This window comes from Haematobia irritans, chromosome 5, assembly GCF_050003625.1.
Source record: "Haematobia irritans isolate KBUSLIRL chromosome 5, ASM5000362v1, whole genome shotgun sequence".
Taxonomy (NCBI): domain Eukaryota; kingdom Metazoa; phylum Arthropoda; class Insecta; order Diptera; family Muscidae; genus Haematobia; species Haematobia irritans.
In genome coordinates, this window is record NC_134401.1 from 147467166 (window position 1) to 148043379 (window position 576214).

At 27.0% G+C, this 576214-nt stretch overlaps 7 protein-coding genes, 1 long non-coding RNA gene and 1 other non-coding gene across 12 annotated transcripts; 4 read left to right on the top strand and 5 right to left on the bottom strand.

Annotated features, from left to right (window-relative positions):
• Window positions 1-3662: 3662 nt before the first annotated feature.
• Window positions 3663-4835, top strand: EndoG (endonuclease G, mitochondrial). Its single transcript, XM_075312174.1, has one exon. It carries the CDS (start codon window positions 3758-3760, stop codon window positions 4703-4705), a length of 948 nt encoding a protein of 315 aa, XP_075168289.1. The 5' UTR covers window positions 3663-3757; the 3' UTR covers window positions 4706-4835.
• Window positions 4836-6646: 1811 nt separating this feature from the next.
• On the bottom strand, window positions 6647-9495 carry CCT5 (chaperonin containing TCP1 subunit 5). Its single transcript, XM_075309484.1, has 4 exons — window positions 9224-9495; window positions 7571-8552; window positions 7355-7509; window positions 6647-7292 (listed from the first exon to the last, which is right to left on the bottom strand). Exons 1-4 carry the CDS (start codon window positions 9329-9331, stop codon window positions 6909-6911), a joined length of 1629 nt encoding a protein of 542 aa, XP_075165599.1. The 5' UTR covers window positions 9332-9495; the 3' UTR covers window positions 6647-6908.
• Window positions 9496-13772: 4277 nt separating this feature from the next.
• LOC142237944 (uncharacterized) lies at window positions 13773-15393 on the top strand. The gene is made up of 2 exons (XM_075309421.1): window positions 13773-14213; window positions 14457-15393. The coding sequence occupies exons 1-2, from the start codon at window positions 14154-14156 to the stop codon at window positions 15255-15257; spliced, it is 861 nt and encodes a 286-aa protein (XP_075165536.1). The 5' UTR covers window positions 13773-14153; the 3' UTR covers window positions 15258-15393.
• An 11096-nt stretch (window positions 15394-26489) lies between these two features.
• LOC142237952 (uncharacterized protein B0495.5) lies at window positions 26490-30683 on the bottom strand. Its single transcript, XM_075309429.1, has 6 exons — window positions 30467-30683; window positions 29868-30194; window positions 29289-29738; window positions 27682-28839; window positions 27417-27625; window positions 26490-27362 (listed from the first exon to the last, which is right to left on the bottom strand). The coding sequence occupies exons 2-6, from the start codon at window positions 30131-30133 to the stop codon at window positions 26899-26901; spliced, it is 2547 nt and encodes an 848-aa protein (XP_075165544.1). The 5' UTR covers window positions 30134-30194; window positions 30467-30683; the 3' UTR covers window positions 26490-26898.
• Window positions 30684-31073: 390 nt separating this feature from the next.
• LOC142241666 (uncharacterized) lies at window positions 31074-31536 on the top strand. Its single transcript, XR_012723751.1, has 2 exons — window positions 31074-31281; window positions 31339-31536. It is a non-coding gene; the product is annotated as an uncharacterized LOC142241666 (long non-coding RNA).
• A 3586-nt stretch (window positions 31537-35122) lies between these two features.
• Window positions 35123-373135, bottom strand: Shrm (shroom). Of its 4 annotated transcripts, XM_075312930.1 has the most exons (8): window positions 371803-373135; window positions 316974-318370; window positions 222629-222816; window positions 200218-200498; window positions 197538-200127; window positions 39159-40917; window positions 38823-39089; window positions 35123-36576 (listed from the first exon to the last, which is right to left on the bottom strand). In XM_075312930.1, exons 2-8 carry the CDS (start codon window positions 317739-317741, stop codon window positions 36313-36315), a joined length of 6117 nt encoding a protein of 2038 aa, XP_075169045.1. In that variant the 5' UTR covers window positions 317742-318370; window positions 371803-373135; the 3' UTR covers window positions 35123-36312. The 4 variants fall into 4 exon arrangements, with proteins under 4 accessions (XP_075169045.1, XP_075169047.1, XP_075169046.1 ...); XM_075312932.1 differs by lacking the exons at window positions 197538-200127; window positions 200218-200498; window positions 222629-222816; window positions 316974-318370; window positions 371803-373135 and adding an exon at window positions 172225-174060; XM_075312931.1 differs by lacking the exons at window positions 197538-200127; window positions 200218-200498; window positions 222629-222816; window positions 316974-318370; window positions 371803-373135 and adding an exon at window positions 103036-103253.
• TRNAK-CUU (transfer RNA lysine (anticodon CUU)) lies at window positions 119022-119094 on the bottom strand. Its single transcript has one exon. It is a non-coding gene; the product is annotated as a tRNA-Lys (tRNA).
• A 72745-nt stretch (window positions 373136-445880) lies between the features above and the next one.
• On the top strand, window positions 445881-453822 carry Phb2 (prohibitin 2). Its single transcript, XM_075309312.1, has 7 exons — window positions 445881-445991; window positions 446059-446206; window positions 446596-446942; window positions 448156-448389; window positions 452260-452337; window positions 452404-452503; window positions 453461-453822. Exons 2-7 carry the CDS (start codon window positions 446062-446064, stop codon window positions 453568-453570), a joined length of 1014 nt encoding a protein of 337 aa, XP_075165427.1. The 5' UTR covers window positions 445881-445991; window positions 446059-446061; the 3' UTR covers window positions 453571-453822.
• Window positions 453823-459885: 6063 nt separating this feature from the next.
• Window positions 459886-575354, bottom strand: LOC142239078 (kelch-like protein 17). Its single transcript, XM_075310841.1, has 8 exons — window positions 574969-575354; window positions 540157-540186; window positions 490296-490506; window positions 479278-479461; window positions 467557-467653; window positions 466958-467194; window positions 466768-466874; window positions 459886-462458 (listed from the first exon to the last, which is right to left on the bottom strand). Exons 3-8 carry the CDS (start codon window positions 490319-490321, stop codon window positions 461256-461258), a joined length of 1854 nt encoding a protein of 617 aa, XP_075166956.1. The 5' UTR covers window positions 490322-490506; window positions 540157-540186; window positions 574969-575354; the 3' UTR covers window positions 459886-461255.
• Between the last annotated feature and the right edge of the window lie 860 nt (window positions 575355-576214).

The following is a 576214-nucleotide window of genomic DNA, read 5'->3' on the forward strand; positions in this document are numbered from 1 at the left end:
ATAAATTTTCTATAGAAATAAAATTTTGATAAAAATTTCTATAGAAGTAAAATTTTGATAAAATTGTCTATAGAAATAAAAATTTGACAAGATTTCGATAGAAATAAAATTTTGACAAAATTTTCTATAGAAATAAAATTTTGACAAAATTTTCTATGGAAATAAAATTTTGACAAAAGTTTCTATAGAAATATAATTTTGATAAAATTTTCTATGGAAATAAAATTTTGATAAAATTTTCTATGGAAATAACATTTTGACTCAACTTTCTATAGAATTTAAATTTTGACAATATTTTCTATAGAAATACAATTTTGAAAAAATTTTCTATAGAAATAAAATTATGACAAGATCAAGGCCGTATTCAGGGGGGGGGATGAGCGGAATTTGAGCGGAAAGGTACATTTTACTAAATTTCAACAAAAATTTCACTGGAAAATTATTGTCAAGAGACTGAATTTTAAAGAAAATAAAAAAAAAATTTTCAATTGAAATAAAATGTTGACAAAATTTTCTATAAAAATAAAATTTTGCAAAAATTCTATATAGAAATAAAATTTTGACATTTTCTACCGAAATAAAAAATCGATTGACTATGTCTTACAAAATCGAGATTTTCTTCCCACATGAACATGTCTGTTTTGCCATATTTGTAAAAGACTATTAGCAAATAAGGTTGATAAAGACTTTCTCAAAATATTAAAATATTTTGTCAAAGCTATTGTACCATAAATCTGATATCGACTCAAAAATGTATACACAAAAGGTACTAAATCATTCGCGGGGGTACTACGGTACTGACCGGGGTGAAAACGTTTTGAAAAAAGTACTATAGTACTGCATTTCCCATCCCTGCAGTTACTACGTGCTCATCCGAACGTTCATTTTCAACAATGAAGAGATTAAAGACGTATCTTAGAAATTCGACTAGCGAGAGTAGACTCAAAGGATTGGCATTAATGTCGGTTCATCGCCGAATAAATGTGCCGATTGAAGAAGTCATTGATTTATTTGCTGCCCAAAAAGCCCGTCGGCTCAATTTAATATTATAAAAATATTGTATAAATACCTATGCATAAATAAAATTTTCTACACATGAGATTATAGGAATATTTTTTTTTTAAAGTTGAACCACCGACAAAATTTTGACAAAATTTTCGTTAGAAATAAAATATTTACAAGATTTTCTATAGAAATAAAATTTTGATAAAATCTCTATAGAAATGAAATGTTTACAAAATTTGCTATAAAAATAAAATTTTGATAAAATTTTCCATAGAAATAAATTTTTCACAAAATTTTCTATAAAAATAAAAATTTGACAAAATTTTCTATAGAAATAATAGTTTGCAAAAACTTTATATAGCATTTAAAATTTTGCAAAATTTTCTATAGAAATAAAAATTTGACAAAATTCTCTATAGAAATAAAATTTTGCAAATACTTTCTATGGAATCTAAATTGTGACAAAATTTGATCAAAAACTTCATTGTTTAAATTTGGTTAGGTTTTTGGTAGATTTTTCTTAAATTTTTGATAGATTATTGTTGGTACGAGTGTCAACCATGTATGCACCTCCAGCGGAAATTTCGTTTTCATGCTAAAAACACAGTGTTGCAATGTATTTCTTATACAAGCAAAATGTAAACAATCGAAAAAAACGCCTCAGAGAAGTTTCTTTTGCAAATATACATATAGCAATGCATTTCTTATAGATTAGGGAAATTTCGGCTGGAGGTGCATACCGGCCTTTATGCGATAATTTCATAAAATAACTTGTAATTTGTGTAGTGTAAAACCGCTAACCTTTCGTGGTGTAAATCGTACTTTTGATGGGATATTCTTTAAAACAGGGTTGTTAACTATTAGTTAGAGTGTAAAATTGACCAATTGTTAACAGCTGTCTTTTGTTTTCATTTGTTGCGCGAAAACGGTAATTTTTGTTATCCCGGCTTTTATGGGAACCCTTTATTTAGAAGGTAAAAAGTCTTACTTTAAAAAAAGTAAAGTAAGTAACATTATTACAGACAAGACATACACATGGAAAAACTGTGGGACAGAAGAATTTTATTGAAAAAGAAATTTCTTTTGAACTGATTGATTGATCGATCGGATAGTTGAAGTAACTGTGTCTCAAATAGAATAGTAATAGAAATAAATAAGAAAATAGTGATTAAAAACGAAAATATTAAAATCTAAGTGATTAAAGAAGTAAATATCAAGAAACTTAGATTAGAAGCACAGTTTTATTTGGGAATATAATTACAGTAAGTAAACGCAAAATAATTATATATTTTATAAATAAATAGTAAATATATATTAAGAATTTGTGAATTTATTTATCAATTTAAGTTATAAAAGTATTAATTGACGTTTATTAATTGAAAATTAATAGTTTCCCTCTGGGAAATTGGAAAAATATCAGTTTCCCTTTCAATGACTTGATTAAAATATTCAATAATATAATTTACATTTAATCTAAATCATTTGATTTGATAGAAACATCAAAAAAATCCAAAACCATTTTTGCAAGGATGTGTCAGAATAGAATCCTATTAAAAGTAAGAGTGTTTTTGTCTGTGTACGTTATCTATATCAGAATCAGTAATGTTAATTTGGTGCTTTTAGCTTTTTGATTTCCAAAAAGGACCACATTGCCCTTTAGTGCCTTTTCAAAAAAAGCACCAACTTGGTGCTTTCTGGGGTTTTCATTTAGTGCTTTTGATGCCTTTTTCAATTTGAACAATATTGAGTCTGATTGACGATATCTTTTCTAATTAGACTGTCAAAAGCTTAAGAAACTCAACTGTATTGCTAAATATAGAATTTGATTGTTATGAAGGTGGTATTGATCCTTCTTTTAATCATAAAATTAAAACTTCTACAAATCAAATCAATAACCAAAACTTATATGTTACATCTTTGAAAGCTTTTTTGTTTTTTTAGTATTAAAGTGGGTATTAAGTTCGATTTAGCCGCTAAAATCGTCATTTTTTCATGATTACTTTTCTTTAATAATCCATTTTAAGGAATACAAACTTTGTTAAAATTTGCTTTGGGCTATTCCCCATCAAGTTATAATGAAATATGCAACAAATATGTATATTGTATATTTATGCCTTTTTTTACTGATTTAGTTTTCACTTTAGTGTAAAAATGACGATTTTAGCTTGAACTTATTACCCACCTTTAAGGTGAGTATTAAGTTCGAGTTTAGCCGCTAAAATCGCTAAAGTGAAAACTAAATCAGTAAGAAAAATGCATGAAATTATACATATTTGTTGCAAATTTTATTGTAACTTGATGGGGAAAAGCCCAAAGCAAATTTTCACAAAGTTTGTATTCCTTAAAATGGATTATTAAATAATCCATACTTTTCTTTAATAATCCATTTTATGGAATATAAACTTTGTGAAAATGTGCTTTGGGCTATTCCCCATCAAGTTATAATAAAATTTGCAACAAATATGTATAATTTTATGCCTTTTTCTTGCTGATTTAGTTTTCACTTTAGCGATTTTAGCGGCTAAACTCGAACTTAATACTCACCTTTACATTGAATTTTAGCTGGCAGGATTAGTTTTTACTGGCATATTAGAATTTATAATATATTTTTGGTGCCTTTTGCTTTTCGGGAGTTGGCATCACTGATCAGAAATATAATAAAACAGGGTTGTTTGTTCACGTGTAAACTTCACCATTGTGGGTGGTAATTGTTCAATTGTTCCTTTCCAAATACTGTAAATTAATTAAAATTATGAATAAACACTTCGTCACAACTTTGGTAGCCGTTGGCTCTGCAGCTATTGGTTCCTATCACTACGGCCTCTACAAGGAAAGGCAAAAATACGCTGAAATACTACCATTACAACAAGTGGAATTCTTGCATAAGCATTCACAAAAGCCTGCATTCCCATTATTTGCCACTGTATCAGCATCCGTACCCACTACGACCCAAGATGTGAATCTTACTGCCACCCCAAGCCGTGTTTCAGAAATAATGAAATATGGATTTCCAAGCTTAGACTCGGTGCGTAGCTATTCGGATTTCGTACTCAGCTATGATCGTAGAAATCGTGTAGCTTCTTGGGTCTTTGAACATATAACAGCCGATTCGATAGCAAAGAATGAAGCAGTTGACAGATCCAAATGTCAATTCAGAGCCGATGAAAGTATTCACACCTATTTTCAGTCACAAAACTCGGACTATTTTCGATCAGGATTCGATAGAGGTCATATGGCAGCGGCCGGTAATCACAAACGCCACCAAAAACACTGTGATGATACGTTCTATCTGACCAATATGGCTCCCCAAGTTGGACAAGGATTCAATCGTGATAGTTGGGAGCGTTTGGAGCATTATACACGTACACTTACCAAAACATATCCAAACGTTTATGTATGTACGGGTCCCTTATATTTGCCACGGCAAGAAGACGATGGAAAGAAATATGTTAAGTATCAAGTGATTGGGAATAATAATGTTGCCGTTCCCACCCATTTCTATAAAATAATTGTTGGTGAGACATCCGACAATCGATTGGAAATGGAAGCATATGTTATGCCCAATCAAGTTATCAGCGATGACACACCATTGACTGTTTTCCAAGTACCTCCCGAATCGGTTGAAAGAGCAGCTGGCTTACTATTTTTCGACAAAATTAATAGGAAACAGTTGTCCAAAATCAATGGCAAAAAAGTTTAGATTATATTAATTTGAAAAATTTTTAATTTATTTTTAATTGTTTGATAGACTGTATGTATATTACTGTAACAGATTAGGACTTTCAGTGCAAATTGTTTTATGAATAATATAATATATTTTTACAACACAACCGAAGTTTTATGATTCACTCCACAATTCTATTATTATTTCTAAAAAAATGAAAAAATCTTCGAATTTTCATATGAAATGTTATCGAAATAGTTTTTTTTTATAGGAAATTTTGTCGATTTTTTTTAATTGGAAATTTCATAGAAATTTTTCTTTTTTATATAAAATTTAATCGTAACTCGATTTTTATATAAAATGTCATTAAAAGTCGACTTACATAGAAAATTTCATCAAAATTAAATTTTCATAGAAAATTTCATCTTAAATCGAAATTTTATTTTTATAAAAAATTTCGTCAAAATTTTATTTTTATAGAAAATTTCGTCGAAATTTTATTTTTATAGAAAATTTCGATGAAATTTTTTTTATAGAAAATTTCGTCGAAATTTTATTTTTATAGAAAATTTCGTCGAAATGTGATTTTTATGGAAAATTTCGTCGAAATGTGATTTTTATAGAAAATTTCGTAAAAATGTGATTTTTATCTTCATCAAGTTTGATTTTCTATAGAAAATTTCATCAAAATTCAATTTAAATAGAAAATTCCATCAATTTTGATTTTTTTATAAAAAACTTTTTTTTTTATGGAAAACTCCGTCGAAATTTGATTTTTATGGAAAACTTCGTCAAAATTTGATTTTCTATAGAAAATTTCATCGAAATTCAATTTAAATAGGAGATTCCATCAATTTTGATTTTTATAGAAAACTTCATCGAAATTTGCTTTTTATTGAAAATTTAAACGAAATTTGATTTTTATTGAATATTTCATCTATATTTTATTTTTATAGAAAATTTCTTCGAAATTTTATTTTCATAGAAAATTTCGTAAAATTTGATTTCATACAATATTTCATTAAATTTGATGTTCATAGAAAATTTCGTCGGAATCGGATTTTATAGAAAATTTCGCCAAAATTGGATAATTATAAAAGATTTCGTCGAAATTTGATTTTTATAGAAAATTTTTTCGAAACTTGATTTTTATAGAAATTTTTGACGAAGTTTGACTTTAAAGTGAATTTAGTCAAGTTTTAATTTTTGTAGAAAATTTCGTTGAAATTTGATTTTTATAGAAAATTTCATCGAAATTTATATTTTATAGCAAATTTCGTCGAAATTTTATTTTTATAGAAAATTTCTTCGAAATTTCATTAAATTTGATGATCATAGAAAATTTCGTCGGAATCGGATTTTATAGAAAATTTCGTCAAAATTGGATTATTATAAAAGATTTCGTCGAAATTTGATTTTTATAGAAAATTTTTTCGAAACTTGTTTTTAATGAAATTTTTGGCAAAGTTTGATTTTAAAGTGAATTTAGTGAAGTTTTAATTTTTGTAGAAAATTTCGTTGAAATTCGATTTGTATAGAAAATTTCGTCGAAAATTGATTTTCATAGAAAATTCCGTCGAAAATTGATTTTCATAAAAAATTTCGTCGAAATTAAATTTTTAAGAAAATTTTGCCGAAATTCGATTTTAATAGACAATTTCGTTGAAATTTAATTTTTTTTTAGAAATTTTGTTCGAAAATTGATTTTCATAGCGAATTTTGGCAAATTTTAATTTTTAAGGAATTTTCGTCGGAATTTAAGTTTTTAAGAAAATTTCGTCAAAATTAAATTTTTACAGAAAATTTGTCAATATTTAATTTTTGAAGAAAATTTCGCAGAAATATAAATTTTTAGTCAAATTTCTGTAAAAATTAGAATTTTGAACATTTTTTTTTATTTATTAGACTCCTATAGAAACATCCCCAGGAACATAGTGCCATCTTATCATTTTTTTATTGTATAGTAAGAAAAAATGGTTTGATGTGTTTAAGCAAATTTTATTTGATCTTGGGAATTTAATACCCATTTCCTCCTTATCATCATAGAGGAAGAGAAACAATTAATACGCAAAACTTAAGTAGAATATGAGGGAGGAGAATGTGTGTTTTAAAAATGAATGAGATGATCTGGTGCTGGTGAAGAAACATCATAACCAAGTTAGTTAGGTTAATATAGAATAATAATGACATGAAGCACAAATGATGTATGGAGCTTTGTAAGGTTGATATGCAGGGGTTTTTACATATCGCCCTGAGCTTTTGAACGCACATCATCGATTTTCAAAATCATCTTAACCAATTGTGTGGCTAAAAGGATTTGTTGTTTCTTGGAATTCAAAGATTCCACTACGTTGTGATTCTTCATGTTCGAGTCGCCAGTTAACATACAATCAACACCTAGGCAGGGACAATTTTCTGCTACTTGGCGTGCTTTCAATTCCGACAATGTTTCAATTGGATGGAGACCACTATTTTCAGCCAAAGCCAAGGGGATATTTTCCAAAGCAACAGCAAATGAGCGGAAGGCATATTGTTCCAAAGTGGAAAGTTGATCAGCTTCCTTGGCTACAGCCAAAGAACAGCTGATTTCGGCGGCACCACCGCCATAAACAATGCGGGAATCCTAAAAGAAAATAAATGATCTATGAAATCTTGCTTAATTCGCTTTAGATATATCTAACACACCTTGACCAGTGACCGTACAACGCACAAGGCATCGTGAATGGAACGTTTGGCTTCGGCAGTAATCATTTGATTGCCACCACGCAAGAAAATTGTAACAGCCTTAGAGTTCAAACACTCCTCGATGACCAGCATCTTGTCTTTGGAAGTACCGAAAGCTATAATGGAAGGAAGGAAATGGTCAGTCATTGGCTTCGTATTTTGTTTTAGCCTACTTACAAACTTCTCGAACGAGACCAGCTGAACCCAATTTCTCGGGTGTCAATTCCTCAAAACGTGGTACAATTCTACCACCCGTGGCAATGGCTATCAATTCAATTTCAGGGCCACCAACCCAACGGACAGCAGGCAGATTGTGTTGCAATAACAAATGATTGGCTTCGTCATCGAAACCCCATTGGCAAATGGCCAAAGTAGCTCCAGCATCCTTAACTTGCTTAACCATTTCGGCAAATTTCTCTTGTTCATATTCACGCAAGGCACGATAATCTTCGGCAGAAGTGACATCCAACTTATGCTTGGTCTTTGGCTTTGGTGGTTCGAATGGGCAGGTTAAAATGGCCAATTTTACATCACGCAATGTCTTGGGCATTTGAGCATGACTCATGGTCTTGTCCACAACAACGCCCTTAACCAACATGGAATCTTCCATGCGGCCACCAACTTTAGTCTCAATTTTAATCAATTCAAAGTTAACATCTTTCTTCTCAATATCGGCCACATTGAGTACAGCATCAACAGCCATTTCTGCCATTTGACGATGACATTTATTGACAATCTTCGATCCCAAAGTGGTCATAGCAATTTGAATGAGAGGTTCCTTATTGTTTGGGTCAATGGGGAAGGGTTCAGCAATGGATTCCAATTGCTTGACAGCACATTGAGCAGCCAATTCAAAACCATCAGCAATACGTATGGGATGAATGCCCCTATCGATTAATCCTTCAGCCTGCTCAAGAAGAGCTCCAGCCAAAACAACTACACCGGTGGTGCCATCGCCAATTTCATCATCTTGAGACTGAGATAATTGCACCATTAATTTGCCAATTTCATGTTCTACATCCATTTGCTTCATAATGGTGGCACCATCATTCGTAACAGTGACATCGCCATCAGGGCTCACCATAATCTTGTCCAAGCCTTTGGGACCCAAAGAGGTCTTAATGGTGGAGGCGATTTGGCGAGCAGCCATAATGTGACTCTGAAAGAAAAAAACAAAAGAATTAGAAAACTTAGCTGAAAAGGGTTTCTCTCGCATTCAACGAAATGTTTGGAAAGATTAATCCCCAAATTAGAACCAAATAATCCGAAATTCCCATACCCATGGCCCTTTTCATTTTCCCTTACAAGACTTCAAATGGTAACGAGATATATTAGCATAAAAGATCACTCGCCCACTCCATTTGGATTTTGTTGATTTACAAAACACCATCTGTTCGATGCAAACATGCGACGGGGGTCGTCTCTGAGTCATTGCATTAGCGTCTTTAACCTCAAATATAACAAAATTGCTAAGCGTACAATATTCGACTGACGTCATAAATGAAAACAAAACTTTCCGACATAAAATCAATTTTCATGTTTTAATTTTTATTATTTCTAACATCTTATTGCACTTTATGTTTATTAACATCTGTAATACGATCAAAAACTAATTCGGTGTATGTTCACTTTGAAGTGAATCACTCCCTTACATTTTTGGGCTGACCATCTGGAAATTTCTGACATCAATAAAGCCGGTATAGGCTAAAGACCTAAACAACTGTTGAAGCTATCCCTTCAGAATTAAGTAATATTTACTTGCTTCCTCTTAGATTTGTCATCGAACCACTAATATTTGTTAGAATTACTAGAAATTAAAAAATGTCTTACTTTTATGGCATCTGTTCCTGTGATGCGCTTTTGTTTATCTTGTTCACGCAAAATGATGAAAGGTCTGCCATATTCATCGAAGGCAAAGGTGCCCGGAAACGCACTCATTATTTTAGTTAATTTTTTTGTGAGTTTTCACACGGATTTCTTTGGATTTATTTCACGGTTTTTGTTCAAAATTATTCGCAAATAAATTCTCCTTCTCCGATAGACCGACCGACGAACACAAACCCCGGCACAATGAATTGTCAAAAAACGTTCTCGTGATATGCAGAGTTGTACTTTGCAGATATGAACACAATTAAAACTATAGACGGACAGAGACCGATTCATATCAGACATTCACAACGAAATGATTGCATGAATGACAAATGAGTCCGCCAGAGGGGTAAAGGCCTGGTTATGCATCCAAAAACGGAACGAAAGCGTAGCGTGGCGTGTCAGCTGTTCGTTTTTGCTATACGACAGCCCATACAAACGATTACCCAACTTTTCCACAACGTAGACGTGTCGTATGATTCAGAAAAAACAAAAGTTGGCGTGTCGTTGTCGTATCAGCTGATCGAAAAAAACTAGCGTCATCAATTGAAAGAAGAGGGAAAAAGTTATTTATTGAAAATAAAGTTAATTAAAACATAAAACTGGGCTGTGTTCGTTTAAAATGCATGAAGAGAAGTTAATATTATGCGTGCAATCGCATGAATGTATTTATAATAAATTCTGTGCAGAATACCGACTTCCCGAAAATCGTTAACGATGTCTCGGAATTGGCTTGTGGTGGGTTCACTTATATATGTGGGAGACAGAACTCGCCATATAATTTCACACGTTTCTAAAACAGTGTTCCGAACGGTGGTTTTCCCAAGTTTATGACTCCAGGCTATAGACTGGAGAGAACATCCATGAGCCAAATATCTGCAAACTACAAAATAACCATTAGTTTAATTCCAAGATATAAGATGATCTTTGCTTACAGAAGTGTTATCGACAGTCGCTCTTCCGGCCCGATTCTTGCCTTGGGCTTATACAAATCATTTTGAAGTAAAATGAGCAATAAATTGAAAATTTCTTTACTCATACGAGTATGTTTGAAGAAATGTTCACAATTATGTAGTTTCCTATTCTGGAAAACCTTTTTATGGTAACCACTTTTATTCCAATCTCTATTGATTGGGCGAACAGACCACCTTCTTTTTCGACGAGTTTTACATTTTTTATTTTTTCTATATAGTCTCCACAAGTTTAAAAGACTTATGGTCAATTTCTCCTCCTCCGATTAATTTTAACCGGTGGATAGACCTCCGGTTAGTAAAATTTTTGTATGGGATCATCCGTTTTATCGACACGATATATAATAACAAGTCATTGAGAAACTGGCCCTTAGATTCACTTCTATATCACTCCAGTTCATTTTGAATTTTAAGAAAATCAACCTTTTGCGCCTCTTTTTGATAGTTTGTTTATAAGCTATCTGATCATATGCTACGTTTTTTTCAATTAGGCTAATCGCCAAAAAATCATACGTTGCCGTTATGCTACGGCTACGCTACATTTTTAGATGCATAACCAGGCCTTAAAACAAATACTTTAACTTTCTTACCATTACCAAGCCAAGCGAATACGATATCTACAAGTATCTGTGTTAATAGATGGACATTAACAGCCAATTTCTCATATACGAAACGAACGCTTTCGTTCAACTGAAATTCCAAAAACAGCTGATTTTCTTTATAAATTCAGCTGTTTTGGGCATTCTAGTCGAACGAAAGCATTCGTTTCGGATATGAGAAATTGGCTGTAAGTTCGAAATTAACTGCTAAAGCTGAGTACTATGTTCAGTTTTCAAGCTGAAAACCAGCTTGTTTTCACGGTTACTTTTTTTAATGAATTAATTTAGAAATATAAAATTATTTGCAATCAATTCCTTGGATCTTTCCATCCATTATTTTGCAAGACTTGATCGTCTTCCTAAATATATTTGTACTTTTAATTTAGTGTTTTGGTGAAACCCCCGAACATAGTACTCACCTTAAAATCGAAAATTAATCTAGCCAGTTGTTGCACTAAAAGTAATGTTTTTCAAAGCTATTTTTCAATGGAAATAAGCTTTTCGAGTCATTGCATCACGATTACAAAAACAAAAATTTCAATATGTTGTTTACAATTTTAATAAGTCAAAATCAGCTGATAAAAGAATCGTATGGCGTTGGTAAAAGTGACAATTATTTATTCTTTCAATTGTCCTGAAAAAAAAATAATTCAAATCCACAAAAACGTGGAGGTTCAAATTTAATTGTGTCACCTATAGGTGGGTATTAACAGCCTGTTTCTGTATGTTGAACGGTCTCTATCGATCGGCCGAAATGCATAAAAACAGTTGATTTTTGGTCATAAATTCAGCTGTTTGTTTCCATTTCAGTCGATCGATAGAGCTCGTTTAACATTCAGAAACAGGCTGTAAGTTCGAGTTTAGACCCTAAAATCGTAATTTTTTCACGATTACTTTTCTTTAATAATCCATTTTAAGTAATGCAAACTTAAAATGGATTATAAAATAAAAGTAATCGTGAAAAAATGACGATTTACCCACCTTTAAGGTAGGTATTAAGTTTGAGTTTAGCCGCTAAAATCGCAATTTTTCACTTTTTCTTAATTAACCCATTTTGGGCTATTCCCCATCAAGTTATAATGAAATCTGCAACAAATACATATGTAGAATTTTATGCCTTTTTTTTACTTATTTATGCTATGTTCCCACTGACACGTTTTCCTCATTCGTTTTTCCAAAACATTTCACCGTTCACACCGGGTTGAGATGTTTTAGTTTGACAGTTAAGATGAGTATTAAGTTCGAGTTTAGGGTAGGTACTATGTTCGGGTTTCGTGTTGAAAACCACTTTATTTTCGCGATTACTTTTCCTTAAATAATCAAAATTATAAATGAAAACAAACTTATTCGTATAAAGTCTTACCGAAATCTAGTGGAACAAGAAACTACGCATCAATTGAGTTAATTTGTCTGCTTTATATTGAACTGTTTTAATAAAGTAACCACGAAAATTTCAACGTGAAAAGCGAACATAGTACTTACCTTAAAGGCCGGTATGCACCTCTAGAGAAACTTTCGGTAGAAAAAATTTATTTAAGTCTACAACAAAAAAACAGGGCTGTGTACACAAATTTTAAACCAGCTAATCGCTTTTAAAAATTTGTTAATATATGTTCCAAATATTCCTCAAATAAATACAACAAAAAACAGGGCTGTGTACACAAATTTTAAACCAGCTATTCGCTTTTAAAAATTGTTAATATATGTTCCAAATATTCCTCAAATAAATTGTTTATTATTTACAGACCTTTTAAACTTTTACGCACAGAATGATTGTAATAAATTAAATGTTTGCTGCCAAAATATGCTTTTGACAACCCTGTTATTTTCATTAGAGGTGCGTACCAGCTTACGAAACGCTACCGAAAATTTCGTTAGCAATGCATTTCTTATGGGAATGAAATTTTTCGCTAGAGGTGCATACCGGCCTTAAAGTGAAAACTAAATCAGTGAAAAAAGTCATAAAATTATACATATTTGTTGCAGACTTCATTACAACTTGACGGGGAATATCCCAAAGCAAATTTTCATAAAGTTTGTATTCATTAAAATGGATTATTAAAGAAAAGTAATCGTGAAAAAAATCACGATTTTAGCGGCTAAACTCGAACTTAATACCCACCTTTAAGGTGGGTTAGTGAAAATTTGCTTTGGGTTATTCCCCCATCAAGTTCGAGTTTAACCCTAAAAACGTCATTTTTTCACGATTACTTTTCTTTAATAATCCATTTTAAGGAATACAAACTTTGTGAAAATTTGCTTTGGGCTTTTGCCCATCAAGTTATAATAAAATTTGCAACAAATATGCATAACTTCATGCATACTTCATGCATTTTTCTTATGCGCTTTACAGAGTATCAGTTATTCCGGACGACAGAGCTCGTGTCGAACATATCCCATATATTGTGCACATTATAAGTTAAGTCCGAAGGCATAATCGATACTGCTGAATGTTTATGGGATCGATAACACATTTACCGATTATTTAGTCATCGCCGACAAGTCGTATCGATCCGACACACTGTAAGATTTTTTACAAACACCGACATTCCGTCCGGAATAACTGTAAAGCGCATTACTGATATAGTTTTCACTTTAGCGATTTTAGTGGCTAAACTCGAACTTAATACTCACCTTAAATACCAAGTCAACAATTCCATAATTCACTGTAATTAGATTTCAACTGTCATTTGCCTATAAAACATCTCGAAAACTGGGGATATTGAACGTAATATGTAGAGCCTATTTCTTGTTTTTATATGGACTATTTTACGTTACCATACTCTTGCAACTGATTAACTTTTACTATCAAATGTGAACGGGATATTGAGAGTCGGAGCCACAATGATAAGTACTAAACTCAAAGACGATGTAAAACAGAGCATAACGCCGTTCTTCATTCCTCAGTCTGGTCATCATCGTGTAGTTGTATTTGACCAGCGAAATAAAAACAATAATAAATAACAATAAAATAAAAGAAACAATAAATTACACACAACTACTATAACATTTCAAATATTGCAACAATTTCTCGTGGTTTTCATTTCTGCTAAAAGATTTTTACGGCATTCACATCTATCTCTCATCCAAAAGGCACACACTCGCTCACAGGTTAAAATTATATACATATATAATTTTTCGAAACAGAACGGCGAAAGAACACAATAACAAATCAGCCCAAAGTGAAAAGAAACACAAGAAAAATAGAGAGTAGTGGGGAGTGAGTTTGTTTATTTTTCATATCGCCTTCTTCATAGCGAAGCAATTCAACGCATCGGAGTTTTTCACTAGGTTTGTGGGAAAGTTAAAGCGGATGAAAGGATGTCTGAATACCATAGATTAACGGACCAAAAATATTCCGAAGCTGAGTTTTTTTTCCGGGTGAGTACCTTCGTAAAGATTATTCACAGTGGTGTGGTCCGTTACAGTGTGGATGTTTTTAGAATGTTTTTATGGTTTTGGGGGAATTAATTGTGCTTGTGTATTCTTACGATGTGTGTATAATTTTTTTGTAATTCCCTTTTGTGTATTTTGTTTGTGCTGCTGTTTCTTCTTTACGATACGATGGCCGGGTCAATATTTTCGTCTTCAAAAACAACAACAACAATAATAAAACAAAAACAGACAATCGAAATGGCCAAATCAGATGAAGAATTTGATGTTGAATTGTGTTCGACGACACCACCCTCACACACAGAACTGGAACTGGAGTTGAGTGGCGATGCCCAGTCAATATACCCATGGACATTAAAAAAACGGCGGCGACCTCGGAGACGTTATACAGTATCACATGGTGGTGGAACGTGTCAAAATGGTAGTGGTACTACCGTTCCATGTAATGGCTCCGTGGGAAATTTACCACCAGCCCCGCCCTCAACGCCCACATCTCTAACACCCACCAACACTAGCCTACTCTCTACGTCGGCCGTAAATGGTTCAGCAGATGATCCGGCGGATAAACGGATCGACAGTCTTCTATACATTCTTGACTATGCACCCAAGTACAAAAAGAAACTAAAAGAGCAGCAACGCACTGATGCTGAATTAGCAGAACTATTCAATGTTGTCTCCATAACCGCCTCTAATGGTAATTCAACCTCCGCAACGTCCAAAATGAAAGTGCAGCCAGAACATGGCGTGGCACCCATGTCACGCACAATACGAAAGCCGCTCGGCACGAGAGCGTTTAAACTTAACCGTAAGCTCAAGGAATTCTTTGAAACGGATGAAGAGGATTCCGTTTCAGCGCCCGAATATGACACTGAAGAAGAAGATACCCGTTTTCATCGTTTGGGACGTATAAAACCCTCCGGCAAACTGCTGCAACGTAAGCGTCAGCGAAAATTTGCCCGTTTCGAGCATCAGGAACGTATGGAGGCCATGGTGGATATATTCGATGAAGCTATGAATTTCAATGAAACCTAAAATTGGCATCTGGGCCATTAAAATCAAGGACGACGATCAAATTGATGATGAAGATGACACATTAACATAGTTTCCACAAAGTGATCTATCTATCCAATGGGTCATCTGTATATGAACGTCGAATCGAATCCGAATGAATGTGTTTATGGTATGTAGGTTTAAGGGCTGGTCGTCTTTGCTATGACTGAGTTGGAATTTTGTTAGTTAGTACTTAAACATTAACTATGGCATTTTTTGGAATTAATGGATAAAAATGTTTTGTTATGGTGTCTCAAAAAGAATACCATCAAAGATCAATGGAAAATGGATTTGGGAGAGTTGTAAGGTACGAATTGGGTTTGTTGTTGTTGTTACTGCTGTATTTGTACTTTTTCCTTAGAGTAATGATATTTCTAGATATCTTTGAATCTTACTTATTACGTATGAAAATTACAATAAGGTTTTATTTTCTTTCGTTCCATCGAAAACTTTTATTTCTTTTGATATTTCTCGACCGGCCAAAGATTTTCTAAATACCAATTACTGAGCCTTTAAGGAGGCAGAAGTAGATATGAAAATTAATTTCACACGGTTTTCAAAATTGATCTTGAGACAATTTGCTGAAGGGTAGATAAATTAATTAAAAGGATTTCAACGTTGTAATGAAAAAGCTTAAAAATCGATCACTAAGTAAGTACTCATTTGAAACACTTCTATGTTGTGATGAGTACAAACTTGCCTTCGTAAAATAAAAAAGGCTTCAAAATTTGACTTTTTCAATACTCAATTGAGCAAAATAAAAAAAAGACTTCAAAATTTTTTACTTTTTCCATACCTAGAAATATTTTCATTCTTTTCCTTGCAATTAAGAGAAAACTGCGGAAATTTTCTTGCACAATACCATAGGTCAAAGGATTTCAATTAACACCTGAATTCATGTCTGAATTGCTACAGATCGGTAACATGTTATCCCATTTATTTCTGAGTGCATCTCCACTGCATTTTATTACATGTGAAAGGAAAATGTGAAATATGGTCATATACTATGTCAAACATTTCTTAACTCTTGTGCAGTCCCGTGCCCTTTCCACGGGCGGATTATTATAGCGGACCATGGAAATATTTTATTTTTATTATTATCTTCTAAAAACATACATTTCGTCCCTGTAATTGATAAATAAAAGTTTCATAAAAATATCCAATAACTAAAGGAATAAAAATTACTTTTTAAAATCAATGTTGGGTCATTTGACCCAAGGAGTGCACAAGGGTTAAGATCTATATTCCCTTAGTATACATATAGGGCGTCAATTGTGATAAATTTGGACATAGATAGGAAAATGAAGACATGCGAATTTTTGTGAACATTTATCTATGACTGTGTTATCGACATTTTACACTTTAATTTATTTTCTATGCACGTGCAAACGATATTTGGTTTTATTCCCATATTCCCAATGTATGTTCTTAGGATAGAAATATAAAAATTCATGAATTTTTGTAATAACACAACGAGTGTGACCAGATTTAACGAAACTGCATAGTTATAACGAAATATTTTTGATGACTCATCGTTATCGTTAGCCATCGAGAATTTAAAAAATTACATATAGGCCTAAGAAAGTATATTAATGTAGCTTTTCTGACAGCAATAGATACATTTTTCGGTATGAATTTCCCATTAGAACCGAATTTTACTTTCGCACTAGCATCGTAATTGAAATTTTAGTAATTTGAGAAAAAGGGGCCTTCAGTATATATAGGGTATACCTCCGGCAATCGATGATTATGCATGGGACGAACCGTGAACGGAATTGGTGTTGACCATTAAAAATGTACGCATTTTTTTATCGACAGTGACACCTCGTTATATGTTTACAATTTTTCTCCAAACAAAAAAAAAAAAAAAAAAATACTTGGAAAACAGTATTATTGATATTCAATCTAAATTTCTACTACATATCCGGCTTTTGAGCAAAAACACTGGATATAAGAAGATGGGAAAGTGGCCTACGTCACACAAAGTGTTGCATTGACGGTGCTAGTTTCGTATATGTTTGTAATTGTTTATTTGTTTTTAATTTTTTAAATGAAAAACTTCTTTTCAATGTTAAATTTTAGACACCAACAAATAAATTACATTTCCCGTTTATAGAAATTTATTTCCTGCCCTTAATTTCTTTTTATTTGCATTTTAATGCTATGTCAAAACTTGTCGTATACGCGTTTGGTCCGAACGAAAAGTATGGAACTAGTAGCACCGTAAATGGTTTGAGGTTCTCAGCACCCAATCTCCCATCTTCTTCTCTCTATTGTCTTTGCTTTTGAGTAAGAAAAATGTAAACTTACACTTAATAAGAATGGAGCAATTGAGATTAACACGACCGTTGATACATAATAATTAATATGAAGTCGATAACAGCGTGTTTGGGGTTTTTTAACTAAATATTTTCCAGGAATATATTCAATATTATTTTCGAGGATATAAACCGACATTTAGGAGCATAGATAACTAAGTAATAGATGACCCATCGCTCTCCGATCAGAAAATTTTGAAGAAGCCCAAGTGAATTTTCTGACATATCGTTTTGTATTTTTCGTAAAGAGAAAATTTGCTCAAAATTAAATTTTGTAGTTTCGCGGTAATTTTTTTGTTTAACTATAAACTTTTGAATATTTCATTTGATTATAAATCATTTGGTGTATCAAAAATATTCAAATAGTGGATATAATAGGAAAAATGTAAAAACGAATGTCAGAGAGAATTTGTAATTCTCCCTATTTTCTGCCAGATTGCGTTTGACACCGATGGGTCATCTATTACTTAGTTATCTATGTTTAGGAGGCTATCTTCACGCCATGTAGATGAAATGTTCGCTAAAGATGCACAAGTATATTACTTAAATGGTACAAGTATACAAGTAAACTATCAGCCAGTTTCTGTATAACGAACGAGCTCTATTGATCAACTGAAGTTCGTAGACACAACTGACTTTAGGTTATAAATTCAGCTATTTTCCTCCATTTCAGTCGATCGATTTAGCTCAATCGGCAAACAGAAACAGGCTGTATATTAACGGTCACTAAAATTTTTACTAGAAATCTTTCCCAATTATTGGTACTAAATTTGAAGTAAAATGTCGATAATAATATCACTTGCAGAAATGAATATTCCCCGTATTCTGGGTTGCAAATTTGCAATACACAAAATGCTATATAGCTTTAATATGAAGTCGATAATAGCGTATATGTTATTTGCTATCATAAAAGAACTGAATATTTTCAATTTTATTTTCGAGCATGTATACCGGGATTTAGGAGGCTATCTTATTGTCATGTAGATGCAATTTTCGCTAAATATGTACATGTAATATAACCATACAAGTAAACTGTATTAATGATCACTAAAATTTTTACTAGAGATCTTGTCCAATCATTGGCACTAAATTTGCAGTAAAATGTCGATAATAATAACACCGAAATTTCGATCGATCGATTTAGCTCCATCGACAAACAGAAACAGACTGTATATTAACGGTCACTAAAATTTTTACTAGAGATCTTTTCCAATCTGTGCTAAAATTTGCAGTAAAATGTCGATAATAATATCACCGAAATTATGACGTGCAAAAATGACTATTCCCCGTATTGTGGGTTGCAAATTTGCAAAACGCAAAATGTTATATAGCTTTAATATGAAGTCGATAATAGCGTACATGTTATTTACTATCATCAAAGAACTGAATATTTTCAATTTTATTTTCGAGCATGTATACCGGGATTTAGGAGGCTCATGTAGATGAAGTTTTCGCTAAATATGCACATGTAATATAACCATACAAGTAACCTGTATTAATGATCACTAAAATTTTTACTACAGATCTTTTCCAATCATTGGTACTAAAATTTGCAGTAAAATGTCGATAATATCATCAAAATTTTCACTTGCAGAAATAACTATTTCCCTTATTCTGGTTTGCGAATTTGCAAAACGCAAAATGTTGTATCACAAAAACTACTCCATGTTTTTCATCAAATTTTTTTCTGACTTTATTTCTTTCCCTTTGCGACTTCGTAAATAGTGAACATAACAGTGGGGTATATATATGCAACTTGTTAGGCATTTTTTTTTCATTGAAAAGCATATCGGACTTGAAGAACAAAAATTACAAAATTGTCTTATCCGTATGTCTATTAAAAGTCCGCTAGAATTTGAAATTAAATTTGAACAAAGTATACATCTGAAATCTTGGTAGACTGTTGGTATCGACGGATATGTAATCAGCCTCTTATAAAAATAGCGTTTTAGAATTGCACTGCCAAATAATAAGTTTTCGATCGGTTAAACGAATGTTTATTATTTGGGTATTTCACGTAATTGGCGAAAAATTTCATGGTAATCGAACTTATTGCTTTGCCATATATTCGAATATTTTTTTTTTTGTATAGAGTTAAAAATAAAATTTTATAATTTTTTGTTTACTAAATACCTTATTGCCGTATTATATAAGTATATAGAAAATGTTATCGAACAATTTCCTTTAAAACCATATCATAATTTTGTTATGGTTTTAAATTTTTTCGTTAGATTAGTACATTGTAATTCGTTAAATTGGCCCTTTAAAGGCTTTGAATTGCTTAAATAAATGGAAACAAAAAAATTTAATAAATAAATAAATAATTTTCTTAACAAAAGTAATGTTAGAGTTTAGTACATGTTTTATGAATATAGAAATTAAACTATGTACGTACGGAAATGTATCGAAATATTTGCTATGTAATTTCTTTTAATTAGAAAATTATATTAAATTTTTCTACAACGAAGAGAAAAATTTAATTTAATAGGCTCTACACATTACGCTCAAAATCTACATTTTCGAGATTTGAAATCTACTTTTTATAAGGCAAATGACAGTTGAAATCTAGTAAAAGTGGATTTTGGAAGTGTAATTTGAATGAGGTATAATTTTAAAATGTATTTTTATTTACTCGAAGTCTTAATTTGTTTGACTTTTGAGAAAAAGTGTTCCAATGATTGCAACAACAACAACAACCCATACGTTAAACGTGATTACTAATAGTTATAAACAAATTTAGCCCATTTTTTAAAATTGTATCGAAAAAATATAAAATAATCAGACAACCAGCCCTTAACAGCAGCAGCAACAATAATAATAATAATAAATAATAATAATATAAATATAATAGTAACGAAAGAAAAAAAGAATGAATGCAACACACAAAAAAACACTAACAAGTAAAAAAAATAAACAACAAAAAAATGGGTCTCAATGTGATTGAAGAATGAATTTCTGTATAATTTTAAATTATAATATTTTTAGAAATTTTGTGTTTTCCCATAAATTGTAATTTTCATTATTTTATATAGTAGTTTTCAAAATGAATTATTGATTTGTTTTTTTTTTCACTTTCAATTTCTCTATTTACTTTATTTCTCTCCTCCTTTAATCAATGAAAGAAACAATATGATTTCTTTTGTAAAATGTAAACAATAAAACAGTTATGAAAATATTAAAAAAACAAGCAAACAAACACAAAACTACAATAAAACAAAAAAACAATAAGCCTCAGACTAAACAATTCATATTTAGTGACTGAAAACGAATTTGTACCTTTCGCCCTTCTACAAACCACAACCAAAATCGATCGATGATGCTTCCTCTGCCAACTCTTCATTGACATGAAAAGTAATAGTAGACATCCACCTTCCCCTTTCCTGCTCCTAGGACCTTTTGTATAATAAACAAACAAATGGTGGCACTGGGCAGCAGGGCAAAATTCAACATTGTGATTAATATGTATGTATATTTAAATTTAAAAAAAAGATATATAATTTAAACGAGTTGGTTCTTTTGATGTATATGTACACATAGGTTTATTTTTTAAGTTTAATATATAATAATTACCTCTATCCCCCTCTCTACTATAGTTTTCTTTTTTTTTTTTTATTTGTCTCCTATTTCCTATTTGATATTACCTGTACTAAAAACGTTGAAAATGTATACCCAAAAAAATGAATTTAGAATACAAAGAATATTGAATAAAACAACAATGTTGTTAGCGTTATAATAATGGTTTTAGTTCGAAACAAAATCAACCAAACCTTCTCTTTATATATATATAGTATTCCATTTTATTATGCGACATCATGGACTTTAATTTTTAGTTTTATAAAACTTCAAATGAACGTATTACGTTCTACATCTATACGCAAATTTTATTATTAATATTTTAGTTTTTTTTTTTTAAAGTTCCAAACACTTTGAATGCATTGTATCACGTAATAATTGAAAACTTATAAAAGCGAAGATAAACAAATCAAAAAAAAAAAAATAAAAAAAAATTATCTCAAAAAATATAAAAAATGGAAGATTTTGTTGTTTTCTTTTAAAATTCACCATCGCATGGTGGGGCGATGTCCTTTACTTTGAAAATTTGTACAAAAATTACTGAATGCAAAACGGTATATAAGTTTGCAAAAAACGGAATATTGGACCGTTTTTGTTTTTAATAAAGGGTGGTTAAAATTTCAAGGGCCGATGTTGATTTTGAATAAAACACAAACTATTTAGGAAATTATTGTAATTTTATTTTATATGATATATTGGTATTACTCAATTATGTATGGAACAAAATATCGGTCAAATGGGCGCCGCGACCTCGGTGGCACACCTTCATCCAATGGTCCAAATTTTCGATGACGCTGAGGCATAATGGAGGTTCTATGCCATTAATGTGCCGAATTATCTCATCCTTTAGCCCTTGAATTGTTGCTGGCTTATCGACGTATACCTTTTCTTTCAAATAACCCCAAAGAAAAAAGTCCAACGATGTCAAATCATATGATCTTGGCGGCCAATTGACATCGCCATTACATGAGATAACACGGCCATTGAATTTGTTGCGCAAAAGAGCCATTGTTTCGTTAGCTGTGTGGCAAGTGGCACCGTCCTGCCGAAACCACATATCGTCCACATCCATATCTTTCAATTCGTGCCATAAAAAGTTCGTTATCATCTCACGATAGCGAACACCATTCACAGTAACTGCCTGACCCGCCTCATTTTGGAAAAAATACGGCCCGATGATGCTGCCAGCCCATAAACCGCACCAAACAGTCACTCTTTGTGGGTGCATTGGTTTTTCGACAATCACTCTTGGATTCTCATTCGCCCAAATGCGGCAATTCTGTTTATTGACGAATCCACTGAGGTGAAAATGTGCCTCATCACTGTAGATGATTTTCTTCGAAAATTGATCATCCACTGTTGTTATTTCTTGGAACCATTCTGCTCATTCACGACGTCCATGGTTCAAATTGAGTAAGTCTGAAATAGAGAAATGTCAAATAAAATTCGGAAAAAAAACTTGGCGTTTAGGTGTGGTTCACATTCAACATCGGCCCTTACAATTTAACCACCCTTTAAGTTGCGAGATTTAAAGCCATCCCCCATGTTCCGAAATTCGAAATCGCAAGAATTTATTTTTCTTTTAAGAAAAAAATAGGGATACTTTCGGACTCCTATACAATTTTAATTTGAACTTCTCATTAGAGGTGTGCGCGTGACTGAAATTTCACTCACACTCACGCACATTCACGAAGCAAAATATTTATTCACGCACGATACGTGTGGTAGCCAATCCCACTCACGCACATTAACGAAATGAAAACCAGTACTCACGCACGAACTACTTTTAAAGACTCACGTTCACGCACGATTTACGACAATTCACGTGATTCACGACATATTCACGAGACTCACGATATTTTCCAAAAGAAATCAGCAAAGGTAACAAAATTCAAAAATAGAATACAGTTCGAGAGCTAAATTAATTTCAGTTAACATACAAGTGTGAATTAAATCTTGATTATGAATTTTATTCACGCACATTCACGAACCGATTTTATTTCTCACGAACGCTCACGCACGACATATTTATAGTAGTAGTGTAGTCCCATTCATGAGAGTTACTTTGGATTTTGTTCACGACTCACGTGATTCACGCGTGTCACGAGAATTTCCTCTACTTCTCATTAAAGAAAAGTATATTACCACGATTTAAGTTTAAAAGTTTCATGGTTAAGAAATTATGGCCAAACGAAAATTTTGCGATTTACGATTCCGAAATTCGGAACATGGGGGCATATGTGATGGTATTTTGTGCCTTCCAACAATGGACAATGCTTTGAATATTTTTTCCAGTAATTTCTACAGAATTTGTTTAACGCATTTCATTGTTGGTCTGTTTCTAATGAAGAGTGAAATGAGAAACCTGTTGGCGATTTGCTTACTCCGAACAACATGCCGTGGGACCTAATCACTGTTTAACCCTTTTGAAACACAACCTGCATTATTTCGCAACAGTCTACGAAACATGAACAGCAGAAGTACGCAGTCATTTGAATATCAGTGTCGACGGCGAGATAATTTCGAATACAAACTAACCAAAGATTCACGGGGTCACATTTGACAGCCTTTTTAAGTCATCTGCCCCTGTCACTGCAATTTTTGATAAGCTCCGTGGTAGAAACAAGGTCCTCAGGTCGCTGGCTGAGGTGTGGACACCTCAAACAAGCGTCACGCAATGGAATAGCATACAAACATGTCAGAATGCTGCCCTAAGAACAGCGGCAGGTTATCTCTGAAGTACATCCCTGGAACACCTTTATGTGAAGACCATGACCAACCCTGTGCTTAGACCAAATTACATTTTAGCAAAGCAGTATTTCCTTGGCTGATGCCGCAGTAGCCATCCAAATCACCATCTTGTGGATAGGTAACTATCACCCAGGAATATAAGGGTTGATCTTTACCTTCTATGTTACAACGCGAGATTCAGCGTCACAAAGATACCTCTCTAGAACAGGCAGCATACCAGATAGGTCTGAACAGGACTCATGAGGATACTATAGCCGAAGCGGTGAGATGGTACAATGTTAATACTGTTCTCGGAGCTTAAGCACCGCCCATAGTACCGAAGGAGAGGGAACTCCCACGGCAGACCCAAATAACTAAGATAAGGCAAGTGGAGCCGCCTCAATTCCTACCTATCAGTGATTGATAGTAGCGTAGCTGACGTGTGTCCCATCGTCCCATCTGTAGCCAAGGTCCATATGACATTCGTCACCATTTCGCTTGCCCAGCTAAACCTACAAGCCTCCACCACCAGATTACCCTGAAAACATTCCATTATTGTCGCAGAGTTCCTTGATCTGGATACAAGCTGATGTTACAAAGCCTAAAAAATTGGATGAAATCACATAAAAAAACTTTTAGAACAACAACAATCCACAATAACGTTCAAAACCACATGACTCAAATCATAGATCAAATCAATATAAGCATGGGAATTCTGTATCTATTATTAAATAGGAATTCTGAAATGACCACAGAGAATAAAACACTGCTATACAATGCAATATTCTTACCTATAAAAGTTGCAGATTGCTTAAAACAAACTACTCAAAATGATCTACAACGTCTTCACGACCTATCTGGCCTCGATTTAATTAAAAATAAGATAGAGAATCTAACCGAAAATTTTAGGAAAAAGTGCAGAGATTCCCAGTACTGCCATATAAACGAACTAGCTGCACCATAAATCTACAAAAATATGGCTAACACTAACTTTTACTACCATATTAACTGAATAACATCATTATACATTTTATACGTAATAAATAAAAATAAAAAAAATAAGTGAAAAAATAAACAATCCACATATTTGAACTGTTTTATCGACAATTTACATAAGTATTATGTGTATGAGCTTTACATATTGGGCTCAAAATCTACCACTAGAGGACTTGAAGTTCTTTTTTATAAGGCAATTGACACTTGAAATCTAGTTAAAGTGGATTTTGGAATGTGAATGAGGTGAGGAAAGTTGTTGTTATTTTGTATACCATCATATATAGCAGCAAAAAGAGCGTCGCAAGAAATAGTGAAAATGTTCTCTTTAAATCCGGAAGTGGTGCAAAATTGAAGCGATGAATTTAACATGGGATTATCATAGAACGTATGTCCACCATTTCAACATCCGTTGCACTGAATTTGCATCACTTCTTAAGGTGCGATCCGAACTCAGTGTTTTGGATGTGAATTAAAAAAATTTTGTGATATTTTCTCAAATAAATAATTTATATTACAAATGATTTAATTAATAATTTTTAATGCATCCTAACGATTGTCTGAAACATTTGACCTCAAATATTTTCAAAAATTCACAATTTTTCTAGAATCGATTTAGCATTTTTTTGACAAAATTTGAACAATTTGTATTATTTTACTAATACTTACTCTGTTTTTAACCTATTTGAAACAAAAAATAAAAAAGTTTGAAATATGAAAAAAAAGCGAGTTATAAAAAATAAAATTTAAAGAACTTTCTGTGTAGTTAAAATAAAGAACATCTTTAGGAGGACGTTTTTGGAAGTACTTTTAAAATGAAATGAAGTAATTTTATTTCAAATCATAACGAGTTAATAAACTTCCTATACATATTGAAATGCAATGATTCACGAAGCCAAATTATTAACAATAAAGGTGGCTATACTCGAAAACGCGTCGAAGAAGCTAAAATTTCCATTAAAACTAAAATAAAGTTTGACAGAATTGTTTTTTGTTTTCATATTCATATTCTAAACTTCATCGCTGTTGATGGGTGAACTTTTTTGACGCTAGCGAAAAAGTAAAAACGTATTTCTTCATAGTTTTTCATGGCCTATTGGACTATAGTATGCCAATTTTGAAATTCGCAAAAATTGTTAAAAAGTTATAGCCCTAGTGTGCATAACTGTATTTATACCTCTTTAAGCTGATAGCCTTATTAGCTTTAATGTTTATTATAGTATTAAAACTTGTACTAAATAATTAAAATAATCCCTAGATTTGAGGAGACGGCTCTGGGAGGAGCCCGGATCGGTTGAAATTTGATGTGCGATGTCAGTATATGCCGTCTATTTACCATGCAAAAATTGGTCCATAAGTTTGTTTATATAAAACGATTCCAAGATTTTACTTATTGCGCCTTAGAAAGCAAATTTCAGGTGACCCGGTTGAAATTTGGTACGTGATGTTACTATTTGCCTTTTAACAACCATGCAAACATTTTCACAGGTGGGACATATTGTGGTTTATGAATTATAATATGTAAACTATATAACAACGGCTCAGTTTTTTGATAGACCGTTAAATTCTTAATTTTTTTGAGGATAAAGAAAAAAAAGCATTTTGTTTAATATTTTGGAAAACTTTATTGTTACTATAATTATACCGCGTACTTGTAGCACAGGTTGCATTTGCAGCAATTTTATTTACATACATATATAACAAAAATATATTGTCAAAATGGTTAGTCCATCATTTCATTTCAACCGCTTCGTAATCTCTACTTGGAACATGTTAGTATTATACCAACATCAAGCGCGTCATAACAAAAAATAAAAACCCCAATGTCTTAAAATCAATCAAAGGAATAACATAAAATATAGGCATGCATATAAACAATGCGGAGTTAAGGAAAAAATATTTCGAGACTAGATCTACATCTATAACGTGTAAAATACTATAAGCTTTAGCCCACACAACATATATATTTATAATTAGATAAATTCTTTTTTACTATCAAAATTTTGGTTTTAAATGATTTTTCTTAAAAAATTTTCATTTAAATTTTCTTCTAATTTCTTGGGATCTGTCACAGGCATACGACAAACTTTATCATGGCAAATATATACGGTAGGTTTGCCATTGATCATTTTGAATTTCTCTTGTACCCGTTGATTATAGGCATGACGAGTATTTTGGGGATCAATATGAACAATTATCATGCCGGGGATATAGTATTTACGACAGATTTCCACAAAACGTTTTGTATCGTCCGAATCGGGTCCTACTACGGCGACTAAATCTAAACCATTTTCATGTAACAATAATGCTGACAACATTTCTGGAAGGGCATAGCCAAAAGGTTGTTGATCGGCGAAAAATTCGAAAAGACGAGAAGCTCGTTCATTGTAACTTTCTTCGTCCAAGTAATGACCAAGGAGTATAAGATTGCGAGCTGAGACACTATTACCACAGGGTTCAGCACCATCATGATCTGAAAGAAAAACACTTGTTGTTCTATTTTTTGCTCAAATTAAATTGGTATTACCATCCTTTAGACGTATTACAACATTTGGTGAATTGGCCTTGGAATAGAAATAGGCTCCATGTTGTGGATCCCAAAACATAGAATCTTGTACTTCTTGCAATTGCTTGGCCCAATCCAAGGCAAAACCATCTAAAGTGGCTTTATAGTAGTCCAAAAGGCCTTTAATCAGAAAAGCATAATCATCCAGAAAACCATCAATACGTTCACCCCTAAAGATAAACACGATAAATGTTAAAATTCCTGTCTTCAGATTTTTTATACCTACTCTAAATTCTCCTGCAATGTTTCATCATTTGTGGCCACACCATAACAGGATCTTCGCAATAGTTTCTTTTCGTTATCCCACAAATGTTGATGCATAAATTTAACCAATTTCTTGGCAGTTTCTACATAAACAGGTCTCTTATCACTGCCACAATTGCTTAGCTTTGAAAGGCCACTCAAAACTAAACCATTCCAAGAGCATATGATTTTGGTATCTAAATGTGGTCTTGGCCTTTGTTTTCGTATCTCATAGAGGATGCCATTGGTAATGCGAGCTAGGTCCTTCAGTTTTTGTTTTTCAATTGAAAATTTCTCGCATGTTTTCTCCAAGGGTTGACGTACAATTAAAATATTTTTGGCATTTAAATGACCATGGGGATCATTGGCTGGCTCAACATTGCCAGTAGGTTGCAAATCATAATAGCATGAGTAAATTTCAAATATTTTCTTTATATCCATTTGCAATTCGCTATATTTATCTTTATTCTCCTCTATAGCTTGCTTAACCTCGTCATATGTCCAAGCATAGAAAGCACCCTCGACTTTCTTAGTATCACTTGCTTTGGGCAATGAGTCTGCATCTTCGCCTGCATAAAATCCTCCACCAGGATGTTGTAGATCAGTTCTCAAATATTTATATATACCATCGGCATATTCGAGGAATGCTTCATCTCTGGTCAATTTGTAAGCATTTGCATAGGCTGCCATTAGCTGGCCCTGATCGTAGAGCATTTTTTCAAAATGCGGTATAGCCCATTTTCGATCAACGGCATATCGGGCAAAGCCACCAAAAACATGATCATGTATTCCACCCTTCCCTATATTATGCAAAGTCTGCGTGGCCATATCCAATGTGTCAATGTCTTTTGTAACAATATAGGCATGGAAGAGTAAATTCAATCTGGATACTTCTGGGAATTTTGGATGGGATCCAAAACCACCAAATTGTTGATCATGCCGTTGTTTGAAGATACCCATAGCTTCTTGTAATTTGGCATCAGCACTTCCAGGTTCAAATGATGCTTCCGATGTTTTTTCACATAGAGATTTTTGTATAGCAGCGATTATTTCACTACCAGCAGCTGTGAGCTGTTCTTCATTTTCGGCCCACTTCGATGATATGGCTCTCAGAACAGTTTTAAATGAGGGCATGCCCCAACTGAAATTATAAAAAAAAATTGATTTATTTTAATTGATGTTGTGCACAGAAAAAAAAAATTCACCAAAAATTTTCCAATTAAAATTTTAATTGGGTTTTAAAAAATATTCAATTAAAAATTAAAATGAATTATTTAATTGAAACAAAAATCAATATACTATTATAAATAAATGATAGTATCAATTAATTTTTTAATTGACTTTCATTTAATTTTTTCATCGACTTTCAATTAATTTTTTAATTATTAAATTTTAATTAAATTTTAAATTGAATTTCAATTAATTTTTTAATTGACTTTCAATTAATTTTTTAATTATTACTATCATTTCTGTGATTGAAGACATCTCAAATAAAAAATTAATTGGATCAATTAATTTCGTGATTGAATCAGAAAAAAAGTTGTGTGTGAATGGAGTTTGATTATTGCTCTCAGTGTCCTCCTAACTTACCGATCATTTGGAGGAAAATAGGTACCGGCTGTAATGGGTGCCAAATCTGGGGTTAACCAAACACTCATAGGCCATCCCCCACTGCCATTCATCATTAGAACAAATTGCATATAAATACGATCTATATCAGGTCTTTCCTCCCTATCGACTTTGATATTAACGAAATTTTCATTCATTATAGCAGCAACTTCTTCATTTTCAAAGGACTCATGTTCCATAACATGACACCAATGACATGTCGAATAGCCCACAGATAAGAAAATCATTTTATTTTCTCTCTTTGCCTTTTCAATGGCCTCTTCACCCCATGGATACCAATCCACAGGATTATGGGCATGCTGTAAAAGATATGGCGATTTTTCCTGGGCCAAGCGATTAGTAAATTTAGGTGGTGGTGGTACAGATCCTGTAGACATGGTGCGATGACGAGGTGGCAATTGCTTGAGTAAACTGGGAGAAAAACAAATGTGGTGAAAAGCGTCATATCGTCAATAGTTAACTTGGAACTTGTTTTCAATATGCAGGTGTTGTTAGAACAGAAAGTGAGAGAATGTTTAGTATCATTATTGTAATACTTACGTAAACTGTATTTGCGACTTGCTGCGCCTTAGCGTCGCAGCACCGGAATTGTTTCTTAAACTCTCAGACGTTGGATATGTACAAAGACAACGTGTCGTTGAGCTCGTTGATCTATCTGCTATAAGCTTCGCTGGCGTTAAGAGCGTACGGGTAATGCAGGTCTTTGGATTGCTTAATGTTACAGATGTGGAAGGTGTTAAATTCTTTTTCGTATTCGATGTTTGGCGTACCACAATATTTGTCGACCGATAGATATTCTTCAACATAGCAAGGCTTGGATTGGCTTGCCTTTCTTCCTCTTTCTAGGAACGGAAGATGCTGTGCCCACTGCAAAATAATATAAATTATCCAATCACGTCACTACACTGTGGTGGTTCATCGATAAGCGGCAATGTAATATATAATGTAAAAAAAGCCAAAGACAGACGGCCACCACCTGACTTTTTGTTTTGCTTGCGCCGCAAACCTCTTTCAACACCACCCAAAAATGTTGTCTAAGGGCCTGATTGTTTTTTTGTTGTTGTTTGTCCAAGATAGCCAACCACTAGCGATAATGAAATGATAAATAGAGTAATTGGGTTTATTATGATTGACTTTGCCTTGCCAGAGGTGGTGATTTGTCAAACAAAAACTGCAAATTTGTTTTCATTAAAACTCATTTGTGTAATCGATTTCCTGCAATGTCGAAACACAAAATTTCTGATATTGTTTGCTAATTAATTTCCACTTTTTATCTTTCTACTTTTCGTATGAAAAAAACAACAGATTTTAGAATTTCAGCCAGCGTGTTGTGTTGGAATGAAATCAAATCTTGAATTGGCCAACAATAAATCAAAACAACAACAACAAAAGCACATAATTCTTTATTTTGTTTTGTTTTACTATTCGCTACACATTACGTCATTGCCTAACTTAAATGAAAGCGTATGAGCAATGCGTATGAAATTAAAGGCGTTGGCATGAACAAGGAACGAACAACAATAGGTCTGTTTTCGGACTTTTGCAGCACAAACTTGAAAGAGAGTAAAGGTTGAACTACAGAGTTGAAATTTCTCTTTGAAAGCAACAGTTTTGTTAGAGTGCTTCAAACTGACAAAATTCAACCCTTCCATCAACGCACGGGTTAACGCATGATATGTAATTCAACCTTAAGGGCCGGTTTCTCAATGTCTTGTTCCCTGCCAGCATTTCAAAGTTCCATTTCAACCTCATCGTTACCACAGACTCGTAAATGTCACTTCAACCATCATGAAAAGGTACATCAAAAAGTACATGCAAGTAATTTGCCATCCCTACTGTTAAAAAAGCCATTTTTTTGTGAAACGCCAAGCGCAACCAGCTTGTTATATTTTAATTAAATAAAAACGAAAATAAAGTTCTGAAAACATAGATTATACGCTTAAAATTGTGAAAGGTATATTGGTGAACAATTTGGTGATTTTCCAAATGGAATAAAGTGATTGTTTTTCAGATATTTTACAGACACGCTGCCTCCATGGAATTAAAACACTGGTTGATAGACGCAGCAACATGTAACTCGCTACTTGTAACTCAACATCATCATTAATGCCAAAAATTATGTTAAATGTAATGTGATAGTGGTATAAATGTTATATTTTTAAGAATTTGTAAATGTTTAATCAAATTAATAAATATCTAAACAAACGTGTTTTACTCGACCACAATGATTCTTTTACAACTATCTTAAAATGCACTTTTTCTGATTGTTTGGAGGGTCCCTTATTGGCGTCGTTCTAAATTGATCTATAAAGGCACCTAATAATTGCACTCATGCGAAACATTTTTGTAGTAACTTGGCGTGGTACAACTTCTCAATAGTGACGGCGCTTTTCCGACGAGTTTTTGATATCGTATATGATTGTTTTCGACGTAGTGGGGATTCTCAAAAGAGTCCCCAAATTCAAAAAATGTTGGCAGGGTTATTATTTATCATGTCAATAAAATAGCTGATGCCATAAAAAAATTTTATATCCGGTTGTCTAACCTCCGGTTAAGTAATATTGTGTAAATATAACCATAGCGATAGGCGAAAACTTGTTTATGTGCATTTCTTAGGGGAAGCCGAAATTCCGCGAAGGAATATTCGGACGGCTAGCGGTGTGTCGCCACTAGGGCTATAATTCGGGAACGATTTATATAAATCCCGGGATTCGGGATTTTAAAATATTTATTTGCCTGGGATTTTTTAAATAGTTGAAGTAATAACAATCTCCAGCGTCTAAAAATAGTTGTACATTAAACTAATTTAGTTTAATTCAATTTTATTAACAATAGAACATAAGAGTAAATTAAAAAGAAATTTCAAATTGCTATGATACTTAACGAACACCTAGCCCAACTCAACAAGAAAAGAAAAACAATAAATTATGACAAAACAAAGCAATTTCATATCTCTATCTTATTCATCAAAACATTTTAAGGATTTTGATTTCATTAGGTATATTTTCATACACTTGGGTTAATCCTTTTGTACTTCATGGCTTTAAGTAACTTCTTAAAAATATCAAGGCATTAAAATTTTTATCAGATAAACGCGATCTTGTCATATTGTCGACGGATCTTTTATCATTGCTTGAGGACCTTATCGTTTACTTCGATTTTTAATGAAATTTTGCTTTTCATGCATAAAGGTGGAATTATACTATTGTCAAAAAAAAAAAAAAAATAGAATGTGGGAACTACTATTGTTCGAGTTTCATAATAAAAACAACGTATGCATATGACGCATGAAGTTGACGAACTTTTAATGAAGAGTTGAAATTTCACTTTGAAATCAATAGCTCGAATAGACTGCTGTAAACAGAAACAAGTAAGGAAAGTCTAAAGTAGGGTGGGGCCGACTATATTATATCCTGCACCACTTTGTAGATCTAAATTTTCGATACCATATCACATCCGTCAAATGTGTTGGGGGCTAAATATAAAGGTTTGTCCCAAATACATACATTTAAATATCACTCGATCTGGACAGAATTTAATAGACTTCTACAAAATCTATGGACTCAAAATTTAAGTCGGCTAATGCACTAGGGTGGAACACAATGTTAGTAAAGAAATATGGGAAACATTTAAATCAGAAGCAATTTTAAGGAAACTTCGCAAAAGTTTATTTATGATTTATCGCTCGATATATATGTATTAGAAGTTTAGGAAAATTAGAGTCATTTTTACAACTTTTCGACTAAGCAGTGGCGATTTTACAAGGAAAATGTTGGTATTTTGACCATTTTTGTAGAAATCAGAAATCGGGCGAAAGCTATATATGGGAGATATATCTAAATCTAAACCGATTTCAACCAAATTGGGCACATATAGCTACAATGCTAATTCTACTCCCTGTGCAAGATTTCAACTAAATCGGAGCAACAAATTGGCCTCTGTGGTCATATGAGTGTAAATCGGGCGAAGGCTATATATGGAAGATATATCTAAATCTGAACCGATTTTGTACTCCTAGTCCAAAATTTCAACCAAATTGGGGTAAAACTCTGGCTTCTGGGACCGTATTAGTCCATATCGGGCGAGAGATATATATGGGAGCTATATCTAAATCTGAACCGATTTCAATAAAATTTGTCACACTTGACAACACTACTAATTGTACTCCTAGTGCAAAATTTCAACCAAATTGGGGTAAAACTCTGGCTTCTGGGACCGTATTAGTCCATATCGGGCGAGAGATATATATGGGAGCTATATCTAAATCTGAACCGATTTCAATAAAAGTTGGCACACTTGACTATAGTACTAATTGTTCTTTTTGTGCAAAATTTTAAGCAAATTAGGGTAAAACTCTGGCTTCTGGGGCCATATAAGTCCATATAACGGAGCTATATCTAAATCTGATCCGATTTCTTCCAAAATCAATAGGGTTCTATTCTGAGCCAACACACATATTTGTGCCAAATTTGAAGTCGATTGGACTAAAACTGCGACCTAGACTTTGATTACAAAAATGTGTTCACGGACAGACGGACATGGCTATATCGACTCAGGAGCCCACCCTGAGCATTTTTGCCAAAGACACCATGTGTCTATCTCGTTCGTCTCCTTCTGGGTGTTGCAATCATATGCACTAACTTATAATACCCTGTTCCACAGTGTGGCGCAGGGTATAAAAAATCAACCCTTCCATCAACGCACGGATTAACGCATGGTGTGTAATTCAACCTTAATAACTTTTCAATGCGTCGGGTGCGTTGACAACATGTCAATAAATCAACAAATGAAAAACTATATAAAATATGAACGGATACAACGTACGCACCCATAATACAACGTACGCACGCATAACCGCGTAGTATGTAATTCCACCTTAATAAATACTCACTCGAGGTGTACCATAAATGTTTGTTAACTCGGGTATGAAATCTAATATTTGCACTGAGTGAAGACGCCAATTTATTAATAAATAATGCTAAAAAGCCACAAATTCATCGAATTTGAATTAGTTTTTCGGGATGCCGAAAAATCCCGGGATTCGGGATTAATACCGTCCTTACAATCCCGGGATTTTGGGAAGGGATTTGTCCCCGGTGACAGCCCTAATTACAACAAAAACACTCGAAAACATGACAAAAAGGAAATATTTGCCGACAACGTCACAGAAAAAAATGTTCGCCTACCGCCTATCGCTATGGTTATATTTACATACTTGGGGCCTGTTCGAAACCAACTAAGTACAAAATTTTCTATAAAAATAAAATTTTTACAAAATTTTCTATAAAAATAAAATTTTGACAAAATTTTCTATAAAAATAAAATTTTGACAAAATTTTCTATAAAAATAAAATTTTCACAAAATTTTCTATAAAAATAAAATTTTGACAAAATGTTCTTTAAAAATAAAATTTTGACAAAATTTTCTATAAAAATAAAAGTTTAACACAACTTTCTATAAAAAGAAAATTTTGACAAAATTTTCTATTAAAAATAAAATTTTGACAAAATTTTCTATAAAAATAAAATGTTGACAAATTTTTCTATACAAATAAAATTTTGACAAAATTTTCTATAAAAATAAAATTTTGACAAAATTTTATTTTTATACAAATAAAATGTTGACAAAATTTTTTATAAAAAAAATTGACAGTGATAAGAGAGAAGTTCACCACTGTGGTATCACAATGGACTGATTAGTCTCAATAAGCCTAAAATATGGGGCGGCCACTATACCTAACCTACCCTATCCTTACCCAATCAACTGAAACCTTTAAAATAAAACACAATCTATATATTTTTATAATTTTTAAATAATTCAATTGATTTTTATTTGTTTTAATCATAACTATTAAGTAAATAAAATGGTCGTTTTGTTTTATTATTATTAATTTAATGTGGGGATTTCATATTTATGCGAATAACAAAACGATTGTTTTGAAAACATCTATACATTAGGGCAAAATTAATTTATTATACAATACACAAATACATAATATGCAAATATTTTTTTTTTATCAAATACATACGAGATAATAGTAAAAACTGAAAATATAAAGAATACGGATTATAATAATATGTATATATATAGTAACCTAAAATAAAATAGAATAAATGAAAATTGACTTAATTTAAATTATTACGAAAAAAGTACAATATAACACATTGCAAATATAAATTGATTGATTTTCTTTTTATCTCCTCTTTTATGGTTTTTTGCTTTCTTATTAATTTATTAAATGATAATTTAAATTCCAATAAAACAAAGCGATGATAGTCTATGGAAATGCTGATTCTGTTGCCGATGTTATTATCTATTTATGGTCATCATTTTGTTTTGTTTTGTTTTAAGGAAAAAAACGAAAACAAATAAATAAAATCATATTTTAAATCACAAAAGCATTGCAAAAATGGTGAAAAATAATAATAAGAAGCGAAGAATATAACGAAAAACAAACAAATGATTTAAATTAATTGGCTTTTGATAGGGGAGTTATTTCATCAAAGATATATTTTAATAAGCTATTTATGTAGAGAAGAGTTTTGTTGATTTTTGCTTGATTAATATGATACAGAATATATGAGATTTTTTTTCTTCATGATTTTTTGTTTAGATTTGCAGAGGTGGTTTTTTGTGTTTAGTTGAGGAAAATAAGCACCTTTTTTAGGAAATAAGTACAAAACTGTGCGTTGTTTGCCTTTTATTCTCTCTGCTTCTATTTCTTATTGTTTGTTAAATTTTTTTGCTCTTTGTGCTTTCAAATCTCTCTTTATACTCTCAATTCTTATGATGAAAGTAAGGAAATCTATTTTTGTTTAGTTTTTCTAAAGAGCTTTTATATATATAAATAGCTTTTTTTATCACTTTATATTTGAGGGATTAGAAAAATCCTCTCTTTATATTTATCTCTCTTATTCTCTCCTATCCATGATATCTTATCTTTAATACAAAATGTTCTTTTTAATTATGTTTTTTTTTTGTGTTTTAACAATCACTTTGTATTAAAGTATCACTGAGAGCTGTTATAATTTCCTCTCCCATTTTAATTTTATCTGCAATATCTCTGGCATCTGTGATAAGTTTGGCTTTCATATTAATAAAATAATCGAAATCAGCATATTCATCTGCACTTAGATTCTTCTCGAGCAGAGTTTTAACACTAACACCACGACGATCAATATCGGATTTTAATCTTTTGGCTTCGGCCAATTGCTCCAGTAGGCGATCTCGTTTATTTTCCAATGACTTCTAGAAATAAAGAAAAAAGAAAAATAAATTAATATTAATAATAAATATAATATAATTAAAAACAAAAATATAGTTAACAGCTAAAAACGAATAAAAATCAGCTGAAAAAGGAAAGACGATTTCACTTTGACGAAATGGACCAATACGAAAATTAAAATATTTAAAGATATTGAATATATAGAACATTTTGTCAAAATTTGATTTCTATAGAAAATCTTGTCACATTTTATTTCTACAGAAAATTTTGCCAAATTTTATTTCTATAGAAAATTTTGTCAAAATTTTATTTCTATAGAAAATTTTGTCAAAATTTTATTTCTATAGAAAATTTTGTCTAAATTTTACATTAAAGAAAATTTTGTCAAAATTTTATTTTAAAGAAAATTTTTGCAAACTTTTATTTCTATAGAAAATCTTGTCAAAATATTATTTCTACAGAAAATTTTGTCTAAATTTTAATTCTATAGAAAAGTTTGTCAAAATTTTATTTCTATAGAAAATTTTTGCAAAATTTTATTTCTATAGAAAATTTTGTCAAAATTTTATTTCTATAGAAAATTTTGTCAAAATTTTATTTCTATAGAAACTTTTGTCAAAATTTTATTTCTATAGAAAATTTTTGAAAAATTTTATTTCTATAGAAAATTTTTGCAAAATTTTATTTCTATAGAAAATCTGGTCAAAATTTTATTTCTATAGAAAATTTTGTCAAAATTTTATTACTATAGAAAGTTTTTACAAAATTTTATTTCTATAGAAAATTTTGCAAAATTTTATTTCTATAGAAAATTTTGTCAAAATTTTTAGTTCCATAGAAAAATTTGTCAAAATTTTTAGTTCCATAGAAAATTTTGTCAAAATTTTATTTCTATAGAAAATTTTATCAAAATTTTATTTCTATAGAAAATTTTGTCAAAATATTATTTCTATAGAATATTTAATCAAAATTTTATTTCTATAGAAAATTTTTGTTAAAATTTTATTTCTATAGAAAATTTTGTGTAAAATTTTATTTCTATTGAAAATTTTGTCAAGATTTTATTTCTATAGAAAATTTTTGCAAAATTTTATTTCTATAGAAAATTTTAGCAAAATTTTATTTCTATAGAAAATTTTTGCAAAATTTTATTTCTATAGAAACTTTTGTCAAAATGTTATTTCTATAGAAACTTTTGTCAAAATGTTATTTCTATAGAAAATTTTGCCAAAAGTTTATTTCTATAGAAAATTTTGTCTAGAGTTTATTTCTATAGAAAATTTTGTCAAAACTTTATTTCTATAGAAAATTTTGTGTAAAATTTTATTTCTAGAAAATTTTGTCAAAATTTTATTTCTATAGAAAATTTTTGCAAAATTTTATTTCTATAGAAACTTTTGTCAAAATTTTATTTCTATAGAAAATTTTGTCAAAAGTTAATTTCTTTTTGTTAAATTTTTATTTCTATAGAAAATTTTGTCAAAATTTTATTTCTATAGAAAATTTTCAATATTTTATTTCCATAGAAAATTTAGTCAAAATTTTATTTCTTTAGAAAATTTTGCAAAATTTTATTTCTACAGAATGTTTTGTCAAATTAATATTTCTATAGAAAATTTTATTTCTATAGAAGCTTTTGTGTAAAATTTGGTCAAAATTATATTTCTATAAAAAATTTTGTCAACATTTTACTTCTATAAAAAATTTTGTCAACATTTTATTTCTATAGAAAATTTTTGCAAAATTTTATTTCTATAGAAACTTTTGTCAAAATTTTATTTCTATTGCAAAATTTGTCAAAATTTTATTTCTATAGAAAATTTTTGCAAAATTTTATTTCTATAGAAAATTTTGTCAAAATTTTATTTCTGTTGAAAAATTTGTCAAAATTTTATTTCTATAGAAAATTTTTGCAAAATTTTATTTCTATAGAAAATTTTTGCAAAATTTTATTTCTATAGAAAATTTTTGCAAAATTTTATTTCTATAGAAACTTTTGTCAAAATTTTATTTCTATATAAAATTTTGTCAAAATTTAGTTTCTATAGAAAATTTTTGCAAAATTTTATTTCTATAGTAAATTTTTGCAAAATTTTATTTCTATAGAAAATTTTTGCAAAATTTTATTTCTATAGAAAATTTTTGCAAAATTTTATTATATGTTATATTTTTATATTAAATTTTATCCGCTGCAAAAGTATTCACATTATATAATAAAATAATAACCATTTTCTGGCGCCCAACGTAAATACTCGTATGATATTCTTACCTTTTCAGCTTTGTTATCACCCACAGCTGTTAATTGATTTTCTGCTCGAGCCAAACGTTCAGAAAGTGATAACAGCAAACCGGTAATATGGCCAATGTCAGCTATATAGGTACGACATTTCGATTCCTCAATAGGTCTAACTTTATCACATAATTGATTGAGTAAGGCATTGCCCAGATCATCATTACTTGCAGATTCTTCATCGATGGCGGCTTGTTCCTTGCTTAAGATTTTCACTTTATTATTTAAATATTTAATTAATTCATCCTGAAAAAATAACAGAAGAAAATTAATTTTTGGCCATATACTGTGATATTCAAAGACCATGATACTTACCACTTTACTCTTGAGTATATCACAACTATCTGGAGCTATTTCTACTTCGGTTAATTTCAATTCCACTGTTATCTTCTCCTCATCTTTGTTCTTATTATGATGGGACGTACGAGTTAGGGTCGATGTACCCACATCACGTTTGCTGGGTCTTTGGTGAACATTTGGATTATAGAGATTACTCACATAGTCTTGAACGGTTTTGTTGCCCGGTGGACATAGGAGTTGAACCAAGGCATCGTTGCTTTGCAACATTGTGGCCAATTCTTTGGATAATTTCTCACATTCATCTTCGATGGGCAGGCGTTGACGAGGTTGTAAGGTTGTGCTACGATTTGTTGTTTCCTGATCCTTACTCTGGCTATTACCGGCATCCGTCAGTGATTTCAGTTCACTGTCGGTAATATCATCGGTCTGTGAGGCAGTTTCTACGGTACTAGGATTAACTCTCAATATGATTTCACTACGTTGTACTAGTTTTAAACTATCGGTACTAGAGTCTAATTGTGAGAGTATATGTTCGGCGGCTGTGGAATTGGAGGTGGTAACGATTTCCGATTCCTTGGGTGATTTTTTTGGAGGACAAGCATTATTTGTATAGGCTATTGAGGATTTTATCATCAATTGGTCTTCTTCTTCTTCTGCTTCGCTGGCCATTGGAGGTGGTGGTGGAGAGGCTGAAGGTGGTGGTGTTGTTGGAGGTGCCGAATTCTCATCATCATCGTAATCCTTGGGATTTGTTGTATCTGGTTGTAATTCCAAAGTTTTTGGTATATCAATCACATTTGCTTGTGATGTCCTATTGGAATTTGTATGAGGTGATAATGATGAGGTATAACCATGACCCATAAGACCACTTTCACTGATATGTGCAGACATTAACTGCGACTGAAGTTGTGTAATTTTCTCAATATTCTCTCTCAAAGATTCTTGACGTGTTACCGATTTCTTCATACTATTCCCACTAAAGGTGGTATTAACCAATTCTGCTCGAAATAGGGAGGAGGCAGCTGCGGTTGAGGAGGATTCATTGTTTTGGCTACTGCTGGTACTCATTATACTGCTGTTGTTGTTCGAGCCACCAACTCTCTCCTCATGACTGGCACAACTCTCCGAGAGAGAGCTTAACGAAGAGAGTGATGAATTCTGTTGTAAATCCTGTAGACTTGAGTCTCGACTTTCGATCAGCATATTGCTGGGATGTTCCTCTATGGTTGTCTCCAAATTCATGGATATAGCCGCCAAGGGTTTTTTCATATCCAACGATGACTGAGTCATATACTTTGTCCCAATATGATTTGGAGTATTCGTATCGAAGGATTGAGATCGGCTAAAGTTTGAATTATTATTGAGATTGAATGAATTCAATACGGGTGTCGAGTAACGTTGCTGTGACGGTGGATATGCTGGATAGCAATTGTTAACTGGCGCTTGACTTTGTGTAGGCGATGATTGTTGTGAGGATGACGATGACGACGAGATATTATTGTTCGATCCATAACGCAGCGATGTTTGAGAGTTTATTGAATTATTGGATGGTGGCTGTAGTTTAACACCCAATGGCAAGACATCGGGTAGATTATTGGGTGGTGATGGTGGCAGTTTGGTGCTTTGGCCCAAGATGTCATAAGTCGATGATTTTGTGGTACCCACCAGGTCCTCATTGGAGTGGAGAGTAAGCTTGTAGCTGCCATGATCCGGATCGGAACTGGTCTGTTTCTCCAAACTCTGACGAGGTAAATATGATGCTTTGGAATTACACCTGTGAGGGAGGGAAAGAGAAGAAAAATTAGATATGAGAAAAAAATACAAAAATATTTACAATATAAATATAATTCTATATAAAATAGTATACCATCTATTTAAAAAATATATACAATTGTCTTACAACCGCAGGCATATATTTTTTCCTTTGAATTGTATATCTAAATATAAATTAAGTTTATTTTCATAGAGAGATTATTGATCTTTCTTTCTTCACAGAAAAAACTAAACTAAATTGGGAAAATGAACTATCTCGTGAACTAAATTGTATTTCAAATTTTGAGATTCATTAAATTTGAGGAATATTGTCGAACATTTTTGGATTTTTAATTACCATTTACGAAATGCATCTTTCTCGAAAAGAAAAAAATGAACTAAAAACAAGTATAAATATACGGCCGTAAGTTCGGCCAGGCCGAATCTTATGTACCCTCCACCATGGATTGCATAGAAACTTGTACTAAAGACTGCCATCCACAATCGAACTACTTGGGTTGCGGTAACACTTGCCGATGTCAAGGTATCTTAAAACATCTTAACACCGTCTTCTCAATTGCAAGTTAGTCCACACGTAAATAATTCAGTTTGACAAAATTTTCTATAGAAATAAAATGTTGACAAAATTTTCTATAGAAATAAAATTTTGACAAAATTTTCTATAGAAATAAAATTTTGACAAAATTTTCTATAGAAATAAAATTTTGACAAAATTTTCTATAGAAATAAAATTTTGAAAAAATGTTCTATAGAAATAAAATCCAATGAAGGACTGGGGAATTCTTCCCACTTAAATATGAGCTAAATTATTAGTTTTTGTATTAAAAAGAATAGCAACAACCGAATTCCAATTACACCCAACAACAACAATGGAGCAATTTTAAATTCAACAACCCACAAAACGGCGAAGAAAGCAACTACTGGGATTGATGGCAACAACAACAACAATGATGTCAAGTCTGAGTAAGATTTTCCACTTCCACAAAAGTCGAAGGTACCACCAGTAATCATAAGTTTAGTTGGGTATAGAAATAAAATGTATGTTGACAAAATTTTCTATAGTAATAAAATTTTGACAAAATTGACAAAATTTCCTATAGTAATAAGATTTTGGTAGATTGTTTTTGGGGATCGCCTATATATAACTATAGACCGATATGGACCAATTTTGGCATGGGTGTTAGCGGCCATATACTAGCGCAATATATCAAATTTCGCCACGTACCAAATTTCAACCGGGTCGGATGAATTTTGCTCCTCCAATAGCTCCGGAGGTCAAATCTGGGGATCGGTTTAAATGGGGGTTATATAATTAAGACCGGTGTGGACCAATTTTTGCATGGTTGTTAGAGACCATATATTATCACCATGTACCAAATTTCAAGCGGATCGGGTTAATTTTGCTCTTCCAAGGGGCTCCGGAGGTTAAATCTGGGGATCGGTTTATATGGGGGCTATATATAATTATGGACCGATGTGAACCAATTTTTGCATAGTTGTTAGATACCATATACTTACACCATGTACCAAATTTCACCCGGATCAGATGAAATTTGATTCTCTTAGAGGCTCCGCAAGCCAAATCGGGGGATCGGTTTATATGGGGGCTATATATAATTATAGACCGATGTGGACCAATTTTTGCATAGTTGTTAGATACCATATACTTACACCATGTACCAAATTTCACCCGGATCAGATGAAATTTGCTTCTCTTAGAGGCTCCGCAAGCCAAATATGGGGATCGGTTTATATGGGGGCTATATATAATTATGGACCGATTTGGACCAATTTTTGCATGTTTGCTAAAGACCATATATTAGCACCATGTACCAAATTTAAGCCGGATCGGATGAAATTTGCTTCTCGTAGTGGCTCCGCAAGCCCAATCTGGCGATCGGTTTATATGGGGGCTATATATAATTATGGACCGATTTGGACCAATTTTGGCATGGTTGTGAGAGACCATATACTAACATCATGTACCAAATTTCAACCGGATCGGATGAATTTTCCTGCTCCAAGAGGCTCTGCAAGCTAAATCTAAGCGTCGGTTTATATGGGGGCTATACGTAAAAGTGGACCGATATGGCCCATTTGCAATACCATTCGATCTACATCAATAACAACTACTTGTGCCAAGTTTCAAGTCGATAGCTTGTTTCGTTCGGAAGTTAGCGTGATTTTAACAGACGGACGGACATGCTCAGATCGACTCAGAATTTCACCACGACCCAGAATAAATATACACAGAAAAAATTTTCACGAAAATTTTTCCAATTAAAATCTTAATTGAGTTTTAAAAAATATTCAATTAAAAATTTAATTGATTCAACAATTTTTTTAATTGAAATAAAAATCAATCACACAAATCAATTATCAATTAATTTTTTAATTGGATCAATTAATTTTTAATTGACTGTCAATTAATTTTTTAATTGATACTATCATTTCTGTGATTGAAGACATTTCAATTAAAAAATTAATTGGATCAATTAATTTCGTGATTGAATCAGAAAAAAAATTCTTTGTGTGTATTTACTTTATGGGGTCTTAGAGCAATATTTCGATGTGTTACAAACGGAATGATTAAGTTAATATACCCCCCATCCTATGGTGGAGGGTATAAAAATTTTTCGAAACTAGAGGTACAAAAGTAAACCAGAAATGTAAATTTTATATTACATGAAATTTCGATTTTTAGTAGAAAAATCCCTTTACAAATCTCAAGTGTTCACACTATCAATAAATGGAGAATTCGCTCATTTGTGGAGTTAACAACTGATTTTTATTTACAAATTGAAAAAGTAAATATCAGACCATTTTTTTGTCTACACTGATTAACTTAAAATATCGTTTGCACTACACGCAAAGAAAAAAAAACGTTTGGAAAACGTGTACCAAAAACGTTTTTCTTTTGTTAGAGTTTTTTGAATTGCTTCGAAAAGTATACACTTTTATCACCAAAAAAATTCGTTTGTTACAAAGTGTTAATTGTTTTAATAAAAAAAGTTATTTTTGAACCAACAACACAGTCCATTTCGTTTATATCAAACACTGTTCTTTTCTGACTTTAGGTTTTTAATAAGACACATTTTACAGTTCAAAATTTAATAAATTACAATGTAATATTGAACATTTTGTCGGAATCTTCCTAACATATCTGGAATATATGTAAAAAAAAACAAAAAAAAAACTTTGGTCGAAGCAGGGATCGAACCCACGACCCTTGGCATGCAAAAACTTTGGTCGAAGCAGGGATCGAACCCACGACCCTTGGCATGCAAGTCAGACGTAGCAACCACTGCTCCATGGTGCCCAACTAAATGTATTTTTCTGTGAAATAAACTTTGTTTAATCGGCTCGTGGGCGCCGCAAGCTATGCTATGTAAATATAACTTATATAAGTAATTGTCTATTGATGACAATAACGGCTACATAGCTTAGTGGATAGTGTGTTGGCTTACAAATTGCATGGTCCGCGGTTCGATTCTCCGTCCAGGCGAAAGGTAAAAAAAAAAATTTACAATTTATAAAATCGTATAATTTCTTCTACATTGTTTGTATTACAGAAAAAGGTCCTAAGAACTAAAAAAATTCGTGGAAGTGAGAAAGATGAGAGGGAAAATGCAATTAGCCAGGAAAATTTTTTTTGAGTTAGTCTTTATGCAATTGTTTTTACATCCTGGAAAAGAATAAACGTTTATCACAAAAAGTATATACTTTTCTTCCAAATACACTTCCTTTCAACGAAAAGCAAACGAGAAACGAACTTTGTTTGTCTAAAATTTCGTTTGGGAGGAAAGAATTATTTTTTTGCGTGTAGATACGAAATCCTCGTAAACGATGAAGTCCTCCTAGATCTCAGTAGATTTGCAATAGGCAAATATCAGCTAGTTCGTAGAGGATTTCAACAAAATCACTTTCAAAATCACCTATACAGCCTTGTACAACTGTAGTTTTGGTACTAAAAATGCGCTTTTCGCAACCCTGCCCCAATTTTCCTTGTGGGTGAATGTGTGTGTGCGTGTGCACATACGTGTTTGTGTTTGTATTGATATATTTACAAACAGCTGTTAAATCCTCAAATCTGCGAAATCTCGTTATTTTGCCAGTCCGTAAAGAGATTTTGGTTCTAAATAGCGAGATTTCGTGTATAGTGCGAACGTAGTATAAGATTTCAGTAAAAAATTGAGTCTCGTTCGATTTTGGCCAACATAAAGATCTACATGATGGCCAAAATCGACTTCTTCAATGTGAACACGCATAAACACATACATCTACAATGAAAATGAACATAGGGTTGCAAAAAGTGTGATTTTAGTACTAAGACCACAGCTGTACAAGACATTAAAAGATTTTTTTGAAATCTACTACGAGACAGCTAATATTTCTCCATTGCAAATCTATAGAAATCAATTGAGGTGTAAATCGAAAACTTTGAGGAGATTTCGACCATAGTCTCAATGTGGTATTTATTACAGACTTTGTAAAATTTTGATATTGAAAATAAATAAAATCTTTGATTGGGAGTTTGAATATCCGCAATGATAAATGACATTGTAATCGTAAGCTTATGCCATTTAATCACCATAAATGTGACATTATTATCCTCCTAACCTTAAAGCAAACATATGATGACGGTCAATTGTCTAGTTAACCCTAAAACATATTGGTCTCTTAATCCGGTGATTAATGCAAACATTTTATTATTATTATTTTTTTTAATAAAATGTCAAAATAACACAAACAACCTTAAGACGATTTACGTTTTAATAACATAATGACCGATTGCCAACAATTGGCTGGCAATTGACATCGGGGCTAGGTAAATCCGCCATTCATTCACTCATTCATCCATCTATGACAACATCTACATTTCAGTTTATTTTGACAAACTACCAAACGGACTATTTTGCAAAGGAACGAAACCATCGCAATGACAACCTTGTGATGGATTTATTTATGATATACATACATATCATGTCTCTCAAGTAGTTTGTAGTTTAAATAATCAAATCACCGCCAGTCATATTTAAAACGCAGTTAAATATTGAATTTAAGTATCTCAAAAAAATTATAAGACATACAACATAAAACTTGCACAAGCAAATCGTCGTTGTAAAATGCAAAATGTCGCCTCTGAGGTTAAGGTTCATTAGCTCAGGCTAACAACGTGAATGAATGAAGTAAGCGAATATGTTTATAGTAAAGTCCATGCGAGGCAAGTAAGTTTTATTTAATTTTTTTTTGCAAAAATGAAATAAAATTGAAGGCATGCCTTATCAGTGGTAAACCGACAATAAACCTACATAAATAACGGCTCAGAAAAAAAAAAACAGCCAAAGCCAACCTAAACAACATTGACGACTGGCGGTGTGTGTTACAGTTTTATGGTGTTTTGTCTTTCCGCCGGGTTTTTTGTTCATTTGTTTTTCGCTTTTTTTTGCAACATGGGGAGGTCGCCCCAAAAAGTCACAAAACCCAAAAACAACAACGAAACGATAGCAATTATTACACATTGTTCAAAAGTGATCGACAATACCATAACAACCAAATGCCTTATTTGTGTCTATGAATCGTCCAATCGCTTTGAATGTGTTTAGTAGAAGCCATGCTATAGACGACAGCAGACTTAACGACGGCGTCAGCAGACAAGGCACTCCTCTCTCTCTCTGTTGAAAGGTTTTGTCGGTTTTTTTTTGCAAATATTTTTGAATATGTCAAAGTTGTTTGCCACAATGGATAAATGAACGAATGAATTGAGTACACAAATGAAAAGTCTATAGGGAGGTGTGATCTCTTCTGTCAGCTTAACTGAAAACTGTTGTAGTTTTGTTTCTTATAGAGGGGTTATCTGAAAACAGGCCTAAGCCATTGTTGTCACATCAATTTATTTCAAATGTTGTGAAATGTTTTATGTAAAACATGTGAGAAAATCAAGTCTAAAAATTTATTTCCATAGGAAATTTTGTTAAAATGATATTTCCATAGAAAATTTTGTTAAAATTGTATTGCTATAAAAAATATTTGCAAAATTTTACTTCTATCGAAAATTTTGGTTACTAGTGAAAATTTTGCAAAAATTTTACTTCTATGGAAAATTGTTGCAAATTTTATTTCTATAGACAATTTTTGCAAAACTGGAATTTATTTGGAATTTCTATAGAAAATTTTGTCAAAATTTTATTTCTATAGAAAATGTTTGCAAAATTTTTGCAAAATTTTATAGAAATTCTATAGACAATTTTTGCAAAATTTTATAGAAATTCTATAGAAAATTTTTGAAATGTCTATAAAATATATTTGCAAAATTTTATTTCTATAAAAAATGTTCTCAAAATTGTATTTGTATAGAAAATTTTGTCAAAAGTTTATTTCTATTGAAATTTTTTTCAAAATATAATTTCTATTTTGCAAAACTGGAATTTCTATAGAAAATTTTGTCAAAATTTTATTTCTATAGAAAATGTTTGCAAAATTTTATTTCTATAGAAAATTTTCTCAAAATTGTATTTGTATAGAAAATTTTGTCAAAAGTTTATTTCTGTTGAAAATTTTTTTCAAAATATAATTTCTATAGATTTTGTTTTTTAAATTTTATTTCTATAAATTGTTTTTGTTTTTTTTTGCAAAATTTTATTTCTATAAAGAAAATTTGAAAAAAAAATTTTAGTATACAAAAGTTTTGCAAAAATTTATTTCTATATAAAATTTAGTCAAAATTTTATTTCTATAGAAAATGTTGTCAAAATTTTCTTTTTATAGAAAATTTTGTTAAGATTTTTTATGGATTTTTTTTTTTCAAAATTTTATTTTTTATGGAAATTTTTTTCAAAATTTTATTTTTATGGAAATTTTTTTCAGTTAGTTATTTTTATAGAAAATTTTCTTCTATACAAATTTTTTTCAAAGTTGTATTTCTATAGAACATTTTGCCAAAATGTGATTTTTAGAGAAAATATTGTCAAAATTTTAATTCTATAAAAAATTATTTCAAAATCATATTTCCATAGAAAATTTTTCATTTTAAATTTATTTTTATAACAAATGTCAAAATTTTATTTCTATAGAAAATGTTATTAAAACTTTATTTCGATAGAAGATTTTGTCAAAATAGTATTATTTATTTTATTATTTATAAGAAATTTTGTTAAAATTTTCGTTTCTATAAGACATTTTGTCAAAATAGTTTTGAAAAATTTTATTTCTATAAAATATGTTTGCAAAATTTTATTTCTATAGAAAAAATAAAATTTTGCAACAAAACAACAAAATTATTATTTCTACAAAAAGTTTTGCAAAATTTTATTTTTATAGAAATTTTTTGCAAAATTTTATTTTTATAGAAATTTTTTGCAAAATTTTATAGAAAATTGTTCGAATATCTATAAAATATATGGGCAAATTTTTATTTCTTTAGAAAATTTGGCTAAATTGTATTTGTATAGAAAATTTTGTCAAAATTTTATTTCTATTGAAAATTTTTTCAAAATTTTATTTCTATTGAAATTTTTTTCAAAATATAATTTCTATATTTTTTTTTTTAATTTTGTTTCTATAGAATATTTTTTTCAGAGAAAATTTGCATGATTGTTTTGTATACAAAAGTTTTGCAAAATTTTATTTCTATAGAAAATTTAGTCAAAATTTTATTTTTTTTTATGGAAAATTTTTTCAGTTATTTATTTCTATAGAAAAATCTCTAAAAAATCTATTTCTTTACAAATTTTTGTCACAGTTTTATTTCTATAGAATATGTTGCCAATTTTTAATTTTTATAGAAAATATTTGCAAAATTTTATTTCTGTCAAAAATTTTGTCAAAATTTTAATTCTATAATTTTTTGTTCAAAATCATATATCCATAGAAAGTTTTTCTTTTTAAATTTATTTTTATAACAAATGTCAACATTTTATTTCGATAGAAGATTTTGTCAAAATAATATTATTTATTTTATCATTTATCGTTTCTATAAGATATTTTGTCAAAATAGTTTTGAAAAAAAAATTTATTTCTATAAAATATTTTTTAAACATTTTATTTCTATAAAATATGTTTATTTCTATAGAAACCTAGCAAAAAAAAGCGCCGCAAAAAGTAATGAAAATGTTCTTTTTGGATCCGGAAGTGGTGCCAAATTGACGCAGAAGCGATGAATTTAACATGGGCTTGTCATAGGACGGACGTCCACCATTTCAGCAGCCGCTACTCTGAATTTGCATCAATTCTTAAGATGTGAGGTGAATTCAGTGTTTTGGATGTGAATTAAGAAATTTTGTGATATTTTGACAAATAAATAATTTTTAATTTTTTTTTTATGATTTTTAATGCATTATAACGCTTTTCATCAAACATTTTCAAAAATTCGGTATTTTTCTAGAAAGGATTTACCACTTTTTTTTCGGCTACATTTAAATAATTTTTTTACTGTTTTTCTGTTTTTAACCTATTTGAAAAAACAAAACATAAATTTCTCATTAAAAATATGAAAAAACGAGTTATAAAAAATTGACTCAAATTAACATCCTGTGTAGTTAAAATAAAGAACATCTTTGGGAGGACATTTTTGGAAGTTCTTTTAAAGTTGTGCCTTGAGAAGGACTTCCAAATTTTTTTGCTGGGAAGTTTTGACAAAATTGTTATTTCTACAAAAAATTTTTGCAAAACGTTTGTTTCTATAGAAAATGTTTGCAAATTTTTTTTTTCTATAAAATATTTTTGTCAAAGTTATATTTCTATAGAAAATTTTGTATTTTTTCCAATTTTTTTTATAAAAAAATGTACAAAATTTTTGTTTCTATAGATAATTTTTGCAAAATTTTAATTCTATAGAAATGGAATTTTTTATGAAAAATTTTCAAAAGAAAATTGTGTAAAATTTCATTTCTACAGAAAATTTACCTAAAATTTCATTTCTATAGGAAATTTTGCCAAAATTTTGATTTCTATAGATAATTTTGTAAAATATTATTTCTATATACATTTTTATTATTTCTATAGAAAATTTATTTTTTATTATTTCTATAGAAAATTAATTTTTTATTATTTCTATAGAAAATTTTGTCAAAATTTTATTTCTTCTCTTTTGTAAAATTTCATTTCTACAGGAAATTTAGCCAAACGGTTCATCTCATATAGGAAATTTTTCCAAATTTTTGGTTTCTATAGATAATTTTGTAAAATGTTATTTCTATATAAAATTTTGACAAAATTTTATTTCTATTAAAAACTATTAAAAATTTTGTCAAAAGTTTATTTCTATAGAAAATTTTCTCAAAATTTTATTTCTACAGAAAATTTTCTCAAAAATGTATTTCTATAGAAAATTTAATGAAAATTTTATTTCTATGGAAAATTTTGTCAAAATTTGATTTCTTTAGAAAATTTTCTCAAAATTTTATTTCTATAGAAATTTTCTCAAAATTTTATTTCTACAGAAAATTTTATCAAAATCTTATTTCTATAGAAAATTTTATGAAAATTTCATTTCTATAGAAAATTTTATGAAAATTTTATTTCCAGAGAAGATTTTGTAAAAATTTTATTTTTCATAGAAATTAAATTTTATAGATTTAGTGGAGGAAAGTTTGTCAAAAGTTTATTTCTATAGAAAATTTTCTCAAAATTTTATTTCTACAGAAAATTTTCTCAAAAATTTATTTCTATAGAAATTTTCTCAAAATTTTAATTCTATAGAAAATGTTATCAAAATCTTATTTCTATAGAAAATTTTATGAACATTTTATTTCTATAGAAAATTTTATGAAAATTTTATGAAAATTTTATTTCTATAGAAAATTTTGTCAAAATTTTATTTCTTTAGAAAATTTTCTCAAAATTTTATTTCCAGAAAAGATTTTGTAAAAATTTTATTTTTCATAGAAATTAAATTTCATAGATTTAGTGGAGGAAATTTTCAATTAATGATTAGAGTATTCCTTGCACCTTTTTATATATAAGTGTGACAAAAAAAATTATTACAAAATTGTAATTTGATATACGGTCATATTGGGCAAATATTTAGCCGAAATTGATTATACAACATAAATTTTGTGATATTTTGTCAAAATAGCGTAAATATTGGATATCTTGATTAATAACCAATTTGTTGAAATATTTGCCCAGTGTGACCATACCAATAATCTCTCTCACTCTCTCAAACCTACAATTCTTTGCACGCAGATGTAGCCATTATTAGTATCTGACTAATAAAGATGGTGATCGTGAATGTAAGCTCTGTTGACCGCCAACACTTTGGAGAGTTTGTAGACAGACACCTAGTTTGTTTTTTTCAAGTAAATGTATTTGAAATTTTGAGGGCGACGATGAGTCTCAGGTTATGTGGCCGGTGTTTGAACTTTTTCCATAGTCATGTACTATGCTATCAGACCCATCATGATGCACATCTTTGCACCAACGCCATCATTACGATCAACACTCAATCACATAGCTGCCTGCACCTGTCGCGTGTGGCATCCAAGTTAGCAAAAATGAAAAAATGTTCAATATATTTTTTTTTTTCAAAAAATGATAATATTTTGTTTTCTTTTTTTTCAATGGTATTTTATTTTCAAAACAACACACTATTACTAAGTAAAAAGTGCACTTTAAAAATCTGCTGGCATAGAAAACGAAAGTTCAATTGACGTGCAAAAATATTATAAGCGGCTAATGTTAGTCTGTCCGTCCGTCTGGGCAGCCTATGGCCAAGTTGGATGACTGGATGGAGCTGGCTGACTGGATGGAATTGTATGGTGACTGATGCCTTCGAATGAATAGGCAAACGATGATCAAAAATGCACATCACTTCACCACATTTTCAATTCATGGCTCTTCACAAAATCTAAATATGCAGCCAAAAAGCCATCATCATCGTCATCGCCTCCAAGAAGCCGATAAACAAGTTAAAGATGATAAACTATGTAAGAGACCCAGTCCACAGACATTGATTTCACTAGTTTTGTAATATGTACATCACATGAATATTATCAAATAGTTGTGTTGTAGTTTTGTATTTTTTTTTGCTTGCTTGCTTGCTTCTTTCAAGTCCAGTTATTTGGGAATTTCTTCTTAAGAAAAAAAAAACAAAAAAATCGTTCAAGGTGTTGGTGTAAGCGCATGCGCCACCCCTCCATTCACACAATTGAAATTCACTGTAATCACCCGCGAGTGCTATGTTTAATGCTCACAATTGCCAATGCATTTCAAATTGTATTTTGAATTTGAATTTTCAGTTCGTTGATCGAAATATTCATCAATGCTCTAGTAACATAAAATTTCATTAAAAATTCTATACAGCGCATGCGTGCCAGATGAATTCCACATATGGCAAAATGCCGATTGTTTCACTTTTATTTTCTATGCGAATTTTTTTTTAAATAAATTTAACGAACGAAAATCCTCTTTAAAAGCCTAAAGAAATTGTAGTAAAAATTTTCTTTTGTCTTCAATAAAAACGAAAGTGAAATGTTTGAATTTTGGTCTCGTACTAAATCGTACAGGTACTCTGTCTAATGTTTAAGGCATAAAAGAGATCACATTTTTAACAAATTGAAAATAAAAAAACAAAATTTTTGTTTCAAAAAAAATGTTTAGCATTCATGAAACATTGGATTATGAAATTGTGGTCCCATGCAAAGTGAGTGCATCCATCCCTTGAATATTTAGATATTTTTTTGCGACAAAACTATTTTTGGTTTGCTTTGGGGTTTTTTTGCTCTGATTGAAAAAAAATATTTGTGGTTTCGTGGGAAAAAATTAGGGTACATTGTAGGAATACCTCATTGGCAAGCTATGGTGGTCCACTGAGTATGTAGCATATTTTATGTGACACATTTGAAGAAAAATTTTTTTGCGTATATCGTTTTTTTTTTGTTTAAAATTTCAAAAGTGAAAGTAGATCCGCCGTTTGGAGTAAGAGAAAAATGAGAAATATATATTTTTTTGGAAAATCTTTATCACATAGAGCTAAAGTTAGAAAATTGGGTAAGTAGTGAGTAATACTCACTACTTACCTAGTTTTCTAAGTTAACCGCTACTATGAACAAATCCTGAGAAGCAGAATAAAATTAGAACGTCTCTTCGCAAATTATATCTTAATTTAATTAAATTTTTTTATAGGGAATAAAATAGGGAGAAGCAGAATAAAATTAGAACGTTTCTTGGCAAATTATATTTTAATTTAATTAAACTTTTTTATAGGGAATAATCGAAAACGACAATTTAACAAGGTTAACTTTCTTTAAAATGAAAAAAGGAAAGTACATATTTAGTATGTTCTTCATGCACGGGCGCCAATTAACTTACACATAGAAAAAAATTTCACGAAATTATTTCAACAGTTTATTTCTATAGAAAATTTTGTGAAAATTTTTTTCTATAGATATTTTGTCAAATTTTATATATATAGAAAATTCTGTCAAAATTTTATTTCTATAGAAAATTTTGTCAAATTTTTATTTCTAAAGAAAATTTTTCTAAAATTTTATTTCCATAGAAAATTTTGTCAAAATTTTATTTCTATGGAAATTTTTGTCAAAATTTTATTTGTATAGAAAATTTTGTCAAAATATTATTTGTATAGAAAATTTTGTAAAATTTTTAATTCTATAGAAAATTTTGTCAACAGTTTATTTCTATAGAAAATGTTTGTCAATATTTTATTTCTATAAAAAATTTGTCAAAATTTTATTTCTATGGAAATTTTTGTCAAAATTTTATTTCTTTGGAAAATGTTGTCAAAATTTTATTTCGTTGTTGCTTGACAGATGACCTTTAAACTGTTAATTATATTTGTTTAGTTCGGCTTGAGGTCATATGAATAAAAACAGATGTTGTTGTTTTTGTTGAGTTGTATTTTATTACAACTGAAGTTGTATATTTACTGGTTTGCGAATAAGTTCATTGTTCTTTACTTCTAAAAAATTTCCTGAAGACGAACATCGGAGATGTTTTGAAATATTGGACAATTTTAAATAAAAATACCACTCAACAAAAACATCTGTTTTTATTCATATGACCTCAAGCCGAACTAAACAAATATAATTAAAATTTTATTTCTATAGAAAATTTTGTCAAAATTGTATTTTGATAGAAAATGTTGTCAAACTTTTATTTCTATAAATAATTTTATCAACAATTATTTCTCTAGAAAATTTTGTCAAAATTTATATCTATAGACAATTTTGTCAAAATTTTATTTCCAAAAAAAATCTTGTCGAATTTTTAGAAAATTTTGTAAAAATTTTATTTCTATAGAAAATTTTGTCAAAATTTTATTTCTATAAAAAATTTTGTAAAAATTTTAATTCTATAGAAAATGTTTGTCAAAATTTTATTTCTATAGAAAAATTTGCCAAATTTTATTTCTATAGAAAATTTTGTCAAAATTTCTAATGAAAATTTTATTTCTAATTTTTATTTTATTTCTATAGAAAATTTTGACAAAATTTTATTTCTATAGAAAATTTAATCAAAATTTTAACTCTATAGAAAAGTTTGTCAAAACTTTATTTCTATAGAAAATTTTGTCAAAATTTATTTCTATAGAAAATTTTATCAAAATTGTAGTTCTATAGAAAAATTTTGTCAAAATTTTGTCAAAATTTTATTTCTATAGAAAATTTTGTAAAAATTTTAATTCTATAGAAAATGTTTGTCAAAATTTTATTTCTATAGAAAAATTTGCCAAATTTTATTTCTATAGAAAATTTTGTCAAAATTTCTAATTAAAATTTTATTTCTAATTTTAATTTTATTTCTATAGAAAATTTTGACAAAATTTTATTTCTATAGAAAATTTTATCAAAATTTTAATTCTATAATTTTTTTTCCAAACAACATTTTGTCAAAATTTTATTTCTATAGATAATAGAAAATTTATTTCTATAGAAAATTTTGTCAAAATTTTAGTTCTACAGAAACTTTTGTCAAAATTTATTTCTATAGAAAATTTTGTGAAAATTTTATTTGTATACAAAATTTTATCAAAATTGTAGTTCTATAGAAAATATTTTGTCAACATTTTATTTCTATAGAAAATTTGGTCAAAATTGTATTTCTATAAAAAATTTTGTCAACATTTTATTTCATCATTGTTGTTGTTTTTTTGATTTCAGCTTACGAATTTATTTCGGCATAAGCCGGCTATCAATGTAAAGCCTTTTTTCGGAGGGTTCAAGTGTGGTTTATTGTTGGGTTTAATGAACTGCCTGAATATTTTGTCAAAATTTTATTTCTATATAAAATTTTGTCAAAATTTTATTTCTATATAAAATTTTGTCAAAATTTCAGTTCTATAGAAAATTTTGTCAAAATTTTAGTTCTATAGAAAATTTTGTCAAAATTTTAATTCTATAGAAAATTTTGTCAATAGTTTATTTCTATAGAAAATTTTTGTCAAAATGTTATTTTAGAAAATTTTGTCAAAACTTTATTTCTATAGAAAAATTTGTCAACATTTTTTTCTTCTCTATTGTAAAATTTCATTTCTACAGGAAATTTAGCCAAAATTTCATATCTATAGGAAATTTCTCTAAAATTTTGATTTCTATATAAAATTTTGTCAAAATTTTATTTCTATAGAAAATTTTGTTTATATAGAAAATTTTGTTAAAATTTATTTCTAAAGAACATTTTGCCAAACTTTTGTTTATATAAAAAATGTTGTCATTTATTTCTGTAGAAAATTTTGTCAAAATATTATTTCTATAGAAAGTTTTGTCAACATTTCATTTCTATAGAAAATTTTTTAAAAATTTTATTTCTATAGAAAATTTTGTCAAAATTTTATTTCTATATAAAATTTTGTCAAAATTTTATTTCTTCTTTTGGTAAAATTTCATTTCTACAGGAAATTTTGCCCAAGTTTCATATCTATAGGAAATTTTTCAAAAATGTTGATTTGTATAGAAAATTTTGTCAAAATTTTATTTCTATAGAAAATTTTGTCAAAATTTTATTTTTATAGAAAATATTATCAAGATTCTATTTCTATAGAAAATTTTGTCAACAGTTTATTTCTATAGAAAATTTTTGTCAATATTTTATTTCTATAAAAAAATTTGTCAAAATTTTATTTCTTTAAAAAAAATTGTCAAAATTTTATTTCTATAGAAGATTTTGCCAACATTTTATTTTTTCAAAATTTCTTTGGAAAATTCTTCTTCAGTGTAGATGCACCTCTGCTAAAAACTTGTAACCAGAACGTAATTGAACTAATTAACCAAAAGTGGTTTTCGTCAAATTTAAAATTAAATAGTATAAGTATAAATACGTAATAGCATCATTTTAATAGTTGCCAACTCCCTCTCTCAATATTAGTAATTAATTGGCGCCCGTGCATGAATAACCTAATTATGTGTTTTCTTTTATATGGTTGGTTTAATTTAAATTTGTTATTGTACATAAATTTCCTACAAAATTTAATTATTATCCATACAATGCTACAATTAGTTTTCTTTTGCCTTCGGTTTTCTTTCTTTCTTTCTTTTCGTACTAACCTTATTTAAATAATAATAAATGATTGTTACTTGAACTCATTTCTATGGGTTACACCATATATACACAATAACCGATTTTTGTTTTAAATAAAACAAAAACAAATTATTTTACACTTTGTGCTATTTGTTATGATTACCTCAAAATATCTAACGTAATATGCATTAAATAATAATAAAAAAAAAATCAAAACAAAATGTAACAAAAAAACAACACAAAAACTTTTACTTCAGCGTGAAAGAAAAAAAAAACAAAATACTTTAAAAATTAAGGCAATAAATGTTGAAATGCTGAAACAAAGACTAACAGAAAAAAGTGAAACAAAGGCATTTCTGCAAAAAAAAAATCGTATGTCTACTCGCAAACACTTAATCATGAGTCTAGATGGGCTGAAAATTGGATGGATAGATGGATGGCTTGCTGGGCTGGCTAGTGCTGGACGTGTCCAGGGTGTGCCATTTTTTACAGAATTGATAAACAGAAATGGCAACAGAATAAAAAATAAAACCGACATTTTGCAAGTTCCAAACAATGTGGTGGTAAGTGAGCTATTTTTACAGTTAATGGTTGACTTTGAGGATATAGATGAACGAATTGCAAAAATTGGTATGCCATTTGTGAAGCGCATGAGAAACTTAAATAAATTACATGAATATTTGATGAGACCACATTTTATAATTTCCTTAAAATGGAATGTTTTCAATGTATATGAATGCTTTTAAGGATATACAGTGAGCGTCAAAATAAAGTGCACAGGGGTTTGTTTTAACCCGGGCTGTACTAGCGTGACCAAACATTAGACCGTCACTAAATCTTGTCGTGTTGATCGCTGTTAAACATACCATTGACATTTCAAAATTCCAACAAAATAATTACAGCACAATTCGGGTTAATAAATAATTTAACAGCGTTGGGTTTTTCATTTTTGATTTTTAAGTTCACAGAAAAAATTTCGAGAAATTTTTTCCACTTAAAGTCTTAAATGAGTTTAAAAAAATAAAATAAAATAAATAAAATAAAAATAAAATAAAATTTTTACAAGATTTTCTATTCAAATAAAATTTTAATTATATAATAAAATTCAAACAAAATCTTCTACAGAAATAACATTTTGCTGAAATTTTCTAGGGAAATAAAGTTCTAACAAAATTTTCTATAGAAATAAAATTTTGCTGAAATTTTCTATAGAAATAAAATTTTTACAAAATTTTCTATACAAATAAAATGTTAATTAGGGAGCCACCGTGGTGCAATGGTTAGCATGCCCGCCTTGCATACACAAGGTCGTGGGTTCGATTCCTGCTACGACCGAACACCAAAAAGTTTTTCAGCGGTGGATTATCCCACCTCAGTAATACTGGTGACATTTCTGAGGGTTTCAAAGCTTCTCTAAGTGGTTTCACTGGAATGTGGAACGCCGTTCGGACTCGGCTATAAAAAGGAGGTCCCTTGTCATTGAGCTTAACATGGAATCGGGCAGCACTCAGTGATAAGAGAGAAGTTCACCACTGTGGTATCACAATGGACTGAATAGTCTAAGTGAGCCTGATACATCGGGCTGCCACATAACCTAACCTAACCTAATATTAATTATGTAATAAAATTCAAATTCTATAGAAATAAAATTTTGCTTACATTTTCTATAGAAATAAAATTTTGCTGAAATTTTCTATAGAAATAAATTTTTTACAAAATTTTCTATACAAATAAAATTTTTACAAAATTTTCTATACGAATAAAATTTTAACAAAATTTTCTATAGAAATAAAATTTTTACAAAATTTTCTATACAAATAGAATTTTAACAAAACGTTCTACAGAAAAAAATAATTTTTGATTGGCAACTTTTTGGTAAAATTTTCTCCAAATTTTGGTAGATTATTTTTGGCTCGAGTGGCAACCGTGATTGTCGTAAATATAAAGATTCAATATATTTGTTAAATTAACTGACGACGATTTTTTAAAATATTTAAAATGTCCTTAGTTAAAAGACGTACTACTATATCGAAGGGGCGCCAATTTCCAAGATTCGTACCCTAAATGTAATGAAACAATTTTCCTTTCAATTCAAAATTTCATTATTTTAAAGAAATTTGTGTTTAATATTGTGTAAATTGCTGAAATAAAAAGTATTTTGATACAAAATAATTTTTTATTTCAATAATTCCTGTAATTACGAAAAAAATAATAACATCTTATGTTCCGAGTACAGAACTGTAAGGAACCCGATTACTCAAAAAAATCGTGATCCCTCTAAAAAATTATTCCCCAAGCCTCAAAACAAAAATTGTGCTACAAATTCAAAAAAAAAAACATGCCATATAAAACAGCAAATAATAATACTTATGTATATACATAGTACATGACCATATGTACAATAAAATATTTCAGTAAATTGTCATAACCATTGGCCAATGGCATCTATAACTGAAAATAAATGGCTAACGACATTTAGACGCCGTGCGCAAATTTGTGAAAAATGCTTTCAAATAAATGTGACGACGAAGTGGATGCCAATGGGAAATAAATTAACAAAAATAAAATATACAACAACAATAAAAACAACTCAAAAAAAATTAAACGCCATCGACAGAAAAAAAATTAAAACAACACAGAAATCACATAAATTTGTAATTGCATCAAAAACGGCAAACAGTAGCAACTATTTCACGAGTCGAATGGTGGGGCATGCTGCTGCTGTGCTATGGTGATCAACAAGTCTTGAGTTTTGGAGTTTTCAAAATAGTCCATCTTGAGTATGAACGAATAAGCACATACATAATCATATGGAACGTATTAAAATTTCCATTCCAATTTTATGATGGTAAACCCCCCTCCACCTGTTCGCACCGTACACCACTCTATGGGATGATGTATATTCGAACGGGTTAATAAATAAAATGGAAGCTCCATTTGGCCTGTAGCATATTTTTAAAACGTATTACAATTTATTTAGTTTTTTTTCTTTTTTCAAGGAATTTAATGAACAAATATAAAACATTTATAAATTATATGAAGTCAGTTTATTTAGGTAGATATAGAGGGAAATTAAGTTTTACAAAGATAATGGAAATTTAAGCTAATAGTTAGGTTAGGTATAGTCGTCACGGTCGCCACAGTTAGTAGAAATATACATCTCCAACTTCAGAGGTACTTCACAACATTTCCATAGATTTTTCTATAAAAAAATTAAATTTTAATAAAATCTTCTATAGAAATAAAATTTTGACAAAGCTTTCTATAGAAATTAAATTTTGGCAAAATTTTCTATAGAAAACAAAAATTGACAAAATATCCTATCAAAAAAATATCCTATAAAAATAAAATTTGAACAAAATTTTCTATAGAAATAAAGTTTTGACAAAATTTTCTATAGAAATAAAATTTTGACAAAATTTTCTATTGAAATAACATTTTGACAAAATGTTCTATAGAAATAAAATTTTCACAAAATTTTCTATAGAAATAAAATTTTAACAAAATTTTCTATAGTAATAAAATTTGAACAAAGTTTTCTATAAAAATAAAGTTTTGACAAACTTTTCTATGCAAATAACATTTTGACAAAATTTTCTATAGAAATAAAATTTTGACAAAATTTTCTATACAAAAAAAATGTAACAAATTTTCTATAGAAATAAAATGTTGACAAAATTTCAATGGACAAAATTTTTTACACAATTTTTTATAGAAATAAAATTTTGACAAAATTTTTGATTGAATTAAAAATTTGACAAAATTTCTATGGAAAAAAATTTTCTATAGAAATACAATTTTCACAAAATTTACTATGGAATTAAAATTTTGACAAAAATTTCTATAGAAATAAAATTTTGAAAAAAAATTCCTATGGGAATAAAATTTTAACAAAATTTTCTATGGAAATAAAATTTTGACAAAATTTCCTATGAAAATAAAATTTTGCCAATTTTTTATGGAAATAAAATTTTGACAAAATTTTCTATAGAAATAACACTTTGAAAAAATTTTCTATGGAATTAAAATTTAGACAAAATTTTCTATAGAAATAAAATTTTGACAAAATTTTCTATAGAAATAAAATTTTGACAAAATTTCCTATGGAAATAAAATTTTGACAAAATTTTCTATGGAAATAAAATTTTGACAAAATTTTCTATGGAAATAAAATTTTGACAAAATCTTCTATGGGAATAAAATTTTGAGAAAATCTTCTATGGGAATAAAATTTTCACAAAATTTTCTATAGAATTAAAATTTTTTATAGAATTAAAATTTTGACAAAATTTTCTATAGAAATAAAGATTTGACAAAATTTTGACAAAATTTTCTATAGAAATAAAATTTTGAAAAAATTTCCTATGGAAATAAAATTTTGACAAAATTTCCTATGAAAATAAAATTTTGCCAATTTTTTATGGAAATAAAATTTTGACAAAATTTTCTATAGAAATAAAATTTTGACAAAATTTTCTATAGAAATAAAATTTTGACAAAATTTTCTATAGAAATAAAATTTGGACAAAATTTCCTATGGCAATAAAATTTTGACAAAATCTTCTATGGGAATAAAATTTTGACAAAATTTTCTATAGAAATAAAATTTTAATAAAATTTTCTATTGAAATGAAATTTTGACAAAATTTTCTATTGAAATAACATTTTGACAAAATTTTCTATAGAAATAACATTTTGACAAAATTTTCTATAGAAATAAAATTTTGACAAAATTTGCTATAGAAATAAAATTTTGCCAACATTTTTTATGGAAATAAAATTTTGACAAAATGTTCTATTGAATTAAAATTTGAACAAAGTTTTCTATAGAAAAAAAGTTTTGACAAAATTTTCTATGCAAATAAAATTTTGACAAAATTTTCTATAGAAATAAAATTTTGACAAAATTTTCTATATAAATAAAATTTAGACAAAATTTCAATGGAAAAAATTTTTGACACAATTTTTTATAGAAATAAAATTTTGACAAAATTTTCTATTGAATTAAAAATTTGACAAAATTTCTATGAAAAAAGATTTTGACAAAATTTTCTATAGAAATACAATTTTCACAAAATTTTCCATACAAAAAAAAATTTAACAAAATTTTCTATAGAAATAAAATGTTGACACAATTTTCTCTGTAAATAAAATTTAGACAAAATTTCAATGGAAAAAAAGGTTGACAAAATTTTCTATAGAAATACAATTTTTACAAAATTTTCTATGGAATTAAAATTTTGACAAAAATTTCTATGGAAATAAAATTTTGAAAAAAAAAATTCTACGGAAATAAAATTTTCTATAGAAATACAATTTTGATAAAATTTTCTATAGAAATAAAATTTTGACAAAATTTTCTATAGAAATAAAATGTTGACAAAATTTTTCTATAGAAATAACATTTTAGCAAAATTTTCTATAGAAATACAATTTTGACAAAATCTTCTATAGAAATAAAATTTTGACAAAATTTTTCTATAGAAATAAAATTTTGACAAAATTTTCTATGGAAATAAAATTGTGACAAAATTTTCTAAGAAATAAAATTTTGACACAATTTTCTATAGAAATAAAAATTTTACAAAATTTTCTGTAGAAAGAAAATTTTGACAAAATATTCTATACAAGTAAAATTTGAACAAAATTTTCTAAAAAAATAAAATTGTTTAATTGGTAGCTTTTTGGTAAAATTTTCCCAAAATTTTAGTAGTAAAACGTAAAAAATGTATAAAAAATCATTGTTTGTTAGTTTTTCGCAATCATGTTATTATCTCAGAAATTATGACAGGAACCAATCATATTTGTGGCAAGAAAACCAAATTTTTGGGACAAATATCCGTCTATGAATAACATTTTGCTCTTATTTGGGGTGATCCGTTTCCTTCTCTGTTTCCATCGCAAAGTAAAAACTTCGTCATACAAACCCCTTACCCCGCATCAGCGAAATATAAAAGTCGATTTTTCCAAAGTTAACATAAAATACAAATTTACAAATTATGCTGAACCGTGTTTTGCAATATTTTCATAAAGAATTTATTAATATTCATTTCCACTATTGGTCGCATAAACCGATGGTGGAACCCCTACCTGGGTTCATCTCAAAAATTATACCTTCGGGTAAGCTACAATTTCCAATCAATGCAAAAAAAAAACTCATGAAACCCCAAAAAAGAAGAAAACATAAAACTGAAAAAAAACGAAATGTTGCAATAAAAGTTGGAAGCCACGTTTATTGCCCAGTTGTGTCTCTGCATGGCGGAATTTTTTAATAGATTTAATCATTGCATTCATTTGTTTTCTTTTTCAATTTGTTTGTTTTAAGCATTGCTGTGTTTTTTTTTTTTTCTCAACTTGTCCGACTTGTCTGTCCATTGGATTGCTGCTGGTCTTGCTTGTTTATTTATTTTTGCGTTTTTTTTGTAAATATGTGTAACATGCAATTTACATTATAACACAATATAAGTTTGCGGATACCCGGATTAACAGACAAACTATAAGTCATCCACATCCCAACAATCAGTCATACATTCTCCATCAATATTGTAGCTCAGTTCATGTTGTATTCATCATGGGGCTATTACGCATTCTTTCACCTTTTTTGAGGTTTGAGGGGACTATTAAATCATAACGATATTAGCGTTTTTTGCCTGGTTTTTTTGCTGTTATTAATTCGCATTCAGTATTTCCATATTTTGTTTAACTTTTTTTCTACATTCAAAACAAAACAAAAAAACAATCGTCTATATTTCCATATGGAAACAATGTTGGCGACCACTTATTTTTGCTTATTCTGCAGACACAAACCAGCAATATTACAGCGGAAGTTCAGCTCACTAGCCTGCTTCCAATGATAGTGATAGTAACTGCTGTTTCTGCTGCTGCTGTAACATACTTTCAATGATGATTGTATGTGGCAGATTGTTGGCTGCTTGACTGGCTGTCCAGCCCTGTGTCTCATTTTGCTTTTGTTCCAATCAACCCATTTGCTATGCGTATTTCCAACAAAATTGTAAAATAAAATTTATTTAACAATAGATATGTATATGAATAAAGTGGTATGATAAATATTGAGATATGTATGTAACTATCCATTATACTCAGAGAAATTTTTTACATTCCTTTTTGGATATTATTTTTTTTTTTTGCGAAATTACGAAAATGTTGTCAAAGTTTTGTTCTTATAGAAAATTTTGTCAAAATTTTATTTCTATAGATAATTTTGTCAAAATTTTATTTCTATAAAAAATTTTGTCAAAATTTTATTTCTATAGAAAGTTTTTGCAATATTTTATTTTTATAGACAAATTTTGTAAAATTTTATTTCTATAGAAAAATTTTAGCAAAATTTTATTTCTAAAAAATTTTGTCAAAATTTTATTTCTATAGACAATTTTGTCAAAATTTTATTTCTATAGAAAATTTTGTCACAGTTTTATTGCTATATTTGGTATTTTTTTTTGTGCGGAATAAGGAAAATTTTGTCAAAATTTTATTTCTATAGAAAATTTTATCAAGATTTTATGTCTATAGCAAATTTTGTCAAAATTTTATTTCTAAAGGAAATTTTGCCAAAACTTTATTTCTATTGGAAATTTTGTCTAAATTTTATTTCTATAGAAAATTGTGCTAAATATTAGTTCTATAGAAATTTTTTGCAAAGTTTTATTTCTATAGAAATCTTTTGTCAAAATTTTATTTCTATAGAAAAATTTTGTCATAATTTTATTTCCATAGAACATTTTTTCAAAATTTTATTTCCATAGAAATTTTTTTCAAAATTTTTTTTCTATGGAAAATTTTGTTAATATTTTATTTCTATGGAAAATTTTGTCAAAATTTTATTTCTATAGAAAACTTGTAAAAATTCTATTTATATTTCAATAGAAAAATTTTATTTCTGTAGAATATTTTGTCAAACTTATATTTCTGTAGAAAATTTTGTCAAAATTTTATTGCTACAGAATTTTGAAATTTTTGTCAAAATTTTATTTCTATAGAAAATTTTTGTCAAAATTGTATTTCTATAGAAAGTTTTGTCAAAATTTTATTTCTATAGAAAGTCTTGTCAAAATTTTATTTCTATCGAAAATGTTGTAAAAATTTTATTTCCATAGAAAATTTTGTCAAAATTTTATTTCTATCGTAAATTTTGGCAAAATTTTATTTCTATAGAAAATTTTGTAAAAATTTTATTTCTATAGAAAATTTTTGTCAAAATTGTATTTCTATAGAAAATTTTTGTCAAAATTGTATTTCTATAGAAAATTTTGTCAAAATTTTATTTCTATAGAAAATTTTGTCAAAATTTTATTTCTATCGAAAATGTTGTAAAAATTTTATTTCCATCGTAAATTTTGGCAAAATTTTATTTCTATAGAAAATTTTGTCAAAATTTTATTTCTATCGTAAGTTTTGTAAAAATTTTATTTCTATAGAAAATTTTTGGCAAAATTGTATTTCTATCGAAAATTTTTGTCAAAATTTTATTTCTATAGAAAATTTTGTCATAATTTTATTTCTATCGAAAATGTTGGCAAAATTTTATTTCAATAGAAAATTTTGTCATAATTTTATTTCCATAGAAAATTTTGTCAAAATTTTATTTCTATAGAAAATTTTGTCAAAATTTTATGTCTATAGAAAATTTTGTCAAAATTTTATGTCTATAGAAAATTTTGTCAAATTTTTATTTCTATAGAAAATTTTGTCAATTTTTTTTTATTATTGTTGTTTTTGATATCAGCTTAAAACCATGCATTGACTAAACTACAAGTGTAGCTTAACCAACAGAGGAAAAGTATGCTTGTCAAATTTATTTGGAATTTTATTTGAATTTTTTTTCTATAGAAAATTTTGTCAAAATTTTATTTCTATAGAAAATTTTGTCAAAATTTTATTTCTATAGAAAATTTTGTCAAAATTTTATTTCTATAGAAAATTTTATCAAAATTTTATTTTTATAGAAAATTTTGTCAAAATATTATTTCTATAGAAAATTTTGTCAAAATTTTATTTCTATAAAAAATTTTGTCAAAATTTTATTTCTATAGAAAATTTTGTCAAAATTTTGTTTCTACAGAAAATTTTATTTCTATAGAAAATTGTTTCAAAATTTTATTTCTATAGAAAATTTTTGTCAAAAATGTATTTCCATTGAAAATTTTTGTCAAAATTGTATTTCTATAGAAAATTTTGTCAACATTTTATTTCTATAGAAAATTTTTGTCAAAATTTATCTCTACAGAAAATTTTGTCAAAATTTTATTTCTATAGAAAATTTTGTCAAAATTGTATTTCTATTGGAAATTTTGTCAAAATTTTATTTCTAGTGGAAATTTTGCCAAAATTTTATTTCTATAGAAAATGTTGTCAAAAGTGTATTTCCATAGAAAATGTTGTAAAAATTTTATTTCTATAGAAAATTTTGTCAACATTTTATTTTTATATATTTATATTTCTATATTTTATTTATGTTTCTCAAAATTTTATTTCTATAGAAAATGTTGTCAAAATTTTATTTCTAAAGGAAATTTTGTCAAAATTATATTTCAATAGAAAATTTTGTCAAAACTGTATTTCTATAGATAATTTTTGTCAAAATTTTATCTCTATAGAAAATTTTGTCAAAATTGTATTTCTATAGAAAATGTTTGTCAAAATTTTATTTCTATTGGAAATTTTGTCAAAATTTTATTTCTATTGGAAATTTTGTCAAAATTTTATTTCTAGTGGAAATTTTGCCAAAATTTTATTTCTATAGAAAATGTTGTCAAAAGTGTATTTCCATAGAAAATGTTGTAAAAATTTTATTTCTATAGAAAATTTTGTCAAAATTTTATTTTTATATATTTATATTTCTATATTTTATTTATGTTTCTCAAAATTTTATTTCTATAGAAAAGTGTGATAAACAAATTGTATTTCTGTAGAAGAAATAAAAAAAATATTGCATTACATATCAGCCACCTTCCGAAAGAAATATATTTTAGCTTAAGAATTTATTTTAACAAATATTCTTTAACCCTGGAAAGCAATCCTTATTTTTTTTTTTGTACACTAACATCATCTTTCGTCATTTAGGCTACAACCTATGGCAATGCCACATAAATTCCATTGTGAGCAAAAGTGATATCCAAAAATTAATTTAGTCTATTATTCAGTTCATTTCAAATTAATATTAAACAAAAATTCATATAATGTTTGAATTAATTTTACTTAAATTTATCATTTTCCAATCGATAAAACCTCACTTTATGTCGAAAATAAAATTAAGCATCATCATTTTGACGAATGATGACTGTATGGGTTAGATAAAATAGGTTTTGATTTTTTTAAGTGTAATTAAATATTATTAAAATAAATTTACAATTTATGTTAAACATTCTCTCCCCTCTCCTAACATAAATAAGTTATGTGCTTATAGCAATCAATATCAATGCTCATTTATCTTTCTCTCCCTCTCTCTCTCTAAACAGATACGTATGCCATTTTACTAAGAAATGTCATCTTTCTAACACCATTTAGCGGATCCAGATATAACTACCATCTGGATCCGCTAAATGTTAAATGCAAGATAACTAACACGATTTATTGAATAAATGGTTTTTGTTTTACCTAAAATGTTCTGATTTTTTGAGTGTAATTAAAATTTATTAAAATAAATTTACCATTAATGTAAAATATTCTCCCCCTTTTCACAATACGAACAAATTATGTACGAGTAGCTACCAGCATCAATGCTTAGTTCTCATTCTCTTTCTCTTTCTAAACAATGAGTAATACTCACTGAGTATGCTTCTGGAGTTGATGAATTTTATCATAATTATGTTGATCATGAAGATCATTATCATTACAATCATTAACACCATATGTACTCGGCTATGTTACCTTGCCTTTGATATGGAGAGTATGCATGTTGTTCGCTCGTTCATTGGTCTATGATGTAATTTAATCACCCCCCATATGCATGGCAGTGTTATACAGAGCAGAAAAAAAGATAGACCAGACATATGAAAAAAACCTTAGCATATTAAAAATAACCCCCCCGTTCATTAGATATAAAAACAACAAAATTGAATTTATGCAAATTATTTATATTCATCATGGGTGTTTTTTTGATTTTTTTTTTGATTTTGCTTGAAATATATTTTTTGTTGATTATGTATTAATGATGATTTTTGTTGAAATCTTAGCTTGAAAACCGTTATGTTTGAATTTAACAAATCGAAATGGATGTTTGTATTTTTTGTCTGTTTTGTGAAATGTGGAGGTTGATGCCGCCGCCATTTGACACCATATAGTCATAAAATTTGAAAATTAAATAAAAGTTCATCATCTTGAACATTATTGTCATTATAATTAGCAGTGATGCTTACTTTATGCTAAATACTAATGAAATAATTATGTTTGTGTTTTTGTATTTGTTGTAAAGAAACAAAAATCTAAATTGATTCATATATATTTTTTTTGAAGAATAGGTCAACAGCATACGCCCCCTTTTTTGAATGTGCTGCTTTGTTTTTTTATTTATTTATTTAAATATTTTGATTAAAGTAGATTAAGTTATTGGTGCGAGAAGATCAGGTTTTAGGGAATTGTAGTTTTTTTTAATATTACAAATGAGGGAGTGTCTTAATATTATTTTTAAAAATAGAAAAAAAATCGCTTTAGCCAAAATACCAAAATAAACAATAAAAATGCGAATAAATATGTCTTTGAATTGAAATAACCTTTAAAAAAGTGAATGCTTAATTGAATAATAAAATCAACTAACAAATTTTTCCCAAAAAATAACACCAATGAAGAGAATGAAGGTTTTAAATGCAAATAGTTTATTTAAAGGTCGATTTAACTAATTTGAGATAATCTAGATATTTTAAATATTACATATCCTAAACCCCTTTTATATTCTTAAAAAATCTAAATCTACTTTCACAGCATGAGCCCTGCCCTATAGAAATTCAATTTTGACAAAATTTTCTATAGATATACAATTTTGCCAAAATTTCCTATAGAAAAAAAATTTTTTGACAAAATTTTCTATAGAAATTCAATTTGGACAAAATTTTCTATAGATATACAATTTTGACAAAATTTTCTATAGGAATAAAATTTTGACAAAATTTTCTATACATATAAAATTTTGACATAATTTTCTATACCTATAAAATTTTGACAAATATTTCTACAGAAACAAAATTTTTACATATAATAAAATTTTGACAACATTTTTATAGAAATAAAATTTTGCAAAAATTTTCTATAGAAATAAAATTTTGACAAAATGTTCTATAGAAATAAAATTTTGACAAAATTTTCTACAGAAATAAAATATTGCAAAAATTTTCTATAGAAATAAAATATTGCAAAAATTTTCTATAGAAATAAAATTTTGCAACAATTTTCTATACAAAAAAAAACTTTGACAAAATTTTCTATAGAAAAAAAATTTGACAACATTTTCTATAGAAATTCAATTTTGACAACATTTTCTATAGATATAAAATTTTGACAAAATTTTCTATAGAAATAAAATTTTGACAAAATTTTCTATACAAATAAAATTTTGACAAAAATTTCTATAGAAATAAAATTTTGACAAAATTTTCTACAGAAGTTAAATTTTAGCCAAATTTTCAATAGACGTTAAATTTTAACAAAATTATCTATGGAAATAAAATTTTGCAAAAATTTTCTATAGAAGTTACATTTTAATAAAATTTTCTATAGAAATAAAATTTTGGCAAAATCTTCTATAGAAATAAAATTTTGACAAAATCTTCTATAGATATAAAATTTTGACAAAATTGTCTATAGAAATAAAATTTTGGTAAAATCTTCTATAGAAATAAAATTTTGACAAAATTTTCTATAGAACTAAAATTTTGCCAAAATTTTCTATAGATATGAAATATTGACAAAATTTTTTATAGAACTAAAATTTTGCCAAAATTTTCTATAGAAATAAAATTTTGCCAAAATTTTCTATAGAAATAAAATTTTGACAAAATTTTCTATAGAAATAAAATTTTGACAAAATTTTCAATAGAAATAAAATATTGCAAAAATTTTCTATAGAAAAAAAATTTGACAAAATTTTCTATAGAAAAAAAATTTGACAAAATTTTCTATAGAACTAAAATTTTGCCAAAATTTTCTATAGAAATAAAATTTTGACAAAATTTTCTATAGAAATAAAATTTTGACAAAATTTTCTATAGAACTAAGATTTTGACAAAATTTTCTATAGAACTAAAATTTTGACAAAATGTTCTATAGAAATAAAATTTTACAAAAATTTTCCATAGAAGCTACATTTTAACAAAATTTTTTATAGAAATAAAATTTTGACAACAAGTTTCTATAGAAAAAACATTTTGACAAAATTTTCTATAGAAATAAAATTTTATTATTTTATATTGACTAAACAACAAGAGCACCTTATCAATAGAGGAAAAGTACGTTTGTCAAATTTATTATTTTTTTTTAATTTGGTAGATTTGTAGTAAAATTTTATTGAAAATTTTAGTAGATTATATTTGGTACCAACCGTGGTATGCAAAGGGGTCTTTTCTTATAACAGAGATTCAATTTGTTTCACCGTTGTGCCTAACAGTGTCTAATAAGTTATATTAACTCATAAGTACAATGTTTGGCGATGTAGTGTATTTCGGGTCATATAAATTTACCATAGGTTAGGTTAGGTGGCAGCTCGATGTATCAGGCTCACTTAGACTATTCAGTCCATTGTGATACCACAGTGGTGAACTTCTCTCTTATATCACTGAGTGTTGCGCGATTCCATGTTAAGCTCAATGACAAGGGACCTCCTTTTTATAGCCGAGTCTGAACGGCGTTCCACATTGCAGTGAAACCACTTAGAGATGCTTTGAAGCACTCAGAAATGTCACCAGGATTACTGAGGTGGAATAATCCATCGCTGAAAAATTTTTTGGTGTTCGGTCGAATCAGAAATCGAACCCATGACCCTGTGTATATAAGGCAGGCATACTAACCATTGCACCACGGTGGCTTCCATATTTACCATAATGACTTTACATAAATGACTCGAGTATTTGCAACAACAAAATATTTATACACTAGTTTATGTTATTTTACAATTCTGTTGACGAAAATCGTACTGATTTATTTGCAACAGCTGTTGGTCGGCAAAGGGTTAAATTATTTGACATGAATTTTGCACATTTCCAAATAATTCGGATTTTGTTTTCGTCAAATTGCAATAATCTTCAAATTCTTAACATAGCACATAGAGATGTTACATTACAGCAACAGCAACATTAACATTACAGCATTAACATAACATAAGCTTACATTTAAAACAAATGCACTGTTATTAAAAAAAGAGCACAGCAGGGTTTCCTATTTAAGGGTTTATGGATGTCACAGCATGTTTTTGTTATATATGCGATCTTATGGATTTTTATTTTAGGGGGAATACTTGTGTTTATCTGTAAAACAAAAAATGTCAATAATGATGATAATGCATTCAATCTTTTTTTTGTTGTTGTCATTCCAGCAAACCTAAAGCAAATGCAACAATATCAGAGAATTAAAAAGAAGGACGGACGGACAGACGTTAATTCTTATATTTTTGTGGCATGTGTTTTTCTTGCATTTCGACTATCTTTGGTTTTTTTCCCCCCAAGTCTTGCATTAGAATAACATCTGCTAATGTTTGTGATGGAATAATAAACTCATCTTAAGTGAAGTAAGGGCAAATCATGATTGTCGTTATTATGTACGGTCGCAAGAGCAATGTGATGCAGATGTTGTTATACTCTTGCTGGACATTGGAATGATTTCGAAACGTGCCAGAATGCATTTCTGCTTCTCATCACTATAGATCTACTTATATTTTATTATTCTTATTACGATATTATTACGAAAAGAAAAACAAAAATCGATCATCATGAATGTCGAGGCACCACATCTCACTAGCTCTGTACCCAAACACCCATTATATGGAATGAACTGGAGATCTAGAAAGGTCGATCTTTCATCCCAACATTTGGTACATTTTGTAATGTGGGTCATAAAATAAAACTTACAACAATTGATCTATTATTAATGCACTTTCTAAAGAGGAAGAGCTCTGGCAGCATTTAATGGTCAGAGATAAGAAAATATATTGTGGCTCTTTGTTGATGTTGATGCTGTATTTGTTTGTTATTGCATCTCCTAACATCCATTAGAGATGAACATGTTGTTATTTCCCCCTGTAGCTACTGAATATCTATCCAAAGATATGAAGATCTATACACATGTGATTTTAAGATTTTGCTCCCTTTGCAGTGAAAAATGAATAAATTCCAGCACGTGCCTAATAATATGGGAAATGATTAATTAGAATGCCTTTGTTTTCTTTTTCCATCTGAAGTACAAATGAAATGATCTGAAATTTTTGGCATTTATGTTTTCTGATGTTCGGAAGAGTTTTATGAATGTTGTAAATTTTGAGTTGTCTATGTTTTGTCTGCAGCTAAAGAACTAGGTTAAATAAATAGTTTTGTACGATAATTTTATTTTTTTGAAAATTCTTTTCTAGACACTCTTTCTTTCAAATTCATGAATTCCATGATTATTAAAAACTCAGAAAAAATGTTATGTGTCGTTTCGTGATAGTCGGTGATATGGGGATCCGCGGAACACTCCAACGATCAACACAGATATATTTTTTCAAACAAAATTTTAACTCAACTTTAAAAATATTCAATTAAAACATTATTCAACTAAAAGATTTATTCAATTATTTTTTAATAAAAACAGAAATCAAACACTATCAGAGAAATCAACACAAGATTAATAGTGAGTGCGGTTAGAAACGATTTTGCCTGAGAATTGAAATTCGTATAATTCGGTTGCCACTCGATCCATAAATAATCTACCAACATTTGGAGAAAATTTTACCAAAAAACTAAATACCAAACAAAAAAATCTTATTTTGCAAAAGTTTTATTTCTATTTTGTAAAAATTTTACTTGTATAGAAAATTTTGTCCAAATTTTATTTCTATAGAAAATGTTGTCCAAATTTTATTTCTATAGAAAATTTTGTCAAAATTTTACTATTATAGAAATTTTTATCAAAATTTTTTTCTATAGAAAATTTTGTAAAATTTGTATTTCTATGGAAAATTTTGTCAAAATTTTACTTCTATAGAATTTTTTTCAAAAATTTATTTCTATAGAAATTTTTGTCAACATTTAATTTCTATAGAAATTTTTGTCAAAATTTTATTTCTATAGAAAACTTGTGAAGTTCCTCTTAATTCGTTTGCCACTCGACCCATAAATAATCTACCAACATTTGGAGAAAATTTTACCAAAAAACTAAATACCAAACAAAAAAATCTTATTTTGCAAAAGTTTTATTTCTATAGAAAATTTTGTAAAAATTGTATTTCTATAGAAAATTTTATCAAAATTTTATTTCTATTGAAAATGCCAAAATTTTACTTTTATAGAAAATGTCAAAATTTTACTTCTATAGAATTTTTTTCAAAAATTTATTTCTATAGAAATTTTTGTCAACATTTTATTTCTATAGAAATTTTTCTCAAAATTTCATTTCTAAAGAAATTTTTGCCCACATTTTCTATAGAAAATTTTGTCAAAATTTTACTTTTATAGAAATTGTTGTCAAAATTTTATTTCTATAGAAATTTTTGTCAAAATTTTATTTCTATCGAAAATTTGTGAAGTACCTCTTAATTCGGTTGCCACTCGACCCATAAATAATCTACCAACATTTGGAGAAAATTTTACCAAAAAAACTAAATACCAAACAAAATAATCTTATTTTGCAAAAGTTTTATTTCTATAGAATTTTTTGTCAAAATTTTGCTTCTATAGAAATTTTTGTAAAATTTTTTGTTTCTATAGAAAATTTTGTCACAATTTTACTTCTATAGAAATTTTTGTCAAAATTTTATTTCTATAGAAATTTTTGTCAAAATTTTATTTCTATAGAAAATTTTGTAAAGATTGTATTTCTACAGAAAATTTTGTCAAAATTTTACTTTTATAGAAATTGTTGTCAAAATTTTACTTTTATAGAAATTGTTGTCAAAATTTTATTTCTATAGAAATTTTTGTCAACATTTTATTTCTATTAAAATTTTTATTTCAAAATTTTATTTCTATAGAAAATGTTGTCCAAATTTTATATCTATAGAAAATGTTGTCCAAATTTTATTTCTATAGATAATTTTGTCAAAATTTTACTATTATAGAAATTTTTATCAAAATTTTTTTCTATAGAAGATTTTGTAAAATTTGTATTTCTATGGAAGATTTTGTCAAAATTTTACTTCTATAGAATTTTTTTCAAAAATTTATTTCTATAGAAATTTTTGTCAACATTTAATTTCTATAGAAATTTTTGTCAAAATTTTATTTCTATAGAAAACTTGTGAAGTTCCTCTTAATTCGGTTGCCACTCGACCCATAAATAATCTACCAACATTTGGAGAAAATTTTACCAAAAAACTAAATACCAAACAAAAAATCTTATTTTGCAAAAGTTTTATTTCTATAGAAAATTTTGTAAAAATTGTATTTCTATAGAAAATTTTATCAAAATTTTATTTCTATAGAAAATGCCAAAATTTTACTTCTATAGAAAATGTCAAAATTTTACTTCTATAGAAATTTTTTAAAAAAAATTATTTCTATAGAAATTTTTGTCAACATTTTATTTCTATAGAAAATTTGTGAAGTACCTCTTAATTCGGTTGCCAATCGACCCATAAATAATCTACTAACTTTTGGAGAAAATTTTACCAAAAAACTAAATACCAAACAAAATAATCTTATTTTGCAAAAGTTTTATTTTTATAGAAGTTTTTGTCAAAATTTTGCTTCTATAGAAATTTTTGTAAAATGTTTGTTTCTATAGAAAATTTTGTCACAATTTTACTTCTATAGAAATTTTTGTCAAAATTTTATTTCTATGGAAATTTTTGTAAACATTTTATTTCTTTAGAAAATTTTGTCAAAATTTTATTTCTATAGAAAATTTTGTAAAAATTTTACTTTTATAGAAATTTTTGTCAAAATTTTATTTCTATTGAAATTTTTATTTCAAAATTTTATTTCTATAGAAAAATTTGTCCAAATTTTATTTCTATAGAAAATTTTTTAAAAATTTTATTTCTGTAGAAAATTGTTTAAAATTTTTATTTCTACAGAAAATTTTGTCAAAATTTTACTTATATTGATTTTTTTGTCAAAATTTTATTTCTATAGAAAATTTTTGTCAAAATTTTATTTCTATAGAAAATTTTTTCAAAATTTTATTTATATAGAAAATTTGTGAAGTACCTCTCAGTTGGAGAGGAATATTCGGCAAAATATGCCAAATCATCATGAATTCTAGCATTCTACCAAACAGTGAACAATCTGTCATTTTTGGTAGAATTCTACCACTGTGGCAACCGTGAAAATCACTTTTGTCGCTGTTGAAATCTGTATACTCGTAGTTTGGCTTGTATAGATTTAATTCTCCATTTTCTTTTCAATAACTTAAAAAAAAATAAATCCCCCTCCAACCTTACCGTTGAGAATTTCTATAGTTTCTAAGATTGTAGAAAGATTATAGCAGTATAAAAGAAATATTTTGTGATTTATCACAGAATTGACGGATAACTGAACAGTGTAGGTTCCACTGTCATCGGGGTACGATGACGACTTAAAATTGTAAAAAAAATAGTAGCTGAATGACGAGGACATCGCTGCCATCAAGGCAGGCCTGGAGAATTCGTATTTTTCAGACATCCTAGAAATTTGGAAGCCTTAAAAAAAGTTTACTTGTATCCAAACAGTTTGACCTTCAATTAAGGATTTTGGTATTGATTCCTATGCCGCTTCTTTAAAATAAAGACATTTTTTTTAATTTTCTTGAATTTGTCGAAAATTATGTATTTATTTTTGTGATATCGGAGTGACATCTGCGTTTCTTATACAGTTTAGTTAAAATTCTCCAAACATTAATCTAATTTTTCTAAAATTTTTTTCCTGTAGGTTCACTATTTTTTTCAGTATGGATTATTTTTGCCTCATTTTCCTATAATTATTCGGTTTTTAATGTAGTTCGGCTTAAATACAATTTTTATTTTCATCCAAATTTTTGGTTAGTGTGATTTACCATCTTCTTAGAGTTAAAATTATTGATTGCTTTTAATTTCGGCAAAGAACCGAACTCACATGAGAACTCCCTGAAGAGGGTTAATGACACTATACGAAATATTGGGAATAAATAAATCAAAAATTATTGTTCCTATTTCTACTTCTACGACTTCAACCCCGATCAAAATTAAAGACAACATTTTTGTTTGAGAAATATATCTATAAATGTTGAAAACTCTCAGAAGTGGACACCCACGGTCGCCTAAATTTTGTCAATATTTGTGATTTTAATATTTTAATATAGCAAACATCTCGCAACAATTGTCTACTTTTGAGAGGGGTACGGTTTTCAGTGTTCAAGTTTTACATGTTTCACTGTAGGTCAAAAATGACGCAAAAAAATTGTTATAAGTATAATAAGCTTACAATCTATCAAACCTGAATACAAAGCGATATTTACGTAGCACAAAATTCTTTTAACCATACCTGAAAAGAAATTAAATAAAATTGATATGAGTAAAATGATTATTTATGTAAAAAATTGAATTGTAATATTTCAAAACTATTAGTAACAATCTATGCTATACAAAAAAAAAAATACTTCTTTCCGCAGAAACGAAATTTTAGTGGGCAAATAAGCCTTTGTTCATTGTACCGTTGCCACATTTGTCTCAAGCGGACGAAACAATTTTTACAATAAAATTAAAACTTGGTTGGTATAAAATGCCGATTCCCAAAAAAGAAATAATTTTTTCGACTGTATTGTCGTTATTTAACAAAATATTAACAATGTTTCATGCATAGAAAATGGCACCAATTCAACTATGTACTCTAATGAAGGAAGCAAATGATTAACGCTGTAGATTCTACGCTTATTATTTATTAAAAAAGTATTTCTATACTTTTCAAAATGAATGTGGTGGGGATTTCACTTTGTTAAAAGTGAAAACATTATTTGAAAGTTTTTTTTTTCTGTAATTATTTCCATTTTCCATGTAGAATTTATGAAGTGACCCTTTTTGGTTGCCTTGTTATACCGCTATAAAAAAGATGCAATTAATTGTTTTTAAAAGGATTTTTGTTTTTGCCAACAATAAAACAAAATTCATGCTAAAGACCATGAAGACATACAATACAACATGGTCAAACATGTCGATGATGGAACATAAAAGATATCAAGCCTATGCTTGGTTTGGTCGGCCCATATAAAGTCTTTAGGAAACAAGCTCTTGTTATACACCGGCAATAAGTAATTTTAACAATTTAACACCATCGTGTTTTGGAAGCCCTCATAATTATAGTAAAAAAAAATCCCCAATCGACAAAATACGTGATAAACAATGGCCTTAACACATTGTGGAAGTAAAAAAAACTTATTGTTGGGTTTCTTCTTCTTTTTTATTTTTTGTAAAAATGTACAGAAAAAATAAAAGGGGATAAATCGAAGCAATACTCTTTTTAAAGAAAACAAATTGTATTATTAAAAAAATTATAAAAAATAAATTTTGTTTTTTAATACCATTCAGTCCAATTGAATTATAAAAATTAATTTAAATTTTGAATAAAATATTTAAAAAAAAAAATAAAATTTTCTGGGAAAGGAAATTTTGACAAAATTTTCTATAGAAATAAAATTGTGACAAAATTTTATATACAAATAACTTTTTCACAAAATTTTCTATAGAAATAAAATTTTGACAAAATTTTCTGTAGAAATAAAATTTTGACAAAATCGTCTATAGAAATAAAATTTTGACAAAATTTTCTATACAAATAACATTTTGACAATATTTTCTATAGAAATAAACTGTTGACAAAAGTTTCTATAAAATAAAATTTTGACAAAATTTTATATACAAATAACTTTTTGACAAAATTGTCTATAGAAAAAAAAATTTTCTATAGAAAAAAAAAATTGACAAAAATTTTTGACAAAAGTTTCTATAAAATAAAATTTTGTCAAATTTTCTATAAAAATAACTTTTTGACAAAATTTTCTATAGAAATAACTTTTTGACAAAATTTTCTATAGAAAAAAAATTGTCACAATATTTTCTATAGAAATAAACTTTTGATAAAATTTTCTATAGAAATAAACTTTTGACAAAATTTTCTATAGAAAAAAATTTTGACAAAATTTTCTATAGAAAACAATTTTGACAAAATTTTCTATAGAAATAAAATTTTGACAAAATTTTCTATAGAAATAAAATTTTGACAAAAGTTTTTTGTTTGATAGTTTTTGGTAAAATTTCCCCCAAATTTTGATGATTTACGGCTAAAAATAACAAAGTGTCGATCATCTTAAAATGGCACTTCGCCACGAATTTGGCCAAAATACCGCAGAGTCACTATCGTACAGAAAATATATTACCAAACTATTTCCATTTAAAAAGTTGATTGATGTTCAAAATTTTTGCTATAAGAAATTAATAATTTTAATGTTTTATTTAAACTAGAAATATTAAGTCAATGATTGCAGATTTTGAAATTTTAAATCAAAGCAATAATTGATACAATTCGTAAGACGAAGACATCTAAAACAAATTATATATTTTTTTAATTAAAAATATATTTGAAACAATTATTTTTTTCATCAAACTAAAACAAATAGGTCAATTAAGAAAGTGATTGAAAATAGTTACGTTTTTAATAAAAAAATGAATAGAGTTTGGCAATCAACATCAATTAAATTTTTAATTGAATCACTTAAAAAATTAATTGAAATTTTCTAATGAAATCAATTAATTTTTAAATCAATTATTTTTTTATGCCAAATTAAACGTGTGATTGGTACTATATTTTTCGTGATTTAAGACATTCCCATTTATTTTTAAATTAATTGAATCATTTAATTTCGTGATTGAATTAGAAATTTTTTTTCTGTGCATGGTGTGATGGCTTTGTCGGCCGATTGAGGATTTAATGTTATTTTCGAGAAAAAAAAAATTGATGTTATTTTCGACAAAAAAAATTTTGATGTTATTTTCGCCATATTTTTTCTTCACTTTTGAAAAATAACACAAAAAAATGAGAGTGGTATAGCATTTTACTTTGTTGCATTACATATGGTAACCCTGTATGATTTCGTCTATCTATTGCATTACCCACACTGAGAGAGCTAATGAAAAAAGTATCCAAAAAATAATGTAAAATATATTGTGATGGGGTAGTGATGATTATTTGTGGCCTCTAGACCACTAAATATGGTCTATGATCAATCTGTGTAATAAAAAGCAAGTCACAAGACAAGTAGCCTATATAATAGCCTTCCAACAAAACCAAAAAAAAGTGTAACAACCTGAATAGTAGGGGCTATTAAATGCAAATTATAAAATTTTGCTTTAAGGCTTTTAATGTAACAAAGCTAAAGCAAAAAACAAAAATTAACAAAAAAATAAGTTTTATAATCCAAAAAAACTATCAGCTAGATACAATTTAACAGTCGTTGAAGAGAATTTCAAGCCAACATGTCTTCAAAACAAAAATTTCACTTAGTTTAAATTTTAGTTGCAGGTACTGTGTTTTCCACATTGAATTTCAATAAAACATTAAATGCGACGACGCACTTTGTGAACAAGTGTGTAGATTAAGTGTAGATGATGATGATGACTTTCATTTCAAATCACTCAAAATTGACTATGGAGACGACTACACCGTGGCTAACTAAGTACGGCCAAAAACAAAACACGATTAAAACATAAAAATCACTAAACCCAAAAACCCCCCAATGATATTTTCATAGAGATTACAAAAACATTAAACTCCAATACAAAAGCTCTCAGGGAGGGGAGAGGAAAGGCGGGGTAAGCTAAGACAGTTTGCTGATCATTACAGAGGTGTATTTATCGGTAGCTAGGTAGGTTGGTAGTGTGTGGTAGATAACCGTTTATTTATCGTAGGTTTATGATTTCTCTCACTCTCACCTCTCTCACATCTCTTTGTTTTTGGCTGACTATGTCTATGCACTTTCGAAATGAAACAATTTAATGTTAAACAATTGTGTTTTTGTTTTCTCATTGACTTGAATGAACTTTCTTTTGTCTCATATGTTGGTTAATTCAGTCAGTCACTCAGTCACTTGTGCCTAATATCTAACCATCAGTCATGAATGGGGCGAAATCACACACGCACACACCCTTTTCTTTTTGAATCTTTTATGGATCATATTTAACGGTGACATTAATGATGAGTTCGTTTGTCACTCCGCCTCTGTATCTCTATCTAATCTCAACACTTTCTGTAATTCAAAATTTATTTCGAATGTAAACTATATTAGATTAGTGGTAGTAATAATAAAAATTTTACAAAATTGCCATACTCGCTCTCTCTACCTCTCTCTCGCCATGTGGCCCTAAATCATAGCATGTGTAATAAAAACTCATGAATGGTGGGCTTTAAGAGGTGAAAATAATTTTGAATGGGTAATCCAAATTTTTATTATAACAAATTTCTTCCAAACTAAGATTATGGTTGATGGCAAATAAGTGAAACGTGGAATATTAAATTTAAATTGAAAAAAAATCTTTTGAAAATTAAATAAAAAAATCATACGAGTTAAAGATTTTTGAATTTATTTAAATTTTTTTCGAAAAAAGTAGTTATAGAAATTGTTTTTAAAGGAGTATTATTTTAGTATTCATAGACAAGTTTTTTAGATAAATAAACATGCGTTCGTTTATTTCATAGTAAAGAGGAAGGTATACCGTTAGTTAAAAAAATGTCATATCAGTCAAATGGCCACCACGACCCTACTCACTGAACCATATTTTCCTTAAAGTAAAGAAAAACATGTTTGATTTAAAGAAATAATCTTTAAATTAACTGAGATATGGAATCTTTAGATTAAAGATAAAAAACCTGTAAATATTTATAGGCTAATATTTATTTTGAGGATTTTGCATCTTTAATTAAAAATGATTTGCTTTTTGAAATACATAAAAAATTTTATTTACTTTGAAATATATTTTCTAATGTGAAATTTTTAACTGACTTTTATTTATACATGAATAGCTTTGTTAAAAAATTGCAAAAAAAAAAACGAGAATAAAAATTCGAAAAATGAAATCTGTATCATAATTTTAATTTTATAGAGCCTAGATTTAAAGCTACATAGCTCCCTATAAAGGTTCTTATTTTAAAGACGCCGCATTTTCGGTCAACATCCTTAAGGGAAGGTAAAAAATAAGCCCTTTTAGTTCCTGATTGGTTTATATAAATTGTAACGGGCTATATAATGAGGGACCGATATGGAAAATTTTTTGAATGGTTATTAACCCATTCCCTACCATTTTACTCGATTGAGTACAGGAAATTGGCAAATTTTAACTTCGCAGAATTTTGTTCATAAATGAAATTAGGCATCGTTTCTTTTAGTTTTTTTATATATTTTTTTTTTATTTTTTAACTGAAGTTTTTATTTATTTTATATTATTATTATTTTATTTATTTATTTATTAAACTTATAGTAAATATAAGAATAATAGAGAATAATCTAGCATTAGCTACTTAGGCTATCAGCTACAAACTGAAGTTAATTGTAAATATATAAATTAATTTAATTTTGTTTTGGTGTGTAATGGGTTAAAATGCACATACTGACATCATATACCAAGTTTCAAACGGATCAGTTGAACTTTGCTTTTCCAAGAGGCCCCAGAAGTCCAATCTTGGGCTCGGATTATATGGGGGTTATACTTAAAAGTTGTCCGATATGACCCATTTCTAATCCACGTAGAAGTAGTCAAATCGCAAAGTGACAGTCCTATGCTATGGACATCCACAGAACTTATATCTTTGCGACCATAATCACAGCTTCCAAAGATAACACGGCCCAAAAACTTCTCACAAAAGAAAACTTTTCGTTGTTTTTGTGGCACCGAAAATGTAAGGTCCAATGACCAAGCGCACCAAACAGCCACATGCTGAGGATAAAGAGGCTTCTCTACAATATCTCTTGGTTTTTTCGAGACTTAAAAGCGGAAAATTTGCTTGTTGACGTAACCCTCGAGGCAGAAATAGGCCTCAACAGCCCGGTTGCCAATTGAGCCGAAAATAATCAACCAAAATTTGGAGCAAATTTTACCAAAAACTACCAAACAAAAAAATCTTACCATGCAAAATTTTATTTCCATAGAAAAATTAGTCAAAAATGTATTTCTATAGAAAAATTTGTCGAAATGTTATTTCTATAGAAATTTTTGTAAAAATTTGATTTCTTAGAAAATTTTGTCAAAATTTTATTTCTATAGAAAATTTTGTCAAAATTTGATTTCTATAAAAAATTTCATCAAAATTTTATTTCTATAGAAAATTTTGTCAATATTTTATTTCTATCGAAAATTTGTCAAAATTTTATTTCTATAGAAAATTTTGTCAAAATTTGATCTAATAAAAATTGTTTGTTAAAATTTTATTTCTATAGAAAATTTTATCAAAATTTTATTTCTATAGAAAATCTTATCAAAATTTGATTTCTATAGAAAATTTTGTCAAAATTTTATTTCTATAGAAAATTTGATCAAAATTTGATTTCTATAGAAAATTTTGTCAAAATTTTATATCTATTGAAAATTTTGTCCACATTTTATTTCTGCAGAAAATGTTGTCAAAATTTTATATCTATTGAAAATTTTGTCCACATTTTATTTCTACAGAAAATTTTGTAAAAATTTTATTTCTATAGAAAATTTTGTCAAAATTTGTTTTCAATAAAAAATTTTGTACAAATGTGATTTCTATAAAAAATTTTGCCAAATTTAATTTCTATAGAAAATTTTGTCAAAATTTTATATCTATTGAAAATTTTGTCCAAATTGTATTTCTACAGAAAATTTTGTAAAAATTTTATTTCTATAGAAAATTTTGTCAAAATTTGATTTCTATAAAAAATTTTGTAAAAACTTTATATCTATAGAAAATTTTGTCAAAATTTGATTTCTATAGAAAGTTTTATCAAAATTTTATCTCGATAAAAAAGTTTGTAAAAATTTTATTTCTATAGAAAATTTTGTCAAAATTTGATTTCTATCAAAATTTTATTTCTATGGAAAATTTTGTCTAAATTTGATTTCTATAAAAAAATTTGTCAAAATTAGATTTTTTATAGAAAATTTTATCAAAATTTGATTTTTTATAGAAAATTTTATCAAAATTTTATCTCGATAGAAAAGTTTGACAAATTTTCATTTCTATAGAAAATTTTGTTAAAATTTTATTTCTATAGAAAATTTCGTCAAAATTTTATTTCTATAGAAAGTTTTGTCATAATTTTATTTCTATAGAAAATTTGGCAAAATTTTATATCAATAGAAAATTTTGTTAAAATTTTATTTCTATAGAAAATTTTGTTAAAATTTTATTTCTATAGAAAATTTTGTCAAAATTTGATTTCTATAGAAAATTTTGTCGAAATTTTATTTCTATAGAAAATTTTGTCAAAATTTAATTTCTATAGAAAATTTTGTCAAAATTTGATTTCTATAGAAATTTTTGTCAAAATTTAATTTCTATAGAAAATTTCGTCAAAATTTTATTTCTATAGAAAATTTTGGTAAAATTGTATTTCTATAGAAAATTTTATTTCTATACAATATTTTGTCAAAATTTTATTTCTATAGAAATTTTATTTTTATAGCAAATTTTGTCAACATTTTATTTCTAGAGAATAGTTTGTCAAAATTTGATCTAATAAAAATTTTTTGTCAAAATTTTATTTCTATAGAAAATTTTGTCAAAATTTTATTTCTATAAACAATTTTGTCAAAATTTGATTTCTAATAAAAAAATTTTGTTAAAATTTTATTTCTATAGAAAATTTTGTCAAAATTTGATCTAATAAATATTTTTTCTTAATATTGTATTTCTATAGAAAATTTTGTCAAAATGTTATTTCTATAAAAATTTTGTCAAAATTTGATTTCTAATAAAAACATTTTGTTAAAATTTTATTTCTATAGAAAATTTTGTCAAAATTTGATTTCTAATAAAAATTTTGTTAAAAATTTGATTTCTAAGAAAATTTTGTCAAAATTTGTTTTCTATAAAAAATTTTGTCAAAATTTTATTTCTAAAGAAAATTTTGTCAAAATTTTATTTCTAAAGAAAATTTTGTCAAAATTTTATTTCTATAGAAAATTTTGTCAAAATTTTATTACTATAAAATTTTTTTGTTAAAATTTCATTTTTATATATAATTTTGTCAAAATTTTGTTTCTATAGAAAATTCTGTCAAACTTTTATTTCTATAGAAAATTTTGTCAAAATGTTATTTGTATAGAAATTTTTGTCTAAATTTTATTTCTATAGAAAATTTTGTCAAAATTTTATTTGTATAAAAAATTTTGTCAAAATTTTATTTGTATAAAAAATTTTGTCAAAATTTTATTCTTAGAGAGAATTTAGTCAAAATTTTATTACTATAGAAAAATTTGTAAACATTTTATTTCTATGGAAAATGTTGTCAAAATTTTATTTCTATAGAAAATGTTGTCAAAATTTTATTTCTATAGAAAATTTTGTCAAAATTTTATTTCTATAGGAAATTTTGTCAAAATTTTATTTCTAAAGAAAATTTTGTCAAAATTTTATTTCTAAAGAAAATTTTGTCAAAATTTTATTTCTATAGAAAATTTTGTCAAAATTTTATTACTATAAAATTTTTTTGTTAAAATTTCATTTTTATATATAATTTTGTCAAAATTTTGTTTCTATAGAAAATTCTGTCAAACTTTTATTTCTATAGAAAATTTTGTCAAAATGTTATTTGTATAGAAATTTTTGTCTAAATTTTATTTCTATAGAAAATTTTGTCAAAATTTTATTTGTATAAAAAATTTTGTCAAAATTTTATTTGTATAAAAAATTTTGTCAAAATTTTATTCTTAGAGAGAATTTAGTCAAAATTTTATTACTATAGAAAAATTTGTAAACATTTTATTTCTATGGAAAATGTTGTCAAAATTTTATTTCTATAGAAAATGTTGTCAAAATTTTATTTCTATAGAAAATTTTGTCAAAATTTTATTTCTATAGGAAATTTTGCCAAAATTTTAATTCTATAGAAAATTTTGCCAAAATTTTATTTCTACAGAAAATTTTGCCAAAATTTTATTTCTATAGAAAATTTGGCAAAATTTTATTTCTATAGAACATTTTGTCAAAATTTTATTTCTATAGAAAATTTAAGCCGTAAGAGGTACGTTGGAGGGGAATATTTTGCAAAATCAAAAATTCTACTAATTTACCAAACATTAGAATCTACCATTTTTGGTTGAATTCTACCAACTGTGGCAACCCTGTTCACCACTAATTTACGAGTTTTCATTCAAATCGTCACCATTTTTATGGGGGAATTTTAATCATTTCATTTGACCTCTGTATCATGAATGGAGAGTTTTCTTTTTCAGAGGAACGTAATTTTAGAAAAAGTTTTCTTTTTTGATCCTAGTGTTTTTAGAACGATTTGTATAAATTCGGTTGTATTTGTTCTTAAATTTTATCTAAAATTTCATTCCGTAAGAAAGTATATTTTCTTCGAGAGTATTTGTTAAATGTCCAAGAATGAAAGCTTCAAAAGTGTCTGCTATCCAAAAATATTCAATTTAAAAATAACACCCTTTATTGAAAAAACCCTTTATATTATCTATTACACTTTTTTTTGTTTAAATTTTCTAGTGAAATAATTTGAATTCAAAAAGGGTATCGTATAAAATTATTTCGTTACACCCTAATTGCATTTTTTCGAGGCATCAATCAAGCTTATCATACGAGACTTTATGTCGCTTTTCTTATCAATTTGAAGTGTATGAATAGTATTCGTCAGAGTACAGCAATCAGGAAAAGAAATTCACATTAAAAGAATATGCCGTCGTTCACGGTAAGTGACTCAGTTAAAATTTGTTTAGAATAAACACTCAAATGAGAATTGAACTTAATTCGTAAACAAATAGACGGACTTCAAAGTAAATAATATTTTTTCAAGCGATGTAACGTCATTCTATTGGGTGACGAATTACATGGAGGAGCTGGCAGCGCCATTAATGTAATTTATGAGATCATAAGAAAAACTGGGATGTGGTAATTGGGAATTTTATAAAATAAAAAAAAAAATGTATATAATTTAATTTGCTTATTATCGTAGAATAAATTGTATATAAAAAAAAATTAAAAACAAAATATTAAAAAAAATGTTCTTAAAACCAATAGACAGTCGGACATGGATGTGGTAATAGGGAATTTTATAAAATAAAAAAATGTATATAATTTAAATTGCTTACTATCCTAGGATAGATTGTATATAAAAAATATTAGAAAAAATGTTCTTAAAACCAATAGACAGACGGACATGGATGTGGTAATAGGGAATTTTATAAAATAAAAAAATGTATATAATTTAATTTGCTTATTATCCTAGGATAGATTGTATATAAAAAAAAATTAAAAATATTTAAAAAAATGTTCTTAAAATGTTGTGAAGTATAAGTGACGATATTTAGTTTTTGCGACAAATTTTTCCTTCCGCCCTTTGCAAAAAAAAAATCAGATTAATTACGTTAAGTGTTGTTCTTAAGTAATTAAAATTTAAAAATCCCTTGTGTATGCTAATGAATGGAAAATTGTTGGATAGGACCCTCTAGGACTCTATGATTATTCCATGAATTTCTTTGTCCTACCAAGGTGTGTGCTGAACAGCAATAACCAAAAATACAATTAAACAAAATAGCACAAAAAATTTTTCATTAAACTGAAAGCTCAAAACAAAAACTAAAGACATGACATATGCCTCAAAACTATAATACGAACGAAAAATGTAACATCATAAACCCCATTTCCAGTTGGTTGGTTGGTTGGTTGGAGGAAATTTATTGCTGTTTATTTTGTACGAGAAGTTCCTGGCCATTAAAATAAGCCCAAACATGTGCTATGTGTTCCACGATGGTAAACACTTGGGGAAGGCTATCATGTTAACAAAAAAACACTCACAAAGGAATGACGGATAACGACAACGAAGTGGACTTATTCCCTCCAGGGGTTGCTTTACTAAATAACCAAAGAACAAGTGCAAAAAGGATGATGTCATCATCCTTCTGTTTTTCTTTGGCAAGGAATTGAGGACAACTTAACCATTTTATATTATGGTGACAGCAGATGGTTAAAAGTCTTATTTGTTCACGGGATATACACTGCAGTGTCTTGTGGTGACCTGATTCTCTAATATCCCGGATATGATGTATATTTGTTTTGTTTTTTTTTTTTGTTGCTTAAACCATATAAAGCTTCATTTTGACTGAATGAAATTAAAAGTTCGATGAATCAATAAATGAAACACATAAAAGAAAGGTTCTGGATATTGATTACATTGCATATTGATGCATAATAAACATTTATGGATAACAAAAAATGTCAGACATTAAGATTACACACTATATATATGGGTCATTAAAGTTCGCTTTCTGAGATTTTGGAATATGTATGAGTTGATGTAGAAGGCATATATTAGTACAAACAAGTATATACAGCAGTAAGTTCGGCCGGGCCGAATCTTAAATACCCACCACAATGAATCAAATATAATAGTTTACTTTCAAAACTCTTCGTCATAGCGGGTTTCTTGATAATATATAGAATTTTAGGGGGTTTGATGACAAATTTTACTTTCAGTTTCAAGCAATTTTCATGATCAGTGCGCCTGTTATACCCTGAAAGAAGTCTTTTCTTTTATGAGGAACGAAATTTTAGACAAGCAAAGTTTTCTTTTGACACACATTTTAGAGACAATGGTTGAATCGCTTATCAAAAATTCGGATTAGTTTGCTCTAAACGAAAATACGAAAGGCGAATTTCGTTTGTCTAAATTTTCATTCCGGAGGAAAATATTCTTTCTTTGGGTGTACCCTCAAGAAGTTAAATCGGTCTATATCGTTGCTTTACCAAACGGACCGGTAAAAATAAATGCCACACAGATTTTTGAGTGTCTTAAATTCCAGTATATTTACATTTTTGTGCAAAAACTCGCATAAAAACTACGGTTTCTAGAAGCCCAAGGAGTTAAATCTGGAGATCTGTCTATGTGGAGGCTATACTAAAACATTGGTCGACACACACCATATTCGGCTGACCTATTTGTGGTCAGCCGGATTCCAGAAGTCCTGGAAATAAATTCGGGAGTTAGGTCTATATGGGGGCTATCCCAAAACATGAACCAATACTCACCACCTCTTAATGTTCCTCAAATACCTCTAGAATTCCACTTTCAGACGAATTGGGTGAAAACTACGAATTCTAGAAGCCCAAGAAGTAAAATCGGGAGATCAGTCTATATAGGGGCTATATCAAAACATAGACCGATAAGGACCATTTTCGACACACCTCTTTATGGTCCTAAAATACCTCCAGATTTCTAATTTCCGGCAAATTTGATAAAAACTACGGATTATAGAAGTCCCAGAAATAAGGTCGGGAGATATGTCTATATGGGGGCTATACCAAAACTTGGACCGATTCTCACCATTTTTGGCACACCTATTTGCGATCTTAAAATACCTCTAGATTTTCACTTTCAAGCAAATCTGAGAAAGCTTTCTGTAGAAATAAAATTTATGTAACCGATTTCTCGAAAAAACCCCCCAACAAATTTATGGAAATTCCCCACCAAATCCCAAATTCCCCAAATCAAAAATTTCATCCACATTCACGAAAAAATAGCCCCAATTTGGGGGAAAATCTCCAATACTGGCGGCCACGACCAGGGTTTCCAGTATTGTGATTTTCTTCCGGGAAAGACGCTTTTAAGTGAGGGATTTGGGGTTTTGATGGGGAATTTACAGAAATTTGCCCATTTTATTTGGGATTTTTCAAAATCTGTTCATTATAAATAAGTCACTTTCTCCAAGTCGGACGACTTCCGGTTGGAATGCCAAAATCGACACAGATTAACCGGTTAATCGGAGACAATTACACAAACAGAAAACCGATAGTGAACAAAATTTGGCATTTTCGGGTTTTGACCATCGATTATCCCGGTTTAAAGCAAATAAAAAAAACGATTTTTAAAAAATTAAATTAAACCAAAATTAACCAGTTTTAAAACAACCGGTTATTTGAACACCCTAACCGTAATCGTTTGTCCATGTGTAGCCAGCAAAAAAATTTGGAAGTTCTTCCAAAGGCACAACTTTAAAAGCACTTCCAAAAGATGCATTCCCAATTATGTTCTTTATTTTAACTACCCAGGAAGTTATTTTAATTCAATTTTTTTATAACTTGTTTTTTTTCATACTTTTAATGGGTAATTTTAACTTTTTTCAAGTAGTTTAAAAACAGAGTACGAATTCACAAAATGGGACAAATCATTTAAATTTTGTCGAAAAAAATGCAAAATCCAATCTGAAAAAATTGTGAATTTTTGAAAATATTTGAGGTCAAACGTTTCCGACAAGCGTTAGAATCCATTAAAAATTATAAAAATTATTTATTTGACAAAATATCACAGAATTTTTTAATTCACATCCACAACACTGGATTCGCATCGCACCTAAAGAAGTGATGCAAACTCAGTGCAACGGCTGTTGAAATGGAGGACTTCCGACCTATGACAAGCCCATGTTAAATTCATCGCTTCTGCGTCAATTTTGCACCACTTCCGGACCTAAATAGAACATTTTCATTACTTTTTGTCGACGCTTTTTTTGCTGAAGCTTAACACAAAAGTTTCTTATTATTAGTTTTTTTATTTAATTTAATTATTTCGTAAGAGCCACCTGCTAAAAAGTGGTGAACAATTTCCTTGGGGAATTTCGGTTTAAATTGGGGATTTTTGGGAATAGAAGAAAAAATATTGGTAACACTGATCACCACGACCGCAATATCGTTTTCATAAAACCAAATCACAGAGTGGCTGCCCTATTTCCCCTATAGGGCCATGTTCTCTCGTTCTGTTTTTGGCCAGACCTTATCCATCACGTGACTCCAAAAGAAATGTCCCAAAAGATGCCCCAACTACGCCGGACCAAACAGCCCAACGTTGAGAATGCCGAAGCTTCTCTGGGCGTTTCTGAGCCTAAGATGCCACAATTTATTCACCGAGGTGGAAATAATAAATTTCTATAATTGCAATGCTTAGTTGAAAAAAAAAATTCTTCAAAAGTTACATCTACCGAAATACCGGGTAACTAACACCATTTGTTGCAAAATCCACTTTTATGTGTATTTCTATAGTCCATATCATTGATACCCACTCACTTGCTCTAAATTAACCACTACACTGGTAGAAAAAGCTTCGTAATATTGAAAAAAATTGGATTTAAAATTGAACCACCGAAACAATTGCATAGGTGCTATGAAAAATTTCGTTAATATAATGATTTTATATTAATTAAAGAAAAATTTCTTGATATTAATGAACGTTTTCGTTAAATAAAAATATTCATTACAAAAATGAATGATTTTTTTTAGTAGTTGTAGATCTAATACATTCAAAAAGAAGAAAGAAAGAATTTCATAAGTACTATGAAACATTTCGTTAATATAATGATTTTATATTAATTAAAGAAAAAAATCATAATAATAATGAACTTTTTCGTTATTGAAAAATATTCAATATAAAAAATGAAAAAAATTTCATTGGCTGAATTTTATTGTCAGTAGTAGTAGATCTGAAATATTCAAAAAGAAGAAAGAAAGAATTTCATGGGTACTATGAAACATTTCGTTAATATAATGAATTTATATTAATTAAAGAAAAAATTCATAATATTAATTAACTTTTTCCTTATTGAAAAATATTCAATATAAAAATGAAAAAACTTCATTGGCTGAATTTTATTGTCAGTAGTAGTAGATGTGATACATTCAAAAAGAAGAAAGAAAGAATTTCATGGGTACTATGAAACATTTCGTTAATATAATGATTTTATATTAATTAAAGAAAAAATTCATAATATTAATGAACGTTTTCGTAAAATAATATATATATATATATATATATATATATATATATATATATATATATATATATATATATATATATATATATATATATATATATATATATATATATATATATATATATATATATATATATATATATATATATATATATATATATATATATATATATATATATATATATATATATATATATATATATATATATATATATATATATATATATATATATATATATATGTGAAAAAACTTCATTGGCTGAATTTTATTGTCAGTAGTAGTAAATCTGAAACATTCAAAAAGAACAATAGCAATAATCAATAAAATTGAGCCATTGAAATAATTTCATATGTACAATGAAATATTTCGTAAATATAGGGATTTTTCTATTTAGGAGAAATTTCATATTATTAATGCACATTTTCATTAATGAACAATATTCATTATATAAATGAAAAAAAAAATCGTTGGTTTTATTTTTTTAATTTTTAATTTTTTTTTATGAAATTTTCTTTGTGTTCAAAAGTCCTCTAGTCACCTGACACATGACAAAAAAAAAAAATAGAAATTGACTTTTCCAATTAATTTTCTAAATACAAATCGAATACAATAACAAACATCTTTATAATAAAAATATAAAAATAAATAAAAATAATAGACTGCACTCCTTGATTTAGAGACGAAACTTTTTTAACATTTCAGGGCTGGTGAACTATTTTTTTCTGTTTATTACAACTTCCAATAATTAAGACATTTTTTTCTAAAATTTCCCCACCTTTTTTGCAAATAAAGGTATCACATCTATAATTTTGAAATATGAGAATTCTTTGAAATATGAGTTTGAGAATAATTGACATGTATTTTATGGCCAAACCTTGGCCTATTATTATGACATGTGAACCAAGTAAATAAGGAACAACCGCCAAGGGCGGTACATTTCTTTCTTTTAGATCGTCACAAAAAGTTCAAATGTAAAACTGGACAATATGAAGTAAAGGGGACCAATGGAAGTTGTTACGCTTGATGCATAAAGCACTCAAGTGGAACACTTTGGAATTTCATCCTGGTTGGTTTTTCTGTATCTGAAAAAAAAAATTTACGTAAACTTGAACTTTGTGGCTTGGGATTTATATTAATTTTCCTCCTTTGCCAGTTTTGTTAAGGTGGTTTTGTTTTTTTTTTGCAATCAAATGGCTCAAACAATACACTTTGGAATGCAAAAATGTAATATGCAAACAATACAAAAAAGTGAAAAAAAAAACAACAACAACTTAAAACATATTGTACCTCTGATACTTGGTACATGGAGCTGTCTCTGTATTAAGAAGTAAGAGGAAGAAAAACTTAACAAATACCTTAAGATAAATTTCGAAAGGGAAACAAAGAAAATTTGTTCGAAAAAAAAAACAAATTGAAACAACAAAACACATAAGAAGAAATTGAAACCAATTGTCTTGGGGGCCATTTTGCAGAGGGGTCGGATACCTCACTTAACACCTGTCAAGTGAAAAGATTATGAAAATATTTCGCATGAGATGAGAATGTGTAATTCCAGATGCAAACAAATTGAATACAATTTTTTATACGAATAATAAAAAAAATATAGAATTATTTTTTCAAAAACTAAAAATTTAAAAATTGTATTTTGTTTTGTTTAGTTTTTTTTCTTCTATTCAATATTTGTCAATATTTTCAAAAGAAAAATGTTTTTCTAGTCATTTTGTTTTTTGCAAAATGTTGATGTACAATTAACGTCACAACCAAGAGGTGGCTAAGAAAATAAACCATCTGACAAACGAATCGAAGGATGGACGGACACATATAAATGGTGAATGAGTAGCTATAAAAATGTGCGATAGATTTTTATATTTATAAATGTGATGGCATAGAAAATATTGCCAATGTTTCATAGTTTTATTAGAAAACAAAAGGCACTAGTTTATTTTTCGGACAATTCAATATTTTGTTGCTAACTAAATTAAAGCAAATACAATAGGTTCACCTTTTAAAAAAAAATAAAAACTTTTTTTTTTTTGAGGGCGTTTATGGCAAATATACTCATATATTTTGTGATGTGAAAATAATTTTGGTAATTAGTAAAATAAGGTGTGTTCTGGGAGTGTTTCCAATCGACAAATAAAAATTGGTTTTGTATTTTAAAACAAACACCTTAAATTCATCGTTAAGAGATAATCCACCAATTTAAAAGTGAAACTAATTTTGTGAATGCATATATTTCATGCGAATAGAATTTTTAAGGTTAAGTCTGTAGATGGATATAAATGATATTTATACCAGTTTTGGTATTTAATCAATGGGCTATATGTGAAAGAATGATTTATTAAAAATAGATCAATTTTTAATGTTAAAAATGTAATTTAAGAATTAGTTGAAATTTAAGTTAAATTTTAAAACTTTAAAATATAATAAAATAAAATAAAATAAAAAACAAGTATATAAAGCAGTAAGTTCAGCCAGGCCGAATCTTAAATACCCACCACCATGAATCAAATATTATAGTTTCCTGTGAAAATTTCAGGGGGATTTGGTGATAACTAGATCAGTTCAACCAGTACACTTCCCGAAGATAAATTCAAAGATTTTACCTATGAAGACTAGATCAGATTCTGGATTTATAAGAACCATATTTGTTTGAGTTTTAGAGGAATCATAAACATCGTGTGCAAGAAAATGAAATGGAAATGAAATAACGCCTTGATTTAAAATCTAACATCTGTAGATTTTTACCCCCATTATTTAAATTGATTACCAGAAGTAAAATCTGAAAACTATAATTCAGTTTCAAGCCATTTTCATTATCAGTGCACACTAACGAATATTCACCATTTTCGGCACATAAAGAGTTCCATGCAAATTTGATAAAAACTATGGTTTCTAAAAGCCCAAGAAGTAAAATCTGGAGATCGGTCTATTTGGGAGATAAACTAAAACATGGACCAATACACGCCATTTTCGGCTCTCATATTTAAGGTTCCAAAATACCTGTAGATTTCTCATTTCAGGCAAATTGGATAAAAACTACGGATTCTAGAAGCATAAAAAATAAAATCATTTCTTGCACACCTATTTGTATTCCTAACAAGTAAGGAAAGTCTAAAGCCGGGCGGGGCCGACTATATTCTACCCTGCACCACTTTGTAGATCTAAATTTTCGATACCATATCACATCCGTCAAATGTGTTGTGTGCTATATATAAATGTTTGTCCCAAATACGTATATTTAAATATCACTCGATTTGGACAGAATTTGATAGACTTTTACAAAATCTATAGACTCAAAATTTAAGTTGGCTAATGCAATAGGGTGGAACACAATGTTAGTAAAAAAATATGGGAAACATTTAAATCTGAAGCAATTTCAAGGAAACTTCGCAAAAGTTTATTTATGATTTATCTCTCGATATAAATGTATTAGAAGTTTAGGAAAATTAGTCATTTTTACAACTTTCCTACTAACCAGTGGCGATTTAACAAGGAAAATGTTGGTATTTTGACCATTTTTGTCGAAATCAGAAAAACATATATATGGGAGCTATATCTAAATCTGAACCGATTTCAATCAAATTTGGAACACATGACTATATTACTAATTGTACTCCTAGTGCAAAATGTCAACCAAATTGTGCCAAAACTCTGGCTTCTGGGGCCATATATGTCCATATCGGGCGAAAAATATATATGGAAGCTATATCTAAATCTGAACCGATTTCAATCAAATTTGGCACACATGACTATACTACTAATTGTACTCCTTGTGCAAAATTTCAAGCTAATCGGGATAAAACTCTGCCTTCTGGGTCCATATAAGTGCATATCGGGCGAAAGATATATATGGGAGCTATATCTAAATCTGAATCGATTTCAACCAAATTTGGCACGCATAGCTACAATGCTAAATCTACTCCCTGTGCAAAATTTCAACCAAATTGGGCCAAAACTCTGGCTTTTACGTCCATATCGGGCGGAAGATATATATAGGAGCTATACCTAAATCTGAACCGATTTCAATTAAATTTTGCACAATTGACTATACGACTAAGTGTTATGTTTGTACAAAATTTCAAGCAAATCGGTATAAAACTCTGGCTGCTGGGTCCATATTAGTGCATATCGGGCGAAAGATATATATGGGAGCTATATCTAAATCTGAACCGATTTCTTCCAAAATCAATAGGGTTCTATTCTGGGTATAATTAAATTAAATTAAATTAAATTAAATTAAATTAAATTAAATTAAATTAAATTAAATTAAATTAAATTAAATTAAATTAAATTAAATTAAATTAAATTAAATTAAATTAAATTAAATTAAATTAAATTAAATTAAATTAAATTAAATTAAATTAAATTAAATTAAATTAAATTAAATTAAATTAAATTAAATTAAATTAAATTAAATTAAATTAAATTAAATTAAATTAAATTAAATTAAATTAAATTAAATTAAATTAAATTAAATTAAATTAAATTAAATTAAATTAAATTAAATTAAATTAAATTAAATTAAATTAAATTAAATTAAATTAAATTAAATTAAATTAAATTAAATTAAATTAAATTAAATTATATGAAATGAAGTGAAGTGAAATTAAATTAGGTTCCCACTTAGAGAAGTTTTGAAACCCTCAGAAATGTCACCAGCATTACTGAGGTGGGATAATCCACCGCTGAAAAACTTTTTGGTGTTCGGTCGAAGCAGGAATCGAACCCACGACCTTGTGTATGCAAGGCGGGCATGCTAACTAACGGTGGCTCCTCAAGACTCAAAAAATTAGAAAAAACCTACATGTAGGGAATTTCCCCTACTTCTGGCAACACTGGTTTGTGTTCGTAGTACAGCTCGTAATTTAAGTCCGATCTACTTAAAATTTGGCATAGGATTCTAATTTGGCACAAAGATCCTACTCTCTTTAAAATCTGCTGTGGAAGCCATAAGTAACTTAGGAGCCACCGTCCAGGGTATTTGAGAGTTGATTCGACGCAAAATTCATGAAATTGTGTTGGCAGAGACATCTAGCGCTTTAGTTTTGCAATGGCAAATTTATGTCGTACGATGGATGTACCCTGGCAATAATCTAAAATCGATTCAGATTTATATTTTCGGAAACCTGACCCAGACCAGAAAATGTTTTCGTTAACCACACAGAAAAAAATATCACCGAAAATTTAACTATTAAATTTTTGATTATTTCAAAAAATATATTCAAATAAAAAATTAATTGATTCTACTAACTTGTCTTGAATTAAAATAAAAATCATATCAATATTTTCGGGCATCTATCCCCCTGAAAATGTCTTGGTTAGCCACATAGAAAAAATATCACCGAAAATTTCCCTATTAAAATTTTAATTAAATTAAAAACTAATTTAATTAAATTAGAACAAAAATCAATTACAAAAATTAAAAAAAAAATGTCTTAGCTAACCACACAGAACAGAACAGTATCACCAACATTTTTCCATTTAAAATTTTAATTAAATTTACAAAAATATAATTAAATTTATAAAAATAACATTTAATGGATTCAACAATGATTTTTAATTAAAGCTAAAATTAATTGTACCCATAATTATTGGATCAATTAAGTTTTTAATTTACAATGGTGATTCATACTCTAATGTACGTGAGTGATTAATTTTCAATTAAAAATTAAATGTATAAATTAATTCAGTGATTAAAAACAAACAATTTTTTTTTGTTCAGAGTCAAGGGCAAATTTCCGCTTATTACCAATAAGAATTAATTACTGTTTTAGTATTTATTGTGAATGATCTATATTAATGTAATTAATTGTAATTTGTCCTGTTCTCCCTGAACATTTTTCACACAAATTTTTCTTGGCTTACCACACAGAAAATATATCATCTCAATTTTTCCAATTCAAATTTTAATTAAATGTAAAAAAGAAAAATTAAAACTTAATTGAATCAATTTTTTATTAAAAAAGATTTCATTAAAACAAAAATCAATCACAAAAATTAGAAAAATGTCTTGGCTAATCCAAATATCACCAAAATTTTCCAATAATAATTTAGTACTATTTTGGAATTTATTGTGAATTATCCATATTATTGTGATTTATTGCTGTGAGCAGTTGATCATATGATTGCAAATTTACGTGATCAGATTAAATCTGTTCGGAGTAGAAAGACATATATTTTGTTTGTTGTACAGCTTTTAGAGAGTTTAGAAATCAGCTGTAGCCAGCTGATTGTAATAGGCCAATAGATATACAAAACTCAAAATTTATTTTACACAGGCGAATTAATTTTCAACACTAATTCAACAAAATATGGGAATTCTATATGTATACCCATTTTAATATAAACTTTTTATTATGATTTCTGACATGTGTTATTTTTTAATGAAGTCCGTGAATTGGGTGTATTTAGTGTCATTTATAAAAAAAAAAAAAAAAAAAAAAAAACAAAACTCAATTACATTTTAATAGCTTTTCAATTGTTTAACAAAAAAAAAAAACACGTTATATTAATATTTATTATGCAATAAAATATTTGCTAATGTAATACAAGTTACATTTGCAAATAAAATATCATTTTAAATGGTCTTGATTTTTTTAGGACATGTCATTCGAAGTCAAGACAACTTTATAATGTGCAGTAGAACGTAAAAGTTAAACAAGCATCATTAAGAATATAGCAAAGTTTCCCAATCAAATTAGCTGCTAATGACGAACTATGAAAATATATCATATTGTAATTGTGATTTATAGATATTTTCTTAAATAAATTTCAATACAAAAAAAAATATTTTTAATATTTTTCTAAGAGATTTTAGTATGTTTTTTTATTTCAAAAAATAAAAAATTATTTAATATTCTTGCATTAAAAATGTGAACCCATCAAAGAACAAAAGAACATTTAGGATAATTTTAGAAATTTGTTACTAAATTATATTATAAATGATTATATGATAAAAATATTATTCATCAAATTCGAAAAACATATAGTGTCGAAAACAAATAAAAAAAATGAGCAACAATGTCATCAGCTGTTTCTGTGTCACTTATTCACAATAATCCTCTATTGTGAATGTATATCGTGCAGGTAAACACATGGCTACAAAAGGCTAAAATCAAACATAACATAAATTTTTCTTGAATATTTTTAATCAAATTCAAGAAAATATATTAGACAAAATTCTTTTGCTTGTCTTGTTAAAGAAAATGTCGATACTTGAAGCAAAAAATTGGCTTTAAAATTTATAAAAAAATTATTTGGGGCCCACGAAGTTTTTTGGAAAATTTTACATAGTTTAGTAAATGTTGAAGTATTTTGTGCAAAATTCGAATTTGGTGAAATTTCATCATTCATGACATGTGACATGCATTAAAAAATATATATAATTTTTTAATGCATGTCACTAAAATAAACCAAAAATTTTTATTGTAATATTAGGTTAGGTTAGGTGGCAGCCCGATGTATCAGGCTCACTTAGACTATTCAGTCCTTTGTGATGCCACATTGGTGTATTGTAATATTGCGTTAAATTGACTTTAGAGCCCCCTGTTGTTTGAGTGTGCTCATTCCCATGAGATTTGTATATAAAAGAAGATTTATCGTTCAATTAATTCCATTATCTTCCCATGATGATTAAAAAAAAAATGTTTTTTTTTTAATGCAAATAATTAAATATTCCAAAAATGTTTTGCATAATTGATATTGACAGTCATTTAAAAGCAATAAACATTTAATTTTATATGACATTATTTGTTTTGATGAGCATTTATACGAGCATCCAGTTCCTAACAGATGTCTATATTGGAAGAGGTGCCGCCAATATAACCAACATTTTAATTATTGCAAGATATATTTAGTTATTGATATTCTTAAAGTATACAAACAAGGAATTGAATGTATATAAATGATGGGTAAGATTACATACCGATTGAGTTTCTTATTAAGATTTCAAAATTACTCTTATCTGGGTTATATTTAACGAGAAATCCTAAATATTATTATCATATAAACATTTAGTGGAAATTTATAATGAATTAATTAGCATGAACCTTAATTTTGTTATCGGGAATATTTCGATAATTTTATTCACATTAAGCTTATTATTGTGCACTATATTTTTCAGAAAATTATGTTATTTACAGTAATTTGTCGGTAATCTATAGAAATAAAATTTTGACAAAATTTTCTATAAAAATAAAATATTGACAAAATTTTCTACAGAAATAAAATTTTGACAAAATTTTCTATGGAAATAAAATTTTGACAAAAATTTCTATAGAACTAAAATTTTGCCAAAATTTTCTATAGAAATAAAATTTTGACAAAATTTGATACAGAAATAAAAGTTTGACAAAATTTTCTGTAGAAATAAAATTTTGGAAAAAAAATTCTATAGAAATAAAACTTAGGAAAACATTTTCTATAGAAATAAAATTATAGAAAAATTTTGATGAAATTTTTAGAAATAAAATTTTGACGACATTTTCTACAGAAATAAAATTTTGACGACATTTTCTACAGAAATAAAATATTGACAAAATTTTCTATATAACTAAAATTTTAACAAAATTTTCTGTAGAAGTAAAATTTTGACAAATTTTTCTATAGCAATAAAATTTTGACACAGTTTTCTATAGAAATAAAATTTTGACAAAGATATCTCAGCGTTATTCACTATAGAAATAAAATTTTGACAAATTTTTCTATAAAAAAAATTGGTAAAATTTTCTACAGAAAACAAAATTTTGACAACATTTTCGATAGAAATAAAATATTGACAAAATTTTCTATAGAAATATAATTTTAACAACATTTATTATTGCTTATTATTGTGCACTATATTTTTCAGAAAATTATGTTATTTACAGTAATTTGTCGGTAATTTATAGAAATAAAATTTTGACAAAATTTCCTATAAAAATAAAATATTGACAAAATTTTCTACAGAAATAATATTTTGACAAAATTTTCTATGGAAATAAAAATTTGACAAAAATTTCTATAGAAATATAATTTTAACAACATTTTCTATAGAAATAAAATTTTGACAAAGTTATATCAGCGTTTTTCACTATAGAAATAAAATTTTGACAAAGTTTTCATTAGAAATAAAATGTTGACAAAAATTTCTAAAGAAATAAAATTTTGTCAAAATTTTCTATAGAAATAAAATGTTGACAAAATTTTCTATAGAAATAAAATTTTGACAAAGTTTGCTATAGAAATAAAATCTTGACAAAATTTTCTATAAAAAAAAATTGGTAAAATTTTCTATAGAAAACAAAATTGCGACAACATTTTCTATACACACAAAAAAATTTCAAGAAAATTTTTCCAATTAAAATTTTAATTGAGTTTTAAAAAATATTCAATTAAAAATTTAATTAATTCAACAAAATTTTTTAATTGAAACAAAAATCAATCACAAAAATAATAGTATCAATTAATTTTTTAATTGGATCAATTAACTTTTTAATTGACCTTCAATTAATTTTTTAATTGATACTATCATTTCTGTGATTGGAGACATTTCAATTAAAAATTAATTTGATCAATAATTTCGTGATTGAATCAGAAAAAAAATTTTTGTGTGGAGACAAAAATTTTGACAATATTTTCTATAGAAATAAAATGTTGACAAAATATTCTGTAGAAATAAAATTATGACAAAATTTTCTATAAAAAAATGTTGACAAAGTTCTCTATAGAAAAAAAAATTGACAAAGTTTTCTATAGAAATAAAATTTTGACAAAATTTTCTATAGAAATAAAATTTTGACAAAATTTTCTATAGAAATAAAATTTTGACAAAATTTTCTATAGAAATACAATTTTGACAAAATTTTTTTATAGAAATAAAATTTTGACAAAATTTTCTATAGAAATAGAATTTTTCGAAAATTTTCTGTAGAAATAAAGTTTTTTAAACATTTTCTATAGAAATAAAACTTGGACAAAACTTTTTTTTATAAAAATAAAATTTTGACAAAATTTTCTATAGAAATAAAAATTTTCTATAGAAATAAAATTTGGACAATGTTTTCTATAGAAATACAACTTTGACAAAATTTTCTATGGAAATAAAATTTTTACAAAATTTTCTATAGAAATAAAATATTGACAAAATTTTCTACAGAAATAAAATTTGGAGAAATTTTCTATAGAAATAAAATTTGGAGAAAATTTTCTATAGAAATAAAATTTGGAGAAAATTTTCTATAGAAATAAAATATTGACAAAATTTTCTATAGAAGTAAAATTTTAACAAAATTTTCTGTAGAAGTAAAATTTTGACAAAACTTTTTATAGAATTAAAACATTGACAAATTTTTCTAAAAAAGTAAAATTTGGGCAAAGTTTTCTATAGAAATAGAATTTTTCGAAAATATTCTGTAGAAATAAAGTTTTTTAAAAATTTTCTATAGAAATAAAACTTGGACAAAACTTTTTTTATAAAAATAAAATTTTGACAAAATTTTCTATAGAAATAAAATTTGAACAATGTTTTCTATAGAAATACAATTTTGACAAAATTTTCTATGGAAATAAAATTTTTACAAAATTTTCTATAGAAATAAAATATTGACAAAATTTTCTACAGAAATAAAATTTGGAGACAATTTTCTATAGAAATAAAATTTGGAGAAAATTTTCTATAGAAATAAAATATTGACAAAATTTTCTATAGAAGTAAAATTTTAACAAAATTTTCTGTGGAATTAAAATTTTTACAAAATTTTCTATAGAAATAAAATTTTGACAAAAATTTCTTTAGAAATAAAATTTTGACAACAATTTCTATAAAGGTAAAATTTTGACAACAATTTCTATAAAGGTAAAATTTTGACAAAATTTTCTATAGAAATAGAATTTTTCGAAAATTTTCTGTAGAAATAAAGTTTTTTAAAAATTTTCTATAGAAATAAAATTTGGACAAAATTTTTTTTATAAAAATAAAATTTTGACAAAATTTTCTATAGAAATAAAATTTGGACAATGTTTTCTATAGAAATACAATTTTGACAAAATTTTCTATGGAAATAAAATTTTGACAAAATTTTCTATAGAAATAAAATATTGACAAAATTTTCTATAGAAATAAAATTTGGAGAAAATTTTCTATAGAAATAAAATTTTTGACAAAATTTTCTATAGAAATAAAATTTTGACAACATTTTCTATAGAAATAAAATTTTTGACAAAATTTTCTATAGAATTAAAATTTTGACAAAACTTTCTATAGAAATAAAATATTGACAAATTTTTCTATAAAAGTAAAATTTGGACAAAATTTCTATAGAAATAAAATTTTGACAAAAATTTCTACAAAAAAAAAGTTGACAAAGTTCTCTATAGAAAGAAAAATTGGCAAAATGTTCTATAGAAATAAATTTTTGGAAAAAAAACATTTCTATAGAAATAAAATTTTGGAAAAAAAATCTATAGAAATAAAATTTTGACAAAATTTTCTATAGAAATACAATTTTGATAAAATTTTCTATAGAAATAAAATTTTGGAAAAATGTTCTATACAAATAAAATTTTGACAAAATTGTCTATAGAAATAAAAGTTTTCTATAGAAATAAAATCTTGGAAAAATTTTCTATAGAAATAAAATTTTGGAAAAATTTTCTATAGAAATAAAATTTTGACAAAATTTTCTATAGAAAGTTTTGACAAAATTTTTTATAGAAATAAAATTTTGACAAAGTTTTCTATAGAAATAAAATTTCTCAAAAATTTTCTGTAGAAATAAAATTTTTCAAAAATTTTCTATAGAAATAAAATTAGGACAACATTTTTTTTATAAAAATAAAATATTGGCAAAATTTTCTATAAAAGTTCAATTTCGACAAAATTTTTTGTAGAAATTAAATTTTGGAAAATTTTTCTATATAAATAAAATTTTGATAAATTTTTCCATAGAAATAAAATTTTGACAAATTTTTTTTTATAGAAATAAAATTTTGACAAAATTTTCTATAGAAATACAATTTCGAAAAATTTTCTATAGAAATAAAATTTGACAATTATTGTGAATTACTAATGCAAGCTACTATAGGTGTTGGAATTGTTATTTTACAAAACTCTTTGGCAAATGATTTCTTTTCGCATGAGTATGATCGGGTTCATCTATTGTTTTGCAAAGTAAATTGCAAATTTCAATAACATTAATGGGTTTGTAATGTTATTGTTCACAACTTTTTTTTTGAAACAGAAACTTATTGGTAATAAGCTCATAAAAAATATGAACTTTTGAAATCATTTTGCAAATCATTTTTCCTTTTTTGAAATTTATTTTAAGTGTAAATGAAGAAAACAAAAAAACAAATTGGAAAATATCCATTTATCATCTTTAATTCAAAAGCTATTATGAAAAATAACAAGATAAAAACTAATTAGAGGGGCCAAGCAAGATTTGACATTTGCTAAGGCTAAATCTGTCTTCCGGCTAAATAAAGTAACACAAGATTAAAAAATAAAAATAAATAAACTATAAAAATTAGCAAATGTTGTTTTTTTTTTTAAACATAAAATTTACCTTATAGATGTTAGACATTCAAAAAGTTTAGACATTATTCTTCATTTATCATTTAAGCACTTAGACAGGGCGACACAAAAAAAAATCTCGATATGTATGGTATTATTAATAAACACTAAAATTAAATGAATATTTCCACTTCACTTAAACCATGGATTATTAAATGTAGGAATATTTCATTAATATCAGTTTTTTATTTTCTCAATACGCCTTCACATATGTCTGGCGAAAAAAATATATTTGCCCTGGTTACTATGACGTGTTGGTTTATGGTTTATTATATTGTTTTCAAAATATTGTTTTTTTTTTTTTTCAAAATTGCCAGACGGGTTTGTATGCGAGCTAGTCTTTTTTAATTTACTACTATTATTTTCCTTATATGTATTTTTACGCTTATTTTTTACTTGAGTTTTTTTTTATTTTCTCGATTTTAAAGTGTTTTTTGTCATAATCGATTTTTCTAAATCCCCGGGAAAAAAGTGTATTATGATAGTAATTATTTCAATTTTATACTATATTCATATTACTATTAGTAGACAAAAAAAAACAAACAACAACAATAGTAATAAAATAACATGCCGTGCGCGCGAAATGATCATCGATTGTGATAATATGCACGCGATCAACGCCAACCAAACACGAAAATTGCGAACAACTGTTGAAATATTTTTTTGCTATGATCACTGGCGGATGCCGCCACAATGCCAACTGGGAGAGAGAGAAAATAAAAAGAATATAAATAATAAAAAAAAAAAATACAAATGAAAATTTTTGAATTTTTGCGTGGAAATTGAAAAGTTTTTGTTTTTCATTTCATTTCAAATATTAGACATGTTCACACCCAATTGTTATAATTGTTAAGACAAATTAGCTAGAAAATATGGAAGTAGATTTTCACAAACGCAAATAAAATAATATGTAAGACTGGAAAAGACTGGAGAGTTTACTCCAAAGGAATTTTGATAGTATGAAATAATTCGAAAAATTTGTAAATAATTTTTTAAGGAAATTATACAAAATTCTGTCAACATTTATTTTTTGCAAAATTTTATTTCTATAGAAAATTTTCTCAAAATTTTATTTCTATAGAAAATTTTGCAAAATTTGATTTCTATAGAAAATTTTGTCAAAATTTGATTTCTATAGAAAATTTTGTCAAAATTTGATTTCTATAAAAAATTTTGTCAAAATTTGATTTCTATATAAAATTTTGTCAAAATTTTATTTCTATAGAAAATTTTGTCAAAATTTGATTTCTATAGAAAATTTTGTCAAAATTTTATTTCTATAGAAAATTTTGTCAACATTTTATTTGTATAGACTTTTTTTCCAAAATTTTATTTCTATAGAAATCTTTTGGAAAATTTTATTTCTATGGACAATTTTGCCAAATTTTAATTCTATAGAAAACTTTGTTAAATTTTTATTTCTACAGAAAATTTTGTCAAATTTTATTTCTCTAGAAAATTTTGTCAAAATTTTATTTCTCTAGAAAATCTTGTCAAAATTTTATTTCTCTAGAAAATTCTTATTTCTACAGAAAATTTTATTTCTATTGAAAATTTTTGAAAATTTTTATTTCCATCGAAAATTTTTGAAAAATTTTATTGTTATAGAAAATTTTCTCAAAATTTTATTTCTATCGAAAATTTTCTCAAAATTTTATTTCTCTAGAAAATTTTCTCAAAATTTTATTTCTGTAGAAAATTTTCTAAACATTTTATTTCTCTGGAAAATTTTGTCAACATTTTATTTCTATAGAAAATTTTGTTAAAATTTTATTTCTCTAGAAAATTTGGTTAAAATTTTATTTTTAAAAAAGTTTGTAAAAATTCTATTTCTTTAGAAAATTTTGTCACAATTCTATTATTTAGAAAAATTTGGCAAAATTCTATTTCTTTAGAAAATTTTGTCAACATTCTATTTCGTTAGAAAATTTTGTCAATTTTTTTTTGGAAAATTTCTATGGAAAATTGTAATTCTATAGAAAAGTTTGTCAAAATTGTGTCAAAATTTAGCTTCTATAAAAATGTCAAAATTCTATTTCTTTAGAAAATTTGTCAACATTTTCTATAGAAAATTTCTATGGAATTTTTTTTTCAAATTTTATTTCTATAGAAAATTTTTGTTGAAATTTTATTCTATAGAACATTTTGTCAACATTTTATTTCTATAGAAAATGTCAAAATTTTATTTCTATAGAAAATATTTTCAAAATTTTATTTTTCTAGACAATTTTATTTCTATAGAAAATTTTTGAAAAATTTTATTTCTATCGAAAATTTTTGAAAAATTTTATTTCTATAGAAAATTTGCTCAAAATTTTATTTCAATAGAAATTTTTTGTCCAAATTTTATTTTTATAGAAAATTTTGTCCAAATGTTATTTCTATAGAAAATTTTGTCAAAATTTTATTTTTATAGAAAATTTTGTCACAATTTGATTTCGATAGAATATGTTGTCAAAATTTTTATTTCTATATAAAAAATTGTGTCAACATTTTATTTCTATAGAAAATTTTGTCAAAATTTTATTTCTATAGGAAATTTTGTCAAAATTTTATTTCTATAGAAAATTTTCTCAAAATTTTATTTCTATAGAAATTTTTGTCAAAATTTTATTTCTATAGAAAATTTTGTCAAAATTTTATTTCTTTGTCGAAATTTTATTTCTATAGAAAATTTTGTCAACATTTTATTTCTATAGCAAATGTTGTCAAAATTTTATTTCTTTAGAAAATATTTTCAAAATTGTATTTTTCTAAACAATTTTTTCAAATTTTTAATTCTCTAGAAAATTTTGTCAAAATTTTATTTCTATAGAAAATTGTGTCAAAATTTTGTTTCTATACAAAATTTTGTCAAAATTTTACTTATATAGAAAATTTTAGTCGAAATTTTATTTCTATAGAAAAATTTTATTTCTATAGAAAATTTTAGTCGAAATTTTATTTCTATAGAAAAACACCTCTTAAGTGGAGAGGAATATTTTAAAAATTCTACCAAAACATTGAAACCAATCTACCAAACCAATTCGACCATTTTTGGTAGAATTCTACAAACTGCGGCAACCGTGATTAGTTGACTTTATGGGCAAAAACAAAACGTGCTTATTTTGGCTTTGCTCTCCCGGCTAGTTGACAGTGATTTTTTGTTTGTTTGTTTTTTATTAGCCTATATATTTTTCTATTATTTGTCCATTGTATTTTTATTTTAAATTTACTTTCACGGTTAAAGGGAAATGAAAATGAATGACGCCATTGACAGCATCATTTAATGTAAAGTCGCCTTAAGAAACGAAAAAAAAACTAAAGAATTTTTAAAAAGAAAAAAAAAAACATTAAAGAATGTTTGGAATGTTTTAAGAAAACATCCATATGGATGTAATGAATGACAGCCAGCCAGCCACACTTGATGGTGGCACCAATCACTCTCTATTGCCGTGAACGTTACCCAATGTGACACATATTTATTTATTATGGGCCATATAAAATGACCAAATATTAATTGATGACGAAGTTGCTGAAATTAAAGTCTAATGTTTTTTTTTAGATGAGTTCTTATCGAAAATCGTAAAGTGTTATGTATTTGCAATTATTTTTGATGAAATGTTTTAATGCCAATTTTCGTTGAAAAATATCAATAAATTTGCAAAAGATAAGGAAACAAGAAACGCAAAAGTTTTCATTGCGTTGTTTACAATAATTCTTTGGGATTAATCTATAATTAAATGAGTTGCTAATGTGGGTTTTCAAACAAATTTGAAATTTCGCAAAATTTTCGGGAGAACTAAAATTTTTACAAAGATTTGTATAGAAATAAAATGTTGACAAAATTTTCTATAGAGTAAAGTTTTGACAAAAGTTTCTATAGAAATAAGGTTAGGTTAGGTTAGGTGGCAGCCCGATGTATCAGGCTCACTTAGATTATTCAGTCCATTGTGATACCACTTTGGTGAACTTTTCTCTTATCACAGAGTGCTGCCCGATTCCATGTTAAGCTCACTGACAAGGGACCACCTTTTTATAGCCGAGTCCGAACGGCGTTCCACATTGCGGTGAAACCACTTAGAGAAGCTTTGAAACTCTCAGAAATGTCACCAGCATTACTGAGGTGGGATAATCCACCGCTGAAAAACTTTTTGGTGTTCGGTCGAAGCAGGAATCGAACCCACGACCTTCTGTATGCAAGGCGGACATGCTAACCATTGCACCACGGTGGCCCCCTTCTATAGAAATAAAATTTGGACAAAATTTTCCATAGAAATAAAAATTTGCAAAAATTTTGTATAGAAATAATATATTGAAAAATTTTTTTTGGAGTAAAGTTTTGACAAAAGTTTCTAAAGAAATAATATTTGGACAAAATTTTCTATAGAAATAAAATTTTGATAAAATTTTCTATAGAGTGAAGTTTTGACAAAAGTTTCTGTAGAAATAATATTTGGACTAATATTTTATTTCCATAGGAAAATTTTGGAAAATTTTATTTCTATAGAAAGTTTTATAGAAATAAAATTTTCCAAAATTTTCCTATGGAAATAAAATTGTGCAAATATTCTATAGAAAAAAATAGAAATAAAAATGATAAAATTTTGACAAAATTTTTGATTGAAATAAAATTTTGAAAAATTTTCTACAGAAAGAGAATTTTGAAAAAATATACACAATTTTTAAAAAAAAATTGCTAAATTTTGACAACATTTACGAGAGAAAAAAAAATGTTGACAAAATTTTCTATAGAAATAAAATTTTGGAAAAATTTCATATAGACAAAATTTTTTATAGAAATAAATAAAACAAATGAAATAGAAATAAAATTTTTACAAAAATTTCTATAGAAATAAAATTGTGACAAAATTTTCTATAGAAATAATTTTCTATAGAAATAAAACTTTGACAAAATTTGTGAAAATTGTCTATAGAAATAAAATTTTGACAAAATTTGGTGTAGAAATAAAATTTTCTATACAAAAAATTTTCTATACAAAAAAAATTTGAAAACAATTTTCTATAGAAAAAAATTTTGACAAAATTTTCTATAGAAATAAAATTTTAACAAAATTTTATATAGACAATTTTTTTTATAGAAATAAACAAAATAAATAAAATAGAAAAAAATAAACTTTTGACAAAATTTTCTATAGTAATAAAATTTTGAGAAAATTGTCTATAGAAATAAAATTTTGACAAAATTTTCTATAGAAAAAAAATTTAGACAAAATTTTCTATAGAAAAAAATTTTGACAAAATTTTCTATAAAAATAAAATTTTGACAAAATTTAATATACACAAAATTTTTTATAGAAATAAATAAAATAGAAATAAAATTTTGATAAAATTTTCTACAGAAACAAACATTTTGAAAAAAATTTTTATAGAAATGACATTTTGACAAATTTTTCTATAGAAACAAAATTTTGACAAAATTGTCGTTAGAAATAAACTTTTTACACAATTGTCTACAGAAATTAAATTTTTACAAAATTGTCTATATTGGAATAAACTTTTGACAAAATTTTCTATAGAAATAAAATTTTGACAAAATTTTCTATATATATATACATTTGAGAAAATTGTCTATAGAAAGAAAATTTTGACAAAATTTTCTATAGATATAAACTTTTGACAAAATTGTCTATAGAAAGAAAATTTTGACAAAATTTTCTACAGAAATAAAATTTTGAGAAAATTGTCTATAGAAATAAAATTTTGACAAAATTTCCTATGGAAATAAAATTTTGACAAAATTTTATATAGACAAAATTTTTTATAGAAATAAATAAAATTTTGACAAAGTTTTCTATAGCAATAAAATTTTCACAAAATTTTCTATAGAAATAAAATTTTGACCAAATTTTCTATCAGTAAACAGACATAAACTTCCATTAATTCAAGTGATTCCAATTTCATTCTTTTCTCAAAAACAAAGATCAATTAATAATATTTTGCTTCGTTGCAATTAATAAAACAGATATTAATTTGACAGCAAATGAATGAATAACAAAAGCTCTATGACATATAGAATTGGCAAACTATACCCTATCACAAAGATGAAAACTGAGGGAGAGAGAGGTAAAGATCATGCCAGGGAGATATAAACAAAAACAATCAATGAGTGGAAGGAATTTAAACCAAGATCTTGAATTCCGCACCATCACTTCATTAAAATTGTCATATGACAACCTCTGCCATAGTTTCAATTTACCACAACGTCACTTTCTTGTGTTGTTTATTTCAAATATTAATTGATTTTTATTATTATTTCAAATAACTATAATTTGTATTTTTCTATTTTGTTTAATAATAATCATACAATATTCCCCGAAAAAAAAAACACCAATCATACAAGACATACAAGCAAATTCTTTTTTTTTTAATTTGGCGAAATTCCTAAACAAAGAAATAAATTCCGCTCATAAAATGATAAATTTAATTGGACAGCGTCGTAGAGATGGCGCCTATGTCTGATTGAAATTAATGTATGCTCTTTTCAAAAAAGGCGTATTACTTTATGAACAAAGGAATACCTTAGAATTTCATTTTGTTGTTGTTAAAGAAAACTCCTTAGAAGCGTCAAAAACAATAGCCATAAAAATTGGAAATATACAAAAAAAAAAAAACGATAGAAAAAACTTAAGGATTAGAATTTCAATAAGCCATCAAGTTTAGGCCGCCCGCTTAGTTTTTCTAAAAATGGAGGTGCAACAAATGATTATAGGCTTCTTTTGGGGTGTAAAAACACTGCATTTATGGCACGACAATAGTTCGTTGCACAAATACTTCCAGAAGATGAGGAGCATGAGTGGCTAAAACCACGACGACGACGACAGGCTATCATTTGTACTATAGCATTTGAACAAAAGCTTGCCGTAACAAATTGTGCATGATTTCCTTTATGATGATTCCCCGATTCCCGTAGGAAATGACGCATATGGTTTTAACGTTTTGGGGTTTGGCATAAAAGCGAATGCATTCAGCAAAAGTCAAGGCAAATATGTGCATGTAATGCGCATACATAAAATGCCTTTTGGTTGTTGTGGGCCATGTTCGTGTCACAGTAGAACGAAATATAAAAAAAAAAAAACAAAAACAAACAGATAATTGGAAATGAGAAAGCAGCTGGCAACTATACATTAAGAACTAAAACAAAATTGATCTTCATTACAAAATTTGCAACCCAGTAGTTTAAACAATTCACAATAAAGAAAAGTTTAATTTTTATAACCTGTTATTGTGAATAAAATCTTATTGTGAATATAGTTTGACAAAATTGAGTATCTACTCAAAAATGAAAACACAGCTGTGGTATATCTCACAAGATTATACATTAAGAACTAAAACAAAATTAAACACCATTAAATACAAAAAAATGTCACACAATAGTTTAAGTAAATTCACAATAGTAGGTTAGGTTAGGTGGCAGCCCGATGTATCAGGCTCACTTAGACTATTCAGTCCATTGCGATACCACAGTGGTGAACTTCTCTCTTATCACCCGATTCCATGTTAAGCTCAATGACACAATATTAGGTAAAATTTTAATTTTTATAACCTACTATTGTGAATAAAATCTTTTTGTAAATATAGTTTGACAAAATTACTCAAATGAAACCAGATCTCTGGTATATCTCACTAGTGGGCCTATACGAATTTTGCCAAATTGATATAGTTTTTATTCACAATTGCTGTTTATTGTGAATTAATGGAATCCATCGAAACCTCTTAAACGTGGACACTATGAAAAACATAACATAACATAAAATTAATTTTGATTGAGTACAAAAATGGCCACGAAATTCAAAATAGAAAAGAAAATTTAAATTTTTATTATCTATAATTGTGAATAAAATCTTATTGTGAATATAGTTTAACAAAAGTAAGCATTTGCTGAAAATTAAAACAGGACTCTGGTATATATCCACTGTGGGCCTTGTCGCCAAAAAATTAGTAAAATTCTATACATCCACATCTTTTTTGTAATGCAAATTGACTGATTTGTACGGTAATTCTCGTTTTCCAAAAAGAAATTGAGTCATTTGACTGCGCAATTGAGTGGAATAACTGGGTACTGCAAATAAACAAAATCATTGTGAATTATCACACGATGGCTTTATATTTTCTTGGTCTATGCTTGGACACGCTGAAAAACATAACATAAATTTGAAATTTATGAAGTACAAAAAATGTCCAAGGAATCCGAAATAGAAGAAAAAGCATGGATTTTTATAACCTGCTATTGTGAATAAAATCTTATTGTGACCATTGTTCAACAAATGTAAGCATCTTCTGCAAAATGAAAACAAGACATGGAATATTTCATCTGTAGGCCTTTTCGCAAAAAATTTGATTTTCAAAGTGATATATTTTTTCATTCACAGTTCTAGCTTATTGTGAGTTAATGGAATAAAGTGAAACTGTATACGCTGAAAAACATAACATAACATGGATACGCTGAAAAACATAACATAACATAAAATTGATATTGATTAAGTAAAAATATTTTCAAGAAATCCCAAATAGAAGAGAAAACATGAACCTGTATGTATGCTATTGTGAATATAATTCGCTAAAATTAATGATCTACTGCAAAACTAAAAACAGGGCTCTGGTATATCTCATCTTTGGGCTTTCGCAAAAAAAAAATATTGTCACTTTAAAATATTTTTCAATCACAATTCTAGCCTATTGTGAATTAATGGAATAAAGTGAAATTTCTTAAACTTGAGCACTCTGAAAAATAAACAAAAATATTAATATAATATAGCAAACGTTAAAATTAACCTACAAAATGAAGACGACATTTGAGGAGCCATGGTGGAACAATGCTTCAAATGCCCGCCTTGCATACAAAGGATAATAGGTTCAATAGCAGTTTCGATCGAGCAACTAAAAGCTTTTTAGCAGTGGATTATCCCCGGACTGTATCAATGTTTGATACTCTTATATCAATAAACTGGATCCATATCGCATTGAATACAATCTGACATTTTCATAATTCACAATTGGAGGTTAACAGCTGATTTCAGCAAAAATTTTGTTTTATTCTTTCATTTTTCTCATTAATCTTGCCGGTTATGTTGATGAACATCTTTCATAATAGTGAGTGATGCATATTTCTATGTTCTCTATGAGATGGAGCCTTATTTTATAAATGAGTCCACAGGGTGTCATACTATGCATGAAATAACATTGAGAAGCTTTAAAACACTCGGCGGATATAATCCACTATTGAAATTCCTAGTATGGAGACTTTGGTGGGACATTTATATGGCCCCGTGGCCATAAAAGACCAGAGGTAAGAGCATTCACCCATAAGGTATAGTTTGCTCCTATTCTTCATCTATATGTATGATTCACAATAGTGATGTTTAAAATCCCCCGAAAAGGGGTTATATCGCATAACTCAATATCAATCTTTATATATAAAATTGTCATCATGTCAACGATTTATCGCACCAACTGAAACATCAATGGAAAGTTCTACCTCTTTCCATGGCAGAAAAATCGTTTTAGGCAGTTCAAGAGCCCGAAATCTTTAACTTAATCTTGGACTAAACTAGCCTTAGAAATTATTACTTATCTCCCTGTCATATAATAGCATTTTGCCATCCAGAAACTAAGATTCTTGAAATTCAAGTTTGAAAATGCCACTGTGCTCACCCGTATGTCTGTCTGTCAGTCAGTTTGTATCAGGGAGACTATCTTAACCTAGCCTAGCTTATTTTCCTTCTTTCTTACGATTATTTCTTACCTCACCCCCCCCCCCCCCCCCAAAACCACACTAATGATGATTACATGCCATAATAAATAGTAAAATGCAAACATTGTTGTTGGCAATGGCAATTTTAAGTGTAAAACCTAAAACGAATCGAAGAAAAATGTTTTACTACATTCCCAGTACAACTCTATCCCTCTTCTTTGAGAAAGAGAAGACCGAGAGGTACCAAAGCCATGAAAAACCCCACCAAAGATGGTAATGACACCACACAGTCAGAGTGCATGTATGCAGAAAAATTTGTTGAAAAAGAAAACTCCGCAAAAGAAGAAAACATAGTCACCACAAAGTAATAAAAACCTCAAGGAAGCCATGACGGTGACGATCTTTGCACAATGGGTTGGCTAGGTTATTACCACAAATCAATGCAAAATAGATATTTACATTATGGTTTTGCAAATGACCCTTGGTGGAGTTAAAGTCATTCGCTTTTTGATGGTAGAAATTTTTGTTGTAATTGGAAATTTTTCTAAAGTAAAATGGAGGTCAACACTTAATTTAATAGAAACATAGACAGTACGTGGATAATAACCTCAAAACAATGGTTACCTGGATCCCAAAAATTTGATCGTGTGCACTCACAGCGATAGGAATTTCTTAAAAAATATCTCTATATTTGTTTATAAATTAGCGTCAATTCAATGGACGGACGGACACATAGAGCTCAATTCACAATTTCCCAATGATTAAAAATATATAAAATTGTTTGCTTCCTTGATTAATAAAGGGGGGGGGCAACACTGGTTTAAACAGCTGTCGCTACCTTTCATATTTTTCCCTGTAGTAAAATTCATTCTCATTACAACTTAAGGAAAATCATTCACAATTGCCCCCATAAGAATTTCAAACCCACAGTGAGATCCATGACAATGGCGCTGATGATCGTCATGCCATGTTGAATCTGGTGATGGGTATTATTTGTGTGGTAGTTATTTGGTATAGTGGAGAAAAAAAAATGCCATATATATTTTTTTTGAGCTGCTAAGGCGAATACGAATATCAATCGATAGTGCAGTATGGGCCAGTATACGGTGGCAATTGGCAGTGGTGTGGTTATTCTCAAAGTCGTTATATTCCTCCTCCCTTCTTCGTCATCAACATGATGATGATCGTTTTTACCATCATCATCGCAATGGACATGGAACCCATTTACATTCTCTCCCCAAATGGAATATTAAAATGACCTTGAATGTATTGAAGAATGATTGAAAGCCTAAGTAAATGCAGTGCACTAACTGACAAAGGCGGCTGCAATAATCAATGCAGCAAGCCAAGAAATCAAAATGCATTCAATATGGTCTCGTCCGACGACGACGACAGACGTCGTTATTCAGACAATAGAATCATGAGTTTTTGTTCCTTTTTTGGATCTTAAAGATTTTGCGTCGTTCACAGGCCCATTTTGCAGTGATACGTTCTCGTATTGATGGATTTATATTAAAGTTTTGCATTGCTTTGGTTCGATTTGTTTTTCTTTCGATTATTTTGAATTAATGCGTGACAATTTTTTTGCATCGACTTCTTTTGTAGTCACAGAATTTCTTCTTTGTTTTGCATATAGGGTTGGTGGTGCCCGTAAAACCTTGAACATATTTGCATTGATTTTAGCTTTCTGGATTTTTTTTTGCGTTTTACTTTTTCGCAGTTGTTATTATTTACTTCGTGTATCCATGAAATTGGCATATTCTTATGATAGAATGAAAATTATTGATTGATGATCATTTGTGAATTCTTTGTTGGTATATGGAGAGGGCAAGTGTAGTCGTCGGTAATTTCGATATGTATTGGAAAATATCAGGTGATTTTTACAAGTCATCAGAAATTATAGGAAGATAAGTAAACATGGGATTATATATCAATTTAGCAGTTTTAGCATATAATCCACTTGGGCTGGTATCACGGTTGCCACTCGAGCCAAAAATTTCTACAAAAATTTGGAGAAAATTCTACCAAAAACCCACCAAATACAAAAAAAAATATATTTTGCAAAAAAAAAGCTATAGATACAGAAAATTTTCTCAAAATTTTATTTCTATAGAAAAATTTCTCAAAATTTTATTTCTACAGAAAACTTTTTCAATAGAAAATTTTCTATAGAAAATTTTGTCAAAATTTTATTTCTATAGAAAATTTTGTCAAATTTTATTTCTATAGAAAATTTTGTCAAATTTTATTTCTATAGAAAATTTTGTAAAAATTTTATTTCTATAGAAAATGTTGTCTAAATTTTATATCTATAGAAAATTTTGTCAAATTTTATTTATATAGCAAATGTTGTCAAAATTTTCTTTCTTTAAAATTTTGTCAAAATTTTCTTTCTTTTGAAAAATTTGTCAAAATTTTATTTCTATAGATAATTTTGTCAAAATTTTATTTGTATAGAAAATTTTGTCAAAATTTTATTTCTATAGAAATTTTTTTTCAAAATTTTATTTCTATATAAAATTTTGTCAAAATTTTATTTCTATAGAAAATTTTGTCAAAAGTTTATTTTTATAGAAAATTTTGTCAAAATTTTATTTCTATAGAAAATTTTGTCAAAATTTTATTTCTATAGAAAAATTTGTCAAAATTTTATTTCTATAGAAAATTTTGTCAAAAGTTTATATCTATAGAAAATTTTGTCAAAAATTTATTTCTATAAAAAATTTTGTCAACATTTTTCTTTCTATAGAAATTTTTCTCAAAATTTTGTTTCTATAGAAAATTTTGTCAAAATTTTATTTCTATTGAAAATTTTGTCAAAATTTTTTTCTATAGATAATTATGTCAAAATTTTATTTGTATAGAAAATTTTGTCAAATTTTTATTTCTATAGAAATTTTTTTTCAAAATTTTATTTCTATAGAAAATTTTGGCAAAATTTTATTTCTATAGGAAATTTTGTCAACGTTTTATTTCTAAAGAAAATTTTGTCAAAATTTTATTTCTATAGCAAATGTTGTCAAAATTTTATTTCTATTGAAAATTTTGTCAAAATTTTATTTCTATAAAAAATTTTGTCAACATTTTTCTTTCTATAGAAATTTTTCTCAAAATTTTGTTTCTATAGAAAATTTTGTCAAAATTTTATTTCTATTGAAAATTTTGTCAAAATTTTATTTCTATAGATAATTTTGTCAAAATTGTATTTGTATAGAAAATTTTGTCAAAAGTGTATATTTATAGAAAATTTTGTCAACATTTTATTTCTATAGAAAATTTTGTCAAAATTTTATTTCTATAGAAAATTTTGTCAAAAGTTTATTTTTATAGAAAATTTTGTCAAAATTTTATTTCTATAGAAAATTTTGTCAAAATTTTATTTCTATAGAAAAATTTTTCAAAATTTTATTTCTATAGGAAATTATGTCAAAGTTTTTATTTCTACAAAAAAAAATTGTCAAAATTTTATTTCTATAGAAATTTTTGTCAAAATTTTGTTTGTGTAGAAAATTTTGTCAAAGTTTTGTTTCTATAGAAAATTTTGTCAAAATTTTATTTCTATAGCAAATGTTGTCAAAATTTCTTTCTTTAGAAAATTTTGTCAAAATTTTATTTCTATAAAAAATTTTGTCAACATTTTTCTTTCTATAGAAATTTTTCTCAAAATTTTGTTTCTATAGAAAATTTTATCAAAATTTTATTTCTATTGAAAATTTTGTCAAAATTTTATTTCTATAGATAATTTTGTCAAAATTGTATTTGTATAGAAAATTTTGTCAAAAGTTTATATTTATAGAAAATTTTGTCAAAATTTTATTTCTATAGAAAATTTTGTCAAAATTTTATTTCTATAGGAAATTATGTCAAAGTTTTTATTTCTACAAAAATAAATTGTCAAAATTTTATTTCTATAGAAATTTTTGTCAAAATTTTGTTTTTGTAGAAAATTTTTTCAAAGTTTTATTTCTATAGAAAATTTTGTCAAATTTTTATTTCTATAGAAATTTTTTTCAAAATTTTATTTCTATAGAAAATTTTGGCAAAATTTTATTTCTATAGGAAATTTTGTCAACGTTTTATTTCTAAAGAAAATTTTGTCAAAATTTTATTTCTATAGCAAATGTTGTCAAAATTTTATTTCTATTGAAAATTTTGTCAAAATTTTATTTCTATAAAAAATTATGTCAACATTTTTCTTTCTATAGAAATTTTTCTCAAAATTTTGTTTTTATAGAAAATTTTGTCAAAATTTTATTTCTATTGAAAATTTTGTCAAAATTTTATTTCTATAGATAATTTTGTCAAAATTGTATTTGTATAGAAAATTTTGTCAAAAGTTTATATTTATAGAAAATTTTGTCAAAATTTTATTTCTATAGAAAATTTTGTCAAAAGTTTATTTTTATAGAAAATTTTGTCAAAATTTTATTTCTATAGAAAATTTTGTCAAAATTTTATTTCTATAGAAAAATTTGTCAAAATTTTACTTCTATAGAAAATTTTGTCAAAAGTTTATATCTACAGAAAATTTTGTCAAAATTTTATTTCTATAGAAAATTTTGTCAAAATTTTATTTCTATTGAAAATTTTGTCAAAATTTTATTTCTATAGAAAATTTTGTCAAAATTTTATTTCTATAGGAAATTATGTCAAAGTTTTTATTTCTACAAAAAAAAATGGCAAAATTTTATTTCTATAGAAATTTTTGTCAAAATTTTGATTTTGTAGAAAATTTTGTCAAAATTTTATTTCTATAGAAAATTTTGTCAAAATTTTATTTCTATAGAAAAATTTGTCAAAATTTTATTTCTATAGAAAATTTTGTCGAAATTATATTTCTGTAGAAAATTTTGTCAAAAGTTTATTGCTATAGAAAATTTTGTCAAAATTTTATTTCTATAGAAAATTTTGTCAAAATTTTATTTCTATAGAAAATTTTGTCAAAATTTTATTTCTATAGAAAATTTTGTCAAAATTTTATTTCTATAGAATATTTTGTCAAAATTTTATTTCTATAGAAAATTTTGTCAAAATTGTATTTCTATAGAAAATTTTAATAATTTTTATAATAATATAAAATTTTCTCAAAATTTTATTTCTATAGAAAATTTTCGCAAAATTTTATTTCTATCGAAAATTTTATGGAAATTTTATTGCTATAGAAAATTTTCTCAAAATTTTATTTCTATAGAAAATTTTGTGGAAATTTTATTTCTTTAGAAAATTTTGTCAAAGATTTATGTCTTAAGAAAATTTCGGAGAAAAATAATTTTATATAGTTTTCCCAAATTTGTTAAACCTTCCTCTTCGAATACTGCACCTCCCAAGTGGGGTTAATACAAATGGTTGAATATCCAAAGCTAGCTCTAAAGCTGACAGACAAATGACTTTCCAGTTCACCAAATCTTATTCAGAATGATACGCAAAAAGCTCGAAACCGGGCACCCTACTGTTCCATCAAATCTCCATCAATATTTCTGATATTTTGCAATTAATCTTAACCTTGTATATTGCGAATAGACTTTGTATCACTAACTTTTTTTTATTCATAACAAAATGAATGACTGCTACAAAAGAATAGAAAAATCATTTTAAAATTAAGCCAATGAAAAAAACACATCGACTACTACGACACAACATTTATTTTTCTTCTCAAGGAAACTCCACCCATTTTTTTTCGATTTAGCTAAAAACGTAATGCAGACAATGGACGCCATAGTTTGATATTTTTTTCTTTATGGTGATGGCTTAAAAAGTCAGTCCACTACAAAGTTATCATCAACATCAGTCATTGACTTGTAAAAGGTGAAATTAAAGTCAAGGTGAAGAATTGTTTTCTATAAAATGATATTGTCCCCCCTTCCCCCTTCTGACAATCTATACCCCTTTTTATCTACATTGGAAAATATGTGTAATACTTTGTGTTGTTCCTTTTATGGTTGCTCTTCAGATATTTAAGATTTTCTTCTTTAAGTAGAGCATAACTCACTCACTCACTCATTCCGGGCAATGTTTGTGAATGATGACTATCATGACAATATGATGATCTTGATAAAGTGTCTAAGATGTCAACGTCAAACAAGAAGTCAACAAGTTCTCATGACTGATGTGAGTTACAAACGCTGAAAAGATGCTCTGAACATCATCTTCATCATTTGTAGGAAAACGAAAAAAACATTAGCTGTAACACAACTAATTAAGTAGACCTTTTAATGGTTTCTATGTTATTTATTTGTAAGAAAAATTATGGTTGAATAAAACCGTATATACAAAAAAAAATATTTCGCCCAACGTGGGGCTCGAACCCACGACCCTGAGATTAAGAGTCTCATGCTCTACCGACTGAGCTAGCCGGGCACTTGTGGGGGTAGAAAACTAATTTTTTAGTTTTATTTTCATCTTTCATTTGCACATTTTGTTTTTGTTGATATGTCTATGGTGGGTGATGCTGTGAGAATTCTAAAAAATATTCAAAAAACAAATCTTAGTGATGCTATACAAAATTTATTTTTGTTTAAATTTAGTGTTAGTGTGGAAAGAGGTCGAAGACCGTTTTGTTTTCTTCACAGACAGTGATTTTTATGACAACCTAAATGGAAATTAATTATAATAATGCCATAAGAAGAAATAAAATAATTACGCCTCAAAAAAAAGAAATCTTAAAAATGAAAGTAGATCTTTAAGTGGGTTATTAGGAAATGACACGATTTTTCATAATAAATTTAATAATTAATAGAGAGTTAATGAATATGACAAAAATATTAATGATGAATTAATATAGCATACACTAAAAATAATATTAAGCTAATATAAAAGATTATGAAAACTACACACAAAAAAAAATTTTTCTGATTCAATCACCAAATTAATTGATCCAATTAATTTTTTAATTGAAATGTCTTCAATCACGAAAATGATAGTATCAATCACAGTTTTAATTAGGCATAGAAAAAATTCTTGATTAAAGAATTAATCGATTTTTTCAGCAAATTTCAATTAATTTTTTAATTGATTCAATTAAAAATTTAATTGATGTTGATTGCAAAACTCAATTAATTTATTAATTAAAAAAGGTAACTATTTTTAATTACTTTCTGAATTGACTTAGAGTTTTTATTTGGATTAACAAATCATTGTTTGAAATACATTTTTAATTAAAAATTAAAAAAAATCAGCACTTTTTTTAACTGAATAAGTCTTCCGAATTTGATTAAAAAGTTAATTGTATCAATTAATTTTTTAATTAAAAATTTTAAAATTTTCAATCACTGGCTTAATTAACTTAATGTTTCTATCATGATTAAAAAGTTAATTGTATCAATTAATTTATTAATTGAAAACATTTTCAACTTCAATTAACTTTTTAATTGGAAATATTTTGGTGATATTTTTTTCTGTGTACATTCTAGAAACTACATTATGAAAACTACATTCTAGGACACGAAATTTACATAAAATTAAGGATACAAATCTTTAACATAATACATTTTTATTAAAATCTAGTTTATAATCTTTGCTTCACAAAAAACTTGTTCATTAAATTTAGGAGAGGAATCCAAGAAATTTGCATCTCTCCCTTAAAGTCGTAAATGAAAAATATTTTTTTTTTGATTTATATAAATAAATTTTTAATTTATTTGAGATATTTTAGTATAAAATTCTATCGGAATAATTTTATTTTTCTTCATAGGTTTGATGCGATTTGATTTAATTTAAGTTAATTTAATTTAAATCAATTCAATTCAATTCGTTTCAATTCGTTTCAATTCAATTGAATTGAATTGAATTGAATTGAATTGAATTCAATTTAATTTAATTTAATTTAATTTAATTTAATTTAATTTAATTCAATTCAATTCAATTCAATTCAATTCAATTCAATTCAATTCAATGCAATTCAATGCAATTCAATGCAATTCAATTCAATTCAATTCAATTCAATTCAATTCAATTCAATTCAATTCAATTCAATTCAATTTAATTTAATTTAATTTAATTTAATTTAATTTAATTTAATTTAATTTAATTTAATTTAATTTAATTTAATTTAATTTAATTTAATTTAATTTAATTTAATTTAATTTAATTTAATTTAATTTAATTTAATTTAATTTAATTTAATTTAATTTAATTTAATTTAATTTAATTTAATTTAATTTAATTTAATTTAATTTAATTTAATTTAATTTAATTTAATTTAATTTAATTTAATTTAATTTAATTTAATTTAATTTAATTTAATTTAATTTAATTTAATTTAATTTAATTTAATTTAATTTAATTTAATTTAATTTAATTTAATTTAATTTAATTTAATTTAATTTAATTTAATTTAATTTAATTTAATTTAATTTAATTTAATTTAATTTAATTTAATTTAATTTAATTTAATTTAATTTAATTTAATTTAATTTAATTTAATTTAATTTAATTTAATTTAATTTAATTTAATTTAATTTAATTTAATTTAATTTAATTTAATTTAATTTAATTTAATTTAATTTAATTTAATTTAATTTAATTTAATTTAATTTAATTTAATTTAATTTAATTTAATTTAATTTAATTTAATTTAATTTAATTTAATTTAATTTAATTTAATTTAATTTAATTTAATTTAATTTAATTTAATTTAATTTAATTTAATTTAATTTAATTTAATTTAATTTAATTTAATTTAATTTAATTTAATTTAATTTAATTTAATTTAATTTAATTTAATTTAATTTAATTTAATTTAATTTAATTTAATTTAATTTAATTTAATTTAATTTAATTTAATTTAATTTAATTTAATTTAATTTAATTTAATTTAATTTAATTTAATTTAATTTAATTTAATTTAATTTAATTTAATTTAATTTAATTTAATTTAATTTAATTTAATTTAATTTAATTTAATTTAATTTAATTTAATTTAATTTAATTTAATTTAATTTAATTAATACATGACGATGATTTAATTTAAATTTATTTAAATTCATTTTATTTTATTGTAATTTAAATAATTTTATATTAAAACACGAATTTGAAATTTAATTAATCCTCTCTTCCTCTCTCAGTTAATTCAATTTCATCTACTGAAATTTAATTTATTTTATTCAGCAGCGGATTTCATGTGCTTTGTTTTCACCTTATGTAGTATTCTTTAACCATTGTAACATGGCAATCCACTTAACAGACAAGCAAATCAACTAATCACGCTTTAGTTGTTTATTTACTTAATTTACTTTCGTAAAAGTGAAATTTCTATTTAAAATCTAAAAATATCAGAAGCACAACATTTGCTAATTTAATGTGGCATAAAGATGAAAGAACCCCAAAAGTGCTTGGTTCATAGTAGAGGTGTGCACGTGACACGAAATTGTCGTGACTCACGAAAATTTTCGTGACTCACGCGTGAGTCGTGAGTCACGCTCATGGCAACGGCGTGAGTGTGCGTGAGCGTGATTAACAAACCAAAATGTCGTGCGTGAGCGTGATTCACGAAAATATTATCTTCGTGAGTGTGCGTGAGTAAAGATTTACGCTCACGAAAATAATCCTGCTCACCAACATAAAACGCTTAAGAGTTAAATTCATTTACAATTTTAGTGACACCTGGGATGTTAAGAGTGTAATAACGCTCTCGATTTTAATAATGCTCGTGTTTTCAGACGCGTCGCTAAGGTAAATTACTCAAAAAATTGTTCGTGAGTCACGACATTTTTCGTGAGTCACGATATTTTTCGTGAGTCATGGTATTTTTCGTGAGTCACGACATTTTCGTGCGTGAGTGTGCGTGAATACAAATTTTCTTTTCGTGAGTGTGCGTGAGCGTGAGTCCTACCAAACAATATCGTGCGTGAGTGTGCGTGAGTAAGATTTTTCCGTCGTGAGTGTGCGTGAGCGTGAGTAAAATATTACTCACGTGCACACCTCTAGTTCATAGTATGAAATTTAATATCTATGTGTTCTCAATAATACGAAATGAGTCTATAAGTCTATAAGTCTTAAATAAAATTAACATGTTAGAAACAATAATAATGCAAATTTAATAATTTCGTAATATTAATCCAATTGAAAATTAATTAAATATAATACAGACAAAATATATTAAATGAACAGATTTTAACGTTTATTGGATACAAAATCCTTTGATATATTGAAGTGTATAATGTGTAAAAAATGACACTTAAGTCTATCTAGCTTTATTTTAGTTCATGAATTAAAATTTAAATTCCTTCATGAAGGCTAAAATATTGGCATAGGTGTTACTTAGAGTAAATTTATATTTTTTATACCGATTACGAGTTACTACTTACGATTTTTTATTTTATATGTCATATAAAATATAATAGAGGATATTTGTTTGAACATACCTGAAAGTAAACAAAAATCATTCATTAAAATATATTTAATATTAATAAAGTAAATAATTGTATTTTATTATGGGAACAAATTGTTTTTTCCAAATATGTTGCTTTGTTATGTCATTTTTTTCTAGGTACATCTTAGTGTTACAATCAGCAGTGTATTAAACTCAAAGAAAATTTTATATAAAATTTACATTAATACAATGAAATTAGCAAAAAGTTTTTGCGACACAGAATAAACAATTACAAAATTTTTTTCAATTAAAATTTTAATTAATTTTTTTTTTAAATAAACACTTAAATAATTCAACTATGTTTTATTTAAAGGTCAGTATAAAGTTGGCATTATCACAAAATGAAAAATAGCCATTTTTCAATTAATTAATAATTTCTTTAAATAAATTCAAAGAAATTTTCTCGAAATTTTATTCTTATAGAGAATTTTGTCAAAATTTTATTTCTATGAAAAAGTTTGTTAAAATTTTATTCCTATTTTGTCAAAATTTATTTTCTATAGAAAAATTAGTCAAACTTTTATTTTTATAGAAATTTTGTGAAAATTTTATTTCTCTAGAAAATTTTGCCAAATTTTTTTTTCTAACTATTAATCCTAAAGAGAATTTTGTCAAAATTTTATTTCGATAGAAAATTAATAATTTCTTTAAATAAATTTAAAGAATTTTCAAGAAATTTTGTTGAAATGTTATTCTTAGAGAGAATTTTGTCAAAATTTTATTTCTATAGAAAATTTTATCAACATTTTATTCTTACTCGTAGAGAGAATTTTATCAAAATTTTATTTCTTTAGAAATTTTTTTTCTATAAAAAATTTTGTCAAAATTTTCTTTCTATAGAAAATTTTTTCAAAATTGTATTCCTATGATTTTTTTCCAACTATTATTCCTAAAGAGAATTTTGTCGAAATTTTATTTCGATAGAAAATTAATAATTTCTTTAAACAAAATTTAAAGAATTTTCAAGATATTTTATTCTTAGAGAGAATTTTGTCAACATTTTATTTCTTTAGAAAAGTTTTTTTTCAAAATTGTATTCCTATGATTTTTTTCCAACTTTTATTCCTAAAGAGAATTTTGTCGAAATTTTATTTCGATAGAAAATTAATAATTTCTTTAAATAAATTTAAAGAATTTTGAAGAAATTTTGTCGAAATTTTATTCTTAGAGAGAATTTTGTCAAAATTTGGTTTCTATAGAAAAGTTTGTCAAAATTTTATTTCTATAGAATATTTTATCACAATTTTATTCTTAGAGTGAAGTTTGTCAAAATTTTATTTCTATAGAATATTTTATCACAATTTTATTCTTAGAGTGAATTTTGTAAAAAAATTTTGTCAAAATTTTCCTCCTCTAGAAAATTTTGTCAAAATTTTATTTCTATATAAATTTTTTTCAAAATTGTATTCCTATGAATTTTTTTCTAACTACTATTCCTAAAGAGAATTTTGTCGAAATTTTAATTCGATAGAAATTTAATAATTTCTTTAAATAAATTTAAAGAATTTTCAAGAAATTTTGTCGAAATTTTATTCTTAGAGAGAATGTTGTCAAAATTTTGTTTCTATAGAAAAATTTGTCAAAATTTTATTTCTATAGAAAATTTTATCAACATTTTATTTTTACTCGTAGAGAGAGTTTTGTCAAAATTTTATTTCTATAGAAAATTTTATTTCTTTAGAAATTTTTTTCAAAATTGTATTCCTATGATTTTTTTTCCAACTTTTATTCCTAAAGAGAATTTTGTCGAAATTTTATTTCGATAGAAAATTAATAATTTCTTTAAATAAATTTAAAGAATTTTGAAGAAATTTTGTCGAAATTTTATTCTTAGAGAGAATTTTGTCAAAATTTGGTTTCTATAGAAAAGTTTGTCAAAATTTTATTTCTATAGAATATTTTATAACAATTTTATTCTTAGAGTGAATTTTGTCAAAAAATTTTGTCAAAATTTTCCTTCTCTAGAAAATTTTGTCAAAATTTTATTTCTATAGAAAAATTTTTCAAAATTGTATTCCTATTGATTTGTTTTCCAACTATTATTCCTAAAGAGAATTGTGTCGAAATTTTAGTTCGATAGAAAATTAATAGTTTCTTTAAACAAAATTTAAAGAATTTTCAAGAAATGTTGTCGAAATTTTATTCTTAGAGACAATTTTGTCAAAATTTTATTTCTATAGAAAAGTTTGTTAACATTTTATTTCTATAGAAAATTTTATCAACATTTTATTCTTAGTGAGAATTTTGTCAAAATTCTATTTCTATAGAAAAGTTTCTTTCTATAAAAAATGTTGTCAAAATTTTATTTCTATAGAAATTTTTTTTTTTAATTGTATTCCTATGAATTTTTTTTCCAACTATTATTCCTAAAGAGAATTTTGTCGAAATTTTATGTCGATAGAAGATTATTATTAAAGAGAATTGTATCGTAATTTTATTTCGATAGAAAATTAATAATTTTTTTAAACAAAATTTGAAGAATTTTCAAGAAATTTTGTCGAAATTTTATTCTTAGAGAGAATTTTTTCAAAATGTTATTTCTATAGAAAAGTTTGTCAAAATTTTATTTCTATAGAAAATTTTATCAACATTTTATTCTTAGAGAGAATTTTGTCAAAATTTTATTTCTAGAGAAAATTTTCTTTCTATAAAAAATTTTGTCAAAATTTTATTTCTATAGAAAAATTTTTCAAAATACAAATCAAAATATGAATTTTTTTCAACTATTATGCCTAAAGAGAATTTTGTCGAAATTTTATTTCGATAGAAGATTTGTGAAGTAGAGGAATATTTTGCAAAATTCGTCAAAACATCAGGAAATTAGGTAGTGGTGTTTATATATGGCCTCTAACATCCATTCAACAATTGGTCCAACTCGGTCCATAATTATATATAGCCCCCTATATACACCGATCTCCAGATTTGACCTCCGAAGCCCCTTGGAGGAACAATTGTAATCCGATCCGGTTGAAATTCGATACGTGGTGTTTATATATGGTCTCAAACAACCGTGCAAAAATTGCTTCATATCGGTCTAGAATTATATATAGCCCCCATATAAACCGATTCCCAGCTATGACCTCCGGAGCCTCTTGGAGGAACAAATTTCATCCGATCCGGTTGAAATTTGGTACGTTGTGCAAGGATATGGCCGCTAACAAATATGCCCAAAATTGTTCCATATCGGCCTATAGTTATATATAGCCCCCCAGATAAACCGACCCCCTATTGAAGTTTTAAGATACCTTGCCATGGGTAAGTATTACCACAATCAATGTAATTCGATTGTAGGTGACAGCATTTCGTAGAAATTTCTACGCAATCCATGGTGGAGGGTTCACAAGATTCGGCCTGGCGGATATTAGGGCTAGTATTAAGAGTTGGCATTATAACGCTGAAATAGCCATTCTTTCACGACTTCTTTTCTTTAATATTTTTTTTTAATAATTTTAAAGAATTTTCAATTTTTGCTTTGGATCCATCAATTTATAATAAAATTTGCTACAAAATATGGCAACGTTATTTTGCTTGCACTGTATACGGTTTTCCAATTGTGTCCGATTTTTTTCAGTGTACAAAGATTTTTCTACCAGTGTAGTTTTATAAATATTCCTTTATAAAAAAATAGTATAAAAATTTAATACCCCAGAAGTATTTAGGGAACTTGTAAGTTTTTTTATTAAACCCTGCGGAGGTATTTAAGATAATCGCTTTTCGAAACTCAATATGAAATTTGATATGGCAACTTCCTGCAGAGCTGTCAAAATTGACAAACTGAATTTTAAATCTAACGGTTTTAAAAGAGGACACATTAATTACCAGGCGGTAATAAAATCCCACAGAGAACTAAAGAAAAAAATTTTTAATTAGATGTTCAGTCAGGCTTTTGTTTGTCGCCTGTTTTGCTGACTTTTTTAAATCTAGAATAGCACAAATGAATGGCTAATGAATTCATTATCGTCTCATATATGCTAATATTTGTTATAGAGCTTCTCTATAGACATTCATAAATTAAATTCATTTGTTAATTTACATTTATGTTTAGGTTTCCCACGCTTTGCTATTATCATTTTAATTTTCCAATGTACTGACTGAACCGACGTGAATTTTAAGCGATTAGAGTTGTGTCAAAAATTGAGTAGTAAATGAATGAGAAGCCTGAGGGTGGTTAACCAAGTGTGTTATTGTCATCGTTGTCATTGTCGTAGACGCTTTTTTTATCGATTTGGATGCTATATAGAGTTTTGTATTTATTTGCTATACAATTAACACTAGACCGCGCACCACAGAAAACTATTTAATATGCAGTTATGTTCAAACTGTCGAAATGTATAAACCCATGAAAGAAGACAAAGTCGAAAAAATGAGGTGATAAAATACACAAGGAAGCCTAAGTAAATAAGAATTACCAAGTTACTAAAACAGGGACGTAGTTGGGGGGCTGAGACCACGGTTGCCACAGTTGGTAGAATTCTAGCAAAAATGGAAGATTTTTGACGGCTTGATAGAATTCCGGATGTTCTGGTAGATTTTGCAAAATATTCCTCTCAAAAAAATTCGATAGAAATAAAATGCTGACAAAATTTTCTATGGAAATAAAATTTTGACAAAATTTTCTATAGAAATCAAATTTTGACAAAAATTTTCTATAGAAATCAAATTTTGACAAAAATTTTCTATAGAAATCAAGTTTTGACAAAAATTTTCTATAGAAATAAAATTTTGACAAAATTTTCTATAGAAATCAAATTTTGACAAAAATTTTCTATAGAAATAAAATTTTGACAAAATATTCTATAGAAATAAAATTTTGACAAAAATTTTCTATAGAAATAAAATTTTGACAAATTTTTCTATATAAACAAAATTTTGACAACATTTTCTATAGAAATAAAATTTTTACAAAATTTTCTATAGAAATAAAATTTTGACAAAATTTTCTATAGAAATAACATTTTGACAAAATTTTCTATAAAAATACAATTTTGACAAAATTTTCTATAGTAATACAAATTTGACAAAATTTTTTATCGAAATAAAATTTTCCATTCTTTTTGTTTTGTTATTGTTGGTTTTGTTCTTTAAGCATTGTTGTTGTTTTTATTGCAGCTTAAAACCATACATTGACTAAACTACAAGTGTAGCTTAACCAACAGAGGAAAAGAATGTTTGTCAAATTTATTTGGGCAAAGCCCTATAGACTGCAAGATGGTTGGATGGACGCACGTTTCGGAATTACCACATTCCTCATCAGCATCCTCTACTTGCAGCAAAACTATCAACCAATTATTAGAATAAATTCAGGCAGTTCATTAAACCCAACAATGAACCACACTTGAACCTCCCGAAAAAGGTTTTGTATGATAGCCGAAATAAATTCAAAACAAACATATCTCTTTTCCTTTGCCACTGTCAAATCATCGATTTGAATTCAGTTGGCTGGGTTTATTTTGAGCGTGCTTCCTATAGAAATAAAATTTTGACAAAAATTTTCTATAGAAATCAAATTTTTACAAAAATTTTCTGTAGAAATCAAATTTTAACAAAAATTTTCTATAGAAATAAAATTTTGACAAAAATTTTCTATAGAAATTAATATTTAACAAAATTTTCTATCGAAATAAAATTTCGACAAAATGTTCCATAGAAATACAAGTTTGACAAAATTTTCGATAGAAATAAAATTTTGACAAAATTTGCGATAGAAATAAAATGCTGACAAAATTTTCTTTCGAAATAAAATTCTGACAAAATTGTCTATAGAAATAAAATTTTGGCAAAATTTTCCATAGAAATAAAGAATTGATAAAATTTTCTATAGAAATAACATTTTGACGAAATTTTCTATAGAAATAACATTTTGACAAAATTTTCTATAGAAATAACATTTTGACAACATTTTCTATAGAAATAAAATCCTGACCAAATTTTCGATAGAAATACAATTTTGACAAAATTTTCTATGGAAATAAAATTTTGACAACATTTTCTAAAGAAATCAAATTTTGACAAAAATTTTCTATAGGAATAAAATTTTGACAAATTTTTCTATAGAAATAACATTTTGACAAAATTTTCTGTAGAAATAAAATTTTGACAAAATTTTCTATAGAAATAAAATTTTGACAAAATTTTCTATAGAAATAAAATTATGACAAAAATTTTCTATAGAAATAAAATTATGACAAAAATTTTCTATAGACAAATTTTGACAAAAGTTTCTATAGAAATAAAAATTTGACGAAATTCTCTATCGAAATAAAATTTTTCTGTAGAAAAAAAAATTTGACAAAAATTTCTCTCGAAATAAAATTTCGACAACATTTTCTATAGAAATACAATTTTGACAAAATTTTCTATGGAAATAAAATTTCGACAAAATTTTCTATAGAAATACAAGTTTGTCAAAATTTTCTATGGAAATAAAATTGTGACAAAATTTTCGATAGAAATAAAATTTTGACAAAAATTTTCTATAGAAATACAATTTTGACAAAATTTTCTATAGAAATAAAATTTTGACAAAATTTTTTATAGAAATAAAATTATGACAAAATTTTCTATAGAAATAAAATTATGACAAAAATTTTCTATAGAAGTAAAATTTTGGCAAATTTTCTATAGACAAATTTTCTATGGAAATAAAATTCTGACAAAAATTTTCTATAGAAATAAACTTTTGACAAAAAATTTCTACAGAAATAAAAATTTGACAAAATTTTCTATAGAAATAAAAATTTGACAAAATTTTCTATCGAAATAAAATGTTTCTATAGAAATAAAATTCTGACAAATTTTCTTATAGAAATAAAATTTTGACAAAAATTTTCTATAGAAATAAAATTTTGACAAAATTTTCTTTAGAAATAAAATCCTGACAAAATTTTCTATAGAAATACAATTTTGACAAAATTTTCTTTAGAAATAAAAAATTTGACAAAATTTTCTATCGAAATAAAATTGTGACAAAATTTTCTATAGAAATAAAATTTCGACAAAATTTTCTATAGAAATAAAATTTTGACAAAATTTTCTATAGAAATAAAATTTTAACAAAATTTTATATAGAAATAAAATTTTAACAAAATTTTATATAGAAATAAAATTTTCTCCAAATTTTTGTAGTTTATTTTTAGCTCGAGTGGCAACCGTGGCTAAGACCCCACAGCAAAAATACAATTTCAAGTAAATTTCAGAAAAAAATATATATTATTATACCCTCCACCTAACACATCGAAAGATTGGCCTAAGACCCCATAAAGTATATATATTCTGGGTCGTGGTGAAATGCTGTCGATCTAGCGATGTCCGTCCGTCTGTTGAAATCACGCTAACTTTCGAACGAAACAATCCATCGACTTGAAACGTGGCACAAATAGTTGTTGTTAATGTAGGTTGGATAATATTGCAAATGGGCCACATCGGACCACTTTTACGTATAGTCCCATATAAACGGACCCCAAGTTTTGGCTTGCGGAGGCTCTAGGAGAAGCAAATTTCATCCGATTCGGTTGAAATTAGTCTATAAACCTATCCTCAGATTTGACCCCCGAAGCTCCTTGAAGGAACAAATTTCATTCGATCCGGTTGAAATTCGATACGTGAAGTTTATATATGGCTTCTAACATCCATGCAAAAATTGGTCCAAATCGATCCATAATTATATATAGCCCTCATATACACCGATCCTCAGATTTGACCTCCGGAGCCTATTAGAGAAGTAAATTGCCGATCCGGTTGAAAGAAACTTGGTACGTTGTGCAAAGATATGGCCGCTAACAACCACGTCAAAATTGTTCCATATCGGTCTATAGTTATATATATAGCCCCCAGATAAACCGAGCACCTATCAAACAAAAATCGGTCCATATCAATTCATAATTGTATATAGCCTCCATATAAAGCGACCCCCCATATTTCACTTTGTGGCTCTCTAACTACCACGCAAGAGTTCATATCGGTTCGTAATTATTTATAGACTCCCCTATATATACTGATCATGAACTCAATTATATACGTATATAGACAGCCTATTTGTGTCTAATATATACCCCGTATGGACTAACTTAGAATTTAGAAGACGATGTTTAGAAGTTTTAAGATACCTTGCCATTGGTAAGCAGTCTTTAGTAGAACTTTCTATGCAATCCATGGTGGAGGGTACATAAGATTCGGCCTGGCCGAACTTACGGCCGAATATACTTGTTTTTTAATTCGAAGAAGTCGAAAAAATGCCCTTTACAAATAAATAAAGTGGAAAGACCCCTGGCACCCACGTCACTGCATTGAGGATCGATTGGGCAATACAAGACAAATGCTTCATTTACTGGCCCAAAAAGATGTTAAAACGTGAAGGCGAGTACTACAAGAGAATGTAATAATTGTTATTTTCGATCAGCCATGTCGTAATTATATGTTTGTAGAATATAAAGCGGGTGCTTGTATTTTTTGGGAGGAAAAAAATTTTTAAATAACAAAAATAAAACGAAAAAAAAATACTAACGGTAGACAATTTCACATAATCATATCTTGGCTTCAACGCATATTTCTTGTTATGACCAATGATCAAGACCAAAAGGAATATGGCCATGGTTAACATATAAAACTACTACATGAAGGCATCCAAAGAAGCCAGAACTTTCATATTAGCAATTGCAAAAATTTTGTGAAAAACAAAACATACACAGTAGATGTCATACTGCTACTATAGTTGGTCATACCATTATCGACCACTCCAGTTATCGAAAATTGTGATCTGCATTCGAAATTAGTTTGTTTTTTTGGGGTGTTTACAGTTCATTGTCAATTTTCTGATGATTTTGGGCCCAGTGTTCTCATTTCAGGGGGTTTGATTCTTTGGACATTGGCCTTTTTCTCTCTCTCTCTCTCTCTGCAATGGATAGTTCATTATTTAGTCAATTTGATGAATACATAGTAAGCCATAAGTCCGCATTCATAAATTTCTTGTTATTTATTTTTATTTTTTTTTTGGTTTGCCTCTCAACTTGAACTGAATTTGGGAAATTGTTATTCTTGAAGCGATACCATGGTATGATCAGTTTTTTATTTTGGTTTGTCTGGATATGGCCCTTACGTTTTAAAACGGTAAAACAAAAAAGAAAATAATTGATGATAAGCTTGACATACTTTTTGCTAGGGAATAAACTTAAATTAAATTGATTATGGCAAAATTCCAGAATTTTTCTTTATATGAAACAGTGTTAAGGAAAAACAGAGGCTGAGTAACAATTCATCATAAATATGACACATTTGAGCGAAGAACTTTCTTTGAAATTTATTGGGGAATTTATTTCCAAGCTTTATTGCAGTAAATTTCTTATCATTTTAAACACGCAATTTGTATGTATGGAGAAAATTTGCAAAATTGGACAGATGGCTAGGCCACTACCAAAAATTATAGATTTTTTTTTTATAGGAATAAAATTTCGCAAAAATTTTCTATAGAAATAAAATTTTTGGCAAAATTTTCTATAGAAATAAAATTTTGAGAAAATTTTCTATAGGAATAAAATTTTGACAAAATTGTCTACAGAAATAAAATGTTCACAAAATTTCTATAGAAATAAAATTTTGACACAATTTTCTATAGAAATAAAATTTTGACAAAATTTTCTATAGAAATAAAATTTTGACAAAAATTTCTATAGAAATAAAATTTTGACAAAATTTTCTATAGAAATAAAATTTTGACAAAATTTTCTATAGAACTGACATTTTGACAAAATTTTCTATAGAACTAACATTTTGACAAAATTTTCTATAGAAATAAAATTATGACAAAATTTCTTGTAGAAGTAAAATTTTGACAAAATTTTCTATAGAAATAAAATTATGACAAAATTTTAATAGAAATAAAATTTTGACAAAATCTTCTATAGAAATAACATTTTGGCAAAATTTTCTATAGAAATAAAATTTTGACAAAATTTCTTACAGAAATAAAATTTTGGCAAAATTTTCTATAGAAATAAAATTTTGGCACAATTTTTCTAAAAAAATAAAATTTTTAGAAAATCTTCTACAGAAATAAAATTTTGACAACATTTTCTATAGAAATAAAATGTTGACAAATGTTTCTATAGAAATAAAATTTTTATCAAAATTTTCTATAGAAATAAAATTTTGACAAAATTTTGGATAGAAATAAAATTTTGATAAAATTTTCTATAGAAATAAAAGTTAGACAAATGTTCTATAGAAATAAAATTTTGACAAAATTTTCTATAGAAATAAAATTTATGGTGTTTTCATTTCTGAAAAAAAAGTGCCTTCATTTTGTCTGTACAGAATGCACATTTTTAAAATGTAGCCAGCAACCTAAAAACATGCTATCATTTCAGCGGGCAAACAGGAATTCAAAGGAGCAATAGGGCAATGGCAGCACTCTCGTTTGTCGGCAGTGCTGAAAATGCCCGCAATTTTCTTCTATGCGTGGCACTATTTTCACAAGAGAATTCGAAGCTCTTCTCACTTTTGCCCGTTTGTTTTAGAAAAGAACCGAAAAAGTTCATTTTCCGGGCAGAATGCAAAAAAGTGCATATTTTTTACAAGAAAAGAAAACACCATTACACAAGATTTTTTATAGAAATAAAATTTTAACAAAATCTTCTATAGAAATAAAATTTTGACAAAATTTTCTATATCAATAAAATTTTCGATAGAAATAAATTTTTGACAAAATTTCCTATAGAAATAAAATTTTGACAATTTTTTCTGTAGAAATAAAATTTTGAAAAAAAAAAAATTTTTATAGAAATAAAATTTTGACAAAATTTCCTATAGAAATAAAATTTTGACAATTTTTTCTGTAGAAATAAAATTTTAACAAAATTTCTTACAGAAATAAAATTTTGGCAAAATTTTCTATAGAAATAAAATTTTGACAAAATTTTCTATAGAATAAAGTTTCTACAGAAATAAAATTTTTTACAAAATTTTCTATAGAAATACAATTTTGACAAAATTTTTTATAGAAATAAAATTTTGACAAAATTTTCTATAGAAATAAAATTTTGACAAAATTTTTTATAGAAATAAAATTTGGACAAAATTTTCGTTAGAAATAAAATTTTCACAAATTTTTTTATAGAAATAAATTTTTGACAAAAAATTGATTATAGAAATAAAATTTTGACAAATCTTTTTAATAAGAAATAAAACTATGACAAAGTTTTTTATAGAAATAAAATTTTGACAACATTTTCTATAGAAAAAAAATTTGACAAAAATTTTTATAGAAATAAAATTATGACAAAGTTTTTTATAGAAATAAAATTTTGACAACATTTTCTATAGAAAAAAATTTTGACAAAAATTTTTATAGAAATAAAATTATGACAAAGTTTTTTATAGAAATAAAATGTTGACAACATTTTCTATAGAACTAACATTTTGACAAAATTTTCTATAGAACTAACATTTTGCCAAAATTTTCTACAGAAACAGAATTTTGAAAAAATTGTATATAGAAACAAAATTTTGACAAAATCTTCTATAAAAATAAAATTTTGACAAAATTTTCTATAGAAATAAAATTTTGACAAAATTTTCTATAGAAATACAATGTTGACAAAATTTTCTATAGAAATAAAATTTTGACAAAATTTTCTATATTAATAAAATATTGACAAAATTTTTTATAGAAATAAAATTTAGACAAAATTTTCTATGAAATAAAATTTTGCCAAAATTTTATATAGAAATAAAATTTTGCCAAAAATTTCTATAGAAATAGAATTGTGCAAAGTAAGATTTTTGCTTTTTTGATATAATTTTCTCCAAGCATATTCAAAAATATATTGTGTTTTAATTTATATATTTATTTTTTATGTGTATTTTTATCAGATCTTGAAGAGTTTTTAAAATTACCCCCATTTTCCTGATTTACCTGATTTTAAAATGATCTAAATTATATTCTTTAACATAAATCATAGTCATGTAAAGCAAACCTCATTAGAATAAACCATAAAATTCACTAATAAACAATATGTCCAAACACGTATAAAACTAACATCAATAATAGTCTAAATTCGGTGAAACCAAAAAAACTTATTTAATTAAATCAAACGAATCTTGTCTCAACTCAAATCTAATTAATTGAAAATTTACATAGAATTTTAGATTTATTAGCTACTAAGTCGACACATTTCAATTAGGCTTTGAAAAAAACTGAAGTAATCGCCAAAAAAGGTATATCCTTCGTTTACGATTAAATGAACCTGTCAACTGCTTGTTTCTCTCCCTCTCAGTCTGTATCTCTTCAATCACATTCAAAGCTTTGTGTAATATCATAGACCGGCGACTGTGTCACTTGACTGAGGATGGTGTTTAAATATACTTTTTTTATAACTTTTCCATAAATTTATTTAAATCGATTGTAAATTATTTTATAGCCTTATAAAGATTAACTTAACTCTGTACCAGGTTCTCATACTCAAGTCATTTGATTTCCTATATATCGAATAATGGTTGTAACGATGTTTTGTTGGTGTTGTTGTTTAATAATTTTTTTTATACCTCATCCCATTGTCTTATCAGTCGTCTATGTTAATGGTGTTTTTTCCTACGCCTTTTATTCACAATCAAATTGTGCAAAAAAAAACCTATAACTAATAAAACGTAATTTATTTACTAGTATGCGTAATGCATATGGAAATTTAATGGTCTTTTTTTTTTGGGGCGCGGGCAGGCTAGAGAAAGTGTATATGTGGTTTATTTCATTAATAACTTCCTTAATATTGACTCTTTGGGTAAGAAGAAATAAAATGTTTGTCTATTATCAGTCCATAGATAATGAAATTCTTAAGTTAATAATCAATATAAGATTAAGAAAAAAATTTCAGTATATAATTTGGCACATTAAGAGGTGTTTCTATAAGAAATTTTGCCAATATTACTTTCTTATAGGAAACGTTGTCAAAATTTTATTTCTATAGGAAATTTTGTCAAAATTTTATTTCTATAGGAAATTTTGTAAAAATTTCATTGCTATAGGAAATTTTTTCATTTCTATAAGAAATCTTGTAAAAATTTCATTTCTATTGGAAATTTTCTCAAAATTAAATTTCTTTAGGAAATCTTTTCAAAATGTCATTTCTATACGAAATTTTGTCAAATTTTTTTTTTTATATAGGAAATTTTCTCAAATTTCATTTCTAACGTAAATTTTCTCAAAATTTCATGTCTATAGAAAATTTTCAAAAAATTTCATTCTAAAGAAAATTTTCTAAAAAATTCTACAAGAAATTTTCTAAAAATTTTATTTTGTCACTTTTTCAATGCTATAGGAAATTTTGTCAAAATTTAATTTCTATATGAAATTTTGTAAAAATTTAATTTCTATAGGAAATTTTCTCATTCATTCATTTCTATAGAATATTTTGTCAAAGTTTAATTTCATTCTACAAGAAAATTTCTAAAAATTTTATTTTGTCACTTCAATGCTATAAGGAATTTTGTAAAAATTTCATTTCTATAGAAAATTTTCTCCAAATTTTCTATAGAATATTTTGTCAAAGTTTAATTTGTATTGGAAATTTTCCAAAAACTATCATTTCTGAAAGAAATTTTTTAATTCGTTTCTATAGGGAATTTTCTAAAAACTTAATTTCTATAGGAAAATTTCCAAAACATGGTGTTTTAATTACAAATTTTCTAAAAATTAAATTTCTATAGAAAATTTTCTAAAATTTTAATTTTTATAGAAAATTTTGCCAACTCTTCATTTCTATGGAAACTTTGTCAAAATTTTCTAAAGATTTCATTTCCAAAGCATATTTTATCAGAATTTTATTACTATAGAAAATTTTGTCAAAATTTTATTTCAATAGAAAATTTTGTCAAAATTTCATTTTTTTGGAAAATGTTGATATTTCTATAAAAATTGTTTGTCAAAATTTTATTTCTATAGAAAATTTTGTCAAAATTTAATTTCAATAAGAAATTTTGTCAAAATTTCATATCTATATCATTTGTCAAAATTTTAATTTCTATAGGAAATTTTCTAAAAATTTAATTTCTTTAGGAAATCTTGTCAAGCTTTCATAATTAAAGGAAATTTTGTTAAAATGCCATTTCTCTAAGAAATTTTGCTAAAATTTCATTTCTTTTAGAAATTTTTTAGAAAATTAATTTCTAAAGAATTTTTTTTTTTTTTTAAATTTCTATAGGAAATTTTGTCAAAATTTTATTTCTAAAGGAAATTGTGTAAAAATTTATTTTCTATAGGAAATTTTGCCAAAATTTTCTTTTAGTATAGGAAATTTTGTCAAAATTTTATTTTGATAGGAAATTTCGTCACAATTTCATCCCTAAAGGAAATTTTGTTAAAATGTCACTTCTCTAGGAAACTTTGTTAAAATGTCATTTCTATTGGAAATTTTTTTAAAAATTTGATTTCTAAAGAAAATTTTTTAAAAATTTTATTTTAATAGGAAATTTTGTCAAAATTTCATCCCTAAAGGAAATTTTGTTAAAATTTCATTTCTCTAGGAAACTTTGTTAAAATTTCATTTCTTTTGGCCATTTTTTAAAAATTTTATTTCTTTTGGAAATTTTTTAAAAATATCATTTCTTTTGGAAATTTTGTCAAATTTTATTTCTATAGGAAATTGTGTAAAAATTTCATTTCGATAGGAAATTCTGCCAAAATTTTATTTTTATAGGAAATTTTGTCAAAATTTTATTTTTTAGGAAATTTTAACAAAATTTAATTTCTTAGGAAATTTTGCCAAAATGTCATTTTTCTAGGAAACTTTGTTAAAATTTAATTTCGTGCGGAAATTTTTTTAAAAATTTCATTTCTACAGAAAATTTTGTAAAAATTTCATTTCTACAGAAAATTTTGTAAAAATTTCATTTCTATAGGAAATTTTGTACAAATTTCATTTCTATAGGAAATTGTGTAAAAATTTCATTTCGATAGGAAATTTTGCCAAAATTTTATTTGTATAGGAAATTTTGTCAAAATTTAATTTCTTAGGAAATTTTGTCAAAATGTCATTTCTCTAGGAAACTTTGTTAAAATGTCATTTGGTGTGGAAATTGTTTTAAAAATTTCTACAAACAATTTTGTAAAAATTTAATTTCTATAGGAAATTTTGTACAAATTTCATTTCTAGAGGAAATTTTCTCAAAATTTTTATACAAAAGCAAATGTTGTAAAAATTTTATTTCTATAGGAAATTTTGTCAAAATTTTATTTTTTTGTCAAAGTTTCTTTTCTATAGGAAATGTTTGTAAAATTTCATTTCTATAAGAAATTTTCTCAAAATTGCATTTCTATAGGAATTTTTGCCAAAATTTCATTTCTACAGAGCATTTTATTAAACTTTCATTTGCTATAGGAAATTTAGACAAATTTTTTTCTTTAGGAGATTTTGCCAAAATGTCATTTCTATAAGAAATTTTATCAAAATTTCTTTTCTATAAGAAATTTTCTAAAAATTCCATTTCTTTAGAAAATTTTTTTCAATTTTTTTTCTTTGGGAAACTTTGTTAAAATTTCATTTCAATTGGATTTTTTTTTTAAATTTCATATCTACAGGAAATTTTCTAAGAATTTAATTCCTATAGGAAATTTGGTCAACATTTTATTTCTTAGGAAATTTTGTTAAAATTTCATCTCTATAGGAAATTTTTGTCAAAATTTCATTTTCTATAGGAAATTTTGTCAAAGTTTCATTTGCTATAGGATTTTTTGTCAAATTTTTTTTCTATAGATAATTTAGTCAAAATTTTATTTCTAAATATATATTTTTTTATTTTTTTTTTTTATAATTTTGTTTTTATAGGAAATTTCGCCAATTTTTTTTTTCTATACCAACTTTCGTCAAAATTTCATGTCAATAGGAAATTTTCTCAAATTTAGTTTCCTATAGAAAATCTTGTCAAAATTTCATCCCAAAAGGACATTTTGTCAAAATGTCTTTTCTCTAGGAAATTTTGTAAAAATTTCATTTCTATAGGAAATTTTGTCAAAATTTTATTTCTATAGGAAATTGTGTAAAAATTTAATTTCGATAGGAAATTTTGGCACAATTTTATTTTTATAGGCAATTTTGTCAAAATTTTATTTGTATAGGAAATTTTGTCAAAATTTTATTTTTATAGGAAATTTTGTCAAAATTTTATTTTTTACGAAATTTTGTCAAAATTTCATCACTAAAGGATATTTTGTCAAAATGTCATTTCTCTAGGAAACTTTGTTAAAATTTCATTTCGACTGGAAATTGTTTTTAAATTTTCATTTCTATAGGAAATTTTGTCAAAATTTTATTTCTATAGGAAATTGTGTACAAATTTCATTTCGATAGAAAATTTTGCCAAAATTTTATTTTTATAGGCAATTTTGTCAAAATTTTATTTGTATAGGAAATTTTGTCAAAATTTTATTTTTATAGGAAATTTTGTCAAAATTTTATTTTTTACGAAATTTTGTCAAAATTTCATCACTAAAGAAAATTTTGTCAAAATGTCATTTCTCTAGGAAAATTTGTTAAAATGTCATTTCGAGTGGAAATTGTTTTAAAAATTTTCTTTTCTACACAAAATTTTGTAAAATTTTCATTTCTATAAGAATTTTTGTCAAAATGTCATTTCTATATGAAATTTTGTGCAAAATTTCATTTATATTTACATTTCGTTACTATCATTAATTAGTTATATATTTCGTTACAGAATATTAAGCATCTTAAAGTTATTATAGTCATTTAATTGATGCGATATTATAAAAATTGCCAAATTAAGGAAGTTATTGCTTAATTGTCGGCAGAAAAAACAAGATCTTATATTACAGATGGAAAAAGAGTTTTTCGCGTGTCTATTTTAAGTTTCTTTACATAATTACCCTTCATAACACCGATTAAACTCACATCTGTGGTTTTAATTTCTTACATTTTTTTGTTTTGTGCTTTAACTAAAACAGGTTAATACGAAAATTAAATTTTGTTTGGTTTCTAACCGAAAAAAAATGTTTAAAATCCAAATGTAGCCAAATAAAAACAAAACCGCCACAAATATGATTGAGTTTCCTACACAAATGAGATTTTCTGGGTCAAACGACACGCAAAGTTAGTGATTTGAGAAGTAGAGTTAGACGGTTTAGAAACAAAAAAAAAAAAACTAAATAAAATCGTTGGTGGTTTACAGTTGGTGACTATATATTTGAATGGCGTCAGCCTAATACGGCTAAATTTATATGAAGTGGTGATTTGTAGTACCAACCTCAGTCAGCCACTCATAGTAGATAATAATCGCGTGTGTAAAATTAACTTTAATGTTAGAAGTTCAACAGTTTTTGTTTTTCGTTTGAAAGGGGAAAAATGGGATATTCCGTGAAAATAAAGTTAATTGAAATTGATTTTATTTAATCAGATTTAATTTATAATATCTTTACAATAATTAATATATAAATTATTATTTAATATATAAAGTAAATTAAATTAAATTAAATTAAATTAAATTAAATTAAATTAAATTAAATTAAATTAAATTAAATTAAATTAAATTAAATTAAATTAAATTAAATTAAATTAAATTAAATTAAATTAAATTAAATTAAATTAAATTAAATTAAATTAAATTAAATTAAATTAAATTAAATTAAATTAAATTAAATTAAATTAAATTAAATTAAATTAAATTAAATTAAATTAAATTAAATTAAATTAAATTAAATTAAATTAAATTAAATTAAATTAAATTAAATTAAATTAAATTAAATTAAATTAAACTAAATTAAACTAAATTAAATTAAATTAAATTAAACTAAATTAAATTAAATTAAATTAAATTAAATTAAATTAAAGTAAATTAAATTAAATTAAATTAAATTAAATTAAATTAAATTAAATTAAATTAAATTAAATTAAATTAAATTAAATTAAATTAAATTAAATTAAATTAAATTAAATTAAATTAAATTAAATTAAATTAAATTAAATTAAATTAAATTAAATTAAATTAAATTAAATTAAATTAAATTAAATTAAATTAAATTAAATTAAATTAAATTAAATTAAATTAAATTAAATTAAATTAAATTAAATTAAATTAAATTAAATTAAATTAAATTAAATTAAATTAAATTAAATTAAATTAAATTAAATTAAATTAAATTAAATTAAATTAAATTAAATTAAATTAAATTAAATTAAATTAAATTAAATTAAATTAAATTAAATTAAATTAAATTAAATTAAATTAAATTAAATTAAATTAAATTAAATTAAATTAAATTAAATTAAATTAAATTAAATTAAATTAAATTAAATTAAATTAAATTAAATTAAATTAAATTAAATTAAATTAAATTAAATTAAATTAAATTAAATTAAATTAAATTAAATAAGATTAAAGGAAATTAATCTGAATTAACTTTAATTCCCTTCACAATTTTATTTAGTCTAGGAAATTAAAGGAAAAAAAATAATTTAATTTAATTTAATTTAATTTAAAGTTAATTAAACATTAAATGTGATTTTAATTAATTTTTTTGCTTGTCTTTTTTTCATGGAATGTCCCATATGTCTGTCTTAGCTGTGCTATATTTTTTGTTGGAGTTCCCATCACCTATATCACAGATAGATAACGACACCCAAAACACATTTCGTTGTGAAGATAATCATTTGTTAGAAAATTCACAAAAAAAAAAAAAAATCACACCTTCAAATGACAACGTAAAATTAATTCTTAAATTATGACCATGATGATGATGATGGCTTCAAAAGAAATTTTCTCTTTCGAAAAAAAATACAAAAGATGAACATGAGAAAAAAACTAGAGCTAATGTCAAGTATTTGACTTAGATTTAAAATTTATGTAGGAATTTTGAAACTTCCGTAGTTATTATAAATAGATTAACACCTCCGCACAGATCTTTTGTTGAGGTTTAAAATTCATAGAGAAAATTTTCAATTGAAGAAAAATCACGTAAACTATGTAGTTTTTTTTTATAAAAACTAAGACACCTAGCCAACATGTATAACATCCGCTAATAATATTTTTTCGGTAACAATTGTGTGTGTTGTTTTTTTTTTTGTCAAACACTTACACTTTTTTTTTGAAAAGTGATATAAGCCATCTCAATCGTAGAAGAAAAAAATAACCTTCCGTAATAAGCTGGGATTTTAAGAAAACATTTCCTGTTTGGTTTTCAAATTCAAAGTCAAGTTGGCAAATTTGTTTTTTGCATTTTTCACTTGTTTGCTAACAATTTTTATTTTACGATTAAATTGATGAAAAGCCATCAAGCCTCTTCCTCCTCCCAGGCCTTGGCAGAGATGAAGTTGACTAAAAACAAAAACCAGGCAATAAATAATTTTTTAATTTATTATGCGGTTGTTACTGACCAATTCCTATATCCAATGAATAAATTTTTAATATATTTTTAAATATTTTTTTTCTCCAAGACCAATACTATTGATATTTGTGCAACAAATTAACCGCTCCTCAAATTAGTCATAATTATGATGACGTTGGTCAGTTGCTACCGTTGCTTATGTCTGTCATTATTTTAATTTAAACTTTTTTTTGGGGGGAATAATCACCAAATTGAAATATTAGAAAAAATAAAACGTTATTTATATTCACGTTTTAAAGGCACGAGTTAATGACAACAAAAAAATTAACGCAACAAAAAATGTGATGAAATATTCAATTATAGCCAAATGAAGTTATATTAAAAAAAAAACAACTACACACAGCAACAACACGGAATTCCTAATTGTACGATCAATGTTTAGGGGTTTAAATTTTTTTTTTAATTTTTTTCGATCCCACACTCAAAAAATTGGCACCAAAGCCATTTTTATTCTATTTTGATAAAATTTTCTATAGAAATAAAATTTTGACAAAATTTTCTTTAAAAAGTAAAATGTTGACAAAATTTTCTATAGAAATAAAATTTTGACAAAATTTTCTATAGAAATAAAATTTTAACAAAATTTTATATAGAAATAAAATTTTCTCCAAATTTTTGTAGTTTATTTTTAGCTCGAGTGGCAACCGTGGCTAAGACCCCACAGCAAAAATACAATTTCAAGTAAATTTCAGAAAAAAATATATATTATTATACCCTCCACCTAACACATCGAAAGATTGGCCTAAGACCCCATAAAGTATATATATTCTGGGTCGTGGTGAAATGCTGTCGATCTAGCGATGTCCGTCCGTCTGTTGAAATCACGCTAACTTTCGAACGAAACAATCCATCGACTTGAAACGTGGCACAAATAGTTGTTGTTAATGTAGGTTGGATAATATTGCAAATGGGCCACATCGGACCACTTTTACGTATAGTCCCATATAAACGGACCCCAAGTTTTGGCTTGCGGAGGCTCTAGGAGAAGCAAATTTCATCCGATTCGGTTGAAATTAGTCTATAAACCTATCCTCAGATTTGACCCCCGAAGCTCCTTGAAGGAACAAATTTCATTCGATCCGGTTGAAATTCGATACGTGAAGTTTATATATGGCTTCTAACATCCATGCAAAAATTGGTCCAAATCGATCCATAATTATATATAGCCCTCATATACACCGATCCTCAGATTTGACCTCCGGAGCCTATTAGAGAAGTAAATTGCCGATCCGGTTGAAAGAAACTTGGTACGTTGTGCAAAGATATGGCCGCTAACAACCACGTCAAAATTGTTCCATATCGGTCTATAGTTATATATATAGCCCCCAGATAAACCGAGCACCTATCAAACAAAAATCGGTCCATATCAATTCATAATTGTATATAGCCTCCATATAAAGCGACCCCCCATATTTCACTTTGTGGCTCTCTAACTACCACGCAAGAGTTCATATCGGTTCGTAATTATTTATAGACTCCCCTATATATACTGATCATGAACTCAATTATATACGTATATAGACAGCCTATTTGTGTCTAATATATACCCCGTATGGACTAACTTAGAATTTAGAAGACGATGTTTAGAAGTTTTAAGATACCTTGCCATTGGTAAGCAGTCTTTAGTAGAACTTTCTATGCAATCCATGGTGGAGGGTACATAAGATTCGGCCTGGCCGAACTTACGGCCGAATATACTTGTTTTTTAATTCGAAGAAGTCGAAAAAATGCCCTTTACAAATAAATAAAGTGGAAAGACCCCTGGCACCCACGTCACTGCATTGAGGATCGATTGGGCAATACAAGACAAATGCTTCATTTACTGGCCCAAAAAGATGTTAAAACGTGAAGGCGAGTACTACAAGAGAATGTAATAATTGTTATTTTCGATCAGCCATGTCGTAATTATATGTTTGTAGAATATAAAGCGGGTGCTTGTATTTTTTGGGAGGAAAAAAATTTTTAAATAACAAAAATAAAACGAAAAAAAAATACTAACGGTAGACAATTTCACATAATCATATCTTGGCTTCAACGCATATTTCTTGTTATGACCAATGATCAAGACCAAAAGGAATATGGCCATGGTTAACATATAAAACTACTACATGAAGGCATCCAAAGAAGCCAGAACTTTCATATTAGCAATTGCAAAAATTTTGTGAAAAACAAAACATACACAGTAGATGTCATACTGCTACTATAGTTGGTCATACCATTATCGACCACTCCAGTTATCGAAAATTGTGATCTGCATTCGAAATTAGTTTGTTTTTTTGGGGTGTTTACAGTTCATTGTCAATTTTCTGATGATTTTGGGCCCAGTGTTCTCATTTCAGGGGGTTTGATTCTTTGGACATTGGCCTTTTTCTCTCTCTCTCTCTCTCTGCAATGGATAGTTCATTATTTAGTCAATTTGATGAATACATAGTAAGCCATAAGTCCGCATTCATAAATTTCTTGTTATTTATTTTTATTTTTTTTTTGGTTTGCCTCTCAACTTGAACTGAATTTGGGAAATTGTTATTCTTGAAGCGATACCATGGTATGATCAGTTTTTTATTTTGGTTTGTCTGGATATGGCCCTTACGTTTTAAAACGGTAAAACAAAAAAGAAAATAATTGATGATAAGCTTGACATACTTTTTGCTAGGGAATAAACTTAAATTAAATTGATTATGGCAAAATTCCAGAATTTTTCTTTATATGAAACAGTGTTAAGGAAAAACAGAGGCTGAGTAACAATTCATCATAAATATGACACATTTGAGCGAAGAACTTTCTTTGAAATTTATTGGGGAATTTATTTCCAAGCTTTATTGCAGTAAATTTCTTATCATTTTAAACACGCAATTTGTATGTATGGAGAAAATTTGCAAAATTGGACAGATGGCTAGGCCACTACCAAAAATTATAGATTTTTTTTTTATAGGAATAAAATTTCGCAAAAATTTTCTATAGAAATAAAATTTTTGGCAAAATTTTCTATAGAAATAAAATTTTGAGAAAATTTTCTATAGGAATAAAATTTTGACAAAATTGTCTACAGAAATAAAATGTTCACAAAATTTCTATAGAAATAAAATTTTGACACAATTTTCTATAGAAATAAAATTTTGACAAAATTTTCTATAGAAATAAAATTTTGACAAAAATTTCTATAGAAATAAAATTTTGACAAAATTTTCTATAGAAATAAAATTTTGACAAAATTTTCTATAGAACTGACATTTTGACAAAATTTTCTATAGAACTAACATTTTGACAAAATTTTCTATAGAAATAAAATTATGACAAAATTTCTTGTAGAAGTAAAATTTTGACAAAATTTTCTATAGAAATAAAATTATGACAAAATTTTAATAGAAATAAAATTTTGACAAAATCTTCTATAGAAATAACATTTTGGCAAAATTTTCTATAGAAATAAAATTTTGACAAAATTTCTTACAGAAATAAAATTTTGGCAAAATTTTCTATAGAAATAAAATTTTGGCACAATTTTTCTAAAAAAATAAAATTTTTAGAAAATCTTCTACAGAAATAAAATTTTGACAACATTTTCTATAGAAATAAAATGTTGACAAATGTTTCTATAGAAATAAAATTTTTATCAAAATTTTCTATAGAAATAAAATTTTGACAAAATTTTGGATAGAAATAAAATTTTGATAAAATTTTCTATAGAAATAAAAGTTAGACAAATGTTCTATAGAAATAAAATTTTGACAAAATTTTCTATAGAAATAAAATTTATGGTGTTTTCATTTCTGAAAAAAAAGTGCCTTCATTTTGTCTGTACAGAATGCACATTTTTAAAATGTAGCCAGCAACCTAAAAACATGCTATCATTTCAGCGGGCAAACAGGAATTCAAAGGAGCAATAGGGCAATGGCAGCACTCTCGTTTGTCGGCAGTGCTGAAAATGCCCGCAATTTTCTTCTATGCGTGGCACTATTTTCACAAGAGAATTCGAAGCTCTTCTCACTTTTGCCCGTTTGTTTTAGAAAAGAACCGAAAAAGTTCATTTTCCGGGCAGAATGCAAAAAAGTGCATATTTTTTACAAGAAAAGAAAACACCATTACACAAGATTTTTTATAGAAATAAAATTTTAACAAAATCTTCTATAGAAATAAAATTTTGACAAAATTTTCTATATCAATAAAATTTTCGATAGAAATAAATTTTTGACAAAATTTCCTATAGAAATAAAATTTTGACAATTTTTTCTGTAGAAATAAAATTTTGAAAAAAAAAAAATTTTTATAGAAATAAAATTTTGACAAAATTTCCTATAGAAATAAAATTTTGACAATTTTTTCTGTAGAAATAAAATTTTAACAAAATTTCTTACAGAAATAAAATTTTGGCAAAATTTTCTATAGAAATAAAATTTTGACAAAATTTTCTATAGAATAAAGTTTCTACAGAAATAAAATTTTTTACAAAATTTTCTATAGAAATACAATTTTGACAAAATTTTTTATAGAAATAAAATTTTGACAAAATTTTCTATAGAAATAAAATTTTGACAAAATTTTTTATAGAAATAAAATTTGGACAAAATTTTCGTTAGAAATAAAATTTTCACAAATTTTTTTATAGAAATAAATTTTTGACAAAAAATTGATTATAGAAATAAAATTTTGACAAATCTTTTTAATAAGAAATAAAACTATGACAAAGTTTTTTATAGAAATAAAATTTTGACAACATTTTCTATAGAAAAAAAATTTGACAAAAATTTTTATAGAAATAAAATTATGACAAAGTTTTTTATAGAAATAAAATTTTGACAACATTTTCTATAGAAAAAAATTTTGACAAAAATTTTTATAGAAATAAAATTATGACAAAGTTTTTTATAGAAATAAAATGTTGACAACATTTTCTATAGAACTAACATTTTGACAAAATTTTCTATAGAACTAACATTTTGCCAAAATTTTCTACAGAAACAGAATTTTGAAAAAATTGTATATAGAAACAAAATTTTGACAAAATCTTCTATAAAAATAAAATTTTGACAAAATTTTCTATAGAAATAAAATTTTGACAAAATTTTCTATAGAAATACAATGTTGACAAAATTTTCTATAGAAATAAAATTTTGACAAAATTTTCTATATTAATAAAATATTGACAAAATTTTTTATAGAAATAAAATTTAGACAAAATTTTCTATGAAATAAAATTTTGCCAAAATTTTATATAGAAATAAAATTTTGCCAAAAATTTCTATAGAAATAGAATTGTGCAAAGTAAGATTTTTGCTTTTTTGATATAATTTTCTCCAAGCATATTCAAAAATATATTGTGTTTTAATTTATATATTTATTTTTTATGTGTATTTTTATCAGATCTTGAAGAGTTTTTAAAATTACCCCCATTTTCCTGATTTACCTGATTTTAAAATGATCTAAATTATATTCTTTAACATAAATCATAGTCATGTAAAGCAAACCTCATTAGAATAAACCATAAAATTCACTAATAAACAATATGTCCAAACACGTATAAAACTAACATCAATAATAGTCTAAATTCGGTGAAACCAAAAAAACTTATTTAATTAAATCAAACGAATCTTGTCTCAACTCAAATCTAATTAATTGAAAATTTACATAGAATTTTAGATTTATTAGCTACTAAGTCGACACATTTCAATTAGGCTTTGAAAAAAACTGAAGTAATCGCCAAAAAAGGTATATCCTTCGTTTACGATTAAATGAACCTGTCAACTGCTTGTTTCTCTCCCTCTCAGTCTGTATCTCTTCAATCACATTCAAAGCTTTGTGTAATATCATAGACCGGCGACTGTGTCACTTGACTGAGGATGGTGTTTAAATATACTTTTTTTATAACTTTTCCATAAATTTATTTAAATCGATTGTAAATTATTTTATAGCCTTATAAAGATTAACTTAACTCTGTACCAGGTTCTCATACTCAAGTCATTTGATTTCCTATATATCGAATAATGGTTGTAACGATGTTTTGTTGGTGTTGTTGTTTAATAATTTTTTTTATACCTCATCCCATTGTCTTATCAGTCGTCTATGTTAATGGTGTTTTTTCCTACGCCTTTTATTCACAATCAAATTGTGCAAAAAAAAACCTATAACTAATAAAACGTAATTTATTTACTAGTATGCGTAATGCATATGGAAATTTAATGGTCTTTTTTTTTTGGGGCGCGGGCAGGCTAGAGAAAGTGTATATGTGGTTTATTTCATTAATAACTTCCTTAATATTGACTCTTTGGGTAAGAAGAAATAAAATGTTTGTCTATTATCAGTCCATAGATAATGAAATTCTTAAGTTAATAATCAATATAAGATTAAGAAAAAAATTTCAGTATATAATTTGGCACATTAAGAGGTGTTTCTATAAGAAATTTTGCCAATATTACTTTCTTATAGGAAACGTTGTCAAAATTTTATTTCTATAGGAAATTTTGTCAAAATTTTATTTCTATAGGAAATTTTGTAAAAATTTCATTGCTATAGGAAATTTTTTCATTTCTATAAGAAATCTTGTAAAAATTTCATTTCTATTGGAAATTTTCTCAAAATTAAATTTCTTTAGGAAATCTTTTCAAAATGTCATTTCTATACGAAATTTTGTCAAATTTTTTTTTTTATATAGGAAATTTTCTCAAATTTCATTTCTAACGTAAATTTTCTCAAAATTTCATGTCTATAGAAAATTTTCAAAAAATTTCATTCTAAAGAAAATTTTCTAAAAAATTCTACAAGAAATTTTCTAAAAATTTTATTTTGTCACTTTTTCAATGCTATAGGAAATTTTGTCAAAATTTAATTTCTATATGAAATTTTGTAAAAATTTAATTTCTATAGGAAATTTTCTCATTCATTCATTTCTATAGAATATTTTGTCAAAGTTTAATTTCATTCTACAAGAAAATTTCTAAAAATTTTATTTTGTCACTTCAATGCTATAAGGAATTTTGTAAAAATTTCATTTCTATAGAAAATTTTCTCCAAATTTTCTATAGAATATTTTGTCAAAGTTTAATTTGTATTGGAAATTTTCCAAAAACTATCATTTCTGAAAGAAATTTTTTAATTCGTTTCTATAGGGAATTTTCTAAAAACTTAATTTCTATAGGAAAATTTCCAAAACATGGTGTTTTAATTACAAATTTTCTAAAAATTAAATTTCTATAGAAAATTTTCTAAAATTTTAATTTTTATAGAAAATTTTGCCAACTCTTCATTTCTATGGAAACTTTGTCAAAATTTTCTAAAGATTTCATTTCCAAAGCATATTTTATCAGAATTTTATTACTATAGAAAATTTTGTCAAAATTTTATTTCAATAGAAAATTTTGTCAAAATTTCATTTTTTTGGAAAATGTTGATATTTCTATAAAAATTGTTTGTCAAAATTTTATTTCTATAGAAAATTTTGTCAAAATTTAATTTCAATAAGAAATTTTGTCAAAATTTCATATCTATATCATTTGTCAAAATTTTAATTTCTATAGGAAATTTTCTAAAAATTTAATTTCTTTAGGAAATCTTGTCAAGCTTTCATAATTAAAGGAAATTTTGTTAAAATGCCATTTCTCTAAGAAATTTTGCTAAAATTTCATTTCTTTTAGAAATTTTTTAGAAAATTAATTTCTAAAGAATTTTTTTTTTTTTTTAAATTTCTATAGGAAATTTTGTCAAAATTTTATTTCTAAAGGAAATTGTGTAAAAATTTATTTTCTATAGGAAATTTTGCCAAAATTTTCTTTTAGTATAGGAAATTTTGTCAAAATTTTATTTTGATAGGAAATTTCGTCACAATTTCATCCCTAAAGGAAATTTTGTTAAAATGTCACTTCTCTAGGAAACTTTGTTAAAATGTCATTTCTATTGGAAATTTTTTTAAAAATTTGATTTCTAAAGAAAATTTTTTAAAAATTTTATTTTAATAGGAAATTTTGTCAAAATTTCATCCCTAAAGGAAATTTTGTTAAAATTTCATTTCTCTAGGAAACTTTGTTAAAATTTCATTTCTTTTGGCCATTTTTTAAAAATTTTATTTCTTTTGGAAATTTTTTAAAAATATCATTTCTTTTGGAAATTTTGTCAAATTTTATTTCTATAGGAAATTGTGTAAAAATTTCATTTCGATAGGAAATTCTGCCAAAATTTTATTTTTATAGGAAATTTTGTCAAAATTTTATTTTTTAGGAAATTTTAACAAAATTTAATTTCTTAGGAAATTTTGCCAAAATGTCATTTTTCTAGGAAACTTTGTTAAAATTTAATTTCGTGCGGAAATTTTTTTAAAAATTTCATTTCTACAGAAAATTTTGTAAAAATTTCATTTCTACAGAAAATTTTGTAAAAATTTCATTTCTATAGGAAATTTTGTACAAATTTCATTTCTATAGGAAATTGTGTAAAAATTTCATTTCGATAGGAAATTTTGCCAAAATTTTATTTGTATAGGAAATTTTGTCAAAATTTAATTTCTTAGGAAATTTTGTCAAAATGTCATTTCTCTAGGAAACTTTGTTAAAATGTCATTTGGTGTGGAAATTGTTTTAAAAATTTCTACAAACAATTTTGTAAAAATTTAATTTCTATAGGAAATTTTGTACAAATTTCATTTCTAGAGGAAATTTTCTCAAAATTTTTATACAAAAGCAAATGTTGTAAAAATTTTATTTCTATAGGAAATTTTGTCAAAATTTTATTTTTTTGTCAAAGTTTCTTTTCTATAGGAAATGTTTGTAAAATTTCATTTCTATAAGAAATTTTCTCAAAATTGCATTTCTATAGGAATTTTTGCCAAAATTTCATTTCTACAGAGCATTTTATTAAACTTTCATTTGCTATAGGAAATTTAGACAAATTTTTTTCTTTAGGAGATTTTGCCAAAATGTCATTTCTATAAGAAATTTTATCAAAATTTCTTTTCTATAAGAAATTTTCTAAAAATTCCATTTCTTTAGAAAATTTTTTTCAATTTTTTTTCTTTGGGAAACTTTGTTAAAATTTCATTTCAATTGGATTTTTTTTTTAAATTTCATATCTACAGGAAATTTTCTAAGAATTTAATTCCTATAGGAAATTTGGTCAACATTTTATTTCTTAGGAAATTTTGTTAAAATTTCATCTCTATAGGAAATTTTTGTCAAAATTTCATTTTCTATAGGAAATTTTGTCAAAGTTTCATTTGCTATAGGATTTTTTGTCAAATTTTTTTTCTATAGATAATTTAGTCAAAATTTTATTTCTAAATATATATTTTTTTATTTTTTTTTTTTATAATTTTGTTTTTATAGGAAATTTCGCCAATTTTTTTTTTCTATACCAACTTTCGTCAAAATTTCATGTCAATAGGAAATTTTCTCAAATTTAGTTTCCTATAGAAAATCTTGTCAAAATTTCATCCCAAAAGGACATTTTGTCAAAATGTCTTTTCTCTAGGAAATTTTGTAAAAATTTCATTTCTATAGGAAATTTTGTCAAAATTTTATTTCTATAGGAAATTGTGTAAAAATTTAATTTCGATAGGAAATTTTGGCACAATTTTATTTTTATAGGCAATTTTGTCAAAATTTTATTTGTATAGGAAATTTTGTCAAAATTTTATTTTTATAGGAAATTTTGTCAAAATTTTATTTTTTACGAAATTTTGTCAAAATTTCATCACTAAAGGATATTTTGTCAAAATGTCATTTCTCTAGGAAACTTTGTTAAAATTTCATTTCGACTGGAAATTGTTTTTAAATTTTCATTTCTATAGGAAATTTTGTCAAAATTTTATTTCTATAGGAAATTGTGTACAAATTTCATTTCGATAGAAAATTTTGCCAAAATTTTATTTTTATAGGCAATTTTGTCAAAATTTTATTTGTATAGGAAATTTTGTCAAAATTTTATTTTTATAGGAAATTTTGTCAAAATTTTATTTTTTACGAAATTTTGTCAAAATTTCATCACTAAAGAAAATTTTGTCAAAATGTCATTTCTCTAGGAAAATTTGTTAAAATGTCATTTCGAGTGGAAATTGTTTTAAAAATTTTCTTTTCTACACAAAATTTTGTAAAATTTTCATTTCTATAAGAATTTTTGTCAAAATGTCATTTCTATATGAAATTTTGTGCAAAATTTCATTTATATTTACATTTCGTTACTATCATTAATTAGTTATATATTTCGTTACAGAATATTAAGCATCTTAAAGTTATTATAGTCATTTAATTGATGCGATATTATAAAAATTGCCAAATTAAGGAAGTTATTGCTTAATTGTCGGCAGAAAAAACAAGATCTTATATTACAGATGGAAAAAGAGTTTTTCGCGTGTCTATTTTAAGTTTCTTTACATAATTACCCTTCATAACACCGATTAAACTCACATCTGTGGTTTTAATTTCTTACATTTTTTTGTTTTGTGCTTTAACTAAAACAGGTTAATACGAAAATTAAATTTTGTTTGGTTTCTAACCGAAAAAAAATGTTTAAAATCCAAATGTAGCCAAATAAAAACAAAACCGCCACAAATATGATTGAGTTTCCTACACAAATGAGATTTTCTGGGTCAAACGACACGCAAAGTTAGTGATTTGAGAAGTAGAGTTAGACGGTTTAGAAACAAAAAAAAAAAAACTAAATAAAATCGTTGGTGGTTTACAGTTGGTGACTATATATTTGAATGGCGTCAGCCTAATACGGCTAAATTTATATGAAGTGGTGATTTGTAGTACCAACCTCAGTCAGCCACTCATAGTAGATAATAATCGCGTGTGTAAAATTAACTTTAATGTTAGAAGTTCAACAGTTTTTGTTTTTCGTTTGAAAGGGGAAAAATGGGATATTCCGTGAAAATAAAGTTAATTGAAATTGATTTTATTTAATCAGATTTAATTTATAATATCTTTACAATAATTAATATATAAATTATTATTTAATATATAAAGTAAATTAAATTAAATTAAATTAAATTAAATTAAATTAAATTAAATTAAATTAAATTAAATTAAATTAAATTAAATTAAATTAAATTAAATTAAATTAAATTAAATTAAATTAAATTAAATTAAATTAAATTAAATTAAATTAAATTAAATTAAATTAAATTAAATTAAATTAAATTAAATTAAATTAAATTAAATTAAATTAAATTAAATTAAATTAAATTAAATTAAATTAAATTAAATTAAATTAAATTAAATTAAACTAAATTAAACTAAATTAAATTAAATTAAATTAAACTAAATTAAATTAAATTAAATTAAATTAAATTAAATTAAATTAAAGTAAATTAAATTAAATTAAATTAAATTAAATTAAATTAAATTAAATTAAATTAAATTAAATTAAATTAAATTAAATTAAATTAAATTAAATTAAATTAAATTAAATTAAATTAAATTAAATTAAATTAAATTAAATTAAATTAAATTAAATTAAATTAAATTAAATTAAATTAAATTAAATTAAATTAAATTAAATTAAATTAAATTAAATTAAATTAAATTAAATTAAATTAAATTAAATTAAATTAAATTAAATTAAATTAAATTAAATTAAATTAAATTAAATTAAATTAAATTAAATTAAATTAAATTAAATTAAATTAAATTAAATTAAATTAAATTAAATTAAATTAAATTAAATTAAATTAAATTAAATTAAATTAAATTAAATTAAATTAAATTAAATTAAATTAAATTAAATTAAATTAAATTAAATTAAATTAAATTAAATTAAATTAAATTAAATTAAATTAAATTAAATTAAATTAAATTAAATTAAATTAAATAAGATTAAAGGAAATTAATCTGAATTAACTTTAATTCCCTTCACAATTTTATTTAGTCTAGGAAATTAAAGGAAAAAAAATAATTTAATTTAATTTAATTTAATTTAAAGTTAATTAAACATTAAATGTGATTTTAATTAATTTTTTTGCTTGTCTTTTTTTCATGGAATGTCCCATATGTCTGTCTTAGCTGTGCTATATTTTTTGTTGGAGTTCCCATCACCTATATCACAGATAGATAACGACACCCAAAACACATTTCGTTGTGAAGATAATCATTTGTTAGAAAATTCACAAAAAAAAAAAAAAATCACACCTTCAAATGACAACGTAAAATTAATTCTTAAATTATGACCATGATGATGATGATGGCTTCAAAAGAAATTTTCTCTTTCGAAAAAAAATACAAAAGATGAACATGAGAAAAAAACTAGAGCTAATGTCAAGTATTTGACTTAGATTTAAAATTTATGTAGGAATTTTGAAACTTCCGTAGTTATTATAAATAGATTAACACCTCCGCACAGATCTTTTGTTGAGGTTTAAAATTCATAGAGAAAATTTTCAATTGAAGAAAAATCACGTAAACTATGTAGTTTTTTTTTATAAAAACTAAGACACCTAGCCAACATGTATAACATCCGCTAATAATATTTTTTCGGTAACAATTGTGTGTGTTGTTTTTTTTTTTGTCAAACACTTACACTTTTTTTTTGAAAAGTGATATAAGCCATCTCAATCGTAGAAGAAAAAAATAACCTTCCGTAATAAGCTGGGATTTTAAGAAAACATTTCCTGTTTGGTTTTCAAATTCAAAGTCAAGTTGGCAAATTTGTTTTTTGCATTTTTCACTTGTTTGCTAACAATTTTTATTTTACGATTAAATTGATGAAAAGCCATCAAGCCTCTTCCTCCTCCCAGGCCTTGGCAGAGATGAAGTTGACTAAAAACAAAAACCAGGCAATAAATAATTTTTTAATTTATTATGCGGTTGTTACTGACCAATTCCTATATCCAATGAATAAATTTTTAATATATTTTTAAATATTTTTTTTCTCCAAGACCAATACTATTGATATTTGTGCAACAAATTAACCGCTCCTCAAATTAGTCATAATTATGATGACGTTGGTCAGTTGCTACCGTTGCTTATGTCTGTCATTATTTTAATTTAAACTTTTTTTTGGGGGGAATAATCACCAAATTGAAATATTAGAAAAAATAAAACGTTATTTATATTCACGTTTTAAAGGCACGAGTTAATGACAACAAAAAAATTAACGCAACAAAAAATGTGATGAAATATTCAATTATAGCCAAATGAAGTTATATTAAAAAAAAAACAACTACACACAGCAACAACACGGAATTCCTAATTGTACGATCAATGTTTAGGGGTTTAAATTTTTTTTTTAATTTTTTTCGATCCCACACTCAAAAAATTGGCACCAAAGCCATTTTTATTCTATTTTGATAAAATTTTCTATAGAAATAAAATTTTGACAAAATTTTCTTTAAAAAGTAAAATGTTGACAAAATTTTCTATAGAAATAAAATTTTGACAAAATTTTCTATAGAAATAAAATTTTGACAAAATTTTCTATGGAAATAAAATTTTGACATAATTTTCTATAGAAATAAAATTTTGAAAAAAAAAAATCTATAGATATAACATTTTGACAAAATTTTCTATAGCATAAAATTTTAGCAAAATTTTCTATGGAAATAAAATTTTGACAAAATTTTCTATAGAAATAAAATTTTGACAAAAAATTTTTCTATAGAAATAAAATTTTGACAATTTTTTTTATAGAAATAAAATGTGGACAAAAGTTTCTATAGAAATAAAACTTTGACAAAAATTTCTATAGCAATAAAAGTTTGACAAAATTTACTATAGACATAAAATTTTGACAAAATTTTTTATAGAAATAAAATTTAGACAAAATTTACTATAGAAATAAAATTTTGAAAACATTTTCCATAGAAATAAAATTTTGACAAAATTTTCTATAGAAATAAAATTTAGACAAAATTTCCTATAGAAATAAAATTTTGAAAACATTTTCCATAGAAATAAAATTTTGAAGAAAAATTTCTATAAATATAAAATTTTAATAAAATTTTCTATAGAAATAAAATTTTGACAAAATTTTCTATAGAAATAAAATTTTAACAAAATTTTCTATAGAAATAAAATTTTGATAAAATTGTCTATAGAAATAAAATTTTGATAAAATTTTCTATAGAAATATAATTTTCACAAAATTTTCTATAGAAATAAAATTTTGACAAAATTTTCTATAGAAATAAAATTTTGACAAATTTTTCTATAGAACTCAAATTTTGATAAAATTTTCTATAGAAATAAAATTTTGACAAAATTTTCTATAGAAATAAAATGTTGACAAAATTCTCAATAGAAATAAAATTTTGACAAAATTTTCTATAGAAATAAAATTTTGACAAAATTTTCTATAGCATAAAATTTTGGCAAAATTTTCTATGGAAATAAAATTTTGACAAAATTTTCTATAGAAATAAAATTTAGACAAATTTTTCTATAGAAATAAAATTTTGACAACAGTTTCGATAGAAATAAAATTTTGACAAAATTTTCTATAGGAATAACATTTTGACATAATTTTCTATAGAAATAAAATTTTGAAAAAATTCTATAGATATAACATTTTGACAAAATTTTCTATAGAAATAAAATTTTGACAAAATTTTCTATAGAAATAAAATTTTGACAAAATTTTCTATAGAAATAAAATTTTGACAAAATTTTCTATAGCAATAAAATTTTGGCAAAATTTTCTATGGAAATAAAATTTTGACGAAATTTTCTATAGAAATAAAATTTTGACAAATTTTTCTATAGAAATAAAATTTTGACAAAATTTTCTATAGAAATAAAATTTTGACAAAATTTCCTATAGAAATTTGTCAACATTTTATTTTCTATAGAAATAAAATGTTGACAAAATTTTTTATAGAAATAAAATTTTGACAAAATTTTCTATAGCATAAAATTTTGGCAAAATTTTCTATGGAAATAAAATTTTGACAAAATTTTCTATAGAAATAAAATTTAGACAAATTTTTCTATAGAAATAAAATTTTGACAACAGTTTCGATAGAAATAAAATTTTGACAAAATTTTCTATAGGAATAACATTTTGACATAATTTTCTATAGAAATAAAATTTTGAAAAAAATTCTATAGATATAACATTTTGACAAAATTTTCTATAGAAATAAAATTTTGACAAAATTTTCTATAGCAATAAAATTTTGGCAAAATTTTCTATGGAAATAAAATTTTGACGAAATTTTCTATAGAAATAAAATTTTGACAAATTTTTCTATAGAAATAAAATTTTGACAAATTTTTTTATAGAAATAAAATTTGGACAAAATTTTCTATAGAAATAAAACTTTGACTACATCTTCTTAAGAAATAAAAACTTTGACAAAAATTTCTATAGCAATAAAAGTTTGACACAATTTTCTATAGACATAAAATTTTGACAAAATTTTTTATAGAAATAAAATTTAGACAAAATTTCCTATAGAAATAAAATTTTGAAAACATTTTCCATAGACATAAAATTTTCTATAGAAATAAAATTTTGACAAAATTTTCTATAGAAATAAAATTTAGACAAAATTTCCTATAGAAATAAAATTTTGAGAAAATTATCTATAGAAATAAAATTTTGACAAAATTTTCTATAGAAATAAAATTTTGACAAATTTTTCTATAGAACTAAAATTTTGATAAAATTTTCTATAGAAATAAAATTTTGACAAAATTTCTATAGATATAAAATCTTAACAAAATTTTCTATAGAAATAAAATTTTGACAAACTTTTCTATAGAAATAAAATTTTGACAAAATTTTCTATAGAAATAAAATTTTGATAAAATTTTCTATAGAAATAAAATTTTGACAAAATTTTCTATAGAAATAAAATTTTGACAAAAATTTCTATAGAAATAAAATTTTGATAAAATTTTCTATAGAAATAAAATTTTTACAAAATTTTCTATAGAAATAAAATTTTGACAAAATTTTCCATAGAAATAAAATTTTGACAAAATTTTCTATAGAAATAAAATTTTGACAAAATTTCCTATAGAAATAAAATTTTGACAAAATTTTCTATAGAAATAAAATTTTGATAAAATTTTTTTATAGACATAAAACGTTGACAAAAATTTCTATAGAAATAAAATTTTGACAAAATTTTCTATAGAAATGAAATTTTGACAAATTTTCTATAGAAATAAAATTTTGACAAAATTTTGTATAGAAATAAAATTTGAACAACATTTTTTATAGAAATAACATAATGACATTCATGTTACTTCCTCTGGTATAAAACGCTTTCACATGGAATCATTCTCGACCTATTTTTGTTCCGCAAATTTGTACAATTATTCATTTATCAAATATAGTAAGTAAGTCATAACTCAATTTATTTAAAACAAAATTATACAATTATCCAAGATTTTCTTTTTTCCTGACTTCTCTAATGTTGCTGGGCTTAGCAAATGTCTTTATTTTTAGTTAAGCTTAATAACTAAAAGTAATTGTCTGAATTAGGCAAAGTTTACAATTTTTCTTATTTTCTAAAAACTTGGCATTTTTAGTAGTGCTTCATAGAATAATGAGCGTGTAGAACAACGACTTAATTTAAATGACCCACATAAACACCTCGACTCGAAAAAGTCTTCATTTCCACTGACATCGCCTCCACCACCACCACCATCATCATCATCATCGTCGTCGTCTTGGTTGTTATTTTCTTCATCAGCATTTTTATATATGTTTTTAAAGTATGGACTTTATATGTAGCATTTTTTCTTCTTTGTTGATAAATGAAAACAAAGGAAAATAACTTTTTCTTGTTTTTCTTTATTTCTGCTTTTAGGGGTAATTGTTGCTGCAGTTGTTATCTCTATCTTGGCTTGAAATTCTGATGGTTTTGTTTTTCTTTATAAAAAAAAACAACATAACTGAAGAAAAAAAAACATTACAAATAAGTACTTAATGTAACGTACATACCCATATTAAATGAGCTTTTTGTTACTGTATTTTATGTTCTCCTCTTGGCGGAATTGAACTTTTAAACCATGGTATGATAGAGGCCAAAACATCAGTTATGCCGTCATTGGAAGGTAACACACACAACGCTCGAGGGGGAAAAAAGAGTTTATTAACCCGCTTCTAACCCGTATAGAGCAACTATATGAATATCCCAAGAACAGATTATGTTTAAAACAAATTGTACCGCAAACAAGTACTTTTGTAAATAAGAAAATAAATACAAAATATTTAGATGGGGAGGAGGACATGGAACTAGCGAAGAACGGCTGTAAAATGGTAACATTAAGATAAGAAAATTTTAGACGAAAAAATATTTCGTTAGGATTGGAAACTAAAGGCCTTAATGAAATCCTATAGATTTCAAATTTTTTGCCTAATTTCCCTAAGAAATTTGGACAAATTTTTCTTTAGAAATTAAATTTTGACAAAATTTCCGATAAAAATGAAATTTTGACAACAATTTTCTATAGAAATGAAATTTTTACAAAATTTCCTATAAAAATGAATTTTTCACAAAATTTCCTACAGAAATGGAATTTTTACAAATTTTTCTGCAGAAATAGAAGTTTGACAAAAATTTCTATAGAAATGGAATTTTGACAAAATTTCCTACAGAAATGGAATTTTAACAAAATTTCCGATAAAAATGAAATTTTGACAAAAATTTTCTATAGAAATTAAATTTTGACAAAATATCAGATAAAAATTAAATTTTGACAAAAATTTTCTATAGCACTGAAATATTGACAAAATTTCCGATAAAAATGAAATTTTGACAAAATTTCCTACAAAAATGGACTTCTGCAGAAATAGAAGTTTGACAAAATTTTGCAAGGAAATAAAATTTTGACAAAATTTTCTATGGAAATAAAATTTTGACAAAATTTCATATAGAAATGAATTTTTTATGAAATTAAATTTTGACAACATTTTTTATGAAACGAAATTTTGAAAAAATTTTTTATGAAATGAAATTTTGACAAAATTTTTCTACAGAAATGAAATTTTGACAAAATTTCCTATAGAAATGAAATTTTGACAAAAATTCCTAAGAAATCAAATTTTGACAAAATTTCTTATAAAAATGAAATTTTCTATATCACTGAAATGTTTATTTCCTGTAGAAATAAAATTTTGGCAAAATTTCCTATAGAAATGAAATTTTGAGAAAATTTCCTCTTGAAGTGAAGTTTTGACAAAAGAGAAGAAATTATATTTTAACAAAATTCCCGATAAAAATGAAAAATTTTTTATAGCACTGAAATTTTGATAAAATTTTCTATAGAAATGACATTTTTACGAAATTTCCTACAGAAATAAAATTTTCCAAAATTTTCTATATAAATGGAATTTTGACAAAATTTCCTACAGAAATGGAATTTTGACAAAATTTCCTACAGAAATGGAATTTTGACAAAATTTCCTACAGAAATAGAATTTTGACAAAATTTCCTACAGAAATGGAACTTTTACAAAATTTTCTGTAGAAATGAAATTTTGACAAAATTTCCTGTAGAAATGAAATTTTGACAAAATTTTCTACAGAAATGAAATTTTGACAAAATTTCCAACATAAATGGAATTTTTACAAAATTTTCTGTAGAAATGAAATTTTAACAAAATTTCCTGTAGAAATGAAATTTTGACAAAATGTCCTATAAAATTGAATTTTAACAAAATTTCCGATAAAAATGAAATTGTGACAAAAATTTTCTATAGCACTGCAACTTTGACAGAATTTTCTACAGAAATGTAACTTTGACAAAATTTCCTACAGAAATGGAATTTTTGCAAAATTTTCTATAGAAATGAAATTTTGACAAAATTTCCGCTAAAAGTGAAATTTTGACAAAAATTTCCTATAGAAATGAAATTTTGACAAACTTTCCTGTACAAAGGAAATTTTGACAAAAACGAAATGAAATTTTGACAAAATTTCATATAGAAATGATGTTTTTTTACAAAATTTTTTATGAAAAGAAATTTTGACAAAATTTTTTATGAAATGAAATTTTGACAAAATTTTTCTACAGAAATGAAATTTTGACAAAATTTCCTATACAAATGAAATTTTGACAAAATTTCCTATAGAAATCAAATTTTGACAAAATTTCCTATAAAAATCAAGTTTTGACAATATTTCCTTTGAGTACTGTGTACTTCCATTGCAAAGGCCCTTTACGACCCCTATTGATCTCTTAATTGTACCTAGCTCTATCCACCGGCAGATAGGCGTAGAAACCAACTTCAAATTCTGAATTAGAAAATTTGTATCCCCACACATATGGATATGCATGCTTGATGACTTTCCAGGCCAGCACATCATAAGTCTTCAACTGTGGAATGTAGAGTGGATAATTTTCTTTTGTGACATATAAAAAAATTGTCTCAGTATAACTACGAGTATGGGAGTTTTTTTCTTAATGTAAAATAACTTAATTTAAATGAAATAAATTTCCATTTGTTCTTTTGGCCGTCATGACAATTTCCTAATTGTTTATTCTTGGCACATAGATTACTCGGTCGAATCCAACCTATCTACAATAACCATAACATCTTTATAGCCAGGTCACAAAACAAATAATTTACTTTATTAGATTAGAACACGTCCGAAAGGGCTCCGAATGAACAGACATTCTTCTTTTGTTTTAGGGCAACATTCCTTTGTAATTTCATCATAAGTGGCCCTCCATACATAAATGTTTACATGAAATCAAATCAAGGTTAATAAAGTGTAAATAGCACTTTATTTTAGAGTTTTTGTTTTTTTTGTTCGCCGTGATAAATTTAAAATGCCAACAAAAGTTTTTATGTATGGTGTGATAGAAAGATGCTTTGCTTGCATTTTAATTGAGTGTTGGAAGAATTTTTGTTAATTATGTTACATTTTGTATTTGAAAGTTCAAGTCTAAAGTGTTGAAAGGAATATGAAAAAAAAACTTTAAGAACATTAAAGTAAAATATAAACTAGAATGCCTTTTAATGTAAAAAAAATATAAATAAAAACGAGGATCATGTGAAATGATTGGTAAAAATGAAAAAAAAAATTAATTCTTAAATTCTATAGGAGCTTTTAAAATAAAATTTCATTTCTATAAGAAATTTAATTTCTTTAGGAAATTTTGTCAACATTTAATTTCCTTAGGAAATTTTGTCAAAATTTAATTTCTTTAAGATATTTTCTCAAAATTTCATATATATGGGAAATTTTGCCACAATTTCATTTCTATAAGAAATTTTCTCAAAATTTCATTTCTAAGGGAATTTTGTCAAAATTTTGTTCCTGTCAGAAATTTTGTCAACATTTTTTTATAGGAACTTTTCTAAAAATTTCATTTCTATAGAAAATTTCCAAAAATTTCATTTCTATGGGAAATTTTGTCAAAATTTCATTTCTATAGAAAATTTCCAAAAATTTTACGTCTATAGTAAATTTTGTCAAAATTTCATTTCTATAGGCAATTTTGTCAAAATTTCATTTCTATAGGAAATGTTATCAAAATTTCATTCTATAGGAAATTTTGTCAAAATTTCGTTTCTATAGAAAATTTTGTCAAAATTTCATTTCTACAGGAAATTGTGTCAAAATTTCATTTCGACAGGAAATTTTGTCAAAATTTCATTTCTACAGGAAATTTTGTTAAAATTTCATTTCTACAGGAAATTTTGTTAAAATTTCATTTCTACAGGAAATTTTGTAAAAATTTCATTTCTATAGGGGAAATTGTGTCAAAATTTCATTTTTATAGGAAAGTGTGTTAAAACTTCATTTCTATAAGACATTTTTCAAAATTTAATTTCTTTAGGAAATTTTGTCAAAATTTAATTTCTGTAGGAAATTTAGTCAAAATTTAATTTCTTTAAGACATTTTCTCAAAATTTCATATGTATGGGAAATTGTGTCACAATTGAATTTCTGTAGAAAAAATTTTTCAAAATTTCATTTCTATGGGAAAGTTTGTCAAAATTTAATTTCTATACGAAATTTTCTGTTCTATAGGAAGTTTTGTCATTTCATTGGGATTTTTGTCAACATTTCATTTGCGATAGGACAGTTTGTAAAAATTTCATTTTTATAGGAAATTTTGTCAAAATTTAATTTCATTAGGATTTTTGTCAACATTTTATTTGCGATAGGACAGTTTGTTAAAATTTCATTTCTATAGGATATTTTGTCAAAATTTAATTTCTATAGGATATTTTGTCAAAATTTCATTTCTATAGGATATTTTGTCAAAATTTCTTTTCTATAGAAAATTTTGTAAAAATTCCATTTCTGTAGGAAATTTTGTCAAAATTTCATTTCTATAGGGGAAATTTTATCAAAATTTCATTTCTACAGCAAATTTTGTCAAAATTTCATTTCTACAGGAAATTTTGTCAAAATTTCATTTCTATAGGAAATTTTGTCAAAATTTCATTTCTACAGGAAATTTTGTTAAAATGTCATTTCCATAGGGGAAATTTTGTCAATATTTCAGTGCTATAGAAAATTTTTGTCAAAATTTCATTTTTATAGGAAAGATTGTTAAAACTTCATTGCTATAAGAAATTTTGTCAAAATTTAATTTCTTTAGGAAATTTTGTCAAAATTTAATTTTTTTAGGAAATTTTGTCAAAATTGAATTTCTTTAAGATATTTTCTCAAAATTTCATATACATGGGAAAATTTGTCACAATTTCATTACTATAAGAAATTTTCTCAAAATTTCATTTCTAAGGGAATTTTGTCAAAATTTTGTTTCTATCAGAAATTTTGACAACATTTTTTTATAGGAAATTTTCTACAAAATTCATTTTATAGAAAAATATTTAAAAATTTCATTTCTATGGAAAATTTTATCAAAATGTAATTTCTATAGGAAATTTCCAAAAGTTTCACGTCTATAGTAAATTTTGTCAAAATTTCATTTCTATATTAAATTTTGTCAAAATTTCATTCTTATAAGAAATTTTCTAAAAATTTAATTTTTATACGTTTTTTTTTTAATTTCATTTCTATAGATTTTTTTTTCAAAACTTTATTCCTATAAGAATTTTTTTTTCAAAATTTCATTTCTATAGGAAATTTTCTAAAAAATCACTTCTATAAGAAATTTTCTCTAAATTTCATTTCCGTAGGAAATTTTGTCAAAATTTAATTTATATAGAAAATGTTGTCAAAATTTAATTCCTATAGGCAATGTTTTCAAAATTTTATTTCTATAGAACATTTTTTTCAAATTTTATTTCTATAAGAAATTTTCTAAAAATTTAATTTCTATAGGATGTTTATTTTTTTTATTTTTTTTAATTTCATTTCTATAGGAAAGTGTTTCCAAATTTCATTTCTATAGGAAATTTTGTAAAAATTTCATTTCCGAAGGAAATTTTCTGCAAAAATTTCATTTTGATAGAAATCTTGTCAATATTTCATTTCTATAGTAAATTTTGTCAAAATGTTATTTCTATAGGAAATTTTCTAAAAATTTAATTTCCATACGATTTTTTTTTTTAATTTTATTTCTATAGGATTTTTTTTTCAAAACTTCATTCCTATAAAAATGTTTCTTAAAATTTCATTTCTATATGAAATTTTCTAAAAATTTAATTTTTATAGGAAATTTTCTCAAAATTTCATTTCTATAGGAAATTATGTCAAAATTTCATTTCTGTAGGAAATTTCACAAAAGATTCAATTTCTATAGGCAATTTTGTCACAATTTCATTGCTATAGGAAATTTTGTCACATTTTCATTGCTGTAGGCATTTTTGTAAAACATTTTGACAAAAGTTCATTCCTGTAAGATTTTTTGTCAACATTTCATTTCTGTAGAAATTTTTCTCAAAATTTCATTTTTATAGGAAATTTTCTCAAAATTTCATTTCTAGCTCCTCAGATTTTTGTCAAAATACAATTTCTATGGGAAATTTTGTCCACATAGGAAATTTTGGTAAAATTTCATTTCTATAAATTTTGTTCATATCCATAGGGAAATTTTTCAAAATTGCATTTCTATAGAATTTTCTGAAAGTTTAAATTTTGTCCAAACATTTTTCCCAATCGGAAATTGTATCAAAATTTCATTTGTATAGGATATTTTCTAAAAATTCCATTCCTTTACGGAATTTTGACGAAATTCCATTCTTTACGGAATATTATGAAAATTTTAATTTTATTGAAAATTTTCTCTAAATTTAATTCTATAGGATACTTTCTATTATTTACCTATAAGAAATTTTTTCAAAATTTATAAAAATTGAAAATTTTATCAAAATTTAATTTTTATAGGAAATTTTGTCAAAATTTCATTTCTAGGAAATTTTGTCAAAATTCCATTTCTAGCCCTTCAGGGATATCAGTGTAATTTATGTAATTTTTTTCCAGAATTAAAATCCATAAATTTAACTATACCAATTACGAGACAGAAAATGCCATACGAAACACGCGTCATATATGTATGAATTTCACGAAAAAAACAAAAAAACCTAAAAAGTCTTCGATAATAAAAATGCTCTAGAAAAAAACTTAAAGTGTTAATTGATGCCAATAATAACAATGATCGTGATTTTCAATAAATATTTATATGGCAAATATAAACACTCCGCCTAGTATGTAGACAGATGGACGGACAGACAGAAAACTTAAAACTAGATTGGCATTCAATTTGGTTATTTTACACAGGGGAGGACAATGAGAAAAAGGTCTAATTTATGCGTGTTATGAACACTATTGCCCAATAAAATAAAATATTGTTTTTGTTGCTGTTGCGTATATTACAACATTGATTTTTAATTAAAATGTTATTGAAATAGAATTAGACGAGTAATGGCCTCTCTTTCGGTGTGGATAATTGGCGTTGATGAAAGTTTCCTGTAAATTGAAATGTAAAAAAAAAAACAACAACAAAATCCAGTAATAAGAATTTTCCATAAATTTTCCAATCAACAAAAAAAAAGAGGGTACATTTTTCAATTTCCTAGAATACAAATAAACCCCCATGTTTTCTTTTATCAGCCATAATACCCATAATTCTCCTCATTGCATGATTGACTTATTGGGCATAAAGATAGGGTTAATGATAATTTTAAACTGTTTTTTATTCGATTTTCGCTCTACATTCAATTGTAAATACTAGATTTAATTGCTTAATTTATTGTGATCGTTTTTTTTTGAGCTTGAAAGAGGCAATAGCGCTTATAACTGCAATACAATAAAATTCTTTGTTCTCCAATGGTACACGTGGAAAAATTTGGTAATTGTGAAATAAAGTTTTTTTATTATAAAAAACAATTTTGAATTTAATATGAAAATGTTAATAAAAAAATTTTATATTAAAATAAAGTATTAAATATTATTTTAATAAAGATTTTTATATTAAAATAAAAAAAAGCAAGGTCTTGCTAAAATTCCGATAAAATAGTAATTTATAAATTTGAAGATTTTTTATTTAAAATCAAAAAATATTTGTAGATTAAAATAAAAAACAAGAAAAAAATTTAAATTATTTCTATAAGTCCTATAAAATAGTCATTGGAAATTGGGATGTTCATTTTAGTTTTTATTTATTTAAAAAAATATATATTCATATTTCCTATTATTATTTTACCGGAATTTTAGCATGTTATACATTTTCCGTGCAAAAGAAATAATTTTAAAATTTTTTTTTCTAATTTTTTTATTTCAATAGCAATTTTTTGGAATTGGAATTTTTTGGAAAATGTATATATTCTCAGAGAAAGGGAAATAATTTTACCTTATATTCATTTTTTTTGTAATATAAAAATATCAAATAAAATAATATTTAATAATTTATTTTAATATATAATTTTCTGTTACTATTTTTCGCAATTTTATGAAATTCTATATGTGCAGAGAAAAAAGAAAATTATTGTAATTTTTTTCTAATTTTTAATTTGATTATATTTAATCTTAAATATTTGCTTTTCATTTATAAACCTAAGAAAAAATAAAGTATTTTAGAAAAATTATTTATTTTAATAGTTTTTGCTTTGCATTTTTTTAATTTCTTTTTAATTCTTAATCTTTTTAATTTCACTTTAATTTGCAATATTTTTTTTTTGTTACATTTATTGCCTTTTACCATTAAATTTCTCTTGGTGTATCGAAAAGAAATCTTTTGCTTGGGACAATTTTTCATGTTAAGCCGCTTTGACTTCACTTACCCGATCGAGCAATGAATCACAGACATTAGATTCTTGAGACTAAGGAAACATTTGTCATTTTCTTGATTTGTAAGTGAGTAGTGCGGTGAAGTATCCAATTAGTGATGAAAAAAGGCAATAAATTTTAATTAAAACTTTTAAATATTCAGACTCTTTCCGGTTAAAAGTTTCTAGACTGTTTTCTAATACAAAAACATATGTAGCAAAAAATATTTAAATTATTTGATGACGACAAAAAAAGAATATGCTAAAGAAAATAAGGCCTACGACTTGTATATACAGTGAAAACTCTCAAATTTAGACACTCTGAAAAGTGGACAGATAAAAATTCGCCTACGTTAAGTGGATACCTCCAGAATTTGGACAAAATTAAGGCGACTATGGCTAACCATTTCTGAGAGTTTCAACTGTTATCATATTTTTTAAGAACAAGAAAATAGAAATCATAATAAACACTTCGAAGATCCTTGTAAAAAAAGGCACGAGAAAATTTCTCAGATTAATTTAATTTACAACTCAACTCTTTTATTATATTTCAAATTACAAATAAATTTGATTTCAAGTGGGATTTTTTTATATGGCAACCGCATCAATGATACAAAATTAAATAATTGACTCAAAGTCATAAATCATAGAAGCACCACAAATTATCTTATCATCCAAGATAATTAATATATTTCTATATAAATCTATGCCCTACTTAATAACAATTCCTAAGAAATTGTGACACAAGCATAAAATTAGTAGAAAGTTATGATTACGGTACTAAGATCTTAGTTTATAAACTGATTAACTGATAGAGTTAACACAGGCAGAAAATCACCAAAATTACCCAGCAAAATAGACGTCGCCAAAAAAGTAATGATAATGTTCTTTTTGGATCCGGAAGTGGTGCAAAATTGACGCAGAAGCGATGTATTTAACATGGGCTTGTCATAGGACGGAAGTCCTCCATTTCAACGGCCGTTGCACTGAATTTGGATCACTTCTTTCCTTTGGAAGAACTTCCAAATTTTTTGCTGGGTAATTGATCATATAGAAACTTTTACAATTTAATTTGAATAAATTTAATTGATAGAAAATGGAAAAATATTAATTTTTAACCGACAATTCTGCTCAAATTAGGACAATTTTAATGCAGTTTAGCAGAATAAGGACTTCTGTTACACAGAAAAATATTAATATTGTCTTCAATTACAATTAGTTGATACGATTATTTCTTAATTAAAATTTCTTCATTTATAGAGGAAATCTTGTCAAAATTTCATTTCTATAAGAATTTTTTTTCAAAATTTCATTTCTATAGGAAATTTTCGCCAAATTTCATTTCTATAGGAAGTTTTCTAAAAGTTTCATTTATATAAGAACATTTTCTCAAAATTTCATTTTTACAGGAAATTTTTCAAATTTTTATTTCTATAGGAAAATTTTCTCAAAATTTCATTCCTATAAGAAATTTTCTCAAATTTTCATTGCTATAGAAAATATTCTCAATATTTCAGTTCTATATGAAATTTTGTCAAAATTTCATTTCTATAGGCAATTTTGTCAAAATTTTATTTCTTTAAGAAATTTTGTCAGCATTTTATTTCTTTAGGAAATTTTGTCAAAATTTCAGTTCTATAGAACATTTTCTTAAAATTTCATTTCTATTAGAATTTTTCTCAAAATTTTATTTCTGTTGGAAATTTTCGACAAATTTCATTTCTATAGGAAGTTTTCTAAAAGTTTCATTTATATAAGAAAATTCTCTCAAAATTTCATTTCTACAGGAAATTTTGTCAAAATTTTATTTCTATAGGAAAATTTTCTCAAAATTTCATTCCTATAAGAAATTTTCCCAAATTTCCATTGCTATAGAAAATATTCCCAATATTTCATTTCTATAGGAAGTTTTGTCAAAATTTCATTTCTATAGTCAATTTTGTCAAAATTGTATTTCTTTAAGAAATTTTGTCAACATTTTATTTCTTTAGGAAATTTTGTCAAAATTTAATTTCTATAGAAAATTTTCTCAAAATTTCATTTCTATAGAACATTTTCTTGAAATTTCATTTCTATAAGAATTTTTCTCAAAATTTTATTTCTATACGAAGTTTCATTTATACAAGAAAATTCTCTCAAAATTTCATTTCTACAGGAAATTTTGTCAAAATTTTATTTCTATAGGAAAATTTTCTCAAAATTTCATTCCAATGAGAAAATTTCCAAAATGTTCATTGCTATAGAAAATATTCTCAATATTTCACTTCTATAGTAAATTTTGTCAAAATTTCATTTCTATAGGAAATTTTCTCAAAATTGTATTTCTATAGAAATTTTTCTCAAAATTTCATTGCTAAGAAAATTTTCTCAAAATTTCATTTCTATAGAAAATGTTCTCAATATTTCATTTTTATAGTACTTTTTTTTGAAAATTTCATTTCTATAGGAAATTTTGTCAAAAGTTTCATTGCTATAGAAAAATTCCTCAAAATTTCATTTCTAAAGAAAATGTTCTCAATATTTAATTTTTATAGTACTTTTTTTTTTTGAAAATTTCATTTCTATAGGAAATTTTGTCAAAATTTCATTTCTACAGGAAATTTTCTCAAAATTTCATTTCTATAGAAAATTTTGTCAAAATTTCATTTTTATAGGAAATTTTTCTCAAAATTTCATTTCTATAGGAAAATTTTTAAAAGTTCACTTCTATAGGAAATTTTCTCAAAATGTCATTTCTAGAGAACATTTTCCCAATATTTCATTTCTATAGGAAATTTTCTCAAAATTTCATTAATTTTTGTGATTGGTTTTTGGTTTAATTAAAAAGTTATTTTAATCAATTAAATTTTCAATTGAATTTAGTTTTTTTTTTATTTCAATAAAATTTTAATTGGAAAAATTTCGGTAATATTTTGTCCTCGGCACCTTATAATAATATCCTGGCTTCGCCTCTGCATCCAATGATCACCTCCCAAAATTATTCATTGAGAATCCTTTTTTTTTCATTTCCAACTACTTTCCTTTCTACTGTCTTTATCCTTGAAAATCTAACATCTTGAAAATAATAATCCCTCAAACTTCTTTCATAACATTTGCATTGTATGCTGAACATCTTAAAGAAAATCTTGAAAGATTTTAAAACCATATAGTTAAAGAGTGTACATTTTCACAAATTACATTTCACATAGAAAACTATCCCTTATTTTATTGTGAATTTACAAGTCAGGTAGCTTGAAATATAGAAAGAAAAAAAAAAAAACATTGCATGTTCACCCCCTATTACTTTCTTCAGTCGAGCGTTAAACCCAAATGCGTAGTTGCAATGCAAACACAGGGACACAAACTACCCCTAAACATTATAGTTAAAACTAATTTTTGTAAATTGTAGTTTATTGGTCTTTTGTTATGGCAGTATGGGGTTGGGAAAAACCGCCCCTTATATGCACATGATATTCGGGATTTCACTAAGGAAGTTCGTCATTGTAGAAACTCAATAGCCCAGTTGGTAGTTATTCGCAAAAGTATTCAAAAAATTGTTTTGATGTTATTCAGCTACAAAATCATTTCAAGAAAAACCCATATTTGAATGAATTTTAAAAAATCTAATAAAACTTTGTGGGTGTTTCATTATAATCTTATTTTCTTGTGCCATAACCACATATGAAATTCTCACTATGCTCTCTATGCAAGTGCAGTACTATACATCATGAAATATGACCCGTGCCTTATGAACACATGTGTGTTTGTTTGGGTTCTTTGAAATTGACCAGTGTCAAAAATATGTCCGTCTTGCTTTTCAAAACATTGTTTGCTGCCGAATTGACTTTTGCCTATCTGGGAATAAATAAAAAACACTTGTTTTCTCACCTTTTTGTCATGAGACAAGAAATAGGATACAGGGACAAATTTAGTAATGAATGCGTTATGTCCTTGATATAAGAAACTAAAACAAAAAATCTTGTCAAAATTTCAGTTGCCATAGGAAATTTTCTAAAAATTTCATATCTATGGGAAATTTTTAAAAAAATCATTTCTATGGGATTTTTTTTTAATTTCGTTTCTATAGGAAATTTTGCTAAAATTTCATTATTCTCAAAAAAAAAAAAATTGTTGTCAAGATTTCAAACAAAATTTTGTTAAATTTTCATTTCTATGGGAAATTATGTCAAAATTTCATTTCTACATATTTTTAAAAATTTAATTTCTATTAAAATTTTCCTTTAAAAATGTCATTTGTATGGAAACTTTTCTAAATGTTTAATATTATAAATTTCCTAAAACTTTAATTTTTATAAGAAATTCTATCAAAATTGTATTTCTGTAGCAAAATTTTGCCAAATTTTACTTTATATAGGAAATTATGAAAATTTGAAATAAAAATTCACCTTGTTTCTCGCTCTTTGGTGGGTGTGTATAATTTTTAAGCCCCTAAAGCAAGGTGCAAATGTTCCCATATCTCTTGACTAATATGTACTCAATATTATCGATAAGAGGGTAATGTGTGGTGAGGTGAGTGTAATTATTGGCGACAGATGTTTATTTACACAATTGCCAGTAATACACACACACCTATACACTTGTATTAACATAGTCCCGGCTCTTACTCTCAATGTTATGATTGTTTAGCCTAGAGGGATATATAAGGTTATTGTTGTTGTATTGCTATTATATTTACCTTCTAATACGAAATTTCCCACCGAACACCATTTTTAATTGATGTACGGTATCCACTATCGAGTAATCCAACTTGACTAAGTTTGTCTTGTTATTGTTGTTGGTGATGCAGCTTTATTCCTTTTTCGATCAAAATAGACGATGGACACTTTTCTTTGTAAAAAATATTGTATGTGATGGCGCCCGACAAAGTCAATGGAGTAGTATGAGGTAAAAATCTTCAAATGTTTGTGGTGAAAGAAAGAGAGAGGGGTAGGAGGTGGTGATGCTTAAGACTGCGGATTTGATAAAGGAATTGCGTTGTTTGTCCCAAACACAAAAAATCAAGTTTATTGCTGTGCGAGAGCCCAGAGCATTGATTGTAAGATTTTGCAAGGAGCCAAGAGTGGGGATCTGATAGAGTTTAATAGGCTTTTATTTATGTATTTGTTGTTGCCAATGTTGCTGAGTTAAAGAAATCACAAACAATTTCACTTCACAATCACACGCGAAATAAAAAACAAAAACAAGTCAAACTAAATACGTCGCCTCCTAGAGCTTAGCTCATTGCACTTTTTTTGTTATTGCTTTACTTAAAACCCGTGCGAGAGAGAGCATGGGACAAGGGAAAAAGGAAAGCCTAGTGGGGCCAAGAGGCTGGTTTTCTTTGTAGACCTGGCTTGTTATTGCCTTGCCGTGGATATGTCAACTTTGGTTAAAGATGCTGCAAAGCGGTTTGATAAACTCGACAAGCTTTTCTTTTCCGCGTTTTGTTGTTGCGTGGTGCGTCTGTTTTTTTTTTTTTTTGCTGGCCGGTGGTGGTAATGGTTTGCTTTTCTAGCCTTTTTTGTATTTTTCTTGCTATGTGTTAATGTTTTTATTTTCTTTTTTGTATTTTTTTTCTTTTCTCACACACTACAATGTTTACTCGTTGTTTTTTTTCGGAATTTTTTCTCTAAGTCATGACAAAATGACCTAAATTTTGGTCATATGTTTTTTGGTGTTGTTGTCGTTGTTGCCGTTTTTGACCACTATTACTGTGAGGCATTGTTTGTTAGATCTTCAAGCATGGCTATTAGACCAACAATAGAGATAGTTTGGTTGGAATTTTTGTTTTGGTGGTAATGATGATTGGTGTGTGACAAATTTAATTGGGCTTAAACATGCACTTGAATAATGGTTGGATTTGTTTTTGAATTTTTAAATAATTGAGGGTGGTGTGGTGGGGTGTATTTATAGAGAAAATGTTATGGCAACGTTTTATTGGACACACACAAGCCAAAAGACAATAATAGCTTTTGATATCAAAAAATTATTAAATTGCAATTTCAATTCACTTTTATGCAATAATTTAGCTCCTTTAAACTTGTATAATATTTGAAAAAATTCATATAATTTTTTTCAATATCTTATGAAATTCTTTTTAGGTTCTTTTTTTTTTTCTTAAAACCAAGTAAAAAATCCACCAGTTAATCTTTTTTAATTTATTTTATTTCTATATTAGCATTTAGTTTTGCTCACTCAGCATGTTTTGCGTTTATATTGTTTTGTTTTTTCATTCATTTCTTCATTTTATTTAATATTCCATATATTTTTTTTCACTTTCTGTTTTGTTTTCTAAAACTTCAAATTTGTTGCTATGTTTTTTTTGTGATTCGATTATTTATTCATATTCATTTAAACTTGCACAAAACCAAAGTGTATTATTTTTTTTTGTTCGTATTTCGTTTGCTATGATCTCTGTACGCGGCGTAACCGTATTATGGTAACGAGAAGAAGAAACAAAAACTTCACTGTGAGGTAAAAACGCCGCTTTTACTTAACTCGTGCGTCTTAACCGTTCAAACTCACATGAAATTTTAAAACCAGTTGTTGTCTGTCATACCAGCCAAGCCATAATCATCCAGCCATGGGCAACAACAAAATACAGAGAGAGAGAGAGTAAACAAACACTTCATTGCTCTTGTTCTCTTACATCTTCAATATACTCTCTTTCGATTTGCAAGGTTTTCTATCAGAGATGAGTTGTGTGTGGTGTGGTACTTTTTTTTCGTACAAAGCTTATAATAACAACACAAACTATACAGTGGTCCTAACCTATATAGAACTCATCTTTGGATGTAAGGAAATTTAACTTGAACTGGGGAAATTTTACAAGAACATTAAAAACAGGAGCTAGGAGGTAATGAAAATGTTTTTTTTTTGTTTTTCGATCTATATTTTCAAATAAATACAAATGTTTTGTTTAAAAAATTAGTTTTATTCACGCCATCGCTACAACGTTGAATATGAACGTTCAAAGGAAATGCCTGAATATGAATGTTTGGTAGTGAAACATAATACATGGGTTATGGGTTCAATTCCAGTATCGACCGAACACCGCAATGTTTTTGTTTTAGCAATGGATTATAATTTTGGTGATATTTCTGATATTTCGCAATGTGAAATCCCGTTGGAACTCAGCTATAAAAAAGTGGTGCGATATCTTTGAGCTAAACATAGAAACTAATTGTGACATCACAATGGACTGAAACTAGCTTAATTTGATTCAAAAATTTTAAATTTAAAATATGATTAATAAAATGTTATATGAAATTTAAATCCCCTGATTAACGACTATTAAATAGTGCCTTTCGATTATAATTTCTGCTCAATCATAAGGAACATTCTTTTAAAAGGTTTGACCTTGTGTAGGTAAGAGGGTCATATAGGTTAGGTTAGGTATAGTGGCAGCCCGATATTTCAGACTCACTTAAACTATTCAGTCCATTGTGATACCACAGTGGTGAACTTCTCTCTTATCGCTGAGTGCTGCTCGATTCTATGTTAAGCTCAATGACAAGGGACCTCCTTTTTATAGCCGAGTCCGAACGGCGTTCCATGTTGCAGTGAAACCACTTAGAGAAGCTTTTAAACCCTCAGCAATGTCACCAGCATAATCCACCGCTGAAAAACTTTTTGGTGTTTGGTCGAAACTGGGTTTGAACCCACGACCCTGTGTATACAAGGCGGGCATGCTAACCATTGCACCACGTTGGGTTATATAGCTTTCCAGCTGGAATGGTTTAAAACTTCATTAGCTATATCTGCATAGAGATTTACTCAAACATATATGACCATATGCAAAACACTTTAATGACAAGGATTTTCTATGGTAAAAGTAGGCTTGAAGTTTTCTTTAATTTTTGTTTTGTTTATGAGGGATATTGTATACTTTACCTGGACCATATTCGCAATTTATTGTATCAAGAAATTTCGATCTTACCTGAAATGAAAAAGAAATAGAACATATTCCATTAAAGAACTTTAAAAATCAGTTAAATGAAGAACAAAACATTTTAAATTTAAAATACAATTATTCTTTCTACTATATCCTATTAACTCTGATTTTTATGTAGCTTAGACTTTAACTGCCAGTTAGCAGAAAATAAATTACAAATATCTTCTCTCCCGTTAACTTTAACTGGAAAATTCCCTAACTAGCGTATGGAACAAGGTATGTCCATAGCATGGTTTAAAATTTCGTTAGCTAACGTAGCACTAACGGAGCTTCATGAAAATGGTGGTGGAAAATAATACAGTTCGAATAACGTCTACTACAGTGGGCAAAAAGTAAAGTGAATTTATTTGTTAAAAGAAAGATTTTTATTCATTATTTTAAATCAATTTCATCTCCTTCAAATGAATCCCCCAAACAAAGGGGGTATCCAAGGACTTCTTTCTAGTCTGCCAAATAGTCACTTTCAACTCGAAATTCCCTCCCCCGGAATAGTTTCTTGAGATTTGGGAAGAAGATGCCACTAGAAGCCAAATGTGGCCAATAAGGAACGATATTGCATGAATTTTAGACGAAATGATCACGAAGAAAAGAGTACAGTGTCAGACGGCGCATCGAAGCTTTCACCCTAGATTTGAAACTTTCAGACAAATCGGAGAATAATGTCGGTGTCTAGAAGCTGAATAAGACAAATCGGGAGAGTGGTCTGTATGGATATACATAAATTTGTAGAAAAAAAAACAAATAGCCATAGATTTCCAATTTCATGAAAATCAGAAGTCAAATAGGGAGATCTGTTTTTGGGGGGGTTTGTCCGACCTCCTTATCTGATAAATGATATGGAGTCTATACCAAAACTTTGGCCGATACACACCCTACTCGGCATACCGATTTGTGGGCCACAAACATCTCTAGATCTCAAATTTCAAAACGAAAGGGGTGAAAAATGCGATACCTAGAAGCCCAAGAAGTCAAATCGAGAGATTGGTCCACACCACACCATATTCGACATAACTGCACCCTTCGCACAGATCATGAACGGTGTGCACGTTTCAAAACGATGCGTTCATGAAAGTGAATCAACACACATATGGTGTCAAATGGAGAAAAGAAGGTCCCAATCTGAGACCGAGTATATGACACCATGCGTTGTCATAATCTGAAAATCTGCTACCGTGACTCGAACCTGATTTGTCTGCTCCATACGTGTTAACAGTCGCATTGGCAAATTGCTCCACCGGAGTTAACATAAGAACATCCAACGAATATTTTAATACTTTCCATGGCCAAAGAAAAAGGAAAGCCGTTCATGAAATCCTAAACGCCCGTGGACGAAACGGTGAACATTCTATTTTGATTGTTCGTGAAAGTTTCCGTTTCATTTTGTTACCGTCCGTTCACGAATTTAGAATTTTATTTTTTTTTAGGAGATTTGTGGACAAAAAAACTATCTTTAGATGTCAAATTTCAAACAAAATGTATAAAAATGATGTGTCTAGAAGCCCAAGAAGTCAAACTGCGAAATCGAGTTATACCAGAACATGCACCCAGAGAAGAAATATGATCACCTCAAACATGTTTCAAGAGCACCATGTTACTTTTTAGAAGTTTAGGAAAATTAGAGTCATTTTTACAATTTTTCGACTAAGCAGTGGCGATTTAACAAGGAAAATGTTGGTATTTTGACCATTTTTGTCGAAATCAGAAAAACATATATATGGGAGCTATATCTAAATCTGAACCGATGTCAACCAAACTTGGCACGCTTAGGTACAATGCTAATTCTACTCCCTGTGCAAAATTTCAACTAAATCGGAGTTAAAAATTGGCCCCTGTGGTCATATGAGTGTAAATCGGGCGAAAGCTATATATGGGAGATATATCCAAATCTGAACCGATTTCAACCAAATTTGGCACGCATAGTTACAATGCTAATTCTACTCCCTATGCAAAATTTCAACTAAATCGGAGCAAAAAATTGGCCTCTGTGGGCAAATGAGTGTAAATCGGGTGAAAGCTACATATGGGAGCTATATCTAAATCTGAACCGATTTGGCTGATATTTTGCAAGTTTTTCGAGACTCATTTGAGGAAGATCGGTTGATATAAACGCCAATTATGACCAGATCGGTGAAAAATATATATGGCAGCTATATCTAAATCTGAACCGATTTTTTCCAAAATCAATAGGGATTGTCTTTAAGCCGAAACAGGACCCTATACCAAATTTTGGGACAATCGGAATAAAACTGCGAGCTGTACTTTGCACACAAAAATACATCAACAGACAGACAGACGGACATCGCTAAATCGACTCAGAATTTAATTCTAAGCCGATCCGTATACTAAAAGGTTGGTCTATGATTACTCCTTCTTGGCGTTACATACAAATGTACAAACTTATTATACCCTGTACCACAGTAGTGGTGAAGGGTATAAAAATCGGCTCGTGGGCACCGAAAACTATACTATATAAATATAACTGTTTGTCGAAACTATTATACCCCTTTCATCATCCTATGGTGGTAGCAATGGGTATCCTTGTATTAGGATACCCTATGCTACATTTGTCCCTAACCAATTTTGATTAGCATGAAAGAAACAATATTAAACAGAGAAGAAAACTTCAAGGATCTACAATTTTGTTTTTCCTGAATTTTTCAAACAAAATATGTTCCCATGATCAAATAAATATGAGCAATCTTTACACCTACTATTACCACACAAATTCCTTAGATAAACCGTCAGTTTATAATATTGTTTATAATTTGGGTAATATTCTCAATATATATTCAGGGAGCCATTGTGAGAAATCCTGAAGGGGAAATTGTAAATCAACTTCTAGCTTTTTGTTAAGTCATTTATACGATTTTGGTTACCATAAAATCTCGATTATTCGAATTTGAAGATTACAAAAAGTCGAAATACAAATTTCCGTAATAAAACCCCTAGTCCAACACTAATAAAGTACAAATTGCAATGTCCCATCACTATAATATGTGCGACATCTCGCGGGGTAATGAACACTAACTGGTTGTTGTCTTTACTAAAATAGAAACAGAGTTAGTACCAAACAAATTGTCAATATGAACTCGAACATAGTGCATACTTTTAGGCATACCGTATAACAAGATTTATAATGTGTTATACAGAGTCAAGACTACAATTTATTTATAGTGCATGTTGCTCTTGTAAATTTATTTAGTTGGTCACAAATTTACTGCCAGACTGATTATGTTAATAGGTTTTTACAATTGAAATTTTATACACAAATTAATGACATCGTAAATAGCTGTTAATTTTTTTTTGGCAATATAACCTTCAACAATTTATGTTGCCATTTTAAAAGTATGTGTTATGACCTGAGCTTATTAACAGATTTATAAGTGCATTAACAAAAAATACCGATAACACTTAACCGACATTTGTTTCACACCTTAGTTTTATTTTTTTTTTTAACAAAAATGTTTAACAGAAATCAAATTTACCTAAGAAGTATTTCAAAATTAACTCGATAAAAAAATCCAGTTAGAACCACAATTGGTCCATTACTTTAATTCAGGCCATAGCAGACATTTAAATGAAATCCAATTGTTGACTTCAGTTACTTTGGACAAGAGACCAACATGAACTCTGACCTCGTTGGTAATTTGAGCCGAGTATTTAAATTTGTTGAAGGTGGTCGATTTTGGGTTTTTGCCAAATGTTTGTGTCGATTGATATTTTTTCGTTTTTTGTTAAATGGTGATTGGTTTAAAGTGTAAAATTACCACCTTATTGATGGTGATCGTTTAGGGGGTTGACCACATTTTTCATAGGCAATTTGCTAAAGACTCTATTATTAAATTGAAATTATAGCCCAAAAAAATCTGCCAATGAGAATATTACCGAGATGTTGGTGTGACATTGAGGTTTTACTTAACATCGATTTTAAAGTTTTACCATTGCAGATTGTGTTATTTTTCTACAAAATCTAAAAGAAATATCGCATTACCAATGATAATTTGTATAATTTACGTTAACTGACAGTTTTGAAATTTGGCACAAAATAAGATTAAACACAAGGAGGAAAAACAACGCGATTGGGAATAGTCAATTGAAATTAAAAAATAAAATCCTATAGAAATTAAATTTCGAGAACATTTTCTATAGACATAAATTTTGAGAACATTTCCTATAAAATTAAATTTTGAAAAAAATTTACATATAAATGAAATTTTGACAAAATTTCCTATAGAAAAGAAATTTTGATAAAATTTCCCACAGAAAAGAAATTTTGACAAAATTTCCCATAGAAATGAAATTTTGACAAAATTTCCTATAGAAAAGAAATTTTGACAAAATTTCCCATAGAAATGAAATTTTCAAAAAAAAATCTATAGAAATGAAATTTTGCAAAATTTCCTATACAAATGAAATTTTGATAAAATTTCCTATAGAAATGAAATTTTGTCAACATTTCCTATGGGGATGAAATTTTGATAAAATTTCCTATAGAAATGAAATTTTGACAAAATTTCCTATAGAAAAGAAATTTTAACAAAATTTCCTATAGAAAAGAAATTTTCAAAATTTCCCATAGAAATGAAATTGTGACAAAATTTCCTTTAAAATAAAAATATGACAAAATTTCATATAAAACAAAATTAAAAAAAAAATTGTAAAAATGAAATTTTATTAAAATTTCCTATAGAAATGAAATTTTGACAAAATTTCCTATAGAAAAGAAATTTTGACAAAATTTCCCATAGAAAAGAAATTTTCAAAAAAAAAAAAAAAATATAGAAATGAAATTTTGACAAAATTTCCTTTAGAAAATAAATTTTGACAAAATTTCCTATAGAAAAGAAATTTTGACAAAATTTCCTATAGAAAAGAAGTTTTGACAAAATTTCGCATAGAAATGAAATTAAAAAAAAATACAGACATGAAATTTTGAGAAAATTTTCTATAGAAATGAAATTTTGACAAAATTTCCTATAGAAATGAAATTTTGACAAAATTTCCTATAGAAATAAATTTTTGAAAACATTTTCTATAAAAATGAAATTTGACAAAATTTCACATAGAAATGAAATTTTAACAAAATTTCTTATAGAAAAGAAATTTTGACAAAATTTCCTATAGAAATGGAATTTTGACAAAATTTCTTATAGAAAAGAAGTTTTGACAAAATTTCTCATAGAAATGAAATTTAAAAAAAAGAAAAAAAAATATAAAAATGAAATTTTGACAAAATTTCCTATAGAAATGAAATTTTGACAAAATTTCCTATAGAAAAGAAATTTTGACAAAATTTCCCATAGAAAAGAAATTTTCAAAAAAAAAAAAAAAATATAGAAATGAAATTTTGACAAAATTTCCTTTAGAAAATAAATTTTGACAAAATTTCCTATAGAAAAGAAATTTTGACAAAATTTCCTATAGAAAAGAAGTTTTGACAAAATTTCGCATAGAAATGAAATTAAAAAAAAATACAGACATGAAATTTTGAGAAAATTTTCTATAGAAATGAAATTTTGACAAAATTTCCTATAGAAATGAAATTTTGACAAAATTTCCTATAGAAATAAATTTTTGAAAACATTTTCTATAAAAATGAAATTTGACAAAATTTCACATAGAAATGAAATTTTAACAAAATTTCTTATAGAAAAGAAATTTTGACAAAATTTCCTATAGAAATGGAATTTTGACAAAATTTCTTATAGAAAAGAAGTTTTGACAAAATTTCTCATAGAAATGAAATTTAAAAAAAAGAAAAAAAAATATAAAAATGAAATTTTGACAAAATTTCCTATAGAAATGAAATTTTGACAAAATTTCCTATAGGGATGAAATTTTGACAAAATTTCCTATAGAAATGAAATGTTGACAAAATTTTTTATATAAATGAAATATTGATCAACTTTCCTATAGAAATGAAATATTGATCTACTTTTCTATAGAAATGAAATATTGACAAAATTTCCTATAGAAAAGAAGCTTTGACAAAATTTCCCATAGAAATGAAATTAAAAAAAAAAAAAAATAATAGAAATGAAATTTTGAGAAAATTTTCTACAGAAATGAAATTTTGATAAAATTTGCTATAGAGATGAAATTTTGAGAAAATTTCTAATGGAGATTAAAATTTTATACAATAGAGAAGAAATTTTGAGAAAATTTCCTATAGAGATGAAATTTTGAGAAAATTTCTTACGGAGATTAAAATTTTATACAATAGAGAAGAAATTTTGAGAAAATTTCCTATAGAGATGAAATTTTGAGAAAATTTCCTATAGAAATTAATTTTTGACAAAATTTTCTATAAAAATGAAATTTGACAAAATTTCCCATAGAAATGAAATTTTAACAAAATTTCCTAGAGAAAAAAAATTTTGACAAAATTTCCTATAGAAATGGGATTTTGACAAAATTTCTTATAGAAAAGAAGTTTTGACAAAATTTCTCATAGAAATTAAATTTAAAAAAAAAGAAAAAATTATAAAAATGAAATTTTGACAAAATTTCCTATAGAAAAGAAATTTTGACAAAATTTCCTATAGAAAAGAAATTTTGAAAAATTTCCAATAGAGAGAAAATTTTGACAAAATTTCCTATAGAAATGAAAGTTTCTTCAAATTTCCTATAGAAATGAAATTTTGACAAAATTTCCTATAGAAATGAAATTTTGAGAAACTTTCTTATAGAGATGAAATTTTGATCAAATTTCCTATAGAAATTAAATTTTGACAAAATTTCCTATAGAAATTACCTTTTGTTAAGTTTGTCTGTTTCATATTTTTGGAGTTTATCTACTGTCTGCTGATTTTGATAGCGTGTACCTCAATTTAAAATATCTCATTTTTAATTTGTGATCTAATTCTGTTTTTCGTATTTCAAAAGTAATTTACGAGACATTTCCAAATTATATTTGAAACGAAAAACAAAAACGCTCAAGAATGATTGAATTGGAATTGCATCAGAAGCTGTCATGCCGAAAAAGGTCGATTTAATGGTGATAATGCAGACCAAAATAAAAATTGAAACGAAACAATGGTATTTGTGAGAAAATTTGACCTAACTTCAATGTGAAAACAATGGTCAATTGAAATTAAACATTACTGCTCTCCATTTGCTACTCAAAATGATTTATTTTCAAATTCGCCAAGAAAAAAATTGGTCACAGTATCGATATAGTCTAGCAATCAAACTAGCCCCCGATGCCAAAAAAATTTACTGAGGTTAAATGTTAGTGGGTGTGTAAGTGTGAGGCAGTGGCGTGCGGCTTTTTGGTCTTTCATTTTTTTTGCAACGTTTTTTTTTTGTTTGTTTAATTTTTTGTATTATGATATAAAGGACAATTTTGGATTTTCCATAGGCTTGGCTGTTAACCAAAAATCAAATAACGAAAAAAAAATCAAAGTAAATGAACGCAACAAACAAAACTTGCCACTTAACCTAATTAGGGGAAAAAATAGCGATTTCTAAATTGTGGATGTCAAAAATGGGCGGCTTTGTGCTCTATTGTAATGACAAAATGATCAAGGTATATGCCATTATAGATATTCAAATGAATGTATGAAAAACAGTGGATTTGTTTAGGAACTATAACATACACAAATGGAAAAATTAATTTTTGACAAAAATTCGTATAGGAAGAAATTTTGATAAAATTTTGTACAGAAATACAATTTTCACCAAATTGTCATAGAAATTACAATTTTTGACAAAATGTTCTATAAAAATAAAATTTTGCTAAAATTTTTTAAAGAAAGAAAATTTTGAGAAAATTTCCTAATGAAATAAAATGCTGAGCAAATTGCCCATAGAAATGAAATTTTGAAAAAATTTTCTATAGGAAAATTTTAACAAAGTTTCCTATAGGAATGAAATTTTGACAAAATTTTCTATAGAAATAAAATTTTGACAAAATTTCTTCAGAATTTTTGTAAAAAATTTCATTCAGAAATGAATTTTTTAACAAATTTTTTTAAGAAATGAAAATTTGATAAAATTCTCTATAGAAATGAAATCTTGACAAAATTTCCGATAGAAATAAAATTTTGACAAAATTTCTTATAGAAATAAAATTTTGACAAAATTTCTTATAGAAATAAAATTTTGACAAAATTTTTCTATAGTAATGAAATTTTGAGAAAATTTGATATGAAATTTTGATAAAAATTTCCTATTCAAATGAAATCTTGACAAAGTTTCCTATAGAAATAAAATTTTGACAAAAATTTCTATAAAAAAAAATTTTTTGACAAAATTTTCAATAGAATTGAAATATTGACAACACTTCCTATGGAATTGAAATTTTGACAAAATTTTCTATAGAAATAAAATTGTGACAAAATTTTCTATAGACACAAAATGTTGACAAAATTTTCTATAGAAATAAAATTTTGACAAAATTTTCTATAAACAAAAATGTTGACAAAAATTTGCATAGAAACAAAATGTTGTCGAAATTTTCTATAAAAATAGGTATACAATTTTGCGAAATTTCCTATGGAAATAAAATGTTGATAAACTTTTCTATATAAATAAAATTTGACAAAATTTTTAGTAAAAATGAAATATAGACAAAATTTTCTGTAGAAATAAAATTTTGACAAAATTTCTTTTAGAAATGAACTTTTGATAAAATTACTTACAGAAATGAAATTTTGATACAATTTTCTATAGAAATAAAATTTGGATAAAATATTCTATAGAAATAAATTTTGACAAATTTTCAGAAAATATTTTATAGAAATAAAATTTGGATAAAATTTTCTATAGAAATAAAATTTGACAAAATTTTCTAGAGAAATGAAATTTTGACAAAATTTTCTATAGCGAATGGAATTTCGACAAAATTTCTTTGGAAATGAAAGTTAAACAAAATTTTCTATAGAAATGAATTTTCGGCAAAATTACCTATAGAAATAAAATTTGACAAAATTGCCTATGGAAATAAAATTTTGACAAAATTTCTATAAAATAAAATTTGACAAAATTTCCTATAGAAATAAAATTTTGACAAAATTTGCTATAGATCTAAAATTTTGACAAAATTTTCTATAATATAAAATTTGACAAATTTTTCAATAAAAATGAAATATTGACAAAATTTTCTATAGAAATAAAATTTTGACAAAATTGTCTATAGAAATGCAATTTTGACAAACTTTTCTATAGAAATAAAATTTTGACAAAATTTCGTCTAGAAATAAAATTTTGGTACAATTTTCTATAGAAATAAAATTTTGATAAAGTGTTCTATAGAAATAAGTTTTGACAAATTTTGTAAAATATTCTATAGAAATAAAATTTTAACAAAATTTTCTATAGAAATAAAATTTGACAAAATTTTCTAGAGAAATGAAATTTTGCAAAATTTTCTATAGCAAATGGAATTTCGAGAAAATTTCTTTGGAAATGATAGTTTAACAAAATTTTCTATAGAAATGAATTTTCGGCAAAATTACCTATAGAAATAAAATTTGACAAAATTTCTTATGGAAATAAAATTTTGACAAAATTTTCTATAAAAATAAAATTTAACAAAATTTTCTATAAAATTAAAATTTTGACAAAATTTGCTATAGATCTAAAATTTTGACAAAATTTCTATAGAAATAAAATTTTGACAAAATTTTCTATAGGAATAAAATTTCGACAAAGTTTTCTATAAGAATAAAATTTTGATAAAGTTTTCTGCAGGACTAAAATTTTGATAAAATATTCTATAGAAAAAATTTAATAAGATCTTCTATAGAAATACAATTTTGACAAAAATTTCAATAGAAATAAAATTTTGACAAAATTTTCTATAGAAATAAAATTTTGACAAAAATTTCAAAAAAAAATGTTGACAAAATTTTTAATAAAAACAAAATTTTGACAAAATTTTCTATAAAAATAAAATTTTGACCAAATTTTCTATAGAAATAAAATTTTGGACAAAATTTTCCATGGAAACAAAATTTTGACAAAATTTTCTATAAAAATAAAATTTTGACAAAATTTTCTATAAAAATAAAATTTTGACAACATTTTCTATAGAAATAAAATTTTGAAAAAATTTTTCTGTAGAAATAAAATTTTGACAAAATTTTCTATAGAAATACAATTTTGACGAAATTTTCTAATAAACTAAAATTTTGACAAAATTTTCTATAGAAGTAACTTTGTGACAACATTTTCTATAGAAATAACTTTGTGACAACATTTTCTATAGAAGTAAAATTTTGACAAAATTTTCTATAGAAATAAAATTTTGACAAAATTTTTTATAGAAATAAAATTTTGAAAAAATTTTCTATAGAAATAAAATTTTGACAAAATTTTCTATAAGAATAAAATTTTGACAAAGTTTTCTGCAGGACTAAAATGTTGATAAAATATTCTATAGAAAAAAATTTAATAAAAATTTCTATTGAAATAATATTTGGACAAATTTTTCTATAAAAATACAATTTTGACAAAAAAAAAGATGTTGACAAAATTTTCCATAGAAACAAAATTTTGACAAAATTTTCTATTGAAATAATATTTGGACAAAATTTTCTATAGAAATACAATTTTGACAAAAATTTCAATAGAAATAAAATTTTGACAAAATTTTCTATAGAAATAAAATTTTTACAACATTTTCAAAAAAAAAAAAAAAACAAAATTTTCTATAGAAATACAATTTTGACAAAAATTTCAATAGAAATAAAATTTAGACAAAATTTTCTATAGAAAAAAAAATTGACAAAATTAGATAGAATAGAAATACATACATATAGAAATACAATTTTGACAAAATTTTCTAATGAAATAAAATTTTGACAAAATTTTCTATAGAAATTAAATTTTGACAAAAATTTTCTATAGAAATAAAATTGTGACAAATTTTTATACAGAAGTAAAATTTTCTATAGAAAAAAAATTTTGACAAAATTTTCTATAGAAATAAAATTTTGACAAAATTTTCTATAGAAATAAAATTTTGACAAAATATTCTATAGAAATAACATTGTGACAACATTTTCTATAGAAATAAAATTGGGACAAAATTTTATACAGAAGTAAAATTGTGACAAATTTTTCTATAGAAATAAAAATTGTCTATAAATTCTATACAAATAAAATGTTTGGCAAAATTTCCTTTCATACATTTGTCGAAGCTGCAATTGAACCAAGCCTTTCACAATAAAATCTAGTATTAAATTAAAAATACCCACTGTGCAAAAATTAAATCACAGTTATACGATACAATAACATTGTCCCTAAACAGTCACAAATTTTTTTTTGTTTAATCTAAACAAACAAGAAAAAATATATATTTCAATGTATATGTGTGAGTATGCATTGGTTATTCTTCGATTTCAGTGTTTCGCTATTTTTGCTTTTTATTTTTGGGGGCAAAAAAGTGCATTCGAGTGTTAACAATTAGAAGTGGCAACACTTTGACCCACGTGTCTGTATGCGCATGAGCACCCACCAAACAACCAACCGTCTAAGTATGGCAATTTTTCTGCTTGGTCGCTTCGGCTGTTACATACCAGAGCCAAGAAAATCTAAAGTAAACTAAACCACCATTGGAGTTTGGATCTGAAACAGTCAGCAGCAAGCTGAGTATATTGGCTGATGTGCATTTTTATATCGTGGTTTACCCCAAAAAAGGTTCGACTCGCCTAAAATTTGGCCTTACATGGCCTGGTTGAACACACGTTGTTGAGAGTAACACATAATCCAACCCCTTCCTTGCAAGGGGTCTTTCTTGGTTTTTTTGTTTGGATAGATAGATCCAAATTTTTCACCTAATTCAATTGGCAACAGTGAATTGAATGGCAAACATAGGGATGCCATTTAGGTGATTTGGAATCCTTATATAAAATGGGAATTTTTTAAAAAATGATTTGCACGACTTGAGAATTGGATGTCCATAGTTTTCTTCCATGAAAACTTTCTAGAACTAGAAAATTCAGCATTTCGAAATCTATTTCTCATGATGATGTAAATTTAAATCCATCCTTTTTAATTTTTGGTACTTGGTATTTGAAGCCCACAATTTAGCAATATGACATCCCTATTTTGTAATTATTGTCAAAATCGTGCACACTTTCGAGATTTATTTCTACTGGCGATAGTTGGAGGTTTCGAAAATGTGACAAGTTTTGCCTGTGTGTCAGTCTGGTTATCGGTGTGTATGTTGGGTTTATTTTTTTAGGCGGTTTTTTCCTCTAGCTTCCATGGACTTTTCAACTCTTCCCTGACCTCAAAACCATTCCTTCTTTATGGATATATAAAACTTTACAAACTGGCAAATAGTAAATGAATGATGCTCAAAGGGGTTTAAGGATGTTGTAACAATAATTAAGGGAATTCTATACAAGCACTCTGGGATTATTGTAAAAAAAAATCCCTGGGATTTACAAGAATCTGATTTCTATAGGAAATTTTATCAAAATTTACTTTCAATAGAAAATTTTGTCAAAATTTGATGTCCGTAGGAAATTTTATTGAAATATTATTTCTGCACGATATTTTATCAAAAATTTCAATTCGATAGGAAATTTTATCAAAATTTCATTTCCATGGGAAATTTTATTAAAATTTTATTTTTGCAGGATTTTTTATCAAAAATTTCAATTCGATAGGAAAATTTCTCAAAATTTCATTTCTATGGGAAATTCTGTCAAAATTTCATTTCTTGGGAAATTCTGTCAAATTTTTATTTCTGTAAAAAATGGTGTCAAAATTTCATTTCTATAGAAACTTTTGTCAAAATTTCATTTCTTTGGAAAATTTTGTCAAAATTTCATTTCCATAGGAAATGTGACCAAAATTTTATTGCTAATGGAATTTTTTGACAATATTTCATTTCAATCAGAATTTTTATTGACGTTTCATTTCTATACCGATTTTGACAAAATTTCAGTTCTCCAAATTTCATTTCTACAGGAAATTTTATGAAAATTTAATTTCTAACGAAATTTTATCAAAATTTCATTTTTATCGGAAATTTTATCAAAATTTAGTTTCTTTAAGAAATTGTATTAAAATTTAATTTATTTGGGAATTTGTATTAAAAATTAATTTCTTTAGGAAATTTTGCCAAAATTTCATTTCCAATGAAAATTGTGTCACAATTTCATTTCTATAGAAATTTTTCTTAAAATTTAATTTCTATAGGAATTTTTCTAAAAAATTTTATTTCTATAGAAAATTTTATCATTTATTTCTATGGGAAATTTTGTCAAAATTTATTTTCTATAGGAAATTCTGTCAAAACTTCATTTCGAAAGGAAATTTTATCAAAATTTCTTTTCTATAGGAAATTTTATCAAAATTTCTTTTCTATAGGAAATTTTGTCAAAATTTCATTTCTATAGGAATTTTTTGTCAAAATTTATTTTCTTTTGTCACAATTTCATTTCTATAAAAAACAAAAATCAAAATTTCATCTCTTTAGGAAATATTGTCGAAATTTCGTTTCTATAGAAAATTTTCTCAAAATTTTATTTCTATAGAATATTTCGTCAAAATTTTATTTCTATAGAATATTTCGTCAAAATTTTATTTCTATAGAATATTTTGTCAAAATTTTATTCCTCTAGGAAATTTTGTCAAAAATTCATTTCTATAGGAAATTTTGTCAAAATTACATTTCTATAGGAAATATTGTCAAAATGTCATTTATATAGGAAATATTGTCAAAATGTCATTTATATAGGAAATTTTGCCACAATTTCACATAGAAAAATCTCGCAAAATTTAACATCTATAGGAAATTTTCCGAAAATTTCATTTCAATTAGAAATTTTCTAAAAATTCCATTTTTGTGGGAATTTTGTTCAAAATTTTATTTGTATAGGAAATTTTGCCAACATTTAATTTCTTTAGGAAATTTTGGCAAAATTTCATATGTATAGGAAATTTTCTCAAAATTTCATTTCAATTAGAAATTTTATAAAATTTCCATTTTTGTGGGAATTTTTTTTCAAAATTTTATTTGTATAGGAAATTTTGCCAACATTTCATTCTATACGAAATTTTGGCAAAATTTCCTTGGTATAGGAAATTTTGCCCAAATCTCATTTGTGTAGGAAATTTTGTCAAATTTTAACTTCTATAGGAAATTATGTCAAAATTTCATTTTTATATAGGAAATTTTGTCAACATTTTATTTCTATAGCAAATTTTGTCAGAATTTAATTTTATAGAAAATTTTGTCAAAATTTCATTTCTATTAGAAATTCTACCAAAATTTTATTTCGAAAGAAATTTTATTAAAATTTCATTTTTATAGGAATTTTTTCACAATTTTATTTCTTTAGGAATTATATCAAAATTTTATTTCACGCTCAAAATAAACCCAGCCAACTACACTAAAATCGATGATTTGACAGTGGCATAGGAAAAGAGATATGTTTGTTTCGAAATTATTTCGACATAAGCCGTCTATCATACAAAACCTTTTTTTCGGAAGGTTCAAGTGTGGTTCATTGTTGGGTTTAATGAACTGCCTGAATTTATTCTGATAATTGGTTGATAGTTTTGCTGCAAGTAGAGGATGCTGATGAGGAATGTGGTAATTCCGAAACGTGAGTCCATCCAACCATCTTGCAGTCTATAGGGCTTTGCCCAAAAAAATATGACAAACATTCTTTTCCTCTGTTAGTTAAGCTACACTTGTAGTTTAGTCAATGTATGGTTTTAAGCTGAAATAAAAAAACAACAATGCTTAAAGAACAAAACTAACAATAAAAAAACAAAGCGAATGGAAAAATTTTATTCCTATAGAAAATTTTATTGAAATTTTATATCTATAGGAAATTTTATCAACATTTTATTTCTATAGGAAATTTTGTCAAAAGTTCACTTCTATTGGAAATTTTGGCAAAATTTAATTTCTATAGAAAATTTTGTCAAAATTTCAGTTGTATAGAATATTTTGACAAAATTTTGTTTCTATATGAAATTTAATCAAAATTTCATTTCTATTGGAAATTTTGCCAAAATTTCATTTCTATTGGAAATTCGATCAAAATTTCATTTCTATGGGAAATTTTGTCAAAATTTCTTTTCTACAGAAAATTTTCCCGAAATTTCATTTTTTTTGTCAAAATTTCTTTATATAGGAAATTTTGTAAAATTTATTTTTTATAGAACCTTTTTTGTCAAAATTTCATTTCTATAGGAAATTTTCTCCATATTTTAGTTCTATAGGAAATTTACTCTAAATTTCATTTCTATAAGAAATTTTGTAAAAATTTCACTTCTATAGGAAATTTTGTCAAAATTTGTTTTTTTCTATTCTATTCTATTCAGTTCTCCAAATTTCATTTCTACAGGAATTTTTATAAAAATTTCATTTCAAAAGAAATTTTGTCAAAATTTCATTTCTACATGAAATTTTGTCAAAATTTCATTTCTACATGAAATTTTGTCAAAAATTTCATTTCTACATGAAATTTTGTCAAAAATTTCATTTCTACATGAAATTTTGTCAAAAATTTCATTTCTATAGAAAATTTTGTCAAAATTTCATTTTTAAGGAAAATACTGTCAAAATTTCATTTCTTTGGGAAATACTGCCAAATTTGATTTCTATAGGAATTTTTATCAAAATTTGATTTCTGTGGAAAATTTTTTCAAAATTTCCGTCCTATAGAAAATTTTGTCAAAATTTAATTTCTATTGGAAATTTTGCCAAAATTTCATTTCTATAGAAAATTTTGTCAAAATTTTATTTCTATAGGAAATGTAATCAAAATTTTATTTCTATAGGAAATTTTATCAAAATTTAATTTCAAAACTATTATAACTTTTCTATAAATTCGAAAATGTAGGATTGTTCCCTTTAACAATGACTTTCCTTCTCTATTGCCATCCCTAATTTCCATAGAAGTGGCCTAAGATGTAGGGAAGAAACTCCAATTTCGGCGGGTGATGAAAATTAACTTGAATGTCTTTCGAGTAGAGTTGTGCGAGTTGCATCATAAATCGTGCCATAAAGGTCGTTTGCGGGTGTCACTTTGGCAATTTTCTTATATTACATGCAAAAAATCAGCAGCATGTTTGTTAATAAGACGACAAAAGTACCAAACAATATCACCACGAATAGCAGTTTGCCTAGCGACAACTTTGAGTTGGCTCACAAAAAATAACCGTCACTTGGATTAGACCCCAAAAAGTAAATGAAATGAAAAAGTATCGTTTCTTTTTTTTAATGGATAATTCTATGGTTGTGACCATTTCGATTTATATTGAAAGTCTGACTTGTTGCTATTGACAATACGTGTTTAGAAATGTGTCGAAAATGGAATTTTTAATGTGTCCTTTAACCTAAAAATCGAGTGGAATTTGAAACTAAAGCATAGTAAGAAGTTAAAGCGGTTTTAGTCTTAAGTCAATTTGAAACGAAATGTTTTTAACATTAGAGGAGTGTATGTAATTAACAGAATGTAAATTCTATAAGAGAGAACAACACATGAGAGAGAGAACATAGTATATTCGACTCATGAAAATATGTGTGGTTTCTGGATTTTGCTGGAAGGTAATTTTGTAAGAGAGGAATATAGTCACAAGAGAGTACCTTTTCATCGAGAGAGAATTTTGTGAAAAAAACAGACACAGGGAAAAGCTAGACATTTGTCATCAATTTATTTAATTTTTAATTAAACAAAACTAAATTAAATTAAATGTATATAGAAATATTACAATTGCATAACAAGGAACTACATCCTCAACCTTTCCCTTTCCCTTTCATTTTTGTTATGCATATCACCACATCTCCCTTCTCCATGAAATTTTCCACCTATCGATCAATCCTATCCAATGTAATTTATTTTCCTTTTCCATAAGTAAAATTGGTCAAAAAGCGAAATTAAACATAAGCAAGCCGCTTTGCAAAGCATTTTCGATTACATTCTCCCGGTATTGAGGCTACATAACTGCAACAAAAGATCAATTAAGTGGGAGTGGACGACCAGTCACTATACATCAACATTGACAACAATGACAACTTGGCAAAGCGACAGCCGGTCTCAAACGGAGATACTAAGATTGGCAGGAGACGGACAGACGGAATTTTTCATTTCATTTTTAGTTGATTCATGTTTAGGAGTAAATGTATTACCTCGATCCAAGTACAAACTATGACAACCTATATCTTCTATGTTGGGGCACATGGTAGTCACATACACACACACACACACAAAAAGTGCCCAGTGTTTGTCAACTGCCAAACTGAAATGCCATGTTGCCTATTAGGATGATGATGAAATATCACCAGGCATATCATATTTCGGAATGGCACAAAAATGCTAATAACTTTATTATGTCTCCGGGTAGCTGTTAGTTTGATATAGGAATGCCTAACGCGGGTGAAGTAGGGGTTAATTTAGAGTTTATTGTATAGTGGATTATTTTTCCAAATTTCATTTTAATACGAAATTTTGTAAAAAATTCATTTCTATAGGAATTTTTGTCAAAATTTTATTTCTATAAGAAAATTTGTCAAAATTCCATTTCTATAGGAAATTTTGTCGAAAGTTCATTTATATAGAACATTTTGTAGATTTTTTCTATATTAAATTTTGTCAAATTTCATTTCTGTAGGATTTTTTTTTCAAATTTCATTTCGATAAAAAAATTTGTTTGTAAAGAACTGAAATTAATTTTTTTTAAAATTTTTTTCTACAGTAGATTCTGCCAAAATGTAATTTCTATGGCAATTTTGCTCAATTTTTTCCAAAATTTTATTTCTGTAGGAAGTTGTTCTCCAAATTTTATTTCTATAGAAAATTTTGTCTATATTTCAATTCTATAGAAAATTTTGTCTACATTTTACATTCTGTCAAAATTTTATTTCTATATAGGAAATTAAAATATTATTTCTATATAGAAAATTTTGTTAAAATTTTATTTCTAGAGAAAATTTTTTAAAAATTTTATTTTTGAAACAAATAGAAAATTTTGTCAAAATTTTATTTCTATAGAAAATTCTGTCAATTTTTTTTCTATAGAAATTTTTTTGTCTAAATGTTATTTCTATAGAAAATTCTGTCAAAATTTTATTTCTATAGAAAATTTTGTCAAAATATTTCTATAGAAAATTTTGCCAATTTTTTGTTTCTATCGAAAATTTTGTTAAAATTTTATTTCTATAGAAACTTTTGTCAATTTTTTTCTGTTGAACATTTTGTCAAAATTTTATTTTGATTTTTTTAATTTTGCAAAAATTTTATTTCTAGAGAAAATTCTGTTAAAATTTTATTTCTATAGCAAATTTTGTCAAAATTTTATTTCTAGAGAAAATTTTTATTTCGATAGAAAATTCTGTCAAAATTTTATTTCTATAGATAATTTTGTCAACATTTTTATACCCTTCACCACTACTGTGGTACAGGGTATAATAGTTTGTGCATTTGTATGTAACGCCAAGAAGGAGTAATCATAGACCAACCTTTTAGTATACGGATCGGCTTAGAATTAAATTCTGAGTCGATTTAGCGATGTCCGTCTATCTGTCTGTCCGTCTGTCTGTCTGTCTGTTGATGTATTTTTGTGTGCAAAGTACAGCTCGCAGTTTTAGTCCGATTGTCCTAAAATTTGGTAAAGGGTCCTGTTTCGGCTCAAAACGATCCCTATTGATTTTGGAAAAAATCGGTTCAGATTTAGATATAGCTGCCATATATATTTTTCATCGATCTGGTCATTGGCGTGTATATCAACCGATCTTCCTCAAATTCCGTACATCCGAATATTTTATGAATCTCGAAAAACTTGCAAAATATCAGCAAAATCGGTTCAGATTTAGATATAGCTCCCATATATAGCTTTCGCCCGATTTACACTCATTTGCCCACAGAGGCCAATTTTTTGCTCCGATGTAGTTGAAATTTTGCATAGGGAGTAAAATTTGCGTTGTAACTATGCGTGCCAAATTTGCTTGAAATCGGTTCAGATTTGGATATATCTCCTATATAAAGCTTTCGTCCGATTTACACTCATATGACCACAGAGCCCAATTTTTAACTCCGATTTAGTTGAAATTTTGCACAGGGAGTAGAATTAACATTGTAGCTATGCGTGCCAAATTTGGTTGAAATCGGTTCAGATTTAGATATAGCTCCCATATATATGTTTTTCTGATTTCGACAATAATGGTCAAAATACCAACATTTTCCTTGTAAAATCGGCACTGCTTAGTCGAAAAGTTGTAAAAATGACTCTAATTTTCCTAAACTTCTAATACATATATATCGAGCGATAAATCATAAATAAACTTTTCGAAGTTTCCTTAAAATTGCTTCAGATTTAAACGTTTCCCATATTTTTTTACTAACATTGTGTTCCACCCTAGTGCATTAGCCGACTTAAATTTTGAGTCTATAGATTTTGTAGAAGTCTATCAAATTCTTCCAGATCGATGTATGTATTTGGGACAAACCTTTATATATAGCCCCCAACACATTTGACGGATGTGATATGGTATCGAAAATTTAGATCTACAAAGTGGTGCAGGGTATAATATAGTCGGCCCCGCCCGACTTTAGACTTTCCTTAGTGGTGTTCTATAGAAAAATTTCTCGAAATGTTATTTCTATAGAAAATTCTGTCAAAATTTTATTTCTATAGAAAATTTTGTCAAAATATTATTTCTATAGAAAACTTTGTCAATTTTTTTTTCTATTGAAAATTTTGTTAAAATTTTATTTCTATAGAAAATTTTGTCAAAATTTTATTTCTATGAAAAATTTTGTCAAAATTTTACGGCTATAGAAAATTTTGTCAAATTTGTATTTTTGTACAAAATTTTGTCAAAATTGTATTTCTATAGAAAATTTTGTCAAAATTGTATTTCTATAGAAAATTTTGTCAAAATTTTATTTCTTCAAAAATATTTTTGAGTGTTTTTGACCTATTTATGTTTATTCTGATTATTAATTTTGTTCGGCTTGAGGTCATAGAAACAATCGATTATTGATTTGTTTTAATATTTATTTCCAATATTTCGGTTAGTGCCACTAACCATCTTCTGGGATTTTGTATGTGAGTTCGTGTGATGCTGTTCGTTCTGCAAGTGTACGGTGACTTGCAGAATTTCTATAAAACATTTTGTCAGAATGTAATTTCTATAGAAAATTTTGTCAAAATTTTATTTCCGTTGAAAATTTTGTAAAAAGTTTATTTTTATAGAAAATTTTGTCAAAATTTTATTTCTATAGAAAACTTTGTCATAATTCTATTTCTATACAAAATTTTGTCAAAAGTTTATTTCTACAGAAAATAAACTTTTGACAAAAAAAAAAAATTTTGTCGAAATTTAATTTCTATAGAAAATTTTGTCAAAATTTTATTTCTATAGAAAATTTTGTCAAAATTTTATTTCTATAGGAAAATTCTGTCGAAATTTTATTGCTATAGAAAATTTTGTCAAAATATTATTTCTATAGAAAACTTTGTCAATTTTTTGTTTCTATTGAAAATTTTGTTAAAATTTTATTTCTATAGAAAATTTTGTCAACATTTTTTTTCTATAGAACATTTTGTCAAAATTTTATTTCTATAGAAAATGTTGTCAAAATATTATTTCTATAGAAAACTTTGTCAATTTTTTGTTTCTATTGAAAATTTTGTTAAAATTTTATTTCTATAGAAAATTTTGTCAAAATTTTATTTCTATAGAAAATTTTGTCAAAATTTTATTTCTATAGACAATTTTTTCAAAATTTTATTTCTATAGAAAATTTTGTCAAAATATTTTTTCTGTTGAAAATTTTGTCAAAATTTTATTTCTATACAAAATTTTGTCAAAATTTTATTTCTATAGAAAATATTGTCAAAATTTTAGTTCTTTAGAAAATTTTGTCAAAAGTTTATTTCTATAGAAAATTTTGTCAAAATTTCATTTCTATAGAAAATTTTGTCAAAATTTTATTTCTATAGGAACTTTTGTCGAAATTTAATCAAAATTTAATTTCTATAAGAAATTTTGTAAAATTTAGTTAGTTTTCCAATTCTGCAGGAAATTTTGTCAACATTTTATTTCAATATGAGCATTTTTTTACTATAAGAATTTTTTAAATTTAATTTCTGTAGGAAATTTTGTCAAAAATTTATTTCTGTAGAAAATTCGGTCGATTTTTTCTACAGCAAATTTTGTCAAATTTCATTTCTGTTGGAAATTTTTCTCCATATTGTATTCCGATAAAAAAACTGTTTGTAGAAAAATTAAATTTCATTTTTTTTTAAATTTTTTTCTACAGTAGATTTTGACAAAATGTAATTTCTTTCGAAAATTGTCCCCAATTTTCCCAAAATGTAATTTCTGTAGGAACTTGTTCTCCATATTTTATTTCTATAGAAAAATTTTTCAAAATTTTATTTCTATAGAAAATTTTGTCAAAGTTTTTTTCTATTGAAAATTTTGTCAAAACTTTATTTCTATAGAAAATTTTGTTAAAATTTTATTTCTAGAGAAAATTTTGTCAAAATTTTACTTCTATAGAAAATTTTGTCAAAATATTATTTCTATAGAAATTTTTGTCAAAATTTTATTTCTATTGAACATTTTGTCAAAATGTTATTTCTATAGAAACTTTTGTCAAAATTTTATTTCTAGAGAAAATTTCTTCAAAATTTTATTTCTATAGAAAATTTGGTCAAAATATTATTTCTATAGAAAATTTTGTCATAATTTTATTTCTATAGAAAATTTTGTCAAAATTTTATTTCTATAGAAAATTTTGTCAAAATTTTATTTCTATAGAAAATTTTGTCAAAATTTTATTTCTATATAAAATTTTGTCAAAATTTTTTTTCTGTTGCAAATTTTGTCAAAAGTTTATTTCTATACAAAATTTTGTCAAAATTTTATTTCCATATAAAATTTTGTCAAAATTTTATTTCTATAGGAATTTTTTATCAAAATTTCATATCTATAGAAAATTTTGTCACGTTTTTTTTCTACAACGACATCCCTATTTGTTTGTAGCTTTCATAATTCAAGAATTGGAGAGGAAAAATGATCTTAAATTACCCACAATTAATTAAACATAAAAAATAATTTTTGGTGCACTTACCTTGATTTCGAATTAGCAACATTTGTCACGGCCTGTTGTTGCAGCGACATTTGTGGTGGTTGCGATAAAGTGACTGGTGTCGATGGCGATATTGCTGTTGGGGCAAACCCTTGCTGTTGTGCACTTCCACCATTCGTTGGTGTTATTGGCATTCTTGGCATAAGGGGTGGTGGAGGTGTTGAAGATTTCATGGAAATTCCTATGAGATTATTGTTGTTGGGAGACTGTTGTCGGGCCGTTTGGGGACTGGCAACATTTTCCTGAATGGCTGGTATGCTAGAGGAGACGGCAAGATTGTGGGGTCTCTTACGGGTCGATGATGATATGGTAGTGGCTCTTATTAATTCCGACTGTAGTTTGGTTAGAACTACCGGAGAGGGTCGAGAGACCTGTAATATTTCAACACTTGCCGGTTTGCGGGGTACCAAGGGTGGAGGGCCCTTATTAATGCCCGATTCATTGGATGTGGTACGCTGGAAGAAATTCGCCTTACGGCTGGAGGCTCCAGCGAAACTGTTACGTCTATTTGGAGATGGTGGTTTGATCATTAGATCTGCATTGAATTCACTGCTTGTCTGCCGTTGTAAAATTTCTGGTGGCGGCGGTGGCAAGGGCTCATCGGATAAACTCGGTTCCATTTCCATTCCTGGAGGTGGTGGTGGCAAATCGGGAGAAGGAACTCGTAAGCTGGGATTTTTTGGAGGCCTCTCTGGAACCCAGCCCTCTTGGACCACCATCGGAGCAGAGGTGGGGTTAATCAAAGCCGAGCTATTTGGTGGCAAGTTACCTGGTAGAAAGGCCATCTGTTGAGTACCCAGACCATGGTGCGGGTGGATATGACCATGATAGCTATTGCTCATCATCGGATTATTGGGATGCTGATGGGGATGTAACTGCTGATGGGTCAAAGCAGCAGCATGTTGCAGCAAAACTTTGTCGCGTATACCAGCATATTCGGAAGCGGAAGAAGTGCGACGAGTTGAAGACATTGAAGCGCGGCCTCTGGGTGGTGGTGGCGGAGGAGGCATACCACAGTCATTGAATGAGAATTTTTCTGAATTGGAAATATTTTTAATGGATTGCGATTGAAGTTTCTCCTGCGAAGCCGATAAGAATTGATCCCTTAGTTCGGCATAATCTGACGCAGAAGATGATCTTCGCAGAAGAGTGGGCATCATCGACCTGGACCTGGGTGGAGGAGGCGGTGGTGCTGGTGAAGGGGGTTTATTTACCAAACATGTTAGATTTCTGGAACTAAAAGCATTCTTATCCTCCGATAAGGGTCTTTGGATTGGTGATGTGGGCGAGTTGTAATTGCTGGGTAAGGAGTTCCTGAGTAATACAGTGGCCACGGAGGAGGAGGAGGAGTCTTGTCCACAATTGCTATGCTGGGGTGAAGGAGAGGGTCGGAGTGGTGTCACAGTTTGATGATAAGTTTTTGGGGAATGCTGACTCTCGGAAGATTGTTGTTGTTGCTGCTGCTGCTGCTGTTGCCTTTCAAAATAGGACTGTACGGCATTTTTCTGAAAGGCCTTAAGGGCTGGATTGGACACACGATGCGTCTTATTGGGATCCAAATAGGTATATTTTTGAGGTTGTGTTTGTTGTTGTTGTTGCAGCTGCTGATCAGTGGTTCTTTCAAAGTCATTGATCAATGTGGCCACCGATTGCCAACTGGGTTGAGGATAATTCGATGGGGAGGACATCTTCGTTTGGCTAAGATTTGTTAGACTACCATTTCCTGATGGTGATCCTTGCTGTTGTTGTTGTTGGCCCAAAGTCTTTTGAGGCTTCTGCAGACCCGTACTATATTGAGGCTTAGGATGATGGACAAAATGCGAGGTATTACTATGGACCGGTTCCATGTAGGTGCTAACAGGAAACAGACGATGGTTATTGCGATAAGGTTGCATAGAAAGACCACCTTGACTACTCGACGATTTGATGTCCGAAAGAGAGTCCATGGAAGCCGATACCGATTTATGATTGGCCATGGATAAGGAACTTGTGGTTGTGGTTGTTACTGATGATGAATGGATTAAACGTTGCCCCGGCGAATTGCTCTGTGAAGATCCATCTGGGCTGGGCTGGTTGGTATTGGCAAGTTTGTTGGTCTCATTATTCGTACAACCATTTGCTAAGGGTTTGGCTGCAGGCACTGGAGGCGGATGAGGAGATATGGTTACCACAGCTTCACTATTGGATATTGTCACAGAAATATTGGTTTGCGAGGAAGTCTTCTCATTACCCAGCGCCGATTTTGCGCCAAGATCCATGGCTGCCACTTGCATATGATTATGATGATGTCTATACATGGAATGGGAGGTTTGATGTATGGGTGGATAGCTGGGACTGTGGCGATGATTGGGTACCAAAGACTGTTGTGAGGCTGATGACATACTGGCATGGGTATTTGGGATGGAACTTGAGCTAATGGCAGGACTATGTTGCTGGGAATGAGAGGAACGTGTTTGGGAATGATGTTGTTGTTGAGAGTCCACTGGGTCATTGGCCACTAGAACACTTTCACTTTGATGTCTTTTGGGGGTTAGAACGCGGGAACTATGCACTATCAATTGCGAGGTGGAAACTGTAAAGAGCGAGCGAGAGGGAGAGAGAAACAGAATTAATTTTTTTCGGTTTAGGGTTAATGGTTGGGGTTGGGGTGGTGGCATCTTACCCGATTCCGATATTGCTGAGAAACCAGTGGCATGGCTTACTTCCGATACATCACTCATGGAGCCCAACCATTTTAGAGTCTCTGTGGAGGAAGTACTTTCGGAGCTATTATTGTGTTGCTGTTGCGTGATACTTGAGACACTTAATTCGCTTAAGTCTCGATCCCGTGACATCAGCGATGTTGGCGATGCAGCCACCGATGTGGAAGCCAAAGATGACAGATCGTTTTGTGACCAATTATGTGATGCTTGACGTGATAGCAGTTCACTTTCCTGACGTAATCTAAAAACGAAAATTGAAAGAAGAAGATGCCAGAGATTAATATTTCGTATACAAAGGAATGAACCTGAAGAGGAAAGTCAACTTCTTAATTTGACATGTTTTCACAACCATCTCAAAAAAAAAAAAACACAACAAAATTATGAAAGCGGAACTTTTATTGTTTGCTTAGATCTAAACGCAATTCAAATGAATTTCCCTCTCACTCCTGAAAAAAATACAATTTTTTGTTGAGTCGGTTGCACTCCCATCTGACTGAAGTGAAGTACATTTGAGTGGCATATTTCAGTTGAATGTTGAAGCCGAGTGTGGAGTGTGGCCAGTCTAAATTGAATTATTTCTTGATTGTTTTCTAGCCAAAGGCAAACTCTAAACAGCAAGACCGGCTATGTCAAACAAAAGCTCTAAAATACAACGAAAAAAAAAAATATTTTAAAGGAATGTGGTAATTCTGAAATGTGCGTCCATCCGACCATCTTGCAGTCTATAGGGATTTGTCCAAATAAATTTGACAAACATTCTTTTTCTATGTTGGTTAAGCTACTCTTGTAATTTAGTCAACACAATGGTTTTAAAGCTGAGACCAAAGAACAAATATTTTAGAAAACATTTAATTAATAAATCAATGAAAATTTCATGTCTACAAGAAATTTTGTCAGAATTGAATTTTTATAGGAAATTTTGTCAAAATTTTATTACTATAGAAAATTTTGTCAAAATTTCATTTCAAGAGGAAATTTTGTCAAAATTTAATTTTTATAGGAAATTTTGTCAAAATTTTATTTCCATAGAAAATTTTGTCAAAATTTCATTTCTAGAGGAATTTTTGTCAAATGTTCATTTCTATAGAAAATTTTTTCAAAGTTTCATTTCTACAGGAAATTTTATCAAAATGTTATGTTTATAGAACATTTTTTTTAAATTTTATTTCTATAGAAAATATTCTCAACACTTTAGTTCTATGGAAAATTTTTCAAAACTTTATATAGATATATATAAAATTTTGTAAAATTTTTATTTTTTAGAAATTTTTAACAAAATTATATTTTTATAGAAAATTTTGCCAAAATTGTATTTTGATAGAAAATTTTGTGAAAATTTTATTGCTCATATTAGTTGTTTTGATTTCAGCTTAATTTTTGTCAAATTTTGTTTCTATAGAAAATTTTGGAAAAATTTAGAAAATTTTATCTCTATAGAAAATTTGGTAAAATTTTATTTTTAAAGAAAATTTTCGACAAAGCTTTATTTCCATAAAAAATGTTTGCAAACTTTTGTTTCTGTAGAAAACTTTGTCATAATTTTATTTCTATAGAACATTTTCTCACAACTTTAGTTCTATGGAAAATTTTGTCAAAATTTCATTTCTATAGAAAATTTTGTCAAATTTTTAATTCTATACAAAATCTTGTCAATTTTGTTTTTTAGAAAATTTTCTAAAAATTTTATTTTTATAGAAAATTTTGTAAAATTTTATTTTTATAGAAAATTTTGTCAAATTTTATTTTTATAGTAAATTTTGTTAAATTTTGATTTCTATAGAAAAATTTTGAAAAAATTTATTTCTATAGAAAATTTTGTCAAATTTTGATTTCTATAGAAAATTTTTGAAAATTTTTTTTATTTCTATAGAAAATGTCGTCAAATTTTATTTTTATAGAAAATTTTTTCTTAATTTTATTTCTATAGAAAATTTTCTCAAAACTTTAGTTCTATGGAAAATTTTGTTAAAATTTCATTTCTATAGAAATTTTGTCAAATTTTTAATTTTATACAAAATCTTGTCATTTTTTATAGAAAATCTTGTCAAATTTTATTTTTATAGAAAATTTTGTCACATTTTATTATATAGTAAATTTTGTTAAATTTTGATTTCTATAGAAAATTTTGTCAAAATTTCATTTCTAAAGGATTTTTTTTTTCAAAATTTCATTTCTATAGGAAATTTTTTCAAAATTTTATTTCTACAGAAAATGATCTGAAAATTGTATTTGCAAAATTTTATTTCAATAGAAAATTTTCTCAAAATGTTATTTCCATAAGAAATGTTCTCAAAATTTTCAGTTCTATAAGAAATTTTGTCAAAATTTTATGTTTATAGAACATTTTTTTTTTCAAAAATTTGTTTCTATAGAAATTATTCTCGACACTTTAGTTCTATGGAAAAATTTTAAAAAAATTTATATATATATATATAAAATTTTGTCAAATTTTTTATTTTTTAGAAGGTTTTAACAAAATTCTATTTTTATAGAAAATTTTGCCAAAATTTCATTAGAATAGAATAGAAAATTTTGTGAAAATTTTATTGCTCATAGTTGTTGTTTTGATTTCAGCTTAATTTTTGTCAAATTTTGTTTGGGAAATTTTGTCTCTATAGAAAACTTGGTAAAATTTTATTTTTAAAGAAAATTTTCGACAAAGTTTTATTTCCATAGAAAATGTTTGCAAACTTTTATTTCTGTAGAAAATTTTCTAATAATTTTATTTCTATAGAAAATTTTCTCAAAACTTTAGTTCTATGGGAAATTTGTCAAAATTTCATTTCTATAGAAAATTTTGTCAAATTTTTTATTTCTATAGAAAATTTTGTCAAATTTTTAATTCTATAAAAATCTTTTCTTATTTTTTTTCTTAGAAAATTTTCTAGAAATTTTATTTTTAAAGAAAATTTTGTGAAATTTTATTTTTATAGAAAATTTTGTGAAATTTTATTTTTAAAGAAGATTTTGTCAAATTTTATTTTTAAAGAAAATTTTGTCAAATTTTATTTTTATAGAAAATTTTGTCAAATTTTGATTTCTATAGAAAATTTTTGAAAAAATTTATTTCTATAGAAAATTTTGTCAAATTTTTATTTCTATAGAAAATGTTGTCAAATTTTATTTTTATAGAAAATTTTGTCAAATTTTATTTTTATAGAAAATTTTGTCAAAAATTTCATTTCTATAGAAAATTTTGTCAAATTTTTATTTCTATAGAAAATTTTGTCAAATTTTTAATTCTTTACAAAATCTTGTCAAATTTTTTTCTTAGAAAAATTTCTAAAAATTTTATTTTTATGGAAAATTTTGTCAAATTTTTTTTTTTATAGAAAATTTTCTCAAAACTTTAGTTCTATGGAAAATTTTGTCAAAATTTCATTTCTATAGAAAATTTTGTCAAATTTTTAATTCCACAAAAATCTTGTAAAATTTTTTTCTTAAAAAAAATTCTAAAAATTTAATTTTTTAGAAAATTTTGTCAAATTTTATTTTTATAGAAAATTTTGTCAAATTTTATTTTTATAGAAAATTTTGTCAAACTTTATTTTATAGAAAATTTTGTCAAATTTTGATTTCTATAGAGCATTTTTGAAAAATTTTATTTCTATTGAAAATTTTGTAAAATTGTTGTTTCTATAGAAAATAGTGTCAAATTTTTAATTCTATACAAAATCTTGTCAAATTGTTTTCTTAGAAAAATTTCTAAATATTTTATTTTTATAAAAAATTTTGTCAAATTTTTATTTCTATAGAAAATCTTCTCAAAATTTTATTTCTATAGAAAATTTTTTAAAATTTTTATGTCTATAGAAAATTTTGTCAAATTTTTATTTCTATAGAAAATCTTCTCAAAATTTCATTTTTATAGGAAATGCTATTTCCAATATTCAGCAGAAATTTTTATTTCCATAGAGTATGTTGGCAACATTTTATTTATACAGATTTTTTTTTTGTTCAAAATTCCATGTCTATAGAAAGTTTTCTTAAAATTTTATTGGTATAGAAGTTTTTCCCAATTTTTTTTTAAATTTTATTTTTTAAAGAAAATTTTCAACAACATTTTATTTCCATAGAAAATGTCTGCAATCTTTTATTTCTGTAGAAAATTTTCTCAAAACTTTAGTTCTACAGAAAATTTTGTAAAAATTTAATGTATATAGAAAATTTTGTAAAAATTTTATGTATATAGAAAATTTTGTCAATATTTGATCTCTATAGAAAATTCTCTAAAAATGTTATTTATATAGAAAATTTTCTCATATTTCTATTTCGATAGAAAATTTTGTAAAATTTTTATTTCTATAGAAAATTTTGTCAAATTTTTAATTCCATAGAAATTCCTCGAAAAATTGTATTTCGATAGAAAATTTTGTCAATTTTTTATTTCTATAGAAAATTTTGTTCAAAATTTTATTTCTATAGAAAATTTTGGCAAATTTTTGTTTCCACATAAAATCTTCTCAAAATTGTATTTTTATAGGAAATATTGTCTAAATTTTCTTTCTATAGAAAATTTGGTCAAAACTCAATTTCTATAGAAAGTTTTCTCAAAATTTTATTTCTATAGAAAATTTTTGAAAAATTTTATGTCTATTGAAAAATTTGTGAAAATTGTAATTTTATAGAAAATTTTGTCAAAATGTTATTTCCGTAGAAAATTTTGGCAAAATTTTATTTTTATAGGAAATATTGTCTAAATTTTATTTCTATAGAAAATTTTTTCAAAACTCCATTTCTATAGAAAGTTTTCTCAAAATTTTATTTCTATAGAAAATGTTTTAAAAATTTTATTTCTATTGAACAATTTGTTGAAATTTTAATTTTATAGAAAATTTTGTCAAAATGTTATTTCCATAGAAAATTTTGTCAAGATTTTATTTTCCATAGAAATTCCTCTAAAAATTGTATTTCGATAGAAAATGTTGTCCAAATTTTTTTTCTATTGAAAATTTTGTTAAAATTTTATGTATGTACACGAACAAAATATATGGGTCAGACGCAATTTCTAAAAACTTTCGAAGCATCATTAAGTTTAGTAGGAAATAAGACTACGGGAGCCTTTTCTCTGTCAGCTGTAATCGGGTGGGGGGTTCGTGTCTTTCTCCACCTAAACTATATTTCCATCACAATAATTGTTATTGTAGACTCCCTTTTTTTAGAGAACTAATGAAACTAACATGGGTCTTAGATCTAACGAAGAAAACCAATTTATCAAATATTGCAATTATACTAAAAAAGAAAAAGAACCTAACCGGAAAATGGTATTTACCGCATCGAAAGAAAAAAAATGTTCATCTCAGATATTATTGAGAGAACAGCCTCATGACCCACGCCTACCGATGCTCTAATAAAATTTTATTTCTACTAAACAACTTGTGAAAATTTTAATTTTACAGAAAATTTTGTCAAGATTTTATTTGTCCAATTTTTTTTTTTCTATAGAAAATTTTGTTAAACTTTCATTTTTATAGGAAATTTTTCAAAATTTCATTTCTATAGATTTTTTTTCAAAATTTTATTTTTATAGAAAATTTTCTAAAAATTTGCAAAATTCTATTCTATTTTTAAAACTGTTATTTCTATATAAAATTTGCTAAAAATTTCATATTTATAGACATTTTTTAAAAATTTTATTTCTATAGATTTTTTTTTTGCAAAATTTGATTTCTATAAAACATTTTTGCAAAATTTATTTTCTATAGAAAATTTTATCTAAAAGTTATTTTTTAGAAAATCTTCTAAAAAAAATTATTTTAGATAGAAAATTTTCTTAAAATTTATTTCTATACAAAATTTTTGCAAAATTGTATTTCTGTAGAAAATGTTTGCAAAATTGTATTTCTATAGAAAATTTTGTTTAAATGTTCTCTTTGGTAGACTACATTTCTGATTATTTCACCTATTTAATAACTTGTCACTAAACAATGTCATTTAGTCTTTAATCTTAGATCCCCTACGTTGGTTTGGAATAGCTCAGTAGTATCTTAAACATTTTTCTCTCTCTGTATCTGCTTTAACTCTCAATCCCCTTAAACTACTAGCGATTTTAACCCCTCCAATGGTCATCTTTGGAATGGAGTACTTCAGTAAATGTTAGTTTCATTTTTCTCCGAGGGGAAAACAGTAACTCTGAAGTGGTTTTAGTGTACATGGTTGAAGGTCAACTCCATCAAATGACTTGCTTGAAATATTCACATTCAAGTGTTGCCTTAGCCGTTGCTGCTGCTGCTGGTGTTGTTTCGATTTCTTGTACTTTATAGGATTTTTTGTTTAATATGATTTGTTTGTTTGTTTTTTTTTCGTATGGAACTATTGCGCGATTTAGATTATTCTGATTTCATTTTCGTTTAAGATTTAGATTCGGTCGTTTTTTATTTTTTGGAGGGGATTTATCTTTTGGCTATAAATTAAAATGTGAGCACACATATAATTGGGTACTTAATGTAATAGACAAAACAAAGCAAAACAAAAAAAAAATGGGTAAACACAACATTTAAACAATTCTAAAAAAATAGTTAAATTAAACATTTATTTCAGTTGTTTTCTGTTAATTGTATATGTCGAACACTTCAAATCAAGAACTATTTGGTTGTTGTTTTTTTTTTTTGTTTGTAATAAATGCTAAAGGGGTAATAAGTCAAATTTATTTTTTCAATGTTTTAATGTCAATCATTTCAAGGTGGTAATGAATTGAGAGTAAAATAATAAAAAAAAAACTAGATGGTCCGGCCCCACTCCCTAGATTTAATTTAGCCTGAAAATAAGATACTTAATGCGAAATATAGGAAATTTTGTCAATTATTTACTTTTATAGAAAATTTTGTAATTTTGTTTTTATAGAAAATTTTGTATTTTTTTTTTATAGAAAATGTTGTAATTTTTTTATAAAAAATTTTGTCAAAATTTTTGTCATAACTTCATTCCTACACCCTCAAAAAAATCGCTTCTGTAACATATACCCCAAACCCATTTTGCTTCAAGCATATATATTTTTAGGATTGGTCCAAACAAAATATTGTTTGTATTGTTGAAACATATTATGTTTCACCTTAGAGCATACACTGGTAGAAAAAAATTTTAATGAAATTTTCTTTGTGTGGATATATTTTTATGGCGCCAATTGGTTACCTCCATTATTTTACTTGCAGCATACTCTCTAGGTCTCTCTAACTAAACACATACATATATGTTTATAGGCTATTTCTAAATTAATATATGTTTGTATCTAAGCATATTGTATTTACAAACAGTTTATGTCCCAAACATAATATGTTCTAATATATTGACATATATGTCCCAAACATGTTATGCTAGCTTATGAACATTATATGCTTGCACTTAAAAATATTGTGTTAAACAATTTGAGTTACAAACATATAATTTTTACATCCAAACATATGAAAGACAGTATTTTTCGTCCGTGTATAGGAAATTTTGTCAAAAAAAAAAAAAAAATATAGAAAATTTTGTCAATATTTTATTTCTATAGAAAATCTTGTAAAAATTTATTTTTATAGACAATTTTGCAAAAGTTTTATTTTCTATAGAACATTTTGTAAAAATTTTATTACTATAGAAAATTGTCTTAAAATTTAATTTCTATAGGAAATTTTGTGAAAATTTAATTTCTATAGGTAAGTTAGACAAAATTTAATTTTTATAGGAAATATTATCGAAATTTCATTTCTATAGGAAATTTTCTAAAAATTTAATCTCTATAGGAAATTTTCTAAAAATTTCTTTTCTATAGGACATTTTCTAAAAAGTTCATTTCTAGAGAAAATTTTGTAATAAATTTATTTCTATAGGAAATTTTCTAAAAATTGCATTTCTATAGAAAATTTTGTCAAAATTTCATGTCTATAAGAAATAAAGTTAAAATTTTATATTATAGGGAATTTTCTAAAAATTTCATTTCTATAGGAAATTTTCTAAAAGTTTCATTTCTATAAAAAATATTAAATTTTTATTTTATAGAATATTTTCTCGAAAATTTATTTCGATAGACAATTTTCCCAAAATTTTATTTCTATAGAAAATTTTGTCAAAATTTCAATTTCTATAGAAAATTTTTATCAAAATTTCATTTTTATAGCAAATTTCAATCAAAATTTTATGGTGTCAATATTTCACTTCTATAGGAATATTTGTCAAAATTTTATTTTTTGGATTTTTTTTTTCAAATTTCCATTTCCATTTCCAAAATTTCATTTCTTTAAAAAATTTTGCCAAAATTTCATTTCTAAAGGAAATTTTATTTTGATAGAAAATTTTTTCAAAAATCCATTTCTATAGCAAATTTTGTCACAATTTCATTTCTATAACAAATTTTGTCTAAATTTCATTTCTATAAAAAATTTTGTCTAAATTTCATTTCTAAAGGAAATTTTGTCAAAATTTCCTTTCTAAAGGAAATTTTGTCAAAATTTTACTTTTATAGAAAATTTCGTCAACATTTCATTTCTAAAGGAAATTTTGTCAAAATTTTATTTTTATAGCAAATTTTGTCAAAATTTCATTTCTATAGAAAATGTTGTCAAAATTTCAGGTCTATAGGAAATTTTGTCAATATATCAGTTCAATAGGAAATTTTGTCAAAATTTTATTTTTATAGACATTTTTGTAAAAATTTATTTTTATAGAAAATTTTGCAAAACAAACAAAAAAAAATTATAAAAATGTTTGCCAATATTTTATTTTTATAGAAAATTTTTTAAAAAATTTATTTCTATAGAAAAGTTTGTAATTTTTTTTTCTATAGAAAATTTTGTAAAAATTTTATTCCTATAGAAAAGGTTCTTAACATTTCATTTCTATAGGAAATTTTGTGAAAATTTAATTTCTATAGAAAAGTTAGACAAAAGTTTATTTTGATAGGAAATATTAGCGAAATTTCATTTCAATAGGAAATTTTCTAAAAATTTAATCTCTATAGGAAATTTTCTAAAAGTTTCATTTCTATACGACATTTTCTAAAAAGTTCATTTCTATAGAAAATTTTGTAAAAAATTTATTTCTATAAGAAATTTTCTAAAAATTTCATTTCTATAGAATATTTTGTCAAAATTTCATGTCTATAAGAAATAATGTTAAAATTTTATATTATAGGAAATTTTCTAAAAATTTAATTTCTATAGGAAATTTTCTAAAAGTTTCATTTCTATAAAAAATATTAAATTTTTATTTTATAGAATATTTTCTCGAAAATTTTCTCAAAATTTTATTTCTATACAAAATTTTGTCAAAATTTCAATTTCTATAGAAAATTTTTGTCAAAATTTCATTTTTATAGGAAATTTCAATCAAAATTTTATTTCTATAGGAAATGGTGTCATTTCTATAACAAATTTTGTCATAATTCCATTTCTAAAGGAAATTTTGTCATAATTTCATTTCTATAACAAATTTTGTCAAAATTTCATTTCTAAAGGAAATTTTATGTCAAAATTTTACTTTTATAGAAAATTTCGTCAAAATTTCATTTCTTAAGGAAATTTTGTCAAAATTTTATTTTTATAGCAAATTTTGTAAAAATTTCATTTCTATAGAAAATGTTGACAAAATTTCAGTTCTATAGGAAATTTTGTCAAAACTTCAATACAATAAGAAATTTTTTCAAAATTTTATTTTCATAGAAATTTTTGTAAAAATTTATTTTTATAGAAAATTTTGCAAAACAAACAAAACAAAAAAATTATAAAAAATGTTGTCAATATTTTATTTCTATAGAAAATTTTGTAAAAATTTATTTTTATAGAAAATTTTGCAAAAGTTTTATTTCCATAGAAAATTAAAAAAAAAATATTTCTATAGAAAATTTTGTAAAAATTTTATTCCTATAGAAAAAGTTCTTAACCTTTGATTTCTATAGGAAATTATGTGAAAATTTGATTTCTATAGGAAAGTTAGACAAAATTTTATTTTTATAGGAAATATTAGCGAAATTTCACTTCTATAGGAAATTTTCTAAAAATTTCATTTTTATACGAAATTTTGCCAAAATTTCATTTCTATAGGAAATTTTGCCAAAATATCATTTCTATAAGAAATTATGTCAAATTTTTATATTATAGAATATTTTCTTGAAATTTTATTTCTAAAGGAAATTGTTGCAGAATATTTTCTCGAAACTTTATTTCGATAGACAATTTTCTCAAAATTTTATTTCCATAGGAAATTTTATCAAAATTTCATTTCCACAGGAAATGTTATTAAAATTTCATTTCTATAAAAAATTATGTCAAACTTTTATTTGATAGAATATTTTCTCGAAAATTTATTTCGATAGACAATTTTCTCAAAATTTTATTTCTGTACGACATTTTGTCAAAATTTCAATTTCTGTAGGAAATTTTCATTTCATTTTTATTGGAAATTTCATTTCTATAGCAAATTTTGTCACAATTTCATTTCTATAAAAAATTTTGTCAACATTTCATTTCTAAAGGAAATTTTGTCAAAATTTCATTTCTATAACAAATTTTGTCAAAATTTCATTTCTATAACAAATTTTGTCAAAATTTCATTTCTATAAATTATGTCAAATTTTTATATTATATGTTAGAATATTTTCTTGAAATTTTGTTTCTATTGGAAATTTTTGCAAAATTTTATTTCCGTAGGAAATTTTCTCAAAATTTCATTTCCACAGGAAATGTTATTAAAATTTAATTTCCATAAAAAATTATGTCAAAATTTTATATTATAGAATATTTTCTCGAAATTTTATTTCTATAAGAAATTTCTATTGGAAATTTTCGTAAAATTTTATTTCTGTAGGAAATTTTCTCAAAATTTCATTTCTATAAAAAATTATGTCAACATTTTATTTTATATAGAATATTTTCTCGAAAATTTATTTCGATAGACAATTTTCTCAAAATTTTATTTCTATACGAAATTTTGCAAAATTTCAATTTCTATAGGAAATTTTGTCAAAATTTCATTTTTATAGGAAATTTCAATCAAAATTTTGTTTGGATAGAAAATTTTGTCAATATTTCACTTCTATAGGAGAATTTGTCAAAATTTTATTTTTATAGATTTTTTTTTCAAAATTCCATTTCTATAGCTAATTTTTTCAAAATTTCATTTCTATAACAAATTTTGTCAAAATTTCATTTCTAAAGGAAATTTTGTTAAAATTTTATTTTTATAGAAAATTTCGTCAACATTTCATTTCTAAAGGAAATTTTGTCAAAATTTCATTTCTAAAGAAAATTTGTCAAAATTTCATTTCTAAAGGAAATTTTGTCAAACCTTCATTTCTATAGGAAATTTCGTCAACTTTTCATTTCTAAAGGAAATTTTGTCAAAATTTCATTTCTATAGGAAATTTTGTCAAAATTTCATTTTTATAGGCAATTTTCTAAAAAGTTCACTTCTAAAGGATATTTTGTCAACATTTCATTTCTATAGCAAATTTTGTCTATAGAAAATTTTCATTTCTATAGAAAATTTTATCAAAATTTCATTTTTTTTACAAAATTTTGTCAAAATTTCAGGGAAATTTTGTCAAAATTTTATTTCTATAAGAATAATTGGCAAAATCTTAATTCTGTAGAATATTTTATCAATATTTTATATTTTGTTAATTAATTATTAGCTTAATCAATAGTTGTTGTAATTTGTATTTCAAATTTTATTAAGGCTTGATTATTGTCAACACCAAGAAAAATCCCGCTGCACTAATTCCTCAAAAATTCCTATATGTCATTTCCTCCAATAGACTCATTAAGTCAAATATGTTACTTTCATCAGCAGATTTAAGACCAATGACAACAACAACAACCTGTTTTCGTGTGATCTATTTAAAGCATCCCATAGCTTCCAGGAATGAATGCGAAATAGCCCACATAAGATATTTTTATATGAAAATCTCGAAATGTTGACACTACTACCATACTCGTATTGTGGGCCCAAAGCCCGAAGTGAGTTGTCTTTGGCAAAATTATCTTGGTGATGGAATGATGTTTGGCGAATGGGTTGGGTTGGTTGATGTTGGTGGAATCTGCTGCCGTTTGGCTAGTTGGCCGATTGGCATGGTTCATGTTCAGGCGATAAACATAGCAAAGTCACACTTGTACTTGCAGTATTTGTCCATAAATGGTATAAATTAAAATGTAAAACATGTGCTATTTATGATGGCTGGTACTTGTTATGCTTCCTAAAGCCTAATGTTGCCTATGACGATGAAGAAGATGATGATGAGCATCATCATCATTAACAGTTTTTGTGTTTTCAAGTTCCACGCTTATAACCATGGCCTGGAGCCAACAGCCACCAGAATATTGGCCTTAGATGTTTGGAGGCTGACAACAAACAATCGATCGACTTGGTCCAATCTAAAATAGATACATGGTTACTTGGTTTATTGGCTTCGGATAGAGCATGCATTGGCATGTTGATGGTATGACCAGAATTGGTTAGTAGCATGCCTCCGTATATATGGTGAAACATGAAATCAGTTATGAATGTCACCGACATTGCCACATTTTATTGGCAATGCTCTTGCAGTTGCTGCTGTTGCTGCTGTTGCTGCTGCTCCTCTAACAAAAGAATGTGGCTTAGTAAACTTGTTTCCTAAATGTTTTATCCACCAACAACCATCGATGGACCGATTGGAGGATCAATTGATCAATCCATCCATCCTCCACTCTAAATGAGAGCCATCAAACATTTAACTCGTTTAGTAGTTTGTAATAGATTTTTAAATGAAAATCTCTTTAATACAGTAGGGTAATCTTGGAAAAAAGTAATAGAACATTTATTGACATTAACTTAATCGAAATTAAATAAAAATCATGTTAGTTTAAAAATAAATAAAAGTAAAGTAAAATAAGTTCAATCAAAGCAAATGCGACATAAATAGTGTACAGAAAAAAGCGCCATCTAACAACATTACTGTTAATTGACATGGGACGTTATACCTTGTTTGGATGACAGAGAGAAATCTTTATGCATTTTATGATTTCTATTCTATTAAAAGATCCCTTTGATGACAAATAATATTTTCGTAGTCTCTAAATGTAATTGCTAAGAATTTATCTTGAATTAAAATAACTACGCTCGTCCGTTTTGATATTCAAAGCATTTTCCATGTAGTTTCTCCGATGTTGAATTCTTGTATCTCTATTTGTCTCCTTTAACATGTGCCTGTATATGTGAGCAATTTTCTCTGGATGTAATTCGTAGTTGATTCTCTGTTGTTAAGTGCTTACTCTTCTATGCATTACTAAAACTCTCTTGAATAAAAAAAAATATATCACTACGTTCTCTGTTATTGATATTCAATGCATTTCCCACTTAGTTTCTCCGATGTTGGATGCTTGTATCTCTAATTGTTTTCATTATAATGTGCTTGTATATGTGGGAAATTTTGTAGTTGATTCTCCGCTGTGATGGTCTATTATTGATGTACAATATTCCTAAGGTTGATGACTTACTGTTACTGCTCTCTGTATTGCTAAAAATGTCTCTTGATATAAAAACCTCTATGGTATCACTAACATATGCTCTCTGTTATTGATACTCACAGCATTTCCAATGTAGTTTCTCCCATAGATAACTAAGTAATAGATGACCTATCGGTGTCAAACGCAGTCTGACAGTTCCCAAAATGAGGAATAAATGAAGAAAATAGGGGGAATTACAAATTCTCTCTGAGATTCGTTTTTACAATTTTCCTATTTTATCCACAATTTGAACATTTTTTGATACACTAGATGGTTTATGATCAAACTAAATATTCAAAAGTCTATATTTGAACAAAAAATTGCGACTAAAATCGCGAAAATACAAAATTTAATTTTGAGCAAATTTTCTCTTTACGAAAAACACAAAACGAAATGTTAAAAAAAAAAATTCATTTGGGCTTCTTCAACATTTTCTGGTCGGAGAGCGATGGGTCATCTATTACTTAGTTATCTATGGTTTCTCCGATGTTGAATGCTTGTATCTCTACTTGTCTTCTTTAACATGTGAATGTAAAGGGTGATTTGTTAAGAGCTTGATAACTTTTTTTTTTAAAAAACGCATAAAATTTGCAAAATCTCATCGGTTCTTTATTTGAAACGTTAGATTGGTCCATGACATTTACTTTTTGAAGATAATTTCATTTAAATGTTGACCGCGGCTGCGTCTTAGGTGGTCCATTCGGAAAGTCCAATTTTGGGCAACTTTTTCGAGCATTTCGGCCGGAATAGCCCGAATTTCTTCGGAAATGTTGTCTTCCAAAGCTGGAATAGTTGCTGGCTTATTTCTGTAGACTTTAGACTTGACGTAGCCCCACAAAAAATAGTCTAAAGGCGTCAAATCGCATGATCTTGGTGGCCAACTTACCGGTCCATTTCTTGAGATGAATTGTTCTCCGAAGTTTTCCCTCAAAATGGCCATAGAATCGCGAGCAGTGTGGCATGTAGCGCCATCTTGTTGAAACCACATGTCAACCAAGTTCAGTTCTTCCATTTTTGGCAACAAAAAGTTTGTTAGCATCGAACGATAGCGATCGCCATTCACCGTAAAGCATCTTTGAAAAAATACGGTCCAATGATTCCACCAGCGTACAAACCACACCAAACAGTGCATTTTTCGGGATGCATGGGCAGTTCTTGAACGGCTTCTGGTTGTTCTTCACTCCAAATGCGGCAATTTTGCTTATTTACGTAGCCATTCAACCAGAAATGAGCCTCATCGCTGAACAAAATTTGTCGATTTTCTGCCAACTTTTCTAGGGCCCATTCACTGAAAATTCGACGTTGTGGCAGATCGTTCGGCTTCAGTTCTTACACGAGCTGTATTTTATACGGTTTTACACCAAGATCTTTGCGTAAAATCTTCCATGTGGTCGAATAACACAAACCCAATTGCTGCGAACGGCGACGAATCGACATTTCACGGTCTTCAGCAACACTCTCAGAAACAGACGCAATATTCTCTTCTGTACGCACTGTACGCATTCGTGTGGTTGGTTTAATGTCCAATAAAGTAAACTGAGTGCGAAACTTGGTCACAATCGCATTAATTGTTTGCTCACTTGGTCGATTATGTAGATCATAAATCGGACGTAAAGCGCGAAACACATTTCGAACCGAACACTGATTTTGGTAATAAAATTCAATGATTTGCAAGCGTTGCTCGTTAGTAAGTCTATTCATGATGAAAAGTCAAAGCATACTGAGCATCTTTCTCTTTGACACCATGTCTGAAATCCCACGTGATCTGTCAAATACTAATGCATGAAAATCCTAACCTCAAAAGAATCACCCTTTATAACAAGTTGGCTGATAAGTCCCCAGTCTGATGGCGTCGTTAGTATTAAATGCATATTATTTTTATAGAGTACCAACCTTCGTTGTATCGCTCATGAAGGGAAATATGTTGAATAATAAAAACGAATTTTTACAAAAAAAAAAAAGTTTTTTTCTTTGTTAGACCGGGGACTTATCAGCCAACCTGTTATGTGAGCAATTTTCTCTGTATCTAATTTGTAGTTGATTCTCTGTACAGATGGTTCGTTGTTGATGTACAACATTCCTAATGTTAATTATTTAAAGTTACTGCTGTCTCTCTATATTGCTGCACATGTTTCTCGAAATTAAAAAAACTCTATGTTATCACTACGATGGTCCTTGCATTTCCAACACACCCAGATCGTCAATGTTAGAATGATGGTTTGATATTTGTTTCTGCTCTCTCTATTCGTAAAAATGTCACTTGAAACTACTCTCGTCTTCTATTGAAATTACTCGCATTACCTTCTTAGCTTCTCTACTTGTCTTATCTATAAGGTGTCTGTATGTCTGTATATGTAAATAATGTAATCTATATCTGATATGTAGTTGATTCTCTGTTCGGATGGTCTATTGTTGAGGTACAATGTTAATCGATTACTGTTAGTACTCTCTCTCTCTCTCTCCAACACACTGTGATCGTTAATGTTAGAGTGATGATTTGTTGTCTCAAAGAGTTTTGAAGTTTTAATTGTTATCACCTATGAAATGTTAGTTGAGAAATAACATTAGACATGTTTTATTTTCGTACTGAATGCACCATTTGTATAAATTTAATTTAATTTAATTTAATTTAATTTAATTTAATTTAATTTAATTTAATTTAATTTAATTTAATTTAATTTAATTTAATTTAATTTAATTTAATTTAATTTAATTTAATTTAATTTAATTTAATTTAATTTAATTTAATTTAATTTAATTTAATTTAATTTAATTTAATTTAATTTAATTTAATTAAATTTAATTTAATTTAATTTAATTTAATTTAATTTAATTTAATTAAATTTAATTTAATTTAATTTAATTTAATTTAATTTAATTTAATTTAATTTAATTTAATTTAATTTAATTTAATTTAATTTAATTTAATTTAATTTAATTTAATTTAATTTAATTTAATTTAATTTAATTTAATTGAATTTAGTTTAATTTAATTTAATTTAATTTAATTTTAAATTTAATTTAATTTAATTTAATTTAATTTAATTTAATTTTAAATTAAATTAAATTAAATTTAATTTAATTTAATTTAATTTAATTTAATTTAATTTAATTTAATTTAATTTAATTTAATTTAATTTAATTTAATTTAATTTAATTTAATTTAATTTAATTTAATTTAATTTAAGTTAATTTAATTTAATTTAATTTAATTTAATTTAATTTAATTTAATTTAATTTAATTTAATTTAATTTAATTTAATTTAATTTAATTTAATTTAATTTAATTTAATTTAATTTAATTTAATTTAATTTAATTTAATTTAATTTAATTTAATTTAATTTAATTTAATTTAATTTAATTTAATTTAATTTAATTTAATTTAATTTAATTTAATTTAATTTAATTTAATTTAATTTAATTTAATTTAATTTAATTTAATTTAATTTAATTTAATTTAATTTAATTTAATTTAATTTAATTTAATTTAATTTAATTTAATTTAATTTAATTTAATTTAATTTAATTTAATTTAGTTGAATTGAATTTAGTTTAATTTAATTTAATTTAGTTGTTAGTTTAGTTGTGATAGCTTTTGATAGTTTTAAATGTTTTATTGAGACTAACTGAGACTAACTGAAAATATGTACAAAGCATTGGAATATATAAATCATGGCTACTAAGACTAAAATGGGAAATCAAAAGTAAAGTACATTTAAACATTCATGTTGCCAAGTATATACATACACATATTCTTAACATTCTAACACTCCTCCTCAACATGGATGTTATAACAAATGAATAAACAAAGAAAAAAAATACTTAAGATATTCCAATTAAATTTACAAAATGATTATGTTTTGTCCGACTTAGATTCTTGGTTAAAATATCGGCCACCATATCTTCAGTCGGGCAATATTTGAGTTCAACTTCCTTGTTTCGAATGACTTCACGGACGTGATGGAATTTTACATCTATATGTTTGGAGCGATTATGGAAAACAGGATTTTCTGCTAATTTTCCAGCGCCTTGATTATCGAAATTTAAAATTACTGCTTCCCCAGAATCATAACCAATTTCTGCCATCAATCGCTTCAAATATGTTGCTTCTCTTGCAGCATTTGACATCGCCATGTATTCGGCTTCAGTGCTACTTAGTGCTATGGTCTTTTGTTTCTTGCTCTCCCAAGATACGGCACATCCGTTCACGAAAAATATATATCCTGTTGTTGATTTCCTGTCTGTTGTATCGCTTGCCCAGTCTGCATCTGCGTAACCTTGAATTCCTTTCTGACCAGCTTTAAATATTAACTTGTAGTTTTTGGTTCCTGCTAGGTATCGGAGAATATTCTTGACAGCATTTAAATGCTCCACATGAGGATCCACATTTCTTTGGGCAAGTTTGTTGACAGAATGCTGAATATCAGGACGTGTTGTAATCGAAAGATAAGTCAAAGCCCCAATAATCGATTGGTACTCATGTTGATTTGTCTTCTTGCAATTTTTGTTACATCCTGATTGATATCCACAATTTAAAGGTATATAAGAAGGTTTACAGTCGCTCATACCACATTGTTCTAGGATATCTTTTATGTACTGTACTTGACTTAATTTTATAGGACCTGTCGGGGTATCTCTTTCTACCTCCATACCAAGAAAATGTTGCAATTTTCCCTTGTCACTTATGTCGAAATATTCTGCAATATTTGATTTCACCCTCAAGATTTCTTCTTCATTTTTGCATGCAATAATAATGTCATCCACATATACAGCAATTAAAACGGTTTCTCCGTTATCCTTCTTGTACAAGCATGGCTCACTTTCACAAGGAATAAATCCTAATCCTTTTAAAACTGAATCCAATTTATTATTCCATGCTCTACCAGACTGTTTCAGTCCATATATTGATTTTTTTAGCTTAAGAACTTTCTCGTTATCACTACTAAATCCTTCTGGCTGCTGCATATATACATCTTCCTGCAAATCGCTATTCAAATAAGCAGTGCTTACATCAATTTGATGTAAATGCATCTTTTCTTCTGCTGCAATAGCTAAAAGCATTCGTATAGTTGCGTATCTTACTACCGGTGAAAAGGTTTCTTTATAGTCTAATCCATACCGTTGACTACAACCTTTTGCTACCAAACGAGCTTTATACCTCTCGATATGTCCATGTTTATCCCGTTTAACTGCAAAAACCCATCTGCAACCTATAGCTTTACATTTTGGCGGCAAATCAACGACATCCCAGGTCTTGTTTTTCTGCAAGGCTTTGTATTCCGTTTTCATAGCTTCTTGCCAATTTGCAGATTTTTCACTTTCTAAAGCTTCTCGGAATGATTGAGGAATATTTTCGGATACTATTTTGTTTAATTTATTATAAACCTTTTTTGGTCTACCTGGTTTTCCAGACCTAATAATTTTTGGCCTACCGGGTCCAATTTTAACATGTTCATTACCTTCTGAACTGGAGTTATCATCTGCTGTATTAAAATTTTCCTCTCCACAACTGTCACTTCTAATTGCTCGTATTTCATTATTTCCACTTGTATTCGAATTTTCGTTTTCATCTCTTTCAATGTCAATTTCGTATTGATTTGCTTGCCATTGATCCAAATATAGCGTAAGACAATCCTTCTGAGGTAATACTTTTTCCTCAACATTAAATCTATTTTCATCGAAAATAACATCTCTGCTTTCTATTACCTTTTTATTCTCTTTATCATACAATCTATATGCCTTTGAAACTAACGAATATCCCACCATAATATATTCTTTTCCTCTCTTGTCAAATTTGGCTTTCTGGGATTTATTCAAAGCTACGCAATAGCACCCAAAAGTTCGCAAATGTTTCACATTGGGTTTCTTATCGTGCCATATTTCATATGGTGTTTTGTTCATTAATTGCTTGCTTGGGCTTCGATTTCTTAAATATGCGGCGGTCATTATAGCTTCAGCCCACAGAGAGTTTTGTACACCTGCATGTATCATCATGGTCCTTGCCATTTCTACTAAAGTTCTATTGGCACGTTCTGCCATTCCATTTTGTTGCGGTGTATACGGAACAGTAAGTTGTCTAACAATGCCACAATTCTTTAAATATTTGTCAAAATCCGTATTTATGTACTCTCTTCCGTTGTCACTACGAAGGATCTTAATTTTCCTACCAGTTTGATTCTCAACTAGTTTCTGGAATTCTTTAAATTTTGGAAATACTTCATTTTTTGACTTTAAAAAATAAACAAAAATTCTATGAGATTTTTCATCAATAAAAGTCAAAAAATATCTTGAACCTCCTACAGATGGAATGTTTATCGGGCCACAAACATCGCTATGGATGACTTCTAGTATTTCCTTTGCCGATGTATTAGTATCTTTCGGAAACGGAAGTGTGTGTATCTTACCAAGCATACAGCTCGAACATTTTTCGTTTCCTGAATGACCATTTATCTCCATTCCATGCACCATTTCTTTCGTAGATAAATCCATCAAACTTTTATGATTTAAATGGCCATAACGGTTATGCCAAATATCTGCTGTAATCATAAATAATTTTTCCATCCGGTTTTCTAGAACAAACATATTGTCAGTTTTCGACGCTTTCATTACGACTTCATTATTTCTATTCTTAATAATTGCATTTGAGTTTGTGAAGATAGCCTTAAGCCCCTGATTTACGGCCTTACTTATTGAAACGAAGTTAGCTTGTAGATCCGGCGAATGCAATACATTTTTTAATCGAACATTAAAATCCTCGCATTTTAGCGAAACATCGCCAATCCCAATAGCATTCAGAAAATTATTTCCGGCAAGAGCAATTCGTTCGTTATATTTCTCATATGTAGCGAACATATTCCTGTCGTTGCACATGTGCGCAGTTGCACCACTATCAAGATACCACTTAGATTTTTCCAGCTTACCTGAATCCGCAACGGCTATCATTGAAAACGACTGATTTTTCTTGCTGTTCTCCTTGAACTTACAATCATTCGCGTAATGTCCGACTTGGCCACAGCAAAAACATTTACCTTGAAACTGCTTCTTCTTACCAGCATTCATATTCTTTCTAAAATTTTTGCTATTTTCTGAATTTTTCTCCTGCTTCTTGAAAGATTTTACGGCGAAAACCTGTTGTTCCGCACCTTCAATTTCTTGCACTTGGCTTCTTCTCTCTCCTTCTTCCATCAGTTTTTGCTTTAATGCTGAAAAACTAGGAAGGCTGTCTCTAGTTTCTATAGCAACCACGAAATTGTCATACTGCTTTGGAAGACTAGTCAGCAAAATGATTGTCAAGAGCTCCTCCTGAATCTCGATTCCGATTTCTGACAGCTTTTCCGACACTTCCACGAATTCATTTATGTGTTCAGCTATTGATCTGTTCTCCTTCATTGACAAATTCAACAGCTTTTTGTATAGGCCAACCTTTTGCAATGGCCCTTGGGGTTTATGGACGCTTTGAAGTTTTATCCATGCCTCATTCGATGTGGAACAATTTTTTACCAAATTCAGTTGTGTGGACTTAACGCTGAGACAAATTGTTGCCAGAGCTTTCTCATCTTCCATCTTCCACTTTTGAGTCTCACCAGCATCTTTACAATTTTCGAGTTTCGTATCCCCGTTAACAATGCTCCAATGTCCGCAATGTATAAGAACGCTCTTCATCTGGATACGCCAGCTCTCATAATTTCCTTCCTCGAGTTTTTCAATTTGACATATTGAATTCATTTTTCACAAATTATATTTTTTTCACAAAATGTCAAACAATACAACTGGTGCCCATAACCTGATAGCTTTTGATAGTTTTAAATGTTTTATTGAGACTAACTGAAAATATGTACAAAGCATTGGAATATATAAATCATGGCTACTAAGACTAAAATGGGAAATCAAAAGTAAAGTACATTTAAACATTCATGTTGCCAAGTATATACATACACATATTCTTAACATTCTAACAAGTTGAATTTATTTAATTTAGTTGTTAATTTAGTTGAATTGAATTTACTTTAATTTAATTTAATAATTTTTTAATATTTAATTTCGTAAACATTTTCTTAAATGTGAGTAGAATATTATTTAATAAGTTAATATTGTAACTTGTATTTTTATATTTAATTTTCTTCTTAAAATTATTGTTACTGCCCCCATTGTACATCATCACAAGGCATTGATGCTATAAAAATGGATGGTATTTTATAACATTGATTACATGTGAAACTTAGAAGATAGGAAACTATAGAGAAAACAACCAGTCCTAGAGCTACAATGAAACACGAAGAGCCGGGCATAAAATGTGACCCTATAAAGTAAATGATACGACTGAGGAAAACCTGAATCGGCTTCTCGAAAAAAATCAATCCTAGTTTTATACAAGTGATGATGACGTCTATGGAATGTTGTTTACTAACTTAAGTAGTTGTGATTTGTGGGTGAAGCTTAAAGACAGAAATAGTTACACAGGATTCCTTGATCAAAAAGAGTGAGCAGGAGGGGGGAAATGTCTGTGGAATGTCGTTTCCTAAACACATTAGCTATGACATTATTAGCTATGATTTATCGCAATAGAGTACAGGATTCCATTTAAAGATTTGAAGGAAGCCACATCATATTCACATTAATGGGGAAGATATAAGGCAAGTTGGGGACTTATTATGGAATGGGGTTTTATTAATATTTTTATTGGGAAAAGATTCCTCAAATTAAAATTGAAATAAATACCCAACATATGAAATAAGCCCCCAAAAATTGTCTGTGTAGACTAAATTGAGGAAATATTTCATTTTGATTTTTGGGGATTTATTTCGTGGAGACCTTTTTGAAAATGACTTTCTTTTAATTTTTTTTTGTAATAATCTACCATTAGTCCTTTTATTAATTATTCTAAATTTACTACTACTTTAATACAACACTTACCTATCTAACATGGGTGTGGCTGATGTTGAATCGGAACTCGAAACATAACTGTGATAACCTTCCGATTGGGCATATGATGATTGCTTTTGATGATGATATAGAACAGGATTATCATAAAATGAATTTGAACGCATTGTATACTCTTCCAAACCGGCCTTGGTTAAACCACATTGATCGCCAATATCATCCTGTAAAGATAGAAAGAAAAAAAACCAGAACAAGAGGAAATTAGAAGACAATCTGTATGAATGAACTAAAAAAAAAAGTAAAGAGAAATATTTCGAATTTCATAGATACACATAGAATTAATTCACCATCAATAACATGACCTAGGTGGTGGATTTTCTGGTGCTCATGCTACGCATGCGCTTGGTATCGAGATATAAAATTTAACTGATGCTGTATCATACGATTACAGATTGTTTGTAAGCTTTGGTAAAGCTGTAAATTTATTGATGCATTGTGAGATTTTTTTTAAGGCATATAGTTGGCTAACTCTGGCTGACTATGTCTCCCCAAGTCCGACCAGTAAAACTTTTATGTTCTAATTTTGTTATTTTTCCATCGTATTGCTTTTTTCCTCTTCTTCTCAATATATCCTCTACAATTTACTGTTATGCATTTTATTACAATTTTTTTTCTTTCGTATGCATCTTTCGAACACCAAACAAAATGCTAAGACCACTATGGCCAACACAATGCGTTGAGCAGCGGCAGCAATCTGTACGCTCCGCCGTTAGAAATAAATTATTGCAGATTCTTTGTATCGAGATATGCGTAAATTTTTTTAACGATCCCATTGTAGATATAAAATTGATAACGAATGAATGGAGCAAAAAAAGTCGCACACTTTACCGGAATAAATTCACATGTGCATCCAACTACACCACCACATGTGGTGGCTGGTATGGTTGACAATCAACGGCAGCAGCAGCAGCACAAAAGACCAAATGTACTGGAAAATATCTACTACCGCGGTGAAATTTTTCATAGATTAAGCGACAAAGATATTCATGAAATATTGTCCTCATTGTCATGTTTCAGCAATGTCAACTTTGCTTCCACGAAAAAAATAACAACACCAAAATGAAGAAATTTCATTTGCCCATAGGGATTATAAGAAAAACATGTTATAAAATGGGCCATTGGTTTTTTTTATATCAAAGTTAGGAAAATATTATTTAAAAGAAAATATTTGAAACTGAACAAAAATATATATAAATTACTACTTTGGGTGACTAAGTTCAGTATTTATCTAAGAATTCACTTACAGCATTAGTTTAAAGAACATCCCGTTTTTTGTCATGTTATTTGTTCTTGTTTTTGTTAGGTTGCATCTTTATTCTATCACTGTTCGATTAGCATATAATTGTGGATAACTCAATGCATCTTACATTGTGATTGATTAAAAATCCGTTGAGTATTTGAGAGTGGCATAAAAAAAAAACATACATTCGAGAGAGCAAGAGGCTACTAGTTATCATTTGCATCATATACAAATCAAATATAATTGAGCGATTAACATAACCCCAATGAGAGCAAGAGAGGTAATGCTTCTGTTATTGTAAATGATAACTAGAATAGTAATGACTATTCAACATTCTAATAAAGTATTGAACATGAATGATCTTTGGTAAAAATATTTAGAAAATATTGTCAACATATTATTTTTATAGAAAATTTTGTCAAAATTTTATTTAAAAAAAAAAAAAAATTGTCAAAATTTTATTTTTATAGCAAATTTTGTCAAAATTTTATTTCTATAGCAAATTTTGTCAAAATTTTATTTCTATAGCAAATTTTGTCAAAATTTTATTTCTATAGAAAATTTTGTCAAAACTTTATTTCTTTAGGGAATTTTGTCAACATTTTATTTCTATAAAAATTTTGTCAAAATTTTATTTCTATAAAAATTTTTGTTAAAATGTTATTTCTGTAAAAATTTTTGTTAAGATTTTATTTCTATAGAAAATTTTGTCAAAATTTTATTTCTATAGAATTTTTTTTTTCAAAATTTTATTTCTACAGAAAACTTTGTCAAAATATTATATCTATTTTGTCAAAATTTCAGTTCTATAGAAAATTTTGTCACAATTTTATTTCTATGGAAAATTTTGTCAAAATTTCAGTTCTATAGAAAATTTTGTCAGAATTTTATTTCTATAGAAAATTTTGTCAAAATTTTATTTCTATAGAAAATTTTGTCAAAATTTTACTTCTATAGAAAATTTTGTCAAAATTTTCCTTTATAGGAAATTTTGTAAACATTTTATTTTTATAGAAAATTTTGTCAAAATTTTATTTCTATAGAAATTTTTTTCAAAATGTTATTTCTACAGAAAATTTTGACAAACTTTTAGTTCTATAGAAAATTTTTCAAAATTTTATTTCTACAGAAAATTTTGTCAAACTTTCAGTTCTATAGAAAATTTTGTTAAATTTTATTTCTATAAAAAAATTTGTCAAAATTTTATTTCTATAAAAAATTTTTGTTAAAATTTTATTTCTATAGAAAATTTTGTGAAAATTTTCTTTCTATAAAAAATTTTGTCGAAATTTTATTTCTATAGAAAATTTTGTCGAAATTTTATTTCTGTAGAAAATTTTGTCAAAATTTTATTTTATAGGAAATTTTGTAAACATTTTATTTTATAGAAAATTTTGGCAAAATTTTATTTCTATAGATTTTTTTTCAAAATATTATTTCTACAGAAAATTTTGACAAACTTTCAGTTCTATAGAAAATTTTTTCAAAATTTTATTTCTACAGAAAATTTTGTCAAACTTTAAGTTCTATAGAAAATTTTTGTCAAAATTTTATTTCTATAGAAAATTTTGGGATCCACCGTGGTTCAATGGTTAGCATGTCCGCCTTCCATACATAAGTTCGTGGTATGGGTCCTGCTTCGACCGAACACCAAAAAGTGTTTCAGCGGTGGATTATCCCACCTCAGTAATGCTGGTGACATTTCTGAGTGTTTCAAAGCTTCTCTAAGTGGTTTCACTGCAATGTGGAACGCCATTCGGACTCGGCTATAATAAGGAGGTCCCTTGTCATTGAGCTTAACATGGAATCGGGCAGCACTCAGTGATAAGAGAGAAGTTCACCAATGTGGTATCACAATGGACTGAATAGTCTAAATGAGCCTCATACATCGGGCTGCCACCTTACCTAACCATAGAAAATTTTGTCAAAATTTTATTTCTGTAGAAAATTTTCTCAAAATTTTATTTCTATAGAAAATTTTCTCAAAATTTTATTTCTATAAAAATTTTATTTCTATAGAAAATTTTCTCAATTTTTTTTTAATTTTTGTTAAAATTTTATTTCTATAGCAAATTTTGTTAAAATTTTATTTCTATAGCAAATTTTGTTAAAATTTTATTTCTATAAAAAATTTTGTTAAAATTTAATTTCCATAACAAAAGTTGTCAACATTTTATTTATATCGAAATTTTATGAAGTACTCTTTAGAGAGAGCTAATGATTCTGTTATTGTAAATGATAGTTAGAATAGCAATACCTATTTAACATTCCAATAAAACATTTAACATGAATGATATATGTTAAGTGTAATTTAACATAGCATTGTCAATGCAAAATAAATGTACATGCATATGTATAAAATAAGGAATGTACAAAAGAAAGTGATGGCATTGGTTTTTTTATATTTTTTAAATTAATTTTGGAATTAAAAATATTTAATTATTTAATGTATTTAATGTTTACATGCAGAACAATTTTAATTTTAAGTTTTTTTGTATATATACAGAAACAATATTACTAAAATAATTTCAATTAAAAGGTTGATTGAAACTTAATCAATCAATTAAAATCAACTGGAGCAATTAACTTTTTAAACAAAATGAGAAAATTAAGGTCATTTAAATAAGTGATTGCAAAATTTTACGTTAATTATAGCAATTATTCCAATTAACATTTTAATTAAATAAACGAAAATTTCTAATCAGACATATAATTTAAAAATTTTACTCGGAAATAATTAGATTGTATACGCTTACAGGGCGGCTGTTATGTATTGCAACCAATTTTAGATTACTATCATTTCTAATCCGCTTGTACGACATCTAACAGAATTATTCCAGTGACAGTTCATGTTATTGTTTACAAGCTTACCAAAGCATTATGATCTATTGCATTTAGAATTAAAGTTATTCGTGATGGAATTCAAGCTTAATTGTGTGATTGCTTCATATTTGGTTGGGTAAATCACCAAAATTGGCTATCGTTAGAGCTTCACCATTTAAATGTGAGTAGAGAGTACATTATTTGTAATTAATGTATATAATAATGTAATATATTCTATATGGTATAATTTAGATTCTTTTATTTTTGTACAATGTATTATAATTGATTTTGTATATGTTAATTTATTTTAAATGAATCCATTTTAATTTAAGTTAATTTGGAAAAGTTTAATATAATTTTGTGTATTATATATAATCTTTTTTCATTTAAGTTAACTCCAAACAAAGCAAAACATTTTAGAATTGAGAATTTCTAAATAACAAAACGATCGACTCTATTGCTCTATCAGACCTTGATCTTTTTGAAAATGTGTTTTCTCATTACAAACATAAAGACATAATTTTCTTTATATGTCAATAATTTTGCAAAGTAAATCTTCTTTATTACTGTAGCTCGCCTTTGTTTCATAGTAAATGAATTTATGAGCTTACGGTTATATTCATGTTTCCATTCGTCCATATATCCTCAGTGCTATATATGCCAATTAGAAGAATACTAAAACTATAAGTATGAATATGAATATGTGTTGTTATAACATAATAGAATAACGATGGAATTAAAGTTCTACTTTTTGCTGTGGCCGATGACCAATCGTGAGTGGCTAGTTAGCTATACACCGAGCAAAAAAAGTAAATAATATGTTACAGAAACGAAATTTTATTTCTATAGAAAATTTTGTTAAAATTTTATTTCTATAGAAAATTTTGTCAAAATTTTAATTCTATAGAACATTTTGTCGAAATTCATTTCTATAACAATTTTAACCAGAATTTTATTTCTATAGAAAAGTTTGTCACAAGTTTTTTGCCAACATTTAATTTCTATAAAATTTTTTGTCAAAATTTAGAATTCTTTTTTCTATAAAAAATTTTGTGCAAATTTTATTTCTATAGAAAATTTTGTCAAAATTTTGTTTCTATAAAAAATTTTTACCAAAATTTCATTTCTATAGCACAGTGGTGCAATGGTCAGCATGTCCGCGTTGCATACACAAGGTCGTGGGTTCGTTTCCTGCTTCGACCGAACACCAAAATTTTTTTTCAGCGGTGGATTATCCCACCTCAGTAATGCTGGTGACATTTCTGAGGGTTTCTAAGCTTCTCTAAGTGGTTTCACTGCAATGTGGAACGCCGTTCGGACTCGGCTATAAAAAGGAGGTCCCTTGCCATTGAGCTTAACATGGAATCGGGCATCACTCAGTGATAAGAGAGAAGTTCACCAATGTGGTATCACAATGGACTGAATAGTCTAAGTGAGCCTGCCACCTAACCTAACCTAAATATTTTCAAGATTTTATTTCCATAGAAAATTTTGCCAAAATTTTATATCTATAAAATTTTTTATCAAAATTTTATTTCTATAGAATATTTTGTCAATTTTTTTCTATAGAAAAATTTGTCAAAATTTTTTTCTATAGAAAATTTTGCTAAAAATTTGTTTCTATAGAAAATTTTGTCAAAAATTTATTTCTATAAAAAATTTTGTCAATATTTTATTTCCATAGAAAATTTTATCAAAATTTTATTTGTTTTGGAAATTTTGTCTAAATTTTAATTCTATAGAAAATTTTATTTCATAGAAAATTTTGTCAAAATGTTATCTCTTTAGAAATTTTTTTCAAAATTTTATTTCTTTGGAAATTTTGTCAAAAATTTATTTCTTTATAAAATTTTTCAAAATTTTATTTCTATAGCAAATATTGTCAAAATTGTATTTCTATAGAAAATTTTGTCAAAATTTTATTTCTATAGAAAATTTTGTCAACAGTGTATTTCTGTAGAAAGCTTTGCCAACATTTTATTTCTATAAAATTTTTTGCCAAAATTTAGAAATTATTTTCCTATAAAAAATATTGTGCAAATTTTATTTGTATACAAAATTTTGTCAACATTTTATTTCTATGGCAAATTTTTTCAACATTTTATTTTTATAGAAAATTTTGTCAACATTTTATTTTTATAGAAAATTTTGTCAACATTTTATTTCTATAGAAAATTTTGTCAAAAATTTTATTTCTATAGAAAATTTTGTCAAAAATTTTATTTTTATAGAAAATTTTATCAAAATTTAATTTTTTTTGTGGAAATTTTGTCTAAATTTTAATTCTATAGAAAATTTTATTTCATTTTGTCAAAATGTTATCTCTTTAGAAATTTTTCAAAAATTTTATATCTTTGGAAATTTTTTCAAAATTTTTTTGTTTGGAAATTTTGTCAAAAATGTATTTCCATCGAAAATTTTGTTAAAATTTTTTCTAAAGAAAATTTTTTCAATATTTTATTTCTATAGAAAGTTTTGCCAACATTTTATTGGTATAAAAATTTTTGACAAAATTTAAAAATTTTTTTCCTATAAAAAATTTTGTGCAAATTTTATTTGTATACAAAATTTTGTCAACATTTTATTTTTATAGAAAATTTTGTCAACATTTTATTTTTATAGAAAATTTTTTCAACATTTTATTTTTATAGAAAATTTTGTCAAAATTTTATTTTATAGAAAATTTTGTCAAAAATTTTATTTCTATAGAAAATTTTGTAAAAATTTTATTTTTATAGAAAGTTTTATCAAAATTTTATTTTTTGTGGAAATTTTGTCTAAATTTTAATTCTATAGAAAATTTTATTTCATAGAAAATTTTGTCAAAATGTTATCTCTTTGGAAATTTTTCAAAAATTTTATATCTTTGGAAATTTTTGCAAAATTTTATTTGTTTGGAAATTTTGTCAAAAGTTTATTTCTATAGAAAAATTTGTCAAAATTTTAGTTCTATAGCAAATGTTATCAAAATTTAATTTCTATAAATTTTTTTTCTATAGAAAATTTTGTCAAAATTTTATTTCTATAGAATATTTTGTTCAAATTTTATTTCTATAGAAAATTTTGTGAAAATTTAATTTCTATATAAAGTTTTTGCAAAATTTTATTTCTATAGAAAATTATGTCCAAATTTTATTTCTATAGCAAATTTTTTCAAAATTTTATTTCTGTAAGAAATTTTGACAAAATTTTATTTCTATAAAAAATTTTGTCTACATTTTATTTCTTTAAATTTTTTGCAAAAATTAAGAAAATGTCTAAATTTTATTTCTATAGAAATTTTTGTAAAAAATTTATTTCTATGGAAAATTTTGTCAAAAGTTTATTTCTATAAAAATTTTGTCAATATTTTATTTCTATAGAAAATTTTATAAAAATTTTATTTCTATAGAAAATTTTATAAAAAATTTATGTCTATAGAAAATTTTGTAAAAAATTGTATTTCTATAGAAAATTTATTTCTATAAGAAATTTTGTAACAATTTTATTTCTATAAAAAATTTTGTCTACATTTTATTTCTATAATTTTTTTTGCAAAAATTTAGAAAATGTCAAAATTTTATTTCTATAGAAATTTTTTTAAAAATTTTATTTCTATAGAAATTTTTGTCAAAATTTTATTTCATAGAAAATTTTGTCAAAATGTTATCTCTTTAGAAATTTTTTCAAAATTTTATTTCTTTGGAAATTTTGTCAAATATTTATTTCTATATAAAATTGTGTAAAAATTTTATCTCTATAGAAAATTTCGTAAAAATTTTATTTCTCTTTTGGCTGAGAAAATTTTCGTAAAATTTTCTCCACAAAACCTATTTCCTCTCAGTGTATGTGGTTTCTATAGCACAGCTTTACAACCATATTCAGATTTTATTGTTGCTGCTTAATCTGATTAATAATTACTTCTTAAGTCTACAATTTTTGCCCACTGCTGGACCATGGTCTGGAGTCATTGAGCGAGTGAGTTAGTACCTGGTTTGAAGTACTTGGAGCTCAAAAAGACATGACATCAGTTAAATCTGTAAGTCTAATCGTTCATTTGTATGTCCGTCCGTCCAGGCGACAGGCCGCCTGATACTACTGCTCTCATCAGCAAGTCAAGCATACATCCCTCCTTTCCCCTCCTCGCAACCAACACTTTAAACTGTTTATGGCGCCAGCTTAAGATTGAGAGAAAAAAAAAAAACAGAAATCTGAAGCACAACGTCAGCTGTAAGTTGTAGTTCTCCTAAGGCAGCTTGCCAGTTAGCAAAAAAATTAAAAATTCATCTAAAGCTGAAAAAAATCGTTAATATCGGCAAAGATATGAATAAATTCCAAGCAAGTAAACACAAACCACAATTCAACCAACGCATTTGGCTTGCGCATATATGCTTCAATGTTTCAATGTCTATGGGGTTATTTAAGGCTCCTGGCATCCCGCGTTTAAAATATTAAAACAGCTACCAACTACTCTAACCACTAAGCTCCTACATGGGCCATATTAAGATTCACATGAGCGATTCTATGCAATGGCATACAAATTTCATATTTAAAATGGAAATGTGACAACAAAAAAATGTTTTTGAATTATTTCTGTCCTTCAAAATTGTATCTTAAATAGGATTTTAGTCAACATTGGGCGAAGACATAGGACGATTCTCTGATAAAAATTGGATTCATAGACCTTTCAACAGCTTATCCTACATCCTGCCCGAATGTGGCTCTGCGGTGTTTTGGACAATTTTTGGCGAATCGTCGTCTTGAGATGCTGGACACATTGATACTTTTAAGTGCCAACCTTACTCTTCTAAACGCCCAAGTTGCAAAAATGTAACGAAATGAGATCCGGAGATTTTGGTGCCCATATTGCGGTATATATGAAACTAGGAACCTCTTTTTGGAGCCATTCTTGACTGGCTCATGCTGAGCCCTGTTGAAATGTCCATGGTCTGTGGTCGAAATGTTTGTCTGCCGAGGGCTTCACTACTATTTATAGGAAATGTTCTCGATAATATCCCGCATTTATTTTGATTCCATGGCCGATAAATACGAGTTGGCCATTACTGCGACCTACATCAGTACCATGGATATCTATTAAGTTCTGGCGGCCAATCGTAGGTATAAATTTTTAGATGATCTATTTGGTAAGTAAACCTGATAATTTCGTTTGTTCACAACCTGCACAATTTGGAATGGGTTCTCATAGGTAATTGACCAAACTTCGGTAAGTGGTCCCATTAGTGCAAGCGAAATAACTGCTTGACTCTTTCCAGTCTAACGCTTTGTATGTATCGTTGAGCTTTTAAAAATTTTAGAACTTCAATGACTTTAGACCAAACTCATGTGTTGCATCCTCTCTCGCGATATGTTCAGTGACTAAGTTTTCTAGAACTGTGGCGTGGATTTCGATTAAATCTGGCCTTCTCTGTTCGGAATGTATCCGGTGTTGTTGACGTTTTTGTCGTCCACTCTTCGGACGATATGCAAAACTGCCAGTATCAAGGTAACGAAATATATAATTTCGTTCACCTTTAAATGCTGGAGAGCTCTAGCGATAGCCACATGCGGGTTTCCTGCCAAATATATACCAATCACTCTATCATGCTTGAATTAAATTACAAATAAATTTATTTCTGTTCGCAAAAGATCAAGATGCTTTTGTAAGCTTTTAATCAATAAAATGAACTGTCACTGGAATAAATCTGTCAACTGTCAAACATGCGGTTTCGAAATTATAGGAACCTTAAGATGGATGCAATACATATCAGCTACCGTGTGTAGAGGAGAGGAAAGGCTCGGTACGTCTGGTATTATCTCCTAGGATATGCAGATACGAAAGGAGTCCAAGATCTCGTGACTAGAGAAACCACTCTCCTCTAGTGAAAAAACTGAGGATGTGGGTTGGATGAAAGAATCTCACGACTAAAGAGACAGATCTCTTCTAGGTTATGGATGGGATTGAGGGCGAGGTGAAGAGAACTCATGACTAGAGATACAACTCTCCTCTATTCTAAGGACAGGAGGAATACATTTTATGACTCGAGAGACAGCTCTCCTCTAGTGTAAGGACAAGGATGTGGATGGGAAGAGGGAATTTAATCAGCTCTGATCTAGTATAAGGACGAGGTTTTGTTGACGCGAGGAATGAATCTTACGGCTAGATAGACAGCTCTCCGGTAGTGTAATGACGGGGTTGAGAACGAAATGAAGGAATCTCACGACTAAAGACACAGCTCTGCTTTAGTTTAAGGACGGGAGGAAGGAATCTTACGACTAGAGAAACTGTTCTCCTCAAGTACAAAGTCAGGGTTGTAGACAGGAGGAACGAATTTTATGGCTAGATGGACCGCTCTCCTCTAGTGTAAAGACGGGGGTATGACTAGAGAGACCTGTCTCCTCTAGCGTAGGGATGGGTTTGTGGACGAAATAAAGAAATCTCACGATTAAAGAGAGTGCTCTCCTCTATCGTAAGAATGGGATTATGGAAGGGATGACGGAATCTAGCGACTAGAAACATAACTTTCCTCTAGTGTAAGGACGAGGATTCGGGTAGGAAGAGGGAATCTAATAACTAAAGAGCTCACAGCTAACCTCTAGTGTAAGGACGGAGTTTTGTGGACGGGAGGAATGAATCTTACGACTAGAGAGACAGCTCTCCTCCCGTGTAAAGACGGGGTTGTGGACAGGAGGAGCGAATTCTATGACTAGAGAGACAGCTCTCCCCTAGTGTAAGGACCTTACGACTAGTGAGATTGCTCTCCTCATCCGACCGCTCTACTCTAGAGTAAAGATGGGGTTGTTGATGAGATGAAGGAATCTTGTGACTAGACAGACCGCTCTCCTCTATTGTAATGATGGGATTGTGGACGAAATGAAGGAATCTCACGATAAAAGAGACAGTTCTCCTTTTTTGTTAGGATGAATCTTACGGCTAGAGAGACAGCTCTCTTCTACTGTAAAAACAAGGTTATGTACGGGAGAAACGAATCTTATGAGTAGAAAGATAGCTCTCCTTTATTATACGGACTGTGCTGTGACCAAGATGAAGGAATTTAGCGACAAGAGGAACAGCACTCCTCAAATGAAGTATACGATTCGCGGACGGGGTGAAGAGATCTTACTACTAGGAAGAAAGATCTTAACTCCTCTAGCGTAAGGACGAGGATTATGGACGGGATGACGGAATCTAACGACTAGAAAGACAACTTTCCTCTAGTGGAAGGACGAAGATGCGGATAGGAAGAGGGAATCTAATAGCTAAAGTGTAAAGACAGGGTCATGCACAGGAGGAAGAAATCTTTCGACTAGAGAGACAGCTCTTCTCTAGTGTGGGTATCTCGGAACTAAAGAGACAGCTCCCATCTAGTGTAAGGACGAGGGTGTGGTTGGGAAAAGGGATTTTACAAATAATGATACAGCTCTCCTCCAGTATAATGGCGGGATTTGAGGACGGGAGGAAGGAATCTTACGACTAGAGAGAAAGCTCTTCTCTAATGGAAGGACGGGGATGTGGACGGGATGACGGAATCTAGCAACTAGAAAGACAACGTTCATCTAGTTGTGGACGAGATGAAGGAATCTCCCGACTAAAGAGACAGCTCTCCTCTAGTGTAAGGACGAGGATATGTATGGAAGAGGGATTCTAATAACTAAGAAAATAGCTCTTTTCTAGTGTAAGGAAGGACGGGAGGAAGGAATTTTAAGGACTAGAGAGAGACAGGTCTCCTCTAGTGTAAATACGGGGTTGAGGACGAGATGAAGCAATCTAGAGACTAGAAAGAATTCTCCCTTGTGTGGGAATTTCAGAACTAAAGAGACAGCTCTCATCTAGTGAAAGGACGGGGATGTGGATGGGAAGAGGGATTTTACGACTAAGGATACAGCTCTCCTCTAGTGTAATAACGGGGTTTGTGGACGAAGGAATCCTACGACTAGATTGAAAGATTTTCTCTAATGTAAGGACGGGGATGTGGACGGGATGACGGAATCTAGCGAATAGAAAGACAACTTTTCTCTAGTGGAATGACGAAGATGCCGATAGGAAGAGGGAATCTAATATTTAAAGAGACAGCTCACCTCCAGTGTAAAGTCAGGTGCGTGGAGGATGTGGGTGGGATGACAGAATCTTACTATTAGAGAGACATATCTCTTCTAGTCTAAGGACAAGATTGTCGGTTAGATGAAGAAAACCCAGGACTAGGGAGACAACTCTCCTCTACTGTAAAGACGGAATTAGGGACAAAAGAAACGAATTTTATGACTTGAGAGATAGCTCTCCTCGAGTGAAGGAACGACGATGTGGTAGGAAGTGGGAATCTAATCAGCTCACCTTTAGTATAAGGACGGTGTTTTGTGGACGCGCGAAATGAATTTTACGACTAGGGAGACAGCTTTCCTCATGTGCAATGGCAAGGGGTGTGGACATCAGGAATGAATTTCACGACTAGAGAGACAGCTTTTTTGTAGTGTAAGGATGATGATGTGGATGGAAATGGGATTCTAATAAATAAAGATACAGATCTCCTCTGGTGTAAGAGCGACTTTTGTGGGCGGGAGAAAGAAATCTTACGACTGGAGAGACAGCTCTCCTTTGTGATTGTAAATAAGTAGATTCATCGAACATTATTGATTTTATTTGCATAGAAATTTTCTCTATGTGTAATCTATAAATTCATTTGGTTTCGTTTTCATTAATTCTTGCAACAAATAGTATTACGATAATTATATCTGTTCGTAGATTAACTAGACATCGTAGACATAATAGTATTTAACATTTTAGAGATGAAATTAAATCCATATCCATTTGTTAAATATCGTCCGTCTAAACGTCCATCCAAATCTTAGTTTATACGATCGGTCTGGCCATCGTAATCAACAAATACTATGATTGCCAGTAAGAGAATTGAAATTACCAACGAGATTACAGCAGCCGTAGCAGCAACAAAATAATTTCATTTGAACTGAAAATAGTAATAATTTGAAACGATCTTAATGTATACTCTTAGATTTTATGATGTATTCAATTCAAATAATTGAATAATCCCCTCGCCAAATACACAAAACTTGGTTTGGTGGCTAGACATCATATATTCAAAAAATTACCCAAAAAAAAAACAGACAACATAAAATTTATTTGATTTGTTATTCGTTAAATCTTAGATCGTCAAATGCTTCCGTTGCTTTATAGCTATTCAATTGATGGGTTTTTGAAGAAGGAAAATTTCAACATTACCCCTTAAAATAATAATAAAACAAAAAAAAAAAAACACTAAAACAATATATGTTATTACGCAAAATACCCCCCTCTGATGATTCGGAAACGGAAAGAAATACACATAACCCATTGCTACAGAGACAAAATTTGAAGACAAAAAAAAATCTCACAGTTAAAACAGAAAAAGATTACAATTGTAAAATTTGTGGAGGTGTATCTTCATAACAATAATGATGGTGATGCTCTCATGGTGATGATGCTGATGGTGGTGGTGGGAGAAGTTGAAGCTGCCACCAATGATCATGGTGGCAGTCTGTCTCAATGATCAGCTAGACCCCATTATTATCATTACCAATGCCTTTGAACTTAGGATGATGATTTGAACCAACTACCTTCAATTATATGCTTTTCGACCCTCTTCAGACTATCCAGCCGTCTTGGTAAGCTTGGTGGTATTTTTTGTACTTTCGCTAAAAAATAAACCCTCACCCTCCAAGTATCACCAAAGATTTCAGTTAATTTTTTCGTTTTGGTTTGTCGCTCCTTCATTTTAAAATTCAATATTATGGCTCTATTGTTGAGATATCTTTGAAATTTTGTTGTTGTTTATCTTCTGTCCCTCTCTCTCTCTCTTTCTTCCATCAATTGGCTTTCTTTGCTAATTTTCACTTAATGACCGTTGTAAAGCCAAACAATGCCAAAGCGCATTACTCTTTAACAAGGCGGAAACGGATGGACATGGCACAGAAGATGGCAAATATCAGACAAGCTGTTGACTACATTTGAAATAAGTATAGTTTGGAGGGGAGAACGAGGGGGCATATACTTGAAGTAGACGTCGTTCATACATTTGTGACTTTAAATGATTTTTAATGAAACCCAAAAATAAAATCAAAGAAAAAAAACTGCAAAACCATGGTATTTGGTAATATAATTTAACAAGATTAGACATGATGTAGCAAATAAATAGGGAGAGAAATTGCAAAATTAAACGATTCATTATTGGGAATAACAAATAAACAAATTTGGTTATGGGTGAAGATTGTAGCCATTCGTAGTTGGTAACTAAGGAATTAAAAGATTAGTGATATTGATTTATTTCCAAGTAAGTATTTATTTATAAATAAAAGTTTTTTACAATCTTAACTAAACAGGACAAGAGTGGTATAGAAAATTTTGTTAATATTTTATTTCTATAGAAAACTTTTGGCAAAATTTTATTTCCATAGAATATTTTTGGCAAAATTTTATTTCTATAGAAAATTTTTGTCAAAAATTTTTTTCTATAGAAAATTTTTGTCACAATTTTATTTCTATAGACAATTATAGAAAAATTTTATTTCTATAGAAAATGTTTGTCAAAATTTTATTTCTATAGAAAATTTTTACAAAATTTTATTTCTATAGAATATTTTTGGCAAAATTTTAATTCTATAGAATATTTTTGGCAAAATTTTATTTCTATAGAATTTTATTCAAAATTTTGTTTCCATAGAAAATGTTGTCAAAAATTTATTTCTATAGAAAACGTTGCCCACAATTTGGGCAAACATCTTGAATTGGCGGATTCAGAAGGAAGAGGTAACTGTTCAAATACCTGGCGATGACAGATCTTAGTTGGGAGAGCTCCAACCTGGTCTCTCTATACAGCCATTTCTCGTTATCGCAGACATGGTCTTCCACCCAGTACAACGCTGTACTGATAGAAATCGATTGCCTCCTGAATCGCTGCCGTTTGTGCTGTCCTCATTGCCGTTCTTATTCCCTCATCACAGTCATCGCCGATCAGTGGTCAAAGAGCTTCCAGCAACTTCGTGTCTGGGTGCGTGCCCGTTTTCTCAGAACTAGAACAACTTTCCCTATTTTCCAGATGTTTGGTATTTCGAAAGTGTTGAGGCAAACATTGAAGGTATGGTCCGCTGCTGTTTGTGCCGTCCTCAATGTCGTCCTTATTCCCTCATCACTGTCATCGACGATCAAGTGGTCAAAGAGTTTCCAGGAACTTCGTGTCGGGGGAAAGAAGGGGTAATTGGTCGATACAAGTCTCCAAAACGTGCCCCTGAAGAGGTAACTGTTAAAATAGCTGGCGATGACAAATCGTAGCTGGGAGAGCTCCGATCTGGTCTCTCTAGACAGCCGTTTCTCGTTATCGCGGACATGGTCTTCCACCCAGTACAACGCTCTGCCGTTTGTGCCGTCCTCAATGCCGTTCTTATTCCCTCATCGCCCTTATCATTGTCATCGCCGATCATGTGGTCAAAGAGCTTCCAGCAACTTCGTGTCTGGGTGCCTGGGTGCGTGCCCGTTTTCTTGGTTTCAGAACTGGAAAAGCTTTCCCTATTTTCCAGATGTTTGTTATTTCGAAAGTGTTGAGGCAAACATTGAAGGTATGGGCCGCCGCTGTTTGTGTCGTCCTCAATGTCGTCCTTATTCCCTCATCACTGTCATCGCCGATCAAGTGGTCAAAGAGTTTCCAGGAACTTCGTGTCGGGGGAAATAAGGGGCAATTGGTCGATACGAGTCTCCAAAACGTGCCCCTTGTCCTGGTTGAAGAACTGGAATAACCTCCCCTCTTTTCCAGATGTCTGGCATTTCGAGAATGTTGAGGCAACCATTGAAGGTGTGCTTCAACATCATCATAGCCAAACGCTTTGGACCAATTGCTGTAGAGCTCTTGGCGGCCTTTATCGCTTGTATGAGTGCACGGAAGACTCGCTTTTACCTTCTGCTTGTACAATCTACTATCTGTGAGTGCTCGACGAATTGTCTGCAGAATGCATTCACTACACGGGTTTCGTCCTTCGGGGTTTACTCCCAAACGAAATGGATATGTTATATTTTTGTTTGGGGTTCGAGAGGTTCCGGATCATAGACCACATTCGTTTGGATTTCTCGTTTATGGATGGCCAGAAGATGGTCGATCTCCTTAGCGAGACTCGGAATCCTTGGATCAACAGGATCTAATTTCTGGATTTTGTACCTCTTATGTGCCAAACTTAATGCTTCCATGGGGAAATTCAAGTATGTAGTTGTTGTTGATCCTCAAATTCTGAAGAGGTATATGCAGCGCTACAAACAATGACTCTAGATCAGAGCCTCTGTTTGTAGCGCTGCATCTAACGCTTTAGAAAGTGAATATCAACATTTACATCCAGTAGAATACTCCGGAGACAACCTATCGCAGTTCTAAGGGCAACGTTCTGGCAGGTCTGTATCTTATTCCACTGCGTATCACTAAGGTTTCCACTCGGGCGCTGCATAGTTTACCACTGACCGGTCAATTGACTTGACTTGGGAGCCACCGTGGTGCAATGGTTAGCATGCCGGCCTTGCCTACACAAGGTCGTGGGTTCGATTCCTGCTTCGACCGAACACCAACAAGTTTTTCAGCGGTGGATTATCCCACCTCAGTAATGCTGGTGACATTTTTGTGGTTTCTCTAAGTGGTTTCACTGCAATGTGGAACGCCGTTCGGACTCGGCTATAAAAAGGAGGTCCCTTGTCATTGAGCTTAACATGGAATCGGGCAGCACTCAGTGATAAGATACCAATGTGGTATCACAATGGACTGAATAGTCTAAGTGAGCCTGATACATCGGCCTGCCACCTAACCTAACCTGACTTGTATGTAGTTAACAAGGTTTCTTTGTTCGGAATTGTCACGCCGCCATCAACTCGTACATTCAATTGCTTGCGTACTTCTGCCGTCAATGTTGTGAATAGTGTAGATGAGGATTTTGTGCGGATATCCAAATTGCCTTATAGGTGATCAACAAGGTGTCTTTGTCTGTATTTCAAGTAAACCGCGGAGCTTATCACAAACTGGAGTGGCGTAGGCAGACGTCTTTAAATGGCTGTCGAAGAGACCCAAACAATCTTAGGGTAGCTTATAGTCGGAATTGTGACGCCGCCATCGATTTTGAGATTCAACTGCGTGCGTACTTCTGCCGTCCATGTAGTTAATAGTGAAGCTAAGGATTTGTTTGCGGATATCCCGCAAAATGATAAGATCATCAAGGTGGAGTTTTAATCGATCACATATGTCATCTCGAGAATCTGGGGGTGTTGTTGGAATTGTTTCCCCATCGATTCTAACATGCAAGCGACTGCCAACTTCTGAAATCCATGCAATGCAGTGATTGCAGAGTCGTCCGCATATGATAAAATCTCCACGCCATCAGAAGGGAGTAGAATAGAAGATAGGTAGAGATTGAAGAGTGGCGAAGATATCACTACACCTTGGGGAACTCCTTGCTTCACTCTAAGGAATCTTGACTTCCTAACCTTAAATGTCACAGACGACTGGAGCCCGAGCAGATAAATAAGAACCTAAAGTTTAGTTTCTGCCGGTAGGAACGTATTGTCGATGTCCTCAAACAGTATGGATTGGCTGATCGTATCTAATGCCTTCAATAGGTCATAAACGGACCGTCTGATAACACGACCTGGGCTGATTGTATGTTGAAATTACATGCACAGTCTTTTGACCATTCGACTTTGCAAAACATTTTTTTACTGTTCCCAGACTCTTCGAATTATCGATTTTCTTTTTAAATTAAAAAAAAAATTACTCTGAAAAATTAATGAGAACTTCCACCTCATCCTATCCAAACTAAATTTGAAGGCTCCATGATTGATTTCCCCCAAAAAGAGCCTTCCAACCCAATTTGCGTTAAATATCGACGAAACAAACTTCAAAATATTTTCTTTCTTAGTGTCACATCCTTGACGTTTCTGTGACAATTAATTTAACCAACACCACCACCTGTCCATTAATTTCATTAAATTATGTTTTTAGGGCAATTGCACTTTACTTCGTAAAAGCATTTTCCCTGAAGGGGAAATTCACTTATACCACTTTGGCTTTGACTTTCGACATTAAGCTCTTCTTGAGGTGAACTTATTAAATGAACGAGCAATTTTAATTTGACCGAAATGAGAAATTTCTTTCGTTTGCGGCTGTTAAAAAACGTAGAACAACAACATAAGAAGCTAAGCTACAAAAAACAAAAGAGAAAAATACATAAACAGATAACCAAACTTAAGAAACTATCACGGACGACGGCTCAAGGCATGACCAGAATAATCAATCCCCGGTAAGAGAAGATGAAGACACCAGCTATAAAAAAAAACAGATGGACAGACGGACGATCGACCATGTTTTTGATGATGATGACAATGAGGAGTACTCGAACCACATTCGATTGTTTTGCGAGTCCTCTCCGTGTTGTGTGTGGAGCTATGACTTTTGTGGCTTCTGGATATGCGCACGCTGACATGTCTAAGAGAAGATGTCGATCTTTTCCAGGCAATACAGCCACTACAGTTCAAAACACAGTTCAATATTGGAGAAAGTTTTTGGTGTTTTATTTTTTTCGTTTTGAGAGTTTTCTTGTTCTAAATTTAACAGGCGAGTGAAAGATGCCGTATGTGGAGTGATGGTAATGGAACTCATCAGAAAGGCCATAAGAAAATTGGCACAGCACCACAGACACACACACATGCGACAAAGGAGACGAAGAAGAATCTGCACTAGACGAAGATGAGGCTGATGAAAATGAACAGCAGCTGTCGATTTTTGTGGCTACTGGCTCTTTTGGTCACCACAATCCATATTGTTGATAGTTTCTGTTTTTTTCTTTTTTGTTATGAGCTGACAGACAGACAACTGTGAGGTGGTTGTGATGGTTGTTAATGTGGTTTTATGTCTTGTCCAAAAGTCCCCCCAAACCAAAACAAAAAAACTAACGAAACAAAACAGTCAACAAACACAGTCGAATTGACGTTCATCGAACTGGTGGTCATACTCCAACAATTGACAAACGGGAAGACAAACCATTGCTAAGCTGGACGAGAAAGAAATCCATATACAATCAAATATCCTATTTTAATAGACTTTTGGCATCGCTTCCAGCCAGAAGCTTTTCGTTTTTTGTTTTTATTGTTTTCCCTCTTCAGACACGACATGATCTTTTTTGTTCCCGCATAGTCGTCAGTCTATAAAATATCTCAACCTACAAAAAAAAAAAAAAAACACACACAAAATGCCATCCAGGTTTTAGTATTAATGTTGCAAATGTGGTTTTTACCAAAAAATACACGAAATCTCTATATCTTGTTAATATATTTCTTTGGATGGATACAGTGGTTCTGTCAAAAACAAACATGAATTCTCCATATAGTTAGGTGAGGTGACAATAGTCCCGCAAAAGAATGGTATAACATTTCCTCGTTAAGGTGTATTGCGTCTAGATTTGTTGGTAGTACGTCCACATTAAGGGCTCGGTATGGCCAACTTCTTCTGGAACTCCCAGCCGGCCATAACTGACTCAATACTAAATTTCAATTAAAAAAACTAGTCTTTGCCGAACAGAGCAAGAGATAGCTCCAACTTCAGCCAGAAATCGATTAATGGGGCACGACGCGTAAAGACCAACCATGCATCTTGCTAGTTATGCGATCCAACTTCTCCTTTCCATCATATTTTTGTTTTGCTTCCAGAAAATCTATGTCTTTGTCAAATTCCCAAATTTCTTTCCATTGCCGGTTTCAGATTTGGGTTAGATGCCGAATCATGTCAACCCGACGTATTGAGCTTTATAGATCCCTCCTTCATCAAAACACGACCTATAAGCACTATCAACCGTTGCGTCTATTCATTCTCTCAACTCTTTCTGGGTCTTTATTCCCACTGCCCTTCTTCAGTCGGGTTTTCTTGTTTACTTACCCAACATTATAATTTTTGTGCCGTTCTTCCGACCACTGCATTGTTCCACATCACTTTAAACATTTCCCATGTCCATTCATCCAAATCGACCCGCCAAGTCCCTGCGGACTTTAAGTTTTATAAGTTCACATGCTCCTGCATAATAAATCTTAACAACAGATCATTTGCCTTTACATTTCCTCTTATTCCTCATGTCAAAGCTACCTTATGACCGGTATCATGGGAATCTTATTGCGCCGGAAGAGGTACACAAAACCTGCTACTCCCAGGATCAAATCTGCGATACCCAACGAGGTCACTCCTTCACGGTTGCCACTATTTTTCAATCACCATACTTTATCAGTCCTGACTCCTTCCCATCCCAGTCGTCACCTGGAGGGACAGTAGTCATTCCTACCTAGTTCTCACACCTTGGCAATCGTTCCAGCCCTTTCATCTTCGCAATAGGAAACTGGGAGGGTGTGCCCCGTTGCTATTACTTCACAGTCGTTAATCTTCCCAACCCGACATCCTTGCCAGTCCTACCTACTTTTCAAGCCTTCCACCTTTCCAATTGACGACCTTTCTCAGTTGTCAATCTATCTCCCGCTGCTAATCCTTTCCAGTCGCCACTACTTTCGGAGAGGATTTTTTCTTAGTCGTCACTAATTCCCAGTCTTACCCAGCCCTCACTTTTTCCGAGTCATCAACCCTTCTCAGTCCTCACTCTTCCCCAATAGTCACTCTTTCACAGTTTTCATGGCCAATCCTTCCCAGTTCATTCACAATCGTCACTACTTCCCAGTTGTCACTCCTTTCGAGTTGCCATTCCTTCCGAATCATCATTTTCTGCTCACTCCTTACCAATCCTCACTTCTTCCCAGTCCTCACTCCTTCCGAGTCGCAATCCTTCCCAGTTCTCAGTCTTCACTCCTTCCCAGTCATAATTCCTTATCAGTCCTCAGTCCATCCCATCCAAATTCTTCCCTCACTCCCAACGAACCGCCATTCCTTTAGAGCCCTCACTTCCTTCCGTATGTCACTTCTTTCTAATCGTCACTCTTTCCCAGTTCCCACTTCTTCAAAATGGTGTCTTCTTCCTAGTTTTTAATCCTTTCGAGTCGTCAATCCATCCCAGTCGTCACTCCTTTCGAGTCGCCACTCTTTCCCAGTCATAACTCCTTCCCACTTCTCACTCCTTCCTTGTCCTCGCATCTTCCCAGTTTTCACTGCTTCTCAGTCCTCGCTCCTCGCTCCTCACTCCTCCCCAATCCTTACTTCTTCCCAGCTTTAACTTCTTCCGAGTCGCCATTCCCTCCCAGTTATCAGTCCTCACTCCTTCCCAGTCAATAATCTTTGGCAGTCGTGATTCCTTATCAGTCCTCAGTCCATCTCATCCCATCCTAACCCTTCCCAGTCATCGCTCCTTTTCGTACGGCATTTTCCGCTACTCCTAACTCCATCCCGGTTTTCCCATCTTCAAAATGGTCTATTCTTCCTAGTTGTTATTCCTGTCAAATCGTCAATCCATCCCAGTCGCCATTATTTCTCAGTCATAACTCCTTCCCACTTCCACTCCTTCCTTGTACTCACATCTTCCCATTCTTCACTGCTTCTCATTCCTCGCACTTTCCCAGTCGTCGTCGATCCTCTCAAGTCCTCACTGATTCCCAGTCCTCGCTCCTCCCTAGTCCGAACTCTTCGCAATCCTTAGTTCTTCCCAGACGTTACTCTTCGTAGCCCACACGTTTTCCTAGTCCTTACTCCTTCCGTGCCGCCATTCCTTCCTAGAACTCAGCCGTCACTTCTCCCCAGTCAATACTGTTTCCCAGTCGTCATTCCTTATCAGTCCTCAGTCTATCTCATCCTAATCCTTCTTTCAATCTCTACGGATAGTCTTTCGTTCAACAGTCCTCACTTCTTTCCGTACGTCGCTTCCTTGCACTCGTCACTCCTTCCCAGTTCTCCCTTCTTCAAATTGGTATCTTCTTCCTAGTTGTTAATCCTGCCGAGTTGTCAATCTATCCCAGTCGTAACTCCTTCCGAGGCGCCATTTTTTCTCTCATTCATCATTGCTAAAACCTTCCAACATCTCCTCACACTTTCCCATTCATGGCTCCTCTCCAGTCCTCTCTGCTTCCCAGTCCTCGTTCCCCCAATCCTAACTCCTTCGCAGACCTCAGTTCTTTCCCAGACGTCACTCTTTGTAGTCCTCACTCATTCCCAGTCGTCTCTTCTACTGTGTCGTCACTTCTTACCCGTCGTTACTCCTCACCAGTATTCATTCCCCACACTTCGTTACACCCTAATTCCTCTTTACTTCCAAAAAGTCATTAAACGTACTTTCAATAATTTCCGGTTTTTACAATCCTTTACGATATCGCCTCTTTAGCATTAAGCTCTACAAGAACTCGAAACCAGGTTCTCTATACCTCCTAGACGTATGCGGATAACCACTGTGCTTTACATTTGTATGACGTTTTCTTGTTGCTTCATGTTGAAAGTAGAGCTAGGCTGAGTGTGACTTAAGTCAATTTAAATTTCCATTAACACGACTTAATTTGACAATAAAATGAACGAAGTTGCACGCAAATGCATACTTCAGCACATTATTAGCCAGTTGAATAGCTAGCCAGCCAATGGACCAGCTAATAGATGAACTACCATATTCTCCCCTCTCGCTTTCAGCTCCTTAGGTTTGTAGGCTAGATCTCCCTGCCATGCTCTCTCTCAATCTCCTTGCCACTCCAATGATAACACTGTTTTGACACATGCAATGACAGCAGAGTTGCATTCAAGCGATTTTTCGCCGCCAAAAGAATCATGGCTTGGCGTGAGTCATGCATTTCGTTTAAGCTTCTTAACTTTCTACAATTGCCGATTGGAGATCATAGGATCAAGGGGCCACTCTGTGGGTTGATGTCTAAGCTGAAAGTTTAGAAACAGCTCACATTAGCTGAATAAAATCTCGTGATTTCATTTGCACAAATAAAGCCAATAAAAATGAAGTTAAATTTTTGTATTTCTTTGTCCATCTGTCTGTCTATCGCAAAACATTGATGATTTCTGATGGCCAAACATGGGAAATGCTCAAGTTCCAGTTGTTGCCCCGTTTTCTGACACTGATGGCAAAGAAATCAGCGAATTTCCTTTGTTCCCTCCCATCTCTTAGTCTTTCATCTAGTTCGTTGTGTTATTTTTCTCTATAAAATGTACAAATGGCAAAAAAATGTTATTCATCTTTGGCATGAAACATTTTCCGCAAACAATCATTTGCATACAACTTTTGACCGTTATTATGGCATTATAAGAAAACTGCATACAAAAAAACCGAGTTGGCCAAATGAATGTCACGATCATCATAATATTACAATAACATGCAATGCAACAACGCGTCACGTTGCAATATTATGATCTACAACACTTAAAGCCATGCCAACAACAACATCATCATCATCATCCACGATTATCCACTGATAATGAGGAAAATAGGTAAATTTGTAATACAATTTTAAGGAAACCCTTTGCGAAATTATAATTTATTTCATGTCGAATGAAACTATTGGAGAAGCTTGTGATGGACAAATATTTTGTTTTCTAGGATAAATTTTTTATGCAAAAAAAAAAAAAAAAAAACCGGAAAATTTCATGAGAGCGGCCCAAGATTCCAACAGAAGTGGCAGGCCTCGCAGACGAGTGTGTGAGCGCCGCCGTGCTAACCATGCTAACACTAGAATCGACAAACTGAATCGGGAGATTGGTAAGATAGTCGACGAGCATAAGCGAACAAAAGGTTAGTGCACCTCAAGCAATTTAACCTAGGAACTGGCACATGTATGTTGTGGTAAACAGTTAGAGGCCTCTCAATTCCCGCTACAAGGGATGAGGGGATCTCAGCCGTATTTGGCGACGTGGCGGTGGCTGGGGTTTCCATCCGATTTGTTGAGGAACCAGCGAGTGATAGAGCAAAAAATGAAGAGCCATTCATAGTATTCATGGTCTCTGAGCTAGCGAGTATCAACAATTTACCCCAATTGAAGTTACCAATGTCACATAAAGCGCAAAAACCATCCAAGGCCCTGAAGGAATTTTTATGCCAATGTTGAAAAGCAACTGAGAATACTGGGAGTTGAGTACTTGACAAAACTTTTCAATGTGCCTTTTGGACAAATTTCCAGACCCAAGGTCTGGGTGTTCAATGGGTGGGATGATTCCAGTACTGAAGCCAGGCAAAGACTCGAGCAAGGACTCGTACAGACGGATTTCCCTTCACTCCCCAGTAGCCAAGACACTTAAAGCACTAATTCTTCCCAGTCTTGTGGAGAAATTTCCAGCTAACCATCAACATGGTTCACAGTCAACAGTACATTGCATAGGGTTGTTGAGAATCCCGCGATTGATACACCCAGAGAAGGAATATGATCACCTCAAACATGTTTTAAGAGCAACATGTTATTTTTGGGTGGTGACCATGTAACATGGTTTTCGCAACCATGTTATTTTCTCGGAAATCATGTATCTGATTTCGGCAAGCAGTTTATATTTGACGATAAAATAACATTTTAGTGACAAACATGTTACATGGTCACCATACAAAAATAACATTTTGCTCTTGAAACATGTTTGAGGTGATCATGTTCCTTCTCTGCGTGTAGAAGTGATCAACAGAGCAAAACCATCCAAGGCGCTGGTTCCAAGAGGAATTTCTAGGGTAATGCTTGAGCATCTGGGATTACTGGGAGTTGAGTACTTGACCAGACTCCTCAATTTGTCTCTTGGAATTACTCATTATACCCAATATCTAGAAAATGGCATTAAGACTCTGGTGAATCGTACAGACTGATCTGCCTGTAGCCAAGAGGCTTCGGGCATTCTGATAACCAACAACATGGATTCCGTAAAGTACACAGCACAAACCACAGCTTTACAGCATACATAAATACAGGACGCAACCAGCCCAAGCTATGTCTCAGGACTGCCCTCGCGACGCGTGAACGCGAAACATTGGGATTTTGATTATCGTAGTTGGAATTTAGGGATAGAAAGTCCAGTCCTCGTAGAGTGAAACAGGGGTTTCCCAAGGTGGGGTGATATCTCAGGTACTGTTCAACGGGAGCCACCGTGGTGCAATGGTTAGCATGCCCGCCTTGTATACACAAGGTCGTGGGTTCGATTCCTGCTACGACCAAACACCAAAAAGTATTTCAGCGGTGGATTATCCCACCTCAGTAATGCTGGTGACATTTCTGAGGGTTTCAAAGCTTCTCTAAGTGGTTTCACTGCAATGTGGAACGCCGTTCGGACTCGGCTATAAAAAGGAGGTCCCTTGTCATTGAGCTTAACATGGAATCGGGCAGCCCTCAGTGATAAGAGAGAGATTCACCACTGTGGTATCACAATGGACTGAATAGTCTAAGTGAGACTGATACATCGGGCTGCCACATAACCTAACCTAACTTCTGCTTATCCTCCATTTTACTCCCTCCTGACGTCGTTAAGATTGTATCATTGGAGGTGTGCACAATCATAGCATTGCGTGGATTTCAGAAGTCGGCTGTCGGTTGAATGTAAGAGTCAATTGTGAAACAATTCCGACCACAAGCTATCCCTAGATTCTCGGGATCCCATTCGACATCTGACCACGCCACTGTTAGAGTCGATGGAGACATAATTCTAATAACAAATTAGCCCAGGATTCTCGGGGTCCCGACCGTTAGTTGTTTGCCCACGCCTCTGCAATTTGTGAAAAGCTCCGCAGTATAAACAAGGCCTTCAAGTTACTTGCCCGCAGCACATGGGCTGCGGACAAAGAAACCTTGTTGCCTATCTATTAGGGAAGTGGTCAGAGACAAACTACGCAGCGCCAGTGTGGACACCTCCGACAAGTGATATGCAGTGGAATAACATACAGTCCTGCTAGGACGATGCCCTTAGAACTGCGACAGGATATCTCCACAGTTCACCACTGGATCATCTTTATGTAGGGCCTAAGGTCCTCCTAGTTTTTTTATATGACACTATGTAGGGCCCAAGGAGAATGGAAGTAACTTTAGGTGCCGCACAAGTTTCAATCCTTGGATCAGATATCTGGGATGCAACATACGACGAGATACTGAACATGCCCATGCCGGACTATACATTCCTTGTTGTCAACGCTGATGACATAGCCGCTGTGATAAAAGCGACAACTACTGTAGAGGCTCGACGCAAACTTCGCCAAACCATGATAGGTACGAAAAGTAGGTTTAGACACCCATCGCTTACAATTAGTCATGCCCAAGAACGAGCTGCTCCTACTATACAGACAACATCTGCCTCTAGAAATAGTGATGACCAAAGGCGACATGGTAATCCCAACAAAACAGTCAATCAAGTACAGGCCTCAAAACGAACATACTCCAAGCAAATAGAGTACGCAACAGAAAAGTCGAGCCTGAGCAGGATGATGGCAAATATAGGAGGACCTCTTGCCATCAGAAGAAGGATGCTCATGGAAATGACTAACAGTATACTCCTCTATGAATGTGAGATATGGGCATCGATCCTACAGAGCGAAAAGTCTTCTAGCACTACAGAGAACGCCAAATCTGGGAATCACTTCAGCATACTGCACAGTATAAGGGGAAACGCGTTAGTTATAGCAGGAACGATCCCAATAGACCTCCAGGCGATTGAGCGGCAAAAGGTAGATATGATACCGAACATCCGACAAGAGACCAGAGATAAATGCCGGGAATGGAGAATGAGACAAAAGGGTAAATGGACACGTCGACTTATAACCGACATACAATTATGGCGAGAGAGAAGATATGGGCAAGTGACATATTACATGACACAGAATGGGGGAATGCAGGTCAGAAAACTGTATTTACGAAGAAGAAGATGTCACGGATGATGCCAAGCATACAATCTTTAAATGTAGCCGGAGGGCTGAACGGCGGACAGCGTTTGAAGATGAAATTGGACATATCTCTGCGAGAAATATAACCCACAAAATCTTACAAAGTAAGAGGAACCAGGAGGCTATAGAGCGTTTTGTAGAACACGATCTCCGCAAGAAAAAGATTGACATGGATGCGACGACATGAGTAATGTTAGCTTTAGTCTAGATGCAAACTTAAAGCAGATGGTCACGGTCCACGTGGAGACAACCACGAAGGAATGCGGAAGCGGTTTCGTGGTGGTAATCCTATAACAAGGGAAGACGGACAAAGTTCTTAGCCATTTAAAAACCAAAAATACAGTCGAAAAAATTCGACATTTTTTAATTTACGCTCTCGGAAAAATTTTCTATATTTAAATTCATTTTCCATTTGTTTTCTTTCTGTGTACTAATCTTCCCAATCATACAATTTCAAATAGCATTGCATCAAATTTTTAAACATGTATCGATTGAAATTGCAATGCTATTGAATCTTTGTTGAGAATTCCATTGAACCAATATTGGATCGTTTGTTTGGAATACAAATGCCAAAGGAGAAAGGAGATAAGATAGAAAAGTAGATTGTATCACAGAAAGCAAGGTAAACTGCTTTTCTACTATCAATACAGAAATTCCTTTTACGTCACCATGGAGCCATTCAAGAAGACACAAACGAATAAAAAAAGACTGCTGCCATCTTTTTGAAAAATCTTCGGAGTCGAAGAGGGGGAAAAGCTTGAAGTTTACCAAAGATAAAAAGCAACAACACAACAAAGCATATCTCAAAAAATGTTAAACTTTGTTTCAGAGATGACCATAATTGCGGTTGGTTTTATGGAGTTTTTTGCAATGACCTTCACATGACGGCAACTTGATTAAGTCTAATCTAAAGAATGAAGACAGAAAGAAATAAAGAAAGAATACAATATGAAATGGTAAGATCAGCTAAAGCGAACGTTACAAACCAAACCAAACAAATGAAGAAAACCATTTCGCCGGAGCAACCTGGAATACTGCTTCTTCTTCTTCGGTTTATATAAACAACGACCTGTTTGGTATTTAATGCGTTCCAAATGTCTGTCCATACGTTCGTTTATCTCTCTCGAAATGAAATACTGGATAACTTGGGTGAATTTTTGCCGGACAATGGAGCTGAGTGATAGAGATGACTGAAGGGAACACAACATTTTGACACAATTTTCTATGGAGATAAAATTTTAACAAAATGTTCTATAAAAAAAAATTGTCAAAATTTTCTATAAAAAAAAAAAAATTAATGACATTTTCTATAGAAATAAAATTAAAAAAAAAAAATCCATAGAAATAAAATTTTGAAAAAATTTTCTATAAAAATAAAATTTTGCCAAAATTTTCTATAAAAAAAAAATTTTTTTGACAAAATTTTCTATAAAATAAAATTTTTAAAGAATTTTCTATAAAAATAAAATTTTAACAACATTTTCTATAAACATAAAATTTTGATTAAATTTTCTATAGAGATAAAATTTTGACAAAATTATTTACAAAAATAAAATTTTCACAAAATTTTCTAAAGAGATAAAATTTTGAGAAAATTTTCTATGGAGATAAAATTTTGACAAAATTTTCTACAGAGATAAAAATTTTGACATAATATTCTATACGGATAAAATTTTGACATAATTTTTCTATAGAGATAAAATTTTGACATAATTTTCTATGGTGATAAAATTTTGACAACAGTTTCTATAGATATAACATTTTTACGATGTTTTCTTTAGAGATCAAATTCTGACAAAATTTTCTATAGATATAAAATTTTGACAAAATTTTCTATAGATATGCAAATTTGACAAAATTTTCTATAGAGATAAAATTTTGACAAAGTTTTCTATAGAGATAAAATTTTAACAAAATTTTCTATAAAAATAAAATTTTGATATTTTTATAACAAAATTTTGTCAACATTTTCTATAGAAATAAAATTTTGGCAAAATTTTCTATAGAGATAAAATTTTAACAAACATTTCTATAAAAACAAAATTTTGACAAAATTTTCTATAAAAATAATTTTTTACTAAATTTTCTGTAACAATAAAATTTTTATAAAATTTTCTATAAAAATAGAATTTTGACAAAAGATTCTATAAAAAAAAATAATTTTAAAAAGTTTTCTATAGAGATTTCTATAGAGATAAAATTTCGACAAACTTTTTCATAGAAACTTTTCCATAGAAATAAAATTTCGACAAAATTTTCCATAGAGATACAATTTGGCCAAAATTTTCTATAAATATAAAATTTTGACAAAATTTTCTATAAAGATAAAATTTTCTATAGAGATAAAAATTTTGTCATAATTTCCTATAGAGACAAAATTTTCTGTAGAGATAAAATTTTGACAAAATTTTTTATAGAGATAAAATTTTGTATAGAGATAAAATTTTCTAAAAAATAAAATTTTGACGAACTTTTCTGTAGACTTTTTCTGACAAAATTTTTAGAGATACAATTTTGACAAAGTTTTCTATAGATATAAAATTTTAACAAAATTTTCTATAAAAATAAAATTTTGAAATTTTTTATAACAAAATTTTGTCAACATTTTATATAGAAATAAAATTTTAACAAACTTTTCTATAAAACAAAATTTTGACAAAATTTTCTATAAAAATAATTTTTTACAAAATTTTCTATAAAAATAAAATTTTGATAAAATTTTCTGAAAAATTAAATTTTGATAAAATTTTCTATAAAAATAAAATTTTAACAAAAGTTTCTATTAACAAAAAATAATTAAAAAAATTTTCTATAGAGATTTCTATAGAGATAAAATTTCGACAAACTTTTCCATAGAAATAAAATTTCGACAAAATTTTCCATAGAGATACAATATGGACAAAATTTTCTATAAATATAAAATTTTGACAACATTTTCTATGAAGATAAAATTTTCTATAGAGATAAAAATTTTGTCATAATTTTCTATATAGACAAAATTTTCTATAGACAAAATTTTTTATAGAGATAAAATTTTGTATAGAGATAATATTTTCTAAAAAATAAAATTTTGACGAAATTTTTTGTAGAGATCAAATTCAGACAAAAATTTCTATAGAGATAAAATTTTGGCATAATTTTCTATAAAAATAAAATTTTGATACAATTTTCCATAAAAATAATTTTTTACAAAATTTTCAATAAAAATAAAATTTTGATAAAGTTTTCTATAAAAATAAAATTTTGACAAAATTTTCTATAAAAAAAATTTTGACAAAAGTTTCGATAAAAATAAAATTTTGACAAAAGTTTCTATAAAAAAATAATTTTAAAAAATTTTCTATAGAGATTTCTGTAGAGATAAAATTTCGACAAACTTTTCCATAGAAATAAAATTGCGACAAAATTTTCCATAGAGATACAATTTGGACAATTTTGACAAAATTTTCTATGAAGATAAAATTTTCTATAGAGATAAAAATTTTGACATAATTTTCTATAGAGACAAAATTTTCTATAGAGATAAAATTTTGCCAAAATTTTCTAAAAAATAAAATTTTGACGAAATTTTCTGTAGAGATCAAATTCTGACAAAATTTTCAGAGATACAATTTTGGCAAAATTTTCTATAAATATAAAACTTTGACAAAATTTTCTATAGAGATAAAATTTTGACAAAATTTTTTATAGAGATAAAATTTTGTATAGAGATAAAATTTTGCCAAAATTTTCTATAAAAATAAAATTTTGACAAAATTTTCTAAAAAAATAAAATTTTGACGAAATTTTCTGTAGAGATCAAATTGTGACAAAATTTTTTATAGAGATACAATTTTGACAAAAATTTCTATAGATATAAGCACGCTCAAAATAAACCCAGTCAACTGCACTCAAATCGACGATTTGACGGTGGCAAAGGAAAAGAGATATGTTTGTACGAATTTATTTCGGCATCGTGTAAACCTTTTTTCGGAAGGTTCAAGTGTGGTACACTTTTGGGTTTAGTGAACTTCTTGAATTTATTAATAATTGGTTGATAGTTTTGTGCAAGTAGAGGATGCTGATGAGGAATGTGGTAATTCCGAAACGTGCGTTCATCCAACCATCTTGCAGTCTATAGGGCTTTGCCCAAATAAATTTTACAAACATTATTTTTCTCTGTTGGTTAAGCTTTACTTGTAGTTTAGTTAATGCATGGTTTTAAGCTGAAAACAAAAACAACAACAATGATTAAAGAAAAAAAAAACAATAATAACAAAACAAAACGAATAGATATAAAATTTTGACAACATTTTCTATAGAGATAAAATTTTAACAAAATTTTCTATAGAAATAAAATTTGACAACTTTTCCTATAGATATAAAATTTTGACAAAATTTGCGATAGACATAAATTTTGCAAAATATTATTACCAGAAAACTTCCATAGTATCAAAATTTCGTATCATAAGGATTCTCGAAGGCATCCCTAATTTTTTTGCAATGTTTCAATGTTGAGTGTTATCGTTTCGCTTGAGTTTCTATGTCTGTCTCTTGATTTCTGTGGGGATCTTTGAATTGTTTGTTTTCTTTTCCCAGTGGTGGAATATATGGTCATTAGTAACTCCTAGCAGGCCTTATTGGTGGTGCACTTGATTTTGCTTGGAAATTTCATTTCATACATGATTATGGAATGAAGTCCGGCGAGTGATTTACACCACACAATAAAGGCCTTTAATAAAAAGGCCTTAAACATTTTGCCACTGGTTTCGTTTGTCTACCATATATTCCATAGAACATTAAACAAATACCATCATATCTCTTGCTTGAAAGGAATGCCATGGCAATGCTATGGTCAGTCAGTCATCAGACGATACTTGCACCATAGCCCCCTTGATAATGATGGTTGGTCGTGTTGGGCATCATGGAGCATGATCACAAAGTTTTTGGAAACTACCATAGAACATAAACCAGTTGTGGTTTTTCTTTGACATTCAATGGAGTCCATCCATTGGGGATGAAGCTCTGTTTGCTGTTGTAGTTGTTGTGCTTCGTTTTTATATAGACACAATGTCATACCAGCATCATTTGGTCAAAATAAGAGACTTGAATGATGGACGGACAGAGAGTTTTGGCGATAAATATATGCACGCATGCGTGCATTTTACTAAGTCTAGTTCCCCTTTGTATTTTAGCTCATGGCTATAGTGTATGCATTGAGTCAAGTCTCAATTAATTTCAACGAAAGTAAGGACGTATAAAAAGGTGGTTAAATTAGAAATTATTATAAGCAAAAATGTCTCATAGACATTTGGCAAAATTTCCTATAGAAATGAATTTTTGAATTTTGTCAAAATTTCATTTATGTAGGAAATTTTGTCAAAATTTCATTTCTAAAGAAAATTTTGTCAAAATTTCGTTTCTATAGGAAATGTGTTAAAATTTCGTTTCAAGAGGAAAGTTTGTCAAAATTTCGTTTGTGTAGGAAAGTTTGTCAAAATTTCTTTCGAAATTTTATTTCTATAGGATTTTTTTTCAAAACTTTATTTCTCTAGGAAATTTTATCAAAATTCAATTTCTGTAGGAAATTCTGTCGAATCTCATTTCTATAGGAAATTTTGTCAAAATTTCATTTCTATATGGAAAAATTGTCAAAATTTTATTCCTTTAGTAAATTTTGTAAAAATTTTATCTCTATTGAAAATTTTGTCAAAATTTTATCTCTATAAAATATTCTGTAAAAATTTTATCTCTGTGGAAAAATTTGTCAAAAATGTATCTCTATAGAAAATTTTGTTAAAATTTTTTCTATATCAAAAATTTTGTCAAAATGTTATCTCTATAGAAAATTATGTCAAAATTTTATCTGTATAAAAAAATTTGTCAAAATTTTATCTCTATAGAAAATTATGTCAAAATTTTATCTCTATAGAAAATTTTGTCAAAAATTTATCTGTATAGAAAATTTTTGTCAAAATTTTATCTCTATAGAAAATTTTGTTAAAATTTTATCCCCATAGAAAATTTTGTCAAAATTGTATCCCTATAGAAAATTTTGTCAAAATTTTATCTCTATAGAAAATTTTGTCAAAATTTTATCTCTATAGAAAATATTGTCAAAATTTTATCTCTATCGAAAATTTTATAAAAATTTTATCTCAATAGAAAATTTTGTCACAATTTTATCTCTATAGAAAATTTTGTCAAAATTTTATCTCTATAGAAAATTTTGTCAAAATTATACCTCTATAGAAAATTTGGCAAAATTTTATCTATATAGAAAATTTTGTCAAAATTTTATCTCTATAGAAAATTTTGTCAAAATTTTATCTCTATAGAAAATTTTATAAAAATTTTATCTCAATAGAAAATTTTGTCAAAATTTTATCTGTACAGAAAATTCCATCAAAATTTTATATGTATAGAAAATTTTGTCAAAATTTTATCTGTAAAGAAAATTTTTGTCAAAATTTTATCTCGATAGAAATGTTGTCAAAATTTTATCTCAATCAAAAATTTTGTCAAAATTGTATCTCTATAGGAAATTTTGCCAAATTTGATATCTATAGAAAATATTGTCAAAATTTTATCTCTATAGAAAATGTTGTCAACATTTTATCTCTATAGAAAATTATGTCAAAATTTTTTTCTCTATAGAAAATTTTGTCAAAATTTTATCTGTACAGAAAATTTTATCTGTATAGAAAATTTTGTCAAAATTTTATATGTATAGGAAATTTTTGTCAAAATTGTATCTCTATCGAAATTTTTGTAAAAATGTTATCTCTATAGAAAATTTTGTCAAAATTTTATCTCTATAGAAAATTTTGTCAAAATTTTATCTCAATAGAAAATTTTGTCAAAATTTTATCTCAATAGAAAATTTTGTCAAAATTTTATCTCTATAGAAAATGTTGTCAAAAATTTTATCTCAATAGAAAATTTTGTCAAAATTTTATCTCTATAGAAAATGTTGTCAAAATTTTATCTCTATAGAAAATTTTGTCAAAATTTTATCTCTATAGAAAATTTTGTCAAAATTTTATCTCTATAGAAAATTTTGTCAAAATTTTATCTCTATAGAAAATTTTGTCAACATCTCTATAGAAAATTTTGTTAACATTTTATCTCTATAGAAAATTTTGTCAAAATTTTATCTCTATAGAAAATTTTGTCAAAATTTTATCTCAATAGAAAATTTTGTCAAAATTTTATCTCTATAGAAAATTTTGTCGAAATTTTATCTCTATAGAAAATTTTGTCAGAATTTTATCTCTATAGAAAATTTGTCAAAATTTTAGCTCTATAGAAAATTTTGTCAAAATTTTAGCTCTATAGAAAATTTTGTCAAAATTTTATCTATATAGAAAATTTTGTCAAAATTTTACCTATATAGAAAATTTTGTCAAAATTGTATCTCTATAGAAAATTTTATAAAAATTTTATCTCAATAGAAAATTTTGACAAAATTTTATCTCTATAGAAAATTTTGTCAAAATTTTATCTCAATAGAAAATTTTGTAAAAATTTTATCTCTATAGAAAATTTTGTCAAAATTTTATCTCTATAGAAAATTTTGTCAAAATTTTATATCTATAGAAAATTTTGTAAAAATTTTATCTTTATAGCAAATTTTGTCAAAATTTTATTTCAATAGAAAATTTTTTCAAAATTTTATCGGTATAGAAAATTTTGCCAAAATTTTATCTCTATAGAAAATTTTGTCAAAATTTTATCTCTATAGAAAATTTCATCAAAACTTTATCTGTATAGAAAATTTTGTCAAAATGTTATATGTATAGAAAATTTTTGTCAAAATTTTATCTCTATAGCAAATGTTGTCAAAAATTTATCTCTATAGAAAATTATGTCAAAATTTTTATCTTTATAGAATATTTTGTCAAAATTTTATCTCTATTGAAAATTTTGTCAAAATTTTATCTCTTTTGAAAATTTTGTCAAAATTTTATCTCCATAGGAAATTTTGCCAAATTTTATCTCTATAAAAAATATGTCAAAATTTTATCTCAATAGAAAATTTTGTCAAAATTTTATCTCAATAGAATATTTTGTCAAAATTTTATCTTAATAGAAAATTTTGTCAAAATTTTATCTCTATAGAAAATTTTGTCAAAATTTTATCTCTATAGAAAAGTTTGTCAAAATTTTATCTCTATGGGAAATTTTGTCAAAATTTTATCTCTATAGAAAATTTTGTCAAAATTTTATCTCTATAGAAAATTTTGTCAAAATTTTATCTCTATAGAAAATTTTATCAAAATTTTATCTCTATAGTCAAAATTTTATTATTGTACTGGAACTGCGAAAAATGGAACCATCTTTTATTTTCCTCTTTTTCCCTTAAGTCGGTTATAACCCATACAAATTGTCTTGTGGGGTTGAAGTTTAATAGAATTTACCTTATATCTTACGTACGTTCGTCACCCTTTTATGGTTTTATGTACCATTTGTTGAGCTTATTGTGTAGCTAAATAACTTTGTTCTGAACAGCCGGCCTTTATGAGAGTGCTTGCTCACATATCTGATTCGCACTAGACCGGTCATGTAACTTGACATGTAATCTTTGGCTTTCACGAATTTACCATGGTTGGTTGACCAAGTGCTTTGCCGAGTGGCTAGGCGATTCATCATTGGATTGCCAGTGAAACGCATGCAGGCAGTTGTTTGCCTAAGTAGGGAGACAAATAAATTTGTTTACAAAAAATATTTGCAAATCCTATATCGAAATGAAGCGTTGAAAAAAAAAACAACATCAGAAATATATTTATCGAGGAGGTTTGTTTTATTTGCATTGTTTAATTCGAGGTCAAGGATATTGAAATGGGTAACAAACCAGGCACAGTGGATTGGAGGAAGTTATTGAAATATTGGTGTATATGTTATAAAGTCTCAGATAAAGTTTGAAGGATGGGTTTATAATATTCAGGAGATTTGATGGATATCCCCTTGATTTATTTTTATGACATTTTGAGAATCATTTACGAATGATTTCCTTGATTTGTAGTCACTGTCCTATTTTAGTTTCCCTTACTTTGGAATGCATATTACCATTCACATCTAGCAGTGGTGGTAACCACGATGCATTGTTAAGCCTGTGCATTCAATCAGGGTAGGTATCCATCTTATTGGATGGATGTAAAGTTCCATTCCATGTAGAACACGATCTATGTTGGCGCAAGGTACGTTTTTCTTTTTTTTTTTTACGCGACTTTTGGTGTTGAAGTACGGTGTGTGTCACTATTATTTGCCTTCTTCCAAGCAACCAAGCAACCAAGAAACTAGATAGCCAAAGTGATTTAATGGCTAGAATCCTAAGTTTGTATCTTTTTGGGTTGTCTTTGTTTTTTTTTCGCAATTTTATTTTGAAATTCTGATGCTATTTTTTATGCATTCTTGGGCATCATCATGATCGTTGAAGACGCTGTCATAGTCATAGTCATGGTGTTGGGGGATTGTTTTTGTGAACACTTTAGGAGGATTGCTGCATTAAATTCGTTTTAGTATTCGTGAAATACAAGTGACAGATTACATGATAGTATTTCAAAGAATTATATTTGAATTGTATGGTGAACAATGCGTTTGCGCACAGTCATTACTAGGTAGGGATGTCATAGGCGGAATACATTTTTATATGAAATTAATTTTGACAAAAATTCCCATAAAAATGAAATTTTGACGAAACTTTTCACACAGAAATGAAATTTTGAGAAAATTTCCTATAGAAAGACAGTTTGACAAAATTTCCTAATGGCATGAAATTTTGATAAAATTTCCTATAGAAATGAATTTTGCGAAAATTTCCTATAGAAATGAATGAGAAAATTTTCCATCAAAATGAAATTTTGGCTAAATTGAGAAAAGATCCCATAGAAATTAAATTTTAACAAAATTTCTAATAGAAACGGTATATTGAGAAAATTTCCTATAGAAATGAAATGAATGAAAATTTTGACAAAATTTCCTATGAAAATAAAATTTTGACAAAATTTCCTACACGCAAAAAAATAATTCTTTCCTCCCAAACGAAATTTTAGACAAGCAAAGTTCGTTTCTCATTTGCTTTTCGCTGTAAGGAAGTGTATTTGGAAGAAAAGTTTATACTTTTTGTGATAAACGTTTATTCTTTTCCAGGATGTAAAAACAATTTCATAAAGACAAACTCAAAAAAAAAAAAACATTGTTTTCTTGCTAATTGCATTTTCCCTCACATCTTTCTCACATCCACGAGGTTTTTTAGTTCTTAACACCTTTTTCTTGTAATACAAACAATGTAGAAGAAATTATACGATTTTATAAATTTTTAAAATTTGTTTACCTTTCGACTGGACGGAGAATCGAACCGCGGACCATGCACTTTGTAAGCCAACACACTAACCACTGAGCTATGTACCTGTTATGGTCATCAATAGATAAATATCCATATAAGTTATATTTATAAAGCATAGCTTGCGGCGCCCACGAACCGAATAAACAAAGTTTATTTAACAGAAACAAACATTTAGTTTGGGACCGTGGAGCAGTGGTTGCTACGTCCGACTTGCATGCCAAGGGTCATGGGTGCGATCCCTGCTTCGGCCAAAGTTTTTTTTTTTTTTTTTTTTTTTTTTTTTTTTACATATATTCCAGATATGTTCGGAAGATTCCGAAAAAATGTTCAACATTACATTGTAGTATGTATATTAAATTTTGAACTGTAAAATGTGTCTTATTAAAAACCTAAAGTCAGAAAAGAACAGTGTTTGATATAAACGAAATGGACTGTGTTGTTGTTTCAAAAATAACTTTTGTTATTGAAAAAATAAAAATTTTGTAACAAACGAATTTTTTTGGTGATAAAAGTTTAAAATTTTCGAAGCAATTCAAAAAATTCTAACAAAAGAAAAACGTTTTCGGTACACGTTTTCCAAACGTGTTTTTTCTTTGCGTGTATAGAAATGAAATTTTGACAAAATTTCCTATAGAACTGAAATTTTCACAAAATTTCCTATAGAACTGAAATTTTGACGAAAATGAAAGTTTTAAATGAAGTTTTAACAAAATTTCTATAGAACCGAAATTTTGAGAGAATTTCGTACAAAAATTAAATGAATGAAAATTTACACAAAATTTCCTATAGAAAAAAAATTTTGACAAAATTTCCTATGGAAATAAAATTTTGACAAAATTTCCTATAGAAATGATATTTTGAGAAAATTTCCTATAGAAATGAAATTTTTACAACATTTCGTATAGAAATGAAAATTTGAGAAAATTTCATACAGTAATGCAATGTAGACAAAATTTCCTATAGATATAAAATGTTGACAAAATTTTCTATAGAAATAAAATTTCCTATAGATATAAAATGTTGACAAAATTTTCTATAGAAATAAAATTTAGACAAAATTTCCTATAGCAAATAAATTTTTGACAAAATTAGCTGTAGAAATGAAGTTTTAACAAAATTTCTATAGAAATGAAATTTTGACAAAATTTCCCATAGAAATGAAATTATAATAAAATTTCCTATGGAAATGCTATTTTGATAAAATTTTGATAAAAATTCTTTTAGCAATGAATTTGTGATAAAATTTTTTTTAGAACCGAAATTTTGACAAAATTTCTTATAGAAATAAAATATTAACAAACTTCCTATGAAATTTTGACAAAATTTCTTATAGAAATAAAATTTTGAAAAAAATTCCCATAGAAGTGAAGTTTTGGCAAAATTGAGATAATTTCCTATCGAAAATTTCGCATAGAAATTAAATTTTGAGAAAATTTCCTTTAGAACCAAATTTCTTATAGAAATTAAATATTAAAAAATTTCCCATAGAAATGAAATTTTGGCAAAATTTCCTTTAGAACCGAAATTTTGGCAAAATTTCCTTTAGAAATTCAATTTTGACAAAATTTCCTATAGAAATTCAATTGTGACAAAATTTCCTATAGAAATGGAATTTTGGGAAATTTTCCCATAGAAATAAAAATTTGAGAAAATTTCCCATAGACATGAAATTTTGAGAAAATTTCCTTTAGAAATGAAATTTTGAAAAAATTTCCCATAGAAGTGATGTTTTGGCACAATTGAGACAGTTTCCTATAGAAATGAAATTTTGAGACAATTTCGCATAGAAGTGAAATTTTGAGAAAATTTCCTTTAGAACCAAATTTCTTATAGGAATGAAATTTTGACCGAATTTCCTATAGAAATGAAATTTTAACAAAATTTCCTATAGAAATTAAATTTTTACAAAATTTCATTTTGAAATGAAATTTTGACAAAATTTCCTTTAGAAATGAAATTTTTACAAAATTTCCTTTAGAACCGAAATTTTAATAAAATTTCCTATAGAAATTAAATTTTGAGAACATTTTCTTTAAAACAGAAATTTTGACAAAATTTCCTATAGAAATGAAGTTTTGACAAAATTTCATATGGAAAAGAAATTTTGAAAAAATTTCCCATTGAAATGAAGTTTTGGCAAAATTGAGACAATTTGGTATATAAATGAAATTTTGAGAAAATTTCCCATTGAAATGAAATTTTGACAAAATTTCCTATAGAAATAAAATTTGAACAAATTTCCTATAGAAATTAAATTTTACCAAATTTCCAATAGAAATTAAATGTTGACAAAATTTCCTACAGAAATGAAATTTTGACAAAATTTCCTATAGAAATGAAATTTTAACAAATTTCCTATAGAAGTAATATTTTGACAAAATTTCATTTAGAAATTAACTCTTGGCAAAATTTACCATTGAAATGTAAATTTGGCAAAACTTCCTTTAGAAATGTAATTTTGGCAAAACTTCCTTTAGAAATGAAATTTTGAAAAATTTCCGATAGAAATGAAATACTGAAAAATTTCCTATAGAAAGAAATATTGAAAAATTTCCTATAGAAATGGCATTTTGCCAAAATTTCCTTCAGAGCCGAAATTTGGCAAAATTTCCTATAGAAATTAAATTTTGACAAAATTTCCTATAGAAATTAAATTTTGGCAAAATTTACTATAGAAATTAAATTTTGACAAAATTTCCTATAGAAATAAAATTTTGAAAGAATTTCCTATAAAAATAAAATTTTGAAAAAATTTCCCATAGAAATGAAATTATGAGAAAATTTCCCATAGAAATGAAATTTTGGGAAAATTTCCTTTAGAACCAAATTTCTTATAGAATGAAATTTTGAAAAATTTCCCATAGAAATGAAATTTTGGCAAAATTTCCTTTAGAACCGAAATTTTGACAAAATTTCCTATAGAAAGTAAATTTTGACAAAATTTAATATAGAAATTACATTCTGACAAAATTTCCTATAGAAATTAAATTTTGAAAAAATTTCGTATAGAAATGAAATTTTGAAAAAAAATTCCCATAGAAGTGAAATTTTGAAAAAATTGAGACAATTTCCTATAGAAATGAAATTTTGAAAAAATTTCCCATAGCAATGAAGTTTTGAGAAAATTTCCTAAAAAATTATATTTTGACAAATTTTCCTTTAGAACCGAAATTTTGACAAAATTTTCTATAGAAAGGAAATTGTAACAAAATTTCCTATAGAAATCAAAAATTTGAAAAAATTTCCTATAGAAATGAAATTTTCACAAAATTTCATATAGAAATGAAATTTTCACAAAATTTCCTTTAGAATGAAATTTTTACAAAATTTCCTTTAAAACCGAAATTTTGAAAAAATTTCCTATAGAAATGAAATTTTGAGAAAATTTCCTTTAGAACAGAAATTTTGACAAAATTTCCTATAGAAATGAAATTTTGACACAATTTCCTATAGAAATTAAATTTTGACAAAATTTCCTATAGAAATGAAATTTTGAAAAAATTTCCCATAGAAATGAAATTTTGAAAAATTTCCCATAGAAAAGAAATTTTGAGAAATTTTCCCATAGAAATGAAATTTTGAGAAAATTTCCCATAGAAAGTAAATTTTGAGAAAATGTCCTTTAGAACCAATATGAGGTTTTGAACAAATTTCTTATAGGAATCAAATTTTGACAAAATTTCCTATAGAAATGAAATTTTATCTTTTTGTTGTTTTTTCGATCTTTATATTTCGAAAAAAAAAACAGAAAAACTTTTAAATGAAATTTTGAAAAAATTTCCCATAGAAGTGAAATTTTGAAAAAAATTCCCATAGAAATGAAATTTTGAAAAAAATTCCCATAGAAATGAAGTTTTGAGAAAATTTCCTAAAGAACCGAAATTTTGACAAAATTTTCTATAGAAAGGAACTTTTAACAAAATTTCCTATAGAAAGGAAATTTTAACAAAATTTCCTATAGAAAGGAAATTTTAACAAAATTTCCTATAGAAATGAAATTTTCACGAAATTTCCTTTAGAAATGAAATTTTCACAAAATTTCCTATAGAAATGAAATTTTCACAAAATTTTCTTTTGAACCAAAATTTTGATAAAATTTCCTATAGAAATGAAATTTTGATAAAATTTCCTTTAGAACAGAAATTTTGACAAAATTTCCTATAGAAATAAAATATTAACAAAATTTCCTATAGAAATGAAATTTTGATAAATTTTTCTATAGACATTATGTTTTGACAGAACATTGAGAACATTTATCTTATAAATAAATTTAAGACATTTTCCTTCCATGCATAGTCATTCCTATTCTCATCTCAAACGATCATGATTGTTTGAGCCCTTTGTTTGTTAAGTTTTTATTTCAATTTATTTCTTTCGTCTTGGTCTAAAATTGAGCTGGACTCACTTTTGCGACGTTCTTCCTTTATCTACTCGTGGACATGTTCAGTGTGAATGTCAACTGTGACAGAAAAGATGCTGGTGTCATTTTTTTCTACTAAGTTTTTGCTTTTATTTACACTCCGTAAAAAGTAGTTCTTAAATTTTTAAATGGACAGCATATAAGTACAGACAAAGGAACAACTTAGGTCTATTTATAGCTTTCAAAATAAGCATGAAATTGCTGTTGGCTTGTCAACTGGTAAGAACATTTGATGTCTTAAAAATGGAAGAAATAGAAATGGCTTTACGTAGAGTTTTGGGGGAAAGGAATTTTTATTCGTTCGGTTGAAGAAAATCAAGAGTGAGAGTGAATGGCAAAAATTCTGGGAAAAGTATTTTCAGGTTAGTCCTTCCAACTTCGAAGGAAATTTTGTCAAAATTGCATTTCTATAGCAAATTTTGTTAAAATGTTATTTCTATAGGATTTTTTTAATTATGATAGAAATTAAATTTTGATAAAAAATTTAGTTTTAATACTGAAAATTTCTCGCACAATGACTATTTCACATTAATAATGATTGTGATGTCATATTTCAAAAATTTATGTTCATTTGCGTCCTACGAACTTCAAAATGGCCTTAAGTTAATATTTGACTACCGAGAAAAAAAAATAAATCAAAAATTATTGACAAACTAAAGTTTATTTGCTCAAGTTTTATTTGGCCGACCGAAAAAAAAAAAACAACAATCACAAATCAACGATGAAAAATCGAAATTATCAAATATATTCCCCAAAAATAGCCTTAGAAAAAAAACACAAAAAATTCATAATAAGCGGTGAATGGATTACGGGTCGCCGCAAATGACTTTGACTGGCCATGGAGTAGAGAAAAAAAAGAACGGAATTCCAACTGTATCGTATCGATGAAATATGCAGAATGTGGAAAGGAACACCAATGGAAAAAAACATGAAAATATTTACATGCCGAGCCGACCCGCAGCGATAATTGGCAAACATAAATTTTTCAACAATTGTTTGTTGATGATTGCTTTTGGGTGACTGGCTAATACGGGTTCTAACCAAACACATAAAACAGCAAAAAGTGTCTTACACTTAAAATAGGAATACCAAATAATAATTGGAATACAAAGTAGAAAAAGGTAAAAAAACAACGTTAATATATTTTCGAAAATTAAAAAATAATATACAATAAATTGACAAAATTTTTTAGAGAAATGACATTTTGAAAAAAAATTTCCTATAAAAATTAAATTTTGAGAAAATTTCGTATAGAAATGACATTTGACAAAATTTTTGTGGTGAATTAAATTTTTATAGAATTGAAATGAAATTTTGATAAAATTTTTCTAGAGAAATTAAATTTTGGTACAATTTCTTATAGAAATGAAAATTTGAGAAAATTTCTTTAAGAAATTAAATTTTGACAAAATTTCTTTTACAAATTGAATTTTGACAAAATTTCTGTTAGAAATTGAATTTTGACAAAATTTCTGTTAGAAATTAAATTTTGACAAAAAATTCTTTAGAAATGGAATTTTCACAAAATTTTCTATTAAAATACCATTTTGACAAAACTTTCTATTAATATTAAATTTTGAAAAAAATTTCTATTAAAATTAAATTGACAAATTTTCCTTGAAAATTGAAAGTTATGACAAAACTTCTTATAGAAATGAAATTTTGACAAAATTTCCTATAGAAATGAAATTTTGACGAAATTTCCTATAGAAATGAAATTTTGACAAAAATTTCTTATAAAATTAAATTTTGACAAAATTTTCTAGAGAAATAAAAGTTTGACAAAATTGTCTATAGTAATCAAATTTTGACAAAATTTATATTAGAAATTGAATTTTGACAAAATTTCTGTTAGAAATTGAATTTTGACAAAATTTCTGTTAGAAATTAAATTTTGACAAAAAATTCTATAGAAATGGAATTTTCACAAAATTTTCTATTAAAATACGATTTTGACAAAACTTTCTATTAATAGTAAATTTTGAAAAAAAAATTCTATTAAAATTAAATTGACAAATTTTCCTTGGAAATTGAAAGTTATGACAAAACTTCTTATAGAAATGAAATTTTGACAAAATTTCCTATAGAAATTAAATTTGGACAAAATTTCCTATTACATTGGAATTTTGACAAAATTTCCTATTGAAGTGCAATTTTGACAAAATTTGTTATTAAAATGATATTTTAACAAAATTTTTTATTAAAATGAAATTTTGTTAATTTTTTTATTAATATAAACTTTTTACAAAATTTCCTATACAAATGGAATTTTAAAAAAAATTTCCTATAGAAATGAAATTTTGACAAAATTTCCTATAGAAATGAAATTTTGACAAAATTTCCTATAGAAATGAAATTTTGACAAAATTTCCTATAGAAATGAAATGTTGACAAAATTTCCTATAGAAATGAAATTTTGACAAAATTTGAAATTTTGACGAAATTTCCTATAGAAATGAAATTTTGACAAAATTTCCTATAGAAATGAAATTTTGACGAAATTTCCTATAGAAATGAAATTTTGACGAATTTTCCTATAGAAATGAAATTTTGACAAAAATTTCTTATAAAATTAAATTTTGACAAAATTTTCTAGTGAAATAAATGTTTGACAAAATTGCCTATAGTAATCAAATTTTGACAACATTTTCTATAGAAATGACATTTTGAAATAAAAAAAAAAATCTATGGAAATTTAAAATTATGATAAAATTCCCTATAGTAATGAAATTTTGACAAAATTTCCTATAGAAATAAAATTTTGACACATTTTTTATAGAAATAAAAAAATTTGACAAAATTTTCTATAGAAATGAAATTTTGACACAATTTTCTATAGAAATACAATTTTGCAAAATTGTCGATAGAAATAAAATTTTGACAAAATTTTCTATAGAAAAAAATTTTTTTTGACAAAATTTTCTATAGAAATAAAATTTTGACAAAATCTTATATAGAAATAAAATTGTAACAAAATTTTTTATAGAAATAAAATTTTGAAAAAAATTTTCTATAGAAATAAAATTTTAACAAAATTTTCTATAGAAATAAAATTTTAACAAAATTCTCTATAAATTCCTTTTATTCCAAAATTTTTAATTATAGTGTAAGATCCTGTAAAACATTTTATATTCGATACATTTCTTACTAACCAAAAAATGGTGACCAAAATTTCAAAATAAAATTTTTTTGGTAGATTATTTTTGACATGAGTGGCAACCATGGTTCTCAGTCCTTCCCTGTAGCTGGTTAGGTTAGGTATAGTGGCAGCCCGATATTTCAGGCTCACTTAGACTATTCAGTCCATTGTGATACCACAGTGGTGAACTTCTCTCTTATCACTGAGTGCTGCCTGATTCCATGTTAAGCTCAATGACAAGGGACCTACTTTTTATAGCCGAGTCCGAACGGCGTTCCACATTGCAGTGAAACCACTTAGAGAATCTTTGAAACCCTCAGAAATGTCACCAGCACTACTGAGGTGGGATAATCCACCGCTGAAAAACTTTTTGGTGTTTGGTCGAAACTGGGTTTGAACCCACGACCCTGTGTATGCAAGGCGGGTATGCTAAACATTGCACCACGGTGGCTCCCCTGTAGCTGGTTACAATCCTCTGCACCCAGTCCTCTCATGATACGGATCATGATGTATAGGCTACCCCACGTTACGGGGATGTAGTTCTCACGGTCGGAAAGAAAAGTGGTTTTGACAAAATTTTTTTATAGAAATAAAATATTGACAAAATTGTCTATAGAAATCAAATTTTGACAATATTTCGTAGAGAAAGGAAATTAACAAAAAATCCTATAGAAATTGAAAATTATGATAAAATTTCCTACAGAAAAGAAATTTCGACAAAAAATCCTATAGAAATTGAAAATTATGATAAAATTTCGAATAGAAATGAAATTATGACAAAATGTCCTATAGAAATGAAATTTTAACAAAATTTCCTATAGAAATGACATTTTAACAAAATTTCCTATATAAATGAAATTTTGGGAAAAAATTTCCATTGAAATGAAATATTGACAAAATTGCCTATAGAAATCAAATTTTGACAATGTTTCGTAGAGAAAGGAAATTAACAAAAAATCCTATAGAAATTGAAAATTATGATAGAATTTCGAATAGAAATGAAATTTTGACAAAATTTCCTATAGAAATGAAATTTTGACAAAAATTTTCTATAGAAATGAAATATTGACAAAATTGCCTATAAAAATGAAATTTTGACAAAATTTCCTATAGAAATAAAAAAAAAATTCTATAGAAATGAAATTTTGACAACATTTTCTTTAGAAAAGAAATGTGAACAAAATTTCCCAGAGAAATAAAAAGAAATAAAAATTCTATTTTTTTTTTTAAATTGCAACAAAATTTCCTACAGAAATGATATTTTTACAAAATTTCCTATAAAAATGAAATTTTGACAAAATTTTCTATAGAAATGAAATTTTGACAAAAATTTTCTATAGAAATGAAATTTTGACAATATTACGTATAGAAAGGAAATTTTGAGAAAATTCCCTATAGAAATGAAATTTTGACAAAAAATTTCTATAGAAATGAAATTTTGACAATATTACGTATAGAAAGGAAATTTTGAGAAAATTTCCTATATAAATGCAGTTTTGAGAAAAATTCTTACCGAAATGAAATTTTGATAAAATTTGTTATAGAAATGAAATTTTGACAAAATTTCGTAAAGAAATGAAATTTTGACAAAATTTTCTATAGAAATGAAATTTTGACAACATTTTCTATAGAAAAGAAATGTGAACAAAATTTCCCAGAGAAATAAAAAGAAATAAAAATTTTAATTTTTTTTTTAAATTGCAACAAAATTTCCTACAGAAATGATATTTTTACAAAATTTCTTATAAAAATGAAATTTTGACAACAGTTTCTATAGAAATGAAATTTTGACAAAAATTTTCCCAGAGAAAGAAACTTTTGACAATTATATTATTTTACTCTTTGAATATGATCATGAAACCCATGCTGAATGGGGCTTCATGACGTTTCGAATATTTTTATACCCTGCGCCACACTGTGGAACAGGGTAACATATTATAAGTTAGTGCATATGTTTGCAACACCCAGATCTCGCCATGTCCGTCCGTCCATCTGTCTGTGAACACATTTTTATGATCAAAGTGTCGGTCGCAGTTTAAGCCCAATCGCCTTCAAATTTGGCACAAGTTCATGTTTTGGGTCAGAATAGAACCCTATTGTTTTTGGAAGAAATCGGTTCAAATTTAGCTATAGCTCCCATATATATCTTTCGCCCGATATTGACTTATATGGACCCAGAAGCCAGAGTTTTACCCTGATTTGCTTGAAATTTTGAACAAACATAACACTTGGTTGTATAGTCAAGTGTGCAAAATTTGATTGAAATCGGTTCAGATTTAGATATAGCTCCAATATATATCTTTTGCCCGATATGGACTTATATGGCCCCAGAAGCCAGAGTTTTAGCCTAATTTGCTTGAAATTTTCCACCAGGAGAACAATAAGTACTGCAGTCAGGTGTGCCAAATTTTATTGAAATCGGTTCAGATTTAGATATAGCTCCCATATATAACTTTCGCCGTCATATGACCACAGATTAAAATGTTTCCTATATTTTTTTTATTAACATAGTGTACCATCCCGGGGCGTTAACCGACTTAAATTTTAACCGTGTGTATTTGGGACAAAAACCTTTATATATAGCACCCAACACATTTCACGGATTTGATATAGTATCGAAAATGTGGATTTACAAAGTGGTGCAGGGTACATAATGTAGTCGGTCCCGCCCGACTTTAGACTTTCCTTACATGTTTTTTCCTAACATTGTGTTCCACCCCAGGGCATTAGCCGACTTAAATTTAAAGTATATAAATATTGTAGAATACATTTGATGGATTTGATATGGTATCGAAAATGTGGATCTATGGTGCAGGGTATAATATAGTCGGTCCCGCCCGACTTTAGACTTTCCTTACTTGTTAAAATTAAAAAAATATATATATATATAATATAATATTTTTATCTTTACCTACATATCCATATTCGCACCAATTTTTTTCTGATTTAAGGCCAAAACAAAAACAACCTAATACATCAGTTCTTGCACTGTTAATTCCATTAGAAAATGGGCAAGTAATCACTATAATTATATGTGGCAAACTACATTGCCCTGGACCACCTTCTTTCTCTATAGCATAGATATGAGAGATTACATCTGCTTAAAAACTCTCTACATTCTCTTCACTTAAATATGCACGTGGTGGTCGAGCGATCTATCCGTCTTTCTTTCTATCTCCTATTGTGTTGTTAGAATAATTTTCAAACAAAAAATCGAAAGCTTACAATAAATTACAGCAAAGGCAATGATGATTTAGCTTTCGCCAAAATATACCAGACCTTTTACAGACCCTCCCTCTCTCGCACTCTCTCACCTCTAAAGCTGTCTAGAACCTTGAGTGTAATTGTTGTTGTCATGTCATGGATATCTCAGAAGAACCCAGAGTGGGTCAATTGGTGAATAATCGTTGTTCGCTTTTATTTCGTACATGATGGTGAAGGCTGCTGCTGTGGTTCATTGCGGATCATTCATTCGTTGGCTATCTCTTAACGTAATTCGGTCAAAACCCAGAAAACGAGCACTCTGTGGAACAACCAATCATTGGAGTATTACAACTACAGCAACAATAGCAATAACAATCTCGTTATTCACAAATATTCTGATCGTGCTAAATTATCATTATTTATCATAGCCTAAGGAAATCATCTTGAATCCCATTGAAATAGGGTAGAGGAATAAACCATGCCATGATAAAGCCATATTTCGACAAAGACAACTTCACATGGAACCACATTAGCCATAATCTAAACAAAATCTTTTGGGTTACTTTCAAACGTCAGCCAGAACAACGATGAAGGTGTGATTTTTAGGGGGAAATAACTTAAAAAATTAACGAATTTTTTTAAATTAAATTAAATTAAATTAAATTAAATTAAATTAAATTAACATTAAATTAAATTAAATTAAATTAAATTAAATTAAACTAAATTAAATTAAATTAAATTAAATTAAACTAAATTAAATTAAATTAAATTAAATTAAATTAAATTAAATTAAATTAAATTAAATTAAATTAAATTAAATTAAATTAAATTAAATTAAATTAAATTAAATTAAATTAAATTAAATTAAATTAAATTAAATTAAATTAAATTAAATTAAATTAAATTAAATTAAATTAAATTAAATTAAATTAAATAAATTAAATTAAATTAAATTAAATTAAATTAAATTAAATTAAATTAAATAAATTAAATTAAATTAAATTAAATTAAATTAAATTAAATTAAATTAAATTAAATTAAATAAATTAAATTAAATTAAATTAAATTAAATTAAATTAAATTAAATTAAATTAAATTAAATTAAATTAAATTAAATTAAATTAAATTAAATTAAATTAAATTAAATTAAATTAAATTAAATTAAATTTAAATTAAATTAAATTAAATTAAATTAAATTAAATTAAATTAAATTAAATTAAATTAAATTAAATTAAATTAAATTAAATTAAATTAAATTAAATTAAATTAAATTAAATTAAATTAAATTAAATTAAATTAAATTAAATTATATTAAATTAAATTAAATTAAATTAAATTAAATTAAATTAAATTAAATTAAATTAAATTAAATTAAATTAAATTAAATTAAATTAAATTAAATTAAATTAAATTAAATTAAATTAAAATCAAATTAAATAAATTAAATTAAATTAAATTAAATTAAATTAAATTAAACTAAATTAAATTAAATTAAATTAAATTAAATTAAATTAAATTAAATTAAATTAAATTAAATTAAATTAAATTAAATTAAATTAAATTAAATTAAATTAAATTAAATTAAATTAAATTAAATTAAATTAAATTAAATTAAATAAATTAAATTAAATTAAATTAAATTAAATTAAATTAAATTAAATTAAATTAAATTAAATTAAATTAAATTAAATTAAATTAAATTAAATTAAATTAAATTAAATTAAATTAAATTAAATTAAATTAAATTAAATTAAATTAAATTAAATTAAATTAAATTAAATTAAATTAAATTAAATTAAATTAAATTAAATTAAAATAAATTAAATTAAATTAAATTAAATTAAATTAAATTAAATTAAATTAAATTAAATAAATTAAATTAAATTAAATTAAATTAAATTAAATTAAATTAAATTAAATTAAATTAACATAACATTAACATTAACATTAACATTAACATTAACATTAACATTAACATTAACATTAACATTAACATTAACATTAACATTAACATTAACATAACATTAACATTAACATTAACATTAACATTAACATTAACATTAACATTAACATTAACATTAACATTAACATTAACATTAACATTAACATTAACATTAACATTAACATTAACATTAACATTAACATTAACATTAACATTAACATTAACATTAACATTAACATTAACATTAACATTAACATTAACATTAACATTAACATTAACATTAACATTAACATTAACATTAACATTAACATTAACATTAACATTAACATTAACATTAACATTAACATTAACATTAACATTAACATTAACATTAACATTAACATTAACATTAACATTAACATTAACATTAACATTAACATTAACATTAACATTAACATTAACATTAACATTAACATTAACATTAACATTAACATTAACATTAACATTAACATTAACATTAACATTAACATTAACATTAACATTAACATTAACATTAACATTAACATTAACATTAACATTAACATTAACATTAACATTAACATTAACATTAACATTAACATTAACATTAACATTAACATTAACATTAACATTAACATTACATTAACATTAACATTAACATTAACATTAACATTAACATTAACATTAACATTAACATTAACATTAACATTAACATTAACATTAACATTAACATTAACATTAACATTAACATTAACATTAACATTAACATTAACATTAACATTAACATTAACATTAACATTAACATTAACATTAACATTAACATTAACATTAACATTAACATTAACATTAACATTAACATTAACATTAACATTAACATTAACATTAACATTAACATTAACATTAACATTAACATTAACATTAACATTAACATTAACATTAACATTAACATTAACATTAACATTAACATTAACATTAACATTAACATTAACATTAACATTAACATTAACATTAACATTAACATTAACATTAACATTAACATTAACATTAACATTAACATTAACATTAACATTAACATTAACATTAACATTAACATTAACATTAACATTAACATTAACATTAACATTAACATTAACATTAACATTAACATTAACATTAACATTAACATTAACATTAACATTAACATTAACATTAACATTAACATTAACATTAACATTAACATTAACATTAACATTAACATTAACATTAACATTAACATTAACATTAACATTAACATTAACATTAACATTAACATTAACATTAACATTAACATTAACATTAACATTAACATTAACATTAACATTAACATTAACATTAACATTAACATTAACATTAACATAACATTAACATTAACATTAACATTAACATTAACATTAACATTAACATTAACATTAACATTAACATTAACATTAACATTAACATTAACATTAACATTAACATTAACATTAACATTAACATTAACATTAACATTAACATTAACATTAACATTAACATTAACATTAACATTAACATTAACATTAACATTAACATTAACATTAACATTAACATTAACATTAACATTAACATTAACATTAACATTAACATTAACATTAAATTAAATTAAATTAAATTAACATTAACATTAACATTAACATTAACATTAACATTAACATTAACATTAACATTAACATTAACATTAACATTAACATTAACATTAACATTAACATTAACATTAACATTAACATTAACATTAACATTAACATTAACATTAACATTAACATTAACATTAACATTAACATTAACATTAACATTAACATTAACATTAACATTAACATTAACATTAACATTAACATTAACATTAACATTAACATTAACATTAACATTAACATTAACATTAACATTAACATTAACATTAACATTAACATTAACATTAACATTAACATTAACATTAACATTAACATTAACATTAACATTAACATTAACATTAACATTAACATTAACATTAACATTAACATTAACATTAACATTAACATTAACATTAACATTAACATTAACATTAACATTAACATTAACATTAACATTAACATTAACATTAACATTAACATTAACATTAACATTAACATTAACATTAACATTAACATTAACATTAACATTAACATTAACATTAACATTAACATTAACATTAAATTAAATTAAATTAAATTAAATTAAATTAAATTAAATTAAATTAAATTAAATTAAATTAAATTAAATTAAATTAAATTAAATTAAATTAAATTAAATTAAATTAAATTAAATTAAATTAAATTAAATTAAATTAAATTAAATTAAATTAAATTAAATTAAATTAAATTAAATTAAATTAAATTAAATTAAATTAAATTAAATTAAATTAAATTAAATTAAATTAAATTAAATTAAATTAAATTAAATTAAATTAAATTAAATTAAATTAAATTAAATTAAATTAAATTAAATTAAATTAAATTAAATTAAATTAAATTAAGTGCAATGAACTGAAATTAAATTAAATTAAATTAAATTAAATGTTTTCATGAAACTATTCCCACGATTTTTTAATAGCTCATAAATTGTCCATAATTTATATACGAATGCCTTTCGACCTCGAATTGTTAAGTGCATATTATCATGCATGACACCATCAGCCACCGCTAGCTAACATGGCTATCACATTGCCAAAAACTGCTGCAGTCTTATTTCGGTAGTAACAATTGTAATGCATTTGATAGCAAGTTTGAAATGTCAGTTAGTTTCTTAGAGGCCACCAGAAAATGCTACAACCAACAACGAAAGAAACGATAGTTTCAACAAAATAATGTAACCCCTAAAATCCAAAAAAAAAAAAATAACCAAGAATACCTTGAGAGGACTTCCACAAATCATGGTATAACAAAATATCCTAGAGGGCCATTTAAAATCTATTTTTTTTCGCTATTCCCTCTTACAGCCTGAGGGAAACCTACTTTTAAGTTGGCAAAACCAGGTGAATTAAGCTTGGATGCTATTTTAACTGCCATTTCAGAAGTGAGGGTGCTAAAGTCATTTTTATCGTAAATAAGCTACAAACTACAACCTTTCACTTGCAAGTATTTTTTTGGTGATTTTTTTTTTGCCTTGTAATTTTTTGTTAATGCTTTAAGGGGACAACAAATAACATATAATTTGTGATATTTTGGATTGTATTATTAACGATGACATTTTTATCGTCTAGAAAATCTAAACAAATTGAGATATGTGTTGGGGTTGTGTATGATTGTCCAGGTAAAAAGGCCATGATTTCTTTATGGTTTATATACAAAATGGAATTTTTGGTAATTTATTAAGTTTTACACAGATTTACAAAAAATTCAATGGTGATCTGAATTAAATTTACAACTTTAATGAGTTTATAGGCCACGAAATGTATTATTAGGTGTCATAGAGATTTTAAGGAGTTTGGGGGCAAAAAAGAAAGAAATCAGGTCCGTTAAAATTAGGTTAGGCTAGGTTGAAAAGAGAATTTAGGTTTCTTTGTCTGATGTACGCTAAAAAGGCTGGATGTGCTTTCTAACTTCTCCTTTCCTTCATACCCTTCTTTTATTCCAGAAGCCATTACCATTTTTTCCCCCATCCCTAATTTGGACCAGGTCCCGAAACATCTCTTCCTTTAATTACTAGACCTCGGCGTCTTTAACGTATACTCTCATTCCATATTTCTAAGATGGTCGAAACGTCTCTTCCCTTATATGATGGGCTCTATAACATTGACATTATTTTGTACTTCAAGGCATCTTACTCCTCAAACAATCCCCTGCTTTTAGCAAAATTCTGAAATTTTTTCCTTAGGATAATTTCTTGACTATGCATCATAATGCACACAATTGAACCAATTAATTTTTAATTGAAATGTCTCACAGAATTGATAGTATCAATAACCAATTCAGTCAATTGAAAAATTTATTGATCCAATTAAGAAAATTGATATTATTAATTCATGAGATTGACAAAATTTTCTAAAGAAATAAAATTTTGACAAAATTTTCTATAGATATAAAATTTTGACAAAATTTTCTATAGAAATAAAATTTTGACAAAATTTTCTATAGAAATAAAATTTTGAAAAAATTTTCTATAGAAATAAAATTCTGACAAAATTTTTTATAGAAATAAAATTTAGACAAAATTTTCTAAAGAAATAAAATTTTGACAAAATTTTCTATAGAAATAAAATTTTGACAAAATTTTCTAAAGAAATAAAATTTTCTAGAGAAATAAAATTTTGACAAAATGTTCTACAGAAATAAAATTCTGACAAAATTTTCTAGAGAAATAAAATTTTGACAAAATTTTCTAGAGAAATAAAATTTTGACAAAATTTTCTAGATAAATAAAATTTTGATAAAATTTTCTAGAGAAATAAAATTTTGATAAAATTTTCTATAGAAATAAAATTTAAACAAAATTTTCTATAGAAATAAAATTTTGGCAAAATTTTCTATAGAAATAAAATTTTGACAAAATTTTCTAGAGAACTAAAATTTTGACAAAATTTTTTAGAGAAATAAAATTTTGACAAAATTTTCTTTAGAAATAAAATTCTGACAAAATGTTCAATAAAAATAAAATTTTGAAAAAATTTTCTACAGAAATAAAATTTTGGCAAAATTTTCTAGAGAAATAAAATTTTGACAAAATTTTCTATAAAAATAAAATTTTGACAAAATTGTCTATAGAAATAAAATTTTGACAAAATTTTCTAGAGAAATAAAATTTTGACAAAATTTTCTATAGAAATAAAATTCTGACAAAATTTTCTATAGAAATAAAATTTTGACAAAATTTTTTAAAGAAATAAAATTTTGACAAATTTTTCTGAGAAATAAAATTTTGACAAAATTTTCTAAAGAAATAAAATTTTGACAAAATTTTCTATAGAAATAAAATTTTGACAAAATTTTCTATAGAAATAAAATTCTGACAAAATTTTCTAAAGAAATAAAATTTTGACAAAATTTTCTAGAGAAATAAAATTTTGAAAAATTTTCTTGAGAAATAAAATTTTGACAAAATTTTCTATAGAAGTAAAATTTTAGCAAAATTTTCTAGAGAAATAAAATTTTGACAAAATTTTCTATAGAAATAAAATTTTAACAAAATTTTCTAGAGAAATAAAATTTTGACAAAATTTCCTATAAACATAAAATTTTGACAAAATTTTCTAAAGAAATAAAATTTTAACAAAATTTTCTAGAGAAATAAAATTTTGACAAAATTTCCTATAAACATAAAATTTTGACAAAATTTTCTAGAGAAATAAAATTTTAACAAAATTTTCTAGAGAAATAAAATTTTGACAAAATTTTCTATAGAAATAAAATTTTGACAAAATTTTCTATAGAAATAAAATTTTGACAACATTTTCTATAGAAATAAAATTTTGACAAAATTGTCTATAGAAATAAAATTTAGACAAAATTTTCTATAGAAATAAAATTTAGACAAAATTTTCTATAGAAATAAAATTTAGACAAAATTTTCTATAGAAATAAAATTTTGACAAAATTTTCTATAGAAATAAAATTTTGGCAAAATTTTCTATAAAAATAAAATTTTGACAAAATTTTCTATAGAAATAAACGTCTGACAAAATTTTCTAAAGAAATAAATTTTTAACAAAATTTTCTAGAGAAATAAAATTTTGACAAAATTTTCTATAGAAATAAAATTCTGACAAAATTTTCTAAAGAAACAAAATTTTGAAATAAAATTTTAAAATTTTATTTTCTATAAAAATAAAATTTTACAAAATTTTCTATAGAAATAAAATTTTGACAAAATTTTCTAAAGAAATAAAATTTTAACAAAATAAATAAAGAAATAAAATTTTGAGAAAATGTTGGTAGATTATTTTTGGCTCGAGTGGCAACCATGATTATGAACCGATATGGACACATTTTTGTGTGATTGGGGATCGGCTATATATAACTATAGACCGATATGTACCAATTTTGGCACGGTTATTAGCGGCCACATACTAACACCGCGTTCCAAATTTCAACCGGATCGGATGAATTTTGCTCCTCCAAGAGGCTCCGGAGATCAAATCTGGGGAACGGTTTATATGAGGTCTATATATAATTATGGACCTATATGGACCAATTTTTGCATGGTTGTTAGAGACCATATACTAACACCACATACCAAATTTCAACCGAATCGGATGAATTTTGCTCCTTCAAGAGGTTCCGAAGGTCAAATCTGGGGATCGATTTATATGGGGGCTATATATAATTATGGACCGATATGGACCAATTTTTGCATGGTTGTTAGACCACGTACCAAATTTCAACCGGATCGGATGAAGTTTGCTCCTCCAAGAGGCTTCGGAGGGCAAATCTGGGGATCGGTTTATATGGGGGCTATACGTAAAAGTGGACCATTTGCAATACCATCCGACCTACATCAATAACAACTACTTGTGTCTCATCAATAACAACTACTTGTGTCTCTTTCTCTAAACAACAGATGGACGGACATGCTTAGATCCACTCAGAATTTCACCACGACCCAGAATATATATATCCAAATCCAATATATATATATATATATATATATATATATATATATATATATATATATATATATAGCCCCCATCGTATGGTGGAGGGTATACAAATTATTGAATTAAACAAATTTTTATTTTCATTTCATTTATTTATTTTCGCATAATTTTTAATTCAATATTTTCGAAAATTCAATTAATTTTTTTTTTGTAAATATTTTTTATTTCTATGTGAATGGGATATCAGATTCCACACGTCCTAATATTCGTTTGTTATATCATTGGGATACCTTAGAGTTGAATTTTTCTCTCTTCCAAATGACATATTTGAAGCTTTTTCAACAAAATATTGCCCTTTTCAATAACCCATGCTAGATAACATTTTACTTTCTCTTTCAAATCCAATTAACCAAATAGACCAAAAACCAAGAACATCACCCGCCTATTTGACAAACCCCAAAGATAAAAGCCAAGCATGACATGACACATGTAAAACTCAAAACAGCCGGTATGGCGGCACAAAGACCGATTTCTTTTTCCGCAATTTTTGTTTTGTTTTTGTATTTTTTGCCAGACACCATTAATAAATTTTTGCAAAATGTTTTCTTTGTGGGCTTTGTTTGTTCTTTTGTTTTAAAAACTAAATACTTATTAAGTATCTTTGCATGTTATTACCACAATGGCTATCAATGGGGAAAAATAGGTTAAAAGTTTGGTCTCATAACCGAAATATGTACCTGTACATTGAAACATAAAATTATTAATTAAACGAAAAGTAAATGGGAAGGCGTTACAGACAATGAAATTAATGAATAGTGACATTTTTGCGTATTTCTGAGATTGGAAATTGCGTGGTAAACATATGAGTGGTTGAGAAATTTCGAGGAAATTTACTTTCTATTGCAATACTCTAGAGTATTTAATGATGAGATCTCTTATTGCGTCTTCCATAGTGATTGGTTTGAAATGCACTGAATATTTGAGGCTGATATACAATATGAAGACAATTGAGAGTAAGAGACATACAGTTATCATATGTCACATATACTATTCAAATACAAATGAGTTTATGAGCGATTAACATAAAAGGGATTTAACATAAGGCTAATGAGAGCGAGAGAGTTAAAGTTTTGTAAATAATAATGGTTGTAATGAGTGTTTAACATGGATGATAACTCTTAATGCAATTTATCATTAGAAAGAAGTTAACATATACATGTAAATGTAAAATTGATGCATATGTGAAATAAGGAATGTGTAAATAAAAAAAATATGAGCGATTAACATAAAAGGGATTTAACATAAGGCTAATGAGAGCGAGAGATTTAAAGCTTTGTAAATAATAATGGTGGTAATGAGTGTTTAACATTGATGATAACTCTTAATGCAATTTATCATTAGAGAGAAATTAATATAAACATGTAAATGTAAAATTGATGCATATGTGAAATAAGGAATGTGTAGTTTTGGCTTGTTACAAAATCAAAAACAAATAAATTATTTATTGGTATTGCTAGTGCCTTAATAAATTATATAATAAATAAATAAAAAAATGCAATTAAAATAAATTAAGTTGATTCAAATTAAAATAATTTATTATATTAAATTAAATTGTATTAAATTAAATTAATATAAATTAAAATCGACGCGTCCCAACCGCACGGTACCTACTAATGAAGGAGATGCTGGTATAGATACACCATGCATGATTGTAGTAGATCCCAAGTAGATCCATAGGGAAAACGGAACTCGCCGAGTTCATTAAAGAAATCAGAAGAAGAGACCTTAGCTAAGTGCCAGTTGGCACTCACAAGATGAAGGCCGCAATTAGAAGACAAATGAACATATGTAGGGATGTTCAAGATCGAGTCTCAAAGGTCGACGAACTACTTGATGCTATCGGTAACTACCGGAATACCTGGAAGATGTCAGAGAAAGAGAGGAAAGACGGTATACCGAGAATTCTCATGATCTTGTGGCAGATACTCCAACACATCAGAACCCCAAGAATAAGCGAAGTGCACCCAGCCTAGCAGAGACAAACGCACGAAGAAATCTAATAAGAGATCGAATGAAGTGTCGGTGGCTACAGGAGTAAATAAAACCTCAGGCATAAAGCTTTCGGGCGCTAAAGGAGAGAAACCGAAGAGGAAATTAAAGTAAATTAAATTGCAATAATTTTATTGACCCAAAGTCTACATTTCCAATTCGATACATTTTAAATTTTCATAAACAATCGCCATAATTTCCATATTTGTATATGATCCATTGACATTCAATTAATATTAGCAACTTCACTAAAAACGACAGTCATATGCAAAAGACCTTCATAAATATGGCATTTCTGTAAAATATTTGACTAATGATGACAGTTATTAAGCATCAATAACCTTTTACCCAAATTTTCACTTTCATTTTGAAACATTTTGGAACGAATCGCTGACCAATACTATTGCTCCCCCACCCCTCCCAAAAGGAGAATCATTGTAAATTGTAATCAAGGTCTTACAAATGAGGCTAAAAACGATATAAATATAATTAATGGCATTTTAAAAGGAGGAGGAGGAGTTGAAATATCTTTGGTGGCCTATGCTTTTGTAATCTCTTTCTCTAACCAAGATGAGTTAAGGTGAGATGAAGAAGAAAGAAAACCTGGACTGAAATTTACCTACCAAAAGATTTAGTTGGTGATGCAATCATTGTGATGCCATGCTTTGAATAAATTTTAATAAAAACGCATGCTTGATTACAATACTTCATCAATGAATGTGTTGAAAAGAATGCGTTTAAATGTTTTTGATATGGTTGTAAAATCGATTAATAATCTGGAGTGAAATGTTTTGTTGTACTTCAACCACGGTTGCCATTGGAGCCAAAAATAATCTACCAAAATTTCGAAAAAATTTTACAAAAAAAAAAAAACCTAACAAAAATTTTATAATTTTATTATCTATAGAAAATTTTGTCAAAATTTTATTTCTATTGAAATTTTTGTGAAAATTTTATTTCTATTGAAATTTTTGTGAAAATTTTATTTCTACAGAAATTTTCGTCATAATTGTTATTATTTTTGTCATAATTATTATTTCTATGAAAATTTTTGTAAAAATTTTTTCTATCGACAATTTTGTTAAAATTTTATTTCTATAAAAAATTTTGTGAAATATTTTTTTATAGAAAATTTTGTCAACAATTTTTTTCTATATAAACTTGTGTCAAAATTTATATTTCTATAGAACATTTTGTCAAAATTTTATTCTATAATAAATTTTGTCAATATTTTATTTCTATAGAAAATTTTGTCAAATATTTATTTCTATAGCAAACTTTGGCAAAATTTTATTTATATAGCAAAATTTGGCAAAATTTAATTTTTATAGCTAAATTTGGCAATAATTTATTTCTATAGAAAATTTTGTTAAAAGTTTATTTCTATAGAAAATTTTGTCAAATATTTATTTTAATAGAAAATTTTTTTCAAATATTTTTTTATAGAAAATTTTGTCAAAGTTGCTTTTCTATTGAAAAATGTGTGAAATATTTACTTATATAGAATATTTTATCAAAGTTTTATTTCTATAGAAAATTTTGTCAAATTTTTTTTATAGAAAATTTTGTCAAAATTTTATTTTTATAGAAAATTTTGTCAAAATTTTATTTCTATAGAAAATTTTGTCAAAATTCTATTTTTATAGAAAACTTTGTAAAAATTTTTTTCAAATATTTATTTTTATAGAAATTTTACTCAAAGTTTTATTTCTATAGAAAATTTTGTCAAAATTATATTTCTATAGAAAATTTTGTGAAACATTTTTTTTATAGAAAATTTTGTCAAAAAAAATTTTATATAGAAACTTTTGTCAAAATTTATATTTCTATAGAACATTTTGTCAAAACTTTATTCTATAATAAATTTTGTCAGTATTTTTTTTTTTATAGAAAATTGTGTAACAATTTTATTTCTATAGCAAACTTTGGCAAAATTTTTTATAGCAAAATTTGGCAATAATTTATTTCTATAGAAAATTTTGTTAAAAGTTTATTTCTATAGAAAATTTTGTCAAATATTTATTTTTATTGAAATTTTTGTCAAATAGTTTTTTTTTTATACAAAATTTTGTCAAAGTTGCATTTCTATTGAAAAATGTGTCAATTATTTATTTATATAGAAAATTTTATCAATGTTTTATTTCTATAGAAAATGTTGCCAATTTTTGTTATAGAAAATTTAGTCAAAATTTTATTTCTATAGATTTTTTTTTTCAATTTTTTATAGAAATTTTACTCAAAGTTTTACTTCTATAGAAAATTTTGTCATTATTTTATTTCTTTAGAAACTTTTGTCAAAATGTTACTTCTATAGAAAATTTTGTCAAAATTCTATTTCCATTGAAAATTTGGTCAACATTTTATTTCTATAGAAATTTTTGTCATAATTTTATTTTATTTATAAAAAAAAATTGTCAAAATTTTATGTCTATAAAAAAATTGTAAAAATTTTATTTCTATTACAAATGTTGGCAAAACTTTGTCAAAATTTTATTTCTATAGAAAATTTTGTCAAAATTTTATTTCTATAGAAAATTTTGTCAAAATTTTATTTTTATAGAAAATTTTGTCAAAATTTTATTTCTATACAAAATTTTGTCAAAAATTTATTTCTATAGAAAATTTTGTCAAAGTTGCATTTCTATAGAAAAATTTGTCAAATTTTTTCTATAGCAATATTTGCCAAAATTTTATTTCTATAGCAAAATTTGCCAAAATTGTATTTCTATGGAAAACTTGTGAAGCACCTTTTATTTGGAGAGAAATATTTAAGAAATTTTGTTTCTATAGAAAATTTTGTCAAAATTTTATTTCTATAGAAAATTTTGTCAAAAATTTATTTCTGTAGAAAATTTTGTTAACATTTTATTTCTATAGAAACTTTTGTAAAAATGTTATTTTATAGAAACCTTTTCCAACATTTTATTTCTATAGCAAAACTTTGTCAAAATTTTATTTCTATAGCAAAACATTGTCAAATTTTATTTCTATAGACGATTTTGTTAAAATTTCATTTCTATTAAAACTTTTGTCAAAATTTTATGTCTATAGAAAATTTTGTTAAAATGTTGTTTCTGTAGAAACTTTTGTCAAAATTTTATTTCGGCAGAAAATTTTGTCAAAATTTTATTTCTAAATTCTGTCAAAATTTTAATAGTTTCCCACGAAGGGAAGCATAGATAGACAGTCGTACATTGCCTTATCGTATTAGAATTATACCCTGATCCGAAAACAAAACACGATGACTCTTTAATGATCGCCCGTTTATGATTTCGTAAACGGCTGTTCACGCTGCTCAACCAATATCCTAAAACGGATCCCAAAATAGTATTATGCTCTTGAAACCTATTTGAAGTGATCAGATTTCTACGCGGAGTGTATTTTTAAATTTCATAGTATATAGTAAAATTTAGGTCATTCCCTTTGCTTTATCTGTCTTGTTGTGAGCCCAATTTAAGTTCCAATTAAACATTTGGGGGAAAATGTCTTGTGTCATGTAACCGTTATCATTTTGATGACATCTGCCAATTGTTAATAACACCCTAAAAAAATTCCCCGTAAACTTGTTCTTCACCTAGAACATTTGAATTCTTAACTACATCTGTCTTGTTATTGGCTGTTCAATACTCCAGGCACGTTATGGGTCTGGAAAAAAATATAAGCCAAAGCCAAGACACCACACGCATTCATGAAGCCCCCAAGTGGACCAACACATCATTAGTTGTGCTACCCAAGAATTTTGATATTTACTTCTAAATACAGTTGGATCATACCTTACCATATCATTCCAATAAAACAACCACACCAGTTACTTGTAATCGATGAAATTTAAGCCGTGGTTATATTTAAATCTATTTAAAATGCTTTATGCATATTTTATGAACAACGAACGAAAACAACAACAAACATTAACTGCTTAATGAATGCATTTTTAATGTTCAATTCCAATCATACGGCAATCATAAGATGACCTAATTTTTATGTATTTCTTATCGTTGTATTTCTTTCGTTTTTTTTACCATAATTTGGTTTTCGAAAAAAAAAATCTGAAATTTGAGTATGGTCTTAGTGTTGCACATGTCTTGAAAGAGTAGACGATAATAAGAATCAAAGAATACCTTATTTGGATTTGGGCATAAACATCCGTTTCCTCTACCGGATGACATGACACATTGCATGCATTCTAACAATGACATGCGGAAAGGGGTTAAGAAATGGAAAAAGAATATTCTATTCAATTAAAAATTAAAAATGGAAATGTAGTTGAAAATAAGTTCACAAAATTGTTGTTCCCTTTGAATACCTTCACGCGCATCCTTGGAGAAAGTAATGAATAATAATGCAAACACAGATTGCAATAATGATCGACAATAAAGAGACTAGAGAATACGGTTGCCACTATAGCTCGACCGAAGCATGGGCTTCGGCCAAAAATCGATACTCGGCCACGAATCAGTCTTCGGCGTCAAGAGGCCGATTAACCGAAGCCGAAGCTTTTTGAATAATTTATTTGTTATTGAATTGTCCAGTGTTGAATTTGTCTCAGTCAGAACACCCAGTACAACTAACACGTAAACAAAATATTAAAAATCTTGTTTTGTCACTATAATATCAAATGAATTACCTTTTATTTATGCATTTGTTTAAAAATTATTTCAATATTGAACTAAAAAAAAACACCAAATTTCTTTAATTACAAATTTGAAAAAAAAATAATCAGCTTCGGCTTCGGCCGATTATTGCTTTTTTGCCGAACATCGGCTTCGGCCAAAAAAATCCATTTCGGTCGAACTCTAACATAGTTGCCACTCGTGCAAAAAATAATCTACCAAAATTTTACGAAAATTTTACCAAAAAATTACCAAATTCTCATTTTGAATTGTTTAATCGAGTTTTTAAAAGTTAGTATGAAAAATTTTTTTTCTTTTGTATAGAAATATTTTTTCTATAGAAAATTTTTTCAAAAGTTTATTCCTAATTTTATTCCTAAAGATTTTTTTTTCAAAATATTATTTCTATAGAAAATTATTTCAAAATGCTATTCCTATAGAAAATTTTGTCAAAATTTTACTTCTACAGCAAAAATTTGTCAAAATGTTATTTCTATCGAAAATTTAGACTAAATTTTATTTCTGTAGAAATTTTTTTCAAATTTTTATTTCTATAGAAAATTTTGTTAAAATTTTATTTCTATAGAAAATTTTGTCAAAATTTTATTTCTATAGAAAATTTTGTCAAAATTTTATTTTTATAGAAAATTTTGTCAAAATTTTATTTCCACAGAAAATTTAGACAACATTTTATTTTTATAGAAAATTTTGTCAAAATTTTGTTTCTATAGAAAATTTAGACAAAATCTTATTTCTATAGAAAATTTTGTTAAAATTTTATTTCTATAGAAAATTTTGTCAAAATTTTATTTCAATAGAAAATATTGTCAAAATTTTATTTCCACAGAAAATTTAGACAACATTTTATTTCTATAGAAAATTTTGTCAAAATTTCATGTCTATGGAAAATTTTGTCAAAATTTTATTTCTATAGAAAATTTTGTTAAAATTTTATTTCTATAGAAAATTTTGTCAAAATTTTGTTTCAATAGAAAATATTGTCAAAATTTTATTTTCACAGAAAATTTAGACAACGTTTTATTTCTATAGAAAAAATTTGTCAAAATTTCATGTCTATGGAAAATTTAGACAAAATTTTATTTCTATAGAAAATTTTGTCAACGTTTTATTTCAATAGAAAATATTGTCAAAATTTTATTTCTACAGAAAATTTAGACAACATTTTATTTCTATAGAAAATTTTGTCGAAATTTCATGTCTATGGAAAATTTTGTCAAATGTTCATGTCTATGGAAAATTTTGTCAACATTTTATTTCTTTAGAAAATTTTGTCAAAATTTTATTTCCACAGAAAATTCAGACAACATTTTATTTCTATAGAAAATTTTGTAAAAATTTTATTTTTATAGAAAATTTAGACAAAATTTTATTATAGGAATAATAAAATTTTGTCTATAGAAAATTTTGTCAACATTTTATTCCAATAGAAAATTTTGTCAACTTTTTATGTCAAACTTTTTGTTAAAATTTTATTTCTATGGAAAATTTTGTCAAAATTTTATTTCCACAGAAAATTTAGACAACATTTTATTTCTATGGAAAATTTTGCCAAAATTTTGTTTCTATGGAAAATTTAGACAACATTTTATTTCTATAGAAAATTTTGCCAAAATTTTTATTTTTATAGAAAATTTTGTCAAAATTTTATTTCTATAGAAAATTCTGTTAAAATTTTATTTCTATAGAAAATTTTGTTCAAATTTTATTTCAATAGAAAATATTGTCAAAATTTTATTTCCACAGAAAATTTGGACAACATTTTTTTCTATAGAAAATTTTGTCAACATTTTATTTCTATAGAAAATTTAGACAAAATTTTATTTCTATAGAAAATTTTGTTAAAATTTTATTTCTATAGAAAATTTTGTTAAAATTTTATTTCTATAGAAAATTTTGTTAAAATTTTATTTCTATAGACAATTTTGTCAAAATTTTGTTTCAATAGAAAATATTGTCAAAATTTTATTTCCACAGAAAATTTAGACAACATTTTATTTCTATAGAAAATTTTGTTAAAATTTCAATAGAAAATATTGTCAAAATTTTATTTCCACAGAAAATTTAGACAAAATTTTATTTCTATAGAAAATTTTGTCAAGATTTTTATTTCTATAGAAAATTTTGTCAAAATTTTATTTCTATAGAAAATTTTGTTAAAATTTTATTTCGATAGAAAATTTTGTCAAAATTTTATTTTTATAGAAAATTTAGACAAAATTTTATTTCCACAGAAAATTTAGACAACATTTTATTTCTATAGAAAATTTAGACAAAATTTTATTTCTATAGACAATTTTTTTAAATATTTCTTTCTATAGAAAATTTTTTCAAAATTTTATTTCCACAGAAAATTTAGTCATTTTATTTCTATAGAAACTTTTGTCTAAATTTTATTTCTATAGAAAATTTAGACAAAATTTTATTTCTATAGAAAATTTTGTCAACATTTTATTTCTATAGAAAATTTAGATAACATTTTATTTATATTGACATTTTTTTTAATCGTTATTTCTGTTATTTCAAACTTTTATTTGTATAGAACATTTTGTCAAAATTTTATTTCTATAGCAAAATGTTGTCAAAATGTTTATGTCTATAGAAAATTTTGTCAAAATTTTATTTCTTTAGAAAATTTTGTCAAAATTTTATTTCAATAGAAAATATTGTCAAAATTTTATTTCCACAGAAAATTTAGACAAAATTTTATTTCTATAGAAAATTTTGTCAAGAATTTTATTTCTATAGAAAATTTTTTCAAAATTTTATTTCTATAGAAAATTTTGTTAAAATTTTATTTCGATAGAAAATTTTGTCAAAATTTTATTTCTATAGAAAATTTAGACAAAATTTTATTTCCACAGAAAATTTAGACAACATTTTATTTCTATAGAAAATTTAGACAAAATTTTATTTCTATAGACAATTTTTTTAAATATTTCTTTCTATAGAAAATTTTTTCAAAATTTTATTTCCACAGAAAATTTAGTCATTTTATTTCTATAGAAACTTTTGTCTAAATTTTATTTCTATAGAAAATTTAGACAAAATTTTTTTTCTATAGAAAATTTTGTCAACATTTTATTTCTATAGAAAATTTAGATAACATTTTATTTCTATTGACATTTTGTTTTAATCGTTATTTCTGTTATTTGAAACTTTTATTTGTATAGAACATTTTGTCAAAATTTTATTTCTATAGAAAAATGTTGTCAAAATTTTCATGTCTATAGAAAATTTTGTCAAAATTTTATTTCTATAGAAAATTTTGTCAAAATTTTATTTCTATAGACAATTTTTTGAAATATTTCTTTCTATAAAAAATTTTGTCAAAATGATTTAACCACAGAAAATTAGGCAACATTTTATTTCTATAGAAAATTTTGTCAAATTTTATTTCCTCAGAAAATTTAGACAACAATTTATTTCTATAGAAAATTTAGACAAAATTTTATTTCTATAGAAAATTTTGTCAAAATTTTATTTCTATAGAAAATTTTATCAAAATTTTATTTCTATAGAAAATTTTGTCAAAATTTTATTTCTATAGAAAATTTGATCAAAATTTTATTTCTATAAAAAATTTTGTCCAAATTTAACTTTTATAGAAAATTTTGTCAAAATTTTATTTCTAAAGAAAATTTTGTCAAAATTTTATTTCTATAGGAAATTGATGTAGATTTCTAAAAATCTACCAAACAGTAAAAACATCTACCATTTTTTGGTAGAATTCTACCAACTGTGGCGACCGTGCTAGAGAGACCAATTTATGCTAACATGGGCTTAACACTCCATGTACTTTAACTGTCGTCTAGAGAGAGAGAGAGACCATGTCTATGTATTTTAGGTTGCCAATTTAACATATCCGAAGATAAGCATTGGAAACAACAGAGCCTTTATTGTTTTTAGAGTATAACACACGAATATTTTCCTATCAATTTACTTACATTTTGTAAACATTTTTAAATTTTCCAAACACTTACCTAAAAAAAAAAAAATAAAAATATAACATTAAAAAATATGTAAAAATAATAAGATATATTTTTTATATAAAGTAGGAAAATAGTTTTAAAAATAATTTTAATTTTTTTATTTAGAAAAGTCAGCTTTTGTCTTTTCACTTTTTAAAATTACTGCTGACATAATCATCGCACCCCTCCAGATCCTCACTAAAGATTATGGAAATTCGAAATAGCCAGCAATGAATGATTAGTATAGTCAGACTTGTGAAGAGTAGTATATGGAATTATTTTTTTGTTAGTCACTATTTTCTTCCATCTTTCTGGCAACATACGGATACCGGGACGAAAAATTGACGTGTGTTTTGGCTTAATCCGCGAATCGATCAAATTTTTGGCTTCTTTATTAAAGTATAACATAAGGTCCACGATGATTAAATTTACAAAAATCTCCTTACCAAATTTCTATGTAATATTTAAAATATTTAAGTTTTTTTCTAAAAGTTCTCATTATTTGAAAATAATTCTTAGAAATGTTGTCTTGTACAATGGTTACTCAAAGGTTGTAGTTAACATTCACAAAGAATAACCAAAGGTCTTTTTGTATATCAATAATCTCTATTGGCCGGAACTCCGTTGAATTGAACCCTCTCTCCCATTCCCACAATTAAAGCGGCTTCGAAAGCTTTGATCTACAATCGCATGGTAAAAATCTCAAAGCTTAGGAATTTTATACTTAAAAAGTTCTTTTAGGAATTCCCATTTACAGTGAAATATTTGCGCGATAGTCTGAATGTGAAATATTTCGCGATGGCATTTCTATGTTTTATTTGCCCGCAAGAAGCGGATATAAAGTGCAAAAGAAGATTCTTAGATTTTTTCACCCCTTTCCGTGCTTCTTTAATACTTCACGTATCACCTCAAATGATGAGAAAGCATTTCCACCGCCACTAGATAATGGGAAGAAGGAAAAAATTCTAGATTTACCCACAGTGAAGATAGATTTACAGGCAGATGCACTTCGTTCATATCACATCACAATAGAAGATAGAAGGCCAAACAAAAAGTTCAAAGTAAAATTTACACCATGGCATTGCTGGCGGAGATGAGCAAGTGAATGCAACGAGTAGTGGCTCTAAAGATTTCAAATTTTTACTCGAGATTTTAATTTAAAATAAGTATCATTTCATTTGAAAAAGGACTAATATGATTAAAAAAAAACTTTATTTGGTTTGGATATGTAAAAGGCTTCGTTGGAAGTGAAACTGGTAACCCCCTTCAGAATTTATCTCATCTACTTAGAAATCACGAGTGACTCTTGTCATGTCATGTTCCAATCACCATTTCCCTAGAACATCGTGGCACCCATGTGAGTAATCCCCCTCCCCCCCAAATTGCATTGGATAGCCAGGGCAAAGTAATAGAGACCGGCTTATTGGAGCATTTATTTCTTCTAGTTTAGACCGTAAGAGGTCTTTGCTATGGAAAAATGTGTAAAAAAACACAAGCATTGAAATGCGGGCGCGAACATTCTTCTTCTTCTTCTTGTCTTTGTGGCATCACCTGCTAGCGAAAGGTGCCGATATTTAAGCTGAGGTTATCATTTACTGGGCAGAGTTCTTTTGTCTTTGCAGCCCATATGTGTTCCTCTGCCCCTTTTTCACGCTCTATTGTAAAGCAAGCGTAACATTAACAGTTTTTAATTAATTACCCAAGAATGAGTACGTCATTCAGTCAGTCAGCTCAGGTTCTTAGATTTCTTCAGCAAACGGCAAACATAAAGTAATTTTATTTTTCTCCGGTCTAAAAGAGCACGTGAATGTAGTTTGGAATGTTTATGCCCCGGTTGCAGTTGTTGGGAACTTTTCTTGCTTGTGACTGACAAAAAAAAGTTAAGGCACAAATAAGAGGATCTTATAATGGGGAAAATGTATATGAAAATTAATAAAGAAAACGAAGTTTTGTCAAAATTTTATTTATTTAGAAAATTTTGTCAACATATTATTCCTATGGAAAATTTTGTCAAAATTTTATTTCTATAAAAAATTTTGTCAAAAGTTTATTTCCATAGATTTTTTTAATTTCTATTCTATTTTGCTAAATTTTATTGCCATAGAAAAATTTTGTCAAAATTTTATATCTATAGACAATTTAATGAAAATTTTATTTCTATAGAAAATTTTGTCAAACTTTGATTTCTTTCGAAAATTTTGACAAGGTTAGGTTAGGCGGCAGTCCGATGTATCAGCATAAGCGTAGTAAGGCCTCTGGGGGGAGGGCTTAGCCTCCTCCAGAAAAAAATTAGGCCCCCCCCCCTAGAATGTGAAAACCTGTATATGATTTTCCATTATATATTGTTACTGTAGTATAGATAGGGGGCTATAACCCCCCTGGTTAAAAATGATACGCCAATGTGTATCGGACTCACTTAGACTATTCAGTCCATTGTGATACCACATTGGTGAACTTCTCTCTTATCACTGGGTGCTGCCCGATTCTATGTTAAGCTCAATGACAAGGGACCTCCTTTTTATAGACGAGTCCAAACGGTGTTCCACACTTAGAGACGCTTTGAAACACTCAGAAATGTCACCAGCATAACTGCGGTGGGATAATCCACCGCTGAAAAACTTTTGGGTGTTTTGTCGAAACTGGGTTCGAATCCACGACCCTGTGTATATACGGCGGGCATTCTAGCCATTGCACCACAATGGCTCCCATTTTATTTATATGGAAAATTTTTGACAGAATTCCATTTCTATAGAAAATTTTCACAAAATTTCAAAAAAAAAAATACAAAATTCTATTTCTATAGAAAATTTTGACAAAAGTTAATTTCTATCGATTTTTTTTTTTAAATTTAACAAAATTTCATTTCTTTAGAAATAGAAATAAAATGTTGTAAAAATTTTATTTTTATAGATTTTTTTTTTCCAAAATTTTTAGTTCTATAGAAAATTTTGTCCACATTTTATTTTTATTGAAAAGTTTGTCAATGTTTGATTTCTTTAGAAAATTTTGCCAAATTTTCCTTCTATATGAGAGTTTTGTCAAAATTTATTTTCTTAAAAAAGTTTTGTCAAAAAACTTTGACAAAATTCTATTTCTATAGAAAATTTTGACAAAATTTTATTTGTATCGAATTTTTTTTAAAAATTTTAACAAAATTCCATTTCTTTAGAAAATTTTATTTTTATAGAAATTTTTATTTCTTTAAATTTTGTGTAAATTTTATTTCTATAAAAAATTTTTGACAATGTTTGATTTTTTTTATCTTTTTGTTGTTTTTTTTCGATCTTTATTTTTAAAATAAAAGTTTTTCTTTAGAAAACTTTGATAAAATTTTATTTCTTTGGAAAATTTTGTTAAAATTTATGTTCTATAGAAAATGTTGTCAAAATTGTATTTCCATAGAAAATTTTGTCAAAATTTTATTTCTATCGAAATTTTTTTTAAATATTTTAACAAAATTCCATTTCTTTAGAAAATGAAACAGAAACAAAATTTTATTTTTATAGAATTTTTTTCCAAAATTGTAAGTTCTATAGAAAATTTTATAAAAATTTTACTTCTATAGAAAATTTTGAAATGTTTATTTTTTTGTTAGAACATGTTGACAACATTTTAATCCTATGGAAAATTTTGTCTAAATTTATTTTCTAAAGAAAGTTTTGTCTTAATATTATTTCTATAGAAAATTTTGATAAAATTTTATTTCTATCGAAAATTTGTTAAACATTTTAACAAAATTCCATTTCTTTAGAACTAGAAATAAAATGTCAAAATTTTATTTTTATAGAAATTTTTTCCAAAATTTTAAGTTCTATAGACAATTTTGTCCACATTTTATTTCTATTGAAAATTTTGTCAATTTTTGATTTCTTTAGAAAATTTTGATAACATTTTATTCCTATGAAAAATGTTGTCAATCTTTATTTTCTAAGTTTTGCCTAAATTTTATTTCTATAAAAAATTTTGTCAAAATTGTATTTCCATAGAAAATTTTGTCAATATTTTATTTCCAGAGAATATTTTGTCAAAATATGTTTTCTTTCTATAGAAAATTTTACGTCTGTAGAAAATTGTTCCTAAATTTCATTTCTATAGAAAATTTTGCTTCTATATCAGAGTTTTGTCAAAATTTATTTTCTACAAAAGAATTTTTGTCAAAATTTTATTTCTATAGAAGAGTTTTGTCAAAATTTTATTTCTGTAGAAGAGTTTTATCTACATTTTATTTCTGTAGAAAATTTTGTCATATTTTAATTTCTTTAGAAAATTTTCACAACATTTAAATTGTATGGAAAATTTTGTCAAAATTTAATTTTTATGACAAAATTTTACTTCCATAGAAAATTTTGTCAAAATTTTATTTTCACAGAATATTTTGTCAAAATATAATGTTTTTTTGTATAGAAAATTTTACATCTGTAAAAAGCTGTGCCTAGATTTACTTTCTATAGAAAATTTTGATTCTTTATCAGAGTTTTGTCAAAATTTATTTTCTATAAAAGAATTTTTGTCAAAATTTTATTTCTATAGAAGAGTTTTGTCAAAATTTTATTTCTGTAGAACATTTTGTCAAACTTTTATTTCTATAGAAAATTTTGTCAACATTTTATTTATACAGAAAATTTAGTCAAAATTTTATTTCTTAGAAAATTTTGTCAAAATTTAATTTTTCAAAAAACAAAAAATTGTCAAAATTTTATTTCCTTAGAAAATTTTTTCAAAATTTTTTTCTATAACATAGCAAATTTTGTCAAACATTTATTTCCATAGACAATTTTTTCAAAATTTTATTTGTATAGAAAATTTTGTCCACATTTTATTTTTATTGAAAATTTTGTCAATGTTTGATTTGTTTAGAAAATTTTGACAACATTTTATTCCAATGGAAAATTTTGTCAAAATTTATTTTCTATAGAAAGTTTTGTCTAAATTTTATTTCTATAGAAAATTTTGTCAAAATTGTATTTCCCTAGAAAATGTTGTCAACATTTTATTTTCACAGAACATTTTGTCAAAATATAATGTTTTTTTCTATAGAATATTTTAACATACGTCTGTAGAAAATTGTGCCTAAATTTAATTTATATAGAAAATTTTGCCAAAATTTTGTTTCTATATCAGAGTGTTGTCAAAATTTATTTTCTATAAAAGAATTTTTGTCAAAATTTTAATTCTATAGAAGAGTTCTGTCTAAATTTGATTTCTATAGAAGAGTTTTTTCTAAATTTTATTTCCATAGAAAATTTTGTCATATTTTGATTTCTTTAGAAAATTTTCACAACATTTAAATTGTATGGAAAATTTTGTCAAAATTTAATTTTTATAACAAAATTTTGTCAAAATTTTACTTCCATAGAAAATTTTGTCAAAATTTTATTTTCACAGAATATCTTGTCAAAATATGTTTTTATTCTATGAAAATTTTACGTCTGTAGAAAATTTTGTCTAAATTTAATTTCTTTAGAGAATTTTGCCAAAATTCCGCTTCTATATCAGAGTTTTGTCAAAATTTATTTTCTATAAAAGAATTTTTGTAAAAATTTTATTTCTAGAGAAGAGTTTTGTCTAAATTTTATTTCTGTAGAAAATTTTGTCAAACTTTTATTTCCATAGAAAATTTTGTCAAATTTTGATTTTTTTAGAAAATTTTGATAGCATTTTAGTTCAATGGAAAATTTTGCCAAATTTAATTTTTATAAAAAAATTTTGTCAAAATTTTATTTCCATAGAAAACTTTGTCAAATTTTTATTTTCACAGAATATTTTGTAAAAATATAATGTTTTTTTTTATAGAAAATTTTACGTCTGTAGATCCTAGATTTAATTTCTATAGAAAATTTTGCCAAAATTTTGCTTCTATATCAGAGTTTTGTCAAAATTTAATTTCTATAGAAAATATTGCCAAAAACCTAATTATATTTTGTTTATTATTTTGTTCAATAATTTTTTCCTACCCCACTTTATCAGAGGACCTCGTTTTTATTTCATTTTTTTTAATTCTTTAAAATTATGTCCGTAAGAACATAATGGCCATTTAGTTAAAGAGTTTATTTTCCATCTATCATTTATTGTTCATTGTAAATTCTTTGTATCCTATGTTAAGAAATAGGTATTTTTCAAATAGGTTCGTGTTTTTCTTTTTGTTTGCAAACTAGCAAAATTTCAGTATACAATGCAATTCCATGCCACCATTCAAGCCATTTAGAAGTAACAACAATTACACAGCGATGTGTTAATTGTTAACTCTGAGGCATGGATATATGCGTTTTTTATTCTTCCTCTGGCAAATGCCATCATAATTAACCCTTATTATCGTCTTGGCCATCGTCATCATCCTCATCTATGGAATAGTTGAAGTAGTCTCTAAATACAGATGTTTTTCTGCTGCCCCTCTATTTACAACATAATTTTTCCCAGTAAAATATTAGCTAGGCGTTTTTAGTGGTAGCAGCTAGGCTTTGTTAGGTTTATGTAGAAGTCAATGTCGAGGAAAAATTATTTCCGTAGAACTTCTAGGCAGTTATATTGGTGGTAGATATTTTGTAAAGCTTTGTATTGGTTCTAGACCACATTGACTAAGCGTTGGCTCCCTCTCTCTCTCTCTCTGGCTAAGATCTGCCATGGAGTTTGGTTTTGTTTTTACCAATATGGTTGCTTTCCGTTCTAGCCCTGGCTAAAAAGTCTGTAATTACAATTTGAATAGTATTACATAAATTTAGCATATTAAGTCAAGTTTTCTTCCATACAACTGCTCAACATGGCACTTATGTTAATTTGAGATCGGGTTTTTTCCACATATCTTTAAGTAGTGACACTGAGAGAAAAAAACAGGAAACAAATACCATAACATAGATTGAACGTTATAAATAAACGAAAGTTCATTTAAAGTGGTAAATTCTTCATTTTCATGGTAGAAATAAAATTATGACAAAATTTTCTATAGAAATAAAAATTTGACAAATTTTTCTATAGAAATAAAATTTTAACAAAATTTTCTTTAGAAATAAAATTTTGACAAAATTTTCTATAGAAATAAAATTTTGACAACATTTTCTATAGAAATAAAATTTTGACAAAATTTTCTACAGAAATACAATTTTGGCAAAATTTTCTATAGAAATACTATTTTGACAAAATTTTCTATAGAAATATACTCTAGACAAAATTTTTCTATAGAAATAAAATTTTGACAAGATTTTCTATAGAAATAAAATTTTGACAAAATTTTCTATAGAAATAAAATTTTGACAAAATTTTCTATACAAGTAAAATTTTGACAAAATTTTCTATAGAAGTAAAATTTTGACAAAATTTTCTATAGAAATAAAATTTTCACAAATGTTTCTATACAAGTAAAATTTTGACAAAATCTTCTATAGAAATAAAATTTTGACAAAATTTTCTATAGAAATAAAATTTTGGCAAAATTTTCTTAGAAATAAAATGTTGACAACATTTGCTATAGAAATAAAATCTTGATAAAATTTTTTTAGAAATAAAATTTTGATACAATTTTCTTTAGAAATAAAATCTACAAAAAATTTGCTATAGAAATACAATTTTTACAAAATTTTCTATAGAAATAAAATTTTGACAATATTTCCTATACAAGTAAAATTTTGACAAATTTTTCTATAGAAATAAAATTTTGACAAAATTTCCCATCGAAATAAAATTTTGACAAAATTTTCTATAGAAATAAAATTTTGACAAAATTTCCTATAGAACTAAAATTTTGACAAATTTTTCTTTAGAAATGAAATCATCAAAAAATTTTCTATAGAAATACAATTTTTACAAAATTTTCTATACAAGCAAAATTTTGACAAATTTTTTTATATAAATACAATTTTGACAAAATTTTCTATAGAAATAAAATTTTGACAAAATTTTCGATAGAAATAAAATTTTGAGAAAAATTTTCTATAGAAATAAAATTTTGACAAAATTTTCGATAGAAATAAAATTTTGAGAAAAATTTTTTATAGAAATAAAATTTTGACAAAATTTTCTATAGAAATAAAATTTTGACAAAATTTTCTATAGAAATAAAATTTTAACAAAATTTTCTATAGACATAAAATTTTGACAAAATTTTCTATAGAAATAAAATTTAGACACATTTTTCTATAGAAAGAAAATTTTGATAAAATTTTCAATACAAATAAAATGTTTGACAAAATTTTCTATAGAAATAAAATTTTGACAAAATTTTCTATAGAAATAAAATTTTGACAAAATTTTCTATAGAAATAAAATGGTGACAAAATTTTCTATAGAAATAAAATTTTGACAACATTTTCTATAGAAATAAAATTTTGACAACATTTTCTATAGATATAAAATTTTGACAAAATTTTCGATAGAAATAAAATTTTGACAAAATTTTCTATAGAAATACAATTTTTACAAAATTTTCTATAGAAATAATATTTTGACAAAATTTTCGATAGAAATACAATTTTGACAAAATTTTCTATACAAGTAAAATTTTTGGCAAAATTTTCTATAGAAATAAAGTTTTGACAAAATTTTCTATAAAAACAAAATTTTGACAAAATTTTCTATAGAAGTAAAATTTTCACAAAATTTTCTATAGAAATAAAATTTTGATAAAATGTTCTTTAGGAATAAAATTTTGACAAAATTTTCTATAGAAATAAAATTTTTACAAAATTTTCTATACAAGTAAAATTGTGACAAAATTTTCAATAGAAATAACATTTTGACAAAATTTTGTATAGAAATAAAATTTTGACAAAATTTTGTATAGAAATAAAATTTTGACAAAATTTTCTATAGAAATAAAATTTTGGCAAAATATTCTATAGAAATAAAATATTGACAAAATTTTCTATAGAACTAAAATTTTGACAAAATTTGCTATAGAAACAAAATTTTGATAAAATTTTCTATAGAAAAGAAATTTTGACAAAATTTTCTATACAAAGAAAATTTTGAAAAAATTTTCAATACAAATAAAATTTTTGACAAAATTTTCTATAGAAATAAAATTTTGACAAAATTTTCTATAGAAATAAAATGTTGACAAAATTTTCTATACAAGTAAAATTTTGACAAAATTTTGTATAGAAATAAAATTTTGACAACATTTTCTATAAAAATAAAATTTTGATAAAATTTTCTTTAGGAATAAAATTTTAACAAAAATTTCTATAGAAATAAAATTTTGACAAAATTTTCTTTAGAAATAAAATCTTCAAAAAAATCTTTATAGAACTAAAATGTTGACAAAATTTTCTATATAAATAAAATTTTGACAAAATTTTCTATAGAAAAAAATTTTTATAATTTTTTTTAGAAATAAAATTTTAATAAAATTTTCTATAGAAATTAAATTTTGACAAAATTTTCTATAGAAATAAAATTTTGACAAAATTTTCTATACAAGTAAACTTTTGACAAAATTTTCTATAGAAATAAAATTTTGACAAAATTTTCTATAGAAATAAAAATTTGATAAAATTTTCTACAGAAATAAAATTTTAACAAAATTTTCTATACAAGTAAAATTTTGAGAAAATTTTCTATAGAAATAAAATTTTGACAAAATTTTCTATAGAAATAAAATTTTAATAAAATTTTCTATAGAAATTAAATTTTGACAAAATTTTCTATAGAAATAAAATTTTGACAAAATTTTCTATAGAAGTAAAATTTTGACAAAATTTTCTATAGAAATAAAATTTTGACAAAATTTTCTATAGAAATAAAATTTTGACAAAATTTTCTATAGAAATAAAATTTTGACAAAATTTTCTATAGAAATAAAATTTTAACAAAATTTTCTATAGAAATAAAATTTTGATAAAATTTTCTATAGAAATAAAATGTTAACCAAATTTTCTATAGAAATAAAATTTTGACAAAATTTTCTATAGAAATAAAATTTTGACAAAATTTTCTATAGAAATAAAATTTTGAAAAAATTGTCTATACAAGTAAAATTGTGAAAAAAAATTCTATAGAAATCAAATTTTGACAAAATTTTCTATAGAAATAAAATTTTAACAAAATTTTCTTTAGAAATAAAATTTTAACAAAATTTTCTATAGAAATAAAATTTTGACAAAATTTTCTATAGAGGTAAAATTTTGACAACATTTTCTATACAAGTAAAATTTTGATAAAATTTTCTACAGAAATAAAATTTTGACAAAATTTTGTATAGAAATAAAATTTCGACAAGATTTTCTATAGAAATAAAATATTGACAAAATTTTCTATACAAATAGAATTTTGACAAATTTTCTATACAAGTAAAATTTGGACAAAATTTCTATAGAAATAAAAGTTTGACAAAATTTTCTGTAGAAATAAAATATTGACAAAATTTTCTATAGAAATAAAATGGTGTCTTTGACAATAACGCTCAGGGTCGGTCCATTTTGGTAAACAAAGTCTAGGTCGCATTTCTGGTCCAATAAACTTCAAATTTAGCACAATGTTCTACTTTGTGTCTGAATAGAATCCTATTGAAATCGGTTCAGATTTAAATATATCTTTCGCGTGCTTATAGGACTCCAGAAGCCAGAGTATTATCTTGCATTTGCTTCATATTACTCACATTCTCACCAGGTTTTCAATAAATCAAAATGGAAGACGTATAGAGTCATTAAATACTCCTAATTACATACCAGAGACCATTCCTGTTCATTGGAATGTTAAGACGTCATTGCTATGCTAGTGTTTTAGAGAAGCATTAACACTCTTGATTTTAGCCTTATGTTAAATCGTTTATGTTAAATCGTTTATATTGCATGTTAATATGATACAAATGATAACTATTTGTCTCTAGCTCTCAATTGTATTTGCTTAATATCACAGCTCACATGCTCACCGAATTTTTAGCCAGTAAATATTTCTGTTAAATATTCATTGGACTGTCAAGTAGTCATTGTTATGCTTGTGCTCATTTACAATAACAGAAGCTTTACATTTCTGGCTCTTATTCACCTTATGTTAATCATTCATATACGTATGATTATATTGCAAGTGTTTATGAAATGTTAACTATTAACGCTGGCTCTTAATTGGATTTTTTCGCATCACTCTTAAATAGTGATGCTAATTTAGCTATTTTATATCTGAATTTAGCTATTTTTGATGATTTTGATATCATTTTCCGAAATTTTTGCTAGGGAAAAATGGTTGATACATGCCTTTAGACACCTTATTCATATCTAGCATTAAATCATAAAAATGATATTAAACAAAAATTAAATTAAAAATTAATATAAAAAATTAAAAATTATTGTAACAAATTAAAAATTTATATAAACAATTTTAAAATAAATTGAAACCCCTTATAGGTAAAATCTTCCAATATTTATTTATTTTAAATAATTTTTGGAATATTTAAACTATATTTTATTTGTTAAAATGCTATTTTTAATCTTCTTGAAAATAAAAAATTAAAAAATAAATTGAAACCCCTTACAGGCGAAATCTTCCAATATTTATTTATTTTAAATAATTTTTGGAATATTTAAACTATATTTTATTTTATTTGTTAAAATGCTATTTTTAACCGTCGTTTGTTAAAATTTAAATATCGAAATTCGATTATTTGATTTAAACCCAGTTTAAAAAATGTTTTTTTCAATGTATATTACATTTCCTCTTATAATATATTTTAGACACTTTTCCACCACACGACCCCTCTGGCACCCTTTAAACAAAAATATGCAGATTATGTAGTTATCAGAATGAGTGGTTTTCATGTCGATCTTATTGCTAAAAATAGTTCAAGTTTCATACGAACTTCTTGGACAACAAGCCATGCAAGCATATGCATAAAACATGCTTACTCTACATGGTTGGAATGTGGCCAGTTGCAATCACTTGAGTAGATACATTACACGGGCACCCCTCCTCCCACAGGTTATCAATGTAAGTATCACCTCACCACTGTATGGATTGTAGATACATATTGGAATGCATTTGTAGACTATTAAAACATATTCTAAATGAACAGAAGAAAATTTTTAATGAAAAATATAAAAATATTGAAATTAAATTTAATTGATTTAAATTAAATAAAAAAAAAATAATAGATGTGTTTTATTTAGTGGGGACAATTAGTGTTTGTATTTCATTTCACTTTAATAATGTTTCAAAATTTATTTAATTTTTTTGTAATAATTTATTTCAAATTTATTTATTTTATTTATTTATGTATTTTTTTTTTAAATTAAATCCATTAAAAATCTAATGAAGCATGGAATTAAAAAAATGGACTTCAAAGAAGTGTCTTCTAATTATTTATAAATTAGCCACCATGGTGCAATGGTTAGCATGCCCGCCTTGCATACACAAGGTCGTGGGTTCGATTCCTGCTTCGACCAAACACCAAAAAGTTTTTCAGCGGTGGATTATCCCACCTCAGTAATGCTGGTGACATTTCTCAGGGTTTCAAAGCTTCTCTAAGTGGTGGAACGTCGTTCGGACTCGGCTATAAAAAGGAGGTCCCTTGTCATTGAGCTTAACATGGAATCGAACAGCACTCAGTGATAAGAGAGAAGTTCACCAATGTGGTATCACAATGGACTGAATAGTCTAAGTGAGCCTGATACATCGGGCTGCCACCTAACCTAACCTAACCTAGCCTTAAATAAATGTAAACCTAATTTAATGTAATAACATACATAATTTATTTATTTTATTTAAATTATATATGTTGCAAAAATTAATAAATTATTATTTAATTTTATTTTATTTATATTAAATTATATTTATAAAAAACAATTTTTTTTAATTTATAAAAACAATTTTATTAATTAAACCTATTCAAATGTAATTAATAAACGATGTCCCTCAGGTATAAAAAACCTATAATTTTCAAAGTATTTTTGCTTTTATAATCTTGAGATGCTTTTAACACAAAACTCTATTCCCACCGACAAAGATTAATAGAACCAATGTTTGATATTTATCTATATAATAATGGAAAGAAAATTATTACTTAAATCAATCGATGTCGCCTTAGGATACAAAGCTTTTCAATATAAAATGAAAAAAAAAAATAAATAAAAATAAAAAAATGTTTTTTTTGTTCCCATGGATTAAAGAACATAATAATCAAGAAATAAAAACTATAATTAATTGAAGGGAAGCAAGTGAAAATCGTGAATCATAATACATTTTTTTTACTTAAAAAAATATTCTTTAGATTTTTTTAATATAACCTTATTCTTCTTATTCTCAATTAAGATTTGAGGTATTTTCTCTACTATTATTATTACTTTTTTTTGTGAGAAAAAGAAAACTCACCAAGTATTGCTAAAAAACCAATTGCACTCGTGCAAAACATATTAGAATTTCGAAATTGAAATTCACCGGTAACGGCAATGATAGATAACTAGAAATTATAGCCTAAGGATGGTTTTGCATTATTTCGCTCCCCCCCCCTTTTTTTTGCTATGGGGTTCCGCTGTTGTAACAAAAGTAAAATTTCTCATAGACAAGAAAATAAAGACAAAGCCAAAGAAAAAGAAAAAGAAAAAGAAAAAGAAAAAAGAAAATTTTTTACTTTACCATTCAACAAAACCAGATAGAGGAAGAAAAAAACAAATACCAAGAAAATCCAATAAAAAATGGGAATATATTTTTCTTGTTATTGTCATGAGAAACCAGCACTATATATGAAAAAAAGTGAAGATCATAAACCCCCTCCCCCTACAAAAAAAAAAGTAAAAGTCTGCCCTTCATCTAAAACAAAAAAGCAGCATTAATATTTTAAAAAAATCGGGATTGAAACAAAGCGACATAGTAATAATTTTTCATTTGTTTTTTTTTTTTAACGAAATGTTTTTATTTTTTTCAATTTTCCCCCCACACCACCGTATAGTGGTTTTTGGTTATTTGAGATGCTGTTTGGTTTGTTGCATCCATAAGCCTTCTTTGTTTGTTTACTGCCTTTTGGGCTAAAGGCCAAGAGGCCAGAGCCCCCTAAAGAAATAAACCGGAATTTTTTTGTACGTTTTTTTGTTTCTTTTTTTCTTCTATAAAACGCATTTATTATAACAGGAGGTTCCCAATATCTATGAATATGTATTGAAAATTTATATTTTAATAGTGGGTCAAAAGCCTACTTTGAGGGCGTAAAATAATTTAATCAGATCTTAAAAATATTGTTGGTTTAAATAAATTAATTATTAATTTAATTTAAAATAATTAATAATTTGGTTTAATTGAATATAATAGCTTTAGGCTTGGCTATCCAGAAGGGAAGTAAGAGCACTATTATTACTACAGTTTTAAATCTTTTGATCAACGCAGAGAAGTAATATGCAATAGATTAAAATTCTTTTGTTAGCTTGTAAACAATAAAATTAACGGTCACAAAAATAAATCTATCAGTTGTCAGACAAGCGGATTAGAAATGAAAGCAACCTGAATTTGGTTGCAATACATATCAGCCACCGTGTTTAATCACTCCAAATGTGCTGTTTGTGAACAAACAAAATGCCCGAGAGGACAGTTAAAAATGTGTACCTTAGATTAGCCACCATAACTCAAACGCTGCCGATGGAAATGGTATAGGCCGCGGTAGAGGACTGTGCTTTTTTCGCAATAATTTTGCAACTTTAGAATGGAGGAGGATATCAACATAATTTTTGTTTGTGTGAAAGCTGAGATGTTTTCCTCTAAGTTTGAAAGTCTGTGTGTCCCTAGTAGGTTCACGGGCAGGTGCATTAAAATTTGTCTTACTTGCGCAATATGGCCCTTACAATCAAGGTTGCCATAATTGCTAGAGTTCTACTGTTTGGTAGATTGGAAGAAGTTTTGATTCTCTTCTATAGAAATAAAATATTGACAAAAGTTTCCAAAGAAGTAAAATTTTGACAAAATTTTTCTATAGAAATAAAATTTTGACAAAATTTTTTTTTAGAAATTAAAGTTTGACAAAATTTTCTATAGAAATAGAATTTTCTATAGAAATAAAATTTTGACAAAATGTTCTATAGAAATAAAATTTTGACAAAATGTTCTATAGAAATAAAATTGTGACACAATTTTCCAAAGAAATAAATTTTTGACAAAATTTTCTATAGAAATTAAATTTTGACAAAATTTTGTAGAGAAATCAAATTTTGAAAAAAATTGCTGTAGAAATAAAATTTTGACAAAATTTTCTATAGAAATACAATTTTGACAAAATTTTGCTATCGAAATAAAATTTTGACAAAATTTTTTCCACAGCAAATTTTTTTCAAAATTTTATTTCTATAGAAAATCTTGTAAAAATTTTATTTCTACAGAAAATTTTTTTCAACATTTTATTTCTATAGAAAATTTTGTCAAAATGTTATTTCTACAGAAAATTACTTTCAAAATTTTATTTCTATATAAAAATTTTCTTAAAATTTTATTTCTATTTCAAAGTTTATTTCTATAGAAAATGTTCCCATAGGAATAATTTTTTTTTTCTTTAATGCATTTTTTTCTTATAGGAAATTATTGATTATAAGATAAAGTTTATTTTAAGCAAATATTTATACAGATATCGATTTCATTAATTAAATGCCAAATCATTGCCCACAGCCAAAAGTTTATTTTCCTTTAATTATTGAAAGAGAAAGAGAGTTCATACGCCCCAAATGAAAAAAACAATCTTTTTATTCGAGCTTATATGCAAAGCGCACAATAATCGCTTTAAAATAGTTTAAAGTCATACGAGGAAAAAAAACACTAAATAATAGGTGTAAATATCTGTCTGTTCAATGGATCGAATGGGGAAGGGGTTTACTAAAGAAAGTCTAACAAAGATAAGAAAATGTATTATTTCATTTGAATATAAGCACACAGCAGACGTTCAAAAACCCCGTTATTATGATTTTTAGACAACACTTCTCTAGTTCATAACCTAGTCACACAGAGATCTAAAATGGCCAAGAGAATATAATGGAAAACAAATTCATTAAATAACCATGATAATTTTGGATGGATTTCATCATGCAATCATCCACAAAAAAAAAAAAATAATAAAGCTCCCCCATGCGTTCTTTCCCTCATCGTCATCAGCCTCATTATCGTCATCAGTTTTTGGTTGTTGTACCAGTGGCCTTTGGTTTTTCCTTTCAAAAAAATCACAAACTCCTGCTGTGTATATTTTCGTGTTTAAACTAAACTTGTGTTATCTTTTTAGCAATATTGTGTTGTATTTTTAAATATAATTTTTATGTCATTTAACGGTATTTGTTCGCATGCGATTTCATAGTCACCGACAAGCTTCTGATTTATTTTTCCCTTTACCTAAAAACACAATGACTTGGTCCAATTTAATCGCTCTCCCTCTAAGTTGCACTTTGTCTGTCGTTTCTTCGTTTGGTATTTTTTTTTTTTTGGCAACCTCTATAAAATCCCCACACAAATCCTTGCCAATGCAAAGATTTTTCACTGATGACTAATATTCGAATGTATTCTTAGGAATTTATTTCTGTTGGAGAATTTTTAAAATTCCTGAACGATATGTAGTCATCCAATTGAACACAGATGTTTGACACACTAAATTGACTTGTCTTAAATGGCAATATGAGAACAACGGGAGATCGCTAAAATATAGCATATTAATTGGAAGTGCAAAAAGTTTATAAACATTTATATTAGACACTGGATAATAAATGAAAAGAAATTAAATTAAAATTAAAATTAATTAAATTAAATTAAATTAAATTAAATTAAATTAAATTAAACTAAATTAAATTAAATTAAATTAAATTAAATTAAATTAAATTAAATTAAATTAAATTAAATTAAATTAAATTAAATTAAATTAAATTAAATTAAATTAAATTAAATTAAATTAAATTAAATTAAATTAAATTAAATTAAATTAAATTAAATTAAATTAAATTAAATTAAATTAAATTAAATTAAATTAAATTAAATTAAATTAAATTAAATTAAATTAAATTAAATTAAATTACATTAAATTAAATTAAATTAAATTAAATTAAATTAAATTAAATTAAATTAAATTAAATTAAATTAAATTAAATTAAATTAAATTAAATTAAATTAAATTAAATTAAATTAAATTAAATTAAATTAAATTAAATTAAATTAAATTAAATTAAATTAAATTAAATTAAATTAAATTAAATTAAATTAAATTAAATTAAATTAAATTAAATTAAATTAAATTAAATTAAATTAAATTAAATTAAATTGAATTAAATTAAATTAAATTAAATTAAATTAAATTAAATTAAATTAAATTAAATTAAATTAAATTAAATTAAATTAAATTAAATTAAATTAAATTAAATTAAATTAAATTAAATTAAATTAAATTAAATTAAATTAAATTAAATTAAATTAAATTAAATTAAATTAAATTAAATTAAATTAAATTAAATTAAATTAAATTAAATTAAATTAAATTAAATTAAATTAAATTAAATTAAATTAAATTAAATTAAATTAAATTAAATTAAATTAAATTAAATTAAATTACATTAAATGAAATGAAATGAAATGAAATGAAATAAAATAAAATGAAATTAAACTAAATGCAATGAAATGAAATGAAATGAGATGCAATGAAATGAAACGAATGAAATGAAATTTTCTATAAAAATAAATTTTTGACAAAATTTCCTATAAAAATAAAATTTTGACAAAATTTCCTATAGAAATAAAACTTAGCCAACATTTTCTATGGAAAGAAATTTTTGAAAAAAATTTCTATAGAAATAAATTATTGACAAAATTATTTATAGAAATAAAATGTTGACAAAATTTTCTATAGGAATAACATTTTGAAAAAAAAAATCTATAAAAATAAAATTTTGATAAAATTTCCTATAGAAATGAAATTTTGACAAAATTTCTTAGAAATAAAATTTTTATAAAATTTCCCAAAGAGATGAAATTTTGTTAAAAAATCTTATAGAAATGAAATTTTGACAAAATTTTCTATAGAAAATGAAATTTTGACAAAATTTTCTATAGAAATGAAATTTTGACAAAATTTCTTATATAAATGGATTTGACAAAATTTTCTATAAATATAAAATGTTGACAAAAATTTCTATAAAAATAAAATGTTGATAAAATTTCTTATAGAAATGAAATTTGACAAAATTTTCTATAGAAATGAAATTTTGACAAAATTTCCACTTCAAGTAAAATTTTGGCAAAGCTTTCTATAGAAAGGAAATTTGACAAAATTTTATATAGAAAATGAAATTTTGACAAAATTTCTTATAGAAATGGATTTGACAAAATTTTCTATAAAAATAAAATGTTGACAAAATTGTCTATAAAACTAAAATTTTGACAAAATTTCTTATAAAAATAAAATTTTGACAAATTTTCTTATAGAAATAAAATTTTAGAAAAATTTCCTATAAAACTAAAATTTTGACAAAATTTTTTATAGAAATCAAATTTTGTTAAAATTTCCTATAGAAATAAAATTTTGACAAATTTTCTATAGAAATGAAATTTTGACTAAATTTCCAATAGAAATGAAATTTTGACAAAATTTCCTATAGAAATTAAATTTTGAAAAAATTTCCTATAGAAATTAAATTTTGACAAAATATCCTATAGAAATGAAATTTTGATAAAATTTTTATAGGAATAAACTTTTGATAAAATTTTTATAGGAATAAAATTTTGATAAAATTTTCTATAAAAATGAAATTTTGACAAAATTTCTTATAAAAATAAAATTTTGACAAACTTTCTATAGAATTGAAATTGTGAAAAAATTCCTATAGAAATGAAATTTTGACAAAATTTCTTATAAAAATAAAATTTTGACAAACTTTCTTATAGAAACAACATTTTGAAAAAATTTCCTATAGAAATGAAATTTCGACAAAATATCCTATAGAAATGGAATTTTGACAAAATTTTCAATAGAAATAAAATTTTGACAAAGTTTTCTATAGAAATGAAATTTGATAAAATTTTCCATAGAAATTAAATTTTTGAAAAAATTTCATATAGAAATGAAAGTTTGACAAAATATCCTATAGAAATGAAATTTTGATAAAATTTTTATAGGAATAAAATTTTGATAAAATTTTCTATAAAAATGAAATTTTGACAAAATTTCTTATGAAAATAAAATTTTGACAAACTTTTTTATAGAAATAAAATTTTGAAAATTCCAATAGAATTGAAATTATGACAAAATTTCCTATAAAAATGAAATTTTGACAAAATTTCTTATAGAAATGAAATTTTGTTAAAATTTCCTATAGAAATAAAATGTTGACAAAAGTTCCTATAGAAACGAAATTTCGACAAAATTTTCTATAGAAATAAAAAATTTGACAAAATTTTCTATAGAAATTAAATTTTGAAAAAATTCTTATAGAAATGAAATTTTGACAAAATTTTCTAAGAAAATGAAATTTTGAAAAAATTTTCTATAAAACTAAATTTTTGGCAAAAAATTCCAATAGAATTGAAATTTTGACAAATTTGCTAAAGAAATGGAATTTTCACAAAATTTCTTATAGAAATGAAATTTTGGCAAAATTTTCTATAGAAATGAAATTTTGACAGAATTTCCTATAGAAATTAAATTTTGACAGAGTTTCCTATAGAAATGAAATTTTGACAAAATTTCTTATAGAAATGAATTTTTGACAAAATTTCCTACAGGATAACTTGAGAAAATTTCCAATAGAAAAGAAATTTTGACAAAATTTCCTATAGAAATTAAATTTTGACAAAATTTCCTATAGAAATGGAGTTTTGACAAGATTTCCTATAGAAAAGAAATTTTGACAGAATTTCCTATTGAAATGAAATTTTGACAAAATTTCCTATAGAAATGAAATTTGAACAAAATTTCTTATAGACATGAAATTTTGGCAACATTTCCTATAGAAATGAAATTTTGAGAAAATTTCTTATAGAAATGAAATTTTGACAAAATTTTTAGAAATTATAGAAATTATAGAAACGAATTGTTAACAAAATTTCCCATAGAAATTTAATGTTGACAAAATTTCCAATAGAAATTAAATTTTCAAAAAATTTCCTATAGAAATGAAATTTTGACAAAATTTTCTATAGAAATGAAATTTTGACGAAATTTTCTATAGAAATTAAATTTGGACAAATTTCATTCTGTTTGAAAAAAAAAATCTAAAGAAATAAAATTTTGGCAAAATTTTCTATAGAAATTAAATTTTCAAAAAAAAATCCTATAAAGATTAAATTTTGACAAAATTTCCTATAGAAATGAAAATTTGACAAAATTTCCTATAGAAATGAAATGTTGACAAAATTTTCTATAAAAATGACATTTTGACAAAATTTCCTATAGTAATGAAAAAGAAAATTTGGCAAAATGTCCTATAAAAATAAGATTTTGACAAAATATCCTATAGTAATGAAATTTTGGTAAATTATTTTTGGCTCGAATTGGTAGCTAACCCTATGTCATACACTTGTTATTACTTTCAAGTAGGTCACAAGTCCAAAAATTTGGAACACAAATTCCATCTTCTACGCATATTTCTACATTATTCGACAAGAATTTAATAATTGATAATTATTTTATACCATAAGAAATTTCAAATAATTATTATTTATTTAATGGCAAACTTTAAAAAACAACTCCCTAGAAAACAAAAGAATTTCATGTTTGTGAAACATCTGTTGAACATTTTTGAAATACTTCTGCAATAGCAAAATTAGGCGATTCGATACACAGGTAAGCAAGGAGAGAGATACTTTCAAACAAAAAAATAAACGCAAACATTGGTGAGCTTTAATTGTGATGGGCTTAAATGAATAAATTTTTGCAAATATTTGGAGAAAAAAAACAATTTTTTTTAAATATGTGCTTCAATAAATAGCAAGCAAATCAATAGACAGACAGACGGACGGACGGACTATAAATATTCATGATTATTTATGCCAGCCATACTCCAATAGACCTAGCTTTGAGTCTATTCGTGTCGTTTGTTTTGGGGGGTACTTGAAGCAGAAGACTTGATAAGTCCGTGTGTTTAACGCTTGTGTTGTTTTTTTTTTTTTATTTCGTTCCACAGATATTATTTGGCAGTTCATTAACCCATAAACTCTCTCATCATATCTGAAAATAAAGAACAACACCAGCGCACCAGCTAAATATTTTTTTTTTTTTTGCTTTAAATATAACCAACAACAGCATTTTTTTATAAGCCTTTTCGGCAAAAACAAGCATGGAATTTGAAATTTCTGTTGAATAGATTCAAACTTCAAAATGATACCGATTTTTTTCGTAGCCCCAGGCTTTTTTATTAAAAAAACAACAAAACAAAACCCCTGGATAAAAACACAAAAAAAATGAAACAAATATCCAGCGTGCTTGATAAACCAAGAAATTTGCCGTTTTTCTACAATTTAATCTTCCTTTAATACACTGCAAAATAGACAAGAATATTGAAAAGGGTATTTTTCGTTAAGAACCATTTTTATAGAAAATTTGTTAATGAGAATAATGTTCGTTAAATTTTCTTTGTCGTGGTTCGATTCCTGCTTCGACCGAACACCAAAAAGTTTTTCAGAGGTGGATTATCCCACCTCAATAATGCTGGTGACATTTCTTAGAGTTTCAAAGCTTCTCTAAATGGTTTCACTTCAATGTGGAACGCCGCTCGGACTCGGCTATAAAAAGGAAGTCTCTTGTCATTGAGCTTAACAAGGAATCGGGCAGCACTCAGTGATAAGAGAGAAGTTCACCAATGCGGTATCACAATGGACTGAATAGTCTAAGTGAGCCTGATACATCGGGCTGCCACCCAACCTAACCTAACTTAGGCAGAAAATTCAGAAAGAAATTTATTTTAAGAAAATTTTTTGGCTAATAAAAATAATAGAACCTTTTTCGTTAAGAAACCCCTTTATAGGGGAAAATACAAAATTTTCCAATTGTTACAAAAACTTTGTGTACATTTGTTTTAGCGTATGTTTCCAATCAATTTTCATCCTGTAGACTAGCTTCATGGAATTCGTTTTTTTTCCGTCACAAAGTATTCCTTGGCCCCGATACCTTACATCCCGAATAACCCTCGGTGCTATTTTTGTCGTTAAAAAATTATAGAATATTTTTCTTTGGGATTTTAACAAAAAGAAAAAATAAGTTTTTGTTAAGAAAATGTATATGGGCAAGTTTTCGTTAAAAAAATGTATATAGGCAAGTTTGCATTAAGAAAAAATTTATGTAAAATTTTTCATTAAGAATTTTTTTTTTTTGCTGAAAAATTTGTCATTATAAAAAAATTTTAAAAGCATAAAATTCAGAAAAAAAATATTTTAAAAAAATTTTTATAGAAAATTTTTTCGCTAATAAAAATAATAGAACCTTTTTCGTTAAGAAACCCCTTTATAGGGGAAAATACAAAATTTTCCATTAAGAAAAATGTTTTAACAGAAAAATTTTCATTAAAAAAATTTTACAAAAAATGTTCGTTCATTTTTCTTAGCGGAAAATGTCAATAAAATTTCCTCCAGTACGATAGCTTCTTGGCATTTGTTTATTTTTCCGACTTTTTTGTTTTCTTTGATCCTGATTCCTTACGTCCGAAAGGAGATTGGATATACCTTTAGAGACGACTATTGTATTATTGAACCTTCTGACTTTGCATGGTGGTCTTAAGATGTATTGCCAGATACCCTTTTTTAATAAATTTTTATAGAAAATTAAAAAAAAAAAATTGTATAGAAAAATTTTCATTAAAAAAATTTGTATAGAAAATTTTTTATAGAAATTTTTTAATTTTTTTTTATAGAAAATTTTTTTGAAAAAACTTTTTTTATAGAAAATTTTTTATATCTAATTATACAATTATTGCCTGTTTCGGCATCAGGCTAACATGAAATATAAGAAAATTTTTTGTTAAAATTTTTTTATAGAAAATTTTTCGTAACGGAAAATTTTTCGCTACGAAAATTTTTTATAGAACATTTTTCGTAAAGAAAAATTTTTATTGAAAAAATTTCCTCAAGAAAACATTGTCATAAAATTTTTTTTGTTAAAATTTTTTTCATAGAAATTTTTTTCGTTACGAAAAATATTTATAGAAAGTTTTTCGTTAAGAAAAAATTTTATTAATTTTTTTTTTCGTTAAATTTTTTTCATTAAACGTTTTTCATTAAGAAAAAAATTTCATAAAAAAAAAATTATAGTAAATTTTTCATTAAGAATTTATTTTTAGTCGTGGACAATATTTCTTTCAATGTAGTCGTCTTCCATTCACAGCTTCAATAGATATCTCTCATTAATGTGATCCATCATGGAGTTTACTTTTTGAAGTTAGATTCTTTCCCATTTTGACTTCTATTCAGGGCAAAAACTTTTTAGTTAACGATTAATGTTCGGAAAAAAATTAAAGATCGATTTAAAAAGGTTATTTTTCAGGTCTTTTCAACAAAGAGCCAAGAGGAGGTGTAAAGAATAGCAAACTGTTTGAACCATAGTTCATGAACCACGAGGGTTTCAAAAACAAAACAAAAAAAACAAATACAGCAAAAGAAACAACACCTCAAGCATATCATTGGTGAATTTAAGAATTTTTGATAAATGGCAAAAGACTCAAAGCCCAAGACCCCATCCATGTGCAAATGAATTGAAAAAAAATGTAAAGCGTGGCTTAATTTTTGAAATATGACGTAAAAATTTGGCAGCATTATTGAGGTTATTGTTTATTTCACCGTCTCGTCTTATTGGAAAATGTGGGCGATGTTTGGCGGTGGGGCATTGACATCCAACAAAGACAAATTGGCTTAGAAATTAAAAATCAATTCAGGGCGATAAATTATTTGTTTTGTGGGGACTAAGCGAATTAAAGAATCGAAATATAAAGCTGACTATGATGAAGAAATCGAATTGAGAAATTAGATTTATTGGATTGCCAATTAAATATCAATTGAGGACGATAGAACTGTTCAAAAAAGATGAATCTATTTGAAATTTATGACTGCAAAACTGTGAAGTAAATCAAAGTGCCTTAAAAGTGATCGATTCACTTGGTTGCAGTAATTCATAATGTCCGTTAAATAAAGTTAACTTTAAAATGTATGGTAACATTGTCTTAACGTTAACAGAGCTCTGCTAAGTGCTTAACAGAGGAAAATTTTATTTGCATAGACAAAAACCACTTGGAGTTGGCTTTTTCAATCGCAGTTATCATCGTTTCAGTTTATCTTTGGTTAAAATTTGGCTTTTCTATCTCTTCCCGTTTGGCCAATTTATGCCAATTCCTACGGAGGATTATATCGCAAAAAAAAATTATTCGTATATAACTCAATTTTTTACATATAGGTGGCGCTGAAACGAATTTTCATATACGGATTTATTTTCCCTTACATCTATTTTCTAGACTCTACTAAAATCAAATTGTTTATTTGTAAATTAAAACTTTAGTTTCATTCGGAGTAATCGGTGACCTTGTGCATTTAAGAGCTAAGTTAAATTTGTGTACAAAATTTCGCGTAACCCAAATTTTTTCGTGACGAAACTTTATTGAGTTAAGAAACAATTTGTAATTCAATTGTATCTGCTGTCCATCCCACATTACAAATTTGCGTACCCAATATAGAAATGTCCGTAAAAATTACGTGCTTCAAAAGGTACGAACAACTTTCTTAGAAGAGCTCTTTTCCTTAGTTAACATAGCTGAATAAAAGCGTTAACACAGCACTGTATAGATCTAACATCAGCTATGTTCTACGCTAATCACAAACCTCTTCTTTAGCAGAGCTATTTTCTTTAGTTAACAGAGCTGAATAGGGGCATTAAGAGAGCAATGAAAAGAGCGACAACTATTTAACAGAGCTCTGTTAAAAGAGTGGCTGTGACGCACATTAAAAATTGTGTAAAAATTTTTCGTTAAGCAAAATATTTTAGATTTTTTTTTTCGATAAGCTAAATTTGTACACAAAAGATTTCGTTTACCTTATTTTTTTCGTATAAAAATTTTATGGAATTTTTTCGTTAAAAAATTTTTATACAAAAGATTTTGTTTACCTTTTGTTTTTTTATACCCTGCTCCACACTGTGGAACAGGGTATTATAAGTTAGTGCATATGTTTGCAACACCCAGAAGGAGACGAGATAGACACATGGTGTCTTTGGCGAAAATGATCAGGGTGGGCTCTTGAGTCGATATAGCGATGTCCGTCTGTCCGTCTGTCCGTGAACACATTTTTGTAATCAAAGTCTAGGTCGCAGTTTTAGTCCAATCGACTTCAAATTTGGCACAAGTATGTGTTTTGGCTCAGAATAGATCCCTATTGATTTTGGAATAAATCGGTTCAGATTTAGATATAGCTCCCATATATATATTTCGCCCGATATAAACTTATATGGCCCCAGAAGCCAGAGTTTTACCCTAATTTGCCTAAAATTTTGCACAAGAAGAACAATTAGTACTATAGTCAAGTGTGCCAAATTTTATTGAAATCGGTTCAGATTTAGATATAGCTCCCATATATATCTTTCGCCCGATATGGACTAATACGGTCCCAGAAGCCAGAGTTTTACCCCAATTTGGTTGAAATTTTGCACAGGGTTCTACTCCCTGCATGCCAAATTTGGTTGAAATCGGTTCAGATTTAGATATAGCTCCCATATATAGCTTTCGCCCGATTTACACTCATATGACCACAGAGGCCAATTTGTTGCTCCGATTTAGTTGAAATTTTGCACAGGGAGTAGAATTAGCATTGTAGCTATGCATGCCAAATTTGGTTGAAATCGGTTCAGATTTAGATATAGCTCCAATATATAGCTTTCGGCCGATTTACACTCATAAGACCACAGAGGCCAATTTTTTGCTCCGATTTAGTTGAAATTTTGCACAGGGACTATAATTAGCATTGTAGCTATGCGTGCCAAATTTGGTTGAAATCGGTTCAGATTTAGATATAGCCCCCATATATAGCTTTCGCCCGATTTACACTCATATAACCACAGAGACCAATTTTTTACTCCGATTTAGTTGAAATTTTGCACAGGGAGTAGAATTAGCATTGTAGCTATCCGTGCCAAATTTGGTTGACATCGGTTCAGATGTAGATATAGCTCCCATATATAGCTTTCGCCCGATTTACACTCATATGACCACAGAGACCAATTTTTTACTCCGATTTAGTTGAAATTTTGCACAGGGAGTAGAATTAGCATTGAAACTATGCGTGCCATATTTGGTTGAAATCGGTTCAGATTTCGATATATCTCCCATATATAGCTTTCGCCCGATTTACACTCATATGACCACAGAGGCCAATTTTTTGCTCCGATTTAGTTGAAATTTTACACAGGGAGTAGAATTAGCATTGTAGCTATGCGTGCCAAATTTGGTTGAAATCGGTTCAGATTTAGATATATCTCCCATGTATAGCTTTCGCTCGATTTACACTCATATGACCACAGAGGCCAATTTTTAACTCCGATTTAGTTGAAATTTTGCACAGGGAGTAGAATTAGCATTGTTACTATGCGTGCCAAATTTGGTTGAAATCGGTTCGGATTTAGATATAGCTTCCATATATATGTTTTTCCTATTTCGACAAAAATGGTCAAAATACCAACATTTTCCTTGTAAAATCGCCACTGCTTAGTCGAAAAGTTGTAAAAATTACTCTAATTTTCCTAAACTTCTAATACATATATATCGAGCGATAAATCATAAATAAACTTTTTCGAAGTTTCCTTAAAATTGCTTCAGATTTAAACGTTTCCCATATTTTTTTTTTTACTAACATTGTGTTCCAGCCTAGTGCATTAGCCGACTTAAATTTTGAGTCTATAGATTTTGTAGAAGTCTATCAAATTCTTCCATATCGAGTGATATTTAAATGTATGTATTTGGGACAAACCTTTATATATAGCCCCCAACACGGATGTGATATGGTAACGAAAATTTAGATCTACAAAGTGGTGCAGGGTATAATATAGTCGGCCCCGCCCGACTTTAGACTTTCCTTACTTGTTTTTTCTACAAATGTTTTATGGAATTTTTTTCATTCATTTTTTTTTTTTTTTTTGATTTATTTAACTTAGGTTTTCGTTACCCAATTTTTTTCGTGAGGAATGTCTTATAGATTTTTTTCGTTAAGAAAGAAATTTAATTAATTTATATTATAATAATCTCTTTTTTTTGTTAGATTTAAATTTTACCATAATTCTCTGATTTTTTTTTTTGTTTTGCTTCACTCACCTGTATTGAGCCCGCTACCGATGCTGAGGAAAAACTCATGTTGCTCGATTCTTGAGTGGGCGATAAACGCTTGCTGCGATGTTGCATTAGCTCATTAAAATTTGAACTATCTTTAAAGGATTTATTTAATAATTTCCGCGATTCACTGTTATTGTTATTATTATTATTTAAATTAATATTATTACTATGGGCAATGTTGTTGCTGTTGTTGTTGTTTTTATTATTATTATTCATAACATCAACAATGTTATTGTTATCAGCAGGGGTTTGTGGCATGGCTAAGTTATTGTTATTGCTAACATTTGCATGATTATTATTATTGTTACTACTGTTGCTGCTGCCGATGCTGCTGCTGTTGCCACTATTATTATTATTGCCAACGTTTGGTGGGCCTGGCAAGGAGGAGATGGATGAATCTGGTGACGCAGTGGATGATGTGGAGTTTACTGCTTTGGAAGCTGACAAATTCGTTTTATTATTGGCAACATGTAAAGGTAAATCTGTGGTGGAGTTAGCATTTGTTGTAGCTCCCGAACTGCCACTATTCATGGTGGTTAGGGATGTTGGTGGGCTGGCATTGTTGAGTGCAGCAACAGTAGTGGTACTGGCTGAAGCCATGACCGGATGTAAGCCAAATTGATAACGATTAGAGGTTGTATTGTATTGCTGATTATTATTATTGTTGTTGTTGTTGCTGCTATTTGTATTATTGTTAATGCTATTGTTGCTGTTATGCTCTTGCTGATGGCGAAGATGATGATTTCGCATTTTCTTTCTATTGTGTGGACGATTATTTTGGACAATATTTATTTATTAAATTTTACACGTTTTTTTTTATTTATTTACACATTTATGATTTTCTCATGCTATGTTAACAATTTTCTTTCGATTTTTTTTTATTTCTTTTCAGTAGCTACCTACCGAAATGGATGTAAGAAACAATTTTTTTGTTTATTTGATGGTAACGACATTTTAATTTTTTTTTCTTTTTAGATTTTGGCCATTATTGTTAGGTTGGGCCAATGTTAGGGAAGTTTATATAAATTTAATAACATTTTTAAGTGTTGAATTTTGGTATTATTTTTTTTTTTGTTTTGGTATACCAATATTTTAGGGAATTAATTTTTTTTATTTACTTAATTTTTTTTCAAGAGGAAATTTGCAATTGTTCGCTTGTTTTTTTTTTTTTAAGAAAACTTACAGCACCAACCAAGCCCATCAACTGTCGTTTTGTCTTTGTGCCTTAACTTAACTCGAAGTTAATTCCAAATAAATAAAATTATGAGAATATCCACCACTATAATTTGGAATTTTATGTACGTGTGATTTACATATTTTTAATCATCATTGTTGTTAAAATCCATCCATCTCGTTTTTTTCTGGGTTTTGTTGAAGATCTGTAATAAATAGAAAAAAAAATAAATATGGAAATTTTCGTTATTGTTATATAAAATTTTAATTCATAATAAACTTGATGAATGAATAAAGTTTTATATTACAGTAGTTTGTTAAAATGTCATATTTGTCACACAATAAAATAATTATCTTGAAAAGTGTCTCATGTAATATGAGGCCTTATGAAAAATTTTTATTTTATAACTAGATACTGAATGTGTTTTTTTTTCATTTTCATTTACCTTTAACACGTGTGTCATTGATTAAACAAAAACAATTTATCTCTGGTATATTTTTAATAAGAGAAAAAAATGTTATGATATTTTCATATCATATCTGTGGGCCTCTGTTAATTTTTCTGTAAGAATAAATGTAGTAAAATCAAAACCCACCAGAAATTTACTACGTGTTAAGGTTCGCTATATATTTATATAATGTATGAACATAATGACTACAGATTAAGGTTTGGATTATATTATCTAGGACTGGTAATCGCAAAGTACCAAAGAAAAAAAAATAATTGTGTCAAAATTTTATTCCTATAGAAAACTGTGTCCAAAATTTTTATTTCTATAGAAAATTTTATTTCTATATAGAAAATTTTGTCAAAATTTTATTTCTATAGAAAATTTTATCAAAATTTAAATAAATAAATATTAAGACAAATCAATAATTGAGTGTTTCTATGACCTTAAGCCGAACAAAATTAATAATCAGAATAATCATCAAATAGGTCAACATCACACTCAACAAGTATATACGGCCGTAAGTTCGGCCAGGCCGAAGCTTATGTACCCTCCATCATGGATTGCGTAGAAACTTCTTCTAAACACTGCCATCGAATTACTTAAGTTGCGGTAACGCTTGCCGATGGCAAGGTATCTTAAAACCTCCTAACACCATCTTCTAAATTGTATGTAAGTCCATACGTGGTATATATTAAATCAAAAAAGATCGATCCAATACGTATATAATTCAGTTTGACAAAGTAGACATACAATTTTAACAAAATTTTCTATAGAAATAAAATTTTCACAAAATTTTCTATAGAAATAAAAATTTTGACAAAATTTTCTATAGCAAGAAAATTTTGACAAATATTTCTACAGAAATAAAATTTGAACAAAATTTTCTATAGAAATAAAATTTTGACAATGATGAAAATTTTATTATGAACCGAATAAAATTTTAACAAAATTTTCTCTAAATAAAATTTTGACAAAATTTTCTATAGAAATAAAATTTTGGTAGATTATTTTTGGCTCTAGTGGTAACCATGATTATGAACCGATATGGACCAATTTTTGTGTGATTGGACCAATTTTGGTATGGTTGTTAGCGACCATATACTAACACCACGTTCCTAAGTTGAACCGGATCGGATGAATTTTGATCCTCCAAGAGGCTCCGGAGGTCAAATCTGGAGAACGTTTTATATGGGGGCTATATATAATTATGGACCGATATGAACCAATTCTGGCAAGGTTGTTAAAGATCATATACTAACACCATGTTCCAAATTACAACCGGATTGGATGAAATTTGCTTCTCTTGGAGACTTCGCAAGCCAAATCTGGGGATCGGTTTATATGGGGGCTATACATAATTATGAACCGATGAGGACCAATTTTTGCATGGTTGTTAGAGACCATATACCAATATCATGTACCAAATTTCAGCCGGATCGGATGCAATTTGCTTCTCTTGGGGCTCCGCAAGCCAAATCTGGGGATCGGTTTATATGGGGGCTATACATAATTATGAACCGATGAGGACCAATTTTTGCATGGTTGTTAGAGACCATATACCAATATCATGTACCAAATTTCGGCCGGATCGGATGCAATTTGCTTCTCTTGGGGCTCCGCAAGCCAAATCTGGGGATCGGCTTATATGGGGGCTATATATAATTATGGACCGATGTGAACCAATTTTTGCACGGTTGTTAGAGACCATATACCAACATCATGTACCAAATTTCAGCCGGATCGGATAAAATTTGGTTCTCTTTTAGGCTCCGCAAGCCAAATCTGGGGATCGGTTTATATGGGGGCTATATATAATTATGGACCGATGTGGACCAATTTTTGTGTGGTTGTTAGAGACCAAATACCAACACCCTATACCAAATCTCAGCCGGATCGGATGAAATATGCTTCTGTTAGAGGCTCCACAAGCCAAATCTGAGGGTCCCTTTATATGGGGGCTATACGTAAAAGTGGACCGATATGGCCCATTTCACCATCAATACCAACCGACCTACATCGATAACAACTACTTGTGCCAAGTTTCAAGTCGATAGCTTGCTTCGTTCGGAAGTTAGCGTGATTTCAACAGACGGACGGACGGACGGACGGACGGACATGCTTAGATCGACTCAGAATTTCACCACGACCCAGAATATATATACTTTATGGGGTCTTAGAGCAATATTTCGATGTGTTACAAACGGAATGACAAAGTTAATATACCCCCATCCTATGATGGAGGGTATAAAAATACGAAAAAAAATTGTATTTCTATAGAAAATTTTGTCAAAATTTTACTTGTATAGAAACCCTACGGGAAATTGGTGAAAATTGCCACTGACGGACATATCATAGGGCTGGTACCGGTGATCCAGCTTGTCGCATTTTTTAAATAACCATAATTTAATGATTTCCATACTCGCTTGATATAAAAATCTTATTGGATCTACACATTTAGTGAAGTAGAATTACCAGAACAACCAATTATTCAACATATTTGAAAAGTTTTTCATTTTTGGTACGATTCGGATAACCAAAATGAAGGATTCCTAAGAGTTAGCCCGAGACTGGTTCATGAGGATTTCTCTATGGAGGCTACTACTAAAATGTCCCAGGACGTGCTCATAGGAACGAGTCCAAGACGTGTCCTATAGTGTAAATTTACCCCGTCAATGACAAACCCATGTTAAAGTGACCGGCCCCTTCCATACGTCTTCACCAGAACTAGGACTGGTCCATACACACTAGGGACTAGTCCAGTAACAGTCCTGTGGTTGATACTACGGGAAATGAGTCAACCATGGAAATTTGTCAAAATTTTATTTCTATGAAAAATTTGCGATGATTTTATTCTATAGAAAATTTTATCAAAATTTTATTTCTATAAAAAATTTTGTCAAAATTTTATTTCTATAAAAAAATTTGTCAAAATTTTATTTCTATAGAAAATTTGGTGAAAATTTAAATAAATAAATGTTAAAACAAATCACTAATCGATTGTTTCTATGACCTCAAGCCGAACACTATCAATAATCAGAATAATCATAAAATAGGTCAACAACACACACAAAAATACGTAAAAAATTTTATTTCTACAGAAAATTGTATCAAAATTTTATTTCTACAGAAAATTGTATCAAAATTGTATTTCTATAGAAAATTTTGTCAAAATTTTGTCAAAATTTTAGTTTTATAGAAAATTTTGTCAAAATTTTATTTCATAGAAAATTTTGTCAAAATTTTATTTCTATAGAAAATTTTGTCAAAATTTTATTTCTATAGAAAATTTTGTCAAAATTTTATTTTATAGAAAATTTTGTCAAAATTTTAGTTTTATAGAAAATTTTGTCAAAATTTTATTTCTATAGAAAATTTTGTCAAAATTTTATTTCTACAGAAAATTTTATAAACATTTTATTTCTATAGAAAATTTTATCAACATTTTATTTCTATAGAAAATTTTGCCAAAATTTTATTTCTATAGAAAAGTTTGTTAAAATTTTAGTTTTATAGAAAATTTTGTCAAAATTTTATTTCATAGAAAATTTTCTCAAAATTTTATTTCTATAGAAAATTTTGTCAAATTTTTATTTCTATAGAAAATTTTGTCAAAATTTTATTTCTATAGAAAATTTTATCAAAATTTTATTTCTTTAGACAATTTTATTCAAATTTTATTTCTGTAGAAAATTTTGTTAAAATGTTAGTTTTTACCGAGATCATATTACGATTGCCGGATCAAAGCATATTCCTGCAAACGGAAGTGCGAGCGATAATGGTATGTATGAGAAGGCTCAAAAATAACAAACAAGAAACATACTGAAAAAGAACCTTGGGAGTCACGTCCGGTCACTTACGTGGTAACATGTCTGTGTCGAATAGGAGCAGCGGCTTTTGCAAGATATAGAGTTTACTATATTGGGGAAAAGATTATTCGCGACCAGGCCCAGTTTAAAAATAGGGCCTAAAAACAAATTTTGGAATTCGTTATATTCATGGAAAAAAACGAATAGCAGGCGCGGTTGCCACCCGAGCCAAAAATAATCTGCCAATAGTTGGAGAAAATTTTATCAAAATTTTATTTCGATAGAAAATTTTATCAACATTTTATTTCTATAGAAAATTTTTTCAAGATTTTATTTCTGTAGACAATTTTGTTCAAATTTTATTTCTATAAAAAATTTTGCCAAAATTTTATTTCTATAGAAAATTTTGTCAAAATTTTATTACTATAGAAAATTTTGTGAAATTTTTATTTTCTGCAGAAAATTTTAGTTCTATAGAAAATTTTACCAAAATTTTATTTCTATAGAAAATTTTGCCAAAATTTTATTTCTATAGAAAATTTTGCCAAAATTGTATTTCTATAGAAAATTTTGTCAAAATTTTATTTCCATTGAAAATTTTGTCAAAATTTTATTTCTATAGAAAATTTTGCCAAAATTGTATTTCTATAGAAAATTTTGTCAAAATTTTATTTCCATTGAAAATTTTGTCAAAATTTTATTTCTATAGGAAACTTTGCCAATGTTTTAGTTCTATAGAAAATTTTGTGACAATTGTACTTTTATAGACAATTTTGCCACCATTTTATTTCCATAGAAAATTTTGTCAAAATTTTATTTCTATAGAAAATTTTGTCATAATTTTTATTTCTATAAAAATTTTTGACAAAATTTTAGTTCTATAGAAAATTTTGTCATAATTTTTATTTCTATAGAAAATTTTGACAAAATTTTAGTTCTATAGAAAATTTTGACAAAATTTTAGTTCTATAGAAAATTTTGTGAAAATTGTACTTTTATAGATAATTTTGTCACATTTTTATTTCTATAGAAAATTTTGTCAAAATTTTATTTCCATAGAAAATTTTGTCAAAATTTTATTTCTATAGGAAACTTTGCCAATTTTTTGTTTCTATAGAAAATTTTGCCAGATTTTTATTTCCATAGAAAATTTTGTTAACATTTTATTTCTATCGAAAATTTTGTCAAAATTTTATTTCTATATAAAATTTTATTTCAATAGAAAATTTTGTCATAATTTTTATTTCTATAGAAAATTTTGCCAAAATGTTAGTTTTATAGAAAATTTTGCCAAATTTTAGTTCTATAGAAGATTTTACCAAAATTTTATTTCTATAGAAAATTTTGCCAAAATTTTATTTCTATAGAAAATTTTGCCAAAATTTTATTTCTATAGAAAATTTTGTCAAAATTTTTATTTCGATAGAAAACTTTAACAAAATGTTATTTCTATAAAAAATTTTGTCAACATTTTATGTTTATATAAAATTTTGTCAAAATTTTATTTCTGTAGAAAATTTTGTAAAAATTCTATTTCCATTTGAAATTTGTGAAGTACTTCGTAAAAGAGAATTGTTTTGCAAAAATGATTCACGCGGGAATCACGTGAATCGTGAACGAAATCTGAAGCAACTCTCGTGAATGTGTGTGAATGGGACTGAAACAAATGTGTCGTGCGTGAGAAATAAAATCGGTTCGTGAATGTGCGTGAATAAAATTCCTGCAAAATCAAGCTCACGAAAAAAATCAAGATTTAATTCTTACTCGTATGTTAACTGAAATTAATTTAGCTGTCGAACTATATTCTATTCATCAATTTTGTTACCTTTGCTCATTCCCGGTTGGAAAATATCGTGCGAGTCGTGAATTTCTTGTGAGTCACGTAAATTGTCGTGAATCGTGCGTGAGCGTGAGTCATTAAAAGTAGTTCGTGCGCGAGTACTGGTTTTCATTTCGTGAATGTGAGTGGCTACCACACCTATCGTGCGTGAGCGTGCAATAGAATAAATGTGCGTGAGTGTGGATGATATTTCACTCACGCGCCCACCTCTAGATTAGAGCACACAGCAAGTACGGTTGCCACTCGAGCCAAAAATAATCTACCAAAATTTGAAAAAAATTACCAAACCATCTTGGTTTGCAAAAATTTTATAATTTTGTCAAAATTTTATTTTTCTAGAAAATGTTATCCAATTTTTATTGTGTACAAAAAATTTATCAAATTTTTATTTAGTACAGAAAATTTTTTCAATGAAACCGAGTAATGGCTCCATTGAAAACTGGCTAGCCCAGTTTCAAAAAGTTTGCCTTTACTTTAATGCCGTCTCTTTTAAATTTTAATTTTGCATACTTGATATTGGGAAATAAAATTAAAATTTTTATAGCTTTTTTCCGAAGTTGCCTACATGAGGAATTAAAGTCCCCCATAGGGATATAAGGCAAGATGACATATGTCAATAGTATGGATGAAAAAAAATCGATAACTTTGCTCTAACCTCATAAAGTTTTTGAAAAACAAAAACTGACGTCAAGTATAAACCAAATGAAAATTGATTTGTTTAACAAATTTTAATAAATTCAGTAATTTTTTTAGATTAAAGTAAGCTTTTTTCTATGTTGTTTTTTTAACATCGCTCTCTGGGAGATTGCATCAACAATGACCCTTCAAACTGGAGCTCTATTAAAATAATTATAAGTATTTCGTAAAACTATTTTTTTCTGAACTAATTTTAACACCAAAAACTACAAATCAAGCTATTGCTCTAAATTTCCTCTTGAATATCTGTTTTTTTTTTAAAGCCAACTAAAAACACCTATCTTATCTTGCACTTATACTACAGTAAAGATCAAATATTATCTTAATTTGATATCTGGTACTGTTGTAGTGCGCTCTTGTTGAGAGATTCTGTCGAAGACAAAAGCACACCACCACCACAATAAAACACCACAGCTCATTCACTACTCATTATCTGAAAACTTTGACTACTTAAAATTCCACTCCACTAATTAAGACACTTCACTTTGATTGCCCTAGGTAGTCGGTGGGTTGTATTATCTCTCTCCCTCTCTCTCTGTCTAATTAAACTCTTTCCAGATATATCTCCTACTCAATATGATATGAATCTCTACTCTTGTATGACTATCAGAAATTCGATGTCCAACCTAAGGTCTAATCATAATCAACAGCATGGCATCATGACAGAGTGGCGAAAAAAAGAGTAGAATATTGTCATTTTTTTACATTTTATGATGATTGTTAACATCTTGTCTTGAAAATAAAAACAAACAAAAAATGCTGCAGAGAAATATATTGCAATTCATTAGGTTAATGACTGAGATATCTTAAGGGGATCTGTGGTAATCTACAACAGTTTGAGTTGATGATTTATACGAAATTATTCGTAAGGTGTTTGTTTGTTTTCTTTCGTTTGCTAATGTCGAAAGGGAGAAAGGTCATTTAGAAAAATGCTATTAACGTTGGACACTTTGTTATATCTGTGGCCCAATTTGTTTGCAAAAAAAAAAAAAATACTTTCACTTTTATATGTTTGTTCTTTTCTTAGAATTTTAAAAGGTACATTGTTAGGTTAGGTTAGGTGGCAGCCCGATGTATCAGGCTCACTTAGACCATTCAGTCTCTCTTATCACTGAGTGCTGTCCGATTCCATGTTAAGCTCAATTACAAGGGACCTCCTTTTTATGGCCGAGTCCGAACGGCGTTCCACATTGCAGTGAAACCACTTAGAGAAGCTTTGAAACCCTCAGAAATGTCACCAGCATTACTGAGGTGGGATAATCCACCGCTGAAAAATTTTTTGATGTTCGGTCGAAGCAGGAATCGAACCCTCGACCTTGTGTCTGCAAGGCGGGCATGCTAACCATTGCACCACGGTGGCTCACTAAAAGGTACATAGATTGGTGGTTGGACAAACTTAAGGAAATCCTAACTTTACAGAATATTTGATTACAATATTTTGTCAAAATTTTATTTCTAAATAGCAAATTTTGTCCAAATTTTATTTCTTTCGAAAATTTTGTCAAAATTTTATTTCTATAGAACAATTTGTCAAAATCTTATTTCTATAGAAAATTTTGTCAAAATTTTATTTCTATAGCAAATTTTGTCAAACTTTTATTTCTATTGAAAATTGTGTCAAAATTTTATTTCTATATAGAAAATTTCGTCAAAATTTTATTTCTATTGCAAATTTTCTGAAAAAATTTTTTTTTGAAAATGTTGTGAAAATTTTATTTCTATATAGAACATTTTGTCAAAATTTTATTTCTAAATAGAAAAGTTTGTCCAAACTTTATTTCTATAGAAAATTTTGTCAAAATTTTATTTCTATAAAAAATTTTATCAAAATGTTATTTCTGTAGCAAAATTTTCGGAAAATTTTATTTCTTTCGAAAATTATCAAAATTTTATTTCTATATAGATTTTATTTCTATAGCAAATTTTCTGAAAATTTTATTTCTATAGCAAATTTTCAGAAAATTTTATTTCTATAGCAAATTTTCTGAAAATTTTATTTCTATAGAAAATTTTCTGAAAATTTTATTCCTTTCGAAAATTTTGTCAAAATTTTATTTCTAAATAGAAAATTTTGTAAAAATTCTAGTTTTATAGACAATTTTGTAAAAATTAAATTTCTGTATAGAAAATTGGTTAAAATTTTATTTATAAATAGAAAATTTTGTCCAAACTTTATTTCTATAGAAAACTTTGTCAAAATTTTATTACTATAGAAAATGTTGTCAAAATTCTATTTCTATAGAAAATTTTGTCAAAATGTTATTTCTATAGAAAATTTTGTCAAAGTTTTGTTTCTATAGACAATTTTGCCAAACTTCTATTTCTATAGAAAATTTTGTCAAATTTTTATTTCTATATAGAAAATTTTTGCAAAATTTAATTTCTATTGAATATTTTCGTCAAAATTTTATTTCTATAGAAAATTTTGTCAAAATTTTATTTCAATGGAAATGTTTGTCCTAATTTTATTTCTATAGAAAATTTTGTCAAAATTGTTTTTCTATAGAAAATTTTTTCAAAATTTTATTTCTATAGAAAATAATGTAAAAATTTTATTTCTACAGAAAATTTCGTCAAAATTTTATTTCTGTAGAACATTTTTGTCAAAATTTTATTTCTATAGAAAATTTTTGTCAAAATTTTATTTTTATAGAAAATATTGTCAAAATTTTATTTCTATAGAAAATTTTGACATCCAAAGATTCTGACCAAACTCCTTGGTATTGATATCGAGTCAACGATGCGGATTCTTTTTTGGAGACCTATTGAGCTTTAAATCTAATATCAAAAAAATTAAAATTTTGAACCGATCTCATTTATCGAATTTTGATTGTCATTTTGCATATAATGATATTCACGTAAAAACATATGACATTTACAGAATAGTTGATCATAATATTCTTTATTTTTATTTATTTATTAATCTACCTTGGACGAAAATTAAATTATATTAAATTGAAATAAATTAAACATTCTTTTAAAAAAAATTAAGAAGCCATTCAGTTTCCAGTTTATAACCTCAAAGACTTTAAAATCCATTTTTAACAGAAATTTAACACCAGAATGTCACTAAGGGATTTCCTGTGCTTTTTGTTTTTCGTTTCGTTTTTTTTTTTGTTGCTCACAAATTTGTTCAATGTAACAGGTTAATAATTTAATTTCTAAAAAATCAAGGCAACACAATATTTTAGACACAAAAAATATTTCCACAAAAAAATGTTAACATTTCCTACAAGTCTCAAATGACACTTACATCTGAACACAAGCCTAGGAAGACCAAAAATTCCCAGACAAGAATCATTAAAAAATTAGACGACTTGGCCAGCAGTAGGCAGGAAATAGTATTATCACCAAAAACCAAAACAAAACAAAATCTATCCATACAATGAATAAAAAAAATAAAGAGAAAAAAGAACAAAGATAAAACCTGTCAAACAATTCGCCAACGTTAAAAAATTAAATGATAATTTCCCGTCATAACTACCCAAAAAACACCAGACTTAAGTGAAAAAAAATAATAAACAAGAATCAACCTTGTTGCTACTAATGACAATGACAGACGAGATGTTGATGTGTCATGTGGCAACATGGTATTGAGGTACGAGTACTTGCAACAAGTTCCTTATAATTTCCACTTCTTACACAGAAGAGGTTATATGATAAGAAAAAAAGCAAATGAGAATGGATTAGTTACTCTACCGCCTAAGGAGTTTTGTTTTACATTAACTTCTGTTTTACAAAAATAAAAAAAATCCATGTAAGTACCTGTTTTCATGAGAATACGCCTAAATGAAATGAGGACTTAATTTTTCAACATGATTTTTTTTTTACAATTTCAATTGAATGGTGGTTGTTGGATTTTTAGGAGACCAAAGAACTTTGAAGCAAACACACCTTTTTCCATGCAATAAGTTGGCAAAAATTGGCAAACAAAAAATAATGTTTTTAAGTCGTCGTAATATTCACAACTATGGCATAAATTTTATTAATAAATTGCCACTATGAACATGAAATGCAAGCAAACATCAGAAGAATGGTAAATGCATGTGAAGTCAGTGTAAACAAGCAACTCAGACATATGGTAACAGACACAGTGTTACGATACCATAATTTTTTTTTTCGTAACGAAAAGTATATTTTTTTTATTAAAAATTGTTTGATTTTTTTTCATAGAAATTCTAACAAAAAATTATTTTGCATCACAAAATTAAAATTTTAAATACCTCTACTGACTGAAGATAACCTTCCTAATGAAAAAAAAAAAAAATAAACACATTGTGCATTTTTATTTTCCATTCCTTAATAATTTCTCAAGTTGCAATAATAATGACGATGTTATCCATATGGATGATGACGATGTTCAAGTAATTTTTATACTTGATATGAATATGCATGCATCCATCACTGTGTTTTTTTTTTGTTTTTGTTTTTTTATACCTTCATTTCGGTTCAGTTCATTCGATCCATAGCATGCCTTATAATTTATCCGTCCGTCCGTCGCACCATTCGCACCACAAGTTTTAAGTATCTTGTAGATACATTTGCTTCAGCTGTTGTGTATGTGTTTGTGTTTGTTCACATGGTGAGTGTTAATCAGTTTCCCAAAAGGTAGGTCGCGCTTTGATATTTTGTTGCTTGATATTTAATTTGCAGACTGTTTTTGCTGTATTTCTTAAATTTCCGCAACCCACATGAAAGGCAATGGATTCAGCCATGTTATTGCGAATGGTAAGAATGGAATGTATATATAGAGGTTAGAGAAAGAAGTTATTACACTGAATAAAAGTTTATAAAGTTCCAAAGATTTTTAGTTTTAATTTAATTTTCTTTTTTAATTTAATTTGGAACTGATTTCGACCAAAGAAGCGAGGAATTACCCAAACAATACATGTAGGATTGAATGTATATCTTTTATTTAATTAGAATTTTAATAAATATTTAAGCATTTCAATAATGTTCTTAACTGAATTAATTTTTAATTTGATAAAAAATTTAATTGATTTGACTTTGAATCAACTTTTCAACTACACCAAAATAGCATTCGTATTTTAAAGACATGAAATCATTGGGCTTACATCTATTTTTTTTCCAAGTAAAGACTTTGTAATTTAATTACAATAAATTTACCATGTAGTAAATTAAATTAATTTAAATTTTATAAAAATTGATTTTAATTTGTTAGAATTTAATTTAATTTTCTTTAATTAAATTAGCTCAAAATGTCTATAGCTAAATTTTTTTATTATATTAAATGTTTAATATAATTTAGATAAATTAAGTTAAATTTAAATATTTTAATTGTATTAAGTTTTTAATATAATTTAATTAAATTAATTATATTTGATATAAATTTACTTTTGTTATTAGTAATTTAATTTTATTCAGACTAAGAAGAAGAATTTATTTTGAATTGCATTCATTGAATTCGAATTTTAATTAAATTTAATTTTTCTAATTATATAGATTTAGATTAGATTAGATTTTAAAATAATTTAAATTTTATATAAATTTAGTTCAATTTATGTGAATGTATTTGAATTTTAATTAATTAAATTCATTTTTTAATTAAATTCATTTTAGTTTTTTTAACTATACTAAATATAATAAAATTAATTTATTTTTTTTTTTGAATTTTTTAATTATAAAAAATGTAAAAACCCAATAAAATTTAAAAACTTAATAATTTAAATTTTTTTTTAAATTTAATTTATATTGAATTGAATTTTTTGAATTCGAATTTTAATTAAATTTATGTTTTTTAATTATATTAAATCTTGAATAAATTCAATGAAATTAATTTATATTTTATAGAAGTTTAGTTTAATTTATATAATTTGGATTTATTTTTTTAATTTTTAATTAAAAATGCAAATTTTAATTAAACATAATTTCAATCTAATGTAAATTTATTTAATTTGGTTTATTTATGTAATATTATAATAATTTAATTATACCTCTATTGTCGTAGGTAAAATGTCCTTTAGCCAGCCAATTACCTGTCATTAATAATAAGGGTATATACCTCAAATCATATCCATAATCGTATTTTCTTATCCCCTTGTAGCCCAAGCCATACACATATTTAATACACCTGAAGCTTATTATTGTTACTATTTCACACAGGTATCATTACAACATACTTGCACAATATGTCCTTTTTGAGACCTTTTCACACTATCACGTGAGAATTACTTATGAGAATTTTGTGCCTACTGGTGAAGCAAAGTAAAATATTAAAACGAAATGCAAAACAATTCGTTAACAACAAAAGTGTGTATGAAACGTGAATTGAGATAACAAACTGTTTATTAGGGAGGGCCGAGAGAAATGTATTAGTATAATAATTAAAAAAAAATAATTTAAACTAAATTAAATTAATTGGAATGTTCATATACCCTCACCGAAAAATATTTCACGAAATTTTTTCTAATTAAATTGTTAATTGAAATTTTATATTAATTCCTCCAATTTTTGATTTCACAATTTTTTTAAATGACATAATTCCACAATTGATTCCACTCTTTTTTTTTAATTGACACAAAAATCAATCGCAAAACTTAGTAGTATCAATTAATTTTTTTAATTGGATCAATTAACTTTTTAATTGGATCAATTAATTTTTTAATTGAATTTCAATTAATTTTCAATTGTAACTATCATTTCTGTGATTGAACCATACACTCAAAGAAAACAAGTATATATGGCTGTAAGTTCGGCCAGGCCGAATCTTATGTACCCTCCACCATGGATTGCGTAGAAAGTTCTACTAAAGACTGTCATCCACAGTCGAATTACTTGGGTTGGGGTAACACTTGCCAATGGCAAGGTATCTTAAAAATTCCTAACACCGTCTTCTAAATTGTAAGTTAGTCCATACGTGGTATATATTAAACTAAAATAGGCCAATAGGTATATAATTTAGTTTGACAAAATTTTATATAGAAATAAAATTTGGCAAAATTTTCTATAGAAATAAAATTTTGAGAAAAATTTCGATAAAAATAAAATTTTGACAAAATTTTCTATAGCAATAAAATATGGCAAACTTTTCTATAGAAATAAAATTTTGAGAAAAATTTCGATAGAAATAAATTTTTGACAAAATTTTATATAGAAATAAAATTTTGACAAAATTTTCTATAGCAATAAAATTTGGCATACTTTTCTATAGAAATAAAATTTTGAGAAAAATTTGTATAGAAATAAAATTTTGAGAAAAATTTGTATAGAAATAAAATTTTTACAAAATTTATATAGAAATAAAATTTTGACAAAATTTGTATAAAAATAAAATTTTGACAAAATTTTCGATAGAAATAAAATTTTGAGAAAATTTTCGATAGAAATAAAATTTTGAGAAAAATTTCTATACAAATAACATTTTGACAAAAATTTCGATAGAAATAAAATTTTGACAAAATTTTCTATAGAAATAGAATTTTGACAAAATTTTCTATAGAAATAGAATTTTGACAAAATTTTCGATAGAAATAAAATTTTGACAAAATTTTCTATAGAAATAAAATTTTGACAAAATTTTCTATAGAAATAAAATTTTGAGAAAAATTTCGATAGAAATAAAATTTTGAGAAAAATTTCAATAGAAATAAAATTTTGACAAAATTTTATATAGAAATAAAATTTTGACAAAATTTTCTATAGAAATAAAATTTTGACAAAATTTTCTATAGAAATAAAATTTTGACAAAATTTTCTATAGAAATAAAATTTTGAGAAAAATTTCGATAGAAATAAAATTTTGAGAAAAATTTCGATAGAAATAAAATTTTGACAAAATTTTATATAGAAATAAAATTTTGACAAAATTTTCTATAGCAATAAAAGTTGGCAAAATTTTCTATAACAATAAAATTTGGCAAAATTTTCTATGGAAATAAAATTTTGAGAAAAATTTGTATAGAAATAAAATGTTGGCAAAATTTTCTATAGAAATAAATTTTTGAGAAAAATTTGTATAAAAAAAATACAATTTTGAAAAAATTTTCTATAGAAATAAAATGTTGATAAAATTTTCTATAGAAATAAAATCGTGACAAAATTTTCTATAAAAATTAAATTTTGACAAAATTTTCTATAGTAATAAAATTTTGACAAAAATTCTATAGATATAAAATTTTGGTTGATTATTTTATGCCTCGAGTGGCAACCATGATTATGAACAGATATGGACCAATTTTTGTGTAATTGCGGATCGGATATATATATATATATATATATATATATATATATATATATATATATATATATATATATATATATATATATATATATATATATATATATATATATATATATATATATATATATATATATAACTTTAGCCCGATATGGACCAATTTTGGCATGGTTATTAGCGGCCATGTACTAGCCCAATGTACCAAATTTCAACCGAATCGGATGAACTTTGCTCCTCCAAGAGGTTCCGGAGGTCAATTTGGGGATCGGTTTATATGGGGGCTATATATAATTATGATCCGATATGGACCAATTTTTGGATCAGATTAATTTTGCTCCACTAAGAGCCTCCGGAGGTTAAAGCTGGGGATCGGTTTATATGGGGGCTATATATAATTATGGACCGATATGGACCAATTTTTGCATGGTTATTAGAGACCATATTCTAACACCACTTACCAAGTTTCAACCGGATCGGATGAATTTTGCTCCACTAAGAGCCTCCGGAGGTTAAGGCTGTGGATCGGTTTATATGGGGGCTATATATAATTATGGACCGATATGGATCAATTTTTGCATAGTTCTTATGGACCATATACTAACACCACATACCAAATTTCAACCGGATCGGATAAATTTTGCTCCTCCAAGAGGCTCCAGAGGTCAAATCTGGGAATCGGTTTATATGGGGGCTATATATAATTATGAACCGATATGGGCCAACCAGATCGGACGAAACTTGCTTCTCTAAGAGGCTCCGCAAAACAAATCTGGGAGGTCGGTTTATATGGTGGCTATACGTAAAAGTGGTCCGATATAGCCCATTTGCAATACCAGCCGACCTACATCAATAACAACTACTTATGCCAAGTTTCAAGTCGATAGCTTGTTTCGTTCGGAAGTTAGCGTGATTTCAACAGACGGACGGACGGACATGCTTAGATCGACTCAGAATTTCACCACGACCCAGAATATATATACTTTATGGGGTCTTAGAGCAATATTTCGATGTGTTACAAACGGAATGACGGAAGTTATGGTGGAGGGTATAAAAATACTTTTTTAGGAACAAAATTTTAGACGAAATTTTTATAGATAAATAAACTCGAATTCAAGTCGAGTGTTCCACAAATTTTCTGTAATATGCTTTATTAGCTTTTTAAGAAATGTTTGCTTGTCTAAAATTTCGTTCCTCACAAAAAGAAAACTCTTATTTCATTGTAGCTTCCTTACACCCTAGTATATTTATACAGTAAATGAAGTGTGTAGTTAACTTTGTAATGTGTAACAGCAAAATAAACAGTAAAATTAAATATTCAACCAAAAATAAAATAAAACACTTGTCGTACTCACTCTCACAGCGAAAATATTTAAATTCAATCACTTGACAGATGTGACACTTCAACAAATACAGAAATATTCAGTTATGTAAAAAACGAAAAAATAATTAACGCAAAGGAAATGAACATTTCATTCGGATAATTTCCAAGTTCCCATCTTCTACATTAACTTTTTCCTTTTGATATAAATCGCATGCTCTAACTAACTTAGATTTCAAAAAACACTCCTCTTCCGATACTTTGACATTTCAAACAATTACTACCGCGCGCACAGATTAAGAAAAAAGGTAAAGTACCAACCAATGTGAACGTACTTGAACTTGAGGCAATTTCCGCTTGTCTGTCCTTGCGCTTTAGAAAAATAAATACTAAACATAAAACCTAACGCAAAAAAACAACGAAATGTTTAGAGTAAAAGGACAGACCTGTTGTATGAAGATGGACGGACATAGATATGGGCAGATCTACTTACTCATGTCATGTCTTATCGTCTGTCTGTCGGTCTGTCTGTTTGTTGGCATTGTAAATGTGTCATCATGGTCGTCGCTCGCTGCATGATGTTATGTCATGGCATATTAGATATGACCATTATGGTCTTACCTGATATCGTATCGTCTGTCCTGTTTCTTCTTCTTTCTAACACTTGTTGTATTCTATTATTATGAACTATTATTAGAATTCCTGTTAGGCCATCATAAATATTAAGAATTTCCGTTGAATTTTATTGAAAAATAAAATTGCTTAATAGTCTCTAATATCATATTCTTTGAAAATTAGTGATGGTAATTAGGAATGCAAAAATGCTATGCAAATTATCGCAGAGGCTCTTTTATGGCAAACGTTGTTACTTGGTAATCTTATCTTGGTACTAACCAGCGAAATGTGGATAAGTAGTTAATCTGAAAAACAACTTACCAAACCAATTTGTGCATTCCCTTTAGCTATACACTATGATTAGGAATAATGACTTACGGATTTTCATGAGTACCAGCACTTCATCAACACTTTGTTGTGTATTTCCTGCAACCTACATTGATTGCTTATATCCCGACCACGCTTACAATTTAACTTTTATTAAGTCTGCCTAGTAGTACTCTCCTCATAGGACATGTCCTTAAGGAATATTTCATTTTACAGAGAACGACGTTTTGAAGAGAAAAGCTAAATTTCATTCAATCTATTAGAAAATGCATTTATTATTAAAATATTAAATGCTCAAGAAATGAATGAATGGGAGATCGATCGATAAATCATCTTTTTAAAATCTATTTTTATGGGATATATGGTTCAAATCAGCCATATAAGCAGGGAAGGCGACTATGTATCTAAATCCGAAATTATTTTAAGTTTTCTATACCTGATTTGTTATGCTGAACAGATATGAAAAAAAAAGAAAATCAAAAATTTTCGCTACTCAATAATTTTGTCCTCATACATAACAGGAAATCCCCATTTTGGGGAAAAAAACCCACTACTGGCAACACTATCGATGTGTGAGAGTCCGCATTAACGTGTTCACGAGTGATCCGTCTTCGGCGGTTGGAATTCCTGATTTCTTGGAAAACAAGCAAATGGTTGTGTATCACTACGAATTAACTAATACTAATACTAATACTAATACTAATACTAATACTAATACTAATACTAATACTAATACTAATACTAATACTAATACTAATACTAATACTAATACTAATACTAATACTAATACTAATACTAATACTAATACTAATACTAATACTAATACTAATACTAATACTAATACTAATACTAATACTAATACTAATACTAATACTAATACTAATACTAATACTAATACTAATACTAATACTAATACTAATACTAATACTAATACTAATACTAATACTAATACTAATACTAATACTAATACTAATACTAATACTAATACTAATACTAATACTAATACTAATACTAATACTAATACTAATACTAATACTAATACTAATACTAATACTAATACTAATACTAATACTAATACTAATACTAATACTAATACTAATACTAATACTAATACTAATACTAATACTAATACTAATACTAATACTAATACTAATACTAATACTAATACTAATACTAATACTAATACTAATACTAATACTAATACTAATACTAATACTAATACTAATACTAATACTAATACTAATACTAATACTAATACTAATACTAATACTAATACTAATACTAATACTAATACTAATACTAATACTAATACTAATACTAATACTAATACTAATACTAATACTAATACTAATACTAATACTAATACTAATACTAATACTAATACTAATACTAATACTAATACTAATACTAATACTAATACTAATACTAATACTAATACTAATACTAATACTAATACTAATACTAATACTAATACTAATACTAATACTAATACTAATACTAATACTAATACTAATACTAATACTAATACTAATACTAATACTAATACTAATACTAATACTAATACTAATACTAATACTAATACTAATACTAATACTAATACTAATACTAATACTAATACTAATACTAATACTAATACTAATACTAATACTAATACTAATACTAATACTAATACTAATACTAATACTAATACTAATACTAATACTAATACTAATACTAATACTAATACTAATACTAATACTAATACTAATACTAATACTAATACTAATACTAATACTAATACTAATACTAATACTAATACTAATACTAATACTAATACTAATACTAATACTAATACTAATACTAATACTAATACTAATACTAATACTAATACTAATACTAATACTAATACTAATACTAATACTAATACTAATACTAATACTAATACTAATACTAATATCAATGCTAATGCTATTTATAGCAATAAAATTTTGAGAAAATTTTGGCGACCGGATATATCCCCCAACGGACATATCGCCGTTTTGACCTCCATTGGGGCGGTCACATCGCCCAATTTTAGTTTGGGCTTTATGTCCCCACTCATCGCGGTCGTACGCCCCATAAAAAAAATGTGGGTGTTGTGACCGTTTGAATATAATCCCGAGTCATTGAGCTTAACATGGAATCGGGCAGCACTCAGTGATAAGAGAGAATTTCATCAATGTGGTATCACAATGGACTGAATAATCTAAGTGAGCCTGATACATCGGGCTGCCACCTAACCTACCCTTCTATAGAAATAAAATTTTGGGAAAATTTTCTATATCAATAAAATTTTGACAAAATTTTCTATAGAAATAAAATTCGACAAAATTTTCTTTAAAAATAAAATTTTGGGAAAATTTCGTATATAGATAAAATTTTGAGAAAATTTTCTATAGAAATAAAATTTTGACAAAAAAATTCTATAGAAATAAAATTTTGACAAAAAAATTCTATAGAGATAGAATTTTGGAAAAATTTTCTGAAAAAATAAAATTTTGGGAAAATTTTCTATAGAGATAAAATTTTGGGAAAATTTTCTATAGAAATAAAATTTTGGGAAAATTTCCCAAATTTTGAGAAAAATTTCTACAGCAATAAAATATTAGGAAAATTTTCTACAGCAATAAAATTTTAGGAAAATTTTCTATAGAAATAACATTTTTAGAAAATTTTCTATAGAAATAAAATAAGACAAAATTTTCTTTAAAAATGAAATTTTGGGAAAATTTCGTATATACATAAAATTTTCTATAGAAATAAAATTTTGAAAAAATTTTCTATAGAAATAAAATTTTGACGAAATGTTCTATAGCAATAAAATTTTAACAAAAAATGTTGAGAAAATTTTCTACAAAAATAAAATGTTGGCAAAATATTCTATAGAAATAAAATTTTAAGGAAATTTTCTATAGAAGTAAAATTTTGGGAAAATTTGCTATAAAATAAAATTTTGACAAAATTTTCTATAGCAGATACAATTTTGACAAAAAAAATGTTATTGAAATAAATTTTTGGGAAAATTTTCTATAAAAATAAAAATTTGGCAAAATTTTCTATAGAAATAATATTTTAAGGAAATTTTCTATAGAAATAAAATTTTGGGAAAATTTTCTATAGAGATAAAATTTTGACCCAAAAATTTTCTATAGAAATAAAATTTTGACCCAAAAATTCTACAGAAATAAAATTTTGGGAAAATTTTCTATAGAAATAAAATTAGACAAAATTTTCATTAAAAATAAAATTGTGGGAAAATTTCCCAAATTTTTAGAAAATTTTCTATAGATATAAAATATAAAATTTTGACAAAATTTTATATAGAAACAAAATTTTGACAAAATTTTATATAGAAACAAAATTTTTAGAAAATTTTGTATAGAATTAAAATTAGACAAAATTTTCTTTAAAAATAAAATATTGGGAAAATTTCGTATATAGATAAAATTTTCTATAGAAATACCATTTTGACAAAATTTTCTATAGCAATAAAATTTTGACGAAATTTTCTATAGCAATAAAATTTTGACGAAATTTTCTATAGCAATAAATTTTTAACAAAAAAGTTTGAGAAAATTTTCTACAAAAATAAATTTTGGCAAAATTTTCTATAGAAATAAAATTTTTGAGAAAATTTTCTATAGAAATAAAACTTTGAGAAAATTTTCGACAGAAATAAAATTTTGAGGAAATTTTCTATAGCAATAAAATTTTGACGAAATTTTCTATAGCAATAAAATTTTCAAAAAAAAAAATTCTATAGAAATAAAATTTTGAGAAAACTTTCTATAAAAATAAAATTTTGACAACATTTTCTATAGAAATACAATTTTTAGAAAATTTTCTACAGAAATAAAAATTTTGAGAAAATTTTCTATAGAAATACAATTTTTAGAAAATTTTCTATAGAAATAAAATTTTTGAGAAAATTTTCTATAGAAATAAAATTTTTGAGAAAATTTTCTATAGAAATAAAAGTTTGAGAAATTTTGCCATAAAAATAAAGTTTTGAGAAAATTTTCTATAGAAAGTAAATTTTGAGAAAATTTTCTATACAAATGAAATTTTGCAAAATATGATTTTTGATTGTTTGCTAGTTTTCTGGTAAAATTGTCTCGAAATTTTGGTAGATTATTTTTGGCTCGAGGGGCAACCGTGGTGTGGAGTCGATACTGCTCCGTAAACTTGCATAGATGGCTTGGTTGGCATTCTTCCCTGCTTTTATAAAAAGTCAAAGTATTGAGATTGTTTTCTGTACTTATTTTTGATCAGCTAAAAATTTTTCGAAGTTTCTTTTCATCGATGGGTCGATTTTATTAAAGACTAAGGGTAATTTTATTTTTTGTGAAGAAAAAGTTTCCCAAATATAAACTACTTTTCCCCTTATTATTCTTGGCTGGGGTTGCATTTTTCTCTTGTTTCTAAAAAAAAAGTCAAAATATTGTGAATTTTGTTTTTTCATTCATTTGTAATCAGCTATAATCTTTTCCAAGTTCCCAATCGTCGATATGTAGATTTTATTAAAAACTAAGGGCGAGTTTGTTTTTGTGAAAAAGTGAAACCCAAATGCTACACTACCTCTCCCTTTACTGTCCTTCTTCCTGAATTATAGTATCATTCTAAAATTATTGCTAAATCATCATATTTTGTGAGGTTCTAAGACCAAAAGCCACAACAAAGTTTTTTTTTTTTTAAATTTTGCAATTTATTCCGAAAATTTTGCACTTTTTATTAAAATCGAAAATGGCATAAAATTAAATTTTGTAATTCATCAAAATTAGCGATCATTGACCTCTCCTTCATTAGAAAAAAAAAACAACATATGTTTTGTTTTCATACTCTCTTAGATAAAAAACAAAGAAAATACATATATGAAAATGTATGTAAATGTTTGCAATTACACCGATAACAATAGTTTTCTAGTTGCTTTGCCATGTTTGCTGACTTGCCTGAAAATATTCCTCCGTGGCGACGACCTTGTCTAGGCTGTTCTAAAACTGTTTGAACAGTTGCTTGTCACTTCTAAGTAGACGAACATACTACCATACAAACACACTTGGTATTGTCGCAAATAATTTTATGGCAATTTAGCAAAATAATATGAAAAAATACAGATTATTTTTATTACATTTTATGGGAGTAGAAAAAAATTTGAAAAAAATATAGATATCTTGAGGAAAAGTATAAAAATTGTGGGCTAACTTTGATCTACTGCTTCTGCCTTAATGCTATCTAAAAATCTCGTCATGCTTGTATTTTTTGTTGTGAAATCCAATGTACTTAGAACAATGATTATATACAGCCATATATTTTATCTTATCAAGGCTTTTTGCCTTTGGACGAGTATCTCCGTTATACATATAAAAATGTATTTAATAAAAAAACAAAAACAACAAAAAAAATGTCTCTAAATTATATCGCATTATAAGCGAAAGTAATGCGAAATAAAAAATAATATATATTTTTCTCTAAAATCTCGCATACACTATTCCGTTTTCCGACATTTAATTGCCCAAATTTTAATTTTTGACTTATATGGCCCAATATCGTATTTTCTAAGTTTTTTCCCCAAAAAAACTTCATCGTTTTTACCCACAGTAATACAAAAATCATTCTCAATTCACTTGATCGAATGATTAATGTAATGTAAACAAAATAAATTGTAAGTGGATTTTATGGCCAAATATTTTTATTTACTAGGCTTTTCCATAAAAATGCCAAAACATTATTTCACAGAAAAATACGATTTTAATTGGTAATGTAAACAAATACAAAATACAAACACAAATGTTTATTATTAATGAATTGATGAATTTTGTGGAATTTAATTTGCTTTTGATTAATGAAATGTCGTATATTGAAGAAACGAATAAAATGATAGACATGCCATGAATAAATTGATGACAGCATTAAGGGTATATTTATTTAGATTCATTATGCTAAGGATTCGAAAGTAGAGTTTTCAAATTATTGGTTTATAATAAAATTAGATGTCAAAAGTGTGCTTCTGTAGATGTAAGGTGATTTAGTCTACTATTTGTAAAATTCAAAATGGATTCTATTCCACCAATAGTGAGTTACATTGGCAGCCCGTGATTTCAGAGTCACAGACAGATAAACGAGCGAATATCATCAGATCATGTTTTAAAGTCGGAAAATAAAATATAGATATAGGAAAAGGACTTTTCCCAGATTGTGAAAGTCGATTTTTGAAATTTTAAAAAAGTCGACTTTTTTTATTGAAATTATTGAAATATAAAATTTCAACTTTTTGATTAATAGCCAGCAATGTTGTCAACATTTTTATTTCTATAGAAAATTTAGGCAAAAAATTATTTCTATAGAAAATGTTATTTCTATTGAAAACTTTGTCAAATTTAATTTCTATAGAAAATTTTATCAATTTTTTTATAGAAAATTTTGTCACAATTTTATTTCTATAGAAAATTTTATTTATATAGAAAATTTTAACAAAATTCTATTTCTATAGCAAATTTGGTCACAATTTTATTTCTACAGAAAATGTTGTCCAAATTTTATTTCTATAGAAAATTTTGTTAAAATTTTAGTTCTATAGAAAATTTTGAAAAAATTCTATTTCTATAGAAAATTTTGTGAAAATTTCCCATCTATAGAAAATTTTGTGAAAATTTTAGTTCAATAGAAAATTTTGTGAAAATTTTGTGAAAATTTTGTGAAATTTTTATTTCTATAGAAAATTTTGTCAATAGAAAATTTTATTTCTGTAGAAAATTTTATTTCTATAGAAAATTTTGGCAAAATTTCATTTATATAGAAAATCTTTTCAAATTTTTATTTCTGTAAAAAATGTTGTCAAAATTTTATTTCTATAATAAATGTTGTCAAAATTTTATTTCTATAGAAAATTTTTGTCAAAATTTTATTTCTATAGAAAATTTTATTTCTATAAAAAATTTTGTCAAAATTTCCTATCTATAGACAATTTTGTCAAAATTTTATTTTTATAGAAAATTTTGCCAAAATTTTATTTCTATAGAAAATTTTGTCAAAATTTTATTTCTATATAGAAAATTTTGTCAAAATTTTATTTCTATATAGAAAATTTTTTTCAAAATTTTATTTCTATGTAGACAATTTTGTCAAAATTGTATTTCTAAATAGAAAAGTTTATCAAAATTTTATTTCTATATAAAAAATTATGTCAAAATTTTATTTCTATAGACAATTTTGTCGAAATTTTATTTCTATAGAAAATGTTGTCAAAATTTGATTTCTATAGAAAATTTTGTGAAAATTTTATTTCTATAGAAAATTTTGTGAACATTTTATTTCTATAAACAATTTTGTCAAAATGTTATTTCTGTACAACATTTTGTGAATATTTTATTTTATTTCTATAGAAAATTTTTGTCAAAATTTTATTTCTATAGAAAATTTGTGTTAGTTGGAGTGGAATAATTTGCTAAATCTACCAAAATATCGAGAATTCTACCAAACAGTAGAAAATCTACCATTTTTGGTAGAATTCTACCAACTGTGGCAACGGTGGTCACAGGACGGTTCTCGTGGCACTTGACCTCTCGAAGGTATTCGAGGCGGTCACCCATGCTAGACTGTTCGAAAAAATCGAGAACATATCCCTATCGATAGGAACCAAACATTGGGCCCTTAAGTATCTGTCGTACGTGAAATTTAGCAATAGAAAGTAGAGTGAAACTGGGTGTTCCCCAAAGTGGGGTCATATCCCTGGCACTGTTCCTTTTGACGGCTTTGATTGTATCATATGCGGACGTATGTCATAGATCGAGGATGTAACAATTCCGACTACAAACTACTCCAAACTACTAAGTTACATGTTCTATTGTTGATAAACTTCGCAAGGTCCTCAATACATATATAGATAGATACACTGAAACAACAGTGAACCAACCAGGAAGAAAAATTTTGGTAAATTTTAGAAAATTTAAATTTTATGGTTAAATTTGGGAAATATTTCAGCCATATCTAAAAATGTATCTGATTTTTTTTTTCAATTCAATATCCTGTACCAAATATGATTAAAATCGGTTAATAATTGCGACCAGACCAGATCGACCCTGGATTGGTGATTCTGGGTCGATCGGTATATATTTTATGTGGTCTAAAAACAATATATATATATATATATATATATATATATATATATATATATATATATATATATATATATATATATATATATATATATATATATATATATATATATATATATATATATATATATATATATATATATATATATATATATATATATATATATATATATATATATATATATATATATATATATTTTATGTGGTCTAAACACAATATTTCTGTTAGGCATATTTTTTAAAGGTCAAAGTTATTCTACCCTAACCACTATTAGGTTTAGGGTATAAAAAGATATCAGCCAAAGCTGACTTTTTAACCCTATTACCCTTATGGATTCATCGCTCAACAAATAGCAGTTTTATCCAACGAACTCTCACGAACACCAATCAGAAAAATTGCAAAAAAATCATTTTCAGCTATCTCACACTATACGTTACGCATGACGTATGCGTCATATGCAACACTTACTTCAGGTGTTGCTTTAATTTACTGTTTTGCCAATATTTGTTTGAACATCGAGGTGTCTAAATTACGGTTTGACGTTTATATTAACTAATTACATTTTCCTCTTTAGCTCTCTCTCTATAGGTTTAGTGTCAATGTTACACTATGGACGATTGGAAATTCACACAACTGCTGCTCTTGACAGTTATGTTCAAATTACGCATTCGCCATAATTTGGTCTGAAGTAATTAAGGTGGTGCGAAGAGTACGCGCCACACTATGATGGTGAGGCTAAAGTTGCAGCAAGAAATAAATCTGCACAAATAAAAACAAAACCAAACAAGAAACCAGATTAGCTAGCCAAGACACAGTCGATGGAGTATTGAGAATAACCCCCCCTCGCATAAGGCAAGAGATATGAAACCACAGTTTTATGTTGGTTGCTTTGTTTGCTTATTTTACTCTGCTGTGAATGGCTTTAAACGGCCGAATGATTTTAAGCCTGCATTAATTACCACCTTTCTGCATTCCATAGAATCAAAGTAACCGATAATCTAATGCACACACTTACACACATACATACATGTACTATGATAATGTTGTACCAACTACAGAGAAACTTAATACACTTACGCAAAAGCCATATATACAAGAGATAAAATTAACTTTGAATATCCAATGCAGCAGTTAGCTGTAGAGATAATGCATTAGAGATTAGAAGAGAGGAGATCTATGAATGTTACCGGTAACCAGGAACAGTGGCTACACAAAAATAATTTTGATATAAATAAAATTATCGTACAATGACAACAGGTAAAAGAAGTCTATAGTCAGGGCGGGATCGACTGTATTATACCCCAGCAAATAAGACCTTAAAAAAGAAAGAAGTTTGGATACCCAACTTATGATCCGAAGTAGCGCAAATTTGGATCATCTCCAATAAATTTTACATGTTGTATGACGAAAGTACTCCTTTGCATTGCTTTAGAAGTTGTGCCTTGGAAGTTCATTAGAACGAATAAAAATGAATGAAAAACGGGTTTTGTAATTGGCAAAATTTTTTCTATAGAAAAATTTGTCAAAATTTTATTTCTATAGAATATTTTTTCAAAATTTTATTTCCATAGAAAATGTTTGCTAAATTTTATTTCTATTGAAAATTTTGTCACAATTTTATTTCTATAAAAAATTTTGACAAAAATTGGTCAAAATTTTATTACTATAGAAAATTTTACCAATTTTTTTTCTATAGAAAATTGTGCCAACATTTTATTTATCTAGAAAATTTTGTCAAAACTTTATTTCTATAAAAAAATTTTGTTAACATTTTATTTCAATAGAAAATTTTATTTCCGTAGAAAATTTTGTCAAAATTAGGTTAGGTTAGGTGACAGCCCGATGTATCAGGCTCACTTAGACTATTCAGTCCATTGTGATACCACATTGGTGAACTATTCTCTTATCACTGAGTGCTGCCCGATTCCATTGTAAGCTCAATGACAAGGGACCTCCTTTTTATAGCCCAGTACGAACGGCGTTCCACATTGCAGTGAAACCACATAGAGAAGCTTTGAAACCCTAAAAAACTTTTTGGTGTTCGGTCGAAGCAGGAATCGAACCCTTGACCTTGTGTATGCAAGGCGGGCATGCTAACCATTGCACCACGGTGGCTCCCCAAAAAGGTACATGGATTGGTGTCCAACGACAAACTTAAGGAAATCCTAACTTTACAGAATAATAATTTATTACAATATTTTTGTCAAAATTTTATTTCTATAGAAAATTTTGTCAAAATTTTACTTTTATATAGAAAATTTTGTCAAAATTTTATTTCTATAGAAAATTTTGTCAAAATTTTATTTCTGTACAAAATTTTACCAAAATTTTATTTCTATAGAAAATTTGCCAAAATTTTATTTCTATAGAAAATTTTGCCAAAATTTTATTTCTATAGAAAATTTTGTCAAAATTTTATTTCTATAGAAAATTTTGCCAAAATTTTATTTCTATAGAAAAATTTGTCAAAATTTTATTTCCATAGAAAATTTTAGCAAATTTTTTTTTCTATAGAAAATTTTACCAAAATTTTTTCCATAGAAACTTGTGCCAATATTTTATTTTTATATAAAATTTTAGCAAAATGTTAGTTCTATAGAAAATTTTGACAAAATTTTATTTCTATAGAAAATTTTATCAAATTTTTTATAGAAAATTTTGTCAAAATGTTATTTCTATATAAATGTTGTCAATATTTTATTTCGAAAGAAAATTTTGTTAAAATTTTATTTCTATAGCAAATTTTACCAAAAGTTCATTTCTAAAGAAAATTTTGTTAAAATTTTATTTTTATAGAAAATTTTGTCAAAATTTTATTTTCATAGAAATTTTTGTCAAAATTTTATTTTTATAGAAAATTTTACCAAAATTTTATTTCGAAAGAAAATTTTACCAAAATTTCGTCAAACGTTTATTTCTATAGAAAATTTTTGTTTCTGTACAAAATTTTATTCAAAAATTTATTTCTATAGAATTTTTTTTTCAAAATTTCATTTCTGTAAGAAATTTTGTCAATTTTTTTTCTATAGAAAATTTTGCCAAAATTTTATTTCTATAGAAAATTTGGTCAAAAATTTTATTTCTATGGAAAATTTTGCCAAAATTTTATTTCGAAAGAAATTTTCGCCAAAATTTTATTTCCATGGAAAATTTTACCAAAATTCTATAGACAATTTTACCGAATTTTTGTTTTCTATAGAAACTTATGCCAAATTTTATTTTTATAGAAAATTGTGCCAACATTTTATTTTTCAGAAAATTTTGTCAAATCTTTATTTCTACAAAAAATTTTTTCAGCATTTTATTTCTATAGAAAATTTTGTCAAAATTATATTTCTATAGAAAATTTTGTCAAATTTTATTTCTATAGAAAATTTTGTCAACATTTTTTTCTCATAAAATTTTGTCAAAATTTTATTTCTGTATAAAATTTTGTCAAAAATTTATTTCTGTAGAAAATTTTGTCAACATTTTATTTTTATAGAAAATTTTGTCAAATTTTATTTCTCTAAAAAATTTTGTTAAAATTTTATTTTTACAGAAAATTTTGTCACATTTTATTTCTATAAAAAATTTTGTTAAAATTTTATTTTTATAGAAAATTTTGCCAAAATTTTATTTCTATAGAAAATCTTGCCAAAAATGTATCCACCATAGACCCATGAAAAAAAACTCACCCTAAATTTTTGTTCTATAGAATATTTTGCCAAAATTTTATTTCTATAGAAAATTTTATCAAATATTTTAGAGAAAATTTTGTCAAAATTTTATTTCTATATAAATGTTGTCAATTTTTTATTTCGAAGAAAAAAAATTTTGTCAAAATTTTATTTCTATAGAAAAATTTTTTAAATTTTATTTCTATAAAAAATTTTGTTAAAATTTATTTCTAAAGCAAATTTTACCAAAATTTTATTTCTGTAGAAAATTTTACCAAAATTTTATTTCTGTAGAAAATTTTGTTAAAATTTTATTTTTATAGAAAATTTTACCAAAATTTTATTTCGAAATAAAATTTTGTCAACGTTTATTTCCATAGAAAATTTTGTCAAAATTTTATTTCTGTACAAAATTTTGTCAAAAATTTATTTCTATAGAAAAATTTGTCAAAATTTTATTTTTATAGAAAATTTTGTCAAAATTTTATTTCTATAGAAAATTTTGCCAAAATTGTATTTCTATAGAAAATTTTGTCAAAATTTTATTTCTATAGAGAATTTTACCAAAATTGTATTTATAAAAATTTGTCCACCATAGAGCCATGAAGAAAAACTTACCCAGTTTATGCTTGGAACTTGTAAATCACTGATCTAGTCTAATTGTGCCTGAAATAAAACGGGCTGCCCCTTAAACATAATACCATGTTCCACAGAGTGGTGTTGGATATAAATATCGGATAAACTTGGATAAACTAGACATTTAATTTTTAAATTAAAATTTAATTTTAATTCAAAATTATTATATGCAATCACTGTCTCAACCCATCGGCGCTTTCTTGAGACTTTAATTCCCAGCAAGTAATCAAAAGAACACGCCCCATAATGCTCACATTGTTTGGAGGAACTCAAAATTGTACGCATATAGTCAACCATTTGCGGCTTAATATTATGGCCAGCTATGAGACATTGACTTGAATCCAGCAGCAGCGGCAACGGCAGTCTATCACATGAATTTCAAGTCGATCTTATTGTTGGCTTTGCGGCTTCTATTCTTGTTATTGGCAATTATGAATAAGGTAGCAGTAGTGGTGCTCAAGGTATGATTCAAACCTCCAATGACGACAAAATGCCAAACCACAAAGCACAACAATGACAAAAGTCACTCAGTCAGCTCAAAGTTACATGAATCGGTTGATGTGATCAATAGATTTAATTTCAAAATAATAAAAAAACACAATATTTTTCTTTCAATAATTTATTTGTGGATTTTGTCTTCAATGCGATACTACAATGGTAGCTTACTTGATTTTCAAAAAAAAAATATTTTTTTTAATTACCAAACAAATAAAACGCCAGCATATGAGTCGACCAAATAACCATTTGTCTGTCCATCCGTATGTCTGTCCGTCTGTCTGTCCGTTCAGACATTAATATTTAGTTCATTGGCAATTGTGACGCTGAGCGATTTCGATAATTTGTCACTGCTGCACGTTATGGTGTCAGAGCATAACCAAATTATTGATAGTTAGCAAATTAAAAAAAAAAACACTTATATGTTAAATAATTGAAAAAAAAAAATAAATAAATAAAACAACAGACACACGCGACTCTGATATCCCCAACGAACATATCTGGTGCTATACAAAATTGTTATGAATAATAACTTTAGCAATATCGGCAAAAGCTGCTAACAAGCCTGCTAATAATTCAGTCTTGGCATTTGCCTCTACCTCATCTCAGCCGTCTTTGCTATAGCAAACAACAACAAATCATCAGCATCATTTGCCGGCTGAAAAATTTAAAAAATTATTGAACATGTCAAAATAGAAACAAAGTCGTCTTGTTTGTTGACTTGGCCATATCGGGATTTCGATCACTAAGTTTAACTGACCGAGAAGTGAGTACGAGCCCGCTTACCTTTCTGAGTCTAAATCTAAGCTTTGGCATCTGTTGTGTGTTGTGTGTCATAATCACCACACAGACTGCGCAACAATGTCCCGCAATCTCGGTGGACATCGAAAGACCCGACAATCAACATAAACATGACATGATTTTCACTGCATTTGATGCGGACAATTGCAATGTGCAAATGATAAAAACGTTTGGACACGCTTTGGATTTTGAAAATTTTCGACATATCCAATCATTGGAACGGATTTTAGTCGAATTTTGTTTTTCTTGTCATTCATACTGCCATACAAAATTATATCAATGAGATAAGGAAATATGTTTGTGTCAATAGGGGAATTTTTTATTTTAAGCTTTTATGGATATTTTGTATTTTAATATAATTTAATGGTTTTAAAATTGTTTATAAATACACGAAAAAAAGAAAGTTACCAAATAAGCAGTATAAAGAGGACAGTTATATGATTGCAATAAGCAAGAAATAGTGGAAAATCAATAATCGTTCAAAGACGGACGGACATACAAGCTGGGTTATATCCACGGTTACCACAGTTGGTAGAATTCTACCAAAACCAAAATGTTCTAAAGAAATAAAATGTTTACAAAATTTTCTATAGAAATAAAATTTTGACAAAATTTTCTATAGAAATAAAATTTTGACAACATTTTCTATAGAAATAAAATTTCGACAAAATTTTCTATAGAAATAAAATTTTGACAAAATGTTTTAAGGAAATAACATTTTGACAACATTTTTTTATAACTAAAATTTTGAAAATTTTTTTTAGAAATAAAATTTTGACAAAATTTTCTTTAGAAATAAAATTTTGAGAAAATTTTTTATAGGAATAAAATTGAGAAATGCAATTTTGACCAAATAGAAATAAAATTTTGACAAAATTTTCTATAGAAATAAAATATTGTTATTATTTCTTAAAAACGATACAATATTGTTATAATTTTTTAAAGAAATCAAATTTTGGCACAATTTTCTATAGAAATACAATTTTGGCACAATTTTCTACAGAAATAAAATTTTGACAAAATTTTGTATAGAAATAAAATTTAAACAAAATTTTCTATGGAAATAAAATTTTGACAAAATTTTCTATAGAAATCAAATGTTCACAAAAATTTTCTATAGAAATAAAATATTGTTATAATTTCTTAAAGAAATAAAATATTGTTATAATTTTTTTAAGAAATAAAATTTTGACCAAATTTTCTATAGAAATACAAGTTAGACAAAATTTTCTATAGAAATAAAATTTTGACAAAAATTTCTACGGAAATAAAATTTAAGCAAAATTTTCTATAAAAATTAAATTTTGACAAAATTTTCTATACGAATAAAATATTGAAAAAAATTCTATAGAAATAAAATGTTGTTATAATTTCTTAAAGAAATAAAATATTACTATAATTTTTTAAAGAACTAAAATATTGTTATAATTTTTTAAAGAAATAAAATTTTGGCAGAGATTTCTATAGAAATAAACTTTTGACAAAATTCTCTATAGAAGTAAAATTTAGACAAAATTTTCTATATAAATAATAAAATTTTCACAAAATTTTCTATAGAAATAAAATATTGTTACAATTTCTTAAAGAAATAAAATATTGTTAAAATTTTTTAAAGGAATAAAATTTTGTCAAAATTTTCTATAGAAATAAAATTTTCACAAAATTTTCTATAGAAATAAAATTTTGAACAATTTTCTATAGAAATAAAATTTTGACAAAATTTTCTATAGGAATAAAATTTAGGCATATTTTCTATAGAAATAAAATGTTGGCAAAATTTTCTATAGAAATAAAATTTTGACAAACTTTTCTATAGAAATACAAATTAGACAAAATTTTCTAAAGAAATAAAATATTGATATAATTTGTTAAAAAAAAAAAATTTACAACATTTTTATAGAAATAAAATTTTGACAAAAATTTCTAAAGAAATAAAATTTTGACAAGATTTTCTATAGTAATAAAATTTTGGCAAAAATTTCTATAGAGGTAAAATTTAGACAAAATTTTCTATAGAAATAAAATTTTGACAAATTTCTATAGCAATAAAATTTTGACAACTTTTTCTATAGAAAAACAATTTTGACAAATTCTTTTATAGAAATAACATTTTGACAAAATTTTCTTCGGAAATAAACTTTTGACAAAATTTTCTATAGAAATAACATTTTGACAAAATTTTCTTCGGAAATAAACTTTTGACAAAATTTTCTACAGAAATAAAATTTTAGCAAAATTTTCTACGGAAATAAAATGTTGACAAAATTTTTTATAGAAATAAAATTTTGGCAAAATTGTATGTAGAAATAAAATTTTGACAAAATTTTCTATAGAAAGAAATATTTCAAAAAATTGTCTATAGAACTAAAAATGTTGACAAAATTTTCTATAAAAAAATAAAATTTTGACAAAAAATTTCTATAGAAATAAAATTTTGACAAAATTTTCTACGGAAATATAATTTTCACAAAATTTTCTATAGAAATAATATTTTGACAAAATTTTTTATAAAAATAAAGTTTGACAAAATTTTCTATAGAAATAAAATTTTGACAAAATTTTCTGTAGAAATAAAATTTTGGCGAAATTTTCTATAGAAATAAAATTTTGAGAAAATTTCCAATGGAAAAAAGAATTTTGCAAAAATGTTCTATAGAAATACAATTTTGGCAAAATTTTCTATTGAAATAAAATTTTAACAAAAAATTTTTATAGAAATAAAATTTTGACAAAATTTTCTATAGAAATAAAATTTTGACAAAATTTTCTACGGAAATAAAATTTTGAAAAAATTTTCTATAGAAATAAAATATAGACAAAATTTTCTATAGAAATAAAATTTAAGCAAAATTTTCTATAGAAATAAAATTTTGACAAAAATTTTCTATAGGAATAAAATGTTGACAAAAATTTCTATAGAAATAAAATTTTGAGAAAATTTTCAATAGAAATAAAATTTTGAGAAAAAAAAATTGACAAACTGTTCTATAGAAATAAAATTTGAGACAAATTTTCTATAGCAACAAAATTTAGACAAAATTTTCTATGAAATAAAATTTTGACAAAATTTACTATAGAATGAAACTTCCCTCTCTCTCGAGATAGCTTATCTATTTCGATTCAATACTCTCTAAAGAGATTCAAACTTCTCTTGTTCGATTCAAACTTCTCTATTTCCATTCAAACTTCTTAAGGTCGATTCAAGCTACTCTAGTTTGATGCAAACTTTTTAAGGCCGATTCAAACTACTTTAGTTTTGTTTGTACAAAACTCCAAATTTTCTATATGAATAAAATTTAGACAAACTTTTCTATAGAAATAAAATGTTGACAAAATTTTGTATAGTAATAAAATTTTTACAAAATTTACTATAGAATGAAAATTTACCACGGGAGCCACCGTGGTGCAATGGTTAGCATGCCCGCCTTGCATACATAAGGTCGTGGGTTCGATTCCTGCTTCGACCGAACACCAACAAGTTTTTCAGCGGTGGATTACCCACCTCAGTAATGCTGGTGACGTTTCTGAGGGTTTCAAAGCTTCTCTAAGTGGTTTCACTACAATGTGGAAAGCCGTTCGGGCTCGGCTATAAAAAGGAGGTCCCTTGTCATTGAGCTTAACATGGAATCGGGCAGCACTCAGTGATAAGAGAGAAGTTCACCACTGTGGTATCACAATGGACTGAATAGTCTAAGTGAGCCTGATACATCGAGCTGCCACCTAACCTAACCTAACCTACTATAGAATGAAACTTTCCTCTCTCTCGAGATAGCTTATCAAGCTTATCTATTTCGATTCAATACTCTATAAAGAAATTCAGACTTCTCTTGTTCGATTCAAACTTCTCTTGTTCGATTCAAGCTTCTCTACTTCCGTTCAAACTTCTTAAGATCGATTCAAACTACTCTAGTTTACTCTACTCTTGTTTGATTCAAACTACTCTAGGTTGATTCAAACTACTCTAGTTTGATTCAAACTACTCTAGTTTGATTCAAGCTTTTCCAGTTCGATTCAAGCTTTTCCAGTTCGATTCAAATTATTTTAGTTTGATTCAAGCCTATGTAGTTTGATTCTTTCTGCTTGCTCTCAAGTTGTATAAAACTCCCAAGTTTATTTAATTTTAGCTATTTTGTAGCAACCTTCCCTTGTTTGATACGAAGTAGATTAGTATGATTCAAACATCTTCAGTTTCAAATTCCGTTTGAAAATAATCCTTAGCCTTTTTCTGAATAGCTGATTATCTTTCTTTCTCCCCGGGAATATTCTTAACAATCCATCAAAATATTTCTGGGGATTTTTTTTGGCGAAATATTTACAACAATTTTCACTTAAACCATGGAATTTCAATTTTCCATTTGCAAACACTACAAATCATATCATGGCTTAAGGAAAAATTTCTATCGAGTCATTAAGAGTTTTTCTTATTTTTGTTTGAAAAATGCCTATGATAGACAACAAAGTAAAGGAAATATGTTGCATTAAGACCATGGATCGTTGTTTTTTTTTATTTTTATTTCTTTCTGTATATAAGCTTATGAATATCTCATGGTTTATGTTAGTTTCTTGTCTTTGACCCTTTCCGTTCTCTGTTCGCCTTACAGTTCACCTCTTTTCATTGCTAAGTACTTCTTCTCTGATGCAGTTTTAATGTTGTCTTCCTTTCTTTCTTTCGTGGTTATGGGTTGTTTTTGTTCAAGCTTCTCCAATTTCTCAAGTCTTAAATTATGGAACTTTGTTATTGTTAGTTTTTCGAAAGATCTTCTCCCAAAAAGAAAAAAAAAGCTATTGCTTCTCATTCAAACTCCCCCGTCATACACCACCTACTCAAGCATCTAACGATCTAGTCATACACCACCAGAGGTTTGGAGAAGGTGAAAAAAAAAACTCGACAAACCATAAGAAGTTATGGCCTTTGAAGTATAAAACTACGAAAAACTGCACCATCACCTTCATCATGAGCTGGCTGGGATGAGACCATCTAAAAAGTCATGCGAATCTATCTGGCCAAGAAGGAGAATCTTATATGGGGTTCTTTTGCTTTTTCTTCACTTTGGTGGCGAAAGAAGCTTGGCTGTTTGGGCTGTGAAAAAAAGAAAAGAAAAACCGGAATTTCTTCCAATGCGAAAACAACTTCAACTTGACAATCCCTGAGTGCAAACAAGTTTACCTCTAGCTTCCTTCCCTACACCATACCACCATTGCAATGCATAGATGATGTTGGTTCTGTTTTTTTATGTTGTCTTGCTAGCCACATTGGATAGAATTCCCCAGTAGAATTGTTGTAGGTAGGTTTCTGCAATTGCATCAAGTCCACAAGGCCCGCGCAATAGACCAGAGGAGTCTGTCCACCAACATCAGAAAAACTTTAGCAACCAAACCAAGCAAAGGAGATACTCGTTCTTCGAATAGAAGTAGATATTTCTTCCAGCTTGCCAAGGCATGGAAAGCTGCTGTAGCTAAAACTGTATACCCCTGGTTCACACAAGGGAAGGGCTAGAGAGGATCGTTGTTTTTTAGTTACAAAGTCGTCTATTGCAAGTTGGCGTTTTTCTTTCATTTTCCATTCTTCTTGGCCATGTCTTAAGAAGCACTTTTCTTTGGCACTTTGAAAGTGTAGACTCCTTCCGTTCTTCTCCAGCTATCTCCATTCCTCCCCCCGGCAACGGTCTTCATGTTGTGGAGAATGCAACTTAGAAGTTGACTTTAACTTTGTGACTTTTTTTCTGACTTCTTAGCGCGGTGACGACTGTAACTGCAATTGGGCTTGTATGACTCGGGCTTTGGTGGGCTTTAGGTTTGGTTCAATTCACTTCAGTTCGGTTTGGTTTGGTTTGGCTCTAGAGTACAATGACATATTCTAGCCAAGATCTATGAGAGCACAACAAACTACATTCACATGCATCAAGAATGTACGTGTGTAATACGAGTGGGGTAGCTAGCTAGCTAGCTGACTTGTTGTCATTGTCTGTCCGTTCATCTGTCTGATGGAATCGCTTGTTCTTTTCTTCACAGGAAAATAAAATTAAATTGTATTCATTGTTTGTTATTATTGTTGTTTGGCTTTACTTGTTATTTTTAATGTAAAAATAAATATTGTGTTTTTTTCTTTTTGATACATTTAATTAGAATCGTTTCGAACAACATGAAAATATATTCCAAATGCAAATGTAATAAAATAAATATATCACAATAGATTGAAAGATCTTGATAGAAAGACTGAAACACTTATAATCTTTAATATTACTAAAGAATCATGTCTATATATCAAGCAGAAACTAAATATTCCTGATAGAGAAACTACTAAGTTTTCAAACAGTGATCTTGTAAACGATATCTATGGACTCAAGATTTATGGTCATATTTATCAAAAGATTGCTTACAAAGATTCAGGAAATTTTGTTCTTATTTATTTATTAAAATTAAAAAAAAAATTCTTGCACACACAATTCACCACAAATTTTTTAAAACCCCTACCCAATTGTGAACCACTCGATTGTAAATGATTCGCAATATCAATTTGTAAACAAAAAATTCCATTCATTTATTTTCAGTACTTAAATTATTGTGTAATTTTTGAATAAATACGAAAATTTTCAAATTATTGCTTGCACACATAGTTGAAGTAGAAAATTTCCGAAAGCTATCACTATTATCTGTATAAAATAATTGATTAGTTATCCATATCAATTTGTTTGTGAACACTGGAAAACATTTATTATTAGTATAAAGAATAGGCCACTTTTTATATATCGGAATTGAGCAACCCTAGCTTTGTAATCTGCCACTTGGCAGCTCTATCGTAAAGCTTGACAGTTTTGTGTCTGAACGTACTCAAAACGTTTTGCCGCACGAGCGCTATTTGTGTTATTTCCAGAAACTTTACAGATGTATCTCGAGCAAAAAATCATATAATCTCGGCACACATAATTGCCCATATATTTTTCAAAACCCCTACCCAATTATTAACCTTTCGGTTATAAAAGATTCGCTATATCAATTCGTAAACAAAAAAATTGCATTCATTTATTTTCAGCACTTAAATTATTGCGCAATTTTTGAATAAATACGAAATTTTTTAAATTATTGCTTGCACACATAGTTAAAGTAGAAAATTTCCGAAAGTTATGAATATTATCTATATAAAATAATTAATAACTTATCCATATCAATTTATTTGTGTACACAGGAAAACAATTATTATAAGAATGGAGAATAGGACCACCTTTTATATTTCGGGACTGGGCAACCCTAGCTTAGCGATCTGCCAGCTGACATCTTCATCGTAAAGCTTGACATTCGTGAGTCTGAACATACTCAAAACGTTTTAACATACGAAAGCTTTTTTATGTTGTTTCCAGCAACTTAACAGATTTTCTCGCCCAAAAAATCAAATAATTCCGGCACACACAAATCCCCATATATTTTTCAAAACCCCTACCCAATTATTAATCACCCGATTCTAAATGATTCGCAATATCAATTCGTAAACAAAAAATTTCATTCATTTATTTTCAGCACTTAAATTATTGTGCAATTTTTGAATAAATACGAAAATGTTCAAATTATTGCTTGCACACATAGTTAAAGTAGAACATTTCCGAAAGCTATCAATATTATCTATATAAAATAATTAATTACTTATCCATATCAATTTGTTTGTGTACACAGAAAAACAAATATTATCAATATGTAGAATAGGACCACCGTTTATATTTCGAGTTTGGGCAATCCTAGCTTTGCAATCTCCCACTTGACAACTCTATCCTAAAGCTTGACACTTTTGAGTCTGAACATACTCAAAACGTTTTGACATACGAGCGCTATTTGTGTTATTTCCAGCAACTTAACAGATTTATCTCGCCCAAAAAATCAAATAATTCCGGCACACACAAATCCCCATGTATTTTTAAAAACCCCTACCCAATTATTAACTTTTCGGTTATAAAAGATTCGCAATATCGATTCGTAAACAAAAAAATTCATTCATTTATTTTCAGCACTTAAATTATTGTGCAATTTTTGAATAAATACGAAAATTTTCAAATTATTGCTTGCACACACAGTTAAAGTAGAACATTTCCGAAAGCTATCAATATTATCTGTATAAAATAATTGATTAGTTATCTATATCAATTTGTTTGTGAACACAGGAAAATATTTATTATTAGTATGGAGAATAGGACCAACTTTAATATTAAAGGTTTAGGCAATCCTAAATTTGCAATCTGCCAACTGGCTCTATTGTAAAACTTGACATTTTGAGATTACAAGTCTTCAAACCGTTTTAACATACGAGCGCTATTAGTGTTGTTTACATCAACTTAAAAGATTTATCTCAAATAATTCCGGCACACACAAATCCCCATATATTTTTTAAGACTCCTACCCAATTATTAACCTTTCGTTTATAAATAATTCGCAATATCAATTAGTAAAGACAAATTTTCATTGAATTTCTTTCGGCTTTAAAATAATGGTACAATTTTTGCATAAATACGAAATTTTTCAAATTATTGCTTGCACACATAGTTAAAGTAGAAAATTTCCAAAAGCTATGAGTATTATCTATATAAAATAATTTATTACTTATCCATATCAATTTGTTTGTGTACACAGGAAAGCAATTATTATTTGGATGGAGAATAGGACCACCTTTTATATTTGGATTTTGGGCAACCCAAGCTTTGCAATCTGCCAACAGACAGCTCTATTTAACAACTTTCGACATGGATTAACTCAACAACAGTGCATCGATGAACTTAATTCAATTTTTGGCTAAGCTCCATCAAAAACCAGTGTTTGTCGGTCGTATGGTGAACTTAACCGAGGGATTAGTTCCCTCCAAAACAAATTTCGTAAAGGTGTTATTCCGAAAACCAAATGATATTGCAAGATGGTCATGTGAACTATCGTGATATTGAGACAACCTTAGGCATTAATGGGATCAACAAACATTCGATATTGCATGAACATATATGACCGTCAAAAATATTTGTTCGCGTTGGATTCCACAGAATTTGTGAATCGCAAAGAAGAGCTCGTGTCGAAAGAAATGCCCCAAAAATACGATCGTGGTGTTTCGAAACAAGACTATGAATTCGTGCCGGGTGATGAATCGTGGATTTACGAGTATGAACCCGAAAGTAAACAACAGTCGACTGTATGGGGTTTTCAAGATGTGTCAAATCTAACAAAAGTTGCTCGCCCATGAAGGTCTTCCAAGCAAATTATCACCTGTTTTTTTCGTAAAAACTGGACATGTCGCAATGGTAACACTAGAACATTTGTTTATCAGTTGCCTTTCAAGAAATCAGGCAAACCAACCGCTGAAGGTGGATCACTCTTCACCATGATAATGCGAGTTCTCACACATCGGCTCAACCAATAGCGTTTTTGAACAATCAATCAATTAAAAACTTTATAGAATCAATTAATTTTTGTTTTCAGTTAAATACCTAGTTGAGTCAATTAAAATTTTTATTTCAATATTTCTTAAAATTCTATTAAAAATTTATATGGGAAAAATTTGCTCGTATGTCTTTTAGGAATTAACTTTAAGCCTATAACAAGCTCTATTATAATTGCAATCCAATTAAAATTTTTCCCATTTCATTCGTCACCGCTAAAACATACATTTTCCATTAATATTTGAATTCCATTAAATGTTCTCCACTTTAGTTTATAATATTTATTATTATCATTTTAATTTTTTTTTCGTTCATTTTATGTCATTAGTGGTGCCACTATTCTGTTGTTGCTAGTGTAAAATGATGTCGTGGGGCAAATTGCAACAATCCGTTGCCAAATATCACATATGTTGTGGGTAATACTTTTAAAAATAAACTCAAAATATGACAAATGCCAATTTGTAAACAAAAACAAATTTTTATAGTTTTTTTACTATACAATAATTTTCTAATCCGAAGATGACTTGTTGCTTGGGTTTTTTTGCCGGCTTATTTTTAGCAATGATTGGCAAAAATAACAGAAATTGTTTTTGTAAATTTTCACACTAAATTTTAGCAAAAACACTATAGCCCCCTCTATAAATATTTCTTGATTTATCACCTCATTACACTGGTGACCATGTACAATTTTTACAATGGCCAACTTCAATATTACGATGACGATAGCATGCAAAAATATTCTTGAAATCCAAATTATTTTTTTTGGTTTAGTTGTTGCAAAAATTCTTTTAATGAAAACTATGTAGATTTTAAATGTGAATCATAGGATTTAATTTAATACGGAGGGGCTTTTTTTGTAAAGAGACTATCATGAATGAATGATGAATTTGGGGAAGAGCAAAAAACAAAATAAATCAAAGAAACATGAAGAACATGTAATAATCATTTATTGTTTAATGATGTCAAGAACAAATGTAAAATCTGAACGTGACACTTTGCAGATTACCAATAACAATGCTCTTATCATTGAACACATATTTCTTGTAATTTAACAAAACCCCGATTTGATGAAATAAATCTTATAAATAAAACAAATTGTGGATAAAAGCAAATGAGTTTCTTTTACAAAAACTCCATAGACGATTATAGTTTTTTAGAAAGTACCGTGCACTCGCGGTAACGTGAACTAATTAAAACCAAGCGAGTTCACGTTAGCGAACTTCAGCGAATTTCAGAACAAAATATAGCCATACACGTTCTAGCGTGATAGTTTTTTTTTGTTTTTGTTATTAGAGCTATTAAAAACTTAAATTAATTAACAAAAAAAAAAACAAGTAAGGAAAGTCTAAAGTTGGGCGGGGCCGACTATATTATACCCTGCACCACTTTGTAGATAGATCTAAAATTTTCGATACCATATCACATTCGTTAAATGTGTTGGAGGCTATATACAAAGGTTTGTCCCAAATACATACATTTAAATATCACTCGATCTGGACAGAATTTGATAGACTTCTACAAAATCTATAGACGGGCGAAAGCCATATATGGGAGCTATATCTAAATCTGAACCGATTTCAATCAAATTTGGCACACTTGACTATACTGCTAATTGTACTCCTAGTGCAAAATTTCAATCAAATTGGACCAAAATTCTGGCTTCTAGGACCATATTAGTCCATATCGGGCGAAAGATATATATGGGAGTTATATCTAAATCTGAACCGATTTCAATCAAATTGAGTACAATTAACTACACTACTAATTGTGCTCCTAGTGCAAAATTTCAACCAAATTGGGCCAAAACACTGGCTTCTAGGAACATATTAGTCCATATTGGGCGAAAGATATATATGGGAGCTATATCTAAATCTGAACCGATTTCAATCAAATTTGGCACGCATGACTATACTACGAATTGTACTTTTTGTGCAAAATTTGAACCAAATTGAACCAAAACTCTGGCTTCTAGGACCATAATAGTCCATATCGGGCGAAAGATATGTATGGGAGCTATATCTAAATCTGAACCGATTTCAATCAAATTTAGCACACATGACTATACTACTAATTGTACTCCTTGTGCAAAATTTCAAACTAATCGGGATAAAACTTTGGCTTCTGGGTCCATATAAGTGCATATCAGAGGAAATATATGTATGGGAGCTATATCTAAATCTGAACCGATTTCAATCAAATTTGGCACACATGACTATACTACTAATTGTACTCCTAGTGCAAAATTTCAACCAAATTGGGCCAAAACTATGGCTTCTGGGGCCATATAAGTGCATATCGGGCGCAAGATATATATGGGAGCTCTATGTAAATCTGAACCGATTTCTTCCAAAATCAATAGGGTTCTATTCTGACCCAAAAAAGGAACACGTGCCAAATTTGAAGGCGATTGGACTATTGCGACCTAGACTTTGATCACAAAAATGTGTTCACAGACAGACGGACGGACGGACGGACGGACGGACAGACGGACAGACGGACATGGTTATATCGACTAAGGGAACCACCCTGAGCATTATTACCAAAGACACCATATGTCTACCTCGTCTCCTTCTGGGTGTTACAAACATATGCACTAACTTATAATACCCTGTTCCACAGTGTGGCGCAGGGTATAAAAATATGGGAAACATTTAAATCTGAACCAATTTTGAGGCAACTTCGCAAAAGTTTATTTATAATTTATCGCTCGAAATATACGTATTAGAAGTTTAGGAAAATTACAGTCATTTTTACAACTTTTCGACTAAGCAGTGGCGATTTTACAAGGAAAATGTTGGTATTTTGACCATTTTTGTCGAAATCAGAAAAACATATATATGGGAGCTATATCTAAATCTGAACCGATTTCAACCAAATTTGGCACGCATAGCTACAATGCTTATTCTACTTCCTGTGCAAAATTTCAACTAAATCGGAGTTAAAAATTGGCCTCTGTGGCCATATGAGTGTAAATCGGGCGAAAGCTATATATGGGAGTTATATCTACATTTGAACCGATTTCAACCAAATTTGGCACGCATAGCTACAATGCTAATTCTACTCCCTGTGCAAAATTTCAATTAAATCGGAGTAAAAGATTGGCCACTGTTGTCATATGAGTGTAAATCGGCCGAACGATATATATGGGAGCTATATCTAAATCTGAACCGATTTCAATAAAATTTGGCACACTTGACTACACCACTAATTGTACTCCTACTGCAAAATTTCAACCAAATTGGGGTAAAACTCTGGCTTCTATATATGGGAGCTATATCTAAATCCAAACGGATTTCAATAAAATTTGGCACACTTGACTACAGAACTAATTGTTCTTCTTGTGCAAAATTTTAAGCTACTTAAGGTAAAACTCTGGCTTTTGGGGCCATATAAGTCCATATCGGGCGAAATACATATATAGGAGCTATATCCAAATCTGAACCGATTTCTTCCAAAATCAATAGGTTTCTATTCTGAGCCAAAACACATACTTGTGCCAAATTTGAAGTCGATTGGACTAAAACTGCGACCTAGACTTTGATTCCAAAAATGTGTTCACGGACAGACGGACATGGCAATATCGACTCAGGAACCCACCCTGAGCATTTTAGCCAAAGACACCATGTGTCTATCTCATCTCCTTCTGGGCGTTGCAAACATATGCACTAAATTATAATACCCTGTTCCACAGTGTGGCGCAGGGTATAAAGAAAAAAAAACAAGTATATACAGCAGTAAGTTCGGCCGTGCCGAATCTTATATACCCACCACCATGAATTAAATATACTAGTTTCCTTTGAAAATTTCAGGGGGGGTTTGATGACAGATATTTTCCCAAGCAGATCAGTTCAACCAGTACGCTTCCCACAGATAAATATAAAGATTTAAATAAAAATAAAAATTGTAAAGTACCTCTTAGTTGGAAAAAATCTTCCAATCTACCAAACCGTTTATTTTATTTCTATAGAAATTTTGTCCAAATTTTATTTCTATGTAAAATTTGGTAAAATTTTATTTTTTAGAGAATATCTTTCATATAATATCTTTATAATTTTTAGAAAATTTTGTCAAAAAAAATTTTGCCAAAATTTTATTGTTGGTAAAAAATTTTGTCAAAATTTTATATCTATAGAAAATTTTTTACATTTATTTTTTGAAAGACAATTTTGTCAAAATTTAATTTTTATAAAAAATTTTACTTCTATAGATTTTTTGTCAAAATTGTATATTTTATAGAAAATTTGGTCAAAATTTTATTTTTTTTAGAAAACTTTGTCAAAATTCTATTTTTATAGGAAATTGTTAACTTTCATTTAAAAAAAATTGTTAAGTACCTTTTAGTTGGAAAAATTCTTCCAATCTACCAAACCGTTTATTTACATTTATTTTTTGAAAGACAATTTTGTCAAAATTTAATTTTTATACAAAATTTTATTCTATAGATTTTTTGTCAAAATTGTATATTTTATAGACAATTTTGTCAAAATTTTATTTTTTTTAGAAAACTTTGTCAAATTTTTATTTTTATAGAAAATTGTTAACTTTCATTTAAAAAAAATTGTGAAGTACCTCTTAGTTGGAAAAATTCGTCCAATCTACCAAACCGTTAATTTACATTTATTTTTTGAAAGACAATTTTGTCAAAATTTAATTTTTATAAAAAATTGTATTTCTATAGATTTTTTGTCAAAATTGTATATTTTATAGAAAATTTTGTCAAAATTTTATTTTTTTTTTCAGAAAACTTTGTCAAAATTTTATTTTTATAGAAAATTGCTAACTTTCATTAAAAAAAAATTGTGCAGTACCTCTTAGTTGGAAAAATTCTTCCAATCTACCAAACCGTTAATTTACATTTATTTTTTGAAAGACAATTTTGTCTAAATTTAATTTTTATAAAAAATTGTATTTCTATAGATTTTTTGTCAAAATTGTATATTTTATAGAAAATTTTGTCAAAATTTTATTTTTTTAGAAAACTTTGTCAACATTTTATTTTTATAGAAAATTGCTAACTTTCATTAAAAAAAAAATTGTGAAGTACCTCTTAGTTGGAAAAATTCTTCCAATCTACCAAACCGTTTATTTTATTTGTATAGACATTTTGTCCAAATTTTATTTCTATTGAAAATTTAGTAAATTTTTATTTTTTATAAAATATCTTGCCAATATTTTATTTTTATTAGAAATTATGGTTTGTTAGAAAATTTTGTCAAAGTTTTTTTTTTCTAGAGAAAATTTTGTCAACATTTTATTTCGTAGAAAATTTTCTCAAAATTTTTTCTCTATAGATTTTTTTATCAAAATTTTATTTCTGTAGAAATTTTATATTTTATAGAAAATTTTGTACAAATTTTATTTTTTATATAAAAATTTTGTACAAATTTTATTTTTTATAGAAAATTTTGTCAAAGTTTTACCAAAACAACCAGCATTCTACCAATCTACCAAACCGTAAAAAATCTTCTATTTTTGGTAAAATTCTACCAACTGTGGCGGCCGTACTTGGCTTACTTTGCGCCTGTCTGTCAATTTGTGATTTTGTCCGACCGTCTATCTTCCTGCCTGTCCATCTTAATATGTATGCCCAAATCTAACCATCTTTATGATATCATAAAGGCGAAGTGTTTTATTAATAATATGAAATTATGTATCGTTCTCATTTAATTCCGATTAATTTAATTATCTGATAAAAACATTTAAATTTCTCTTGCTTTTATATGCATCGTAGGGGCAATGAACAATCAAACGGGTGGCTTTCAAAAAAAAAAAAAAAAACAATTGTTTATTTTAATATTTCTAATTTTAACTTTTAATGTCTTCTAACCCAAAATGCATAACAAAAAAAAACATTAAAATACCTAAACAAACAATCGAACATTTACGGGCGCAAAATTGCAAATGTTGCCGTTTTGGTTTGGCTATTTTTTTGTATTTTTGTCTGGTCTGCCATTGTTTTTGTTTTATATAAACAATGATTATGGTATTTGTTTTTTTTTCTTCTGTCACGTCTAGGGGGATAATTGAAATCCACTTTTTTACTTCGCAAGTCATAGATGGATTCATGCCATAGTTGATGTATTCGTTTATATATCTTGGCCAGTTTATGTATTTGCTAGTTTAATTTGTTTTCCTTCGAACCATCGCAATTGATAATTACTTTATTTAACTTATTTACTAAAAACGATTTGTTGTTTTTTGGTGGGATTTTTTTTTTTGCTTTCTTGTCGATTCTGTGAAATTTTGAAAATCAATTTGAATCTTTGATACCAGCCAGCTTTTGTGATATCTTCATTTGGTATGGATGAAGAATCGCTAGGAAAATTGTTTTTGACGAGGGGACAGGGGGAGGTAGCCCTTGATTAAGTTGTTATATAAGATCACAGAGTAGCTAGAGGTGCCACCATCATTATTGGCTCCGGTTGAAATTGTTTTGAAGTGATAATAAATGTTTGTTTTTTGGACCAAAGATTGACACAAAGATATTTTGGCAATTAAAGTGTCATTAAATCAGGGGGTTTTCACAAGTTGCAAAGTTTTGAAGATATTGAATAAGGCCACATGAATTTAATTCACTGGGAGTTTTTATATACATAGTAATGCAAAAATGATAGTCGACTCTGGCCGACTTTTTTTTGGACTAAGGAAAAAAATTGGTAAACATTACAAAATTCCTTAAGATATTTGAAAGGCCACACAAATTCACTTTATAATGGGATTTTCTATAGTAATTCAAAAAAAAATTTTGAGACCTAGTCGTATCACAATAGACTGAATAGTCTAAGTGAGCCTGATACTTAATCGGGCTGCCACTTTAACATAACCTAACCATAGTCGTATCTAACTGCCCTTTTAAGGGGAAGAGTGTGAAATATTAAAAATAAATATTTAATTTTCGAAATTCAAATATTTCTAAAAATATAAAATAAACTAAATTTCAAATCAAACATTTTTTATTACAAAATATTATTACTACACTCAAAAAAAGTGAATTCTGTATTTCACTAAAGCCAATTTAACTTTATTTTAGTTCATTATTATGTTTGGAGAAAGGTTTCTTTACTTTAATAATTTTTTGTGTACGTTAGTTAAATTAACTAAACCCGAGAAAAAAAATATACTCAAATGAAGCATAAAGATTAACTAAATTCGTGTCTTCCACAAAATAGTTCAGAATTTCTTTAATTTTGTAAATTTTACCAAAAATGTGTCCCTCATGAACTTCGTATGTCACTAAAGACATTCTTGCAATTTTGAACTCCAAGTTTTTCCTTCAAACTACAAAATTTTCTTTAACAAGTGAAAAAACTTAGTTATGTCTAATACATTTTCTTGAATTTGTCGAAAAATATTTACCTTTTTTTATGACATCGGCGTGATGCCAACGTTTTGTAATACTGTTTAGTTAAAATTTTCTACAAATATTCAAAATTTTCTTAAATTAACCGAAAGTTTTCTTCCTGGTGGGTTCACTGTTTTTTCAGTGTATGGAAAAAAATACAAAAATTACAAAATTTTTTAAGATATATGAAAGGTCACACGAATTCACTTTATAATGGGATTTTCTATAGCAATTCAAAAATTATTATGAGACCATAGTCGTATCTACCTGACTTTTTAATGGGAAGAGTGTGAAATTTTAAAAATTAATATTTCATTTTCCTAATTAAAATATTTCTAAAAATATAAAATAAACTAACTTTCAAATCAAAATGTCTTTTTTTATTATTAAAAATTCAGCTACTTATCATTAATAAATGTGGTAAATCACATAAAACAACTGAGTTGCTCTAAAAGCCTCCATTTATTATAAACATTTTTGTTTTTTGTTAATTTCAATAATTTATATGCCCTATGAGGAGTTGTTAATCAATAACAACTAGCATGGGGTATTATGAAATATTACACCTCAAGACCAACCAAAGCTATTGCTAAAATAACGCCCATCCTATGTGGACATTTAACATATAAGCAAAAAAAAAATGATTTAAAAATTATATCTACATAAAACTTTGGTATCAATTTTATACATGCAAAATAACTCAATTAATTTTCCATAGATACTATCTTATTTATCATTAATTTCATTAGTATGTCATGAAGGGTCATTTTTTAAGTATTTGATTTCCAACAAAAATAAAAAATACAAACATGAAAAATTATCTAATTTAAATAAAATCATAGGCATAATCATCATGAACATTTAAATTTTATGCAGGTACTATTAATTTTGTTACTCAAAAATTTTGTTTTAAAAAAATTGAAACTTGTTATTCAAAGATTTGCATAAGAAGATATTTATATAATTAGATTTTGCGAAAAAAAATGTATTAATAAACCAAAAACAATTAAATAATGTCAGCATGAATCGATTGAGCAGGCAGAGAAGGTTATACCCTCAAAGACGAGAAATAGAAATTAAATATATTAAAAGAAATATTAAATATTATGCGGCTTTAAATATTAAAGGCATATATATACCAAACAAAAAAATCCTATTTTGCAAAATTTTATTTCTACAGAAAATTTTATAAAAATTTTATTTCTTTAAAAAGTTTTGTCATAATTTTATTTCTACAGAAGCTTTTATCAAAATTTTATTTCTATAGAAAATTTTGTCAAAATTTTATTTCTATCGAAATTTTGTCAAAATTTTATGTCTATACAAAATGTTGTCAAAATTTTATTTCTATAGACAATTTTGTCAAAATTTTGTTTCTATAGAAAATTTTGTCAGAATTTTATTTCTATAGAAAATTTTGTCAAAATTTTATTTCTATAGGAAATTTTGTCACAATGTTATTTCTGTTGTAGAAAATTTTGTCAAAATTGTATTTCCAAAAGAAATTTTTGTGAAATTTATATTTCTATAGAACATTTCATCAAAATTTAGTTTTTAATGGCTAATTGTGTCAAAATTTTATTTCTATAGACAATTTTGTCAAAATTTTGTTTCTATAGAAAATTTTGTCAGAATTTTATTTCTATAGAAAATTTTGTCAGAATTTTATTTCTATAGAAAATTTTGTCAAAATTTTATGTCTATACAAAATGTTGTCAAAAGTTCATTTCTATAGGAAATTATGTCAAAATTTTATTTCCAAAAGAAATTTTTGTGAAATTTATATTTCTATAGAACATTTCATCAAAATTTAGTTTTTAATGGCTAATTGTGTCAAAATTTTATTTCTATAGACAATTTGGTCAAAATTTTGTTTCTATAGAAAATTTTGTCAGAATTTCATTTCTATAGAAAATTTTGTCAGAATTTTATTTCTATAGAAAATTTTGTCAAAATTTTATTTCTATAGGAAATTTTGTCACAATGTTACTTCTGTTGTAGAAAATTTTGTCAAAATTGTATTTCCAAAAGAAATTATTGTCAAATTTATACTTCTATAGAACACTTCATCAAAATTTAGTTTTTGTGTCTAATTGTGTCAAAATTTTATTTTTATAGAAATTTTTTTTAAAATTTTATTTCTATAGAAAATTTTGTCAAAATTTTATTTCTATAAAAAATTTTGTCAAAATTTTATTTCTATAGGAAATTTTGTCAAAATTTTATTTCTATAGGAAATTTTGTCAAAATGCTATTTCTGTAGGAAATTTTGTCAAAATTTTATTTCCAAAAGAAATTTTTGTGAAATTTATATTTCTATAGAACATTTCATCAAAATTTAGTTTTTAATGGCTAATTGTGTCAAAATTTTATTTCTATAGACAATTTTGTCAAAATTTTGTTTCTATAGAAAATTTTGTCAGAATTTTATTTCTATAGAAAATTTTGTCAAAATTTTATTTCTATAGAAAATTTTGTCAAAATTTTATTTCTATAGGAAATTTTGTCACAATGTTATTTCTGTTGTAGAAAATTTTGTCAAAATTGTATTTCCAAAAGAAATTATTGTCAAATTTATACTTCTATAGAACACTTCATCAAAATTTAGTTTTTGTGTCTAATTGTGTCAAAATTTTATTTCTATAGAAAATTTTTTCAAAATTTTATTTCTATAGAAAATTTTTTTTAAATTTTATTTCTATAGAAAATTTTGTCAAAATTTTATTTCTATAAAAAATTTTGTCAAAATTTTATTTCTATAGGAAATTTTGTCAAAATGCTATTTCTGTAGGAAATTTTGTCAAAATTTTATTTCCAAAAGAAATTTTTGTGAAATTTATATTTCTATAGAACATTTCATCAAAATTTAGTTTTTAATGGCTAATTGTGTCAAAATTTTATTTCTATAGACAATTTTGTCAAAATTTTGTTTCTATAGAAAATTTTGTCAGAATTTTATTTCTATAGAAAATTTTGTCAAAATTTTATTTCTATTGGAAATTTTGTCACAATGTTATTTCTGTTGTAGAAAATTTTGTCAAAATTGTATTTCCAAAAGAAATTTTTGTCAAATTTATATTTCTAGAGAACATTTCACCAAAATTTAGTTTTTGTGTCTAATTGTGTCAAAATTTTATTTCTATAGAACATTTTGTCAAAATTTTATTTCTATAGAAAATTTTGTGAAAATTTTATTTCTATAGGAAATTTTATCAAAATTTTATTTCTATAGGAAATTTTGTCAAAATTTTATTTCCAAAAGAAATTTTTGTCAAATTTATATTTCTATAGAACATTTCATCAAAATTTAGTTTTTGTGTCTAATTGTGTCAAAATTTTATTTCTATAGAAAATTTTGTAAAAATTTTATTTCTATAGAAAATTTTGTTAAAATTTTATTTCTATAGGAAATTTTGTTAAAATGCTATTTCTGTAGAAAATTTTGTCAAAATTTTATTTCCAAAAGAAATTATTGTCAAATTTATACTTCTATAGAACACTTCATCAAAATTTAGTTTTTGTGTCTAATTGTGTCAAAATTTTATTTCTATAGAAAATTTTGTCAAAATTTTATTTCTATAAAAAATTTTGTCAAAATTTTATTTCTATAGGAAATTTTGTCGAAATGCTATTTCTGTAGAAGATTGTGTCAACATATAATTTCAAGAGAAAATTTTGTCAAAATTTTATGACTGTACAAAAATTTTGTCAATATTTTATTTCTATAGAAATTTTTGTCAAAACTTTATTCGTATACAAAATTTTGTCAACATTTTATTTCTATAGACATTTTTGTAAAAATCTTATTCGTATAGAAAATTTTGTCAAAATTTTATTTCTTGGAAAATTTTGTAAAAATTTTATTTCTATAGAAAGTAGAAATAAAATTTTGACAAATTTAAGTAGAAATAAAATGTTGACCAATTTTATTTCTACGGAAAATTGTGTCAACATTTATTTCAATAGAAAATTTTGTCAAAAATTTATTTCTATTGGAAATTTTTGTCAAAATTTAATTTTGTATAGAAAATTTTGTAAAATTTTATTTCTATAGAACTTTATGGCAAAATTTTATTTCTATAGAAATTTTTGTATATGTTTTATTTCTATAGAAAATTTTGTAAAAATTTTATTTCTATAGAAAATTTTGTCAAAATTTTATTTCTATAGAAACTTTTGTCACAATTGTATTTCTATAGAAAAGTTTGTTAAAATTTTATTTCTATAGAACATGTTATTTCTGTAGAAAATTTTGCCAAATTTTATTTCTATAGAAAATTTTGTCAAAATGTTATTTCTGTAAAAAAATATTTTGTCAAAATTGTATTCCTATAATTTTTTTTTTTAATTTAATTTTATAAAAAAAAATTTCAAAATTTTATTTTGATAGAATATTTTTAAGGATTTTATTTCTACAGAAAATTTTGTCAATATATTATTTCTATAGAAAATTTTGTGATTGTAAATATTATTTCTATAGAAAATTTTAGTTTATAGCAAAATTTGTCAAAATTTTATTTCTATAGAAAATTTTGTCAAAATGTTATTTTTATAGAAAATTTAGTCAAATTTTTATTTTTTATAGCAAATTTTGTCAAAATTTTATTTTGCATAGCAAATTTTATTAAAATTTTATTTCTATAGAAAATTTTGTCATAAAAAAGCAGCAAAAAAAGCGTCGCCAAAAAAGTAATGAAAATGTTCTTTTTGGATCCGGAAGTGATGCAAAATTGACGAAGTCCTTCATTTCAATAGCCGGTGCACTGAATTTGGATCTTTTTTTAGGTGTGATCCGAATTCAATGTTTTGGATGTAAATTAAAATATTCTGTGATACTTTGTCACATAAATAATTTTTTATAATTTTTAATGAATTCTAACGCTTGTCGGAAACGTTTGACCTCAAATATTTTCTAAAATTCACAATTTGTTCAGAATGGATTTATGATTTTTTTCGACAAAATTTAAATAATTTGTACCATTTTATGAATTCTTAAACTGTTTTTAACTAATTTGAAACAAAAAAGTTAAAATTACCCATTAAAAGTATGAAAAAAAACAAAGTTATAAAAAATTTAATCAAAAGAATTCCCTGTGTAGTTAAAATAAAGACCATAATTGGGAGTGCATCTTCTGGAAGTGCTTTTAAAGTTGTGTCTTTGGAAGAACTTCCAAATTTTTTTGCTGGGATGTTATTTCTATAGAAAATTTCGTAGAAATTTAATTTTGCATAGAAAATTTTGTGTTAATTTTATTTTGAAGAACATTTTATTAACATTTTATATCCATAGAAAATTTTGTTAAAATTTTATTTCTATAGAAAATTTTTGTCAAAATTTTATTTTGTATAGCAAATTTTGTAAAAATTTTATTTCTATGGAAAATTTTGTTAAAATTTTATTTCTATAGAAAATTTTGACAAAATTTTATTTTTAATAGCAAATTCTGTCAAAATTTTATTTCTATAGAAAATTGTGTCAAAATTTTATTTATATAGAAAATTGTCTCACAATTTTATTTCTATAGAAAATTGTCTCACAATTTTATTTCTATAGAAAATGTAGTCAAAATTTTATTTTGTATAGAAAATTATGTCAAAATTGTAGTTTGTTTAGAAAATTTTTGAAGTACCTCTTGTGATGTGAAAATTAAATCCATCTCTAGAATATCATTTTTGCATTTGCATCAAAAGTAATGACTATGAAAGAACTTCCATTTTTTTTTTGCTCTATTTATATTTACAACACTTGCTAAAAATTTCTTCGATTTCTTTATAGTCTTAAATATTGAGTCTAGTTATTAAAACAAAATTGAAACTTTTGTGTAACATGGTAATTTTTCAATAAAATATGCAAAATAAGCCATACATACATATACATGACAAAAAACGTTTTTAAAACAATGTTTTTACTTACAATTGTTTATCAAAATATCCAAAACGTTGTTATTATTAATAAATTATTCCAGTCATGAATGAGGTGTTGCTAACGTTGGTGACGACGACAGCGTCAACGATGATGATGATAAAGTTTCCAATTGCAAATAAAACCTTTTCTGTTTACCAATCGCTGTAAAACAAATTGCGATTACGATCAAGGTCTGCTTTAATTTTTTTCATTCGATTTTCCTTTAAATCTTAAAAATTGCACAATATTTTCGCATTAAAATTTTTTGCTTTAGTAAAAAACACAAACATACATTTAAAAAAAACTGCACTTTAAGCATAATTTCTTTGCTCATTAACGTTAGCTGCACAACAGAACAACAACAAAAAATCTCTTGGTTTTTCTTCTCACAACTACAATAACAAGAACGGGGTTATGTTGACGATTTTATGATGGGGGTAAGATGATGGCATCATCATCATCGTTGATTTTATTGTTGTTTTTGTAAAGATCATTGGCATCGTCATACAGGTCTATGATGCATAATGAGAAATCGTTTTTCTTGGGGAGGGAGCCGAAGGTTTTTTACTCAATGATGTTCTACTCTACGAATAATAACAACAACACTAGGGTGTGTTTTTTACTTAATACAAATGCAGTTAGTTTGATTTATAATGGGTGGTAAAGCCACCTTTTTACCACATGCTTATAATTGCAGTTTTTTTTCTTCTGTTATCTTCTCTCATTCTTCTCTTGCACAATTCTGAAAACTCTTCTTTTTTAATTTTAATTTGAATTTTGATTTTTCTTTTATTATTATTTCATTTCAATTTTTTTTTAAATTCTTCATCCACCATATTTCGGCACAAATATTTCATAAAAATTCATATATTAAATAACACACGCGATTCACGGAATTAATTTCAATTCTCATTCATTTACTTCACACAAAATTTGTTTTGTGTTTAATACACATAAAGAGTAGAGGGGATACCATGGAGTTGCTAGCTTTTGGTCTTAAGACATTAAAGGTGCATATGCATGCATGCACCAGGCATATATACGTTTTTTTGTTTTAAACACACACACTACGCTTTTTTTGTATTCACAAAACCCGACAAACTCCGCGCACTCTGCAAACTACCGAAAAAACGAATGCAAAAGTCTTAATTAAATCCAGTCACAATAATTGAAATAATCCACATAACCATAGATCGCAAATTGGGAAAACTATACCGTTATTTGGAAGATTTGTTTTTGTTTTATTTCAACTTCTTTTTATTTACCCACTTCTATTTTACAAAAACCATATACTATATTGTATTTACTGTTTTTTTGTGTTTTGGTTAATCGGGCAACAGAGTTTCACTCAGTCAATCACGCGCTCCGTTCAACCAAACTGTATAAGATCTTGTTAAGACTGAATCCACGAACAAAAATTACAGCCAAATCAACAACCTAAAAGTTTTATTGTCTTAAAAGAGAGTGTATTTCAGTGAGCGCGAGTGTGTGAGAGAGGAGGTAATAAAATATTTGCGGCTTTTTCTACAAGAGATAAATAGAGGAAGAGAACGTATTTATCTTAAAGATTGCTCACAAAAACACGCACACACAAATGCAAACAAATCCAAACGCAAATACAGTAATAAAGGTAGTTGACTAGAAAAACACCTTATTGTCAGTGCTGCCGCTAGTGAAAAATTTAGTGAAGTAGATTTTGGAAAAAAGTGGAGTAGATTGAATAAAATTGAAGTAGCATACATTTTTGAAAACAAAACAATAGAATTCATTTTATTATACCTTCCACCATAGGATGGGGATATATTAACTTTGTCATTCCGTTTGTAACACATCGAAATATTGCTCTAAGACCCCATAAAGTATATATATTCTGGGTCGTGGTGAAATTCTGAGTCGATCTGATGTCCGTGCGCCCGTCCGTCTGTTGAAATCACGCTAACTTCCGAACGAAAGAAGCTATCGACTTGAAACTTGGCACAAGTAGTTGTTATTGATGTAGGTCGGATGGTATTGCAAATGGGCCATATCGGTCCACTTTTACGTATAGCCCCCATATAAACGGACCCCCAAATTTGGCTTGCGAATCCTCTAAGAGAAGCAAATTTCATCCGATCCGGTTGAAATTTGGTACGTGATGTTAGTATATGGTCTTAGTATATGAAAACATTGGTCCATATCAGTGCATAATTATATATAGTCCCCACACGCAGAGAAGAAACATGATTGCCACAATCATATTCGAAGAGCAAAATAATATGATAGCAGCTATTTTTGCGGCGACCATGTAACATTTTAACCTGCAACCATGTTGGCTCAGTGAACATGGTTCTAAGAAAAATACAATTGTCCTCATCTAAAATGTTATTATATTGATAAAAAGAATTTTGTTTCCATTAAAAGACAATGGTCACGATCTAAAATGTTATGTTATTCGTCAAAAATGTTTTTCTTCTAGTTAAAAGAACATGGTCACAACCTAAAATGTTTTTATTTTTATGAAAAAACTTTTTTCGTCGTCGAAAAAAGGACGCCACTTGAGAAATGAAAACACAAAATCAACTTTATTTATTTGTTTTTATTTATTTATAAACTAATTCATTGTTTATTTGTATTTATAATGTCGTGCAAGCAAACTTCACATATTTTTAAACACTCTAGTTTGGTTCAATTTCAACAATAAGTAATCATTCCATATTTACTTCGTGCCCATCAAATGTACAAACGCAGACATCATGTAACTGCAAATAAAAATAAATTATACCATATATCAAAATGCAGAACAAAAACCAGGTATATTTTTTTCAATTACACTTTCCTTTTTGGTATTCACATAAAACCACGTGCCATTTCTGAATAAATAAATTAACACAAAACACAATAATTCCGTATTCTCCGTCCATTCCAAGAAACAATCAACACACGACTGACGCGCAAAATGAAAATCGTGTGTACCTGCTCAATGTTTTTATAAAATTCTTGTCGCTGCAAAAAAATTAAATGGTCACGAAAACAATGTACATGGTCTTTATGGCCATGTAATGGTTGTAGACATGTCTATACGTAAACTATAAAAATATTTTTTTCTCTGCAAAAAAGTAAAAAAATTGAATGGTCAGATACATGATTTTCCTGACCATATAATGGTCTCAAATTCTATCATTTAAATAATAGAACATGTTTGCGGCATTTGAGAACCATTTAAATGCTTATTGCCAACATATATTTTTCTCCGCTCGAAAATTATTTTTACAAAGACAAAATACATGGTTTTCGCGACAATTACATACTCTAAATAAGCATTAAATGGATGCGGCAACCATGTCCAAACATGTTTTTTCTGTGCGTGCATATACAACGATCCCCAGTTGTGAACTCTGGAGCCTCTGGCAGGAGCAAAATTCATCTGATCTGGTTGAAACTGTGTACGTGGTGTTAGTATATGGCCTCTAACAACCGTGCAAAAATTGGTTCATATCGGTCTATATTATATATAGCCCCCATATAAACCGGTCCCCAGATTTGAACTCCGGTGCCTTTTAGAGAAGCAAAATTAATTCGATCCGTCTAACTAGGTCCATATCTGTCCATACCCAGCAAAAAAAAATTGGAAGTTCTTCCAAAGGCACGACTTTAAAAGCACTTCCAAAAATGCCCTCCCAAAGATGTTCTTTATTTTAACTACCCAGGAAGTTCTTTTAATTCAATTTTTTATAACTTGTCTTTTTCATACTTTTAATGGGTAATTTTAACTATTTTTGTTTCAAATAGGTTAAAAACAAAGTAAGATTTCATAAAATGGTACAAATCATTTAAATTTTGTCGAAAAAAATGCTAAATCCAATCTGCAAAAATTGTGAATTTTTGAAAATATTTGAGGTCAAACGTTTCCAACAAGCGTTAGAATCCATTAAAAATTATAAAAAAATATAAAAATTATTTACTTGACAAAATATCTCAGAATTTTTTAATTTACATCCAAAACATTGAATTCAGATCACACCTAAAGAAGTGAGGCAAATTCAGTGCAACGGATGTTGAAATGGAGGACTTCCGTCCTATGACAAGCCCATGTTAAATTCATCGCTTCCGCGTCAATTTTGCAGCACTTCCGGATCCAAGAAGAACATTTTCATTACTTTTATGGCGACGCTTTTTTTGCTGGGTACTTATATATAGCCCTCAAATAAACCGATCCCCAATCACACAAAAATTGGTACATATCGGTTTATAATTGTACACCGAAAAAAAGTGAACTGTTTTATAGGAAAAATTAACTACCTCACACGAAAATTGAACTAAATTTTACTCTACATTTTGAGATTTCCACAAAGCATTGTTAAAACCAGAAAATTTTAATGCCCTGTTGTACTTTTTAACTCCAGTTTACGAAATTACATCATCTCAAAGAAGAAAAAATTAACTAAAAGTAAAGTAGAAAATCATTGGCGCCAAATCATGACCATTTTAACCATACAGTAGTTCATTCTTACTATTTTTGGGAATCGTACGAAAATCTTGTTTTGCTTTCGTTCATATTGAACTTATGTATACGGTCATTGAACTTTATACTCACGTTTAGTTCATAAAATTTTTGAGACATACTTAAAAAAAGTAAGATTTCATTAAGCTGTGAAAAATTTCGATAAAAGTAATAAAATTTAACTACAAGCAAATAATTTTTTTCCAATAAAAATAAGTTAAATTTAACGTTAGTTTAACTACGGAAATTTTTTTCTGTGTATATAGCCCCCATATTTTAATTCTGGCTCTCTAATTACCGCGCAAAAGTCCATATCGGTTCGTAATTATTTGAGACTTCCCTATATACCGGCCAAGAACTGAATTATGTACGTATTTAATATTTTTTTTTTATTATATATGCCACGTATGGATTAACTTACAATTTAGAAAACGATGTTAAGAAGTTTTAAGATACAAATACCTTGCCATCGGTAAGTATTACCACAACTCAAGTAATTCGATTGTGGATGATAGACTTTCGTAGAAGTTTTTACGCAATCTATGGTGGAGGGTACATAAGATTCGGCATGGCCGAACTTACGGCCGTATATACTTGTTTTTCATTATTATACCCTCCATCATAGGATGGGGGTATATTAACTTTGTCATTCCGTTTGTAACACATCGAAATATTGCTCTAAGACCCCATAAAGTATATATATTCTGGGTCGTGGTGAAATTCTGAGTCGATCTAAGCATGTCCGTCCGTCCGTCCGTCTGTTGAAATCACGCTAACTTCCGAACGAAACAAGCTATCGACTTGAGACTTGGCACAAGTAGTTGTTATCGATGTAGGTCGGATGGTATTGAAAATGGGCCATATCGGTCCACTTTTACGTATAGCCCCCATATAAAGGGACCCTCAGATTTGGCTTGTGGAGCCTCTAAAAGAAGCATATTTCATCCGATCCGGCTGAAATTTGGTATATGGTGTTGGTATACGGTCTCTAACAACCATGCAAAAACTGGTTCACATCGGTCCATAATTATATATAGCCCCCATATAAACCGATCCCCAGATTTGGCTTGCGGAGCCTAAAAGAGAAGCAAATTTCATCCGATCCGGCTGAAATTTGGTACATGGTGTTGGTATATGGTCTCTAACAACCATGCAAAAATTGGTTCCCATCGGTCCATAATTATATATAGCCCCCATATAAACCGATCCCCAGATTTGGCTAGTGGAGCCTCTAAGAGAAGCATATTTCATCCGATCTGGCTGAAATTTGGTACATGGTGTTGGTATATGGTCTCTAACAATCATGCAAAAATTGGTCCACATTGGTCCATAATTATATATAGCCCCCATATAAACCGATCCCCAGATTTTGGTTTGCGGAGCCTCAAAGAGAAGCAAATTTCATCCGATCCGGCTGAAATTTGGTACATGATGTTGATATATGGTCTCTAACAACCGTGCAAAAATTGGTCCACATCGGTCCATAATTATATATAGCGCCCATATAAACCGATCCCCAGATTTGGGTTGCGGAGCCTCAAAGAGAAGCAAATTTTATCCGATCCGCCTGAAATTTGGTACATGATATTGGTATATGGTCTCTAACAACCGTGCAAAAATTGGTCCACATCGGTTCATAATTATATATTGCCATTATATAAACCGATCCCCCGATTTGGCTTGCGAGGCCTCTAAGAGAAGCAAATTTCATCCGATCCGGCTGAAATTTGGTACGTGATGTTAGTATATGGTCTCTAACAACCATGCAAAAATTGGTCCACATCGGTTCATAATTATATATAGCCCCCATATAAACCGATCACCAGATTTGACCTCCGGAACCTCTTGGAAGACCAAAATTCATCTGATTCAGTTGAAATTTGGTACGTGGTGTTAATATATGGCCTCAAACTCCCATGCAAAAATTGGTCGATATCGGTCCATAATTATGTATAGGCCCCATATAAACCGATCCCCAGATTTGACCTCCAGAGCCCCTTGGAAGAGCAAAATTCTTCCCATTCGGTTGAAATTTGGTACGTGATGTTAGTATATGGTATCCAACAACCATGCAGGAATTGGTTCCTATCAGTCCATAATTATATATAGCTTCCATATAAACCGATCCCCAGATTTGACCTCCGGTGCCTTTTGGAGAAGCAAAATTCATCCGATCTGCTTGAAATTTGGTACGTGGTGGTAGTATATGATATTTAACAACCATGCCAAAAGTGGTCCATATCAGTCCATAATCATTTATAGCCCCCCATATAAACCGATCCCGAGATTTGGTTTTGGAGCCTCTTGGAGGAGCAAATTTCATCCGAGTGAGTTGAAATTTGTGGATGACAGTCTTTCGTAGAAGTTTCTACGCAATCTATGGTGGAGGGTACATAAGATTCGGCCTGGCCGAACTTACGGCCGTATATACTTGTTTGATTTAATATATACCTCTTATGGACATACATACAATTTAGAAGATGGTGTTAGGAGGTTTTAAGATACCTTGCCATCGGCAAGCGTTACCGCAACTTAAGTAATTCGATTGTGGATGGCAGTGTTTAGAAGAAGTTTCTACGCAATCCGTGATGGAGGGTACATAAGCTTCGGCCTGGCCGAACTTACGGCCGTATATACTTGTTTTTAGGTAATTTTTACTTTTATGAGTATTAAGAATTTCGTAAATTATTGTTAGAAATCGAAAAATGTAAGTGAATTGTCATTATATTAATAATGGATTATAAAAATCTCAAAAAAAAACGGAATTAAATAGAATCGAATTTTTGCATTTCATTTTCCCATGGAATAGTTTTGTTTTTGTCTTTTTTTAAATAAAAAAAATATCCGATGGCAACACTGTTTTCTAGAGACTCAAATTTGCTCAATAAGATAACTCTCTTTCTCTCTTTTTGTCTTAGCCAAGAAGATAAGAAACCATGTGTTTTTTGTATCTTTAACTATTAAGAGACCACTGCAGCAACAAGGTATCTCAATATTCTTCTTAGCTATACAAACCTATGCAAGAGTTCGGCCTATGGAGAAGTACCTGTTTCTTTTATGTTACACGCATGCAAGTCACCCACTAATACTGTTGCGCATAACATGCTGTCATTAATTACACATATTTTACAATGACTTTGTGTGGCCAGTGGCAGTCACACTTGTTTTTAATTTTTCGATATTCTCAACTCCGTTAATTCCTTACCTGTATTATGTGCAGTGGCTTATTTTTAATATCTTTTATTTATGGTCAGCTTGTTGCTCTTTTTCTTTATCACCTTATTGGTGTGTTCAATAATTATCTCTTCGTTAAATAGGATGAAGAAAAAGAGCCATCCTAAGCAAATCTCTTATGATGTTAGTTTTGTACAACGATGAATTCAACTCAAGCAACAATCACTTTTACTCTCTTTTGTCTTTGTGTTTGTGTGTGTGCCTATTGGGAATGGGATTTTCTTGTTGTTGGTCAGTTTGTATAGTGGACAATGTTCAACACTTCGCGCCAATGTGTGGGTTCTTTTATCGATTCTCTGTGCTAAACTCCCTGGCAAGGAATATAATCAACGCAAATGAGTCAACAGGTAAAAGTATTACGTAGGATACCACAAAATATTTAACGTGTGCCGGCAATGTTGAGCTTACGCTCACCATCACTTGACATTGGGATTTTCACATACATAGATTGGGATTTTCGAAATGGATGATCTTCGGTTTTAAAAGCCAATGGGATTAGCAAAATTAAATGTTTGTAAACTGATCTGGGACTGAATTTTAAAGTCATGCATTTTATTATAAGCAACTATTTAGCTTACTATTTGTTCTGTTACATATTATTAACTTTTGTTAAGCTTCTCGAAAATCTCACTGTATGCAAGACCCTGGAGCAATTGAAGTATAACTGTGGTTTCTGATCAGACTTGAAAAAACATAGAAATGAAAACATAGAATAGACACCCATCAAACCCCGAACAGCAGAAAATGATCTGCCATGATGGAGTCCATCGATGGACGCAAACCCTTTTCAACCCAGCGGAAAGACTATGAGACCCACGAAAATATGACTGTTTCAGCAGACTGCAATGATTGAACCACCTAATGCTGTAGTAGCAAAACTTTGCTAGAGAAAGTTCTTCAGCTTAACGAGGAAGCGCCGTAAATTCGCCTGACCTGGACCTGTGGCGTCAATCCCACAAAGAAAAATTGCTTTTGGCGCAAAGTCCTGTCGAGGTCCCAACTACTGAAAAAACAAACGGACTTTTTGCAGAGGAAGAAGCAAAAGCGGGAGCACATAACAGCTCTGAAGAAGGGGAAATACATGGAAATCTCAAATTCCCCATGAAGGAAACGAATTTTCTGAAATAAACCCCGGAATACGATGCTACGAACTCTAAAAGTACGGCGTGGTTGTTAAGCCTTATTGTGACCATAGCTACACTGACACACCTAATCACTGTAGTGTTTTTCAGGCTGAAATATTAGCAATATAAGATGGGCCAAATTGGCAGAAAAATAATGTTCCAAAAAATGTTGGCATTATTATATACTCAGACAGTCAGCCTGCAATAAAATCCTTGGACTCTTAATGAGATCGCTAAGAGTGTAACTGTGCACGACTAAGTTTCTAGATCGGACCTAAAAAGCGTAGACATTTCGACATCAATAACGAAACCCACCCAGCAACTCGTGATCTCCAATTAGCGGGAAGGCTATAACACCCAGCGGGAAGGCTATAATACCCATAAAGAGGGGCAGGTCGGAAGGTTGCTATGAGTGAACAGCCTAATCCTATGAGTAGTGCAACGAAGCGCATCTATGTTACGGAAAGTCCTTCAGATTCAAAAGCTCCGAAGAACATTGTGACCTCAAATTCCGCTTTCAGGAAACGAATGAGCAGATATAAACCCCGAAAGATTATGTCCCGAACTCCAAACGACAATGTGGTTGTAAGGATACGTTGAATCTTAAAGTTCCTCGCGAAATTAGGAGCCAGTCGGAGAACACAAATGCTCCAAAGAAGGGAAAAAACAAGGAGACCTCAAATTCCCCAGCCAGGAAACAAATAAGCAGATAAAAACCCCAAAAGACGATGACCAGAACTCTAAAAGACGATGTGAACCTTGATAATCTTGAGGTCTTGTATTATTCCTCGTGAGCGAAACTCTGCACAAATTAAAGTGTAACTGTGCTCGACTAAAGTTTCTAGATCTCACCTGAAAACATAAAAAAATGCGAAACAAAATAACAAAAACCCCACGCAGCAAAGCATTATTTCCAAAGATGGGATCCACAAGATGTATGTAAACCCTTTATGACCTAGCGGGAAGACTATGAGATCCCCGACAATAGGAAGGTTTCAACATGGAGATCTCAGTTTCCCCAGTAAAGAAGCGAATGAGCAGGTAAAAACCCCCGAAAGACGATGCCTCGAACTCTACTCTGAAAGATAATGTGAATGTGGAGAATCTTGAGGTCTTTTGAAACGCACAAAAAAAGCTCCAAAGGAGGGAAAAACACGAAGGCCTCAAATTCCCCAGCCAGGAACAAATAAGCAAATATAAACCCCGAAAGAGGATACTCCAAAAGACGTAGTAGTGGTTTAGTCTCATGGAGATCATAGCTACCCTGAAGTCCTTACGATTCTGAAGGATAAGGTGCATTTTGATCGCTTTGAATCCGGACGTTGACCTTCAGGGTTGAATGGTCTGTTTACCTCTAACCCCTTGGAAAAATTGTGCTGACAGGGTCTGAAGGACGTTGTGGCTGTTAAGCCTCATTGAGCCCATGGCTAAACTGACTCCGAATGATCCTGAAGGATAAGGTGAATCTTGAGTACATTCAATCCGGAAGATAATCGAAGGCGACATTCCGGGTTGAAGGGTCTGTTAATATGAACCTGTGGGACAAGGATCTTTTATGTGGAGAATAGAAAAAAGACATACGATATACACGCTGCTATCAATTCCGGTTAAGAAACATACAATCCGCTGATCTGAGTTGGATAAAAACTCCAAAAGACGTAGTAGTGGTTAAGTCTCATGGAGATCATAGCTACCCTGAAGTCCTTGCAATTCTGAAGGATAAGGTGCATTTTGATCGCTTTGAATCCGGACGTTGACATTCAGGGTTGAATGGTCTCTTTACCTTTAGCCCCTTGGAAAAACTGTGCTGGCAGGGTCTGAAGGACGTTGTGGCTGTTAAGTCTCATGGAGGCCATGGCTAACCTGACTCCGAATGATCCTGAAGGATAAGGTGAATCTTGTGTACATTCAATCCGGAAGATAAACGACGGCGACATTCCGGGTTGAAGGGTCTGTTAATCTGAACCTGTGGGACCAGGATCTTTTATGTGGAGAATAGAAAAAAAACATACGATATACACGCTGCTATCAATTCCGGTTAAGAAACATACAATCCGCTGATCTGAGTTGGATCAAAACTACACAGAATATAAAAAAGGTGTTTCCTTGCCATTGGGCTAAACATAAAATCGGGCAGCACTCATTGATAAGAGAACTACATAATCTAACCTAATCTATACTAAATCCGGTCTTCCGAAGGAATTATCGTTCCAAAGACGTTTTTGACCATGGTCAGATTCCAATATTGCGACTAGGTTAGGTTAGGTGGCAGCCCGATGTATCAGGCTCACTTAGACTATTCAGTCCATTGTGATACCACATTGGTGATCTTCTCTCTTATCACTGAGTGCTGCCCGGTTCCATGTTAAGCTCAATGACAAGGGACCTCCTTTTTATAGCCGAGTCCGAACGGCGTTCCACATTGCAGTGAACCCACTTAGAGAAGCTTTGAAACCCTCAGAAATATCACCAGCATTACTGAGGTGGGATAATCCACCGCTGAAAAACGTTTTGGTGTTCGGTCGAAACAGGAATCGAACCCACGACATTGTGTATGCAAGGCGGGCATGCTAACCATTGCACCACGGTGGCTCCCTATTATGGATTGCGACTAATTTTGAAGCTTTTCACCTGATCAGGGAATATATTCTCCTGTTCCGACCTATCTGGTCTGGAGCTATTTTTTGTAGCCCTAGATCTCCCTCTCTTGAAATTGAAGATCCGGCCGCATAATGAGGATATGACATACCCAAAATATGATCCAAGGAAATTTTTTAACTAAGAAGGCTCTCTAATAAAGACAGTTATATTCTGTCATTCTGAAATTAAGAAATATTCTTCCGTGAGTGGTGAAGAACTGGAATCAATTTCTGAGTTGCCGACATACCCGATAAGACTCCATAAGAAAGGAAGAAAATATGGGGAAACCCTTGCAATTCCAACCATCTTATGGCAATCGGTGAAGCAACTGAAAATGAACCATGAGGTTTAATTTAAACAGCTAATGTCAGGATTGCCTATTTTTGATACTTAAATGGGATAAATTTCTTTGAGTTTATCAGGGATTCCTTGACCTAATAAAAATGCGTGACCAATAGACCCCATAAAAAAACAGAATATAGAAGGAAACCCTTAAAACTCTAAAACAACTCATCACAAACGTTTAAACCACTTAAAACTGGCCATTGAAGCAATCTTCATTCTACGAATTTCCGTTTCGAATTCTGATTCCTTTTTCGTGGGCACGAGTTTTGCCAAAATTGATTTCAACAAAAAGAAAACAACAAAGCAAATATGAACAAAAAAGAAACAAAACTAAATTGCCCAGCAGCAAAAAGAAAAACATAAAATTTTTTTTTTAATTAAATCCAAATTTAAACAACACTCGAAATTTATTCCTCATGTCATATTTCGCTGGCAACTTAGAAACAAAAGGCGATAAAAGCGATGATCATCAATCCCCTGAGTTAGCAGAGTCAACATTTAATCCCAAAAAGACAAATACAATCTCTTAAAGTGAACTACATTTCCATTAATTGTTGTTGCTTTTGTTGAAGTTCACATTAGGAGGGGGACATGTAGATAAATATGCCTGGGGATCTACATAATCATGCTACGTGCGAGTTCATTTGGATCTACTCACATTGTTGTCAGAGTTTTTGTTGTTGTTAGTGTTGAACCCCTAGATTTTCTGATGTTATTGTTTAACCCAACACAGAGCCTCACATTATGGTTTATTTGCTTTAGTGTATTTTCATTTCATTTTTATTGGTCTTAGGGTCTGTGTCTTTTATGTGCCATTCGTTTGTGTTACTTTTGCCTTTTAATTTTCACAATAACAATTCATGGAGTTTTGTTGTCATAAGAGGGTCGTTATCGCAAGGCATCAGGAGGAAGAGGTTATGATGTTCAGGGAAAGGGATTTGCAATAAAGAGCTAAGATGGATTGTATGAAATTCACCTTTGGATAAGTTCAAAGGAGAAGTCATATTCTTCCCTTCCCAAGGCGACCTGTATAATTTTGGGGGCAGAAACAGTACTTTTGGTGCCATGGGCAATTTACGTCCTAGGACACGATTTTCATGAAGATATTCACTTCGTGAATCCTGTTTGGAGATATGCTGCTATCTTGTGATCGAGGAAGTTAAGGTCATCAGGACAACGGCAGCAGGACAAATAGATTATGAGGATCCAGTACATGGATTTACTACAAGGAGTTAAGGGAGCCACCGTGGTGCAATGGTTAGCATGCCCGCCTTGCATACACAAGGTCGTGGGTTCGATTCCTGCTACGACCGAACACCAAAAAGTTTTTCAGCGGTGGATTATCCCACCTCAGTAATGCTGGTGACATTTCTGAGGGTTTCAAAGCTTCTCTAAATGGTTTCACTGGAATGTGGAACGCCGTTCGGACTCGGCTATATAAAGGAGGTCCCTTGTCATTGACCTTAACATGGAATCGGGCAGCACTCAGTGATAAGAGAGAAGTTCACCACTGTGGTATCACAATGGACTGAATAGTCTAAGTGAGCCTGATACCTCGGGCTGCCACATAACCTAACCTAACCTAAGTTAGATTGCATCAGGTTCACCTTTGGTTAAGTTTAAAGGAGGAGTCGCATTTCCCCTTTCCATGTCGACCTATATTCCTTCGGGGAGAAAACGTTCTTTTTTGATGCAAGTCCCGTGAATCCTCTTCAGACATGCTTCAAATTGGGCCTAATTTTCACTTTCGATTCCAAAACCATCCGGTCATTTATACCTCTTGGGAAACACGAAAGCACACTTTGGACTTGGTCCATATGAAAAAGAATTAGGCCACGGCCAAAAGCTTGGCACTTATATCACTTCGGAATTGCGTTAGCCCACCTTGGGCACTCAAACCCCTGGCCACTTATATCACTTCGAAATCGCCTTAAATCGCTATTTATAGGACAAAACCTCGAATCTCGCCCAAGGGCCGTCCACCCTTATCATTTTGAATTCGCGTTGGCGACTTTGGATTTAACTATAGGAGGAAGTCTCATACCTCTCTTTGCTTCGTCTCGTCCAGAACCAAACCTAGCGCCATTGACGTTGAGTACACAATGCCCCTCCCGAGTTTACCGTTGGCTGGTACATTTGCTGACAACTGTCTACGTGTGGTTTGTAGCGAGTGTTACAACTGATACACCAGCATTGCCAAATTTAGCTATCTCCATAGTTCAATCCATTTTGCAGCCATAACTGCGATACTTTCTCTGGTGTACAAAATTACTAAAATATCAGATTGCAATGGACTGATAAGAAAGATTACAGAAATCAGAGAATTATGGCCGTCAAAGCCTTCATACGTTGGACGAATGTGGCTCTGATGTATTTTGCCCCATTCCCGGCGAAGCGCCGTCTTGAGATGATCGACACTTTGGAATTTTTTAGTACCAACATACTCTCCAAAATGCCTCCGGCGCAAAAGTCCATCGGATTGAGATTTTGGTGGTAATTGTGCAGTAGAAATGAAGCGAGGAATCTCATTTTTTTAAGCCATTCTTGGTTGACGCCTTTTGAGTGCGATGGTGCTGAAAAAAAAGTTAGCAGTGGATTATCCTTTTCTAAGTGATTTCACCGTAATATGAAACGCCGTTTGGACTCGTCTAAACATAGAATTAGCCTGCACTCATTGATTACAGAGAAATTTACCAATACTGACTTTAGGACATTTTACCGATAATATTCGGCACTTATTTTGAGCCCATGGTCGATTAATACGATCAGAGAGCGACCATCTGCCGTTACGATCAGAGAGCGACCATCTGCCATTACCATCGGCGATGCTTGACTTCTGGTAGCCAATCGAAGGGGTAAATTCTTCGGTAAGTAAATTTTGTTTGTTCACAAACTGCTCATTTTGAAATGAAATTCTAAAGCGAGAAAACCAAACTGACCACATAACTGCTTGCAAAAGAACTCCTTAGCTACTGCCAGTTCAGCTTTTTTAGTACATTTTTCTTTAGGACATTTTCCTCATATTCGACCGTGGGGTCAGTCGATGAATAGGAGCGCCCTTCGGCCGTTACGGCGGTCCACACCATTATCATCGGCGACGATTGAGTTTCGATGGCTAATCGAAAGTCCAATCTCGCGATATGGTCAAGTTTTCTGCCACTGCTACATGGATTTCGATAAAAATCTGGATTCCACAGCTAGAGGTGTGCGATCACTCTAGTCACGTGTTCGCCTTTTCCCCATTCCTCCTATCTCTCAGCTAGAGGTATGAGACCACTCTAGACACGTGGTTCTCCATTTCCTCCTTCCTCACTGTTCTTCAGGTAGGGTAGGTTAGGTGGCAGCCCGATGTATCAGGCTCACTTAGACTATTCAGTCCATTGTGATACCACATTGGTGAACTACTCTCTTATCACTGAGTGCTGCCCGATTCCATGTTAACTTCAATGACAAGGGACCTCCTTTTTATAGTCGTGTCCGAATGGCGTTCCACATTGCAGTGAAACCATTTAGAGAAGCTTTGAAACCCTCAGAAATGTCACCAGCATTACTGAGGTGGGATAATCCCCCGCTGAAAAACGTTTTGGTGTTCAATCGAAGCAGGAATCGAACCCACGACCTTGTGTATGCAAGGCGGGCATGCTAACCATGGCACCACGTGGCTGACGACATAACTGCTTGCAATGCAACTCCTTAGCTACTGCCAGTCCAGCTTTTATAGAACATTTGTCTTTAGGACATTTTCCTCATATTCGACAGTGGGGTCAGTCGATGAATAGGAGCGTCCTTCGGCCGTTACGGCGGTCCACACCATTATCATCGGCGACGATTGAGTTCTGATGGCTAATCGAAGGTCCAATCTCGCGATATGGTCAAGTTTTCTGCCACTGCAACATGGACTTCGATAAAAATCTGGATTCCACAGCTAGAGGTGTGAGATCATTCTAGTCACGTGTTCTCCTTTTCCCCATTCCTCCTATCTCTCAGCTAGAGGTGTGAGACCACTCTAGACACGTGGTTCTCCATTTCCTCCTTCCTCACTATTCTTCAGGTAGAGCTGTGCGATCAATCTAGTCACATGATCTCTTTTCGCGATTTGTTCAAGTTTTCTACCACTGTGACATGGATCTCGATAAAATCTGGATTCTACAGCTAGAGGTGTGCGATCACTCTAGTCAAGTGTTCTCCTTTTCCACATTCCTCCTATCTCTCAGCTAGAGGTGTGAGACCACTCTAGACACGTGGTTCTCCATTTCCTCCTTCCTCACTGTTCTTCAGGTAGAGGTGTGCGATTAAACTAGTCACATGATCTCTTTTCGCGATATGCTCAAATTTTCTACCACTGTGACATGGATTTCGATAAAATCTGGATTTTACAGCTAGAGGTGTGCGATCACTCTAGTCACGTGTCCTCCTTTTCCCCATTCCTCCTATCTCTCAGCTAGAGGTGTGCGACCACTCTAGACACCTGGTTCTCCCTTTCCTCCTTCCTCACTGTTCTTTAGTTAGAGGTGTGCGATCAATCTAGTTACGTGTTCTCTTTTCCCATCTTCCGTTCCCATTCCGCAGCTAGAGGTGTGCGATCACTCTAGTCACGTGCTCCTACATTTCCTCCTCCTTTCCTATTCCACAGCTAGAGGTGTGCGACCACTTTAGCCACGTGTTCCCACATTTCCTCATTCGTTCCTAATCCACAGCTAGTCAACGTGCCCCTACTTTCCCAAATTCTTTCTTAGTCCTCAGCTGGAGGTGAGTGTGTGATCACTCTAGACTCGTTGTGCCTCGCCCCTCACTCATCTCATCTCAACGCAGCCAGCCACGTGTTCTTCCATCCACCAGCTGGGTGTGTGCGATCACTCTAGCAGTACATTCCCCAGACCGTCAGACTTCCCCCGGGGAAGTGTGACCTCTCCCACCACTCTCCAGTCCATCTCCCTCAGCAAGCATCCTAACTGTGTGCCCCCTACCTAAAGCCGTTCAGCAAAGTCCAAGGACCGACGGGTCTTGGTGTACGCCATATCCACCTCTCCATTGCCTCTACCACAAAATATACTGCTGAACACATTTCTTTGAAATACTCAATAATGATAACCTTCACTGAACAAAAGCAAACTAGTCTTCTTCTTTCCTCTGTCCAAACCTAATTCCTTTACTGTGAGTGACCCCGGCGCCGAGAGTCTTACCCCAGCCAGGAGTGGGAAAACACGTCGTCACAAATCTTTTAAGTTAGGCTAGGTTAGGTTATGTGGCAGCCCGATGTATCAGGCTCACTTAGACTATTCAGCCCATTGTGATACCACATTGGTGAACTTCTCTCTTATCACTGAGTGCTGCCTGATTCCATGTTAAGCTCAATGACAAAGGACTTCCTTTTTATAGCCGAGTCCGAACGGCGTTCCACATGGCAGTGAAACCACTTAGTGAAGCTTTGAAACCCTCAGAAATGTCACCAGCATTACAGGGGTGGGATAATCCACCGCTGAAAAACTTTTTGGTGTTCGGTCGAAGCAGGAATCGAACCCACGACCTTGTGTATGCAAGTCGGGCATACGGTGGCTCCCAAAAAAAATCTTTTAAGTTGCTACAAACTACACGAATGGCGCTCGTATGACAAAACATTCTGAGTACGTAGAACCTTACAAATGGCAAGTTAGAATAACCCAATCCTGAAGAGTTGCCCAATCAACCCTCGTAGATCATAAAGTACTTTTATGTTAACAAAAAGTACAAAATTTAGTAACTTAGTAACCCTAACTGTACTTGCTAACCCTTTTTCCAGATGATTTTCGCAAACACCTTCACAAAATTGTCCTCGTATAAAATCTTTTCATATGACCTCTACTTTTATAAGTAAATCACAAATAATAAAAGTAAATTATTCGTTTGTTGGTTTGCATTCATTTCTATACACTACTTAGGTTATTTATTTTGTAGTGAGGTGTGTAGTTCTGGAAGTAGTGGTAGTAGTACCCGGTCCTCATTGTATCTCACAGATACTCACCGACAACGAGAGTTTTCTGAGTGAGTAGTACGTCAAGTATTTGTGTTCTGGCCGATATTTTGTGTTCTTACATTTAAATGGTTTGTGGGTAAAAACTTGACGATCCGACGAAATATCCAGTGGGACAGATAATCAGTCAGCCAGTCAGAAAGTCTAAAATCTCTCGGTATAAGAACTTCGCATGAAAAATGGAATATCGTGAAGAACGTGGTATGGTACGGTGTGGTGGGTAAACGCATGAGGAGTTAATGTGGTTCTTCTTTTCACGTTGTTGTTGTTGTTGTTGCTGTTATTGTTATTACATTTACTCTGGCATTATTTATTATTATTGCTTTGTCATTTGATTTCGTTTTGCTCATATGGGTGCTGACAAACTTAACATTGACTGGGCCTGAGTCTCCTACTCAGTTGTCTTCTATTCGTTTAGCCATCAGAGTCAGACAGTCAATAATTTAGCTCTGGCTCGGTTTTTATCTATGAAATTCTTTTTCAAAGGTTCTGAAAAAAATTTTTGTTTTCTTTTAATTTGGTTTTTTTTTTTGTAAACTGAGGGAGTTTCTTATTTTGGTTTTTGTTATTGTAATAATCATCGTAGTGGGTAAACGTTGACGTTTAATCGCTTGGTGGTTGATTGCATTGGTAGCGAGCAAAAAAGTCTAAATCCCATACATAATTGTTTTGTAAAATGGTCAAATGTTTTCATTTGGTTGTTGGGTTTTAAGAAAAACGAAAAAAAACAACAACACAAGGAAACAAACTAACCAAATTGCCAAGACGCACACCACACACACACACCACTAACACAGCGAGCAACAAGTAGCATAGCACATTGTTGTAATTGTTGTTGTTTTCGTTTTGTTTTTGGGAAAGGCAAACAGGTATTTCAGCCATAGAGAACAAGTTTCTTTCTTTAAGAATATTGTCTCTCTTTATTCTTTCTGCTACTCTTTCTCTTTACACAGTGTAATATTCTCTTCGAGAGATTTTTCTAATGAAGAGATAACCTGTTACTTTTACTCTCTGTATATCTTAGGGATTTATCTGTTGGTAATTGTTTATCTATCTCTTTAGCACAAGGCATAGTTAAATGAACCATGCTACATTTGCCGGTTGGACTGTGGCTCACAGAGAAATGCAGATGAAATAATTTAGAAAAAAAGAAAGAAGAGTTTTATGATTTAGTTTGCCCGAAAAATCACTGGGAAGCAATGTATTTTTTAGTTTTACGTTTATGCACTTAAAAATGTGTATTTTACTCACAGCAATATATAGAAATAGCATTTCGACAAAATTTTCAATAAAAATAAAATTTTGACAAAATTTTCTATAAAAATAAAATTTTTGGAAATTTTTTCTATAGAAATAAAATTTTGACAAAATTTTGTGTTGAAATAAAATTTTGACAAAATTTTCTATGGAAATAAAATTTTGACAAAATTTTCTATGAAAATAAAGTTTTCACAAAATTTTCTATAGAAACCAATGTTAACAAAATTTTCTATAGAAATAAAATCCTGACAAAATTTTCTTTGGAAATAAAATTTTTCTATAGAAATAAAATTTTGGAAAAATTTTCTATAGAAATAAAATTTTGACAAATTTGTCTATAGAAATAAAATTTTGAAAAACCAAAACAATCGCAAAATATAATATTTATAAAAGGTTGATAACTGGATCAATTGGTTTGCAATGACTGATAATGAGCAAAAATATATATTTTTTTAATTTCATAGTGTTAATTTTTTCTGTAGAAAATTGTATTTCTATAGACAAGTTTGTCAAAATTTTTTTCCATCGACAATTTTGTTAACATTTTATTTCTATAGAAAATTTTGTCACAATTTTATTTCTATAGGAAACGTTGTCAAAATTTTTACTTTTATAGAAAATTTTGTCAAAATTTCATTTCTATAGAAAATTTTGTCAAAAATTTTATTTTCATAGAAAATTTTGTCAAAATTTTATTTCCATACAAAATTTAGTCAAAATTGTATTTCTGTTAAAAATTTTGTCAACATTTTATTTCCATAAAAAATATTGTCAAAATTTTATTTCTATAGCAAAATTTGTCAAAATTTTTAATTCTATAGAAAATTTTGTCAAAATATTATTTCTATAGAAAATTTTGTCAACATTTTATTTCTATAGAATATTTTGTCAAAATGTTATTTCTATAGAAAATTTTATCAAAAGTTTATTGCTATAGAAAATTTTGTCAACATTTTATTTCCATAGAATATTTTGTCAAAATTTTATTTCTATAGAATATTTTATCAAAATATTATTTCTATAGAAGATTTTATCAAAATTTTATTTCTATAGAAAATTTTGTCAAAATTTTGTCAAAATTTTATTTCTATAAAAAATTTTGTCAAAACTTTTTTTCTATAGAAAATTTTGTCAAAATTTTATTTCTATAGAAAATTTTGTCAAAATTTTATTTCTATAGAAAATTTTGTCAAAATATTATTTCTATAGAAAATTTTGTCAAAATTTTATTTCTATTGAAAATTTTGTCAAAATATTATTTCTATAGATAATTTTATTAAAATTGTATTGCTATAGAAAATTTTGTCAAAATTTTATTTCTATAGAATATTTTGTCAAAATATTATTTCTATAGAAAATTTTATTAAAATTGTATTGCTATAGAAAATTTTGTCAAAAATTTTATTTCTATTGAATATTTTGTCAAAATATTATTTCTATAGAAAATTTTATTAAAATTGTATTGCTACAGAAAATTTTGTGAAAATTTTATTTCTATTGAATGTTTTGTCAAAATATTATTTCTATAGAAAATTTTATTAAAATTGTATTGCTACAGAAAATTTTGTGAAAATTTTATTTCTATTGAATATTGTGTCAAAATTTTATTTCTATAGAATATTTTGTCAAAATATTATTTCTATAGAAAATTTTGTCAAAATTTTATTTCTATAGAAGATTTTATCAAAATTTTATTTCTATAGAAAATTTTGTCAAAATATTATTTCTATAGAAAATTTTGTCAAAATTTTATTTCCATAGAATATTTTGTCAAAATTTTATTTCTATAGAATATTTTGTCAAAATATTATTTCTATAGAAAATTTTGTCAAAATTTTATTTCTATAGAAGATTTTATCAAAATTTTATTTCTATAGAAAATTTTGTGAAAATATTATTTCTATAGAAAATTTTGTCAAAATTTTATTTCCATAGAATATTTTGTCAAAATTTTATTTCTATACAAAATTTTGTCTAAATTTTATTTCTATAGAAAATTTCGTAAACATTTTATTTATGTAAAATTTTTCTGCCACAATTCTATTTTGGTAGAAAATTTTGTCACAAATTTATTCCTATACATAATTTTGTCAAAATTTTATTTCTACAGAAAATTACCCCAAAATTGTATTTCTATAGAAAAAGTTCTCAACATTTTATTTCAATAGAAATTTTTATCAAAATTTTAGTTTTATAGAAAATTTTGTAAAAATTTTATTTCTATATGGATTTGTGAAGTTGGAGAGGAATATTTTGAAAAATCTATCAAAACATCAAGAATTCTACCTATCTACCAAAACAATAAAAAATTTACCAATTTTGGTAGAATTCTACCAACTGTGCCATCCGAAAATAACATTTTGCTTTTGAAACATGTTTGAGGTGATCATATTCCTTCTCTGCGAGCAGGAATATGATCACCTCAAACAATATTGACTTTGGGACATTTTTTCAGATAATATTTGGCATTTATTTTGACCTCACGATCGAAAAATACGAGCGGGGAGTAACCATCAAAAGTGCAAAAGATATTGAAATGGGTAGAATGACTAGAGTCGGTAGCACATCTGTTCCGAGAATTTTGTGGTGGATGAGATCTCCACACCCAGAGAAGGAATATGATCACCTCAACCATGTTTCAAGAGCAAAATGTTATTTTCGAATGGTGACCATGTAACATGTTTGTCGCAACCATGTTATTTTCTCGGAGATTATGTGTCTGATTTCGGCAAGCATATTATTTTTGGCGAGAAAAGAACATTTTTGCCATAAACATGTTACATGGTCACCATCCAAAAATAACATTTTGCTCTTGAAACAAGGTTGAGGTGATCATATTCCTTCTCTCCTAAAGGTAAGTACTATGTTCGCTTTTCGCGTTGAAATTTTCGTGGTTACTTTATTAAAACAGTTCAATATAAAGCAGACAAATTAACTCAATTGATGTGTAGTTTCTTGTTCCATTAGTTTTCGGCAAGACTTTACAGGAATAAGTTTGTTTTCATTTACAATTTTGATTATTTAAGGAAAAGTAATCGCGAAAATAATGTGGTTTTCAACTCGAAAACCGAACATAGTACCTACCCTAACGCTGAGGTCTCCATAATAAGATCTCCATATGCCTCCTAACGCTAACTACCGATTTTAAATTCGTCACAATTCGAAGATGTACAACTTTAAGGAAGGGGTGTAAATTTCAAATATTCGTAATGAAAAAAATTTAAAGCAAAAAGGATGAACATTTTTTAATTAAAATTTCTTTATTTAAAAAAAAATGCCATTCATAATAGGTCAAAATTTTTCTCAGTATATATTTAAGTGATTTTAGCCAACTAATGAGAATTTCCTTATTCATTATATTTTCATAGCAAAAACTCCAATTTTTTGTCTACTATAAATTTGGTTATGCGTGTGAGGGTGTGTAAAGTTTACTTTTAAAGACAAAAATTTAAAAGGTTGATACGTAAACATTGGCCTCATAACTTTACGATCACAAAATAAAACTTCAAAAATATAAAAACAAACAAAAACTTAACCCCCTAAAAAGACCAAAAGGCAAACACGACCAATGAAGGTCGTTTAGAAGGAGAGGCCAGAGCTTTATATTGTTTTCTGGGTGTTTTTTTTTTTTTTGTCAAACAGTGGCTAAAATATTATTCTGCCTTTGATTGTTAAGCCATAGAAAGAGAAAGTCTCCTCATTTATTAAAAGTAACACAAGCTCCATGGTTCAATGCTTGCTATTGGCATCTCAAAAGAACCAAGTCAACTGAATTTTATGGCTAAAATTAAAAAAAAAAAAAAAAAAACAGGTCTACAAAATGCACACACCAACTCCTCAACAACTCCATGAGCATGAGTTGTGCCGCAATCACCTAGCCCAAAAGATTTCCATAGCAATCTTATTTAGCGTAAATTCAAGAGGCATGATATGGAGTGACCACTCAATGGACCGGCCATCAAGCCAACCATTGAAATACCTCTTTAAACCAAAAAAAAAAGTGACAATTCATGGCTCATTTTGAAATGACCCATGAGCTGCTGCTGCTGATGATGTTAACGATGAGAAGGAATAATTCTTTAATTGTTTTCTGGTATTTCAGATTAGAATAAACTGCCAAGCTGGCTTTGCCTATGACCATAATGACTGATGATTTAGTGGACCATGACACTCAACAGTCTGGAGCTGTAAAAAAACCTCTCGTCTATGGGAGTTGATAAAGTAAATAATACATGTCTGTCCTTATGGTCGTATGTCTCCCCGGTGTCAATGTATATGAGTTGTCCATGTCGATAGGAAATCAGCTTCTGGTCTTACTGACATTTTTCCAGAAAAAAAAAACACAAACAAAAAAAAAAAATCAACAAAATATTTAAATTTATTCAGGTCGCGTGTTCTAACTGACAAGAAATGTTGGTGAATGCAATCGAAAATTTGAATTGGATTAAATCCCATATAATATTCGAGATGTGTGAAGGCAGTAGCTGATAACTGGATATAAACTATTTTACAGCTCGGATATAGGGAAATAAAAGACATTTTATTAAACAATGGCTAGAATCGTATAAAATTTATAGTCGATTGGGACTTAAATTTTCGAAGTAATATTTAAAGTTAAGTAAAACACTTCGAGCTTACGTTATTATTCTAACAAAAAAGCCGAAAATCAAAAAAAAAAAACTAATAGTTTTGGAAAAAAAATATATTTTTTTTAATTTAATTTGTTAAACTTTTTTATAAATAATAAAATTAATTTAAACTAAATCAAAAATAACAAATAAATTTTACTGTGTATAAATTAAATAAACATTAAATCAAATAATTAAATCAAATTTTAGAAATAAATTTATAGGAATTTTTTATAGAAATTTTGTCTTTACAGAAGATTTCATAGAAATTTTGTCTTTAACGAAAATTTTATAGAAATTTTTTCCTTAAAAAATTCATAGAAATTTTGTCTTTGGAAAAAATTCGTAGAAAAATTTTTATTTTAAGGAAATTTCATGGATTTTTTTTCTTTAGCGAACATTTCATAGAATTTTTGTCTTTACAGAAAATTTCATAAAAATTTTGTCTTTAGATAAACTTTCACAGAAATTATGTTTTTAAAGAACATTTCATACAATTTTTGCCTCTAGGGAAAATTTTATAGAAAGTTTGTCTTTAGACAAAATAATAGAAAATTTGACCTTAGAGAAAATTTCATAAAAATGTTGCCTTGAAAATTCCAAAGAAACTTTCCCTTTAGAAGAGAAGATTCCATAAAAATTTTGTTTTTAGAAAAAAAAAATGTCATAGAAATTTTGTCTTTAGATAAACTTAAATTTTTTCATTTAAGGAAACTTCATAGAGATTTTTTCATTCACTTGATTTATTTTGTTTCTTATTTGATCTTTGAAATTTTATATTTTTGCCAAGCTTTAGATCTTTTTGTTTTATTTAATTAATACTTCGAATATATTTCATTCACGAAAATGTCTTATAAATATTTTCTTTAGAGAAAATTTCATAGACATATACTCTTTGGAGAAAATTTTATAGAAATTTGATCTTTAAAGAAAATTAAATTTTGTCGTAGAGAAAATTTAGAAAAAATTTCGTAGAAAATTGTATTTTGAGGAAATTTCATAGACATTTTTTCTTAAGAGAGAATTTCATAGAAACTTTGTATTTCATAGAAACTTTGTATTTTGTAGAAATTTTACTTTTAAAGAAAATTTGGTCCTTAAATAGATTTTTTGTTATTACAGTACATTTCATTAATTTTTGTCTTTAGAGAAAATTCCATAAAAAATTTGTCTTTAAAGAAAAGTCCATAGAAAATTTTTTCTTTAGAAGAAAATTTGTATTTTGAGGAAGTTTCATAGAAATTTTTCATTAGAGAAAATTTCTTAGAGATTTTGTTTTTAGAGAAAATTTCTTAGAAAAAAAGACAGTATTTAGAAAAAATTTACAAAAATTGTCTTTAGAGAAAATTTCATACTACTATTGTTTCATATAAATTTTGCCTTTAGAGAAATTTTCATAGAAATTTGGTCTTAAGAGAAAATTTCATAGAAATTTTGTCTTTGGAAGCAATTTCATAGAAATTTACTTTTTCTAGAAAATTCCATACACATTTTTTTCCTTCGTTAGAGAAAATTTCATAGATATGTTGTATTTAAGGAAAATTTCATAGATATTTTGTCTTTAGTAAACATTTTATAGAAATTTTAACTTTGGAGAATATTTTGTCTTTAGAAAGTGTTTCATAGAAAATTTGTATTTAAATAAAATTTCATAGAAATGTTACCTTTAAATTTCAAAAAAAGTTTGTCGTTAGAGCAAATTTTATAAAAATTTTGTATTTAGAGAACATTTCATTGAAATTTCGTTGTTGAAGAAAATTTCATATAAATTTTGTTTTTAGAGAAAATTTCATAGAGAACTTGGTTTTGGAAGAATTTTCATAGAAATTTTGTCTTTAGAGAAAATTTCATAGAGAATTTGGCTTTGGAAGAAATTTCATAGAAATTTTGTTTTTCGAGAAAATGTTATAGAAAAATTTGTCTTTAAAAGAATTTTCGAATAAAATTTGTATTTTAAGGAAATTTTTGGAAATATCATAGAAATTTTTTGTTTAAATAAATTTTCTAAAAATTTTGTCTTTTTCATTGAAATTTTGTGTTGAGAAAAAAACTTCGTACAAATTTTGTCTTTAGAGTAAATTTCATAGAGAGTTTGTCTTTGGAAGAATTTTCATAGAAATTTTGTCTTTCGAGAAAATGTTATAGAAAAATTTTTCTTTAAAAGAAATTTCGAAAAAAAATTGTATTTTAAGGAAATTTTTGAAAATATCATAGAAATTTTTTGTTTAAAGACATTTTCTAAAAATTTTGTCTTTAGAGACAATTTCATGGAAATTTTGTCTTGAGAAAAAATTTCATACAAATTTTGTCTTTAGAGTAAATTTAATTTCATAAATTTTGGATTTGATTTTAGAGAAAAATTCATAGAAATTTTTTCTTTAAAATTTAAAAACCGAATAAAATTTGTATTTTAAGAAAATTTTTGGAAATATCATAGAAAATTTTTTGTTTAAAGAAAATTTCTAAAAATTTTGGCTTTAGAGACAATTTCATGGAACTTTTGTCTTGAGAAAAAATTTCATACAAATTTTGTCTTTACAGTAAATTTCATTTCATAAATTTTGGATTTGATTTTAGAGAAAAATTTATAGAAATTTTTTCTTTAAAATTCTCAAGAGAAAATTTCATAGAAGAAGAATTTTCATAGAAATGTTGTCTTTGGAAGCAATTTCATAGATATTTACTTTTTTTTGGAAAATTCCATAGAAATTGTTTTCTACTTTAGAGAAAATTTCGTATATATGTTGTATTTAAGGAAACTTTCATAGATATTTTGTCTTTAGTAAACATTTTATAGAAATTTTGACTTTGGAAAATATTTTGTCTTTAGAAAGTATTTCATAGAAAATTTTTAGATAAATAAATTTTCATAGAAAGTTTACCTTTAAATTTCTTTAGAGAAAATTTCAAAAAAAGTTTGTCGTTAGAGCAAATTTTATAAAAATTTTATCTTTAGAGAAAATTTCATTGAAATTTCGTTGTTGGAGAAAATTTCATAGAAATTTTGTCTTTAGAGAAAATTTCATAGAGAGTTTGTCTTTGGAAGAATTTTCATAGAAATATTGTATTTCGAGAAAATTTCATAGAAATTTTGTTTTGCGAGAGAATGTCATAGAAAAATTTTTCTTTAAAAGAAATTTCGAAAAAAATTTGTATTTTAAGAAATTTTTGGAAATATCATAGAAAATTTTTTGTTTAAAGAAATTTTCTAAAAATTTTGTCTTTAGAGACAATTTCATGGAAATTTTTTCCTGAGAAAAAAATTTCATACAAATTTTGTCTTTAGAATAAATTTCATTTCATAAATTTTGGATTTGTTGAAAATTTCATAGAAATTTTGATTTTAGAGAAAAATTCATAGAAATTTTGATTTTAGAAAAAAATGCATAGAAATTTTTTCTTTAAAGAAAATTTCAAATACATTTTGTCATTAAAGAAAATTCTATAGAAATTTTGTCTTTAGAAAAGATTTCATACAAATTTTGTCTTTAGAGAAAATTTCATAAAAATTGGTCTTTAGAGAAAATGTTATAGAAATTGTGACTTTGGAGAAAATTTCATAGAAATTTTGCCTTTCTTTAGAGAAAAATTCATAGAAATGTTCCCTTTAAAAGAAAAAATCATAGAAATTTTGTTTTAGACAAAATTTTATAGAAATTGTGATTTTGCGGGAAATTTCATAGAAATTTTGTCTTTAGAGAATATTTTGTAAAAATTTTGCCTTTGTAGAAAAGTGCACAGAAATTTTACCTTTGTATGAAATTTTATCTTTAGAAAAAAGTTAATGTGAATTTTATAGAAATTTGGTCTTTAAGAAAAATTTCATAGATATTTTGTCTTTAGAGAAAAAATTAAAATTTTAAAAATTTAAAAATTATTCTCAAAAGCTTTTTAAAGCAAAATATTATACTTTTAACCCTATATGGTACAAACTATTTTAGTTCATGGAATTATTATGTTTTTAGAAAGTTTTCTTGACCTTAAAAACTTTTTGGCGTACGTTAGTTACGTGAACTATAAAAAAGGGGAAGAATTATACAGATTTGGTAAATTCGTATCTCCCACAAAATAGTTCAGAATTTCTTAAGATTTGTAAATTTTAGCAATACCGCGCCCATCTTGAATTTCGTATGGCACCAAAGACTTGTTTTCAATTTTGAACTGAAATTTTTCATTCACACTACGAAATATTGTTTTAAAAGTGAAAGAAAAAATTATATCTAATAAATTTCCTTGAATTTGTCGAGAAATATTTAGTTGTGACACCTGCGTTTGTAATACAGTTTAATTAAAATTTTCTAAAATGAACCAAAATTGTCCTTCCAGTTGGGGTCGCAGTTTTCTGAGTGTATAATATTGCTTTTAATTTTTTCATTTTCTCTAAAATTTAATTTAATTTCCTTTGATTCCGATATTATTACAATTTCATTTAAATTCTTTTTCAATGGAATTTAATTTTATTTATTTATTTTTATTATTATTTTTTTTTTCAATGTGGAACGCTTCAATCTAATTTAATTCCGCTTAAATTCGTCCAATTAAATTTAATATTATTTACATTAATTTTATTTAATTTAATTTAAGTGTAATCTCAACTTACTTAAATTTATTTATAATTGTATTTCAATTACAATATTTAAAATTGGTTATTCAATTTAATTTGAGATCTAACTTCAATTGAAATGTTTATATTGCTCCCAGCTCTTAATTGTTTTATCTTATAGATCAAACAGTTTTTTTTTGTTTTTCTTTATGGACCAATAATTTTATATTTCCTAAAAAAAAAAAAAAAAAAAAAACAACATAAGCATTAGTTTCACACTTTTGTGAGGGGTTATGTGTGCATCATCATTTAATGAATAGCCTTTGTAATGCAGATGATATTATTCTATGAAATTTTGAATTTGGACCACAATAATCAAAAAATTTGCCAATATTAAGTGCTGTTTTGTTTGCAACAATAGTCACACGTTGCTATTCATTAATTGCAAAACAAAAACCAAAAGACCGTTAAACAGAAAATTTCAAATATTTTCGAAGCTAAATTAAAATCAAATCTTCACATGGTCTTGATTAAAAACAAAACATGAAATATGAACAATGGTATTGCCATTAATTCTAAATTCGAAAGATTGGAAAAATAAGAACTTTTGGTTGAAATTTGTTAAAGATTAACGGTTGATGGCGATTTGTAAAGAAAACTAATGTTTTGAGGGTAAGAAACTATTTCGTTGATCCCAGAGAAGATTTGCTGGCATTATGCGCATAAATTAATGATCCACAAAGATAACTAAATTAAATACCAGCATAACGCTATTTTTTGAACTACAAAAAGTGTTTTTGTCAATATCTTGAATTCTTTCGGATTTTATTTAATAATCTGACAACATTGACATTAAGAAAGAGGAGGTAGTTTTTGAATGACGGTGTTAAAAGCTACCAGCTAAACGACCACCATGTGTTGTATATTCTAAATACATGATGGGCTTTGGGTTTTAATATATAAAGACTATAAGGAAGTAGCTCTTTTCAAATATGAAATCTGTAAAAATTAAATTTGAAATGTTCATCCTATTAGCCCCTGGAAAATAAGATTAGTAAATGTCACAATTTTGATATGCACAGAAAAAAAATTAATTGTTACAATTAATTTTTATTTGAAATGTCTTCAATCACTGAATTGTCAAAATTTATTTCTATAGAAAATTTTGGCAAAATTTTATTTCTTTAGAAAATTCGGTCAACATTTTATTTCTATATAAAATTTTGTCCAAATTTTCATTTCTATAGAAATGAATGGAAAATAAGATTAGTAAAAGTCACAATTTTGATACGCACAGAAAAAAATTAATTGTTCCAATTAATTTTTATTTGAAATGTCTTCAATCACTGAATTGTCAAAATTTTATTTCTATAGATAATTTTGGCAAAATTTTATTTCTTTAGAAATTTTCATTTCTATAGAAAATTTTGTCAAGAATTTATTTCTTTAGAAAATTTTGTCTAAAATTTATTTCTTTTGAAAATTTTGTAAATTTTTTTTCTTCAGAAAGTTTTGCCAAAATTGTATTCTTTAGAAAATTTTGTCAAAATTTTATTCTTTAGAAAATTTTTTCACAATTTTATTTCTTTAGAAAATTTTGTCAAACTTTTATTTTTTAGAAAATTTTGTCAAAATTTTATTTCTTTAGAAAATTTTGTCAAAATTTTATATCTTTAGAAAATTTTGTCGAAATTTTATTTCTTTAGAAAATTTTGTCAAAATTTTATTTCTTTAGAATATTTTGTCAAAATTTTATTTCTTTAGAAAATTTTGTCGAAATTTTATTTCTTTAGAAAATTTAGTCAACATTTTATTTCTATATAAAATTTTGTCCAAATTTTCATTTCTATAGAACATTTTGTCAGAATTTTATTTCTTTAGGAAATTTTGTCAAAATTCAAATTTATTAGAATTTTTTGTAAAAATTTTATTGCTATCAAATTTTTTTTCTTCAGAAAGTTTTGCCAAAATTTTATTCATTAGAAAATTTGGTCACAATTTTATTCTTTAGAAAATTTTGTCACAATTTTATTTCTTTAGAAAATTTTGTCAAAATGTTATTTCTTTGGAAAATTTTGTCAAAATTTTATTTCTTTAGAAAATTGTGTCAAAATTTTTTTTCTTTAAAAAAATTTTGTCAAAATTTTATTTCTTTAGAAAATTTTGACAAAATTTTAATTCTTTAGAAAATTTTATTTCTTTAGATTTTTTTTCTTTAGAAATTTTCTTTAGAATTTTTTTTTTCTTTTATTTCTATAGAAATTTTTGTCAAATCTTTATTTCTAAAGAACATTTTGTCAAAATTTTATTTCTTTAGAAAATTTTGTCAATATTTTATTTCTTTAGGAAATTTTGTCAAAATTGTATTCTTTAGGAAATTTTGTCAAAATTCAATTTTATTAGAATTTTTTGTCAAAACTTTATTTCCATAGAATATTTTGTCCAAATTTTGTTTCTATAGAAATTGTTGTCACAACTTTATTTCTATACAAAATTTTGGCAAAATTTTATTTCTTTAGGAAATGTTGTCGAAATTAAATTTTATTAGAAATGTTGTAAAATATTTATTTTGCTAGAAATTTTTGTCCATCTCTTATTTATATAGAAAATTTTGTCACAATTTTATTTCTTTAGGAAATTTTGTCAAAATTCAATTTTATTAGAATTTTTTGTCAAAACTTTATTTCTATAGAAGATTTTGCCCAAATTTTGTTTCTACAGAAATTTTTGTCAAAACTTTATTTCTATAGAAAATTTTGGCAAAATTTTATTTCTTTAGGAAATTTTGTCCAAATTCAATTTCATTAGAAATTTTGTCAAATTTTTATTTCTATAGGAAATTTTGTGAAAATTTTATTTCTATAGAAAATGTTGTCTAAATTTTATTTCTTTAGAAAATGTTGTCTAAATTTTATTTCTTTAGAATATTTTGTCAAACTTTTATTTCTTTATAAAATTTTGTCAAAATTCAATTTTTTTTAGAAATTCTTGTATAAACTTTATTTCTATAGAATATTTTGTGAAAATTTTATTTCTTTAGAAAATTTTGTCAAAAATGTATTTCTTTAGAAAATTTTGTCAAAAATGTAGTTCTTTAGAAAATTTTGTCCATATTTTATTTCTTAAGGAAATTTTTTCAAAATTTTATTTCTTTGGGAAATTTTGTCAAAATTCAATTTTATTAGAATTTTTTTGTCAAAACTTTATTTCTATAGAATATTTTGTCCAAATTTTGTTTCTATACAAATATTGGTCAAAACTTTATGTCTATACAAAATTTTGGCAAAATTTTATTTCTTTAGGAAATTTTGTGCACATTAAATTTTATTAGAAATTTTGTCAAATTTTTATTTCTATAGAAAATTTTGTCAAAATTTTATTTCTTTAGAAAATTTTGTCCATATTTTATTTCTTTAGAAAATTATGTCGAATTTTTATTTCTTAAGGAATTTTTGTCAAAATTCAATTTTGTTAGAATTTTAGTCAAAACTTTATTTCTATAGATTTTTTTATCCAAATTTTGTTTCTATAGAAATTTTTGTCAAAACTTTATTTCTTTAGAAAATTTTGTCAAAATTTTATTTCTTTAGGAAATGTTGTCAAATTTTTATTTCTTTAGAACACTTTGTCAAAATTGTATTCGATAGAAAATTTTGCAAACATTTGTTTCGTTAGAATCACGAAAGTCAATTAAAAAATTAATTTTACCAATTAAAAAATTAAATGATACAATTAATTTTTGTGATTGATTTTTGTTTTAATTAAAATATTAAAATTTTAATTGGAAAATTTTTGGTGATATTATTTTGTGTGTGGGAATTCACATAGTGCAGTGATAGAAAACTATTTCATTAAATAAAGTCAATAGATTAATTTCATAAATATACAGAAGTTTTTCGTTAGAGTGATGTTTTTTATTTAATAATGAACAATATCATAATATTAATGAACACTTACATTTTCCTAATAATAAAATTTCATCATAAATGTTTTCGTTATTGTGATTTTTTTTATGTAAGAACGAAAAATATCATAATATTAATTGACGCTTTTATTTTCTTAATAAAAAAAATTCGTTAGTTTATGAAAAAAAAATCTTTAAATCAATTTTAATGAAATTTTCTTTGTATATAAATAGGAGTTTTCAATTTTATTTTGTGAATATCTCCACCATCTCCAGCCATAAGATTACATATATATATACGGAAATGCTCTCTACTCTATTGACTTAAGTTTAGCGCCAATCATAAAATTGATGTCAAATAATTCGATATAGGCAGACTTAAATAACTAAATGTGGCAAATCATATTTTATATTTTAAATAATTCTTACTATCAATCATTGAGAGATAATTAAAATTTGAAACAAAAAAAAAAAACTTAACAAATTTAAAAGCCACAAAACGCAATGACTAATACCTGAATCATTCTATGGTTTAACACCATGGTTTTATATCTGGTTTACTGTATAATTTTAATATCGATAACAATCATTTAAATTGGTTAATTTCCTTGATATGTTTTGATTTTAAAATTTGCAAAAGATCGTTATCTATGATGTCAGTTAGCAATGCCCTGTTATACAAACTGCTAGTAATCAAACTTATGTGAGGGTGTGATTTTATTTAATGATGTAACCAAACTGTGCTAAACAACAATACTCAGAGCCGCGATTAATAATAAAATAAAAAAATAAATCGAAAAATTTAATTAAATCATATATGTATATATTAAAATATAGCATTTGAAATTATTTTGCTGAAATAATAAAAACTGTATAATTATTTCTACTTAATTCAATATACTCCATGTAATTGCATTAATCGCAAAAAATTCGTAGAACGAATAAGCAAATAAAGAAGAAAAATTAAAATTAAATCAAAGTAAATCATTTTATGTTGTTTAATATAATTTAATATAATATAATAATTATTATAAAAAAATATTAAATCACACAAATATAAACTGACTCCTGGAAATTATGCAAGGGATACATGCACATGTGTGAATTTAACACATTGTAAAACTCTCTCTCTCTCTTCATATGAGTTTGAATTGTTGCTCAGAGGAATGATTTCTACAAAAGCTCTCTTAACAGAAATGATGGAAGAAACTAAATTCATCTTAAGGATGGTGTTCTCCTCCCTCCATAACTAAATTTTGTTATCTAAGGGCGTTTTCGTTTCGCAAAAAATATGTTGCCCTGGTGTTACACTTCTTTTTTCCTCATTGTATTTTCGCTCAAATAATAGTGTCATTCCAAAGTTATTGTTAATTCATAATATTGTAAGGGATACAGGATCAAAAATGTATGACCGTGTCCTTTATATTTGGTAATCAATTTCGAGAATGTTGCACCTTTTTTCCCAATCGAAATCGCCGATACCAACCACAATTTGAGAGCAAAAAAAAAAATGTCCAGAGTATAATAAAATTTCTTAGATCTTTTTAATTTAGAGAAATTTTTATAGAAATGTTTTCTTCAGAGAAAATGTGATAAAAATTTTTCATTTAAAGAAATTTTCTCTAAAGACAAAATTTTTATGAAATTTTCTGTTTTTATGAAATTTTCACTAAAGACAAAATTTTTATAAAATTTTCTCTCAATACAAAGTTTCTATGAATTATTTTCTAAAGACAAAATTTCTATGAAAATTTCTCTAAAGAAGAAATTTTTATGAAATTTTCTCTAAAGGCAAAATTTCTATAAAATTTTCTCTAAATACAAAATTTCTATGAAATTTTCTTTCAAGACAAAATTTTTATGAAATTTTCTATAAAATTTCTATGAAATTGTCCGTTAAGGCAAAATTTCTAAAATTTTCTTTAAGGACAAAAACCCTATGAAATTTTTTTTTAATACAAAAATTTTATGAATTTTTTTTTCTAAAGAGAAAATTTCTTTGAAATTATCTCTGAAGACAAAAAATCTATAAAATTTTCTCTAAACACAAAATTTCTATGAAATTTTTCTCTAAAGACAAAATGTCCAATATTTTGTCTTTAGAGAAAATATATTGGACATTGTCTTTAGAGAAAATTTCATAGAATTTTGCCTTTAGAGATAATTCCATAGAAATTTTGTCCTAAAAAAAAATTCTTAGAATTTTTGTCTTTAGAGAAGATTTTATAGAAATTTTGTATTTAAAGAAAATTTAATAAAAATTTTGTCTTCATAGAAAATTTCATAGAAATTTTGTCATTAGATATAATTCCATAGAAATGTTGTCTTTATAGAATATTTCATAGAAATTTTGTCTTTAGAGAAAATTTCATAGAAATTTTGTGTTTAGAGAAAATTTTATAGATTTTTTGTCTTCAGAGATAATTTCAAAGAAATTTTCTCTTTAGAAAAAAAATTCATAAAATTTTTGTATTAAAAAAAAATTTCATAGGGTTTTTGTCCTTAAAGAAAATTTTAGAAATTTTGCCTTAACGGACAATTTCATAGAAATTTTAGAGAAAATTTCATAAAAATTTTGTCTTGAAAGAAAATTTCATAGAAATTTTGTATTTAGAGAAAATTTTATAGAAATTTTGCCTTTAGAGAAAATTTCATAAAAATTTCTTCTTTAGAGAAATTTTCATAGAAATTTTGTCTTTAGAAAATAATTCATAGAAACTTTGTATTGAGAGAAAATTTTATAAAAATTTTGTCTTTAGTGAAAATTTCATAAAAACAGAAAATTTCATAAAAATTTTGTCTTTAGAGAAAATTTCATAAAAATTTTGTCTTTAGAGAAAATTTCATAGAAACTTTGTCTTTAGAGAAAATTTCATACAAACTTTGTCATTAGATAAAATTTCATAGATATTTTGTCTTTAGAAAAATATTTCATAGAATTTTTCTCTTAAAAAAAATTCATACAATTTTTTTTACATAAAATTTCATAGAAATATTTTCTTTAGATAAAATTTCATAGAAATTGTATCTTCAGAGAAATTTAATAAAAATTTTGTCTTTAGAACAAAATTCATAGAATTTTTGTCTTCTGAAAAAAAATTCATAAAATTTGTCCCCAAGAAAATTTTATAGAAATTTTGGCTGTAGAGAAATTTCCGTAGAAATGTTGCCTTAACGGACAATTTAGAGAAAATTTCATAAAAATTACTGTATAATTTTGTCTTTAGAGAAAATTTCATAGAAATTTTGTGTTTAGAGAAATTTTTATAGGATTTTTGTCTTTAGAGATAATTTCAAAGAAATGTTCTCTTCAGAAAAAAAAAATCATAGAATTTTTGTCTTTAGAAAAAAAAGTTCATAGAGTTTTTGTCTTTAGAGAAAATTTCATACAATTTTTTTCTTTACATAAAATTTCATAGAAATATTTTCTTTAAATAAAATTTCATAGAAAATGTGTCTTCAGAGAAATTTAATAGAAATTTTGTCTTTAGAAAAAAATTCATAGAATTTTTGTCTTTAAAAAAAATTTCATAGAATTTTTGTCTTCAGAAAAAAATTTCATAGAATTTTTGTCTTTATAGAAATTTTGAATTTAGTAAAAAATTTCATATAAAATTTCGAATTTAGAAAAAATTTCATAGAAATTTTGTCTTTAAAGAAAATTCCACAAAAATATAGTCTTTAGAAAAAAATTTAACATTTTATCAATAGAATAAAGTTCAATGATATTTTTTCCAAAGAAATTTTGCCTTTATGGAAAATTTCATAGAAATTTTGTCTTCAAAGGAAATTTTATAAAAATTTTATCTTCAGAGTAAATTTCATAGAAATGTTGTCTTTTGAAAAATTTTCTTTAGACCACCGATTGCCTTAAGAGAAAATTTCTTCTTTAGAGAAATTTTCATAGAAATTTTGTCTTTAGAAAATAATTCGTAGAAACTTTGCCTTGAGAGAAAATTTTATAAAAATTTTGTGTTTCGAGAAAATTTCATAGAAACTTTGTCTTTAGAGAAAATTTCATAGAAACTTTGTCTTTAGATATAATTTCATAGATATTTTGTCATTAGAGAAAATTTCATAGATATTTTGTCTTTAGAAAAATATTTCATAGAATTTTTCTCTTTAGAGAAAATTTCATACAATTTTTTTCTTTACATAAAATTTCATAGAAATATTTTCATTAGATAAAATTTCATAGAAATTGTATCTTCAGAGAAATTTCATAAAAATTTTTTCTTTAGAGAAATTTTCATAGAAATTTTGTCTTTAGAAAATAATTCATAGAAACTTTGTCTTGAGAGAAAATTTTATAAAAATTTTGTGTTTCGAGAAAATTTCATAAAAATTTTGTGTTTCGAGAAAATTTCATAAAAATTTTGTCTTTAGAGAAAATTTCATAGAAATTTTGTCTTTAGAAAATAATTCATAGAAACTTTGTCTTGAGAGAAAATTTTATAAAAATTTTGTTTTTCGAGAAAATTTCATAAAAATTTTGTGTTTCGAGAAAATTTCATAAAAATGTTATCTTTAGAGAAAATTTCATAGAAACTTTGTCTTTAGAAAATAATTCATAGAAACTTTGCCTTGAGAGAAAATTTTATAAAAATTTTGTGTTTCGAGAAAATTTCATAAAAATTTTGTCTTTAGAGAAAATTTCATAGAAATTTTGTCTTTAGAAAATAATTCATAGAAACTTTGTCTTGAGAGAAAATTTTATAAAAATTTTGTTTTTCGAGAAAATTTCATAAAAATTTTGTGTTTCGAGAAAATTTCATAAAAATGTTATCTTTAGAGAAAATTTCATAGAAACTTTGTCTTTAGAAAATAATTCATAGAAACTTTGCCTTGAGAGAAAATTTTATAAAAATTTTGTGTTTCGAGAAAATTTCATAAAAATTTTGTCTTTAGAGAAAATTTCATAGAAAGTTTGTCTTTAGATATAATTTCATAGAAATTTTGTCATTAGATAAAATTTCATAGAAATGTTGTCTTTAGAAAAATATTTCGTACAATTATTTTCTTTACAAAAAATTTCAGAGAAATATTTTCTTTACATAAAATTTCATAGAAATTGTATCTTCAGAGAAATTTAATAAAAATTTTGTCTTTAGAACAAAATTCATAGAATTTTTGTCTTCTGAAAAAAATCTCATAGAATTTTTGTCTCTGTAGAAATTTTGAATTTAGAAAAAAATTCATATAAAATTTCGAATTTAGAAAAAAATTCATAGAAATTTTGTCTTTAAAGAAAATTCCACAAAAATATTATCTTTAGAAAAAAATTTTTCATTTTATCAATAGAAAAATGTTCTTTGATATTTTTTCCAAATAAATTTTGTCTTTATGGAAAAATTTCATAGACATTTTGTCTTTAAAATAAATTTTATAAAAATTTTATCTTCATAGAAATGTTGTCTTTTGAAAATTTTCCTTTAGCCCACCGATGGGTGGTGAGTCTTCTGTGAAAGTTTCTCATTTCATAATTCTGTATTTATACTCATCTCAAACATGATAGTTTATGACTACGTTTACTAATCAGTACCGAATGTGATAAACCTTTATATTTGAGATTATACAAAAGTATGCATGAATAAAAGTCAAGAAAGTTCACAGAGATCTTACCACCCATCGGAGAGTTAAAGAAACTTTCATAGAAAATTTGTCTTTTAAGGCAATTCGATAGAAATTTTGTCTTTAGAGGAAATTTCATTGAAATTATGTTCTTAGAAAAAAATGTATACAAATTGTTTTTAAAGGAAATTTTGTTTCATAATTATAATTTTCATTGTTTAGAGGACAGTTGGCTTTTTTTGTATAGCTATTTTCAGTTTGTGTTTTTTTTTATTTTACTTAACAAATAACTGACATGCTGCCTATTGAGCCAGAGAAAAAATGTGATTGCAATACAATGTATCGATTTTTACATGTACGATCAGTTTTTCTTCTTATTTTAAGGAGTAATAATGGAATGATATTTTATTATGGCCCAAAAGAGACAAAAAGTGAAAAACGCCAAAAGTATTTAATGCTCCCCAAATTTGTGTACAAAAGCGATTCATGTAAATTTTCTTCTCCCAGTCTGCTCTATATTCGAAAACATTTTTGTGAAAAAAAATTTATCCACTCCGGTACACATTGCCTGGTTTTTGGATTTCTTTTATTTGTGTTGTTGTACAAATCTTTAATATGAGACGTGGGTGTTGCTTGTTTAGTCCGGGGACTGACTAGTGTTTTTACTATTAGTGGTCACTTGGTCTAGTTGGCTTTTTACCCAGGTATGGGACGGGGGAATTAGAAAATGATCCATTTCAAACAAATCTTTGTTTTTGGTTTTCCACAAATTTTTGTAAATCACTTTTTGGTTGTTAATTTTTGGTGACATGAGTATAACGAGACACATATCCCATGAGATAAAGATTGTGTTTTTTATTTTTTTTTTCACAGCCTACTGGTATTTGCAAGTGTGAATTGACTGGCAATATTGACATACTTTCTCTATACACCCTCAAAAAAAAAATCGCTTCTGTAATATATACCCCAAACACATTTTGCTTCAAGCATATATATTTTCAGGATTGGTCCAAACAAAATATTGTTTGTATTGTTCAAACATGTTATGTTTCACCTTAGGGCATATACTGCTAGTAAAAAATTTTAATGAAATTTTCTTTGTGTGGACATATTTTTAAGACGCCAATTGGATACTTCCATTATTTTACTTGCAGCATACTCTATAGGTCTCTCTTTCTAAACACATATATGTTTATAGGCTATTTCCCAATTAATGTATGTTTGCATCTAAGCATAGAATATTTACAAATATTTTATGTCCCAAACATAATATGTTCTAATAACATGTTTGGGACATATATGTTAATATGCATATATGTCCCAAACATGTTATGCTAGTTTATGAATATTATATGCTTGCATGAATGTGTAGACATATTTTCTAAGAAATTTTTTCTAAAGACATAATTTCTATGAAATTTTCTCTTAAAAGCAAAATTTCTATGAAATTTTCTCTAAAAGCAAAATTTCTATGAAATTTTCTCTAAAGCCAAAATTTCTATGAAATTTTCTCTAAAGACAAAATTCATACGAAATTTTTTCTAAAGACAAAATTTCTATGAAATTTTCTCTAAAGACATAATTTCTATGAAATTTTCTCTGAAGACAAAATTTCTACGAAATTTTTTCTAAAGACAAAATTCCTACGAAATTTTCTCTAAAGATAAATTTGCTATGAAATTTTCTCTAAAGACAAAATAGCTATGAAATTTTCTCTGAAGGAAAAATTTCTATAAAATTTCCTCAAAATAAACAATTTCTATGAAATTTTCTGATATGTTCTCTGAAGGCAAATTTTCTACAAAATTTCCTCAAACGAAAAAAATTTCTCTCAAGACAAAATATCTGCGAAGTTTTCTCTATGAAATTTTCTCTGAAGGTAAAATTTCCTGAAAATAGAAAATTCTATAAAATTTTCACTAAAGACAAAATTTCTATGAAATTTTCTCTGAAGGTAAAATTTCTATAAAATTTTCTCTGAAGACAAAATTTCTATGAAATTTTCTGTAAGGCAAAATTTCTATGAAATTCTCTCTGAAGACAAAATTTCTATGAAATTTTCTCTAAAGACAAAATTTCTATGAAAATTTCTCCAACGACAAAATTTCTATGAAATTTTCTTTAAAGACAAAATTTCACTGAAATTTTTTTTATGAAATTTTAGAAATTTGTAACAAATTTTCTCTAAAAAAAATTTCTAGGAAATTTTTTTCCCAAAGACAAAATTTTATGAAATTTTCTACAAAGACAAAATTTTTATGCAAGTTTTTCTGAATTTTTTTTTTAAATTTTCTCTGAAGGTAAAATTTCCTGAAAATAGAAAATTCTATAAAATTTTCACTTAAGACAAAATTTCTATGAAATTTCCACTAAAGACAACATTTCTATAAAATTTTCTCTGAAGGCAAAATTTCTATGAAATTTTCTGTAAGGCAAAATTTTTATGAACTTTTCTGTAAGCAAAATGTCTATGAAATTTCCTCTAAAGAAAAAATGTCTATAAAATTTTCTCTGAAGGCAAAATTTCTATGAAATTTTCTATAAGGCAAAATTTCTATGAAATTTCTTCTAAAGACAAAATTTCTATAAAATTTTCTCTGAAGGCAAAATTTCTATGAAATTTTCTCTAACGAAAAAAGTTCTATTAAAATTTCTTCAAAGACAAAATTTCTATTAAAATTTCTTCAAAGACAAAATTTCTATGAAATTTTCTTTAAAGACACTTTCTATGAGATTTTCTCTAAAGACAAAATTTCTATTAAAATTTCTTCAAAGACAAAACTTCTATGAGATTTCTCTAAAGACAAAATTTCTTACGAAATTTTTTATAAAGACAAAATTTCATTGAAAAATTTTTTTTTAAGAAATGTTCTCTGAAGGCAAAATTTCTATAAAATTTCCTCAAAAGAAAAAAATTCTCTGAAGAAAAAATTTATATGAAATTTTCTGTAAGGCAAAATTTCTATGAAATTTCCTCTAAAGACAAAATTTCTATAAAATTTTCTCTGAAGGCAAAATTTCTATGAAATTTTCTGTAAGGCAAAATTTCTGTGAAATTTCCTCTAAAGAAATTTCAAAAGACAAAATTCTTATGAAATTTTCTGTAAGGCAAAATTTCTATGAAATTCTCTTTAAAGACAAAATTTCTATGAAATTTTCTCTAAAGACAAAATTTCTACGAGATTTTCTCTAACGACAAAATTTCATTGAAATTTTTTTATGAAGTTTTCGAAATTTGTAACAAATTTTGTCTAAAAATAAAATTTCTAGGAAATTTTTTTCCCAAAGACAAAATTGTATGAAATTTTCTACAAAGACAACATTTTTATGAAAGTTTTTCTGAAATTTTTTTGTATATTTCTATGAAATTTTCTCTGAAGGTGAAATTTCCTGAAAATAGAAAATTCTATAAAATTTTCACTAAAGACAAAATTTCTATGAAATTTTCTCTGAAGGTAAAATTTCTATAAAATTTTCTCTGAAGGCAAAATTTCTATGAAATTCTCTCTAAAGACAAAATTTCTACGAAATTTTCTCTAAAGACAAAAACAACAAACAACAAAAGACAAAAGACAAAATTTCTATGAAATTTTCTTTAAAGACAAAATTTCTACGAAATTTTCTATAAAGACAAGATTTCTATGAAATTTTCTTTAAACACAAAATTTCTATGAGATTTTCTCCAAAGACAAAATTTCTACGAAATTTTCTATAAAGACAAAATTTCATTGAAATTTTTTTAAGAAAAAAATTTTATACAATTTTCGAAATTTGTAACAAATTTTCTTTACAAATAAAATTTCTAGGAAATTTTTTTCCCAAAGACAAAATTTCTATGAAATTTTCTTTAAAGACAAAATTTCTATGAGATTTTCTCTAAAGACAAAATTTCTATGAACATTTCTTCAAAGACAAAATTTCTATGAAATTTTCTTTAAAGACAAAATTTCTATGAGATTCTCTCTAAAGACAAAATTTCTACGAATCTTCCTTCTATAAGGCAAAATTTCATTGAAATTTTTTTTTAAGAAAAAAAATTTTATGACATTTTCGAAATTTGTAACAAATTTGTCTAAAAATAAAATTTCTAGGAAATTTTTCTCCCAAAGACAAAATATTTATGAAATTTTCTACAAAGACAAAATTTTTATGAAAGTTTTTCTGAAAATTTTTTTTAAATTTCTATGAAATTTTCTCTGAAGAAAAAATTTCCTGAATATAGAAAATTCTATAAAATTTTCGCTAAAAACAAAATTTCTATGAAATTTCCTCTAAAGACAAAATTTCTATAAAATTTTCTCTGAAGGCAAAATTTCTATGAAATTTTCTGTAAGGCAAAATTTCTATGAAATTTCCTCTAAAGGCAAAATTTTCTGTAAGGCATTCTCTCTAAAGATAAAATTTCTATGAAATTTTCTCTAAAGAGAAAATTTCTATGAAAATTTCTTCAAAGACAAAATTTCTATGAAATTTTCTTTAAAGACAAAATTTCTATGGGATAAAATTTAATTGAGACAAAATTTATACAAAATTTTCTATAAAGACAAAATTTCATTGAAAAAAAAATTTTAAGAAAAAAATTTTATGAAATTTTCGAAATTTGTAACAAATTTTCTCTAAAAATTAAATTTCTAGGAAATTTTTTTCCCAAAGACAAAATTTTTATGAAATTTCTACAAAGACAAAATTTTTATGAAAGTTTTTCTGAAAATTGTTTGTAAATTTCTATGAAATTTTTCTAAAGTCAAAATTTCTATGAAATTTTCTCTAAACACAAAAAAAAAATCTTTAAATGCCAAATTCCTAAAAAATGTTCCTAACACGTCCAAACAATTTTCTCTAAAGACAAGAGTTCTTTCAAAAATTCTTTGGTTACTAACGGCTACATAAATAGTACAAAAATAACTTTAAATGCAAATAAATCAATTTTGTAATTGTAATTGCAGGATATGTAGAACAAATTCTTCTATTCTTTAGAATTTCAACATATTTTCATATTCCCAAGTGGAGAAAGTTGATCGCTAGAATTCTTTATTTGTTTCTAGAATTTGTTAAACGTAATGTCATTCATCAAAAACGAAGATTGTCGATCATTGTGTCTCTGGGTTAATTTCGTCAAGTCATTCAATTTGGGCCATAATTTCCCTTTTCTTAATTTGATTTACCCCCCAAAGTAAAGAACAGAACATGCCCAAAGGCCAGTTTGACCGATCGACATCATTGTTGCGCGCCATTTGCGTTTGATTCGTTGCTCCATTATTCGTATGTCATCGATGCAGATGAGGATCGCTATAAGAACCATTAGAACATATTTTTTAAAGAAGGAAAAGTATTTTGTTTTTGTTATTAAATTAAAATTGGACACCAGAGCATCGTGTGAACATTTAACTTTTAAGCTGACGATGGATGATCGTTCACAAACTACGGTGCTCTAAAGACATCAGAACGTTAAAAAGGGAATTTGGTAGTTGTTTTGCTGTTGGCTCTTTTGGCTTACTGACTGACTGCCCGAAACTTCTTCTTAAGCTTCCGTGTGTGTCAAATTCATTGGAAGAGAGAATAGAAAAAAAAACATTGTTCATAGCTGTTGGTATTTAATTGAGCCCATACCGGCAACAAATGATTCCAGAGTCAACATTGAGTCGGCCGAAAAAATAATATTTGATGATTAGAAAAAAAAAGTTTTCGCCATTTCGTTAGTGGTCTTCTAACAACTTTTATTGTTTTTGATCCATATTCAAAGAAACATTAATAACGTCACATTAAATTGTCTCACATACGAGGTGAGTATGAGATGAAGTTTTGAAAAAATTTTCTATAGAAATAAAATTTTCACAAATTTTCTATAGAAATAAAATTTTCACAAATTTTCTATAGAAATAAAATTTTCACAAATTTTCTATAGAAATAAAATTTTGACAAAATTTTCTTAAAACAAATTTACAAAATTTTCTATGGAAATAAAATTTTGACAAAATTTTTTTATAGAAATAAACTTTTGGCAAAATTCTCTATAGAAATAAATTCTGTAGAAATAAAATTTTAACAAAAAAACTCTACAGAAATAAAATTTAGACAAAATTTTCTATAGACATAAAATTTTGACAAAATTTTTTATACAAATAAAATTTTGATAAAATTTTTTATAGAAATAAAATTTTAACAAAATTTTCTATAGAATAAAATTTTGGAAAATTTTTTTTATAATAAAAAAAAAATTTGACAAAATTTTCTATGGAAATAAAATTTGACAAATTTTTTTATCGAAATAAATTTTTGACAAAATTTTCAATAGAAATATGATTTTGACAAAAAAAAATCCATAAAAAAAAATTGAAAAAATTTTCTATAGAAATAAAATTTTGACAAAATTCTGAACCGATTTCAATCAAACTTTGCACATTTGACTATACGACTACGCGTGATGTTTGTGCAAAATTTCAAGCAAATCTGGGTACAACTTTGGCTTCTGGGTCCATATAAGTGCATATCGGGCGAAAGATATATATGGGAGCTATATCTAAATCTGAACCGATTTCTTCCAAAATCAAATAGGGTTCTATTCTGAACCAAAACAGAAACTTGTGCCAAATTTGAAGTCGATTGGACTAAAACTGCGACCTAGACTTAGATCACAAAAATGTGTTCACAGACAGATGGACGGACCGACATGCGTAGATCGACTCAGGGACCCACCCTGAGCATTATTGCCAAAAACACAATGTGTCTATTTCGTCTCCTTCTGGCTGTTTCAAACATATGTACTAACTAATAATAATAATAATACCCTGTTCCACAGTGTGGTAAAAAGTATAAATAACATTTTATCAAAATTTTCTATAGAAATAAAATTTTGACAAAATTTTCTATGGAAATAAAATTTGACAAATTTTTCTATTGAAACAAAATTTTGACAAAATTTTCTATATAAATATAATTTTGACAAAAAAAAATCAATAGGAAAAAAAATTTGAAAATTTTTCTATATAAATAAAATTTTGACGAAATTTCTATAGAAATAAAATTTTGGCTTCTATAGAAATAACATTTTGACAAAATTTTCTAAAGAAATAAAATGTTGACAAAATTTTCTAAAGAAATAAAATTTTGACAAAATTTTCTATAGAAATAAAATTTTGGAAAATTTTTTTATAAAAATCACATTTTGACAAAATTTTCTATTGGAATAAAATTTTGACAAAATTTTCTATTGAAATAAAATTTTGACAAAATTTTCTATATAAATAAAATTTTGACGAAATTTCTATAGAAATAAAATTTTGGCTTCTATAGAAATAACACTTTGACAAAATTTTCTAAAGAAATAAAATGTTGACAAAATTTTCTAAAGAAATAAAATTTTGACAAAATTTTCTATAGAAATAAAATTTTGGAAAATTTTTTTATAAAAATCACATTTTGACTAAATTTTCTATTGAAATAAAATTTTGACAAAATTTTCTATAGAAATATAATTTTGATAAAAAAATTTCTATAGAAAAAAGAATTGGCAAAATTTTCTATAGAAATAAAACTTTGGCAAAATTTCAATATAAATACAATTTTGACAAAATTTTCTATAGAAATAAAATGTTAACGAAATTTTCTGTAGAAATAAAATTTTCAATAGGAATACAATTTTGGCGAAATTTCCCATAGAAATAAAATTTTGAAAAAATTTTCTATTGAAATAAAATTATGGAAATAAAATTTTTACATAATTTTCTATTGAAATACAATTTTAACAAAATTTTCTATAGAAATATAATTTTGATAAAAAAAAATTTCTACAGCAAAAAAATTGGCAAAATTTTCTATAGAAATAAAACTTTGGCAAAATTTCAATATAAATAAAATTTGGACCAAATTTTCTATAGAAATAAAATTTTAACAAAATTGTCTGTATAAATAAAATTTTCTGTAGGAATAAAAATTTTGACGTAATTTTCCATAGAAAAAAAGTTTGACAAAATTTTGACAACATTTTTGATAGAAATTAAAATTTGTCATTTTTCTATAGAAATAAAATTTTTACAAAATTTGTTATAAAAATAAAATTTTGACAAAAATTTCTATAGAAATAAACTTTTAACAAAATTTTCTATAGAAAAAAATTTTTGACAAAAGTTTCTATAGATATAAAATTTTGACGAAATTTTCCATTGAAATAAAATTTTGCCAAAATTTTCAATAGAAATAAAATTTTGACAAAATTTTCTATAGAAATAACATTTTGACAAAATTTTCTATAAAAAAAAATGTTGACGAAATTTTCCATTGAAATAAAATTTTGACAACATTTTCTATAGAAATAATATTTTGATAAAATTTTCTATAGAAATAAAATTTTAACAAAATTTTCTATAGACATAAAATTTTGACAAAATTTTCTATCGAAATAAAATTTTGACAAGAAATACAAATTTTAACAAAATTTTCTAAAGAAATAAAATGTTGACAAATTTTTTATAGAAATACAATTTTAACAAAACTTTCTTTAGAAATAAAATTTTGCAAATTTTCTAAAGAAATAAAATTTTTACAAAATTTTCTATAGAAATGAAATTTTGGAAAATTTTTTTATAAAAAGAACATTTTGACAAAATTTTCCATAGAAATAAAATTTTAACAAAATTTTGATTAGAAATAAAATTTTGACAAAATTTTCTATAGACATAAAAATTTTTACAAAATTTTCTAAAGAAATGAAATTTTGACAGAATTTTCCATAAAAATAAAATTTTGACAAAATTTTCTATAGAAATAAAATTTTAATAAATTTTTCTATAGAAATAACATTTTAACAAAATTTTCTATCGAAATAAAATTTTGACAAAATTTTCTATAGAAATAAAATTTTGACGAAATTTTTCATTGAAATAAAATTTTGACAAAATTTTCTATAGAAATAAAATTTTGACAAAATTTTCTATAGAAATAAAATTTTGACAAAATTTTCTATAGAAATAACATTTTAACAAAATTTTCTATGGAAATATAAAAATTTAATAAAAAATTTCTATAGAAATAAAAATTTTAACAAAATTTTCTAAAGAAATAAAATTTTGAAAAGAATTTCTAAAGAAATTAAATTTTCACAAAATTTTCTATAGACATAAAATTTTAACAATTTTTTTATAGAAATAAAATTTTGACAAAATTTTTTATAGAAATACAATTTTAACAAAACTTTCTTTAGAAATAAAATTTTGATAAAATTTTCTATAGAAATTAAATTTTGGAATTTTTTTTATAAAAATATTATTTTGACAACATTTTTTCTACAAATTAAATTTTGACAACATTTTTATAGAAATAAACTTTTGACAAAATTTGTTATAAAATAAAATTTTGACAAAATTTTCTATAGAAATAAAATTTTGACAAAATTTTCTATAGAAATAAAATTTTGACAAAATTTTCTATAGAAATAACATTTTGACAAAATTTTCTATGGAAATATAAAAATTTAATAAAAAATTTCTATAGAAATAAAAATTTTAACAAAATGTTCTAAAGAAATAAAATTTTGACAAGAATTTCTAAAGAAATTAAATTTTCACAAAATTTTCTATAGACATAAAATTTTAACAATTTTTTTTATAGAAATAAAATTTTGACAAAATTTTTTATAGAAATACAATTTTAACAAAACTTTCTTTAGAAATAAAATTTTGATAAAATTTTCTATAGAAATTAAATTTTGGAATTTTTTTTATAAAAATAACATTTTGACAACATTTTTTCTACAAATTAAATTTTGACAACATTTTTTATAGAAATAAACTTTTGACAAAATTTGTTATAAAAATAAAATTTTGACAAAATTTTCTATAGAAATAAAATTTTGACAAAATTTTCTATAGAAATATAATTTTGATAAAAAACAAAAAATTCTACAGAAAAAAGATTGGCAAAATTTTCTATAGAAATAAAACGTTGGCAAAATTTCAATATAAATAAAATTTTGACAAAATTTTCTATAGAAATAAAATTTTAAAAAAGTTTTCTGTAGAAATAAAATTTTGACAAAATTTTTTATACAAATTAAATTTTGACATTTTTTTTATAGAAATAAAATTTTAAACAAAATTTGTTATTAAAATAAAAATTTGACAAAATTTTCTATAGAAATAAAATTTTAACAAAATTTTCTGTAGAAAAAATTTTGACAAAAGTTTCTATAGAAATAAAATTTTGATAATATTTTCCATAGAAATAAAATTTTGACAAAATTTTCCATAGAAATAAAATTGACAAAAGTTTGTGTAGAAATTAAATTTTGACAACATTTTTTATAGAAATCATTTTTTATAGAAATCTATATATATAAAATTCAATCTATGTTTGTTTATTTGTTTGTTTGATTGTTTGTTTGTATGTACCGAGTTGGCTCCGAAACGGCTGATCCGATTTACTTGAAACTTTCAGAGATCGTAGGGGGCGTTCATGTGGTGAAAATAGGGTACCTCATTTTTGACACCTGGTCGCGGAGGGGGACCTCCCCTTTGGCGGACTTTGAGAAAATTGGACCAAAGTTGACCGATTTGCTTGAAATTTTCATTGAAGGTTGGGGTTGGCATCTAGACAAAGATCCGCTACTTTATATGTCGATATTTGGTGGCGGAGGGGGGCCTCCCCTTTGTTCGACTTTTTTTAAAGTACAGTGAAAAAACTAAAATTCTCTAAATTGTCTGAGATTTACAGAGAACATGCGGTGAGGTTATGGAATTAATATGGGGTACCTGATGATTTCATATGTGGACGGGGGAGGTCCCCCCCTTGCCATACTTTTTGAAACTTGGAACAAAATTATGCGATTTGCTTGAAATTTTCATAGAATGTTGGGGTTGGCATCTAGACAAAAATCTGCTACATTATTCTTCGATATTTGGTCGGGGAGGGGCGCACCCCGTTGCCCGACTTTTTTTTAAAAGTACAGTGAAAACAAAACTAAACTCCCCCGACTGAAATTTTACGGAACAAATGGGTGAGGTTATGAAATTTATATCAGGTTCCTGATTTTTAATAAAAATAAAAGGGCATAGGGAGACAACCGCTTCTCTTAAGTACATACAGAGAAACAATTAAACTTTACCGAGTTACTTGAAATTTACAGAGGACTGGGGAGAGGTTACGATATTAATAGTTGATACCTGATGTTGTGATATTTGAATGGAAGAGAGGTCGCCCCTTTAGGCTTATAATTTGCTTTACATTTTCTGGGACGTTTACAAAAGATACGCTACATCACTTTTCGATATTTGGTCGGGGAGGAGGTCCTCCTCTAAAGCTACAAAAAAAAAAATTCTTAAGTTTTCTTGAAATTAACAAAAGCAGTGGGGGAAGGTTATGAACGAAGAGGCAACCTTCCTTGCCCCACACTTGAAGGAAAGTTTCAAGAATTTTCAGGGAAAGTTAGGGATGCTATTCACTACGGTGTTTGTCGATATTGTATCGAGAAAAGTGACGTCCCTTTAAAACAATAGAGCAAAATTTAAACATCTCCGATCTACTTGAAATTTACAGGGAACGTGGGAGGAGGTGATTAAATGTATACATGATTGATGATTAGTAGGTATATGATTTTTCGATATCTGGTTGGGGAAGGGGAAAATTGAAATAAACTTTGTCGATTTACTTCGATAGAATTTATAGGGACCATTGAATAGTTTGTGAAATTAATATAGGGTACGTGATAGTTCGATATCAGGTCGGAGTAGAGCGAAGGTGGGGAGAGGGTTCCCTTTTGTCCGTTTTTTTTCTTAAATTGAAAGTAGAGGGTTTTCTTATATTACATGTTAGCCTGATACCGAAACAGGCAATTGACGTCCAAATGCATTATATCTAATTATACAATTATTATTCGAGCTTTATGGACAGATATAGATTAAGGAACATGGTTAATAGAGCCATTGAAAAGAAAACGCCAGATACAAATCTATACACGCCTGGACTGTACATGTTTCGGTTCGGGCGAATGAACCTTTCCACAGCCTTTAGTATAGATCTGGCTGGGAGAGATAACTCAATTTTGGGCCCTTTATGCTAACTCCTTATGGAGAAAACATTTGGGAAATTTCCTCTTACAAATTGAATCATCTTTTCTCCCACTGTACATCATCTTTTCATATAACTTACAAGTCCCTTAATCTTATTTTTATTTCGTTTTGTTACATAGTAATGCAACAACACGAAATTTATTTTTAGAAAGCTTATTTGTTAGCATTCACCTAAGTGGTGAACAGTCGAACAATGCTTATTGTTTCTACAGTCAACTACAACATATGACAATTACAGTCCAGGCGTGTATAGATTTGTATCTGGCGTTTTCTTTTCAATGGCTCTATTAACCATGTTCCTTAATCTATATCTGTCCATAAAGCTCGAATAATAATTGTATAATTAGATATAATGCATTTGGACGTCAATTGCCTGTTTCGGTATCAGGCTAACATGTAATATAATAAGCAACGATGAGCCCGTCGTAAAACTAGGAAAAACACGACTAATGTACGTGTTAGAATTGTTGTTGTTTCCTGGAAACCAGTTTCTGTTAATTGTCATATGTTGTAGTTGACTGTAGAAACAATAAGCATTGTTCGACTGTTCACCACTTAGGTGAATGCTAACAAATAAGCTTTCTAAAAATAAATTTCGTGTTGTTGCATTACTATGTAACAAAACGAAATAAAAATAAGATTAAGGGACTTGTAAGTTATATGAAAAGATGATGTACAGTGGGAGAAAAGATGATTCAATTTGTAAGAGGAAATTTCCCAAATGTTTTCTCCATAAGGAGTTAGCATAAAGGGCCCAAAATTGAGTTATCTCTCCCAGCCAGATCTATACTAAAGGCTGTGGAAAGGTTCATTCGCCCGAACCGAAACATGTACAGTCCAGGCGTGTATAGATTTGTATCTGGCGTTTTCTTTTCAATGGCTCTATTAACCATGTTCCTTAATCTATATCTGTCCATAAAGCTCGAATAATAATTGTATAATTAGGTAGAGGGTTTTCTGTAAATGGGAACTCGATACATAATTTTATGACATATTTTATGCACAGGCTTCTGCCTGACTTCTTTTTAGTAAAGAACTTAAATTTACATGAAATTGGCAGCCAACGTAGAGGGTGCATCATTTTCCAACATTTTAGCAAATATTAATGTGGTAAAATTTTTTACTACTTTTGCTTTTTCCGATTTATTGGATGGGAAACAGCAATTCTTTATATGTTATTATAATGTAGTGCTCAATTTTCAGATATGTTGAGAAGAAGGACACCTTTCCTTGACAAACCACACTTAAAATTCACAATAAATATAGAAGATGGTCCAACTACTTGAATACAGAACATTATTAAACAAATTTGGAGGAAAGGGTACACCCACTCCCGCCGTATTTGTACCTATAAACGAAAAAGCACGTAGTCGGATTTGTTTGAAAGAATTCAAATCTTTTCGAATTTGTTTTCAGCACGAAGGATATGGTTGACTAACTTAACGCAAAATATTCCTACAAATACGCTTTGGAAGGCGCAGCGAAGCGGGCCGGGTTACGCTAGTTTGTTATAAAAATAAAATTTTGACAAAATTTGTTATAGAAAGAAAATTTTGACAAAATTTTTTTCTATATTTTAACAAAATTTTCTTTTCGCTATGAATTTTAAGACGTGCCTCGTAAAATGTGGAATTATTCTAAGAAATTCGTTTTTTAGGTAGTGAGATTTTTCATTTTCGGTTTTTTATTCTTCATGACTTTTTTTTTTGGTCTTCAAGAATTTCGGTAGTTGTATTTCGTTTTGACTTTTCCTATGCTGTGATTGTCCATCCGTCTGTCCTTATTTGATTCAATCCATCTGTCCGTTTTGGTCGCTTGATACGAACATTTTTAATTTATGACAATCTGGCGCAATTTGATGTCATCGCTTGTGATTTATAGACGATAAAACAAGTTAGTAGTTGTCACTGGCCGTTGCTTGAGCTCTTATGGGGCCACCATCATGGCAAGTCTTGGAGCAAGTTTTTGTTTTTTTTGGGGGAGCTCAGCCGCTACTATGTTTTGTATCTTTTCCGGGAGGATGGATGGATGCTTGATAAACATCTTGTGTTGCGCTTTCGGTGTACCAGCTTGTAAACGAAAGTGGTGCAACAAATGTTTTTTTCCTCAGAGATTTTGTAGTGATTTTAGAGAGTGAGATTTTTTTTTTTAAATTTTGAAAAATCTAAGAAATTATCATAATTTTGTTACAAATAAAATTCACTTTGGATGTAGTTATTCCACTTAATACATATGCATATGTATACACAAGATTAAGGGGACAAAACTATATTATGAATAAATGTATCTGTACTAATTTTAAGCTTTCATTATGGGTTTGGGTTATATTAAATGTGTAGATTTATATTTTTGATAAACCCCAGCCACATCCCATGGGAATGAAAGGGAAATTTTAACTTTTCGCTTAAAGGCAAAGTGTTGGAATCAAGTGCTTCCGTTTTTTAGACGCATTTTTTGTCCCTTGAGTTTTCCAAGAATTAATCAAAAAATTCCTTCCTAATTTAACAATTAAGTTTATTAACTGTTTGTAAATAATATGACATATGATACTATGGGAATATGATACTATCATGTACGATTTAATGTGTTTTGAGCCTGAGAAAATATGTATTTTTTTTCGAAAAAAAATATCAGAGACAAAAAAATGGAAAAATAACATAAATATTCTATGCCAGAATGAAATTTCGGAGAACTTAGCTCTAACTTCCTCATAAAGTTCTCACATAAAAAAATTGTTTATTGAAAATTTGAAATACGTTTTTCGAAAACTGGATTTGCGCTCAAAATATTTTAATTTAATTCCAAGACATTTTTATAAAATTACAATTTTGAAAATTTCGTATTAATTTTAGCAAAGTAAAAATTAAATTTTTTTAGTTCTTTTACCATTTTTTTAATATTTTCCTATTTGATAGCTAAATTTTTGAAAATTTTGTAACTCAAAATATTTTGAACTTAATTAAAGGAAACTTCTAGTAAAGTTAAATTTTTAGCATTTGATACAATTTTTAGTAAAATTTAATTTCCACGAATTATTTAAAAATTTTTATCATACCTGAATATTTTTTCAAAATATTTTTAAATCACGCCTATTTGATAGCCAAACTCTTTAAACTTTTTAACACAAAATATTATGAATTTAATTAAAGGAATCTTCTTCTAATAAATTAAAATTTTTATTACCATTTGTCATAATTTTTAGTAAAATTTAATTTACACGAATTATTTAAAAAATAGTACCATAACTGAATATTTTTTCAAATTATTTTTAAATCACATATCTTTAATTTAATCTTTAATTTATATGTATTTTTTTCGAAAAAAAAATATCAGAGACAAAAAAATGGAAAAATAACATAAATATTCTATGCCAGAATGAAATTTCGGAGAACTTAGCTCTAACTTCCTCATAAATTTCTCACATAAAAAAATTGTTTATTGAAAAATTTGAAATACGTTTTTCGAAAACTGGATTTGCGCTCAAATATTTTTATTTAATTCCAAGACATTTTTATAAAATTACAATTTTGAAAATCTCGTATTATTTTAGCAAAGTAAAAATTCAATTTTTTTTTAGTTCTTTTACCATTTTTTTTAATATTTTCCTATTTGATAGCTAAATTTTTTGAAAATTTTGTAAATCAAAATATTTTGAACTTAATTAAAGGAAACTTCTAGTAAAGTTAAATTTTTAGCATTTGTTACAATTTTTAATAAAATTTGATTTCCACGAATTATTTAAGAATTTTTATCATACCTGAATATTTTTTCAAAATATTTTTAAATCACGCCTATTTGATAGCCAAATTCTTTAAACTTTTTTACACAAAATATTATGAATTTAATAAAAGGAATCTTCTTCTAATAAATTAAAATTTTATTACCATTTGTCATAATTTTTAGTAAAATTTAATTTACACGAATTATTTAAAAAATAGTACCATAACTGAATATTTTTTCAAATTATTTTTTAAATCACATATCTTTGTCCATTTGACAAGTAGTTTTTTGAAAACTGTGTAACTCAAAACATTTTGAACTTAATTTAAAAGAAAAATTCTAAAATATTTCAACTTATTACCATTTTTTATGAAAATTTTATAATTTTCAAAAAAAAAAAAATATTTTCCACGAACAATTTTTCACAATTTTTATCATTTCTGTATACATTTTCAAGACATTTCCAATTCACGTTTCTTTGTTCGTTTTGTAGATAGATTTTAACTCAAAATATTTTGAACTTATTTAAAGGAAATTTCTGGTAAATTTAATTTTATTATCAGTTTTACTAAAAAATGTCATTAATTTTTAGGAAAATTTAATTTCCACTAATTATTATATAATTTTTCTATTGCTGCATTTTTTTCAAAATATTTTACATTCAACTATCTTTGTCCATTTGAAAGATAATTTTTGAAAAAAATATTTTTTTACTACTATGTAACTCAAAATATTTTGAACTTAATTTAAAAGAAAAATTCTAAAATATATCAACTTATTACCATTTTTTATAAAAATTTTATAATTAAAAAAAATATTTTCAACGAATTATTTAAAAAAAATCTAAAAAAATATTTGTATTACTATTTTTTATGAAAATGTTATCACTTTTAGGAAAATTTAATTTCCACTAATTATTATATAACTTTTCTATTGCTGCATTTTTTTTGAAAATATTTAACATTCAACTATCTTTGTCCATTTGAAAGATAATTTTTGAAAAAAAATATTCAAAACATTTTGAACTTAATTTAAAAGAAAAATTCTAAAATATTTCAACTTATTACCATTTTTTATGAAAATTTTATAATTTTCAAAAAAAAAATATTTTCCACGAATTATTTCAGAATTTTTATTATTTCTGTATACATTTTCAAGACATTTCCAATTCACGTTTCTTTTTTCATTTTGTAGATAGGTTTTGTAACTCAAAATATTTTGAAGGAAATTTCTTGTAAATTTTAATTTTATTATCAGTTTAAATAAAAATGTCATTAATTTGTAGGAAAATTTAATTTCCACTAATTATTATATAATTTTTCTATTGCTGCATTTTTTCACAATATTTTATATTCAACTATCTTTTTCCATTTGAAAGATAATTTTTGAAAAAAAAAATCATAAAAAAATATTTTTATTACTATTTTTTATGAAAATGTCATCACTTTTAGGAAAATTTAATTTCCACTAATTATTATATAACTTTTTTATTGTTGCATTTTTTTCAAAATATTTTACATTCAACTATCTTTGTAAATTTGAAAGATAATTTTTGAAAAAAAAAAATATTTTTATTACTATTTTTTATGAAAATGTCATCACTTTTAGGAAAATTTAATTTCCAATAATTATTTCAAAATTGTTATCATTCCTGCATATTTTTTCAAAATATTTCCAATACATATTCCTTTGCTCATTTGATAGCTAGATTTTCGAAAGTTTTGTACATCAAAATATTTTGAACGTAATTTAAAGGAAACTTTTAATTTTTTATTAATTTAATTTTTTTTACCAGATTTTATAAAATTGTCATAAGTTTTAAGCAAATGTAATTTCCACGAATTATTTTATAATTTTTCCATTGCTGCTTTTTTTCACAATATTTCGCATTGAAATTTCTTTGTCTAGTTGAAAGTTAATTTTTGAAAACTTTGTAACTCAAAATATTTTTAACTTCATTAAAAGAAAAATCTAAACAAAAAATAATTGTATTACCATGTTTTATCAAAATCTCATAATTTTTAGGAAAATTTAATTTCCTCGAATTATTTCAAAATTTTTACCATTCCTTATTTTTTTCTAAATATTTTACAATCAAATTTCTTTATCCAATTGACAAATCGAACAAATCCAATTGACAAATCGAAACCTAACATAATTAACAAAAATTTAAATTTTATTTTATTTGTTACCCATTTTTAATGAATATTCCTCAATTTATAAGAAAATTTAATTTCCACGAATTATTTCAGAATTTTTACCATTGCTCCATTTTTTTCACAATATTTCAAAATCACATTTCTTTGTTCATTTGACAAATAGATTTTCAAAAACTTTGTAACACAAGATAAGTAGAATTTTCATCATTCCTGTATATTTTTTCAAAATATTTCCAGCTCACATTTATTTGTCCAATTAACAGGTAGATTTTCGACAACTTTGTGACTTAACATACTTTGAACTTAATTGATATAAACTTCTAGTAAATTTTAATTTTATTGCCATGAAAATGTCATAATTTTTGAGAAAATTTTATTTCCTCAAATTATTTCAGAATTTTTACCATTGCTTCTTTTTTTTCAAAATATTTCAAATTCATTTGATTGTTAGAATTTCGAAAACTTTGTAATTCAAATTATTTTAAACTTGAAATAAAATTTCTAAATTTAAATTTTATTACCATTTTTTATCAAAATATCATAATTTTGAGGAAAATTTAATCTCCAGGAATTATTTATTATTTCAGATTTTTTACCATTGCTGCATATCTTATCAAAATATTTCCATTTACATTTCTTGGTCCATTTGACAATTAAATTTTCGAAAGCTTTGTAGCCCAAGATATTTTGAAATTAATTAAAAAAAAAAAATTCTTGTAAATTAAAATTTTAATTCCATCTCTTATGAAAATTTCATAATTTTTAGGAAAATTCCAGGAAATTTTTTAGAACTTTTCCATTGCTGCTTTTTTTCAAAATAGTTTGTTTTCTTCAACCATCTCTCATTCACAATTCTTTAAAATAATAAATTTCAAAATTAATTCCATCATTGTTGTAGCTCATGCTCCAAGGCAATCTTAGAAATTTTACGGAAATGTGGAGCGGTCACCAAACGATTTCCATTATCTCCAATAATAGACGTAACACAATAACGACAAAAACAAAAAAAAAAAAGAAAAGAAAACCGGCATTGCCAAACAGATTCCTCTAATGATTAATTACATAATAAAATATGAATGTTGGCTTCCATAAATAAGGTAACATTTCTAATCAATGCTGCTGTTACCGCTGGTTTTTTGTTACATGCATTTGCCAATGATGATGATGCTGATGGTTGGTGCTGGTGCTGGTGTTGGATTTGGATGGGATGCATCTGCATTGTATGTTTACCTAAATGTTAACTACTGGTCGTCCCCAGTAGAGCAATGGCATGCCTCGATCTCAATTCAGTGCGTGCCAGTGTGACAAAGCTTTTGGAGTTAAATAGGCTCTATGCTGCCAATGACAATGATTACATTATGGACCATAACCGATTGGTGACCATATCCAATATACCACAAACGCTTAAGAGGTCTATAATAACACTCATAAAAATTAAACAAATGTTAGTCTAAAGAGTTTTTTTTTTAATTAATAGTTCAACATTTTTTATACTACAAATTTATATAAAATTTGCATTAAAAATGTATATTTTTAATATACGTAAATTTTTGTAACATTTTGTATATTAAAATAAAATTTTAATCAATTTAATATCTTTTAACTTCACGTTATTAAAATATTTCGCATTTAATTTATATCATAAAATTGAAATATTTAATTTTATTTATTGAAAATTTTTCATTTTGTTGTTTAAATTCATGTTCATGTAATTACATATGCGATGTGAAGAAGGATTATGAACGGCATCCCTACATGCGTGAACATCACTGCAATTCTTGACTCATTTATTTGTCGCCGTTACATTGAACTACAATGTCTTTGAAGTTTACGCATTCTGCCATAAAAAGATAAGAGAGAGAGAGAGAGAGGCTCAAATGCAAAACAAAACTCATCACTTATCTCGCATCAATAAGACCATCAACGAACATTTTCCAATCTAATAAGAATTTCTAATAAAAGAAAATCGACTACAAACAAATTATAAAAGTGAATATATTTAAAATAATTGCATTTAGTTTAGTGCAGCCTAAATTAATTAATCTAAAGTGAGAGTAAATTTGTGAATGATTCTTTAATACAACAGAAAAGAGAGAGAAAACAGTTGCAACGACAACATAAAGACAAGGGTTGCCATTTTGATCCAACCGGACCAAAATTGGTCCACAAATTATTAATTTTTAAATTTGGTCCGATGGTCGGACCAAATGAAATTTGTTTGATTTTGGTCCATTTTCATCAAATCGGCTATTTTTCAAAATTTTCTATAGAAATAAAATTTTGACAAAATTTTCTGTAGAAATAAAATTTTAACAAATTTTTCTGTAGAAATAAAATTTTTACAAAATTTCCTGTAGAAATAAAATTTTGACAAAAATTTCTAATGAAATGCTGACAAAATTTTCTATTGAAATAAAATTTTGACGATATTTTTAATGAAATACAATTTTGACGACATTTTCTATAGAAATAAAATTTTGACAAAATTGTCTATAGAAATAAAATTTTGACAAAATTGTCTATAGAAATAAAACTTTGAAAAAAAGATTCTATAGAAATAAATAGAAATACAAATTTTGAATAGAAATTTGACAAAATTTTCTATAGCAATAAAATTTTGACAAAAATTTCGAATGAAATAAAATTGTGACAAAATTTTCTACAGAAATAAAATTTTTACGACATTTTCTATAAAAGTAAAATTTTGATAAAATTTTCTATAGAAATAAAATTTTGACAAAATTTTCTATAAAAATAAAATTTTGACAACATTTTCTATAGAAATAAAAATTTTGAATAGAATTTGACAAAATTTCCTAAATTTTCTATAGCAATAAAATTTTGACAAAATTTTCTATATAAATAAAATTTCGACAAAATTTTCAATAGAAATAAAATTTTGACGACATTTTCTATAGAAGTAAAATTTTGACAAAGTTTTCTATAGAAATAAAATTTTGACAAAATTTTCTATAGAAAAAAATTTTTTTGACAAACTTTTCAATAGAAATAAAAGTTTGACAAAATTTTCTATAGAAATAACATTTTGAAGAAAGTTTCTGTAGAAATAAATAGAAATACAAATTTTTAATAGAAATTTGACAAAATTTTCTATAGAAATGAAATTTTGACAAAAATTTCTAATGAAATAAAATTGTGACAAAATTTTCTACAGAAATAAAATTTTTACGACATTTTCTATAAAAGTAAAATTTTGATAAAATTTTCTATAGAAATAAAATTTTGACAAAATTTTCTATAAAAATAAAATTTTGACAACATTTTCTATAGAAATAAAAATTTTGAATAGAATTTGACAAAATTTCCTAAATTTTCTATAGCAATAAAATTTTGACAAAATTTTCTATATAAATAAAATTTCGACAAAATTTTCAATAGAAATAAAATTTTGACGACATTTTCTATAGAAGTAAAATTTTGACAAAGTTTTCTATAGAAATAAAATTTTGACAAAATTTTCTATAGAAAAAAATTTTTTTGACAAACTTTTCAATAGAAATAAAAGTTTGACAAAATTTTCTATAGAAATAACATTTTGAAGAAAGTTTCTGTAGAAATAAATAGAAATACAAATTTTTAATAGAAATTTGACAAAATTTTCTATAGAAATGAAATTTTGACAAAAATTTCTAATGAAATAAAATTGTGACAAAATTTTCTGTAGAAATAAAATTTTTGCAAAATTTTCTGTAGAAATAAAATTTTGACAAAATTTTCTATAGAAATGGAATTTTGACAAAATTTTCTAATGAAATAAAATTTTGACGACATTTTCTAATGAAGTAAAATTTTGACAAAATTTTCTATAGAAATAAAATTTTGACAACATTTTCTATAGAAAAAAAATTGACAAAATTTTCTATAGAAATAAATGTTTGACAAAAGTTTCTATAGAAATAAAATTTTGATAAAATCTTCTATAGAAATAAAATTTTGATAAAATCTTCTGTAGAAATAAAATTTTGATAAAATTTTCTATAGAAATAAAATTAAAAAAGATTCTATAGACATAAATAGAAATAAAAATTTTGAATAGAAATTTGACAAAATTTCCTAAATTTTCTATAGCAATAAAATTTTGACAAAAATTCCTATAGAAATGAAATTTTGACAAAAATTTCGAATGAAATGAAATTGTGACAAAATTTTCTACAGAAATCAAATTTTGACGACATTTTCTATAGAAGTAAAATTTTGACGACATTTTCTATAGAAGTAAAATTTTGATAAAATTTTCTATAGAAATAAAATTTTGATAAAATTTTCTATAGAAATAAAATTTTGACAACATTTTCTATAGAAAAAAAAAATTGACAAAATTTTCAATAGAAATGAAAGTTTGACAAAAGTTTCTATAGAAATAAAATTTTGAAAAAAAGATTCTATAGAAATAAATAGAAATACAAATTTGACAAAATTTTCTATAGCTATAAAATTTTGACAAAAATTCCTATAGAAATTAAATTTTGACAAAAATTTCGAATGAAATAAAATTGTGACAGAATTTTCTACAGAAATAAAATTTTGACGACATTTTCTATAGAAGTACAATTTTGATAAAAGTTTCTATAGAAATAAAAATTTTGAACAGAATATGACATTTCTGTTCAAAACCTAGATTTTCTATAGAAATAAAATTTTGACAAAAATTTCTATAGAAATGGAATTTTGACAAAATTTTCTAATGAAATAAAATTTTGACAAAATTTTATATAGAAATAAATAGAAATACAAATTTTGAATAGAATTTGACAAAATTTCCTACATTTTCTATAGAAATGAAATTTCGACAAAAATTTCTAATGAAATAAAATATTCTGTAGAAATAAAATTTTGACAAAAATTTCTATAGAAACGGAATTTTGACAAAATTTTCTAATGAAATACAATTTTGACGACATTTTTAATGAAATAAAATTTTGACGACATTTTCTATAGAAGTAAAATTTTGACACAATTTTCTATAGAAATAAAATTTTGACGACATTTTCTATAGAAATAAAATTTTGATGACATTTCTATAGAAGTAAAATTTTGATAAAATTTTCTATAGAAATAAAATTGTGAAAAAATGTTCTACAGACAAAAAATTTTGTCAAAAATTTCTATAGAAATAACATTTGGACGATATTTTCTATAGAATTTTTTTTTTCTAAAAATATAAAATTTCTATAGAAATAAAATTTTGACAAAGTTTTCTAATAAACTAAAATTTTAAGAAAATTTTCTACAGAAATAAAATTTTGCAAAATTTTGATTTGACAGTGGCATAGGAAAAGAGATATGTTTGTACGAATTTATTTCGGCATAAGCCGGCTATCATACAAAACCTTTTTTCGGAAGGTTCAAGTGTGGTTCATTGTTGGGTTTAATGAACTGCTTGAATTTATTCTGATAATTGGTTGATAGTTATGCTGCAAGTAGAGGATGCTGATGAGGAATGTGGTAATTCCGAAACGTGCGTCCATCCAATCATCTTGCAGTCTATAGGGCTTTGCCCAAATAAATTTGACAAACATTCTTTTCCTCTATTGGTTAAGCTACACTTGTAGTTTCGTCAATGCATGGTTTTAAGCTGAAATCAAAAAACAACAACAATGCTTAAAGAACAAAACCAAAAATAACAAAACGAATGAAATAAAATTTTGACAAAATTTTCTATAGATATAAAATTTTGACAAAATTTTCTATATAAAACAAGTATATACGGCCGTAAGTTCGGCCAGGCCGAAGCTTATGTACCCTCCATCATGGATTGCGTAGAAACTTCTTCTAAACACTGCTATCCACAATCGAATTACTTAAGTTGCGGTAACGCTTGCCGATTAACACCATCTTCTAAAATGTATGTAAGTCCATACGTGGTATATATTAAATCAAAAAAGATCGATCCAATACGTATATAATTCAGTTTGACAAATTAGAAATAAAATTTTGACAAAATTTTCTACAGAAATAAAATTTTAACAAAATTTTCTATAGAAATAAACTTTTGGTAGATTATTTTTGGCTCGAGTGGCAACCATGATTATGAACCGAATAAAATTTGAATAAAATTTTCTATAGAAATACAATTTTGACAATGATGAAAATTTTATTATGAACCGAATAAAATTTTAACAAAATTTTCTCTAGAAATAAAATTTTGACAAAATTTTCTATAGAAATAAAATTTTGACAAAATTTTCTATAGAAACAAAAGTTTGGTAGACTATTTTTGGCTCTAGTAGCAACCATGATTATGAACCGATATGGACCAATTTTTGTGTGATTGGACCAATTTTGGTATGGTTGTTAGCGACCATATACTAACACCCCGTTCCTAATTTGAACCGGATCGGATGAATTTTGCTCCTCCAAGAGGCTCCGGAGGTCAAATATGGAGAACGTTTTATATGGGGGCTATATATAATTATGGACCGATATGGACCAATTCTGGCACGCTTGTTAAAGATCATATACTAACACCATGTTCCAAATTACAACCGGATTGGATGAAATTTGCTTCTCTTGGAGACTTCGCAAGCCAAATCTGGGGATCGGTTTATATGGGGGATATATATAATTATGAACCGATGTGGACCAATTTTTGCATGGTTGTTAGAGACCATATACCAATATCATGTACCAAATTTCAGGCGGATCGGATGAAATTTGCTCCTCTTTGAGGCTCCGGAACCCAAATCTGGGGATCGGTTTATATGGGCGCTATATATAATTATGGACCGATGTGGACCAATTTTTGCATGGTTGTTAGAGACCATATACCAACACCATGTACCAAATCTCAGCCGGATCGGATGCAATTTGCTTCTCTTTGAGGCTTCGCAAGCCAAATCTGGAGATCGGTTTATATGGGGTCTATATATAATTATGGACCGATGTGGACCAATTTTTGCATGGTTGTGAGAGACCATATACCAACATCATGTACCGAATTTCAGGCGGATCGGATGAAATTTGCTTCTCTTTGAGGCTCCGCAAGCCAAATCTGGGGATCGGTTTATATGGGGGATATATATAATTATGGACCGATGTGGACCAATTTTTGCATGATTGTTAGAGACCATATACCAACACCATGTACCAAATTTCAGCCGGATCGGATGAAATATGCTTCTCTTAGAGGCTCTACAAGCCAAATCTGGGGATCGGTTTATATGGGGGCTATATATAATTAAGGACCGATATGGACCAATTTTTGCATAGTTGTTAGAGACCATATACCAACATCATGTACCAAATTTCAGCCGGATCGGATGATATTTTCTTCTCTTTGAGGCTCCGCAAGCCAAATCTGGGGATCGGTTTATATGGGGGCTATATATAATTATGGACCGATGTGGACCAATTTTGGCATGGTTGTTAGAGACCATATACTAACACCATGTACCAAATTTCAGCCGGATCGGATGAAATTTGCTTCTCTTTTAGGCTCCGCAAGCCAAATCTGGGGATCGGTTTATATGGGGGCTATATATAATTATGGACCGATGTGGACCAATTTTTGCATGGTTGTTAGAGACCATATACCAACACCACGTACCAAATTTCAGCCGGATCGGATGAAATATGCTTCTGTTAGAGGCTCCACAAGCCAAATCTGAGGGTCCCTTTATATGGGGGCTATACGTAAAAGTGGACCGATATGGCCCATTTTCAATACCATCCGACCTACATCGATAACAACTACTTGTGCCAAGTTTCAAGTCGATAGCTTGTTTCGTTCGGAAGTTAGCGTGATTTCAACAGACGGACGGACGGACGGACGGACGGACGGACGGACGGACGGACGGACGGACGGACGGACGGACATGCTTAGATCGACTCAGAATTTCACCACGACCCAGAATATATATACTTTATGGGGTCTTAGAGCAATATTTCGATGTGTTACAAACGGAATGACAAAGTTAATATACCCCCATCCTATGATGGAGGGTATAAAAATATCTGACAAAATTTTCAATAGAAATAAAATTTTGACAAAATTTTCTATAGAAATTAAATTTTGATAAAATCTTCTATAGAAATAAAATTTTGACAAACTTTTCTAAAGAATTAAATATAAATACAAATTTTGAATAGAATTTGACAAAATGTCCTAAATTTTCTATAGAAATAAAATTTTGACAAAAAATCCTATAGAAATGAAATTTTGACAAAAATTTCGAAGGAAATAAAATTGTGACAAAATTTTCTATAGAAATAAATTTTTTGACGACATTTTCTATAGAAGTAAAATTTTGATAAAATTTTCTATAGAAATAAAATTGTGAAAAATAAAATTTTGTCAAAAATTTGTATAGAAATAACATTTGGACGACATTTTCTATAGAAATTTTTTTTCTAAAGAAATAGAATTTCTATAGAAATAAAATTTTGACAAAATTTTCTAATAGACTAAAATTTTAACAAAATTTTCTACAGAAATAAAATTTTGCAATAACTTTTTATAGCAATAAAAGTTTGATAAATTTTCTATAGAAATCAAAATCAAATTTCGTGTAAATTTTCTATAGAAATGAAATTTTTACGAAAATTCCTAAAAAATAAAATTTTGACAAAATTTCCTCTAGAAGGAAATAAAATTTTGACAAAATTGTTGTATGGAAAAAAAATTTGGACAAAATGTTCTGTACAAATAAAATTTTGACAAAAATTTCTATAGAAACAAAATTTTGACAAAATTTTCGATAGAAATAAAATTTTTTAAAAATTTTGGAAAAATTTTCTATAGGAATAAAATAGGACAATATAATATACTGATACAATATATTGAAAAAATTTTCTATAAAAATAAAATTTTAACAAAATTTTCTATAAAAATAAAATTTTGACAAAATTTTCTATGGTAACAAAATTTTGACAAAATTTTCTATGGTAATAAAATTTGGACAAAATTTTCTCTAGAAATGAAATTTTGACAAAATTTTGTCTAGAAATAAAATATTGACAAAATTTTCGCTAGAAATAAAATTTTGACAAAATTTTCGCTAGAAATAAAATTTTGACAAAATTTTCGCTAGAAATAAAATTTCGACAAAGTTTTCTACAGAAATAAAATGTTGACAACATTTTCTACAGAAATAAAATGTTGACCAAATTTTATATAGAAATAAAATTTTGTAAAAATTTTCTATAGAAATAAAATTTTAACAAAATATTCTATAGAAATAAAATTTGATAAATTTTCTATAGAAATCAAAATCAAATTTCGTGTAAATTTTCTATAGAAATGAAATTTTTGCAAAATTTCCTAAAGATATACAATTTTGACAAAATTTCCTCTAGAAATAAAATTTTGACAAAAATGTTCTATGGAAATAAAATTTGGACAAAATTTTCTCTACAAATAAAATTTTGACAAAAATTTCTATAGAAACAAAATTTTGACAAAATTTTCTATAGAAATACAATTTTGACAAAATTTTCTATAGGAATAAAATAGGACAATATAATATATTGATACAATATATTGAAAAAAATTTCTGTCAAAATAAAATTTTGACAAAATTTTCTATAAAAATAAATTTTTGAAAAAATTTTCTATGGTAATAAAATTTGGACAAAATTTTCTCTAGAAATACAATTTTGACAAAATTTTCGCTAGAAATAAAATTTTGACAAACTTTTCGCTAGAAATAAAATTTCGACAAAGTTTTCTACAGAAATAAAATTTCGACAAAGTTTTCTACAGAAATAAAATGTTGACAACATTTTCTGCAGAAATAAAATTTTGACCAAATTTTATATGGAAATAAATTTTTTTTTAAATATTCTATAGAAATAAGATTTTAACAAAATATTCTATAGAAATAAAATTTTGACAAAATTTTCTATAGAAATAAAATTTTGACGACATTTTCTATGGAAGTAAAATTGTGACAAAATTTTCTATAGAAATAAAATTTTGAAAATTTTTGCTATAGAAATAAAATTGTGATAAAATTTTCTATAGAAATAACATTTTGGAAAATTTTTATTTGTAAAATTATATTAATTTAATTTGGAAATATGGTCCGCTGGTACAAATTTTCGTCCAATCATTCATTGTGGCAACGTTGATAAAGACTCAATTCATTCCTTTGGTGATTGGATAAAGTTCAAGCCATTATTATAATTAAATAAAATAAACTAAATTAATCGAATTGAATTAAATTGAAGAGTTCTATTATAATTTAATTTAGTTTAAATCAATGCTTGTTATATATGTACATTAAATGTAATTAATTTTAATATAGTTTATTTAAAGTTAAATATACTTACTTTAGCCCAATTTAATTAAATTAATTTTATTCAATTTAAATAAATTTAACTTAACTATATTAATTAAATTTAACTAAATTTTAAAGTTCTATTATAATTTAATTTATTTTCATACAGTTCTGGTCATTTATTTAAGTTATATTCATTGAATTTAAGTGATTTTAATTTCATTTATTTTAATTTAAATATTTTTACTTAAGTTCAATGTAATTAAATTAATTTTATTCAATTCAATTTAAATTAATTTAACTTGATTTTATTTTATATTTAGTATTTTCAATAAATTTAATTGAATGCTGCAAAAATTTTTTTCTCAATGTAGTCACTGCCATGCGTATGCTAAGCTTCATGCTGTTCATTTCCACCAGTTCGTTTGACGTCAAGTTTTCCACCAATATTGGAGCACTCAATATGGTAGCCACAAACATCAGAAAACACCAGGAATCCATCGACAAGAGAAATGGGTGCTTCTACCAATAACACACATTTCACATTTGTGTGTGCGTTGAGTTTTTGCTCCCTCTGCCATTGGGGGTTCAAGTATGCGCAGTTGCATCTAATTCCTGTTGTTCCATTGGTCATGTTGTCGTTGTTATCCAATGCATTTGCTATTTAATAAAATGATGAAAATTACAACATTGAAATAAATGCGGACAAAAACAGCAACAACAACATCGATGAGTGTAACAGCGACCGACTAGAGATTAAAAACAAATGTCGATTTATTTCTAATCAAAAGTCGAAACATGATACCAATTCAGAGTAACAAGGTAGGTACACAGTGGGTTCTGCAGATGAAAATAAAAAACAAATTCGATAGAGATATCAGAAAAAAAATATTTTCTCAAAATCTATGAAGAAAAATATAAATTTCACCACTGTGCTACCACAATGCCACTATACCTAACCAAAATCTGTATCCCCAATCATCTAGGCAATATCAATGTAACATACCACTGTGCATTTTATTAATAATGTCAGCCAAGATATCAACCAGCCAACAAACGACAGTTGCAACAGCACAACAACAAACACCCAACCAGCAAAAATGTTGTCACTGTGTGCGTGTGTGTGTACGCGCGCAGCAGCGATAACATTGTCTGGACGCGCAATAGGTGACATACAACCCACATAACCACACCACACATGAAATTAGGTGGTCAAATACTCGTCTGACAATGATTTAAAGAAAACATTTTTGAAATTGTTCAACTCAAAGATTCCGGTTCGATATGACATGGTGGCGAGTAAAAGAGGAGTATGTGTGTGCAACTACCATGGGTAGAAATCGCTCGCAGCAACAGAAGAACACCAAACACAAATACCAGACGGTGAGTTAAGACAAAATTTACGTGCCAGTGTAGGTGATATATGAGTGCCTGGAAAATATCATGCGTGAGTAGAGAATCGATTGTGATCGATTTCCCTGTTGATAATGGCTAAGCTGAGATTAGTTGTACAATAAATTTTACAAAAATGATTAAAGCCGCCGACTCGCCCAGCCGCTTTTTTGCCGTCTGTAGGCTCATCATAGCGATAGGCGGTAGGCGAAATATTTTTTTTCGCGACGACAAATACAACAACAATCGATGTGGCCAATTTCTATTAGCTATGGCTCACAATCAGAGAATGAAGCCGAGTCATTTTTGTCGGCGGTGGTTGTTACTAATTTTTTGCCTCCGGCGGCGGCGGCTTGACGGTTAATCCGACATAAATTTGTCTATTCGGCGGCGAACAATTGTCCATTATAAAATCAATTTGACGTTATCCGAATGATAATGAGATTAGTTGTACAACCAATCTTACAATCAAATTTACATTCCATTCTAATTTTCTGAACAAAATTTTTGCAAAATTATTATAGCAACTTGATACTAACGGATTTTGAATGAATAGTTAAACATTTTGACAAAAAATAAAACAATTAGTAATATTTTTTTTCGATTTAAATCAATATTTTTGATTAATTGGCGGCTAATTTTGAGTCGAGATGAGTCGTCATATTCGGCGGCGGCTTCGAATGGCAAAAAATAGTCGGCGGCTTCATTCTCTGGTAGAGAATTCTTGGTATTAATGGCTAAGCTGAGATTAGTTGTACAACAAATTTTACAAAAATGATTGAAGCCGCCGAGTCGCTCAGCCGCTTTTTCACGTGGAAGCCACCGGCGATGTTGGCTCATCTCGACTGAAATGTAGCCGCCACTTAGTGCTTAAATATAACCATAGTGATAGGCGGTAGGCGAAATATGTTTTTCCGCGACGATAAATAAGTTTATCGGCACAAATTTCCTCTTTTCTTATTTCCGAGTGTTTTTGATGTTAATATAGCATAATTTTTTTTATATTGGAAATAGTGTCCAATTGGGTAGGCGACAACAATGCTTAAAGATGAATTACAAAATTTGATTTTTCGCCAAGGAATTAGAATATATTTTAATTTGGTGACACGCCCCAAACCGGCACGGTTCTCCGTCGCGGATTTTGAACTTCCCATAAGAAATGTAACAAGAAACGTAAACAAGTGTTCGCCTACCGCTATGGTTATATTTACACACTGCAACGACGAGTTTCCTCCGTCTGCTGGGGTTAGATCGCGGGGTAAGGGTCCGTCACAGAAATTTATAGGGAAAGTGACAGTGGAAGAAAACACCAATGTTCTGTTTGAATTTATTCTTTATTGGTTTGTCTGTGTTTGGAGAACAATGGAATGGAGCTCACTAAGCGGAAGACTGGTATTACTCGCTTGATTACTGGTTGATCCAGGGATGGGCGACGTGTCGGCTGGACGAACTATGGAATTTGAAGGCGAGGAAAGTAAGAAACTGGAGTAGAAGACTGTGAAGACGACGAATGGACACGGTGACCTTGATCGGAACACCGTGAAATCAATAGGAGTGGTGGTAGAAAAGGGCAGGCGTTGGCCGTGACGGACTTCAGCTGAACACGAGTTCAGCGTGACGACTATGGTGATGGTACCCTATATGTGACCGGGTTGGGAACACAAAGTTCAGGTTGAGATTACCGGAGCCACCGTGGTGCTATGGTTAGCATGCCCGTCTTGCATACACAAGGTCGTGGGTTCGATTCCTGCTTCGACCGAACACCAAAAAGTTTTTCAGCGGTGGATTTTCCCACCTCAGTAATGCTGGTGACATTTCAGAGGGTTTCAAAGCTTCTCTAAGTGGTTTCACTGCAATGTGGAACGCCGTTCGGACTCGGCTATAAAAAGGAGGTCCCTTGTCATTGAGCTTAACATGGAATCGGGCAGCACTCAGTGATAAGAGAGATGTTCACCAATGTGGTATCACAATGGACTGAATAGTCTAAGTGAGCCTGATACATCGGGCTGCCACCTAACCTAACCTACCGATGCCCTTGAAAGGTCACTAATACACGTATCGATCCAAAAGGAAAAGTACATTGAGTGGGGATTTACCTATTCGATTATCTCGCGGTCGCTGAGCAGAAACACCAACCACCGATCACTTCGGGGGATTGATTGCACTTTTTCTCTTAATTTTGTTCACTTCACTTTTGTTTTCCTTATACTGGTCTGCCACTCTACTCATCTGTGTTGCTTCGTCCTCGTGTCGTCACCAATTTCGGTTCTTCCTTTTATAGCCGTGCCTCTTTGCGGTTCTCTCATACCTTCCTAACATGTGGGTGTTGTGTTGTCTTTAACCAATAACGGTACCTAGTTTACCACTTATGAGCCCAGCAACAATACTTAAGTCTACCCAACAGACATCTTTTATCTCGCATGAGAGAAAACTTGTTTAAAATAATGTTAGAAACTCAAAAATATATTTCAAGAAAATAAAAAACAATTCATGTAAAAACTAAAGAGTTAATAAAACAAATGAATTCAGTCATCAATATTAATATGAAAAATAAAACAAAATAAAATGGTGAGGGGAAAACGAGTGCAACGACTTTCGCCTTTACAACAATTAATCACTGGAATAAATCTGTCAGCTGTCAGACGAACAGTATAAAAATTATAGCAACCTGAGGTTCATTGCAATACATATCAGTCACCCTACTGTCAGCTGTTTATTTGACACCATAAATAATAACAATATCTTGAGAAACAGGCCCTAAATCTTTTGATTTTTAAAATTATCCAATAATGGTGCTTGTATCACGCACCCATCTCTATGGCCTACTAGAGCTTAGATGAGAGCGTGTAGTATTTGGTTGATCAGCATGACTTCCAAGTAAATCGACATATTTGTAAATAAAAATATGCATTTATGCGACAACAACAATAGCAGTCTATGTAAATACTGTGGGCATATGACCAAGTGTGCCGGTTAATGCTGCATAACATTTTCCCCGCCATCGATTCCGTGACGTAGTAACCCAAAGTGATTGCCTTTTGGTTGGTCGGTCGGTTGATTACAGGTAGTGGTGGTTCATTTAACGGCTATGCAGCAGATTGCACTCATTTCGATATCGACATGAATTGACTTTTTGAACTTGAGCTTCCATACGTCGTCCACTTCTTCTTCTGCAATTCCCATTAGATAGAAAAGGAGCTGACATTGCAATCATCCAAGCAAGCACACACATGTTTCCTTATTCGTAGCACAAGGACGTTGGTGGCCTCTTTAGATATCGGATTTCTGTCATTCGCCCCATTGCATCGCATGGTTTCATTTAAGGATGTGGAACCCGATATTGACGATGTCATTGTTGAAAGCAATGAGAAGGAAAAAAATACCAGAAAACGTTTTATTTGTTGTCGCCTGAAGCAAATCCAACTGAGCTTAACGGTATTTATGGCAACATATGGGCCAAAGTGGTAGCAAAAATTCCAAAAACTTATTTTTTTTCAGAAACAAACCATAAGCCACTGAACGGAAAACTGCACGATCGATTGTGGAGTATTCATTGAAATGGAAGCATTCCTTGTTGTTTTTTGTCTTTGCTAATGACATGACCCATATCACACCCAGGCTGCTATGGAATTTTCATAAAGATAATTAAATTTGATCATGGAACAAGGAAACTGACCTTCTCATCATCGATGAGATTCAAGCAACATAGTGTGGAAAGGAATGCCAAATTGATGTTACTTAGCATTGCAAGGACAACAGGCTATCATATTTCAAAATAAGATTTAAAAGATCATTGGCATCATTTGAGAGTGGTAAACAATAATGGAATTCCATTACGAAAATTTTATGGAGATTGTGCTCCGTGCAAGTGGATGTCGAGTAGAAAAAAAATAAAAAAAAATGAAAATTAAATTCTTGCAAAGCAAACTACAGGGTGGCTGATATTTATTGTAATCAACTTCAGGTTGTTATCATTTCTAAATAGTTCGTCTTGTAGTTGACAGATTTATTGCAGTGACGCCGTCGGTCCTCCGACCCTCCTCTTTTTCTACCCCATAGCTAGAGGTATGCGACCAATCTTGTAACGTGTTCCTACTTCTCCCTGGGAGCCACCGTGGTGCAATGGTTAGCATACCCGCCTTGCATACACAAGGTCGTGGGTTCGATTCCTGCTACGACCGAACACCAAAAAGTTTTCCAGCGATGGATTATCCCACCTCAGCAATACTGGTGACATTTCTGAGGTTTTCAAAGCTTCTCTAAATGGTTGAAACCCTCTGGAATGTGGAACGCCGTTCGGACTCGGCTATAAAAAGGAGGTCACTTGTCATTGAGCTTAACATGGAATCGGGCAGCACTCAGTGAGAAGAGAGAAGTTCACCACTGTGGTGTCACAATGGACTGAATAGTCTAAGTGAGCCTGATACATCGGGCTGCCACATAACCTAACCTAACCTACTTCTCCCTACTCCTTTTCTACCCCACAGCTAGATGTGTGCGACAACTCCAGTCATGAGTTCCTACTTCTACTTCCTCCTTCCCTATCACATATCTAGAGGTTTGCGACCACTCTAGCCACGCGGTCCGTGTTCTTCCCACCTACAGCTAGGGGTGTGCCATCACCCTAGCAGTACATTCCCCAGTACGTCAGAGTGCCCCTGGAGTAGTGCGACCTCTCCAACCACTTTCCAGTCCATTCCTCTCAGCAAGCATCCTGTGTGCCGCCTACACTAGGCATTGTTATTGTCTGGCGAAGTGGAAAATTTACATCCAGAATGATTAAAAATGTAGACTACCAAAATCTTCGGATTTCAATTCGATGGAGTTTTTCGTCTGATTTACAAAAAAAAACATGGTTTTTGGTTGAACTTCCTTATATGAGATATTTGTTTTAGTATTCAACAAAAGTTAATCGCCCTATGTCACCCTGTGATTATTGTGAATGCCTGTAATTAATTATTGAGGATACCTTCATTTTATTTCTTCTACATTTTTAATCAATTAATTCCGATCCGAAATTAATATGAATTCCAAAATCTAAAATAGTAGCATCATTCAAATCGGTTAGTACATTAGATTTTCACATTGAAAATAATTTTATTTGTGTGATTATATTTTTTACTTAATCTTTTCGTATTTATCCTCATCGCTACCATAGACTCTTAAGGGACACTATAACAATCGCCAACTGTGATGGGAAATCAAAGTCGGTTCTTAACCCTTTTTTTTTGTGTAAATAATTCTGCAACTTTCAACACAGTTTTTTCTCTGTGTGAAATCTGAGGCGATTCCCTCTGAGTTTGCAAGTTTGTGGGTCTCTAGTGCGTCTGGCTGGCGGGTTGGCTTTGGCTTCGCTGGGTAGAACTCCTACAAAAAAGTGTGTGAGCGAATACCTCTAACAGTTCGTGAGATTTGTTTTTTTTTCCAATATTTAAACAAAGTGGCATCAGTATTTTGAATAGTTATTGAGGCCGATTCTTGTTTTGTGCATTCCTTATTACAGAAATAAAAATTCGTTAGCTTAATGTGTAAAGGTGCCAAGTCAACCTTTTGCAAAAAAACGGATTAAGATGCAGATCGACAGATAAATCAAAATACATAGATTACAAAAAAATATATATATTAAATATATATTTTTATCTCTGTTTGGTAATGATGTGTAAAAGTGCTAAGTCAGCACTTGTTAAAATACACGTGCTAAATCAAATTTTAGGTTGAGTAGGCTTTGCTAAAAAATTGTAATAGCAATTTTTTGTGTACGATTTTGCGGTAAATTTACTGTTTGTATCGAAAGCATTTATGGTAAATACATTTAAAATTTTTCGAAAATAGATTTATTTCACAATTTATTAAGATTTTTGTCTCTCCTGTAAAATTTCAAAAATTTTACTTAGCACTTTTAAACATTAAGCTAAGGAATTGTTCACCTATGTGCTTCAGATTTATAGTTGTAGACTCCGCAATTTGAAATTTCAAAAAATTTCGAATTTTGAAAAAATTTTCCCCCAATAATTTTTGGGTGCTTCTTATAGGGCACAAGAAAAGGATACATTATGTGCTTAATACCGGCCATGTTTCTATTTTACATTTTCAAATGGCAAAGCATCGATTTCTAAGCCGATCTTTTCCCCGAAAGTCTCATATGTCCGTACTTAAAAGGTTTCAACATCCTAGCGTTAAAAAACTGAGAAATATTCAAATTATGTTGATATCTTTATCCATTTAAAAGTTGCAGAGTTATTAAAAGAAAACGTTTGGGAAGAACTGTGTTCATCACTGGAAACACAAAAATTTAGAAATCTTATGACAAAAAAAAAAAAATTGGCAGGAAAATTACTTCCACACATTTCAGTAGGATAGCATAGTCCTATAGTTCACAATGGACTGAATAGTCTAAGTGAGCCTGAAATTTAATCGGGCTGCCACTTTAACCTAACCTAGTCCTATAGCCTACATCACATTATTTCATTTGAAATAATCATTGAGGAACTGGTAAAATTTTAAAGGTGGGTATTAGGTAAATTAACCATTTTTGCATTATTTCCGTTTTTACCACTTTATTTTCGATTTTGCGACTGAACTCGAACTTAATACTCAACAGAAATCATTGAACTCTTTTTTCCATAACCAATACCTAAAAAAGACCGGCCCTATTAGTGCGTACTTTCCGATTTGAATTGACATCTCTACTATTCGCTTGCATTGCCATCTATCGAAACATTGTATTGCGTTACCAATACACTAAACGACGTTATCGATAAGCAAAAGAGAGAGAACGATTAATTTCGATTAGGTTGACGATAATATCCCTCAATGAATTAAATAAAGAGGAACAGTAGGAGTGTGACCAGGTGTAGAACATAAAGTGCATTTATTTTAAAAGAAAGAGTAATTAAAATGTTTATGCTATCAGATTTTAATAAATAATAATAATTTTGTTATTTCGGTTTTATAGAAAATGGCTCAAAGTAAACTCAATGACTTGGCTGGTAAATTTGGAAAATTGGGTAAAGGAGGCGGTGGCCCAGCTGTGGGCACTGGTCTAAAGCTCTTAGCCGCTGTAGGAGCTGCTGCCTATGGTATCAATCAATCACTTTACACAGGTAAGTTTAAAGGCTTTGGTAAAATAAATGCAAGGAAATTCCAGGAAGCATGAAAAACTGAAAAACAAAAAACTGATCAACCTAACCTCAAAAATATTCAAGCTGATAATAATTGTCGGCAAATTTCATAATATCAACGTGATATTTCAAAGAACTTTAAAATGTGTGGAATTTATGTAATGTACAGAATATTTGCTTTTAAAGTTTACATATACGATAAAAAACATCATGGAAGAGTTAATTAATCTGATAAATTTTTTTCATGTTTCTTGACTGGAAATATTGCATAACCTTTAAACCATGTCTTTTTATACAAAAGGCCGCCGCTTTCAATTTCATTCAGCCGGTAGAGAGGCTAATGTTTTTGTTTTGTGTTTTCTTTTTTTTAGTTGATGGTGGTCATCGTGCTATTATATTCAGCAGAATTGGTGGCATTCAAAATGATATTTATTCTGAAGGTTTACATTTCCGCATTCCATGGTTCCAATATCCCATTATCTATGATATCCGTTCCCGTCCCCGCAAGATTTCTTCACCCACTGGCTCTAAGGATTTGCAAATGATTAATATCTCTTTGCGTGTCCTATCACGTCCCGATTCATCACGTTTGCCCTCGGTCCATCGTCAATTGGGTTTGGATTTCGATGAGAAAGTTTTGCCCTCAATTTGTAATGAAGTTCTCAAGGGTGTAGTGGCCAAATTCAATGCTTCACAATTGATTACACAGCGTGCTCAAGTAAGTTCTTCTTTTTTTTTGTCGATTTTATGAAAAATTAAATTTTAGGCAAACTACGATTTTATATTTAAAAATGAAATTTAAAGATGGCTATAGACTTTATATGAAAGCGATAATGATGGAGTCAAATATGTTGAATTAGGAATGCGATCACAATTTTTGTGAATTTGTTGTATTGAAATGAGAAATAATGTCGGCCCGACATGGTACTTGAACCATTGGCCAGAGAACATATAGTTCAAAAGCAATACCCATAGAAATCAATACAGATTGTGATTCCGAAAGCGATAATGATGGAGTCAAATATGTTGAATTAGGAATGATATCACAATTTTTGTGAATTTGTTGTATTGAAATGAGAAATAATGTCGGCCCGACATGGTACTTGAACCATTGGACCGAGAACTTATATTTCCGAATTCCGAATTATTTCTCCTACAACGATCCTATGATGGCTTTTGCGTAATTTCATTTACGGATCAAGGTGATAATATTGGAATTTTTTTATTTAAAATTGTTTGCCCTTTTTCAGTATATTGAACAAAACCCCTGTCGAAAGAAAATCAAACACTCGAATTAGAAGCCATTTGGGTTTCTCTATTTTTGAAAGTGCGGTTCGTTTGTAAGAGAGTATTTGAGTATGAGTATTTTCTAAATCTCAAGTTTTTAACAAAGTTTTTAGTTGTTTCTTGCCACATATTTTATAAGTTCGTTTCCTACTCGACAACAAAATATGAAGTGGCTTGCCGTAGAGGAAACCAAATCAATTTTGTTCCGTTTGAAATATGAAAGACGGCTCTAGTTCGATATTCTGGAACAGGACATTATATTTCGTATAAAAAAATTGATATGATCTCGGGGCCTCAATCCAGCTTTGTTTCGATCTTCTCTTAAAAAGGAACCATTTCGCAAAAAAATTAAGTTTATGTTTTTTTTTTTTTTTTGGTTTAAAACAAACATTTGCGTTTTTGGATCATGACGTTGTATGTGAAAATTGTAGCCCCAACTCCTGAGACAATTCTATAATCCAATATCGTATATCAATAAATTAAGTTGCTCCCTTCGTAGCAAGTCTTTTAGTCTTAGGGGACACTCTATACTCTTCTCTGCTTATTTTGAAATTCCCCCCATTTTTTATTGTTTTGTACGGCGTCTTTTTTTAGTCTCTAAATTTGAGTTAAAATAATTTTTCATGTTTTCTTTTCGATTTTAGGTCTCTTTGTTGATCCGTAAGGAATTGATGGAACGTGCTCGCGATTTTAACATTATCTTGGATGATGTCTCCTTAACCGAATTGAGTTTTGGCAAGGAATACACAGCTGCCGTTGAAGCCAAACAGGTTGCTCAACAAGAGGCCCAACGTGCTGTGTTCTTTGTTGAACGTGCCAAGCAGGAGAAACAACAAAAAATTGTTCAAGCTGAGGGTGAAGCTGAAGCAGCTAAAATGATATCCTTTTTCAAAAAAATTTTCACAATCCACTATGGTAAATTAGGATTTTTAGAATTTTTTTACGCGTATGACGACATTTTTTTGTTTGTAGTAGAGGAAAGCCAAGAGAAGATGACTTTCAACGAAGTGTAAAATAGGTAATTTTGGGAAATTCTGCTCTATGTACTTTTGGGAAATCTCTGCTCATTTCCTATATCGAATTATAATAATTTTTCCAATTTTTAGAACACCGTCCTATAATTCAACTTATATGCGAAGGGGACAGTTGCGTCATGCTACTGGGCAATTGCATATACGTTTTTTTGTGATTGCATACCCATACCCTCAAGGACTTTCCATTACGCGAAAAATTTTAGCAGGTTTTCGATACAAAGGCTCACAACATTTAATTTTATTGATTCTTTTCAATTTGGGCCAGGGATAAACCAAACGCTACAGGATTATGGGAGCCAACGTATTGTACGGATTATCATGCCCAAATACCACCGCATGGTGGTTTATCTTCTCTCAGTAAAACTGAGTGTATTATAGTTAGTTGTTTCACACGTAACGTCACAAGCCTCAAAACTAAAAAGAAAGTCAATTGTCATTCAGCAAAACACTCATTGCTAACAGATAATGGGAGACTAGACGGCTCACTTTCCGATTTGTTTTTGAGAAATTTATCTCACATTATAGATCAAATCAGTGCTATTTAAATGTGGGTTGCTCGAAATGTATTTATCAAATCGCGTCTAATTTAAGGATCATATATTTTTTATGTGAAAATCATATCAATTCATAGAATTTGACTATAAGAAAATGAAACCCCAAAGTCTACTTTTGTTATCTCCAAATTCGATTCGAATCGATATTTCATATTTTTTTAAATCAACTCAGAAGTTTTTATTATCCAAAACTGATTTTTGATGTCGCGAACTCGAATTTTAAACAAGTAAACAAACCACTTTCCTTTCTGACCGCGAGAGCTACATCCCCGTAATGTGGGGTAGACTATACATCATGATCCGTATCATGACAGGGGTGGATGTAGAGAATTATAACCAGCTACAGGTAAGAGCTCAGAATCACGGTTGCTACAAGTGCCAAAAAAAATTTACCAAAATTTGAAGAAACTTTTGACCAAAAATCTACCAAATTAAAAAAAAAAAAAAAAAAAAAAAATACATTGAAATTTTTGGTCACCATATTGTGGTTAATAAGAAATGTGTCAAATTTTAAAAATAATCTACCAAAATTTTATCACAATTTTGTCGAATTTTAAATGTTTTACACGATCTTTAACGAAAATTAAAATTTTATTTCTATAGAAAATTTTGTCAAAAATTTATTTCTATAGAAAATTTTGTCAACGTTTTATTTCTATAGAAATTTTGTCAAAATTTTATTTCTATAGAAAATTTTGTCAAAATTTTTATTCCTGTAGAAAATTTTGTCAAAATTTTATTTTTTTGATTTCAGCTGAAAACCATACATTGATTAAACTACAAGTGTAGCTTACCCAACAGAGGAAAAGAATGTTTGTCAAATTTATTTGGGCAAAGCCCTAGAGACTCCAAGATGGTTGGATGGACGCACGTTTCGGAACTGCCACATTCCTTATCAGCATCCTCTACTTGCAGCAAAACTATCAACATTAAACCAAACAATAAACCACACTTGAACCTTCCGAAAAAATGTTTTACATGATAGCCGGCTTATGCCGAAAAAATTCGTACAAACATATCTCTTTTTCCGTTGCCACCGTCAAATCATCGATTTGAGTGCAGTTGGATGCTGATGAGGAATGTGGTAATTCCGAAACGTGCGTCCATCCAACCATCTTGCAGTCTATATGACAAACATTATTTTCCTCTGTTGGCTAAGCTACACTGAAATCAAAAGAACAAGAACAATGATTAAAAAACAAAACCAACAATAACAAAATAAAACGAAATTTTATTTCTATAGAAAATTTTGTCAAAATTTTATTTCTATAGAAAATTTTGTCAAAATTTTATTTCTATAGAAAATTTTGTCAAAATTTTATTTCTATAGAAAATTTTGTCAAAATTTTATTTCTATAGAAAATTTTGTCAAAATTTTATTTCTATAGAAAATTTTGTCAAAATTTTATTTCTATAGAAAATTTTGTCAAAATTTTATTTCTATAGAAAATTTTGTCAAAATTTTATTTCTATAGAAAATTTTGTCAAAATTTTATTTCTATAGAAAATTTTGTCAAAATTTTATTTCTATAAAAAATTTTGTCAAAATTTTATTTCTATAGAAAATTTTGTCAAAATTTTATTTCTATAGAAAATTTTGTCAAAATTTTATTTCTATCGAAAATTTTGTCAAAATTTTATTTCTATAGAAAATTTTGTCAAAATTTTATTTCTATAGAAAATTTTGTCAAAATTTTATTTCTATAGAAAATTTTGTCAAAATTTTATTTCTATAGAAAATTTTGTCAAAATTTTATTTCTATCGAAAATTTTGTCAAAATTTTATTTCTATAGAAAATTTTGTCAAAATTTTATTTCTATAGAAAATTTTGTCAAAATTTTATTTCTATAGAAAATTTTGTCAAAATTTTATTTCTATAAAAAATTTTGTCAAAATTTTATTTCTATAGAAAATTTTGTCGAAATTTAATTTCTATAGAAAATTTTGTCAAAATTTCATTTCTATAGAAAATTTTGTCAAAATTTTATTTCTGTAGACAATTTTGTAAAAATTTTTTTTCTATAGAAAATTTTGTCAAAATTTTATTTCTATAGAAAATTTTATCAAAATTTTATTTCTATAGAAAATTTTGTCAAAATTGTATTTCTATAGAAAATTTTGTCGAAATTTTATTTCTAATTATACAATTATTTTTCGAGCTTTATGGACAGATATAGATTAAGGAACATGGTTAATAGAGCCATTGAAAAGAAATGTTTTCTCCATAAGGAGTTAGCATAAAGGGCCCAAAATTGAGTTATCTCTCCCAGCCAGATCTATACTAAAGGCTGTGGAAAGGTTCATTCGCCCGAACCGAAACATGTACAGTCCAGGCGTGTATAGCTTTGTATCTGGCGTTTTATTTTCAATGGCTCTATTAACCATGTTCCTTAATCTATATCTGTCCATAAAGATCGAAAAAAAAATTGTATAATTAGATATAATGCATTTGGACGTCAATTGCCTGTTTCGGTATCAGGCTAACAAGAAATATAATAGAAATTTTATTTCTATAGAAAATTTTGTCAAATTTTATTTCTATAGAAAATTTTTGCAAAAATTTATTATTATAGAAAATTTTGTCAACATTTTTATTTCTGTAGAAAATTTTGTCAAAATTTTATTTCTATCGAAAATTTTGTCAAATTTTTTTATTTCTTATAAAAGTTTCTCCGTTGTTTGTTTAATAGCTGATATTTTTTTCGAAACACTTTTTTGGGGTATAACCAACTGAAATAGACTTCTTAACGAATACAATTTAACATTTCTTTCCAAGATTTTTTTTATACTAATCACAAAAATTTGATCAAAATCATTACAAACGTTAGAAATAAAAAGGGTCAATAATTTTTTAATTTTATCAAAAACTTCAAAATAAGATTTTTTGTCTAAATTTTTTTAAAATTTTGATAGATTATTTTTGGCACGAATGGCAACCGTGATTAACATACGAAATTTGAAAACAAAGGTTATTTTTCATTGTAATTCGGTAAAACGGCATTGGATAGCTTAAATAAATTGGGGAAAAAATAAAAGATATTTTATAATCGGCCTATCAGAAAATCCTAATTTACCATATGAGAAAAAATTCTTATCATTATAACCTGAATCTATAGTACATGCATAAAAATGATGGGTTTCCATAACTGCTAAGTTTACTTAGGTCTGGCTGTTAAACAGAATCCTGCCTACTTAAAATTGCGTAAATTGCGTGCTGCACAAAGTATAGCCAGAACAGTAAGTTCAATAACAAACAATTTTCCATTTATATCTAAATCCTAACCGCCATTTCTTCTCTCACAGATTGCCAGCTCACAGAACAAGGTCTACCTCTCGTCCGATAGCTTGATGTTGAACATCCAAGATTCCGGTTTCGATGATATGACTGAAAAAGTCTACAAAAGTAAATAAACTTTTCTAAAAAGAAAAACACAACAAAAACCTTAACCAACACCATGTGTTATGATGTTAGCAAAAAAGTCGAAAACAAAAATGATTATAATTTTAAAATGAAATTGGCATCATTTGGCATAAATTTCCTTAAGTTTTTTTCCTTGAAAACTTTCCCAAAAAAAAAGTTTGAGCCTTACAGAGATACACGCAATGAAACAAATGTTCTTGTATTTTCTTTATCTCTCTACTCTTTTTTGTTCTTGTTCTTTGTCCTTTCGAATATATTTTGTTTTTTTTCTTACGAAATATAATGCCCCTTAGCTATCCCGGATGATATTTTCGGACATCAGCAACAACTACAGTAACAGCGAATCTATAAAAATGTATTTGATAAGCCATTTGATTTTTTTCATTTTGAATCACTTTTTTGTTAACTCATCCGTTTTTTTTCTACTTATATTTTTTTTATAATCTAAAACTGCTGAATCCATATAATTTATGTTATATAATGTTGGTGGCAGTTTCCTTATGGATGTAAAATTTATTTCATCATATAGTTTTTAAGTTACAAAAAAAAAACTTAATTGTTAAACCAAGTTTAAAAAAGCTTTTGGCCCATATCGAGCCATATAGGCAGCCTTACACTGAACTGAATAGTTTGTATTACCATATTCGCATTTCAAGAGAACACACACACAAGTGTAGCGCAGGCCCTATACAAAAGCATACCTTAAATAAGATCTTATTGTTAAACACACAGAAAAAATTCCTATAAAAAACCATGAAACAATAAAATAAATACCATTTGTCTTCAAGTTGTTTGAAAGATAACCCAAAAGCAGGACAAATAAATACAAAATTCAATAAAAAACTCGTATTAATTTTCTGTTTAAAGAATTTTACTAAGATCGATGATTTCTCTTATTTGTTAATTTTTGTTATTTTATTTTCCCAACACTTTTTGCAGTTGGCGTTAATTGGTTTGGTGGCTCCACGAAGAATACATTTAGCAAGAGTTCCTCGTCGGGTACGACCGTGGGAACTCTAGCTCACAACACCGCTGATCGCATTGTTTAGCAAGTTTTACTATACTTACTATACCAAGAGACCAGTGAATTTGTTTTATCTACACCATGTGCCTTTTTTATAACATATGTTACAATAGAATTCAACCAAATTTACCTTAATTTTAAGAATTCATTTTGGAGGAATGAATATGACATGAAAATACCTAGTTTTTTTATATCGCTACGAAGAGACTATTTTGGAACAATTGCAATAAATTTATTGTACAGAAGAAAGTACAAAGAAACTCGTATAGAACTGTAAGTTATTGCATTTTTTCTTTAAAAACATTTTTTTACAAAATATTTTCAAAAATTTGTAGAATTTCTTTGTAGTACTTTACTGTGCCCTCCTATAAGTTTGTCATTGTATAGAAATATAAATTTCCGATCATTGAAAGTATTTGTATACTGATGATAAAACTGACATTGAAGGACATTTCAGAGATGTCCATTATCGCATTAAAACCTTAAATGCCCAGGAAGCAACCTCCTTTTTGTTCTATAAAAAGACCAAGTTTTTGAGGATTTTAATCGAAATTTTATTTTTTTCCTCTATGGCGCATATTTAAGGATATGTGGCCAAAGTAAGTTCTTTATATAAAAAAAAATTAAAGTTTTTGAGGATTTTAATCGATTTTAATTGATTTTTTCGGAATGGTCATGAATTAGGTCGAATACTTAAGGAGATATGGCCAAAATTATAAAATATAGAGTTTTTTAAGGAGATATGGCCAATTTAAGTTTTTCATATAAATAATTTGATTTTTTGAAGATTTTCATCAAAATTTAGATTTTTTGGGTGTGGTCACGAATTAGCCTTCTTTTCGCTCTAGGACGCATATTTAAGGAGATATGGCCAATTTAAGTTTTTCATATAAAAAATAAGATTTTTTGAGGATTTTCATCAAAATTTAGATTTTTTGGGGGTGGTCTCGAATTCGCCTTCTTTTCGCTCTATGACGCATATTTAAGGAGATATGGCCAATTTAAGTTTTTCATATAAAAAATTTGATTTTTTGAGGATTTTCATCAAAATTTTGTTTTTTTGGTGTGGTCACGAATTAGCCTTCTTTTCGCTCTAGGACGCATATTTAAGGAGATATGGCCAATTTAAGTTTTTTATATATAAAAAGAAATATTTTTTGAGAATTTTCATCGAAATTTAATTTTTTTGTAGGTGGTCACGAATTAACCTTATTTTCGCTCTAGGACGCATATTTAAGGAGATATGGCCAATTCAAGTTTTTCATATAAAAAATTAGATTTTTTGAGGATTTTCATCAAAATTTTGATTTTTTGGGGTTGGTCACGAATTAATCTTCTTTTCGCTCTAGGACGCATATTTAAGGAGATATGGCCAATTAAGTTTTTCATATAAAAAATTTGATTTTTGAGGATTTTCATCAAAATTTAGATTTTTGGTTGTGGTCACGAATTTTTTTTTCTGATTCAACCATGAAATTATTGATCCAATAATTTGTGTGATTGATTTTTATTTCAATTACAAAAATTGTTGAATCAATTAAATTTTTAATTGAATATTTTTCAAAACTCAATTAAGATTTTAATTGGAAACAATATCGTGAAATTTTTTCTGTGTATCCTTCTTTTCCCTCTAAAACGCATATTTAAGGAGATATGGCCAATTTAAGTTTTTCGTATAAAAAATTTGATTTTTTGAGGATTTTCATAAAAATTTTGATTTTTTGGGTGTGGTCACGAATTAACCTGCTTTTCGCTCTAGAACGCATATTTAAGGAGATATGGCTAATTTAAGTTTTTCATATATAAAAATAAATATTTTTTGAGGATTTTCATCGAAAATTAATTTTTTTGTAGGTGGTCACGAATTAACCTCAATTTCGCTCTAGGACGCAAAATAAGTTTTGCTTTTGGATTTGGGGTCACTTATGGGCCTCACCTAGGGTGTCCCAATAACCGATTTTTTTTGAAAAGTGAGTTTTCGGTTTATCTGAAAATTCCATTTTTTATACCCTGCGCCACACTGTGGAAAAGGGTATTATAAGTTAGTGCATATGTTTGCAACATCCAGAAGGAGACGAGATAGACATATGGTGTCTTTGGCAATATTGTTCAGGGTCGGCCCCTGAGTCGATCTAGCCATGTCCGTCTGTCCGTCCGTTTGTCTGTGAACACAAAGTCTAGGTCGCAATTTAAGTCCAATCGACTTCAAATTTGGCACAAGCATGTATTTTGAGTCAGAATAGAACCCTATTGATTTGGAAGAAATGTTTTAGATATAGCTCGCATATATATCTTTCGACCGATATCTACTAATAGGGTCCAGATACCAGAATTTCAGCCTGATTTACCTTAAATTTTGCACAAGAAGTGCAATTGATAGTGTCGCAAAGTGTGCCGAATTTGGTTGAAATCGATTCAGATTTAGATATAGCTCCCATATATATCTTTCGCCCGATATGCACTTATAAGGACCCAGAAGGCAGAGTTTTGTCGTAATTTGCTTTAAATTTTGCACAGGGAGTAGAATCAATATTTTAGCTATGTGTGCCAAATTTGGTTGAAATCGGTTCAGATTTATATATAGCTCCCATATATATCTTTCCCCCGATTTTCACTCGTATGATAACAGAGGTCAAAGTTGTAATCCGATTTAGGAAAAATTTTGCACAGGGAGTAGAAATAATATTGTAACTATGCATACCAAATTTGGTTCAACTCGGTTCAGATTTAGATATAGCTCCCATATATATGTGTTTCTTATTTCGGCAAAAATGGTCAAAATACCCAAATTTCCCTTGTAAAATCGCCACTGTTACGTCGAAAACGTCGAAAATTAAAAATAACTTTAATTTTCCTATACTTGCAATACATAGCTATTGACCGATAAACATAAATACACTTTTGCAAAGTTGCCTAAAAATTGCTTCAGATTTAAATGTTTTCCATATTTTTTTACTAACATTGTGTTCCACCCCAAGGGATTAGACTGAAATTTTAAGTCTACAGTTTTTTGGAAGTCTAACAAATTTTGTCCAGGTCGAGTCAGATTGAAATGCATTTATAGGGGAACAGAAATCGTTATATATAGCACCCAACACATTTGACGGATTTCATATGGCGAAAATGTGGATCTACAAAGTCGTGCAGGGTATAATATAGTCGGCAACGCCCGAGACTTTAGACTTTCCTTACTTGTTTTAAACTGGGTTTTGGTTTTTTATTTTATTCAAAATCGGTTAACCGGTTAAAACCGATCACATGAATTTAGTGAAAATTTGTATCAATTAAAAAATTAATTGATCCAGTTAGAAAATTAATTGTGATTGATTTTTGTTTCAATTAAAAAATTCAATTTCAGTTAAGACTATAATTGGAAAATTTTTCGTGACATTTTTTTTCTGTGCATAAAAAATTAATTCAATATAATAAAATGATAATTTTAAAACAAACTAAAGATTATTCCATGATGTGTATAAAAGATATAAAACTTCAATGAATCCTCCCTTAGAAAACGATATTTTCATTTTGACAAAATTTTCTATAGAGATAAAATTTTAACAAAATTTTCTATAGAAATAAAATTTTGACAAAATTTTCTCTAGAAATAAAATTTTGACAAAAATTTTCTATGGAAATAAAATTTGGACAAAATTTTCTATAGGAATAAAATAGGGACACAATTTTCTCTAGAAATAAAACTTTGACAAAAATTTCTATAGAAACAAAAGTTTGACAAAATTATCTGTAGAAATAAAATTTTGTATAGAAATAAAATTTTTGAAAAATTTCCTATAGAAATAAAATTTTTGAAAATTTTTCTATAGAAATAAAATTTTTGAAAAATTCCGTTAAAATTTTCTGAAAATATAAAATTTTGACAAAATTTTCTATATAAATAAAATTTTGACAAAATTTTCTATAGAGATAAATTTTTGACAAAATTTTCTATAGAACTAAAATTTTGACAAAATTTTCTATAGAACTAAAATTTTGACAAAATTTTGTATAGAAATAAGATTTTGGCAAAATTGTCTATAGAAATATAGTTTTGTAAAAATATTTTATAAAAATAAAATTTTGACAAAATTTTCTATATAGATAAAATTTTGACAAAATTTTCTATAGAACTAAAATTTTGACAAAATTTTCTATAGAAATAAAATTTTGAAAATATTTTCTTTAGAAATAAAATTTCGACTAAATTTTGTATAGAAATAAAATTTTGACAAAATTTTCTATAGAAATAAAATGTTGACAAAATTGTCTGTAGAAATAAAATTTTGACAAAATTTTGTATAGAAATAAAATTTTGGCAAAATTGTCTATATAAATATAGTTTATATAGTTTTGTATAGTTTTGTAAAAATATTTTATAGAAATAAAATGTTGACAAAATTTTCTATGGAAATAAAAGTTTGACAATATTTTCTATAGAAATAAAATGTTGACAAAATTTTCTATAGAAATAAAATTTTTAGAAAATTTTGGATAAAATTTTCTATAGGAATAAAATAGGGACAATATAATATATTGAAATAATATATTGAAAAAAAAAATCTATAAAAAAAAAAGTTTTTACAAAATTCTATAGAAATAATTTTTTTTTCAAAATTTTCTATAGAAATAAAATTTTGCCAAAATTTTTTATAGAAATAAAATTTTGCCTAAATTTTCTATAAATATAAAATTTTGACAAAATTTTCAATAGAAATAATTTCGTTACAAATAAAATTTTTACAAAATTTTCTATAGAAATAACATTTTGACAAAATTTTCTATAGAAATAAAATGTTGACCAAAGTTTCTATAGAAATAAAATTTTGACCGAATTTTCTATAAAAATAAAATTTTGACAAAATTTTATATAGAAATAAAAATTTCACAAAATTTTTTCAAGAAATAAAATTTTGGCAAAATTTTCTATAGAAATAAAAATTTCACAAAATTTTGACAAAATTTTCTATATAAATAAAATTTTGACAAAATTTTCTATAGAGATAAATTTTTGACAAAATTTTCTATAGAACTAAAATTTTGACAAAATTTTGTATAGAAATAAAATTTTGGCAAAATTGTCTATAGAAATATAGTTTTGTAAAAATATTTTATAGAAATAAAATTTTGACAAAATTTTCTATATAGATAAAATGTTGACAAAATTTTCTATATAACTAAAATTTGGACAAAATTTTCTATAGAAATAAAATTTTGAAAATATTTTCTTTAGAAATAAAATTTCGACTAAATTTTGTATAGAAATAAAATTTTGACAAAATTTTCTATAGAAATAAAATGTTGACAAAATTGTCTGTAGAAATACAATTTTGACAAAATTTTGTATAGAAATAAAATTTTGACAAAATTTTCTATAGAAACAAAATTTTGACCAAAAGTTTCTATTAAAATAAAATATATAGTTTATATAGTTTTGTATAGTTTTGTAAAAATATTTTATAGAAATAAAATGTTGACAAAATTTTCTATGGAAATAAAAGTTTTACAATATTTTCTATAGAAATAAAATGTTGACAAAATTTTCTATAGAAATAAAATTTTTAGAAAATTTTGGATAAAATTTTCTATAGGAATAAAATAGGGACAATATAATATATTGAAATAATATATTGAAAAAAAAAATCTATAAAATAAATTTACAAAATTTTCTATAGAAATAATTTTTTTTCAAAATTTTCTATAGAAATAAAATTTTACCAAAATTTTTTATAGAAATAAAATTTTGCCTAAATTTTCTATAAATATAAAATTTTGACAAAATTTTCAATAGAAATAATTTCGTTACAAATAAAATTTTTACAAAATTTTCTATAGAAATAACATTTTGACAACATTTTCTATAGAAATAAAATGTTGACCAAAGTTTCTATAGAAATAAAATTTTGACCGAATTTTCTATAAAAATAAAATTTTTACCGAATTTTCTATAAAAATGAAATTTTGACAAAATTTTATATAGAAATAAAAATTTCACAAAATTTTTTCAAGAAATAAAATTTTGGCAAAATTTTCTATAGAAATAAACATTTCACAAAATTTCTTCTAGAAATAAAATTTTGAGAAAATTGTCTATAGAAACAAAATTTTGTCAACATTTTCTATAGAAAAATTTCCTATAGACATACAATTTTTGAAAAATTTTCTATAGAACTAAAATTTTGACAAAATTTTCAATAAAAACAAAGTTTTAACAAAATTTTCAATAAAAACAAAATTTTCTATTTGGCATATGTATTGCTAAGTTAGAACTCCGAACCCCTTCTCCCAATTCGTTTTCCGAACATTGTGTTGTGGAGTCTTAAATTAAAAATGCTATATAGAAAAATTTTAATTTCCGAACATTTCAATATTTTATTTGAAATATCAATAAATTATGAATAATTTTTGTGTTTACTTAATACGATATCATTATTGCAAATCTCTTAAGTATTTGCTAATTTTTTTTTTATCAATTAAATGTATATGTAGAGTATAGAGATTTTATGTAATTTGTATTTTATAGGTGTATGTTATTAATGAATAGTGGTTGTTTAATTTAATATTTTTGTTTGTTTTGTTTATCATATATCAATTAATTTTGTTTCCATTAAAAAGTATTATAAAAAATGGTCATAAGAGCAAAAATTTATACTATATTCAATAAAAAAAATTTTAAGTGGGTTGTGGTAGTTTAGTTTTAAGTTTATAAATTCATTCAATCATTCTGTAATTCTTTCAATACGTCATGTCATGTAAGAAATCGAACACGAACTCTTAAATCTAGGACGTCATCATTATTATACGATGATGGCATTGCAAGGTGTGTTTTCCAGGGGGCCAATATGTATGCGTTTCATAAAGTTTTCAAATCTCTATAATTTTCTTGTATTTTATTCTATAAATGGATCAATTCCACAAATATTCAAATGTGTATAATGTTCGGTATTAATGTTGGAACTAAAGGCTATTCCCTAAATTGTGGCGTAAATGCGTAACGTACCACGCAAATACGCATTTATTTAGATGAGCCCCATTGTGGTGAATTAGTGTTTCGTGTCAGTGTAGTGTAGAGCAGTGGTGTTCGTTATATTAATTCCCTAATAAGATACCAGTATTTTGCAAACTGCTCCTTCAGACAAAAGTATTTTTGGTATTGGTGATGGTGGTAGCGGCAGAGGAGGGCCTACAGCAAAGATAGAGGAAGATTCGATAGCCTGAAGGTGCAGCATAGGCAGTGTGTCGTCAAAACTGTAGGTCTATTGGCGAATCTTATCTGAAATACATGTATCAGGCCGTAGATGGTTTTCCACCCTCATCACTATTGGGTCGCTCAGTACGGGGGCTAGGTTCAGGAGCAGGATTGCGATCTCTATGACGCCTTAGAGTTGAAGTCGAAGACGATGGGGCGGATGTGCTTAGCGTGTAATTTGTGGGCAAGACAACATTTAATAGATCTCCTGTTAGAATACTACGGCCACTAACAGCTCTACCCGGCACAATGGGATTGGTGTTGGCCACATTACCCGACGACCCAGCTGATGATGATGACGACGATGTCGATGATACTGTTAACGAAGACAAGGCAGATGTTACGGAATTCGAAGATGTGGTGGCGGCATTAGTCAAACCATTGGTGGCAGTTGGTGAAGCACTCTTTGATAGCGTTCCCCCTGTGGCGGCATTGGCAAAGGTCTCAGCTATCGAACTTAGTGGGGGTCATAAGTTCGTAGTCTGTACCAGCCCTCTTTCCAAATGGAAGCAATCTAGCACTGCCGCACCGACAGAACTACGACGAGCCACCATGGAGTTAACAATGGTCCATTTATTAAGGCGTATATCATAACGTTCCACAGAGTTGAGCGATGAGGATCCATCATTGCCGCCCAATGCAAAGAGGCAGCCATCAACTTCCACAACCTCATGGGTAGAACGTCGTGAATGCATAGCAGCTATGGGTTCCCAACTGTTGCGGCGTAAATTGAATCGCTCACCACTGGACATACACATGGTACCATCATTGCCTCCAATGCAATAGAGATAACCATCGGAGGAAGCCACACCACAACTACTGCGTCGTGATGTCATACTGGGTACAGCATACCAACGACCCACACGAGGATCAAAACGCTCAACACTGGATTGATAATTGGTCGAGTCAAAACCTCCCAGGGAATAAATGCAATTATCCAAAACAGCCAAACGGCAATAACGCCTTCGGGTATTCATAGCCGGACAAGAACTCCATATTGAGGTTAAGGGATCATAGCGTTCCGTACTGCTAAGGCATGAGGCGCCATCATAGCCACCGCAAACATAAATCAATCCATCGAAAGAACATATACCCAGGCAGGATCGTTTGGTACCCATGGGAGTGATATAAGTCCATTTATTGGTCAAAGGATTGTAGCATTCTGCAGTGGCCAAATCATTCAGTCCATCATAGCCTCCCACCACATAAAGGCTTTTGTGTAGAGCCGTAACACCTGATCTTGATCGACGCCATAGCATAGGCGCTATACTGGACCAGGCATTTGAGCGTGGGTTATAAACTTCACATTCATTGTGTATGGCAAATAGGCTGCCACCACCCACGGCGAACACATACGGCTTCATACCATCTGGTCTACGTTCATGAGTTCTCTGACTACTCATCAAACTTCGTTGTTCCGGCAGCAGATGATATTTCATTGCCTCCAGCAGTAATTCCTTGCATTGTGAATCCTCTCGAATAAGAGTCTCTGTCTCCACGCAAGTCATCAAGAAATCACGGCTGACCAGTGGCAAACGAACATGACTCATCAATTCGGCAATATGGATTTGTCTCTCATCAATGTCATGTTTTATCCAATTGAGCACGGCATGGAATACTTTCTCTTCCGAAGAAATGTTCAGTAAATTGTTGGATATTAAATCTTTGACCTGGAAAAGAGGAAGAGAAAATGGAAATTAATATGGATGTTCGAAGAAAGCTTTACAAATTTTTGAAAGTTGGATTGATGATTTTGATCTGCTATAAACATTCGCAAGATTCGAGTCTCATTACTGGGTCTTAAGATTTTTACTAAAACAGGGGTCTAGAGCTAAAAAAAATCACGAGAGATCTATCCGTTTTGGAATGTGCTTATCCATCCATGCAAGTCTGAAATTTTCCTTTCAGATTTTTCAGACATTTGACTTCCGGTCACACCGTAGTATTGGAGCATCAGTCAGCAGACGCTGTGCTGCGATTTTGGTTTGCAGATTACGCAATGGGAATTGTAGATGAAGTTCCTTTCGAGCGAATTTTTCTGCTTTCCTTGTAAGTCCTAGACTTCAGTCCCGCCACAAAGATTACATTGTTCAAAATAGTAGTCTGTCATCAGCTAAGTTCAGGTACCGTGAGTTAGAAGTTTAATCACTCAAGTCCCAGTTCTACCATTGGAACTTCAGCCTGAAAATTTACGAGAACGTACTGAGACATTGGTTTGCAGGAGAGATCTTGTCTAACTGATTGTACTGTTGATTTTCGCTGTGACTTCGATCTTGAGTTCTAAGCTAACATAGGTGGCTGGATCTGCAGATGGAAATTTTACCAGATCTATACTACCAAAACTTCAGATCATATGCTGACTCTTTGGATAATCTTTAGGTTTAGGACTTCGATGAAAACATAAATCTACAGTTCCTTTAAGCAAACCAGGCTTGTGTTCTCACGCGTAGATTTTCCGTAGTTCCACCACAGATGCTACTACTTAGGATGATGTATACTTCAGTTACTGAGACATTGATATGGAGATAAATTACAGAGACCTTCCTAGGCAGATCCTAAACCCAGATCTCAGTACACGGCCTCTTCGGTCTTCAATTGACCAATAATGATGGTTACACTTTAGCTTGCACATTCACCCAGTTGTGAACTTTAATCCAGGTTATAAACATCGAATGACTGATTTTACAATACAGAAGACTTGCAGGCTAGGAGAACTGAATTCAAAGAAATATGTAGTTGTAATACCTGAAGCTTCCGTTATTGGTAAAATGGGGTCAACCGTTGGAGCTCACTCAAACCTCGGTAAGAAGGATGACAGGACATCAGTCTATTTGCAGAAAACGGAACTCACAGTCCGGGAAACTGAATCGACAGCACAGTAAAACAGTCCAAGAAAAATGTACCTGATCTAAAGGGTGATACGGTCAAAATTCGGTCAATATAAACTTGACGTATTTCTTTCAATTTTGCATTTAAAAAACCTGAACACCCCTCATTCAGAAGGTGTGTGTGTGTAGAATTTTGCTCCTATTTTGATTTTGGAATTCACTCTTCAGTTGTCAAAATGCCGTCCAAGCAAGAAGAGCAGCGTATCAAAATTTTGCTCGCGCATCGCGAAAATCCGAGCTACTCGCACGCAAAGCTGGCAAAATCGCTAAAAGTTGCCAAATCAACCGTTACAAATTTAAATAAAGTGTTAGGGGAACGTTTGTGGACAGCCAGGAAGTCTGGATCGGGGGGAAATCGAAAACCGGAAGCAGCTGTGACGACAAAGAGAGTTGCCGCTAGTTTCAAGCGAAACCCTAACCTCTCTCTCCGAGATGCCGCAAATAAGCTGGGTGTATCGTCTACATCCGTGCATCGAGCCAAAAAAACGAGCCGGACTATCGACTTACAAGAAGGTAGTGACTCCAAATCGCGATGATAAACAAAATACGACGGCCAAAGCGCGATCCCGGAGGCTGTACACGACAATGCTGACGAAGTTTGACTGCGTGGTAATGGACGACGAAACCTACGTCAAAGCCGACTACAAACAGCTTCCGGGACAGGAGTTTTATACGGCAAAAGGAAGGGGAAAGGTAGCAGATATTTTCAAGCACATAAAACTGTCAAAGTTCGCAAAGAAATATCTGGTTTAGCAAGCCATCTGTACCTGTGGCTTGAAAAGCAGCATTTTCATAGCTTCCGGGACTGTCAACCAAGAAATTTACGTGAAAGAGTGTTTGAATAAACGTCTGCTGCCTTTCCTGAAGAAACACGGTTGTTCCGTACTGTTTTGGTCGGATTTGGCATCTTGCCATTACGGTAAAAAGGCCATGGAGTGGTACGCCGCCAAAAACGTGCAGGTGGTTCCCAAGGACAAGAACCCTCCCAACACGCCAGAGCTCCGCCCAATTGAGAAATACTGGGCTATTGTCAAGCGGAACCTAAAGAAGACCAAAAAACTGCTAAGGACGAACAGCAGTTCAAGGAAAACTGGCTTTCTGCGGCGAAGAAGGTGGACAAGGTGGCTGTACAAAATCTGATGGCAGGTGTCAAGCGTGAGGCCCGGCAATTCGGATTTGGAAGAGCGAAAGCCTAACTGAATATTTTTCCTGAATTTTATACTAATTGAACTTGAAAAAGGAATTTAATTTGATTTTTTAAATAAACGATTTCACCGATTTACACGCGTTCTCCCTTGACCAAATTTTGACCGTATCACCCTTTAGTGCATCGATGAACTTAATTAAAATTTGGGCGATCAAGCTCCATCAAGGATCAGTTGGTATGGTGAAATCAAGTGTGGTCGTACACAGAAAAAATATCACCAAAATATTTCCAATTAAAAAGTTAATTGAAGTTGAAAATTTTTTCAATTAATAAATTAATTGATACAATTAACTTTTTAATCATGATAGAAACATTAAGTTAATTAAGTCAATGATTGAAATTTTTAAAATGTTTAATTAAAAAATTAATTGATACAATTAACTTTTTAATCAAATTCGGAAGACTAATTCAGTTAAAAAAAGTGCTGATTTGTTTTTTTACTTTTTTAATTAAAAATGTATTTCAAACAATCATTTGTTAATCCAAATAAAAACTCTAAGCCAATCTAACTAAGTAATTAAAAATAGTTACATTTTTTAATTAATAAATTAATTGCGTTTTGCAATCAACATCAATTAAATTTTTAATTGAATCAATTAAAAAATTAATTGAATTTTGCTGAAAAAATCAATTAATTTTTTAATCAAGGATTTTTTCTATGCCCAAGTAAAACTGTGATTGATACTATCATTTTCGTGATTGAAGACATTTCAATTAAAAAATTAATTGGATCAATTAATTTGGTGATTGAATCAGAGAAAAAATTTTTTGTGTGTAGTTAACTGCAAGACGACGAATTTCATGAAAGTCGCCCAAAATAAGCTGTTGTTCCGGAGATCATTGATACTGTGCGCCAACTGATCGTCAGGTTAGGTTAGGTATAGTGGCAGCCCGATATTTCAGGCTCACTTAGACTATTCAGTCCATTGTGATACCACAGTGGTGAGCTTCTCTCTTATCACTGAGTGCTGCCCGATTCTGTGTTAAGCTCAATGACAAAGGACCTCCTTTTTATAGCCGAGTCCGAACGGCGTTCCACATTGCAGTGAAACCACTTAAAGAAGCTTTGAAACACTCAGAAATGTCAACAGCATTACTGAGGTGAGATAATCCACCTGTGAACATTTTTGCTGTTTTGTCGAAACTGGGTTTGAACCCTCAAGCAAGTGTATGCAAGGCGGGCATGCTAATCATTGCACCACGGTGGCTCCCTACTGATCGCCATGTGACCTACCATGAGATTGAGACAACTTTAGGTATTAGTGGAAGCGGCATAAACTCAATATTACATGACCATTTGACCGTGAAAAAACATTTTTCAACTGCATTTTTGAGCACTCAAAATATCGATTTGATGGTCTATCCGCCGTATAGTCCTAACTTGGCACCGAATTATTTTATTTTATTGCCCCGTATTATAAAAACTAAATTGAGCGGTCAACGTTTTTTGACACCTGAAGAAACTGTTGATGCGTTCAGAATGTAAATATGTGGCTCAATCAGAGTAGCTCCCCACTGGGAATTTGAATTCCGGTCTCCAGCGTGACAAGCGGCGATTCTAACCACTATACTATCGAGGAGACATGAACTTTATGTGAGCGATCGGCTAAGATTTCGTCTAAAGATCTATATAGTTTCTAGCCTAACAATTATTCTCTAATACCGAAATGTAAAAGGCATCCCTCATATAGTCGTAGGGTTTTGGGGATTTATTTGTTTTTGGGGAAACGACTTAGACTTTTTTTCATAGTGAGATCATTTGTGATTCAGTGGTTTTATTCCATGGGGACTTTTTTTCGAGGCGCCTACAATTTTACCCACGCCCAAATGCTTGCACCGACCCCAAATTGCAATTAGTACGGTATCGTTTTCTTTCCAACTTACCTCTTCAAATGGTAAAAGTAAAAATTCCTCTGTACCAACAACTTGTTGAAAATTCTGTAGGGCATATTTGTGTGATCTGGTATGCAATTCCTTACACGAATGGGCATCTGAAAATGAAACAAAAATATTTCATTAAAAAAAATGCTCACTTCAATTTCCTAATTGCATTGCAATCGTATTGCAATCTCACCTGCAAAACTTCGTATACCCAGGCAATTTGATGGATGCAATTGACGTAGTAGGAATTTACAGCAGGCCTCTCTTACGGAATGCATTTGCAAGAGGCTCGAGGCAGGCAATAGGACCTGAACATTCTGTTCGGTTATGGTTATTTCTCCCGTATAAATATAATCGATTAAATGTTTAATGGCAACGACATCAATGTCATGCAAACGTACAATGCCCTGGGTTCGTTCCAACATATCATCTGGTGAATAAATCCATAGATGAACATGGATCACATGGCAGGGCAAGGAGGACAGCAAAGAAGGGAGCATCAAGGTTCGGTGTTGGAAGATTTATGGTGGTAATCATGAAATATAATAGGAAGAGTATATTAAAGCAATATTTTAGAAGTGTGTCTGGCTGCGAGTAGATAAGGATTTACCATATGACTACCACACACTCACTCACTGACACATAGCACACTCGCAGGAATTTAAGCATAGCCTATCGTTTACGCTTAGATGTGTGTAAGGGAATGCAGGCACTTTAAAAACTGTTTGTATGTGCAAGTGTGTGCTATCATATTTTCAATTCTAGTATGAATATTCACAAAAAAACACTTACCATTGAACATGGCATAGAAATAGGGTGAGACTGAAGCCAAAACCACTTTATGGGCATGTAACGTTTCCCCACCAACTTCCAGTGTAACATCACACAACTATAGACCGTTCAAAATTCACAGGATGTTTGCAAATGTACGGAAGTGGGCGTTTGCATGTTCGTGTGTGTGTGTGTTTACATGGTAGGTGGATATGTAGTTGATGAAAACGTTTGTTTGATATTGAGATTTTGTCAGAGATGATGGCAGCCAAAAAAAAAGAGAAAGAAAAAAAATTAAATCTTGATTAATTTCATACATTTCAGCAAAATGTTGATATTTTACAGTGGAATAGCTAAAGATAAGAGAAATAATATTTAATTTTATTAGGGTGTCATCATGAAATTCTTAAAACTCAGCTTGAGTCATTATGATGGCAAAACTAATATGGATGTAGTTTTTTAATGTTAATAGGTTGGCTGATAAGTCCCCGGTCTAACAAAGAAAAACACATTTTTTTTTGTCAAAATTCGTTTTTATTATTCAACAGAGTTCCCTTCAAGAGCGATGCAACGATTATAACGACCTTCCAATTGTTTGATACCATTTTGGTAGTACTCCTTCGGTTTTGCCTCAAAATAGGCCTCAGTTTCGGCGATCACCTCTTCATTGCAGCCAATTTCTTTCCCTGCGAGCATCCTTTTGAGGTCTGAGAACAAGAAAAAGTCACTGGGGCCAGATCTGGAGTATACGGTGGGTGTGGAAGTAATTCGAAGCCCAATTCATGAATTTTTGCAATCGTTCTCAATGACTTGTGGCACGGTGCGTTGTCTTGGTGAAACAACACTTTTTCCTTCTTCATATGGGGCCGTTTCGCCGCGATTTCGACCTTCAAACGCTCCAATAACACCATATAATAGTCACTGTTGATGGTTTTTCCCTTCTCAAGATAATAGATAAAAATTATTCCATGCGCATCCCAAAAAACAGAGGCCATTACTTTGCCAGCGGAGTTTTGAGTCTTCCCACGCTTCGGAGACGGTTCACCGGTCGCTGTCCACTCAGCCGACTGTCGATTGGACTCAGCAGTGTAGTGATGGAGCCTTGTTTCATCCATTGTCACATATCGACGGAAAAACTCGGGTGTATTACGAGTTAACAGCTGCAAACTCCGCTCAGAATCATCAACACGTTGTTGTTTTTGGTCAAATGTGAGCTTGCGCGTCACCCATTTTGCACAGAGCTTCCGCATATCCAAATATTGATGAATGATATGACCAACACGTTCCTTTGATATCTTTAAGGCCTCTGCTATCTCGATCAACTTCATTTTACGGTCATTCAAAATCATTTTGTGGATTTTTTTGATGTTTTCGTCGATAACCACCTCTTTCGGGCGTCCACTGCGTTCACCGTCCTCCGTGCTCATTTCAACACGCTTGAATTTTGCATATCAATCAATTATTGTTGATTTCCCTGGGGCAGAGTCCGGAAACTCATTATCAAGCCAAGTTTTTGCTTCCACCGTATTTTTTCCCTTCAGACACAGTATTTTATCAAAACACGAAATTCTTTTTTTTTCATTTATTTCACAATAACAAAAGTTGTTTCACAAAAGACGCTCTATCTCACAAACTAATTGACTTACAGACGTCAAATTTTGACACGAATCATTTGAAGGTTGGTACTATACAAAAATAATATGCATTTAATACTAGCGACGCCATCTGTGTGTCAGACCGGGGTCTTATCAGCCAACCTGTTATGTTAGAACTTGCACAGAAAAACAGATTTTCTAGTGATTGATTCTATACGTTTTTAATTCGCCGATTTCCTTGTAAACTAGGGTATAACTGCTGGTGTTCAGGTTAGTCAAAACAAATTATATTTCTTCAACTTTTCCGAAATTTTTTTCCTTATTTTGTTGTGTCTCTTGGTCTCTGCTCGGGCGCCACTGTAACGATAAGGTTTCTCCCCGTAGACCAGGATATAACTCACGGGCCGGTTTCCTCGTAGAAAAATTATTTCTCTTCTGAAGATGATCTCTGTATTTCTTTGTATCTCTCGGTCGGGTGACATTGTACCAACAGGGTATAACGCAAGGGGCCGAGTTTGTCAAAGAAAATGTACTTCTTCCACTTTTAAGAAGATAATCCTACAATATTTTGTCCCTCTCGGGGACCACTCTACAGATTTTCCCCAGGTAGACTACGGCGGCTCGTGTTCGTCGCAGAAACTGTTCTTCCACTTTTCCCCAGATTAATCCTTAATTTCGTTGTGTCTCTAGTTCCCTGCTCAGGGTATAAGTCACGGGGCCGCGTTTGTCACAAGTTAATTCGTGACCACCCCCCAAAAATCAAAATTTTGATGAAAATCCTTGAAAAATCAAAATTTTCATATGAAAAACTTAAATTGGCCATATCTCCTTAAATATGCGTCCTAGAGCGAAAAGGACTTTAATTCGTGACCACCCCCCAAAAATCAAAATTTTGATGAAAATCCTCAAAAAATCAAATTTTGCATATGAAAAACTTAAATTGGCCATATCTCCTTAGATATGCGTCCTAGAGCGAAAATAAGGTTAATTCGTGACTACCCCAAAAAATCAAAATTTTGATGAAAATCCTCAAAAAATCAAATTTTTTATATGAAAAACTTAAATTGGCCATATCTCCTTAAATATGCGTCCTAGAGCGAAAAGAAGGTTAATTCGTGACCACCCCCCAAAAATCAAAATTTTAATGAAAATCCTCGAAAAATCTAATTTTTCATATGAAAAACTTAAATTGGCCATATCTCCTTAAATATGCGTCCTAGAGCGAAAAGAAGGTTAATTTGTGACCAACCCCCAAAAATCAAAATTTTGATGAAGATCCTCGAAAAATCAAATTTTTCATATGAAAAACTTAAATTGGCAATATCTCCTTAAATATGCGTCCTAGAGCGAAAAGGACTTTAATTCGTGACCACCCTCCAGAAATCAAAATTTTGATGAAGATCCTCGAAAAATCAAATTTTTCATATGAAAAACTTAAATTGGCAATATCTCCTTAAATATGCGTCCTAGAGCGAAAAGGACTTTAATTCGTGACCACCCTCCAAAATTCAAAATTGTGATGAAAATCCTCGAAAAATCAAATTTTTCATATGAAAAACTTAAATTGGCCATATCTCCTTAAATATGCGTCCTAGAGCGAAAAGAAGGTTAATTCGCTCCAAAGAATCAAAATTTTTATAAAAATCAACGCATTTTTTCCACTTTTCAGAAGATGGTTCTTCAATTTCTTTGTGTCTCTCGTTCCCTGCTCAGAGTAAAACTCACGGGACAGGGTTCGTCACAGAAAGCTTATTACATCCACGTTTCCTATGATGAACCCTTGAATATGTGGTTCAGCCTCTCGATTCCTACTCGGGCGCCTCTCTAACTACAGGTTTTCTCCTTGTAGACCAGGATTTAACTTACAGGACGGGTTCGTTGCCGAAAGTGTGTGTTCTACCTTTTCTCTGGAGATTATTGCGCTGTCTCTCAGTCCCTGATCGGGCGCCACTCTAACTACAGGTTTTCCACCCGTAGGCTGGGTTATAACTCACGGGAACGAGATCGTTACAGAAAATGTATTTCTTCCACTTTCCCTAAATTTGGTTGTGTCTCCCGGTCTCCTCTCGGAGCAGAACTTACGGTATAACTCATGAGTTTCGTCACTGAACATTTTTCTCTCTCACTTTTCCAAAGATGATCCCTCTATGTCGTTGTGCCTCTCGGTTCCTGCTCGGGTGCCATAATAACGTAGGTTTTCCCTGCGCAGGATATAACTCATGGGGCCGGGTTCATCACAGAAATTTATTTCTTCCACTTTTCCGAAGATGATCTCACAATTTCAGTGTCTCTTGGTCCCTGCTCGGGCGCCAATGTCTCGACAGGGTTTCCTCCTTATGCTAGGGTATAACTCACGGGGCCGGGTTCGTTAAAGACATGTTTTCTTCCACTATTCCGACGGTGATCCCTCAATGTCGTTGTGTTTCTCGGTCACTGCTCGGTAGGTTAGGTTAGGTGGCAGCCCGATGTATCAGGCTCACTTAGACTATTCAGTCCATTGTGATACCACATTGGTGAACTTCTCTCTTATCACTGAGTGCTGCCCGATTTCATGTTAAGCTCAATGACAAGGGACCTCCTTTTTATAGCCGAGTCCGAACGGCGTTCCACATTGCAGTGAAACCACTTAGAGAAGCTTTGAAACCCTCAGAAATGTCACCAGCATTACTGAGGTGGGATAATCCACCGCTGAAAAACTTTTTGGTGTTCGGTCGAAGCAGGAATCGAACCCACGACCTTGTGGATGCAAGGTGGGCATGCTAACCATTGCACCACGGTGGCTCCCTGCTCGCTAGCCAGTGTAACAAAAAGTTTTCCCCGTGTACGGTTTAACGTACGGGGCAGGTTCGTCACAGAGAATGTATTTCTTCCCCTCTTCCGAAGAGAGATCATCTCTCTATTACAATGTGCCTCTCGGTCCCTGCTCGGGCGCCACTGTAACGACATGATTTCCATTCGTAGGCTAGGATATAACTCACGAGAACGGGTTCATCACTGAATATTTATGTACTCACTTGTCGTGTCGTAGGTCTACAGTATCCCAGTCTCTACCGGAGACTGTAAAGTTAGTGGTATCACCTGCGGTATCACTGAATGGTCCAAGTAAGCCTAAAATATAGGGTTGCCACTAAATCTAACCTAACCTAATCCAATATAAGACACAACACACTGTGCGTAATTATTTTGTTATTACATCACAAATAAATTTTTAAGGTCCTAAAGGCCAATGTCTAATAAAACCAAACCTATTACGAGCAAACATCCTCAATGGTCAATTTGTAGTTTAATTACCCCATAGGGATTTTGTCATGCATGTTTAAATAATCGGTATTTGCAACTCTACCCAAAGCTTTAATAATTTTTTTCCATAAAGAAGACGTAACATTTTATTTAAATCTTAAAGAGATTAAATGACCATAAAAATAATTAAAGTCTTCTTCTTTACTATGCATAGCCTATGCAGATGTCAATTAGTTGGTATTATGTCTAGGAGTACGTACATGGATGGCTTAGAAGGATTTTTATGGCAAAGCCTATTGGGGTTTTAAATGGGCTTTAGTTGTCAGCCAAGACTAACAAGAAGCCACTGTTCTTAGAGCCGGGAGCATAGGGAGGCATTGCGCCTAGTAAATAAAACAGCAGTGAAAATCGTAATGGGTTCCTCAAATGTGTTTGACTTTTGCATGACCCTATAAAGCTATAAAGCAGACAAGCTGACATCCACAACCATAAACATTTTGTCAACCTTTTTTGTTTGTTTTTGTCAACTCAAGAGTTGTAGGCAAAATGTCTAGTCCAACTAAACATTTGTCACTTTGGCCATTAGTGCGTCTGTCCCTCCGTTCGTCCGTCCGTCCGTCCTATCCATTTATACGAACTCTACTGTGACATAGATGACACTTCCCTTAGTGGGCATATGGAGAAAACAAGCGATATTTTTTGTATTCTAATGGAATTACGGGGTCTGGTTGGTGTTTTAGGTTTTCTTGGCATTATTGCCTATGTATCCGCCTGCCACCCATCCATCCATCAACCAAAACAAAATGTTATGATGATAGGTGCTAAAACAAAATAAACATCACAACCATCGACATCATACCCCCTTATCACTAAGCCGGTCTATGCTCATGATTTTCGTATAGACTATATGCAAGAATTTCCAGCCGGTACTGAAGGTTACAAATATCCCAAGGCATAGGCGACGACATATGGTAGGAAAATGATTCCTATGGACATTGGATGGGGAAAGTAAGTTGGAAAAAAGTCAATAAACCCTACATGGATGTAGAAGAACTGTATGTAAGACTAACCCATTCCAACAATATGGGGACACTCAATCACACATTAACAAATTTCTACGAAAATAAAATGAATTCCAAGCACAATGGCTACATTATAACAAATTTTGTCATAGAAAATTTCACAAGGGGAAATTTGTCGTCACTATGGCGCCCGAGCAGGGACCTAAATAGATAATTAGGCTGAATTAGAAGGATCGCCAAAACGTTGCAGCAGAAAGACCAGAACATTGCATGCCTCTTGCGCCTATAGACTGCACAAGGGGAAACTTGTCATTGCAATGGCGCCCGAGCTTGAAACTGAGTAAATAATTAAGTCGAGTCAGAAGGAACGTAAACACCTCACAGCAGAATGGCCATTGAGTTGCGCGCCTGTGGAGAGAGTTTGGGCTAGATATTTTAAGTAATTTCAAGAAACTGAAGAGGCGCTTTGGTCCGTTCATTGGAGCAGAGCATAACATAGCGATTTTCTATAAAAATTTTATTTGTATTAAATTTTCTATTTATAAAATGAAATATTCTATTAAAAAAATTTTCTATAAAGTTTCATTGGTATGGAAATTTCTATAAAAATTTCATTTGTATGAAATTTTCTATAAAAGTTTCATTAGAATGGAAATTTATTTAAAAGTTTCATACGAATAAGTTTTTATGTAGAGAATTTTATTCGTACGAAATTTTTATAGAAAATTTGATCAGAATTAAATATTTCTAGAAAATTTCATCGGAATTAAATTTTTATAGAAAATTTCATACTAATGAAATTTATAGAAAATTTCATACGAACGAATTTAATCGAAATTCCCATGAAATTTTCTTAAAAAATGCCATTCATTTCATTCCAAAAAATTTCGTATGAAATTTTCTATAAAAATTTCATACCCATGAAATTTTCTTTAAAAATTGTTTATTAAAAAAAAATTCCCATTCTCATGAAATTTTCTATAAAAATTCCATTCTCATAAAACTTGCCATAAATATTTCATTCCCATGAAATTTTCTATAAAAATTTCAAACCCATGAGATTAAAAAAAAAAAATAAAATTTCATACGAAAAAAGTTTCATTCGTATGATTTTTTTTATAAACATTATGATCTCATGGATTTTTTTTTTACAAATATAATTCTTATGAAATTTTCATAAAAATTTAAATTAAAATGAAATTTTTCAAAAAAAATCTATAAAAATTTCATTCCGATGAAATTTTCTATAAAAGTTCATTCCGATGAAATTTGTAATTTTCTATAAAAATTTCGTATGAAATTTTCGATAAAAATTTCATATGAAATTTTTATTACAGTTTCGATGGAATTTAAAAATTTCATTCACGTAGAATATTCTATAAAAATTTCATTCCCATGAAATTTTCTATAAAAATTGCAGTCCAGTGAAAGACATTTTTATAGGAAATAAAAATGTCTTTCCCATGAAATTTTCTATAAAAATTTTGTATGAAATTTTCTACAAAAATTTTGTATGAAATATTCTATAAAAATTTCGTATGAATTTTTTTTAAAAGTTTCATATGAAATTTCCTATAAAAATTTTATATGAAATTTTCTATGAAAATTTCATATGCAATTTTCTATAAAATTTCGTATAAAATTACAAAAAAAAAAAATCATTCATATGAAATATCATTGCCATGAAATTTTCTATAAAAATTTCTTTATATGAAATTAGCTATAAATATATCTTTCTATAAAAATTTCATTCCAATGAAAATTTCTTTAACACTTTCATTCCGATAAAATTCTCTATAAATATTTCTTACCATAAAATTTTCTATAAAAACTTCATTCGAATGAAAGTTTCCAAAAAAAAAAATCATTCCGATGAAATTTTCTATAAAAATTAAATTCGAATGCAATTTTCCATAAAAATTTCATTCATAATTTTCATAAAAATTTATGAAATTTTCTATAAAAAGTTCAATCCGATGAAATTTTCTATAAAACATTCATCCGATGAAGTTTTCTATAAAAATTTATTATGAAATTTCGTATGAAATTTAATCATTTTATTCCCGTATAATTTTCTCTTAAAATTGCATACCCATGAAATTTTCTATAAAAATTGCATTCCAATGAAATTCTCTAATCATGAAACTTTCTATAAAAATTTCGTATGAAATTTTCTATAAAAATTTAATTTGTATGCAATTTTGCATAAAAAGTTCATTCATAATTTTCATAAAAATTTCATTCCATTAAAAATTTTCATAAAAATTTCATTCATATGGAATTTTCTATAAAAAGTTCAATCCGATGAAATTTTCTATAAAAATTTCGTTTGTAATTTGAAATTTTCTATAAAAATTTCGTTTGTAATTTGAAATTTTCTATAAAAATTTCGTATGAAATTTTCGATAAAAATTTCGTTTAAAATTTTCTATAAAAATTTCGTATGAAATTTAAAAATTTGATTCACATAGAATTTTCAATAAAAATTTCATTTCCATGAAATTTTCTATAAAAAAATGAAATTTCCTATATAAATGTCTTTCCAATGAAATTTTCTATAAAAATTTTGTATGAAATTTTCTATAAAATTTCGTATGAAATTAAAAAAAAAAATCATTCATATGAAATATCATTGCTATGAAATTTTCTATAAAAATTTCTTTCGTATGAAATTAGCTATAAATATTTCTTTCTATAAAATTTTTATTCTAATGAAAATTTCTTTAACAATTTCATTCCAATGAAATTTTCTATAAATATTTTTTCCATGAAATTTTCTATAAAAATTTCATTCCTATGAAATTTTCTTTAAAAATTTCATTAATATGAAATTTTCCATAAAAATTTCATTCGTATGAAATTTTCTATTAAACTTGCACTCGTATGAAATATTCCATAAAAATTTCATTCGTATGAAATTTTCCATAAAAATTTCATTTGTATGAAATTTTCCATAAAAATTTCATTCGTATGAAATTTTCCATAAAAATTGCATTCCTATGAAATTTTTCATAAAAATTTCATTCCTATGAAATTTTCCATACAAATTTCATTCATATGAAATTTTCTATAAAAAGTTCAATCCGATGAAATTTTCTATAAAACATTCATCCGATGAAGTTTTCTATAAAAATTTATTATGAAATTTCGTATGAAGTTTAATCATGTTATTCCCGTATAATTTTCTCTAAAAATTTCTTACCCATGAAATTTTCTATAAAAATTTCGTATGAAATTATCTATAAAAATTTCGTATGAAATTTTATATAAAAATTTCGTATAAAATTTTCTATAAAAATTTCGTATGAAATTTTCTATAAAAATTTCGTATGAAATTTTCTATAAAAATTTCGTATGAAATTTTCTATACAAATTTCGTATGAAATTTTCTATAAAAATTTCGTATGAAATTTTCTATAAAAATTTCGTATGAAATTTTCTATAAAAATTTCGTATGCAATTTTCTATAAAAATTTCGTATGAAATTTTCTATAAAAATTTCGTATAAAATTTACTATAACAATTTCGTATGAAATTTTCTATAAAAATTTCCTACGAAATTTTCTACAAAAATTTCGTAAGCAATTTTCTATAAAAAGTTCGTATCAACTTTTCTATAAAAATTTCGTATGAAATTTACTATAAAAATTTCGTATGAAATTCTCTATAAAAATTTCGTATGCAATTTTCTTTAAAAATTTCGTATGAAATTTTCTACAAAAATTTCGTATGAAATTTTCTACAAAAATTTCGTATGAAATTTTCTACAAAAATTTCGTATGAAATTTTCTATAAAAATTTCGTATGAAATTTTCTATAAAAATTTCCTATGAAATTTTCTACAAAAATATCGTATGCAATTTTCTATAAAAAGTTCGTATGAAAGTTTCTACAAAAATTTTGTAGATAATTTTCTATGAAAATTTCGTATGTAATTTACTTTAAAAGTTTCGTATGAAATTTTCTATAAAAATTGCGTATGAAATTTTCTATAAAAATTTCGTATGAAATTTTCTATAAAAATTTCGTATGAAATTTTCTACAAAAATTTCGTATGCAATTTTCTATAAAAAATAATTTTCTGTGAAAATTTCGTATGTAATTTACTATAAAAGTTTCGTATAAAATTTTCTATAAAAATTTCGTATGAAAGTTTCTATAAAAATTTCGTATGAAATTTTCTATAAAAATTTCGTATGAAATTTTCTATAAAAATTTCGTATGCAATTTTCTATAAGAATTTCGTATGAAATTTTGTATAAAAATTTCGTATGAAATTTTCTATAAAAATTTCGTATGACATTTTCTATAAAAATTTCGTATGAAATTTTCTATAGAAATTTCGTATGCAATTTTCTATAAAAATTTCGTATGCAATTTTCTATGTTCGTATAAAAGTTTCTACAAAAATTTCGTATATAATTTTCTGTGAAAATTTCGTATGTAATTTACTATAAAAGTTTCGTATGAAATTTTCTATAAAAATTTCGTATGAAATTTTCTATAAAAATTTTCGTATGAAATTTTCTATAAAAATTTCGTATGAAATTTTCTATAAAAATTTCGTATGAAATTTTCCATAAAATTTCCTATGAAAGTAACAAAATATCATTCGTATGAAATTTCATTGCCATAAAATTTTCTATGAATTTTCGTATGAAATTTTTTATACAAATTTCATATGATTTGTTCTATAAATATTTCTTTCTATAAAAATATCACTGCAATGAAAGTTTCTTTAAAAATATCATTCCAATGAAAGTTTCTTTAAAAATATCATTCCAACGAAATTTTCTGTAAAAATTTCATTCCATGAAATTTGCTATAAAATTTTTATTTGCTTTAAAATTTCTTCAAAGTTTTCATTCATACGTAATTTTCTAAAAAATTGTCATTTGTATGGAAATATCTTTAAAATTTTCTTTAAAAATTGCATACTCATCAATTTTTTTTATTCCGATTAAAGTTTCTTTAAAAAGTTTATTTAAATGACATTTTCAATAAAAAAATATAATTTTCTAAAAACGTTCGTATGAAATTTTCTATTATAATTTCATATGAAATTTTCCACAAAGATTTCGTATAAAATTTTCTATAAAAACTTCGTATCAAATTCATTCATACGAAATTTTCTATAAAAATTGTATTCGTATGAAATTTCCTATAAAAAATTTATTCCAATGAAATTTTCCATAACAAATTAATTTCAATAAAATTTTCTAAAATAAAGTTCATTCCTATAAAAATGTCTACAAAAATTTCATTCCGATGAAATTTGTTATAAAGATGAAATTTGAATGAAATTTTCTACAAAAATATTTTATTTTTACGGAATTTTCCACCTTTTCTTGGTTTTTCCCACTGTGCTTAGATTATAACACAATCTGTTACTTTCCCATATAGCCCCCAGAGAGTGAAAGACTATTACATTTGTAGCTGTGGGCCTTTGGGTGGTTTCTATAGACTCGAATTCCATAAAAAATATCCAAATGGCAAAAAAGAAAACGAAAACAAAAATAAAAACAAAATTCGCGTCTTCATGTCTGGCACGTATCGGAACTAAGTGACAGTGTATGAAGACGACCATGGTGACGTTGATGATGAGGTGTTGATTATGATGATGGTGTCGATGTCGATGAAGTTCTTCCTTTTATTCTGAGGTGTTTATATGAAACTTTTTTTCCGATTATCTATAGATTACCGGCAAACATGCTGTTATGTGTGGATTTCTTTTTTGGGGATTTATTTCCCAGCGAATGTATATCATGGTCATGTTTTGGCGGTATTTGGGAATATTTCCGGATTACTCTTTAGTATTACAAATGCCATTACACGTATGGGTTTTTCGTTATTTCTATGCTTAGGGTCATCGTATCCTACATTACCTGAGCATTGGTTCGCATTTGGTTTATCGCTGCAAAGGAGGCCACACAATGTCCAGGATTTTGATGATGGGCCTGTGGTAGAATTTCTTCATTTGGTCCCGGTGGGCTAAGATCACTGGGTGTTTGTGTTGAATTGTTGCTGGTGGTGGTAACATCTTCACTATTGGCAGTGTTGTCGGTGGAACTGAAATTGAAATTAGTGGAATTCATTATTAAATTGATTTCGTAAATTATGAATTAATTAAGAAATGAAAAGGCCATAAAAATGTTATAGGATATTTTCTATAGAATTAAAAGGTTGGCAAAATTTTCTATAGAAATAAAATGTTGACAAAATTTTCTATAGAAATAAAATTTTGACAAAATTTTCTATAGAAAAATTTTGAGAAAATTTTCAATAGAAATAAAATTTTGACAAAAAGTTCTATAGAAATAAAAGTTTGACAAAATTTTCTACAGAAATAAAATTTTGACAAAATTTTCTACAGAAATAAAATTTTGACGAAACTTTCTATAGAAATAAAATTATGCAAAATTTTCTATAGATATAAAATTTTGACACAATTTTCTATAGAAATAAAATATTGACACATTTTACTATAGAAATAAAATTTGGACAAAACTTTCTATAGAAATAAAATGTCGACAAAATTTTCTATAGAATTGAAATTTTGACAAAATTTTCTATAGAAATAATATTTTTACAAACTTTTCTATAGAAATAAAATTTTGACAAAATTTTCTATAGAAATAAAATTTGGCAAAATTTTCTATAGAAATAACATTTTGACACAATTTTCTATAGAAATAAAATTTTGACACAATTTTCTATAGAAATAAAATTTTGACAACATTTTCTATAGAAATAAAATTTTGACAAAATTTTCTATAGAAATAAAATTTTGACAAAATTTTCTATAGAAATAAAATTTTGACACAATTTTCTATTGAAATAAAATTTTGACAAAATTTTCTATAGAAATAAAATTTTGACAAAATTTTCTATAGAAATAAAATTTTGACCAAAATTTTCTATGGAAATAAAATTTTGCAAAATTTGGTATAGAAATAAAATTTTGACAAAATTTTCTATAGAAATAAAATTTTGACCACAATTTCCATAAAAAAAAATTTTGACAACATTTTCTATAGAAATACAATTTTGACAAAATTTTCTATAGAAATAAAATATTGACACAATTTTCTACAGAAATAAAATTTTGACAAAATTTTCAATAGAAATAAAAATTTCACAAAATTTTTTCTAAAAATAAAATTTTCGCAGAATTTTGTATAGACATAAAAATTTCAATATAAAATTTTGACAAAATTTGCTATAAAAATAAAATTTTGACAAAATTTTGCTACAGAAATAAAATTTTGACAAAATTTTCTATAGAAACAAATTTTTGATAAATTTTTTATACAAATAAATTTTTGATAAAAATTTGTATAGAAATAAAATTTTGTCAAATTCTTTATAGAAATAAAGTTTTGAGAAAATTTTCGATAGAAATACAATTTTGGTAAAATTTTCTATAGAAATAAAATTTTGACAAAATTTTCTATAGAAATAAAATTTTGACCAAACTTTTCTATAGAAATAAAATTTAGACACAATTTTCTATAGAAATAAAATTCTGGCAAAATTTTTTATAGAATAAAATTTTTACAAAATTTTCTATAGAAATAAAATTTTTACAAAATTCTCTATAGAAATAAAATTTTTACAAAATTTTCTATAGAAATAAAATTTTGACAAAATTTTTTATAGAATAAAATTTTTACAAAATTTTCTATAGAAATAAAATTTTGACAAAATGTTTTATAGAATAAAATTTTTACAAAATTTGTTATAGAATAAAATGTTTACAAAATTTTCTATAGAAATAAAATTTTTACAAAATTTTCTATAGAAATAAAATTTTTACAAAATTTTCTATAGAAATAAAATTTTGACAAAATTTTCTATAGAAATAAAATGTTGACAAAATTTTCTATAGAATTGAAATTTTGACAAAATTTTTTATAGAAATAAAATTTTGACAAAATTTTCTATAGAAATAAAATTTTGACAAAATTTTCTATAGAAATAAAATTTTGACAAAATTTTCTATAGAAATAAAATTTTTACAAAATTTTCTATAGCATTGAAATTTTGACAAAACTTCCTATAAAAATAAAATGTTGACAAAATTTTCTATATAATTGAAATTTTGACAAAATTTTGTATGAAATAAAATTTTGACAAAATTTTTTTTAAAATAAAATTTTGACAAAATTTTCTATAGAAATAAAATTGTGACAAAACTTTCTATAGAAATAAAATGTTGACAAAATTTTCTATAGAATTGAAATTTTGACAAAATTTTTTATAGAATAAAATTTTTACAAAATTTTCTATAGAAATAAAATTTTTACAAAATTTTCTATAGAAATAACATTTTGAGAAAATTTTCTATAGAAATAAAATTTTTACAAAATTTTCTATAGAAATAAAATTGTGACAAAATTTTCTATAGAAATAAAATTGTGACAAAATTTTCTATAGAAATAAAATGTTGACAATATTTTCTATAGAAATAAAATTTTGACAAAATTTTCTATAGAAATAAAATTTTGACAAAATTTTCTATAGAAATAAAATTTTGACAAAATTTTTATAGAAATAAAATTTTGACCAAAATTTTCTATAGAAATAATATTTTGACAAAATCTTCTATAGAAATAAAATTTTCATCAAAATTTTCTATAGAAGTAAAAGTTTGACTAAATGTTCTATAGAAATAAAATTTTTACAAAATTTTCTATAGAAATAAAATTTTTACAAAAATTTCTATAGAAATGAAATTTTCTATGGAAATAAAATTTTTACATAATTTTCTATAGAAATAAAATTTTGAAAAAATTTTCTGTAGAAATAACATTTTGACAAAAATTTCTATAGAAATAAAATTTTGACAAAAATTTTTATAGAAATAAAATTTTGATTAAATTTTCAATAGAATTTTGAAAAAAAAGGTTTCTAGTCCAAATGTTCTATTTGGTATGCCGAGGAATACAAATCCTCTGTTTTTTTTCTTTTCATTAAATTTTGACGATTCTCTGTGCTTCTTTATTAATACAATGTAAAATAAACGGAATTTCATCCAAACGTTATTTATTATACTGAACCTATTTCGAAAAATTTGGCACAAAAATCGCCAAATTTATGAAAGTTTCTCCACCAAATCCTCAAGGCCCCAACTAAAATAATTTCATTCGTATCCGCGACCAAATATCCTCAATTTAGAGGAAAAAATTCCCAATACTGGCAAAAGCTAACCACAGTGGCTCCCAATATATTGTAGAACATAAAGTGACAATAAAATATTTAATACAATTTTCATGAAGCAATTTGAAAATTATAACAAGGGTCATTGGGGCGTATATTTATATTAAAAGTAATCATACGCTTAGATGGTCACATTAAAAATAATCATACTCCCCTGTGTACTTAAAATGAGATATATTTAATAATCCTGGTCCATAAAATAATAAGACATGAACTGATATTGTCACAAAAAGCTTCATGGAAGTGGAAATTTTATGAAAAATGTCGAGAAACGAAATTTTAGTAAAAAAAAAGTATGACAATGGGAAACAAAATTTCCTATTAGCAAAAATATTATAAAAAAATTAAAGAGAATAGAATTACGGACTTTTCTCGTCCCCTAACACCTATTTGAAAATTACAAGTATGTTCACTAGAGCATTTTTTATACCATCCACCATAGGATAACACATCGAAATATTGCTCTAAGACCCCATAAAGTATATATATTCTGGGTCGTGGTGAAATTCTGAGTCGATCTAAGCATGTCCGTCCGTCCGTTTGTTGAAATCACGCTAACTTCGGAACGAAACAAGCTATCAACTTGAAACTTGGCACAAGTAGTTGTTATTGATGCAGGTTGGATGGTACTGCAAATGGGCCATATCGGTCCACTTTTACGTATAGGCCCCATATAAACGGACCGCCAAATTTGGCTTGCGGGGACTCTAAGAGAAGCAAATTTCATCCGATCCCCAGATTTGGTTTGCGGATCCTCAAAGAGAAGCAAATTTCATCCGATCCGGCTGAAATTTGGTACATGGTATTGGTATATAACCATGCAAAAATTGGTCTATATCGGTCCATAATTATATATAGCCCCATATAAACCGATCCCCAGATTTGACCTCCGGAGCCTCTTAGAAGAGCAAAATTCATTCTATCCGGTTTAAATTTGGTACGTGGTGTTAGTATATTGTCTCTAACAACCATGCAAAAATTGGTCCATATCGGTCCATAATTATATATAGCCCCCATATAAACCGATCTCCAGATTTTGTTTTCGGATCCTCTAAGAGAAGCAAATTTCATCCGATCCGGCTGAGATTTGGTACATGGTATAAGTATATGGTCTCCAACAATCATGCCAAAATTTGTCCATATCGGTCCATAATTATATATAGCCCCCATATAAACCTATCCCCAGATTTGACCTCCGGAGCCTCTTAGAGGAGCAAATTCATCCGATCCGGATGAAATTTGGTACATGGTGTTAGTATATGGTCTCTAATAACCATGCAAGAATTGGTCTATGTCGGTCCATAATTATATATAGCCCCCATATAAACCGATCCCCAGATTTTGTTTTCGGATCCACTAAGAGAAGCAAATTTCATCCGATCCGGCTGAGATTGGGTACATGGTATAAGTATAAGGTCTCCAACAATCATGCAAAAATTGGTCCATATCGGTCCATAATTATATATAGCCCCCATATAAACCGATCCCCAGATTTGACCTCCGGAGCCTCTTAGAGGAGCAAAATTCATCCGATCCGGCTGAGATTTGGTACATGGTGTAAGTATATGGTCTCCAACAACCCTGCAAAAATTGGTCCATATCGGTCCATAATTATATATAGCCCCCATATAAACCGATCCCCAGATTTGACCTCCGGAGCCCTTTAGAGGAGAAAAATTCATCCGATCCGGTTGAAATTTGGTACATGGTAGTAGAATATGGTCTCTAACAACCATGCAATAATTGGTCCATATCGGTCCATAATTATATATAGTCCCCATATAAACCGAAACCCAGATTTGACCTCCGGAGCCTATTAAAGGAGCAAAATTCATCCGATCCGGTTGAAATTTGGTACGTGGTGTTAGAATGTGGTCTCCAACAAACACGCAAGAATTGATCCATATCGGTCCATAATTATATATAGCCCCCATATAAACCGTTCCCCAGATTTGGCCTCCGGAGCCTCTGGGAGGAGCAAAATTCATCCGATCCGGTTGAAATTTGGAACGTGGTGTTAGTATAAGGCCGCTAATAACCATGCCAAAATTGGTCCATATCAGTCTATAGTTATATATAACCGATCCCCAATCACACAAAAATAATCTACCAAAATTTTATTTTTATAGAAAATATTGTCAAAATGTTATTTCTATAGAAAATTTTGTTAAAATTTTAGACATTTTTTTCCAAATTTTACATTTATAGAAAATGTTGTCAAAATTTTATGTCTATAGGATTTTTTGATATTTAAAATTCTCGACCCCTAATATCTATTTGAAAATTAGTAGAAAGTTCACTGGAGCGTATGTTTTGTTTTAAAAGTAATCATACGCTAAGATGGTTAAAAATAAAAATAATCATACTCCCTTGTGTACTTGAAATGAAACGTATTCGCAAACTCTGGTCTATAAAAAATATTATAGAAACTTTCACAGGTATAAAAATTTTATTCAATAAAACATTTAATAAGGATGAAATTTTTTGTAGCAAGTAATTGAGCTTTCATAGAAAATTTTATGGTTGAAAAATTCTGTAAAACTCATACGAAAAATTTTTTGATATTTTTTTTTTGTTTTTTGAAAATTTAAATCTTTATAGGACTAATTACGTTATGTGACTCTTTCTCCTTATCAATTACAAAATACGACGCCCACTAAAATTTAACCATTTAAAGTAAAAATATCCTTGTGTTGGTCCTTACAGATTTTAATGTTAGTCATAAAAGTTTGCAAATTTAGTTTGATTGCTGTCATAAATATTTATTTTCACTTCTCGTATACAATCACATCACCCTTGAGCCACTTTAGCAAACGAAAATTATGGGTGGCTCAATTTCCAACAACAATGTTTGCAGTTTGTCGAAGCATAAGAAGAAATCAATTGGAGAAATTGCTGTTCCGTTCATTATCCAAGCTTTTTATGAGGCAATTAACCTTATTCTGTTCGGTGTAGTGAGAGCAAGGGGGTTGATTTTCCTTTTTTGCTTTTTGCAAAATGACCCAAATTGCATTCATTCAGTGGAGTGTCCTTATCTGAAATGGCACTAAGCTAACAAATATCCCACAATACCCCCACAATACCAACCCAAAATGGTCATTTGGAAAGTCATCAACACATATGCTGGCTAGGGGGTGGATGATGACGATGATGATGAAATCACTGTTTGTACACAGAAAGGACACAACTACCAGATGTAGTCAAATACCACACTAACCCACACCCTCTACACTCTCTTTTGTATAGACCTATACACACACACATGCACACATCGATAATGACTGCTACAATGAATGCGTAAATAAATGCATGAATGTCATGTAATGACACTGAGTTAGTTTTCCACTCCTTTGGTCCTTTTTTTCTTTCGTATTCCCTTTATATATCCTCCATCAAATTCATGAAGTAATGCTGATGATGACATCAAAGACGCCAACAAGCCGGACAAATTGTCTAGAGTTCCTTGAGGTTTCCTTTCAGCTATGGTTATGCTGTCTGGCTTGTCGTTGTCCTTGTCGCGACAATGAATATGAATGGAGTCTGGGCTAGAATAGAATAGAAATGATCCCAATCCTTTGGTGCAGTTCCAGTCACATGGGATGTTCATAGTTTTTGTTGACAATGTTAACAGGGAATGATGTGCTATGCAACCACGGTTGCCACAGTTGGTAGAATTCTACCGAAAATTGTAGAATTTTTAATGTTTGGTAGAATTCTTGACGATTTGGAAATTTTGCAAACTATTCCCCTCCAAACTAAGTGGTACTACACAAATTTCTACAAAACATAAAAAAATTGACAAAATTTTCTATAAAAATAAAATTTTGACAAAATTTTCTGTAAAAATAAAATTTTGAAAAAATTTTCTATGGAAATAAAATTTTGGCAAAATTTTGAAAAAAATTAAAAACAAAATATTGACAAAATTACAATAACATTTTGACAAAATGTTCTATAGAAATAAAATTTTGACAAAATTAAAAAAAAATTAAAATAAAATGTTGGCAACATTTTTTATAGAAATAACATTTTGGCACATTTTTCTATAAAAATAAAATTTTGAAAAAAATTTCTATAGAAAAAAAAATTTGACAAAATTTTCTATAGTAATATAATTTTGAAAAAATTTTCTATATAAATAAAATTTTGACAAAATTTTCTATAGAAATAAAATTTTGACAAAATTTTCTATAGAAATAAAATTTCGAAAAAAAAAAAATTCTTTAGAATTATAATTTTGACAAAATGTTCTATTGAAATAAAATTTTAACAAAAATGTTCTACAGAAACACAATTTTGACAAAAGTTTGTACAGAAATATAATTTTGACAAACTTTTCTTTAAAAGTCGAATTTTGACAAAATTTTCTATAGAAATACAATTTTGACAACATTATCGCTAGAAATAAAATTTTGAGAAAATTTTCTATAGAATTAAAATTTTTACAAAATTTTCTATAGAAATAAAATTTTGAAAAAAAAATTCAATAGAACTATAATTTTGACAAAATGTTCTATAGAAATAAAATTTTAACAAAATGTAATATAAATATAAATATGTAAATATAATTTTGACAAACTTTTCTTTAAAAATAGACTTTCGACAAAATTTTCTATAGAAATAAAATTTTGACAAAATTTTCTCTAGAAATTATATTTTGAAAAAATTTTCTATAGAAATAAAATTTTGACAAAATTTTCTATGGAAATACAATTTTGGGAAAATGTTCTATTGAAATAAATTTTGAACACAAATTTTCTACAGAAATAAAATTTTGACAAAAGTTTGTACAGAAATATAATTTTGACAAACTTTTCTATAAGAATAAAGTTTTGACAAAATTTCCTATAGAAATACAATTTTTACAAGATTATCTATAATAATAAAATTTTGACAAAATTTTCTATAGAAATAACATTTTGGCAAAATTTTGAAAAAATTCAAAAATTAAATATTGACAAAACTTACATAAAATTTTGACAAAATTAAAATAACATTTTCACAAAATATTCTATAGAAATAAAATTTTGACAAAATTTTCTATAGAAATAAAATGTTGACAAAATTCTTTAAAAAATTTAAAATAAAATGTTGACAAAGTTTTTTCTAGAAATAACATTTTGTTTAAAAATAAAATTTTGACAAAATTTTCTATAGAAATAAAATTTAAAAAAAATGTATAGAAATAAAATTTTGACAAAATTTTCTACAGAAAAAAAAATATTGACAAAATTTTCTATAGAAATAAAATTTTGAGAAAATTTTCTATAGAAATAAAATTTTGAGAAAATTTTCTATAGAAATAAAATTTTGACAAAATTTTCTATAGAAAGAAAATTTAAAAAAAAAATTCTATAGACCTATAATTTTGACAAAATGTTCTATTGAAATTAAAATTTAACAAAAATTTTCTACAGAAATAAAATTTTTACAAAAGTTTGTACTGAAATATAATTTTGATAAATTTTCTATAAAATAAAATTTTGACAAAATTTTCTATAGAAATACAATTTTGACAAAATTTTTGATAGAAATAAAATATTGACAAAATTTTCTATAGAAATATAATTTTGACAAAATGTTTTTTAGAAATAACATTTTAAAAAATTTTCTACAGAAATAAAATTTTGACAAAAATTTTCTATAGAAATACAATTTTGATAAGGTGTTCTGTAGAAATGCAATTTTGAGAAAATTTGCTATAGAGGAATAACATTTTGACAAAATTTTCTATAGAAATAAAATTTTGACAAAATTTTCTATAGAAATAAAATGTTGAAAAAAATTCTATGGAAATAAAATTTTGAGAAAATTTTCTATAGAAATAAAATGTTGAGAACATTTTTTAAAGAAATAAATTTTTGACAAAATTTTCTAAAAAAATAAAATTTTTTAAAAAAATTCCATAGAAATAAAACTTTGACAAAAATTTCTATAGGAATTAAAATATGATGAAATTTGCAATAGGAATGAAAATTTTACAAAATTTTCTATAGGAATAAAAATTTGACAAAATTTTCTAAAGAAATAAAATTTTCTATAGAAATAAAATTTTGACAAAAATTTCTACAGGAATTAAAATATGACAAAATGTTCTATATAAAAATAAAATTTTGACAAAATTTTCTCTAGAAATAAAATGTTGACAAAATTTTCTATAGAAATAAATTTATTTATTTATTTAAGGCAAGATTTACAATCATAATAAATTATGAAAATAAATATAAAAAAATAGGTGCTAACAACAAAGGCTTTTGACCTATAGAAATGAAATTTTGAGAAAATGTTCTATTGAAATAAAATTTGAACAAACATTTTCTATAGAAATAAAATGTTGACAAAAGTTTGTACTGAAATATAAGTTTGACAAACTTTTCTATAAAAATAAAATTTTCTATAGAAATACAATTTTGACAAAATTTTTTATAGAAATAAAATTAAAAAAAAAAATTCTATAGAAATAAAATTTTAACAAAATTTTCTACAGAAATAAATTTTTGACAAAATTTTCTATAGAAATAATATGTTGACAAAAATTTTTTATAGAAATAAAATTTTGATAAGAGTTTCTTTAGAAATGAGATTTTGAGAAAATTTACTATAGAAATAAAATGTTGAGAACATCTTTTGTAGAAATAAAATTTTGAGAAAATTTTCTAAAGAAATAAAATTTTTAAAAGTTTTCTATAGAAATAAAATGTTGAGAAAAATTTCTATCGAAATAAAGTTTTGAGAAAATTTTCTATAGAAATAAAATCTTGAGAAATTAAATTTTGACAAAATTTTCTTTAGAAATAAAATTTTTAGAAAATGTTCTATTGAAATAAAATTTCAACAAAAATTTTCTATAGAAAAAAATTTGTACTGAAATATAAGTGTGACAAACTTTTCTATAAAAATAAAATTTTAACAAAATTTTTTATAGAAATAAAATTTTAAAAAAATTTTCTATAAAATATCATTTTGACAGAATTTTCTATAGAAATAAAATTTTAACAAAATTTTCTATAGAAATAAAATTTTAACAAAATTTTCTTTAGAAATAAAATTTAGAGAAACATTTTCTAAAGAAATACATTTTTTAAAAAAATTTCCATAGAAATAAAACTTTCACAAAAATTTCTATAGGAATTAAAATATGAAGAAATTTGCTATAGGAATTAAAATTTGACAAAATTTTCTACAGAATTAAAATTTTCTATAGAAATAAAATTTCGACAAAGTTTTCTATAGAAATAAAATTTTGACAAAATTTTCTATAGTAATAATTTTTTTTGGCGTTTTTTTGGTAAATATTTCTCAAAATTTGTGTTCATTATTTTTGGGCTCGAGTGGCAACAGTGTATGCAACCCCCTTTATTTGATTCATCATTACTCATACTTTCCCCAATGGGAAAGTATGGTTTGTGGTTTGGTTTGATGATGTCCTCGATGGTTTTTTTCAATGTCTACATGTAGTCTTAGTTTTCCTGAGATCTTTTGTGTGGTTTTATATAAAAAGTTATATGTGGCATGTATTTATGGCCCTCAAGTAAAATGGTTTAAGGTTTCAAGGATAGTTCTTTGTAAAGAGATTTTCTCCTTGGATGTGTTGGAATGATATTCGTTATAATCCACTGTGATTTGAAAGTGTCTTGCTTTAGAGTTTAAATGGATTATTTTTATCTTGGAGAGAAATACTCACAGATTCGACTTAACCGGCAGAAACATGATGGTGCTTAACTTTATTTGTATCCTTTGATCCAGGGTAGCAGATTTTGTTTTTCACTTTTTCTCTTTAAAAACACATTTGCTTGAGTTTATGGTTATGGTGCTGGGTTTTTTGTGCTAAACTTGCTGCTAGGCAATGCTTTCCACAATCGATCAGTCTTCCAAATAGAGCAAGATTTGGCAGCCTGCAAAGAAAAATACGAGAAAAAATAGTTAATGGGATTTGTGAAAAATATATTAGAAGTGTGGAGTAATAAATCTTAGAAAAAAACTGGAGGTATGCTCTTCCAAATGGATTACTGAAATTAAAAAAAAATAAAATAAAAAATTAATTACAAAATTAATGTTTCTTCGGCACATTCAATAAATTTTGTAATTTTTGTAATTGTCAATTAATCGAAAATAATCTCTTAAAATTTTAAGAAAAATTTAATAAAAATGAACCAAATTAAGAAAATCTTATTTTGAAGATGTCGATCAAATTTTTGTGGTTAGTGCAACAAAAATGTTTTTTATTCGAAAGAAATGTGTTATATTGCATTTTTTATGTCAAAATTTTATTTCTATAGAAAATTGTGTCAGCATTTTATATCTATAGAAAATTTTGTCTAAATGTTATTTCTATAAAAAATTATGTCTAAATTTTATTTCAATAGAAAATTTTATTAAAATTTTATTCCTATCGAAAATTTTGTCAAAATTTTATTTCTATTGAAAATTTTGTCAAAATTTTACTCCTATAGAAAAATTTGTCAAAATTCGATTTCTATAGAAAATTTTGTCAAAATTTTGTTTCTATAGAACATTTTTATCAACATTTTATTTCTATAGAAAATTTTGTTAAAATTTTATTTATATAGAAAATTTTTTATCAAAACTTTATTTCCATAGAAAATGTTGTCAGAATTTTATTTCTATAGAAAATTGTGTCAACATTTTATTTCCATAGAAAATTGTGTCAACGTTTTATTTCTATAGAAAATTTTGTCTAAATGTTATTTCTATAGAAAATTTTGTCAAAATTTTATGTCTAGAGAAAATTTTTGTCAAAATTTTATGTCTAGAGAAAATTTTTGTCAAAATTTTTTTTCTATAGAAAATTTTTATCAAAATTTTATTTCTATAGAAAATTTTGTCAAAATTTTATTTTTATAGAAAATTTTGTCAAAATTTTATTTCTATAGAAAATTTTGTCAAAATTTTATTTCTATAGAAAATTTTGTCAAAATTGTATTTCCATAGAAAATTGTGTCAAATTTTTATTTCTATAGAAAATTTTGTCAAAATTTAATTCTATAGAAAATTTTGTCAAAATTTTAGTTCAATAGAAAATTTTGTCAAAATTTTATTTTTATAGAAAAATTTTGTCAAAATTTTATTGCTATAGAAAATTTTGTCAAAATTTTATGCTTATAGAAAATTTTATGCCTATAGAAAATTTTTGTCAAAAATTTCTTTCTATAGAAAATTTTGTCAAAATTTTATTTCTATAGAAAATTTTGTCAAAATTTTATTTCTATAGAAAATTTTGTCAAAATTTTATTTCTATAGAAAATTGTGTCAAAATTTTATTTCTATAAAAACTTTTGTTAAAATTTTATTTCTATAGAAAATTTTGTCAAAATATTATTTTTATAGAAAATTTTGTCAAAATTTTATTTCTATAGAAAATTTTGTCAAAATATTATTTTTATAGAAAATTTTGTAAAAATGTTATTTTTATAGAAACATTTTGTCAAAATTTTATTCCTATAGAAAATTTTGTCAAAATTTTATGTCTAGAGAAAATTTTTGTCAAAATTTTATTTCTATAGAAAATTTTTGTCAAAATTTTATTTCTATCGAAAATTTTGTCAAAATTTTATTTTTATAGAAAATTTTGTCAAAATTTTATTTCTATAGAAAATCTTGTCAAAATTTTATTTCCATAGAAAATTTTGTCAAAATTTTATTTTTATAGAAAATTGTGTCAAATTTTTATTTCAATAGAAAATTTTGTCAAAATTTTATTTCTATAGAAGATTTTGTCAAAATTTTATTTCTATAGAAAATTTTGTCAAAATTTTATTTCTATAGAAAATTGTGTCAAAATTTTATTTCTATAAAAACTTTTGTCAAAATTTTATTTCTATAGAAAATTTTGTCAAAATGTTATTTCTATAGAAAATTTTGTCAAAATTTTAGTTCTATAGAAAATTTTGTCCAAATTTTAGTTCTATAGAAAATTTTGTCAAAATTTTATTTCCATAGAAAATTTTGTCAAAATTTTATTTCCATAGAAAATGTTGTCAAAATTTTATTTTTATAGAAAATTGTGTCAAATTTTTATTTCTATAGAAAATTTTGTCAAAATTTTAGTTCTATACAAAATTTTGTCCAAATTTTAGTTCTATAGAAAATTTTGTCAAAATTTTATTTTTATAGAAAATTTTTGTCAAAATTTTATTCCTATAGAAAATTTTGTCAAAATTTTATACCTATAGAAAATTTTTGTCAAATTTTTCTTTCTATAGAAAATTTTGTCAAAATCTTATTTCTATCGAAAATTTTTGTCAAAATTTTATTTCTATAGAAAATTGTGTCAAAATTTTATTTCTATTGAAAATTTTTGTCAAAATTTTATTTCTATAGAAAATTGTGTCAAAATTTTATTTCTATAGAAAATTTTGTCAAAATTGTATTTCTATGGACAATTTTGTCAACATTTTTTTTTTCTATAGAAAATTACCTCTTACCTCTTAGTTGAAGAGGAATGTTTTGTTAAATCTACCAACATATGAAGGATTCTACCAATCTACCAAACAGTAAAAAAGCTAAAATTTTTGGTAGAATTCTACCAACTGTGGCAACCGTGGTCCAAATAGCGTTTCATATTACGATGAAACCATTTTGAAACACCCAGATGGTAGAAGGCCCATTTAAAAGCTATTTCGGTATTCGGTGAAATCACGGTGGGCTCCAATATTTTAAAGGGTATTACATAAAAATAAAAAATTTATTTGAAGTTAATTTTTTTTCTAGTCCTCCTGTTACGATAATCATAAATCCGTTTTAAAATAATAAGTAGATTCACCGGAGCGTACATGTATATTAGAAGTAATCATACGCTAAGATGTCCTCATTAAAATTACTCATACTCCCCTGTGCACTTTGAATTAGATATTAGGGACTGTAATCAAAATTTAAAAGTCGACTTTTTGACGTTTTTCAAAATTTGGAAAATTCTATTTTTTTCTTTCCCATGCCAACACAATTTTTTTTGTGTTTTGTGTGTGTGTGTGTGTTTTTTTTTAATTTTGGCAGATTTTTGTTACCACTTGTGGCAACTGTTATATCGTTTCGATTTTTTTAAAAACAAATTCGGATCTAAGTCTAGTTTTTTCAGTGTAATGAAACTGATTTCATATGTAAGCACCTATCTGTCTGGCACATCTCTCAAGAAACTAAACCAATACATTGTGTACTGTCAATTCCATCCCTTTTGTAGTTTAGTTAACCATATTTTCCCATTACAAATTAATGCGTAAAACAAACGTCTACCACAGGAAATTGACCAAGCATTTTTGAAGACCACTTTCAAAGGACTCTACATCATGATGGTAATTAGTCTTTTGTCAAGTCCTTTCCTCTTTGCAGAAAACCATAGGATTTTAGAACTAACTAGGTTTGTGGTTTTTTTCCATAGAATACACTGTACTACAAAAATTTTCGGTTTGAAAAAAAAAATGTTTCAAGCTACCCTTGACTGAGCTGGACATATCCAAAGAAGAAATATGCCTTCCTCAAACATGTGTCAAGAACATATTGTTATTTTTGGACGGTGAACTATCGAAATACATTGTCCTGCTACATTGTCCTCACACTGACCATAGAGACGAACGCCAGTGGAGGATTTTATTCCTATAGAAAATTTTGTCAATATTTTATTTCTATAGGAAATTTTGTCAAAATTTTATTCGATAGATAATTTTGTTAAAATTTTATTTCTATAGAAAAATTTTGTCAAAAACTTCATTTCTATAGAAGATATTGTCAAAATTTTATTTCTATAGAAAATTTTGTCAAAATTTTCATTTCTATAGAAGATTTTGTCAAAATTTTATTTCTATAGAAAATTTTGTTAAAATTCTATTTCTATTGAAAATTTGGTCAAAATTTTATTTCTATTCTTCAAAATCTACCAAAACGTCAAGAATTCTACCAATCTACCAAACAGTAAAAAATCTACCATTTTTGGTAGAAGATAGAATTCTATCAACTATGGCAACCGTGCTCAGGACACAACTAGAGACGATTTTTGTTGTTTTCTCCTTGATTTGCTAAGCTATACTCTCTTACTCTCTTCAACTTCTAAATTTCACCACATCTGGCTTGCTCACATCAGCAACTTAAAAAAGCAAACTGTGGTAGTTTAGTTGGGAGCCACCGTGGTGCAATGGTTAGCATGCCCGCCTTGCATACACAAGGTCGTGGGTTCGATTCCTGCTTCGACCGAACACCAAAAAGTTTTTCAGCGGTGGATTATCCCACCTCAGTAATGTTGGTGACATTTCTGAGGGTTTCAAAGCTTCTCTAAGTGGTATCACAGCAATGTGGAACGCCGTTCGGACTCGGCTATAAAAAGGAGGTTCCTTGTCATTGAGCTTAACATGGAATCGGGCAGCACTCAGTGATAAGAGAGAAGTTCACCAATGTGGTATCACAATGGACTGAATAGTCTAAGTGAGCCTGATACATCGGGCTGCCACCTAACCTAACCTAACCTAACCTAACCTAACCTAGTATATTAATACCCATGTTTCTCTGAATTTCCCTAAGGTGGGAGGTGAAAATGCATTATGGTAGAGTAAATCAACATGGTAAATATCTGAGAGTAATGCATGCATTAATGATTTTTCGGGAAGACCATAACGTATTTGCTAGGAACAAATAGAGAGAAATGTCTCATAAATCGTCTTGGTCAGGCCATTATTTTCAACTTTAATGGGGCAAAGCGTTAATCTTGAAATGTTCTCTTGATAACCGATGCAGATGATGGCTCACTTGTAGATAACATATTGGAAATACATATAGAGTATCGAGTTGACTTTGAAATTCTCATTACAATCCAATTGAACGGAAGGTTAGGTTAGGTACAGTGGAACCCAGATATTTCAGGCTTTCCTAGACTATTCAGTTTATTGTGATACCACACTGATGAAGTTCTCTCTTATCACTAAGTGCTGTCCGCTTCCATGTTTAGCTCAATGACAGGGACCTCATTGTTATAGCCGAGTCCGAAAGACGTTACACATTTCGATGAAGCCATTTCAGTAATACTGGTGACATTTTGAAACTTGTTGATGTTTGGTCTAAAATGGGATTGAACATATGGCACTTTGTATGCAAGGCGGGCATTCTAACGATTGCACCCACGGTTGCCACAGTTGTTAGAATTCTACCAAATATGGTAGATTTTTTACTGTTTGGTAGATTGGTATAATTCTTGAAGTTTTGTTAGATTTTGCAAAGTGTTACTCTCCACAAATTTCCTATTGAAATAAAATATCGACGAAATTGTATATAGAAATAAAGTTTTGACACAATTTTCTATAGAAATAAAATTTTGGCAAAATTTTCTATAGAAATTAAATTTTGACAAAATTGTCTATAGAAATAAAATATTGACAAAATTTTGTATAGGAATTAAATTTTGACAAAATTTTCTATAGGATTAAAATATTGACAAAATTTTCTGTACACATAAAATTTTGGTAAAATTATCTATAAAAATAAAATTTTGTCTACATTTTTTATAGAAATAAAATTTTGCCAAATTTTCTATAGAAATAAAATTTTGACAAAATTGTCTATAGAAATAAAATTTTTGGCCAAATTATCTATAGAAATAAAATTTTGTCTACATATTTTATAGAACTTAAAATTTGGCAAAATTTTCTATAGAAATACAATTTTGTCAAAATTTTCTGTAGAAATAAAATTTTTACAAAATTTTCTATAGAAATAAAATATTGAAAAAATTTTGTATAGAAGTAAAATATTGACAAAATTTTGTATAGGAATTAAATTTTGACAAAATCTTCAATAGGACTAAAATTTTGCCAACATTTCCTACAGAACTAATTTTTTGACAAAATTTTCTATAGAAATAAACATTTAACACATTTTCTATAGAAATAAAATTTTGACAAAATTTTCTATAGAAATAAACAATTTTGACAAAATTTTCTATAGAAATAAACAATTTTGACAAAATTTTCCATAGAAATAAAATGTTGACAAAATTTTCTATAGAAATAAAAATTTAACACATTTTCTATAGAAATAAAATTTTGACAAAATTTTCTATGGAAATAAAAATTTAACAACATTTTCTATAGAAATAAAATTTTGACAAAATTTTCTATAGAAAGAAAATTTTGTAAAAACTGTCAAAATTTTCTATAGAAAGAACATTTTTTAAAAATTTTTTATAGAATTAAAATTTTGACAAAATTTATCTATAGAAATAAAATTTTGGCAAAATTATCTATAGAAATAAAATTTTGTCTACATTTTTTATAGAAATAAAAATTTCTATAGAGATAAAATTTTGACAAAATTTTCCATAAAAATAAAATTTTGACAAAATTTTCAATAGAAATAAAATTTTGTCAAAATTTGCTATACAAATAAAATTTTGTCAACATTTTCTGTAGAAATAAAATTTTAACAAAATCTTCTATAGAAATAAAATTTTTGGCAAAATTATCTATAGAAATAAAATTTTGTCTACATTTTTTATAGAAATAAAATTTTGACAAAATTTTCTATGAAAATAAAATTTTGGCAAAATTTTCTATAGAAATAAAATTTTGACAAAATTTTGTATAGGAAATATTTGACAAAATTTTCTACAGAAATAAAATTTTGTCTACATTTTTTATAGAAATGAAATTTTGATAAAATTTTCTATGGAAATAAAATTTTGACAAAATTTTCTATGGAAATAAAATTTTGTAAAAATTTTCTATGGAAATAAAATTTTGACAAAATTTTCTATGGAAATAAAATTTTGACAAAATTTTCTATAGAAATAAAATTTTGACAAAATTTTGTATAGTAATAAAATATTGACAAAATTTTGTAAAGGAATTAAATGTTGACAAAATTTTCTACAGAAATAAAATTTTGTCAACATTTTCTATAGAAATAAAATTTTGACAAAATTTTATATAGAAATACAGTTTTGTCAAAATTTTCTATAAAAATAAAATTTTGTCAAAAGGGAGCCACCGTGGTGCAATGGTTAGCATGCCCGCCTTGCATACACAAGGTCGTGGGTTCGATTCCTGCTTCGACCGAACACCAAAAAGTGTTTCAGCGGTGGATTATCCCACCTCAGTAATGCTGGTGACATTTCTGAGGGTTTCAAAGCTTCTCTAAGTGGTTTCACAGCAATGTGGAACGCCGTTCGGACTCGGCTTATAAAAAGGAGGTCCCTTGTCATTGAGTTTAACATGGAATCGGGCAGCACTCAGTGATAAGAGAGAAGTTCACCAATGTGGTATCACAATGGACTGAATAGTCTAAGTGAGCCTGATACATCGGGCTGCCTCCTAACCTAACCTAACCTAACCTACAAATTTTTCTATAGAAATAAAATTTTGACAAAATTTTATATAGAAATCAAATATTGACAAAATTTTGTATAGGAATTAAATTGTGAGAAAATTTTCTATAGAACTAAAATTTTTAAAATTTTATAGAAATAAAATTTTGTTTTGTTTTGTTATTGTTGGTTTTGTTCTTTAAGCATTGTTGTTGTTTTTTATTTCAGCTTAAAACCATACATTGACTAAACTACAAGAGTAGCTTAACCAACAGAGGAAAAGAATGTTTGTAAAATTTATTTGGGCAAAGCCCTATAGACTGCAAGATGGTTGGATGGACGCACGTTTCGGAATTACCACATTCCTCATCAGCATCCTCTACTTGCAGCAAAACTATCAACCAATTATCAGAATAAATTCAGGCAGTTTATTAAACCCAACAAAAACCACACTTGAACCCTCCGAAAAAAGGTTTTACATTGATAGCCGGCTTATGCCGAAATAAATTCGAAACAAACATATCTCTTTTCCTATGCCACTGTCAAATCATCGATTTGAATTCACATGGCTGGGTTTATTTTGAGCGTGCCTCCTCTTCTTTTTCCATTTGTTTTGTTTTGTTATTGTTGGTTTTGTTCTTTAAGTATTGCTGTTGTTTTTTATTTCAGCTTAAAACCATACATTGACTAAACTACAAGAGTAGCTTAACCAACAGAGGAAAAGAATGTTTGTCAAATTTATTTGGGCAAAGCCCTATAGACTGCAAGATGGTTGGATGGAACTAAAAAACAACAACGAAATAAAATTTTCACAAAATTTTCTATAGAAATACAATTTTTTGGCAAAATTATGTATAGAAAAAAAATTTTGGCAAAAATATCTATAGAAATAAAATGTTGTCTACATATTTTATAGAAATAAAATTTTGTCAAAATTTTCTATAGAAATACTATTTTGTCAAAATTTTCTATAGAATTAAAATTTTGTACAAATTTTCTATGGAAATAAAATTTTGTAAAAATTTTCTATGAAAATAAAATTTTGACAAAATTTTGACAAAATTTTCAATAAAAATAAAAATTTGACAAAATTTTCAATAGAAATAAAATTTTAACAAAATTTTCTATAAAAATAAAATTTTGTCAACATTTTCTATAGAAATAACATTTTCTGTAGATTTTTTTTGTTTGGTAGTTTTTTGTAGATTTTTTTTCTTTTTGGTAAATAATTTTGGGCTCGAGTGGCAACCGTGATTGCACCACGTGAGCCACCGCAAATCTCATCATCCATTATGATATTGATATTTTCCCTTTTTTCCAAATTTTATTCTAAATCTTTGTTTTCTAGTGTATTTTAACAAAGTCCTCTTCAACCCAAACCGATAGTCACTCAATAAAAGCAAATAAATATCCTTACCTTGAATGGTTTTAGTTTGTTTTTTTTTCTTTTTGTCTGGGGGACATGTCAAGGCTTATTAAAACGGAAGAATAGTATTCGTGATAACTGAAGTGCAAGGGGGAAGGTATGTTTTAATTTTACTTAAGTATATTTTGTGTTGTTATTCTCACTCTCTTAAACTAAAGTTGGTCTTTACAGGCTGAAGAAGGTAGTATGAGTACTTGTGCAGCTCTCCTTAAAGATATACTTCGTGTATAGGCGCGTGTGTGGATAAATTTATGTGGGTGAGCCAAGTCAATCACTTATCAAGCGGAAAAAAAGGAAAAACACTTGGATACACTCGGTTACCTACACTTTTGACATAATGAAATTATTGTGTGTATGTAAGAGAGTGTGTGGTGAGAGAACAAACGCACGAATGCACGCACAAACCCTTAAGAGGAGATGTGGAGGGCTAAAGAATACATTCAGTAAAACCAAAAGACAGACATTTGATACCTAAACAAGGTGAGATGAGGTGAGTTCAAAAAATTCTCAACAACCACAAACGAACACAGACACATACACATAATATTATGGACTGTTTAGACAGACTTCTTTTCTACATGAAATTTAATTGAAAAAAGAAATCATATAGCAAAAGTTATTATTTGTTTGTGTGCGTTTATGTATGGGCCGATGTTAACATATAGCGTAGCTTTGAAGAGTCTTGTAGTGGACACATAGTATAAACGTGGCAATATTAAAAAAAAACTGAAGGTGTGCGTGTTCGACTAAACTTGAAATTTTTTTTAACGTGAGCCTCCTCCCCACTACAAATTTAATTCAATGAATGAATAAAAGGCGCCGAACATTTTGTGTGGAATGAATGAACGTACATTATAGAAAACCACGAACTACTACAAATATTAGCTACTACTGTATGTCACGATGTTTGATGTTTTGTGTGGGGGTATAACATGAAACATGGGCTTTGTTGAAGGCACACTGCTGTTTAATGTGCATCATAATTGTCGTAATTACGAAGAGTGTAGTCTGGGTAGGTGGTTGTTTTGGTTTGGTTCTATTAAGCCGTGGGGGTGTATTCAGAGGGTGTACTGGGAATATCTGCTACATAGAGACATAATTACTATTAAGTATACGATTAAGATAAGGAAGGTTATATGGACGTTTTTTTGGCAAAACAAAAAAAAAAAAAACAAACAATTAAAAATCTACAATCACGAATATAAAAATGTTTTGTAGGAATGTCTATATACAAAACAATGTTCTTATGTGAAATTACAATTATTGAGATTAAGTATGTTTTTTACGTAATTTGATTATCCAATTGAGATTGATTTATTGATTTACAAAATTAAGATACGAATTATGGGCATTGCGACACTTATAAATCCCAATTTATTGGTTTGGGTATTTTACAGATCTAAAAGACAGTTTTTGCCTAATCTGATACATTATTTCAACTAGTCTGTAAGTGGTTATTCGATAAATGGAATCGTTTTTTTTTTCAATCGGTCCAACAATTGAGCATAGCACAGAAACATGCCGTTCTATTGGAGCATCACCTCGATGCAATGGTTAAAATGCCCGCCTTCCCTATAAACGACCATGAGTAAAAGCGCCGAAGACCAAAATTTTTAACGGTGGTTTATCAGCTCTCAATAATTCAGATGACATTTCTGAAAATTTCATTGCGCTGAAAGCGTTCTCATGTCAATGATACAAGCGATTTGTTGGAAATGTACACGTTAATTTTGGCGGTCCGCCAATAAATTTCTCCTTTGTGGTAACCATTTTCGGGGCACCTGAACGTGGTTTGCCAAGCGTTCCGACTTTCCAACCTTTTTAAAACTCTTGAAACTAAATGCTGTCTTGGCTGATTTTCTGTCAATACGACGCGAAGAAGATCTTACTCCCTTTTTAGTTTTTTTTTTTTCAAATTAACATAATTAGGAGAAAATGCAAGATATCAAAGTTTATCCAAATTGAAATGTTAATAAATCTTCTTGGTCAAATCTGAAAGTTAAATCAGTCTATCACTTTATAGGAGAGTTATTCTAAAAAAAATGAAACTACTACGTTTTTATACCCTCCACCATAGGATGGGGGTATATTAACTTTGTCATTCCGTTTGTAAAACATCGAAATATTGCTCTAAGACCCCATAAAGTATATATATTCTGGGTCGTGGTGAAATTCTGAGTCGATCTGAGCATGTCCGTCCGTCCGTCCGTCTGTTCAAATCACGCTAACTTCCGAACGAAACTAGTTGTAGTTGTTATTGATGTAGGTCGGATGGTATTGCAAATGGGCCATATCGATCCATTTTTACGTATAGCCCCCATATAAACGGACCCCCAAATTTGGCTTGCGATTGCTCTAAGAGAAGCAAATTTCATCCGATCCGGCTTAAATTTGGTACATGGTGTTAGTATATGGTCTCTAACAACCATGCAAGAATTGGTCCATATCGGTCCATAATTATATATAGCCCCCATATAAATCGATCGCCAGATTTGTCCTCCGGAGCCTCTTGGAGGAGCAAAATTCATCCGTTCCGGTTGAAATGTGGAACATGGTGTTAGTATATTGTCTCCAACAACCATGCCAAAATTGGTCCGTATCGGTCCATAATTGTATATAGCCCCCATATAAGCCGATCCCCAGATTTGACCTCCGGAGCCTCTTAGAGGAGCAAAATTCATCCGAACCGGTTGAAATTTGGTACGTGGTGTTAGTATATGGTCTCTAATAACCATGCAAGAATTGGTCCATATCGGTCCATAATTATATATAGCCTCCAAATCGATCCCCAGATTTGTCCTCCGGAGCCTCTTGGAGGAGCAAAATTCATCCGATCCGGTTGAAATTTGCAACGTGGTGTTAGTATAAGGCCGCTAATAACCATGCCAAAATTGGTCCGTATCGGTCTATAGTTATATATAGCCGATCCCCAATCACTTCCCACTCGAGCCAAAAATAATCTTCCAAAATTTTATTTGTATAGGAAACATTCTCAAAATGTTATTTCTATAGAAAATTTTGTCAAAATTTTATTTCTATAGAAAATCTTGTCAAAATTTTATTTCTATAGAAAATTTTGTCAAAATTTTATTTCTATAGAAAACTTTGTCAAAATTTTATTTCTATAGAAAATTTTATCACAATTTTATTTCTATAGAACATTTTTTCCAATTTTTTTTTCTATAGAAATTTTTTTCCAAATTTTACTTCTATAGAAAATGTTGTCAAAATTTTATTTTGTCAAAATTTTATTTCTATAGAAACTTTAAACTTAATTATATACGTATTTAATTGGCCTTTTTAGTTTAACATATATCACGTATGGACTATGTGGTATATATTACGGTGTTAGGAAGTTTTAAGATACCTTGCCATCGGCAAGTGTTACCGCAACCCATGTAATTCCATTGTGGATGACAGTCTTCAGTAGAAGTTTCTACGCAATCCATGGTGGAGGGTACATAAGCTTCGGCCTTGTCGAACTTACGGCCGTATATACTTGTTTTTAATTGACTTTTTAATTAACTTCAATCAACGATTTAATTGAAAATATTTTGGTGATATTTTTTCTTTGTGGCTAAGTAAGTTTGCACGTGTAATGATTGTGTATAGTACAAATATTTCGCAATGATATGTGAAAAGGTTTGTTATGGTTAATAGGTGAAAAAGGTAGAAGAGAGTGATGTAGATAGTGGAAGATTGAGTATATTTCTCAATGATATGAAAAGGTTTGGTATGGTTAATAGGTGAAAACGGTAGAAGAGAGAGAGAGAGAGTAGAGCGGGAGATAGAGTATGGATAATATGGTGAAATTTGATTAGTATGTTTACTTAGGTGAGTAGGTGGAAGAAAGTGAGAGAGAAGACGGTAGAATATTGAAATTAATTAATTCAATTATACTTTGTATGTATACTTATAACCCAATGGTGATAACAAGAATATTTGAAATGATAATTTTAAATCATCAATCATATTTCTTTTTAGAAAAACAACTGACGGACCTATTACCCGACATTGTTATATCGAATTAGGAGTAATTATTTCATTTGGGTGTTGCATTCATACCTATTGTCTGTTCGTTTCGATTTGGGTAGGCTTAAAAAACATTAAAATAGTTTTTATTACTCATTACTTTGTAATTTTTTAATGTGTAGTTAGCTTTAAAAAATGCCATTATATCCCTGCATGTTGGGTGTAGATAATTTGTGTTGCATTATTAATAAGCCCATTGAACTATTCTTTACTTAAAAATGTGCCCTTTCTCTTTCACTTATTCCAAAGTAATTCTCTCCCTGCATTTACAAATGTTTCTTTCTTATGCCTAAAATGTCTTTATTTGCCAGTGAATTTAATCCCATGGCAGAAGTTAAAAGGTAGAGATTCTAAAACAAAAATTGTTTGTTTGCCCCATTTACAGAAGCCTCTTAAAGGTTTCACAAAGACCCTAATTATGTTGGGGTTATTCCCCATTAAGATTCTATGTCTTCTTTCTCGGTTTGTTTAGATATTCCAATGCTTTATTCGAGTAAGTGTAAAGAGCCAAGCCAACCCCTTACCCATTTTGTGTTAAAGCTACGCAGTTCCAGTGTTGTCATTATCCCCCTCTCCCTCTTTACTTGTTACTCACATTGCTGGGCTCTGGCCTTTTGTGGCTTCCTACATTCAGGGAGTAGGTAGGTTTATAATTACCACCCTTAAACAAGCAAGGGAATTCCATTCCTCTCCCCTCCTTCCACCACAAGTTTTTTTTCATAAAAAAGAAGAAAAATAAAAGAGAACATATGTTTCGATTTTGTTTCGTCAGCATGAATCCTGATCCATTCATCACTCCCACATTTTCATGCTTTGCGCGATTGTATACGGGAATTTGGTAAATGTTGATTTGTAAACAGGGAATATTGATTTTGTGGATTTGTAAACAAAAAGTATTGGGAAGTTGTTATCGATTTATTTGTATAACCTCATTCTATTATGAGGACTATTTTTTTCAATAGAAGTAAAATTTAATAGGAATTACATTTTTTTCACAGGGTAGCTGACAAAAAGTATTGTCAAGTTCACGCTCAAACTAGAAATGACGGTTACATTTGGTAGTGGACAAATTCAACTAATGACACTATAGAAATAAAATTTTGACAAAATTTTCTATTGAAACAAATTTTTGACAACATTTTCTATAGAAATAAAATTTTGAAAAATTTTTCTATAGAAATAAAATTTGACAAAATTTCCTCTAGAAATAAAATTTTGACAAAATTTTCTATTGAAATAAATTTTTGACAAAATTTTCTATTGAAATAAAAATTTGACAAAATTTTCTATAGAAATAAAATTTTAACAAAATGTTCTATAGAAATAAAATTTTGACACAGTTTTCTATAGAAATAAAATTTTGACAAACTTTTCTATAGAAATAAAATTTTGACACAATTGTCTATAGAAATAAAATTTTGACAAAATTTCCTCAAGGAATAAAATTTCGACCAAATTTCCTTTAGAAATAAAATTTTGACAAAATTTCCCCCAAGGAATAAAATTTTGACAAAATTTCTTCAAGGAATCAAAATTTTGACAAAATGTCCTCAAGAAATAAAATTTTGACAAAATTTTCAATAGAAATAAAATGCTGACGAAATATTCTATAGAAATAAAATTTTGACAAAATTTTCTATAAAAATAAAATTTTGACAAAATTTTCTATAGCAATGACATTTCGGCAAAATTTTCTATAGAAATAAAATTTTGACAAAATTTTCTATAGAAATAAAATTTTGATAACATTTTCTATTGAAATAAAATTTTGACACAATTGACTATAGAAATAAAATTTTGACAAAATTCTATGGAAATAAATTTTTGACAAAATTTTCTATGGAAATAAATTTTTGGTAAAATTTTCCATAGAAATAAAATTTTAACAAAATTATCTGTAGAAATAAAAATATGACAAAATTTTCTATAGAAATAAAATTTTGACAAAATTATCTGTAGAAACAAAATGTTGACAATATTTTCTATAGAGAAAAATTTTGACATAATTTTCTATAGAAATAAAATTTTGACAACATTTTCTATAGAAATAAAATTTTGACAAAATTTTCTATGGAAATAAAGTTTTGATAAAATTTTCCATAGAAATAACATTTTAACAAAATTATCTGTAGAAATAAAAACATGACAAAATTATCTGTAGAAATAAAATGTTGACAAAATTTTCTATAGAGAAAAATTTCGACAAAATTTTCTATAGAAATAAAATTTTGACGAAATTTTCTATAGAAATACAATTTTGACACAATTTTCTATAGAAATAAAATTTCGACAAAATTTTCTATGGAAATAAAATTTTGATAAAATTTTCATTAGAAATAAAATTTTGACAAAGTTTTGTATAGAAAAAAAATTTTGCCAAACTTTTCTATAGAAATAAAATTTTGACAAAATTTTTTATAGAAATAAAATTTTGCCAAACTTTTCTATAGAAATAAAATTTTGACAAAATTTTTTATAGAAATAAAATTTTGACAAAATTTCCCCAAGGAATAAAATTTTGACAAAATTTCTTCAAGGAATCAAGTTGTGACAAAATGTCCTCAAGAAATAAAATTTTGACAAAATTTTCAATAGAAATAAAATGTTGACGAAATTTTCTATAGAAATAAAATTTTGACAAAATTTTCTATAAAAATAAAATTTTGACAAAATTTTCTATAGCAATGACATTTTGGCAAAATTTTCTATAGAAATAAAATTTTGACAAAATTTTCTATAGAAATAAAATTTTGATAACATTTTCTATTGAAATAAAATTTTGACACAATTGACTATAGAAATAAAATTTTGACAAAATTTTCTATGGAAATAAATTTTTGACAAAATTTTCTATGGAAATAAAGTTTTGATAAAATTTTCCATAGAAATAAAATTTTAACAAAATTATCCGCAGAAATAAAAATATGACAACATTTTCTATAGAAATAAAATTTTGACAAAATTATCTGTAGAAACAAAATGTTGACAATATTTTCTATAGAGAAAAATTTTGACACAATTTTCTGTAGAAATAAAATTTTGACAACATTTTCTATAGAAATAAAATTTTGACAAAATTTTCTATGGAAATAAAGTTTTGATAAAATTTTCCATAGAAATAACATTTTAACAAAATTATCTGTAGAAATAAAATCATGACAAAATTATCTGTAGAAATAAAATGTTGACAAAATTTTCTATAGAGAAAAATTTTTACAACATTTTCTATAGAAATAAAATTTTGACGAAATTTTCTATAGAAATACAATTTTGACACAATTTTCTATAGAAATAAAATTTCGACAAAATTTTCTATGGAAATAAAATTTTGATAAAATTTTCTATAGAAATAAAATTTTACCAAAGTTTTGTATAGAAATAAAATTTTGCCAAACTTTTCTATAGAAATAAAATTTTGACAAAATTTTTTATAGAAATAAAATTTTGACAAAATTTTCGATAGAAATAAAATTTTGACAAAATTTTCTATAGAAATAAAATTTTGACAAAATTTCCCCAAGGAATAAAATTTTGACAAAATTTCTTCAAGGAATCAAATTTTGACAAAATTCCCTCAAGAAATAAAATGTTGACAAAATTTTCTATAGAAGTAAAATTTTGACAAAATTTTATTTCTATAGAAATAAATTTTTGACAAAGTTTTCTATAGAAATAAAATTTTGACAAAATTTTCTATAGAAAAAAAAAAAATTTTACAACATTTTCTATAGAAAAAAATTTCTTACAACATTTTCTATAGAAATAAAATTTTGGCAAAATTTCCTCAAGAAATAAAATGTTGACAAAATTTTCTATAGAAAAAAAATATTGATAACATTTTCTATAGAAATAAAATTTTGACACAATTGTCTATAGAAATAAAATTTTGAGAAAATTTTTTATAGAAATAAAATTTTAACAAAATTATCTGTAGAAATAAAAATATTGCAAACTTTTCTATAGAAATAAAATTTTGACAAAATTATCTGTAGAAATAAAATTATGACAAAATTTTCTATAGAAATAAAATGTTGATAACATTTTCTATAGAAATAAAGTTTTGACAAAATTTTCTATGGAAATAAAATTTTGATAAAATTTTCTATAGAAATAAAATTTTGACAAAATTTTCTATAGAAATAAAATTTTGACAAAATTTTTTATAGAAATAAAATTATCTGTAGAAATAAAAATATGACAAAATTTTCTATAGAAATAAAATTTTGGCAAAATTATCTGTAGAAATAAAATTATGATAACATTTTCTATAGAAATAAAATGTTGACAAAATTTTCTATAGAGAAAAATTTTTACATTATTTTCTATAGAAATAAAATTTTGACAAAATTTTCTATGGAAGTAAAATGTTGACAAAATTTTCGATAGAAATAAAATTTTGATCAAATTTTCGATAAAAATAAAATTTTGACAAAATTTCCTCAAGAAATAAAATTTTGACAAAATTTTCTATTGAAATAAAATTTTAACAAAACTTCTTCAACAAATCAAATTTTGACAAAATTTCCTCAAGAAATAAAATTTTGACAAAATTTTCTTTTGAAATAAAATTTTGACAAAATTTTCTTTAGAGAAAATTTTTGACAACATTTTCTATAGAAATAAAATTTTTTATAGAAGTAAAATTTTCACAAAATTTTCTATAGAAATAAAATTTTGACACATTTTTCTATAGAAATAAAATTTTGACAAAATTTTGTATGGAAATAAAATTTTGATACAATTTTCTATAGAAATAAAATTTTGACAAAATTTTCTATTGAAATAAAATATTGCACTCTAAGTTGTAAGTTTTCCGCCATTAAGGTGGATATTAAGTTCGAGTTTAGCCACTATGTTAAAGTGATAACTAAATCAGTTAAAAAAAGGCCTAAAATCATAAATATTTGTTGCAAATTTTATTATAGCTTGATGAGCAAAATTTCACAAAGTTTGTATTCCTTAAAATGGATTATGAAAGAAAAGTTATCGTGAAAAATGACGATTTGAGCGGCTAAAGGCCAGTATTAAGTTGGCATTATCGCGCTAAAACAGTCAGTTTTTCACGATTACTTTTCTTTAATAATTAATTTTAAAGAAAATAAACTCTTTACATTGTTGCTTTGGACATTTTCCCACCAAGTTTTAATAAAATTTGCCAAAAAAGTTATAATGTTACTTTGCTTTAATAGTTTTTTTTTTTTTTTTGTTTGATATTAGCGGCTAAACTCGAACTTAGTACTCACCTTAAACTCGAACTGAACACCCACATTTATACCGGGACATTTAGATAGCTTTTTAAATGCTTACTTGCTTGCTTAAACCAAATTTTACAACCCGAGGTGGCCAATTTTCAATCACCCACCCACAGATATGAACCCACAGATATCACAAAAACGTATGAATTGTAGACAATTTGGGATTGAATTGAATTCGTTTTTGGACGTCTCATTCCTTTATAAAAAGAATTGATTGGAGAAGCAGAGTGGGAAGGAATGATAAATAAATTTAATTAATTCCTTAAAGCATTTTCATTTTGGATTCCTCTTTTGGTAGTTAATTAAGCTGGATACTGTACACATGTACTGTATAAATGTACTGTGTACAGTACATATATTTGGCTATGATATTGAAAGGTTTGTTATTGTTGGGTTAACAGATGAGAAAGGTAAAGAAAGAGAGAGAGAGAGACGACAAGAGATTGAGTATGAATAACATGGTGACGTTTATTAATTTGATATGTATGTTTACTTGGACTCCAAGAGTGATAAATTGAATAGTTGAAATGACAATAAATCATATTCGAAAAAATTCTTCTCTCAGGATAGTTGATTTTTCAATTTTTATCAAACTAAACGATATGATCTACGTTTTCATAGAACTTTTCGGGAAATTAAAGTTAAATCTTATATTAAATATTTCACGATTAAATTTTGCTTACACGAAACTATAAAAATCTTACCATAATTTCAATTTGCTGTCAACATTTTATTGAATATTTACTAATACCGGTATTATCAATAAAAAAAGTAACCTAAATAAAAGTTTGAATAAACCGAAAACAATGAAGACACCTCCGGTTGGTCTCACACGTTTTCTAATTGCATGGAAATTCGCACAATGACCACTGTCAGTATATGGTAGAGAAGAGGGATTGATTTAAACAAGAAGTCACGTTTCTCTAAATGTTGTGTATGTGCTTGGATTTTATTGTGGCTATAGAGTAGGAGAAGATGGTGGAGAATATAGTCCGGGCAAAGGGGTATAAAACACCGGCATTTTGTGGGGCCAGTGAAATCTAGCAAATGTTTGTGTTATTGTAAATAAATCCAAATAAACAGAATAATCTAAAATAATAGGTGCGTTTTATCATAAGTATTTTTCGAAAATATATAGTTTTTTTAATGTTTAGACTTTTTAATATAATTTAAAGACAAAATAGAAATTAAAACTATAATGGAAAATAAATTAAATTAAAATAAAAAAAGAATTTGAATTTTTTAAAAGAAATATAATTAATTAATATAAAAACTAAAACTTCAAAATATAGATTTCAATTAAAATGGAAATTAAAATGAAAACAAACTTACAAAAAAAAAAATTAAAAAGAAACTAAAAATAAAATTTATATAAAAATTAAAATCGAACATTTTTAAAATTTAATTTAGAAACAAGAGATCATATCCCGCGCAAACGGATATGGCTACAAATTAGCACCCAATTTTGTGGGTTCATTTCAATTCAGCAAATGTTTATATATCCAAATAAATAGAATTATTTAAAATAATAACTGAGTCCTTTCAGAAGTATTTTTATGGAACTTCTTACAAAATTTATTTGTTTGAAATGTAAAACTTTTCTATTTAAAATTTTAATGAAAATTTAATTTAAAATGAAAATTAAATTTAAAATAAACTTCAAATTTTTATATTTAATTTAATAATAAAATAAGGGAGCCACCGTGGTGCATGCATTCACAAGGTCGTGGATTCGATTCCTGCTTCGACTGAACACCAAAAACGTTTTCAACGGTGGATTATCCCACCTCAGTAATGCTTGTGACATTTCTGAGTGTTTCAAAGCTTCTCTAAGTGGTTTCACTGCAATTTGGAACGCCGTTCGGACTCGCCTATAAAAAGGGGTATCACAATGGACTGAATAGTCCAAGTGAGCCTGATACATCGGGCTGACACCTAACCTAACCCAACCTAGTAATAAATTAAAATTTTATATTAAAATTAAATCTTCGAAATTGAAATTAAAACTAAATTGAAAATTAAATTAAATAAGAAAATATGTATAGACCGGGAAAAGGGATATTGATAAATATTAACACCAACTTTTATGGAGAAAATTTTTGTGCTATCTAAATAAACAGTGTTTGTTCATAAGAATTTTTCTAAAATATTATTTTTAATGTTACATTTTACTATTTAAATATTTTAGCTTTTTTCAAAAAATTAAGGTTATAATTAAGGTTATAAATAATAAAATTAATTAAATTACAAATTATACAACTAAAAATTAATATAAAAAATTTGTCGAAATTTGATTTCTATAGGAAATTTTGTCAAAATTTCATTTCTTTATGAAATTTTATCAAAATTTCATTTCTATAGGAAATTTTATCAAAATTTCATTTCTATAGGAAATTTTGTCAAAATTTCATTTCTGTAGGAAATTTTTGTCAAAATTTCATTTCTATAGGAATTTTTGTCAAAATTTCATTTCTATAGGAAATTTTATAAAAATTTGATATCTATAGGAAAATTCGGCCAAATTTGTTGTCTATAGGAAATTTTGTCAAAATTTCATTTCTATACCAAAAATTTTCAAAATTTCATTTCTATAGGAAATTTTGTGAAAATTTCATTTCTATAGGAAATTTTGTCAAAATTTCATTTCTATAGGAAATTTTTCAAAATTTCATTTCTATTGGAAATTTTGTCAAAATTTCTTTTCTATACGAAATTTTGTCAAAATTTTATTTCTGTAGGAAATTTTGTCAAAATTTCATTTCTATAGGAAGTTTTGTCAAAATTTCATTTCTATAGGAAATTTTGTCAAAATGGCATTTCTATAGGAAATTTTATCAAAATTTCATTTCTATAGGAAATTTTATCAAAATTTTATATCTATAGGAAAATTTGGCCAAATTTGTTGTCTATAGGAAATTTTGTCAAAATTTCATCTCTATTGGAAATTTTGCCAAAATTTCATTTCTATAGGAAATTTTGTTAAAATTTCATTTCTATAGGAAATTTTGGCAAAGCATCATTTCTATACTGAATTTTGTCAAAATTTATTTTTTTTACGAAATTTTGTCAAAATTTCATTTCTATAGGAAAATTTGTCAAAATTTCATTTCTATAGGAATTTTTTGTCACAATTTCATTTCTATAGGAAATTTTGTCAAAATTTCATTTTCATAGGAAATTTTGTCAAAATTTGATATAGGAAAATTTGGCCAAATTTGTTGTCTATTGGAAATGTTGTCAAAATTTCATCTCTATTGGAAATTTTGTCAAAATTTCATTTCTATAGGAAATTTTGTCAAAATTTTATATCTGTAGAAAATTTAGCCAAATTTGTTGTCTATAGGAAATTTTGTCAAAATTTCATTTCTATACCAAAATTTGTCAAAATTTCATTTCTATAAGAAATTTTGTCAAACTTTAATTTTTTTAAGAAATTTTGTCAAAATTTAATTTCTGTAGGAAATTTTGTCAAAATTTCATTTCTATAGGAAATTTTGTCAAAATTTCATTTCCATAGGAAATTTTGTCAAAATTTCATTTCTATAGGAAATTTTGTTAAAATTTCATTTCTATAGGAAATTTTGTTAAAATTTCATTTCTATAGGAAATTTTATCAAAATGTCATTTCTATACCAAAATTTGTCAAAATTTCATTTCTATACCAAAATGTGTCAAAATTTCATTTCTATAGGAAATTTTGTCAAAATTTCATTTCTATACCAAAATGTGTCAAAATTTCATTTCTATAGGAAATTTTGTCAAAAATTTTTTTTATAGGAGATTTTGTCAAAATTTCATTTCTACAAAAAATTAAATTAACAAAAACTGAAAACTTTAATGACAATTTTAAAATTTAATTTGAAAAAAAAAATTATAAATTAAATATAATATCATTTAATTGCGTTATATTTTAATTTGTTGAAATTTTACTATTACACCTTTCTTATTTTGTTTTCGAAAATAAAACACTTCTATTAAATAATAGAAGAAAAAAATATAAGACCAACACATTCATTCCAATTCCATGCATATGGATCGAATTGCTATAATCGTGTCCAGCTACCATGTATCTATAGCATTTAATCGAGTTTTCAATTCGATTCAATGGCTTCTTTTGCTACGGCCATTGTCCACATTTTACACTCCATTTCTTGAATGTAATGTGCCCTGTTTTTATTGCGATTTATTTAAGAGTTTGTCCCTCCCCTCTGGGGTATATTGTATTCTATGGGCTGCTGTTTTGTGTAGTCGTTAGTTTGGCCAGTATACTGTAGTTTGCTCGATGCAATTACTCGATACATTTGCCTCTGGAATGCGGTAATGAATGAGATTCTCTGTTTTTGTTTTTTACCCACTGGTTGCTATCCATTGGAGGCTATGGAAAAACATCTTTGTCAACTGTGCCATTAATTTGCATACGTTTAACGTTTAGTGCCACCATTGCCACTACTGATAACTTTCCCTTTTAATGGTCCCATAAATAGTGGTGACCTGATAATATTCACTAATGTCACTATGCGTGCCAGCCACTGGCAATTTGTTCTCTACCCGGCAATGGATGCATGCAAAAGCAACGATGTAACAGAAAACCACTGCTCTTTAACAGAACAAACATGCCACAATTGATGGACTGTACATTCGGGGGTTTTTATGGTCTTGTACAAATGGCAAATGAAACATCTGCAGCTTGTTGTATTTTGTGTTTGGGTTACAAAATACACAAAAACCTAGCCCGTGGGTAGGGGGTTAAGGTTTTAAATTTCAGTGGCAGTGGGAAGTTTTAGGATGTGCAGAAAAAGATTTCATTAATGGTATAAAAGGGCACACCCAGTGAGTAGTTTTGCAACTAAAAAGTTTGCCAAAATCTTAAATTAGTAAGATGATATTGTTTGTAAAAGAAAAATTTAATTTTGAATATAAAAATTTATCATAGCCAACTCCTAGATTTTTATAAAAACTAGAAGTTTCAAGGTTGTCGGCCTGCACACATAAATGTTTTGTATCATTTAATGATGTAAAGTAAAATATAAATCAGAATCATTTCGCAGAATTGAAGTATCAATTTATAGTTTTCTTTAAATTAGCAAGCACAGGGTTGGTTTTCTTGCTAAATAATCCCATATTAATCAAAGGTAAATAATCTCATATTAATCAAAGCCACTCTCTTTGTTCATCTCAATGAAAATTACCTAATTTTTAAAGCAATGTCTGAACGTATGTCTGTCGGATAATCATGTCACGTTAGTCCAAGGGAGCGTATGATTTATAATAATTCAGATTAACAGGGGAGCGTATGATTTATGTATGACTTTAAAGCCTTAATTCACCTTTATATAAATTAGATTCAATTTTCTCCATAATTTTACTTCTATCGAAAATTTTGTCAAATTTTTTTTCTATTGAAAATTTTTGTCAAATTTTTATGTCTATAGAGTTCTTTTTGTCAAATTTTTATTTCGATATAAAATTTTCATGAACATTTTATTTCTATAGAAAGTTTTCGTCAAAATTTTATTTCTATGGAAAATTTTGTCAACTTTTTATTTCTATAAAAAATTTTGGTCAACATTTTATTTCTATAGAAAATTGTGCTAAAATTTAAATTCTATAGAAAAATTTGTCAAAATTTTATTTTACAGTAAATGTTCGTATAAATTTAATTTTTTTAGAAAATGTTTGTCAAAATTGTATTTCAATAGAAAATTTTATTCTATAGAAAATTTTCGTCAAAATTTTATTTCTATAGAAAATTTTGTCAACTTTTTATTTCTATAAAAAATTTTGGTCTAAATTTTATTTCTATAGAAAATTGTGTTAAAATTTTATTTCTAAAAGAAAATATTCATTAAAATTTTATTTTATAGAAAATGTTCGTATAAATTTTATTTCTATAGAAATTTTTGTCAAAATTTTATTTCGTTAGAGAATTTTTCTCAAAATTTTACTTATATAGACATTTTTCGTCAAAATTTTATTTCTATAAAAATTTTTTTTCCGATATTTTATTTCTTTAGAAAATTATGTCAAAATTTTATTTCTATAGAAAATTTTGTCAAAATTTTATTTTTATAAGGTGAGGTTATGTTTGGTGACAGGCCGATGTATCAGGCTCACTTAGACTATTCAGTCCATTGTGATACCACATTGGTGAACTTCTCTCTCATCACTGAGTGCTGCCCGATTCCATGTTAAGCTCAATGACAAAGGACCTCCTTTTTATAGCCGAGTCCGAACGGCGTTCCACATTGTAGTGAAACCACTTAGAGAAGCTTTCAAACCCTCAGAAATGTCGCCAGCATTACTGAGGTGGGATAATCCACCGCTGAAAAACTTTTTGGTGTTCGGTCGAAGGAGGAATCGAACCCACGACCTTGTGTATGCAAGGCGGGCATGCGAACCATTGCACCACGGTGGCTTATTTTTATAAAGATTTTGTCAAAATTTAATTTCTAGAGAAATTTTTCATCAAAATTTAGTTTCTATAAAAAATTGTCAACAAAATTGTATTTCTATAGACATTTTTTGTCAAAATTTTTTTCTATAGAAAATTTTCGTCAAAATTATATTTCTTTAGAGAATTTTTCTCAAAATTTTATTTTCATAGAAATTTTTTGTCAAAATTTGATTTCTTTAGAAAATTATGTCAAAATGTTATTTTTATAGAAAATTTTGTCAAAATTTTATATTTATAAAGATTTTGTCAAAATTTTATTTCTAGAGAAAATGTCATAATTTTATTTCTATAAAAAATTTGGCCAAAATTTTATTTCTACAGAAAATTTTCGTCAAAATTTTATTTCTACAGAAAATTTTCGTAAAAATTATATTTGTATAAAAAATGTTCGTCAATATGTTATTTCTACAGAAAATTTTGTCGAAATTTTATTTCTATAGAAAAATTTTGGTCAAAATTTTATTTCTATAGAAAATTTTGTCGAAATTTTATTTCTATAGAACAATTTGTCAAAATTTTATTGCTATAGAAAATTTTGTGGAAATTTTATTTTTATAGAAATTTTTCGTATAATTTTATTTCTGTAGAAAATTTTGTCAAAATTTTATTTCTATCAAAAATTATCGTCAAATTTTTTTTTTTAAATTGTGTCAAAATTTTAATTTCTATAGAGAATTTGTCAAAATATTATTTCTATAAAAATTTTTGAAGTACGTCGTAATTGGAGAGGGATATTTTATAGAAATTTTTGTCTAAATTTTATTTCTATAGAAGATTTTGTCAAAATTTTATTTCTATAGAAAATTTCTTCAAAATTTTATTTCTATAGAGTTGTAGTTGGAGAGGAATATTTTGCAAACTGTGGCACCCGTGATTCTGAGTCGATGTCCGTCTGTCTGTTGAAATCACGCTAACAATCTATGAAACTTGGCACTAGTAGTTGCTATTAAAGTAGGCCAGATGGTAGTGCAAATGGGCTATATCGGACCACGTTTAACTATAGTCGCTATACAAACCGGCCCCCATGATTTGGTTTGCGGAGGCTTCTGGGGGTGTAAATTTCATGAGATTTGGTACGTGGTGTTGTTAGTCTACGGCCTCCAAAAACCATGTAAAAAATTTTTTCATATCGGTCCATAATTATATATAGTTCTCATATAAACCGATACCCAGATTTGGCTTGCAGAGGCTCCTGGAGGAGCAAATTTCATCCGATCCCATAGAAATTTGGTACGTGATGTAAGTCTATTTTCTCCAGTAACCATGCAAAAATTGGTCCATATCGGTCCATAATTATAAATAGCTCCAATGTAAACTGATCCCCAGATTGGACTTGAGGTTCTTCGAGGAGGAGCACATTTCATTAGATCCGGTTGAAATTTGCTATGTGGTGTAAATCTACGTACTCTAACAACCATGCAAAACTTGGTGCATGTCGATTGGTAATTATATATATCCACCATATATAAATATACCGATCCAGATTGGCCCAGAATTATTTATAGACTCCTCTATATAAACCGATCGATATATACTTATATAGATATTTAATCTACATTTTTTGTCTAACATAGACTCCATATCGACTAACTTAATATTAAGAAGACTATATTAAGAAGTTTTGAGGTACCTTGCCATCGACAATTGTTACCACAACCCACGTAATTCGATTGCGAGTGACTGTATTTAGTAGAACTTTTTATGCAATCCATGGTCTGGCCAAATTTACGGCCGTATATACTTGGTTTATATTTTATTTTTATTATACGAATATATTATTATATCCTGATCACATAGTGGTATGGGGTGCGTATGACTAATTTTATTTGGTTAGCCATTGGGGTGTATACGTTTTTTTTATAAAGTTCATACGCACTGTGGATTAGAGCTCGACCAAAACATCAGCTCCGGCATTCGGTAAAAAATCTATAATCGGCCACGAGTCGGCCTTGGGCGTCCAGAGGCCGATTAACCCAAGCCCAAGCCTTTTGAATAATTTATTTCATATCGAATTGTCCCAGTGTTTAATTTGTCTCAGTCAAAATACGCAGCATAAATAAAAACTCCTTGTTGGTCATTATAATATAAAACTATTGAATTTTGAATACTAAAAAGTCTTTCAGTTCTAATGGAATATTATAAGATATGGCGCTGTTGATTAAAATATGCTAATGTTGAACTAAAACACACCAAATTTCTTTAATTACAAATTTCAGGAAAATAATTTGCTTAGGCGGATTATAGTTTTTTTGCCGAACATCGGCTTCGGCCAAAATAACCCGCTTCGGTCGAGCTTCTCCGAGCTGTGGATCCACTTTATATAAGCTTATAAAAATATAATATAAAATTTAGGGCGATTAATGTTATATAAAAAGAGTAAGAATGAAATTAAATGACTTTTTAATTCTTTTAGTTTTGTAATTAGCTTGGAGGTCTGTTTGAATTAAAAATTTTAACGAAGGTCGATTACCAAATAACAACAACAATTGAAATTAAATGTTTTCTTATGGAGATTTGGTTTCAAATGGAAATATATTTCTAGCAAATCTCAAGTGGATTCAGTTGCATATAACATGTCTGTGTAATCACATTCATAAAATTTCCTACCTGTTTTTTGCAAGTTCTACAGGTTTCAAATTACATATGAAATACTAACCTTTTTACTATTTCCCAGTATTTTTAAGGCCACATACCACCACTCAATCACACCACACTCCAAAAATCTAGTGCAATAAAAATGTACGATTTATGAAAAATATAATCTACTTGTAGCATAAATGCACACAATTTGTTCCATTTTTTGTTGTTGTTTTGGTTTAAGAGGTTTTAATGTTCCCTTATTGGACAACAGAAAAGTAGACCACCCACTGCGATATTTATATCATTTTTCCCCACACATTTTGTGTTGGGTGGGAGAGGCAGGTAAAATACCAACAGTTGTCCATAAATATTGAAACCACTATGTAGGTTTTTATCCACCACTAAACTGGCATATTTCCATATTTACACACACACACATACGCACGAATGTGCACTCTTGCCTATACGTATATATTTTTTCCAAATGAGAATTGCACAGAGAATATTAGTTTTTGGAGGGGTAGTGTAGTATATGTATATGTGTGTTGTTGGGAGAGTATGTAAGGTACCCTGCAGTAGCATTAATTCATGTGGCACGTTTTTATGTTAATTGAAAAAGGTTCCCTGTTCTTGTTTTTGTTGTACTACAACTCTTGTTTTTTGTTGTTTTCCACTGTTAGGTTCTGTTGCTTTTGTTTTGTTTCTATTATTTTGCCATTGTTGCGCTTTAGTAAAACAAGAAAAAAAAAACAAAACAATAATAATGTTCTTTGTCCTATATGTACGAATGAGTAAATAAATTATTGATGTTCTAATGTACAATAGGGTGTGGTGATCAAAATAATAGAGTTAAAAGAGATATAATTAAATGCATTTGTAATTTTGATGAACCTAAGTCAAATATTCAAATTTTTTTTGGAAAAAAAGGAACCTCCCCTTGTCATAATTGTAAAAGAGTATATGTATGGATATGTTCCTCACAATTTTCCCATGTAAGATCATATCACCCAAACATTTTTAACCCGTCATCTATTCCTTATAAATTTGTAATTGAATTTTGATTTTTAATTTCTTTGTAATATTACTTCTATAGAAAATTTTGTCAAAATTTTATTTCTATAGAAAATTGTGCCAAAATTTTATTTCTATAGAAAATTGTGTCAAAATTTTATTTCTATAAAAAAATTTTGTCCAAATTTTCTTGCTATAGAAAATTTTGTCAAAATTTTATTTCAATAGAAAATTTTGTCAAAATTTTATTTCTATAGAAAATTTTGTCAAAATTTTATTTCTATAGAAAATTTTGTCCAAATTTTATTTCTATATAAAATGTTGTCCAAATTTTCTTTCTATAGAAAATTTTGTCAAAATTTTATTTCTATAGAAAGTTTGGTCAAAATTTTATTTCTATAAAAAATTTTGTCAAAATGTTATTTCTATAGAACATTTTGTCAAAATTTTATTTCTATAGGAAATTTTGTCAAAATTTTATTTCAATAAAAAAATTTGCCCAAATTTTCTTGCTATAGAAAATTTTGTCAAAATTTTATTTCTATAAGAAATTTTGTCAAAATTTTATTTCTATAAAAAATTTTGTCACAATTTTATTTCTATAGAAAATTTTGTTAAAATTTTATTTCTATAGAAATTTTTGTCAAAATTTTATGTCTATAGAAATTTTTGTCAAAATTTTATTTTTATAGAAAATTTTGTCAAAATTTTATTTCTATAGGAAATTTTGTCAAAAATTTATTTTTATAGGAAATTTTGTCAAAAATTTATTTTTATAGGAAATTTTGTCAAAATTTATTTCTATACAAAATTTGGTCAAAATTTTATTTCTAGAAAAAATTTTGTCAAAATTTATTTCTATAGAAAATTTGGTCAAAATTTTATTTCTATAGAAATTTTTGTCAAAATTTTATGTCTATAGAAATTTTTGTCAAAATTTTATTTTTATATAAAATTTTGTCAAAATTTTATTTCTATAGGAAATTTTGTCAAAAATTTATTTTTATAGGAAATTTTGTCAAAATTTATTTCTATACAAAATTTGGTCATAATTTTATTTCTATAAAAAATTTGGTCAATATTTTATTTCTATAGAAAATTTTGTCAAAATTTATTTCTATAGAAAATTTGATCAAAATTTTATTTTTATATAAAATTTTGTCAAATTTTTATTTCTATAAACATTTTTGTCAAAATTTTATTTCTATAGAAAATTTTGTCATAATTTTATTTCTATAGAAAATTTTTGTCAAAATTTTATTTCTATAGAAAATTTGGTCAAAATTTTATTTCTATAGAAAATTTGGTCAAAATTTTATTTCTATGGAAAATTTTGTCAAAATTTAATTTCTATAGAAAATTTTGTCAAAATTTTATTTCTATAGAAAAATTTTGTCAAAATTTTATTTCTATAGAAAATGTGGTCAAAATTTTATTTCTATAGAAACTTTGGTCACAATGTTATTTCTATAGAAAATTTGGTCAACATTTTATTTCTATAGAAAATTTGGTAAAAATTTTATTTCTATAGGAAATTTTGTCAAAATTTTATTTCTATAGGAATTTTTTTTTCAAAATTTTATTTCTATAGGAAATTTTGTCAAAATTTTATTTCTGTAAAAAATTTTGTCCAAATTTTATTTCTATAAAAAATTGTGTCCAAATTTTATTTCTATAGAAAATTTTAGTCAATATTTTATTTCTATAGAAAATTTGGTCCAAATTTTCTTTCTATAGAAAATTTTGTAAAAATTTTATTTCTATAGAAAATTAGGTCATAATTTTATTTCTATTTTATTTCTATAAAAAATTGTGGCCAAATTTTATTTCTATAGAAAATTTTAGTCAATATTTTATTTCTATAGAAAATTTGGTCCAAATTTTCTTTCTATAGAAAATTTGGTCCAAATTTTCTTTCTATAGAAAATTTTGTAAAAATTTTATTTCTATAGAAAATTAGGTCATAATTTTATTTCTATAGAAAATTTTATCAAAATTTTATTTCTATAGAAGATTTTGTCAAAATTTTATTTCTATAGAAAATTTTGTTAACATTTTATTTCTATAGAAAATTTTGTCAAAATTTTATTTCTATAGAAAATTTGGTCAAAATTTTATTTCTATAGAAAATTTGGTCCAAATTTTATTTCTATAGAAAATTTTGTCAAAATTTTATTTCTATAGAAAATGTGGTCAAAATTTTATTTCTATAGGAAATTTTGTCAAAATTTTATTTCTATAGAAAATTTGGTCAACATTTTATTTCTATAGAAAATTTTGTCAAAATTTTATTTCTATAGAAAATTTGGTCAAAATTTTATTTCTATAGAAAATTTGGTCAAAATTTTATTTCTATAGAAAATTTGGTCAAAATTTTATGTCTATAAAAATTTTGTTCCAAATCTTCTTTGTATAGAAAATTTTGTCAAAATTTTATTTCTATAGGAAATTTTGTCAAAATTTTATGTCTATAAAAATTTTGTTCCAAATCTTCTTTGTATAGCAAATTTTGTCAAAATTTTCTTTCTATAGGAAATTTTTTCAAAATTTTATTTCTATAGGAAATTTTTTCAAAATTTTATTTCTTAGGAAATTTAGTCAAAATTTTATTTCTATAAAAATTTTTGTCCAAATTTTATTTCTATTGAAAATTTAGTCAACATTTTATTTCGATAGAAAATTTTGTCTAAATTTTAATTCTATAGAAAATATGTCCTATATGTACGAATGAGTAAATAAATTATTGATGTTCTAATGTACAATAGGGTGTGGTGATCAAAATAATAGAGTTAAAAGAGATATAATTAAATGCATTTGTAATTTTGATGAACCTAAGTCAAATATTCAAATTTTTTTTGGAAAAAAAGGAACCTCCCCTTGTCATAATTGTAAAAGAGTATATGTATGGATATGTTCCTCACAATTTTCCCATGTAAGATCATATCACCCAAACATTTTTAACCCGTCATCTATTCCTTATAAATTTGTAATTGAATTTTGATTTTTAATTTCTTTGTAATATTACTTCTATAGAAAATTTTGTCAAAATTTTATTTCTATAGAAAATTGTGCCAAAATTTTATTTCTATAGAAAATTGTGTCAAAATTTTATTTCTATAAAAAAATTTTGTCCAAATTTTCTTGCTATAGAAAATTTTGTCAAAATTTTATTTCAATAGAAAATTTTGTCAAAATTTTATTTCTATAGAAAATTTTGTCAAAATTTTATTTCTATAGAAAATTTTGTCCAAATTTTATTTCTATATAAAATGTTGTCCAAATTTTCTTTCTATAGAAAATTTTGTCAAAATTTTATTTCTATAGAAAGTTTGGTCAAAATTTTATGTCTATAAAAATTTTGTTCCAAATCTTCTTTGTATAGCAAATTTTGTCAAAATTTTCTTTCTATAGGAAATTTTTTCAAAATTTTATTTCTATAGGAAATTTTTTCAAAATTTTATTTCTTAGGAAATTTAGTCAAAATTTTATTTCTATAAAAATTTTTGTCCAAATTTTATTTCTATTGAAAATTTAGTCAACATTTTATTTCGATAGAAAATTTTGTCTAAATTTTAATTCTATAGAAAATATGTCCTATATGTACGAATGAGTAAATAAATTATTGATGTTCTAATGTACAATAGGGTGTGGTGATCAAAATAATAGAGTTAAAAGAGATATAATTAAATGCATTTGTAATTTTGATGAACCTAAGTCAAATATTTAAATTTTTTTTGGAAAAAAAGGAACCTCCCCTTGTCATAATTGTAAAAGAGTATATGTATGGATATGTTCCTCACAATTTTCCCATGTAAGATCATATCACCCAAACATTTTTAACCCGTCATCTATTCCTTATAAATTTGTAATTGAATTTTGATTTTTAATTTCTTTGTAATATTACTTCTATAGAAAATTTTGTCAAAATTTTATTTCTATAGAAAATTGTGCCAAAATTTTATTTCTATAGAAAATTGTGTCAAAATTTTATTTCTATAAAAAAATTTTGTCCAAATTTTCTTGCTATAGAAAATTTTGTCAAAATTTTATTTCAATAGAAAATTTTGTCAAAATTTTATTTCTATAGAAAATTTTGTCAAAATTTTATTTCTATAGAAAATTTTGTCCAAATTTTATTTCTATATAAAATGTTGTCCAAATTTTCTTTCTATAGAAAATTTTGTCAAAATTTTATTTCTATAGAAAGTTTGGTCAAAATTTTATTTCTATAAAAAATTTTGTCAAAATGTTATTTCTATAGAACATTTTGTCAAAATTTTATTTCTATAGGAAATTTTGTCAAAATTTTATTTCAATAAAAAAATTTGCCCAAATTTTCTTGCTATAGAAAATTTTGTCAAAATTTTATTTCTATAAGAAATTTTGTCAAAATTTTATTTCTATAAAAAATTTTGTCACAATTTTATTTCTATAGAAAATTTTGTTAAAATTTTATTTCTATAGAAATTTTTGTCAAAATTTTATGTCTATAGAAATTTTTGTCAAAATTTTATTTTTATAGAAAATTTTGTCAAAATTTTATTTCTATAGGAAATTTTGTCAAAAATTTATTTTTATAGGAAATTTTGTCAAAAATTTATTTTTATAGGAAATTTTGTCAAAATTTATTTCTATACAAAATTTGGTCAAAATTTTATTTCTAGAAAAAATTTTGTCAAAATTTATTTCTATAGAAAATTTGGTCAAAATTTTATTTCTATAGAAATTTTTGTCAAAATTTTATGTCTATAGAAATTTTTGTCAAAATTTTATTTTTATATAAAATTTTGTCAAAATTTTATTTCTATAGGAAATTTTGTCAAAAATTTATTTTTATAGGAAATTTTGTCAAAATTTATTTCTATACAAAATTTGGTCATAATTTTATTTCTATAAAAAATTTGGTCAATATTTTATTTCTATAGAAAATTTTGTCAAAATTTATTTCTATAGAAAATTTGATCAAAATTTTATTTTTATATAAAATTTTGTCAAATTTTTATTTCTATAAACATTTTTGTCAAAATTTTATTTCTATAAACATTTTTGTCAAAATTTTATTTCTATAGAAAATTTTGTCATAATTTTATTTCTATAGAAAATTTTTGTCAAAATTTTATTTCTATAGAAAATTTGGTCAAAATTTTATTTCTATAGAAAATTTGGTCAAAATTTTATTTCTATGGAAAATTTTGTCAAAATTTAATTTCTATAGAAAATTTTGTCAAAATTTTATTTCTATAGAAAAATTTTGTCAAAATTTTATTTCTATAGAAAATGTGGTCAAAATTTTATTTCTATAGAAACTTTGGTCACAATGTTATTTCTATAGAAAATTTGGTCAACATTTTATTTCTATAGAAAATTTGGTAAAAATTTTATTTCTATAGGAAATTTTGTCAAAATTTTATTTCTATAGGAATTTTTTTTCAAAATTTTATTTCTATAGGAAATTTTGTCAAAATTTTATTTCTATAAAAAATTTTGTCCAAATTTTATTTCTATAAAAAATTGTGTCCAAATTTTATTTCTATAGAAAATTTTAGTCAATATTTTATTTCTATAGAAAATTTGGTCCAAATTTTCTTTCTATAGAAAATTTGGTCCAAATTTTCTTTCTATAGAAAATTTTGTAAAAATTTTATTTCTATAGAAAATTAGGTCATAATTTTATTTCTATTTTATTTCTATAAAAAATTGTGTCCAAATTTTATTTCTATAGAAAATTTTAGTCAATATTTTATTTCTATAGAAAATTTGGTCCAAATTTTCTTTCTATAGAAAATTTGGTCCAAATTTTCTTTCTATAGAAAATTTTGAAAAAATTTTATTTCTATAGAAAATTAGGTCATAATTTTATTTCTATAGAAAATTTTATCAAAATTTTATTTCTATAGAAGATTTTGTCAAAATTTTATTTCTATAGAAAATTTTGTTAACATTTTATTTCTATAGAAAATTTTGTCAAAATTTTATTTCTATAGAAAATTTGGTCAAAATTTTATTTCTATAGAAAATTTGGTCCAAATTTTATTTCTATAGAAAATTTTGTCAAAATTTTATTTCTATAGAAAATGTGGTCAAAATTTTATTTCTATAGGAAATTTTGTCAAAATTTTATTTCTATAGAAAATTTGGTCAACATTTTATTTCTATAGAAAATTTTGTCAAAATTTTATTTCTATAGAAAATTTGGTCAAAATTTTATTTCTATAGAAAATTTGGTCAAAATTTTATTTCTATAGAAAATTTGGTCAAAATTTTATGTCTATAAAAATTTTGTTCCAAATCTTCTTTGTATAGAAAATTTTGTCAAAATTTTATTTCTATAGGAAATTTTGTCAAAATTTTATGTTTATAAAAATTTTGTTCCAAATCTTCTTTGTATAGAAAATTTTGTCAAAATTTTCATTCTATAGGAAATTTTTTCAAAATTTTATTTCTATAGGAAATTTTTTCAAAATTTTATTTCTTAGGAAATTTAGTCAAAATTTTATTTCTATAAAAATTTTTGTCCAAATTTTATTTCTATTGAAAATTTAGTCAACATTTTATTTCGATAGAAAATTTTGTCTAAATTTTAATTCTATAGAAAATATGTCAAAATTTTATTTCTATAGAAAATTTTGTCAAAATTTTATTTCTATAGAAAATTTTGTCAAAATTTTATTTCTATAGAAAATTTTGTCAAAATTTTATGTCTACAGAAATTTTTGTCAAAATTTTATTTCTACAGAAAATTTTGTGAAAATTTTATTTTTATAGAAAATTTTGTCAAAATTTTATTTCTATAGGAAATTTTGTCAAAATTTTATTTTTATAGGAAATTTTGTCAAAATTTATTTCTATACAAATTTTGTCAAAATGTCATTTCTATAGAAAATTTTGTCAACATTTTAGTTCTATAGGAAATTTTGTCAAAATTTTATTTCTATAGAAAATTTGGTCAAAGTTTTATTTCTATACAAAATTTTGTCATCATTTTATTTCAAAAAAAAATTGGTCAATATTTTATTTCTATAGAAAATTTTGTCAGAATTTATTTCTATAGAAAATTTGGTCAAAATTTTATTTTTATATAAAATTTTGTCAAATTTTTATTTCTATAAACATTTTTGTCCAAATTTGCTTTCTGTAGAAATTTTGTCAAAATTTTATTTCTATAGAAAATTTGTTCAACATTTTATTTCTATAGAAATTTTTGTCAAAATTTTATTTCTATAGAAAATTTGGTCAAAATTTTATTTCTATAGAAAATTTTGTCAAAATTTGTAAGATTATAAAACCCAAAAATGTATAACCAGTAATTTTTTCCTTATAAATTGATTTTCGATTCTTAATTTCTTTTTGATATATTTTTTTTTTGGAATTTCTTAAATTTACCCGATTGTCCAATTATTCACATTAGGCCTAAAATTTGTAGAAAACATTTGCTATAATGGAAAAATGTTTTTGAATTATTCCAATGCATTTATTCCCTCATTGTTAATGTTTTTTTTTGTTAGCTTGTAATGGAAATGACATTCACTGGAAAAGCAAACGAAGCAGCAATGCCAAAGGATATACGAGTATTGTAATAATTGTTCGTGTTTTTCTAGTTGATAAAATGGATTTTTTTTGTTGACAATAATTTCTATGTTGAACAATGGAGAATTGTAAATTAAGTGGTTTTGATATTTGAAATGCATGTGAGGAAGGGTAGTCTAATAATTCGAAATGTAAAACATATTGAACATGGAAAAGTGGCCATACCAAAAAACAGTTCAAGGAGAGATGGCGACGATTTTCCTAACTGGGAAAGTTAATAATTGAAAATGTCTTATGTGCCCTGAATTTTCTTGGAAAGATGGAGGTGTTGTAAATGTTTTGCGTATTTTTCCTCGTCCCTACACTTTCGTATACATAACACAGATGAAAGAATCAAACCATGGATGCTCTCTGCTCTAAAGAATTTGTCAAAATGTTATTTCTATAAAAAAATTTCTCAAATCTTTATTTCTATAAAAAAATTTCTCAAAACTTTATTTCTATAGACAATTTTGTCAAAATCTAAGTTCTTTAGAAAATTTTGTCAAAATTTTATTTCTATAGAAAATTTTGTCAAAATTTTATTTCTATGGCAAATAAAATACTTCTATAGAAAATTTTTGTCAAAAATTTATTTATGTAGAAAACTTTGTCAAATTTTTATTTCTGTAGAAAATTTTGTTAAAGTTTTTTACTTCTGTAGAATATTTTGTTAACATTAACATAGAAAATTATGTCAAAATTTAATTTTTATAGAAAATTTTGTCAAAATTTAATCCTATAGAAAATTCTCTTAAAATTTTATTTCTATAGAACATTTTGTAAACATTTTATTTCTATAGAAAATTTTGTAAACATTTTATTTCTATAGAAAATATTGTCAAAAGTTTATTTCTATACAAAATTTTGTCAAAATTTTATTTTTATAGAAAATTTTCTCAAAATTTTATTTCCATAGAAAAATTTTGTCAAAATTCCATTTCTATAGAAAAACTTTCTCAAAAATTTTTTTTCTATAAAAAATGTTGTCAAAATGTTGTTTCTATAGAAAATTTTGCCAAAGTTTTATTTCTATAGAAACTTTTGTCAACATTTTTTTCTATAGAAAATTTTGTCAACATTTTTTTCTATAGAAAATTTTGTCAAAATTTGATTTATATAGAAAATTTTGTTAAAATTTTATTTCTATAAAAAATTTTATTTCTTTAGAAAATTTTTTTAAAATTTTATTTCTATACAAATTTTGGTCAAAGCTTTACTTCTAATTTTATAATTTTATTTCTATAGAAAATTTTCTCAAAATGTTATTTCTTGAGGAAATTTTGTCAAAGTTTTATTCCTTTGTGAAATTTTGTCAAAAATTTTACTTCTATAGAAAATTCTGTAAAAATTTTTATTTCTATAGAAAATTTTTTCAAAATTTTATTTCATTAGAAAATTTTGTCAAGATTTTATTTCTATAGAAAATTTTGTCAAAATTTTAGTTCTATAGAAAATTTTGTCAAAATTTTATTTCTATACAAATATTTGCCAAAATTTTATTTCTATAGAATATTTTCTCTTTTTTTTCTAAAAGAAAATTAGAAAATTTTTATTTCTATAGAAAATTTTCTCAAAATTTTCTTTCTATCGAAAATTTTCAAATAGTTTTTTATGTAGAAAGTTTTGGCAAATTTTATTTCTATAAAAATTCTGTAGAATCTATAGAAAATTTCTCTATGACAAATTTTGTCAAAATTTTATTTCTATAGAAAATTTTGTCAAAAAAAAAAATTTATAGAAAATTTTGTCAAAATTTCATTTCTATAGAAAATTTTGTCAAAATGTTATTTCTATAGAAAATGTTGTCAAAATTTTATTTCTATAGAAAATTTTGTAAAAATTTTATTTCTAAAGATTTGTCAAGATTTTATTTCTATAAAAATTTTTGTCAAAATTTTATTTCTATAGAATATTTTCTCAAAATTTTGTTTCTATAGAAAGTTTTGTCAAAAATGTATTTCTATAGAAAATTTTATCAAAATTTTATTGCTATAAGTAATTTTGTCAAAATTTTATTTCTGTAGAAAATTTTGTCAAAATTTTATTTCTATACAAAATTTTATCAAAATTTTATTTCTATAGAAAATTTTATCAAAATTTTATTGCTATAAGTAATTTTGTCAAAATTTTATTTCTGTAGAAAATTTTGTCAAAATTTTATTTCTATAGAAAATTTTCTCAAAATTTTATTTCTATAGAAAATTTTGTCAAAATTTTATTTCTAAAGAAAATTTTGTCAAAATTTTATTTCTAAAGAAAATTTTGTTAAAATTTTATTTCTATAGAAAATTTTGTTGAAATTTTTATTTCTATAGAAAATTTTGTCAAAATTTTATTTATATACAAAAATTTAAAAAAAAAAATAAAATTGTATTTTATAGAAAATTTTGTTGAAATTTTATTTCTATAGAAAATTTTGTTGAAATTTTTATTTCTATAGAAAATTTTGTCAAATTTTTATTTCTAAAGAAAATATTGTCAAAATTTTATTTCTAAAGAAAATTTTGTCAAAATTTTATTTCTATAGAAATTTTTGCCAAAATTTTATTTCTATAGAAAATGTTGTCAAATTTTTATTTCTAAAGAAAATATTGTCAAAATTGTATTTCTAAAGAAAATTTTGTCAAAATTTTATTTCTATAGAAGATTTTGTCAAAATTTTATTTCTATAGAAAATTTTGTTAACATTTTATTTCTATAGAAAATTTTGTCAAAATGTTATTTCTATAGAAAATGTTGTCAAAATTTTATTTCTATAGAAAATTTTGTAAAAATTTTATTTCTAAAGATTTGTCAAGATTTTATTTCTATAAAAATTTTTGTCAAAATTTTATTTCTATAGAATATTTTCTCAAAATTTTGTTTCTATAGAAAGTTTTGTCAAAAATGTATTTCTATAGAAAATTTTATCAAAATTTTATTGCTATAAGTAATTTTGTCAAAATTTTATTTCTGTAGAAAATTTTGTCAAAATTTTATTTCTATACAAAATTTTATCAAAATTTTATTTCTATAGAAAATTTTATCAAAATTTTATTGCTATAAGTAATTTTGTCAAAATTTTATTTCTGTAGAAAATTTTGTCAAAATTTTATTTCTATAGAAAATTTTCTCAAAATTTTATTTCTATAGAAAATTTTGTCAAAATTTTATTTCTAAAGAAAATTTTGTCAAAATTTTATTTCTAAAGAAAATTTTGTTAAAATTTTATTTCTATAGAAAATTTTGTTGAAATTTTTATTTCTATAGAAAATTTTGTCAAAATTTTATTTATATACAAAAATTTAAAAAAAAAAATAAAATTGTATTTTATAGAAAATTTTGTTGAAATTTTATTTCTATAGAAAATTTTGTTGAAATTTTTATTTCTATAGAAAATTTTGTCAAATTTTTATTTCTAAAGAAAATATTGTCAAAATTTTATTTCTAAAGAAAATTTTGTCAAAATTTTATTTCTATAGAAATTTTTGCCAAAATTTTATTTCTATAGAAAATGTTGTCAAATTTTTATTTCTAAAGAAAATATTGTCAAAATTGTATTTCTAAAGAAAATTTTGTCAAAATTTTATTTCTAAAGAAAATTTTGTCAACATTTTATTTCTATAGAAAATTTTGTCATAATTTTATTTCTATAGAAAATTTTGTTTAAATTTTATTTCTATAGAAAATTTTGTTAAAATTTTATGTTTACAATATTTCTTTCTTATTTTTCATTAATTCTCTCCTCCTCCTTTTATTTGAATAGTTTCTTGGCCCTTACAAAAAACCCACTTAGCCAAGTGATTTGAATGTAAGCACTTCCTTTTGTCATCACACTTGTCATCATTCTTGGTGATATCACCATTATGCCGTCACTTTGTCAGTCATTCAGGCATTCATTCATAATCCTTTCACTTTTGTCTTATGTACTGCGCTGGCCATACGACATTTGATAATCGTGTAATTTTGTTATAATTCTTTTGTTGCTGATTCTTAATACTTGAACGACTTATATTTGCATTTGCATGAAGCAGCAACAATACAAAAATAGGCTCTTCTAAGAGTTGGAGACAATAGAAGACGGTACCTCAGCAGCTGCAGCTGCAGCAGCAGGAGCATATATAACAGCAGCAAGTACTTCAGTTTTAGTCATTTCTGCATAACCCAAAGCAATCTTAAATGTCCAATGCAATGTGACAATGATGTGTCCGACTGTCTGGGTAAATGCTTGAAATCTCATGCCAAGCATTGATGTTATGCATGATGGACTAGTCATTCATATAAAATTTACTTCATGGATGAATACTTTTGGGGAGGGTTTCGAAGATTTCAAGTCATATTTCTTAGTTAAGATTAACAATTGAATGATATCCGATAATAGTAATCATTATATGATTATGTTAACAATTTTCATATTTAATTTGATTTTAATTTTCATTCAAGCATTTTATAAGACAGCTTCTAATGCATAAAATCGTCATAATAAATCAAATTTTAATGTTCATATTCGTATTCATGTTTCCTAAATGAATGTTAGGTACTTATAATGCCATAGTTTTTTGTTTTTGTTTTGCCATTTTTTATATAGCCAAGATGTTATTAAAGTATGAATTCAAGGTTGTTTGCAATTTCATAAATAATACACTGGGGATAGAATGCATGAGAACTAAAATGTTTAAAAAAATTATTTAGAATAAAATTTCGATAATTTTCTAATCGAAATAAAATTTTTACTAAATCTTTCATGCTGCTCTTTATGAAAATGGTCACCAAAATCCAAAGGAAACAGAGTTCCAAAACTGAGGTGGCGCTTCATAATGAATATCAGCCCGTGAACTTAAATTTAAATTTTGACCACTAATCCCACTTTTGAATCGTGGTTGCCAACTTTAGACTCTGTCCATAGCAAAAAATAAATATCCCCCATTATGGCACTATGGAAGGCGGTATTAAAGTCCCAAAGCCACAAAAAACCAGCGCCCCAAATGTGGGGCAACGCTTCATAATGAATATGAGTCCAATGAAAGCGATCCCCAAAAACATGTAACTGAAGCATGAAAATCAACCCCAAAATAAAATTAGGACTCACTTTCACTTTCGATTTAAAAGACCGTGTGGAACAAATAGTTTTTAATAAAAATTGAGGAAGTTTTAAGAAAATATTAAATATGTGTTATTGAATACGAATCAGTAGGGAATCGAGTTAGTTTGGACACTGTTCATAGAAGAAAGTCTTATAAAAATGTTTCGAGGATTTTCATAGAAATTTTAGTTTTTTTTCGGATCGTCGTGAATTTACGTCCTTTTGACTCTAGAACGGAAATTTAAGAAGATATGGCCAAAATAAATTTTACATGTTTTTTGAGGATTTTAATAGAAATTTTTATTTTTTGGGGGTGGTCATGTCCTTTTCGCTTTAGGACGCATATTTCATGAGATCCTATTTCATTTAAATTCGGGGTTTAATTTTCATGGGGGCCATATTCAACATGGGGTTTATTTTCATAATGCCAATGGTCCTCAAACAATGGTCATGAAAAACATATAATTTTTTTGGGATCCTACTTCATTTTGGGGTTAATTGTCAAAAGTATTTACAAAATTCTGCTGCTACTGAATGGTATGAAACTCAAAATCCATAAAACAGGGCCGCAAAATTAATGCCCTCATGCCCTCAAAATGGGCATGAGTCCTTCGATTCTGGTCATATTAAAACCTTGAAAACCCCTGGCAAAGGGGTTTTCAAGGTTAGGAGAAAGCGAAAATAGACCCCAAAGTCAAAACGAATCACAATCCCAAAAAGGATATTAGGGTTCATTTTCTTTTGAAATATTGGGATTTATTTTCATAATGAAAACGGGCACCCAAAAAGAAAATGAAATTATTGCCAATCGAAAGAGGAAGTCAATCACAATCCCAAAAAAGGAAATTGGAGGCTTATTTTCATAATGCAAACGAGCCCGAAAAATAAAATGAAGTTACCCCTCGAAAAAAGGTAATAATCATTTGGAGTTCTTGTTTCACATATAATTTTGTTGGCATCCTAATTCATTTGGGGCTAATTTTTATGGGGCCCATATTCATAGCACCAAAAAAGAAAAATTGTTCTGAATTTTATATCCTGAGTTATATGAACATTAACCCCAAAACCTAATATAAAAACAAGCCCAACATTGAATTCTGTCCATAGGAAACAATTGAAAAGTCCGGCCCAATATAGAAAATTTTATTTCTATAGAAAATTTTGTCAAAAATTTATTTCTATAGAAAATTTTGTCAAAATTTTATTATTATAGAAAATTTTATGAAAAGTTTATTTCTATAGAAAATTTTATCAAAGTTTTATTTCTATAGAAAATTTTATCAAAATTTTATTTTTATTGCAAATTTTTTCTAAATTTTATCTCTATAGAATTTTTTTTTTTCAATACTTTATTTCGATAGAAAATTTTATCAAAATTTTATTTCTGTAGAAATTTTTTTCAAAATTTTATTTCTATAGAAAATTTTGTAAAAAATTTAATTTGTAAAAAATTTATTTTTATTGCAAATTTTTTCTAAATTTTATCTCTATAGAATTTTTTTTCAATACTTTATTTCGATAGAAAATTTTATCAAAATTTTATTTCTATAGAAATTTTTTTAAAAATTTTATTTCTATAGAAAATTTTGTAAAAATTTTATTTCTATAGATTTTTTTTTAATTTTAGTTTTATAGAAAATTTGGTAAACATTTTAATTTAAAGAAAATTTTTTCTATGTTTTATTTTTATAGAAAATTTTGTCAAAATTTAATTTTTATTTTATAATAAAGAAATAATGTGATAGTTCTAAGGAAGATATCGTGGGCCGGGATGGAATTTTGTTGAGAGAGGAAGTTGTTTAGTATGACAAAAGAGGGATTGGTCCAATTTGTTATTAACTTTCTACAACGAAGGGGCTTCGTTGAGTAGTCAAAATTTTATTTCTATAGAAAATTTTGTCAAAATTTTATTTCTATAGAAAATTTATTTCTGTAGAAAATTTTGTTAAAATTGTATTTCTATAGAAAATTTTGTTAAAATTTTATTTCCATAAAAAATGTTGTCAAAATTTTATTTCTGTAGACAACTTTGTCAAAATTTTATTTGTATAGAAAGTTTTGTCAAAATTTTATGTCTATAGAAAACTTTGTCAACATTTTATTTCTATGGAAAATATTCTCAAATATTTTATTTCTATAGAACATTTTGTCACATTGTTTATTCTATAGAAAATGTTTGTCAAAATTTTATTTTTATAGAAGGTTGTGTCAAAATTGTATTTCTATAGAAAATTTTATTTCTATGATAGTATTTCTCTAAATTTTATTTCTATGGAAATATTTCTAAAAATTTTATTTTTATTTTATTTCTATAGAAAATTTTGCCATAATTTTATTTCTATGGAAAATTTTCTGAATATTGTATTTCTGTAGAAAATTTTGTTAAAATTTTATGTTTATCGAAAATTTTGCCAAAATTTTATTTCCATAGAGAATTTTATCGAAATTTTATCTCTATAGAAAATTTTGTCAAAATTTAATTTTTATTGCAAATTTTGTCAAAATTTTATTTCTATAAACATTTTTTTTTTTTCAAAATTTTATTTCTATAGAAAATTTTGTCAAAATTTTATTTTTATTTTTTTAGAAAATGTTTTCTATGTTTTATTTTTATAGAAAATTTTGTAAAATTTTAATTTTTATTTTATAATAAAGAAATAATGTGACAGTTCTAAGGAAGATATCGTGGGCCGGGATGGCATTTAGTTGAGAGAGGAAGTTGTTTAGTATGACAAACGAGGAATTGGTCCAATTTGTTATTAACTTTCTATAACGAAGGGGCTCCGTTGAATAGGTAGTGGGGCTACACTTGTGTAAAAATTTTATTTCCATAGAAGGTTTTGTCAAAATTTTATTTCTATAGAAAATTTTGTTAAAATTTTATTACTATAGAAAATTTTGTCAAAATTTTATTTCTATAAAAAATTTCGTCAAAATTTTATTTTTATAAAAAAATTTTGTCAAAATTTTATTTCTATAGAAAATTTTGTCAAAATTTTATTTCTATAAAAAATTTTGTCAAAATTTGATACTAAAAGAAAATTTTGTAAAAAATTTTCTTCTTTAGAAAAATTTTATTTCTATAGAAAATTTTGTCAAAATGTTATTTCTATAGAAAATTTTGTCAAAATTTTATTTCTATAAAAATTTTGTCAACATTTTATTTCTATAGAAAATTTTGTTAAAATTTTATATCTATAAAAAATTTTGTCAAAATCTTATTTCTATAGAAAATTTTGTCAAAATGTTATTTCTATAGAAAATTTTGTCAAAATTTTTTTCTATGGAAAATTTGTGAAAATTTTTTTGCTATAGAGAATTTTATCAACATTTCTTTCTAAACTGAATTAAAAAAAAAAAACAACAACATTGGTTAACATTTTTTTCTATAGAAAATTTTGTCAAAATTTACTTCTATAGAAAATTTTGTCAACATTTTTTCTATGGAAAATTTTGTCAAAATTTTTTTGCTATAGAGAATTTTATCAACATTTTTTTTCTATAGGAAATTTTGTCAAAATGTTATTTCTATAGGAAATTTTGACAAAATTTCATTTCTGTAAGAAATTTTATTAAATTTTATTTCTATACGAAATTTTGTCAAAATTTTTTTGCTATAGAAAATTTGGTCAACATTTTATTTCTGTAGAAAATTTTGTCAAAATTTTTTTCTATAGAAAATTTTACCAAAATGTTGGCAACCGTGATCCGTCAGGGAACTTCAATGGCTTTCGTCCAAGCTCATGTCTCAAAATATGTTGCAACGACTGTTACAAAGAATATTTCGTAACAGTCGGTCTTTAATTGGAATATTTCTCAGACAAAATGTACGAAAGCATTAAGATGGTTTTTTACATTTCTCCCCACTGTGCAACGAAGTGTCTCATACTTACAGGTAGAAAGAGAGGATAAACCTCTATACGTAAATGTTGCATTATGATTTTAATTTCAGTTTCATTTTGCGGTTTTTTGTTTGTTCTCCACAGTGAATCATTTATTTGGGCATGAAAGATTGCACAAAACAAAAAAAAAAAAGAGACAAAGGCGGACGGACATAGTCATAGTCACAGATAAAGTCAACCATAAATCAAAGTAGATGTTTTTTTCTAACTCTTCTCTGCTATCGTTTGCACAATATATTCTAGCCAAGTTTTTATTGTTCAAATGCCATGTTTTTTTGCTAGCACTAGTATTAACTTCATAACAGCAAGCAGCAAATGCGAATGCCCGATAAAATCGAAAGTGTTGCAAAAAACCACCACTTCCCGTTTTTTCTCTTTATTCCATTAAGTTCTGTCGTTTTGTTGCTTTACTTTATCGTTGATATTATCAATCAAGAAAAGTTAATGAAACCCAACCATTAATAATCTCGGTGTGTTTGGTTTTACACTTGAATGAAGAAAAATGGATGATAATTAAATGTCAAATGGCCTTTAGATTCGTTTACCAAAACAAAAAATAACTTTCCATTAATCTTTTGCGTGTATCGAATTTTTGCAAAGAATCCAAAACCTGTGTGTTTGACCATATCAAAGAGTTCGGAGAAATATTTTTTTGCGAAATGAGATTGGCAATGATGGCAATGGCGATAAATGTTTAGTGAAATCTTTTTTTAATGAATGAATTTGCTTTAAACGTTTTTTGTAGCATAGAATGGGTTATGATAGAATTTGATGTTGAGAATTTTTTTAATTCAACATTTTGATTTTCACTTCGTGCTACACATAAATTTACGATATAAATTGCAATTTTTATTTTATTGAATCTTTGTAAAAAAATTTGTAGGTCAATGAAGAAAAGATAGATGATAATTAGAAGTCATATAGCTCTTTTGCGTGTATCGAATATTTGCAAAAAATCAAAACAATTGCTTGACTATTTGAAAAAGTTCGGTGAATTTGTTTTTTTGTGAATATTTTTTTCTTGGATGATTTCTTGCAAAATGAGATGACAATGATGATGGCGATAAATGTTTAATGATTTTTATTTAAATGAGATGACAATGATGATGGCGATAAATGTTTAATGATTTTTATTTAATGAATGGATTTGCTTAAATTGTTACGTTTTATGGCCATCGAATAGAGCATTAAGCAAAATTTTGTATAAAATTAGGTCTTAGTAGAAATTATGTTTTTTATATAAAAAATTCAATATTAACTAAAATTAAAATTTTTATCTTTAGCACCAAGCCAAAGATTAAAATTTTAATTTTACTTAATATTAAATTAAAGAAAAAAAACTATAATTTCTACTAAGACCTAATTTTATACAAAATATACGATATTAAGTGCAATTTTAATTTTATAAAATTTCTGTAGATAATTTTATGCATACCTCTTTCAACTGGTAAAATTGGTTGGTAGAATTCTACCAAGAGTGGTACATATCTTATTGTTTGGTAGATTGTAGAATTCTTGATGTTTTGGTATATTTTGCAAAATATTTCTTTCCAACTCAGAGGTGAAACATTTTCTCTAGAAATAAAATTTTGACAAAATTTTCTATGGAAATAAAATTTTGACGAAATTTTCTATAGAAATACAATTTTCGAAATTTTTTTATAGAAATAAATTTTTGCCAAATTTTCTATGGAAATAACATTTTGATGAAATAAAATTTTGAGAAAATTTTCCTTAGAAATCAAATAAAATTTTGAAAAATTTTTCCATAGAAATAAAATTCGAGGAATATTATCATAGATATAAAATTTTCTATAGAAATAAAATTTTGACAAACATTTTCAACATTAATAAAAATGTGACAAAATTTCCTATAGAATTAACATTTTTAGAATATTTTCTATAGAAATAAAATTTTGAGAAAATTTTCTATAGAAATAACATTTTGAAAAAATGTTCTATAGAAACAAAATTTTGAAACAAATTGTATAGATATAAAACTTTGAGATTTTCTATAGAAATAAAATTTTTGTTTTTGTTTTTTTTTTTAATTTCAAAAATTTTCTATACAAATAAAATTTTAACAAAATTTTCTATAGATATAAAATTTTGAGAAAATTTTCCTTAGAAATCAAATAAAAATAAAATTTTGAGAAATTTTTCCATAGAAATAAAATTCGAGGAATATTATCATAGATATAAAATTTTCTATAGAAATAAAATTTTGACACAATCTTCTATAGAAATAAAATTTTGACCAACATTTTCAACATAATTAAAAATGTGACAAAATTTCCTATAGAAATAAAATTTTTAGAATATTTTCTATAGAAATAAAATTTTGAAAAAAATTTATAGATATAAAACTTTGAGATTTTCTATAGAAATAAAATTTTTGTTTTTTTTTGTGTTTTTGTTTCTTTTTTTAATTTCAGCTTAAATATATAAAAATAAAATTTTGGCAAAATTTTCTATACAAATAAAATTTTAACAAAATTTTCTATAGAAATAAAATTTTGAGAAAATTTTCCTTAGAAATCAAATAAAAATAAAATTTTGAGAAATTTTTCCATAGAAATAAAATTCGAGGAATATTATCACAGATATAAAATTTTCTATAGAAATAAAATTTTGACACAATCTTCTATATAAATAAAATTTTGACAAACATTTTCAACATAATTAAAAATGTGACAAAATTTCCTATAGAAATAAAATTTTTAGAATATTTTCTGTAGAAATAAAATTTTGAGAAAATTTTCTATAGAAATAAAATTTTGACAAAAATTTCCTATAGAAATAAAATTTTGAAAAAAAAAATCCTATAGATAAAAACTTTGAGAAGATTTTCTATAGAAATATTTTTTTTTTGTATTTCAGCTTAAGACCATGCATTAACTAAACTACAAGTGTAGCTTAACCAACAGAGGAAAATAATTTTTGCCAAATTTATATGGGCAAAGTCCTATAGACTGCAAAATGGTTGGATGGACGCACGTTTCGGAATTACCACATTCCTCATCAAAATCGTCTACTTGAAGCAAAACTATCAACCAATTATCTCTTTTCCTTTGCCACCGTCAAATCATCGATTTGAGTGCAGTTGACAAAATTTTCTACAAAAATAAAATTTTGAAAAAAAAAGTTTCAATAAAAACAAAATTTTGACAATATTTTCTATAAAAATAAAATTTTGACAAAATTTTTTATATAAATAAAATTTTGGAAAAAATTTTCTATAAAAATAAAATTTTGACAAAATTTTTTATATAAATAAAATTTTTCTATAGAAATAAAATTTTGACAAAATCGTCTATAGAAATAAAATTGTGGAATTTTTTTTATTGAAATAAAATTTTGACAAAATTTTCTATAAAAATTAAATTTTGACACACTTTTCTATAAAAATAAAATTTTTAAAAAATTTTTATAGAAATAAAATTTCGAAAAAATTTTGTAGAGAAATAAAAATTTTGACAAAATTTTCTATAGAAATAAAATTGTGAAAAAATTTTCTATAGAAATAAAATATGAGAAAATTTCCAACAGATATAAAATTTTGAAAAAATCTTGTAGAGAAATAAAATTTTGACACAATTTTCTATAGACATAAAATTGTGACAACATTTTCTATAGAAATAAAATTTTGCCAAAATTTTCTATAGAAATATAATTATAGAAATAAAATTTCGAAAAAATCTTGTAGAGAAATAAAATTTTGACACAATTTTCTATAGAAATAAAATTTTGAAAAAATTTTCTATAGACATAAAATTGTGACAAAATTTTCTATAGAAATAAAATATGGCAAAATTTCCAATAGAAATAAAATTTCGAAAGAATCTTGTAGAGAAATAAAATTTTGACCCAATTTTCTATAGAAATAAAATTTTGACAAAATTTTCTATAGAAATACAATTTTGACAAAATTTTTTATAGAAATAAAATTTTGACAAAATTTTCTATAGAAATATGCTTGTGACAAAATTTTCTATAGACATAAAATTGTGACAACATTTTCTATAGGAATAATGTTTTGACAAAATTTTCTATAGAAATAAAATTTTTACAAAATTATGACACAATTTTCTTTAAAAATAAAATTTTGAAAAAAAAAAATTATAGAAATATAATTTCGAAAAGAAAAAGAAATAAAATTGTGTCAAAATTTTCTATAGAAATAAAATATGAGAAAATTTCCAATAGAAATCAAATTTCGAAAAAATCTTTTAGAGAAATAAAATTTTGACCCAATTTTCTATAGAAATAAAATTTTGACAAAATTTTCTATAGAAATACAATTTTGACAAAATTTTCTATAGAAATAAAATTTTGACAAAATTTTCTATAGAAATAAAATATTGGCAAAATTTTCTATAGAAATAAAATTTTGATAAAATTTTCTATGGCACAAGTGTAACCTCACTAACTACTCAACGGACCCCCTTCAATATAGAAAGTTAATAACAAATTGGACCAATCCCTCTTTTGTTATTCTAAACAACTTCCCCTCTCAACTCAATGTCATCCCAGTCCATGATATCTTCCTTCGAACTGTCACATTATTTCTTTATTATCATTTACCTCTAACAATTTAGAAATGTTCAAGGAATCGCTTGGTTGCATGTTTAACATCAATGTCGCCATAAAACATGGAAATGAGTGAAGCTTCCATGATAACGCCATTCATTCGAATGGACAGAACAATTTAGCTAAGTTGCCGTGTCACAAGTATTACCCAGACCATCAATCAACTTAAACTCCACTAAAAACCAAGGGCGTCTTCCATTACACCATACGAACGGACGGATATATGTAGACATTTAAATGACTTGACTTATGTTTAGTATATAAAAGGTATGTATGTATTATTCGGACATATGTTGCAATAAAACTCTAATAAATTAATTATTTAATTACAATTTTTTACAATTTTTGAAATTTTTTACTTACATGAAAAAATTTATTTTATATAACACGCATCTGAAATTGTGATAAGAAAAAATAGTTAATTAAAAATTTTTGCGAAGGTAATCATAGTTATTGAGGACTATGGAAATGGAAAATTTGGTTTGATAAAAGAATTTAAATAGGGGCAACCGAATTTACATTTGTTGGCACAAACGAATTTACGCAGAAATTTTGATGACAAAAATTCTTCACTGAAATATGTTTTTTGCAGCAAACGAATTTTGGTCACATGCGAATTTTCATAGAAAGTTTGTTGCTCAAACGTATTTTTATAGTTTTTTTGCTGTGCTAATTTTTTGAAGTTTTTTTTTGACAAACGAATATTCACAGAAAATTTGTTGGTCAAACGAATTTTCATAGAAATTTTATTGACAAACGAGTTTCCATACGAAATTTGCTGGTCAAACTAATATTAATAGAAAATTTCTCGCTCAAACGAAAAATTTTTGGGACAAACGAATTTACATAGAAAATTTGTTAACAAACGAATTTACATAGAAAATTTGTCAACAAACGAATTTTCATAAAAAAAATGTTGGTCAAATGAATATTTATAGAAAATTTGTTGCGTCAAACGAATTGTACTGAAAAAATTGTTTCATACATAATTTCTTGGCCAAACGAATTTTATTAGAAAATTTGCTAGTCAAACGAATTTTTGCAATAGAAAATTTCTCGCTCAAACGAAAAATTTGTGGGACAAACGAATTTACATAGAAAATTTGTTAACAAACGAATTTCCATAAAAAATTTGTTAACAAACAAATGTTCATAAAAAAATGTTGGTCAAATGAATATTTATAGAAAATTTGTTGCGTCAACGAATTGTACTGAAAAAATTGTTTCATACATAATTTCTTGGCAAACGAATTTTAATCTTGGTAAAACGAATTTTCTGAGAAAATTTGCTAGTTAAACGAATTTACATAGAAAATTTGTTAAAAAACGAATTTTCATAAAAAATTTGTTAACAAACGAATTTTCATAAAAAAAATGTTGGTCAAATGAATATTTATAGAAAATTTGTTGCATCAAACGAATTGTACTGAAAATTTTGTTTCATACTTAATTTCTTGGCAAACGAATTTTAATCTTGGCCAAACGAATTTTCTTAGAAAATTTGCTAGTCAAACGAATTGTTTTAATAGAAAATTTCTCGCTCAAACGAAAAATTTTTGGGACAAACGAATTTACATAGAAAATTTGTTAACAAAGGAATTTTCATAAAAAATTTGTTAACAAACAAATTTTCATAAAAAAATGTTGGTCAAATGAATATTTATAGAAAATTTGTTGCGTCAAACGAATTGTACTGAAAAATTTGTTTCATACTTAATTTCTTGGCAAACGAATTTTAATCTTGGCCAAACGAATTTTCTTAGAAAATTTGCTAGTCAAACGAATATTCATAAAAAATCGTTTGCGTCAAACAATTTTTTATAGTAAATTAGTTGCGGTAAATTAATATTTTTAGGATATTTGTTAGTCAAAGTAATTTCCACCCGAAATTTGCTGTTCAAAGGAATTTTCATACCACATTTGTTGCGACAATCGAATTTTGATTGAAAATTTGTTGCGACAAACAAAGTTTATAGAAAATTTCCATGGACAATTTATTGGCAAACGAATTTTCATAGAAACTTTGTTGCGTCAAACCAACTTCCATAAAAATGTTGTTGACAAACCAATTTTCATAGATAATTTGTTGGCAAACGAATTTTCATAGACAATTTGTTGCTCTCACGAATCTTTATAGAAAATTTGCTAGTCAAACAAATTTTCATAACAAATCGTTTGCGTCAAACGATTTTATATAGTAAATTATTAGCGGTAAATTATTTTTTAAAGAAATTAATTGATCAAACGATTTTTCCTAGAAAATTTGTTGCTCAATCGAAGTTTATTAAAAAATTCTCGCTCAACCGAACTTTTATAGTAAATTTGCGAAAAATTATTTTTTTTAGTATTTTTATAGACAAATTAATTTTTGGTCAAACGAATTTTTATAGAAAATTTGTTGCAACTAAATTTCATAGAAAAACATTTTTTCATAAAAAAATAGTTGCGACAAACGAATTTTTATAGTACATTTGTTGGTTGAATTTCCAAGGAAAGTTGGCTGCGCGACATACGAATTTGCATAGAAAGTTCATAGGAAAATTCCATAGAAAATTTGTCGGCAAACGAATTTTCATAGAAACTTAGTTGCCTCAAACGAACTTTCAATAAAAATGTCGACAACATTTTCATTTCATGTGAAATTTTCATAGTTAATTTCTTGGCAAACGAAGTTTCATAGAAGCTTTGTTGTGGTCAAACAAATTTTCTTAGAAAATTTATTTATAAATTAATTTTGTTTGTTTGTTTTTAGAATTGTAATAAGTACGAAGCACGAATTTTCAAACGAAAAAAGAACATATCATAGAAAAATTGTTGCTCGAATGAGTTTTAACAGAACATTTTTTGGTCACACGAATTTGCATAGAATGTTTTTTCTAGAGGATTTTCACCACAAATGTGTTAATTTATATAGAAAATTTTTGTGATAAACGAATTTTCGTACATTATTTATTTTAAACAAGTATATACGGCCGTAAGTTCGGCCAGACCTAAGCTTATCGACCCTCCACCATCGATTGCGTAGAAACTTCTACTGAATACTGTCATCCACAATCGAATTACTTGGGTTGCGGTAACACTTGCCGATGGCAAGTTATCTTAACACTTCCTAACACCGTAATATATACCACATAGTCCATACGTGGTATATATTATACTAAATAAGGCCGATTAAATACGTATATATTAAGTTTAAAGTTTCTATAGAAATAAAATTTTGACAAAATAACACTTTCACAACATTTTCTACAGAAGTACAATTTGGAAAAAAAATTCTATAGAAATAATATTTGGAAAAAATTTTCTATAGAAATCAAATTTTGACAAAATTTTCTATAGAAATAAAATTTTAACAAAATTTTTTATAGAAATAAAATTTTGACAAAATTTTCTATAGAAATAAAATTTTGACAATATTTCTATAGAAATAACATTTTGACAATGTTTTCTATAAAAATAAAATTTTGGTAGATTATTTTTGGCTCGAGTGGCAACCATGATTATGAACCGATATGGACCAATTTTTGTGTGATTGGGGATCGGCTATATATAACTATAGACCGATATGGACCAATTTTGGCATGGTTATTAGCGGCTTTATACTAACACCACGTTGCAAATTTCAACCGGATCGGATGAATATTGCTCTTCCAAGAGGCTCCGGAGATCAAATCTGGGGAACGGTTTATATGGGGGCTATATATAATTATGGACCGATATGGACCAATTCTTGCGTGTTTGTTAGAGACCACATTCTAACACCATGTTCCAAATTTCAACCAGATCGGATGAATTTTGCTCCGTTCGATTTATATGGGGGCTATATATAATAATGGACCGATATGGACCAATTCCTGCATGGTTGTTGGATACCATACACTAACACCACGTACCAAATTTCAACCGGATCGGATGAATTTTACTCCTCTAAGAGGCTCCGGAGGTCAAATCTGGGGATTGGTTTATATGGGGGCTATATATAATTATGGTCCGATGTGGACCAATTTTTGCGTGGTCATTAGAGAACGCATACCAACACCATTTACCAAATTTCAGCCGGATCGGATGAAATTTGCTTCTCTAAGGCTCCGCAAGCCAAATCGGTGGATTGGTTTATATGGAGGCTATATATAATTATGGACCGATGTGGACCAATTTTTGCATGGTTGTTAGAGACCATATACTAACACCATGTACTAAATTTCAGCCGGATCGGATGAAATTTGGTTTTCTTAGAGGCTCCCCAAACCAAATCGGGGGATCGGTTTATATGGGGGCTATATGTAATTATGGACCGATATGGACCAATTTCTGCATGGTTGTTAGAGACCATATACTAACACCATGTACCAAATTTCAGCCGGATCGGATGAAATTTGCTTCTCTTAGAGCAATCGCAATCCAAAATTGGGGGATTCTTTTATATGGGGGCTATACGTAAAAGTGGACCGATATGGACCAATTTTTGCATGGTTGTTAAAGACCATATACTAACACTATGTACCAAATTTCAGCCGGATCGGATGAAATTTGCTTCTCTTAGAGCAATCGCAAGCCAAATTTGGGGCTCCGTTTATATGGGGGCTATACGTAAAAGTGGACCGATATGGCCCATTTGCAATACCATCCGACCTACATCAATAACAACTACTTGTGCCAAGTTTCAAGTCGATAGCTTGTTTCGTTCGGAAGTTAGCGTGATTTCGACAGACGAACGGACGGACATGCTCAGATCGACTCAGAATTTCACCACGACCCAGAATATATATATTTTATGGGGTGTTAGAGCAATATTTCGATGTGTTATAAACAGAATGACAAAGTTAATATACCCCCATCCTATGGTGGAGGGTATAAAAATGAATTTTCATTGAACATTTCTTGGTCGAGCGAATTTTCATAGAAGAAATTTAGTCTTCAAAGTTTTTTTTTCGTAGAAAATTTGTGGATCAAACGAATTTTCATCAAACATTTTTTGCTACAAACTACTTTTCATAGAAAATTTATGGATCAAACGAATTTTCATAGAAAATTTGTTACGTCAAATGAATTTGCATAAAAAATTTGTTGCGATAAATTTTTATAGATTTTTTTTGCTACAAACTACTTTTCATACACACAAAGAAAATTTCATTAAAATTGAGCCAATGAAAAATGTTCATTGTTATAACGAAACATTTTCATTAATACAATGAAAATATTCGTTAACAATACGGAACGTTACGTTGATTGAAAAAAAATTCGTTATAGTAACGAAAAATTTCGTTGTATTAATGAATTTGTTTCATTGGCTCACTTTTAATGACAAATTTCGTTAATATAAAGAAACTTTTCCTATTAGTGTAGAACATTTTTTCGCAGAATTTTTTTGTTTAGTTAAACGAATTTTTACAGAAAATTTCTTGAGAAACGAATTTAACAAAAACATTGTTGTTAAATGAATTTTCGTAAATTTTTTTTCGTAATTTAAATTTATTGTTTACAAAATTTTTCAAAGAAAATTGATAGAATTTTTACAGAAAATTTGCTGGTCAAAGAACTTTTCATAGGAAATTTTTTGGTTAAATAAATTTTCACACAAAATTTTGGTGACAAGCGAAATTTACGAAATTTACAAAAACCTTATTATTAAATCTTTGGTGATTTGAAGTTATAACGTAAATTTAAGTACCCTTTGCCTTTACCAAGATATAAGTCACTAGTTCATATTTCCTCCAATGTCTCCTTCCATTTACAATAAAATAGTAAGTCATACGACCTGATTAACATTAACTCCTCTCTTATATTCGTCATAATATTGAAACAAAAAAAAAAAAAACATCGTTAATCCCCATAATTGGCTAAAAACAGACTTTGACTTATACATCCTTGTCACGTTCCAGTCGTATTTCAACGTTGCCAAGGCTGAGGCGGATATGCAAAAAATTGAGAAAGATATCAATGTGCCAAAAAAAAACACACACAAGGAAAACAAAAATTGTAAAAACCAGAAAAATAAAAGAACATGACATGATAAAAATATTGTCAATTGTATTGAGGAAATAAGGATATCATGCCTTCATGGAGGGTAAAGGAAGAGTCGCAAGAGCAAAGGATTTGTTACAAAACAAAAATGAGTGGGTGGAACATAGGTTCTCTATTAGCTCTTTATGGTACTGAGGCGTGGAGACCAAATTTATCACCACACAATTTTGTCATTTTTTTTTGGGGTTCTAAAATCGATAATTTGCATATTTATGACAAACAAAACGGAAAACTGAGATAGTTGCATGATTTTCATAAATTGCGATGATGAGATTGCTATTGACATAAATACGCACTAAAAATAGTGATGGATTCCTTTGTGATAAATAAAATGACATTTGCGAGAAGGTTATTTTTATGAAAGAGAAGGTTATTTTATGATTGTAAGAAAACTTCAATTAGTTCTTCCAAAGGCACAACTTTAAAAGCACTTCCAGAAGATGCACTCCCAATGATGTTCTTTCTTTTAACTACCCAGAAAGTTCTGTTAATTCAATTTTTTTTAACTTGGTTTTTTCATACTTTTAATGGATAATTTTACCTTTTTTTTTGTTTCAAATAGGTTAAAAACGGAGTAATAATTCATAAAATGGTACAAATCATTTAATTTTTGTCGACAAAAATGTTAAATCCAATTTTAAAAAATTTTTCATTTTTGAAAATATTTGAGGTCAAACGTTTCCGACAAGCGTCAGAATCCATTAAAAATTATAAAAATTATTTATTTGACAAAATATCACAGACTTTTTTAATTTACATCGAAAACATTGAATTCGGATCACAACTAAAGAAGTCATGCAAATTCAGTGCAACGGCTGTTGAAAAGGAAAGTTTCTATGAAAATTCGTTTGTCAACAAATTTTCTATGAAAATTCGTTTGTCAACAAATTTTCTATGAAAATTCCTTTGTCAACAAATTTTCTATAAAAATTCGTTTGTCAACAAATTTTCTAAGAAAATTCGTTTGTCTACAAATTTTCTAAGAAAATTCTTTTGTCAACAAATTGTCTGTGAAAATTCGTTCGTCAACAAATTTTCTATAAAAAATTGTTTTCACAACAAATTGTCTATGAAAATTCGTTTGTCAAGAATTTTTGTCAAAAAATTCGTTTGTCTAAAAATTTTCTATGAAAATTCGTTTGTCAACATATATTCTATGAAATATTCGTTTGACAACAAATTTTCTATGAAAATTCCTTTGTCAACAAATTTTCTATAAAAATTCGTTTGTAAACAAAGTTTCTATGAAAATTCGTTTGTCATCAAATTTTCTATGAAAATTCCTTTGTCAACAAATTTTCTATAAAAATTCGTTTGTCAACATAGAAACAAATTTTTTAAGAAAATTCTTTTGTCAACAAATTGTCTGTGAAAATTCGTTCGTCAACAAATTTTCTATAAAAAATTGTTTTCACAACAAATTGTCTATGAAAATTCGTTTGTCAAGAATTTTTGTCAAAAAATTCGTTTGTCTAAAAATTTTCTATGAAAATTCGTTTGTCAACAAATATTCTATGAAATATTCGTTTGACAACAAATTTTCTATGAAAATTCCTTTGTCAACAAATTTTCTATAAAAATTCGTTTGTAAACAAAGTTTCTATGAAAATTCGTTTGTCAACAATTGTTGTCAAAAAAATAGTTTGTCTACAAATTTTCTATGAAAATTCGTTTGTCAACAAATTTTCTATAAAAATTCGTTTGTCACTAAAATTTTCTAAGAAAATTCGTATGTCTACAAATTTTCTAAGAAAATTCTTTTCTCAAAAAATTTTCTGTGAAAATTCCTTTGTCAACAAATTTTCTATGAAAAATTATTTTGTCATCAAAGTTTCTATGAAAATTCGTTTGTCAACAATTGTTGTCAAAAAATCGTTTGTCTACAAATTTTCTATGAAAATTCGTTTGTCAACAAATTTTCTATAAAAATTCGTTTTCACCAATTTTTTTTTAAATTCGTTTGTCACTAAAATTTTCTAAGAAAATTCCTATGTCCACAAATTTTCAAAGAAAATTCTTTTCTCAAAAAAATTTTCTGTGAAAATTCCTTTTTCAACAAATTTTCTATGAAAAATTCTTTTGTCAACAAATTTTCTATGAAAATTCGTTTGTCAACAAATTTTCTATGAAAAATTCGTTTGTCACCAAATTTTATATGAAAATTCGTTTGTCAACAAATTTTATAAGAAAATTCTTTTGGCAACAAATTTTCTATAAAAATTCGTTTCTCAAAAATTTTTCTATGAAAATTCCTTTATCAACAAATTTTCTGTAAAAATTCGTTTGTCAACAAAGTTTCTATGAAAATTCGTTTGTCAACAAGTGTTGTAAAAAAATTCGTTTGTCTACAAATTTTCTATAAAAATTCGTTTGTCAATAAATTTTCTATAGAAATTCGTTTATTAAAAAATTTTCTATGAAAGTTCGTTTATTAACAAGTTCAAGTGCAGTTCACATTGGGTTGAGTGAATTACCCGAATTTATTCTGATAATTGGTTGATAGTTTTGCTGCAAGTAGAGGATGCTGTACATCCAACCATCTTGCAGTCTATAGGGCTTTGCCCAAATAAATTTGACAAGCATACTTTTCCTCTGTTGGTTAAGCTACACTTGTAGTTTAGTCAATGCATGGCTTTAAGCTGAGATCAAAGACAATATTAACAAATTTTCTATAAAAATTTTCTATGAAAATTCTAAATTTTTATATGAAAAACTTTTTGTCAATGAAATTTTCTACAATAATTAGTTTCATAACAATTTTTCTATAAAAATTCGTTTTCACCAACATTTTCTATAAAAACTCGATTGTCAACAAATTTTCCAAGAAAATTCGTTTGTTAACAGAATTCTACCAAAATTAGTTTGTCCACAAAATTTGCTATGAAAATTATTTTGTTAAAAAAATTTCTATGAAAATTAAATTTAAATTAAATTTTCTATGAAAATTCGTTTATCAACAAAATTTGTATAAAAATTCGTTTGTCAACAAAATTTTCTATAAAAACTAATTTTCTATGAAAATTCATTTGACGCAAAAAAAATGTCTATGAAAATTCTTTTGTCACCAAAATTTTCTATGAAAAATCATTTGTCAACAAATTTTCTATGAAAATTTGTTTAAAATTCGTTTGTCATCAAAATTTTCTATGAAAATTCGTTCGCAACAAATTTTCTATTTAATTCGTTTGTCATCAAAATTTTCTATGAAAATTCGTTTGGCAACAAAATTTGCTATGAAAATTCGTTTGTCTCTAAAATTTTGTATAAAACTTCGTTTGTCACCAAAATTGTCTATGAAACTTCGTTTCTCACCAAGATTTGCTAAGAAAATTCATTTGTCAACAAACTAATTAGAAATCATATACTGATATCGTATGCCGAATATCAATCGCTAAAAAATCTCTTAAAATAATTTTATGGCAACAAATTTTCTGTGAAAAATTCATTAGATTAAAAAATGTTTATATAAATTCATTGACCAACAAATTTTGTATGGAAAGTCTTTTGTTAAAAAATTTTGTATGAAAATTCATTTAATTTAAATTTTTTATAAAAGTTCGTTTCAACAATTTTTCTATGAATATTGGGTTGTCGGAACCAATTTGCTATAAAAATTCGTTTGTCACCAAAATTTTCTATAAAAATTTGTCTGTCACCAAAATTTTGCATGAAAATTCGTTTTCACCAAAATTTTCTATAAAAATTTTTTCAACAAATTTTCTACATAAATTCGTTTATCATCAAAATTTTCTATGAAAATTCGTTTGTCATCAAAATTTTCTATAAAAAGTTTGTAAACAAATTTTCTACAAAAATTCATTTGTCAACAAATTTTCTATAAAAATTCGTTTGTCACCAAAATTTTCTTTGAAAATTCATTTGTCACCAAAATTTTCTATGAAAAACTGTGTCACTAAAATTTTCTATAAAACTTCGTTCGTCAACAAATTTTCTATAAAAACTTCGTTTGTCAACAAATTTTCTACAAAAATTCGTATATCAGCAAATTTTCTATAAAAATTCGTTTGTCATCAAAATTTTCTATGAAAATTCGTTTGTCACCACACTTTTCTATAAAAATTATTTGGCACTAAAATTTTCTATAAAATTTTTTTGTCACCGAAATTTTCTATGAAAATTCGTTTGTCACCAAAATGTTCTATAAAAATTGATTTGCCACTAAAATTTTCTATACAAATACATTTAACCAGATCAGCCTGACAGATATTTTTTGATTATTTATTGAAATTTTCTCCACATGTGATAGAAACGAAAATATTTAACACAAAGACCACAATTGCCATCAAATATGATGACATTGATGTGTGCATCAAATATTTTCTAAATCTTCCAATATTTCTTGGTTGCGGAAAATACAAACATTCACCCGCCAGGCATTATTCGTTCAAAGAAAAAAAAGGAAAAAAACTAAAATCCAGGCCAAATACTGAACATCAACAACGTTATAAAAGGTTCGAAAGAATAGCACTTGGAAGTTTCATTTTTGAAAATTTGGAAAAAAAGTAAAAAGTTTTCTCATTTGCTGCAGGTCTTTGTGATGGCATCACTTATGTGCAAGGACATAAAATATTTTCGATGGCCCATGTAGTTTTCATCAAGAGCTATGTTAAAGAGGAATGTTCACTTTGTAAATGCAGGTTTTGCTTAAATCTTTTTTTCAAGAACCCTTAGAAGTCATTTTAGACAGAAAAACAAACGCAGAAGCTTTAACAAAACACAGGCAACAATAGCTGATATATGAACTAGACTGCAGTGTTCTTAAGAAAAAAACCAAATGATGGAAGGACGAGGGGAGATCATATAAGGATGCAGGAATCGGAGAATGGTTTATGCAACAAATTTCTCCGCACTACATGAAAAAAAAATCACAAATTAGGTCGTGACTATTCACAGAAAGTTTTTAAACGTTTTTGCCCTACCTCCCCCCAATTCCAAAGACGAGTTGCCAAGATGAGCCAAGTATACAGCCTCCTCTAAGCATATGTCAAGTTCCTTCTCATTATCATCATAATCAGGTTGTGCCCCTCACCCAACGTTATTCATCCTCCCTCGCAAACCCATCGAGAATAATAGGGACATTTTTGGGCCTAGAAACTTTTGGCTTACAGCAGTTTTCTTGCCAACCGCAATTTGGCCAACAAAACATTTGTGTGAAATGACAAGTATGACACTTGAATGAACTCAGGCACATAGAACTCATGACGGTAAACTGGCGGCTAATACCGGTTATTAGCCCACGTTGGTGGTTTGGCTTATTGACAAAAGAATCTACAAAAGGGAATTAGACCACAGAAAAAGAGGCCTATAATTTGAAATGAGCAGTTGCTTCAATTGTAAATCACCTTTATCGAATGAAAGAATGGAAGAATCAATGCGTAAATCCCAAAAAAGAATTGATGTAATTGAAAATTATTATCTTCTTGATCAACTCGTGACAATAATAGAATGTTCTTTCAGAGGTAGCATCACTATTACTCACAAATAATTTATTGAAAAGTAAAAAAAAAACAAGTATATACGGCCGTAAGTTCGGCCAGGCCGAATCTTATGTACCCTCCACCATGGATGGCGTAGAAACTTCTACGAAAGACTGTCATCCACAAATTTCAACTCACTCGGATGAAATTCTCGGGATCGGTTTATATGGGGGCTATAAATGATTATGGACTGATATGGACCACTTTTGGCATGGTTGTTAAATATCATATACTACCACCACGTACCAAATTTCAGCCGGATCGGACAAAATTTGCTGCTCTTAGAGGCTCTGCAAGCTAAATCGGGGGATCGGTTTATATGGAGGCTATATATATTTATGGACCGATGTGGACCAATTTTTGCATGGTTGTTAGAGACCATATACTAACACCATGTACCAAATTTCAGCCGGATCGGATAAAATTTGCTTCTCTTAGAGGCTCCGGATGTCAAATCTGGTGATCGGTTTATAAGGGGGCTATATATAATTATGGATCGATATGGACCAACTTTTGCATGGTCATTAGAGACCATATACTAACATCATGTACCAAATTTCAGCCGGATCGGATGAAATTTATTTCTCTTAGAGGCTCTGCAAGCCAAATGGGGGGATCGGTTTATATGGGGGCTATATATAATTATGGACCGATGTGAACCAATTTTTGCATGGTTGTTAGAGACCGTATACTAACACCATCTACCAAATTTCAGCCAGATCGGATAAAATTTGCTTCTCTTAGAGGCTCTGCAAGCCAAATCGGGGGATCGGTTTATATGGGGGCTATATATAATTATGGACCGATATGGACCAATTTTTGCATGGTTGTTAGAGACCATATACTAACACCATGTACCAAATTTCAGCTGTATCGGATGAAATTTGCTTCTCTTAGAGGCCTCGCAAGCCAAATTTGGGGGTCCGTTTATATGGGGGCTATACGTAAAAGTGGACCGATATGGCCCATTTGCAATACCATCCGACCTACATCCATAACAACTACTTGTGCCAAGTTTCAAGTCGATAGCGTGTTTCGTTCGGAAGTTAGCGTGATTTCAACAGACGGACGGACGGACGGACGGACGGACATGGTCAGATCGACTCAGAATTTCACCACGAACTAGAATATATATACTTTATGGGGTCTTAGATCAATATTTCGATGTGTTACAAACGGAATGACAAAGTTAATATACCCCCATCCTATGGTGGAGGGTATAAAAAAACTTCCAGAGGATAAAAATGACAAGGTCATATCAAAAATCACAGTTATTACAATTTATTCAAATTAAATTATATTAAAAAGAATATGTATAAATTTTATACGAATTAACTTAATGCTTTTTGTACTTGATTTGGTCCTATAGATAGGACAAAAAACATCTGCATTGGTTTCCCATTTGTTTACTGGTAATGTATAAGGCAGTCAATTGGTTTCCTTTTATGGCAATGTCTGTAGTAAATTCGTCAGTTGTTTCGCCTTAAAGTAGTCGAGAGTGGAAGTACTTCTATTTATTTGCCATTAATGTTTCTCAGTCGCATCTCATCTCAGTGGGTAATAGTTGATAATATTCATACAAACAAACATTTTAGAAACATAAGTTGTGTGTTTTGTTTATTTTCTTTCGTTATTCATTCTCTTGCGTCGACTTAATCAAATAAATAATTCATAAATGTTGACACCTCCAACCGTCAAGCCATTACAAATTATGAGTCTTGCTACTACGTCTGGTTGTATGTTGTAGGCTATTCACGCATTTAGGTTTTGGGTAAAGAAAAATTAAAGTAGAATTTTTAATTATTTATAATTTAATAAACTAGAAGATCATTCCTACACTGTTTAAACTATAGCAAAAATATAAATTAAATTAAATTCTTAAGTGAATTATTTTTTTTTTTATTTCTTTAAATACAAAATTTCTATGAAATTTTCTCTAATTGACAAAATTTCTATGAAATTTCCTCTAAAGGAAAAATTTTCTCTGAAGGCATTTCTTTAAATACAAAATTTCTATGAAATTTTCTTTAATTGACAAAATTTCTAAAGGAAAAATTTTCTCTAAAGGCAAAATGTCTATGAAATTTTCTCTAAAAACAAAATTTCTGTGAAATTTTCTCTGAAAACAAAATTTCTATAAAATGTTCTCTAAAGACAAAATTTCTAGGAAATTTTCTCTAAAGACAAAAATTTTATGAAATTTCCTCTTAAGATAAAATTTCAATATAATGTCCCATTAAATAAGACAAAATTTTTTACAAAATTTCTCCTAAAGACCAAATTTCTATAAATTTTCTCAAAACACAAATTCTCCTAAGACAAAATTTTTATGAAACTTTCCCCTAAAGTCAAAATTTTTATGACATTTTCTTCTAAGACAAAATTTCCATAAAATCTTTAAAGACAAAATTGTCTATGATTTTTTTTTAAAGACAAAATTTCTCTAAAAACTAAATTTCTATAAAATTTTCTCTAAACACAAAGTTGCTATGAAATTTTCTCTAAAGATGGAATTTCTATAAAATTTTCTCTAAAAACAAAGTTGCTATGCAATTTTCTCTAAATACAAAATTTTCTATAAAAATTTCTCTAAAGACAAAATTTCTATGAAATTTTCTCTGAAGACAAAATGATCTTTAAAATTTTCTCTAAAGACAACTTTCTATAAAATTTTTTCTAAAAACAAAGTTGCTATGAAATTTTCTCTGAAGACAAAATTTTCTAGAAATTTTTCTGCAGACAAATTTTCTATGAAATTTTCTCTAAAGACAAAATTTCTATAAAATTTCCACTGAAAACAAAATTTCTATTAAATTTCTCATTAAAACACAATTTCTGTGAAATTTCCTAAAAACAAAATTTCATCTAATTACAAAATTTTTATGAACATTTCTCTGAAAACAAACATTCTATGAAGCTTCCTGAAAACAAATTTTCTATGAAATTTCCTAAAAGTACAACTTTTATGAATTTTTCGCTGAGCAAAATTCCTATGAAATTTCCTCTAAAGACAAATTTTCAATGAAATTTCTCTATACATAAAATTTCTATAAAATGTTCTCTAAAGATACAATTTCTATTAAATTTCCTCTAAAGACAAATTTTCTTTAAAATTTCCATACAGACAAAATTTCTTTAATATTTCCCCTGAAGACAAAATTCCTATGAAATTTTCTCTAGAGATAAAAATTCTATGAAATTTTCTCTAAAGACAAAATATCTAAAAAAATTCTCCAGAGACAAAATTTCAATAAAAATTCCCCTAAAGACAAAATTTCTATGAAATTTTCTCTAAAGACAAAATGTTTATGAAATGTTCTTTGAAGACAAAATTTTTATGAAATTTTCTCTGAAGACAAAATTTCTATGAAATTTTCTATGAAGACAAAATTTTATCTAAAAACAAAATTTCTATGAAAATTTCTATAAAATTTTCTCTAAAGACAAAATTTCTATGAAATTTTCTCTGAAGACAAAATTTTCCATGAAATTTTCTCTAAAGACAAAATCTTTATGAAATGTTCTCTAAAATAAAATTTCAATGAAATTTTCTCTAAACATAAAATTTCTATGAAATTTTCTCTAAAGGCAAAATTTCTATGAAATTTCACCTAAAGACAAAATTTCTATGAAATTTCACCTAAAGTCAAAATTTCTATGAAATTTCACCTAAAGACAAAATTTCTATGAAATTTTCTCTGAAGACAAAATTTTCCATGAATTTTTTTTTAAAAACAACATTTTCTATAATTTTTTTTTAAACAAAATTTCTATAAAATTTTCTCTAAAGACAAAATTTCCATAAAAACAAAATTTCTATAAAATTTTCTCTAAAGACAAAATTCTATGAAATTTTCTCTAATTAACAAAATTTTTATGAATTTTTCTTTAAAAATAAAATTTCTATAAAATTTTCTCTAAAAACAAACTTGCTATGAAATTTTCTCCAAATACAAATTTTTCTATAAAATTTTCTCTAAAGACAAAATTTCTATGAAATTTCACATAAAGACAAAATTTCTATGAAATTTTCTCTGAAGACAAAATTTTTCATGAAATTTTCTCTAAAGACAAAATCGTTATGAAATATTCTCTAAAAATAAAATTTCAATGAAATTTTCTCTAAACATAAAATTTCTATGATATTTTTTCTAAAGGCAAAATTTCTATGAAATTTTCTCTGAAGACAAAATTTTCCATGAAATTTTCTTTAAAGACAAAATTTTCTAGGAAATTTTTTTTAAGACAAAATTTCTATAAAATTTTCTCTAAAGACAAAATTTCCATAAAATTTTCTCTAAAGACAAAATTTCTATGAAATTTCAACTAAAGACAAAATTTCTATGAAATTTCACCTAAAGACAAAATTTCTATAAAATTTCTCATAAAGGCACAATTTCAGTGAAATTTCCTAAAAACAAAATTTCTTCTAAGACAAAAATTATATGAATATTTCTCTGAAGACAAACTTTGTATGAAACTTTCTGAAGACAAATTTTCTGTGAAATATCCTAAAAACCAAATGTTTATAAAATTTTTAAAGACCAAAAATAAACTTTCCTATGAAATGTTCTCTTATAAAAAAGTTCTATGAAATTTCTATAAAATTTCTATAAAACATGAAGTTCTATAAATTTTTCTCTAAAACCAAAATTTTTTTGAAATTTCCCTTAAAGACAAAATTTCTAAAATTTTCTACAACATAAAAATATTTCTTTGAAGACAAAATTTCATATAAATTTCCTTAAAATACAAAATTTCTATGAAATTTTCGCAAAAAACAAAATTTCTATGCAACTCTCTCTAAAGACAATATTATGAAATTTTCTCTAATTGACAAAATTGCTATGAAATTTTTTCTAATTGACAAAATTGCTATAAAATTTTCTCTAATTGACAAAATTTTCAGTGTACTTTCTTTAAAGACAAAATTTCTATGAAATTTTCTCCTAAAGACAAAGTTTTTATGACATTTTCTTCTAAGACAAAATTTCCATAAAATTTTCTCTAAACACAAAATTTCTATGAAATTTTCTCTGAAGACAAAATTTTCCATGAAATTTTCTTTAAAGACAAAATTTTCTATGAAATTTCTTTAAGACAAAATTTCTATAAAATTTTCTCTGAAGACAAAATTTCCATAAAATTTTCTCTAACGACAAAATTTCTTAAAAAAAAAAAGTTCTATGAGATTTTCTCTAACGACAAAATTTCTATGAAATTTTTTCTAAAATTAAAATTTTCTATAAATTTTTTTCTAAAACCAAAATGTCTTTGAAATTTCCCCTAAAGACAAAAATTCTAAAATTTTCTACAACATTTTTATGTTACAAATTTCCTTAAAATACAAAATTTCTGTGAAATTTTCGCAAATAGTAAAATTTCTATGCAACTCTCTCTAAAGACAATATTATGAAATTTTCTCTTAATTGGCATAATTGCTATGAAATTTTCTCTAATTGACAAAAGTTTCAGTGTACTTTCTCTAAAGACAAAATTTCTATCAAATTTTCTCTAATTGACAAAATTTCTATGAAATTTTCTCCTAAAGAAAAAAATGTTTATGACATTTTCTTCTAAGACAAAATTTCCATAAAATTTTCTCTAATTGACAAAATTTCTATGAAATTTTCTCTAAAAACCAAATTTCTATAAAATTTTCTCTAAAAACAAAGTTGCTATGAAATTTTCTCTAAATACAAAATTTTTTATAAAATTTTCTCTAAAGACAAAATTTCTATGAAATTTTCTCTGAAAGACAAAATTTTCCATGAAATTTTCTTTAAAGACAAAATTTTCTATGAAATTTTCTCTAAAGACAAAATCTTTATGAAATGTTCTCTAAAACTAAAATTTCAATGACATTTTCTCTAAACATAGAAATTTCTATGAAATTTCACCTAAAACAACATTTCTATGAAATTGCACCTAAAGACAAAATTTCTATAAAATTTTCTCTGAAGACAAAATTTTCCATGGAATTTTCTTTAAAGACAAAATTTCTATAAAATTTTCTCTAAAGACAAAATTTCCATAAAATTTTCTCTGAAGACAACATTTCTTTGAAATTTTCTCTAATTGACAAATTTTTTATGAATTTTTCTCTAAAAGCAAAATTTCTATAACATTTTCTCTAAAAACAAAGTTGCTATGAAATTTTCTCTAAATACAAAATTTTCTTTAAAATTTTCTCTAAAGATAAAATTTCTATAAAATTTTCTCTAAAAACAAAGATGCTATGAAATTTTCTCTGAAGACAAAATTTTCTATAAAATTCTCTCTAAACGAAAAATTTCTACGAAAATTTTTCTGCAGATAAATTTTTTATGAAATTTTCGCTTAAGACAAAATTTTCATAACATTTTCTCTAAAGACGAAATTTCTATAAAATTTCCCCTAAAGACAAAATTTCTATGAAATTTCTCATCAAAACACAATTTCTGTGAAACAAAATTTCTATAAAATTTCTTTTAACGACAAAATTTTTATGAAAATTTCTCTGAAAACAAACATTCTATGAAGCTTCCTGAAGACAAATTTTCTATGAAATTTCCTAAAGGAACAATTTTTATGAAATTTTCGCTGAGCAAAATTCCTATGAAATTTCCTCTAAAGACAAATTTTCAATGAGATTTTCTTTAAACATAAAATTTCTATAAAATGTTCTCTAAAGAAACAATTTCTATTAAATTTCCCCTAAAGACAAAATTTCTTTAAAATTTCCATATAGACCAAATTTCTTTAAAATTTCCCCCGAAGACAAAATTTCTATGAAATTTTCTGTAAAGCCAAAATTCCTATGAAATTTTTTCTAAAGACAAAATATCTAAAAAAATTCTCAAAAGACAAAATTTCAATAAAATTTCCCCTAAAGACAAAATTTCTATGAAATTTTCTCTAAAAACAAAATTTCTATGAAATTTTTTCTACCGACAAAATTTTGTCTATGATGTTATGAAATTTTCTCTAAAGACAAAATATCGATGCATTTTTCTCTAAAGACAAAATTTTTATGAAATTTTCTCTAAAGACAAAATCTTTATGAAATTTTCTCGGAAGACAAAATTTCTATGAAATTTTATCTAAAGACAAAATTTCTATGAAATTTTCTCTAAAGACACCATCTTTATGAAATGTTCTCTAAAAATAAAATTTCTATAAAATTTTCTCTAAACATAAAATTTTTATGAAATTTGCTCTAAAGGCAAAATTTCTATGAAATTTCACATGAAGACAAAATTTTTATGAAATTTTCTTTAAAGACAAAATTTCAATGAAATTTTTTCTAAAAACAAAATTTCTATGAAATTTTCTCTAAAAACAAAATTTCTATGAAATTTTCTTAAAAGCAAAATTACTATGAAATTTTCTCTTTTATGAAATTTTCTCTAAAGGCAAAATTTTTATGAAATTTTCTCTAAAGACAAAATTTCTATGAAATTTTCTCTAAAAACAAAATTTCTATGAAATTTTCTCTGAAGACCAAATCTTTATATAATTTTCTTCAATAAAAAAATTTTTATGAATTTTTCTCTAGAGACAAAATTTCTATAAAGTTTTCTCTAAAAATATTTCTATAAAATTTAATTATAATTTTTAAATAAATCAATATTTTATATAAATTAAATTCGTACATTTTTTAATTTTTAAATATTTTGGAAAGAAGCAGTAGCAACTTTTACGAGTTTAAATTTTTCATTGATTTGTTTTCAACGACTTCTTCATTGATACTTTTTTTATGAAAATACAAAATAACACATACGTGATTATGGAATGAATTCTTTGTCGCTAAGCCGCCTCCCCACGACATTATATAACAACATCTCCCTTAACCAGAATAATGTAAGTGGAAACGTTTTTTTTTCATTCGAAGATAATTGGCTCTAAATTAATGTTTAAATTAAACTGAACAAACAAAGTGGCTGAAAAAAGATTAACAAGTATTACGATAACTACTATTGGACATATTTTGTTGTTTGTATGTGTTTTTTTGTTTTGTTAAAATTTTAAGAAAGTAAATAAAACCCCCTAAGCTTGTATTTTTAGAAATACCACACCTTTCTGCGGAGAATATGAGAATAAAACCAAATGAACAAAAATGCTAAGATATTCGGACACTCTCCTATAGTCATAGTATTCAAAGAATTATGTTAATAATTAAAGTGTTAACAACCCTTGCAATTTCCAAATGACATCGATTTATATGTTAATGAAGATATTTCTTGGTATTGTCGATTTGTAGGAATGAACTGAAGAGCAATTTTTCATTTTTGTTTTTGCAGTCATTGATTAAATCAGACATAAAATGATGGTTACCCTAAAATCATCATTCATTCATAAAATTAAATAATAATTAAATTATTGTTTTTTTTTCTTTTTTTTTACATATTATGTGAATAAGAGATTCTAAACTGGTTTCAATTAAAATTAGTTAAAATATCATTTTTTCTACTTTTTTATTTGAAGCCCCTTTTTGGTGTGCAAAGCATTCATTGAAAAAACCAAACGGGTCTTTTTTATGATAATATGTATTTTTTTTGGGGGAGCAATAAATGACGACATTTGATACAATTTGGTTTGATTCACTAATGTCACATTCAAAAGCTGTATGAAATTGTATTTGAAATGATAGAAAAAAACACACACAAATATTTTAATATTTTGTATAAAAGCAAAACTTTAATTACCTTTCAAAATTATTTCTATAAAACTGTATTGAAGGAAAACAATTCTATAAAAGTTCATTAAAGACAAAATTTTCATAAAGTTTCCGCAAAGATAAATTAATTCCCTAAAAAGACCAAATGTCTATGAAACTTTCCCAAAAGAAATAATATATGAAATTCCCTCAAAATTTCTATGAAATTTTCTTAAAAGCAAAATTACTATGAAATTTTCTCTGAAGACAAAATTTTCTATGAAATTTTCTCTAAAAATAAAATTTCTACGAAATTTTCTCTAAACATAAAATTTCTATGAAATTTTCTCTAAAGGCAAAATTTCTATGAAATTTTCTCTAAAGGCAAAATTTCTATGAAATTTTCTCTAAAGGCAAAATTTCTATGAAATTTCACCTAAATGAAACTTTCCCAAAAGAAAAAAATATATGAAATTCCCTCAGAACAAACGAAATTCTATAAAATTCTATGAAATTTACTCTAAAAAAACAAAAATTTTGCGATATTACAATTTTTTCCAAAAGAAAATAGTTTTTCTTTTGAAAAAATTGTAAAGACAAACTGTTTGCCAAATTTTCTGTAAAGAAAAAATTTCTATGATTTTTTAATTTTCTGTAAATTTTTATAAAATTTTCTCTAAAGGAAAAATGTCTATGAAATTTCCTATAAAGAAACAATTTCTGCTAAATTACTTTGCAATCTTTACCGAAGAAAAAAACGGCTGATAAATTTGCTCTAAAGAAACAAGATCTATTAAATTTTCTCCAAAAAAACAATTCTATGAAACTTTCTCTAAAATTTCTATGATATTTTTCCTAAATTAATAAGCTCAAGAAAAAAATTTAATGAAATTTTCTCCAAAGAAAAATTGTTTGATATTTTCTCTAGTTAAAAAAAAAATCCATAAAATTTTCACTAAAGGAAAAAATTTTATAAAATTTTCTCTGAAAAACAAATTCTATAAAATTTTCTCTAAAAACACAATTTCTTAAAATTTTCTCTATAGAAGTTTTTTCCTTAGAAAAAAATTTCCGCAAAGAAAAAATTTCTATGAATTTTTCTCTAAAGGTGGGTATTAAGTTCGAGTTTAGCAGCTAAAATCGTCATTTTTTCACTAAAGTGAAAACTAAATCAGTAAAAAAGACATAAAATTATACATATTTGTTGCATATATCATTATAACTTGATGGGGAATAGCCCAAAGCAAATTTTAACAAAGTTTGTATTCTTTAAAATGGATTATTACAGAAAAGTAATTGTGAAAAAATTACGATTTCAGCGACTAAACTCGAACTTAATACCCACCTTAAAGAAAAAATTTCTATGAAAAAAATTCCATTAAATTTTTTCAGAAGAAACAATTTCAATGAAATTTTCTGAAAAGAAAAACTTTCTATGAAATTTTCTCCAAAATAAAAAAATTCTATGAATTTTTCTCTAAAAAAAATTTCTATGAAATTTTCTCTAAAAAAAATTCCATGAAATTTTTTCTGAAGAAACAATTTCAATGAAATTTTTTGAAAAGAAAAAAAAAATTTTGAAATTTTCTGAAAAGAAAAAAATTTTTGAAATTTTCTGAAGAAAAAATTCAATAAAATTTTCAGAAAAGAAAAAAATTTTAATCATTTTCTCTAAAGAAAAAAAATTCTATGAGATTTTTTCTGAAGAAAAAATTTCTTTTTTTTTTCTCTAAAAAAATATTTCTATCAAAATTTCTCTTGAGGAATTTTTCCTTTGAAAAAACCAAATTCGGTAACACTTTCGTGCAAGTGAAGCAATTCCTTGCATCTCTCTTATATTTTTAACTTGCACCCACAGTCACCTACATTTTGTCCAAATTTTGGAGACAGATTATTTTTAATGCGATACAATATCAAGCGTCTAACAAAAATTGTCTAGCTTTTTCTTTTCAGATTGTCTTACTTTTAGAACATTATTAATTAATATTAATCATTCGCCTTAATGCACTGTTCAGGAATTTACCATACGCCGCCTGGGTATTTTAATTAATATTAATCATACTAAAAATACACAACACTAGGGCAAATTTTCTTAACCATAAAAGGGCTTTTAAGGGTAACTTTAATTACATAGACTTGTGGGAGCTATAATTTGAACCGGGTGTATTTTTAGAGCCCTGCTGAACTGTGCTTATTGGAAACTACAATATGTAGACATTAAAATTCCTAAATATGGTCTGTTCCATTTTTTTTGATACACAGTTATATTTTTTAAATATTTGATTCATAATTACAGTGAAACCACTCAGAAGTGGCACCCACAGTCACCTACACAAAAAAAAAATGTTTTACTGATTCAATCACGAAATTAATTGATCCAATGAAATATATTTTCTGAAAAGAAAAAATTTCTATGAAATTTTCTCCAAAATAAAAAAAATCTATGAATTTTTCTCTAAAAAAAATTTCTATGAAATTTTCTCTAAAAAAATTCCATGAATTTTTTTCTGAAGAAACAATTTTAATGAAATTTTCTGAAAAAAAAAATTTTTTTAAATTTTCTGAAAAGAAAAAAATTTTTGAAATTTTCTGAAAAGAAAAAAATATGAAATTTTCTCTGAAGAAAAAATTCAATAAAATTTTCAGAAAAGAAAAAAATTTTAATCATTTTCTCTAAAGAAAAAAAATTCTATGAGTTTTTTTCTGAAGAAAAAATTTCTTTTTTTCTAAAAAAATATTTCTATCAAAATTTCTCTTGAGGATTTTTTCCTTTGAAAAAAATTTTTCGTAAAGAAAAAAATACTATTAAATTTTCACTAAAGAAAAAATTTCTATAGAATTTTCTCTAAAGAAACAATTTTAATAAAAATTTCTCCAAATCTGAAAAGAAAAAAATTATGAAATTTTCTCTGAAGAAAAAAAATCTATAAAATTTTCTGAAAAGAAAAAAGTTCAGAAAAGAAAAAAATTTTAATCATTTTCTCTAAAGAAAAAATGTCTATGAAATTTTCTCTGAAAAAATTCTATGAAATGTTTTCTGAAGAAACGATTTCATGAAATTTTCTGAAAAGAAAAAAAATTATGAAATTTTCTCTGAAGAAAAAAATTCAATAAAATTTTCTGAAAAGAAAAAAGTTCTATGAAATTTTCAGAAAAGAAAAAAAAATTTAATCATTTTCTCTAAAGAAAAAATATCTATGAAATTTTCTCTAAAGAAGAAATGTCTGACATTTTCTCTAAAGAAAAAAATTCTATGAGATTTTTTCTGAAGAAAAAATTTCTTTGAAATTATCTCTAAAAAATATTTCTATCAAAATTTCTCTTCGGGAATTTTTCCTTCGAAAAAATTTTTCCGTAAAGAAAACATTTCTATGAAGTTTTCTCTAAAGAAAAAAATTGTATTAAATTTTCACTAAAGAAAAAATTTCTATAGAATTTTCTCTAAAGAAACAATTTAAATAAAATTTTCTTCAAATCCAAAATTTCTATGAAATATTAAAAAAAAAAAAAATCCGCATATGTTTTTCTCTAAAAAAAAAATGTATGAAATTTTTAAATTTTTTGTTCAAAAGTAAAAACTGTTGAAGATAACATAAAATTTTAGAATTGGTTATGGCCTTCAAATAGCCGACAAAGTTATCACACGCTGCACGAAAGTGACCCTGCAGTGCCCATTCCCGACGTCGTCTTAAGGTGATAGACACTTCAAAGTGCCCCAGGCGGACAAGTCCAACGGATAGATAGTCGGGGATTTTGTGGCCATAGTGCAGTTGACGAGTGCTGAGTCTTGTTGGAATGTCCATGGCCTGTGACTGAAATATTTGTCTGCACAGGACATCAATAAAGTCTCACACGCTGCACGAAAGTGACCCTGCATTGCCCATTCCCCCGTTGTCTTAAGGTGATAGACACTACAAAATGCCCCAGGCGGACAAGTCCAACGGATGGATATTCGGGGATTTTGTGGCCATAGTGCGGTTGACGAGTGCTGAGTTCTGTTGGAATGTCCATGGTCTGTGACTGAAATATTTGTTTGCACAGGACATCAATAAAGTCTTTAGGACTTTTTCCCGATAATATTCGGCATTTATTTTGGCCCTACGGTCGATGGATGCGAGCGTGGAATGACCATCAGCCGTTACTGCGGCCGATTTTCACTCACTGCCAATGGAAGGTGTACATTTTCAGCTGACCTCTTGGCAAGTAAATCCGATCACAGCTCAATTTGGAATGACTTCGCATCGGATAAAACCAAATTCGGTAACACTTTCGTGCAAGATAACTAATTCCTCGGATCTATCTTATCTTTCTAACTTTTTTTCTTCGGTAAGCTCTTAGGTTTGGTTAGGTTAGGTTAGGTGGCAGCCCGATATTTCAGGCTCACTTAGACTATTCAGTCCATTGTGATACCACAGTGGTGAACTTCTCTTTTACCATTGAGTGCTGCCCGATTCCATGTTTAGCTCATTGACAATCGACCTCATTTTTATAGCCGAGTCCGAACGGCGTTCCTCATTGCAGTGAAACCACTTAGAGAAGCTTTGAAACACTCAGATATGTCACCAGCATTACTGAGAGGGGAAACTTTTTGGTGTTAGGTCGTAGCAGGAATCTTTGTTGCAAGCTGATTTTTTTCTGAATTCAAAAGAAAATTGGACACCCACTGTCACCTACATTTTATCAAAATTTTGGAGATGGTCACTTATGACAGATTATTTTTAATGTGATTAAATATCAAACGTCTCATGAAAAGTATTTAGCTTTACTAAATGTGTTCGCATTTCCGCAGTGCCTTGGTTAGAAAAGTTTCACGTTATGAATTAATATTAATCATTCGCTTTAATTCATTGTACAGCCGTTTATCATACGCCACCTGAGCATTTAAGTTAATATTAATCATACGAACACTACATAAGTGTAGGACAAATAATTTATTAAGCATAAAATGTCCCAAAATGGAGGAATCCATTAAAGCATAAAATACAAATTAGAAAACAGGCTTTTAAGGCTAACCTCAATTACAGTGGCCTATGGCAGAAAGATAAACACATTTGATTAATTAATATTAATAATTTATTTTATACAAATTAAAAGAAACAATTTCAATTTGGTACGGTTAGATATTTCGTAATTTAGGGTTGTTTGGGATTTAGAAAAAATGTATACCACATGTATAAAGGCAAATAAAAAATCATATGAGACTTGAAAGAAACTTCCATAAAATCAATGAGAGTAGAGGCCGATTCTATAAATATCCCAGAAATAAATATCAATAGGGTTTTATTTTTTCAATTGTGATATTTATTTGAAAGAGAAAAGATCGAATAAAGAAATAATAATATTAATCACTAACGTTAATTAAAAACTTAATTGATCGAAGCAAAACAAAAATTCTTGGATACAATTAATTTTTGTGTGAGAGTTTTGTTCTACTTAAGAAATTAAAGTTAGAATAAATTAAATTTGTAATCAAATTTTTATTAAAATTCAATTAAAATTTTAATTGGAAAATTTTGTGGTTACTTTTTTCTGTGTATTTCCAAAATTACCAAATAATATTTATCATACGCCATGTATGACTTAAGTTAATATTAATCATACGCACACTGTCCATATTACGATTCATCATACGCCCAAGTTAACCATTTTTTTGTTCACGAACATCAACCGGGAAAATTTCGAAGTTTAAAGGAACAATTGGAGTTCAAAATTGCAAAAATGTCTTTAACGCTATGCGAACAATTGTGGACACATTTCACAATTTTAAGTAATTCTAAGTCTTTTTTTGGAAAATACAATTTAGTAATACTTTATATTTTATTTTTGTATAATTTTTTCCACGTTGTTTAGTTCATTCAACGAAAGTAACTGAGAATTTTTCGCTAAAACATTATAATTGCCATGAACTAAAATAGAGTTAAATTGGATTCTGTGCCCTGGAGAGTTCACTTTTTTGGGTATGTTTACACGGTATGTTTACAATCTACCAAAATTTGCAGAAAAAAATATTTTATCGATATTTTATTACTATAGAAAGTTTTGTTAAAATGTTATTTCTATAGAAAATTTTGTAAAAATTTAATTTTTATAGAAAATTTTGTCAAAATTTTATTTTTAAAGAAAATTTTGTCAAAGTTTATTTCTATAGAAAAATTTGTGAAAATTTTATTTTTATAGAAAATTTTGTCAAACTTTTATTTTTTTTATGTTTTATAGAAAATTGTGTCAAAATTTTATTTCTATAGAAAATTGTGTCAACATTTTATTTCTATAGAAAATTGTATCAATATTTCATTTCTTTAAAAATTGTTGTCTAAATTTTATTTCTGTAGAAAATTTTGTTAAAATTTTGTTTCTATAGAAAATTTTGGCAAAATTTTGTTTCTATAGACAATTTTGTCAAAATTTTGTTTCTATATAAAATTTTGTCAACATTTTATTTCTATAGAGAATTTTGAGAAAATTTTATTTCTGTAGAAGATTTTGTCAAAATTTTATTTCTAAAGAAAATTTTGCCAAATTTTATTTCTATAGAAAAGTTTGCCAAAATTTTATTTCTATAGATAATTTTGTAAAAATTTTATTTCTATAGAAAATTTTTGCAAATTCTATTTCTATAGAAAATTTTGTCAAAATTTTGTTTCTATAGAGAATTTTGAGAAAATTTTATTTCTGTAGAAGATTTTGTCAAAATTTTATTTCTAAAGAAAATTTTGCCAAATTTTATTTCTGTAGAAAATTTAGTCAAAATTTTATTTCTAAAGAAAATTTTGTCAAAATTTTATTTCTATAGAAAATTTTGCGAAAATTTTATTTCTATAGAAAATTTTGTCAAAATTTTATTTCTATAGAAAATTTTATTTCTATTGAAAGTTTTTGTCAAAATTTTATGTCTATAAAAAATTTTGTTAAAATTTTATTTCTATAGAAAAATTTTGCAAAATTCTATTTCTATAAAAAATTTTGTCAAAATTTTATTTTTATTGAAAATTTTGTCAAAATTCCATTTTTTTGAAAATTTTGTTAAAATTTTATTGCTATAGAAAATTTTTTAAAAATTTTATTTCTAAAGAAAATTTTAGGAACATTTTATTTCTATAGAGAATATTGTGAAAATTTTGTTTCTATAGAGAATTTTGAGAAAATTTTATTTCTAAAGAAAATTTTGCCAAAATTTTATTTCTATAGAAAATTTTGCCAAAATTTTATTTCTATAGAAAATTTTGTCAAAATGTTATTTTTATAGAAAATTTTATTTCTTTTGAAAATTTTTGTCAAAATTTTATTTCTATAAACAATTTTATTAAAATTTCTATAGAAATTTTTTTGCAAAATTATATTTCTATAGAAAATTTTATTTCTATAGAAAATTTTTTAAAAATTTTATTTGTAAAGAAAATTTTTTTAAAAAATTTTTTTCTATAGAAAAATTTGTAAAAATTTTATTTCTAAAGAAAATTTTGTGAGAATTTTATTTCTATAGAGAATTTTGAGAACATTTTATTTCTGTAGAAAATGTAGTCAAAATTTTATTTCTAAAGAAAATTTTGCCAAAATTTTATTTCTATAGAAAATGTTATTTCTATTGAAAATTTTTGTCAAAATTTTATGTATATAAAAAGTTTTTTTAAAATTTTATTTCTATAGAAAAATTTTGCAAAATTCTATTTCTACAGAAAATTTTGTCAAAATTTTATTTTTTTGAAAATTTTATTGCTATAGAAAATTTTGTAAAAATTTTATTTCTAAAGAAAATTTTGTAAACATTTTATTTCTATAGAGAATTTTGTGAATATTTTATTTCTACAGAGAATTTTGAGAAAATTTTATTTTTAAAGAAAATTTTGCCAAAATTTTATTTCTATAGAAAATTTTGCCAAAATTTTATTTCTATAGAAAATTTTGTCAAAATGTTATTTTTATAGAAAATTTTATTTCTTTTGAAAATTTTTGTCAAAATTTTATTTCTATAAACAATTTTGTTAAAATTTCTATAGATTTTTTTTGCAAAATTCTATTTATATAGAAAATTTTATTTCTATAGAAAATTTTGTGAAAATTTTATTTCTATAGAAAATTTTGTGAAAATCTTATTTCTAAAGAAAATTTTGTGAAAATTTTAGTTCTATAGAGAATTTTGAGAAAATTTTATTTCTGTAGAAGATTTTGTCAAAATTTTTATTTCTAAAGAAAATTTTGCCAAAATTTTTATTTCTAAAGAAAATTTTGCAAAAATTTTATTTCTATAGAAAATTTTGTCAAAATTTTATTTCTATAGAAAATTTTGTCAAAATTTTATTTCTATAGAAAATTTTGTCAAAATTTTATTTCTATAGAAAGTTTTGAGAAAATTTTATTTCTGTAGAAAATGTTGTCAAAATTTTATTTTTATAGAAATTTTTGAGAAAATTTTATTTCTATAGAAAATGTTGTGAAATTTTTTTTTATAGAAAATTTTATTTCTATTGAAAATTTTTATAGAAAATTTTATTTCTATAAAACTTTTGTTAAAATTTCTATAGAAAACTTTTTGCAAAATTCTATTTCTATAGAAAATTTTGTCAAAATTGTATTTCTATAGGAAATTTTGTTAAAATTTTATTTCTAAAGAAAATTTTGTGAAGATTTATTTCTATAGAAATTTTTGAAAAAATTTTATTTCTGTAGAAAATTTTGTCAAAATTTTATTTCGATAGAAAATTTTGTTAAAATTTTATTTCTATAGAACATTTTTGCAAAAATCTATTTCTATAGAAAATTTTTGCAAAATTTTATTTATATAGAAAATTTTGTCCACATCTTATTTCTATAGAAAATTTTTTTCACATTTTACATCTATAGAAAATTAGTGAAGTGGGGATGAATACTTTGGAAAAAAAAAAACAGTAAAAAATCTACCATTTTTGGTAGAATTCTACCAACTGAGGCAACTGGGTATGTTTAACCAAATTGTCATTTAATTAAACCATAGACGAATCAATTAATATTTTAATAGGAAAACTGTTGGTGTTATTTGTTGGTGACCAAATAAAATTTATCATACGCAATATATGCTTTAAGTTAATATTAATCATACGCACACTGCCCATCATACGCTCAAGTTTACCGTTTTTTCTGCATTTGTACATCTATAGGGAAAATTGTCTGCAAAATTTTCTACCATATATGTTTGTAAAATAATAAATTCTGTTGCAAAACCTACATTGTTTGTCCTTTTTAATTTAATGTAAATTACATTAAATATTTACATATGTATCCTCATTGAAGCCTAAACCTTTATAAATGGTTTATGAAAATTTGATAATGCTCTCGTTATATTCGCATCGATGCTAGACAAATTAATTGTTTGGTCAATAAAAGTTTTTATGGTCGTTGTTGTTGCTGGTTTCTGGTAAAAGTTGATAACGGTAATGCCATGTTAGTTGTCACTTTAGTTCAATGGGCTGTTCACACACTCTTTTCATTGCTTACATAGATTTCTCTATATTTGGGACTGTTGATTTGGCTACACTAGAATGACTCTCGATTGGGTTTGTTGTGCAGTTAACTGAAGCGTTAATTTAACACTTCACACATTCACTTCCGGACGGATGGACGGACGGACAGATAGAACAACTGTTCTTGCTTGTATAAAAAAATAATCTTTCACAGTGTTAAATAAAGCCCTATAACCACTGTATTATTAATGTGAAAACAACATAAAATAAATGTGTGAATTCGTGTACAAATCGAATATTCAATGCATGATAAGTAGAGTGCGGTGAGGTGAAATGTTTTTTGCTGTGGCGATAGTGGTGTAAACATTGGCAAAACTCGTTATAAACAAGACCCTTGTTATAGTCGTGAATCATTGTGAATAAGTGAATTTGTAATTGGTAGAAGAGAACAGTAAAAAGGCTTGTCTAGGCATAAGGTGACTGACTGACTGACTGACTGGTTATCTGGTCTTTACTGGTAGGGGCTGTTGTTTACTTGTGGCCCCTTCCAAACACCCAAACATACAGCCCACAGGTTTTAATGCAATTACTTTTCAAACTTTGGGTCGTCAACCCTGTTGTAATTTTCCTTCATACAAACACATAGTTGTTGCTGGTCTTGTATTTCGCTCTCTCTCGTGTTTTTGTTTCCTCTTCCTGTTGCTGCGTTACTGCTCTGCCAGGGTCGCAGTTAACGATGTTGTTACTCTTGGTCTTGTGACAAACTGTTAACTAAAATCAAAACATTACTGAAGAAGAAGAACTCCACCATTTCACCCACTCCACATTTTTGTTTGGAAGTGTATGTGTGTGTGCCTGAGAGTATGGGCAGAGATCCATTATAAGAAACGACGAGAAAAGAGCAATTTATTCTATATCGTAACTGCATTCATACACGAACCAAATTGTAATTCACTACTGAGTTATGACAACAACTCCCTACTTCCTCGCGTACGTGTACGATAACTTTCCTATGTAGTAGGGGTGAAAGTGAGAGCTTAAGGATGAGAGAGAGAGAGAGCATCAAGGTTTGTTTTGATGAAGTTTGGATGGTAGAAACATTGTTGCCAAGATAAACTAAAACAAACAGTGAACTCACCAGGAAGAAAAATGTTGGCTAATTAAAAAAAAAAAATAACTAAACGGTGTTAACCAACATCTCAAAAATACCTATACTTTTGTCGACAAATTCAAAATTTATTAGATGGTAGAATTATTGATGTCTTGGTAGATTTTGCAAAATATACCTCTCCAAATAAGATAAACATAAATTTTCAATAGAAATACAATTTTGAAAAAAAAAAATCTATAGAAATAAAATTTTAGAAATTTTGATTTTATTCGACTTTTCTTTTATTAAATAGAAAATATTATTCAAGCTTGAGATCGTTTTATGTCCCAGCAAAAAAATGTGGAAGTACTTCTAAAGGAACAACTTTAAAGGCACTTAAAAAATGTTCTTCCACAGATGTTCTTTATTTTAAATACTCAGGAAGTTCTTTTAATTCAATTTTTTATAACTCGCTTTTTTCATACTTTTAAATGGCAATTTTAACATTTTTTGTTTCAAATATGTTAAAAACAGGGTAAGGATTAATATAAATGGTATAAATAATTTAAATTTTGTCGAAAAAAATTCTAAATTCATTCTAGGAAAATTGCGAAATTTTGAAAATATTTGAAATCAAGGGTTTGCATTAAAAATCATAAAAAATTATAAAAAATAATTATTTGTCAAAATATTACAAAATTTTTTAATTCACATCCAAAATACTGAATTCGGATCACATCTAAAGAAGTGATGCATATTCAGTGCAACGGCTGTTGAAATGGTAAACATCCGTCCTATGACAAGCCCATGTTAAATTCATCGCTTCTGCGCCAATTTTGCACCACTTCCTGATCCAAAAAGAACATTTTCACTACTTGTTTGCGACGCTTTTTGCTGGGGTATGTACTATATATGTTAACAAAATTTTCTATAGAAATAAAACTTTGACAAAATTTTCTATAGAAATAAAATTTTGACAAAATTTTCTATAGATATAAAAATTTTACAAAATTTTCTATAGAAATAAAATTTTAACAAAACTTTTTATAGAAATAACATTTTGATAAACTTTTCTGTGGAACTAAAATTTCTAAAGAAATAAAATTTTGACAAAATTTTTTATATAAATAAAATGTTAACAAAATTTTCTATAGAAATAAAATTTTGACAAAATTTTCTATAGAAATAAAATTTTTACAAAATTTTTTATAGAAATAAAATTTTGACAAAATTTTCTATAGAAATAAAATTTTGACAACATTTTCTATAGATGTAAAATTTTGACAAAATTTTCTATATAAATAAAATTTTGACAAAATTTTCTATATAAATAAAATTTTGACAAAATTTTCTATAGCAATAAACTTTGGACAAAAGTTTCTATAGAAATAACATTTTTACAAAATTTTCTATAGAAATAAAATTTTGACAAAATTTTCAATGGAAATAAAATTTTTAAAAAAATTTCTATAGAAATAAAATTTTGACAAAATTTTCTATAGAAATAAAATTTTGACAAAATTTTCTATAGAAATAAAATTTTGACAAAACTTTTTATAGAAATAAAATTTTGACAAAATTTTCTGTAGAACTAAAATTTCTAAAGAATTAAAATTTTAACAAAATTTTCTATAGAAATAAAATTTTGACAAAATTTTCTATAGAAATAAAATTTTGACAAAACTTTTTATAGAAATAAAATTTTGACAAAATTTTCTGTAGAACTAAAATTTCTAAAGAATTAAAATTTTAACAAAATTTTCTATAGAAATAAAATTTTGACAAAACTTTTTATAGAAATAAAATTTTGACAAAATTTTCTGTAGAACTAAAATTTCTAAAGAATTAAAATTTTTACAAAATTTTCTATAGAAATAAAATTTTGACAAAATTTTCTATAGAAATAAAATTTTTACAAAACTTTTTATAGAAATAAAATTTTGACAAAATTTTCGATAGAAATAAAATTTTGACAACATTTTCTATAGATGTAAAATTTTGACAAAATTTTCTATATAAATAAAATTTTGACAAAATTTTCTATATAAATAAAATTTTGACAAAATTTTCTATAGCAATAAACTTTGGACAAAAGTTTCTATAGAAATAACATTTTTACAAAATTTTCTATAGAAATAAAATTTTGACAAAATTTTCAATGGAAATAAAATTTTTAAAAAAATTTCTATAGAAATAAAATTTTGACAAAATTTTCTATAGAAATAAAATTTTGACAAAATTTTCTATAGAAATAAAATTTTGACAAAACTTTTTATAGAAATAAAATTTTGACAAAATTTTCTGTAGAACTAAAATTTCTAAAGAATTAAAATTTTAACAAAATTTTCTATAGAAATAAAATTTTGACAAAATTTTCTATAGAAATAAAATTTTGACAAAACTTTTTATAGAAATAAAATTTCTAAAGAATTAAAATTTTAACAAAATTTTCTATAGAAATAAAATTTTTACAAAATTTTCTATTGATATAAAATTTTGACAAAAATTTTCTATAGATGAAAAATTTTGACAAAATTTTCTATGGAAATAAAATTTTGACAAAATTTTCTATAGAAATAAAATTTTGACAAAATTTTCTATAGGAATAAAATTTTGACAAAATTTTCTATAGAAATAAAATTTTGACAAAAATTTTCTATAGATGTAAAATTTTGACAAAATTTTCTATAGAAATAAAATTTTGACAAAATTTTCTGTAGAACTAAAATTTCTAAAGAAATAAAATTTTGACAAAATTTTCTATAGAAATAAAATGTTGACAAAATTTTTTATGGAAATAAAAATAAAATTTTCACAAAATTTTCTATAGAAATCAAATGTTGACAAAATTTTCTATAGAAATAAAATTTTGACAAAATTTTCTATAGAAATAAACATTTTACAAAATTTGCTATAAAAATAAAATTTTTACAAAATTTTCTATAGATGTAAAAATTTGACAAGATTTTCTATAGAAATAAAATTTTGACAACATTTTCTATAGAAATAAAATTTTGGCAAAATTTTTTATAGAAATACAATTTTGACAAAATTTTCTGTAGAGCTAAAATTTCGAAAGAAATAACATTTTGACAAAATTTTCTATAGAAATAAAATTTTTACAAAATTTTCTATAGATGTAAAATTTTGACAAGATTTTCTATAGAAATAATATTTTGACAACATTTTCTATAGATGTAAAATTTTGAAAAAATTTTCTATAGAAATAAAATTTTGACAAAATTTCTAAAGAAATAAAATGTTGACAAAATTTTCTATAGAAATAAATTTTGATATTAAATTTTGATTGAAAAAAACAATTTCGTGAGGTGGGTATAGGATTAGAGGGTGATTTAAGACCACTATCTCTATTTTAATAATTAATGAACAAAGTAGCGATTTAGTTAGATTAATAAAATTCCTATAATTTTTTTGTTACACTCAAAAAAAAGTGAACTCTCTATTTCACTAAAGCCATATTAACTTTATATTAGTTCATAGAATCATTATGTTTGGAAAAAGTTTATTTTAGTCAAATAATTTTTTGCGTATGTTAGTTAAATGAACTAAAAAACGGGAAAAAGTTATACACAAATAAAGCATAAAGATTTCCTAATTTCGTATTTCTTACAAAATAGTTAATTACTTCTTTAAATTTGTAAATTTTACCAAAAATGTGTCCATCATGAACTTCGTATGTCACTAAAGACATTCTTGCAATTTTGAACTCCAAGATTTCTCTTAAAACTACAAAATTTTCTTTAACTACTGAAAAAATTTAGTTATGTCTAATAAATTTTCTTGAATTTGTCGAAAAATATTTACTTATTTTTGCCATATCGGAGTGATGCCAGCGCTTGTAATACCGTTTAGTTAAAATTTTCTAAAAAAGTTCCAAATTTTCTAAAATTAATCGAAAGTTATCTTTCCTGGTGGGTTCACTGTTTTTTCAGTGTAGAATATAATTTCAGCATTTACTCTTCTTTTTCTTTTCAAACAAAAACATCACAAATGGCAACTTTATTTCCAAACCAGAAATAACCGTTAAAAATGCCATCCAGTCTCTCCAGCCGGCTACTGGACTACTATGGGGAATTTTTAACTTATTCACAACTCATAGAAATAACCCCACATTCACTGACACACACACACACACACACAATTGAGAACTTTAAACAAACAATCCTTATACACATTCATACACACACAAACATACGTAAACGCCCTAGAAGAGTGAATACAAAAGGGATGATTGTGTTGCTCTACTATTGAGTTTTATCTGTTGTATTATTTTGGAAGATTTTCATTTACACTTCCGGAATTTTTCAATAAAAACCCACAATTTTTTGTTATTTTAAGAAATAATACTTTTTTTTTAAATATTAAAATTAAAAAATATATTCTAAATTAAAGTAAAGCAAATTAAAAAAAACCTTTACATTTAACTTAAATCAATTTCGAAATATCACTGGAAAAAATAACACTCACATTCATTTGTCGCTGATATTGATGCTAGTTATACTTCTCGTGAAAATTATTTGGAATTTAACACAAAATATTCAACACATAATTTCTATGAATTGAATTTCACTTTTATTTGTGTTTTTATTATTATTATTATTCTATTTATTTATTTTTATGAGGAGACTTGAAGCTGCCTACAGCAGATATTCACAACATCATCATAGGCAAACGTAGCATACGGCTCCATATGAAAACATTAACCATTCACACTGATTGTCTTTACTCTATATATATGTTTGCTCTAACTGTTGTTGCTTAATGTACCGGTTAAATAATTCGCACACCATATGAGTAAGCACTTTCCGACTAGCACAAGTATACAACACCGCCGCTTGAAAGCAACTGAACTGCTGCTGCCAATTCTAACTGAATTGTGAGTTATGGTGATTCGAAATTTCAATATTCATAAGTACGGCATTGTCACCCACCTACCCACCCTGCTTGGAGCTTAGCTAATGCCAGTGGCAGCAGCAGACTCCTTATGCATTAGGAAGAGAGCAAGAGAGAATTCGGTGGGGATAAAAAAGTTTGTTATTCTCTCTCTCGCTCTTGATGTGTACTCCATCAATTCGCACTTCGTGTTCTTGCTCTAGTCCACATTATGCTTAAAGACAAGTTTCTGGTAACACATGTGTTTTGCGGCTTTTGTTTTTCTTTTTGCCATAATAGCAGCAGCAATGGCATCGAACATGATGATGATGATGTTCAGGGGTGGTGTTGTTTGATGATAGTAAAGCTCCAACAGTTATAAGCTTGGAGCTTGCCATGTGTGTGCTTAATACAAACAGCTGTTTGAATGCCGGTACAAAACAAGGAATAATGTGGTATTGAAACGCGAATAAGCTTTGACGAAAATATAGACGTTATGGTTTGCAGTAAATTTGAATATAAAATGGATATACAGAAACATATATTTTAAAAATTTATAATAAAAGCAAGACATTTACAAAGAAAATTGGTAAAAATTCAGCAATTATAACAACATGTAAGTGAATTTTACAAATATAAATTTTCTGTTATTTTTTTTTTGTATTGTATTGGATGCATTTAGGCAAATACTTACATTTTCTACACACTATCTACAACGATGCGCTTATTTAATTCCATGTGGGAGAACTACGTTCTCAACGTTTTTCTAAAAATCCAAATCGGGTCAGATTTTAATATAAACATACCAAGAAATTTGAAGGACTTTAGAAATTTCATGACA

What these genes read in the sequence shown, in the direction of transcription:
- EndoG (XM_075312174.1), top strand. Translation starts at nt 3,758, where the DNA reads ATGAATAAACACTTCGTCACAACTTTGGTAGCCGTTGGCTCTGCAGCT.
- CCT5 (XM_075309484.1), bottom strand. Translation starts at nt 9,331, where the DNA reads ATGAGTGCGTTTCCGGGCACCTTTGCCTTCGATGAATATGGCAGACCT. An exon ending in TGGTCTCGTTCGAGAAGTTT is followed by an intron (nt 7,510 to 7,570) that starts GTAAGTAGGCTA and finishes CTTCCATTATAG; the next exon opens with CTTTCGGTACTTCCAAAGAC. An exon ending in TTGTACGGTCACTGGTCAAG is followed by an intron (nt 7,293 to 7,354) that starts GTGTGTTAGATA and finishes ATTTTCTTTTAG; the next exon opens with GATTCCCGCATTGTTTATGG.
- LOC142237944 (XM_075309421.1), top strand. Translation starts at nt 14,154, where the DNA reads ATGTCTGAATACCATAGATTAACGGACCAAAAATATTCCGAAGCTGAG. An exon ending in AAGCTGAGTTTTTTTTCCGG is followed by an intron (nt 14,214 to 14,456) that starts GTGAGTACCTTC and finishes AAACAAAAACAG; the next exon opens with ACAATCGAAATGGCCAAATC.
- LOC142237952 (XM_075309429.1), bottom strand. Translation starts at nt 30,133, where the DNA reads ATGTTGAAGAATATCTATCGGTCGACAAATATTGTGGTACGCCAAACA. An exon ending in AAGTCGCAAATACAGTTTAC is followed by an intron (nt 29,739 to 29,867) that starts GTAAGTATTACA and finishes TTTTTCTCCCAG; the next exon opens with TTTACTCAAGCAATTGCCAC. An exon ending in TGTAATACGTCTAAAGGATG is followed by an intron (nt 27,363 to 27,416) that starts GTAATACCAATT and finishes TTTTTCTTTCAG; the next exon opens with ATCATGATGGTGCTGAACCC.
- Shrm (XM_075312930.1), bottom strand. Translation starts at nt 317,741, where the DNA reads ATGCGAAATCATCATCTTCGCCATCAGCAAGAGCATAACAGCAACAAT. An exon ending in CGGTAGCGGGCTCAATACAG is followed by an intron (nt 222,817 to 316,973) that starts GTGAGTGAAGCA and finishes CTATCTTTACAG; the next exon opens with GATGATATTGGCGATCAATG. An exon ending in GCCACACCCATGTTAGATAG is followed by an intron (nt 200,499 to 222,628) that starts GTAAGTGTTGTA and finishes TTTCGTTTTTAG; the next exon opens with ATTACGTCAGGAAAGTGAAC.
- Phb2 (XM_075309312.1), top strand. Translation starts at nt 446,062, where the DNA reads ATGGCTCAAAGTAAACTCAATGACTTGGCTGGTAAATTTGGAAAATTG. An exon ending in AAGCTGAAGCAGCTAAAATG is followed by an intron (nt 448,390 to 452,259) that starts ATATCCTTTTTC and finishes TGCTAAGTTTAC; the next exon opens with TTAGGTCTGGCTGTTAAACA. An exon ending in GACTGAAAAAGTCTACAAAA is followed by an intron (nt 452,504 to 453,460) that starts GTAAATAAACTT and finishes CACTTTTTGCAG; the next exon opens with TTGGCGTTAATTGGTTTGGT.
- LOC142239078 (XM_075310841.1), bottom strand. Translation starts at nt 490,321, where the DNA reads ATGTTTCTGCCGGTTAAGTCGAATCT. An exon ending in AAATGCGAACCAATGCTCAG is followed by an intron (nt 467,654 to 479,277) that starts GTAATGTAGGAT and finishes AACGGTCTATAG; the next exon opens with TTGTGTGATGTTACACTGGA. An exon ending in GGGTATACGAAGTTTTGCAG is followed by an intron (nt 466,875 to 466,957) that starts GTGAGATTGCAA and finishes TTTCATTTTCAG; the next exon opens with ATGCCCATTCGTGTAAGGAA.